The sequence below is a fragment of the Pezoporus wallicus genome, unplaced genomic scaffold (genome assembly GCF_028554395.1).
Source record: "Pezoporus wallicus isolate ANWC-B61680 ecotype Strahan unplaced genomic scaffold, APGP_CSIRO_Pwel_v1 contig_749, whole genome shotgun sequence".
Lineage (NCBI taxonomy): Eukaryota > Metazoa > Chordata > Aves > Psittaciformes > Psittacidae > Pezoporus > Pezoporus wallicus.
This window is the reverse complement of record NW_026641327.1, coordinates 6054328-6631043: the sequence shown is the minus strand read 5'-3', so window position 1 is coordinate 6631043 and position 576716 is coordinate 6054328. Positions and strand designations below refer to the sequence as shown.

The window sequence follows — 576716 nt, the reverse complement described above, 5'->3', positions numbered from 1 at the left end:
CACCCTGTCTTAATAAAAGATCTTCACATGCCAGCCCAAGTACTCCAAAGGGAGTTATTTCTGCCTGTGAAAGACAGGGCGCTCTAAACAAATTGTGCTCTGGAGTTGTATGCAGGAAATTTGAATCTAACACAGCACTGTTAAATAGCCTGACTGAACAAGAGGGCTGGGATACTGTTTCTAATACAGTAGTAGGCTTGGCATTTTTTAAATACATAATGCTATTGGTATTGGTTTTGCTTTGGTTTTATTGGCTGTCCAGATACATTTCCAATGAGGTAGAGAGCAGTGCTTAAAAAGTTAAGTTTAAATACAAGTTCAGAAAAGCACACAAGTCTTAAGACCTAGTGAGAAATTCCAAATTTAAACTTGTGTATTTCAATGTTTTCTTAAAACAGAAACAACAAGAAAATCAGGACTTACCTTCCCAGATAACATAAAAAATCAGAAGCAAAGGTACAAATAGTTAATGCCAGAAGCCCAAGTCCACATACTCACCTGGATAAAGGAAACAAGGGAAGATCTGTGGAGCCTCAGGGCTTTATGCCAAAAAAAATACTTAATTTCTAATTCTTCTGACAGTGAAATGGACTCAGCTTTCCCTGGAGCAAAATCATTTGGACTTATTGTTTAAAAAATTCAATGCACTGCACAATTATTTCTTTTAGAGTCTGTGAGTCTGCTTTTCATCTTCCTAATACTGTGAAGAAAATATTTACTTTTAACAGAACTTTGATTTAAGAATACAGAAGGACCAATTTGCATCTCGTTAATGTTTTTCTGATGTTAAAATAATCAATAGGCTTGAAGTGCTTTAAAACTCAATGTCCTTCAAATGTTAGCTTCCTAATATACCTAGTAGGATAATACTGAAAGCACAGATACGATTTAAACAAGAAATTGTATTAATTGAGAAAAATACAGTTTGCTGCAATGTTTTTATAAAAAAACAACACAAAGAACATACACTTATATTTGAATTGGAAACAGCTTTAAACCAATCTTTTAGAAGAATTTTATCAGACCCTCTATGCTTTAGTGTGGAATCGTCTAGATTCTTGCAAATTAGCACATCTCTTTAAAAATACATTTGTATATTTATTGGCTAGTGCAATCCTGAATATTCATAATACATTTTTTAAAACCTTACATTTGTTGACTCCATTTTGCATTAAAGAGCAAATATTTTAAATGTCTGTGAATGACTATTTTTCATACAGCACAGTTATTCTGATAGAGTGTAGCATATAAACTGTCGAGTGCTTAACATAAAACCAGAACAAACTCTCAAGCATGTTTTATGAATGTTTGCTTTGAAATTCTATTCACTGTTTCTAAATACAAAATGAACCTACCCTTTAGCATGTGCAAAGCCATGTACATGAGAATTCCTATTGTCTTCAGCCAGACTTAATTAAATTGTCATTTTCTTACTCAGAAATAATATACTTGCACTTAGAAGTCCCCCACTGGATAAAGCTGCCCAATAATACAGAATGTAATGGATTTAGAGGGAAATTCCTAGAGGATCTGAAAACTGGAAGTCAGGACTCCAAATGCCCAGAACAAATGACAATTATTGAAATGCATCCCTCACCTTTACATAGGGAAGCGTGCTATCCTCAAGGGAAAAGAGCACAAATCCTGTGACAGGCTAGGAACTGATTTAAAATGAAAGAATTAGGAGAGCCCCTTCAAAACAGGGCTCAAGAAAGCTCAATAAAAGAATGAGAACATCATTCTGTTATGCATTAACAGCCAGTTAACCTAGCTGACAACTGAAAATGTAGGCTTAGCCAAGCCATGCTCTTTCCCCCATATCTGTCTTCATGAATGCCCAGGACAAAATGCTCAGAATAAACAGATCAATTCTTGTCTCTGCACACAAAGGCAGTTGGATTGTTAAGAAGTGCTACAACAGGAGTTTTTATCTCGGAACATAAGAAAAACTTACCTCCTTCCAACTGTCAGATTTTTTGAGAGATTTCTGTTTTCTCATTAATACAATTATGCACACTGAATACAAATTTGCTGCAGCATAGTTTAATCTTCCATTAGTCCATGTAATAATGACACCTAAAAAACCCTCAAATTATGAAAGAACAATTGCCATTTGAAAGGAAAAAAGGTACAATAAGTACAATGAATACAATGTTCTAAGCTCCAGGAAAGAAAGCTCTAAAAACTTCAAAAGCCCCAGGGGATTAAATCCTCCCTAAAAGACAAACATTTTAAATAACAGTAGAGAAAAACTGATATGTGAAAAAATTAGTTAAATATACAGTATATTTTTCAAAGTTTTAGGTAAGTTTCCATTTTCATTATTCATAGCAATTAGTCTCGTGAATTGCACGGAACTTGTGTTTATTACTCATGATTTCCAGGGCCTCTAGGGATTTGCTTTGAAAGAGAAGCTTAGAGTCAGGTGATTTGCAAGAAATCAATAAATAGGTCTTTCTTTCCATTAAAAATGTCAGGAATAGCAGTGAGATCTTAGCTACTTAAAAATGCAGAAGAGAAGTTCTTGAATGCAGAGATAGATTCTTCAGACTAAGTGAAGCAAGAATGTCTAATCCTTTCCGAAACCGAGGAAGCCTCTGAGAAAGCACCATGCTCCAGGTTATATCACAATTGGCTCTGGCTTTGGAGTTGCATTTTAAACTTGATTTTTCTGTGGCCAGAAGGGTAGATACTTGTGTGTGCAGACAAGCATAGGTTCGAGACCACTAAATTTAGGTTTCTGGCAAAGCCAACACTCAACAGCTCTCACCAACGGTCCCTTGTCCCTGTGCTTTCTGGGCACTCCTCCAGTTGTTAAATTCTCTTTAGATGAGAAGCTCCTAGCTCCAGCTGCTTACAGGCTAAAAAGTTCATTTGAGGCTACAACCTCAGACATCCTTCTTCTTGAAGAAAGAGAAACGGGTACCTCCAAAAGACAACTGGCCCCGTTTTAAGACAGGTGTTTAAAAAGCATAGGATTAATTGCTCCATAGAGTTGCACTGCGCACTGAGTGAATCCAGACAAACCATACTAAGCTATGCATGCATCTTCTTGACAAAAAGCAGTTCGAGACTAATCCCATCCTTACTAAATTACTCGTTCCTTGCATGCTGCCTATCTACTTCATTGTTTTTCCCTTACAGCTCATTCAAAGCAGTGGTGCTAAAGGCCATCTTCCAGTCATACCATCTCCTGGTTCATTCGTGGGCTCATTGAATGGTTATTTTGAATTGCACATTACAAACTATCTACTCATCCTCTCTTTCCATATGTACACTGCTTAGTAGTTAGACATCTCTACAAACTCACTCAACCTTTATGCATCCCCTAAGCATTTCCTTTCTTTCTTCTTGATGGCGTGCCTTTCCATGACAGCCACCGAGCTATTCGGCTTTTTACATGTAAGTGGCTACCTGAATACACACCTGATAAGTAATCTAAGTATAAGCAAATCTTCAAATAAAAACTGATGGGGTGGAAGAGAAGCAGTTACTTATCTTCTAACTTTGGCTAGGGAAAAGGTATTTATACCAGAGGAACAAGAAGAATCCATGAAGAGTTAAATGTACCTTGGATATGCTTTTGGTCTACCTTTATTTCTGTTCAATTCCTGGTGTAAGTGTCAGTTTGATAGATCAAAATTCAGGTATTGCAAAGCATGTTAAAAAATCGTGAGCCTTAAATCTGAGTTATATAGCCTGCAGTTTTTTAACTAGTAGCTTCTATAGAAAGGACAACCTTTCCTCATAGCACAGTACAGCGGAGGCTCACACAACTCAATTATCATTCATGCTTTCAGAACAAAGTTGTAAGGAAAAATTAAATTAAATCCCAAATCCACCTTCAGCCCTTCTGAGCCCGGAAACATATCTAAATTATTCTGTGCACTTTTGCACAGAGGTGGTGGTGGGGATTATGGAGGATTAAAACTGAAAGCAAGAATCTCTCCTTTGGCAGTGGAAAAATTAATCTCCTCATATGCCAAAAGAATGGGCCTACTGTCTTATCAAACGTAGCTCTATAGAGGAAACTTGGATTTACAGGCAATGAAAGATTTCATTTTACATATATATAAAGAAAGTGGGGATGCTAGAGGGGAGTAGTTCTTCTGGCCAACTTCAAAGCTGTACTGGAAAATATGGATTTTATACTAGCTTGAAATGGAAATATTCTTCTTCTGCCCTCTTCTTTACCACTTTTCTTCTTTGCGTTATCTTTCTCTTTTTAACTTAAATTTATCTTTTTTTTTTTATATCAAAACCATGCATGAATTAAATGGTGATGAAACACTGAAGAAAGCACCTCAGGAGGGAGAAATAACACGCTAGTAATAACATTTTATTTTAAAAAGAAAATAAAATATTAGCTAATAAAACACTCAAAAACTCTCCAGCAAACCAGACAATTCATGTAAGTCACCTTTCTTTTTTGTAATCTGCATTACTGAGCCCTCTGTTCATTCCTTCCTTCCATGGTTTTGAGAGATTTCTGCAGAATTCCATTATTATGGGGTTATGGAAAGAAAGGTCCCTTACATATCAGAAATATGTCACTTTAGATATGCCATCTGATAATCCACTTTGAACTGGGTTTTTTTTTAGTTTGGGTTTGTTTTGGGCTTGGGGTTTGTTGAGGGTTTTTTTTCAATTAAGTACCTGCATAATGCAAAAACGAAAACAGCAAAAGAACACACTGAGCATGTGGTGAATCTAATACCAACATTAGGGTTGTTTGTGGTTTTTTTTTAAAGTATAGGAAACAGACGTTCTAGTTTAATACAATGTGAATAAAACTCAAAAAAGAATATTGTTTACTTGTGTTTATACAAGGAAAAATCATTAGGCAGTAACCATTAACGTAGGGATGGAGCCTGCGCTTATCCCTTATATCCCACAAAGATATTTAGGAAACGCAAGAGTTATATTCATTGATTTGCCACCCATTTCAGAACTGAAGATGATAGAAAATACTACTAGTGTGATAAAAAAATTTCATTAAAGTTTCATTAAGCTCTATAGAGTTTTAACTTACTGAAATTCTGAAAGAACATAACTTTATACATTATGTGAAAAGAAAGTATTGAAAGACCTGAAATTAATTATGGAGTAGATTATTTTAATGTTGCACTGAATTGAAAAGACAGTAGAAAAAAAAAAACAAACCTTGAATTATAATAATAGAAAACACAGAAACAAAAACTAAGCCAAGAATAAGATGCATTTAGAAAAATAAAAGAATAGAACAAAGAAGCCTAAAAAGTGACATCAAAATCAGGACAGATTTGAAATTGTTGTAGGCAGCCTAACTCACATCTGCAGTGAACTGCAGAGTATTATTCAGATAAGGGATGATTTAAATAAACTATGCGCTATATTAACTGGGGGGGTTGAGGGGAGCATTGGGGGGGTTGTTTGCTTAGAACCAAGCTGTGTAATTTTGAAGATTGCATGAACTAGTCTCACTGAGAGTTACTCTGGACTTCCCCTACTACAAGAATATATATTTTAATCATGAAGCTCAAGAGAGCTTACATGACCTAGCCTCAAAGTGAATGGTTTATGTAGTGATCACTGCTGTTCATTTTCCATTGAAGTCTTATCATCTGTCTCATTGTACTAAGTCACTTTTTGAATGTGTGGGAATTACCAAGTATTTTGTGGCTGCTCAAAATACAAAGAGCTAGAGAAATGCACCACACTTCTAAAATGATGCATCAGACCATGGCTAAGCATGGCACTAGCTTATTATGAAGTGAATATCATTACTGCATTTTTCCTACTGGATATGAAATGTATGGCTTATGCAACTTTTCTTTATACTTGTCACACATATTTTTCACTATGCCTTTAAGATTACAGAAAGAAAATAACCAATTGCAGATAATGTGTTTGACAACTAAATAACCTTGGGAATTTCAAATTACAACAAGCAGATTTCAGGATCTACCGTGAATATTCTATGTTACAGAAAGACATGACTGGGTGGCAGTAAACTTTGATCATTTCTTTCTATGTTAAAGACAGTAAGTCTGTGCAATGTTTGATTTATCTAACTCCCAGCTCCTTTCATTCATTATTGCTAGCAAATATATACTAAGGATTACTACAGAAAATTCAAATATTTGTCAAAATCCAAACAATTATCTTTAGTCTGACAGAAGATTAATGCAAACCTGCATGTATGAAAAGTCAGTTTGCTGTATGGCAGATTTTACCTTAGTTGTCATCTGTTTACATTCTTTTACTAATTAAAAAAAACAATTTTGTTCAATTTCAGAGATCAGCTGCTGCTGTTCCTTCTGAATTTTGCTTTTGGTGCCTGCAGATGCACTTTTGTGAGCCTATCATGCCCATGCAGAATGTGACACCAAAGACCTTGTGCCACACTTTTAGCTTACAAGAGCATGCTTCATGATGATGCTCATATAAAGCTTTGTCAGATGTTCTCTCACTCAGATTGACCTTATGGTGAGGCATTGCACTCCCCTCTAACTTCTGAATATATTAGGCACATTCAATTGAGTTTGATAGAAGGGAGCTGCATTAAATGTACTAATAAAATTCTTACAAGTTTCATTAAAAAAATAGGTAGCTGAGTAGATCATTAAATAATAATTTATAACTTAGGTCCTTAGGTAATCAAGCAGCAGCACCCAGCCCACAGGTGTGCACATTGTGGTTAGTCTGTATGTAACTACGCATATGTGCTGCTGCTTCTTCTCAGCCAAGTATATTAAGGGAGTACAGTAGAGGCAAGGAATTAAAACTAGGGGAGGGTTGACATATCCATGGGACATTTACGTAAGGGTGTTTATTCTGCTACTCATGAAACAGTTTTGTTGGACTTTTACCAGCCAGCTCTAAAAAAACAAACAAACAAACTAAACAAACAAAACAAACAAAAACCCCACACCCAAAACACCAAAATCTATCTTTTAGAGTCAAGATAAGATTTGGGTTGAATTGTCTCCTTACCGTCTGTGTCCAATGTATCTGCTCTGCTGCACGAGTCCTTAGATACTCACTGAAAACCACACTGGTTGCTGGAATCAGTTTCAGGGTTTGTGTCTGTCTGCATGTTTGTAACTCTGATGCTTCCTTGCTCTGTAGTGTATTGTTACAACAGTTAATGCAACAAGGCCTTGTCTACAACTAGGTCTTCGGAACGTAAAAATAAATCCTCTTTATGTTATTTATAGCAGTGAGACAAATGGGTTTATGATGACTGAATGCATCTGGCTCTTTTTGCTACCAGTTTTGAACCCAAATTTTTGAGTTTTAATTCCTGCTCTCTGCCTTAGCTGTGCTGATGTTTGTTGGTTTGTTTTCAGTAGAAGGAATGCTTAGCCTCTCCTGTTTCTGTGAGATACAAAAGTCAGATATGGTACCGGATTCCTGCACCTTTGTTTCATTTGAACAAGATACACTTCTGCTTTTTTTCTCCAGAGATGTTAACAACAGGATTTTCCAGAGCCCACTGGGTGACTATGGAATCACAAGTTTACTGAGGCAGACGCTGATGAACTCATTGAAGTACAAACCCACAAGGACGATTACACTGTTTGAAGAACAATTGACTGGGCAGCACTGATAAAAGCAAGCAGAAGGATTATAATAAGCAACCTCCTAACTGCAAACAAAGCTGCATGTTAAAAAAAGGAAAGCCATTATGCATGTAGTGATAGGACAAGCAGTAACTGTTTTAAACTGAAAGAGGGGAGATTTAGATTAGACATTAGGAAGAAACTCTTCACTATGAGACTGGTGAAACACTGGAATAGGTTGCAGAGAGAAGCCGTGACTGCTGGAAGTGTTCAAGGCCAGGATGGATGGGGCTTTGAGCAACCTGGTCTGGTGGAAGGTGTCCCTGACTATGGCAGGGAGGTTGGAACTAGATGATCTCTTAGGTCCCTTCCAACGCAAGCCATTCTATGATTATATGTCCTAAAACCAAGGGAAATGAAACGCTGTTTAGTTTGTTCCTTCCAGGAAAATGCTTGTGAACCAAAGCTGTGCTGTGCCATTGCAAAGATGACAATTGTTATCACCAGTGACTGTAGCAGCAATAAAACTCATATTTAGTATTTAAGTCCTACTACTAAGAGTGATTTTTTTAGTCTGCTACTTCCTTCAGCAATATATGTACACATACTTGGGTCTACCACACAGGCTGGTGAATCCCTACCCTTAGAGCTTTTCAAGACTTGGCTGTGGCTAAATAAAGTCACAGCTGACCTGATCTAACTAGAAATAATCACACATCACACATCAAAGAACATGTATGTAATCAACCTTGATAATTTCTGGGTTAGCAGCATTGAGAAAAGAAAAACTAGGAAAAAAAAAAAAGATGAAGGCAAACTTACTGCTAGTACTCTGGGAGACGGGCTCCTGGTCCACTGCAGAGGCAGGAAAGAAGTTTCATGTAGTAAAGAGCTGTATGGCACTCGAGATGTCAAAGTGCCTCACTCCAGTTCTGAAGTTAAAGGCTCCAGAAACCAGCTGTGACAAGAAAAAGCCTTTAAGAGGAACACAAGCCCTTAGTGAAAGAAAGATGGAGTCAGCTGGAGGACAAAAGTCCCCTTCAACCAGTTAATAGGCCAAACTAAAAAGATCCTAATGAAACAAGAGAGTTCCCTTTTTAACTGTAAGTGCTACATTTTCATCAAGGGCATGAGGAATATGCGAATAACAGCAGTGAGCTATGCAAAGGGACAACAGGAGAGAAAAGGTCTGTATGCAGTGGTAGACAGAGTGAAATGCAGACTTTAGAAATGCACATTCCAAGGTAAATATATATATTTTCAAAACCAAATGAATTATTGTCACACTTACGCATACACTGTGCATGGTTAAAATGCACAGGCTCTGTCTCTTGATTTTTGTAATACTAAGAATGTCAAGATGGGGAAGTATGGAATTCTTTAATAACAAAACTTTATCCTTAGCAGACTAATAAAAAAGTTTTAAAAATCATTACTGTGTCCTAGATGAAGGGGGAAAGGACTCAAGAGAGATGCTCTAGCTTTTGGTTGGGTGTTTCAAGCATGTGGATTATGAAGCTGATTATAAACAAGCACTGCATATACTAAAACTTTGTTCAATTCAGACCTTAAAAAAAAATACAACAACTAAAACACCAAAATGCTGGTGAATGAGTGTCTAATATTTCACACTTGTTAAAACTATCTGTTTAATACAAGAGATTTCATTTATTTAAAATTTTAATTCCATGGAATCCAGAGAAGCTTTAGAGAAAAAGCCAAGCCAGGTGCAGCAAGCTAAACACAGCACTTAATGCCAAAAAAGAAGATCTATTTCCACCCCTCAAATATGTCATGCTCATTTGTGTGGAAAGATAAGCACCATGGCAAACACTAGCAAAGCAGCCCAGGCCTGGACCTCAGGACATTTGAGAATAGCTTCACCCTTGTAAGATCTCTCTCTCAGACAAGATTAGGGACACCATGAGAGAAAATAAAAAAATAGATATTATTTCAGTCACCCACAGCTCTTGAGATTTGGACTCCACTGTTTTAGCATACAAGTGGGCACTCACACAGACTTTCTCAAGTATGTGGCCCTGGTTCTTTCAAGCATGACTTTGCAGCACTAGTTTCAGCATAATAAGTTTTGTGGATTTCCCTTCATCTCATCCTCCATCTCCAGAGGGATCTATTTTGTGCATTCACAAAACACAATAACAAAGTATATATGCCACTTCTTGAATATTTTATTGAACTATGCCCTTTATTCTTTATGCAGACAGCAGAAACTTTTTCAGCAGCCTATAGGTTTTTTCCATTACAGCTATTGTCTTAAGCATTGCCTAAATGTTTCAGTACTAAAACAGAGCTACCCTATATGAAAATCACTTCCAACATCCAGAATAAATGAGAAAGGACTCTCTTGAGCAGTTCACTGATTACTGTTTTTGTTATTTACTGATATTTCTCTGGTGCTTAGTCTGTACTGTCTGTGAACATAAACACTGTCTAGTATAATATACAGCAGACTTGTAAGGGTGGAGGGAAAGATCTTCTCTTCTGGTCTTCCTTGACAAGAAATTTATTTATTTTTAGGTTTATGTGCAAATTCATCCTTATTTCATAAAGAACATATTGAAAAATTAAGATAAAACACTCTCATGATGTGCTTTTGATATCAATTCCCTGTTCCTGGTTATTTGCCAGCCCCCATGCTTCTATAATAGGCAACGGAGAATGAATCCTACTACAAGAGAGACATCCCCATTTCCTACACACACCACAAGTCTACTGAAGCTAGCTGGAAATCTTGTCTATTTTCGTTTGAACGTCTTTAGTAAGAATTGTCTTAGTAGCACAGATCCTCACAAGCCTTCAGTTATCCCTCGACAATCAGGCTAGGTGCCACTGAAATGATATATTTGGAGAACAGATGTGTTTTCTACACACACACATCCCCCAACACTGCCTCCCCTACATTTCACCACCCAGCGGTAAGATAAGAGTCCCTTTCATGTCTGACACCAGTCTGGATAGTGAGGACTGGAGTTCAGACTATTCAGACAGAAAAATGTGAAGCAGTATCACCAGACAGAGCAGCATCCAGAGCATTTAATGTCAACAAAGAAAAGTTTTCCAAGGAGTGACAGCAAACACAATAATCATCAAGCAAAGTAACAAGCTTCCCAGCAGTTTTTTTTCCCATGTGCTCAGAAATAGCTTGCCAGGCACTCTCTGCACAGGTCTACCTCCAAGACTGCCAGCTTTATTCAGGCTACTGGACAAAGCCCTAGAAACAAATCTGCAGGTTCAGATAAACCTCTAGATGTCTCTCAGCATTTTAGTACCTTTTCTAGCTACAAAACACATCACAAAGAAGTTCCTATTAAGCCTGCATGTCTAGAAACTGTCTTTAATTAATCTTTTGCTTGTCTGATTGAAAACAGAAGCAAACACTCCACTCATCAAACGCCATGCTGTTTCAGCAGTCTCCTATTTTGCCTACCAGACCTTCTACTCTTCCTTAACTATAGCTGCTGTTAGTACAGATTTAATACAAAACTAAAGCGATCTCCAGCACTAAAATAATGTTGACATTGGTGAGAAAATTGACAATAAAAACCTGTTTGCTCATCAAATTTAGTTTAGAATAATTTGTCTTTGTTCTGATCCAGCTTCGACTTAGACATGCCAGATGAAGACATCAAGAAACACAGCTGATACTGCCTAAGGGGGATGTCAGAGAAAACCAGCTTCTAAACCAGACCTTTCATAATAGTAGAATTTCCCACTGGAATATTCATTTTTGTTTTTCCTTACACACAGCTATTTAAAGCACAGAATATATTAAAAAGTACTCAGCATAAATAACTCCCCACCACAAGAAACATGTATTTCTTGGAAATCTTTCAGCATTCAGAAAACAGAAGTAAACCAATTTATATAATGCACCCATTACCAAAGTAATACCTTGGTTCTCCAGGTTGTACTGTGTAAACAAACACACAAGCTTCTCTTGGTTTTCTACTGTGAATTGTAAATAAAATTTTCAATACTTACCTAGACTAGTGTAAAATTAACACAGGTGAAAACCCCACCATCCTATCATCATTAGAGACTACTCTTCTCAAACTGTTGTTAGCTTGGTGGAGGAGCCTATTTATGTTCTTCAAGCTGCATTTGGAGAAGACTAGCTTCATTGACCATAATGGGCCCAGACACTGTGCCTCACACAGCAGCCTGTGGTAGGAGTTTAAAATCAAGGCACTATGACTATTCCATCTTTATGCACATAATAAAAAACAATGCTACTCCACAGCACAGTTCATTTTCATTAACCATGGTAAAGTCCCAGAGTAAGTTTCAAAGAAGCTGAGAAAAAAAGTATGGGCATCTAACACCAAACAAAATTCACTACAGTAAAAGACTAGAAACAAAATTAATTTCTGTAAGTCACTGCCTCAACAGTTTGCTCAGATTCCCCACTTTTAATTGTTCCCTTTCAGCCTGAAATAGTCTTCTAAAAATCTCCTTTTCCCAAGCATGTTCCAGCAGCTTTTTGTTTCTCCAGCCCTGCATCTCCTGAAACTTTACCTCTACATTTACAAAATAAGGCAGCTGTTCAAGTAAATCTACAGTGTGTTTTACCATGACAACAGTATCACACCACAATACCAAAGACTGATAAAATCAGTGTGAGCACTGAGTATCTCTGAAGAGTAACAAGGCCTACCAGTTTGGCTGCAATGATTTCTTGTGCTGGATTAAATTTCAGTGTCCAGAGAGATGTGGAAATGGTGAAGGACCAGTAGTCCCAGACTCTAAACCACTCAATTTAGCTGGCTGATGCTTTGGCATACTCAGTAATTATTACTTATATTAAATAAACAAAACATTTTTTGTTTCTGTACCAAATTCTTGTTTCCCAAAAAATTTCTCAATTTTTTTTTTTTTTAATTTCACCAGTCACTAGATTTTCTAGCAACATATCTCTTTTGGCAATGATAACTTGATAAGAAAATGGCTTTAACAAAAATATCACCTTTACCATTAAATCATCTTGAAATTTCACTTTCTCATTGACAGTTTTATGACTTGAGAAATACATTGCAATATGCTGTTATCATACACCTTCACACAGCATTTCTCCTGTTGCTGGTTCAAATATGAGACATCTTGGTTTGCAGATTTCTGAAAGAGGGAAGGAGAGGACTAAAATTCATTTCATTATCAAAACCAAATACAAACCAAACAACTGCACTCCCATCTCACCCAAAATTTCTTTGAAGTTTTCACTTGGGTGATTATTTCTAATAAAGTATCATTTCCATTTAACAAAGGACATGATAAAATAGACATCAGAACAAAGCAATAAAGAGTAGCCAAAGTATCCAATCAGTTGATTTTTCCCTTTTTTTTTTCTTGGGTTTTTGTTTGTTTGTTCGTTTGTTTTAATAGATAAATGTCGGAAACTTTCCCATTTCCACACCAAAACATTAGCAACTTTCTGAAGAAATTCTGTACTTGAAACCCAACAAAGATGTTTTTACTTGAACATCTTGCCATTGGGACTCAGGGGAATGATGACCAAGGCTTTATTTAGTGCCATATTCCTAACTGGACTTTGTTGCCCAAGATACAACTCGGATCTCAGATGCTCAAGCTTTTCTGAAACCAATGGAAGAGGAGAGTAAGTTGCAGTGTAACTAAGATCTGAGAACAAAAAAAGAAAGTGTAAAGAGCTTGAAACTTTAATGTCACTCAACAAATCCAAGATACAACACTTCAAAGCAGGTATGTATGGTATTCATATAATCTGACCCTTTTCTGTTTTTCCTGATGTTTGTTTTTTTTAGTTTGACTAGACTAAGACTATTTTTAAGCTTTATACCAGATAGTTCTCCTGCTCTTTTATTGTCCTTGTTATCTGTGGATTGAAGATGTGAGAGAAATGGCCTGTAAAGGCATATGTCAAAAATATGAATGTAAGTACATACATAAAGGCATTACCTGGCAGAGTAAGGAAATAATGTGCAAGGAATATGCCCTCTTGTGCCTAGATTGTCAGAGTCTTTAAAACACATAGTTTCAGAAAATGGCTGCAAAGGCTTTGGCTTGATGCTATAAAAAGCTTAGAAACAAAGCATTAAATAAAGCTGTAGTGGGAAAAACTGCATGCAAGAAACCTCATAACTGCCAATCATGTATACAGATTTACCCATCACTGCAATACCACTCTAATTCCACCTTTCTCACTCTGCTGTAGAGATGAAAGAACACCGCAAATCTGTCCAGCTTTTGTTTCTGACAAACAAATAGAAGCTTACACTTAATCAGCAGTCCTCCAGCATCTGGGATGGAAACTTTGGTGTAACATTGCCAAAATAGGTTTAAATTAAGATTTGATTATCATTTTCAAGCCCAAAGTTTGTAGAAGAGAAAAAAAAAAAAACAACAAAAATCCAAAACATTGGAGAAAGAAATAGCTCACATCCCTGTATTGCATATATCTCATTTCATGAAACTACACACAATTTTGGTGTTTTCTTTTTTCATTGCTGACTGAAGCATTCCAAAATCTTCAACCATGTCACAACAAAGCCATTTGTTTCAGCCAGCTCCAATGTCCAACTTCACCAAGCTCTACTATGGCTGGTTGACATTGACATTCCTGTTGTTTCTGCTGATATCTCTGCGACAGAGTATATCTGTAAACACAGAAATGAAATAATTTCCTATAATGAAAGGAACTTGTTAAAACCAACCAAAATCAGTGTGAATATTTTGATATTTGTGATCTGTACATTTCCATAGACACTGAATTTCCCAATACATTTAATGATGAGCGCTAGAAAACTTGAAATCACTAATAATAAAAATGTTTATGAAGAAACAAACATTATGGAAAACATTCTGTATTGAATTTCCTTTGCACAAAATTTACATAACATTTAATATCATAGCTACATAAAAAACAGTGAGATCAGGTATATCCAGCTTCAACTACCATGCAATATTCAAAATTCAGACTTCTGTGCACATTGGCAAACAAGTAAAAAGATATACCAACAAAGAACATGTACAAAAAGCTCGTCAATTTTTGTCTTTAAACATAATCGTGTTAAATCAAAATTTAAAGTACAGCAAAATATTTTCTCTCACATATTTTGTTATGAGAAAGCAGAAAAGCTCAAAGGCTATGTTCAATTATTCATGATCATTAAAAACAGAATTAACTAGCAAGTTCACAACACGAACGCAATTGTGTCGTGGTTTAAAGCCTAGCCAGACAGCTTTTTCACTCACTCCCAGTGAGTGGTGCCGGGCTGGAAGCAATCGAGCCCCCCCCCGCCAGGGCTCTCCCCTTCCCCGCTCCCAGAGGGATGGGGAGGAGGATCGAAAGAGTGCAACTCCCATGGGTTGAGACAAGAGCAGTCCAGCAACCAATGTACAACACAAATCACCACCACTACCACCAAAGACAGCAATGATAAGAGAAAATAACAAGGGAAGAGAATACAATACCACCCGCCGAGAAACGAGTCTGACCCAGAAGCCCGTCTCCTTCCGGGTAACTCCCAGTTAACCCCCCCGGGCATGACGTGCTGTGGTATGGAATACCTCTTTGGCTAGCTTGGGTCAGCTGTCCTGTCTCCACTTTCTCCCAGCCTCCCCTCCTCCCTGGCAGAGCACGAGCCTCACAAAGTCCTTGGTCAGGGTAAACATCACTTAGCAACAACTGAAAACATCGGTATTATCAGCACCGTTCCCAGGCTGAAAGTCAAAACACAGCACTGCACCAGCTACCAAGAAGGAGAAAAATTGACTGCTACTGCTAAACCCAGGACAAATTGTCAAAGCAAAACAGGAAATAAAGCACAAATTGGTGAAGTCCAACCCTAACTGTTCTATGATTCTATGATTCTAAGTGCAAGTAAGGCACACATACTTGTTAGAAAGAAGGCACACATACTTGTCATAACTATAAACAGAAGGAAAAAAGACTAAGCCAAATGGGAATAAACTGCTAAGTCAGGCAAACCTTGTGGGTTTAATAACCTTAATGAAGTAAAAACCATCAAAAGTATCCTTGAAAGAATATCAAGCAAGGTTTCATGAAAACAAGGGAGTGGAAGCAAGAAATAATAGCATGATACTTCTTAAATAAAGTTCATTGTGACAGCACAACCTTATTTGAAGTACACTAGTATTTCAAAATGCATACATACATGAGATCTTAACAGCATCTTGTTTCGAGCATTTTGAAGATCAGGAGTATGCACCACACAGTACAGAGCTAACATATTAAGTATGTAAACACTAAATTTTCACACTTGCACTTCCTGACAGTTACAGAGATGCTAAGAACTGATAAAACTGCTTTGAACAGTGAACATACATATACTTCCTTTACTAAGATGCTTTTCAACTACCTCCCATTTTTCAACCCCCAAAACTGAATTAAGGTTTTAGTGAAGCTTCAAACTATGCTCCTATGAATTTCTCAGCCAAATTTCCTTCACACGATTCTAAAGCTTTCATGGAATTATATAATACATGTTCAACAAAACAGATTATACAGGTACACTAAATAATCTCATTTTAGTGAAGAAGATATATGTTAACGATCTTCTGTCACTGCGTTACCACCAGAGAAAATGCCCTATTCCAGAGGGATAAAAAGAATAAGGGTTCAACACAATATTCAGAATATCATGTTACTATTGAGCATAGCTGTGGTAAGGCTATACATATAAGAAGTACAAAATTGAGAACAGTCATGAAGCAGGAGTATTTAATGAGTAGTAAAACCAAATAGGGATTACCATGCAAAACCTCACTTTTGGGAGGAATTAACTGTATCCCAGACTCTAAAGACTACATAAAAAAATCATGAAAAGGAGATCAAGAAAGAGTTTTATATATATATAGTATAAATATAATGTATATAATATATCATAGAACTGATAATATCTATAATATATATATTATATAATATATATAGTATATATTGTGATAGAACATATATATATTTTATATATATTATCATAGAACTGTATGGACATACTACACTTGACACAACTGCATAATACTATACAGTACTACATAACTATCCCACCCGTACAAAGATACAGCACAGCACTGAAGTTTGAAAACTGCTGAGTAACTGTCATGGAAGAGTGTTTATGTTTGTGCAACACAATGGTTAACAGTGAAGGAATATAACACCACTGCTGAAAGTGAGCACAGAATTGTCATTAATTCCAAATGCTGGGTGTTATCACAGACTGAAATTGGCTTGGAAGAATGAAGGATTTGGCTGAAGGTAAAATTCATAGAATAGCACACCATTTGATTGTAAAAGGCTAACATAAGCGGTCAAGAAGCACTTGTATGATAAAAGTGACTCCTAAAACTTTCCCACTGAATACCAGGAAAAAAGGTGTTCTTTTCATGCATGCTGCAACAGCTGCATAATTGTATCATGGCTTACGGTGCTTTTAAATATCAGGTAACAAAACCAAAGGAAAAAGCAAGTTCTCTTAACCAATGGAAGCACCACAGATAATCAACAGTAAGCAGTTTTATACAGAGCAGTTTATAAATATTGACAAACAAAATCAAATTTTAAGCTGTTTTGGAGGAAGGATGGTACACTGCTAAAGCCATTTTACATAAATGACACCAAACCACAGGAACACAGGAAAATTGTGATTTTCAGACACTGCTTTTTCTTCTTACACAAGATGCATATAGGATTGGTAATGGAAGTAAGGAAGTTAGTAGTGGGTCCTATTCTGATGGATGGTTTTGCTGGGCTCAAAACAGACAGAGCTGAAGTTTAACAACCTGTGATCTACAAGAGATTAAACAAAATTATCCTTCTGCCCCCAAAGCATATTGAACTGGATTATTGTCTATGTTATTGAATTTCCCCTCTGTACAGGTGCAGAATTCTGTGGGGTTTGGATTACAGATCACACTCTCTTTCTAAAGAAGACAAGTGAGTAATAAAGTCTACAGGACCTCCTATACAATCTCTTGTAAGTGTAGAAAAGTTTCCTGCAAGTGCAAAATAAGCTAATTTTACAAATTCTTAGGAACATTTAAATATGATGTCAACAGCAAAAGTCATGCAACAAATTATTTTGCTATTTCAAAATCAGCATGAGTAAATTAAATTGATTCTATCATCACAGAAAATAAACTTGGGAACAGAGAGCTACATCTCTTACTCATAATGTTTGCAGTTATCTGATCAAAGAATAATCCCTGAACTGTTTCATTTGAGATTTATTTTTTTTGCAAGTCATCAAGATTCACTGCAGTAGACATGGCAAAATACATCACTATGGTTTTTCAAGTTCACAAGGGACTACTCATGAAGAATGCAGGAAAAATGCAATATCCTCCTTTTCTCTAGGATTCCAACATCTCCTCGCCATGTAACTTCAACATAGCCCTAGTTAAAAACATCCTTTTGAAAAATAGTAGTTAACATCTACTAAAGGATTGTAATGACAACCTTGCAGACGACTTTGATGTCTTCAGTAGACCATAAGTGCTCTATTCATGCTTACAATTTGGGAGAAACCTGTACATTAGCCTGCATAGCTTGAGAAACCTGTATGTTAGCATGAGTAGCTGCTGTAAGGGAATCTGTCAGAGTGCCCCGTGCCAGCCTGTGCCGCACACTGACAGATGTTACGAAGAGGTAACATCCAGCCTCTCAGAAGCAACATGATTCTGGTAGCTGTAACAAAATAAAAGGCACAAGGGTATGTGAGGGAGGAAGAACCTCTTCATTACCACGATCTGTGCAGAATGCTGTGGGAAAGTCCATACATGATCCGCCTGATGCTACATGAAACCGCAGTTCCCAGCATCTGAATGGACATAAGATTTACTTGCTATTGTGCTCCATTTTTTACTCTATCTTATTAAAACAACTGATTACTCCATTTATTGTCAGCTCTTCTTTACAGAGTTACAGAAAAATCCTGCACCACTTCTCTCTTCCTTGCATTTTCTACCTCCTCCTGGTGTAGAATAAGAACATAAACATTATCCACATAGAGAAGTTCTAAACTAAAACATTTTTAAATTTGTTTGTTCTAAAAAACAAACATCCTATGACTACTCAGGCCTCAGTAAAACAGAATACAATAGCAACAAACCTTTTGCTTATCCATACAAACCTGGTTAAACTGAACTCTGCACAGACCCTGGTGCATATATGTATCTAATAGCAGTTTAAGAATATACCCCTTCTGACTGTCCATTATATTCCTCTGCCAGAGGTCATTGCTTCCTAAAAAGATTGATGGAAGTGCTGATTACCCTGGGGAACATAACTTCTAAGAGAAGACTAGGGTAGCATGCACAGTTGTAGAAGCATCCCAAACTACTGTAATATTTTTACTTTAGGGTACATAAATCACAGCCCCAAGAGATGCAGCTACTATAATATCTTTTATTTATTTTAAACAATATTGTAAAATAAATGGGGATATGCTTCCCACAGCTGAGTTTGTCAAATTGCTCATAAAGCTAAGTAATGCTATTGCTTTAACTCTCCAGGAACAGGGAAAACACAAACTGGCAGAAGTAATTGTAGCAGAGAGAAACATGATCATATTTTTTTAAACAGCCTGAGGGCTTTATCAATCACTCAACTTCCTCTAAATTTTAAAACTACAAGAAACCAGTAAAAGCAATGATACGTTGTTTGTTCTAAGTCCTATATTTGTACATAACTTTAGCACTGACTATACTGAAGTTGATTTTTTCCTATTGTTATTTGTAAAAAGCCACTAACAACATAATTAGAGCCCATTAAATATATAAATAGCCACCAATTCCTGTAACCCATAAGTCCACTTTTTGATTTCTAGACAAAGGTTTCCCCAAAACTTCTAAATTTGTGACTGTCCATGTAATTTCAGTGAGAATGCTGCTTCATTTGAAGAAACTTGAGTAGAAATATGTGTTGCTTTGGTTAGTTTGTACGCATTCACCACACACTAAAAATAATAGCAATTAAAAAAGGCAAAATAGAAACCAGGTACAATATACAGCAAAGGTTTTCCAAAATGTCAAAGTTCACCTCCAACACCTTTCTCTTTTCATAACTGCTGCAGGGTTGTGTCACCCAAGAACCAAAGACTTTTTGTCAAAACCACCTTTTTCCTCACATTACAGAGCCACTTGGTAAATACAAAACTAAGGCAGGAAAAGGTGGGCCTTCGAAACAGAAACTGCAAACCTGACTAAATACAAATAATGAGTATGAATACACAAACATCAGCATCTTAGAAGAGGAAACAGAGCCTAAACTTTCCCTTACTATTTAGTGAGAAGCCAGGAAGTGGGTTGGGGATGGAAGGATCTCTCAGTTCATTTCAACTGTATGAGGGCAAGTAACAGCTACTTGTTTCAGTATGGCTAGCAAAATGCTACCTGGCTCTCTTCATACAGAAGGTGCTCCTGAGCTGCTCATGTGTTAGCATAATTTCCAGTGCTGTGTTATAAGACTGTGAAACTTCAGGTCAGGAGTGAAGGATAAGCACCTCAGACATCTGTGCAGTGGAGGCAGGGCAATAAGCTGGGGCTAGACGCCCTACCCACTATCCCCATCTAAGTTTTTCCCATGCCTTAGCCAGAGCCACTACTATGTCAGTGATTTTTCACCTTTTTTTCTCTTTTTTTTTTTTCCAATTAATAATCTGAAGTTTGGTTGAAAAGCAGGCTTTCAGCAAGAAAAACATAGGTGTAGATTTCTAAAAAAAAATTCTTTTTACAGAATTCAATTGAGTGCTTTTATGGGACTGTTCAGAAAACTGTCAGTTTCCTATTTCCCCATTGACACACTGGCTTGTGTGATTTGTCAGAAGGGTTATCTCTGTCACATTATCTGACACAATACAAAGCAACTCAGAAAATGTGATGTGACAAGCCAACTAATGCACTGTGCCAACAGGGAAATTTAAAAGCAGTACATATCTTAAAACTGAGTTGACTTTTTTCTGGCCTCCTCCATGCTTCTTATCCCTTAAGCCCAAATGGTTTCCCCTGTAAAATGGTGAGGGTCAGCTTTTCATTAGCTACATTTAAGCAGCAAATTCTCCTTTTAGCATTATCTGTGACAAATAAGTATTTTCTTATGAACCAGAGTACAAGCAAGTGATTTGTATTTAGTGCACAGCCCAGTGTCTGAAATCACATGTGCATGTGGACTCCTCCTGAAGTGGGTAAGGCTACCAAGAAAAAGCAATGTTCAGAGAAGATTTATGAATGAAATTGCAGCGTGCAAGCAGTCATCAAACAACAAAGTGACATAGAGAAACCTGCAGCACCCATGGGCATTTAATACCATTAAACCAAAGATGCATCCAAACAAGAAGCTTTTTCTTCTTGAAAAAGCTTTCAATAAATTGAAAAGAGTTTCATGCAGACACATGCACTGTTCCACACATCCATGGAGCTAGTTTAAAATGGGCCAGTCACCGGAAATTTAAGTGCATACTTGAAAGTGAGGGTGCCACTTGAAGGCTTCCAAAACAATACAGAAGTATCTCAATGCTACAATGTACTGTTGTATTACTATTAAGCTTTTTGATGTCCACTCTGTTTTGATGTCCACTCTGCTTGGGCAGTGTTTTTCAATAGTAGCAAATAATTTTTCAGGTTTATGTAGAATTACAGTACTACTGTGATGTCTTTGTGTCCCTCCTTCTTCACACCATTCTCTTGGCTCTGGCATGTAAAGAGAAAAAAAAATAAATTAAACATTCCCTGTCAGTATCTGGGAACATTTCTGGAACATTTCTGGAGTCAGAGGTGAACCTACACAGTTCTCCAAATCTGGAAGACTGTTACAAGAGGTGGAGTTTATAGGACCAGAGAACCTATTTTCCCAAAATCTAAACTCGGAGGTTAGTTTATAGTAACAGTATGTTTGGAGACTATGTTCTGTTTTCATATGACTTCTTTTATACTGTTATGACATTAGGTAATAAGAATAAACCTAGGATAGATACTAGATTTAAATATAAAAGTAAAAACATCCTTAGAGCAACTTCAATTAAATTTAAGGATTACACGTAAGTATTGACAAAACTTGAATTTTAGGCAAGCATTTAATAAAGCTTAAAGAAGAAATTCTTAAAACATTTGGATGATCAGCTGGAAATTTTAGAGTTATTGTACCTTAATAAGCACAATATGGGTAATAGTCTATTCATAATGGAAACTATGGATTTTTAAGAAATCCAAAAAATATCCAAAATACAGGAATCCATGTGCTGTCTGACTTTTAAATTCAATTTGCTCAGTATCACTTTATATTAAGTAGGTTACATGCAGGCTACCTCATAATAGTGCCCTCACTTTCCTCTTTGAACAAGCAGTAAAAACTCTGTATACTTAGGGGGCATATGCAGAACATAACTTTCTAATCACTTTTACTCTGCAGATTTAATGGGTATAATCAAAAGATCATAGTTAAAAAAAAACTCAAATCCCAAAGCAATGTCTTGATTGAAGCAATTTTAACCTATAATGCAATAAAATCAGCTTTAATAGTTTATGTGAAAAGAATTAAGCAACGCAGAATATCAATGTACAGTATATTTTAGGACTTTCCACTTAGAAACATATTATGCTTTTTTTTTCTTTCTTACTGCAGCCCTCATAATGCTCCTTTAAAATAGAACTCATTAATATTTATATAAAGATTTCCAGATTTTCATATGGAAACTTCTGCAGAGGTGGAAAATATTATCATTGTTTTGCTTATTTTAGAGATGGCAGATTTTAATAACGTGGTAGAAATCATAGTGGAAACTCAGTAACAGCAGCCTTGTTACCACAAGGCTGTTCAACACCATAGGGCTGGATTCCACCTATACATGCTATGCTCACAAACAGAGCACAGGTAGCCAAGCTGGATATACATGCAGAGCTCAGGGAGTAAAAAAAAAAACAACAAACCACTGAGACTCCTAAGTCTGGATAGGAGAAGCCTGAGGGAGGGTAGGATCACAGTTTACAAAGCCACAAAAGTGATACATAGATGAACTGCCATTCATCATATCTTGCAATACAAATATGAAGTGGCCACTTGATGAAACTAGTGAGAGTTCATGCAAAACAGATAAAGTGCTTCTTCAGACCGCAACCAGAGAACTTGTAGACTTTCCTGTCACAGGGGGCTGTGGAGGCAGATAATATTCCCAGACTTAAAGACAGGCTAGATAAATTCAGGCTGCATGAATGGTGGGTACTAAAAGTACTGGGAAAGGATTCACCCTCTAACAAGTCCAGAATAGCTGTAGGTCCTGGAAAAGTATAAGGACAAAGGACCAGAGGACACAAATAAGAGCACAAGCCCTCCCTAACCCCCATCTCTCACTGTCACCCCATTGGAGATGGAGTATGAGGACTGACATCTGCCACTCTGAGCTGGGAGGGTATTTCTTACACTTTCCTGTCATCAACTGAGACATTTGTCAAAGAGCAAATAATTCTCCTTTTCAACAGCATGCCTTTCTGACCACTATGGCATCTGATATAGGAATATCATTGACCTTCTTTTCACAAAGAAAAAGAACAAAATATGGCAGCATGCATGATGATTTCATATAAACGCTCTAATATACACTAGATGTGTTTGTTTTGCTTGCCTTACCTTAGAGGTCTGAGCTGGTTTCACTGGAAAAGATATTTACATCGGCAGCAATGTTTGTGGTTAGAAATAAGAAGTGCTACCATAAAAAAAAATGAGGAAGAATCTTAAATCATCCTGTAAAAGAAACAAATCTTTCCTCACAAAGAAGGTGGCCTTCATGATGATGGTCTCTGACCTTGTAGCAATTCATTTTGCACACACTGACCTTTGCAGAACTGCACAAGCAATGTGAAAACATCTTGTTTTCTGCCCTAGCCAAGTTAGTGTTCTGAAAACACAATTCAAGGTTACTGTAATTCAAATCTCTTCCACTGGCTTTGTATTAGGTCGATAATTCTGCAGTCAGTTATATCATGAACCTTGTTAAACTGCACTAAAAGTGTGACTGAGGTTACACCCTACATGAAGAACAACCACAAAAATGATACTTAAAAGACACACTGAGACTTTATTTAGAAGTGAAATTACTTATTCCATAGAACAATAACAATCTTTCTTTCAGAGTAATCAGTGAAAGATGCATGTCATGTCAAATCCCTTTCTTTTTTATAGACTTATTTCCCTCAAAGGCAAATGTTTGGCATGAAAGGACAAGCATGACTTCAGTAATTATAAAAAAAACTTGACTAGCAATTACTTTGAGTTTATACCATAAATAAAATATAAATATAGGAGATCTGAGACAAGCTTACCAAATGCTTAGAATCTGTTGCATTTACAAGTAGGATTAGGGTGGGTTTTTTTGCTTCAAGTAAAGTACATAGAGCATGTATTCTAGCACTGCATCATTTGCAGTAACCACCACATACACCACACAGTGTTTGCACACAGGTTTTGCCGTTCCAGTTCCGACAACCAATCTTTTGTATTGCCATGTACAGTATGGTGAAAAGGATTAACAACTCAATTCAGAAGTGGGTTTTTTTCTGTAATAAGGGGACTACAGTGTTTCATACTCTTACAATTAAAGCAAGCAGTACTAAATGGCAAATTTTAAAACTAAAATAAGAAATATTGAATGGTAAACTTCACAAATTATCAATTTTAAGGTGAAGGAAAAAAAAGGATAACCAAAATTTATCACACTTTTCTAATAAAATGCTTTTGAAGTTGTTCATCTGCTTATTCACACATGTATAGAACTTACTAGGGAAGCTAAAGCAGCCAGACATGTTGTTTTGCAAGTTATCAGATTGTATCGAAGTTTCTAAGATTTGGCAAAATGAACTGATTCTGCTGTACCATACAGCTCAGCAGAGATAAATATCATTAATGACCCATTAATCTCTCTTCTTTCGTATAGGTGAAGTTTTCAGTAGACATTATTTACGTCACAGGACAATAAGACTTCTCTGAGAAGTAGTTAGCAAGGAAGCAGGTAGATGCATATCTAATGCTAACAGTGGCTGTGTCTGTAGCATAGCACTGATTCACTTACCATCCTCATTCCCAGAAGCACCATCAATACTCTGAGTGACTACTTCAGAAGCTTCCTCAAAATAGCTTCATTGAAAAATGCTGTCTGACATAAACTCCCATTTATTTTTTACATCAAAGTGGCAGCTTAATTAACAATTGCTTCTGGTAGAAGTTTGATCTTAAAACCAGCTGTAATTGGTTTGTGTGAAAACCTTTAGGTAGTGGAGGGGCTACAGGAGTTGCTTCTGTGAGAAGATTCCAGAAGCTTCCCCTGTGTCTGATAGAGCCAATGCCAGCAAGGTCCAAGATGGACCTGCCACTGTCCAAGGCCGAGCCCATCAGCACTGATGGAAGCACTGTTGGAATAACATTGTAAAGAAGGGTGGAAAGCCCACGCTGGAGCAGGCTTCTGGCAGGACCTGTGGCCCATGGAGAGAGGAGCTCACTCTGGAGCAGGTTTGCTCCAAGAGTTAGAAAGCCTGGCCTTCTAGGGATGCCTACCCTGATAATTTTAAGCATTATTTGTTAATGTTTTTATTTAATTTCTGTCATAATACGATTAGTAAAAAGTAAAATTATATATGCAGAAATAATGGTCATAATTGCTAATATTCCTTAATACTGAAAGTAAGGGAGACCAAATGGAATGATGAATGCTATACAATTGAAAAAAAAGTAGAAAAATCTGACAGACTTTGTCTTTAAAGCTCAAAGAACACATCAGGGAATAGTATATTAATCAGATGCTCTCTCTTGAATTAAAAACAGTCACATATGCAAGTCAAATTTGGCAAAGCAGCTTACACTTAATGAAAGAGAGAGTTTGACAATACTGACACATTTTAAGACAACATTTTCAAAATAAGGCATTTCACTCTGAAAAGTCCAAATGTTTCCTTTTTGACACTTTCTTTGTAAAACATTTCAACTTTTCAATAGATATGTCAGCAGGTTGAATTCCTCCCACAATGTTTTTAGAAGTCAGAGTCATAGAGAAAGGAAAATATATTATCCAATCCCTCATCCTATACTCAAGTCAAACGCAATAAACACTTAGAGAGAGAATTGAACATGAGGAAAATATAACCCTCAGGTCATAAGTCTTACATTATTACCAAAAATATCAAATCAGAGCCCTGTGGCCTTTTTGTGGAAGTCAATTCTCACTTTTAGAATGTACCTCCTTCACAAGTTACCACTTCTGCGATTAAAATCTTCTTGTCTTAGTAAACAAGTATAGAAATCTCAAATTATAGGTTGCAGAGAAGAAAGGAAGAAAGTATATTTTTCTTACTATCTTGACAACATATATTGAGGAAAAAAAATTAATAATTAGATTTTGGTTCACCTCCTAAACCAACATACATATCTTAAAAATTGTTTCCCTTTGTTTCTCAAAATAGCTTACACCCATTTTGATTCACACAAAACTGTGCCCCAAACACACTATACATTTTGGGAAATAAAAAAAATTAAAAAAAAATCCAGAATGCTGTAATAAAGCTGAAAACTCATTTTCAGGCACTTGTAGTAAAAGTCAAAGGAACCCAGAGCTTGGATTAACAAAACTGCCAGAGGCAGCAACAGCAGTGGTAATAGCTCTTTTTACCCTGTCAAGCCTGCTGTTTCACTCTGCAGGGACAGGCTAAACACCACCAACAGTAAAACACTGCCAACCGATACTGACAGCAACATATCCTACGACACCTGGGTTGATCATACCCAAAAAACCCCATACAGCATCTACCACACGATTAAAGTTATACAGTGTCACTCTGAAGGCATAGAACATCTGCTCAAAATTAAGCTTTATCAAGGAAAGGAAATATAGGACAAAACTACCCATGCATCAGATTCCTTACCAACAGGAATAAAATTATTTTCAGCTACCAAGACTCCCGTAGTGGAAATACATACACAAAATGCAAGTTACTGCTCATCACTTCCTAAGCTGATGCTATAACTGTGGTATGAGAATATGGATGAGGAGATGCGTGCAAGTCTCATGGAAAACACAGCTTGCAATATTTTCTTCGAATGTGTTCTGTTTGGAGCCAGACTATGTTATTAAAATCTCACTAAAGACATGTCACTTTTGATTTAAGTGACCGGATGTAATCTGATGGAAATGAAATAGAGATCTCACATAAAAGCAAAACACTCCTTAGGAGAATAAATTAACGCAAAAGAGATCATGTTTAGGATTATCCATTCACATCATGGCCCAATGAAGGGCAAAGTGTACGAAATGCAGTACAAGTGGATGAAGTGTTCCAGTACATCACCTATTAAGCATTCCTACTGATCTTCAGAAGAGCAGAGAAGTTCCAACAAAACATGGACATACGAATGTTTATATATATTCCAGTTAAACACTGACTCCTCTAATTTACAAATAGATATTGAGATAGAACACAAACGTCACACCTAGGATTTAGAAAGCCTGAAAGAATTTTCTCCTTAAAACCACAGAACTCCTATTATATTCCTGTTAAAAAAAGCATTCAAGTCAAAGCCTCCTTAAGTTAAGGGACCACTACTTGGGTGACATGCTCTAATCAGCATGCTCCAGTTTGCACATTCATGTAATATTGTCTTTCTGATGGGCAGAGATTTCTTAAGACAGATGGCACACTTACTGTTACTCCCGAGAACACATGCTAAAACTACTTTATTTTGCATATGCACAGATGATGGGCCAAGACAGACATTAACAGTTCTCACAAACCTTTGCACAAGAGGAGAAACAAAACACTGAAAGAAAGAGTCCAAGAGGATGTCCACTGAAGGACTATTTCTTCATCTACCACTCAGGTCCAAAATCCCACCAATCCTCACTCAAAACATCACTGACAACCAAAAAAATAATAAATAAATAGGGAGAGCAAAATACTCACCTCAGATGTTAAACTGACTATAGGCGATGTGTGGAACAAAGGACAGAGTTATTTGAAGACTGAAGACTGACTTGCTTATGAGAGGATCATTGGTATGGTAGAAGTTGTGTTGATGACATGGAAAAAAAGTCACCTTTACAAGCCCAATGTCAAAAAATCTCAAGGGATACTGACACATTAAAAAAAATAGAAGTCAAATCATCACTTCAGCCTGCACAAAAAAAAAATTAATAACAAAGGCCCCAGAATTATTATTAGCCTGATTAAGACCCAGATATTCCAGAAAGTAGATGGAAAGATGGCTGCTCCTGTAAATAAGCACCAGCTGCGAAAACCCTAGACTAAACCCAAAAAAAATGCAGCTCTGAAGTTGAATGACTCCATATGTTCTGGCATTGGTGGAAGAGTGCAGCAGGTGGCAATAATACAGGTGTTTCATTGTACAGCTTTGAGGGGTTTCTTTGGCAGCTTCAATCAAAGAAGCAACCAGTTGCTTACACTTACTGATGCCTAAAAAATACAAAGCAGTGATACATGACTAGCCAAGGAAGTCAGAAGGAGCTGACAGTTTAATAAACTGTTCTAATTCACGACAGCGCTACAAACGAATTTTGCATGGCCACCTTTATTAAGAACACTAAAGAACATGTTATTGCCAGGCAACAACCAGCATGGAAAATAATGTGATCATAGCAATACAGGAAAACTGAATACTTCAGTCTTCAGTTAGAAAAATTAATAACTACTATTTGTGGAAACAAAACTCTTCCAATAGAAAAACATGGGTAAATAAATCATACCAGAATTAAACGCAAGTATAATAATAGGTCTTGATTGTTGCCAGAGCCTTTACTACTTTCCCATGGCTTTTTGTCTCAAGAAAACATTAGCAGCTTTTCTCAAAGTAAAAGAAAATAGGAAAATAAAGTATTAAAAACACTTTTACAAATACCAGCAGAACTCACAAAATGTCATTAAAACATGCGCCAACTCTTTAGTATATTTCATTTTCTTATAATCTTTCTTTCTTCTTTCTCTGAAAAAAATCACATTCTATGTCCATACCCGTAACATCACTACCATTAGACAGCAAGTAATGAAAAGCAGTTCAGGAAGTATTATACCCATGCATGTTTGTTCATATTATCTATCTATTTTTATACAAATATACATATTTATGCTTTATATCACTGTTGTGTAATGGGAACTATATATGTCTTTGTAATAAGAATGCATTTAAAAGTGGGTAGACACAAGGCTCTAACAGGACCCTCCCTAGGAGTATGGGTAGACACAAGGCTCTAACAGGACCCTCCCTAGGAGTATAAAACTGCACTGGCTTTGAAATAATTGGAATTAGATGGTAACAGAATGACTTAACAAAACTGCCTATAACTGATAGTATTGGTGGAGCTTCCTTTAAAAAGTATGTGAGTTCACAGCAAAAACAGCCCATTGCAGTTGCATCACCTTTTGAAATCAAGTAGCAGAATTGGTCGCTCTAATACTTTATATTGTACTGCTACATATGCGATGACTGATGTATTAAGGGAACTGCATTTCGCTATTTGTTCTAAATTTCTGCTACTGGTATTTCATTGGTCTAGTTATCTCCCCCCAGGGACTTGCTGTTTAATCTCAATGCAACAGTTTCCCCACAAAAGTCATTGTGACCAAAAAAGTCACCCCTCAGAGCAGGAGGTTGGTTTGGAGTCAGCCAAGAGTCTCTCCCAACTTCTGTGCCTCTGTGCCCATTCTGCCTTCCTCGTATTAAAGCCAAGGTAGCCTCTATTCCCTCCACCATGCAGGCCATTACTTCAGATGATCACCAGCATTCCTATTTCAGAGGAAATTTTGTGAAAAAGCAATTATAACCCATAGCTTGTACTCTCATAGCAATAGGAGAAAGCAGTTGTGTCTACTTTGAAATTCAAAAAACACCAAGTTGTTATGAATGAACACACTATTGAAGTCTTTTCCAGGACATCTGTCTCTTTCTTCTTATTACAAAAAAAAAAAAAAAAAAAAAAAGGAAAAAAAAAAGAAAACCAAACAATGCCAATGTTTTAGGCTGAGGTGCCAGCTGTTCCTTATGTTCCAAAAACAATGCCAAACCTGCCACTGTGAGATTTATTACTGAGGTTTTGTGTAAAGTGGCAATTTGTTCCAGGGGGACAATTATTCCTATTAGGTTTTCTTCATTTTTCATTAGGTTTTACTCATTTTTATATGAGGTCACTCTTCTTATCATTACCTGTAGAGACTAGATATTTGGCATAATTATTCCATATTGTTTATTTTATAAAGCACATATTTATATTTTATAAAGCAAATATTTCTGTAACTGTAGCTATGTTTTCACCTGTGTTAGTTTTTTGAAGGGAGCAGAGCAATTGGCAAAGCCACTGTTTTTAGAGAAAAGCAGTTTGGTTAGGCAAAAGTTCAAGCCGTGTACAGGAGTGCCTCCCACCACAGTAGCAAGGCAAAACGTGTGACTTTGCAAGAAAAAGATCAATTTTCTTCCCATTTCTCCATCTTTATCTTCATGAATGACCAGCTCAGGTCTTCAAACACACCTTTGACCAATCCCATATCTCACATCCAACTTTGCTTCCTTCATCTCAGTTACAACACAAACATGGTGAGTTCTATGGAGAGTTAATTATCTAAGAGCAAGATCTTGCGGCCCTTTCACTATATCTATGTATGTATGTTCCACAGCAACTGTCAAATACATGGAACTAATCCCTAACAAGTCTCAAGTATCTATTCACAAGCAATCTGGTCACTCCATGAGTACATACTCCAAGAACCAGAATCTTATTTAGAGTAATATGAAACCCTACCAAAACTAAAGTTGCTAATTCTGGCTCCTGAATATTTTCACGCGTCCTGCTTTTTTTAAGAAAGACAGCTTCTGTAGCAATTTTTGGTTCTCAAGCTTCTTTCTACTGGACAAATTCATAACATTTCAGGAGTTTCCCAAGTGACCTGTCTTTCTAATTTCCACAATAAACGGCACTGTTTTTTGTATTTGGTCTGGCTGGGTTGAAGCTAATTTCCTTCAACAGTACCCAATGTGGAGCTGTGTTTTACATTCACAGCCAAAAAAATGTTGATAACACAACAGTGTTCTAGAAGCTGTCTAAAAGCACTTGCATAGCACGAAAGCCACCTCAGTTTTCTACTCTGCCACCTCAAGGGAGTAGGCTAGGGCTAGGCAAGAGGTTGTGAGGGGGCACAGCCGGGACAGCTGACTCAAGTTGATCAAATCAATGGTCCATACCATATAATATCATGCTGAGCCATAAAACTGGCAGAGGCCAGTTGTACCAAAGTAGCCTTTGCTCAAAGACTGGCTGGGCACTGGTCTGCCAGCAGGAGGTGGTAAGTGACACCTGGGGTTTGGGGTTTTTTCCCTTCATTTATTAAATTCTCTTTATCTCAGCCTTTACCTCTTGCTTTTGCCCATCCTGCTATGGGCAAGTGACTGCATGGGATTTTAACTGCTGGCCAGGGTCAATCCACCCCTTCTCAATTTTCAAATTGAGAGAATTGTTTTTTCCAGAGATCAAACCTGCAAGACTTCATGGAAATATCAGCTTAACAGACACTAACAGCTCATAAGTCAGTATTTGTCGGTGTACATTTCTCCGTAAAACACTGGGACAAGCTTAGGGTAAAAAAGCAAACGTTTATTTCAGCAGACACCTGATCCTGATCTGCACAGCTGTCTATGGTAAAAACTCAAACTACTGCTGTGACAGTCAGTAAATAGGCATCAGACCCTGGAATAAGTGGGGATAACACCAGCTCAAATCTTTGGAGGTCCTTCTGCTTAAATCCCAGGTTGTATCTAACCAATTTCAGGAAAGGACTTCTCACCTGAACTCATGACATGCAATGCTGTCACTGAAACAACTCAAGCTAGATAAGGAAACCATTTCAAGACTACCTATGTGAGGCTCTGTGATTAATATTTTCCATATTTGCTGCAGTATATCTCCTCACTTAAAATGTGAATATCTGAGAAACATTTGCTATGTCATACTTAAAACATCAAAACCATACTTAGCATTAGGATGAGTATATCAATATCAATACTATTTTCAACTTAGCATATATTATTCATACAGACTTCAATAAAAGGGTGACTATCACATGCAGTGCTTACTTTACTTACAATGCTTCCAAGAAAAGGGATCAAAACGGGATATCAGCATGTGTTCTGGAAAAAAAATAAAAAATAAAAGACAGATCCCACAATTGTCAGGTAAGTCACCATGACTTCTTTCTGGCTTCAGCATCTTTACATTATTTGTTATTTAAAATCAGGTTTTCCATCAGAAACTGCATACCTCTGGGCAGTGAAAATTTCAGGAGCTTTTTGGATTTATAGGCATACATATACCAACAATCATTTGAACAATCTCTTGCAGCAATAGAGCTTGGGGGGGTGGGGGTTGCTTTGTTTTGTTTTGGTTTTTTTTAAAAGACACACAAAAACATATCACAGGCTGCTTTTTACTTGTATTGTTTTTATAACTCTGTTACTAATTATAAGAAAGACATTTAAGAATAAGCTCAATTTTCTTCATCAAACACTAAGCTCTTAGTCTGCTGCAAAATGAAAATGCTTGACAGAAATATATTATTTCCTGAATGAGATATCTACAGCATGAGGAAAGGAATTATTTGGCATTTATAGATATATTTACCCCGGAAAACCAAATGCATCTTCCAGACCATCTATCACTTCTGTCCCCAGTGCAGAGACCAGCCTTCCTATTGCTCCATCTCTAGGTCAATAATAACATCCCTATCTGTAAAATAACCAAAAACTCCTGAAGATTGGGAGTCATATTTTAAATGCCATAAATAACATTAGCCCCTTGTCATCTTTTGCAAAGTATGTACTCCCATGCTGTAATAAGGGTGTTAATATTATGAAGCTATATAAAAATTAATTTTGCATTTTAAAGAGTTTAGTTGAAACAAACATACATAATGAGCCATATACTAAGCCTTTATCAGCTGATATGGAACAATTTCTTGCACTGGCAATAAACAAGCCAAGCAGTACGCATTTAATTACCTGTGATCCTGTTTGTTGCACATACTTCATTCTTTATTTACAAAAAAATCTACACATCAAATTAATTCGGGTTCATGATGCACTACACAAGCTAAATATGTAGAATATATACACATATACATAGTGTGCTGGTTTGATGTTCCTCTACACATATTTTAACTACTCAGACATGAATGAAATATAAAAATGTAATATAGTTTTAAACTAGCAAATAATTCTGCTTTAATTAGCTTTTCTGGTAACTCCTAGTGGTTTAATATCACATAAATATTGTTCCACAGCATTGTTTTTGAAAACTGGCAAAGCCTGACTGATTAAATTTCCCATAAAACCCCTCAGTATCAATTAAGTACAGAAAAATATGTTCAAGTCATTTAAAGTAAGAAAGGGCTACCCTAAGTGTGCTACATTATCTGACCTGTAGTGACTTTAACACACTGGTTTCTTCTGCAACCATGACATATAGTTGCTTCTTTCATGTCAATTATTTCCAACAGCTATGCAACTTGAAATCACATAAACTTCAGACAAGAAAAATCACACATGGAGGTCAAAAAGAGTATCTGATCCATAACATCATTATGGGTTCATACGAGTTCCTGATTGGGGAATTTGTAAAGAGGCAGCCAGTCTCAAGAACGACTAATGGATTCTATGTGAATTTTCACAAAATCACAGCAGGGTTGAGGCTGGAAGGCACCTCTGGAAATCATATGCTCCAGACTCCTGCTCAAGCAGAGCCACCTAGACACGGTTGCCCAAGACTATGTCCAGGTGGCTTTGGAATACCACCAATGATGGAGACTCCACAATACCCCCAAGCAACCTGCGCCAGTGTTTGATCATCCTCACAGTCAAAAAGCATCTCTTGATGTTCAGAGTGAGTCACCTGTGTTGCAGTTTGTGCCAGTTGCCTCTGATCCTGACACTGAAAAGAGCCTGACTCCATCCTCTTTTCACCCTCCTGTCAAGTATTTATATCCATTGCTAAGATTCCCCTGAGCCTTCTCTTCTGCAGGCTGAACAGTCCCAGCTCTCTCAGCCTTTCCTGTGAAATGCTCCAGTCCCTTAATCATCTTCTTGGACCTTCTTTGGGCTCTCACTAGTATGTCCATGTCTCTCTTGTACTGGGGAGCACAGAACTGGACCAAGCACTCTAGATGTGACCACATCACTGATAAATAAATTAGAAGGACAACCTTTGTGGACTTGCTGGCAATGTTTTTCCTAAGGCAGCCCAGGATATCATTAACCTTCATGGTAAGGACACTTTGCTGACCCATGTTCCACTTGGCATCCATCAGGGCCCCCACGTCATAATATAGTTCTGAGTCTGTACCTCAAATCCATCATAGGCAACCCTTTCATTATCATTCTGAGTCTCATTTCACCTCAATCCATAACATTTGTTGTTTCCATGGAACATTAAAGCTATATGTTCTTTTGCAAGCAACTAATACCATGATGTCTAGTCACTTAGTTGGGTAAGCACAGCAACGATTTACAACTTCAGTATTACTGACTAAATTTAGATCAATTTGGCACAAAATTTGGATCAATTTGGCACTAAAATGATCAACAATCCTGAAGTAGGCTACCAAATTCTGATCCTTCTAAATCATTAAAAGTGTGACAGCCAATTCCCCTATAGGACATTTATCTTAAGTCCTTGTTTTTTCCCTAAATTCCTTTAGTTCTATTATAGGAAATCAGAGGAGGTGTCAAACCCTGAGGTATTAATTAAAGTAAGACAAATAAGGGTAGCTATGATATGATGTCAGTTATTTAAGCCTAGTACTTTTGTTGCAAAAGCTTGGCTCTCTCAAGCTACTTGTCAACAAACTAACAAAGCAAGAAGCTCAGGAAATTGCTTTGCTTCCAAGCTTCTTTTGCACCACAAGTACTTGCACCCTATTTATAACATTGAATTAGGTAAATGATGTTATACTGAGTAGAGGCAGTAATATATTAGCTGAGAAGACTGGGCACAGAGGGAAAATAATTTTAACTTGCCAATCCTTGCTTCCAAACTTACTAACAGTTTTCTCAGGCATTTACTATCGTTTCTGAATCCAGCAAAGTTATAGATTACAAATTAAAATGATGGCCCACATTTTCTTCTTGACACGAAGCAGTGGTATTTCTAATCTATACAGAAAATGTTGGTATAAATTTACAGCATTTTGCAACTCATTTGGCAAAATACAGACCACGTTCTGAATCCCTCTTCTAAAAAGCAGTTTCTCATCCTTGAGTGGGCTGAAGATTTTAATTTTCATCTCCTCTGTTAATTAAGCACTAATGAAAATAAGTAGCAAAAAGCCAGATTTTGAGAGCTCTTCAGGAGCAATCACACACAGAACAGTTGATGAATGAAGTATTAATAATCTTTTAGTATAAAGCGGTAAAGAAAAAAAAAATGTTTTCTAAAATGTCAGCAAAACCAGCAAATACAACTGTATAGTTGCTTATACATACTAAAATCAACAGTATTGAGCATTTGGAAACCAGGAAAAGGCTTGAAAAGACATCTAAAAATATTTAAATGTCAGGGTGCAAATAAAAATAAATCTCCAGTGACTCCCTACATGGTAGACTAACAAAAGTACTGAAGTGTTACATGTGGTTCAATTGTGAAACATAAATGCAACCTGGTAAACACAGAAGTTGCACACAGAGAAAGCCATCATGTAGTCTTCCCATCATGTTGTCCACCAGAGCATTTGCGGCAAGTATTTATCTGCTGATACAACAGTTTCTTTTAAAAGCAGCAGTAGATTTACATTGAAGATTACAGTAGTTCTTAAAGTGATGTACACTTCACTTGACAACATGAGAGAAAAACATCACTCTAGGAATCACAGGAGTAAGTGGTAACACTCACTTTCACGAACAAAACCAATGACAGATCACTATGGTTTTCTATAAAACTAGAGGGAAACCAGCCAAGACAGATGTTACTACCAGAAAAAAAATATGCAATAAAACCCTTCACACCTATATATGTTTCCTTTCAAACTGCTTCTACTTTTTGGTCTTGGATGCTAGGCTTTCAGGTTGGGTTTTCTTCAGAGTTTGGGGAAAATATTTAGGCAAATTGGGTGAAAGGACAGAATACTTCAGTACCTAATTCCTTACTTAAGGCAGGGAGGCTGCAGATTGACATAAAAACCCAACCCCAACCAAAAAGCCTGTTGCTTTCACCTTAAGCCACTGCTTTAGAATATTATACCTCTGATTAAATGCTCAAAAGTATAGTTATTGGACACCAGTACACATTCTTCACACTGTAATCAAAAAGGTATTTACAATGGAAACTTATGCAGTTTAAGCATCAGAAACAGAAATGATGTTATTTATAAGTAGCAAGCTGCGACTATTTCATTTAGAAAACAAATACCTACAGCTAAAGAAAAGTTATACAAATTCTGTCATGCAGCTCCAGCTTAGTAAATACCTAATCGGCGTAATACATAGGCAAGCAAAAATTCCTTCTTATTTTAGTGCTTAAATTACAACTAGAATTTGCAGGAGAATGGCCAAAAGCTGGAAGTTAAACAGGCAAAGGAGCAAAAATATATAAGGACCCTCAACCAAAAAATTTAAACAAAGAATAGCAAAACTAGTTACATGAGGATTTCCCTGGTTTGCTTCTCTCTGTCAACTACAGAATTAATAGCATACGATTTGTATGACTTACGTGTACTTTGATTTACAAGATACTGTTGCTTTCCCAGCCACAGTAGCTTCACAAAAGCATTTCTTCTCTTTAGAAGAAACATACTTATATGCATACCTATGTACTATATACATACTCACACATATATATAGTTCAAAAGGTCATATACAACATCAACTTGCTAAAAGCCACTAGCACATTGACAATGTTAATAGTTTCTCTAAATCCCTTTAAGTTCTACATCACACTCTCCATGACAACATGACAATTCTGAAAAATCACATTTTATAAAAAAAAAAAAAAAAAAAAGGTCATTCCTCTGACATTTGGAATTCACAACCAGATTAGATTTAATTCTTTCTGCTCGTCTCTAAGGCCCAGTGTCTAACAGTCTGATTCAGGCCACTGCAGAGACAAGGTGCTGACACAAAATTCAATTCAGAATACAAACACAGAATTTATTCTAGCACATTAGTCTCTATAACCCCCTAGATATTCAAGTAAACCCTCACTGATCAGTTATATAACATTTGAATTCAAAAAATTTATATACATAGAAAACTGGAACAGACGTGACTGAGAGTTTCTACTGTAAATTCATGGGAATTCAGGCCTGGCCTTTAAAGATCTGTGATGTAGCCTCACCGTCAAGTAGACACGATTGAGTTTTATGCAGTTAATGAATTTGGACAATCGGTATATCAAACCATTCCCTCCTCCCTAAATTTTCCTTCCACCAGCAGCTATTGACAAAGTTATTGCAGAGATTAGAGCCATGCATTAATGAAGACACCATTACCTGATAACATAGCCATTAACATGTCTTAGTGTTAATTATTTTTGTCATTAGAAAATAATGGTCTACAGCTAAAAGCTTTAACAGGAAGATAGCAAAAATTACTGTTGTCTTTCATTAAGCATAAAACAAATGGAAAAATTTCACAGAATTTCATAGGGTTCAGATCCTGCAAAAGGGGTCCCAGTAGTGACTATTTTGCAGACTGCAGGGATGAATGATGCATAACTTATCTCTTTGCTATCAAATTTTAAAGACTAGTTCATAAATTTACCTAAAGGACCTGCATATATTCTAGGATGTTGTTAATGATCATAACTTCATATCATAGAATAAGGGCTTCTGAAGGGAAATTATTTCAACAGGTATTTATTTTGGTGGTGCATAATGCAATGCCAGCTGTCCTAAATGGGAGCCATTTGGGTGACTTCTATAGACTTTGGAATAGATCCTTAATTGTTTTGTTGTTATCATAGTGACTTTTATTCCACATGGCATTGCTGCAGGCCAAGCACACTAAAAAAAAAAAAAAAAAGCATACAGGGAACTTACCACAATGCAAATGGACACAAAAAAACAACAACCACAGTTAAGTGCTCAATTCAAAAAACATCAAGCCAGTAACAGAATCACCATCTTCTCAAAAAGCAGTACAGACAATCTACAATACTCAATAATTACAGATCAAGATGGAAGAAAAACCATTCAATTTCTGTTTCTACATCATGATCAATACTATACAGTTGAAGTCACACACTTTAAGCTAGCACATACAGTAAATCTGTGGAATACCACCATCATGTCACGTATTTGAATTTGGTCAAAAAAGTAACTGAAAGAGACAAACTGGCTATACTGTGTAACCCTGGGGTTTATCACTTCTTTTGGGGAAAAACATTCAGAATGTAAATTCCTGTAACCACTCAGATACTCCATATCACACACTCTGAAGCTAAGGGAACATTTATTTGAGAGGGAAAAAAAGAATCTTTAATATGTTTTTAACAAATCACTTCCTCTCCTCCTCCTTCCTCTCCCCACCCCACCCCCACCCTCCCCCATCTGATTTGTAGGCTTAGCTTTCAGGATCTCCTCACTTTCTTTTTTTCTTTTTTTTTTTAACTCTTTCGATTTGATGGCAGTTCTGGAGTTTCTGCTCTTTCCCAGAAGCTACCCATATATCAATACATCCATTCCAAAAAGTGCCTCAGAAACATCTATTCTGCAGGGGAAGAGTAAAATTGACATTTTAACAGTCTAGCATCAGCCCCGTAAGACAGATTTGACATGGCTTTGCACCCAGAGCATACATTTGCTTCCAGGCATTATCAGCATGAAACACACTGGCATGATATATTTGCCTGTCCTAGCCCTTTTGAAAAGCTATAAGAGAACATGAAAAGATTAGAACAGACCTAACCAGTCTCTAGGATTTTAACACAGGTCACAAATCCCTAATATCCATACCTTTGATGTAAGTTATAGACCAAAATTAACAATTTAGTGGGGTAGACAGACTAGGTGAATCCTGTGTCTAGAGGACAGCATGGTTTTGACAGCAATCACGAGGCTCTGCAGCCTGAACTTTAGACCAGAGGAAAGTGAAGATGGAATCAGCTAACCTGTGGTACAGAGGTGGCAAAAGGGAAAATACCGGATCTTCTTCCTAGAAGTACAAGAAGCCTTGATTTTTATGTCCTACTGAAGTGAAGCATGGTACAAGAGAAGTCCTTAAAGACAAAAAACAGGATAAGAAAGAAAGAAAACAGAGTTGAGATGGCAAGATTTAACTCCTAGTCTCCATGCTAGTACTAAAACTGGTTTGGCCAAAATCTTCCCTAAAATTACAGCCTTGGGTGGACACATAGAAAGTTTTTGTCTATGTCAATTCAACGTAAAATATACATTTCTGTGCACTTTATATATACAAACTATATTAAAAAAAAGTTTAAAAAATTAAAAAAAATAGTGGCACTAGAGTGCCATTTGTTTTTTTCTTTAATGTCAAAGACATGTCAGTAACAAGTCTGCATACCTGTGAAAACAAACTTTCCATTACATTCCAGCTATGTGATCAAGCTGTCACTGATTAGTTGGGAGAAGCCATTCCCTCATACTCTTACTATCCCAAATTTTCCCTCCTGTTCTCGAAACCAGACTGGCCACTAATTTCAGAAGAAGCACTTTTTGTGTGTGTGTTCTAAGAATCTAAGTTTGTTTCACTACACTGTCAATTTATGCATATTGATATTCAGGAAATCTTAGTGCCCTTCAAAACTTTAAACAGCAAGAGCTCTGTTATCTTTCTAGCAGTGTGGTAGGCTCTATTTCTGATGTTCAAAAGACAACTACTGTAAATAAAACTAATGCCAGAGGGTAGTGGGATTTTTTTGTGTCTTCTGACAACATCCTACCCACCTTTCCTCTGCTTGAAAAGTCAAGTCCTCAATTCCCAGTCTCTTACCATTTCAAGCTCTTTACCTTCCCTCGTATTTTGTTATATGTAATCTCTGCATTATGTCCAGGCAACCTTAAGTTTCTGAAAAATCCCTGTAGTTTTTTGCTTGACTTCAGAACAGATGCAGACACTTGGGAAAGTTTGCTAAAGACCCCCTGATCCACAAGTAGGGGTTGGACCTTATCACAGAGGGTTTTGATTAAACTTTAAACCTTTAGCACATATATAGAGACAAGACACATGACAGAACGAATGTAGCTGTGACGTCGGGGTTTTTTTTTTCCAGCCATTTTACTCTTTCCTAATTGACAAAAACCATTTCACTGACTTTGAACAGTCTCATTGTCTCAATAAATATAAATGGCTCATAGGCAGCAGTTAACAGTTATCATCAGAATGCTTAGTACTTTAAATAAAGAGAAAAAAAAAAAATCTACTATCAGTACTAATGGCTCCCAGCATTCTTACTGTTTATTGTCCAAATGCCTAATGGTCACATTACATGCACATCACATAACAAAATCTATTTATTTGCTAATCTAATTTGCTGCTGCAAAATATGACAAACATTTTTCCTAGATCTAATGGATTTTTAAGTCTTTTTCCACTTCTCCCTTCATTTGCAACTATTCAGGCCTTTATTCTACCTCTCTCAGTTACCACTTTGACTATGCTTTATTTATTTTTCTCTTATTTAAAGTTAGTCCTTCCTTACTACACAGCTAAGCCCAGTGGACAGCTTCATTTTCTTCCAGATGTTTATTCTGGACACAAAAGTGGTCCTTAAACCAGCTAAATGTAGTACCATTTAGTACAAGGACATTTCTGTAACTAATTAAACAAACCAGACCCTGAAAAGAATGCACTTTTTTTGACAGCATAATTCAGTCAGTGGGCAATATCAACATTAAAGGCACTGCAAAATGAAACGTGATTGATTCAAAATGCATGCTCTGTCTGTTCTTAAAAATCCACTTGTCCCAGAAGAAATTGTTTTGGTTTATAGTATAACACATAAATAGACTGAAAGAACATTGAAGGAGCCAATAATGCATCTTTCTGACCAGTACCTACACTGCCAAGGCTATGCATAGGGTGTTCTTCATGAATAGCAGTGATTTACTCACCTCCATTCTTCCAAGCACAACAAGAGCTGCTTTTCACCATTACTCTCCTGGAGAAGGATGGATGAAGTCAGTATAGAGAGAGGATTCCTTTCAACTGCAGTATTTGTGTCTTTATATTTGAATGGAAAAAAATCTCACTAGAAAGAAAAAAAAAACAAAAAACAAAAAACAAGGCAAAATCAAAGTTCTTCCAGCAACATCTATTAAGAACAGGTATTTCTTTTCATTTCTTCTGATTAAACAATAATAAAAAATAAAGGCAATTGGAAACATTCAGTGAACACTTGCAACAGGTGAAAACATCTGAAAACTCCCACATTATGACCCAAATTCAGCTCTCTCAGTCCTCACAGAAAGAAATAATTAAACTAATCATAAAAATTACTAACAACATCCATTCAATGGTTGCATTAGTTCTTCTCATAACAGAATTCATATCCCTCCATTAAGCCTGAGGTAGTTCACACTGCTCACTGAGACAGTGGTGATTCTGAAATTACTTCCTGCTGAATGATGGATGTATATAATGCAAAGAGGTGATCCAGGCTTTGATGTCTACTGCATCTATAATATGTCACAGCAGAAAATCAGATCAGTTTCATAGGCAAAAATGTATCTCAAGACATATCCTTTAATCAGGAAGCAAGTTACAGCTTCATGTTTAATACACTAAACATTCATAATAGAGCAGACATTAAAAAGAAGAAAAAAATATACCTTATTACCTTTTCCTGAGTAAGACTTAAAATTTTATAAGGCAAAATAAGGTACCTGAACGGGAAGAAACTGCTTCCACTGTGATGATTGATTTACCAAAGGTAGCAAAGAACATGTTTTTTTAACCATCAAACTGCTATCAGTTCTCATTATTTCGAAAACTGAAAACATTCTGTTGTAAAACTTTAAACATCTTCTTCTGTAAAATTTTACAATTTGGATATTGTATTTAGAAGTGGTCTTTTAAGGTTTTCCTTGCTCTGTAACACTAGCGCAGCTGTCTTAGTAGAAGATGAGCTTGGAGCTCCACCTTCAGGTATGAATATAAAGCTCTCACTGAGAAACGTGACAGGCCAACTAACCAAAGTTTTACCTTTAATCAAGAAAGAAAGGCGACAAGTTTATTGATTGCTGAAGGCAGAAAAAAAAAAAAAAAAAGGAGGGAAAAATCACAGTAACTCCAGACCCAGGAGCAGTATAGCTCTGCCTCTACCACACTGCACTTCAGCTAATGACACCCCCAGCATTATTGTCTTGGGTTTGGTGTTACACTACAGAGCTGTAGCTGGGATGGCATGGCTTTGTGTACTAGAACACCTGATGGGATGGACATACCTTGGGTATCTCTATGGAATCCCACTGCAGCCCAGCAAGAGCCTCAGATGTCTTCAAAAGCACAGCACAAATGACACTTAATTTTTCTTCTATACTGCAGTTGGGTTTTGAGCTTTTAGAATACAATATGTCTGAAGAGTCACAATTAAATGGTGTAGTGTTACCTGAAACATTGAGCCTAGATCTTCTCAGCAGAGAGTGGAACATGTCAATGCTTCTGCTCAGTTCACATGCTGCAAACCTTAACATTACAGTTTTGCCGTTTGATCAAATACTAGCTTTGTATTTCCTCAAATTAAATCCATTTGTATTAATTTAATTTATATTCTTATTACCCATGCAGCAAAACTGCTTGAGTCATTTTGTTAATAAAGATGATTAAACAAAGAGCTAAGAAACAGTTTGATACACAACACTAGCTCTGTTGGAAAGAAACAATAAAACCAAACTGGTGTTTTATACTATTGGACATAGTTGGTGCATGTTTCACAGTTGTGCTGCCTAAAACCAGATCTAACATCTCCCAAACCCCATTTTTTTAGCTGTCTGATGCTGTGCTCATGATGGGATAATCTTCCAGGTGCAAGACACTATTTACTTGTGCAGCTGACAACTGTATGGACTTGAGTGGTTTTGCAGCTTTAGAGTTCTGAAACTCAGTATTCATCATGAGTGATGTTAGCAAAGGTATTAACCCTGCTCATGGGTTTGGTAATGAAATGCAGTTACTGGAAAAGGACATGTGGCAGCTAGATGCTGCCTTGGTTTATGGCATTTAACAAAAATAGCATGACATTTTATGATTTTACCCTTTTATTATGCTACCAGTAGAGCAGACAAACAACTCTGGGCCTGTGGCCAAGACTGGCTAGGCCTTAGCACCATTTGTAAGGTGCTAGAATTTGTGTTCAGTACTTCTTCACCTTCCCAACATTTCTCTGCTCTCATGCACCATTTCAGAAAGGAACTCCACATCTATATGAAAAATACCCAGGTGAAAAGAAAGGCATCCTGCCTGAATACATTTTATATATAATTCACAGATGTTAAATTCAAAAGGGTCACCTAGTTATTATGCTCTTTCTTTTGTTAAGATCTTCTGCTTTAGAATAGGGAGTTTCCAAACTTACAGACTTAAAAAAGGACAGAGAAGTGAACAGATGCAGAGAATACAAAAGGAAAGATATAGTCAAACACCAAACAAGTGTAACCAATAGAAGGAACCTTTAACTAAACACAGATTGAGGCTGTACAGATGAATATTTAAAAGGTGTAATTTCAAATTGCAGTGGCAGGTGACGAGAGCATAGAAAAGACTTCTCTTGACCATGCTGAAAACAATGACACCCAGAATCAATGCTGGTTTTTTCAATTCTATACTGCTACTCAACCAGCAAAGGAAGGAGAAAAATATAGGTTCTCCTCACATTTCCCAAAGGAAATATACTTTTGAACAAAAGACATGGGACCAAAAGGGAAAATGTCTTCTCAGCTCACTCATTTCTATAGCACTTGTTTAATTTATTTAAGCCGCTTAATTAATGAGGTATCCTAGGGATACACCTGTGGAATTTCAGTGTCAAGCTATTTTAACACCTGAGCATTGTTACTGACTAAATATCACAAAAGAATAAACAGTGGAAATGGAAGACAAGAAGTATAAGACATAATGAAACCTGCAGGAATCTGTGCAGAGTGAGTAAAATTTGAGTCAAAGGAGTGCCCCAGACCTCAAGTTAGAAGAGTGACGAACATATTCAACAGAAAAATAGCCTAAACTGAGAAAAGACCCCACCAGCTTGAATGACCTAAAGCAAAAATTCAAGACTGTACATTAGGGGACCAACAAGGAACAAAAGGAAATAGGACTGAAGTGGTAAGAGAATCTGTGAAAATTCTTATACTAACACAACCCAATGACCAAAGAAAATAACACTCAGCAACTAAAAAGTCAGTAATGAGTTTATGGTATGGACAAACCAAAAGGAGGGATAGGCAATCAACAGCCAACTAGAAGCACAGTAGGCATTCAATAAGTGAGCAGGAAAAGTAGACAGCTGGGATAGGGTTGCAAAATTGCAATGGAGAACAGGCAACAGTGAAAATAAATCATATGTAAGTAGGTCTTAGAGCTGTAGTAATTTTTAATTTTTAAATTGCAGATTAAATATATTAACAATTTGAAGGCAAAACCTCTGTCAGTTACAGAATAAAACCTTCGAAGAAGCTGGTCTTGACTTTTATCAAGTGATGGATATGAGCTGTAGAACTAGAAGCAGAATGTTGCACATTAAGGTAATTTCTTCTTTCCAATCTTTCCTTCTTTTTCATATTTAGTATACAGTACAGGTCCTCCTAATTAATTGCAAATTGCTTCCTAAATTACTTTGTGCATAATTTGCTGACAGATAAAAAGAAACTATTAAGATATTTAAGTGATGCACAGAAAAAAACCACCTTGCATACCCTGGAATCACAGTCTTTTCTGTCATGTGCTAAAATACAAACTCTTTCCAATTTAGTGCAGCAACAAAGTCAGTGTTCTGAAAACAAGTTGGAAGACTTAGGCCCAGGTGAACTAGAATTGTAGATGATATACAGCCTTCAAGTCAGCAAAAGACTGAAATTATAATCAAACAGCTTTCCTACTGCAAGTATGAAAAATCATTCCAATATACTGAAGAGTCAACAAATAGACCATATAAATTCTGGATCCAAATTGGGATTTCTCTATTTTTCATTTTGTCTGAGAAGTTTCTTTAAATATTATTGTTTAGACCTTGTGGGGAATTACACATGCATTCATTCTTGCTATACATGGTCTTCTGCAAACGTACTTTTAATTAACAAATATATCTGTTCAACTTCTTTCAGAGTTGAATGACTTCCAAAATAGGCATTTAGAAGTTTTATTTATGAAAATAATCTTATTATACAATGCACCATTACTTATAAATAAGCTTTATTGTACAGATGAACATTTTCTTTTGAAATCTGTACAGAATCTTCCTACCTGCTGTGCCTTATTACAGAAACTAAGATTATCATGGAAACAAACAAAAACCAAGTTGTCTTTTCAAGTGTGTAGAACCTGTCCTCAAAAAATGCAAAGATTTTTTCTGGAATACTGTTGACTCGACTTTCCTCCACCCTTTGCAAATTTCTGATCAATTTGCATATTGATATGAAATCACCAACTTAGCACTAAAGGAGTGTGTAATGTCTGTATGGCATGAAAAGTGCAGCACACCAACCTAAGTGATGGAATTGTAGCAAACCATTACATGACATACTGAATAAACACTGAAGATCATGCCAAAATATAAACTACTCCACCTGAGTACAACATAGCAGTCCAGCTGGGTCTACCAGATGCTCTCTGGTAGATTCACTAGAAGCAGTATCACTGTTCTTCCACTGGTCAAACTGTTACAACTGCCTCCTTCTTACCTTATCCCTCTTCCTTTCTAATACAAATACTGAAATCATCCAATACCCTTTCATGCAAAGCAGCTATTCTGCATAGGTAAAACATTTTCCCAGACTAACAGGTCTGGGAAAAACAAATTTATCTGGAGTGAAGACCAGATGCATCACATTGGCAATCACCAAAGTTATTGTTTTATAGACAGAAGAACCATATAAGGAACAATGAAGAACCATAGGTATCATACAATGCCAAAACATCATCTGGGGGCCTTTGTTCATGGACTTGTCAATAATTTAAAAGATCCCTCATCCGAACAGAGCTTTCTGCCTAACTATGCTTCTGCTAATGCAGTTACTGAATGTGTTAACACTGAAACACCAGCGCAACCATTTTCCCTTAGAGAGAAAATTATTTCCCTGCAGTCATGTCTGAGAGCTGGTGGTTGGAAACTGCTTCGTCAGCCCACTACAATAAGAGAGGATTTGATTTAGATGTTAGAAGGAGCAGCAGATATGCCCTTAAAGCAACTGCCAGTGACTGACTACACGGAAAGAAAAACAATTTAGTTTTCATTCATTTGTATTTTGATACATCCATATTTGAGTGGTACACCCCAACTGCATAGCCTATTTGAATACAAAACCCCTGGTGGAAGCAGTCAGCATCAGCCATTTTCACTTTGCGTAGTCTATTTATCCATACACTTTACCAGGCAGCACAAAATCTATAGTCTTATATGGCTAAAATCAGTGAAAACTCCGATCAGAATGCTAACTCCAAAACAGAAACATTATGTAGACATGAGCAACATATTGGGAGACTTGTGAAGATGCATTTGACAAGTTAGCTACTTTGAGCTAGCTTTGCGAGCCATACTAAGCCTTGTACCTTAGCCTGAGATGCCCATCAGTTAGCCTGAGTGACTGCTGTATAAACTAGAAATATTTAAAAACATAAGAGAACATTCTGATATGTGCTGATCCTGGACACAGTTCCTAGATACATGTACCTAAGTGTGCTCTGGTGGGCATCAAGAAAGTGAGCATTCCTACCTGTCAAAACAAAATGAATAGTTCTAGTTTTTCACACAAGATATAAGGAGCCACAGCAGTGGTTTGAAAGTGAACTTTTCTCTCCACAGATGGGATCTGAGCACTGTTCCATGGGGTCAAAACCCAAAAGGAGACATTTAGAATGAATCTTCCTCTCCTTGGGACCAACTACCAAGTTCGTGACACCCTTGTACTGAATAAAGGTGAAATGACACCAACCAAACAGTTTTATGATTTATTAATACAAAATACAAGGCATGTGGTTTAGATATAATAACAATTATTCTTTTAACTGGACAAGTAAGTCCTGTGCCATGCATTTTTACTTAGATACTCAATGAAAAAGAGAGGAGAGGAGGAGAGAGAAAAATATCACCACCCATTCATCCAGCAATGTCTTGTTGGTCCTCTTCACCCAGTGCATCATTGGTGGTAGGAGCTCTCCCTCTGACCTGAACCCTGCATTTTTATGTACAAGTTCTTTTGCAGTTTTATCCATAATTTGCATATGAAGCATATGATGGGCTCATATGTTTATGAGTGTTTAGTGAACACCTGTGCAGTTCCAAAGAGGTCAAAACAATCCTATCTGCACAGTGTCAGAGCTAACGTCTTTGTTATTTGCTTTTGTTAAGCTCAAGGCCTCTCATGGTCAAATGCAAATGGTGCTGGTTCTGATACCAGGGTAGACTTCATTATATTGCATTGTTCAGAATACAGCAATTTAGCTTAAAAACTATTGACAAAAAGCTGTGCTAAATCTAAAAGTGGTCTTGAATCGTGCTTCATTGCTTTGCTTTATCTTCTGCCTTTTGATATCTAAATTCCCCTTCTTCTTCAATCTCTGCCCCCTTCCCCACCCCCCCCCCCTTTTTTTTGGCCTCCTATCTATACAAACATTTCTCAAGACCTCATTTGAATCTTGCTAACTTCTAACTCTTGGCCTTAATAACAGCCCACATCAATAAATCTGATTGTGCAAATTTACCTAAAGCATTACAGCATGAGAAGTATTTCCTTTTAACATTGTAAACATCATCTTCCTTTGATATTTCACTAAAAAAGCATCAACAAAGCATCTTTTTCTTGTTTATTATTGGAGTCAGTCTCTCACTTTCTGTTCTCAGGGAGTGCAAAGGGGCTTTCAGAGTGATTAACCTGCCTATGCACCATTCCTTTTATCTATCTCAGTTGATAGCATGGGTCCTCTTTCTACTTTGAAGGGGTAGAAATTAAACCATATTCAAATCTGCAGGTGGTTTCTTACCTGAATTCCTCTGAAAATTCTGAGACTCCCCCAGTTTCTCCACATACTGTGCTGTTTTAACTACAGCTGGACAAGTAGCTCTTCTAATCAGCAAGCCAGAACAGAATGTTATTCCAGCATGGGATTTGCCTTTTCACTGCCCTGCACAACCTTAATGTATCCCCTTTCATGAATCTCCCTTCTAAAACAGGTGAGCCTACTCTCATTCACATCATTTAACAAGGATGATTACTACTTAAATGATTTGCATCACTTCCTCCAAAACTCAATCTGTAGCATCAGGAAAGGTACCAGTACAAAGAGTATTCCCACTGCAACTGTGTTCATAATACTTCTAGAAATTGAGACTATTTTCTTTTCTGGCTTATCCACTGTGCTTATTGCTGTATTCTATCTCCTTCCTCAGACCAGTCAGGACTCCGCTTTTTTTGACAATGTGTGAGCAACTAGCAGAAATCCTTTGCAAAATGCTCACATTGATGTTCAAGTCTATCAGCTGACATTGTTCATTTACCATAGCACAGGAAGACATATGGATCGATCATTTCTACTTTTTTCTTTTTTTTTTTTTTTTCCTCCTCTTTCCACAAGATATTATTTTGCCTTAATCAGTATTTTGAGACACACTTCTGTGGCACCTCTACTTTCATAACATCATAGAATGATAGAATAGTTAGGGTTGGAAAGGAACTTCATCTATCTAGTTCCAACCCCCCTGCCATGGGCAGGGACACCTCACACTAAACCATGACACCCAAGGCTTCATCCAACCCGGCCTTGAACACGGCCAGGGATGGAGCATTCACAACCTCCCCGGGGCAACCCATTCCAGTGCCTCACCACCCTAACAGGAAAGAATTTCTTCCTTATATCCAATCTAAACTTCCTCTGTTTAAGTTTTAAACCATTACCCCTTATGCTATCATTACAGTCCCTAGTGAAGAGTCCCTCTCCAACATCCTTGTAGGCCCCCTTCAGGTACTGGAAAGCTGCTATAAGGTCTCCACACAGCCTTCTCTTCTCCAGGTTGAACAGCCCCAGCTTTCTCAGCCTATCTTCATACAGGAGGTGCTCCAGCCCCCAGTCATCCTCATGGCCCTCCCCTGGGCTTGTTCCAACAGTTCCATGTCCTTTTTATGTTGACGACACCAGAAATGCACACAGTACTCCAAGTGAGGTCTCACAAGAGGAGAGTAGAGGGACAGGATCACCTCCTTCGACCTGCTGGTCACGCTCCTTTTGATGCAGCCCAGGATATGGTTGGCTTTCTGGGCTGCGAGCACACACTGAAGCCAGCTCATGTTCATTTTCTCATCAACCAACAGCCCCAAGTCCTTCTCCACAGGGCTGCTCTGAATCTCTTCTCCGCCTAACCTGTAGCTGTGCCTGGGATTGCTCAGACCCAGGTGTAGGACCTTGCACTTGGCATGGTTAAACTTCATGAGGTTGGCATCAGCCCACCTCACAAGCGGGTCAAGGTCCCTCTGGATGGCATTCCTTCCCTCCAGCGTATCAACCGAACCACACAGCTTGGTGTCATAGGCAAACTTGCTGAGGGCGCACTCAATCCCACTGTCCATGTCAGCAACAAAGATGTTGAACAAGACCGGTCCCAACACCAATCCCTGAGGGACACCACTTGTTACTGGTCTCCAGCTGGACATTGAGCCATTGACTACAACTCTTTGCATGCAGCCATCCATCCAGTTCTTTATCCACCACGTGGTCCTAGTTTCAACACTTTCCACATAATGACACAGTAGGTAAAGTCACTACGTGTCCACAGGGCAAGGAAACGTCTTGGTAAGCACACATTTGTTTCATAATTATGAGCTAACTGTATGGAGATGCTGAAGTATTTCACATGCTAATTGTACTAAATTATCATATGATTACACAGGTAAATTGACATCTGCAAAGTTGTCTGAGTGCCAGGCAAGCCCAGCAGCAACATATTGTAAAAATTCACATTTTAACAGCATGAAGCTTACTCCCACTGGTCTGTTATTCAGTTATTTCTCCCAGTCAAGCTTTCAATATTGTTTGGTGTGATTCAGTTGCTTATATGTATAAACATTGCTACATTGTTTCATTCTGAAAGCCAAAAACATTAGTATACACCTAAACACGCAAAATAGGATTATAAATTCAAGTAATTATACTCTATTTATACATCTCCAATAAAATATTCATCTCAAATTCCCATCCTCCTATTCACCTCCTTATTCACTTTGACTTGTCCTTTCTATGCCTCATTATTTATCACTTTCTCTTTGCAAATTAAATCTATATAATTTCACACATAATGCCTCACATGTTATGAAAATTATGCATAACAGCTAAGTTATGCATTATATTTAATAACAATATTTTGTGTTTGGCATAACATCATTTGTGCACAAGTCTCAGAACTTTATAGATGTCAACAATGATTTCTAGCCTTTTCCCTCACCAAACTGGGGAAATGCAAGGAAATATATGAAGTTAAAAAATTATACTGGCAGGCATTAGTCCTGCCTGAGGTCCTGTGAAGCTGGGACTCCATACAGATGTCCACTGAATTCAAAGGGGCATTCTATGGGGACAAGGCATAATGCCAGAGGATACTAAAGAAGTAAATAAGCTTCCAAGGGGAATAAAGAAGACAGTAATATTTCTCATTCAAGCACCGTCCCAGAAGGCCTCAAATTCTTTATGCTCAGACCATAAGTAACTCCGTACACCTTTCTCTCTGTACTCAGTGAAGAGTCTCCTTGCAAACTGAAAGTCATTTGTCTCAGTTCTTCAGTTGACTGCTAAGGGGAGGCAACATACGTACAAGAGAAGAGGCCCAGTTATATGTCGAATGTCAAAATCTCAATCTAAATTAGATATAGACAAAAATGGGGATAACAAAATTAATCTACATGCTGTTTCCACAGCTTGATAAAAAGCTGCCTTGTTAGTGCTTGTTGGGCTTGAAGATTTATTTAAAATAATACTGTATCATAGAAAACACTGAAATTCAGAATCCATTTATCAGTCCCCTCATCTAATGCTATGATTTTTGCATGGTGAGTGATAACTCAAACAGTTAATTCTCTCTCTTAGCAGAATAAGCATGAAAAAAACACCAAACCCCTAATTAGTTTTATTCACAATCTGTACAAGGTGGTGCTTAGTCTTAAATAAAATAGATTTAATTAAAATTCTCTTGGGAAACAGGTATTCACACCCTTGTCCTCTGCCCTCCCAAACAGGACACCCATGCTAAGATGATTCTCCACATACAAGTTGTATCTCAGCTGCTCCCTCAAATTTCACGCTCTCTCTTGACCTTTTCTAACATAACTTTTCCCAGTGGCACCCATTCAGAGCTGATGGGCTCAGCTGTGTCCTACAGTGGGTCTGTTGCAGAGGTGGCTGGAGCCAGCTGTATCCAGCACAGAGTAGCCCTTGATATCTTCCCACAGAGGCCACCCCTGGAACCCCCACCACGAGCATTACCAAAGGTTTATCACCTTACACCCAATGCAGCAAGATACATTCCATTCTGAAACCAATAGTTTCAATTTCACTCTAATTTCTGCCCACACTTCAATTAAAACTCTTATACAAACATGCACACAAAGGAAGTACAACCTTTTCAGTGAAAACGCAATAAATTTTCCCATTTTCTCCAAAAGGAGATGCAAGCATTGAACAGCTTAAAATGGGGCCAAACATCATAGGTACCACAGATATTTTGTTTTCCAAAGCCCCATGCAGCAACTCCATTGCAGAAAGGTATCTCTCCACCTGCCCGCAAATAAGAAGTGCTGGAAAACTAAATCTCCTCCAGCCACTGAAATATGCTACCATGAAGCCAAAGCACACTTACAGGGTGGTCTCTGCTCATATTGTCAGCACAATACCCTTGGCTGCCATAGGAGAAATTCAAACTGATGCTACTCTGCTTCCAGCACAGCAATGATGTATCCTCCAGTACTTCCTAATTCACTGCAAACTCATGACTGTTCTTAACTTCGTTCATGATAGCTGAAAGTGTGCTATGACCTTGGTTTGAGATGCAAGAGTAAAGGTCTACCATATCTACAGCCAATAATCAACCAGTTGTGTGGTGTGAAACTACAAAATTAGGATACTAGAAAAGAACTTTAGTTAGCTGTGGCCTCTCTGTAACTTCCAACTGTATTGATTCAAGTAAGCTGAAGGAAATAAAAGTAATGTATTGTCAGATTCTGTGCTCATGGCTTTTGAGAACCCAGATATATACCTCAGAAGCTAACTCTTTGGAAATACGGATTATTAAGAGGAACATGTCAGGTTAGGTATCCATCACAAAGCAGCCTGCTACAGGGACATGCAGAATATCAATGGGTTTATATTCACAGTATCACAGTATGCCAGAGACTAGAAGGGACCTCAAAAGATCATCTAGTCCAATCCCCCTGCTGGAGCAGGAACACCTAGATAAGGTTACACAGGAATGTGTCCAGGTGGGTTTTGAATGTCTCCAGGGAAGGAGACTCCACAACCTCCCTGGGCAGCCTGTTCCAGTGTTCTGTCACCCTCACTGAGAAGTTTCTTCTCAAGTTTAAGTGGAACCTCTTGTGTTCCAGTTTGTACCCATTACCCCTTGTCCTATCATTGTTTGCCACTGAGTAGAGCCTGGCTCCATCCTCGTGACACTCCCCCTTTATATATTTATATACACTAATAAGGTCACCCCTCAGTCTCCTCTCCTCCAAACTATAGAGACCCAGCTCCCTCAGTCTTTCCTCATAAGGGAGATGCTCCACTCCCTTAATCATCTTTGTTGCCCTGCGCTGGACTCTCTCCAGCAGGTCCCTGTCCTTCTTGAACTGAGGGGCCCAGAACTGGACACAATATTCCAGATGCAGTCTTACCAGGGCAGACCAGTCTATAGTTACCCGGGTCCTCCTTCTTGCCCTTTTTGAAGACTGGAGTGACATTTGCTTTCCTCCAGTCCTCGGGCACCTCTCCCGTTTCCCAAGACTTGGTAAAGATGATGGAGAGTGGTCTAGCAATGACTTCCGCCAGTTCCCTCAGCACCCGCGGGTGCATCCCATCTGGACCCATGGATTTATGGATGTCCAGATTGCTCAACTGGTCTCTAACACATTCCTCATCTACTAAGGCGAACCGCTCCGTCGACCTGACTTCATCTAAGGTCTCAGGGGTACAGGGCTCTTCAGGACTGCCTGCAGCAGAGTAGACAGAGACAAAGAAGGCATTCAGTAACTCTGCTATCTCTGTATCTTCTGTCACCAGGGCACCCATCCCGTTCATCAGTGGGCCTACATTGCCTCTGATGTTAGTTTTATCTGCCATGTATTTGAAAAAGCTCTTTCTGCTGTCCTTGACCCCTCTCACCAGATTTAATTTTAAGGAGGCCTTAGTCATCCTGGCTGCCTTCCTACATTCCAACCTATGTGAGGACCAAAACCTAAAAAGCACCTGACTGGCCTAAATTACCTCAGAAGCTTTCCATTTGTAGATCCTCTTACATTAGTAAATGATTCAAATAAAGCAGTTGAGGGAGGAATAAAATGTTTTTATTTTCTGATGGTAATCTTAACAGAATCATCTATGCTCATACGTGACAAAAAAGTTTAATTTACCATGTGCTGAACAGGCATTTGTTGAGATGATTCTATAGACAGCTTAAAAGATCTCATAGATAAATGTCTTTGTGCGGTTTTCTGGATGTCTTTGATGGCCAGTATTTGCAATAAATAAAGCAATACATGCTATGGCATTCCTAGCTTGTCTTTTTGTCTCATTCTTGATATGCTGCTACATTCCTTTTCGTCCTTTACCTTCAGCAGTACTAAGACATATTAATATTCAATTACATTAATGGACATTCTGCATTTACTGGGTTTAGTACAATATATTCTTTTAACAGACCAATCTGCTACCTAATTCTAAAATATCATTCTCTTTAGTATTATACTGCTGTGAATTTATTCAACTGGAAGTTAAGTCTGAGTTTCTACATATTAGAGAAGATTATTCTGTTACTTCTTCACTTTGGTAAATGGAGCTCATTTAATGTCATCTACCTATACAAATGTGTATAGAGAATTAGATAATGTCTTACAGTTTAAACAGTACTGCTGTACTATGCTCGTAGACTTCAACTGGAGCATAGAGACTGACTATAACTTTTTATGTGCAAGCTTTAAATTAGAGGTCTTTATCTCCTTGGATGCATACATTTTACTTACGAGGCATGGCTGAAACTAAATTTCATTCATTTTAAACAAATTACACAATTACATTCCCAGGAAAGTTGCCACTCTGCTGGGCACTGTTGTGCTAATAGGAATTCTGTGACCAAAACACGGAATTCAAATTTAACTTTGGGAACAATCTGCAATTTAAAGGCTGGCAGGGAGTGAGAAGGGAGAAGGAGGAAGGAGAAGGAAGCATGGAAGAGAAGAGAGAGGGAAAAGTGAATGAACCAGTACTATACATTTCAGAGTTTGTGGGGAACCTTTCATTTTAAACATTGTTAGAGTAGCCACAGGTTCATTTAAAAAAATATGAATGAAAACTACAGAACAAGAAAACAGCTGTGAACTCAGCAGAAAAGCCATTTCCATATGCAGGGGTGAAACGATGCTTGATAGGCTCATTCATCAGTAGAATTGGTTTTAATCTGGAATTTTAATGTAGCACTTCACTTTAAGAGCAGACTATGCACTATGACACCACATGGACACAAGTATTCCACACTTTTCTGAACAGCTGTAGCTTCAATTTTGTAGAATTGTTGTTTAGAATTATTTAGAATCATAGTAAACAAGAAGGTAACCAAGTTAAAAAAGTCAAAACACATTTTCATTTGCAATTACTAAGAAGATTTCTACATCAGAACAGCATGACTTGTCATCAGTAGAAACACACATCTGTTCAGGAAAGCACCCCTTGGTGAGGATAGCACACCAGAACATTCTTAATTTTATGTTTAAACTTATAGCTAGGCATGTACATGGTACTGCCTCAATAAAAAGGCAGATATAATCCTCTATTTAAGCAATTTCATACATCAGTATCTAAAGCTACAAAAACACAGATGAGGAACAGGAAAATCTGATGTTACTGATATCACGTAAACTGGTGGAATGCATCAAAAAACATACTGGTATTAGCTTCACAGCATTATTCAATTTTCTTCCTTCTTTCAATGGCTGGCAATATGTGGGGTGTTTTATCAGGTTAAGGCCCAGGATGAAATGGTGACAGAGGGAGAAAGAAGGTAAGAAGAGATGCTATATTTCAGAAATCCATAACATTAACCATAAAAACAAACAAACAAAAAAAAAACCACACACACACACAAAAAAAAAAAAAACAAAACACAAAACCACACACACAGAAACCATGCTGGCACCCATATTTTCATTGTAGTGCTTGGATAGCCCCATGAGCAGGCTACAAGTAAGGCTCCCTCCCATCTTACCTTTGGTCTATAAACCTGGATTTCATGGCTGAAAAACAGCACAACTTTAACAAGAGAGACAGATTCTTCCCCAAACTAGTTTATAGCTATGTTTTTAAGATTTTATTCCTTCTGAAGTCAAAGGGCTGCAGATCACAGGCTGCCAATTAATTTTTTTGGACTGGTGAAGGGGAAAAAAAACACAAAACTTAGACTCCTGCACCTTGAAACAGTGCTTCACACACTAGAGAGAGGAAGGGAGCCAGGGCCATCACACCTCTGCATCTTTCAAATAGGTTTCACAAGGCAGGAATAAATTTGCTGCCTATCTCCAAAGGCATGACTGAGATACTCACAAAGCTAGCTTGGGGCTGTGAAAGCCTCAGCATAGGCAACTTCAGCGCCCACCTGCACCAAGTTTTCCTCTTGGAGAAAAACTGTAGTTCAGACATCTTTCTGCAGCATTTCCCTCTGCCTGACTTATCTCGCTGCTTGTTTCTCTCTATACTCCCTTAACTGTCTGTTATAAATCCTAAGTCTTCCCTGTTTCTTGAAAAGTGATTTAAATCCTGGACTTGGGTATATAAATGCCACTCACAGAATCATAGAATCTTTATTACTTTCAGTTTTATTTGGTTGGTTTGTTTTCATATTACAGCAAACTAAAATAAAAATATAACCCAAATAATTATTTCTCCTAATGTTAATTATATTACTCTCATGTCAGACTTTTTAATGTGTCAGCCCTACTTACACTGCTTCTCAGGGAGAGCAGTATGGAAGACAATTACATGCCTATGAAGCACTGAAATGGCTGGCTGGATTCGCTTTCATTATCTTGCTAACTCAAGGTCATGTGCCTGTTCAGACACTGCTAAAACACTCAGTGACCCCAAAATAACTGCCTTTCATTCTTGCATAACTGATGCTAACCACTGAGAGCCCTACACTCTTTAAGCATTCTACATCTTATTAGTCAGTTTAAAAAAACTACTGTTCTGTGTATACATACTTTGGTGCACTTCTACAAACCTGCATCAAACCTGAGAGAGTTTCACACCAGCTCATGATACTTCATCCTATTTCTCTTCACAGATTTTCTGAAAACAACTAGAAAAATCCCCTAGACAGTATTTCTGGATTTAACATTGAGATTTGCTCTTAGTGAGTCTTTTGAATGTTGTTTCAATTTTAAAATTTGAGATTCAGTATCTTTAGTCTAAATGCTCTCTCTCCTTATGGTTGAAGTCATGCATGTCAATTTCCCCCCATTATACACCACATCATCTGCCCTCCTGACAAATAGTCTACCCCTTTCCAAAGGAAGACATAAGAGCCTTGAAAGACACCTTGCCTTGAAAGCTATCATGTCAAATCTGACCTTCATCTGTCTTGAATACTACAATAAATTCTATACTATCAAAATGTGGTAATGAGAACTGTTTAAAACATTTATGAATGTATAGATAAGCTCCCTCTGCCTGCAATAAAATAAACCAAGAGATTTTCTACCCCTCCACCAGCTTGCAACTTAAACATTGCGCAGATTCAGGATCATCAATGAAATAGGCACGCAGCTGTTTTGTAGGAAGTACTGCTGGCTGAAATGCTTTTCAGACACTGAAATGGGAGAAGGAAGTTAGTATTGAGCATTCCAAGAAGTCAAAAAAAATGCTTTGGCAATAACAGATTTTGCCAATTCAGAGACTGAGGTCTGCAAATAGATTTATTACAGATGAGAGATTGATACTCTCTTAACCTTATCATCCGATCTCCCAGGGGCAAACAATATAACTTATTTTATATCACATGGCACAAAGAGCATTCTCCATGGCTGTTGAAATGCTTTATAATACCACTGGTGTCTCACTGTTTTACCTTGTTCCATTGCTCTCCCCTTGCAGACTACAGGACAAAGTCAAAGAAATTTGAACTCAATTAACTTAATACTTCACTACATTCTCAATGAAAAAATCATTTCAACAACTGATACTAATTTCTAAATGACTAACTTGCAAATTTCAGAATCTACTCTACACAGACATTCATAAATCCTAATTTAATAAATGAATATAACTTCCTTGGGTCCATTTGCATATTGCTGACCCCCTTGGTAGGGATTAAAGTGATTCTCCTCTATTACGGCTTAAACCAAGACACTAAACTGACTATGTGGCCCAGACAGCACATTAACCCTTATCACCACTACAAGGAGTAATAACTGCAGAGTAAATTCAGCAACATTCATTCAGTCCAAACAAACACTAGTGGAGAAACAGGGGACAAACTGAAATGCATTTCAGGCTCTACCTTGCAAGTTTTACACTGTCTTAATTTTTAACCCTGATTTTAAATTTCTAATGTCAGGACTTACTTCTTTAAAAAAAAATACCACCAAAACAACAAACCTTTGGTTTTTAAAGGACATTTTTTATTTTTACTCTTCTTTCACAATTGTATCAATTTTATCACAATCACACAGAAAGATCAAAACATGCAGTTCATTGGGTGAGGAACAACATAATCAACCTGCTTACAGTTCTTTCAATACTTCTGATTAAAAGATCCAAGTTAATATAAAACAAAAACCTCTTAGTTTCAAATACTCAGATGCACAGGCAATGCAAGTATCAGTATGATCTGAAAAATGTCTTCTCATTACTTATCTCTTCCAAGCATTACACAGAGAATGGTGAGCTTTGTATCTAATGTCTCCAAATCAAAGCCTGTGTATCAAAATTTTCTTTCTCTTCCATGTCCTCCAGAGTTGCAACATTAGAATAAAATGCAAAAACCAAGTACTAATACCACTAGCTTATTTTAGGCAGGAATAAGTTAGAGAACAGGGACTCACCTCAGCTTTTCTGATCATACACAGTTTCAACAACAGATGAGAATTTCAAAGCTAAAGGCAAATGAGGCTAAAGATTTTAAATTACAAGTGTCATCATCTATTCATAGAAATCCTATACTTTCATCATCACAAGAGTTTAAAAGGACAAGGTATAGTTTTCTTTTAAATCATAAAAAAGACATCATGTCAGAGTAGAAAACAGGAGAATTTTAGTCACTAGAGGCTGTTTTTTAGATCCTAAAGTGTTTCCTGGGAAAAGATTTTGAACTGCTTCTCTTCAAAGCAAAGGTATACCTTATCTCAAAACTGAGGATCTTTTATGAGCATGGCTTGTGCTGTTTAAATATGAAGGCCTGAAATTCTTGAGCTATAACAAAGGACGCTATGCTTACCATACAACAGGTATTTTTGTATACACACACACACGCACATATATGCAAACATCAGTAAAGCTTTTTACAACTATGCAAACACTTATTTGAAAGATTAAGCATATAGAGAATAATCATGCCAAAATAGTTTTAAGTTCATTTACTAGATAAGAACTAGTTAAGTATATATTTACCCATCAAGAGTAAGACAGGCATTATATACATCAATCAAGAAATAATGTGCTAAACTATTAATACCAATGGGTTTTAGGGCATTGTACATAGCAATACAACAATACAATAAGAAAAAAAATATTATTCTGTTAATAACCTAAATGCATTTTGCCTTAGAAACTCCTCTGAAAACTTTAGGCAGATTAACTGTTAGTGAATTATTTCCACTTCTGTTTTTTGATTGTTTTCTTTGGGTTTTATTTTATTTCTGAAAAGGCCCAAGCTCTATGCACAATTTATTTTCATCATTTTGCTGAAACCATTCAAATATCAGGAAACTTATTTCCATTTAGAGAAAACAGTCAAACACTATAGTTTAATAATTCATTTCATATAGCTGAAGAGAAGGGACTTCATGCTAAACTTGACTCAGTGGCTGTCCTGTTGATGAACTCATATAAAGGTGTCTACATTGAAGATTTCAGCTAAAAATCACTTTCATGAACTCTCCTATTCATAACTGCAAATTAAATTAGACCCTGGAATAAGTGCCACACATTTTAGTTATTAATAAGACCAATTAAAACATCAGTATTAACTGCAATACCAGTAATGAGGTATCGCATTCTTCATGTGCTTCTCACTGTGTACTTTTTTTTTTTTCATAAAAGACCCTGGCCCCACAGACATTCTCCTTCTCTCTTTAGCTACTTTGATTGCCCAGTTAATAGGTAATTGGGTCAAAGAAATGCTGTTTATTACTCCCATACTTAGAATATAGTGTTCTAATACTAAAAGACAACTATAAAAGATTTAACTGCAGCATTTCCACTTTAATTGAACTAATTATTATTATATAATTCTATGATTTTATGAAATATTAGAAAATAAGGTGAATGCTTGACCAATAGATTTTGCTTCACCAATAGATTTCTTAGGAAATATTCCAATTTATTCTGTTAAAACAACACAGTATTTCTATGATTTATGTTTCTCCTCTAAAAACCCCTGCTCTTAATTCAGCATCTGCTACTTTGCAAACTAGCACCTGGCTTTAGGAGTAATCCTCAGTGAAAGGTGCTTTCTTGCTGCCCTAGAGAACAGTCGGCTGACAGAGTTGAAAAGGGCTGATAGAAATAAGGATATGAAAAAGTACAAGACTACGTACTCAAAAAGGGAAAGTAAAATTTTTGTCTTTTATTAAGTGGCAGATCCAGTGGCTGTCAACTGCTGATGTTTCTTCTTAAAGCTTAACCTGTACATATGGTACTTCATCACCTCCTCATGTGCATACTTCAAAGAAGCTGTATCTGTCAAATTTGAATGCCACATGTAGCAGGGGACTGACACATCATAAAGAACCAAATGGGTTACTGATGACATCTTGCCTTCAAGGGCCTGATACTGGTATCTTACACTATTTCACCTCTACCATAGGGAAATCAGCACATTGCTCTAAATGATCTTTACCTGTAATGACTGAAGTTTTATTTAAGCTTTGTATTGGCTACTAAGGGGAAGAAAATTTCATCCATAATCCAAGCCCTTGATCACAAACTGTTGTTCCCATAGAAATATCACAAAGTTTTTAATAAGAGTGGTTTTTCATTCTTGGAAAAATCAAGCAGTACCTAGAAATTCATAGGAAAATATTTCACTATCTTTTATACATAATCATTATTTGAAAGTATGTCAGATTTTTCCTCATTAAATTCTACCTAAAGCCTGTATATTATTCACAGTTATTTATTTCACAAATACAGAAAGTATGGAAAGTTTACATTTTCTATTGGGCTTTTTTCCAACACTTTTACATTTATGAGAGTAAGCCAGTCCATCCTAAATCAAGAATGTGAATTAATTCATTGGTTTTGGTGTTCATCTTACCTCTCAACAAACTTATGTATTATTTAGCACCCACAAAATATGCAGAGGTGGCTAGTTATGAATGCAGAAAACCTAGTTGTGTAGGCTCCCCAGACAAAGGTTGAACTGGTTTCATTTTCTAAGGAAGACAGTACATCCAGTCACCCAAACTATGCACCATCATTCTTTCTGTAGATGCATTAACAACAGTCCTTTTCCTTTCTCTCCTTCACCCAGTCTATGTTTTGATTCTCGATATACTCATGGAAACATGGAAAGTAAGAGAGAAAAGTCTGCTGCAGCCTTCCTAGCTGCACTTATACAGTAACCTGGAATGTATCAGTGCTGTATCAAGACCAAACTCACTTTCCCTGTTTTAGAATAATTGTTAAGAAAAATATCAGGCCACAAAATAACAACACAGGAAAGGGATTACAAGTCAGACCAGTCTTTGCTAATTTGCAATATTCCAAAAACATTTAAGAGTTAGATTTACACCACTAAATATAAAAGGGCTCTGGATGTCCAGAAGAAAAGGCTAGAAGTGAAACCTAATCCACCCTCTACTCTATGATCTTCCCAAGCAACTTTGACTGTTGTTCTATACCATGCATCAAGGAAGTGTTTACATCTCAACAGTGAGCCTACCGCAAACAGCCTTTGTTCTCTTTCCCCTCTCAAAGTTTTGCTTAGCATTTCAGGAGTACAGAGTTGATATTTACTGTAGATATATTTTAAATTTTTATTGTCTTCATGATGACAAAAAAAAAAAAAAATTGGCATAAACAGTGTCAAAAACAAGAATAAGTAGAGCACTGGGGTTAACATCTTTACAGTCATAACTGAGTTGCCAGAAAGGAATCATCTCTTTGACATAAGCCTACGCAAAGAGCATGTGGGAGACTTCAGGCTCTATTGAAATCCTATCCTTTTCTCAGCCCATGAGCTTTTCATTATATTTCCTGTCCCCTGTACAGCTGAGGAGGGGAGTGATATAGTGGCTTGGTAGGCACCTGCATCCCGCCAGGGTTGACCCACCACAGCTACTTAAAAGTGCAAATGGAAATCTTGTTTATTTATTAATGCCTGTGCCTCTACAAATACATTTGTCTTGACTGTATGTCGTGGTTTAAACCCAGTCAGGTAACTTGTTCACTCACTCCCAGTGAGTGGTGCCGAGCTGACAACAATCAAGGTCCGTGTTCGTCTCCCCCCCCCTCCCTGCACCGGGGCTCTCCCCTTCCCCGCTCCCGGAGGAACGGGGAGGAGGATCGAGAGAGTGCAACTCCTACGGGTTGAGACAAGAACAGTCCAGCAACAAATCACCACCGCTACTATCAGCTAAAACAATGATAAGGGAAAATAACAAGGGAAGAGAATACGATACCACCGGCCAAGAAAGCGAGTTCCACCCGGAAGGTCCTTCCGGGTAACTCCCAGTTACCCCCACCCCGGGCATGACGTGCTGTGGTATGGAATACCTCCCCGGCTAGCCCGGGTCAGGCGCCCCGCCTCTGCTTCCTCACAGCCTCCCCTCTTCCCTGGCAGAGCATGAGCCTCACAGAGTCCTTGGTCAGGGTAAACATCACTTAGCAACAACCGACAACATCGGCTTCACCAACGCTGTTCTCAAAACTAGAAGTCAAAACACAGCACTGCACCAGTTAACACAAAGGAAAAAAAACATGATTGCTACTGCTGAACCCAGGACACTGTAGAAGTAATTTTAATCGGTTGCTCTCTCAGAAATGTATGTCCTGAAAAGACTCATCAAAAATACATCTATCTTGAACCATGCAGTGGTGTAACTAAGGCTTCATTTCATTATAATGAACATTCTTTTCCTGAATAATGAACATTGCCATGTATTATACATCCCTGAACACTAAGAAATAAAGTGCTTCCTGTGGTATGAGAAAGACTGAAATGTTCCTGCTGAATGAAATACCAGGATCAAATTGTAGTATTTCACCCATGCCCAATAGGGACCTAGTACTTTTTAGAGATCAGTTCTCATTGACTTGACAGAGAATGGAGGTTGTATATTGAATCCTTGTATCTAAACATTCTCAGAACCATTTAAATTAATTATTGTCTCTCACAGGAGAAATTCTCTCAAACCTATCAAAAGTAAGCCTTGTTCATATTATGAAAAGTGACATGTTTTTCTTAAACATATGTTCTCTTTTTCTGGATCTTCCCTAATCTCATGTAACATTAGCAAACAGAGATGGTGTCTATGAATAGAAAAATAATTTGTAGTATCAGATTGTATTTCACTGCTTAGAAGCAGAGATTCAAAGCTACATGAAATGAGTGTTGTTTTAATATTTATGTAATATTTAAAGATTTGTCATTATTACATCATGTATCCAGCATTCTCAAGATCACAAAGTGGAAGTAAAGCCTTAAAAGAACTGACATATTTGAACTGAAGTAATTACAGTGTTGAAAACTGAAGTGTGACAAACAAATTTAGCCAATGAGAAAATGGTACCTCATTAAAAGTGAAAAAAAATTGTTAATTTTCTCTAAATTAATAATTTGAAGGTAAATACCCCGAGAAGCAGCATTTTTTTGCTGGAAACTGTGTCAAATCTAGCCTAAATTCACAGGTGACAACTGCGGACTTGCTCTACTGCCAACCGCAGCCAAAGCCCACTTAAGCTAGTTAGAAACTCTGTAGTAAGAGAAACTGAGGGAAGATTTGACTCTACTCATTTTGTTGCTGCAAAGCTGGTTTTAAAGCAGTATTATTTTATTTTGTCTTTCTGGTAGTTGCAGACACTTCAATTTATGACAGTGGAGAGAGAGAGAACGAGGAAGCACCTGCTCCTGGGTAGGTACATATGGAAATGCATAGCCATACTGAAAAATTAATGTTCTTTTCAAAATCTGAGGAACCAGTGTATTCTCCATTAACTAGCATTTACGCATCATGCCTTTTTTGTGCAATCTGCATATATCCAACAGTACATCAGCAGGAATTTTCTATAGTCAAGATCCAGAATTAAAAACAAAACAAAAGAAAACAAACAAACAAGGCAAAAGTGGATGTTCAGAAACAGATTCTATCATCCGGTACATAAAGCTTACATGAAGATAAATAAGGTCATTAAAAAGATCACACGAAAATGGTAAGTTTTACAAATAAGCTACAAAGTTTCTCTAAACAAGCAAGGAAGTACAAATCTCAATTACAGGAAGATATAGAATGCCAAGCAACATCATACAATGTTATACAATTTAGATGAAGAGCATCCCTCACATCTATTGAAAGAAATATGCTTACTTACCAAATGGCATGTAGATTTTCCATATTTTTAGAATAAATACATAATTATGTACTATTTTTAAACAAAATACTGATTTTTGACTATTTACTCCAATTGTTTTCTCTCCATCCTCCCTCTTAAGCCTTCCCTTCACAAAAACAAAAAAATAAAAAGTAAATGAATTCTACGATTTGCTCTGATATTCTTTTCTTAAATTTGTTCTGCCCAGTCCAACTTCGTGATATAGGAAACAGAACAGTCTTGAGGCCTATATAGTACTTGGTTGAGAAATCACTTCAATATATTAAATAATTCCCACTCTAGAAACCGGATCCCATAAACTGAAGCCAAAATATTGATAATGGGCACCATACTAATGCAATTCAGAGACTCTGTTTCTGCTGTTGTTACAGATGCACTGACAAACAGAAAGGGAGTTGGGAATGGGAAGGGCATTAAGGCCAGCAGTTTGTCAACAAATCAGGTACTACCCCTGGTTACAACTAGGCATCCAATGGTTTGCAGTTAGTCTCCATTACCTTTGTAATTCTAACATTCTTCCACATCCAGTCACATGCTTCATTTAAGACTGACAGGCAGCACAAAACCCATAAACCTCATCTCTGAAAATTAAACAATTTAATATAACCAGAATTTGAGAGTATTGCAGGTGGGATTTACCTGATACATAGTAGTGTAGATCAGATAGCCTCACATGGGAGATATTCCTCAACAACTGCCTACAATTAAGCAAAAACTTTTGGCATCATGCTTAAAAGTGAGCACAAAACCAGAAAAAAAAAAAAAAAACAACAGTCTTTTTAAGTTTGCAGGGAGATGACTACTCCACGTCCCAAAAGTTAGTTCACTGAACAGCATGTGGGAAACTACTGGAGGTGACAAGAAATTGCCGGATATAAATGGGTACCATCAAGCAGCTAACACATGTTACTGAAAGCACCATAACGGACAGCCAGATTTGACACATGGTTAAGGGGGAGTTATCTGAGGTAGATCTCCCAAGACCAGCAGTACCTACATAATCCCATTAGTAATACCATCTTTATGAGCCAAGTGGGAATATTTGTGTATTCCATAAACACATGTTAAACCCAACTAGCTAGAAAGAAGGATCAGACCAGATCAGCATTTTTGTTCAGGTGTTATGTGGATTCTGCTTGTGTTTCAATGGGTGTCCCTAGAAGTGCTTTTCTCCTGCCTACTTTAATAACTCTACAACCAGTCGTGTCTGTATTATGTGAGCATACCAACTGGAAGTGCATCTCAGCCACGCAGGGAAACAGCTAGCAAAGACAAGAGGAATACCTCTGGATCTTGAAGCTAAGGTATTTGGCTACCCTTAACAATATATATGGACATTTGAGAATGACAGAAAAAAAAAATGGTTCTCTTTTGGAGAGAGGAAGGAGAATGTCAATAATAGACAGCTGAAGTTCTTGGTTTACCAGATCACCTTTCCAATCAGTTCTTGCCTACTCTTACGACACCACTTTTACATAAAGGTACTACTCACTGATGAGTGAATTACAGCAATATAAAACCAGAGCTACCATCTTCTATGGCACACATTATATTGGTACACATACTTGATTAAAAGTTCTGCTTTTTTATTTTAATACTTTCGTGACCAGGTTTAGCCAGATTACTTTGGAAAAACCTTATTTGCAGAAGCATCTACTATCATGTTTTGGCAAGCGCCTCCACAACACCTTCCCCTTGGATCCCTTCGAGGCTCTTGCCATTCAGAGATTCCTGGATGCTGTGTTTTCCCCACAGCTCTGGTGCTGAAAGCATCTTCTCCAGAGCTACTCACCTCAGCACACATTATTCAGTGATGAACTAGTGGGAAGATACAAAGATGTTTAAGTTGTAAGATAAAATATGCTACAACACTTCTGAACAAGCTTTCTATTACACAAAAGTGTTTGAGACTTTTGGCAGCTTTGGTACAATACAAGCAGCTGTTGCTCTAAACAGACAAAAAAATAAAGAAAAAATTGTGGATACAAAGAAATAGAGAAGCACCAGTGAACAGAAAAATCATTGCCTGGATGTACTGCAGAAATAGATGTTGGAAGTAAACAGACACTTTCCATAAGGTCATAACATAATCATAGAATGGTTTGGATTGGAAAGGACCTTAAAAGTTCATTTAGTTCCAGCCCCCCTGCCATGAGCAGGGACACCTTCCACTAGACCACTTTGCTCAAAGCCCTGTCCAACCTGGCCTTGAACACTGCCAGGGATGGGGCAGCCACAGATTCTCTGGGCAACCTGTGCCAGTGTCTCACCACCCTCATCATGGAGGATTTCTTCTAATATCTAATCTAAACCTACCCTCTGTCAGTTTAAAGTCATTACCCCTTCTGCTATAACTAGAGGCCCTTGTAAAAAGTCCTTGTATTCCTACCAGACTACCTGTCCTCTTGGCGTTTTTGCCTGACTTCCTCTTCATTTGAATGCATCACTCCTGAGCTTAGAGCACGTGGTCTTTGAATATTAATTAGTTTTCTTGGGGCCCTCTTCCTTCTGGGCCTTTACACTATGGTATCTTACCAAGCAGATCCCACAAAAGGCCAAAGTCTGCTCTCCTGAAGTCCAGGGTAGTGAGCTTGTTGTGCACCCTCCTCATTGCCTCAACAGTCTTGAACTTCATCACTTCGTGGTCCCTGCAGCTGAGGTTGCCCTTGAGCTTCACACTCCCCACCAGCCCCAACTTGGCCAGAAGAAGGCCCAGCATAGCACCTCTCCTTATTAGCTCCTCTATCACTTGGAGAAGGAAGTTATCATCAATGAATTCCTGGAAACTCCTGGATTGCTTACGCCCTGTTGTGTGTCCCTCCAGCAGATACTGCTGGTTGAAGTCCCCCTATAAGTACCAGCGCTTCTGAACATGAGGCCACACTTATCTGTCCATATAAGGCCTCAAACCTCCGAGCTGGAGCAGTCTTCTTGGTCGGATAGCCTGTAGCAGACCCCTCACTGTAATGTCCCCTTGTCCCCACTTTCTCTTTAATCCTGACTCTTAAGGTGTCAGTTGGCTCCTCATCCATCCATGGAGCAGCAGAGCTTCATGCACTCCAACTGGTCATTAACACAGACGGTGACACCTCCTCCTCATCTTCCCTGTTTTTTCTTCCTGAAGAGCCAGCATCCTTTCATTCCAACACTCCAGTCTTAGGAAGTGACCTACCATGTCTCTGATGCCAGTAAGGTCACAGCCCTGCAGCTGTGTGCATCTCTAACTCCTGTTGTTTATTCCCTGTGCTATGTGCATTTGTATAAAGGTATTTAAACTAGGCCCCTGATGAAACTGAGGGTCTTTCAATATCTTGTCCTTGCAGAAGACAGCTAAAGTATAACTGGTCAAAAGATTCAAAGTGAGCTGTCCAACAAAGCTATGGACCTTGGAACAGAGTCCCAAACCACAACATATTATCTGGCATTTTTATTGTGTGATTCACAGAACTGTTTGTTGTTACTTAGGAGTGTTGTAGTAGAAAGTTGTGTACAAATGACACTTGCAAATCCCCAAAGTCTTATGAATTTTTAGAATTAATGCTTATTTGCTCTCAGTAGTAGGATAGTATAGCATTCCTCTTTTCTGTGGGAGACAAAATGACAACAACAAAAATAGCAGAGAGAATCAGAAGAAAACACTAACCAAACTGGAGACTGACAGTGACTCACGCAGATTATGTCCGAGTTATCTAGAAATAACATCCTATACTGAAATCAAGCCTGAGTTGTTAGAAAGACTGTATGAATCATGATATACAGTTATTCACCATATGAAATGAATTCATCCCAAATTGCCTTCACAAGACACAAGAGGTAAATTCTGTAACCAGTTGTAACAGAACTGGCACTTTAAAGTGCCTTCTCAGCCAAACTATACATAAGATTTAAAAAAAAGCACACCCTAACTACAGCTTGCAAGTACACACAAAATGTAGTATTTAATTGACTTATGCAGGTACAAACTAGGCAGTAAAAGCCACACAAACAAACTCAAACCTTTAAATTCAAATGCTGCCTATTTAATGGAAAGTACAGCTCAAAGGACCACTGATTCAAGTCAATACTTCTAATTAACCCTCAAATTTTGTACAACCTTCAAGTAAATCTTCTACTGGTTAAAGTCCTAAGACACAAATTCTTCTTCCTAGTAAGAAAGAAGACAGGGTTTGTTCTTTGGGGATGGTAGAGCTGAGTATTAAGATACTGAAACTCTATTCAGCTCTTTCCATATTCAGAGGACAAGAAACATATCCAAGCTCTTCATAAAATCACCTTGCTTATATTCTGCATTTTCTTTCTAGAAATGTCAAAGAAATATTTCATGTAAAACAAAGGGATGCAGGAAAAAGAAAGGGAAGTCTTTCATTAAAATAATTTTGCCAATTGACTGAAACATCTCCAACATTTATGCTTACAGATACAACTGAGTCTGAGAAGAAGTAGAATTAGCAAATATTATCTACAAATTATTTGCATTCTCTGCCTTGTTTATCTGCAAATGCTTATTGCTAAGTCTTGATCCTTCCCAAAAGTGTAGTAAGATCACTACTAGAACAACAGGTAAACCACTATTGCTGCCTCTTAACTCAAAATTGGAACACAATTCGATTATTTTTAAGGTGACACTAACATTACGATTTTTATTTTCATGTTAATTTGCTTTATCTTAAAAACTGCTCATCCATATACGATTTTTCTAATTTCACAAGATTTTTGGCACATACTTACGGAGGACTATACACAGCAACTAAGAGCACTATGCTGATTGCTTTTACAACTCTCCATCCCCCTTAACCATTTGCCAGTTTTCAGTCATTCAGGGTGAATTTAAGGAGGAACATACACATAGGAAAAACACAGCTTTCAGACTCATCACCTTCGTGGTCCTCATTAAAAAACAACAACCAAAAAAGCACATAAGGGTCCACAAATTAACACAAGCTGAAAACTGCAGCTCCAGATATTATAAAACCTTAGTTACAGAGATGGCAGTTAAAAATAAATGCTCTTAGAATAGCTTGTAGTTTTACCTTTCCTTCCTGGAAGCTACTCTTTCAATAAAGATTTTTCTAAGTTTCATTTGTTAAGTGTTCACATATCATCTTGACATCAAATTAGCCTAAATGTAAAACAACACAAATATATTGTATCAGGAAGTGATGAATTTGAGATTAAGTTATCTTAACTCCTGAAAAGAATGTAAAGGGTTTTGGTTTTGAGGCTGTTTTTTTTTGTGTGTGTTTGGTTGTTTTATTTTCCCCAACAATTAACATTCAATATGATCGACTACAAAACAAAAAGAATAGGACACCACTGGACTTCTCATGCTTGACCATCATATGACAGACATACATTATACTTGCATCAGTAAGGAACGGTTCTGCCCAAACATCTCCTCATATTTTAATGTGATTTTTTTCTTATGAAAATCTTCCCAACCAACCAGACACATTTAACACACCAATCATCATTTCAACTTGGATTTCATATTTGAAAAATTGATCTCTCAGAAAGATGTAGGTGCACTAAGAACAGAAGAATAATGAGTTATTGATTCCATCCAACAGCACCAATTATCTGAGCAGTAACACTGAATTGAGGGAGCAAGGAGAACTTAGAAATTTGGAGTGCAGGGAGAGAAGTTGAGAAAAAAATGTAACATCCCGTTAAGTGGTATTACATTTTTATTGCCAAACATATCTGACAGAAAAAAAAACAAAAACAAACAAAAAAAAAGCTAATCAAGTACCCATTTTCTTACATTTAAACACAAAATAGAACTATGTTGTAAAAGGATTTTTGCCTTCACCTAACACAAAAGAAGTTGTGTTCATTTTAATTCTCCCATTGAAATTTTACTTTTTCTCTCAGTTGCAATTTTAAGTGTCAAACTGATTACAGGACCAGATGAGTTTCACCATTAATGCATTTCTTGTGAATCAATTTGTCTAAATCTCTTTCAAGAATACAGAAGAACAACTGCTGTTATTCGTTCCAGTTACAGGATTAAGAACTCCTGAAAAATAGTAAATGACATTGCTGTTGTAATGACATCATACCCAAAGTTTATATAAACTCTAAAGAAATGATAATGCTGCATCCAAAAAGAGTTAGAAATGGATGATAGACTAAGAGTCAAACATAGTTCATAACCTTCCCAATGCTCTCCACTCTAAGAGGCTGGCCAAGAGCACAAGCACTTTTGCCTAAGACTAATGGGTTTAATGTGTCACAGACATGTAGCAAAGATAATATAAGTAATCATGAAGCAGAAAGGAAATGAACAACAAATAACTAGTTCACTCTAAAATTCTACAAGAAGCCACCTGTTATTTTCCTCTTCCCTTTAAGAACATCCTACACAACCACATGTAATCTTTAAAAGACCATGCTTGCGTACAGATTAGTTCAATTACTCTGAAGAATCCACAATGTTCTAAATGTCTATGCAAGACATAATGCTTATAGATAGGATTTAATATTGACAAAGGCATCCATGACATTCAGTACTAATATAGAAATATTTGCAGCAATTCAGGCTGCAGGGTCAGAGATTCATTTCTTTATATCCCATCTAATTCATAAACATTCCTTACTTCATTTATTTGCAGTATTTCTTTTCTTTGCCTGGAAAAAACGCTGAATTTTTACGTAGAGGTGCTTTGCCACACCTCAGTAACTACTTCTGTCACCAAACATAAATCCTTCTTCTACACTCCAGAGCTGGATATTCCAGAAACAAGGTCTCTCAAGCAGAAAAGTGACATTTCCAGGCTAAGCTTTCAAAAGTTTTATTACATAAGTTAGAAAGTTATAGGAATAGGATTTTAGTTTTCAAAGTGCCTAGAGGAAAACTTACTGAAAGAAGACAGTCACAGAGTTGATAAGGATTAGACAAACTAGTACCCAAATAATGCGCCTGGGTTCTACCCAACTCTACAGTCAACCGGACTCCCATGATGCTGCCAAACAGCTTCAAATGGTATGGAGAACAGCAATGTCACCATCTCAGTCAGCCGTACCTACGTGTTTTGTGAGATGGAGCAGTGTTGTTTGCTCGTATTGTTCCTAACCAGACCTCAGTGCTGTCTTTTGCTCCAAAAGACATAACCACAATCTTCCTATAGATCCAAGATCCACATCAAACAAATGTCATGACCAGGTTTACAATTTTCCAAGTGGCATCAATGAACCTGAAGATGCACATGTGTATACCATATTCATACATGTTATTTGTTCATACTCACAGGGGGTGAGATGTGTCACTGTCCTTCCTTCCTTCCCCAGGTACTACCAAACACATCAAAATCTATTTCTGCACTTTGTAATGAACCTAACCAGCAGGTGTTCACACACTTATTTAAAAGTCTGATTATAAGATGGGGTTTTCTGGGGAATTTTTTCCACACACAGGTGAAATATTCTCATGCTCCTAAAGGCTGAAAGCAAGAGTTAGTACAGATGTGGACAAATGCAAGAAAACAAATGCATCAGTTGGCCTTAATACAACGTGTTGTATGCTTTTAGTGCAGCTACTCTGAAGACAAAAAAAACAGCAAACCAAAGATCAAGTAATTTTTTAATAATAAATTCTGGGCTGACTACAGACTGTGTCCCAGAACTAGAAACTGCAGTAGCTGGAACACTTCATGTTTAGCCTGCTGTTTATGACTGGCTAGTTACAAAGTCAACTAGCATTCAAGTAGAGCAGGCCAGTAACCTCTAACTGCAGTTTCACATGCCTCCTTTTCCAGATCATTAAAAATGAATCATTTTCACATAAGATCTCAAGAAATAAGGTTAGGTACTCAGTTCCTTTGGCATAAATGTGATTTAGTGTTTCAGGCTTTTTAATGTAGGCCTGAGAGGAGACCAGTCGACAAAAAGAGACCACCACTACCTTCCCTATGGCATAAACACAAGTCCCTTTTAAAACCTAAGATGATCTTTAAATCATTAGCTCTCTAGCCACTAAAGAATGTGTCCAGACTACAAAGTGAGCTACCCTGACATAAATAATAACACCACTTTTAGAAGGTAATACAATACTGTAACACAGTTCCCACAGTCATCCAACATAATTCCCCATAAAAATGTCAGGAGACAATGTGAAACTGATAGGCAGGACAGTAAAAAACAGGCACATTATTACATGTGTGCTTTAGCATAGACACTGTCCAGATCCAAAAGTCTTGCTACATTCTCATGCATTGCTTCAGTAGGGATACTGCATCCACAGTATGAAAGATTGAACTGCTGTCTTGGTTTAAGCCTGGTGGGCAGCTAAGCACCACCCAGCTGCTCTTTCACTCCCCCACTGTGGGATGGTGGCAAGAATTGGAAGGATAGAAGTGCAAGAACCCATAGTTTGAGATAAAGACAGTTTAATAGGTAAAGCAAAAGCCATGGAATTCATTCATCATTGCCATGGGCAGGTAGGTTTTCAGCCATATCCAGGAAAACAGGGCTCCATGATGTGTAACAGTTACTTGGGAAGACAAATGCCATCACTCCCAGTGTCACCCTCTCCTCCTAATGTTCCTCCCTCCTCCTACTCCCCCAGCTTTTATCACTGGGTGCAACTTCATATGGTCTAGGATATCCCTTGGGTCAGCTGCTCCAGCTGTGTTCCCTCCCAACTTTTTGTGCTTCCCCAGCCTACTCACTGGTGGAACATTCTGAGAAACAAAAGGTTCTTGACACTGTGTAAGCACTGCCCAACAATAACCAAAACATACAAAACATAGCACTATATGAGCTACTACGAAGAAAATTAACTCCATACCAACCAAAACCGGTAGAGCCACATCAATAGTCTGAGACAACTGTCAAAAAGATAGATAAGGAAAGTAAATTTTATACAGGAGTAAAAAAATCAGTCAAGCTTAGTCAAAACATAGATCTTTCTGTCAAAAGGTTCAGAGCAGCAGCAAGATACTGCTCAGTTCAGCAGAGTTCACTTGTTCTTTCAGTGGTGAAGGCAGCTGACACAGCCCACTGCTCTTGAGAAAAGAATGCCTGAAACAGAGACCTGCCCGTGAAAGCACCGCTCTAGTCATTAATTTTGGCTTGGTCTGATTTTTTACCTGGCACAACTGCACTAGATGTTCACTAGGTAAACATTTCTGTGCACACACTGAAAGGCTCCCCAAGTCTCCTTCAAAGCTAAAGAGATTTTGATAAAAAAGTAAAAGTTTTCCTGAGCTACTACAGATTTTGTCACTTCCACAGCATTCACTGAGAGATAAGCCCATTTGTGGCTACTGAAGGATCTGCTTCAGTCCTCATCTCTCTCGGTCAGCAACCCACTAAGAGTGTGCTTTTCCATTATGCATTTAACAGAAAAATGTTTTTTTCTGTGGCATTATTTACACATCCCTAGAGAGCAACTGCCAAAACAAGGAGAGCACTATAATATATGTCTGAAGATGTAGTGGAAATTTTCACTGCTTTCAAAGATTTATAATAGCTCTATGCTGAATCTCTCCATAATGCCACAAAGTCTTGAACTGTTTCATATTAAATTCCAGATTGACTTTACACTGTTGATTTTTTTTTTTTAACCTACAAAATCTTAAATTCTGTGCCCATTTGGTGAAATATTGGACAGCACAAATAGGACAGATCCTAATGCAGAACTATTAAATGGATTGCCATATCCAAATGATTATGGCTTTCCAGCCATGGCCTTGGTCCCTGTAGAATATAGGCTTGTGCTGTCGCACCAGCATCCTCACAAGGTCACCACAGTGATGATGTCAGTGATAATCCCAACATAAAAAGGATGTGGACCTACTTAAGCAAGTCCAGAGGAGGGCCCCAAAGATGAACCAACATCTGGAGCACCTCTCCTATGAAGACAAGGTGAGAGAGTTAATCTTGTTCAGCCTAGAGAAAAGAGGGCTCAAGGGGAAGCCACAGCCTTGAACTACCTGAGTATTAGTACTGCAAATAAGATGGTATTTTTCCAGATAAATATTCCCTTATACTTGGATGAACATTAGCAGTAGTTTTGCATAACTGAAAACCTTAAATACTCATTGCTTCCCACAGACATAAGAGTTACTATGGATTTGAGTTAATCACATCCTACCAAATGATGTATTAAGCAAAAATAGGGGAGCAATGGTAGAAAGAAAAAAGAAAACCAAAAAACAGCCCCCAAGTCTTATTAAAGTGTGTATTTCAAGCACAAAGCATTTCTACAATCTAAAGATAGGCATTGCCATTAAATTTGTGTTGTTTAGGCTCCAGTGACGACAATACAGTTGCATTATTTTAGTCATGTTGCATATAACCATTTGTTGTGGTTTAAACTCAACCAGCCACGCGGTCTCGCACTCTCACTCCGTCCCCTTCCTCCCCCCACCCCATCTCCCAGAGGGATGGGGAGGAGAATCAAAAGAATGTAACTCCCATGGGTTGAGATAAGAACAGTCCAGTAACTAAGGTATAACACAAACCACTGCTGCTACCAATAATAATAATAATGATAAGGGAAATAACAAGGGAAGAGAATACAACCGCTCACCACCCACCGATCAATACCCAGCCCGACCTGAGCAGTGATCTAGCCCTTCCAGGTAACTCCCCCCAGTTTATATACTGGGCATGACATGCTGCGCTATGGAATACCTCTTTGGCTAGTTTGGGTCAGCTGTCCTGTCTCCGCTTTCTCCCAGCTTCCCCTCCTCCCTGGCAGAGCATGAGACTCAGAAAGTCCTTGATCAGAGTAAACATGACTTAGCAACAACTAAAAACATCAGTGTTATCAGTGTTGCTCCCAGGCTGAAAGTCAAAACCACAGCACTGCACCAGCTACTAAGAAGGAGAAAAATGACTGCTACTGATGAACTCAGGACACCGTTATTTATTCATTATGGATCAAACATAATAAATAAAAAACACCCTCTGAAGTGTTTTGTTTGTATCTACGCCTTTCTCTAGAAAGCAGCCCAACAGAACTGTGGAAGAAGTGTTTTTTGTGCTTCTTGCAGGAAGAGAAGAAGGGAGAGGGAGGGAGAGACATCTAACATTTCATCCCAGCCACATGATTTACTAACATCCTACAGGCAGAGGTGATCACATTTAACCTAGCAATGATACCAAACATCACTGAAGAAATACAGCAATATAAAGCAGTAGCCAAAGGGTGGCTTTAGCTACCCTGAGTTACTGTCTTTCACCTGTGAGCTAAAGGTTAAAAAATAGGATCTCTGTCAACTATGACAAAGATTGACTTTGGTTTTCCTTTTCCTCACCCTCACCCTACTTTGCACATGTGAAGACTAGGAATGCAATCAGTTTTCCAAATCTCAAATACCATCACCAGGAGATATTTCCTCCTATCCAGCTAGGAAAACACACACATATCCTGCACAACTAGGTGAAAAGATTCCCCTGAAATATTTCTTTATTCTAACCAAAACCTTGCTTTTGTTTGTTTAGGAAATAATAGTAAATCAGGATGACCTGAAACTTTCATAACTTGCCCCATTTTCTCCAAGAGTTTACTCTTTTGTTGTTTATTTGCTTTTTGCCTGGTTGTTTTTTTGGTTTTTTTTTTCCACTTTTGAGACACTGTCTCTTTCTATACTTCCAAGAGCTTACTGAAATACTCTTTTGTTACTGAAGCTTTCTTCCCTGTGCAAATACTTTTAGAACAATCTTAACCTTCTCCTTTTTACAGCAACAATAGCAGATGATAGTAAAATGCTGCAGATAATATAACCTCAGGCATAGAAACACAAAACAATAAGTTTTTATGTAAACAGATAACAGGAGGTTTTAACAGTTGAAATATTAAGGTTCAAAAATATATCTTAACTTCAGTTTTGAATTAGAAGGAAAATAAAGTTTGACAGAACTAGAGAATTGAAACATACTTCTGCTGTGGGAATTTAGTTCACTTTCAAGTATTAAAGAATGCAATGTCATACAGATAGACCAATATTTCTACAAGGACTATGGAACATTTTGGTTTTTATCTGTTCTAAAGAAATCTATTTGTTGCCTCCAGGTTAGCAGGGTTATCTTCTCCTTTGTGATATTTCACATGCAGTGTTATGTAACTATAAAGTAATTCATTTTACTGTGTTTTTACCTGATCTGAATTTTTTTTTCCAGCTTAAGTATCTTTGTCTTGTTCTCCCTCACATCTCCCTTGGACATCCTACCACCTTTATTACTTTTCTGTTGACCTTCACAGACCTTCACAATCATCCTGTATTCCTCAAGTTGTAAGTCAACAAGTATTAAAAAGTGTCATACTACACACCTTCAACCTGTGTTACTACTTCAGTGTAGTTAAAATTATTGTAAGCATTCTAGTTAAGTCCCCTACATTTGATTTGGAATTAAGAAAAGTCGTTCAGTTGGAAAAGACAAATTTTAGAGATGTTCGTCGGGCAAACAGGTGCAGTGCTAGTGTACATCTTGCACTTATCCCTGTTATACTACCACATTCAAACAGATAGTCAGACATCCCAGCTTCACAGATGAAAAACATCAGGTTACATGAGTTACATCCCATTACTTTTCAGTTAATTCCCTAAGTCTCCTTTCTGGTCAAATTATGCCCTGATGTGCCAGTTTTCTCCAAGATCTAGAAAGCCCCTGAGGAAACAGATCAACCTCCTACTCCAGAGAAACCCCTGGGAATAGAGAGCTCCTGAAACTCAGCTCCGCCGCAGCACCCCCATTTATTATGTCAATAATTGCCTTTGGCCACCAGAGGAATTCTGTTGAGCAGCTGAAGTAGTTTATGTTGCTTAGAGCCCTGGTTCTCTATGTCTACTAAAGTCTGAAATATTTCCAATAGATTTCCACTGACCTTACGCAGCAAGGTCAACTACAGCATTTTGAAAGGAAGTAACTGAAAGCACAGTAATAATTTATTTTACCAGCTACTGTCCCAGAGCAAAGCAAAGAATACCTGTATGAGGATTTCAGTGCCTCCTGGTACCCTGGGTCTTGTGCTTCTGCAGTCCCATGAATTATCTTGAAAACAAAGTGAAAGGTTCTCATATGAGAAGAAGAGTAGCAACAGACTTGACAGAAAACAGCATTATTTTTCTAGGTCAACACTCATAGCACAATAATGTGTTGCACAGTTTAAGAATACAACAAACTCTGAGTGGTCACGTGAGGAGCTTCAATTGTCCAGTGTGCCCACAATAATAAGCTCTGAAATCCACATTGCAGTTTATACTTACTATCCCAACATAAAGCAATGCTGTTCACTTTTTATAACCCAGAACAATCTACCTAATCAGTTATTGGGTAGTATCAGATGATGGCGTTTTAATGCTGATATCATTTTCCATCTTAGAAATTTGGATTATGTATCTGTGATTACCAGAGCTGAAGTTAGAAGAGTTAATATTTTCCTATTCTCTGGATTTGGCACTGTGTGACTTCACTGTAATATTCCTTTTTATTTTAAGATAAAACTGTACTTTGACAGAAAAGGAACTGAAAAAGAAAGAAGAGGAATGGAAAAAGAAAGAAAAGAAAGAAAATCGACCATCTCTCCAGCATCACAACACAATGCTAGGAAGTGAAGCTCTTCAGACAACTGCAGATCAGAAGTCTATCGGTCATCTGCTCACTTGGTTCTTCACGATTCTTTACAGCAGTAAAACCAAATCTCTGGAAGTACACAGAAATCTAAAAGCCCTGTATAAGCCAATTCAAACTAAGGAAAAGCAATTTGAAGACAACACCTTGTTTCACTTTTTATTATGTTCAACATACACTGTAACTTAGTAACTCTGAGAAAACATAACTTCTTTGGCTGGGAAAAAGGTCAGACAAAAATTTCCATGAATCATTTTATAGTGTGCAGCAAACTACAAAAAATAAAGAAAAAAAAAGTCCCACAGAAAAACAACAAAACCCAACCCAAACAGGTAATCATGCAGGAAACATACAGCTGAAGCACTGTGCTCAGAAGCAGCTTCATGCCTTACATCTGAAAGACCCTCCATAAGTATACAGTTTTACTGCATATTTCTGCACGTTTTAAATTCATTTTTTGTAAAATAACGCTCTCCTGCAAGTGCTCTTGTTGAATGAAACAGGAGTGTTTAAAAAGGCTTTTTGATAACTATAGACTTAATAGTTCATCCCAATTTGAATTAACAGTCAGCTTTTGGCAAAAATAAAAGCTTCAGACACATTTACATCTTTGTGTATTTTCAGATATAATCATAACCCATTTCTCAAAAAAAGCAACCAACAAACCAAACAAACAAAAAAACCCACCAAACAACCAACCCACTATCAACAAAAAAAAAAAAAACAAACCTCAAAAAAAACCCCAAAAAAAACCCCACCACAAAAAACAAGCCTCATCCCAGGACATTTCAAGTTTAAATTCCCATTTTACAGCCACAGTAAAATACCATCTGTTTCATTAAACCAGAGAAACTACTAAAAAAATCAAGGTGAGCACTCCCACTGTAACAAGACAATAGGAAAAAGCATGCTTCCCTAATTAGCTTACATTTAGGCTCTGTCCTTTGAACATTTACTACCACCTTGCACTGGTATATACATACAAGAATAGCCTCAGCCACGATTTCAATAGTATAATATGCTGCTTTCTCTGCAGCAAGCAAGGAAATCCAAACAGAAGAAACCTCATTGTTTGCTTGACAGAAGTGAGGGTGACAAAAACCTGGAAGTTATTTGTTTTGACTTCTTCACAAATATAAAATAAGAATTCATGTTAGCCCTTCACACACCTGCTGGACTCTTACAAGAAGAAATGCAGGTTAGGTAATACCACAAGGAGTCCCATTAAGGTACCTGTTCAGACCCACCATTCATTCTCAGTAAGCAGTGCAGATCTGCCTTCAGCTGGTGACATAAATCATCTCCATTAAGGAAGATTAGTCAAAAAAGAGGGTATTCCTAAAAGCAGGGAGTAGTACCCACCCCTGAACTACCAGAAACAGCTATTCCTGATGATGAGAAACACCACATTGACTTGCACAGGCTGACATGCCCCAAATTTCAGAAGGATTGATATGCAACGTGTATTGCATTGTCTCTACTATCTTGCTTCCTCTTCCATATTAACCAAGTCAGAGCTATCAGTGAAGATGTTCAAGTATCTTAAGTGTGTTATGTGTGCAGAATACTGGACACTGGTTTGACCTAGCTCATATGTTCCTGTGGCGTAGATTTTCCAGGGTTCTTCACAAGGAAAAATCTTATTCCCTTGAAATTGGCCAGCTCAAATAACTATTATCTTTGTAATGGCTAAGAATAGGATTTCTAGACATCAGCATCAGCTCTTGGTTAGTAAAGATACAAGAAAGTAAAAATCAATATTTAAAAAAAAATAATAGCAGCACTAAAGTCCACAGTTTAAAAAGCAGTATTCTCTATTGCTTTAAGAGCACAGTTTACTTTCCCAATTAATTCAATAACTAAATGCTTGAGAAAGGTTTTTCCCAAAAATTTTCTGTCCACTTCATAACAAATTAATAAAATTAAACTGGCACATCACTTCTCCAAACACACACTTGTCAGTTGCTGGTTTTCCTTCAGCTTTAATGAGCACCAAAACTGATCAGCTCTGATTCACATCTCTGTAGCACAGTTTTGCTCATATCCGAATAAGCCCATTAGTAAGACATATCTGTAGCCTTGCTTGTAAATGACAGTCACTTTGTGCATATGACATTATGGTTCTCTCATCCCTTCTGAGAACACAGCCTTTCTTCTTTATGTCTCTGAAACACAGCACCTACAACCAATATATTCACACTGGTGTTAGAACCATGGAGACCTTTATGAACTAACCTGTAATAAATCTGTCATTCCTAGCCATCCAGTCAAGCACAGCTGCTTGCAATGCTTATGGTCTCTAGCACTCTCATGTTTCTGCTAAGCCTGAAAACGTTGCCCCATGGTTCATCATTTGTGTCATTGCAATGGGGTTCAAAACTATCCTTGGATTAGATGCTCTTGAGGCAATATATATAAAAAAAAAAAAGGAAACATTCTTCTACATAACTCATATTACAACAGTAAAGATTAAGGAAATTATGTTTTCAACATGCATCAATAGTTAAAACCTATAAGGACTACTATATTTGTATTCTACTTTTGACCTATTTAACTTCACCTCATTGTCTTCTTAAAGCAGGTTAAAAGCACTGGTTTGTTTTCATATCCATTCAAAAATAGAGACAAAGTCAATCAGTCCATTCCAAAGCACATTTCTGTGCATCTGTTCATATACCTTTAACCAGGTGCAAGTGCCCACCACAAAGAGAATTTAGCTACTTCCAAGACATCATTATCTCATTCCGTTCACTGCATAAACTTCTTTAAAACTCATTCCCACAAAGTCTACTCCAACACTCCTGTTTCATTTAGAATTCCAATAACCTGCAAGTTTCTTTACTGGTGTTCTATTTTTGTGGTCATAAAAAAAGGATAAGGAACAGAGAAGTACATGCATGCACACATGTCCAAAATATAGCTTTTAGTTGCAGAAAGTGATGCATTTGTAGTTTGACAGATGCTTTCCCCATGGAAAGGAGCAGCCCTGCAGAACAGCTGGCAATGCTCCACAGAACACTTGTCCTCAGACTGGAACACCTGAGATTGTACCATATGAAAATGTCTCACAATTAATTTCAGCCAAAACCATAAAATACTCTGTCCTGCTACATGTAATACATCTGATAAATATACAGTTTGACACTGGAAGTCTTTATCTCAAAAATCTCTTTTTAATTAGAGATTATATAGCTCTCCTGGGTGTATTGAAGACCTAGCAATTTGTGTGCAGTCAAAGCATTGCTTTATTTCCAATATAATACTGAAGTGTCAGTGTGTGAGTGTCAGCAATTATGTTACGTAATGCAACTTGTAAGGGGTTCAACTATTCTGCATATTGCAAAGATTAACTCAAGTGACATGATTTCAAAGTATAAAATTCCCAAGTTCTTCCTGCAGTTAAGAGTGACACTACTGAAAGAAGAGAATGCATTGCCATTGGCTTCCAACTCAATTTTCTCTATGATAGACCATTTACAGTAAAGAGCAGAGGTAATTGCTAGGATGTGGGGTTTAGGATTTTTGTTTGGTAGGGTGGGGAGAGGGGGCGAGGGTGTTGAACACACTCATACAGGATTCTCAAGTATTCTACAGAGCTTGTGGATTTCCAATTTCAATTTTTGTGTAAAACTATGCCTAACCAATAAGCAGCAGAAGGTCAAGGTTAAGAACTGAGCAAAGGAAGTTTACAATGACTGATTTCATGCTTAGCTTCTGCACTAGACAACAAATAGTAGGGAGGACTCCCGGTTGGACACAGAAAAGAACAAGCCTTAGCGATCAGAACAAATAGTCTTCTTTCTGGAATCCTGCCATAAATTCAGATTTTGAGTTACCCTGATTGTTTGGTGGCTCTTTCAGACTCTCTGCTTCATTCACATTTATCTTTTTTGACCTTTCAGTAAGCCTCTAGTATGACTTCTATTTTTTATATGCACAAATATTACAAAAGCACAGAGTGGTTGAGGTTGGAAGGGATCTCTGGAGATAATAGCATCCAATGCCCTGCTCAAGCAGGGCCACCTGCACCAGCTGCCCAGGACCATATCCAAATGGTTTCTGAATTATCCCCAAGGATTGACACCCTCTGGGACTGGCCATTCAGCTAGTTTTCAACCCACTTCAGTAACTCTCCTGGTATCAGAGGCAGGCCCCAAACACTCCCGCCAGTCTGTGACTTCGAAAGCTGCATCCTCCTTCTAAAGCTCAGTCTATGTCAGTGCCTCTACTGTAGCAGGGCAGAAACCACTCTGTGGTGTGTTATCACCACATCTAAGACTGTTACTGTGGCACTATTTAAACTGAGTGTCCCTTACTTTGCCCCCATCTTCATGAACTACTGCATCTGTTGGCTGTCTCATTACACTGGCATCCCCTCCTCAAATTGCAGATCTCTTGTGGATCTTGCTTTACAGGCTTTCTGGAGTTAGGTAACACCACCAAAAGTCTTGGCCTTACTGGACTGAATAGGACCCTTTTAACAGATTCCATCTGGATCAGAGTTTCTACATGCATTTAAGTGTATGATAAATGTAAGGTGAGCTGTCCAGTATTTTTTGTTAAATAAACTGGGGGGTGGGGGATGGGGAAACCAACAATAAAAAGAGGTTTTTACAGTATTTGTGGATTTGCCAATAAAAACCCCAAACTACAGTTAAATAAATAAATAGATAGATGAGGGCATTGAATTATGTGAGTTCACAGGCAATGCTGCCATAACTTTTCCTCTGCAAGTTTCCACATCTTTCCTCTGTTTTCAAAAACATGACATCTAACTGTAAGGAGGCATTTGACCATATACTCCTCCCTTCTGGCGTCATGCTAACAGTGCACCAACCACAGTGAGGCAAGGAAAGTGAGTAGATTTTATATGGAGACATAGAAAATCATATTGAAAAAGTACTTTCAGAGATGCACTTAAGATTAAATCTTATGGAGGGCTAAGTCACTGCCCTTGGCAAAAGAAAAAGCCCAGAAACTATTTCCTCATCCTCCCAAGTTTGTAAAAACATCTGAGGCTCCTGGTCTTTCGAGCACTCTACCTAGAGACTGATGTTCTGCATTTACTGAGGCTTTTATTCTCAAAGTTAATTTTATTTTTAAGAATATATGCACAGACACGATAGCTTCAATGCTTGGTGGAACAGAAAAGACTCTTTCATTTTGTTAACATTTTCAGTAGCACTCTACATTTTTTGCTTTAATGGCAGAGCACCAGTATATGCTTTTAACTGTTATTTGTTGCCTGCAGGCTTCCCTAAGGTTTCTGCAAGACAACATTTTACTTCTGCAATAACCTTTCAAGGTGTAATCACACAGAAAACACAAAACATGTCGACAAACTAATCACAAAATAAAGAGCAGACTTTGTCCACATTAAAAAAAAAAAAAAAGAAAGGCAATATGACCATCATCATTTTAGTCATAAAAAAAAAGCAAAGTTAAAGGAGTATTAGTTGTATGCCTTTTGTAATATATTAGCCTTACCTCTTTTCCATTCAAAATACAAAAAGAAGCTTCCTATATAAGCTAGTTAGGCAAGAGAAAAATGCTACACATTAAGGGAGAGGATGTAGGACAGACCCTGGGATGCAGGAAGTGCCCAGACCTTTTCTCCTGGGCAGCACAGGCAGCACACCTGCCTGCAGAAGGGGTGCCCAGGTGAAGGACCTCCTGCAGGGTGGCTGAGCTGCAGGAGGTGGTGAGGAGGATGCATAGCATCAGGGAAGTTGAGGAGACAGACACCTCATCCCAAGTGCAGTCCGGAGGACTTGGGGGTCTTGATTGATGAGAAGCTCAGCATGACCCAGCAATGTGAATTTGCAGCCCAGAAAGCCAACCATGTCCTCAGCTGCATCAAAACGAGCGTGACCAGCAGGTCAAAGGAGGTGATTCTCCCCATCTACTCTGCTCTCGTGAGACCCCACCTGCAGTACTGTGTTAAGCTCTGGAACCCCCAAGACAAGAAGGATGTGGACCTGCTGGAGTGAGTCCAGAGGGCCGCAAAGATGATTAGAGGGCTGGAGCACCTGTCCTATGAACAAAGAGTGAGAGAGTTGGGCTTGCTCAGCCTGGAGAAAAGAAGGCTCTTGGGAGACATTACAGCAGCTTTCCAGTACTTAAGGAGGCCTACAAGAAAGCTGGAGAAGGACTTCTTACAAGGGCATGTAGTGACAGAACAGAAGGGAATGGTTTTATACTGACAGAGGGTAGATTTAGATTGGATGTTAGGAAGAAATTTTTCAGTGTGAGAGTGGTGAGGCACTGGAACAGGCTACCCAGGAAAGCTGTGGATGTCCCATCCTTGAAAGTGGTCAACCTGGTGTAGAAATTGTCCCTGCCCATGGCAGTGGGGTTGGGACTAGAGGTCCTTTGCAACACAAACTATAGTATGAAACTATCATCAAAATGTACCATTCTTTTTAAGTTTGGTGACAGACTTTCATGGCCTCATGACTTCAAAATGTATGCTAAATGATAGAGAGAGGGGAGAGTAAGGAAAGAAAATGCCTGTTATTAACTACTACAGAATTCTGCCAAAAAGTTATACAAGTCTGCATATTTAGGAAGACAACATTTCTGCTCTTGTCCAAGTTCATAGTCTGTAAAAAGTCTCTATAGAATGTGCTGCCTTTATGCAAGTATTTAAGTATAGCTACTTTATGCACACATTTAGTTGTTCTGGCGTAGCTTTGGCATCTCTTCCATACGATTTTATGTAGCAGGGATGCTGGTCTCCATGTTGCTACTTCATGATGAAGATCTGGAGCCATGCATAATCTGTGTTCAATTAAACTGATTTCCATCAAGTGTCAAGCAATTTAGGAGCATAACTTTATTTTCAAAAGCATCTAAATCTCAGAGGAGGCTTATTTTTCATTAAAAAAGAAAAAGATAAGATTTTAGGAACTTTAGATAACATCCATTTCTAATGAGAAAAGCTTCTTTCATGAGTTTTTCTGAAGTGTCCCAAATTTACAGTCCTCCCCATTTCCCCGCATACTCTGGTAAAGTTCTACTTTTAATGTCTTTCAAGCTGAGTAGAAACAAAGCCGAAATTTGAAGTTTTTCAGAAGATGTAGGACTGAAAATAGTGCACTGCAAACAAGCCATTTAATAGCTTTTAGCTATTTGTAGTCACTGTTGCTTGCACTCCCTTTTCCTGGCAGAATTTTTAAATATAAACAGGTAGAGATTTCAAATTAATCTGTTGTGGTGTAGATAAGAAGAAATGTATGCAATGGTACTGGTCAGAACTGTGATGTTAATAAAAGTATAGTTTCCAATGACTTGATTTAGGATAAGATCCTTGTGAAGACATGGAGGACAAGGATACTTCCAAGTCACAGCACATAGTCTGACTTGCTATTAGAAGCTAATTTGCACTATAGGAGAGATATTTTTTATAATTACATTTATATATGAAAATCTGCCTTTCAATTTTCCCCAACTGCACTGAAAGTAAATCTTTGTTTATTTCTTTCTTTTCTCTGTGATAAACAGCATTGCTTGAATAACACAGACTCAGGGAAAAAAATCTAGGTTTGGTTTTATACAGCAGGTAGTATTTTGTTCCTTTGCCCACAAAACTCAGAAGAGCCAATAAATTATTTACCCCTCTGTACCTCAGAGTGCTCAGGAGGTTTCTTCATCCAAAGCAGGAAATATGAAGTATGAGGTGGTTATGTATTGTGGAATTCATCAGCCACAAAACATTTATGAACTGTGACAGTCCAGAAACACACTCTCGCCACTCTGTAAGATTATTTCCATAAAAGTTGGTCTAGACTATTCATGCTCTGCACTTACACATGTTGAAACATTAAAACCCTCCAAAATTCAAAAACATACAGTGATTTTTTTTTTCTTATTAAGGTGTAGATCATATGGTGCCTTTTCATACACTAAGGATAAGGTAAAGAACTATGGCAGTGTTTACAGTCACCCCATTAAAACAACACTCAAACTGTGTCAGAGCAGGAAGAAGGTGTTATAAGCAGAAATTTGGCATCTAGTTGGCAGCAGAATTTTATCTTTGCAGCTAACCATGGTCAATCAGAAAGCTTGACAGATTGCACACAGCTACCCACAAAACCCAAATTTCTTGTTCAATTCAGGTTTATTTGTATGTAATATTTAACTAGCTCTTCAGAGAAAGCTTAATCAAAAAGCTTCCTAAGCAGCAGCCTTGAATCTTGACTCCTGAAGAGAGTTTCAGGGAATGGAAATCAACACAAACTTCAGAAGATTGATCCTTGAGGCAGAACCTCCTTCCATTTGACCAGGCAAGACAGAAAGTCAATGGAAGGTGGGACTCACTAAAACCAGATCCCAAAATATCTGTGTCAAGATGGTTTCTTGCCCAATTTTTATGTTTTTTTTCTGTTATTGGGGAAGCTCCATTTGACTAAACCAAAAGCTGTAGAAAACCAGACATAATTTTCTTCACAAGGTACCACTTCTGCTGTCATTGTAATTTCTGTATTACTTCATTCCAAGAACTGCACCATCAGACTGAAGCCTAAGAAAAGAAAGATGATCTGAACTCATTCTGCTGCTTCAGCTCAAACCACTCAAAGACACACTCAATTACTATAGAACAGGAAAAGGAATGGGAGAAAGAGCAAGTGCAAGACTCAATATTATACTTCCATGGTACTTCATTCTGAATAAAAATTAGGGTTTACAAGGTTAGGATGAAATGGGCCCTAGGTTTATTTCACTTTTAAATCCAAAGTCTCCATGCTTTCAAAAACTGATTTTAAATTGAAAAGCAAAACCAGGTACTCTCCCTTAAAAGCTGACCACTACCTATTACTTAAAATAATAAACACATTTTATTCATAATTTATGTTCACGCTTCTGCACTCCCAACATAGCTGTGGGAATTCACAGAAGCAGATGGAAAAAGGAATTTAATTTCCTTCCTCAGCATTCAGTATTTTAATGTTTACCTCTAAATTAAATTCTTTTCATAACAAACACATTGTCACCAGTCATTTTATGCTAACTACTGAAAAATTACATGATCAAACAAGTATTCTAAGGGTGCAGAAATGAAATCAATCACTTTCATATTAAACATCTGACTTATTCATTGCATTACCAGGGTACCGTTTGGTAACAATAGCTGATCCCAGCTTTGTCTGTTCCTTACACTATTTCCCTTTATTAGCTATGAATATTTAACATAACAAAGCTAGGAAAGGCCTCTCTCAGAATTACAATTAAATTTTAAGTAGGTGGGTTTCAGGAACTGAAAACAGAAGAAAGCATACAAATGTAAAAAATGTTGTTGAAAGTTACCCCACAAGAGAGTAGAGCTGAACTTTCCTAATAAAACTAAGCCATTATGAGGTTAGAATGAGTCTTGAAAAAGAATGGATACAATTTCTTCCACCCAGCAACAGAAAATAAAAATTAAAATTAAACTATGCTAGAGCTTTTAAAAACACACAGCTTTTTAAAAACTGGAAAAAGTAGGCTTTGTAACAAGAAGGTAGAAAAACTTCCTAGTAGCTTGACATAATCACTGTTTGAATGGCAATAACTTTTCAGGCTTCTGTTGAACTATATCCTCTAAAACTCATTCCCCACCCTCCTTCCTCTCCCCAGCAGGTCTTTATGAAGATTGTGGCAGTGCATTTTCTAGAAAATAGAATCAGCAGTGGCAAACCAATTACTTCCACAATAGGCAAGAAAACTAGAGCAACAATTTTTTCACACACAACACCCCACCACAACACACACCTCTCATTGGAAATTCGCATTGGACACATCACCTGCATGGAAGACATGGATACAGCCTATCCTAGAAGTTCTGGGTTGTGCTCAGCACCAGCACAGAACACTTGATCAATGCAGGGGGTGGTGGATCCACAGGAGGAGAGGCTTTGTCTGTATGATCCTGACAATTGTATTGCAGAACAGTAATTGCCTAAGCACAGAAAAATGGTATGCAGGTATAGATAAAGGTAACAGAAGAAAAGGTATTCCATGTTAATAATTAACCAAGTGGATAGGATCTGCCTTTACAGTGAACCAGAAGAAAAATGCATAGGAAGACCACATAAAGATGAAACTTCAAATAAGTAAAAGTGACTCCAGAAGTTACACTGTGTCTTTTTCTCACACAGGAAAAAAGATGGAGAAATTCATGTACAGAGCAGTTTTTGTATAATGCTGTCTCAGCCTATTACCCTAATTTCAGTTCCTGCTACTTAGAGCAAGATCCTTGTGAAGTATTGGTTAACTCTGGATATAGAAGTATGAGTTCTGCCCATGTGTCCACTTCCTCTGAATAGCGCATACCAAGTATGAACAAAACTATTAGAAAAATCAGTCAAGAAAAAAAAATGGAGGGGGGGGGGGGAAATCAGTATACAGTATTTTCTACTCTGTTATTATCCACAGTAAAGGCATTTCAATGCCTAGAAATTATAATTGCATCAAGAAAATCCAGTATTTCAGGCCCTAATTTTCACACCTATAGTTCAAATTTTAGAATTAGTCTGGATGCATGCAAAGTTAATAAATGTGGTTTTAGATGTACTTCACACACACACACACACAAAGAATACTATTAAATTTTCATAAGGGAAAAAAAGACAGAAAAGTGTCTATAAAACATTAGCTGAAATGAACATAAAATGTCATTGATTGCATTTCCTTATGCAACGTTTCCAAAATATAATGTGCTCATTACCCAGTGTAATGTTTAATCTTCACATTAAATACATGATTATACATTCATTCATGTAGAATCAACATAAAAAGCACCACGATATACATTCGGAGTTGGCAAAGTTTTGAATCTCCACATGTCTTTCCTCAGGTCATTAGTCTTTTGCCAGTGGTTCAAAAATTGCTATACAATCAGAAATACATGAGCATGTCTATAGCTTTCTACAAGAAATAAATCTTCATTTATATACCTTGTATTAATAAATATCTATCTTTGGGGGAGAATGGGTGGAAACAAACTGTTAATAGAAGGACATTACAGACTAATCAAGGTGTCCTTGGCTGACTTATACAATAATATTTCACATAATGAGGACCATGATAAAGTTTGCGTTCCAAAGCATTTTATGTCATTTTAACTTTGCCACAGGCACCAAGGTTAGTGCTAATCACTGCAGTCAAAGCCATTAACTTTGAAAAGCTAAAACCTAAAAAAGGACATTAATGAACTCAAAAAAGTACCAGCAGTTAATATGTAGGCTTTTTAGCTGGACTTATTATTCAGACACTGCACAACATGTGTCTCACAGGATACTGCATTCTGTAGGTAACAGAACTCATTCAACTCTGAAACATCCCATGAGAAACAAACTGATCAACCACAGGAACATTTCAAGTCATCCACAACACGAACAGTATAGAGTGTTGTAGGATACCAAATGGATGAAGGCAAAGGATGTAACCTGTATGCTTCTGACTGTACCACAAACACCCAAAGCAGAGGCTGGGCACTGCTAAAGACACAGACCAGGCTATTTTCCACCCTTCTCACATCAAAGGTTGGGGAGAGTTAATTCTAGGAAAAGCAGCGCTTTGCAACCTGCAGAATATCTGGGCAGCTCCACAGAGCTGTTTCCTGAAGTGGTTCCAAAGTAACAAGTTGTCTTAAGAATCTCAACCTAAATTATATCAGGAGCTACTCTATCAAAGCTAGAACAACACAAAGCTAAGACATGCAGTACTCAGCAGACTTTTCTGAAGCAGTTAAGACTAATCTCATCTAATGGAAATTGCCACATTGCCACAAAGGCTGGCTACCAGCAGTCTAACCTAACTTTCTACCATAAATCTGAATTCTTATGAATCATGTGGAAGACTCTGATATAACAAAAATAAGATCAATTTTATCAAGTGTAAGCTGCAGAGTGAGGGAGAAAACAGACACTGATAATTACTGCATTGTAACGCTTGAGCTGTATCAATAAGGAAAGATGTGATTTTTCAACAAGCTAGAATAAGTGAAGGGTGATGAAGGGCCGTGGCTAGCTTTGCCACATTTTTGAAGATAGCACTTTAACAAAAACTTGATTCCACAAAGTCATCAAGGACAACAAAAGGGGTTAAAAAAATCCCCATGAACTGATACTCCAGTCATCCATCAGCTTCAGAGTGCAAAGTCAGCTGTGAAAAATGCCTTTGGCAAAACATTTTGTGGACTAACATGGTAGTATGGCAAGAGTTTCCATAATCACTCCTCAAACCTGACTGTTCCTGCTGGGAGGACTGCTCCCTGCAGGATTCCCCCAAATGGAACTGCAGTGTAGACAATTTATTGCTAGACCAATGGGCTAACCCCAGGAAAAAGCCAAGGTATGTATAACAGGGTCATCTCCAGCTCAGGGTACAGACCCTTATAATCTGTTATCTCCTTTCAGCCCCCATCCATACAGGTACAGAAGTGCCAAAATCTACAGGGAAAAAAAAAAAAAAATCTCCTGAGAAGGACTGAAAGGTTTGCAACTCCTTAGGAATACACTGGTCACTTAAAAAAAAGCAACAGTACTTAACAAAACAGAAAACAAAACCCAAGAGCTAACCACAGGCATATTGAAGTAATCTGTACTGCATTAAAAGGAGGTGTTGATATTACTCGTCTTACCCAGAATTCCCCTCAGTTTCTTAAAGCATTTGTTCCCTTTATCTAAGTTACTAAACAAACTCAAACATTTCTATAGCACTAAATATCAGTAACTGCTTTCCAGCTCATTCATTATTCCTTGTCATATTTTGCCTATTTTTGTTCCCCAGCTGAACATTCTTATTTAGAACTCAGTCCATCAGCTCCTTTTGTTCTGCAAGCTTCTGTAAATCTGGCACAGGCAACTTCATTCAAGGTGGCCTCACTCTAAAATGTCATTAAGCAGCAAGGGGAATAGCTATAATGCTGGTTACTGGCACAATTAAGTGAACACCTTTTTAAATAAAAAAGCATCTTAAGAAAGAACGTCTTATCAATCTGTGAACACTTTTATGGGATAGGAAACAAACAAAGAAAAGTCACTCCCAGAATTGTTTTGTTGCTATCATTACCTTAAACCAAACTTAAAACTTATGTCAGAAATACACACTTCTTGATTCCCCATTTTAGGAATATGTACAAATAGTAAAATTTCTCTGCCCATGCAGAGTATTGCCAAAATTAGCTATTAATAGTACATGCCAGAACAGTTTCGTAGGAATTGAACATTTACTTACAGTAAGCTTTTTACAATACTGGGGGTCTTTGACTGTCTCAAGCTCCTCGCTAAGCTTGTAACTACCGTGACCTCATTGCGGGATACACATTGTGTCCTTCCTTCAAACACCCTAGAAGGTTTCAATGTCTTATATTCTTTATATCTAATGAGTCACAGAATGATAGAATAGTCAGGATTGGAAAGGACCTTAAGATCATCTAGTTCCAGCCCTCTGTCATGGGCAGGGATGCCTCACACTACACCATGTCACCCAAGACTCCATCCAACCTAACCTTGAGCACTGCCAGGGATGGAGCAATTATCATTTCTTTGGGCAACCTGATCCAGTACCTCACCACCCTCACAGTAAAGAACGTCTTCCTTATATCTATCCTGATACTTTCCCTGTTTAAGTTTAAACCCATTACCCCTCATCCTATCACTGACATTTTATACCCACTCAGGGCTGAGCTGCAGGCTCCTAGGCAAGGCCTGTCAAGGACCCAAGAATGCCTTGGTGGCTCTTGCCACTCAGAATTGAGGCTTCTAGATGCGGTGTTTCCCCTTGCTCCAGTGCTGGAGGCATCCTTTTTGGAGATACTCACCTAGAGAAATCATAAATAAGGGAAAATTGTACATTTCTACTTTGTAAATTCCACCATATTAGACAGTTCCTTTCCAGTCTACAGTTGCAAAGTTGGTCAATGTGTCTCTCCAGGAGTATATATTAGCTCCTAACATTTAGTGGAAGCAGGGAGAGAGCCGGATGGCTTGAAGGAGATAGGAGTAAATCAAGAAAAAATCCTTCTTAAGAGGTACACGATTTTACTGACATCTCAAAATAACAGCTACTTGCTAAATTAATTAACATCTTGTCTCTGATATGTGTGACTACACTGACTATGATACATCTTGGAAGAATGTGGAATTACTTCAGTGAAAGCTTTGCAAACTGTGGACAACACAAAAACTGTAAGGCCAGAAAGACAACCTCATCTCAAACAACTGGAGAGAGTAACTAGTGGCCTAATCAAACATGTAATACTTAAACTCTGCATAACAACAAATAGCTATACAAGAAATCTTACTACATACATAGAAAAGCAATGATTAAAGAAAATAAATACTGGTCTAATTTCAGTTGGAAGAACAAAACTATACAGAATTGATAGGGCAAGGATTAGGTTTTGGGGGAATAAGTCTCAGTCCTGCTCAGGATGATGTGCTCCTCTAGTACTTCCATACAAACCATTTAAAGTTTCAATATAAACTTCAAAGGGAGGAAGTTGAGTGCATAACAGCTGCAGAGAAAGGGATTATTTAATGTCAAATGTTACATTGCTTTTATCATGACACTTTCTATATTTGGTGGTACATGTCTATTTTTTGAAAGTTCCAGATTTTGGAGAGCAACGGTTAGGTAAGCAACCCTTTTTTCAGTACAAATTTTCCAATTAGCTCACTCTCTTCCCCCCCCCCCCCCCCCAAAAAAAAAAAAATTAACCTTATTCATTTATTCCTTGACAACACTATTTGGGAAGAAGTCCAAGTTATTAAACAGCTAGGATTGTCCATCTGTTAAAATCCATGTTTAAATTGAGTCTGAGAGACAAAGCTGTAGTCCCAGTCAAATTTCATTCATTTGTAGTCTCCACAGTACTGTGTTTGCCTTCAGTACCTAAACTGCTAAACCATACAGGTCATCTGTCCCACAGCATAATATGTGTAAGGTCTCAGTATCTTCAAAACATCATCACACAAAATATATATTAACAGGATAAACATTCTTCAGTTGTTCATACAACCATCAAGTCCAAGAAGTGATAATCTTGCTCACTTACTAAATAAAATGAACGACTTGGATAGATGGGATTCAAAGTCCCCTCATTGCAGGCCACGACTTCAGAAACTTGACAATCATGCCCTTGAAAAATATTAACAGGAGAAAAAAAAAAAGTGAGAGAACAGAAGTCTCAACAGAAGCTTTTGATTGTGGAGCGTGCATGCCACTGAGGCTATGTCATCAATACCACTTTTTAACAGCCGCCGATGTGCACTATTTTGTTCATCAGTATCTCTTGAGACATTTTAGAAATTGTATTCTACATTACAGGTTTTCTATCCTTTGTACTGCTGAGTTCTTAAACTTTGTTCTATATATCTCCAAGCAAGGTGTGCTGCTTCAGTATACAAATTAGTGCTACAATTTTATTTGTTTTAAATTATCATGTGTTGACTCCCTCTCAACTGTGCATGACACTAGAATAAACTGCCAATGATTTGAGATTTATATATGTCATCACTGATAATTTTTCTTTCCTTCCAGCTTAGAAACACACAAAAAGTGTCAATTTAACAGAGATCTCCTTTAATAGAGAAGATTTGGATACATAAACTTTTCCTTTACCAGAGGACAGTTTCAGGTACAAATATGTACCAGTTAAAACACTAACAAAGCAATTATATACAGCTCTATAATTCTTGATTTCAGGAAAAAGTAAAAGTCTAATGTGTTTGGTCTCATCTACACAACTTGCATAACATCATTTGTTCAACATTAATTGATATAAGATGCTAGTTACAATATACATTTGATTGTGTCAGGTTTACTTCCCTCTATCTTTATATCCCTTGAAAAGTCACTCTGCAAAACACTCTTTGCAGCCAAACAGTGCTTTCAGAAAGGTACTTCTGCCAGGTTGCCACAGGTCCAGTGACAAAGCACTCCCTCATTTCTGCAGCCTTCTGTGCATGAGGTACTTTAAGCAGTTTGCCTTTATAATGGCCAACAGCTGTACAGTCTAACCTCAATCACACCTCTTCGCACATAAGGTCTGTTCAGTGCAGTTTTTCCGGAATGTTTCTGCTTTCTACAGATATCTAATAAATAATGACTTTCACAAAGTATCCATTAAACAAATGACCAGGAATTATTCAGGATAAAAATTAAGGATGCACTTGCAAAAAAGAGCTTCTTGCTTCAGTCTTGCTTGGTTTAAGAAGCTGCAAACAGCTAGATTATAGACATTAAGAGGTCTCCCCTCACTACATTTAGGCGGCATCTGGCATTTAGCCAGATTCTTAAATGTGCAATTTGACAAATCAGCTTAGGCATAGAGCACAGGAGCACCAATTCTATAGAGTTTCACAAGTTATCCACTATTTGCTCAAACATGCAAAGTACTTTTATAATCTCCTAGTTAAATTGTTAGCCATATGCAGACTACTTAATTTAAAGCTATCACACATGTGTGCAGTATCAGAGCTAAAAAAATAAATCAAACAAAAAACCCCAAACAAACCAAGACACTTCAGACTTAACTCAGGCCTAGTACAGCAAAATTAGAGGGATTGTAGAATGCAAGATCACCATCTAAGTTAAATATTGGCCAAGTTCTGAGGGTTCACATAAAATAACTATCACAGTTTTGCAGAATAGAAACTCACATGCTTTTTTTTTCCTTCAGTAATGCATGTACTTCTGTTTAAATTAAGCTGTAAATTCAGCATGCTTACCTTCATACATCATTCATCTACACTGAATTCACCAGTTCAGGACTATGTACATGCAGCAGGACCTCAAATTAACTAGTGTCAGGCATGTTCACTCTACAAGACAAAATGTCCATTTAACATGGAATTCCAACCTTAATTTTCAGACAATTCCTCACAACCTTTCTGGAGGCTTTGTTCTCTTTGGACAGTATCTGAAAACCTTCTTTAAACAGAATACCAAGGGTGTGTTAGGTTTCCAGGGAAGACCAAGCTCTTCCTTGATGAATCAAGAGCTGTAAACTGTACCAGTACTTTGGCAACATACTCAGTGAATTGCTCTCTGTACTTGCCTGAGCACTTCTCTGCTGTTTCAGTGCAAAAGAGAACAAGTGAGCTTTAGTACAGACTGGGAAGAGACAGCTACACACTAATTCAGTGAAAATACACAGAAATTATGAGCAACAGTCTAAAACAAACGTAACACTAGTTTACAGGCACTTGACTCAATAAAAGCAAGTCTGAATCTTAACCACAGCAAGTCTGTTTTCCTCTGCACATTCTGTAGAATTAGTAAGCAATATCTAGTCTCCTTTAATACAGGAAAGAGTATGGTTTATTATCAGAACAGAAAGGGTTAATCAGCTCTACAGACTCTGACCTATGCTGTTTAAACAAGGGGATGTCTCAAGCTCTCAAACATTAGGCGTTCATTTTTATTCTTACAAGCAAATGGCCCAGGTATTTTGTTACAAAGTCAGTCTCACCATCAGTGTCTTGAAGGGCTAAGCATCCCAAGCCAGTATGTTCCTTTTCCATTTCCAACTAGCCAGTCAGTGCAAGAGGAATGCCTTCCACTCCAAACGCACAGGGACTTTGACAGAGAAAGGCTTCACCTACCATTGCTTCTTTCATGTAGTGGGCCTAGTCACAAAGTGGCTACCATTTCTGGTAAGAGATCTACCAGGTAAGCCACATGACCCTGCACCTACACAGTTTCTCAGTCTAGGGTTCATTACTTAACTGTAATGAAAACAGGGGGAAGGGAAGAGAAAGGAATCATTATTCCACCTACAGTGTTTTCAGAGTAGCTTTGAGTCAATAGAATACATGTGAAATATCATTCTTAATGAAAGGCAAAGAACTGCCTGTGCCTAGTCTTTTTTTCCCCTCAAAACTGCACCACTCTGCTTATACTACAGAAATTACTGTTAGCAGGCCACATCATCTCATCGCTATAGCCATCAACTGTTCTCCCATCTCTAGCAGAGAGCAGTCCAGGCTTTCCTGCTTCAATGACAGCTTTCAAGAAGCAGCAATACAGAGAGCTACAGTAAAATGGATTCTCCATCAAGCCAGCTGACAAGGCTTCCGAAAAAGGTTAAAAAAAAAAAAAAAAAAGAGGCAATTTCTTGGGTGAAATTCCCTTATTAGCAAGCATAAAAAAACACCAAGTAATTAATTATTTTTCTTATGTTTTCAGATATTAAATTTTGAAGACTTTGTAATTGCAAGAGATAGTTTGCAGTAGAAAGCAAATAATCATTTTTAACTTTCATTTATTAATGTCTTCCTCATGAAAACAGAACACATCAACCTCCTACCTTCTCCAAAATAAGCTCCAAGACAATCCTTTCAGACAGGTTTCATTCTAAACTCACCTTAGATCTCCACCCAAAAGAGCCTTTAACAAATGACGCACAAACACTGGCTGCCCTTTTTGCAATCACAAGTCACACTACGTGTACTCTTGTGTTCTTAAGTAAAGCAACTCCATACATGCAAACCCCAGGACCCAGAGTGCTTAGTGCTAAATAGATGAGACCTCCCACCCTCTTGAAGCACCAGGAGGCTGCACATTCCCATACTTGCAGCTGCAAACACAAGGTAGGTACAAATGCTGAAGCAATGTGAACACTGAGCCACACCTTCGCCTTCAGCAAAGCTAACCTTGCATTCCTATGCAAAACAATTATACTGCGTAAAAATAGCATCCGCTCACTGCATACCTACTCTCCAAGAACATTCCGAGTCATCCTTGCTGATTTGACTTCTTGATGTACTTTCTACTCCTGCATGCATTGAAAAGCATAGCTACACATAAAGAAAGCATGTTTTGTTTGAACATATAAATTCTGACACATCACCACACTGCCTCAATTTCACCTGCTGAGGCAAACCATAAATCCCAGTCCCACTGAAGACAATTAAGTGCATCTGTGCAGACTCACAGTCATAGTTACAGGTGTAACAGGGCCCAATTTCAAAACAGGATATTCCACCCTGCCAGGCCCTGTCATGTATAAACAGTCAACAGCTGCTCTGCATTAGACACCTTTTACAGACAGAGACAACTTAGGTCTATTTTTCAGACCTTACCCTAAACTCTAGCTTAAAAAAAAAAATAAAATAAAATAAAATGGTCTATATAGTCTATAAAATAGTCTATGTAATAGTCTTTGGACTGCAGAGGACACAGGTCACAGGCCTTCCAGCAATACACCTTGTTGCCACACAATGAAAATCATAAGCCATTAGTACATTTTAATGACACCCCAACTGCATTCAAGTCAGCCTTTCAGCAGTAATTTAAACTTGTTAAGTACCTACAGCAGCCACTTAAGGCATCAGAAGTCACAGTTCAGGAAGAGAGTGTGCCTCCTCTTTGATCTCTGTCGTTCTTTGCCCAGGGCTATAGGCTGCTAGTTCTTCAAACCATAAAAGCATAGTACATAGAATAAATAAACATCATGGATAAAGCCACAAATAACACATAGATGAGGCTTTCATTTGCATAATCAGGGCTGTATATGTGGGAGACATGGGATAACTATGTAACCTTGCCAGTGGAAATTTCTGACGTTGGCAATGATGTGGAAATTAATGCACCAGCCTGACCTTGTCTAAAATCAAACACAATAAATATGTAATGCATAATCAATTTTACCACTTCCATTGTAAAGCTTCATTGTCAATGACTTTGCATTTCCTGAATTTCAGTCTAGTGCTCCACGTATTAGCTAATAATTGCTCTCTAAAAATACTGATACATCAGCTTGTATTTACTCAAAACCTGTTTCCTCGACACAGATGACAGATACAAAGACGCGCAAACTGTAAAGGTTGCAGTGAAGGAAGGGAAGAAATGGGAGTTGTGACAAGAAGGGTGATTTTTCACCAGCTACCTAACAAGCCCTGTTGTAACCATCATCTGTGGAATCTGAAGTAGTTAAAAACTTTATAACATTATAAAACTTAGGCTGTGGGCATGGAGAACAACCTGCTGGCCTTAAAAGAAAATCTATGTTTTCCAGGGTTTATACTAATAATATAATGAATGGAAAACTAAACATTAATTGTGTAACCCTATTGATATCTCAAATTATGCAATAATAACTAGACTCCATAATAAGGTGGTATAATAAATTGTTTTTAAAAAGAGATAAAAATAAAGAGATTACAAAAGATATGAGATATCTGAGGGGAGTGCTTCATGACAGATATACAGCTTCCATTAAGATGCAATCCATCATTAGCTTAATTATCCCTGGTAATAGTCAGGTGAAAGCATAAGCTTCCTTAGGAAAGAATGGTTTACACCTCCCCAAAATTTTTCCCAAGAGCAAAACTGAAATATCCACTAGATTATGATCCTGTCCACAAATAGCATGTTAGGATGAGCTACTTTGCTTAATTGTTTTCCAGCAGGCTGTTTCCTCACAAAGAGAAAGCTCTGAGGAATACCTAAAGCAATAAGGACATCAACCAGCTTGCTGTCATCAAGGATGGCATCACAGGATTTCTAGTCCATTTGACAGGAGATGCTAAATCCTCCTGGTAGAAGCAAATGGGTCTTAAAGCTCCACAGAATTGCTAGCCATTTTAAAGGGTTTTCCTCAGACTGAAATCTCTGGATTGTTTCAGTCACCCTACCCAAACTGCATAACCAGTAGGAAGATGACAGAAAATTGGAGAGAATAGAAACCTGAAAGAAAAAATGTCAGACATCTATATTCACAACAATGCTTCCAAAATAGAGAACATCAGCTGACATTCTGGTGTCTTCCAAAAAAATCAGAATCACATAGGACAGACTTGAAACACTGTCCAGAACCCACATCACATCCTTCCAGCTCTATGCAGCATCACACAATGAAGGTTTGTAGTGCACCAAGGCACCCTGAGCTTGTGCCAATCTGTATTGTTTTTTTCCTAGTTTCAGATGGGATAGAGTTAATAATTTTCTTCCTAGCAGCTGCTGCAGTCCTGTGTTTTGGATTTTTTTTCTGAGAGCAACACTGATAACACACCGATGTTTTCAGCTGTTGCTCAGTAGCACTTACCCCGTTTAAGGACTTTTCAGTCTCATGCTCTGCCAGTGAGGAGGAGCAAGGGAAGCCAGGAAGAAGAAGAGACAGGACACCTGACCCAAAGTAGCCAAAGGGGTATTCCATACCACAGCATGTCATGCTCAGTATATAAAATGGGGAGAGCAGTGGGTGGTGAGCAATTGTATTGTGCATCACTTGTTTTTGTGTTTTATTTCTCTCTTTATTATCTCCCTTTTAATTACAGTTATTATTATTGTTGTTCTATTTTACCTATTTCAGTTATTAAACTGTTCTTATCTCAACCCACAGGTTTTAGCTTTTTCTGATTCTCCTCCCCATCCCATAGAGCTGGGGGGTGAGAGGCTGGGAGCAAGCAAGCAAGCAAGCAGCTGTGTGGTACTTGGCTGCCAGCTGGGGTTTAAACCATGACAGTTTTCCATTATGTAATTCCTCAGGGCTCTCCTCCTTCCCAGTGCTCTCCATACCCTCTACCTTTAAGGAGATTAAAATTCAAGCATCTACATCGAAAAACAGCTAGATTGTAAAATCACGGATACACAAGCAGACTGCTCAAAGTAGGTAAGCTAAGGAGCACAACACAACAAAAACAGTAGCTCTTGAGACTGCATTAAAATCAGCAATGTCTGGGGGAAAAAATCCATAATAAACAAACTGGAGAAGGTGGACCCATTACTTGCTACAGATTATACAGTCTACAGTAAGAGGACAAGACTTTCAGGCAACCCTCACTCCAGAATCTCCACCTACTTGAAAGCTACATTTTTGGAACCTTAGCTTATATAATCGTATGCCATTAGCACATAACTTAGCTGCTTCAACTTTTCCACTACTGCACTGTTGGAAATCATCAGTTAAGTTACACTGCCATAAGACTGGAGCTGTAGTTGTGAACTTAGCCCAAAACCTGTCAGAAAATACTATTTTGCTGTGCTGTATTTAGTTTTGCCAGGAAAATTAAAAGAAAAAAGCTATCTTAAGCACAGTGCCAAGGCTCTCTTTGTCTAAACCAAAGCACTCCTCTCTGCTGCCTCAGTTCATTTCCCAGTACAAGGAAAAGGACTTCACTCGCCTGGTGTTCCAGCTGGCAAGGCTTCCTGACTGCTCCATCTCTAAGATCAAAGAGTGTGACCAGCACTGCTCAGAGAGCCCAACTAGCCATAAGTATTCACAGAAGCCTCATTTTTCATAAAATTGATCGCTTTGTACGTCTAATTTAAGAATCCCTCGAAGACACTTTTTCAAGAAGGCTAATTACTTCTGAGTCCTCTCTCCCCTCCTACAATCTGATTTTCTCCCACCATGTATCTGGGTCCAAAAACTCATGGCAATGGATCTTCCTTTAGGCTTTTTGTAATGAAGTAGTGACTTCCATTCCTTAGGGAAAAAAAAACTCTCCAAGCCACTGTAGAAGAAGAGCAAAACACACATAAATACACACATTGAAAAGGAAAGGAAGGAGGCTGCATTAAAAGATCAGAGGCCAAATGCAGCATTTATGTCAACACTTCCTTAAATAACTCTAGCAACTGATGGACTGTGTACGGTATGACTTTGAAATAGCTTTCTACTGCTTTTCCTCACACCATTTTGCCCATGTGTCTTTTTGTGAGTATCTGTGTGTGTGACAGAAAGAACTTCTATACTACACTTTCAGGTACTCACAGCAGTGAAAGGTCAAGAGCAAGCTACCATTTGACACCCCTCCCCCCAGCTACTAAAATCCTGCCTTCAGACAAATGTCTCCACATCTCCCCTGATAAAAGTTCAAAATCCTTTTTGAATTAATATTGAAGTAGGCTCACTGTGAAAGTGTCATAAGTTCCATCTGCCACTAATGAAAGTGACAGTTTCAGTATTAGCCAGACAGATTCACAGGCTGAAAATACATAATTAAGAATAAGCACAAAGGCAGTAATGACTTAAAACGGGGCAAAAGTATTACCATTATCTACTTCACTACAAACAAAGTAAGAACATCATTGGATTGTTTCCCATGTAAAATAACAGTTGTTGTTGTCCCACCTATAATGTGCTTTTCTGCACTAGGCTGACAAGAAGTCTTTTCTCAGGTTGACAGCCCCATTATTTTTCATCTTAATATCAAAACAGTTTTGCAGACAACAGTTCTTGTAATCTACTCTCTATTAGGGTCAGAAAGTCTTCTGTGTTTTTCATCTGTTGTGATATAGTAGGAAATTATTTTAAGTGGCACCACTACACTTTGCAACGGTCCACAAAAAAGCCATTCCATAACATCTGTGGTAGGACAAGTAGAAAATATTTCCGTGCCTGGACCTGGATTCTCAAGGCTAATGATACACTGTGACCTCAGAAAGGGGGAGTTTAAGATTTATTTCTAATAGGACTTAGGTAAAAGTAAGTAAAATACATTGAACAAGTAAAATATTTTGAGCTTTCGTGCTTTTCTGTTATCTTTTGAACTGATCTGCAGCATCTTCCTTATTCTTCTTTCAGAAGACCAGTGCACACCATCACCTCTCACTCCTTCATCTTCCCAGGCTAACACTTCCTCCAGCCTCTGTGCTGAATTCCCTTCTATTAGCCTGGACTCTCTTAAACCTTCTGTATAGCTACACAAGGATTTTGAAAAATTTAATTTCAATGGACAGACTTTGGCACACTTTTCAGCCATCTGAGAGTTTACAAGTTTGGGTGCCCGGAAAGAGGTGAGTATCTATTTCTTTTTCTTTCTCTCCCATTTTGGATAACCATTTCACCATTCCACCCCTGAAGATCACTTTTAAGTCGCGAAACACAGACTGGACAAACACACTCAAAATTCCCTGCATTTTAGGATTTCATGCCTCTTACAGAGTTTGAGAGCTTGCTGAGAAATGATCACTTTAGTAATCCCCAGTATTTTACTCCTCCCTTTTAGTCATCACCTCACTACTTCTTTCGTTCTGCAAAGGCAGATTCTGAGTAGTCAGAAAATCTCTTGTTTAATTTTTCTCATCAGAAGTCTCTAATAATAAAGACCCAGAAGCAAGCCTCCATGGAATCACTGCCATGGCTCAGTGGATAGCTCCAAGCAACATTTGCTATGTCAGATATCCACTTACGCAGTCAGCTGTGAAACCACGGCAGTAGCAGGTTAGTTTCTGTAATCTGCATTCCCAGTTATCCCTTCCTTTTAATTGTGTAGTTTTAATCACTTTAGCTCAGCCTCAGCAGTTAAGCAGAAAATTCCTACACCAAATTAAAACCTCCAAACTACAACTCATAAGGCAATGCCTCAGCACCATCTGTGACAGAAACCGCAGATGTCTGTGAAAGCACACCCCAGCAAAAATTATTGATGGGAGAGGTGTTCAGGTAGACATGAGAGCATGTCTAACAGCAGAAAGGACATTAGAGTGCAGATGCCGGTAAGTGCTGTTGCTATTTTTGCAGCATGTATGTGGAGCAGTATCTTCAGTACTCAAAATGACATCTGTAACATAGCTTGAAGTCTGTTTGACACACTTTACAAGCTTCAGTCTACAGCTCCCATGTATGAGAAGTTACATTATTTTCTAAAGCTGCATGCAAATCAAGCAGCCTACTGAAACTTAGAAGGGCATATTAATCCTAGTGCTGCATATAGGGGGAACCGTTCAGTTTAGACCTGATGATTTGAACTCTAAGACGCACAAGGATCAGGAGTATACAGGAATGGTTTTGAGTTACATTCACAACCCTTGCCCTCAGTCAACTGTGTGATATCTCCTCAGGTGTTTAAGGATCTAGCCCCCACTTTGGTTATTGCCTGGAGACTTCAAACAACTGAAATCCTTCTCAAAAAAAAAGATACCAGGATTAAAGAAGTAATCTATTCCAACAGTAGTGAAAACCTGCTGCATACCTAAAATTCATTCCATTTTCAACCCTTGGTGACTCCCTTTGGGACAGCATAGAGTTTTTCATTAAGCAAATCAGACTTTGACTAAGGTTCAGACAACAGCAAGTTCACTTCTACGCAACCTACGCAACTGAAAAGACGATAAAGCATGCCACTTGTATATTTACTTGAAGACTCATACATGAAAGTTAAAAACGTAGAACCATAGAATGGTTTGGGTGGGAAGGGAACTTAAAGATCATCTAGTTCCACAGATGCATCTCGTCAGGTCCCACGGAGGAACTTCAGGTTCCTTAGATCTTCTCTAACATGATCTTCTACCCCATGGCAGGTGTTTCTTAATACTCTCAGTCCCTGCCTTTGCCTTCTGCTACTTGAGCAGCGTTACTGGAGCACTTGGGGCAGGGCAAAAATGTCATTGAGTACCTCTGCCTTCCCCATGTCCTGGGTAACTGGGTCTCCCTCTTCTGGAGGGGTCCCACATTTTCCCTGGTCTTCCTTTTATCCTATAGGAGTTTTTCTTGTTGCCCTTAACGTCCCTGGTCAGATTTAATTCTGTTAGGGCTTTAGCTTTCCTAGCCTGATGTCTGGCTGCTTAGACAATTTCTCTGTATTCTTCCCAGGCTACCTGTCCTTGCTTCCATCTTCTGTAGGGTTCCTTTTTGTGCCTGAGTTTGTCCGGATGCTACTTATTCATCTGCAAAGACCTCCCAGCATTTTTGCTTGCCTTCATCTTTGTTGGAATGCAGTGCTCTTGAGCTTGGAGGACAGTATTTGATGCCTGCAAATCACTGAACTATGTCCAATTTAATAAAACTTTCTCTAAAGGAACCAAGTGAACTGTGTGGCTTGTATGCTGGCATAAATATTCATGAATTGCTAAGAAAGCTAATAGGATCAATAAGAGCGCAACCTTAAAGTTCACATCACTCTTGGTAAGTAAGGATCCCATTCTGTTTCCAGCCAAGTCGAGAAAACAGTTTGTCATTGCCTTTCCAAGAGCCAAGACAGGAGATAAAATTGCACAGAACTACCCTGCAGTCTGTGCAATTTTAGTCTGTGAAAGGAGCACTCATCTTAGGAATCACTTAAAAGCTACCAACAAGGCATAGGTTTAGTAAGGAAAATATCTTGCCATCTTAAAGCTGTAACAAAAATCATTTTACAAAACTGCGGAACACAGTATAATTGTTCCTAAATACATATTTATTTCATTTGAAAAGAAAAAGAAAAGAAAACAATTAATGTTCCCCCCTCTTTTCACTGCTGGCTAACTTTTCCCTTTTCAACTCTGAAATTAGTCACTGCATGCAGTTTCCTATCTTGTGCTATACCATTCATTTCTGTGAGGGTCTTGCTGTACCTTACCCTGCACTGCTGCTGACTGAGGGCTCCCACACTTGTCAACCCTCTCAGGTCCTCTCAGATCATGCAAACACACTTGGCTCATGGAGAAAAAGGCTCCCCAACTCCAGTGGCCAAGGACACCTGTGGTTTGGCTCACCACCCCTTCAGTAACGAGCATGCCAGCATTTCCTGCAGGCAGTGCAGTGCCCATAGCCAGAGCCCCAAGGCAAAGCACCCAGTTGTAGGGAGCACAGAGCACTCCCTGGGGACCCTCGGCACCAACGGCCGGTACACAGGGACTGAGGGAAGCCATGCGCAGCCTTGCACCCACTGCAGCCACTTGCCACTGACTCAGCTTCAGAACTTCCCCCTATCGGAATCATAGAATCAGCTAGGTTGGAAAAGACCTTTAAGATCATGAACTCCAACCATTAGCCCAGCACTGCCAAAACCACCATTAAACCATGTCACTGAGGGCCTCTTCCACATGGTTTCTGAAGAGCTGGCTGGGGTGTGTGGGGAGGCACACGCAGAGAACTGACACCCTGAGCTGGGGCCAGGGCACCCCTGAGGGGCCATGGTGCATGGAGGATCCATGCCAGGCAGCAGGAGCAGCAAAGCCCCATTAGGGGAGAGAAAAAAAAACAAGCTGAGTAAGAAGCAGGACATGGCAGGAGGAAGCTACCACCCGTCCCCTCACCAAAGGGGCTGGAGTGGGTACAGAGACAAAGGGAGAAAGGAGGGAAGGAAGGGAAAGGATAAGGAAAGGAGGGAAAGGAAAGGGAGGGAAGGAGGAAGGGAAGGATTCTAGTATGTATTATGTATTCCAGTGTGTAGAAATAAGGGGTGGAGTTTGTAACGGAAATTTACCCAAGCTGTTGCAACCTTCCAGGTACTGTTTTTTGTAAGTAAGATGCATGGAGCAGTGGAGGTGAAAAGGCTTAAGAAGCAAAAAGCAGCTGAAAGAAACCATTTTACATTGACCCCCAGCCTCCAGCACCACCTGTTGCCTCACTGGAGGAATCGAGAGGGAACTGAACATAACTCACAATGAAAAAATAAGAACGGAGATAAGAAAGGGAGGAGGACTGAAAAAGACCCTGAGGAAAGAAGAAGAAAGATATTTCTTTAATGTAAGTCTTTAACTGTTTTTTTTCAATCATTTTTTTCAATCAGTTTTTTTCAACTTGTTTCTTTTCAATCAGTAACGTAAAAATCTTTTGTTGGCATTAAGCAAAACTCCTGAAGTCAAGACTATCTTGCCCACAGCAATGGTGCTCATCCCAGATCCTGCACAATTCCCATGGTCCTGGACTACAGGAAAAAGAGTAGAGAGAGCCCTCTCCACACCCCATATTCCAAGAAGATAACTCTGATTTCCTTTTTTTCTTTCAACTCCCTGGCTTGGAATGGTACATTTCTAAACAATATGAAATTTCAGTTTTGTTTTGTAGGGTTCTGTTGTTGTGTTTGAGTTGAATGGTCAAACAGACAACCAACCACATTAGCAATTTTTCATGAAGCTCTAGTGTCAAGAGTATGTTTATGTTTCTGTAGCAGCCCAAGTATGTTTTGCAGTCTAACAATTATAACACTAATTTTTCTATTTGCACTTTAGAAAATTTAAAGTCCAGGTCACTCCTGAAGTTCATTTTAGTTTGGTTGAGGGAAGGAGGGTTGTTTCCTATGTCAGACACTCATATGGGCAAGAATAACTGGAAGAAAGATATCAGAACAGGTCTCTATTGGAGAAGTGTTAAAACTGTGGTGGGGCAAGGATGCTGGTTATATAAAGTAAATGACACCATAACATTGAGATAGCACCACACTTACAAGCACTAAAGGAATGAAAGAGCAGAATAGGGAAATCAGTTACAAAAAAATGTTTTTCCCATGGAAATTGACTGCTGTAGTTAGGAGCAGAGTATAACGAGTGATATATCGAAAAACACATGCACAAAGTAGAGGGCAAGTTGCCTTTGGCTTTAGGGAGACAAGCAAGACTTACTGTGATAGCAAATAAACTGGTTAAAGAGTAAGAGACCCTCCTGCTGAGTTGGTGCATCAAAAACAAACCAGTAAGAGAGAGTCAAACCTCCCTTGTTAGAGATTTTCTTTGTCCTTCCTTAGGCAAGCTCCCAGCAAAATCGGTGAGAATTCATCTCTTTAAAAATCTACTCTTTTCATGTCCTTTCTATGAGGCATATGAATATTAACTTGCTAATGGGTTTTAAATGCATCTCAGTAGGATATTAAATGCGGATTTGCATGGACAACTTTAGTGGTTTTGAAATCACAGTTAATCTTTAGTAACCACTCAGAATTCAGTGTTAGGGTTTGTGTGCATGTACATGGATCCCAGCAGCATCTTGGACTTCTTTCATCTAATGGAACTTTTAATTCTTTTGGGCCTTTTTCTCCCCTTTTTAATTGTCTTGTTTTGCTTATTGGAACAGATGCATATCATTTCCCTCCTAAATATTTTTGTTTGTTGTATGTGTGGTAAAAAGGTCACTTTTCCCATTTCCTCTCCCCAGGCCCAACACAAAAAAGCTTGGACAAGAGATATACGTACCTAACCTTCTACCTCTAATACCAGTGGGGCTAGTTCCCTTGTATCCTTGAAATGCAAAAGCAGCAAAAAAGTTAAGGCATGACCTGCCCATAGAGGATTTGAGAGCAAAAAAATTTGCTGCCATTGGCCTTTCACATAAGGCTGACCATGATGCTTTAATCTTTGTGCCTCACTAGCATTCTGTAGTAAGAGACTTCCTGGAATTGTCATGAAAAGTTTAGATCACTGCGTTTTGAGATTCTGAAGTGGATTATATTTGCCAAGCTCAAGTCTATCAAATGGGGGATCGTGGAGGTTTTAGCCTTTATAATTACATGAATTTATACTTTTTAACACTTGGCATACTAAGATGGGCTTCAGTTTTTCTTTTTGGACCAACACAAAGTGTAGGTAAGATGAAGTATGGATCTGTATCACAGAAACTTACCCAAAACATGAGTATAAAATTCAATATGGTAGAAACCTTGGTCCCCAAAACTCCCTAGCCAGAATTACCCAGAGAAAAATCTGTTACGGACATGCAATGAGAAGCACCAGGAAACTTGGCCTCTCATGGTAACGGGACATATGGCTTAAGAATATCGATAGCCATGTAAGAATTCTGGACAGACAATCTGCAGTCTATACTTAATCCATAGCAAAATGATAAAAGGCATAGTCACATGGGGGTTCTGGGTTGGTTTCTTAGTTTGAGAGTACTTTGCTTTTGTTTTTGTTTTTTTTTTTGTTCTGGTTTGGGTTTGGTTTTGGTTTTGATTTTTTTTCTGGCCTCTGTAAGCCTTTTAAAGCCAAGAATTAATCTAGATAATTGCTACCTAGCTAGACATTAAACTAGTCCCCAGGTGGCTAATATGGTAGCTTTGAAAGTGTGTAGCTCAGAAGTGGAAGAGATATAGAGGTACTACAGATCTCTTACAACATATGCTCCAAACAAACCTCATAATGTTTGTTGGAGAGAAGAAATGTAACTGCAAATGTAGGAATAAGCAACAAACAGAACCTGCAAAAAGGTTAAAAAAAAAAGGGGGGGGGGGGGGAGGAAGCTATGACAGAGATCCACCACAAAGAATTTCCCAGTTCTTCTCCAAAGCAAAGTAGAGGAGGACACCTCCCCCAGATTCTTACAGGAAACCACTGTAGGTCATGTGAAATACTTTATTTAATCCCATCCATAAAACATCTGAAGTCTGTCTGAAGTTTGTTGCTCTTTGTTCATACCACTCCCACTGAAAAGTGATTCCAGAATCTAATATCCTTTATAAATTATTTTCATAGCTAGCTTGAGCCAACATCACCTTTCAGACTACTTCACAGTTTACTCTTCCTGCTGCTTATTTCTTCCTGAATTTATGGACAGCACACTCACCTCTTCTTAACGTCCTTTTAGCCAGTGCTAACTTAATTTTAAATCTTGCCTGGAAGTCAGAGGCTCCACTCTTCTGACTAGCCTTCTCTCTCTTCTCTAGTTTGTTTGGAACATCTTTTCCAAGTGCAGTAACAAAACCAAGGCTCACAGGTGCCCTGTATGTGACCAGTAGAAATACATGTCTGGGTACAATTTAAAATTGAATCCAAGAATCAGAATCTTTTAATGTATATGTACGTAATTTCTATTTAATAAATGTCTACCTCATGGCAGAAGCTCTTGCTCATGACCTTGTACTATACCCCATTTTTATCAATTTTTTTTTCTTCTAGGTCATCTTAGCTCTTCTCTGTTAATCTCTTCTGTATTGACCGTAACTTCCAACTTCATTTCAGTTCATTAAGTATATATATAATGCATATGCTACATCCTTTAAATGGAGATCAGTCCCAGAATTAATCCTTGAAGATCTTCTTTAGTGCCTAGGGAAGGATTATATCTTGGAAGCATGATACGATTATTCACATAATACAAAGCACTGTCAATAATACTCAGCATGTCCTCAGAGAAGAAGGGGAATGGGGAAGACTGACCCTTTTAACATTATATTTAGTAAATACCAGTTATATGAAGTTAATACACAACAGTGTCCATAAACCTACCATATCTACTCTGACTATTGTGGAGACAAGCTCTGGCATCAGAAACTGTCTAGCCCTGTTAGCCTCGTATGTCATGCTGACCAGTTAGGCTTAAGTGGAACAGTACACATAGTTATACAGCTTCCAGATGCCTTCTGCTTCCTAGGCAGGTTGGGCATGGTTTGCTTTGCATTGTAAAAGCCACATCCTTCTCTCCCACCCTACCACCTCCCCCCACACCACCACTATCTTGTTCAAACAAATAAGCTTGTAGTACAACCCCACTGAGTTTTTTCATCTATTAGGTTGCAGAATTTATGCACAAACACACAATATGCAGCACACCCGAAGCTTTACTTAGAGTTTCAACTCCCTGCATGAGATGTTGAACACTACACTTAATTTGTTTTGGTAAATTGGTGTAATCTAAATGGACTGAAAAATATATTGACTAAGGTGAAAAGGAAAAAGTAACATATGATCTTAACAGTGCCTTTATATTAGGCAAAGATTTTTACTTGGTAGTTGAGAAAATTCCCTTTTTTGTTGAGCTGCTATAGTAGGAAGCAGATGGCTATTTAAAACCCAGAATTCCCAACAGGAAATGGGAACAGATGTCTGTAAGCAAGAATAAGAAATAAAAAATCTTTCTGTAAGTCCATACACTGGGAACAGAACTATTTGAGATTTTATAAAAGTCTGTCTGCCTTCAGAAGTCAATAAAACATTTTGTTTTCCCTTATCTTTTTTCCTTCTTCCCTACACTTTAAAAATACACATCTGCAACATGGATGGCGCTTTGATAAAGCAAACCAACTTTTAGGAGTGCGAGAACAGTCCCAGTAACACACCTGGCAACATTGTGGGTCTGCCTTCCTCAAAATAGCATTTTTTTCCAGATTTGTTGATGTTACAAGCACAAAAATCTGTCTTTTACACAAGCTGTACTACAAAGTGTCCTGGGTTCAGCAGTAGCAGTCATGTTTCTCCTCCTTGGTAGCTGGTGCAGTGCAGTGTTTTGACTTTCGGCTCGAGAACAGAGCTGATAAAGATGTTTTGGTTTGGCCAAGGACTTTGTGAGCCTCATGCTCTGCCAGGGAGGAGGGGAAGCTGGGAGGAAGCAGACAGGACACCTGACCCAAACTGACCAAAGAGCTATTCCATACCACAGCACGTCATGCCCAGGATGTAACTGGGAGTTAGCCGGAAGGGCTGGGGGACTGCAGGGTTGGAGGAGGTTTCGGTCGGAGCTTGGTCGGGCTTGGGGGGCGAGTTATCGGTTGGCTGGTGCTGAGGTGTTGTATTCCCTTGTTATTTCCTTTATCATTATTATCATTGGTGGTAGCAGTAGTGATTTGTGTTATACCTTAGTTACTAAACTGTTCTTATCTCAACCCGTGGGAGTTGCATTCTTTTGATTCTCCTCTCTGTCCCTCCGAGAGCAGGGGGAGGGCAAGAAAGGGGGGGAAGTGAACGAACGAATTACCTGACTGGGTTTAACCCAGGACAGTTCTTTTTGGCGCCCAACGTGGGGCACGAGGGGTTGAGATAACGACAGATCTGACTGGATTAATAGTCACTCGTCACAATGCTGATTTATTGGCTCTCAGAGTTGTTCTTGTTGATCTCACAGCTTCAGAATGTTGTAACTTACGTAGAGCCGGTATTTGCTGTGTTGGTGTTTATCAAGTGTGGGGCTTGGGCTAAGGTTCTTGTCTCACTGTGCTTTATGGCAATGGCTGGTAACACGGGTGGGCTCCAGCAGCAGGGCGGGACGGACGTGGCCGGGGACTTGTACCTGGCCGTCCGGCTGCTCTTCACCGTCCTGGCCCTCACCCTACTCTCCATCTTCGTGAGGCTGCGGGGAGCTGAGGGGGAGCGGCCCCGGGAGCCGGCGGCAGCCGAACCGGCCCGGGAGAGCGGCCCCGGGGACCAAGCGGCGGCGGGAGCGGGGCCGGAGGCCGCGAGGGGACGGCTGCCGGTGGAGGAGGTCGGGGCGGTCGAGGAGCAGAAGGAGGCGGCTGCAGAGCAGCGGGAGAAGGCGGCGGAGGAGCCGAGTCCCGCGGCCGAGCCGAGCCCGGTGGCCGAGCCGAGCCCCGCGGAGGAGCCGAGCCCCGCGGCCGAGCCGAGCCCCGCGACGGCCGAGAGCATTCCCCGGCAGCCGCCCGCCGAGCCCCAGGAGGATGCAGGAGACCACGCAGCACTTCCCAGCAAGGCAGAGGAGGAAGAGCTGGGCTCAGGAAAAGAGAAGCCGGCGGTGGGAGGGCCGGCAAGCACAGCAGCTGCACCAGCCCCAGTGACAAGTACAGCAGCATCGTGTGAGAGTTCTGAAGGTTTTGAATGGCCTTTGGGTATCCTTGGGACCTGCCTGCTGATTGTGATGGGGATCAGCATGTTGGCACACACACAGGCTGTGTGCTACCCACAACCATTTTGTCTGATCTCAAAAGTTAAGCAGAGTCAGATTTGGGTCTTGTCTGGGGTTAGACAACAATATAGGGGGACCAAGAGATTTTCCCCAAGGCTGGAGAGTCATGAGTGGCAGGGTGTGTGGGACAGTATGGGCAAGTATCTAGTCCACTGGGCCCCTCCAGTGCTTTGGAAGCGTCGGAGATGGAAGGCAGCTGTATGGAGTCCCCAGCAACAAGCTGCAGAAACTGCTTAAGGGGACAGTGAATTATTTTGAGCCTGGTGAGCCCATGGCACTTCAGGCCATCAGAGCAGAGATGCAACACAGAGATGGACTCATGATCGAGGGGTGGACTTAACAATGGACACTATTGCCCAGGTTATTTACGAGTGTGAACACTGCACACATTCTCTCCTGCTCTGGAAGACTGTTACAAGAGATGGAGCCTGACATGGACCAGATGGACGCAGCAGCTTTATAGGGACTGGTCCATGCACTAAGATAAGAGTGCACTGAGATAAGAGTGATGGTATATTGAAAATGTGGGATCTGAGCATGACGTGAATGGTATGGAATAAGGGGTGGATAATGTCCTGGGTTCAGCAGTAGCAGTCATGTTTCTCCTCCTTGGTAGGTGGTGCAGTGCAGTGTTTTGACTTTCGGCTCGAGAACAGAGCTGATAAAGATGTTTTGGTTTGGCCAAGGACTTTGTGAGCCTCATGCTCTGCCAGGGAGGAGGGGAAGCTGGGAGGAAGCAGACAGGACACCTGACCCAAACTGACCAAAGAGCTATTCCATACCACAGCACGTCATGCCCAGGATGTAACTGGGAGTTAGCCGGAAGGGCTGGGGGACTGCAGGGTTGGAGGAGGTTTCGGTCGGAGCTTGGTCGGGCTTGGGGGCGAGTTATCGGTTGGCTGGTGCTGAGGTGTTGTATTCCCTTGTTATTTCCTTTATCATTATTATCATTGGTGGTAGCAGTAGTGATTTGTGTTATACCTTAGTTACTAAACTGTTCTTATCTCAACCCGTGGGAGTTGCATTCTTTTGATTCTCCTCTCTGTCCCTCCGAGAGCAGGGGGAGGGCAAGAAAGGGGGGGAAGTGAACGAACGAATTACCTGACTGGGTTTAACCCAGGACACAAAGCAAGGCTCAATGCTACATGGAGTTTACTGCTGAAGGTCTAGACTTTATTTAAAATAGCAGAGGTGGAGGTGGACAAAGTTGAATGCCCAACAGAGGTTTTGCTAACACAGCCTAAATCCTTTGTCTTTTTTTCAAATATTCATTTTGCTTCCTTGTTTTTCTGTGTTTTGTATCCAGTACACTATAAAGGAAGACTGCTTACTCTTAATGACACCACTTCACCTCTAACTACATAAAATTTAATGCACAAACATGCAGCAAGAGATTGACATTTACCCACAGGCACTATTTAGTGCCATGGATGCATAACAAAAAGTTCAGAGTTTTAAGAAGAGGAAAAATAAAGAAAAGAAAATAGACTTTCTACTATGACACCCTTTGGAGATTACAGAATATAAAACCAGCTTAAAGTCAGTTCTCATACCCTGAAGGATACCTCTCTGATTTTCTTCTACAGTTGACTTTCAGTCCTTAAAACAAAAACAAGCATATCTCAGTTTTCTCATGAAAATTGCTGAGAAATAAAATAGCTTTATTACAGTTAAAGCAACAGGGGGAAAGCAGTCCTATAACAATACACAGAACAACAGGTTTCCAGCCATCAGAATGTTGGGGTTACTATGAATTCAACATTCAGTAGTGGTCAGAAAAGCAAACCAAATACTAGGTATTATTAGGAAAGTATTAAATAGCAAAATGGAAGCTGTCGTTTTCAAATTGTGCATGATCATGACTGAACACTATATGCAACACTGGCCTCCCTTTTTCCTCCACAGAGGGTTCAGAGAAGGAACTTCAGTCTTTGGTAAAAGAGACAACTGTGGAAGGACATGATGGAGATCTGTAAAATCTGTGTATAGTGATAGGAATAACTAGACAAGAACCAGTTGATCCCTGCTCCTGTAGGCCTTAAATAAGGTTACCAGTTGCCTAGTTCAGAAAAAGCATAAAAGCCTGATTCTTCACACAATGTGTAGCTAAGCTATAGCATTTACCATTTCACCACCATTGTGGTGATATTTTACATCAAATAAAAAAAAAGAAAAGGTAAGTTTACAGGTAAATTCACTGAGACATTATAAAGGCACAGAACCCCTCAGCTAAACTGTTAGACTACAATAAAATAGAGAGAAAAAGAGAAGAAAAGAGACAATCAGAGCAATGGTAAATATAAAATGTGCATGTAAACCACAGCTGTTCCTAGGGAAATTCTGAAGCTTACTAGGCCCCAGATGTATCCTACTTGGACTCATATCTTTCAGATACAGACTTAGATCTTATAAGAAATTAAACACCTTCCATGTAGCATGCATAGAACTTTAAACAGCAAGTGCATACATTTAAAGATAAAAGAAGAAAGAGATGTGAGAACAGAACTACTTCCAAAAGCACAGCTAGAAATAGCCATCTGACTAGATAAAGCATCTTTAAATTTTTTAATAAAATTGGGGGATATATTTTAGAAAGAACAGGGTATCAACTAAGATCGTGCTTCAAAGCAACTCATTATCTAATAAAATAACATGCAAAGAAGCATTATCCTTTTACTAAATATTAACCTAACACATCAGCATGTTTGGCAAAGCTGATAATCTGAGCAGAGGCAATTGGCAAAGACTCAAAGATTATTATTTCAAGAATTTTAGCTTTGCACTCTTGGTATAAGTCTTTTTTATGATGAGAAACTGAAGCTGTGAATCACACAGATCAAGGTTCCTTTCTGTATGATTAAATGTAGATAATGAATTCATAAATCCATGCCAGCGGTAATTAGAAATCCACGATTTGGCTTAGAGCTATGGAGTTCACTCGGGTATGATTTTTTAAACAAAGATTTTTCATATACACCTACAGATCTGGAGTGTGTTCCTGAACAAACAGGAGGACACGGTCAAACTGTCCTGTTAATTCTGATTAAGTCATAATCAATTTTCCATTAAACTTAGGTAGTCCACTAGATTTTTTCAACTATAGGTACTTCCTAGGTTTTGATTCTGATTAAGCAGCACCCGATTCTGCAGAAACTGTGTTATTTAGTTCTTGCTAGGGAAGGAAAATACTGGAGTCATCCATAAAATGGAGTTTTCTTCACCTTTCCATCTCGCTTTCCCCATCATTTTTTTCAGTATTTCTAGATAGTTAGTAGCAGCAGTTAATTTGATATAGACCCATCACACTTATTTTGCTTCACAATGAAGAGGTGCCAGAATAACATTTAACAGAATATACTAATTTAAGGTGGACTTCACCTTTACTGCTTCTTCAAGCAGTTTCTTTGCAGAGTAAATTAACCACATGGAAAAGTAGGAGACGGATATGGGTGTGGGAGGGAAATACCCAGGCTTCCCAATAATAAAACCATTTCAATAACCAACAGCATTATTTAATAGACTGATGCTACTCTAAAGGAGTTTGACAGCTATCATAAGTCTTTCAAAAACAGCTTAAGTGACTATCACAGGAATAAATAGTTCTTTATCACTAATTAGCCATGCTGTTGGCTTGTGAGATATTACAGTTAGAGCTATTGTTTTTGGAATGTGAGTTCATATACAGAACCCAAATCTTCAGGGATCATTGCAAGCCAGACATTCATACAATGAAGAGGTGTCACAGTAGGAATATATATCAGGTTATGAAACTCATTAAATGAAAAAGAAATGGGCAGTAATTTCAGCAAATCTATCACTCTTGTCAAGTAGATGATCTAAGGATCCATGGCAAAGCATTTAATTTTAATGTTTCTGTAAAAATGAGATCAATAAAATCACAGCTCTGCTGGTTTGTACTCTGTTCCCTGCTTCCAGGCTGTGGGCAGATGAACTCTTTAGAACCTTGGAAGTACAATGTTTGTATTTTCCAGAAATGATGAAATGTTTTTTCTGGTGGCCTTCCGGTGTAATAGGGAGAAAAAAAAGGAAAAGCTCTTAACATTTATGAAATTAAATTCTAAAAAAAAGTTAAAAAAAATGACACCATCACACTTGCAGGAACTATCCTGTTTGTACAACAATGCACCATTGCTCAACTTTATGAAAAGTGCACGATGTCTGGGAATTTGCCTCCACCTGAACCCAAAATAAATGTTTCAATTAGTTTCAGCCAGATTTTCATAGGATTAGCATAATGCAGAGAATTTCCATCAGATCAGTGGTCTGACTGACACTAGAGAAAGCATCCACGACAGTTGAAGGCTGCTACTGGTTCCAGAAGCTACTGCATCACAAGCAGATACTGCACATCAACAGGTGCCAAATACTACTTGCCCTACATGGAAAAAGTACAGGTAAACCATGTGCACTTGCAGGAATCGAGACAGTACTGGGACCTTCTTTCTGATGATGCAGGAATGAAACAAAGAATATGTTTTTAAGACAGAGAAAAATAACGAAAGATGGCCAGGACTGGGGGTCTGACTATTTAAAGCAGGAGCATAAAGGAATTTCCTTACCTTCAAAGTGATGTTCTCTCCCCTTCCTGAAAATAGCTCCACAGAAAGTAAAACAATAGAATCACAGAATCATAGAATAGTTAGGGTTGGAAAGGACCTTAAGATCATCTATATAGTTCCCACCCGCCTGCCGCGGGTAGGGACACCTCACACTAAACCATGTCACCCATGGCTCCGTCCAACCTGGCCTTGAACACTGAGAGGGATGGAGCATTCACAACTTCCCGGGGCAACCCAGTCCAGTGCCTCAGCACCCTCACAGTAAAGAACTTCCTCGTATCCAATCTAAGCTTCCTCTGTTTACGTTTTAAGCCATTACCCCTTGTTCTATCACTACAGTCCCTAATGAAGAGTCCCTCTCCAGGATCCCTATAGGCCCCCCTTCAGATACTGGAAGGCTGCTATGAGGTCTCCACGCAGCCTTCTCTTCTCCAGGCTGAACAGCCCCAGCTTTCTCAGCCTATCTTCATACAGGAGGTGCTCCAGTCCCCTCATCATCCTCGTGGCCCTCCTCTGGGCTTGTTCCAACAGTTCCATGTCCTTTTTATGTTGACGACACCAGAACTCTACACAATACTCCAAGTGAGGCTTCACGAGAGCAATAAGGGCAATTTCTTCCTTTAGGATCTGCCTGTCACTTTCAGAATGAAATGCTTGCTCCAACACAAGTTTTATTTAAGATTTACTATTAGGTGAGATGGAAAACCTGTATGAAGCACCTCTTTATTCTTATCTCCCGCCTGCATTCATCTCCAGGCTACTTTATACTGGTAGGACAATAATTTCTTTCTCCATCGAACTGCTTCTCTAACACACCCTGCAGACTTCCTCATTGTAATTTCTGCCTCCCAGGCAGCCCCTCTGGGTCTCACATTCAGTGCTTTCCACAGTTGCAAAGTGGCTAGACACATTTATAAAACAGTTAAAGAACATGGAAGGGCACAAATTTCCAAAGAAAATAATTCCAAACTCTATATTTGGGTAGGATTTTTGTTGGTTTGGGGTTTTTTGTTGTTGTTTTTTTGTTGTTGTTGTTTTTTGTTTGTTTGTTTGTTTTGTATGTTTTAACCATTCAGAGAGATCTTGTAGGATATTTAGAGCATACTGACCCAGTTATTGTATAAGCACATCTGTAACAGTATTTAGTCGTTTTCCTCCTTTTTATCATAATACAGTGACCATCACATACAAGAAATTTGCTTCACTTAAGAAATTGGGCCACTGGCACCAAGTGCTTAGTTTCTGACATTGCTGTAATTTCCTGGCGCCTGTCTCCCCGAATTCTAGCTGGTTTCCCATCTGCTTCTGTGTGTGAAAATCTGCACCCTGTTGATGATCTTATAGAGGTTTTTCAAATTGCCTGAAGTTCTGTGGGTATCATAAGAACACAATATTAAAGAGGCTGTTGATACACAAGGTAGTGTTTAGGTTGGAGATTGGGGTGCCTGTTGCATACACTACGACAGACTTCAATCATAATTCAAGACTTGGTTTTTGTATCTGAGACTGGAGTGATCAAGCAATAATATAAAAAAAAAAAACAAACAAAAACACCCAACAACAACAAAAACCACACAAAAAATCAACCACACAAAACAACAACACCAAGAAAAAAACAAACCCACATTTCATTTTCTTTAAATGAAACTACAGGCAGGCTCCAAGCCTCCAGAAGTGTACAGAAGTCTGTATAGAGAAAGAACTGTTTCATAAGAAGCAAATGAAGACTTTTTTCTGACGATATAATACAAGAGTGTGCTTAGAACACAGCTCCGAAGATCTGTACAAAACATAACTGAAACATAAAGCTGCCTCAAAACTGATTAGCAGAGGAGTTCTATGGATCTGTTCTATACGGCTTTAGAGCAGCCATTTAGGTGCTTTAGATTTTGCTCACACTCATTTTGATTTGCATCTGGATTCAAAATCAGAGATAACAGTTTGACATAAGAGTAGCTTTCTGCACCTTTTACAAACAGAAGTCAGTCACACTCACATCTCTGGGCCAAAGCTGGAGATAGTAATGACAGGTCACCTGCATTGGAACTAACAGTCTGCCCAGCATTGGAATATAGTTGTACATTCTCACTTCTCACAGTGTCTCATTTAAAATACTTCTTGGGCACAGTGAAATTCAGGAAGTAATGAAAAGTGCACCTACAGCTGCAGCAAGCATTAAAACAAGGTGAATCGGAGCTGTCTTTACTGGCAGCATTGCATTTGGTAGTGGTTTTCTCACTACTTCAGATCTATATATCTGTCAGTCAGATTAAGTGCTCTACTTATTCTCTTAGATTATGGTCATCCAGGTATTTGCCACTTGCAACATATTTGCTGCTTCAAAAGTAATTTCCATTTATGCAGAGTTTTGCATATTGGATGAAATGCATGAATGACAGGAAAGAAAATAAGGGGTACTAAAAAGCTTGTGACAGGTTTAGCTCAAGATGAAATAAAATGCAAAATTAAAGAAGGTAAGGCAAAGAAGTGGAAAGAGAATAAGGAGTTATCTGCCCATATATTCTAGCTCATGTATTACTTTTACTTTTTTTTTAACTTTGAAATCAATCCAGTCACCACAACTACATAGGCATTAGATACACAATGAATATTACATGTGATTCTTCTTCAGCTTTACCCAGCTTTTTAGCCCAACTGCATAGCACTATAGCACATACATCACCCCAAACTCCTGTGCCTGAAAGCAAAGTATAAGATGGCTATACTTGGTTGCTGTAGTATGCTAATATTCTGGTTGCTAAGGTGATGCGTTTACCAAGTTAACTCTCAAAGAGTACTTTGCTTAAATAGCAGAGCAATATTAGTCAGTGCAGAATACTGTACAGTGACAGCTATATAACTCTTCATTTTTCAAGTAGAGTCCTTTAAATTAGTAGAGACATCGTCAAGCTATGCTGCATTTTGCAGCACATCTTATAGATATGCTTAATTTTCTGTAGTGCCAGCCAGAATATAACTAAAAAACTCCTCTGTACACACCAGAAAAGAGAAACTGCAGGTTTTGTGTGCCCTATAATGATAGCAAAATTATAGCATTCTGATCACTCCTTTAAAAGGAGAAAGAGAGAAACAAACATGGATACTTGTCTCTATGTTGACTTGGTATTTATTCATAGCTAAGTGATGTTAAATCCTCAGTAGAAAGCCCACAGATTTTGGATGCTGGAGTTAGAATAAACATTAAGGGACTGATGGGAAAACAGCCTTCTTGCCTCCTCCTGTCCCCATCTATCTGCACTTGTATCTCTACTCAGCCAGAAAATATTTCAGTGAACACCCATGCTTGCAATTTACAAAAAGCTTTTAGTGACACTATCATCTTCCTTCTTTGTTCTTGCAGCCACCTACAAGTGACATTGTGTTTCTCTAATAGGCTATTATGCTGTCTGCTTGAAAGCGTTTGTTTGATATAATTCCTTGCAATTGTACTAGAAAAGTCACACTTGTTTCTAGCTTTCTAAAACTGTGTTTCAAATATTTAATTTTTTCTTCTTTTTTTTAATGACGCTACTTTCAAATGAAAGCAGCTCCCTACCTGTAACTTCAATTCTGTTCTGTATTGTGGTTGATCCTTCTTAATAGTCAGGAAGGCTGCAGATAAGTCATTTGGTTTTATCACTCTCCCTGCATTGCTACACAAGCAGTCCAGATTTATGAAGAAAATCTGTCTAGCTCTCGTTATCCCTACAGACGTGATTAATTCCCACTGATTGAATGGAATCAAGTGCTAGGGGTCTGCCTGAGAACTGACAGCCTTTCAAGAACAGCTGTTAATGAGAACCAAATAAGGAGTAAGGGTGTTCAGAGACAAGATGGAAGAGAACAATCCGGATCTTCCCTTAAATTGCAAGCAATTACAGTATTTTTTTTATTATTTTTCCTATGCAATTATTAGTTGCCATTAAAAGCCAAAAACAAAATTAAAACTCATCTGTGTTTTTTGCTTAAAGGTTGCACATCAATGTTAAAAGCAGAGGGACCTTTCATTCTATAACCTTATTTCATAGGCATTCTGCTCAGAAATAGCCCTGAAAATCAACCAGAGGAGCCAGATTATGCAGACTGGGAACTAGAGACCACTCCAAGCATGTGACAGAGAGCAATCATCAGGGTGAACATTTAGAGATGCAGATGAGCTCTAATACTTAAAGATGTGAACAGCTCAAGTTCTGCTCTATCTGCATACATGAAGGTCACTCTGTGCCAGCACTAGGTGACATTGATTGTAGATCAGTGTATATCAGTGAGTTGAGGGGAAGATGGAATTGCTTATGCTTCTCCCCCTCCATTTAACATTCAACTTAAAAGTGATTTCTGAAGGCAGAGACATCCATATCCTTATTATGTGTGCAATAAGGAGTCTGTTGAACAAGAAACTACTATCTATTCTTCCCTACTGGTCCAAGATCCTCTCAAATAGTACACAGGCAACATTCATATGCATGACTTATTTGCCATACCCTTGTAACTTATGTACCTAAATCAAGCAACTATAGTAAAGGCAGAATATCTCTTCCCCCCAGTGAGCACACTCTCCTGGCCTGACGAAGGAAAAAGATGGAAGCAGAAACGGCAAGCAGAAGATCCTGTCCCATAGAGGACCCCCATGCTACGCAAACAGCTGAGAAGTAGAATACATTTGTTCCCTCATAAGACCAAGCTGTTCTTGATAGATTTTGACTGGAGGATCAAGTCAGCACCTTCTTGCCCAAAAGAGGAAAAGAATGCAGGCATAAGGGGTAATATCACTGTTTCTGAAGAGCACTCTGCACATAGGAAACTTCCTCACTTCTAACATATTTCACAGGGGCAACTAAGCCTTATTTCCCATAACATGTTCTTGGCTGCAGCTTGAAATTATCCTTCTAGTCTTAGACTTTTTACTTGGTGACAGTTCATACTAATGCTAAATAAGCACACCAAGACAGTCAAATTAACATATATGATTTGGGTTGCAAGGCTTTTTCCCTCCAGTGCAGGAAGAGACTCCAAATCCAGGTTCTCAAGCTGTTTGTTCTCTGAAACAGGCTTCTCTCCCTGAACAAACCCTTGTGTTTCCAGTGGAGTCTGCCTAGCAACAGGCACTGAGCCAGAAAGTTACATTTGCCAGAGGGATAATGTCCTGTGCATTTTCAGATAAGGCTATTCCAGCCAGTCCTCCATTTTCCTTTTGATAAAAATTACAATAGGGTTAATGTTTTGCAGGATGAATGTAAACCTGTTTGTGAAGAAGAAAAATCCATGAACCTATGGTTGGCTCAACTCTGCTCAGAGACAGAGGATAGTTGTTGCTCTGTATCTTCACCATCTCAGTCTTCCCCTAAGACTGAGGATCTGCAGAGTGGCAAGCAGCCAGGAGCAGGCACTAAACAGGCACAACAAGGCCAGAGGAACAGCGAACTCCAGTACTACTGAAGGCCTGAGGAGTAAGATGGCAACCACTGCTTCCAAAGGTGAGCCAGCTCCATAACAACATCTTTCTGTGGCAGTCACCTCACCCAGCCCCCTAGAGCTCAGGCACAGACCAACTATGGAGCAGGCCTGTAGGTCTCTTGCTACTGCTGACAGTCTCCTACCTCAGTCAGACTTACTTTGCCAATGCTAATCCCTGTCCTTTAAATGTATTTTATGTTTTTTTTTTTTTCCTCCTCTTTTGAATACTGCACCCCTTGAAAGTTTCCCAGGATGGGATTCAAGAGCTTAAAGGCCCCTTGAAAGAAAAGGAAGAAATCCAGGGTCACTTTCATAGACTACAATGGTGGATTTCTGTCTCTGCCCAGCACTGCATAGTATTTATTTCATCTTCTGGCTTTTTTGATCTTCGCTCTAAAATAACAAGTTTCTCGATTGGCAAGAGCACTGATCACCCAGTAATAATCTGCTTACACGCTCCACTGATGAAACAGAGCTAGGCTATAGAGGGCTTGTGCTGTGCATCGTTACCATACCCTTTGGGGTTTAGGATGATTATAGCAGTGATCAAGGCCATGGAAAGGATTTTGTCCTGACTATGTTTTTCCAGCTGACACACTATCTGTGGCAGCCATTTCCCTTAGTCAGGTTAATGAAACCCCCTTTCATTTTTGTTTTCTCCTTTAAGATGAAAAGTGCAAAAAAAAAGAAAAAGATAACCTCTCTGACCTCGGCCATCATCTCTTACCGAGTTTTTTTTCATCCCCGAATCTGTTAATTGAAACTACAGAGTCACAAGAGCAGCACTCTACATAGTTTAGCTCTTAATCATGTGAAGCCAGCATCCCAGTGAGGAATTTATGTATAACACTAATTATGACTGACATTGCCTGTTAGGCTGGGAGATAAAAATCACATTACAGAGTAGCTGGAATGGTCTTGCAACCTCTCTACAGCTGGCTTAATGTTTCTACACAAATAGCTTGACCTTTAGAAAAGACAGAGGGGAGGAAAAGCAGGAGACGTTTTGAGCTTTAAACGATTCCCATTTGTAACTCTGTGAATGGCACATTTGGTCCAATTTTCAGTCTCTGGCATTTCCAAACTGTCATGTTACAAACAAGCAGCAGGCTATAAACTTTCCCCCCAGAGGGAAAGAAGGCAATCATCAAGTAGGTACCCCCAGCCAGCAAGTCTGCAATGCTGCTGCGTCAGAAACCTTGTGCAGCAGTTCCAGGAGGTTACAGCACAGGCCCATTAGCAGCATTGTAAACACATTGCACTGGTTGCTAGATGCTCTGTCTAGACTGACGATAACTCTGCAAAGAGATCTAGAGAGGGTATAATAGTCAGAGAACTGGGACTCAAGTTCCTTTTACCCACTCTGCACTGCTCTTGACTTGCACAGGTTTTGGAGAAGGCAGCTTTGAGACTGGAAGAGACACAAGACTGTTGTGACACCCAGCATCCGGGAAGATGCATGCTGTGTGAAGATAAACATTTATGTGGGAAAAAAGTAATCTTTTGGAGGATGCAAAAGAATAAGATTTTTGATGGGCAGCTCTGTTGAAGATTATTTTAGTGATACTAGGTAAGTATACACTATATAAAACAAGTATTGACAAAGTGGTTTGCTTTTTGAATGTCCACATTAGTCACTGCTCCTAGCAGCATCCACCATTCTCAACGCATCTGTGGGATCACCTCTTTTTGGCCCTGTCTTTACACCAGGCATAAGCAGGATCTGAACTCAGCCTCACCTTTACAAAAAAAAAAATACTTACTTTTGCACAGTCAGAGTGAAAAATGGAAATAGAGAGCTACAAGAACATTTTCAGATACTTAACATTTACAGGAGTGGGTGGGACAGTGAATTAAAACATTGGTTTCTCTACCTGTGGACATGGTTTGTAATCTGGAAATTTCAAGCTGCATGAATATATGTTTTAACTGGATTGCTAAACATTAAATCCGAGGAACTGGCCAGATTAAACCTGAGGACAGCAGCTGGAGTTTACATTCCTACATATAACCTAGCTATAGTATGTTCCATGCATCACATGTGTCTGTAACCAGTGCTGATTTCATGGCAAAGCAAATGAGTTCGGTCCAACACATTTGGAAACAGAACTACAGAGAATGGGGGTGATTCTGCCTCAAAAGCCATTGTGAGCACAGGGGTTCCAGCAGTAGGAAATATACTTAAGTTTTGACAGTTCAACTAACCTATTTTCCCACCACTCAGCTGGGAACTGCTGTGAAGAGGGAATACTTCTGGCAGCAGCTTGAATTTTTATCTCTAGTTCCATAAGGCAAAACCAATTTCTCTGCTGTCTTGTTTGCAAAACAAGTGGCAAACAGTCACCTCCAAGGGAGCAGTATGAAATTTGTATCCATAGATGCTACTCTGAGGGGAAAAGAGTTACTAAATCAATGCTCAGAGATATAAGAACTTCAATTTATGGTCTCAGATTAGTGACCTTCCTGGAAAACAGGACGCTCATTTACACCCCTAAGCGTAATTAGGAACTTTCTGGAGAAGTTCTTACAATAGCTTGTACTATCTTAAGGAGAGGCCACAGCAACAATCTGTCAGGTGGCAGCTAGTGAGAAGTCATTATTCTCATAGGAGCTGAAGACTAATAACTACAGATGGTACATTGTGGCTGCAGACACCCAACTCCCATCTGCATGACCAGCCAGCCCATGCAGTGTCTGGGTTGTAGGAGGAGCTTTAGTCACTTGCTCGTATCCTTTGCCAGATGCAGGTAAAATGCCTGCAACATACTCACTATGCAAACAGGCACCTCCAACATGCTTCCCGGGCAGACAGCAGCTGCTGGGTACAAATCTGACTGTCATCCTCAAGTGCAACACCCCAGCTGCCATGTGCAAGAGCAATTCATGTGTTTCTCTATTGTGCTGGGAAAAATAGCTCAGTTTCTGTATTCATAGAATCATAGAATAGTTAGGGTTGGAAAGCACCTTAAGATCATCTAATTCCAACTCCCCTGCCATGGGCAGGGACACCTCACCTCACACTAGCCCATGTCATCTAAGACTCCATCCAACTTGACCTTGAACACTGAGAGAGATGAAACATTTATTCCACTGGTCTGAGAACTAGAGACAGAAACTATGAGCTGACAAGCAGCTGCAAGATGCCCTTCCCATAAGTATCCTACCTTTTCTTCAACACAGGTCAGCAGCAATCAGAGACTAAAATCTTCTTTCCTTTAGGCTTCTTTCCTTCCTTACCTTGCTTTCCTGACCTTAGACCTTCAGAATCTGCTCCCTATTTCTTTAAGGGTGCTCAAAACTTCCAGAAACCAGCAATTCCTCTGGTACAGATCTTTCTAGAAAGTGTCCTGGACTTATCTAGAGACTGGCAAACTACTTGCAATAAAATATCAAGTGGAAACACTAATATGTTAGAATGAATGTTTCAGAGGCTGCGAGGAGAAAACCTTTTCACACAAAACCTGTCATTAAACAGCTTCGCAGCTGAAATACTACAAATGTGCTTTTTTAAAACATATATTAAAATGCATGAGAAAGTAGCATTAAGAAAGTAGTTATCAAGAACTGTTGAAGCATTTTCCAACTACAGAAAAGGCATGAAAAAGATGGCTGAAGTCAGTTAGAAAGCAAAAATCCAGCAAAACCCGTATGAAACTGCATCCACCTTTTTATAGTTCCCATCAGCATAGGGCATATAGTTCTTTAAGACGAAGGGTCATCTTTCTTTGATTGCTTTACCTCCAAAGTACTCTTTGGCTGCTCAAGTCTAGCTAAGGCAATTAGACTTTCTGAATTCATTCTTCTTTCCCCACTGTAGGGGAAGTTTAAACCCCTTAAAATCTTTCTAAAGCCTTTTATATGAGAAAGGCAGTCACATAAGCCTGCTTGAACTTAGGCCCAGCTGAGAGTTTAAATTCAATAAAGAATTATTTAGAATTTGTACTAAAGAGAAAAGGAAACAATGCTTTCAGAGAATGTTCAGAAGGTCACACTTAAAGAAAACCACAAGTTGTACATCTGTGCATGGGTAAAACTACCATCTAGGTGACCGATCTAAAAACACTTCATCCCAAAACAAAAAGGGAAACATACAGATATGTAGGAAAATTGCTGGGGGTGAGGAGGGTGGGGTATGGAGAGGGGAGGTTCAGAGTGAAGGGTTCCTGGCACCTCTATCAAGAAGCAAATATAAAAAGTCAGGGAGCAATTAGTCATTCAAATGAGGAAGGAAGAAGTGGAGGGAACAGAGGGAGTGCTCACTAAACAAGAGACAATCAGCACATATCCATCTATTTGGTTAAAGCTCCACAGTGTGCCAGAAGCACAGCTAGTACACTTTGCATTGCAGTGTCTCTTTTTGCCTATTAATTCAGATGATTTTTCTCAAAACTGGTATGGAAGTGAGGGTTTTTTTTCCGCTCTAGGGTTTCCAGCAGCTTGAAGCCCTCTGACTGGTATCGGCTGTCTCCACAAAAAAGAAGCTACACACCAAAGACTCCAAAAATGCTCTCCTAAATATTCCCTGCTCAGCACATTGTTAGTCTCATCCAAACTCTATTCTGTAGGAAAAATCACACATACTAGAATTTAGGCCTTCAGGGACCACACTCAGACCAAAGGGTTTTGTTAGCATGAAGTGTTGTGTGTACTTGGGATGCGTTGGGAACAATATCCACAGCAGGTGGTATTATAATACCTCCTTGGAAATGACAGAAGACACTAATTACTTTCAGTTTAAAGCTGAAAATACACACATTTGCATTGTGTTACACATCACTAGTCAACTCCATGTCATTAGCCCTTCTACAGACTTCAAAGCAGAACAAATTTCTTCAATGGAGAAGCATACTTTCATTAGTGCCATAGAGAAAAGGACTCCCTCCCATCCTGCTATTCCCATTCCCCACTGAACAGAAACTAAATCTCAAATCAGTTTTCCGTTTTTCTCGCACAGGTGCTCAAGAAAGACCTCGAAGAATAGTTGTTTAGGAAACAGCAGGAGAGAGCAGCCTTTGAAAGCATGGAAGAACCCTACTGCAAGCATCTTTCGTGATGGAGCAAGAGCTGCATTTACAATAAGGAAATTAAAATAATCCTGCAAAATAAAATGCTCATTATCAGTACCTCACCTCTTTGTCACACATGGAACTTTTATGTGTGCTACAGTATAATTAAGAAGCCCATTTCACTTCTTATACAAGTTCTGCATGTAACTTAGAGACTCATTTCAAGGATAAAGAATACACCATTCAAAACCTCGTAGCCCAAAACCCAAGTTTTCAACAAAATAGTAATTTTGTACCTGCATGCATTCATCTACAAGGCCATTTAAAATGATTTTACTAAGCTTGACAGACAGCAAGATTGTTTCCTGAATCAGATTTCCCTCTTCTCACTTTAGTCCATTAGGAAATCCATTTTTTTTTCTCCACTGATGAGGGGGGATGGAGGGGAAAAGAAACATAAAAGCAACATTCTCCTATGTCTTCAAAAGCATTCAGAAGGGGGCTGGGGTGAAGGAAAACAGTGAGGTGGTTAAAGCTGTCCAAAGAAACAAACAAAAAAAAATATCCCCATCCATACATATAAATACTGCATTTAATGAAACAACTTCTTGGTAGTGTTGGCCTGAGCTGGCAATTACGAGAAGCCAGTATTTCTCTTTTATTTAAATTTTATCTTTTAGAGGCAGGGTAGTTCAGCTCCAGTGTCATCACCTGTTTCTACAAAATGCTGAACACTATTTTATAGGAAAAGCTTACTAGATTGAAATTACACTTTGCATCATTTCATAAGCAAACAAGAGAAACAGGGACTGAAAACAGCATGGAAATGAAGAAGTCTGTATTTGCAAGAGACAGGCAACATAACCTGACTTGTACGTGCAATTCAGGTTTGATAGCAGTTTCTCCTGGAACTGTATTTGGTGGCATTTCAGGCTTGAAATTACAGGTTTAGCTATTTACTTCATACAGCTATAACATACTCTCAGAAGGTAATGAAATATTAATGAGTAGAAATGGCTATTCCAGCACTCAGGCTCCTGCTCTTAATTCTTACAGCAGGGCCTTTTAGACAGATTTCTATAGAATTTAGCGAATCAATACTTCAGATTGACAAATAAATCTGGTACAGTAATAAGCATTGCTAAGCAAGTGCAAAGTAGAAAGTAGTTTGACAGGAAAACTGCAGTTTGTAGATCAGAAACAAGGGGACATGTAGATTTCTGAAAGAATCAGTGTTTGGGCTCAAAACAGGCTAGCTTGGACCATATAATTAATTACGCTTTTGCTCAAACACAACATAAAATATTACATGTCAAGTCTAGAAAAATTCATTTAGCTTTTAATGATACTTCTTTGTCCATTAATTTCTTGAAATACAGGCACCCACACATGAATTTTACAAAATCTGCCACATAGGTTTTACACATAGATCACTTAAAGGTTTACCATCTATTTTTTTCCTGATTGCATTAATAGAGTAACTGCACATAGACAGAAGTATACTGGCCTTATTTATTTCACTTTCCAAACACAATGAGTTATTATGGTATAACTGTCGCCATAGAAAGGAATAAATAAGGGAAGATTACAGTTAAAGGCTCACTGCTTAAAGTACAATAATACTTCTCTTGAAAGTAGCTAAAGATGTAGGAGATTTCCAAGTTTTACCAGCTAGCACTATGAACTACATGAGGGAACATTTCTATCATTTACCAACATTTCTAAGAATTAGTCCAAGAAAGTATTATGAATACCTTTATTTAGCTCTTGAAAGATGTGTTTTTAGTAATAGAACAGGTAGTAAAGCATGAATTATATTGCTTTAATACACATTGCAATGTAACCTGCTATTAAGAGTTTGGTTCTCCTCTCTCCCTCCCCTGTCCCCCCACTCCCCAGCTTAATAAGAAAAGGGAGAGAAAACCTGAAATGGCATTTGCCTCAGTGAGGAAAGTGTAATAAAGTTACATTCCCTTTTTATAAAGATTTTAAATAGGGATAGAAGTGCTCCAGGCCAACTCTGACAGGTATGGTAAACAATTTTCACAAAAAAAAAAAAAAGTAGAAAAGTATGTTCTTAAAAAATAATGCAAAAGAATAGGCCAGAAAGGACTGAACTGAACACTGAAGGGATAATTCATTTGCCTAGTGCCAGACCATCATTTTAATTACTTGTAGTGCTATTTTTAAAGGTATGAGGTGGGTTTGGTTTTCATTAGCAATTCACCCTTGTGCTGTCTTACCCCCTTTCTTCTAGTCCAATAAAACCCACAGAATTGTTCAGAAGTGCTATGCAGCAGGAATATGTCATAGACAAACAAGCTGCTGCAGCCAGCTTGAGCATCTAACTCCTCTCAATAGCTGACAGCATTTATGTAGACAGAGCCGTGTGGGAGAGCCTTCCCCATCTGCACTTCCTTCAGGTAGTGCTCTACAAGAACACAGTTCAGGAAAATAGCTCATCCTCTGCAAGCAGCAACTCCACAGTGGAAAACATAATGGCACAAACTGAACAGCAGCAGATGAGGAAATGTGACCCAGAGAATACGCCTTTTCACAGTTTATCTTCTGCTACCATTTTTCTGCTTAGAATAGGGCAAATACATCTCTTCTATAGCTACCGACTTAGTGGAGCTTGGTGCAGATTTAGCTGTAGATTTCATATTCATTCATACCACAGTCAGTCATATGTAATTATAATGAAGACATTAATATATTAGTATGTATTTATAACTATATATCACATAATCCATAGCTTAATCCATATCAAACATAGATTTCATATTAATTCCATATTAATTCTAATCTGAAGATTTATACCTGTGATTTTTAACAAAAAAAAATACTCTTCTGAGAACCTAGGTATCCAGCATATGTTTAGGTACTTAATTCCTATTAAATTCAGTGGCTTGGATTTAGGCATTTCCATATTTCAGGGACTCTTGACAATGGTCATCACCCAATGAATCTCTGCAGACTTCAGGGAAGGCAGATAAAAAAGAAGCAAATACTCCAGAGGCCTGTCTATAGGAGCTAGTTTCCATAAGCATCAGGCATAGAGAAATATTTGTTTAGTCTGGATGATGATCATACTATATCTAAAATAGTATATAACTAGCTGTCCAAAATTCATAAGCTAAGAAGTGATTCTTTTCTTCTAACAGCAGCCCACATTTCACTGCTGTTTGTAGTAGCTATGTAACTCTGTTCTTCATGTTTGTTATGGGTTTGTTGTCCTAGGTTGTGTGCCAGGTTTCTGGCAGACAGGAATTCTCTCCCTTGCATGCCTCAGTGAACTACCAATGAGCTACTTCTGCAACAACTATAAAGGCTTTTACAAATTACAAAGGCATTTACATTTGTACACTTGTACTTCTCCTACATTTGTACTCCTTTCCTGCAGAGAAGAGCACACTGATGATGCATGATCCAGAGAGTGGAACCTGAGGGTGACACAGGAGTGTCAGCTTGCTCCGCCAAGGTATGCTAATTCCCCACACAAGCATTTCCCAGATCAGTTGTAAGAACACAAAAGTAACAAATGTGCACACTTGCAGACAGAAAACCTCAATTATTGCCCAGAGTTTATCTAATCACATAGCAAATGAGTTTCCGCAGGGTGATATTTCAAAACAAACATGTCAGCAGTGAGATTTAATTCCCATTGCACACTGAGCAGCTTCAGGACCCTGTGGGGGAACATAAAAGAAGCCTCCATGCAGATCAATAGTTCTTCACAGCAGGAGCAGGATGGCATTTTACAGCTTCCAGGTCAGCCAGTGAAGCAAGACCCCCCTCAGATTCAGAATCCAAACACCTTCGGTGTTTGCTAGTGGCCAAGCACCATCATAGCAGCATCAGTACGTGGGCTTTCTATACCATCTGTGGGTCCAGTGCCAAGAGTGCAGTACAGAAGAGGTAGCAAGCAGAGGCTCTTGTATACCTGAGAGGCAATGCTGGAGACTGCACCTTAACCGTTGCCCCAACCCAGTAGGTACCTAGAAAAAACATACAGCTTGTTCCAATGGTAATATTGAGCAAAAATGATTAACATATATATATGCACAGAATTTAGTGCTCCAATTCTTCGGGGACAAAAAAAAAAGGCAGGGGGGAACTTACCCAGTGTAGCCTTGTGTAGTGAACTGTCAGGGGAAGGCAACCAAGGCAGAGTTCTTTGCCTCATAAGAGATGACAAAGGGGATTTTCAACCCCATGTACCCTGGCCATGAGCAGCTCTCCTTAACGTTAGCCTGAGCAGGTAAGACCTGTGCTGCAATTCTTATTACTCATTTGTGCACCCTGAGCATGGAAATAAATATTTCACTGTCTTGTGCACAAAATGAGTATTAGCAGATTACAAGTCCTGTTTTCCCATAATCATCCCATTTCCTGGAAATGAATGCCCTTTCCTGTTAGTTGGAGACTTCAAATGCTGTCTGGCAGGAGAGAAAATTCAATATAGATCATGCCATATTCTAGGTCAGTGCTCTAACTGCTGGTTTTCAGTGCAGGAGCAGGTCATCCTGGTCCTGCTCCACTTCACCCATGTGCTACTTGTACTCTGCTTCTGTTGCTCCCCTTAAACCTGGAAACTCTTAAGCAAATACGGCTAATTTTATTTGTATTACACAACTATCAAGTCTGATTCAACACCAGAACTCCTGCAGAGGACAGCAGAGCGAGACACAAACTTTACCCTCAAGACTGGCAAATTAAGCTGCTACCTGCATTGTACAGACTAAGCAGCAGAGGGGGGAATTAGGCAAGTTGCCAGAGGTCACACAAGAAAACATCTGCAATACCATAAGGAGCTGAGACACCCCAAGCCCCATTCAGAACTGCAGACCATCACTTTGCTATATCCTTGTAACTAGAATGCCAGGGAAAGCTTTACCTCTGTAAGCCTGGAAGGGGGGTTCTCAGGTTTTATCAACTTTGTAAGCAGTTTTGTTCAGCTGCCTAGCAATGTTTGCCACTTCTGCTGCTTGAGAGGGTCTCGCACTCCAGCAAGGGAGAAAAGGTTGCTGTTTGAAAAGCCAGGAAATATAAAACCATAAGGAATCACCGGAATAGCTGACAAGCAGGCAGAGCATCCTAAACCACTTCAAACCCATCCCTTAATCAATTGAATTGCTTTCTAGATGATTAGACCCCTTAGGCTTTCAAGTCCCAGCATACAGACCAAGTATTAAAAAGGTATCTTTTGGTCTGCATTTGTATTTGTAGGATTCAAGGTCAAGTCCAAGTAGGAAATCTTCAAACAAATCCTCAAGATGATGGCAGAAAAAGAAGCTGAGAAGAAAATTAACCTCAGATGAAAGCTAGTAATAGTCTTGACTTTTGACTCCTGATGCTCTCCACAGTGAGAGGGTTATTATTCCTTCCCATCCCCTTAAAAAAGGAAATCCTAGGCAAAAGCACAAAAATAAGAAATGGATTTTTCTAAGGCAGCACTGCCACCTATTGTCACTGCTATGGTATGCTCACTTTCTAATTGAGCATCATTTTACAGCCCATCAAACATCTGTTAAAACTAAAACCTTCCTTTCTCCCTCAATCCCAAACTGTTTGAATTAACTACAACTCTCACCTTTCGCTGAAGATAAATCTGCCAAATACAACTCAGAATTTTATTACTGGACTCTAAAGCTGCAATGGAGAAAACCGATTTACCTCAGTGCAAGCTCGTGTTAGCTCATGTTCTGCAATTTACTCTTGTCCTTTCCAATTTCTAGCTTGTATTGGTGAACAAATAACTGTTTCCTCTTACAATCAAACTCAAATGTTTTTACTAATTTCTCTATTCTCTATGCTCAGACCATAAATACTAGGAAAGGCCTAGAAAAATACCTAGTAACACCACATGGGTCCATGTATAATCCCCTTAAGTAAAACTATGCATCATTGCTACTCAGAGAGTGATTTCATTAGCAAAGTTGACAAGGTGGCTCACATAGCCAGCACCTAAGTCCTAAGGCAGACCTTTAGGTCTGCACCTACTGAGGCATCCTTCTGCAAAAGCCCAAGTAAGAACCCTCCATAATCATCTAGCAGGTAGGTGATATGAAAGCAGGAATAAAGATCTCTGAAGGCACAGACTCGGGGTTGTCTGATGACCCTCATGGCTGTTTCCTTGTCAGTGCTGGGCTACTGCGAGGGAGCCTGCCATCACCACCTGCCACTATGCTTCCAAGCAGATCACACTGATTATATGAATGCCTTTGCACTTTGGTGACTCTATCTTTTACCACCCTGGAAAAAAGATTCAGTGGTGGAGACTAGTCATGGTGTGACATTAAATACATGTGTATGTGTTCATATATCTGTATTATGATGAAAACAAAAGGTAGGACCTTTGAGCATCTTAGATATAATAGGAAATAACATGTATGTCACTGAAGGCTACTAGTATAGTAACAAGTGAATGACTGATGTAATTGCCAAAGGCTTATTTCTGCTGTGTGCCTTAACTAAAATTTATATATGAGTAGTTCCAAGTTACAGTCAATGTATTGTTCCTGCTATGTGTAAGCATAGCGTATTTCTGCTGTGTGCCTTAACTAAAATTTATATATGAGTAGTTCCAAGTTACAGTCAGTGTATTGTTCCTGCTATGTGTAAGCACTGAATAGAAGAAAACCAGTGAAGGATCAGGTGCTTAAGGTAACTTCTGGAACCACTTCTTGCTTTCTTCAGTTACTTTCAGTGCCCAGGTTACTGCACAAACAGTGGTGCTTAGAGATGGTCAGAAAAGGCACAGAATAAGTTTACATACAAATGTGAGAACTCCCACAAAGGCCAGTTTGGCATGATTGCTGCCACAGTTAAGATGTTTCTTGCTCTGACATTAGAAACCTTACAAAATTATTGTTACCTTTGCAACATTTTATGTGTAGAAAAATATTTAATACAAGAATGAATAATTTCAGCACTTGATATCAAAGACTGAATGGAAAGTCCATATTCGGAAAGGAAAAATAGGAAGCCTTACTTGTTTCTTTTCAGAAATTGTGTAGAAAATGTAGATGTTCTCTGGAGAACAAGGCACTAACTACAGCTGACACCAAAAATTGTGCAAGACCAGCAAAAGAAGGCAGAATACATTTACTTTCTAAGCAGTCCTAGAGTTGATTACAACTTCCAAGTACCCCTCGGGAGGAGAGCAGCAAGAGCAAGGCCATAATCCCTTCTTTGGGACAGCCCAATGGGTTCCTGGTGTCCTTCTCCAACCTGCTGTGGTGAGAGCTCATCTACATGAGGAAACTTTTGCCTTCTATTACACTTTAAGAATAAATGTTATTTTAAAAATGATTTTTTTTTTGCCTGACTGCTTAAAACCAAGGGGGTGGTTTCTCCTCTGGATGGATCTGAAGGTATATCTCCCCTCCAAGCCCTGTTTGTCCATTCACTCCTCTCTGTAACAATCAGAACATGAGCTGTGGCTACAGAATGCACACCCTAGAGATCATTAGGCAAACACAAGGGTCTTTAGTGTTATCCTTTCCCTTCCATTAAAGAGAACGCCTGCTTGGTTTGGACACTTAATTTTTTCAGAAGTATACAAACAATTTCACTCCATAGCAAGATTTTTAGAAGTATTATTACAACAGCAGATTTGAAAGGTGCAATCATTTCTTGAAAGATTTTTCCAATGTGTTTGTCGTGGTTTAAAACCAGTCAGGCAGCTCATTCACTCACTCCCCCCTTTCTTTCCCTCCCCTTACTCCTGGAGGGACGGAGAGGAGAATCAGAAGAATGCAAGTCCCATGGGTTGAGATATGAACAGTTTAGTAACTAAGGTATAACACAAATCACTGCTGCTATCACCAGTAATAATAATGATAAAGGAAATAACAAGGAAGAGAATATAACACCTCACCACCACCCGACTGATAACACCCCCCCCCCCCAGCCCAACCAAGCACTGACCGATACCTCCTCCAACCCTGCAATCCCAGCCCTTCTGGGTGACTCTCAGTTACATCCTGGGCATGACATGCTGTGGTATAGAATACTTCTTTGGCTATCTTGGGTCAAGTGTCCTGTCTCTGCTTCCTCCCGGCTTCCCCTCCTCCCTGGCAGAGCATGAGGCTCACAAAGTCCTTGGCCAAACCAAAACATCGTTATCAGCTCTGTTCCCAGGGCGAAAGTCAAAACACTGTACTGCACCAGCTACCAAGAAGGAGAAACATGACTGCTACTGCTGAACCCAGGACAGTCATTCACGCTCAGATCCCACATTTTCAACATACTACCATCACTCTTGTCTAAGTGCATGGACCAGTCCCTATAAAGCTGCTGCGTCCATCCGGTCCATAATGTCAGGCTCCATCTCTTGTAACAGTCTTCCAGAGCAGGAGAGAATGTGTGCAGTGTTCACACTCGTGAATAATCTGGGCAATAGCGTCCATTGCTAAGTCCACCCCTCGATCATGAGTCCATCTCTATGTTGCATCTCTGCTCTGATGGCCTGAATGTCATGGGCCCACCAGGCTCAAAATAATTCACCTTCCCCTTCAGCAGTTTCTGCAGCTTGTTGCTGGGGACTCCACACAGCTGCCTTCCATCTCCGACGCTTCCAAAGCACTGGAGGGGCCCAGTGGACTAGGTACTTGCCCATACTGTCCCACACACCCTGCCACTCTCCAGCCTTGGGGAAAATCTCCTGGTCCTCCTATATCCTTGTCTAACCAGAGACAAGACCCAAACCTGACTTTGCTTAACTTTTGAGATCAGACAAAATGATCGTGGGTAAAATACAGTCTGTGTGTGTGCCAGCATGCTGATCCCCATCACAATCAGCAGGCAGGTCCCAAGGATACCCAAAGGCCATTCAAAACCTTCAGAACTCTCAAACGATGCTGCTGTACTTGTCACTGGGGCTGGTGTAGCTGCTGTGCTTGCCGGCTCTCCCACCGCCAGCTTCTCTTTTCCTGAGTCCAGCTCTTCCTCCTCTGCCTTGCTGGGAAATGCTGCGTGGTCTCCTGCATCCTCCTGGGGGCTCGGCGGGCGGCTGCCGGGGAATGCTCTCGGCCGTCGCGGGGCTCGGCTCTTCCGCCGCCTTTTCCCGCTGCTCGACAGCCGCTTCCTTCTGCTCCTCGACCGCCCCGGCCTCCTCCACCGGCAGCCGTCCCCTCGCGGCCTCCGGCCCCGCTCCCGCCGCCGTTCGGGCCCCGGGGCCGCTCTCCCTGGCCCTTTCAGCAGCCGCCGGCTCCCGGGGCCGCTCCCCCTCGGCTCCCCGCGGCCTCACAAAGATGGAGGCGAAGGCGAGGGCCAGGACGGTGAAGAGCAGCCGGACGGCCAGGTACAAGTCCACGGCCACGTCCGTCCCGCCCTGCTGCTGGAGCCCGCCCGTATTACAAGCCATTGCCATAAAGCACAGTGAGACAAGAACCTTAGCCCAGGCCCCACACTTGATAAACACTAACACAGCAAATACCGGCTCTACGTAAGTTACAACATTCTGAAACTGTGAGATCAACAAGAACAACTCTGAGAGCCAATAAATCAGCATTGTGACAAGTGACTATTAATCCGGTCAGATCTGCTGTTATCTCAAACCCCCGTGCCCCAAACTGGGCGCCAAAAAGATCTGTTGTGGTTTAAACCCAGCCAGCCAGCTTGTTCACTCACTCCCCCTCTTCTGTCCCTCCCCCTACTCCCAAAAAGAATGCAAATCCCACGGGTTAAGATAAGAACAGTTTAGTTACTAAGGTATAACACAAATCACTACTGCTACCACCAATAATAATAATGATAAAGGAAATAACAAGGGAACAGAATACAACACCTCACCACCAGCCCAACCAAGCACCGACCGATACCTCCTCCAATCCTGCAGTCCCAGCCCTTCCGGCTAACTCCCAGTTACCTCCTGGGCATGACGTGCTGTGGTATGGAATAGCTCTTTGGTCAGTTTGGGTCAGGTGTCCTGTCTCTGCTTCCTCCCGGCTTCCCCTCCTCCCTGGCAGAGCATGAGGCTCACAAAGTCCTTGGCCAAACCAAAACATCATTGTTATCAGCTCTGTTCCCAGGCCAAAAGTCAAAATACTGCACTGCGCCAGCTACCAAGAAGGGGAAAAATGACTGCTACTGCTGAACCCAGGACAGTGTTTTAAGTAACAAAAAGTTAAGCAGCAAAGGAAGCTCTTGGTGAGTAGGGATCATTCAAGCATGAAAACTCATTTGAAAAATAATTACTGCAAGTCAAGTCAGTCCTATGTACTCACCATAAGCTGTTAAATCCTACAAGTTAACAGAATAAATGAACAAACAAATCAGGTGGGAAAGGGAGCAATAAAAATAATATGAAAAAGGAAGTATTTTAACAAAGACTCAATAGCAAAGTCAGGTAGGCAGCTGTTGCCACACAACAGGATGTAATATTGTGACACGGGATCTGGGGATTATTTTCTTCAGGTTCTGAGAGCCTATTAGTGGCTTTAACTGTACTCCAAATAAGAAATCACCAGATCAACAAGCTGCATGCAGAGAGCAGCCCTGTGTTGTATATGTTTATTTTTAGGGGAAAGTCATTTGGCTCCACATCTTTGCTCTTTCAGCATAACATCAGTACGAAAAGATATTGCATTTAGAAAACTTTGTGACAGATCTCAGGCTGAAGTTTTGTGATTTTAAGTAACCTTTATCACATGGAAAAAACATCTGATGCCAGTAGAAGTCACCATATGGTTGACTTGTAAAGGGTCTATAAACATGAGCCCCTCAGGGAGAGTTTTTTCTTTATTATAATCATTTCCATTAGTTTCTTCTCCCTTAATTCCCATATTCTTGCCCTTTGACATGGCTGAGCTACCAGGAGTAACAATCAAATGCACAGCCCTAGCAAATAAACAGGAGCCTGTGGGATGGAAGGGCACAGGGCTGTGAAATGTCAGGAAGCTGACAAGACCCATGATGACATTGTTCCCTGTGCCAGGGCCCATGCCCATCACTGAACACCGCTTGGTGCAAGCACAGCACAAGCCAGGTCACTGCCCTGTATGCGGCGATAACTAGAATAAGAAGGATACCTATTCTTACTGTACTTCTCTCTTAACTGCTTTTCAGTGATTTTATTGTCCCCTATTACTTTGGTTGCTCAGGATTTCCTACAATCCCCTCCAACCCCTCACAATCTATTTCTCCTAATTATTATTTCCATTTACCTTTGTTTTTCTGGCTTTTCCTGCCACATGAGATCAAACTCCCCTGCTGCTCTCCTACTGAGTGCAAGTCCAATGAGCCATACAAGTATATACTTCTATACCCATGTAAATCATTAAATTCTAGCAGGCTAACTAATATTAAGCAGAGTCTCACGTTGTTTACTGGGCAGGAGTTAATTTTTGTGGTGCACTGCCCTGCAGGATCTCATTTCATAATCTTTTTTTCATCCCACCAGGATGATAGGGGTCTGGCAATAGCACATGTGCATATCCTGTTCTACAGATAACAGCGGGTTGATATTTGCTGCCTGTCATTGCCTTTGTCTCACACTAAGGAGTTTTCACCTCAGAACTCAGGTAGCCCTATGAAAAACTGAATAAAAATACATTGACTCAGATGAATCATATTGTCACCAGCCCCAGAAGTCCCTGGAAAATAATGATATTTTAATATTTTTATATGCCCTCTTGTGGAGATTCTGATATTGTTTTTTCTTACTTTAAGGCTTAACCCAAAATCTTCCGAGGGATGCTTCTTTTACCCTGGAAACCCAGACAAGAAACTTCCTTGCAGCAGCAATTCATTCCTCCTGGCTCCATCTCACACACATTTGCAAACACCTTCTGCTTCAGGTAATGCAAAAGAGAAGAGACGGGGCCACCACTGCTGACTGGTTGTGGGTTTGGAAAGGCCAAGTGGCACAAAGGCCAATTATTCCTCATTTGAAGTGCAGGGACTCAAGCAGCTTAAGCTACCGAAGCCTGCCTGGACAGTCCTTAAACTGTGCATCTTCTGAAAGAGAAACAGGAGAGCCTGCTGTGTTGCTAGCCCTCAGAGTCACTGCCTTTCCGCAGAGAAAACTGGAATTGAAGTCAAGAGGTCAAATCATACCATAGTCAGATATGACTGAAATATCCTTATGACAAGTTCAGGTTTTTCTCTGTAAGGCCCCATGGAGTTAAAAAGGGATTTCTGGTGTTTCAGGGCACATTAAGTCATAAAATCCCCTTCATAACTATCCCTCAGGAGCTTAAGGATGCATTTCACAAGTCCCACTTCAGACAGAACACCTGAGAGTCCACGAGCTGTATCCAGTTGCTACTGACTTCACAGTGCAGGCTCACCTGCATTGGTACCAGCACCCCAGCACAGGGGCCAAGACCACAGCAAGGACACACAGAGATGGCAGTTCCTTCCAGCTTGCCTGTCACTTGCCCTGGATGAGGCGAGACCCAGCAACCAGACCCAGGGCTGGGTTTCTGCTACCAGAGGTAGCAGCAGCAGCTGCTCAGAATCCATCTTCAAAAAGGTGCTTCCTTCCAGTCTCTTCAAGTATTTTTCTGTTGATATTTCCAATCACAGACTGCCAACTTGCGTTTGTTGTCCTCTTCCCACCCCTTTCTACCACCGGTGTAAGACATTGAGCTATAACACTACTATGAGCTATTTAGAGTTGAATATTTCATCTTAGACCTTAAACACTGCAGTTTTGGGTTCCTTGAATATTACCCAACATAATGCAAGAATATATATATACATATATATATATATATATATAAGCATTACACTAATACTGAAAGCACAGGAAGGGGAAAAAGAAAAACCAGTAAGTGCTAACAACTTTCCACTGCAAATATCTACCTTTACTGCACACCAGGAATTTTTACAATTGAAAACCATTGTTAAGGGGTCAGAAATGCAAGTTACTACACTGCTTTGTATTAGCTGGAAATCCACTCCTATTTCAAAGCTTTTTTTTTCTTTTCAGAACAAATGAACCAGAGAAAGTTCTTTTCCCACTTTTCTTTCCTTTGACCAATATGACATCACACCTCTGTAATACTAGTCTTCATTCTGTCCTTTCACTAACTGGACTTAGCATTTCTATTCTTGATAACCATGTTAACTGTGACTGGCTTATTTTGAGTAAATTGGCTGCACCTAATAAAGTTAATAAAGAGGACACTTTTTAGGAACAATCCATATCAGACATTAATTATACTTCCATTTTAATTTTCCATTAGTTTTCCATTTGTTTTGCTCAATATGAAAAAAAAAAAATCTTAAAAAAAAAGAATACCCAAGTCCCAGTGTCCAAGTTATTCACAACACCTAGCTCTGAAAGTGACCTTGGTGACTGTTTTCCTCAACTTAGATATTTTTTATTAGCCCAGAATCTAGCAGGAATATTGTCTTTTTAAGCTTTATTGTCTTTAAAAAAACCTGAAAAAGGTACTTCAGAAAAATTAGAAACTTTTGTGAAGTATTAGTCAAGCTAGTAGATTACAATAAATATTTCTACAAACATCTTTGAACCTCAAAGCTGCAACTTGCCTCTGAAATTGAGTACTTCCGAGTGCTTTTTTAGCATATCCTGCTTTCAGATATTGTTTTATTTTAGTACAGCAGATGTTTTGCTTTAAATGTTGATTCCAGTCAGTCCTAAAATACACTCAATTTTGTCCTTGAATCTGGGTAATAAAACAACCTCTAGCCTTTAGACATTATCCCCCACTCAGGTTGGTAGTAAGTAAAACAAAATCGCTTAGAGCAATTCCCAAGCCACCAGGGTTTTGCTACGTTAGCATGCTAGTTTCCTTGTATCCTCTTATGCAGATCCTTAGCAATACCCTGTCAACATCTGGGAGCCACAGCTGCAGCCCAGTGTGCATAGAGTACATTAGTGCTATTCCTTGCTTTTCTAAGGCACATCCCAGCTTTGCATCCAAAGCCAGAGATACGGTGGTTGCAAGGCGCTACTTTAAAGGTGCCAGAGCTGCTACCGCCATCTGCCTTTTCCTTTTCAGTTACAGATTAATTGTTCTCTGAGTTCTTGAAAGATCAGCTTCCATCTGCAGATGATTTTAATTGACTCTGTTAAAGTGTAAAATCTGTTTGTGATAATTCCAAAGTTAATTTTAAATTATTCTAAAGTTTCTGTGTCTGTAATAGGCTGCAGTTTCCTCAGATTGGAATATGTAATGGCAGTTTGTCCACATAAAGAGACAAGCAACTATGAAAACTATTGAAAAGTTCAGATGCCATCCAACTACCTAGGAATTAAGGCACTTCCATCCATTTCAGTGATGAATACTGATGATATATTTGCAAATACACTTTTTAAATTAATAATAATCAAAGTTTCAAAGTCTTAAGAATTCTTAAAGGACTCTTAAAGACTTCTTAAAATGTATTGCAATTAAGTTTATATTTGATATTCATGATGCCTTTCCACGTGTTTCTGGATATAATCCACCTGAAAATTCACAAAATATTTTCTTACTAAACAATGCACTGGCTTTATCATTTACTCATTCTAATCATCCATTAACTTCTCAGTGACATTTCAAAAGCAAATAAGAGACACCTCGATGTTTTAAAATGTTCTCCAATTTCAGTTCTGTACATGTGTCTGTTATGCTATTAAAATAGTAAAATTACATTCAGTTACTGCTCTGGTTTTATTGTCCCTCATTCTCAGCTGCACACTTGATACTGCAGGTGGCACCCTACACCTAGTAAAGAAATCCATCACCTTCTGTACAGTCAGGCCTCACCGGTTTCGTTCCCAGCATAGTAGCTGCATAAAGCCTGCATTTAATTCATTAAATAGCAAATAAGGATGCTTAGCTAAGAAAGAAGAATTTATTACAGACTTCTCACGTCCAGTGCTACTATATAAGCTTCATTCATTTGAAGTAACATGCATTGAAATACTACCCTCGGTATTACTCACTAGGTTATACTAGCTGTACTCATTAGGTTAAGAAAGCTGTAGCCTCTGAAATTGGAGTTGAGGATTTGGGAGCACCTAAACCTTCACATAAACATCCATGTTTTAAAAATATTGCTCCATATGGTTAGAGGGCAGAGCACCTGCAGTTTAAATAAGGAAACTACTTGGCAGGTCTCATGGGTAGGCAGAGTACTGCAGCATACAGTACTTACCTGGGCATATAACAGCTCCCCAGAACCCACTTTGTATGCCAACTTCCTATGTCTGCTGAGTCCAGAAAGAGCATCTGCCTCCTTATATTTTATTTTTCTATTTTGTGCCTACTTCAGCTGTTATATTGTCATCACTTCAGTGGAAATACCCTCATAAGTATTTGGAAAAAGCTTTACACCAGTGGGACCCTGTTCACTATCTATTCTAGGCATTATTGTGAAGCTAATCATGACAAGTTTATAAATAACAACATCATTGGGAAAATAAGATGTTTCCATAACTTTTCTTTTTTTGCCATTCCCCCCCCAAAATAACATTCATAATGAGTCCATCTGAAAACCATTCTATACATAAAAGAAAATCTGAGGAAATAAAAATCCACATAAAAGTGTGAGAATACACTCTGGTAACATGTTATTCAGGGTCTTAAAAAAAAAAAATTCACAAAGAAAATAAGCAGAAAGCATATGTATATGGCTACAACACCTCCAGGAATCACAGCTATCAGATGAGAAACTCAGCCACTGAATAAGAACCTTGGGTGGGAACGAAGTTTATAAGCTACACACAAAGGTATGAAGTCCTTTTTGTTTTTCTGAAAAGGACACATTCCAATGAAAAGTAGCTATACCATTAACACACAGCAGCAAATGTGTTTAAGGGAAGAGATGTGAAGGCTGCTGCAGCTATTAACTTGACAAGATGAAAAGGTTATCAACAGGTAACCTGTGGACACATGACAAACTCACCCTCCCTATTTTAAATGAAGCATTTGGCGTTTTTGCAGACCAACCTTAAGTTCTAAGAAGAAAGCAGCAATTTAACCTATATAATATTATAGCTGTCAAAGCTTATCCATGTTTGTGGACCTTGTGAGTAAATTTTTGAGAACGCCCCCTTTATTCCAGCCTTATAATATGTACAAAATGGAAAGCATAATATTAAGACAAAGCGGCTAACATGCTTAAATTTCACATTTGAATGAGAAACTAGTACTAAGAAAATACAAGGGAGATCATCTCCCTGAAGTTACAGAAACATAGCTCTAAGGTAGAAGCAGGTGAAGGATCACCCAGATTACAAATACAGTTTAAACATGACAGCTCTAAATAGCATCAGGTGAGAGTTTTCAATTGACTTTCAGGAAAAAAAAGAAGAGCCAGCAGCACATTTATCTTTCCTCCATAACCATCAGTTTACTCTGGGGAAATCCAGAACCTTGCCAGGTCCCTGGATGCTCTAATAAGCACCAGATGCTGAAGAGACTAAAGCCAGGGTTTTTGAAAGAATTTATAGGTCGCCTAGAAGTGTAAACCCAGTTGTCCTCATTGCACCAACCCCAAACTATGTTCCTTGGAAATACTAAAAAGCCATCTGGACATAAGCCTAGGCAACTAGGTCTAGGGGGACTGGCTTAAGCAAAGGGGCTTGTCAAGATGACCCCCAAAAGTCCTTTGCAACCTCAACCACTCTATGAAACCAACTGGCAGAGAGACTGCTTTCTACTTTATTTCTGTTTCATTCACAGAATGAGCGAATGAAATCCTGTAACAAGACCTCTAGCATCACACCAATTTTCTCTGGGATGGCTGAGTTTACCTCCCCCAACAGGCAGAATTTTGGATGCAGCAAAAACATCCAGGCACCCATACCACAAACTCCATCCTTTACCAATTTCACTTCCCACCACTAAAGTAACTCAGCTCTTTCCCACATTTCTATAGCCTCCTTACCCAATTACACGAGGCTTATGCTCTCTTCATAAATAAAGACAGAAGTATTTGTGACAGACAGGCAGGCACATACTCCCAGCCAGTTGCTACCAAAGGCAGACAGGTTTAGCTTTCTAAAAAATAAAACACATCCTTGAATATTCAACCAGCCAATATCACTTGGAGTCCTTTCCACCATTTACCATATCAAGCCAGAAACCAACTGCTTCAAACACGAACAGTCTCTGCAAACTCACTTAAGTCTTCTATACTTCCACCCTGAAATCTTATCACTCAGACCTTGTCTATCATTAATCTGGCTCACACACAACCCCAAAACCTTAGACAGAAACAAGAAAATTATCAACAACATATTTTTCTGCTCTAAATTACTTCAACAGAAACTCTGCTATCTCAGCAGCTAGTAAGGTTACAAAATCAACCAGTATCCTTAAAGCCCACACTTTTATAAGGAGGGACCTACCCCCACATGGGAAGGGAGCCTGTAGTTAGGGCCCAGAGGGCACTAAATGGCTTTGATGGCCCTAACCATGCTCACCTGCCCCCAGTCCCTGGGGGTGTCTATTTAAGTTCAGGGGCTGCTTGACTTCTTTTGAGCTGGCTTACTTGTTCTTAGTGTTGCTTTGTGGCTTTCTAAATTGGTGCTGATTTTCTTGAATTGGTCTTGGATGTGATCTTTAATTTCACTTCCTACTGCTCATTAAGATGTAGGAGAAGCCTGTGGCTATCCTATCCTCTGCTTCTTCCCTGTTTAAGAGTTATTCCCTATTGGTAAGACTTGTATCTGTTTTATTCTCATCCTCAGTTCCTAGCTTGCTCTTACCAGTGGCTGATGAATTCTGTTGTCTTTGTATATGCTGTCATTCATATCTTACACACATCTGACTTAAGTGTTTGTCCTATGTATAGGCCAGAGACTGAAACAAGCTTTAGAAACTGCTACTAGAGGTGGTATCTTTATGCGTGAGTTAATATATTGTAGGTCACTATGGATGCAAGGCATGTTCTCTGGTAGCTTCCCCCTCCCAAACCCATAGGTTCATGTACTGTGTATGTGTGGCTTACATGATTGGCTCCCACCCCACAAGTACTGTGTGGGGTGGTAGAAGGGTAGTACTGCACCCCTGTGCTGCGCCTGCTGTTGGGATTCTTCATGCCCTGTACTCCAAGGGGACTCTCTGAAAGGCCCGTTCCCCAGAGAGCAGCATTATGCCAGTTCTTCCTCCTTCTTTTCCTGCATGTGACTTCCATGTTTTACATGTCTGTGGTAGAGCCAAAGGCCAAACATCTGCTTACTGCTTTTTCACTTAACACAAGGAAGCTGAGAAATTTGCCGGTGGAAAGGCAGGGCATAAAATTTTAGGTACAAACTGCAAATACCATAAGATATCCCACTTGGCTGGCAGTGTTGCTGTGGGAGGCTGCAACTAAGAACATAAATGTGCTGTGCATGGGGCAGGAACGGGCTTATCATTTGATTATAACACTTATTTCTGGAAGATGTCAGTCAAAGAAAATATTACAATGTTGATTTTTGTATTACTTTAATTGGAACAGGTTGAGATGTGGAGCTGCTTGTTCCCACCCATGAAGAACAAAGATTTAAGAAGACAAAGGGGGGTGATTTAAGAGATGGGGGAAAGCATAAGAATGTAAAAACTGAGCTTACATCAATATTTTAAAGTATGGAAAAAGGTAGTAAAGCAAATACTAGTTTTCTTCGTTACATTCCTGGTGGTTTATGACTGTTAAGCTTCAGTTAATTAACATACCTAAGCAAAGATGTAATGTAAATACATTGTTAGTATTTTAAGTAGAAATTGCAAACAAGAAAATTGCTGCTATTTGTGTAGCTAAGTTTATTTTACCCAAAACATTTACGTATTTATTATAGCCTTACATTCTGAGACCAGTGAATTCTCACATATCAACTCCAAGTGACATGAAAGAATTAATTTCTGCCAGTGGCAATCTGGAACACCAAATTCATTAAGTAGTGTCAGTGCCAGCATTTTTAGTACCCTTAACTCCATGGTAATTAATTGCAACGCTAACTTGACCTAATAGCACAATTGCAAATGTGCTGGATATTCCACACTTTTTTTTCTTCCAGCACTCAAATACTTGTGGTTTTTCTTCAGAATGTCCTGGAACAAACATCTGTGGCATGTCTAGACCAGCACTTAGTATTGAATTCAGTTAACTCAAGTTAATTGGTAATCAATTAACTGGAGGTAAAATAGGACCAAACCCTTCACTCCAGGCATAATGCAATCCATTAGTCAACAGAAAAAGTCCTGCAGCCTGACTTGACATGACCCTCATCTTTTCTATTTAAAGCATAAGGTTCACTGAAAAACATTAGCATTTGTAAGTCAGTAGCAGAGAAGTTATTTTATAACAGTCCAGCATCTGTCTGTGAGCACAGACTGCCTTGAGGAGTAACTTTCTCCAGCTATAATGATCTCCAGGGTGTAAAACCAACGTTATTGTATGCAACTGGTCTGAAGAAATAACATGGTGGATGCATGTGGGGCTCATAGCTGTTTGTGAATGCACTGTATGGGAGCTAGCGGTTGATGCTGATGGTGGTGTTTGGCATCCTGGCTGGAGGTTCTGCTTCCCCAGCTGAGAGGTATGAAGGGCTGAAGGGCTCAGCAGTAGCTGGGGGGTATCACCAATTGTCAGGTGGTTGCTGTTGGGGGCCAGCTAGCCGTAAATAAGGTTCAAAGATCTCCCTGGAAATAGCTCTCGGTACTTGGGCTGTCAGTGTTTGTTTAATCAAGACCAGTGAAAGCGATCTCCAGAACTCATGGTCTCTGACCAGTTCCCTCCAGCAGAGAGGCACATCAATTACTGCAACTGCGCTGGCTTTTCCTTCTGTAATACCACATTGTTTCCTGGCATTCATTCTGTCGTGTGCTCTTCAGTGGGTCCTCTGGTGTTCAGAAAACCTTTTCAATTGAGAAGGGATTGTACTTCAGCAGTATTTTTGTTTATGCCTACCAAGCGTGCTGAGAACCCAGATCTTTGCTTTCGCTCTTATACTCTGAGGTGAGCTAATCCCAGTGACAAGATGCTGCCTGATCATCTTGTGGGAATCACTAATCCAAGGGCTGTGTTCACAGAAATGGTAACAGTGCTGTTTACGTACTATACACAGAAATATACACGAATGTAAGGTCTCTGCAGCTCTAACAATGTGAAAGACTGAAGATTGAAGCAGTCATTTCAGCAGAAATGGAATAACTACACTGGTGTGAGTCTCCTCAGTAATACTACAGCTGCATACGCAGACCTATCTACTTATGCTGCTGCAATGATCTTGTTTGAAAAGCAAAAGTTTGCACGCAAGTATCCCTGTGCACAATAACTACATCTTTTGAGTTTAGAGACTACCTGATTTATTTTTAGGACTAAAATCTGTTCTCCAATCACTTTGACAAAAACAAATCAATGTTTACAAGGAGAGGTAAAGTTATGCATCTAGTATTGGAAAACCTATGCAAGTTTCCACGTTCAAGCTACGTATCGCAGTTAGTTTTTTTATCCTTTGGTAGCCTGAACTTGATACAGCCACTAGAAGAAATATGTACAGCTCAGTTTTCATTAGCTCTTCAGCAGCAAGCTTCAGCTAGGCACCAGCTGTAGTGCTAAGCGATAATGTGGTGGTTCCTTATGCTTCAGTTATTTGCCAGATCTCATTGCATTGTTTTGCTAATGCATTCAGCTTTGACTTTCTCTCTGCACAGGGAGTGCTGGGGTTGTCTTTCTAATTTCATGACCCACAGGATCCTCAAGCTGTTTTCTGAATAACTGCTGGAGGTGCAACAGCAGTTGGTAGTGGCTGAGGTTGTCAAGCCTGAGGTTAAGCTCCGGGAAACTATATTTAGATACTTCAACAGGTGGCCTGATGTACGAAAGTGCTGAGCCTGCAAGCTCCTGCTCAGCTACTTAGATACTGAAATCCACAGACCAGCTGAGAGGGGTCAGGACCCCTCAATGTCCAGACTTGCACTAAGTGCCTGAGTCTGATTACAGGAACATAGTACAGAGTCTTTTCTTCATATTCTGCCTACTGTGTATTTAGGCTTAGAAGTAGTTTTATCTACATGGTCGTTATTTTCTTTATTGTTGCAGAAAAGCTGATGCATGATATCCTCCATCAGTTCTATGTTCCTCATGAAAGCACAGACTCATGAGTCAGTTTGGTGGCCAGTTCCCACTGTTAACACTCTGGGGGGACCAGCTGTTTTCACCTCTCCTTTAGAAAATAATCAAATAATAAAATCCAGAGTTGATTTCTACTCAGTCTGTGTTTCCTGGTCAAAAGATAAGATACCTTAGTTTTACTTTGTGCAAAATAATTTCTGGATGGCTGATGGGTTACTGCTCACCCCCCTACAAGTTTTGAAGTCTGGGCATCTATTTCTGCTCACAGTGGGCTGAACACAACTCTTTGGAAGAATGTCATGGAATGAGAGTCTGTCCAGCCACACAAATTCTGATGATCAAAGTATTCTTTATCTTTACATAATTTTCATATGAAATGTGACAAACTACTCCATTTAAACTGCTGTTAGCACTGACACATCTGCACGAGATATTTCCATGTAGCTGAAATGGCATATTTTAATGACATCAACATTCTTCAAAAAAACAACAATCAAGCTTCTTGCTGAATTCCTGAGTGTTTGAATGAATCTGATTTTAGTCTGTTATTGTTTTCCTCATGAATGTTACACATAAAAATGCTTTTTGATACATAATACAGCTGTTGAAAGCTTAGTGATTTTTTGGCATGTGTCAGTTTAGGCCATTATACCTTGCAGACTGTTCATAACTCCTAGACAAAAGCTAAATACTACTTTATCCAAATTTCTTAGATGTGGCCATTGCTTGGATCAGAAACTCCCTTGTTTGGTCTAGAGGCAGATCTGAATGGGGACCAATCCAGTGCAAATCAGTGCTGCCCAGATTCTGAAATCAAATGAACAACAGACTTTGGCTGTAGTGAATAATTAAATAAATGAGCCTAATGTTCCCCGCCAGTGTTGGTTTTGGCTTATTAATTGTGTGTGTGTGTGTGATCCCACGACCCACATTTCACTGCAAGGAGCAACCCCCTTGCTGGCAGTGTGTAGGGCTGCCTCCCTGGGAATGGGCTGCCTCCTGCTTTGTTCTCCACTGAACAAACACCCCATTCCTACTGTATTTAGTTTAACACCCCTATATAAGCAAGCTCTGGATTAGACCTTCTGTTTGCAAGGCTAGCTTTAAACCAAGTTTGTTTTCTCTGATTAATCCAGATTAATAAGAGATTTGCATTTTGTGTCATTCCTCATTAGCTACAAAGCCCATTAGGATGTATTGCTTGCTATGTGATTGCAAAGATCCCACAACGATACTTGCTGATCATGGGCTCAGATATAAGGATATTCTTTATGATTAAGCGCCATGGATTTTCTAATTGTTTTAATACAATGCCTCTGCTTTCTCATACTTTTACATTCAGTTGACAGATTGGCTCTTTAGCTTCATGGTTATTAGCTGCCTTTAACCTTGCTTTACTTTCAGAGACAGCAGGTAGAGCAAGCATAAGAATTTATCCGTCCTAGAACAATCGTATCCATACTCTGTTATTACTCTTGATTTGCATCACTTTTACACGAAAATTCAGGCTTTTTTTTCTTTTCTTTGCTTCAGCTTTGTAACAAGGTAATTCTCAGCAGGTTTGCACAAGCTCGTATTTTTTCCTTTTGGGGCTGAACTCTGCGGTCATGGAATCTGCATGGAATCATGACTGCAGATATCCTTCCAACATGGAGCTGAGATTCTGCCCTAAGAAAGGAACGCAAAATTATCACCTATCGAATGCTAAAAAAACTTTTTTTTTTTTTTGGGGGGGGGGTGGGTCAGGGGTGTGCGTGGAAGAAATATGGCCATGTCAATGTGGGTATTCCAGTATTCCAAACTGGTTTTGACTAATAAAATCCGAATGATGGACTGTCTATTGACTTGAATGCCACAGAACAAAACACTGGTTCATTGTTGCAGGTATCAGTCACCAACCCAATACTTTCCCCTTGTGTAGCATTCTGTCATATAAAATCTGTATACTGTGCAAGTATCATACTTCATCTGGGAATATCCAGAGATGGCCTGACTGCAGCAGCATACGGCACTGAGGGTGCAGATGTTGGGGCAGTATTTACGGCTATTGCAGTGCTGAAAATGAGCAGTTTCATGCTGACCGATATACTGAGTTCATCAGCCTAAGTCATGTATCCTGCTGGGAATCAGGACTATCCCTGTCTTTATCTATGTCTTAGCTGAACTTCATTGCTGGCTTTTCCTTTAACAGGAAAGCTGTCTGTGATCCTCCTCAGCCATATGTGCTTCATCCGTGATCTCACAGACTTACTCTGGCTGCAGCCTCATTAACTTCCAATGCTCACAGCCTCACATGCGTTTACTTGGGGGGCTCAAAAGGAGAGGTAGGGCAAGGTCATTTTCTCAATCTTGATTACATGGTTTAGCAGGAGCTGCACAAGTCTATTTGAACACAGTGGCCTTGAGGAAAAACTCCCTTATCTCAGCAGAGATCCACAGGTTATTTGCACTGTTCAGCAGCCAAGGGAGGGAAAATCAAAAGTTAAGAAATTAAACCTAAAAGCTTTTCGTAGAGATAAGATTGAGAAATACCTTTCTACAGTGAAGGATTAACAAGCAGAGGGCAGTATGCTGATGCAAATGCGTTTCCAACCAGAGGACATTTTCAATATTAATAATAAAATATTATTTAAAAATAATGTTTCATGAAAATAAAATGTCCTTCTAAATTAGGTGTGTCCATTTGTACCCCTTGCCTCAAATGCCAGCAGATTGCACTTACTGGCTGAGGACCAGCCAAGCAGCATTACACATTGCAGGTTTGTTTTGGGGTGCTTTCAGAAGGGTAAAAAGGGGGAAGCAGTGTCACATTAAACCATAGGTTTTAATGCCTTCTGGCTGAACAGTTCAAGTGGTAAGCTGGATTTGCTAGTACCCAGGGGAGTTTTAGGAATAGCATGAACTAAACAACCAGCTCCTTTAGGGGCTACCTTTCTCTTGATTAGAAGTGCTGTGACTATTTGATAAAAGCAGACACTAATTTCAAAGTGAGATGATCTGTTTGTGAAGTGCTCAGATGAGTTAGATTTTGCTATCACTCTTCCTTGTTAGGAGTTAAATTTTAGCATTGCTGATCCTACAAACATTGCCCCCACCTTCAGCTCAAAGCCTGTGTAGTCCACCAGGATAAAAGACTTGTCGCATGAATAGAGTATTCCCAAGTTTTGGGCCCAGAGCATACCAGAAGCTTTCTAATACTGAGTTCCGGCTCATGTCAAGAAGGCAGATGTGCCACCTTCTGCCCTAGGCAAGGGCAGCAGCGAAGAGCCTGTTGGCGAAGAAACTGTTGCTTGTGACCATCTGGCACTGCCAATGCCTCTAAGTGAACTGTTGGAGAAGAGCGTTTTCCTTCTTAACACAATTCAAGGAGACACACAGGCAGCCTCTATGCTGGCTTGCTGGTTTGTTTTCTTTGCCACTTAGAAGAAGTCCAAAGGTCTGAGTTGAAAAGTAAAATCCAAAGGCAAACTCCATAGCTGACTGGTCTCAAGTGGCACAGGTCTGAGTATCAGGCCTGCAAGCTTTAACCAGTAGAACAGGTTTCTATCCATCCGAAGTATACAGGGATGCCTTCCTGTTTCTTCAAGGAAAGAGAAACGGACATTTTCTGAGTTGCAAGCCACAGCCTCGGGCTAAAACCTAGGTAGAAGACATTTTAAATTCACAAAACAGAAAACAGCTGGCTGGCCTGAAGGCAACAGCATTCTTGTCCCATTCATCCCTCAAGCAGGAAATTTTAACTAAGAATCCTAGTGAGAAATTATTTTACAGGTCTCCAAAAAGCCAATGTTCAAAATGGCCACCTGCAGCCCGAGCAACACATTAAATTGCTCCCGTAAGCATGGGATATGCACGAGTTCTCTGTTTGTCTATGCATACAAATATTTATGATCACATTTATGTGCACATTGGTGTACACAAGAGAGATGAGGTAAGACCAGTCTTTCAAACAAATTATCCAGAAAACCTAAAATATGCAATGTGTATCTGCTATACATTGGAAGAGGTTCTATTATGTTCTATAGTAACTGTGCCCATTCCAGGAACATATCGTGATTTGACCCTGAAGAGTTAGATGAAACTCCTGCTCTGTGTAAACCAGGGGCTGAAAAAGCAAAAAATTAATAAATAAAAACATTTGTATGCATAAACAATGGGATGGAAAGTAATGCAGAAAATATTACAATGGCTTTATGGAGACGGTTTCTTTTTACTCTTACAGTTCTGTGTCCAATTTTCATTTTCCACTCCCCAAAATATAAGCCAAACCTACAGCATGTTCAGAGATAGACTAAAATAATAGCATAAGAATGTAAAGCTTCTACCTGAAGAGAGAAATAAAATATTAGTTTTGTTTATTTTACAAAGGAAGTGAATAAACATGAAGAGGATAAAACTATTAAAAACAATGAATGCTGTAAAAAAAAAGAAGGAAAAATATTACTGTATATGTAGTTGTCTTATAATGCAAGATTTAAAAAAAAAATAAAATAGGTGAGTCCCAAAATTATATTTATCTTGTGGTATTCATTGCTGTAAGACCACAGGGAGGTCACATATATCCCGGTATTCAAGAAAGGAAGGAGTGATTACACTCATATAAGAACATATGGACTTAGAAAACTGTATTGAAGAAGAGCATTTAAAACTAAAGCTGTTGTGGAAAACACAAAATCATTTGCTAAATTGTTTGTATCATTAAAATAATATGTACAAATTATCTTGCCTTTTCTTATGGTGAATTCTCTTGCTCTTCACCCTGGAGTAAGGTGATATTGGTAATTAGGCCTAATATTCTTCTGATTTAATTGTCCACAGAAAGCTGTTTATTACCTTGTGTTTACAAAATTAGTAACATGTAATTTTGCACTGAATATGTTTATATCTGCATAGGACCCCTTATGTCAACATAAATGATGCTGCATTATTTACAGTCACTTCACATGTTTATAGAAGTTGATAGGAATTTTTTTTTCAAGGAGTTTTTTTCAAACCACAAATATATTTATTCTTGGTCCAAGCTTGGAATACACTTGTTGGATGTGTACACACTGAGTGGGGGAAGCAAATTTTAATTAGCATTTTACTTAGCAGCTAATTAATCTAAGGTGTAAAAACTGAACTGAAAAGATGAGTTTTAAATGAGATGAGTTTTAAATGCCATAGAAGCTCACTTTGTTGATAAACTGTCAAGCACACCTTGAAGCATTTGTGGTCTTCTCCCATAAACACTTTACCCTTGAAACACGTTTATTTTAACCTTCCAAATTTCTAGATCTACTTGCATCAAATGAGCATCTCCAATACAAAGTGGATACCCAAAATGCAAAATGGCAAACTGGCTTTTCTCCTTCAAAATTTATTTTATACAAACCAAAAAAGGCAAAATTCAGTACTGCCTTAGGAGATATAAAGTGAGGTGATAAGAATTAGTTAATTAGTGGGTTAATGTTGATGGTAAGATACAAATTAAAGCAAATTTCAGGTCCTCAGATTTCAAACTAAAGTGTGCTGCTTCCCTCAAGGAAAGGATGTTCTTACTTACATTAGAAAATACTTTAGAAAATGAACTGTGCCTTGATAGTTTTTCAGAACTCCTCAGTTATGGTCACGTGCCAACAAATGGCTACCACATTCTTCTATTCAACTGTAAAAGCAATAAAGGTCATCACAGCTACAGCATGTCTGTGAGCAGGTTGCATTATCACCATTTCCTTCTTCTTGTTAGTCTTTTTAACAGTTTAACAATAGAAGCTTTCTGTACAAATGGGTGTGAAACAGGAGCTTTTTTGGCTGAGAAGAAAATTAATGAAACAGCAGTGACATAAAATTCTATCTGAAAATAGAATTTGCTTGCTAAATAATATAGGCCTTGTTAGTCCTTAGATCACTGCATACACTGCTGGATGTAATCCATGGCAGTGTCTTTGCATTTCCCAAGAAAGGCTGATTAGCTGAATTTTATGGTGAGATATCAAACTAACAAGATATCATTATCTTTGATAAAATCAGTGTCAATTTATATCAAAATTCAGATGTCAAATTATAAGCAGAAATTTCTGCTTATCTGCTGTTTGTGGGGGTTTGATTTTTTTTTTTTTCAGTTCATGCTCTCTTTTATAATGGTGAAGAAGGATTGTGCTTTGTTCTTTATCCGTCTGAAATGAATTTATCAACTTCCATTGCCAAGTCAAAAACCCAACCAGTTTGAACAATGCTTGGGCAGCGAATGACTTAAATTATAGAGGGGTCTTTACAGAATTTGCCATACCAGGACAGACAACTGGTCCATCGTAGTCTCATCTTGCTTCTGGAACTAGTCTTTGCCTCATATCCTCTCTGAAGACAAAGTTCAGGAACCCCAGTAACCGCTGTGCTGTTATGCATTAGTATGCAGCATGCACCACAGAATGAGAAGGAAAATGAAGAGAGGTGAGCTCTGTCTACACTCTTCCCTAAAATGATCTTGTCAAAATGGATCAAATGTCTTTTCAACTCCAAAGTCAGACTGTGTTAGAATATAGCCTAGTATATTTTCAGTAAACTCAAAATGAGGAATCCAGAACAGAAACAAAAAAAACTTGTAGCCAACTCCTTCTGCCATGTTCCTGCAGTGTGGAGTCAGACCTTGCTTCCAGTATTATTTGCAGTCCGTTCAGTAACTTTCTGAGTTGCAGAAAACTCTGCAGCCGGCCCTCTGTTCCTTAGCAGGTTTTCTTTCTAGGCTTCTGTGGCCTAATGCAGAACCCACTCCCTCCGAGTGTGATCTGCAGGATCTGAGGTCTCTCCTGTGCACCTCACTCTCTGCCTTGCCATACTTTTCAAGCTGTGCAAACTACTCCCTCTCATCCTAAGCAGCCACTTCCAGGAAAGGAACAGCATTCACGTCCCCTGCAGGAATCCACCCAGCTTTTTGCTTTTTAAAAGGAGAATAATGAAAAATGGACAGAAAATCTATAAAAGACACATCACAGTAATGAAAGGAGGACTTTGATTTGAAGCTCAGTTTTCTGTCTGATTTTAATGGCCAGCTCTGGAGAATCAGTCATGGTTTCAAAAATCACGTATGGTTACAGTCCGATAACATTACAAATGGTAAAAGATCCTGCAAGCAGAAATAGCTATTCTGTGATGCCTTGTGTCCTCAGCAAACCCAAGGACACCTATGTCCTCAGACACCTTAGGCATGTTTGTGACCCTACTGACACCATAGGCTAGAGAGCTTGAGCACTTACAGTTAGCTGGAATTTGATAAAGCACGGGTGGTCCTTGGTTGGAAGTTTGATGTTTAGGGTTATTAAGAGTAAACAGCAGGAAGCATTCCCTTTAGAATGAGAGAAGACTGGTTTATACAGGCTCACCTCTTACTCGCTGAGGCACTTAAAAGTGAATGAATCCAGTGGCTTAAGGGCTTGCGCGAGAGATCTCATGATTTAGCCCTGTAAAGGCTGCCTCAGTAAAATTCCATTGCAACGTTAAAGTCACCCCCTGCAGAGTCTCACTGTGCATTTTTCCTCCTCCTCTGCACAGCCTGGTGTTAGCTACAGAGCATCCATCCAAGCTAAGCTGAGGTGACTGTCAGCTGTGCTCTTAACACTTAGTGTTCTTAGAGGTTTCAATATCTGGCTGTAGGAAGCTTGGACTTGCACAGCCAACAGCGGTGGTTAGTTTTGACTTCATCTCATGTCTGGTAACACTACATCCATAAAACAGGGGTAAAATGACTTCCTCCCTGCAGAGGAGCATTGTGACAATAAATTAATAAATTGTTGTGAAGCATTCATCTGTTACAGTACTGAGCACTGGTGGAAATCTCCTGAGGAAATTAGTTCTGTCATCAGGACAGGGTTTAAGTAGCATGCAATGGATATGGCAGGAGGCCTTGAGCATTAAACGGTGAAGGTGAAATAAAATAACTGTGTGCATGAATTAAGTCCCCTTGCCTTTGTGCTGAAGGAGGCAGGAGTTCTCTAAGAGACTGCAAGTGTGCTTGTGAAACCGAAGACTGTTTAAATGGCACTGTGCTGGGTGCACCTCATAGAAACCTCACTTTTCCACCGTTTCACCAGTGGTTACATCTTTGAGACCTGGCTGCCTCAGGGGAAGACATCGCACAGAAGAAGGTAAACTCTGTAGGACAACTGTCAGAGTATCTAACGTTCCTGCGGTGGTATGACTATAGATCCAAGGCTTGATTTTCACAGATCTGTGCAGGATCTTTGCACATTGACTGATCTGGGTATTGTGCCCCTCAAACTCACCTTCACTACCAAACTACAGTATTAGCCAGTGTCAGCAGCATACTACATTACTTCATATACAGTATTTACCAGCCACCAAAGAGAACAATTTTCAATAAGAAACAAAATGAATGTGTGATCACCCAATTAAGTTTTGATTCAGACCACTGACAATCTTGGGGGCCATCACGAGTCCTTAGCTCCCAAAGTAAAAGTTTCCTGTTAAGTTAGGCTCTTCTGTGGACATTTTCTGCGATCCAGTCGTATGATATACAGTTCAGTTCCTACTGCATACAGTAGAAAACCATTTTTATAAACAAAAGTATCATATTAGAGTTGTATTCTTGATCTGCCAGTTCCTCAGTTTCCCCATCTGTGGGGCAGGAATAAGCAGGCAATATTTAATGTCAGCAAAGAGCTTTGAGATCCTTGGATGAAAGAGGCTGAAATCCACATTGTTATTCTTGGTCTCATGACAGACTGGATTTCACTTGCACACCATTATTTTGAGAAGTGTGTTAGGTTATTTGCCTGTCCACGCTAACAATGAAGATAAATCACGCTCCACACTTCACTATGAGAATGAAGCGTTATTTACAGGTTATAGTGTGGATAAGGCAGAAATACTGTTCCCATCACTACAGTAAAGGATCTGTCAGCACTTTCCTTACCATGCTTTAATTCCAGTGGTTTGCAAGCCCATTTTGATTACTGTTACCAACAGACTGCTACTTTCCAGCTTTATTAATGTTAAATAAATAAATCATGGAAGGTAAAATTGCTTTTGTTCTCCCATAACTAAAATTGGCTTGAAGTTGAAAGAATGAAATTTGGAAAGCACTTCAAGTTGTCTGACAGAGAGGGATAAAGAAGATAAAGGATGGGCCACTTCACATGCTTACACTGTAATCTTATGATCATGCATCTAGATTTGTATTGACATGATGTTATACAGGAAAAAACTAATAATCCTGTGGAGCTATTCCAATTGCTCCAGTACATAGTATCATTTTTTAAAACTGCTTAAATACATATTTACATTGTGTCTGGGTGGTCCTTGGGTTAGAGAATATGCTTTCAATAACTTTCCATCAAAAATAAATTTTTATTTTTAATAAAAAAGGGGAAATTAAAGACAAAAAACTATGTTATTTCAACATTCAGGTTTCAACAATAATGAAATTCAAATTTAAGCTTGACACAGCATCTGAACTCCTTCAACAATGTATTTTTAAGTAATGCCAATATTGGGATGAGTTAAGAAGAATAAATCAACCCTAATTGAAAACTCCTAAGTTATGTTTCATTCCTGAAAAATGTGTGCATGTGAAGGATTTCCCCCCCCCCTTTTTTTTTTTTTTTGTAGAATGAACTTAGGAGCTTAAAACTGTGAACTTTACTTGATCATGTACAGGCTTTGAATTTTGGAAAGCGCCTGTGGGATGGACTTAAGGATCCCAAGGTCAGTAAGTAACACAGCCCATCTCAGTTGCCTACTCCAGGAGGGGGACTCACTACTCCATGATACAACTGAAGGCAGAAGGACAACAGCCTGGATTCCCAGAGCTCCTGAATGCTGATTTTGTTCTGTGTGACTGAGGAAAATGCTCTCTCTCACTCGGAGAAGGCCTCACCACCTGTGAGGAGGAATGGGGTAGGACAACCACACATACTGTTCTTGTCATGTATCTGATTGTCTTTCCAGATGCAATGCCCATAGTGCCTCATGCCACGTACCTCTGACAGGCAGTATCTTGCTGTTTGCTTGAATTTTACTGTGCGTTAAGGTCTTTAGAAAGCCATCAATGTTCACTTAAAAGGCTGCAGGGGGACAGCAAGGAGGCAAGTTGCCCGATTGCCTTGTTTTAGCTGCTGCACTGAATAAATGAAACTTTGTAAGAGAAAGGTGAGAAGAGGGAAATGGAGAGGGAGAAGGAGAGCGGAGAAAGAAAAGAAAAATAAGTGGGAAAGGGAAAGGAGAGGAGAAGGAAAGGGAGAGGGAGTGCTGCTGAGAAATGGGGTGACACAACCCATAGGCCCTTTTTTTTTTTGTCGGAGCTGAGGTAAAAGAAGAAAGAAGTGGATAATACATTGGCAGTGAAATGTCTGAAATGGCAAGACTGCTAAAGTCAAGATGGATTTTGAAACTCTGAAGCTGTCTTTATGATAGATGCTCTTTTCTGAAAATATGCCTAACTGCTGGCCAAACTGAATAATGACAAATTAGTCCCCAGAATAACAGAAACAGAAGGACAGATCACGTGTGGACAGAAATCCCCTTTTTCTCCCAGCGCTGACCAATACTCCCAAACCAGTAATCATTTTGGGAGGAAACAGTTGCTTCATGCCAACACTATGATCTAGAGGTCATGCTTTCTTGCTTAAGACACATATCTGTGATAAATCCCCTGTTTCTCACAGTGCTCCTGTCCCACAGCCCTCTCTGTGAAGGATCAAAGGATAGGCAATCATAAACCCTGTAAAGTATGGCACATGCTCCTAGGTAGGTAGATGCTCAGCGTGTGGAAATGCAGCCATTCCCCCAGAACAGTGAGACCCTTCATTCTCTGTATTTCACCTGTAACTTATTTCATGGTCCCTCTTCTACACCCCACTCCTCTAAGGGTGCCCTAGGGCACGTGCACCCCTGATTCCCATGGGTGGGGTTGCAGACCTGGCAGCACAGTGCATATTCAACTCGGACAGTGCAATGCTGAGGTCTGTGCCTGCCCTGTGCCTTCATCCACATCTTCCCCTGTGAGGAGAGAGCAGGCCTAAGGCAAAAGGACAGCAGAGCGTGAGACCTGGCAGCTTCTGTTGTGTCCTGCCCAGCGCAGAGATTCCATCTAGGCCCAAAGTGCTGGGAAGCCAAAAGGACTCTGGGTTCATACAACCATAATGGCAAAGAGAGTTTTGTACAAATACAGAGCAACCCACCTAATAATCCTGATGGAATGCCCAGGTTTCACGTCAGCTTCTCAACATTTTTTTTTTTAAGCTGCTTTTTGAAACTGTGTAAATATTACACTAAAGATTTAGGACACTTGAGGTGTCTGTGACAGCAAGGTACAAGCATACTTCTAAAGGAGGGGCGTGACCCTGCGCATCCCCTCTGTGCGCTGATCCCCGCAGCCCCTCTCCCCCCAGCAGCCGTTATTCAGCCCTAAAGCGAACATCTCAGCCCTCCGAGGGAAAGGGAGAGGCGCTGCGCGGGGACGCTCCTTCCCTCCCACTCCCCTGCCGCTGCAGGAGAGGTTAACGGTCCGGCCTGCTGAGCATTCCGGGAGGATCATCCTTCCTGTCCGGTGATGGGAGGTCTCCTCAGGCCGGGAGAAGACGGGAGCCGCCTGGGCGCCCCTGGGGGCGGCGCCGCCGCCTGTGGCCGGGAGGGGGCACTGGCGGCCTCCGCCCGGTGCTGCCGGTGTGCGTGTGCCTGCCGCGGCAGTCCCGCTGCCCGCTCGGCGCGCAGCGGCTGGGCATGGAGGAGTTGCTGCTGCTGCTGCTGCTGTCGCCGCTGTTCTGCCCGCGCCCAGCGGCTCCGGCACCGCCTGCTCCTTCTTCGGCCTGAAGCGTGCCCGCACTCTTGGATCCCAGCGGGGAAGGGGGCTATGGGCCGCCTCCCCGAGGTTCGGCGGCTGTGAGGCGGCTGGCGCTCGCTCGGGAGCCGATAGGCTGCCGGCCGGCGGGCCAGCCAGGCTGCTGCTGCTGCTGCGGCTGGAAGGGAACGAGTGCCGCTTGCAGCCGGCGGTGGGCAGCACCTCGGTGTCGGTGACTTGGGGGTGCCGGTCCCGCCGTCCGCGCCGCCGCCGCGGCGGTGGATGGATGCGCCATGGCCACGCTGGTGTGCCGGGTGCAGCTGCTGGATGACACAGACCCCTTCAATAGCACCAACTTCCCCGAGCCCACCCGGCCTCCGCTGTACACGTTCCGGGAGGACATCCCGCTCGCCACACAGCTGGCCGGGGTGCACCGCCTCCTCCGCGCCCCGCAGAAGGTACCGCGGGAGGGGAGAGAAGGGGGTGTGTGTGGGGGGCATCGAGCGAAGGGCAGCGGCTTAGTCGCCGGAGCCCGGTGGCGGTGAGAACGGCCTCGGACCTTGCGCGGAGGCAGCCGGGGCTCGCAGCCCGATGGGGCTGCGCGGGAAGGGCTCCCGGCAGAGGGGCTGCCCTGCCGGTCCCCGTGTCCCACTGGCCTCTGCCCCACCGGCGCTATCGCGCGGTCCGGCAGTATAAGTATTCTCCTAAGTCCCGGGGGGTCGCCGGGCGGGCTCCCACCGCTGCGCTCCTGCGTTCCCAAACTCCTTCAGGGGCAGCTACCACCTCTGGTTAGCTGTAGCTGCTGTACGGTTTTCCTCAGGAGAAAAGAAGGCTCACCAAACCAAAGCCCTCCTTGGGTATTGAATGCTACATGAGTGTCCCTCGGTAGCGATGTCTGAATATCTGGGGATACTCAGGAATAACGTGTTGTTTGAGGACAGCCGAGATGTGAGGAGCACGGGTGCGCAGGCAGGATCCGATCTCTGCTGTGGTGAGGTTTAATGAGCTCCGCAGCTACAGCTAGGGCTTTGGTAAAAACAGCAGCGTGTCTGCTGCCCTTGAAACAATTGGTGCTACTAGTGCCTCCTGCCAAGAACTGCAGCATGTTACTGCCATGGCCTTTGACGAATCTTGACTATCTCTTCTTGCATACTTCTTCTAATACATGTGCTGGCATCTGCAGTTCTGCCCTTGAAGTCAGGCACCCGGGCATGATCCTTGAATTTTCAGTTTTGAAAGCAGTGCCATTGATTGACATAATAATAGTGTCCTTTCATTATTATCTTGCATCTGCACATTAGTTCTGCAGAGTGCACCAAAGAAAAAAGGGAAAATGTCCACTTATTTTTTCTTCCCAGAAGAAAACAAAGTTAAAGTTGTAAAACTTTTATTTGCTGTCTGATGAAGTGGGAAGAAAATACTCTCTTGACATCATTTGTTGTATTCTATCTTGCTCTTGGGAGCTTGCGGGAAGATGACAAAGAGCTGTGTGTGCCCTTAGATTTAAGGATATCCAAACCCCCATAAAAGTATTTCAGAGAAAAGCTCTTGGAGCAGACAGAAGTTTTGCATTTGTAGAAGGGTTTCTTGCATAATAGTTGCCAAGGATACAGCATCCAGCGAACAGAGCTCTGCCTGGCGCGCAAAACCTTTGGAAGCTCTTGGTGTGCTGGGTCAATTCTGTTTTCATGTGCTCAGTTGTCCCCAATTCAGAGACTGGTCCCATTGTTTTCAAGGGAGGCTATTTTTTTTTGGAGTCAGAGCTAATTAAAAGAAGGGCAGGAAGGATTCCGACACCTAATGATGTAAATAAAGAGATAGTTTAAAATCTGGATTTACAGTTAATTCAGCCTGATTTTCAAGGGTATTACACTGTGCTTTGTGTTTAATTTGCTTTTAATACCGAACCACCCCCTACTACCCTTATCCCCTTCCTTTCCCCCTTTAGTGTCTTAGGAACCACCTACAATCCATGGCCACTTCTATGTGTTTAACTCCTGCCCTGTGTTTCAGTGTGCAGTGTGTTTATCAAGTTTGATTGTTTGGAAACTGGGCTTGCAGACTTTGGTTGAAAGATGGCCTGATTATCTAGAGGTGCTGTAAACCTGGCTCTTGAAAGATAGCTACTCTGCTAAAGGCAAGAGTCCTGGCCCAGTGACTTAATCTGAGGTTCTGATTCCTGCAAGCGTTTTGTTTCTGCAGTTGTAATGATGTGGACAGGCTCATTGGAATCTGCTTATATGGTTACAGTTACCTTTGTGTTTGCAGAACCAGGGCCTCTTCCAGGGTGCCTTGGTTGGCCTCTTGGCCTTCTAAAAAGGAGAGGAAAAAAAAAAAAAGAAAACCTTGATTAGACTTGTTTACCTTTACTAGTTACATTGAAAGCTTAGTTCTTTGTGTGCACTTGCAGTTGCTTTCTGTGTTTGGCATTACATCTTTGTGTATGTGATTTTGTAGAGCTAATTAATTGTGTTGCTTTTTAAGCACAGGCTTTTTCCATTTTCTTTTTTGGAGGTGGGGATATTCTTTCTGTAGCTTTTCCTCAAGACTGTATTCACCTGGTCTATAGAAGATTTTGCTCCATTTCTCCCAGAGATCAGGACAAACTTTGTGATCTCAGAGGAATGCGGCCGTCAAAGCAGAGCATAGGTTGAAATTCAGGTGTCAGTTCATGTTGACACATTTGGGTCTTCATTGTTTAATTACTTTGAAAATTAGTGAGCTAATGGATTGATGTTTCATTTAGTATCTTGATGGTGTCTAAAGCAAAATATCTTGGAGTAGGTTTAAGAGTTTATAGCTCAAATACATAGTAATGCTGATGTCTGAATCATTCCTGAAATCTTGTGGCCTTTCTGCCAGTGAGTTCAAATGATCAGTGCTAGTTTTCTTTCATCAGTTTTTAAGTTATCATCTTTTGACTGGGATGAACACTCACTTATTCTCTGAACAGTGCTGCCAACTTGCTGCTTTCAAATCACTGGTTTGTACATCTCATAGACAATGTACTGCTGTGGGATGTACTTGAGAGAGTGAAGTTAGTACCAGCTCACTTCAGTGGGTGTCAGATTTCACCATTACCCAGTTGAAATTTGTAGTGATAATGGTATTTTTGTAGTTAAAATAACTTGTGCATTGCAAGTCATTGTAAGTTAAATATTATAAACAATTATTAAGGAAAACATTTAAAACTCAAAAGAAAAATGCTTTGACATCCTGACCTGTTGCTGTATGTTGTTGATAGTTTATTTTGTAACCAACAAATGTTATAGCTTGACTGCAAAGGGCACCATTCATTTAGCCCAGTTCTCTTGAAGTACAACTGTTGATTTCATATGTTGGGTTTGTTAGGTGATCAAGTTCCATGAACACTGGCCAGGATGGGCTTGGCTTTACTGCCCTGAGTGCAGCAAGCATTTGGATGAGGTGGAGCACCTAAACCAGTTGACAGAGAAAACTGACAAGAAAGGTGTCTTCAATCCTCTTTTCATTTGGAATTAGTTGACTAATTGCAACTTCCTCCTCCTCATCTTGCCCCCCCCCCCCCCCCCCCCCGACTTCTCTCTGTGCACACATCTTTTGTTACCTCTGTATCTGGATGGAGCAGCTTGCTGTATCCTGGGTTGCACTCACTTCTGTTTTGTGTGTGTGGCATGCCCGCAGGCTGAACTGAGCCCCATTTCCCCGTGGCACTGCTGTGGGAAATGTTTACCTTGGATATCCCCCATGGGTTCAGGTTCCTCGGTGCTAGATGGTGCAATGCCATCTTAGTTGTTGATGCAATGAAGTACCATAAATTCTGTTATGAGATTTTTAGCCACATCTACAAATTCTTGCTGAGTAACTCATCCACATTGTAGAACTTCTGCTAGTTGCTTTTATTGATCTGACTGCCCAATGTACCATTTTGGATTTAGTCTTTACTGCTTTGTTTCTGAGGATTTTAGGGCTCTCTTACTGTTTGTTGTATGAACAAAAACTGGATCTAGTCTGGACTCTGAATTCAGATGTCCCTTTTGCCTATTTCTGTGAACCTTGGGAAAATTCAGAACTGGATCTAAATTTGTGGCTCAGGCCCAGTGCCAATAATGTGATTTGAATCTAATTTGGTACATTGGGTTTGTTGGTTTTGAATTGCTTTGAGTTACTTGATACTTATGACTTGCTGACACAGGGTCATTCAGGAGAGTGGAGATATATATATATATATATATGGTCAATGTCAAGTGGTATGCTTTTTTTAGAGATCATCTTCATTGTAACTTATTCATCTAATTACAGCATGCTGAGTATGTTGTCATACTATGTTTTCACATCCTACAGTACTGTTCAGTGTTGGGGCAGTTCTGTAAGACATACACATTTGCAATAATATGGGAAATCACACTGTCTAATTTATTGAGAAAATGTAATTGAAATACTTTGTGTAATAATGGAAAACAACAAAAAAATCTCACAGTGTATACGGTATACTGGTGGTCATGATGGAAAGGGAAGATACAGTGCGATAAGAATAGTTGTTTTGACCTCCTGTTCCCTCTGAAAAAACTGAAGACAACTTCCGTGCTTAAATCTCTTCCAAGAATTTGTAATTAGGAAAAGTGTCATTCAAGAAACAGTGATACAAGCAAATAAATGCAATGAGAACTAGAGGGATCTGGGAGTTTCATTCATAGAGAAACCATACAGATTTCCATGTTCAGCTGCTGTGATTTAGCCCTAGATTAAAGCCAGGGCTGACTCTGGGCATGGTGTGATGAAAACTGGTACCAGAGGCTGTGCCATGGGGTCATGTCCTCGCATGGAGCTCAGTTCTGGCATTGAACTCAGTGCCAGGCTATATACTGGCATCAACCTCAGGTTTTCTGAGAACAGCAAATGTACCAACTGGCTCCTTTTCCCTGAGTTTCCTTGAAGCACAGTGGCATTACTAAATGCCTTGGTGCACAGAAGCTACGCAGAAGAGAGGATGGTTTATTTCCTGATCCTTCTGGAGGTAGTGGTAAATAGAGCAGCTGTTTTCTGAAGAGAGCATCTTTTAGTCATTATGCTCTTCATGGGAGCTGAAGAACAGAAAATGGAAACTGGAATACCTTCACTGTCCCAGGGAAAATGAAGCCACAGATAGGGGAAATTGGCTTATGTCTTCTGAAAGTGTTGTTGCTGAGGACTGGGGAATATTTCAGTTGAAGGCTATTAAGATGCCTAGGGCTTTCAAATTCTCCCTGAGGCAGGTGGACATTGGCCATTTTTTATCCTTCAAGAGAAGAGGAGATTTAACACAATGGTTATTTCCAGCAGGTTTCTGAAGTGTTCTGGATCTTGTATTTCTGCGGCCGACAAAAGCCCAGGCTTCAAGAGATTTGTGCTGTAGTGGCCTTGTGTGCTTGAACTTTCTAGGGAAGGGCAGGGGAGTAGGACCCAGCTCTGTCTTCTGACTGGAAAGCACAAACTACATAGGAGTCTTGTGTGAAACACACTCTCCTGGGGGAGTATAAACACCTGCCCAAAAGCACAGCTGTGAAAAGTGTTCCAATCTCCAGCAGCTTATTGTCTTCTGTGGTGTGGGCCATCAAAGGAGCAGAGATACCTGTACACCAGATACAAAGTAACTGTCAAATGCTGGGCTTTATCTCTGGCAGTTTAATGTCAGAGGTCTTTGAAGTTCTCACAAGGCTCTTCTGACAAGCTGTAGTTTGGGCAAGTTATAGTTTGGACAGGTTATAGTTCAGTTCGGTTGCTTGATGCAGGCTTAAAAGCTGTACTGTAAAAGCAGGGGGGCAGACCTATCCCGGAGAACTAATTCCTGAATTTGACACTTGTCACTCACAGGTCTCTCAATTTGGCTGCTCATAGCTCAAGAGTCTTCATGGAGCTCTGTGTAAAGAACTGTGGGAGTGAGTGTGCTGGTAATTCTCTAGGTGCTGCTGAATTGAAATCACAGATTGGTCAGATGGAGCCTCTGAAAACTTGCATCGCCATGTGTTTACTGGAGGTTTTGTATCAAACAAAGGAGATGAACAGGAAGAAGTTAGACCTTCCTGTTATTGTACCCCAGGTCTTGTGCTTACAGTTAAAAATTTGGATGTTTTCTTTCAAAACCAGTTGTAGATACCTCCTTTCTTTCAATCCTTTCAAAATTGTTGTATGAAGGTTGCTAATGGTTTCAGTTAGCAAGAGATGAAAACTGTTTCATTCTGTACGTTGGTGGAGGAATCGTCAGAAAAAGACGGGGAAACTGGCATGTTGCAATTTCCTTTTGTTCGTGTGTTGTCCAAAATGAGAACAGAAGTTCTAAAAACTTTCAAGAAGAGTTTTCTGTTTCCAGTGCTTGCCCAGCCATCTTATCTTACCAGTCATTAGGGTTTAAGTAAGAGTTCCTTTTCTTTCTGTTTGATCTCACTCAGTGGGTTTTGAGGAAGAATACTACATCCTTTGTGCAACTGTATGCAAGGCAGTAGGGCTGTAAGTCACTCATCCATCATAGCACCTGTGGTGCTACTTTGCTTTTCAGTCCTCTTTGTAGGCCATAATTCTGCCAGGACAGGTTGGTACCTCTAGTCTGAAAGTATCATGTATTTTTCAGTGACCCTGAGTGGTCTGGGCTGGGGCTATACACGTTCTTTGGTAAGCGGTGTTTCAGTAGGCTGTGCCCCTGTGCTAAGATACTACTTTATTACTGGCTCACAGGAAAGAGTGCCAGCTACTATACCTCTGTCATCACTTTCCACACCACCTGGATTGCATTACATTAATATTAACTTTATATTGTATTACAGTTATTAATAAGACAGCAAGGAATGTTGTTACATATTTTTAGCAGAGGAACAAGTTGGGACAAAAGTAGCAGTGAGCTTTCTAGTAGGCCCAGCTACCTAGAAACACCTGCAAACATCTGGCATATGAAACTATTGAAGTAAAGGTGAGTGAGGCTTGAAAGTTCACTTTCCACACGTCAGCAGCTTAACACATATACATTAAAAAAAAAAAAAAAAAGTCATTCTGTTATTCCCAGCATTTTAAGAATGCTTAAAGAAAAAGGTAGACCTTTTACTTTCACTATGACTCCTTGACTCCTGTAGTCATACTTCTAAGTTGATCCTCTATCCATTTTGTGAGTAGGATATTTATTTGAATTACAGAGGTCTGGAAAATTGCTGATTTTGATCCTGGATGCCAAGTGACTATTTGCTAAAGAAGGGCAACATGATATTATTAATTTTTTGGTCATATTGGTCATCATTTTATGTGGTAGTGCTCAAGAGGCTGAACAGGAAAGAGTGGGGTGACAGGAAAATCAGCTTCATCTCCTTATAGTCATAGTTCTAAAGCAGTTGGTTGTTTTTTTCTAGAAAAGCAGCTTCATTTTGTATTAGTCATAGTTCTAGAGCAGTTTTTAAGGCAAAGTGTGTATACTTGCCTTAAACAGGAACAGGAGACTTGGACAGTTTTGCCTTGTGTTTACTGACAGTTAAACTCTTGATATTAGGAAGATGAGAAAAAGCTCCATAAATAAACAAGTTGTACAAAGTCAAGTCAGGTGTGTGATTATATGCAGTAGTGTGGGCGTGTGTGTAGTTTGAAACGTTATGGCCATCAGTCACAAAAATACTAAGCTGCATCTTGTGTGCTTTGTGTAGGCAAACCAGTTGTATTGCTTGTTTGTATTTATTGATACAGATAAAGCAACACAGTTTTCCTCTTGTACATAGCATGGATGATTATATTGGCATAAAATGTGCTTGCAGATAGCTTGTATTTCCCTATTTAGCAAAGAAAGTCATGCCCTCATCTTTCTTCTGCTTTTAGAAACTACAGACTATGCCAGTTAAAAAGGTAGGTAACATTGATAATAGTTAAAAAATAAAAATGCGAGACATCGCAGTGCTGTTATTTGAAGCAATATGCCTACATCTAATAATGCACCCATCAACCTTTGTTAAATTGAGAAAATAAGTATTTTGTTTATAATTTTAAATACACCATTGCAGCCACATGTAACGGTTTCAGTGGTAAAGTGATTGCCTGAGCTGCTGGTGAGCTGCCTGGGGGGATTGTGTCCAGCTGTTTCTGATGGCTGTGTTACCCACAAGGAGAAGCAATACTGCAATGTATTAGGTCAAGTTAATGGTGCTTTTTAATTTTTCTAGTTTAAGTATACGTCGGTGTTCTAACACGGGTTTTTAATGGTGACAGGTCATAAGTACTCAATACTTTCTTGATGTGCCGGTGTTTTGTATTAAGTTATGTATCGACTAGCAAGGAGAAGCTTAAGTTCCTGGCCCCACTTTGGTGGGGCTGCTCAGCGTGTTTGTTGTGACCCGCCTGGCTTGATTTGGGGTTGGGAAAGGGAGTACCTGTGGTAGCTAGGCTGTTCATCCAAGCCTCATACGCAAGGTAAGGCTAGCTGAAAAAACACATCCTGTTTCCTTACTTCATTATTACAAGGACAATTCACAGCAAGGTTTGCAAGGAAAGAGTGTAATCACAGGGCATGCGATCAGCAGTTCAACAGTAATATCATCTGTGCTAGTGAAATGCCAAATGGGGACTTGCGCCTGTTTCTTGTCAGAGTGGAACAGAACAGAAGTTCTGAATTTTGTCCAAAGCACCAGTGACGACCCGATTCTAGCTGTGGGGTAGACATAAATAGACTCCTAGTACTCGGAAACACTTGGCATTTTTGGGGAAGTGGAGAAATTGAAAGAACCGCATATCTATTCTCTGTTTATTACCATACTGCAGCAGCTGTTCCTGGAGCGTGACCTTTGGCTCCATGAAGGAGGGATTTTTTTTTTTTTTTCCTCTTCATCTTTAGCATTGTGAGGGAGTTGGCTTGTAGAAATCTGGAGTCCTCTTTGTGGGAGGTCTTCCTGTCTCTGGTGGGGGAGACCCACCCAGGTTTGCCAGGCAGGGAATTAAGGATACCTGTTTGCACCTGATAGGTGCAGCAGTCTGCAGAGCCTGACAATTAAAGGTGATGAGCACCTGGAGACCAATAAGGAGGAGAAAGAAAATGGTGTTATTTCTTGTGGCCTTTGGAAAGGAAGTTTCCTGAAATTTGTGCTGCCCTGTCTTACAGTTAGTGAGGATCTCTGTGGCTGATGCCTATCAAATGTATGTTAATTTGTGGGATTTTCTGTATGTTTTGGTGTTTGTTTTTTTTTTTTTTTTCTGGTCACTTTCGAAAGGGTGCCAGGGCTGAGAAGTCTGATAGTGGTGAGTGGCAGGTGCCAAGGAAGGGAGGTAAGCTGGTGACTTATGTGTCTGGTTATGGAAGTGTGTGGGTCCTAAGATTAGCGCCTTTTATATTTCAGATATTTTCCCTCATGAGGGACACTTCATTGAAATTCTTCCTTTAGGTATCATTACAAGAAACTAATGTGATTTGAAAAACTATGTGCCTGACAAAGAAAAGCTACTGCTAGGGCAATTTACACTGTTTGTGCGTTTCAATCTGTAGATGTGATTCTTGCTTGTTTTCATCTTTCTTGCAAGTGCTCTGTATTGTACTACTAGTTGATTCAAGCTTCAATTACAATTGCAGGAGGCCTGTAACTCTCCAGTGGTCACAAGTAAGGTTGGCAGGCTTTATTCACAAGTGGAAAAGCTGGGTATAAGTTGAACATGGCATTTTATTTCAGACAGACATGACTGGTTTAGCCTGTGTTAATATTCTAAATGATTAATGCATTGCAATGATCATTGCAGTCACAGCTGAAGGACTCTGATTTTACTGTGAATTTTTTTGTTCTGGTTGGATTATAATAGATGGGATGTTTTTGTCTTGTGGCTGTACAAGGCAGAAAGAAATGCAGCTCTTCTGAATTTAGTATCCATTTTTTTGTTTGCCAGCGACTCAAGCATTCCCTACCTGTCTTATGCAGTCTTCGTTTTATATTGCAGTACTTGTTATGTTTGCTTGTTTATGTCCCCTTTGCATATTTTTGGGAAGTGAGCTTGAATTATTGAAAGTAGTGTGTTTAGAGTTATCCTACTTCCTTGTAGATGGTAACATGGCCTTGTTTAGATGCTGAGTTCAGCTGTTGTTTTTTTTGGTTTTTTTTTTGTTTTTTTTTTAAGCCTAATTACAGTGTTAACTTGTCTGCAGTTTTGTTTCAGCTGCTGTATGTTTGGGTTTACTGGGCTTCTGCCTTATGTGGAAGTTACTGTAGTTAAGAAACTTTCTAGACTGAATCCTGGCTTAGGAAGGAAAAAGAGCCCTTTTACTGATGAAGCTGAATGCTGTGGGAGAAGTTGTAGAAAAAATCCTGATCTTTTAGAAGATAAAGGAGTATAGTTTCTGAGACTTAGGCTTCTTCTGTCAGTTCAGATGTCACTGAATTATGCTTTTAGGCTTTTTGTCTTTCTGATGGACTCTTTTTGCTTGGTTTTGAAATGTGGATAAAAAAAGCCACCAGTTATGAATGTGAATTTATGTTAAGCCTAGGGTATGTACATATCTTTGAGTTTCTGAACTTACTATTCAGGTTTTCAGAGTTCAGTTTTTCTTGTGCTTTTATTTCACTTGCTGAAGAGAAGTGATCAGCACTCAAGAAAGTCTCTTCGGAGAAATGACCACCAGCTTGAAATCTGGAAGCTTGTGATGATGGAGGGAATTATCTCAAGATGCAGATATTCTTTCCTTGCTCATTAGATGTGCCTTAATTGATACATGTGTTGACCATGAAAGTCTTCAGAACATGTACATGCTCCTTGTAGTCTTTATCTCTTGTCAAGGGATCACTGAAGGAGGCGTTGCCTAATGTTTGCATGTACAAAGATGAAGAGGAAGAGAATACTGTTTAGGCTAGATTTCAGAAGCTGTATATAAAAATATTAATGGTGCTGGGAACCTGGTAATGAAGCACAGCATTACTCTTCCTCACATCATTGATTAGGATTCAGCTTCAGTTTTAATTTATGAAAGTCATTGCTGTTTGATATCTCATTCAGATATATCCTAGAGGATGAGCCATCCCATTGTGATGCCACTTTCTTTTGTTTAGATGGTATTAAAACATTAGGCCCTATAGGTCCTTGGTTGCAGGGGAAAGTATGACTCCTGAAGATTAAGAAGATAGCTAGAGCTTACATTTGTAAGTAAAGTGTTTACCCTTGAATGTATAGAAACTTCATGGCTTGAAGAAATTTTATTTATCTGTTTATTTATTTTGTGTGTTATGAAGTACAGGTATTTAAAAACATCCTTGCAAGTGCTGTTTCAAAACAGGTCTTGTAACTTACCTCAGGACAGAAGTTCAGGAGCACATAGAGTAAGGACTAAGTTGTCTCCTCACAGGCAGCATTTTCAAGGCAGGATTGAAGTGGGCTGCTTTAGTGTTGAAAAAGCTAAGTCATCTAGACAGCTGCCCATGAACGTAAAAGGATATTGATTTTCAAGGTTGCGGAAACGTTGTCTGTCTTTCATAAGCACTAAATCATATCGGTAGGAATTGGAATAAAACTTTATTTTATTTGGTTTTTAATGTTTTCCTTTGTGGACAGTCAAGACAGGTGAGATATGAGTGTACATTCTGCCTGTAAAGACGTCATGTAGCACAGAACAACTGTCCAGTGCTGCTCCTCCCAGTGTTGACCCAAGTTTACCGTCATGTTCTCTCAGCATGTTTCAACATGTAATTGCATTGGCCTATATACAGCAATGTGGCTGTCTTGGGCTTTAATCCTAGCCATTGTAAGAGTGCTGATTGAGTTGCAGGCTAAAAATAGGGTTTATTCAGACATACTGTATGCTATCAGTTGTGCTCTGCTTTGGCAGTTTGTCGGTAATATGTCTTAATTAATATTTGACAAAGGCAATATGCAGAATGCTGGCCAGTGATTTCTAGGATTTTATGCTTGTATAAGGTATTTTCTGAACTTGATGAAGTTGGCTAGTATATATACCTCAAATAAGTGGCTCACTATATTGTTCTTCGATAGTTCTGGTAGGCTGCTGAAAGAACGCCCTTGCCTTAAACCCATTCTTTAGATTGATGTTGCTTCTGTGGGAAAGCCATTGGTAATAGACCGCAGCATTTGGAAATCATTACGGCTAGGTGTGATTTGAGTGACAAAAAGCAGATTAGAGGTATTTTTCAGTGAAGTGCAAGTTCAGCTATATTTACTTCCTTCATGTTGTTACGGTTTGTCACTGATATTCCAGCAAATATTTCAGAAAGATATATGCAGCTGACAAGGGGAGAATAGCTTGTTATCTTGCTAGTAGTCATCAGCTAGTGTTATTTTAAGAAGTCTCAAGGAGATTGATTAAAATTATGCGCTCATGTTCTTCATCCACCAAATTAGATTTCCTGGAATAAAAACAGTAATCTAAATGTCTGACATAATTAAGCACCAACTCATAAAATATGGTTTGAAGAAATATTAAAATGAAAAAACCCAACTTCTTCCTTAGTGAATTCTTCTGAAGGAATCAGCGTGTGATGCAGGCTGCCAGGTGCTCTGTCTCTGTTAAAACGTTAACATCTCTTAGATGTCAAAATCAGGGAAGGGGAAAATAAACTACAAACAATTGCTTGGACCAATGTGTGTATATGTAGATGCAATCAAAATAGTGTTTTCAAAACAAGTTGTTTGTTTGTTTGTTTTTTTTTTTTTTATACCTACCTTTTGTTTTCTCATGTTGGGTACTTGCCCAAGTAAGGCTTGGACAAGAAGGCTTCTAAATAAGCCTTCAGTTGTAAGACTGAATTGTGCTCTGTGAGTGAGTCACAGGAGGTCAATATTGGAGTCATGCCTGCATGTTACTTTTTAACAATTGGCAGTTTGACTGATCTCATGCTGCGTTTCCGTGTGGCTACTAAAAATTCCTATGGTTTGAGTTATTCCCAAAGGCAGATTTCTGAGAGAACCAAAGGCTTATGGAGTTGGGGTGGTTGTATGTGAGGAGAAAAAAAGAGGGAAGGTCTGTAAAGTTTTCCTGGACCACAGACAAGGACACAATCATGAGCAGGTTGTTAGCCAAATTTGGTATCTCCTGTAGACTGCATTTTGTCAGTTGTAACTCTGTGAACAGATATTTTGCATGGGGATCTGTTCCAGCAAACTGAAACCCTTGTTTATTTTTGGGTATCTCTGTTAAATACTGATAGGATTCATTGTTAGAAATTGTAATTAGCTGCTTGGAGAAGTATATGAGTGATTTGGCATGACTTGTTCTTACCATCGCCTGTAATAGCATAGTTGTTACAATCTTGTGACTGTCCTACCAGGGAATTTGACTCTCATATTTGCTGTTATGTTGGAACCTGTTCTGGCTTGACTGTAAAGCTGTCACCACCGAGCAATGACCTGAATGGTGCTCATATTAGTGCCAGCCTTTATGAGCTGCCTTAATGGAAAGGGAAAAAACCTGTTTACTTAATCAGATATTATTGAAGCTAACTACAGTGTTTAGTTTGCTTTTGTTGTGGAGAAAGGAGAGAGGAGTGCAAATCCCTGGCCACAGAATGTTTATACAATCATGTCGAGGTGTTTAGGCAACTACAAAGGCCTGTGTAGCAAAGAATGTTTGTTGCATCTCTCCTTCCTACCCTTTCTCTTGCTCTTTTTCAGCGTTGAAGACTGCACTGTAGCAGGAGGTATAAGATCAGTTTACAGTGATGGTGGTTTGCAGGTTGCTGTGAGCCTCCTCAAGGAGGCAGATTTTGGCCATTGATGATAATCACTTTGTTACTCTTGATGGATGAAACCATGGTGATGGATGTATTTTATGCATGGGGCAACTGTCTCATGTAACCGGGGCCTACTCATTTCTTCCACTGCAGGTAACAGTGTAAGAAAAATAGTCTAGAGGAAGGCCACATTTTTCCAAGAAAAGCATTTATTTAAAACTTGGAAATAGTAATATTGTGATTTTGTGATTCTCAGAAGCAATTTCTGGAGGGCCATCTACAAAAAGGGTGTAGCTGTAACCTGCAGTGCTAACAAAAAGATAAGCTACTAATGAAATTACATTTAAGCTGTATATTACAATCCAATATTGAAAGCCTTGTGTGCTTCTGCCCATATCCATTAGTTACAATTGGGAAATATGTACTGTTAGTTGCAGAGATGCTTGCACTGGGTAAGACAAAGCTGACCTGTAATTTTTTGAGGTCATTGAGTGAAGAGCCTTTGTTTGGGTGAAGACTCTGAAGTCCCTCTATATGCAGAAGGATAAGGCTACCGCAGTAGTGCGAAAGGAAAAGCCAAACCAATCCCTTGTAATGCAAACAAAGCTTACCTTGCCCTTGGACGCTCATGTACATTTGTGGCAGGATGGGAAATGTGCAGTAAATATTGTCTTTCTCATCTTAGCTCTTGGACAATAGCCATTCCTTTTTCCCAGAAACACGAGAGGTTTTGGAGCATGGACCCTTAGCTCTCTGGGAGCAGGAGCAGGTGGGTGGGCAGAGAGCGGTGCCTGGGATTCCAGGGGAAGCTCTTCATCTGAATGTATCCTTGTGGCAAAACTGGCATGAAGTTTAAAAGCTGGTATTGCTGCTGGCAGACCTTGGAGTTAACATTCTGTTTATGCAGCTTTCCTTTGAGTGTTGTATTGTGCCCTTAGCGTGGTCTCCTAAAGCCATACAAAACAAAGTGCTAAGCTGATGAGCAAGTTTTTATTGGCACCTTGTTTTGTTCTTGTCCAGGAGAAGAAAGGTCTGTACTTACTCTCTTATTTTATCATTTGGGGGCAGGAGAATTATTTTGCTGCCTTAAGATTCTTCAAGCTTCTGTAAGGGAAAATAAGGTTAAAGAATTATGTCTGTTGCTTGCAATAAGATATATGAAGGCTTTCCAGCTTCCCTGAAGTAAGTGTTATCCTTTGAACCAGCCTCTGAGAAACTTTCAGCAAAAAGTTTAACTACAGACAGTAATGAATATAGTAACAACAGTAATGAATTCCAATCTCTTAGCATCCTGACACTTTTCCTGACCGCTTCTCTTAGCATCATGACACTGTTGTTTAGCAATCAGGGCTGACCCTTCAGGAATAGAAATTATTGAATTACTTAATTCTGCTTGTTGGAAGATGATCTTAGTACACCAAAAAGCTATATGACTGGGGAAAAGAATCTCTTGAATGTTTTGTGCTAAATGTGCCACTGTTCTCAAGTGTGACTTGTGTCACCTGATGCTGAATTCCAACCAAGGCTGTAGCAGGAGGAAAGCAGGGATGCCCTTGATGTCTATGTTTTTATTTATATGCTGAGGTTCTCTTATATGCCTTTCTGCAATGTGATCCTCTGTGTCCTAAAGCTATGCCAGCTTTCTTCTGGTTTAGTATCTTATCGAACTGAGTGACCAAGAGCTCTTTCTGTCATGCTTGCTTGTATAGCTGTCTTTGCTTAGCAGGGAGCCCTGCTCCCCGCCACAGCTCCCAGGGCCGTTAAGGTGCACAAGTGTCTTTAAAATGGAGACCATCTCAATACTTTCGGGATGAAAAAGCATTACTACATATGCTCAAAGGTTGAAATTTTGAATCCACTGATGCTGTAGGAGCCAGAGGTTTTGCTGGTTGTGGCACAGCCTGGCCTTTCTCTTCTGCGAGAACTGACAGGAGGTCACTGGAGACCACATCAGATGCTTAAACAAAATCTCAAGGCAATGGAGAAAGTTTGCTGAAATGAAAAAAAACCACCCAAACAGGTCAGTGTTATTTAGCTTGATGCAGCCTTACACCCTGCTCTTGTGGGCTGTCTCCTTCACTTTGCTGTCAGGTCTCTTTATAGATTGAGTATAGCAGGGTTAGGAGGAGGGAGTCAGGCAGGCAGAGACCAAGCAAGATCCTGAAACTTAGAGCCCAGTGCCTGCAGTGGCCAGGATTGCAGACACGCTGTAGGAGGGTTTTTGCTCCCCTGGTCTACTACAGACAGGAAGGCCAGCATTGTCAAAGCTAATGGGGGGAGGCTAATGCTGAGCTGGAGAGATCCTACATAAGCTTAAATAGGAATGCTTCACTCTCAGGGTTTCTGTTTGTCATGTACTCACAGCATTGCTGGTTTTAATGTGCAGTGCTCAACTTTGTGTTAGGCACTCCCTCCAGTGTAAGGACAAAGTTGCCACATATATAACAATTGCAAAGTATAGTAGAAATTGACTGCAGATCTATACTATAGGCTGTTCGTTACCCCCACCCTCATTATTTAATAAATTGCTTCTAAAGAAGGACTGTGTTTATTCACTAGTCGTCAATATTTTCCTACGGTTCTGGAAGGGCAGTCAGGACAACCAAATTGAATGTATTAACTATTCCGTTGGTGCATAGGGTTTGCAGTTACTTGTCACTGCAATTTCTTTCTATAAACATAGTGCAGTTTCATATCATAAACATTATGTCTAACTGGAAAAGAAGAGAACAAAAGAAAAATAGATTTTATTCTTGTACTAAGTGTTTTGTGGCCCAGTAAACATAAAATCAAGGGGGTTTGAAATATTTTTTTTTTTTTTTGCTAATGTAGCCAAAGATATGACTTCTTACAATTAGTCAAGTTTTGTTTTGTTGGCTTTTTTTTCTTTTTTTTTTTTTTGAAGATGTAGTTCTGTTAAAGATTATCGTCTCTGAATTTGTTCAGGGAAAATGGCTGATTGAGAGTAAACTGCCTTCAGAGCTAAGCAGAATTATGTGCTTTAAGTAAATCCTTGTAAGCCAAGATGCCAGTTTCCTACTTCTCTCTGAGACACAGGAGGTATTGAAGGTGACTGTGCCTGCAGAATTGTGGAAGAGCTGGGCTCATGGTGAGCATGAGAAGTCAGTGTATAACCATGATTATGATGAGATCTGACTCTCATACCAGTGAGGGAGTACACTTAACTATTTTGTTTGCTCCCTACAAATCAGGACCTTCATCTTTTCCTGCTTGTTATTTCATGATGTATTTTTTTGGCAGTCTGAGAAATCTGTGTGCACAGAATCTGTGTCCCTACAGATGGCCATGTGGAATCCCGGGATCTTCTTTGAGAATTATGCCTGTCTGTCTATGAGGAGAGGAGGTATTGCTGCCAGAATAATCAGGCAAGATTATGTTAAATAATCCCAGGTGCAAACTCAGTCTTGTACAGTGATGCCCAAGATGGCAACTGACATTTTACGTAAGAAAAATCATGGGATATTAATTTTTCTTTCCAGCATTGCTTGTTTAGAATTCTTGTGCCTCTCTCTGAGGAAACAAAGACAAAGCTGCAAAGAGAGGTAATGTTCTTTTCTTAGATGGGTATGTGAGCCTATCCTCTCATCTGAAATAGAAGTAGGAGCTCTAAGGCCTGAATGTCAGGAACACTTGCTGATATCTTACTTGGATCGTGTTAACATAGTACACAGTTTAAAAGGGAAGATGGCTGATAATCGTGGTACAGAGACAATGCTAGCAAAGGTAGTTAGTCCTTGTGCTGCTGGGAGAGAGAGGAAGCAGTTATTGCCTACAAGACATTGGAAAGTTACCTATTGATTAAGGAAAGCAAGGAGAGATGTGACACGCTGGATGCTGAAAAATCCTAACTATCAAAGGTTCTGCATCTTACTAGGTAAAAGATATTTTATAGGTCTTCACATCATTAAAGCTGCAGCAAGACTGTGCACTCAAAATAGTAATTTACAAGGCTCATAGAAATGGAAACCTACTTCATGTAATTACAAATACAGATTGCTCATTTTCTTAAATTATATTCATTCTTTCAAATTTGCTGTAGTGTGCCAAGCAAGGATAGAGGATCTGTAAAATACTTCAAAGGTGCAAGAACTAGGAAGACTTAATTGCTGCTAGATTTTAAATTATCCTAAATCCACCTGGTGCAGCGTGCGCCTACATTTTATGGATGCATTTATAATAATCCCGTAAGCAACTTGTTGGAAAGAAAATATTCATAGCTGTCATGTATAAAAAGTAAGTTTGGACTATTAGATATGAGACATCTGGAAGGGCCCTGAATTTCCTGGTGGAAAACCTCAGTGAAACATCTGGGGCTTATTTCTGTGTCTCAAACCAAATAACCTGAAAAATGCTTGAAGCATGTATCGAAACATAAAAGCTAGCAGGATGATTGCTCAACCACCAAAGAGCAATGAAATGCCTTGGGGAAAAAAAAGACACCAAAACCTCAACCTGAAATATCACTGCTGTAGAAATTAAAGTATCATTTTCAAAAAAGGAAGAAAGAATAAGAATGTCTTCTTGAATGTGTAGTTGCTCTTTACAGAGAAAATGCTTTCTGGTATCTGTTTTAGCAGAAAAGTGTATTTTTAGTTTCTTACTTTGAACCTTCTTCATGCATGACAAAGAGGTACATTCCTCTCCTGTTTTAGGATGATTGAGTCAGCTATTCCTTGCCTGGCCGAACAATCATAGCTGCTGTTTTCAATTGGGCTTCACAATGGCTTTTGGATCATCAGAAACTTCCTACTACTTAGGTTGTCAGCAATTTTCCAATCTGTGGGTCTTTGTTGTTGGCTTGTGTTTTGTTTGTGTTTTTTTTTTTTTTTTTTGCTTTGGACTACTGCCAAGATGGGCTTGAATGTTGCCTCTTGCCTTTTTCTGAAGTTTATTTTTTGCTCTGGGAAGTGAAAGGTCGTCTGGGGAGACTAGAGACAGGAGAAGTGTGGGTCTTCACAGACACAGGGATGGCCCTGCGTGCCCAGGGTTGCCATGGCCATGCACTAACCAACTACAACAGCTAAGTGCCTGTGGAGCATTTCAAAACTCCTTTCATGGACTGCCTTTTGAATGCATCCCCAGTACTTAATCCTTCCTCCTCTGCCTTTTTAAATAGAGCAGGACTAGTTTATCAACAGGGGATGGTTTGAGCACTGAAAAAAAAACAACTGTGAAAAGACTGGCTGATGGCTGAGCTGAAAGAGTGATGGTGAGTGGAGTTAAATTCAATTGGTAGCTGATTATGAGCGGTGTTCCTCAGGGCTCAGTGTTGGGGCCAGTTCTGTTTAATAACTTTAAGAAGGATCTGGATGAGGGTATCTGTAAGTTTGCAGACAACACCAAGTTAGACAATAGGAGAGCTCTACAGAGGGATCTGGGCAGGCTGGATTGATGGGCTGAAGCCAGTGTATGAGATTCAACAAGGGGAAGTGCTGGATCTTGCACTTGGGCCACAACAACCCCATGCAATGATACAGGTTTGGGGAAGAGTGGCTGTAAAGCTGCCTGGGGGTAAAGGGACCTGGAGGTGCTGGTTGACAGAGCTGAACATGATCCAGCTTGTGCCCAGTCAGCCAAGAAGGCCAACAGCATCCTGGCCTGTATGAGAAGTAGCATAGCCAGCAGGATCAGAGCAGTGATCATCCCCCTGTACTCGGCAGTGATGAGGCTGCACCTCGAATCCTGTGTTCAGTTCTGGGCTCTTCACTACAAGAGAGGCACTGAGGTGCTGGAACAGGTCCAAAGAAGGGCAACAAGGCTGGCGAAGGGTCTGGAGAACAAGCCTTGTGAGGAAAGGCTGAGGGAACTGGGATTGTTTTAGTCTGGAGGAAAGGAGGCTGAGTGGAGACCTATTGCCCTCTATAGCTATGTGGGCACCAATCTCTTCTCCCACGTAACAACCAATAGGATGAGTTGTGCCAGGGGAGCTTTAGGCTGGCTATTAGGAACAATTTCTCTGCCAAAAAGCTTGTGAGGCATTGGAACAAGCCACCCAGGGCAGTGATTAAGTCCCTATCCCTGGAGGTATTTAAAAGTTATGGCACTTTTGAGACATGGTTCAGTGCTAGACTTGGCAGTGCTAGGTTAATGGTCGCACTCTATTAAAGGTCTTTTCCAACCTTAACAATTCTATGGCTCTGTAAAAAAGAAAGAAGAAGTTTGGGTCTTCTTGCACATTGAAAGGACCTGTTTCTTATTTCACTGAAATGCTGTTGGAGAAGATGACACCATCCCTATGGAGCTGATAAAGTTATACTGGTGTATACATGTGAGGTTAGAATGGCACTGAAGACCTTGATGCTTTGCAAACTGCAATTGGCTTTGTGCCCGTTTTTTTTCTTGTTATAATATGTATTGCCTCTACCTTTTTACTACGTAGTATAAGATCGCAGCTTAACCAAGCCAGGCTACTCATCCTACTGTCAGAATTGCTTTCAAATTAATTAGCAAACAAAAGTATCATGAATAAAACAAAGCTTTGTGCTTCGTATTTCAGTTTTTAATTGTAGCTAGCTCTCGCTGCAGTCTGTGAGCTATGTGAGATGTTTGCCTGTAATGAACGAAACTGGAAGGATGAACAGCTACAGTTCTGAGGTAAAGCTCAATTATATTATTGTGGTATAAAAGTGGTTGAGCTCATACTGAAAATAAATTTGTTCTTGCTGTAATTCATAGTCAAGTTGATACTAGAAAGATTATTGGCTATTCTTTTTCTTGAATGTGTTGTTACTTGCTTCTGTGTTTTAGGGCTGTGCTACAGTTTTGTTTAAGTCAGTGAAGAGAAAGTATCATGATGATAGAGGAAATGAAGAAAATGAGAATCATACCTGTCTCTCCCCTTCCTAACAGTTGCTCAAAATACATGTTGTTTTTATCAGACAGGAGAGTTTTACATTTTACTTGAACTAGATGCTTTTTAATGAGATTAAAGGGACTTGGTGGAAGGGAAACCTTTTTTATTAATTGTTATTGGTTAACACGTTTTTTTCTAGCATAAGGTGGTCTACAGTTAATTCTTGTGTCAAAAGAAAGCATATACTTTTGTTTCTAGATTTTTGAGAATGCAGCAAGTACCAAAAGGCTATGTTTGGAGAGGAGGGATGAGCTTGTGACAAATGCTGATCTGAGGCTTTGGCAAACATTCACTGTTTCTGAATGTGCCAAAAGCTTGCTGTGTGTCTGCGGGTTAACCACCTTAAGGTTGATTCTGCTGTGGGAAGTGTGATTCTTCCCACTGTTTTAAATTTACTCCTAGCTTTGTTCCAAAATGCAAGTATTGGGCATGTTTCTCCATGTGAAAACCTTCAAACTCTTTCAACTTTTAGTAATAAAAGTGTCTCCTTACATGCAGTTGCGTTCCCTTAATAAACCACATCCACCTTCTCATTCAACTCAAAACCATAAATCAATGTGTTTATTGCAGCTTTTTTGTTTGTTTTCCCAAAGAAGTCTTCCATCACAGTGTCAGCAAGTCCCTACTTTTGTGAGGTGAAAGTATGGTGTTCCTGCATCTTCTGGAAAATACCTGACCAGCTAGACCATACAGCTTCAGGGCATATGTGTGTGTGACGGGGTATTCCAAATTACACTGCTACAGACGGTTGTGAGGAGCACTTGTGCTTAGCCAAATGGTTATCAAGGCTTATCGATGGTACAAAATGTTACACCAATTAATTTGGGAATAGGCCAGCTCCTAAGAGCCATAACCAATAACCATAACGATTTCTAAAATGATTTTATCGGCTTAGTCTTCAAAAGATGTCCACAAAGTCTTTTCCTTCCTCACTATTCTTCAAATATCTAAAGGTTAGTTCTTCCATAATGCTTTGGCTTTGGTGACAAGTCTGCATCAGACACTTCTGACCACCTCCTCCTTTTTTGACATCTCAGTGCCCAGTTGCATTGCAAGGAAACACAACCATTTGTTGTAAGGTGGATTGTCAAAGTGATCTATAACCACAAGGAAGTTGTTGCAACTGCTGGACAGGGGACTAGAATATGTACACAAAGCTATTTGCTTAAAGTTGGCATAACATTTAGGTACATAAAGGTGCCATGTATGTTTGGTCTTGCAGGTGTCTGTGAATGCTCTTGTCATCTTTTCTGCAGGCAAATCCATTTGGAATTGACAAGCTAGACACCTGTAAGTTGAATTATTCAAGTACTGCAGAAAACATGTTCAGTCTCAGTGAGTTTGACCCATGTTGCCTATCAAAACTGCTATTTGTGTTTTATTGTAGCCATTCAAATGTTTTTAAAAAATGTTGGGAGCAAGCACTGAAAACAAGGGCCCCAAGTGGATTGGTTTGCATAAGCTGTAATGCTTATAGCAATGTATAGGTACATTGTGGTCCTTTTGTGCATAGAAGGAACTGATAACTACAGCAGCGATCTACGGTAGCTAATACCAGGTGGTTTAGAGTGATTGCTGAGGCAATCAGCTAGGGTGCAGGCCCTTTCCACAGTGGAACATGGGATAATGGTATACCAGGAAGGGGGGCACTTCCTGAGATGGGGGACACCCCAGGGAAGCACCAAGACCTGCCAGGAGCTGGCAGCTGCATGAGAGTGGCTGACAAGGCATGTAAGGGGCCAGGAGCAACAACACCAAGCTGTATGGTGCTGTTGAAACACTGGAGGGAAGGCATGACCTTTAAAGTCCCTTCCAACCCAAAACATTGTATGATACCTGAGTAGCACCCTAATGGACCAATATAAATAATAGATATTGGATGACTGATGCTTGACACATACATGGTTTATTTAGAACCTAATTTACAAGAAATTAGGTTTCTTATTCCTAGAAGTATTTAATTGCATTTGATCTCTATGCTTTGAACTCGTAATTAAGGTGCTTTGTTGGCCCATTATGTACTGTATTTAAGGCTCACTTTTAACCAGTTTTGTATTCCTTTCATTTACTTATTTCTTTGTTCTGAAAATGGTTAAGAGCATTTTTTTTTGCTTTTGCTTTTGAGTGACACAATCCTCTCTTGCTCTTTCCCAAACTGTCTCATTTTTTTTTTCCTCTCATGGCATCACCTGGTCCTTGCTGTTACCATTTAGAGCCTATCTGCTGCCAAGGAAAATAGACCAGAAATTTATTACTAAAGTCATTTGTTTCTAGTTATTTTCTCTCTATGCCCTTTGAAACAGGGCGATCGGAGTGTAAGCAAGTAATGAACATTGTGGTGATGTGGCTGGTAATGCTGCATTGTTTCTTTCCTTACAAACTGGTATTTTATTTGTAACTGAGTTGGAGAGTGTGGTTTTCTTTTTCAGTATTATTCAGGAGTGATCTTAATGAATGCAGAGGTTCTCTTTTGTTTGTCTATTCTCATCCAGGCAACTATTTTAAATCTGGGGGTTGAAACCGCTTGGCAGCTAATCAGAGGAAGAAATGAATGAGATATTAAGAAAAGAAAAAAAAAGAAGCATAAGTGCCAAATAAATGCTGCTCAAGGGTAGAAAATTCCTTGTGCTTTCATAAAAAAATCTAGTAGTAGTTAAGAAGAGAGTCTTCAGGGTTCCATATATTTTTCACCAGTTTTTCAGTGTTCTTGTATTGAGTTTCATTCACTTAAAATTTTAAATCATGCTCTTTTAATGACTTCCCAATTGATGTTTGGTTTTGAAACCACAAAACCTTTAAGAAGCAGTCTAAGTATTAGGAAGAGTTGATGAGTGTAGTCATTAGAATAATGTTAGTAGGTGAAATCTTTCATTTATACCTACAAGATTCAGGCTGTGTCTGAAAAATGATTTTGTTGACAAGTGTATGATGTACTCTTTGGTAATCCTGCTGTGCTTTATTTTCTTTTGTATTTCACATAAACCCTTGGTGTGAATGTGTATTTTCCTGTATCTTAAGACATGTGTTTATGCTAGTGTTTTGGTTTATTATTTTTTAGTTTTAACTAAGCAGGAGCCTCTGAGTCCAGTTTTGATTATAAGACAATTTACCCTGGGCTTAGTGGGTTTTTTTTTTTAGTGACTATATCTTTGACTCTTATCAATTCTAAATCTCCCCTTTATAAACAGTGTGGGTGGTTCTGCACTAGTCCGGTATTCTACTTCTGCGATAGGGTAATGAGCAACCTGCAGTGTCCCAAATGCAGTTAGAGTAGTGGTGATGCAATCCTTAGAACATGCCACGTGTCTTAACTGCTCCAGCAAGGTGGAGGATACTAATAGAAAGCTTGTTCTCAGGGACATGATTTAAGAATAATAGGCTTCAGGTCATTGGTTCATTCTGCTACATCACTTCAAAAAAAACTTTTCTCAAATATGAAGTACTTCTCAGTTTTCAGTTTAACAGCAGAAGTACAAATGAAACCAGAGAATATTGTCGCAAAGTTTTTAATTTTTGCTTTCCTGGACTACTGCTTACCTTTAAAAGAATGATTTCGGAGGTTTTAACTCTGGGTTTTTTTTTGTACACACAAATACGCACACTCTGAACAGAAGCTTTCTTAGAGGATAAACTCCATCAATGCTAACTCCTTCCTCTCCTCTTCTCACTTTTCTTGTTGTATCTCCTTCTTAAAGATTATTTTTATTTCCTTGGGTACCTTCACAGTAATGCCAGCCAAATGATGATGAGAGTGTGTCATCTGAGGCATCCTCTGTGTATCAGGCAAAAAGCTGTGTATACTTCCAAATAAAGGATTTTGTTCCTACGGTCACTCTCTTTTCAACTGAAGATGTATTTTAACCACAAAAGTCAGAAGAGCTAGCTCTTCTTCATCTTAGTTAGGAAGAGCTGAACACGAATGGGGAAAAGGAATAGAAGAATCTAGGTGCCAGAAAGTTAATGAGGGAATACAGAGGTTAGGTTATTCTCGTCCTGCAGGTTCATTATATTTACTATGAGAAAACTAGGAAATACAAGTTCATTATGTTTACTATAAGAAAACTAGAAAATACAGTAGGTTTCTTGAATTAAAGAGCTGGATTCTTTTTTGTCTAAATTTGACTTCACTAAGTTCTGTTGGTTGTTTGCATGTCATCTCAAATTTAACTAATTTAACTTGAGATGATTTGATTAGATGGGAGGAGGGGAGAGAGCATGTGTGCTAGCTCCCTGTGCAGCCTGCTATTCTGCACAGTTTTTTTTGCAGAAATTCAATTACTTTAATGATTTCAGGTAGCTTTTTTTAGTTCTAAGTTCTTTTAGTAACCCCCATCTCTAGATGAATTTATTTGGCTTCTTGTTCCACGGTTGTCAACATTTTGAGCACTCATGCTTTCTAACAATGCCTGTGTGGCTGCTGTTGGAAGACATGGTGTCATATTTGGACACAGATACGCTAGTAAACTCTGAATTGCTCCCTGCGGAACACTCTGTTAAAGAGAATTGCCAAGCAAAAGGTCTGAAGGTTGGTGACATAATTGGCCAAGAATAGCAACAGGTAGGCATCTACACGTTATGTTTTCACAATGGTGTGTTGCCTAGATTTCAGAGACCCCTGAAATAGCAGTTTCAGAATTTTGAACTCTGTACTTCCTTCTGTTATTCTTAAGTCAAACCCATAATATTAATACAACAGACTTCTGTGTTTGTTCTCAGTGTCTTTGTTATTTCAGCAGAATATTTTTATTGGCAGTGTATTTTTGCAGTGGCTCCTGAGGAGCTAATGTGGCATTTATGTTTCACTTCATGCACTGCATTACCTGACCCCAGGAGTATTTTGTGGTGTCTACCAGGCCAGAGATAAAAGCTGCTGTTGCAGCCTAGGAGTGCAGGCTACATTCAAAATACCAGCATTTTCCTATCAGAGTAGCAGTTCCTTTTAAAGTAATTGTGTTCCAACAGCCTCTATGCCCAATTGTGCAGGCTGTACGTGTGCGTAGGCACGGCTCCATCAATGCAACTGAATATAAGCTCTGCAAATTGTGAAAAGCTTGTGAAGTAGTTTGTCAATAGCAATCACTGAGTTAAAAATAAAGCAGAGGTGCATTAGCATTAATAACTACTCCTACAGGCTGTGCTCATCACTCCTGAAGTGCCTCAAAATTTGGGGTATACTGTAGTACATGCAGAATTAGTACTTCTAATATAAAGTTACAGATCCAGAAATTTTTTTCCTCCAGCCTCTAAATTAGTATGTAAGAGTGAGTATGCTAGAGTTTAGAAAACTGCTGACTTCTGTGAGTGTAACAATAAGTTGCCTTCTATATAGAGCCTGTGCCTGACTTTACTTTTAAAATTCTGACCTTACTTTTAAAACTCTGACCTCATAAATGTATTTGATTTATTGTAGTTTTAAAATAATTTTTCAAGAAAATACTTTGAATTATGAAACTATATTTAAAAGAAGAAAGGTGTGTGGGGGGAGGAGTACAAGCAGTTGCAGTGGAGCTTCTTGGAGCATAGGACTTTTAGGTCAAGACAGAGTGACTATATGTCATGTTGGGTTGCTGTCATAGTTGAAAATGAGAACAGCTTTTAGTGTACACTGTTAACTTTGTGCACTAATACATACAGATTACTTAGTTTCCTTTTATCTTGTTAATGTCAAGCTTTTACCTGAGATGGGTCATGTGGCATAACTCCTGGGCTACATGCTTTGGTCTTTCTTTGTGATGTTGCTCAAAATAATGATGACTGGAACATACATAACCATGTCACAGACTGGTTAGTACCTACTCACATGAAAACGGAGAGACTGAGGCTGTTTTCAAGAGGGCAGTTGGTGGTGGCTCTGAAGCCAGATAGTTATTCTGGTGGGTAGGCTGTGATCCATGGGGTGCAATTAGACCATCGCCGTTTTCCATTACTCAGAGAACTAAGAGTGACAGCAATCCTGTTATATTTTAGAGGGCCAGCCATGTGCTAGTGCAGAAAACCTGCATCTGCTGATCTGTAATAAAACTTCAAAAGCATTAAAATATGATGCATTCTGAAAATAGCGTAGTCATTCTCAGTATGAAGCTTGCCCTTAGATGTAACAGTGTTAAATATTCATTTGCACTAATCAGTTTGTGCAGTTTGTTTAGAAATATGAAATATATTTAGGCTGGTGAGCAGGCAGAGCTGTTTTTATTCCTTTTTCCTGAGGAGAAATCTGTTTTGGTAAGGAAGGGAGAAGAGGGCAATGCAGAAAATAAACTGGTATTTGTTGGATTTGATACCAGGATGGGATATAGTGCTCAAAACAGCTAAACTAGAGGGGAGCATGTTTAAGAACTGTGTAGTTGGAGTGAGCAAATGTGTCAGACTTGTGATGCATAAAGCAAAGCAAGGCTTAGTATTTAGAAAGGAAAAAATGAGTATAAAGGAACTTTACTCCTTATCAACCCTCCTGTGCAAAGCATGCTGTAGGTGAATAAGGAGTATGCCACCACTAATGAGAAAAACTGCTACCCAACAATGTTAAAATGAAAGATGAGCTAAGACACTTGAGTAAGATAAGGATTTTCCAAGTCTGTGCCAGAAGCTAGAATTGAAGAGGGATTTTTATGTCTGCATCTCGATACTGGATTACTTTCATCTTTCCCTCTCATTCTGTTTCCCTGTACCTGTAGAAACAACAGGTGAGCAAAATAATCTTTAGTAGCAATAGCTTAATTTACTGGAAATCTGGTGAGAGCTGGTTGTGCTTCCAGCTAGTGGCTGCAAAGTTGAGTGGTTCTGGTGGTTTATACCAGTAAACAAGTGTATCCTCCTATCTTGTAATGTAGGGCCCTGCATCCTATGGATGTGATCCTTGATCTCTAACCGAACTGAGTATTTTGAATGGTGTTAATGTAGTTAAATAGAAGAGAATATTATGAGTATAGCAGGCTTTATCTTTGTACACACTTGCTGCTGACTTGATAGCACCTTCTGGACATTTACGAGAGAGTTGTCTGTTCTAGTTTAAACCCTAGCCAGACAGCTTGTGCACTCACTCCCAGTGAGTGGTGCCGGGCTGAGAGCAATTGAGGCCAACCCCCCCCGCCCCGGGGCTCTCCCCTTCCCCTCTCCCGGAGGAACAGGGAGGAGGATCGAAAAAGTGCAACTCCTACGGGTTGAGACAAGAACAGTCCAGCAACCAATGTACAACACAAATCACCACCGCTACCACCAACTACAACAATGATAAGAGAAAATAACAGGGGAAGAGAATACAATACCACCGGCCAAGAAATTAGTCCCATCCGGAAGCCTGTGTCCTTCCGGGTAACTCCCAGTTACCCCCCACCCCGGGCATGATGTGCTGTGGTATGGAATACCTCCTTGGCTAGCCTGGGTCAGGTACCCCATCTCTGCTTCCTCCTGGCTTCCCCTCCTCCCTGGCAGAGCATGAGCCTCACAAAGTCCTTGGTCAGGGTAAACATCACTTAGCAACAACCGAAAACATCGGCTTCACCAGCACTGTTCCCAGGCTGGAAGTTAAAACGCAGCACTGCACCAGCTACCACAAAGGAGAAACGTGCCTGCTACTGCTGAACCCAGGACATTATCCAAAATTGGTTCTTCTGGGTGGTCTCTCAGGGCTGGGGGTTGGGAGTGAGGAAGGAGCGTTTTTCCGTGATTGTTGAAAAATACAACTATGTGGTCTTTGAGCAAATAGGGAAGAGGATGACGTTTCCTAATGGCTTGTGGTTCTGCTGTGCTTTTTGAAAAGGAAGGAGGGTGCCTCTGCCATTTTTCTCCCTTAACTTCGGCCAGCTTACTGCTGCCTTGGGTTAGAGAAGTTAAACCAAGCCAAAGTAAAGTTTGCTCTGGATGCATGTTAATCTAGCAAAGCCTTTTAAAGGAAGAGAAGACAGACTTTCAGTAGTTTGTGTAGGCATGGTAAGGTGTATGTTGCCTCCGTATTGAATTGCTACCCACTGGGCTGCTGAAGTGAGAAGGCTAGTGTTTATGTGAGGTGCTCACAAGTATGTGCAAGGAGGAGCAGGTGGTTGTACTCAGTCTGTAGGTGGACGTGTGGGTTTCATGTGTTTGGAATCATGTTTTGTACTTTTCTCCTCACACCTGCCGCCCTCTGGTTTTAGGCATTTCTTGTGTATTACAGGATGCTAAATGCAGTAGATTAAAACAGTAACTGAATTCAGGTTTTTTTTTTTTCCTTTTTCTTTCTATTCATTTATCTAGTTTCTGAAAGTGGCAGTGGTCATTTATTGGCATTGGATAACTGGCTGATAGTCACCTTTTCCCGCTTCTGTTCTTCTTCTCCCCTGCTGTTCCTTGCTCCTTTTGGTGATATGGTTTAACTCTGAAACTGAGAAATGATGAGCTTTCCTGTTGCACAGCAACAAGGGCTTCTTTATGAAGAGAAATGTGTGTGACCCCTTTCTGTGGGTCAGTGCTTGCAATGAGAAAAAAGTCATCACTGGTATACTGTTATCGAACTATTTGAGTCCTCTTAAGCTTGATGGCCTTGTAGTACAAATTATTTTGACCCTAAAGGTTCAGGGACTAGCCACTACTGGCTGGATTTGGTTACATGCAAAAGAAGATGACAAGCCAAGCTCCTGCCCTATGTTCTTGAGTACCTGGCAGCCTGTAAGGAAAACTTGCATGAATTGGTTGCTTAACTTTTCCCAGCCTGTGTGTTCATGTGACAGACAGCCGTGTTGACGCTGAGGGCTCTGCGGGTGCTAGTGAGGTGGGGATGACCCCTGAGGTGGGGCAAAGATCGAGCTCTGCACCTCTGACCTTGCTCTGCCCGTTTCTGGTTATAATTGAAACCAGGACACCCTTCTCCTCTTGTGTGGTATGATTTCACTCTGTAACAGGTTAAATAGCAAAGGATGAGGCAGTAGGAAGCTCTGCTTTTAAATGTTCTGATATTTTAACTGTGCTCAACAGTTAAGTTTAATTGTGCTCAACTTCTCAGTGAAATTTATAACAGTGTAAGTATAAATTTACAAGAGTATAAATATCACTTGGCCTTTTTTGTACTTCCTGTTAATTTTTCTTACGTTTCCCCTATGTTTCCTTACATTTCCATTTTTCTGTGGGAAAACTTGATTTCATGGTTATTTAAAGAGTTTTTGTGATGATGACGCACAAGGACATTAATAAAATTTCTTCTGTTGAAATTATCATTGTTTCACTTTAAAAAATCCCTTTTCTTAAGTATTTACATAGAGATGAATGCAACACCTAAGATGAGTGTTTATTGTACACAAAATAAAAATTGTGAATGTAACCTTGAATCAGGGGAGATTCAGATTGGTACAAGAAAATTTTTCATAATGAGAACAATTAGCTATTGGAATAATCTCCCCAGGGAAATGGTGGGTTCCCCAGAGCTGGGCACTTAAGATCTGCCTGGGCAGGGTGTTGTGCCATCTAGTTTAGGTCCTGCTAGGTGCCTTCCAATCTGGTATTCTGTGATTCTATGACACCCCCTTTCCCTGATGTGGACATATACAGCATGATTTAGTCAGTAGTGATATGATCACATACCTTGAAAGCATAGGGTGGTTCTACTCTGAACACCTCCTGCACGATGTTGTGGGACTTGTCTTGCTTCCTGAAGATGTTCGGGAAGTGAATGAAGCAGGAATCTGCAGGAGAGAAGTACATGTGATTACAGACAGTAGATAATGCTGTCCTGAAGTTCTGCCGTATAGCTACACTTGTTTGGCTCTGACTTCTTAGGCAAAGCTGTTCCTCCTCTTCTGAGGGCCTGCCTCAACAACTGGAATACTGAAGAGTTAAACAGAATTGTGAAGAGCAAAGTGAAATAAATAGAATTAATTTATAAAAAATTGAATAGCAGTCTTCTTTGTGACTATGGGAAACAACTTGGTTGACTCTTCTTTGAAAGGCTGTCTTTATGGATTCTGCCTTTCAATTGTCCTAAAAGAAGATGGTGTTAGTGAGGATTTTAACATGAATTCTGATCACCGGGAAAAGTGTCATGAATGAACTACATGAGGCCATTTTTGAGGGTCTCCAGAGATGGGAGAAGTGATTCATAGTAGATATACAAGGCATTAATGTTTCTCAGAGGGGAGAGACCAGCATCTTGAATTGTTACTAATAAGCTCTAATGAGTGAACATCAGCCATCCTTTGTGTTGAAAAAGGCCGGCAATTTACTAATTAAAAATAATTCATAGGATGGCTTCTCATGTTGTATTCTGCCTGTAAAACGTGTGCAAATGAAGCTTAGAGGCAAAGTAGCAAAGTGATCCTATATGAGGAGGATTTGAGTTCTGTTGCCTTAAAACCTCTGCTCCTTTAAAAAGTGTTGTTTTGATCCCTTCCATCTCTGTGTGTACACATACATGAGAATCAGAATAATTCTGGCAAGACACAGTGTTAAGTAATGGAAATAAAAGATACTGTGTTTCTCCCATTACCCTAAACTCCTATTAATGGATACAGCGTAAAATGTGCAGCGCTTTGAAACCTGAATGAATACTATGCGCAGCTGAAACTATGGAGATGAGATGAACATAGGTAGAATGTGCTAGTCTTTATTTTGTACATGAAGTTCTTCCTGTTCTTGTGCTTTTTATATACTAAAGTCATAAGATATTAGTAAAGCACAGTGCCTTTTCCCTAATTATTCAGTATAATTGGAAATTGTGGGCAAATTTCCTAATCTCCATAGTGACAGCAGAACATTTATCTAATTGGAGTTTGCCTTTTGGCATTACTTTGAATAAATTAGCATTTATTAGATACCCTGGGCTACTGGGAAAAAAGTTTCCCAGAGTAGTATTTAGTCTTTCTTGTCTAAAGAATGTATTTTGAATTAGCATAGGTTAATAATATCCTTTGTAACTAGAAAGATAGAGTAGTAATACTGTTGTTATTCTTAGTGACAGAGGCCTGTACTTGGGGGCTCTTTGCTTTAATTCCCAGGAGTCAGAGTAAAAACTTATGTCGCCTTATTTGATGACTTACTCTTTCCCCATGGGGGGAAGAAAGAATAGAACACAATTGAAATACAGCTTTACTTTCACCCTCTACCCTTTCTCCAGAGGATAAACTTAGAATCATAGAATAATTAGAGTTGGAAAGGACCTTAAGATCATCTAGTTCCAACCCCCCTACCGTGGGCAGGGACACCTTACACTAAATCATATCACCCAAGGCCTCGTCCAGCCTGGTCTTGAACACTGCCAGGGATGGAGCATTCACAACCTCCCTGAGCAACCTATTCCAGTGCCTCACCACCCTAACAGGAAAGAATTTCTTCCTTATATCCAATCCAAACTTCCCCTGTTTAAGTTTTAACCCATTACCTCTTGTCCTATCACTACAGTCTCTAATGAAGAGTCCCTCCCCAGCATCCCTATAGGGCCCCTTCAGATACTGGAAGGCTGCTATGAGGTCTCCACGCAGCCTTCTCTTCTCCAGGCTGAACAGCCCCAACTTCCTCAGCCTGTCTTCATACGGGAGGTGCTCCAGTCCCCTGATCATCCTCGTGGCCCTCCTGTGGACTTGTTCCAACAGTTCCATGTCCTTTTTATGTTGAGGACACCAGAACTGCACACAATACTCCAGGTGAGGTCTCCCAAGAGCAGAGTAGAGGGGCAGGATCACCTCCTTCCACCTGCTGGTCACGCTCCTTTTGATGCAGCCCAGGATACGGTTGGCTTTTTGGGCTGCATGCACACACTGAAGCCGGCTCATGTTCATTTTCTCATCAACCAACAGCCCCAAGTCCTTTTCCGGAGGGCTGCTCTGAATCTCTTCTCTGCCCAACCTGTAGCTGTGCCTGGGATTGCTCCGATCCAGGTGTAGGACCTTGCACTTGGCATGGTTAAACTTCATGAGGTTGGCATCAGCCCACCTCACAAGTGTGTCAAGGTCTTTCAGATTGCAAGCAATGCAAAACAAAGTGGTGTGGACCAATCCAAAAATCACCCTCTATCACTTGCTAATTACAAATGGGCTCTACTGTAGTAATTCCAGTGTACCTAATCCAGAATAATCAAAGGCTATTTGTGTTCTTTTCTTGCATATATAAATCAGTGACAGGAAACTGGGTGACTAAGTTTTTGGTATTGACTGCCAGATAACAAGTGTGGCTGCTTTCCTGAACAGGTACTGGAAACCATAAATTTGAGGTGAAGTTAAAAGAGGTAATTCATCAAAGATGGATTCTCAATTGATTTTCTTTCCTAGTGTTAAAAAGAGCAGAAAGAAAAATCCATGGATATGATGAAAGGTTCGTCATTTCCTTTCCTTGAGTCACTGGCTGTTCCAGGCCCTTACTTCAGAGAGTTGCTGACTACCAGCTGTGGCAGAAGATCGGTATGAAGTATACTGTTAAACGCCCTATTCTCAAAGTGGTCTTTGCAGCAGGAATGTGCCATTTATACCGCAGTGGCCTTCTGGTAGATGGAGGCATGCAAAGGACCTGTCAGTTTGTTTTGCCAAATCCAGAAGAATGAAACATCTTCTGTTTGGCAAGTCAGTCTGAGAACTGCTTAGCTACAGTACTGGATTTTGAATGTAGTAGCACAACACATCTGGGGCTTACAATATTTGTGAACATGGAACCAGTTACAAAAGGGTGCCTAATGCTGTGTTGATACACAAAGGTTGAGAGCAGCCTGTTCAGTGGGCTCAGTGATGGCAGTTTCTTTGCTTCCAAGGTGGTTTCAATAAGCAGATGGTCACTTACCTCAGTAGTGGCGAGGTAGGACTTTCACCTGCCCTTTGGTGAATGTATTCTTGTTTCCCTGCCCTGGGAAGGCTTTTCTTCCTCATACCTTGAGATTTGACACAGGGTTATCTGATGGCGAGAGAGGAGCTCATGTTACTTTTTAGCTCTTCCCTCAGGCTTCTTCAGTTACCCCTCTTGATCCAGTAATTATTCTGGATTCCTGTGCAATGAGTTTTAGAGTGGATCTTCCTAGGCCTTCTCCTGTCACTAGCTGCCCATTAAAAATTTCTATCTTTGATTGTACCTGGCTTTTTTTTAAGAACAGCTGGAACAATTAATGGAGCACTCAAAGATAAGGGAGGACAGGATGGAAATAAAGAGGGCTTATTAATTGCTCTCCCCCGCTTCAGTGTCACTGCAGGCAGGTTCCTGCTTTCAGGTCTGGTCTCTGGTTACTCAGTACCTTTGTAGGAAGTTGGTAGGGGTCTCCAGTCCTTCCCCTAGTGCTCAGAAGGTATTCCCTGCAACCTCTGAGGCTGGTAGTGCATTGCTTGAAAATAAGAAAATCTGGGTTTTGCTTGACTGCATTCCTCATCACTGCAGCGCCCTATCTCTTGGCTGGCACACCTTGTACTATCCCTTGGCTGTATCCTTCCTTGTTAAGGACGTTTAGTAACACATGAAACAGCAGCTTCTTCCTTCCACCTCCATCCAGAGGTCCAGAAACTCTACCTAAATATACTGTAAGAACAGAGAACAGTAATTCATATCCTAAATACCATGTTTAAGTGAACTTAACTTTGCTCGCAGGATTCTAAAGGCGCTGTGATGAGCCCCTCCAATCTTCTCCTATATGTTGAAATAAATAAATTTCCCTGTGTCTGTTGTTTGTGTTGATATTGTCGTGACCAAACAAGGTCTAGTGAATAGGGACTCCCAATGTATAGTTTGGTTTTGCAACATCTTGTCTGGGGACCTGGAAAATGGGAAGGCTATGTTAGAGGTGTAATAGAGAGAAGGACTGCTGTAATCTAACGATCTGAATCTTGTTCTACAGCTTGATGACTGTACCCTGCAGTTGTCCCACAATGGTACCTATCTGGATCTAGAATCCACCCTAGCAGAACAAAGAGATGAATTGGAAGGCTTCCAGGAGGATGCTGGGTAAGTAAATGTTTACTAAATTTAAATAAATAAGGGTTGAGGTTTCAGTGCGTGGTTAACCTGGTATGTTCAAGTCATCACAGAAAAAGAAAAGATAAAGTTCTTTCCTCTGTGCGCACATACATCTCCTCCTTTTTGTGATTAAAAGTTTTATGACTTCTATCTACATTCACTCTTATGGTTTTTCTAAAAGAAGACAGCATACTTTAAGAAGTCTGTCCAGATGACTGTCTTGACTAGTCTAACAGTTCTATAGTTCTTTGGAACTTGATAAATGAAGGTGGTTGGTTCTGAGAACTCTGAGATCTTTCTGATGTAATTGTTGATGTAGAAGATGATATTGGAGTATTGCTCCTGAAGTTATAAGTTCAGTTTCTTTGTGCCTCGGGATTTAAGTCTTCCTCTTACATTCTTGAAGAAAAGACCTGTATCAATTTCTTTTGTACTCCTGGAATTGATTTAGCCAGCCAGAGTGTACCTCTGAGAAGTGAAAGTGAAAACAACAGTTAGCATCAATGTGTATCTGTGTGAATGCATGCGTAAAATTTGTTTTTTAGAATAGGTTTTGTTTTGTTGTTGTGTTTTTGTGTTTTTTTTTTTTTTTTTTAAATTTTTTTGTGTTGGGCCTTTTTGGTGATTGTCTTGTTTGAGAAATAAAATGAACAGTCTAAAACAACTTTTCCTTCCTGGTTGCTATATTGGACTGGATAGCTATAGTTAATTTTATGGGTGCGTTTTGGCATGGACTTCATGCACGTGAGTAATGCAGCTGTGCCAGAAGGAAATTAACTGTATTGTGAATTGGTCAGGGTTTGTTAACCCTAAGTGATGCAGCCCTTTTGCTTATACTGATTTCTTTGCTTTTTGTGATAGCTGTCTTGCTTTTGTTTGATGAATACTTTTTACAAATTTAAACTGTGCCTCTGAAGATTATTTTCTGTAGAGGAGAATTTTAAATAAAACGCTAGAGATACCTATGTGTGCATTTGTGTACGTCCTCATACATACCAGTTTTGAGCATGTTTTGTAAGTATTGGCAGATAAAGAAACAGTTCTGTTAGAAATAAAATTATTTAGAAGAGAGTTCTTGAATAGACATAGTAGCCAATACAACTGAACTGATCCTTCCTGTACCATAGAAGCATTGAATAAAGAAGTTGATCTAGTCTTCAGTTTTATGTAGAGGTGATAAAAATTGTTGCAAAGAACAGCAGGTTCTTATTTCCAGCTTTTATAACCAGTTGAAAGCAGTAGCATGGAGGAAAGACTTTCTTTTGATTTTCTTTTTTTTTTTTTTTTTTTTTTTTTTTTTTTGGTAGTAGTAGCATGTGCCAATATCTCCTTGCTAATTCTAGTAGTTTTAACTTCATTGCTTCTGATCCCCCACACCAGCATCGCTAAGCAATTTAGCAAGAGAGAGATCAGTTGTTGCTTTTCCTGACAACCTCTGCACTTGAAAATAAGCAAGCTACCTTCTACCTTGTTTTATTTTCTGCCTCCTTTGGGCACATCAAATCAATTACATGAATTGTTCCTGAAATGTTATTCTAGTTTTCTCTGTGGTGGCTATCCTAGGTGAAAAAAAATAAACAAACAAAGCATGTAGAACTAACCTTACTGCTTGGAGTTGTCTCTCTCCTGTGTTATTTTGAGCTGAAAAATCAGGTTATGTTTCTCTGTACTTTGCGTGTGTGTGCAGACATCCTCTTAACTGTGAAATTTGTTGCAAGAGAACAGTAAGATGATAGAGAGTAATCAGAACTTTAAAAATCTGTGTGGTAGCTTTCCCATATGACTCGGTAACGTCACTTTGGGGTAAATACAACTCGTGATGTTATTCAGAAAAACAGAATATTCTTAGACGTAGGATAGCAAATGCAGCCAGTAATGTCTCCATCCCAGGTTTCTAGCATACTCCATTTTTGGGCCCTGCAGCTCTGATTCTTTCCCTGGGAGAGACCAAGGTGCTGAGCTGGAGTACTCCTGTGCTCCTAAGATGGAGTTGCTGGCTGCAAACACTGGGGCTTAGCAGCAGCCCGCTATCTGGGAGAGACTGGCCACAGAAACCACTTAGTCTTTTGCTTTTTTTCTCTCTGGGTCATTTCAAGGTCCTGCTCTTAATCTTCAAAGCTTTTAATTTTCTAAGATTAGGCTACCTCAAGACCTGCCTTTTTGCTATGCTGAGGCTGCTGTGCTCATCGGGGTCACTGAAGTTTGCTGAACTCTGAATGAAGGATTTAGTGGCTGGATATTCGTGAAACTTCTGATCCTGAGTTTTGGAAACTCCTATTAAGAGTGACCAGAATGTCCTGCAGTCTGGCTGCTTTCAGCATCTTTTTGCCAAATGTTCCTGTTTGCCCAGACAAAATGATGGGTGAAGTTTGGTTGGTTGTTTTTTAATCACATTGCTGAAAGGAGACTTATAAATAAATCATGCATGAAACACAATTTTATGTGAGAGGCTGCAGGTATCTGTTTTCTCTTGGAAGGTTTGGATGAGCATAGTGAAAAATTAGAAGGATTTTTCTTGAAGAGGAAAGAGGAGGATGATGGCTGGAGGTTTATGATGTTTATCTGTAAATAACAGGTGTAAGAAACACATGCAGTCATATGTAATTTACATGAATCCTCTTCTGTTACTGAATATAGTGAAAAGAGGCTTTTGGTAGTTTCTATCTACTACAGCAGTATCTAAACTTCCATTTAGGGAAGGGGAAAACCCAACATACATGCCAGCTCAACCTCTAGGGCTAGCTGAGCAAAACATGGACATGGATGGGAGTGTTCTCCTGTGTCTACAAGTCTTGCTGCTGCTGCTTGCACCTTTGGGAATAGCTGTGGGATTCAGGAGAATAGGATCATCTTTATATGGTTTTTTTTTTTGGGGGGGGGGTTGCTGACAGTCAGGAGGGACAGCTGGCCAAGCAATGAGGCTGGAAATGGGTCATAAGAGCATGTAGGAAAACTGCCATTCTTTTCAAATCTAGCATGTATTCATTGCTCTTTTCCTTGTTTTTTTTGTTTGTTTATTATTATTTTTTTTCCTTGCTCCCAACACAAGTTACTCTGATGCTTAATTGTGTAAGGAGGTAAAGTGGAGGTAGTTTAGGTGGCCTGGCTGTTTTGTTAAGGTGCCTGTGACAGTTAATGCTCTTTTCCTTTTTTTTTACTTGTCATTTAATGGAGCAGCAAGAATTATCAAGAGGTTTATGTATTTAAGTTACCATAGAATTGCCCAAATTGTATTTATAGGCATGTCTTAAAAAGGCCCACAAGGTAATGCAGTCCTAAACCTCAGAACACAAAAGTTTCCTCAGATGGCATGTTGCCAGCAATGGAGATTTCTTTGGGAAATACGTTCTCAAGGCTTCTGTTCAGCAGAAAGGTTGTTTTAAAGTACTTCTGACAAATCACTTCATCTCTGATGTCTTTGCATTCCTTCTAGACACCCTGTCCCAAGCCATTTTGACTGTGTGAGTCCAGCTTAAGTTGGATGCCAGACCTTTTCCCTCTTGGTGCTGCTGTTTGTTCTGAGCTCAGACAGAATAGACATCAATGGAGTCTGACGGGGATCTTTAATATTCTTCTTTGTTTGAGAGCTTGAGTCATGATTTTATAGCTTGTGGTTGTCAATACCAAAACAGCTGAGTCTCTCCCCCACTTTGCCCCAGAATTTACTCACAGCTAGCTGTTGTCAAGGGAAAAATCTACATCTGTACCAGCATATCTGTGGAAACATTTGAAGATTTGCTATTTTTGCATTATAGTGATTACTGCAGGCAAATGAATGCAGTAAGAGTGCTTTTCCCATCCCCTCTCCGTAAACAGATCATCTGTAGGGCTTCAGATAGGGTGGCCAGAAAGCACTGGAGGACTGCTCTGAACTCAATTCTTGTTGTGAGTAAACCCATTGATTTGAGAATCCAAACCTTGAACAACAGCAGCACTGCATGCACCCACCATCTGTCAGTGCAGTTTGAAAACCAGTGTAGTATTGCAGAGTAATTGCCTGGAGCATGTGGGCAGGCAAGGGAGTTTGTGCTGTGTAATTAGTAAAAGCTGTGAACTTGCTACACTTCCTATTCCACAGCAACTAGTCACGGTTGTGCTCCTTCCCCATGGTTAATGCAAGGGAGTTTTGTATAATCAAGCTCATACTCTGTTTATCCCATGGCAGTTCATCTGTCTGTGTGTGGGGTGTGTGTGTTTGTATTACTACTGACTAAACTAATAATCTGCTTCTGATAAAAATAAGTGTCTCTAATTTAACCTTCAGTTGTGAACTAACAGCTTAAACCACTGCAAATCTCTGACTAGCTTGGCATCTCTGGTACTGAAGCAGTGGAAACTAGCGACTTTGCCAGGGTTAAGACCATGACAGTACAGCAAAACAGTGATTTATTTCATATTTACTGCTCAGTAACTGTGCTTGGTAGCAAAAGCATTGATGGCCCAGCACTAAATACAAAGCCCACTTCCTAAATGGAATTAATATGGGGAAATAACTGGCCTGAGGACAGTTAAGAGTTTGATATAGAAGTTATGAAGGAAGGACCCCTTGCGAAATATGCTAATGGAAAACTTCCAGAAAGCAGAAAGAGACCCAAAGAAGTATGTTGATCAGTACAAAGCAGAATTTGTTTTTATGTACTTATGTATGTGCATGCATGTTCTACTGCAAAGTAGGGCAGTTTTAAAATAGTGCTTTCTGAATCTGGCTAAACTGATCACACCATGAGAAAGAGCATAATTGGCCAGTTAAGCTTTGAAATGTGTTCCATGTCGCTTTGGGTAATCTCTTCTTCAGGTTACCTTTTTTTTTTTTTTTTTCCGTATCATCAATGAAAATCATAAACCCATTTTTTTCATAGTTTTTTTTTTTTTTTTTTCTTCAGTTATGAAAAAAATTAGAGCTCTCTTTTGGTACTATAAGTCACAGGTTAGTTATCAGGGGCCTTTGTGAGAATGAAAATGATTATGCAGGTGCAGTTTCCTTCTGCTCTGCAACTATGGAACTTCTAACAAAGTTGGTCTGGTACTTTGTTTTCCTGGAGCTGAAACTGTGGGTCCCATGATGTTGTTGAGAGCACCAGAGAGACACTTTTCCTGAAGAGGAAGAAGCATCAAGTGATCCATCTGAAATCCTGGTATTTCAAGGCATCTGTTTTTCCAAGTGCAAAGAGGGTTTTCAGTGTGCAGGTGATAGCAAAACCACATGACCAGAAATTACCCACTGTAAAGGTTCCTGGAAGGAATGTACAGCCCAAGTCTGAGAGCTACTAACAGCAGTGGGAAATATATAACCTAAGAACTGGAAAGCATTGGTCGACTGATGTGTCATCTCTGAAGTATGTGATGTGAGGTTCACAAGAAGCGAGGAAATGATTCTTCTGGTTTTGTGTTTTACCCAGAAGCAGTATTATTGTTAATAGAGCACTTCTAATGCAAATATCTTCACCCTTTGCCAGCTCATACAGTCTTATTTTTTTTAATGCAAAAATGTAAGATGGAGACTTAACTGATCATGCTATTGGTGCTTCACAAAACAACAACATGAACTTACTGCTGAAAACAATTTTATGTGGGTTGAGCTTTTGGGGTGGAAAGGGACACAGCTCTGCTAATGAACCATAGAATGGTTTTGGTTGGAAAGGACCTTAAGATGATCCAGTTCCACCCCCCTGCCATGGGCAGGGATGCCTCATGCTAGGCCAGGTTGCTCAAGGCCCCATCCAGCTGGGGCTTGAACACTGCCTGCTGTTAAAAAATGGTCACTTGCTGACTGTGAAGGCTGAAGTCAGCTCAAATATTTTAGGAGCTGTTAGAAGGTTATTGTTTTAATGTGTAGAAATTGAACAATTAACAACAGAGAAATAACCAGCATGATGGTTTAGTGTGAGGTGTCCCTGCTCATGGCAGGGGGTTGGAACTAGATGATCCTAAGGTCCTTTCCAGCCCTGACTCTTCTATGATTCTATGTTTCTGTGAGTCAGAAAATAGGGGAGAGAGTGGGGAAAAGGGATGCTCATTTTCCAGCGTCTGAGGTTTGCTTGCATACAAACTACTAAAAAGGACAAATGGACCAAATGTTCCACCATTTAACGTGCTGCATTTCACAGTGTGTGAAAGTGATTCATTGTCTTTTGGCAAAAGTTATTGCCTTGTGGTGAGGTGCACAGAAGACTCCACCCAGACCTTTACCAACATGTACCCAGAATACATTAGCAATAAGTAATTGGGCATTACTACTGTGGTTTATAATGCGTACTTGCTGAATCCCTTGAATGTTTCACTTAACCCCTTTGAGTTTCTCATTTTTCTTCCTTCTTCTTCCATCCTATTTTTTTTTTTTCTAATTTAAAAAAGGAAGAGAGGATGAAAACCTTGCCTAGTAAATGTTGTGTTTGCGTAAAGCAAGTGGATGTAAAAACCCAGCACCTCAGTGCCAGTCTGTATATAGTCCTTATTTGCACAGTTACATGGGCCAGGGTGCTTTTCCTCTTGTTGGCATTCACATGTGACATATAGGTAGCTGGCAGGGAATTTTTTTGTGTGGCATATAGGTAGCTGGTAGGGCATCATAGAATGGTTTGGGTTGGAAGGGACCTTAAAGATCATCTTGTTCCAACCACCTGCCATGGACAGAGATACCTCTCACTGGACCAGGTTGCTCAAAGCCCCATCAACCTGTTAGTTGTTAAATTCATGCTGATAAACACAAAGCATAATATAGAAATAATCCACAGGGGAAAAAACACATACAAGTCTCAGCGTGCTCTTGCTTATACCAATAACCTGCAATATTTTGCCTGCCCAGTTTTTGGTTAGGGAATATGCTATTAGGATTATTGCTACCTGGATTAGTCAAGCTTTAATTATTTTTATTTTTTAATGAAGAGTGAACAGGCATCTGAATAGTGTCTGTTTATTTATTTTTAACCGCTACTGTCAAGTGATTGTTATTTTAGTAAATGTGTTACTGTCCAGGAATGCTCAGAGTAAAATCACTGTGTTAAATAATTAGGTGAATTGCAGATGTGTTGCAAGAACAGAATGCAGACACATTCTGACTTCACACACAAGTTTTTAGATGGAAAAACTGAGGTAAGAAAGGGTATTTCACTGACTTCATTTAAAGATGAGTGCATGTGTTTGCCTCCAACTGCCTGTCATGTACCAGAATAGGTTACTGAGTGCTGTCATCCGTTGAAGTGTACTGGAGATGAATCTTAGCATTTAAAACACTTTTAAAATATTTATTTTATTTCCTGAGCTCTTTTGTTTCCATTCTTCAATGAGGATAACATGAGCTTGAACATGACAGTTGGATTGTTGGATGATGGTCTGTGAAGAGCTTCAAAAAGGTTATTTGTTCGGGTAAGATTTTCAGAGGACTTTCAGAGTGATTTTTAATGTCTCTCTCCATGCACATGTGTGCTCTCTCTCTCTTTCAAGACTTGGCTTTCATACAACATATTTTAAGTGTCAGATTTTTTTTTTTTTTTTTTGCATCTCCTGAATCTGTAGTTGAATAGAGAAACATATCATATTGAAACTGCAGTCAAACTGTATCTTAACAGGTTTGAAATCAAAGCCTTGGATTTTTGCTGTCTGATTAAGAGCAGGTTAAGAAACACTTTCCTTATTGTGTGTATGCTGGCTTGCAGATCTCTTTCAGGGAAAACCTGATAGACTCAAGTGCTTGAACTCTGGCAAAAATTCCATCTCTGTGCATTCAACAAGGAATAGTTTGTTTTTCGCTGCTGATGTGGAGCACCTTAAACTATGAAGCAACTGACTGTGAGGCAATATGCCATTGTAGCAGCATTTTCCATGAAGGGTGCGTGCAAGTGAAGATGGAAATGCATGGGTGCTGAAATGAGAATGTGAGAGCCAGTTGCAAAAATAATGCTCTACAGAGTGTGTCTGTTGCCACACGCTTGCTTCTGGTGGCATCCGATGTCCGGGCTTCTCTTGTGGGAGTCAGTGACTCCTTGCACTTAGGGATTGCTGTTGGATGCTCATTGAGCTACTCCTTTTGGAAAAAAACACGTGATTATTGGAGAAGTTTGACAGTCCACCAAGAAATCTGAGTGCTGTGAGAGGCTGTAACAAAATGTGCAGCATGTGTTAAATGTGTGCTTTGAAAGCTTTCCATGAAGAACAGCATCTGTGTTAAGTTTTCATAATGGTTAGGCTGTTACATCAGGCAGACATAGATGCAGAATTGTTATAGGGTAAGTTGTCAAGAGCTTATTATTAACTGGAAGTATCTATCAAAATGTTGTCAATACTGTTCTTAGTTTCCAGTCATTGCAATAATGGAATACCCTATGTGATTCTGACTATAGATATTTTCAAACTGAAATTAAACCAGAAGTGATAAACTACTGTGTGTGTGTGTATATATAGAATTATTATTTTTTTAAGTTTGAAGTACCTATTGATAACTCTGGAATTTAAGTCATTGACAAATTAAAGCTGAGTATTGAATTTGGAGATAAGATGGGTTTGTGATAGATTACAGATAAGAATTATGGGTAGTCAGGGGCAAGGATGGCCAGTGGTTCATAGAGTTGAGTTTCAGCATAATGGCCACATCTCAGGGAGGCTTTAAAGCATACCTTTGTGTGTGCTAAAGGTTTGGAATAAGGTTCTCTTCTATATATCTCACACCAGTACCTTGAAAGTCAAGTATTGGATATAATATCTGGCTTTTGGGGATCCATCTATGGATTTACAGGTTGCAGAACACTGGGCTTTTTCCTTCCCCATCACTCTACAGGGACATCAGCTTTTTACTTATTCCATCTGTTTTTCTGCTTTCCTGAATACATGCCAGGGCTAACTCTATCCTTAATGCTTGCTCTGTGGTACTAGGAATTGGAAATTAGTCTGCCTGCTCCTAATCAATAATCTGTGAAACTGGAAGAGATGAGCTTTATGTTACTGGCTTAACTGGTTTTCTAAGCTAAATCTTGGGAGAGGAAAACCAGAAACATCAGCCACTCTTTCTTCATACTTCTTACCTAGGCAAGGGTGGGGGAAAGGGAACACAAACAGTTTTACTTCTGACTGGAAGATCCAAAACTCTTATCCTTTATGCTTGCTCAGTGTAAGTATTACTACTGTTATTAAATGAAAAAAAGCATGTCAAGAACATCTCTGTATGAAAATTGTTTTCAATTGGAAATGGCAGATACTAGGAAGTGCAGCTTTGCACTGAGGGAATTCAGTGGTCGCTGTTCCAAAGTAGCAGGCTACTATGCCAGTGTCCTGTTTTAGATAAATCTTCCATGTGAAGGGGTAGGAGAAACTAAGCTCACACCCTCAGAGTAGCTGAGTCCTGGCTTTTGATGTGGCAGATTGACACCTTGGTGGCTTGGCTTTACTTGATCACAGCTGGGCAGGGGAGCTGTGGCAAGAAGGAAATTGAAAATGGTTCCTTTTTTGTTCCAGATGGAGACCCTAAACCCTGAGTTCTTCCTCTTTTGTTTCCATAAAAGAGATTTCTTCCTTTTGTCTCAGCTACTAATAGAGGAGGAGAGGTTTAGAGATCTTTTATTGTCTTTCAAAAAATTACAGTGTACCATAGTAAGACGGTAATGACTCTTGTGTGAGGCTATATATCAGTAAGCAAAGCTACAATTGGTATTTTCAATTTGGTACCCTGTGCAACAATTGCAAATTAAATATTCCAGAGGAGTCCTTGTGCTCCAGTGGGAAGGGGCAGCTGTTAAAAATCTGCAGGAGCGAGCACAGGAAAAGACTGTGTCCAACCAGAGTGGCAGGAGGAGTTTAGGTGGGCAGGGAGTCAGTCCTAAACCTAGAACTGCTCCAGGAATCTTTAAAATCTAGGCTGCAGGCAGCTCTTGTTGGTCAGAATAGTATGTTGCTGCTCTGCACTTCAGACAGAAGTGAGAAGGTTTGCCCTTTCCCTCCTTTGCACTACTGATGTTCAAGCAGACCCATTAAAGAGCAATTTGATTTAAAACTGGAGTTTTATAGTTTTTTGTTTGTTGTTTTTTTTTTTAATTATTTAATCTCTAGAGAAAGGTTGCCATCCTGAAATTGGAACTGGGGCCTCTACAAGCAGGTACATAGTTCCATGTTAACTACTTTTTTTCAGTTTCTTAATGTGCTTTTCCTGTGTTTTTTTTAAGAACAATATTTTTGTGAAAGTATCTGTCACTACTTCACTGACCTGCCTTCCCCTGCAAATTTTTCAGGGAGATGATATAAAACATGTTCTTTTGTAGTAAATAATGAGAAATGTTTGTGTTCCTCTAAACAACTGTGGGCAGGAAAACAATCAGGTGGAGAGGAACTTTTGTTGTTATCTGGAATTTAGTGGGTTTGGTCTAGTCAAATTACAGCCAGTGGAAAATTCTTCTGAGTGTCTTTGTGAAGGGTTTTGCCCTGAAATCTCTTAGCAGAGCTGTAAAGTGTATAACTGAGAGGTTGTGCTGGTATTAAATTTGCCTGTAAGTTGTATATACAAGTGGATCTAGGGTTTGCCTGGTACATGCTAAGCTGCACCTGTGTTCTGAAACCACTTTTGCTTCTTGTATGTTTTCCCACAATAAATTCACAGTCACAGAACGGCTGAGGTTGGAAGGGACCACAGGAGGTTATCGGGTCCACACTCCCTTCTCAAGCATGCCCCCCTGGAGCTGCTTGCCCAGCAATTGCATATTTAGTTTCAGGGAAAAGAGGAAGAATATGCTTCTCTATAAATAGAAAATACATGAGGGCTTTTCTTACCCTCCTACTTTCCACCAGATGAGCAGGCTTGGATGCAGGGGCAAGTCACTAGCCATGTCCTAATGTCAGTTTGCAGGTATAGCACAATAGAAATCAAGAATAGTGCTCTTGTCCAGATAAGTATTAACTGCATTTCTTCAATTTGAAAAACAAATAAGAAATGTAGCAGCTAACTAAGATGGAGTCATTCCATTTAAGACTGTGATGGAACTGAGAGCCAGAATGAAGGACGACGACTCTTTTTTTTTTTCCTCTTTACATGAAAAATGTTTACATGAAAAAGTTTTGCCTCTTTACATGAAAAATACATCTGTCTTTGTGAGTTAAAGACTGATCAAGGTAAATGAGCAAATGTATGAAAGAGTAAGCAATGTCTTGCTTAATCTTGCATTGTCTTTTATGCTTAACTTATACCTACATTTAAAATATTTCTGTGAAAATTTAAATGTGCAGTCATCATTTGGTACTTCTCTAACATGGATTTCTAGAGTGAGTCATTGTGGTGGGTTGACCTTGGCCAACTGCCCATCCAAACTGCTCTTGCTTCCTCTCCTCAACAAAAAGGAGGGAAAATATGATGAAAAAAGTCATTGGCTGAGATAAAGATGGGGAGCTCACTCATCAGTTACTGTCAAAGGCAACACAGGCTTTAACTGCAGAAAATTAATGTATTGCCAATTAAAATAGAGTTGGATGATGAGAAGCAAGTACAACTCGTAATACCTTCTCTCAGTCCCTAACCTTTTTTCTTAGGTTCAAATTCATTCCTTCTGTCCCAAGTCTTCTACCTCCTCCCTACATCTTTATGTATTTTTTTTTTCCCCTCTTCTCTTTTTAGGAGAGGCAAGAAGCACAGTATAATTCTGAGGACCCAGCTGTCGGTGAGAGTTCATGCCTGCATTGGTAAGTGAAGTTCCACATGCCTGAAAGAGAGCAAATAAACAGAATCAATCTCTGGGAAGTAAATCTGAGGAGTATGAATCAGACTTGCTGTGTTCCAAGTTGAGGATAACGGCCAATAAATTGATTTATTTGTTCTGTTTGTTGCGTGTTAAAATTAGGTGGTATTAGTTACATTACCCTTCATAAAGTATGTTAAACAGCCGAGGGAAGCATAGCATTTGACAGTGGGGTGAGATGGCTGGATGTGCTTTGGAGAATCTTGGATTATCTGTCTTGTCAGAGCCTTTGTGTGTGCCTAAAGACTGTTCTGAATTGGGAAGCGGTTCTGAAAAATTGTTGGCTGACAGCTAACTTGTGCATGTAATGTTCATTGCTTCACATCTTGCAGATCTTGGCCACATATTTGTCATTATCACAGTGTCAGTGTCTTAAAACCTCTGCTTAAAACAATGCTGTCACGAGGAGAAGTCTAATGAAAGTCATAATGTGCGTGTCACAAGAGCTTTAAGGTTGCGTAAACGGAGGCTGATGTGCTGTGATGATGTTAATATGTTTTCCAGCATTCTGCAGACTAGAACGTTTCGCTGACTGTTAGTGGCAAAGGTAATGCTCAAGTTCTGGTAATATTGTGATAGATGTTATGAGTGGCTGGTTTAAAAAAATTAGAAGAAAATCCTATATGTATGTGCCACACTTGCCGGTTTTGTTTTCAACTTCTCCGTAATAGATTTCACACCCTAATATGTTTAGCTTGTTGCTGCTTCAAGAGTTCGTAGCTGAAGCATTGAAATATAGATATTTTCCTTAAAAGGAGGGGGAGAAAGTCAGAGTTTTGTATTATTTCTACAGTGCTACTGCTGTTGGAAGATTCAGGCTTTAAATACAACTAAACTTCTATCCTCTGCCCCCAGGACATGTTATGAAATGGCCTTTCTTGGGAATCTGAACTGAGCATAAGCAACCTACAGAATTCCTCAAATACCTCCCATTGAGAGCGATCTCTAGGCTGCCTCGTGCAGGAATAGATTCTCCTCTACTACCATTAACTTGAGGAAGAACAGTAGAACAACCCTTTGTGTTAAGTATTAGAGTAGAAACACTTCGAAGTCTAATGAAATTGACAGCACTTTGAAGAAGCTTGTTCTTGTTCGGTCTGGGAATATACTTGGCAAAATAGGCCAGTGGAGCGAGGCAAGTTTTCACATTTCCTGGACTGAGGTTTTATAAAAACAATTCTCATGTAAATATTTTTTTCCAGAGTGCAGCCATCGAGGAATTGGAACACACCAGGTTCTGAGCTTTCATGTGTGCTTGCTTTGTTGTTACCTGTTTGCATTCAAGCTCACTGTGGGCAATTAGGCGTATTGCTGTGCATGTATTTTAATTGTTCCTGTTTGGAAGTGTCATCCTTTGTCAGGTGCTGTTATACTCTGGCAGCAGTGATGCATTCAGCAGTGAGTATAGAGGAAGCGAGGCTGCAAGTCCAGATTTCAGACTCCTCAAGCTGAGGTGTGTTTGGATATGGGCTTTTGGCTTTGTTCGTTGTAGGCAGAAAAGCCAAATGCAAAATCTGGTTCTGATTTCCAACCCCCCTGCTGACATTTAGTTTTTTAGGGTAAGCTTTTGTTTCAGCCCATAGCTTGATATAATGTGGTTTCTTCTCTCTTCTTTTTCATTTTTACATATCAAATACACATTTGGTATGGGGTAGTTTGAAAGGGTCAGGAACACTCTGTGGCTGTCAATACTGGCCTTGCTTGATGACCTGTGCCTGACAGTTTGACTTGTCATGGGGTAAGAGGGCTGTTACCCACTGGCACAGTGGGTACTTTTCTTCCTTTTGTGTGTACTTTCACATCGGCTGCCTGTTAACGTCTTTTTGGCAATAAAAACATTAGGTTTAGAGGTTAAAATATGTGCTGCACATTTGGAATAGAAGTCAGGAGTTAGAGCAATCTTGAGAGCGTGTCACATCGAATGAAACCATGTTGCTTTGACTGTTTTTTCTCAGTCTCCACAATATCCATGGAGAGCACTGTGATTAGCAATATTACTGAGTTTGCAAAGTCTCCAGTAGGTAGCTTAGGACTGCTTTCTGAGAAGATGTGGTTTGTTCTGAAGTACCCTTGCCACAGAGCTTTCTGTCATCCTTTCATTCAAGGTTCTACTTTGCTCTGAACAGCTGAAAGGCGTCAAGAAATAGCTTTCCTGTCATAAAATAGACTCTCCCGTTTGGAAGGTGGACCAATTTATTTATATATTTTTATTTCTTCCTCACGTTGTACTTTTAAATTGTGGAAAATACACAAGTGTTTATGTTCAGATGTCCAGATAAAGTTTTCCATCTTTACTGACTTCAGATCTCTGGGGAACCCATTGGGCTTTAGTGTCAGAGAATGACTACAGGCCAATATTTTGAGACTTGGGAAGCTCTAACAAGTCCCATGCCAAGTGGGATGGTGTGGGTTTTTTTGTGTTTTGTTTTAAGCAAGGCAAGGAAGGAATACAGCTTAATAACTTGAGTGTGGAAGTTAGAGCATTGTTTTCTGCCCTATTGATGCTAGTCACTCTTAAGCATCTCAATTTAATGCATTACTACTTTCTTTTTTTCCCCCTCTGTCTGAGTTCTTGTCTTATGTTCACATTAAGGATTTTCAGCACGGATGAACAAATTTTCTCCTAAATATATGTATATATGTCTATTTATATATATATAAATATCTCCTAAATACTTTCCCCATTTTGGCTTGATCCTGATTAAATTGTCAGGATTAATTAAGAGGTAATTTAAAAAAATAAAATGTGTTTTGACTGCAGACTGCAATATCTGCAGTTTTTTAATAGCAAAAGACTATTGCTGATACCAGTTTCGTTCAGAGACATAACTAATTGTAAATTACTGATGTACTTTTGAACTTATTGATGTTAAAAGGCCTTAGTGGGGCAAGATCAATCCTTAAATCACATACATTGACACTAAATTGTTGTGTTGGTTTTTTTTATAATCTCAGGCTGTGAAATTTGACCTTTTATTCAAATTAGATTTATTGTGAGTTGACACCTTGTGGGAAAAGTCTGGTATTTTTGGCAACCTTATGACTTTCCTTGTTTGTATTTAGTTAGGTCTTAACATAATTTTAATTTGAATGCATTGAACAATTACGGGGCATAGCTAAAGCCTTGATAAGGGCCTGTGCAAATGAGCATGTAGCTTTACAGGGTGAACACTAACAGTGCCAGAAACTTTAGCCCTGAAACTAAATGGAAGGTTTCAGAGCAACTTGGTTATAGTGAAGTTTTAAAGCTTTTTAAAAGCTCCACTCTTCCCGAACAGTGACTTGGTTTATTCATGATGCCCTTGCTTGGACAGCTGTGTCTGTGGCTGCTCCCTCATTTGTCCATTTGTTGCTTCTTGGTAGTTTTCCCTCCAAATCTGATGTGGTCTCAGAGAGAAATGGCACCATTTACTCTTATGGATCTGGATGCACTACCTAGCCCAACAGAGTTCCATGTTCTCCTTTAAACCACATGTCCTGCGTGATGGGGAATTGGGAGTGTTGCTTTCAATAGTGAGGATGAGTTTTGGACAGGGACCCATGACAGTGACTTAAAATGAATCTGCCAAAATAAGTTCAACATTAACTTCATGTGTTAATACAATGTAATACAAGAAGAATGCAAATAACAAAGGTTGATGTAATTCTGAATGCATGTATTGGCCTGGGATTGCTCAGAGTACTGTAGCTTGGAAGGTCAGCAAATGTTGCAAGGTGTATTTTAAATGTTACTTCTCCATTGTGCCAGTTTATTATTCAAAAATCAAACAAACCCAAAACAAACCCCTCAATTGATTATTTAAAATGTTTTCCATTAGAAAATTACATTGTTGTATGGTTATAGCTCCCTCCTGTATTTATGCAATATCTTTCTTTTATCTGTCTATATATTAAAAATAATTTGCATAGATATTTGTGTGTATTACATTTCATAGCTTGATCCAGTGAGAACCCTAAAGAGTGTGCAAGTATATTATTCCACGTGTTGCTGAACATAGAACATAGCTTCATTATTAGTCTTTATAACTACTTTACAATCTTGTTCCACTGGCATTTTCACATGGGCAGTTGTAGATCTACCAGAGCACTGTGCTTAAGTGATCGACAGTGTGCCCACCCTTTCCCATCCTTCTGTGGGTGATCTGCAGTGGATTATTCCCAAGTATGTGACACAATAGCTGCCATGCTGCATGGTGGCTTTTTCTAGCCCCTGTTGTTAAGGCATCTGCTTTAACCCACAGTGTTAGTAGCAATAGCCCAGCCTTTCCACATAGCATTTTGGATTGTCTTTTTTGACATCCTCTCATTCTTAAGATATCTTCTGTGAAATGTAGCCATAAATACTTTTCTGAGCCCCTTTTGTTGTGGGGTACCTGAGTGAAGCTGTAAGCTAGTTGTAACTAGGAGCTAGTTAGAAGCCAGCTGTTTTGATTTGTTCTGTAATGTAGGAAGTATGCAGCTAGTTCTCTTTTCCATCTAGTTTTCCCTTCTGTTATCCATTATGGAGACTTGTTGCATGTATTACAGCAGATATGATTAAGTTCTCCAAATATTTATGCATCTATTGAACATGCTGGAAGGACCTGTCCTTCCAGGTGCTTGAGATGCAAGATCCTTCCCACATTGCTTTCACGAAGACAAAGTTGTGTCTTGAGTCTGTAACTGTATCTGGCATTTTGTTGCGGAGAAGTTAAGACTCATGGACTGAACTGGGGAAAAAATGTGGTTTGTCCTCTTACGAGAATAGTATTAAGTGTAGAAAAGCCAGTGCAATTCTTGTTAAGGAAATGTGAGTGTCGTGTTGCATTCTCTGAGGTCAGAGTGAAGCTTGTGCCTACAATCCGTGTTATTGCATCACTTGAGATGCTTCTCCCTGCAAATATCATTATTGTATTGCATCTGTCTGGCATATATATGTGTTTGCAGTGTGTTGAGTGCTGGAGTAGAGTTCTCATAGCCATGGAGAGAAAGCACTGTGAAGCTCCTGTAGTTCATACTTTAAAACTTTCTGATTTAAGTAAATACCTTGTTGAATTTAATATAAATAGCTTTCTTTTGGTAAGGGAGTTGCTGAATGCACTAAGAGAAAACATCTAATTGGAAGACTTTCCTAAAGGAAGATTAATAGTGGCACTATGGGCACTTTTGGGCAAGTAGTGACTGATATGTTCAAATTAAAGTATCAAGGAAGAGAAGTACTTTGGGTTGTTTTAAGGGCATTTTACAATTTTCTGTTCAGTGTTAGACATTGCTAATAAAAAACATTTTCAGTTTGAGAGAGAGAACATGTGGAGAGCATTAGCAGTTCAGCAAAACGTGCAACCAATTCGGATTTAATTTAAAGGGAACAAAAGAGGTGCCTTGAGAATTTGTCGGAAGCGCTGTGGTTTTGCCTTCTTTGCGCTGATGGTAACAGGAGAGAGAGGTGAGTTGAAATTGCTTTATCGAATACCTTCTTAGCATAACTGGGACAGAAAAGACAGTGATTAATGGATTTAATAGTGCTGCACAGAGACCCTGCATGCATTATGGATTTGTAATCACGATACGCTTCCTATGACTCTTGCTGTAACTTGGTTAAAATTCTGGCTTAAATGAAGATAATAAACAACATGTTTATTAGATGTAAACTGACATCACGCAAACTGAAAAAGTGTGAAAAGGAATGACAGAGCTGGGGGGGGGGGGGGGGGGGGGGGGGGTTAAGGGTTAGCCTTTTTCTAACAGAATAATTCGAGTTCTCGCTAGGGAGGTACACACAGTACTGAGGCCTGCTTCCAGATGTGATTGGCAGTACCTGGTTCAGCTCTCTTTCAATTTGAGTGAAACATGAAATAGCTGTGAGGGCCATGGTAAAAATACCTTTTTCAGGTTTTTAAGATTATTTAAATGTTCTTTCCTGAGAATGGGGAACACAGATGCTCTAAGTAAAAAATTCCCTGGTTCCCAGATCAGATTGATTACTTTGTGAAAAATCTATCTGTATAAATAGCTTGTGGGTTTGCTTTAAAAATGTACACCTCCTTAAACTGAAATGTTAGACTTTTTGTTGTACTCCTCCTGCATACTTTTAGTCAGCCTCCTTTGTGGTATGTCCTCATAACCCGCAATTTGCCTTCTGTGATCTCATCATGTAACTTCTGGTCCCATCCTGTAGAGAAATTTCCAAGATTTGTCTCTGCATATTTCATTTAAATTATAATCCTTAAAATAGGCTTTGTAGCAAGAAGGACCAAGAAGCTGTAGAGCAGATAAAGGCTCCATTAGCAGTGGGTTGTTGCTTTAAAGTGGTGGATTGTTGCCTTAAAGGGGCTTGTTCCAGATTTGAAAGGACTGCTAATGAAAGGAGTGTGCTAGTGGGATGCTTTTTGTCTGTGGGAAGCTTTGTGTTAAAATGTGAAATCTTATCTGACTGCACTTGCACCAAGAAGTTCTGCAGAAATTCTGACAACTTAGATTTCCATAATTCCCTTTTCTTGCAGATTGTAAAAATTTGCAAGGGAGAAGGAATCTGTTTTTGACTCTTAAAACATAGTGAGATTTGAAACAAATCTTGTTTCTAAAAAAGCAAACAAAAATCCTGAATCATCTTCAGTGGTACCTTAAAGAAAACAATCTCCTTGTAAAAGCCAGAAGTAAAAATAGGGAGTATGACACTTTGCTTCCCAGATCCCAACACAAGGCTGTTTATATTTGTTTTAGGTTAAACACATGTCTTTTTGAATACTAAAAAATTCTAATAAAAGGAAATATAAAAGGTAACATGCTTGCATTCTTTGCATCTACCAGTGCTTTGAAAGTACTGTATGTCTGCTGATGGCTAAAATATCATAAAAAAGGAAGTCCTAAGTAAATTAGCAAATTAACTTGAAATTACCGCAGTATTCTGCAGTTGCAGTTTCTAAAAGCTTCTTTGTCAAAAAGGGTCATGTTCCTGTTGTTAGGACTATATTTGCAACCTCTTTTGTAATCTAAACAGAAAGAAAAGTTATTAATTTAACATCTGAGATGAATGAGAAAAAATATTTTTAAATAACTGCTCTTAATGGATCCCTAAAATGGACTCCTCTGGAAGTAACTGATAACAACAGTAGTATGTACTATGAGAAGGTCTCTGTGGATTTGATTGAGGGATTTTGATGTGTGGTGTTCTTTTGTTCTGAAGAAAAGTAAGCAAATAACGGATCATGCCTCATCCCTGGCAGTGTTCAAAGCCAGGTTGGACAGGGCTCTGAGCAGCCTAGTCTAGTGGAAGGAGTCCCTGCCCACAGCATGGGAGTTGGAGCTAAATGATCTTTAAGATCCCTTCCAACGCAAACCTTTCTGTGATTTAGGCATTTTTGAACAACTTCCATGTTCTTCAGTTAGATTTTGACAAGTACTTGCTCAATAAATGAGTGCAGCCTAGCAATTGTCTCTAGTTGTAATTTTAGAGATGTTGCCAAGGTTGGTCCTCTGTCACCTGTTGGAGCTCTTTGTGGTTGAATGCTTAAAGAACTCTGTGTGTATGCAGCAGGTAGAGAGAACTTGGAGAAGAATCACATCCATTTCAGAGCTGCTAATCTTCATTATTGTTCTGTTTTCACCTAATGATCAAGGCAGCATCGTCAGTTTGTTTTGCTGTTGATGGTGCTGTGCAACTTGGGATTTTGCAGGTATATGTTGAGGTGCAGATCTCCCCTTCAGCATCACTTGTACTTAATGCAGCCATTCTTTCACTTTGGGAGTTGTCTGGGCATTAGTCTCTCCTAAATCACAGCTCATGACCCTTGGCTGGGGCTTGTGTGGCTTGCTGAGGGGTGGCTGTAGCCATCTTGGGAAGGTAGAAATCTATAGAAACTGTTATTACTGCTCTATACCTAGGTATGAATGTGATAAACTTGCTTGACTGTTTTTTTTTTTTTTAAACAGTCCACAGGTTTTCAAAGGGATATCCTAAATTTCATGAAGTGTAGGGGTTTGTATATTTTTCATAAAAGGAAAATAAAATAAATTTCATGCAAGCTCTCACATCAGTAGCTGTTGTTAGTTTCCATGTAGTTCCCCTTTTTAGCTATTTGCACTTCCCGCTTATTTTATAGATATTTGTATTGACAGACAAAGCAGTTCTTACTTTTAACGTCAGTGTTCAGACTGTTGAACTCATTTTGCTGTAGGCTGAAACACAGCATGTTCAAGCCCATAACTAGGGGGGAAAAGTTAACTTCATGTATATAAATATATAAAGGGGGAGTGTCACGAGGATGGAGCCAGGCTCTACTCAGTAGCAAAAAATGATAGGACAAGGGGTAATGGGTACAAACTGGAACACAAGAGGTTCCACTTAAACTTGAGAAGAAACTTCTTCTCAGTGAGGGTGACAGAACACTGGAACAGGCTGCCCAGGGAGGTTGTGGAGTCTCCTTCCCTGGAGACATTCAAAACCCGCCTGGACGCATTCCTGTGTAACCTTATCTAGGTGTTCCTGCTCCGGCAGGGGGATTGGACTAGATGATCTTTTGAGGTCCCTTCCAATCTCTGGCATACTGTGATACTGTAATATCAAATATCTTCAAATAAATTAACTTTACACTTGGAAGAGAACAGAATGATTGGTTTCCTGCTTCCATCTAAACCTCTTCTGTCCAGAAGATACAAACCAAACAAATAATTCTGTTCAGATTAGTTCTGTTGAAACCCATGCAGTACTCAGACCTGTTTTAAACTTTATTCTGCAAAGTCTTTTAGAACAAAACAATATTTAGCAACTAAATTATGGAAGAGAAATTAGGAGCTGCTACTTAAAAGCTGTGGGTTTGGAATAGGAAATGTTGCAATTTCTCTGAGGTGTCGTTCTCAGCCCTGCCACTGATCTGTAAGGAAGGCAGAGGGATGCCGATTTTGCTCAAGTGAAGTTAGGGTAAGTATGGTTCCTACCTCCCTGAGATGTTGTAAGATTTGTGGACAGAATTTGCATTGATTTACTGGCAGTCACTAAGTGCGTATACTATAGACTGCGTTAAAATGAGATATATAATTTTTATCTTCTAGCTTTTATGTTTAATAATGGATTGCTGAAATTTAAGGAGCTACATAATGATCCTGGAAGCAGCTGCAATGCAAGCTGTGGCTCTCACTTTCCAGAATTTTTGGGTAAAGAAAGTACTGGATTAGTGCTGTTTATTTTTCTATAATTTACTTCTACTGTAATAAAAGAGCAGAAATGATGTTGGTTCATAAAGGAAGGACTTACGCTACTATGGAAAGGAGGTTTCTCTTCAAAATGAATCCATTACGTGTAATGCTTTTGAGTGGAAGCCTGGAAGATGTTTTGGCATAAGGCAAAATTTGCATACCCTGTTTAGGGCTAACAAAATATTTAACAAAACCTCTACATGTCTAGAGAGTGTCTGGGCTGATTCTCCTCCCTCTTCTCCTCCCACTCCTCCCCCCCCCACCTTCCCTTGTCCATTACTGTGGGCACTGCTGTGGAACAAATAGGGAAACATTTCCTCACTGTATTCTCTGCGGTATGGTAGGTTGTTCTCATTCATTTAATGTCTGATTTCTGCTCTTTAATGGGCAGTTTTGATCTGTTACTTGACTACCATGTGCCACAGATGGATGCATAGTCCCATATGCCTTATGATATGAGCTTAAAAAAAGGAGAATGCCATAGGAACACAAGGTCGGAAAGTGCATGTTTGAACATTAGCAGTCTGCTTCAGTCTCCTTATCTTCAAAAATTGTAAGCAAAATGAGCAAACTTACGGTCAGTCACGCTTCAAACGGATGCCACTTGCTAACTTTTTGTGAGCTCACTATGAAGCCAAGTATGCAGGTATCATCTTTTCAGACCAGGGCTATGGTTTCAGTACTTATACCTACCAAATGGAGGGTTGAGTTTTGTTACCATCTCAAGACCATAGTGAAAGGTGATATAAAATACATGTGGTTTTGTAACACTGTTGGACTGATATTTTTTTTAATCTGGTTTATTAACTTTTTTCACTATATGTAATGTGAAATGCACTATCTCGTAATTCAACAGCCAAGAAATAGTTGCTCTGTATCACGTTTTCATTGTGGCATTCAAGTAATGTGTACTGTTCTTGCCTTGCCTTCAGCTATCCTATTCCTCTCTCATTTATATCCTTTTAATCTTTTTCATGTGCAGCTCCTTTTATTTCTGTAGAAATTAGGATGATTTAATTTGCAAATTGGGCACCTCTCAATTTATCTCTTTCTCAAAAGAAATACTCCAAAGACTTAGGAGCCCTATTTAAATAGGTAGCATAGTTCCCTCATGTAATTTCCTGGAAGACTTTTAAGGGAGGTATCCACGAAATCTGCTGAGTGCCGAGAAGAAAATGTGAGCTGTAATACAAAATACTGTGATGGTGCCTTAAGAATTTAAATAAAATGCTCAGCTTGGGCTCAGATCGTGCCATGGTCAGATGTGGTCATCAGTGGTGGAGGAATCCCACCACTCCTTGTCATTACAGCATTACAGTTTTGTACTTGTATGAGCTTGATGAAATTAAGGAGATCATGGTATCTCTGTCTGGAAAAAGGAAAGACAGATGGGATTTTTTTTTTAGTATTTAATTTTCAGTATCAGAAATGTTATTAAACATCATGTAATGCAGCAGACTTCCTTTATTTCACAGTTCTTCATGTCTTCAAGTGTTACTTTTAATCAAAAGCTGCCGTTTTATGAGTTTTTCCTGGGTTTGGGGGCTGGTTTTTTTTTTTTTTTTATGTGGAGCATCTATATTTTAATAGCGATAACAGCTCCTTTAAGTCTCTCTCTTGCTGCTTAAGACTCAACAAGTCACCTAAAAAGTTAGGCTCCAAAGAGATAAAATTACAACCTTTTAATTTAAAATGCCAGCAGAAGCTACTGTGGCTGCGCTACGTGCTATTGTAAGTGGTAGGATGTCATAAGCTCTTGTCAATTCATATTTAGCAGTTTGAGAAGAGTCTGGTATGCATGAAGTTATGTATCAGGTTTCTTTTAACCTTTCAGACATTAAATATTTAGCTCTGGTCTTACTATTAGAACATGAAGAGGAGTGTGTTAGTAAACTGTGTGCTTTAAAATAAAACAACTATTAATACCTGTTTCTGCAGGTTTATTTCTCCCTGTGGCTTTTGACAAGGATTACGCTTCAGCTTTAAAGGCCAGTTATAACTTCAGAATGCCTAAAACTGGTGTATTCAGTTAACTTGTTGCTGTGCTGTGGGGGAAAATACAAATGTTGGATGTGTTCCTTACTACTTCCATAACCCTAAATTTAGGTTTGCCATCCATTTAAGAGCCTGTTCAGCATCAAATGCCACTGGAGAGATTTGCTTATCGCTTGACTTTGTGTGAAACAGGGACAGCTTGAGAGTGTGGAAAGTTTCTCAGCAGGTTGGGCACAGGAGGAGGCCTGGGATTGATCTCACCCATGCATGAGGGATGGGGTTTTCCTCAGCCCTATAAGCATCAGAGCTTATTCTGCAGGGTGTGGGGGCTGGATGAGCTTTTCCGAGCACGGGGGAGAGGATGATGCCGGCAATATGACAGCCAGCTGTCATTGCTTTTCTGCTTCTTGCTGCTTAGAGGCACATGCATGAGTAGTTCCCTATAACTGCCTCAGAAACACATCAGGAGGCTTCCCTACTTGCTTTTTTTTAATTCTGTCTGGCATGCTGAAATGCTTAGTGTTGCACGGGGAAAAAAAAGAACTTGCTGTAGAAAACGTGGGTATGTTTGCATGAAAGGTACAGAATCACATACTGTGTTAAAGCCCGTAAAAGCCTCATGAAGGAGTTCTGCCTTCAGAACTGTTGTTCATTTCAGCAACAGTAAATTAATAATTTTTAATTAATCCTAATATAGTATATTTCCCAGTATATGAAAAATATCGAGATCCAAAAAAAAGTGGTTGAGCAAATAAAATCCTCCCTATATATTTCCTGGAATAGCCGGGTACCTTTATATTCTCAGGGGTGGTGTACCCTGGGAAAGGGGAGCCACAGGGGTGCTCTGAACAGCTCCGTGGGTGTGAGCATACACTCTGCTTTTGTCCAGAGGTTAGTACAAGTGGTGAGTACCCAAGCATCCATGGCTACCCTAAATGACACTGTGGGGCACTCAAATGTGAGTGCCCCCACTCTCCTGGATTTTCAGTCTGAGGTTAGTGGTCCTCACATTGTCACCATGGTCTTGCTGTTTTGTGTTGTGTATCTGTACTTCAGGTGGTGTTGTGTGGTATTTTGTTTTGTATGCTGCATATTTCAGGCTCCTTAGTCAACATTCAGTCGTTTAAATATCTACTAGGACTTTAGGAGTTTTCCTAGCCCAACAGCTATGAGATTGAATCTTGTATTCACACCAGTAAAATACATGTAAAGTTGGTGGCAGCTGACAGGACCTAGAGGACCGTTTGTGAGCTGGCAGTGCCTGTTTGACTAAGGGCCTGTTATCTTGAGGTGCCAGCTGCACTTTTCAGCTGGCACCTACGGATGCTTGCTGTGGAGGAAAGGAAGTGTGAGCAATCCAAATATGCCCAAACAATTCCTCAATTTCTCTATAGGAAAAAAAAAATCAGAAAAGCACATTCTACACAGGAGTTTTGTAATTGCATCTCTTTTATGAAGTCTGAGAACCTGTATTCTTTCTCTTTCTTTTTTCTGCTTTCGTCTTTGTTGCAGAAAAGAAGTAGGGGCATTACAAGGCTAATTTAACTAGCAGATTTTGCTTCAAGGCGCTAGCTGTAGTTGTTGATCTTCATATTTCTCAAGCTGCTCTTAATGGTGGGACATGGAGGAAAATAACTTTGTCTCTAGATGAAGCTTTACCACTGTATCACTGCCTCTCGTCAGCCTCCCAGTCACGCCAGGCATGCTGCTTGGCTGTGTTAGCTGCTAGGCTCCTTCTGTCATCGGTGAGCAGGGTCTGTCTGGAGAGCACTTGAGAGCATCTCAGTATGTTCCTGCCCTGAATTGCTCTTGTTTCGTTGACCATAAAAGAAACGGATTAGGGAGAGGGGCTGCCTGCCTGAGAGGTACATGTACTTTCCATTGTCCCTTTCTGTTTTCTATCTTCAGAGTCCTGATAGACATACTTGTTTGATGGCAGCTTTTAGTGAAATTTGGTTCTTTGCCAAGCTCTGAAAATAGTTGCACTGATTTCTTTTTTCCTAGTTCCTATCAGGATCTATTATGTGGTTTGTATATGTAAATTTACTTACCGGAATAACTCCTGTGAAGTTATTCATAGTGCTTCCATCCTATAAACTTCATATAACATCCTGAAGGATTATTTGTTGCCAGTAATTTTCATCTCTGTTGAATTAAATTAATGGATTCATCCTTGTTCTAGATGGCATTCTCCCATTGGTGAGCAACCTGGTCTAGTGGAAGGTGTCCCTGCCCATGGCAGGGGATTTGGAACTAGGTGATCTTTAAGGTCTCTTCCAACCTCAACCATTCTATGATTCTGTGCTGGAATGAATTTTGGTAAGATCAAGTAAGAGTCAGGGATTCAGGCTATGAGCTACTTCCATTGGCTCTAAGGCTCTGTGGTTTTGGCCAAGATCTTTGCTAGGATGAGGCAGAAATTCCAGATGTTAGAGCACAAGAATCTTTCTGGGCAAATCCTCATGTCCTATAAGATGGTTGGTGTGAGAATTAGTTCATTCTACCCTGATGGAGCACCCGTCTTAACACTTGAACGAGATGGTGCTTTTTGATGTATTGTACCAGTCTGTTTCCTGGAGTTCTGATGTGCAGGCACAGCCCTTTTCAGGAGAAAGGAAAGTTACAGTTTTACTCTAGTTCCCAGCATGGTGTTTTTGACAAGACCTCCCTCAGAGCAAGGGAGCTGCTTCCTGTATTGCAGAGCCTGCCGTATTACATTGCCAAGCTGTGAACACTGAGGAGGAGGATTTGTTTTCTCTTTTTGTGTCTCCTGTTGCTGCTATACTTTTTCATATTGCCTGATCTGAGCCTGAGGCCATGCAGCCAGCAGTTTACAGAGGCAGCTGCTGCCTGTTGATGGATGGGCCAGTGGGCAGCCCACCATGCACACAGGCTCTTGCCCATCCCTCCCTTTGAGGGTCAGCTCAGCTGTATTTTGGCATTAAACTCCCAGCTGGAAAGATCTTTTCTGTGTTTCCTATGAATAGCAAGGAAAAGGAGGAGAGAGTCACTTTGTGGGTTGTCACCGTACCTGCCTTCTCCCTTTGCCAAGAAAGTAAGGGATCTGTTTTCAGGGCAGCTGCACAGCTTGGGTATTTAAATGCAATACCTTACTAGAGGTGGCTGTGGCACATGTCTGAATGAACCCCTTTCATGCTGGATGCTTGGTAGATAGTGAAATTGTGACTTTCACCTATCAGTTCTGCCTTGATTGTGTGATACTACAGGGATTTTACCATTGTTCTTTGAGTGCTTGCACGTGAGCAACGACACTGTTTTTAATTTTCCCTTTTTCTTGCCTCTTTGATAGTATTGAAGTGTATTACAGTCTTATCGCTTCCTATCAGGCATAGCTTGTTTTCTCTAGGAAGAAAAACAGTAGCGCAGTTAGGATGAAGAGCTTGAAATCCTGGCTTCCCACCCTTTATGTTAGCGTTTCTTGCCTGGTGACTAGCATGCAGGTAGAAAGCAGGGAGTCTATGGGCAGGATGTGTGGGAGCATTCCTTGATAGCGAGATAAAAACATACAAACTTACTCTGTTTTCTAAAAGGAAAGTAAATGAAACTACATCCTAATCCCTAGCAACTAGGTAGGAACAGTAATATTCTATCCAACCCCTGCATCATGGGTTTGCAGATTTGGAAAAAAATAAAGAGGTAATAATTCAGTGGGAAATAATTGAGCATCCTCAGGAAGCGTCTATTTGTAGGGAAGGTATGTACACATTGTCTTGCTATGGTGCTTTAATGAAATACAAAGTTGTAAGCACATACAGTGAACAGGTAGAGTGCAAGTTAAGTGCAGTGCTATTTTATGTTACCTTGAATGGTCAAAATAAACTGTGAAGGTGATTGCTTTAATTTGTAGAGGATTAGTTCACAGAAGTTTAGGTTATTCCCAATTGATAGCTTCTGAAAGATTTTCATCTTCCCCCTTAAAAAACATAGACAAGCATGAAGTGAATCACAAATGGGCCGTATAATGAAATAGCCTTACTGGATCAGATCAAAGGTCCATCTAGGACAGCTCCCCGATCCTTCCTGCTTCTTTCTTCAACAGCTGATAACAGCTGCTGAAGTGAAGATATAAAGAAGAGTGCAAGTATTTGGCCAGAGTGTTTTCTAGCCTCTGGCAGTTTTGTGCCTCAGGGACTGTGAGGTTATGCCCTCACAGATGGTCACCCTCTGGATTCTCCTTCCAGGAACCTGCCCAGTTGCTTTTCTGACACTCTTCAAACTTCCAATGTATAGGAAATGTCATAGGTGTGATTTCCAACAGTTCAACTGCATCTGGGTGAGGGAGTGGCTGTTTTTGGTTGCTTTGGACTTGAAACTTCAATTTTATTCCCTGTAGCTGTATTGGACAAGGAATTCCTGGTTCACCTTATGCTAAAAGCTCAATCCTTTCTGTCTCAGTTCCTTCCTCACCTTCTCTCCAGGTCATCTTTCTACATGATAGAAATCCCTGTAAAGAGCTTAGGAATGACCTAGGTGGCCATTCCTCCAATGGAAGGTGGACTGTCTTCACTCTGTGAAGCTTACTTAAAACATTGCAGCAGTTATTTGCTGTTTATCAGCCTTGTTCTCTCTATCTTTTCCAGTTCTGCTATGTATTGTGTTTGAGACTGGGATTCTCAGATGTACCCACTACTGAAAACGCAGATACATAATTCTTTTAAACATTATTGTAATGATGCTTTCTGCTTTGTTTTGTATTCCTTTTACGATAATTACCAGGATCCTTTTGCTCTGAAGCAGTTAAAAAGCAGAGTTGCTACAGAACTGTTATTACCTGAGCACCTTCTGAGTGGTAAAATTCAATTCAAGGCTATAATTTTGTGGAAGAAACTAAGCCAAACATGGAATGCTTCTCTGCACTGAACTCTATCTGTCATTTTTATCATTCAGTCAGTACTGGATGCTTCTTTAGCATTTCTTTGGTGTTGGAACTCCTCTTAACTGCTTTGAACGAACTTTGCTCTCTTTCTGTATACTGTTTTTGTTCACATTCTTTATGATTGTCATGATTAGCACCAGTTCAGTTAGCTAGACTCTGAATTGAATTTTTCTAAATATAAATTAGATATTATTTTATCTCTGGACTTTATGAGGGGTTAATGAAGCACAGAGTTTGCTCTAATATATCTATTCTGGTGTGAAAACAAAGGTGTAACCTGACACATATTCAGGTGTATTGAAGGAGCAGATCTAACCCTTATGTTCATTGTACCAGGGAGGGCTTGTCTTAACTTGAATGTGATTAATAGCCACACATCTGTTTTTCATTCTAATCAAAATGTAACTAATACCTCTTTCTGCTTGTTTCATAGTCACGGGTTTTTCAAGGATCTATAACAGACTAAAGAAAAAAGTTTGGTATATTTAGCTGAAATTTGAGATAATTTTTCTCCCTCTCAGTAAAATTATTTGAACATGACCAGTAAGTTTTAATTTATATTACCTAGTAAGAATAATGACTATAATTTGACATAAAGCGGGTCTTTGCTGTATGAGCTTATTACCTTATCAGAAATAACACCACTCCTCTGTTACACTCTTCCCTTTCTTTTCTTGAACTGCTGCAGACACAGGCCTTGCAGGAGTGATTTCTTCTTTTTCACATGGTGGTAAATTTGTACGGCCTGAATGCAACAATTTTCTGTAGGCATTTGCTCAGGAGTTTATGTGTGTGGAAAGGGCCAGCAATTCTGTGTGCTTGTTTGGTGACGTTTAATAGTGAGGATTTTAAGAAGGGTCAGGGTGGTGTCTTAACCACCAGTGTCATGCAGAATGAATAAGCTGTTCATAAGGAGTCCTGAAATGAACAGTAGAAAACCACAGAAAATCTCCTTTCCTTTTCTAAGCCGCAGAACTATTTTTATAGTGAAGTTCTGATAGTGCTAAAAGACATTTTATACACTCCTCAATTTCAGCTACAAAAGATGAGCTTCCTGTTTTAGAAGAGGATAGTGTTTTTCAAGTAGATGCTGAAATTACGAAGATTAAGAAAAAGCAGTCTGCATCACCTGTACAAACTGAGTGTGTAATTCAAACCAGTAAAAATGTTCTGTTGATTTTTTTTTTTTTTTTTTTTTTCCTGTCCTGCTTTATCCAACACATTTAAAATCTCCTGGTCTCTCTGTTCTCCTGTTACTTGAACGCTTTGAACAATTTTTTCCCAAGTTTCCAGCCAGAAACAGTTGCATTAATTTCTGTTGAAGCTCCTTGTGTTTAGCCTGTCTGAAAATCAGTCTCTTGATTTGCCAAATATTCATGGTTTTGGGGATTAGCTGCTTTTGCCTTTCTACTTTGCAGTTTTCTAGAGCTACACTTCAGTCACTGGTGCTTGTTCACCAGCAAGCAATGTGCTGATAACTTTAGTTTTATTACTTAGTTGTTCAGTAATTGTGAATTTCCATTTGAAGTTGGTTGAAAACCCTAAAGCTGCACAGTCTGTTTTCATATGTAAATCTGTCCCACAGTGCCACAGGAATGTATGAGGGTGTTGAGGGCAATTACTGGTAAGTGGGGAGGGAGGGAAGCTGATACACCCTGTATGCAGAGATCAGTTTACCATGGAAACCCACAAAAAGCCTCTGCAAATCTGCTACATATATCAGAAATATAAAGCTACTCAAGAGGTATAAGCTTTGCTATCCACAAGAAAAAAATCCTCTGCAGCTTTAGTTTTTATGCATGAGGGTGTTTATGGATGTTAATTTGAAAACTTGTGCACGTTTTCAAAACTGTGTGCTATAAAGAATGTGCTCTGGGAAATCAGGGATATTTTGCACTGTTCTGTATTAAAGTTAGTTTACTACATCACATCTAGTAAAATTATTTTAGGCAAGTATTTATTTTCTGATATGCTATTCAGGGATTTGAGACTGGAAAGGACATCCACCGAAAGCAGTCTTTTGCCAGCCCTCATTACATAATCTTCTCTGTAAAGCTGCTACCTAATACATGTGAACATAGCAATAGCCACTTTTTTTTTTGCCTTCAGTCACGTTTATGAATTGCTAATTTCGATCTGTAGGTCATGGATAAAATTGGATTTTTGCTGGTCATGCAGCCTGGGATTTAACTACTGCTGACCTCACTTGGCATCCAAGTTTGGGAACAGCTGTGTGTGCTGAATCAGACCTTCAGTCCATGCAAACTAATTCTCCTGTAAGTCAGCTGAGAAGCTGGTACAGGCTGTATGTCACTTCAGTCACGTATAGATGTACAACACTTACGCTGAGCTTTGCTCTTCCTCTATAGATTCTTGGTTCAAAGCAGCAAGGAGCTTCCAAGGTGGAATCTCAGGGTGGAATAAAATCAATATAAACATGCTTAGATTATATATCAACAGTTGAAGAGTCATGCTCAAATTTCAGATTGGACATTTTTGTTCAGCAGCAGTTCTCCTTAAGGGATTCAGCAGATCTTGTTTTATGCTGAATACATTATCATTGCATTGATTTTAAACAACAGAGCACTGTATGTGCCATTTGTTCATTGAATATTGACAGCTTAGAAATGTGTAGACAAACTTCTAAAGTGGTGGGAAGGGAGAGACTCTAACTTGGTAGCTGAGCCTTGAATTTTTGCATCTGTGCAATTTATCTTGAGCAAATTGTGTCAGGGATTGCTGCTGCATGCTGCTGGGTGGCATACTATGCAGGTTTCCAAAGGAGCAGCTGTGAAGGCGGTTAAATTTGGTGAAGACCTTCACTGGTATTACAGTAGGATATTTGGCACCGACAATGAAATATGAGGATCCAGAAGTACTCTCAAGATTACTAAGCTAACTCAAGGCAAAAGAAAAGCCCCAACAAGCTAACAGCCAACCCTTCACTTCCCCCTATCCTAATCCCTAAGGGAGTGCCTGCTTCTGAAGAGGGATGTGTAAGTGGATGTATGTATACATTACAGTTGTCTTGGTCCCCATCATACCCAGAATGGACACTTGGATTTCCTCACTTGTTAAGAAAAAATGATGGTGTCACTGGGGGAAGATGTAACAGGGCTCGTTGAGAAGCCCTAGGTGCTGTTGTAAACAGATACCTGTGCTCAAATGAAGCTGAGTTAATACAGGCTCACTCCTAGAAGACAGGTCAGTTGAGCAGAAGTAAAATACTGCTGTAGCAGACAAAGAGTTGCCTGGGAAAGAGACTGAAATAGAGTAAGGTAATTAGGGCAGGAGACAAACGCATTGCATGACATTACATACATGACTAGGGCTAGAATCAAGTTACCTTCCTGGAGGTCTTTGGCTGTAACACCAAAAGGAAGGAGTATAAAAGTGGAAACAAAGCACTATTTCTGTTATGATTTCTTTTATACATTTACATGTAAGGTACTTTCCAGATACTTGAAAAGGATAATCCCTTCTTCAAAGCATTTGGGTTTTGACTACAGAAATGTAGACAAAGGTTAGTGGAAGGGGAACAAGGGAAACTAAATAAGGAAAGTATATGTAATTTAAATGCCTAATTACACATCCAGGAAATATCTGAAACAGTCAAGGTTAAGAGTTAAACCCTCAAAAGTTAGCCAACAGTGGAATTATGGTAGACTTCAAAGCTTTTATTCTGGTATATTTCAAGACTTTTATTTGCATTTCTCTTCTCTTGGTTGTGCATAGTGTAGAAGAAGAAAAGGCTGACTGGGGGGATACCTGCTTATGGAGTTTAGCTTCTCCTACTTCAGGCCCCCATGTGCATTAGATGCTGGGTGAGAAGGACCTGTAAAGTGCATGCTGTGTGGGTCATGGCACAGTTATCACCATCCTGCAGGCAATTGAAGGGTGGCAATGAAGTATTGAAAGATGTAATCACAGCCTGTAGAGTGATAGTGGACAGTGCAATTCCCAGATGTGGCATTATATGTTCCTTAATTAAATATGACATGGAAGCATTAGGGAAGTTTGTCTTCAGCTTGCAAAGCTTGGTGAAAAGGACTCTGATGAATTCTGCAGTGTGGCATCCAAGGCAGGGTAAAGTGCTTCTGGGGAGTTTTAGAGGAGTGTCTGTTGTGGGCTTCTTGGCACTGCTGGGCCTGCCCTAACAGATGGTAGGGGAAGGTTGAGATCCTCTGCAGGAGCTCATGTTTTGCTAGTGGTTTTCCCCATTATTTGCTAACATCAAAAGTATGTTGACATTGATAAGCCTGGATTTAACTTCAGGTGCAGAAGGGAATTTGTTTTAGAAACTAGTTTTTCTGTATCAGTAGCTAGATTTTCTAGCTACTGGTGTGGGGGGGGAAAGGACAAAGCAATGTTTCTCTGTTCCATGAATGAACCATTTTTTCTCTTCTTATCTTTTCTCTACTCCCTTTTTACCTCCCAGGAGGGAGAGAAGAGGAGAGAGGCAACAGACCAGATGGCTAAAGTTTGGCTAAAGAAAATAAACGGGAAAGAGTAGGGTCTTACAATAACAAGTGTTAGATGACATTAGCAAGGGGCAAAGCTATCAGACTGACTTGTAGTTTTTCTGGGCCAGAAATGTCACTCAGAGGTTGCTAAGGATGCCTGATAAAACAGCTGCTTCTTAAATCAGTGTGTATATCTAGGGAGAAGGTTCTCGTTAACTAACAATTAAGCAGATGCAATTTTAACTTTCTTACATTTCTGTTACTGAAATAAAGTTTGTTGGTGCAGTGTACTGTTGTATCACCACCCCCCTTTTAACTTTTAGGAAAGTAGTTACTCAGTGGGATAATTTACATCTTTGGGTAGAAAGGCTGCACAAGAAAAGCTTTAGCAATAGCATAAGCATTTGAACTATTTTTCTAAGTCTACTTTCAAGACCCCATTCAGCTGTTTGAATATGTTGCCACGGACTTCTTGTGGAGATACACCACATGTGACTGCCAGTACCTCCAGCAGGGAGTTTATTGCAGGAAAAGTGCCATGTTAAAACAATGGTCTCTCAGTTGCCAAACACTGGATTGTGGACTATGGTGTTCCCAATTGCTACTCTACATGGCTATTGTATATGTCGCATGCTATCTCAGAGGTCCATTCAGGTTAATCTTGTTTAATTCTTTTCTTCTTCCATTTCCCTGCCCTTCCCCACTGATAAAACCACAGTCTAAAGAGGTATACAAGTCTATTTCTTCTTATTATTGATACACAAAAAAGGCAGTCAAAATATTCTACAGTTTAATTAAAAAAAATAAAAAAATAATTAATATTATTTTCCATATAGCAAATAAGCCAGGACTAGAGATCTGGTATATTTAAAATATCATATGTTTGTTTCTTCGTGCCCTTTTCTAGAGATGGCTAAAACATTTGGAAGGTGAGAGTCTTTATTGTTACTTGCAATGAATTGAGTGAAATTGTGTATGTGATCCTAAAGTTAAATGTTAATACATGATATTGCTACAGATTTTGCAACCTAAATTTGACCTAGTTTTATTACTTTGGTTTCCTTTTTCTTCTCCCCCTTTTCCCCCTGAATGATGACATTATGTATTTGTAGCTCAGTAAATGTTTAGGTATCTGATTCTTCAGAAAAAAGTATCTCTTTAGCATTTCCGCCCTTTTTTTTCAGGAGATGAACACAGTAGTGTGTTCATCCATTCCCTTTTTACTTCTACTTTGATTTACTTATGGAGCCTTCAAAGAGCTGGTTTAAGTAGAAGTCTTAAAAAGAGGCTGGGAGAAGTGCAAAACCAGGCATTGCAATACAATGGTTACAGGCATTATGAGGCCTATTTACTTCTCCAAAGCACGATTTTCACTGTTAAGACCAATTTGTTATGGCTGTCCTGCCATTCCTGCATTCTGCAACCCCCTTTGGGCTGGTTCCTTGCTTCTGCCATAGGCTGCTCTTCTATTGAAAGTGATTTGAAAGAGCAAATGTCCTCCAGGAGCTTGGGTAAGTAAAGATTTTAGAACTGGACTGAAGCTTTGAAGCATTACTGTGACCAGACTGGCAACCTGTTGAAGGTTGCTGAATGGTATTTCTAAGTGTGTGGCATGTAGTGCGTTAGCTGCTGTGTGCTGAGCTACCGCTTACTCTTTAGATGAGTACATACCTCAGCGGCAGACTGTTGCATCATGTTATTGTCATCTTGGACCACCTTGACAGCACAGGGACATGTACAGTCAGTCTGGCTGGCACACAAGCTTCTGTAGTTGCCTCGAAGTAGTGTTCTTTCTTGCCCGTGTTGTTTCTGTCTTAACAACTTAAAGAAAAACAAATAAAAGACTCCACAAGAAAGGGGATCCCCAAGCTCTATTTATAAAGGCTGCTTGCACAACTTCACATTACACTGAGACAACTATAGTGAAACTGTTATGCTATGCACTCTTTAATTACGGTATTATAATTTCAGTTCCTTTGGCTGTAGGATGTAGTGGAGTTGTGGATCCTGTTATGGGAAACATATAGGAAATACAAAGTCATTGAAGAAGCATTTTCCTTTATCCACCTAAAGGAAGAGTTGTGACATTTGAAAAAGGATCACCTGTTCACATGGGTCTGTGTATGCACATAGCATACATAGTTGTCTGTACAGCCATGCTCATCAGCACTGGGAGGTGGTTGAGCCTTTCGGGAAGTATTATACTCCTGTTTCCAGAAGAGGGCAGTCATGAAAGAAATCAACAAGGCAGGATGTCAATTAAATCTTAGTATTTGAAGATGGAATGGTCATTGGGGGCCCCTAAGCTGATTCTCTTTTGCTAAGCAAGCAAAGGTTGCTTGGGAGATTCCTCTAGAAAAAATAGTGAAGAAGTGGCATCGCTGGTTTGTTTTCGGGGTGGTTTTTTTACAGCTCTGTAAAAATTCAACAGGTAGAGTTTCTAAAGCATTGTGGAATTATTTTTTGTCACTGCCACATATCAGGCATCCTAATTACTATATCGCTGAAGTTCAAGAGAGTCCTGTTACAGCTAAATTGCTTCCTCCCTTACTAGTTTTTCAGCAAGACTAGTGAAATACATCCTGGATTAGAGTAAGCGGAAAGAGGCAGCCAAATTAATACAACATTTTCTCCTTTGAACCCTTTTTTCTTTTCTAGGATTTGGATAGCGAATGTAGGTAAGCAGATTTGGTTCCTTGCTGAAGCATTTAGCTGGGTCCTAATGGCCTGATCTGTCTGTAAAAGGAAATCAAATCTCCCCTCTTGTATAAGTAGAAGCAGTTTAAGATGGAAGAAAGTGTAATTATAGTTAAAATAGGATGCTGCCCTGATGTTGTCCTGTGTCTGTCGTTTATAATAGGTTTGTTCTTTGTGACCATTCACAAGCTTGTATGTTGAAGAACTTCTTTAAGGGTTAACAGGTTGTGCAGGTGGTCTGCATACAAAAGGGAGTTGTTTTCTTCCTTGGTATTAACAGTCACTGAAACCTGACAGGTACAACTGCTCTCAAAGCTCAAAAGGAGACAGAAGTGATAAGAGAGCTTGTACTCAGCAATCATATCTGAAGAACCAAGGTAAAGGGTAGAACAAGGTTTTAAAAATCAATAACAACACCCGAGCTGAAGTCAGGACAGCCCTGTGTTGTCCCAGTGCTACAAATCCCCACCCAAACTTCAGTTTTGAAGGGGTTTTAGATGCTTTGAGTACCTTTTTTAAATAAATAAAATTAAATCTGTATCTCCTCTGGAAAATAGATGGTAGGTTGCATAAAAAAAACAACAACTGTGGTGGTAGTATCTAGGCTTTTCCCAAAAAAACTTAGCCGGAAGCTATCCTTAGTTTACAAAATTTTCACATTTAACATTTTCACTTTTAAATGTGAATGTTTTCTGCTCTGAAAGACCTACCGATGGGGAGGAATGAGGGGACAGTTGCAGTCTGTCATGGCGCATGTTTCGGCATAGTTACAGTCCTCACATACTGCTATGAGGGTTCCAAAGGACTTTGTGGTAGCGTGAGTCCAGCTATAGAGTTGTGAACAGGAGACTTGGCCAAGAGTTTATAGTGTTTCCTACACAGTTTTTCTCAGGAAACAGGTTCAGGGCTTGCTTCTTTTCTTCTTTAGGTTTAAGAAATTGGGGGTATCTGGGCATACCTTTTTACACTTGGGATACACAGTTATGATTTTTCCCCAAGCAGTTCCAAAAATAGGACATGGAAAGCGCAGCAACTGTAGAATTTGCTGTAAATGTACAGGGGTTGATTGGACAAATTCCATGAAAGCTGCCACTTCTATGAAATTAAAACAGATGCATGTTTTCCTGCGCAATAACGTGGGAAGAGGGAATACTCTGAGCGTGACCCTCATTCCTTGTTCCTGTGGTCAGTACTGCAAGATCATTAGTACTGACCTGAGTAAGCAGGAATTTAGGATTTAAGTTACAAGTTTCTTGTACAGTCTACAAGACTGTAGAGTCTTGTCAGAGAGGTGATACTGGCTTTACTGCTCTCAGTAGTACGTAGGACAGATGTGTCCTCTGTGTTACAGAAACTTTGACCTCGGTTGGCTTGGTTGCACTGCTGAAAATGAGAATTGGTGTAGTGTTCTGAAGCATGGGGAAATCTATAGTCCATGCCATGTTTCTTCTCAGTGCCAGCAAGATTTTAGGTGAGAAAAAAAAAAATAAAAAAAAATTGAAAGTTTTTGCAGTGCAATTTTGTGATCTTTTGTTGTTTAGATTAATGAGCTAATGTTTAAATGCAAGTGTTTCTGTAATATCAAGCACAATATATTGTCCTTGATCACTGTGCTAATGATTGTTTTATCAGTTGCTATTTTATGATACCAGAAGCTGTCATATTCATAAAGTGATAGCAAAGTTTGTACATTAGATTATTTTTTCTGCATACCACTGTAGAATTAGTTTTGACTGGTCACGTAACTAATAACAGGATAGATTCCTCGATTGATTCTGATCAGTTTATATGGTTTATTTAAAATGTAAGGTTGCGATCCTGTAAACTTTGGGGCAAACTTCAGCAGACCTTGGCCTATTGTGTTTTGAGATCTATCAATAAGTTTTGGAGAATATCCGAGCAGGAGGGTTTTCTGATCGTACATATATATGACATACCTTAAGATATTGTATTTAAAAGGCAGGAGTTATTTAGTCCTGACTTCTGCTTGAGCACATACTGGTCTTTAGAATCTAGATGCTAGTTATGTGTAAATTAATGTTGCAGTAGTCAAGTCTGGACACTGAAGTGGTTGGTGTTGACACCTCTAATTCTACACTATATGCAGCTTGGAGTCTTCAAATTGTATTTAGTCTATTCCTTGGGCTGTCTCACCCTAGCATGTGTGTCACTCTCAGATGTATAGAAGACTGGTCATTGATTTGGACTTTTATATTGTCCTTAGGAGTTGGAACATATTTGGTATGTTGCTGGAGCAAGGCTTCTAGTTTAATTTATCTCTAAAAGGAGAATATGTTAGTGTGCACCAAAACTGCTCCATAAACCAAACTAATGAATCGTTAGTGGGAATGAGTGAGGGAACCTGTTCCACCCCTCCTGCCCCCAAGGAAATAACCGCAGCTGCTGTCAGAGGTTAATTTAGCTGTCATGAAAGGTTCCAGAAATTCAGCTGGTGGAAGTGTAGTCTTCCATCTAGCCTGTTGTGTCTAGCAGCTTTGCTTATGTAGCAAATTAAAAATAAATGGAGTACAACAAAGTACTGCCATCAGTGCTTCTCCTTCTGGGGGTATGGTAATGATTTGCCATCAGCCAGAAAATTTGTAATTTCTGTCTTAAAGGTGGTGCCATAGACTGAGTGAAATAGAGAAGTGCTGCTTATTTGCATTTCTGCTACGGCTGTTGTCAGGTTCTAGGCCAAACAGATCCTGTAACTTTTAGTGACAGGCTGTTATTTCTAGGGATCTGTGGCAGTGGGTTGTGTTTGCTGGTTAGGCAACACAATGGGAAACGCAAGCGCATGAGCTGGAGTGTTACTGTAGAACTGCTGTTTCCCACATGCTTAATGTGCTATGTAAAAGCTACCTGGGTGTATATCAGCACTCATCCTCTTCTACAAACATGTTAACATCAACCAGCAGGCGCTAGGGAATTGAACAAACCTGAGATCAATTGTATTCCGCTTGGCTAGTGAGTTATGAATGGTGGTTTATGATAGCAGTAAGTGTTCTGATACTTCTAATTTCAAGTAGCAATTGAAAAGAGGATTTTAAACTAGTTTATTTTCATAATACCGTAGCAGTTTAACGTTTGTAAATGTCTTCAGTAGAAGTGATCAGTTTGTTCTCTGATTTTGGCTGTGCTAGAGCAGATGCTTGAAAGCAGTGTTAACTTCCATGTTTGTGGGTCGGGTTTTTTTTCATGTTTGTGTTGAATCTATATGTATCCAGCAGAACACATCTCTTAAATATGTATGTTTATTTTCCATATATTTTTCTGTATTAACATACGAGTTGCAACAAAAGTCTCTCAAAATAGCACACAATTTATTTTGTGGTTTGTTTGTTTTTTTTTTTTTCACCTCAACTTCATTAATCAAAGATTAAAAAATTGGAAAAAGAGGTATTTGTTTTCAGTTTTATGCCAGAAGACGGAAGTTTGTTGGTTTGGCTCTTTATAACATAAAGCCCTCCTGTAATTTCAAATGAATGTGTATAATGTGGAGTGTGAGTCTGTCCTAGGAAAAAAAAACATATATCAGATATGTTACAACTGTGTCTTTTTATTTTGAATAAAAGCACTATTGCATCTCTGTCAAGTGTCTGAATTTTTAGCCTGTGCAATTTGCATTGTGTATAAATGTCCAACTGTAAATTGTATTAAAAAGAAGCAGAAGTTGTGAATAAAAGGACTTTGCCCCTAATTTTTTATTCTTTTGGTGTGTGTGTGGTGTTTTGTTTGGTCATTTTTTGGTGACTGTAAATCTACAGTGAATTCAGACTTGCATAGATTTGTTCTCTTTCAGGGATATACACATATACAGACTGTAATGCCTAAGCAGAATGGCAAGGTCTTTGAATGTCTCATCTTTAATAACTTCTTTGTAGGTCTAAAGTGTTATTTTTATGCATTGTATTGATAGTGCTAATACGATCTCCAAGTTCAGCAACCTTGGAGCTTCTGGAAAGCCAGAGGCTGAAATACAAAATGAAATGCAAAAAAATGTTTTGCAAATGACTGGAAAAAAAGGCAAGCAGAAGACTCGTAGCCAATCTCCATTTGCTTTATCCGAGCTAAATACAGGATATAACAAGCTCCATAATGGTATTTGCAAAGTCACGGCTGAGGATACTGTGTACATAGTCCATGACCATGCCAAAATTCAGGATGAGTAAAAAATTGAGTTTGTGACTGACTTTTGAATTCAAGGCATGAATCCTTTCTGCATTCTCCTTGCATTAATGCCTTCGGTTAATCCCTGAAACTGCCAACTGCATTACCAAAATTACATTGGGAAGATACCATATAATTCACCAGCTACAGATCTTTTCTTCTTGTTGAAATAAATCTTAAGAAATGCAGACACCAAGTGTGGTTTGTAACAAGGCAAGAATAGCTGGTAAGGAGGACTCCAAGGAAGCTGCCTGTTAGCCCTTTTCATGAGAGTTGTAAAAATACCAGCTGCTTCTTTAGCTGATGTGGTTTTTTTCAAGGAGATCAGAAGCCATTGGATCAAGTCTGTGGTGAGGTTTTATACGTTACTTCATATCTGGCCCTGTATATGTGTTTAATGTGTTCATATTCTCCTTAGCCCTCAACATATCTTCATTCTTACTAGTACCACTCTGAGATGAAGGTAGCATTTTTACTTTGAAAATATAGAGGGTTCCCCTTCTTATGTGATCCTGTGTAACTATGTGTGCAGAATTAATCGGAGATAGAAAGTACTAATATAAGTTAAATATAGCATTCTCACTTGTTTCACTTTTCCTATTGGTGCCTAGTCACGCACTGTAGGCTGTCGGAAAACACTGGGAAAGAACAGACCTCTTAAATAATCTGGTCCTTTCCTCTTCCTGTGTAGGCTAGTTTTAACACTTCCCTTTTTGTTAAATTTCCAGACCTATAAATACTCAGTGGCACAGATTCTACCTCTCTTCTTGTGATAGTAATGCACTACCACATGATACACTTAGCCCTTAGTTTCTTCCTGGTGTTTTTCTATGTCTTCTCATTAATTTTCCTATATTGTTTTACTGCATTTAAATAACTTGTATTTTACTAAAACTATATTTTCATTATCTTCAGAAACATGGAAACTTTTTGTCCCTTTGATATTATTTGACAATCGATTACTTTTTCTTGGTAATTTGGTGCTATTTTACTTTAATCTTGACTATGTTAACTCATATACTGATTCCATAACTGAGCTCATTCTAAGACTGGAGATAGAAAGAAGTTTGGTACCATAGATGGAAAGAAGTGTTATTTTTTTTTTTTTTCCCTCTACACAGGATACTTGCAGTACTTCAACCACCTTTTTTATTTTTTCAAATCCTTCAGGTTTTTCAAGCAAAACCTGTTTTGTTTTGGGCTTTTTTTTTTTTTTCACTAATTAAATAAAAAGCTGGACAACCCATCTGAATACAACTTATTGTAACTCAGCTGTGGGAGTAGGGACTCTGTTAATGGCTTAATTCAATGGTTTTGTTCCACTTGTTTCAGAATTTCATGTTTGTAAATATGTTAATGCTGCTATTCTGACACATGCAAGGCCTCTCATTTTTTGTCAACGAACTAAACTGTTTTAAAATACCAGCTTTCATGTTTACCATTAATAAATAATTCATGATTAAAGAGCAGAGCTAGACAAACCAGCCATTGTAAGATGTTCACATACTATGCTGATTTGTCTCTGTTCCCCATTTGCACAGGCTGTCACAGTTAACATCAGAAAGCTTTGCATGTCTGGTGCCTGTGTTTTGGTTTTTGTTGGTTTTTTTTAATTAAAAGTATTCCCCTTTTGCTTTTTAATGTGGAAGACGCCTGTTTCAGTCTGCTGTGGGTCAGCTAACTCAAGATACGCATGTGATTCAGAAGGGCCTAGGTGCTTGTGTGCTTACTTTGTGTGTGATCTCACATAGTTATGCTTACTCTGAGTTGCAGTGCTCATGTGAGACTCCCTAAGACTGTGGATTCTCTGCTGTCTTCAAATTTTAGACAAGCAGTCCTTACTCATTAACATTCAAAATATACGACGCCAAAATTCTGTGCATAATAAAGCTATGTTTACAATTTATTTAGCATAATTAAAATGCTACTGAGTGAGCATTTGGCAATTATGAATCTCACATTTTGTAGCAAATTCTAAAAGTTGTTTATGCTATTGTATATCCATTTGCATGGTGCCGGAAAGCTGTAATTATATGTATACATGAGGAGTTACACATATCGTGATGGAACTATTTAGGAGAAACAAGAAGACTTCTGCAAATTCTTGGAATTTTTTTATTCTTTGTTTTTAACTTCTACTTACTATTTTCTTATTTCTTTTGTATTCAGAAGTGCTTTGTGGGGACATCCTACTTGTTAGGAAACCTATAATGAGCTTTTTCCATTTTTTTTAACTGTTGGGAAGACTTGGATTTTGGTTCAGTTTAGTTTAGACATGTGTCCATAGGATGTGTGTCAGCTGTCCTGCGTTTGACTCCCTCCCTTGATTAACAGAGTTTATTTTATTAGCAATTTTGTAAGTAATTTGTTCAACATCTTCGTCACTGACATGTACAGTGGGATTGAGTGCGCCCTCAGCAAGTTTGCCGATGACACCAAGCTGTGTGGTTCTGTTGGTACGCTGGATGGAAGGAATGCCATCCAGAGGGACCTTGACATGCTTGTGAGTTGGGCTGATGCCAACCTTATGAAGTTTAACCATGACAAGTGCAAGGTCCTACAGCTGGTTCAGAGCAATCCCAGGCACAGCTGCAGGTTGGGCAGAGAAGAGATTCAGAGCAGCCCTGAGGAGAAGGACTTGGGGGTGCTGGTTGATGAGAAAATGAACATGAGCCAGCTTCAGTGTGTGCTCGCAGCCCCGAAAGCCAACCGTATCCTGGGCTGCATCAAAAGGAGTGTGACCAGCAGGTCAAAGGAGGTGATCCTGCCCCTCTACTCTGCTCTTGTGAGACCTCACCTGGAGTATTGTGTGCAGTTCTGGTGTCCTCAACATAAAAAGGACATGGAACTGTTGGAACAAGTACAGAGAAGGGCCACGAGGATGATCAGGGGACTGGAGCACCTCCCGTATGAAGACAGGCTGAGAAAGTTGGGGCTGTTCAGCCTGGAGAAGAGAAGGCTGCGTGGAGACCACCTAGCAGCCTTCCAGTATATGAAGGGGGCCTACAAGGATGCTAGGGAGGGACTCTTCTTTAGGGATTGTAGTGATAGGACAAGGGGTAACGGGTTAAAACTTGAACAGGGGAAGTTTAGATTGTTAAAACTTAAACAGGAGAAGTTCTTTACTGTAATGGTGGTGAGGCACTGGAATGGGTTGCCCCGGGAAGTTGTGAATGCTCCATCCCTGGCCGTGTTCAAGGCCAGGTTGGACGAGGCCTTGGGTGTCATGGTGTGAGGTGTCCCTGCCCATGGCAGAGGGGTTGGAACTAGATGATCTTAAGGTCCTTTCCAACCTTAACTATTCTATGATTCTAAGTACTGCCTTTCAAATGCAAAAATGGGGTAGCTCGTTTACTTGCTGGAGTGGAGATGAAGAGTGTTGCCCCGGAAAGGTGACAATTTGGCCTGCATAGTGAGAGACACTTGAGAGTGCTTGCCGGTTCTTGTGAATGTGGAGTGGCTTGACGATATTGTTTTGGATGTGTACGTGCAAAACACTAATTTTTTGTGAGAAAGATGTGAAGTCTTCTGTGTGTCTTTTGAATGTGAAATTAACAGTTCTGGTAGGTTTTAGTCTTTGAACCACAGGCGTTTGCAGTCTCAGCACCATGCCTTTTGGAGGAAAGTTATGCTACAGGTGTTTGATAGATGGGATTCTATACACTCAGCAGTTCAGGAGATTCTGTAGAGTGAAATGCTTATCCCAGTCAAGTCAGTGTGAAAATTATAATCAGCTTCAGAGCTGCTATTTCTACTTGAGGGATTTTGCTTGTCTGTAGGCTAGTTGCTTGTATCAGAAGGGAAAGAGTCATTTAATATGCTAAGAACAATTTTAAAATCACTTGAAAGTAAGCAAGCATATGTTGAGCATGGAGGTGCTCGAAATTTTCATCTTTAGTTATCAGTGCTTCTCACTCTTCACAGTATCAATGCCTGCAGTAGACTACTGTGACTAGTTCACTATTGTGGTTTAAATTTAAATTTTCCCTTTTGCCATTAAATTTTAGACCTTCAAAACCATCTGCAAAACATCAAATATTCATGCTTGTGTGCATGTGAAAAATGGGCTTTGGTGTATTAATTGAGAAGTTACTGCCGCAGAAAAAATATGGACTCAGTCAGAGATCAATATGATCAGACCAAAGTCATTTATTATAGAGTATCAATCCTTTTTATACTGTTTCTCTGCCTCGGCTTACAGTAGCTTGCTGTATTATAATCAGATACATTTTCTTGTAATACACCGCAACTACAGTTACAATAGCTCGCTGTATAATATTTGGATACATCATCAATAGCTCGCTGTAGTATAATTAGATACATGTCCAATAGCTTGTTGTATGATGATTGAATACATATGCAATAGCTCAGTATACTATGCTTTGATACATATTCCTGCAGCACACAGCAACTAGTAACAATAAGCTTGAGAACTTAACTTTTAAAATTTGCTAACAGTCCACTATTTTGTATCTTAGCACAGTCCAGTTTCTTCTTATCTTGCTTGCACTGCTACTTTTGCTTCTTTATCCACGACCTTCTTCATCCTCGGTTCATGTCGAGCTCCATGTAGGCATGCTGACTTGGGAATGTGGCCATTCTTCGTTAAAAATCCATCCACAAGTTACTGTAAAGGTTTTCCTTTAAAGCTGTGCTTTTGAGGGTCTTTGGAAAAACACATTTGGTGCATCAGAATTATTATGGTTCATTTGATTTCCAGCAAAATTGCTTGACTCTTCATGCAGAGTCAGTATGAGCCCGTTTGTTACCATCTGTTTCTGTCTCCTTAATTTGCCTTCATTCCGTTGTACTTTTTATATTTTTTTCCTGTTTTCAGGCATTTGGGAAGCAGACAAAAGTGAAGCTTTCAAGATACTCAGTTATGTTTGAGAAGAATTGCTGTAGCCTGGAGTCACTTTCTCTTAATTCCCCTCAATTGCTCACTTGTTTTCTTTATGCCTTTCACATAACCTCCAGGATGATTTCTTCCTGTACAGCAGTACCACTATCCTGAAGAGTTGTAGGGATGCTGCTCTGGGAGCTGCTGCCTTTATCCCTCCTTGAGGTGGGATTGAAAGACCTTTAAGTCCATTTGCATGTCAAATGGCAGCTGGGAGTCCTGGAGCACCCCGTGAAAGGCCTTTGCCACCCCTGGCACAGAGGGTTGTGGGAAAGCAGTGAGAGCAGTTGGGGCTTTGTGTTGCTGGCTTTGTTAAAGCCTGAGCCCCGTTGGCAGCCACCTAACCGTACTAGGGAAAAAAAGGTAGCAACCTGAGAAATACTGCACTTAGATCAGCATGTGGGCTGATTTTCCCCATGCTGAAGTTATACTATCACTGAAAACAAATGAATATAAAATTCATTGAAAGTAGGTAGTTATAAATGTATCCATCAAGTTCATATGCTTTATTAATGGTGGTTTTAAAAACAAGTTCTGTTTCGAAATGGGCTATTGTTCGTTTGTAGTCCTGCTTGTAAATGTTGCAGAGCCTGGGCCACTAATATTTCAATTATTTTGAAACTGAGACAGTAACAGGCAGTTACATCATTTCATAAGACTTAAAATCAGGGAAACTTTGCTTTTCAGACTTTGAAAACATGTAAAAATCCTAGTATCATTGTAGAATGTACTGTATTACTCAAATTTCATAGCAGAACTGTGATCTAGGTAAGTTTATGTGTCTGGACAGCTGCTTAAGTCTACCAGAAAATAGTTCCAGCATCTCTCCTGTACTCATCTGCAGTTATTGGTTAGACTGAAGAAGTGTGGCTTGGCTGTAGTCTGCAGCAGGAGCTGTTCCTGTGCAAAATATAGTCCTTAAGGCAGGCATTCTGCCTTGCATAATAGAAACAATTTTTCTAAAGTTTCGATTAGCTCTCAGAAAGCTTTGGGAGATTTTTAGCTATCAAAACCTGTTCAATGAGGAGTATGTTAAGTTACCATTAAAATGTTTCTGGATTCAAGGCAAAAGTGATTCAGGTGTTTTAGGGATGTTCTTTATGAAGAATCTTCTTTCAGTAGTTTAGTTTTGCTTATGAAAGCTCGAAGAGCATTTCTTTCCACCTTTCTTACTTGAATTCTGATGTGAGATTAATGCAACGTATTCCAAGTTTTTCCATGAAGTGCCAGCCTATAAGGAGAAAAGCAAGTTGTTATTTCCTAAGACTAGTTTTAGACAGTTTATCTCACTGGATGCTCACAGTTTATAGGAGTCTAATCCTATAAACTTTGCATTTGACCATTTGACATGCTGATGCATCTCCATTGAATCTGAACAAGTAAGATGTTGGGAGATGCCTTTTTCTAAAACAGAATTGAAGAGATGCTTTCAGTTCTTGAGCTTGTGTCCTCTGAGTAACTGTAGAGTTCAAATTATTTACCTGTATTTACTGCTGCTGTGGTGTCTCGTTTTAAACTTAATTTTCTAGTCAACCATTTTAAAAGCTCATCTGTTTATGTTCATTTAGTAATACAGTATTGCCTATGTTGGGGGTCAGATGTGTATCATCTGGTGCAATTTCCTTGTTTGGTGCTTTTGGGTTAGCGCTGAGGATTAATGAGTAAAGAACAAGTACTCACAGCTCTGTCTGATGAAAGATGCACTGAGAAACTGCTTCATGGTACTACGGTTCCTGGTGGTGCTCTGTTTGGTTATTTTTGTATAAAATTTTTACATGAAGGAATGATATTCGTGGTGTCATATATACAGATCTGTGTGGTGGGATGAGATCTAAATGCTGCTTCCCTGAGTATGCTTGGATGGAGGCAAAGGCCAGTTCTCCTGTTCGTTTTTAAAGAGAGTATTTTCCTTAGTTTGCAGGTGGAAAAGCTCTGAAGAGGAGTATTTCAGTGGCTGTAGCAACTTAAATGAGTTTTTGGCACTGCTGCCAATATGTAATAATGTATTTCTGACGGATGGCTTTTGATCATTTGATACTTAAGAGCATAGCTGGTAATTCTCTGGAAAAGGTGGAAAAACTTAACTTTGTCAGTGGTTTCAAATATTACCCTCTATGTTTTAAGACTTCACACTGACTTCAATTAATTTGAATTTTGCAATGTAAAGTATGGGCTGCTTCTGCATTATTCTTAAGATCATTTTGATATTTCTATTTTTCCTTTTAACTTTTATTTTTAAGAAGCAGTGGTGAGTGGAGTTGCTTACCAAGGAATAGCAGGTAAAACAGGAAAAAAGAACATATTTTATATTTTTTGTATGCTTTAAATGTCAGGGGAAGGAGGCAACTGGTAGCAGTTTTGTCTTAATATCTTTTTAGATTGTCATTTTGATCGGTAAGTTTATACATGCTTACTTATGACATATGTTGTATTTAACATAACACCTAATGAGGAATAGCTCTTGCAACAGCAAAACCCTGTCCAAAGGCTCCTGAAGTTAGTTGGAGTCTTTCCACTTGCTTCCCTAAGCATATGATCAGGCCCTCCAAAGTCAGCTTTCAGAAAGGCTTAAGTCTGAGACAGCTTTGAGTACAAGAAGTCACATTTCTGGGTTCTCTTAAAAAACTGTCAAGGAGACCATGCTGTCAGAGGAGAAAGCCCTTTCTGAACTCTTTGTCAGCAGTGGCTCAAATTCAGCCCTGAGAATGAGACCTCTCATGGGACCAGAGTGCCCCTTGGACACACAGTTCAAGGCTTCAGAGTAAGTTGTGTATAACATGTACATAGGCCTGCTTGAGCATTTTCCACAGTGGCTGAGTGGTTGGTATTAGTTCACACCTTATAAGAAGTATATAAAACATCTTCAGTCTCAGGGTTTCAGTGACTGAGGTGTTTGGGTTTTTGCACCATTAACCTAAAATTTGGTTTGTAAAGGTGAAAGCCAAAATTATTGCAATCTCTGGGTTATAAGAGATGGATCTTCAGGAAAGAATATTCTCTCAAGAGTGCAATACTATGATTCAATGTATAGCAATATTGTGTTATCAGTTTTAGCTGCATTTTAATCTTGTCCAAGGGTACAGTTGTTTGTATGTAATTCTTGTTCATGATTCCAAGTGTGTTTGCAGTAAACCTGAGTTACCAACATACTCATTTTATGCCTATGTGGTTTTTTTTATGCTAAATTGATAGGTTTATGTTCTTTCATAATTAGTATATGTGTAAGTTAAACTTTGTAGGATCATCTGCAAAACATGTTACCTGATTGCAGGTGAGGAATAAGCTGTGCCATAACTGTGTGCAGTCTTCACAGTCTGAAGATGCTACAGAGCCCAGAGCAGTAATCTGCACAGTGAATTTTAGCTTGGCAGTAGCCTTGCTTTTCATAGCTGTTGTTTGCACATCCCTTTGAAATAGTGTGTGGACCTAAGCTTGGAGATCACCAGAATAATATAAAAATATTGGAGTCTTTACTATAGTGTTCTTGCAGTAGGATGTCAATGCAGCAGAGTGTAGCATAGCTGTGCTTGCGCTTGCAAGTGCTGGCTACAGCTGGGTGAGGTATAGCCTGTGTCGTGCAGCATAATGCAGAGACATGCTTCAGATGCTTGCTGTGACGAAGTTTGGTTTCTATTTCTGGCTAACTATTGTATAGTCTGCATTCCTGCCCAAATCCCTGCGTTTCACTGGAGTGCTGCTCTTGGGTTGAAGTCATTAGAGAACTGCTTGAAGAGCTTGCTTGTACATTCTCCATGTAATTTTAGCAGCCTGCTCACAGGCTTAGTTATGCCAGGCATGATATTGAAGAGCATTTATTATCTTTGGAAACCGTTGACATGACAAAAACATATGTGCTGGAAATTGTTCTGTAGGCTAATGTTGTAAGCAGTTGAAGGCAGCCATAGATAAAAACGTCCTATGTGTTCTCTGAGTAGTCATCTCATTGATAAGTATTGTAAAGCTGTAGTAGAGAACAAAATGAAACAAAACTAAGTCATACATTCCTTTTTACTCTATTTCTAGCATATTAATCCGTAATTTAAAAAAGTAAATAAAATTGCAAGAGCTTGCAGGTGTCTGCCCTGGAATATTATGCACTGCTTTGTATTTCTAATTCTCTGCTGAGCCTCACTTTACAAAAATCTTCCCATTTGCCCTGAATGATGAATAATTGTATTTATACTGAATGCTTTTTGAGTGCTGCCTGATAATGGTCAGTTGAGTTGACTGTGGAGCTCAAGTCATGGTGGTACAAAAGGCAGGATAGTTTTTGGGTATTTGTATTAGTCAGGAGTCAAGTGTTTTCAATTCCCAGAATCAAGAGAATCTCATTAGGTGATTTCTAACTGAATCATGACCTTTTTAGATGCCAGTGTAAAATTAGCATCAGTCAGATAAGGGTGGGGATTGAAATGTTAGGTCACGATCATTATTTGATGAAGTAACAGCAGGTTTTGTTTCACAGTTTAAAGGCTGTTTGAATTCTCAACTTATTCTGATATTTAGTTCCATTTCTTTATTTGAATAACTTAAGTAAAATCAAAAAGTAGGGGAGGGATGTTTGTATGTATGGATGTGCTTCTGTTAAATACATGTATAAATATATTAAAGACAATGAAGAAGCTAGAGTCTTGGAAAGATAATAAATGTGCTTCAGTGTAGTGTTGAAAGAAGAAGCTATTGTTAGAAATACAACACCAAGTGGGATTTGAAATTGCCTTTCTTGCCAGAAACAAGAATGAATTCCATTTTATTTTCCTGCTCTTATTTTAATAGGAAGGATTTCTTCTTGTTCCTGTGGGAATGGTCACACTTTTGATTGGATTGGCCTCTCTGTAATTAAGATTTTGGATATATCACAAACCAAAGTTTCCATGTCACAAATTCTTCTTAGAGAAATGCAGATGCTATTTATGTGATTTTATTTCAGAGTGCACTTGTGAGGGAAGGTTACAGTGAAGACACAAGGTCAGCAATGAAGTGTAAGATGTAGTTTGTTTTCATAGGGAAGGGGGAGATAATGAAGTAAGATAATTTTAGGCCTGTTGATATAATTTGGTTTGTGTTATATTCTCCCTTTCGTAAATACAGGATCAAGCCAGTGCCTTCAGAGCTTTTGGCATTGAAAGTGGTTTTATGCAAAGAGGTTCTGAAACATATGGATCATATGGATGCTTCATGGAAAAAGCATCAGTTTTCACAGATTACAGACCGCACGTTGCAGAGTCATCTCTCAAGTACCATGAGTATCACACCATCCTCTGGTCCTGTATGTGTAGCTTTCATGATATTTTCACATAGGTCTTTTTATCTTCCTCATCTCATTTTTGCCCCATATTTGCTTAAAATAATCCAAGCATAACAGGAAAAGAAAACAAACCATGGGAAGTTCCCTTGTGCTAATGAGCAGTAATCATTGGTCGTAGGTGTATCACTCATGCCCAGGTACACAAGAATGGGGTTTTGTTGTTGACTTCCTTCAGTAATGTTTGCAGTAGCGCTTGTGTTAACAGTAAAGTGGCTTTTCCATTCTTGTCTGCAGTGACAGCCATGGGGCCTGCATTTCAGGTTTGTCTGTAAGTAGCTTGTGGATGTGTCATTTCATTTAGTCCTGCTTTGCACAGATTTGAGCCTGTTATGAAGTGCAAGTTTGGCTTTTTGGTCAGCATCATGTATTCGTATTCTTGTGAAATGACAACTGAAGTGATTCCAAACAGCCTTTCTTGAAGATTAATTGTCCTCGGAGGGGTACTGCACTCATTAAGACACTGGGCGCATTCAAGGACTTTCACATTCTTGAATTGTGAGGCCCAGAACTGCACATCCAAGTTGAGGTGAGGCCACACCAGTGCTGAATATAGTGAGCTAATCACCTCTTTTGACCAGCTGGTCATGCTGCCTTTGATGCACCCCCAGATGTGGTTTCCCCTCTGGGCCGACAGGGCACACTGCCTACTCCTGTTCAGCCTACTGAGGACCAGCACCCTCAGATTCCTTTCTGCAGGGTTGTTCTTCAGCCGCTCCTCTGCAATTTATACTTGTGCCCTATGTTACTCCATCCTAGGGGCAGAATCCAGCATTTCAACTCAGCAAATTTCATCCCAGTAGTCATTGCCCAATTCTCCAGTCTATCTAGATCCCTCTGCAAGGCAGCTTTCCCCTCAAGAGAATCAGCAGCACCTTCCAGTTTGGTGTCAACAGCAAACTTGCTAATGGTGCATTCAACAAATTGGTAAATATATGGAACAGAACTGGCCCTGGAGTTGAACCCTGAGGAGCACCACTGGTGGCTGGTCACCACTCAAACATATCTGCATTCACTACAACCCTTTGAACCCTGATGTTTACTCAGCAAACTGTGACCCTGCTCATCCCACAATCGGACAACAGGTCCAGAAGGATGCTGTCAGGGACAGTATCAAAAGCCTTACTGAAGTCCAGAAAAGACACATCCACCACCTTCCCTTCCTTCACTAGCCATGTGACTTTATCACAGAAGGATATCAAATTAAACAGGACTTTCTCTTTGTGAACCCATGGTGACTGTGCTGTATGATTGCATTATTCTTTAAATGCCTCTCAAATACTTGCATGAAGAAGCAGAAATTGTGATAACTGTTTTGAATCTCCAGGAAGAGAGTGTGACAATCTGGATAAGTATTTTTGTCTCTCTCAGAGTTAGATGCCCTTCCAATTATGTTAATTGCAATTAATGCAAGGCTGCTCTTGTAACTCTTACATGTCCTGCAAGCTGGCAGGGTGTGTTTGCAAGGTGCATGTATGTAATTACACCATCTGTAGAATAAACAAAACGTTTGAGAAGTGATTGTCAGTCCTTTGAATGGGCTGTGTAACCTTTTAGAGTGCAGGTTTATTTACTAGCAAGGACAAGGAACATTTAAGTAGCCATTTCTTTTCTTAGTCTGTTTACAGACAGCAAAGGGCTGCTTAAAAGACTTCTGAAATGTGGTGCTTAGACTCACTTGTGCAAAGTATTTTGGTAGAATCTTGTTAGCTTGTTTGTTTTCAGAGTTCCTTTTTACTGTGAATACCAGGAATATTTATTTTCTTTGTGGGAAGATAATTAGGCGTTGTTGCTTCAGATGACTTTTTAGTTCATAGAATCATAGAATAATTTGCATTGGAAGGGGCCTTAAATATCATTATATTATCATTATATATCATATATATATAAATATCACTGCCACAGACAGCGACACCTTCTACTAGACCAGGTTGCTCAAATCCCCATCCAGCCTGGCCTTGAACACTGCCAGGGATGGGGCATCCACAGCTTCTCTGGGCAACCTGTGCCAGTGTCTCATCAATGAAGAATTTCTTTTTAATATTGAAATCTATACTCTTTTTATTTAAAGCCATTACCCCTTATCCTGTCACTAGGTGAACTTCTGAAAAGTCCCCCTCCAGATTTCTTGTAGGCTCCCTTTAAATACTGGAAAGCTGCTATCAGGTCTTCCCTGAGTCTTCTCCAGGCTGAAAAAGCCCAACTCTCAGCCTGTCTTCATATGTAAGGTGCTTCAGCTCTCTGATCATCTCCATGGCCTTCCTGTGGACTCTCTCCAACAGGTCCATGTCCCTCTTGTGTTGGGTGCCCTAGAGCTGCACACAGTACTCCAACTGGGGTCTCACAAGAGCAGAGTAGAGGGGCAGGATCACCTCCTTCAACCTGCTGGTCACGCTCCTTTTGATGCAGCCCAGGATACGGTTGGCTTTCTGGGCTGTGAGCAGACACTGCTGGGTCACGTTAAGTTTCTCCTCAGCCAACACCCCCATCCTTGGGGATGCTCTTAATCCATTCTCCACCAAACCTGTATGTGTGCTTGGGATTGCTCTGCTCCAGCTGCAGGACCTTGCACTTTGCCTTGTTGAACTTCTTGCAGGTTGCACTGGCCCACCTCTCAAGCCTGTCAAGATCCCTCTGAATAGCATCCCTTTGCTGCAGCATATTGACCACAAGTGTCAAGTCCATGTCTCTTTAGTAGTTCTCTTACTTTAGTTGAAGAAATAAACTTGACTAATATGTAATTTCTTTTGAAAGTGGTGTTGGCTGCTAGAAATAGTGGCAAGTACCGAAACTTCAAATTCCTGAGGGGAAAAAATTAAAATCTTCTGTTCTCAATTGTTCAGTTTTATCCTCTTTATTTGTGTTGCACCCTTTTTTTACTGACTCCCATTTATCAGGAGGTACTTTGTTAGGCTTGACCTCCTAGGTGTTTAGAAGCAAATACTAGTCACTAATGATCCTGTAGTGATTGTAGTGAACCTCGATTTGGCTGTGTTTTTTCCCGCTTGGCTTATAACATTTTGCAAATGCATTTTGAAAAGAGAAAGGGGTTATGTTTTGATAATAAAATCTCAAGTCAGTTTATTCACATGCAGTGACTTAGTTAAAAAAGCTTGAAAGTCTTTGCTCCATTTATTACTGTGGTGCCAGGAAGTGAAAATACCCACTTTGTTAGTTGATCATGGCATCTTCCTGCCTACAGTAAGTTGATGTGGGAAAGGGAACAGTGCTAAGAGTTGCTTATCCAACTGGGCTTTTTAAAACTTCAGTGTCTGCTTGTCATGCAGAAAGAAAGATGCAAATCCCAAGTAAGATAAATAATGGGAACCATAGGGGTGTTTTACAGTTTCAAGCAGTTCTTAAAAATGAATTATTATGTGCCAAGCTTTGACACATCATAACTCTCTCTATTGCTCTCCCTCCCTGGCAAGAAGGAGAGGAATAAAACTGGGCAATGTGATGAACCTGCCATGTAGCCTGCCATGTAGCTGATGAGAAATACTGTGAAGGCAGAGAGAAGAGAGGGAGTTTGGGAAAGGTATTCAGCAACATTGTGGGGATGTCCTTTCCCCTGTTCGTGGCTGCATGTCGAGCAGGCTGATGAATGCTTGCACCTCTTTTTCATTAGAAAGAAAGGTATATTGAAAAGCCCTGCTTATCTTGTTTCTGACACTGCTTATGGGGAAGTGATCAGAAAAAAACTTGTCCACTGAAAAGCTTGACACATAGTTGAGATTTACAATATATGATGTATGAAGCACTCCTGAAAGAAAATTTTCAAACTGCAGCTCTACTAAATATCAGTGCTGTAACATATTTCTAGAGAGTAGAGTTCAAAATACAAGCTGTATCTTACCCGCAGGTTTTTAGCATAGTAACTTGTGTGTATGTATGAGAGAGAAAGAACGGTCCTTTCCAACCCTAACTATTCTATGATTCTATGATTCTTGACGCTATTTAGCATCTGTTACAATATACTTATGAAATACGATAGTATTTCATACTTCTATCATTTCTCTTACTGTGTATATTTGCATAACAAGGAGAAGGAAGGAGCTTTCACCCTTCCCTTTACTCATGTGCTGATGTGGAAGTGTTTAGGTGGGTTGGCACGGCTTATGTCTGGGCTTTCTGCACAGGCTGACTTGCTGCCACAAAAAGTGTTTTGAGAGGCTGACATTAGTTCTAAACTAATTTGAGGTGAAAAGAATAATTTATTCAGCAAGTCATAATGCACTGAAGACTTTGCCTTTGGACAAGCTCACTTTTCTCAAATATATATGTATATATTTGAAGCTGCCCTGGGAAGCATGTGAATTTTGTGAGGTTCGTTCTCTACAGAATTTCTTTTCCAGGATCATTTCTGTGTTTCTTGAAAAAGGCTTTACTGTTGCATATCAGCCAACTTTGCTTCGACATTCTGTGAATTCAAGGTGCTCTCAGTATAGCTGGCTTTCCAGTGGTCTGGAGAAATGTCATTGCCATCTGCTACACATCCCTTTATTTTCCGTATGTCTTCCTTTTGGTAGGAGGGCAAATGCTGCTGCTGTTTTTCTGTGAGTCTGTGTGAAGTCAGTCAAAGAACCCTTAGCCCGGTCCTTGCACTGCTTTCTGAGTGACAAAGCAGGTCTACCGGGAGGTTTCCAGTGGTTCCAGCCCGGGATGGTGCCAGGTCTACATGGCCCAGCTGAACTGCTTCTCCATACCTTACATCCTAGGTGTTCGTGTATAGTCTTCGAGAGACATACATGCCGTACTTCATGCTCTGCTCATGTTTATGGAAAGAGGCTGGGGGCCTAACTATGTATTTCACTCTAGTTCCTTGTTATTTGAAACACATGATCATAATTCAGTTAAAGGCTTTGCAGTAGTACTCTCCATGCCTCTTACTCTAACATAAATGTGCTGTTTTGCAACATGACTTTTTGATCTGTATAAAACCAGGAAAGGGAAGGGAGGTGAGGTTGGGGTGTGATTGATAGGGAGGAAGTCTGGCATAAAGACAGCAGGTGGAATATATTTTTGCTTCCTTCTTTAGATAACCTTGAGAAATAACCAGGTTTTGGGGGAGGTTTATTGGCTGAGTGTCTGCTGTGAACAGAGCTGTAGAACCTGAAGGTGGGTTATATGCCTTGGCTCAGAACTGTTTATGTTCTTAGGATTAGACAAACATTTCTCCTAAATGTCTCCTCCCCTCCCCTGATACTTGCTTGAATGAAGGTAGTCTTACTGAGCCTGAATTTGCTTTCACAAGATGGTTTGTGGTTTACTGTTGCTATGATTTTTGTTTATCTGCTTGTTTGTTTGGTTGGTTTTGCCCCTGGAGACATGTTTTACTTCTGCCTGATTTCTCCCTCACCCAAGTGTCAGGATATTATGGGTTAAATGTGAGACAGCATTTCTGCCAAAACAAAACAATGTGTTAATGTTTTATCTAACTGTTTGTGAAATGTTTTTTTTTTATATCATAGTTTAATAGGCTTGTCCACTTCACTGGTGGATTTGATTATTTTTTAAGTGCCTTAAAATGACAAAACTAAGCTACAAAATTAGGGAAGAAAAAAAAAAACCCAAACTCACAAAACAACAAAAACCCAAACCTCTTTAATCCTGTTGATGGCACATCATGGAATATGTTCAGAGCTACTTGGCTGCAATAGCGTCTTGCCCCACAACTGGGAATGTGGTGGGACCATTTACTGAGTGACTAGCTTTCCTGGGCAGACCTTGCTTTTAACATGTCCTGTGTTAAATGCTGAATTCCTCTTTGCTCTGCCTTGATTTGATGGGTACTGAGCTATATCACCATTTGAGTTTTCTTAAATTTCTTCTTTGTCAAAACCCACCATGATTTTACCAAGGAATTTAGCTCCCTCCAAAGTAAGGATGAGACTTTGAACTAGATGATCTTAAGGTCCTTTCCAGCCCTAACTATTCTATGACCTCCAGTGCTGGTGTTTAGCTATTGCCTGCAGAATGACTGCGGAACAGAGAGGGAGAAAAAGTCGAAACCAAATCTCAAGCCACTCGTTTTGTTGTCTTGATGGTGTTAATTTAAATCAACAGTAAAAAGAAAAAGCATGTTGATCTGTAAGAGAAATTAAAAAAAAAAAAGAATTGTTTTCTTCCATTTCTCCTCCCTCCCCCTTTCCCAAATCTGTTAAAACTTTTCTTAAAGAAATAGTGCACAAATGACTTTCTCTTTGTAACTTCACTCAGCAAAACTGTAACAGTTTGTGACCCTGACTCTGACATTTTCTCCTGCAAGTGGCAGGACAGCTTTTGTAGCTAGAACTGGGCCGGGGTAAAGCATTTGGTGCAGGCTGGCAACCTAAATTGAGTGCGTGCTCTATTAACTACTGCCTTTCGGTATTGTTGCTTTTGGGTATAGACAGCAAGAGGGATTTTTATGATGGGTTAGCTTCAAACCGATGAATACTCTCAAATCATAGTTGCTGAAATTTGGCCTTTTATAAAATGTTCTTATGAAGTCTTTGAGATTTTTTTCCATTGGGAGTGTGTGCAGTATTGATGGACCATGCTGCCACTTTGAGAGAAACTGAAAAAATAAATCCTAAGCTTTTTGCCACCTTTAAGTTTTTCTAATATTTCCAGAAGGGTTTTATTTATTTATTTATTTATTTTTTTAGGAAGTTATTAAGCCATATTTCTGAAAATAGTTGCAAAATGAACATCTAAACAGCTCTGTGACTGCCGAATGCACTTATCAGTTAATTTCTTTGGCATAGAAAGAAGGAGGAGTGTATTGTGTGGCTGGATTCTGAGTTTTGCCTGAGCTCAGCCTGGAAAGCAAACAGGCAATCTGTAATAGCTCTTCATCTGCAAAAATGATTAAATAGCAAGAAATGTCAGTAGTAGCAGAGGAACAGCAGGGAACAGAATAGAGAGCGAATGTTTGTTAAATGCCTCTTGTGAAGCTATTTGTGAAAGTTGAAGGTTCAGAACATTGACATAAACTTTCTTGAATTTCAAAATGAGACACTGTTCTGCTATGTTTTTTAGGAAGCTGGTTCGGGTTGTCAACCAGTACACTGTTCAGCCCTGGCATGTGCTGCAAATGGTGTGAGCGAGTGTTAAAAGGACTTTTGTTTTACTGTTTCCTGTGTGCTATTGTATTTGTTTGCTGTTCAGTGAATAGTAGGTACGCATAGAAAAGAATAAGCTAAAATAATGAACAGTGGAGAAGTACTAAAGAAACCGGTTAACGTCTTAAGTAGCTGAATGGCTCAAAAAATGCAGGCTTGCTATTGTCAGTATTAATTTTCTTCTTGTGCATTTCACATGTTACTTGCATCAGTCATCATACAGAATAGGGCACTGGCTGTGCCTTAATTCTTTGTGACAGTGCATTTTCTACTTCTATTTATTCTTTGTACTTTCAACTTGCTCTGTCTTCTGAGATCCAGGCAACAAAGAAAGATGCACAACCTCATCACAACTGAAGAAATGTCATCATTCAGATATTTGTACTTTCTTTAAAATATCATGTATCTTTTTTTGCATTATCCAGGTGATAATACAAAACCTTTTGGTTCTTATTTGGGAAAATATGCTTTCATTAGTTTTTCATTTAGCAGCTTTTTTGAACTGGTATGTTTGTTTTAAAGAAATATAGTCTAAAACAACACAATAGCAGATGTGTCAGTGTTGAATGTGCCCTCAAAGAGCCAGCCAGGGTGTGCTTATGTGGTAGCATTTAGGAGCAGTAGAGACACTGTGAGAGTGCCCATACTTCTGCACACCTAGACAGTATCCAAATCTACTGCAGCTTTGTGCCAGCCTCTTTAGGCTGAGCTGTGGTTATGTTCATAATTAAAGATAAGCTTGTCCATATATAATCATAGAACAGAATCCCAGAATTGTTTGGTTTAGAAGGGACCTTCAAAGCTTAGCTAGTTCAACCCCACTGCAGTGAACAGGGACGTCTTCAACTAGATCGGGTTGCCCAGAACCACATACAACCCTGAATGTCTCCAGGCATTGTGCATCCATCACCTGTCTGGGAAACCTGTGCCAGCATTTTACCACCCACATTGTAAGGAAATTTTCCTCACATCCAGCCTGAATCTCTCCTCTTTTAGTTTAAAACCATTACTGCTCATCCTATTAAATAATGAAACTGTACTGTCTTCTGCCAAAGAGTCTGAGGTCTCTTTCTGGCTGAGGTTGTCAAAAAGCTGATGATTAATACCTCTCAATTGTAAGATAACTTGAGATGGTTTTAGATAGACAAAAAACTCAGGAACCAATGATATTTTGAGAAACGTAGTCCTAAGTGTAATGTTTAGTTAGTGTTGGTGCTGTCAGTGGTGCCAGAATCAATCTTGAATGGGCAAGGGACTTTCCTACATCTCCTGTAATGAGAGAATTGTCAAATTAAGTTTGAGCTGTACCACAACTGAGTTGTTTCCCTTATGATGTTTTAACTTGTTGAGGAGCTGTGCATGTGTCAAATTTTTGGCTGATTCAGGTCTGGAAGAAATACAGATTTTGGTTTTTAATTGGTGATACTTTAATGTTTAACATTATCTACAAAACTGACTTGCGATTAATGGTGTTTTGCTGTATTGAGAAAAATACGCTGTAGCACAGTGTGACTAAAAAAAGTAGGGATATAAGTATAGGAAACAAAATATGTATTTGGAGGAACTTTGAGTAGGTCTTTAAAGCACTGAGTGGTTAGGCAGCATTAATACCATTATGCTAGAGCTGAAACATAGGCTGCATGCTGCTGTAACTTAGTATGGAGAAAGGGAAGGTTGACTTTGTGAGTATGCAGCAGTGGATTTACAAGTCTCAAAAATTCCCTGTTTACAGCAAATGCAGAAAGTTTTATTAAAATATACTGGTTTTAATGCAATTTGGTATCTCCCTAAAATTATTACCACATATTCTGCTACCCACAGCTTGCTAATCACTGCTGAAGTGGTGTATTGTATCTAAGGTGGAATGTAAAGTATAGTATCAGGGGCTCTTGCCTTGTTTTTCCTTAATCATTTACAACATTAAAAAGCAGGCAGGTTTCTCATGAGAGGCTCAGATTTTCCATGTTTCCAGATATCTCCGATGCCATCAGACTCTGAGCATTATAAAGTCATTTTGTAATGCTGTTTATCAAATTAAACTTGAAGCAGTTATTCTCTAGCTGTTTATCTTGGAAGTTTGCTACTTCTATTTTAGGCCTGAAGAAGCACTTGAATTGCCTCTACATTTCCTTGCGTCTCCTAATTGAGTCCATTGCTGTGCTGTCATTCTCTACAAGCACTGTTTGGAACAGTAAACTTTATTTAAAGAAAAAAATAACAGCAAAATCACTAATAATTGTGATTTTTTTTTTTTTTTTTAAAAAGACTTGAGAAATCATAAAGTTTCATTTTCAGAAAGTTTAACCATTTTGCTTTTGAGAGCCTGATTCCAGCGAGGTATGTCCCTATAACTCAGGTTCCTAAAATCTCACTTAGTTTTCCAACTTTGTCAAGTCTAAGACAGTTGAAACAAGTTTAAAATATAAATTATACTGAAACAAATCTTTTGAGCAAAATGGCCACCAATCTAATTTCAGGCGTCTGAAGTAAAGGTCTCGACTACCTTCTGGAGGTACCAGTCTTGCCCAATATACATGTGTAGGGTACATACATAAAGACAAATAGTTGAGTCCTTCTCTAACAGCAGTCTCCTCTTTTCTGTCAGGAATTTAAAGATACCCAGTGCACAAACTGCCCAAGTGTGATAAAACCTTGTCAAATGTAGCCACAGTTTTATTGAAATACTGTCAGTCCGTAAAAGGTGTTATTCCTTACTAAGAAGGAATGAACCAGACCAATCTCAGTCTCCGTGACACTAATGTAACTGTATCTGTGGTGAGGACTGTGCCAAAAGAGCCTTTATCTGATCTTGGAAAACAGACTAAAACAAAACCACCAACCAACCAACCAAAAGACCCCAAACCAACCAAACAAGAAAAACCCAATTCAGTAATCTAGAAACACCACCCATTCAAAAATAAAATCTTAAGGGATACGCTGGACTCAAGAACTTGAATTTTGGACAAAAGGTTTCCATTCTTATTCTAATCTCTGAATAAAGGTTGAGGTTTTGTTTCCTGATTAACCAAGTTTTCCAAAGAAGTCTGAAGAATTCCCGCTTGATAAGTTATAGCTTGAATACAAATTACTGTTTTCATTGTCATCTAGCAGTTCACTTTTCTGTGTGCTAATGAGTCCTCAAATAATTTTTGAGTTTTCTCATTTTTTATATTTATTGGTGGTGGACATACTTTTCTGCTCCTGCTCTATTAGTACACTAAGAAATCTTCTGGAAAGAATTTATGCAGTAAAAAATAGTTGTCACGGCAAGCAATCTGCAATTCTCTTACTTACATTACTCTTCAGTTATTTACTGCAAGCAGGGTCTGCATAGCTTGTTCTCCAGGTTGTCTGCCATTGCAAAGAGCAGTATATCAAATCCCATGCTGTGTTGTTGACTTCTAATAAAGCCCATGGATTAGGTGGTACTCTGATCTGTTCCCCAAAGGAAAAGTCAGTGGATTAAAGTGCATTTACAGTGTAAATATTTGTATTTGCTCTCAAAATTCTCCTCTGCAGAAGTTCTCAAAATAATACTTACCATGCTGTTTTTTTTTCACAAAATAACCATCAAAATGTTCACTAGCAGACACAACTGGTATAAGGTTGGTGGTTTTGAGCCTGTTTGAATAAGCCTTCTCTCCCATAATCGGTCATGATGTTATACTACAACTAAGCATAAATGTTTTCAGTATTATTTTAAAAGCTTTTATCTTTCAAAAATTGTTGATTCTGGGTTTAGTCATGTAGACAACAGCTCATCTGAAAAACTTTTCAGGTACTTTTAATTGATGAAATAAAATTGTCAGACTTTGGAAGATGGTTGAAATGTGGCAAAGAGTTTCCAGTGCGGCATCCATGGAGCAGTTCAGCAGAAGCTGTGAAAATCATCCTTTCCATTGCCCTGTCAGTGGCATCACCACTGTTATTCTCAACTTCAGGCTCAGCAAGATTTCACCAAAGATAGCTTTGGTTACACAGGATTTCCAGGATGTCGCTAGAACAAGCAAAAGATTAATTTATTTTCCCTTAAATCATCTGCAGGTTGAAGAGCAGAAGGAAACTAGTGCTTTTGATCTGCAGTTGTTCTCCATTGTAGAGGCTGTTGGCATCTACATGCTTTCTGCTAAGAGCATCTTGAGCTGTTCCTTTTCTTCCCCAAACATGATTCCTTGCTATTGTGATAGATGAAAGCCAGGGCACCAGTGAAGCAGGTACTTAAGGACAAATAAGGAAAAACTGGGTATCTAAGGAAATGTAGGTGTTTGGCTAAGAGCAAGAGGGCTTTGCGTTTGGAGGGAGTGAAAGCGCAGAGCCCCAGCTGAAGCTCCTGCGCATAGCATCTTTGCCATCTGTGTGTTAAGCTGAAATCACGGCAGCAGAATATGCAACGAAGCAGACCCGTGACCAGAGCTTTGCAGTTTCTTTGAACATCTGTGTATGAGCACACATGTGCATGCATTCACTCATAGGAGTGTTTGAAACCAGATGGAAGGTCTGGTTAATGTTCACATCACCTCATAGTATTTCACATGCTTCTTCAAAGCAGGCAATAGTAGCAGTACAGCACAAGCGAAGATCTTAGCTCAGTCACAACCACAGCTTTGCTTATTATCTGAACTGGATGGTGCAGATGCTTTCAAACAGTAAATGCATGGCGGTGATATGTAGCATTTGCTACATTTACCACAGCAGTGGCACAACTCACTTGCATCCAACAAATTAAGAAGACAAATAGGACTAAATGTTACTACTAGAAGTAAGGCTTAATTTAGATGACTTCTGGGGAGAGAGGGCAGAGAACAGGGATAAACTAACAAGTACCCCTCATAGCATCCTGATACAGAGCCTTATATAGCTATATCTGCAATTTAAAGTCAGTCTAACTTAACTAGTTGGCATACATGGCTATACTTAAATCTGAATGAGCCTCCTTACTCCCCTGCCAGCCAGACTTAAAGAGACCAAGACTCACTGAATCTGATTCAGTTGCTGTGAGAAAACTGCTAGTGTAGACTCAGCATCAGCTGCAAGAGCCTCACAGAGTGAAATGCCTGAGACCTGATTTGTCCTACACTATGGGATGTACATTTAGTGGTGTCAAGGAATTTGTTTAAAAATGGAGATGATAGAAATCCCACCTGTTTTGAACCCACTGACTTCGTGCACATGCACGCAGACACACACGTAGCTGAAAGCCCACAACATCTGGAAAACGGCTGTGAATGCCATTGGCTTTTCCGAATGGTAAAAAGATTGGATAATGTTTTATGTGAGATTCTGATAATATCACTTCTAAAGAATATTATTCACGTCTGAATCATCCATTTGTTTTCATGCTGTTCTCTGTCACTACAGCTACTTCAAGACTTTCTCACATGAGCTGCCAAAGATTAGTCACCAGCCCTGTGACGTTGTGTACAACCTCGTCTTCTCCCAGGGGCCAAGGATTTTATTCCCGTTGTATTGTGGTGGTTGTGTGGGTCACTGCTTTTGTTGTAGCTCTCTGGAGATAGGTTCTCAGATTTTGGCCGATGTTTGCTTTAAGGAATCGAGGGTATAAAAAGATCCTGTTGTGGTAAGACAGCAGAAACATCTGCTGAAGAGTGGGAGGTGAAGGAGGTTGCTAACCAAATGCAGCAGCAGGGAGCTTGCAGTTCCTCCTCCTTCGCTCTTACTGCTAGATGTGAACCTGCTGCAATAAAAGGGCTGGCACCACAACACAAGCTCTAGAGGGAAACAGGTCTCAGGTCAGCCAGCTAGAGAAACCTCAAAAGAAAACATTAAAACCAAATAAGCATTGGAAATAGTTTTGGTGGATTATTCGCTCCTTTTTATCCCTAATGCAGTTGGGAATTTGTACATAAACTCTAGGAAAAGAAAAAGCAAGGCAAACTTGTGCAGTCTGCTACTTCTGAAAGTAGTGTCAACCGTTGCACATCAAACCTAAAAAAAAAAAAATAAACAGATGGAGATTAAAAAAAATACATAACTAGGGTAGGTTTCAAATTATACCCTGCAATAAGCACCTGAAGCGTATGAACATCTCATTTGCTACAGTCAGTCCTCTCCTTAGCTGGTTTGAGGGGTGAGAATATGTTGCAGTTCTAGGTGCAGCATGCAGAATGTTTTATCGTCCTCTCAAAGGTGAACTGTTAATTAAATTATGATTTATTAGGATCAGAAGGCAGAAAATTCTGAAAAGGGGTAAAGAAGATAGGGAGGTAGGTTTCTTATGAAAGGAGTCAGAATCCTGATCTCGGGCATTGCGGGTGCAAGTTTCCTACAGGAACAAAATATACACTAGAAATTCTGTAAGCAGATATTAGGTCATCTTACTGAGAAGATTTAAAAAATTAGGTGAAAGTTTTAAGTTCCCTTCATCTAACTTAAAGGTCAAATTGTTGGCTTTCATAGCTTTACCACATCCTTTCAACTTACTGATTTAATCAGTGTTCACGCTGTCAGGATAAGATGCTGAAAGCCAGCGCAGAAGCCAAGTAGCAGTCTGTGTTTGATCTCCACTTTGAAAACCACTTTTGCTCTTAGATCTGGAGCTCTCTGTGCTGCAAATGCTGTCCTACAGGATTGAAAGATGATGAGATAGGTGGTATTGAAGCAGAGCAGTTGTCCTAGTGTCTCACCTGGTACTGTTCTGTGTTGGGTAGCGAGAGAGTTGGGAGGAGTGGAGCAGTATTGGGGTGATGGGTGTCGTGTGCCTTGGCTGGCAGCAGCCCCAGCTCTGTGAAACGTCTGGCTGAGAGGTGGCAGAAGCTGCCTTTGCCCACACCTCCCAGCCTAGGGAGGAAAGGGCAGGACTTTTAGATGGGTTTTAAAACCATTTTTTATCTCTGTTTGCTTTTTAACTCCTACTGTCCAGGTGTTAAGGAGGAGGGAGGACTCTGCCATGATGCTAAGCTTACTCAAGAGAGACTGCCTGCCAAGTTTGTACACCAGCAGTTACAATGAAGCATCCACTAAAAAAGTGTTTATATTCTAAATATTCATGGATGAAGCTCAAGATTGCAAATACTGGCTTTTTGTAGCGGGTTCCACAGAATAAACTTCGAAGTGAGTGCTTTCTGTGTTTCTTCAGAAAGCTTGGTCCTTGCATAGTTGTCTTCTGTAGATACTGTCAAGGAAAGATGTGGTTGTGTGTCATTGGAAAAGCTCTTGTGAGAATCAGTGTCTTTCAATCTATGATTTGTAATAATGTAAACCATTTGCAGTAATGTGTATTTACACTTTATTAATTATACTTTATTGGTTGTAGTCTTATAAGGTTTTTTTCTACAGTTGGGGGAATACACATTTTGGCTCAAAACTGGCTTATAGTCTTGCATGTTGACACATGATACAGATTTGACAAGTTTTACCTTTAAGTAGTACATACAAGATATACAGCTTACAACTGAGTGCTACTGCTGCTCTTGGTGGCACCTCAGTAAAGGAGCCATGCAGCGAAGCAGAAAGAAATGCGGTCTGAACAGCTTCAGTACCTGTTGTGCCTGGAGTTTTGGTGAACATTGCTGCACCTCAGTGTTGAAGGACAGGAAGGAGAAGGGTCATCTTTACCTGATGATTCATTTGCAGGCAAAGGCTCTCACCACACCACCCAACTCTTGGAAGGCAGATGCAGGGACTGTGAGAATGAACACCTTGGGCCCGCTGTAGGAGAGAATCTGGTTCGAGACCATCTTAAGGACCTGAACATACACAAGTCCATGGGACCTGATGAAATCCAGCCGCGGGTCCTGAAGGAGCTGGCAAATGAAGTTGCTAAGCCTCTGGCCGTCATATTTGAGAAATCATGGCAGTAAGGTGAAGTTCCCGATGACTGGAAAAAGGGAAATATAACCCCCATTTTCAAGAAGGGGAAAATGGATGACCTGGGGAATTACAGACCAGTCAGTCTCACCTCTGTGCCTGGCAAAATCTTGGAGCAGATTCTCCTGAAAGGCATGCTAAGGCACATGAAAATCAAAAAGGTGCTTGGTGACAGCCAGCACGGCTTCATTAAGGGGAAATCCTGCCTGACCAATTTGGTGGCCTTCTATGATGGAGCTACAGAACTGATGGACAGGGGTAGAGCAGTTGATGTCATCTACCTAGACTTGTGTAAAGTGTTTGACACTGTCCCACACGACATCCTTGTCTCTAAATTGGAGAGACATCAATTTGGTGGATGGACTACTCAGTGGATAAAGAACTGGCTGGATGACTGCACGCAAAGAGTTGTGGTCAATGGCTCAATGTCCAGGTGGAGACCAGTAATGAGTGGTGACCCTCAGTGTTGGGGCAGGTCTTGTTTAACATCTTTGTCGCTGACATAGACAGTGGTATTGAGTGCGCCCTCAGCAAGTTTGTCGATGACACCAAGCTGTGTTCAGTTGATACGCTGGAGGGAAGGAATGCCATCCAGAGGGACCTTGACATGCTTCTGAGGTGGGCAGATGCCAACCTTATGAAGTTTAACCATGGCAAGTGCAAGGTCCTACACTTGGGTCGGAGCAATCCCAGGCACAGCTACAGGTTGGGCAGAGAAGAGATTCAGAGCAGGCCTGCAGAGAAGGACTTGGAGGTGCAGGTCAATGAGAAAATGAACATAAGCCATCTTCTGTGTGTGCTCACAGCCCCAAAAGCCAGCCGTATCCTGGGCTGCATCCAAAGGAGTGTGACCAGCAGGTCAAAGGAGGTGATCCTGCCCTTCTACTCTGCTCTTGTGAGACCTCACCTGGAGTATTGTGTGCAGTTCTGGTGTCCTCAACATAAAAAGGACATGGAACTGTTGGAACAAATCCAGAGAAGGGCCGTGAGGATGATCAGAGGCCTGGATCACCTCCCATATGAAGACAGGCTGAGAAAGTTGGGGCTGTTCAGCCTGGAGAAGAGAAGGCTGCGTGGAGACCTCATAGCAGCCTTCCAGTATCTGAAGAGGCCTACAAGGATGCTGGAGAGGGACTCTTCTTTAGGGATTGTAGTGATAGGACAAGGGGTAACGGGTTAAAACTTAAACAGGGGAAGTTTAGATTGGATATAAGGAGGAATTTCTTTCCTGATAGGCTGGTGAGGCACTGGAATGGGTGCCCAGGGCGGTTGTGAGTGCTCCATCCCTGGTCGTGTTCAAGGCCAGGTTGGACAGAGCCTTGGGTGGCATGGTGTTGAGGTGTCCCTGCCCATGGCAGGGGGGTTGGAACTAAATAGATGATCTTAAGGTCCTTTCCAACCCTAACTATTCTATGATTCTATGTCAGAGGAGGTAGCAGACATAATGGCATCTCAGCATTGCAGCAAATTTTTTTCTTAGTGTATTAAAAATTATGGGAAAGAGGTCTTGCGTGGGGAACTTCTGTTATCCTCAGCTATCAGTATCTCTTTGTAAAAGGTCCGTGCTTCTTACAGGATAAGTGAATTGAGTCTGGATTGCAAAGGAGTGCAAAAGTTGTATATTTCTGTTGGTTTTCCTTTTCTTTGCTAAAAAAAAAAAAAAAGAAAAACCCAAACAAACCCACCACCAAAAAAAAACCCACCCAACAAGCAGAAAGGTTCATTGTGGTTTAACTTCCCTTTTAAGCCAGTTGAAATTAGTGGTCATCTTTTCTTTGTGAAGGCATTGTTTAGTTTGAAGAGGAAAGACTATTTAGGGACAGTAATTTGTGACCCAGGTCAATCAGGCACTTGCATTTTCAAAGTTAAGTTCCTCTCATTTCTTGACAATTTTGGTTGCAATTTTCCTTCAAGCTTTTTTGGTTTGATTTGATTTATTTTTTTTTCAACTTCAAAACCTCCCCTCCTTGTTTTTATGGTCATTCAGTCAGAAATGCTGAGGAACTGAAGTTCCTAAAACCTCAATTCATGGAATCACAGGTTCTTACTGGAGATCTCAGCTTTGAGTGGGAGTGTAAATTCATATTTTTTTTTTTTTTTCATATATTTGCTTTTTTTAATGATCAACTTCATGTTTTGATCTGCCTAAACTAAGCAAAAACCTCAGAAAGGAACTACAATAATCCACAGTGTGGATTGAAAAAATAGATTGAAAACAGCTAGTAATTTTTAATCATCTGTGAAATTTTAGCTTGAGTTTTAATGCAATGTTTTCTTTTAATATGCATGTTTACTGTTTTTGTTCATTTATATTTGGTTTTTATTCTTTATATGCAGGCATAGGTGCTGATGTTTGATTTTTTTCTCTATAGTTATGAAGTACTCTTTGATGCTTTCTGGAACCTAAGTCACTGCTTCTCATTTAATGTCATGAAATAAAAGACAGTTTTCTCTTTCAGACTTTTCAGGCCCAAACCATCAGTGATGAATATTCTCCTCAAAGCTTTCTAGCAACAGAAACTAAACTTCTTCAGATGACTGAGTAAAATGTCCATGTAAAGTCTGACTAGCTCAGAAAATACTGACTTGTGTGTGAGCTAATGCTCTGGCATTTTTCTGCTTGTTTTGAATCCATGTTTGGTTATGTTTTATACTGTACTGGCACTGCAGAGCGAGACTGCCCTGCACACAAGTAGTGCAACACGGGTACTTCTTGGTGGTGGCTCAGAAGGGCAATTCAGCCTGTAACTCATTCCTGGTCACTAAAACATGAGATAATGTAAAGAATGAGAGAGCACATCAGTAACACACAAAGCTTTTTATTTTCTTGTTTTCATAGTTGTTCTTTTGTGATAGCCTATAAAAGAAAAGAATAAACTCATTCTCTGGAGCTGAACAGTGCTGGGTAAACTGGTTGTATTTAATCATTGTAAATGTACCTGATGTTAAACAGTATTTTATTCTGGTGGTCTGCAAACACACAGTGCTTTCAGAGTTGCATCACCCAGCTCCCACTGCCAGGCCTGTCAGCTCTTTCATCTGAGCTGTCCTTACTCTTTCCTGCTGTGAGAAAGGATGACAGCCCATTTTATCTGCCTTGTGAACAAACACAAAAGCTGGATTTCCTGAATGGTTGTTGTTTTTTTTGTTTTTTTTTTTTCCTCCTCCATGGGGATGAAGGCTTGTATATGAAGAGACACTGATTAATTCCAGCTGTTTCATTTGCAGCTGAAGACAGGTCCCAGCTGAAGTGCTGGAGACGTTCACCACCACCAGAACCTGAGCCGAGTTCTGAGATGTGAAGCTGTTTCACTTCACTAGACTTTTCTAAACCGAGGGGTTGAGCACCTCAGACATAAGAGATGGTAAATCTAGATCTTGAGACTTGGTCTGCTGTGTGTTACCTGATCTGTGTTTTGTGTACCTAATGTGCATGTTTAAGCTATTAGGACACTCAACTGTTGGCTGCAGGTTTTGGAAAAAGGAAGTGATATGCCACTGGAGGACTGAGAATGGTGATGGGTGCAGAATAAGTGACTGTTATCACACTCTTGATGCAAGAGTTGAATGAAAAATCTGATTGGGAAGTTTTGCACCAGCACTGTTCTTCCCTTCTGCCCCTTTTAATTTTATCCTATCCCATCCTTTTCCTTCCTAGAAGAAACCATAAGCAGTTTGTGAAGAAGGAGCAAAATCTTGGCAGTAGAACAGATTTTTAAAAAAGCTCTCACGTGAAGGGCATCTTTCTAGGCAAACCTCATATATTTTACATGTCCTTACACAGAAGGGGAATGGGCTCCGAAGAGTGCTCTAAAATTGGTTTGTAAACTTGATACGATGGGAAGGTCAGGGCAGGGAAGAAGGGGACAGATTAGGGGCAGGGGAAAGAGGATTAAATGTCCAGCAAATGTTTGCATAATATAATGCGTATCAGCTCCAGCTTGAACCTGATAGGGTATATCTATTTATGTGCTTTGCTTTGTTTTGTTTGTTTTGATTTTTTTTTTCATAATTTGTATTCTAGAAACTTGTGTGGAGTATGTATGTTACTCAGAGCATGAAATTCTTTCTCTGAATTGTAATTGTTGATACTTGCATGGGTTACTACCACATGCTGTATGCCAGGAGCAGGGAACTGGCTCCTTTGCTAAGGACCAGTGATGTTTTTTGAACACTCTTCTGCAGGTCACATGCTAATGCATAGCTTTATGGTATCTGATGATAGCATATGAAAATCAGCCATTGGTCATATGAAATTAAGCTGTAGACTATATACATATCAAGAAGTGCTGGCTGCCGACTCCTGTCTAATTTACATTCTGTCTTGTTTCAAACAATTTAACTTGATGCTGTATGATTCTCATGCTACAGAGCTAAAATACACACACACTGCAGAGTTTGTCCTTTCAACCTGGTTCTGCACCATAACGTTCAGAAAGAAAGAAAACTTCATTTTTATATTTGTTTACATGATTCTGTTGTAATTTAGGATGCCTGATTGAAACTAAGAGGAGAGGAAACTTGAAGTTAGTTGGTAACATATGGGTTCAGTTCTCCCCCCCCCCCCCCCCCCCAGGTGACTGCACATGGTGCTCTCTGAAGACCTGTGTGTGCTAAAAGCACTTGGAGCATGTTCAGGTTTGAATATTGTCATTAGGTTTTGGTGTAAGCTTGAAATTTGACTGTGGGCATTTTTACATGTTTTCAGCATTGAAAAGGCCAGTACGTCCCTGTATCATTTTTTGCTGTAACATTTAGCATTGATGTGGTATATATTTTGAATTCCACAAGATAAAACAACTTTTTACAATGATACTTTTAACTTACTTTCTTGATGATCCTATTCTGCTCTTTCTGCTTTCCAATAGTTATTTGGCAAACTTCACAAAGAAGTTGAGTATTTTTGAGAAATGTATTTTGCAATGTGGCAATTACAGCTGGCATGCAAGTGGCTCAGAATTATTGGTTTTATGGATAGCCTGTTTGGTTTGAGTTTTTTTTTTTCCTTTTAGAGCAGCTCTGATTACTCTTTATTTTTACCCATGATGTTTACTGTGATCTATAATTTTCTTTCAATGGGATGCTAAGCCAGCTGGATTCATGTTTTAAAACAAATTGCCGCCTTTTCTTATTTTAAAAGTTGGTTTTTTTAATTCCCTTCTTTTTAGAAATCTTATAACTTGGTAGGTACTTCTGATTTAAAAAAAAACTCTTTGTTCTTTTTGGGGTGTTACGGTCAAAGTCTTTATTGCTTTTTCTCCATGGGAATAAAATCTCTTTTTCTTTCATTTTATTTTCCATTGTGTATTCTAGTAAACTGATGAATTTTGCAGAGTTCCAGTTTCCTGGAGAAATTTCATAAAACTATCCTGTCTTGCACGCAGCTGTGTACTTTGTCCAGCTACCTGTTTTTGTGTTGCTCTTGCCCATTGTTGACTTTCTCCTGCATCTTCCTTTGCTCTTACTTTCCACTTTCTATATAGCTCCCTGCAGCCAGTTCCATTGTGAATGAAGGTTTTGCAGCTATGTTGGCTGCTGTCTAATACAACATAGAACATTGTGGTCTGCTTCTGTTACTTATAGAGCTTTCTCATAGCAGTCTCTACAGAATTAGGATAGAGAATAGAAAAATGCAGATTTAGTTATAAAAAGCTGTGAAAGGTGCAGTGTGAATCAGTACACAGTGCTTTCAGAGTCATTCATAAAGCTTGCAAATTATAGAAGCACAGCTGAGCCTCTAAATCACTGACATGAATGGGTGCTGGTTTTAGGGACTTGAGGAAACTTTAAATCGGAGTGCAAGAGGAAAGGAGTGGTGGGAGAGCACCGAAGATAGCAAGATGATGTAGAAGAGGATGAATTGAAACGCGAAACAATTTGCCGTAAGAGTGGCCACGTGGAGATGGGGCTGCCTGTGAGTGGAAGCCGAGCTTCTGCTTGCTGGTAAGGTGCAGACCTTGTGTGTGGCCTGGCCATCTACCTGCCTCCCAGGCACTTCCTGTGCTGCCCAGGGGATGCTAACAGTAGCAGGCTGCACATCCAGGAAAGAGTGAGAAACAAAGCCCAGGGAGAGGAAATCAGTATTAGGGAAAGAAAAATCATTAAATCCTAAAGCAGTGCATTGTGTTGATGTTTCTGAGTTGCCGTGCATTTGTGCTTGTTGATGTTGGCTTTCTATTTTGCTTGTAAAGGCATTTGAAGATGAAAAATGGATTTCCTAAGATGTATTGATGTGGTTGTTCTAGGCAAAGCTTGAGGCAGGAGCAAATGAGACTTTAACCAAGTTGTTGCTTATGTTTGTATAAACCAGCATCTCTGGCCTATTTATGAGAAGAGGTTTTAATATTATTTCACTCAAAGACTGTTTTACCTGATCTTTTTTTTTTTTCAGTCATACTCCATTAAAATAATGTGCTTGTATGAGTACCCTTTCCCAATAAGAGATCAACAAGAAATATGTGATGAGTTCAAGTTCTGTATCACCTGTGGCAATTAAATTGCAAGGTTAAGACTGAAAATAAAAGGTATTTTAAAGGAGATCAAATCTAGGCTGTCACACAGTGGCAGACTTTCTGAATTGCTTATGGAATTGTAGCAATAGGATAATTTTTAAGGTGCTGTAGTATCCAGAACTACTTTTTGCGTAGTGTGTGGGGAGTCATAAACTCCTTTGAGACAAGAGAGCACCATCTGGGATTTGGTGCCAACTTGCAACGTACAGGTGGTTCAGGACTCCCCAGTCTGCTACTCAAGGAAGGATAAGGTATCCAGCGTAAGTTCTGAAAACAGAAGTAGCAAGATATCTAGACTAAGCTATCCAAATAAATGATTATGTATTATAGATTATTTGTTCCATGGAGCGGAAATAAATATTACTGTATTTGCAAGGTGAGGCCCTGAAAGAAGTTTGACTCCTCTCTCTCTCCCCAGGATTTCTGTTTGAGGGAAAGCTTTATAAAATTTCTGGTTTGAGGATCTTTTCAGTTTCCATGACTGATACCTGAGCCCTTAGAAAAGTATGTATTACGGCATAGATGCTGTGTTGAGTCCCAGTGTCTGTTCTGATCTTCGGTATCAGCTTTGGCTGTCCCTTGTGAGTGGCAGCATAGCCAGCTTCCTGGGACCCTTCCAGTTGCCTTACAGCAGATTCCTTTTGGAGAACATGTTTTAGGGTAATCGCCTCTAAAAGAAAAGAATAGTCTCTGATCATCTGTGGTAAGCATAGATGTTGGCCTGACTTAGGATCCTTGAGAAAGAAAAAATGGGAACATTACAAATGGTGCATTACAAGTGTCTTGTGTTTGGAGAAGCCTCTGCCCAGTCAGTCGAACATCGCTGCCAGCCCAAATAGCTCCAGCGAGGAGTCAATGAGAACTCTGTTGCGTTCCCTTTTCCTAGCCATGTTTTAACAACGCGCCTGTGTTAGCAGGGTGCTGGAAATGCCATTCTTTGCCCCAGTAATCTAAGGCTATATGAAAAGTTTCTATTTTTAGCTTTTCATAAAATAATGAAAGGAATTGTCTGGGGCAATGTTGATATGAAATGAAACTTTGAACTATTGAGTAAATAAAGCCACTGAGCTTATGTGCTTTGAAGCTTTAAAGAAGCCACTGTGAAATGGTTGGAGTTCTTCTTGCCTCTACCTGGAGCTAGAGATGAAGTTAGCTACAAAATCAAAATAATTTAAAGCCAGAATCTTTTTAATTCTTGTCTTTAAGATAGTCAAAGTCATGTTGCACCTGATGTTTAAGAATCAAAACTCATGTATGGGTAGATTGGGCAACTCTGTGACTTTCCAGATACACAACAGGCTCCTGGCTGCCCCATTTGTACCAAGGTAGTGCCTGTAGTCAGCCTGTCCCTGTGGCAAGTTGTCCTCATGACAGGAACTTCCCAAGGGGCGGGGAGCGATGGAGAAGAAGCTTGGCCTTCCTTTAGTTGGCCTCAATTATGCTTATTTTTTGGCAGATTTAGGCTGTTTATAGTAGCAATTTCCTAACATTACAAAATGTGGGAGGTTGGGAAACTTACAAATTGGAGAAGGCTAATAAATATTTTACTTGATATTTCCTTGCAAAAGCTTTTTCTCTGCCTGGAATGAGTCAATTATATGTGTCAGAATGCCATTTAATGAACATTCTCAGGGTTTTGGTGGGGCTTTGGTGTTGTTTATTGTTATTGTGGTGGGGTTTTGTGTGTGTGTGTGTGGTTTTGTTGGGTTTTTTTGGTTTTATTTGTATACACATATATGTGAAGCTATGAAAATGTATGAAAACTTGATTTCCAAGCAGACCTGGCTTGTCCTTTAAATCAGTATAAAACAGGCATTTCTTGACTCTTTTTTTTGGTAGAACTAAAATTGATCAAAGCTGTGTAGATCATACAGCAATAACTGCATCTGTGTCAGGTTAAGTTTTAGTGGAGTACATTGACATCTTAGCCAAAGCAGATAGATCAGTGCTCAACATTTGTGTTAGTTGCCCAGTATGGCACGTAAGTTCGTAAGACAGGATGAGAACAAAAGAGGCAAAAAGAATGCAGTATATAGAGGCCTGTCAAAAATTGCTTTTTCACTTAAGTCATGTAAATTTGGAATACCTTTTTCTTAAAAATAAAACCACTGGCATTTGTAGTGCATTGTTTTATCTTTTTGTTTTTTGATAGAGCTTACCTCTTTGTGCTTTCCTGTATATTTATTTGCAAGCAGCTCTTATGATATTTATGGGCTTATTACTTTTATAGTATTTATGAGCTCCATGTCATGTAGGTCAGTGTTAATTTCCATATTCTTCCCCATTTAATTGTAAGCATCCTCCCTGTCCTTCAACTTCCATGGCTGCTGTCTGACAGCCTCCTTGTTATACTTCTGTTTCATTTGAGCGTGGATGTTGTTTTCTTGTTGTATGAAAAGATGATTGAAGGAGAGCCGAAATACCACTTTGAGCAATAGCTGGTAGAGCCAGAAACCTGATGGCAGCTGTCAGTCAGGCTGTTAATACACTCAGGGAGGTTTTTCCTTACGTATAACAATTTTGCAGCTGCTGTGCTTCAACACATTGTGGTTTCAGTCCTGGGTTTGAGGCTTGGTTTTATGTTTTTTGTTTGTGTTCCACATGCATGTTCTTCACATACTGTTTTGTTTTGTAATGTGTGAAGCTTTTCTTTTGGCTGGGGGGTACCATGTTCTCACTTTCACTGGTCACTGTAGTGGATGGGCCTCTGCCTCTTGACCAACAGCTGAAGATGGCTATTTTGCTACTATAGTTTGACTGAGTTTTGCATTCAGAAATCTCTTGTGTGCTTGGCTAAGTGGTCAGGATGCCTAAAGCAAGATTTGCTACCATTTCTATTTGAGAAATTATTGAGAATTTGCACTGACTTTAATCACGCCAGACTTCCACGGGTGTGAGTGAAATCTGAACCTATCTCATCTTTTTCTAATTTCTGACTCTTCTGGAAATTGAAGTAAACAGAAAAAGTAACTTCAGAGTTTATTGATTTAAACTCTGCAGACTCACATCATCGATATCTGACTTGCTATTAGGGACTGTTCCTGGATTGAAGTGCTATTGATGGGAAGCGAGTCAGAGTACAGTCCTTCCCCCTGGCCCAGGGGCTTCTGTGTGTAGCTGTGATTGCTTCTGTTCAGCTGTGGCATTTCGGAGATGGGTGGTAGAAGTTTTTTGTTCTGGGGCAAAAGCTGTGATGGTACATGCACCACCTCCAAGCCAAGTAGGCATTACCATTCACTCCTTTGAATACAAGTAGATTTATAGAATTATAGACCACGTAACATGGATGGAAAGTACTTTCTGCTACAAACAATTTCTCCATAGCTTAGCAGCTCAAAAATGTGGTGAACAGTACTTAGCATAATACACAGAAAATAATATATTTTTCAGAAGAAGCCAACACATGTTTGGCACTTTTTGCTCTTCTGCTCTTTTGTATTCTTTTTCTTTTATTATTTTCTCCCCTGAGGCTGTGCTCTGTGGGAGAAGCTTGCTTCTAAGAAAGAAAAATGGCGCTACAATATTGAGATGTGGTACAAAATTCGGTGCTAAACTGCTTGATTAGTTGTAAAGTCTCGGGAAGGTTCATTCCTTCACATTATAAGTTCTTTCACAGTAGGCTATGATTTCCTATAGACTTGTTGCCCTTTCACTAGGGGAGATACTTTTAATTATCGATAAAGTTACTAAACTCTGTACTTGAGACCCTAAAGCAACCTGTTGTTCATTCAAGCTGAGAGGAAAAGGTGGTGGGATGGGACCCTGGGTGTTGCACAAGTGCCACAGATCTTGCACCTCCCCCTCCTGGAGCTGCTGCTGACCCCAGCCTATGTGTGAGGGTATGTGAGAACAGGTATGTTCTGTTTCTGCCTGTCATCCTAATTCCCTTTTTCCTAGAAGATCCACAAATAGTTGATTAATACTTATTGTTGGTGATATTAACAAGTCCTTTAATAAAGCTTGTTTCTGTTAATAAAGCTGGTCTCAGAAATGAGGGTGAAAATTTGGGGTAAAGTTTTATTCGAAGGAAATTTGTAACTGTCAGGGTCTTAGAGGCTCATGTGAAAATGTTTCCAAATGTCTCCTAAGACTTGAAAAGTAAAATAATCTCTAATCAACTAATTTAAAGTTGCTTTGATTTTTTTTTAATAGTTCACAAGATTTTTTAGCAGCTGAGTTTGACAGCACTGAGTAATGGCAAACTTCAAAGATGTTGAATGCCTTCACTGTCATGTATTTGTATCCAAAACAAGGGTGAGAGGCCACAGCCCATGGCTGATCTCAGAGTTAACATGCATTCAGAGAGAAAACGGGGGCTGTAAATGTGGGAACATTCTTCTGACAACTTGGTGTTGTGTGGCTGAGCTGCAGCAATGCCAGATTTAGCAGCAGCTTTATTAATCTATGATAAATCTTATACTCCCTTGAGTCTAGACAGGCAAAAAGCTGTAAACTATACAGTGTAGGGCTGGAGCAGCATTACTCTTCTGCTGAAGTTAATCAGTCACTGCTCCAGCTGTTGGCATTGCTCTGCATTTAATGCTTATGAAGACAATGATGGAAAAGAAGAGAGGAGTGTTCTTTGTCATGCTCAGATATATGTTATGACTTTGTCAGATGCTTTTGGACGAGCATATTTTCTGTTGCTGAAATCTAGGACCAACATAAAGTGAATCTACTCTTTTCTTATATTTCAAAGCACAAGAAGATCTGATTCAACTCCCAGGGGTTGAACCAATGCCTACTGTTTCCTTCTAACCACTTTTCAGAGTTGCCTTGTTTTTTTTTCATGACTGAAAATCAAAGACAATTTCTTCTTCATTCCTGCCATTCAGCAGGATCTTATTGAATTTTGACTGCAATGAAACTAAAATTTATCTTTGAGTTTTCCTTGAAACCTGTTTAATAGTTCAGTTTCATTTGTGTCCAGATACTGTCTTCTGAAACTAGTATACTTGAATTGCTGAAGTGGGAGAAATACAGTTCAATGATGCATATTTTTTCTTGGACTTGCTGCATATTGGGATTTAATGTGGTCTTACAAAACAACAAAGGCAACCATATCAAAGGCTCACAGTTATGCCAGAAAGTATCAAAAATCCCATAGCTGCTAGTATTGAAAATGTGTCCCCACATTGGGAGCATTTTCTGTTTATTGGTGTGGGATGCTTAATGCTTCTACCAAGTCTCCTGAGGCAAGAGCAAGTGAAGCAGCGGTGGGACTGATGTTGCCACTTGGCTTGCAAAAGCCGACTGTTTTTGCAATCCAACTGCATATAAAGGAAAATGCAGTTAAGAAATCAAACCAAACTGAACCGGGAAAGCTGTGTAAAATTACTGAATTATGAGGGTCCGATGAAGGTATGAGTAACTGCCAGTTCCCCTTAGAAATTCATGAAACTCCACTTCTGAGTCAGAGGGGTGAAAAAATCAAGTTCCTTTGAGGCACAGAGGGAGAAGTAGCTGGCTGAAAATGGAAGGAAAAAAGAGCTTTTAAATTAAAGCCCAGTCTTTGAGAAGTGCACAGGAAGACCAGGTGAGCAGTCCAGGAGGCCTGCAGAGTCTGAGGTTGTTGACCATGTGCCAAAGGCCTTCAGGCATTTTGGAAAGGGCCAGGAGAGTGACAGGAGACTGAAGGAAATACTGGAGGTCTGTGAGTCTGAGGAAACTTTAGAGGTGTCTCAGATATTTTTTAACTGTATTTTTTCCTCAAGTCAGACCAGGACTGAACCCAAGTTTCTGATTGAGTGTCACACGTGTAGATAAAGACCTGTACAGAAACGTGGCTCATAGCTGCTGTTTCCATTTATGCATATATATCTTTCAGTTATTTCATTAACCTTTTCTGGTCTAGTCTTGAAAAATTAACACTGCAAATCTCCTAAATGTTACTGTGTACCTAGAAGAGCAAAAATAAAGCCAAATACATACGTCGGGCTGGGCAGGAAGCTCTGGACCTCCAACTTGTCAGCTGCAGCCATGGGGGCTGGGGAAGATGCCCTTCATCCTGTGCATCACTATTTAGCATTTGTCTTTGTTAACCGAAGTGAAAACTTCACCAAGTCAGTCAAAACATCACCAAGTGTCAAATTGAGACCAAATTTCTGTTAGTGGTATTCCATCATCCAAAACCTTTCTTAATTCCCCATGCCTGTTGAGCTTGCAGGGTAGGAGAGTGCTATTGGGCTAGCCAGTCACCTAGGAGTCACAAATGTTGCTGAAATCCAAGAAAATCGATCTTGATCATTGATTTTTTTCAGGCCAAGGGTCTTTTACAGCTGCTGTCTCAAACACAGGAGCTGGAGGAATTTTTTCCTGATCACGTGGGGGGCTGAGGTGACAGGCATATTTGTCCAGTGGTGTTAACAAAAGTTTACTTAATGCAAAGTGGAATTCTGATCTGCAGTTGCTTTAATCCACATTCCTCAGTTTTCACCCAACTGCAACCAACCACATACCAGCATTGCAATAACACGTGCTGATTATGGCGGCACACCTGTGTTGGGTCGTTTTTCTGAGCAACTTGTGTTAATACTTTCCACTGATTTTTATCTTTAGACTATAATTATTTTATTCCTTGCAAAGATTCTCTGTCAAGTTAACAAATTTGTTTTGGACAATGACTTTATCCAGATATGTGCAAAACAAATCCCTTTTTAAAATAACTTGCTGTTAGTCTGTTTAAGCCCCTGTTAGGTAAAGTGACTAAAAGTAATAATAAATTCAGTTTTCATGGTTGTAGTATTACGGCATTAAGAAATGAAAAAGGAGACAAAATTTCCAAAGTAACAATCAAAATGTGCGCTAGTGTTCTAACCACAAACCAGCAATTCTGCTGCTTGAATGCATTTTGTGTTGTGAGGACTCTGAAACACAAGCAAAAAAAGACAGCAAATTTAATTGAAGAATATATATACGTCTACTAGAAATACAGGCAAATCCTTGCTGCTGGAATTGCAATGGAGTTGGGACATAATCTCTTGTTCCTTAATAAAGGAATGTCAGTGTTGCCAAATGATGAATGTGAAATGAATTCTTTTTGTTCCTTATGTTCACCTTTTTTGTGCTTTATATCAATGCATGTGTTTTAAATCATCAGTATGCATACAGAAAGTGGTGTAGGTTTCATTCATTTTGTTAATCATTACTGCTTTCCACTTCAGCTCCTTTTGAGAGAACTCGGCTGCCATCCCACTTGGTTCTTGAGTGAAGCCAAACTGTTCTTACTTCTCCTTGATTTTTAATGTATGCTGACATAAGTGTCCAGTAGCAGATGAATAAGCATTTTAGGAGTAGTCAGGGTGAATGACCTGATACTATATGAGAGCTTTTACTATTTTATTTGACTTTCATTTGATTAACAGATGTATTTGATTTTGCTGCTATTCTGTAAATAATTACATTACCACACAAAACCTAATTTGAGAATTGTTCAGCAATGAAAAAACAACCTATGAATTCTCATGTCCATTTGAGTCCTTCTGAAGTGCAGCATGCAACTTTTTAGGTTCCAGTAGACAATATTTGCACACGTCTGTCTGAAGTACCCATACGTGATATGTTTGCTGTATGGTTACTTTCTGACTTATAGTGCTATCTACCTCATAAAATTTCAAACAAACACCATTCTTTTTCTATATATAGTGCAGTAGTTAGATCAGAAAATTGAGTGGCTTATTACATCTGTCACGGGAAGCCTGATGGTGTTGGTTCACTTAGTTTTAGTTGTTTTCTCTTTTAATTTTTGTGTAAGGGATTTTGGACTTGCAGCTTAAGGATTCATGTAGTTTCATTTTTGTTGTTACAGAGTCTCCCCATGTTTGACCATTCTTCTCCCTTTCCCTACACGCTTAAAAATCGTGTATGTTATTTCTCTATGTAATACATTTCACTGTATAGATTAAGCCTCAAGTACCACGCAAATAGGAAATTCAGATGAAAAAAGTTGTGTCCTGTCAACTAGGAGGACCACTCATGGAAGCAATGATGATGATCAAGGAGTTAGGAGATCTGTTTAATGTTTTGATCAAGCTTTTTAGTTATGAATTCAGTCGCAAAAGCAACTCTAAGGATGATTAATTTGGAATCTGTATTTGATAGTACCTTGAGTGGTAGATGCAGCCAATTCAGCTTCTTTCCTTGACAGTGAAGGGCAGTTCCTTGACCTCTCTTTCCTTCACCTTGACTTCCCTTGACCTCCAGCTGGAGCAGTTAAATCAGAAAGGAGACTGAGAAGTGTCCTCAGTCGCCCATGCGCTATGGAATACACTCAATGCAGAGAGAAGCAAGTAAACTGAGTGCAGTGGCAGGGAAACAGAGAGAAGCATCAAGACGAGCCATGGAGAGAAGTCATATTAGGGGAGACTTCATACAGAAATGGGAATAACAGATGCAAGTTATATACTAAAAGTAAGGAGGGGGGCAAGGTTTTGTGAATAAAGGGCTAGAGAGTAAGTGCAGCTTAGACACAGGCCAGTGACTACATAACGAAGATTTCTTTTGCTGAAATATCAGAAATTGTGTGTACTGTTTTCCTTAGTAAGACACCATCAAAGTATGCTCTGAATCTATATATATGTACAGGTTGGAGTGAACAAATCAAGTAGCATCACTTGTGTCTTTGGGGCAGCAGTAGTTTTACTGAACAAAAAGAATTTCTCAGAGAGAGAGAATACTGAAAATGGTACCAAAGTGGCACATGTTACAAGACCTGCAAAATAAGGACTTCCTTAAACACTCGTGTTTGAAGTATTCTGCTATGTTTTCATCTCTCATTTCATGTTTGACATGAAATGATACAGGTGATACAGCTCCTCAAAATTTGAGATTTATTTTCTCTTTTGTTATAAAAGATGATCTTCATCCTTCCTCTTCCCAAATTTATGTAGGTGTTAATAGAACCAGAGCATTGGTATTCTGCTGCTTAAGCAATCCTAGATCTTGCTTACAATTAAGAAAAGAGAGTAGTAAATTAATGAGTAGCTGGCAAATTGCAATAGAAACAATATTCCCATTAAATTACTTCAGCTGAAAAGAAGGGAGAGTTTACATCACATTGGGGAATTTCATTTTGTGTGCGTGTTTTTGTTCAGCGTATATTATTCAGGGGTTTTGGAGACTGCTTTTTGTATTAGGAAAGCATTAACTGGAATAGTGTTTTATGTGGTTTATTCTGTATGAGGTATTTCATTCCTGGATGTTCCAGTCATGACTATGTGCAATATGCTGCCATCTCTTTTAAAAATCAGAAGCAATCAACCAACTCCCTTAAAAAACCCAAATCCCCCTCCCCCAACTTTGTTTTACTCTAAAAGGTATATGATTTATTTCTAACAAAATGTGTGCTCATGTGCATATATACATACATAAAGCACACGTGACATAATTACATATACATATGCACACGCATCAATCATGAAACGTACACTCAAGTAAAGCCTATATATAAATTATATTTCAGGAACAGCCATTCTGTTTTTGTCAGACTTCGGGAACTGCTGGTTAGGTATCACTGAAGAATGTATCACTTTTAAGTGATACCATCATTACTTACAAGTGTACACCCCTGCCTTTGTGGTCGTTTGACATAAGTTACTTGAAAGATTGAACTTGCAGAGACATGATTCCTCAGTAAAAGGTTTTCCTTAACACTGTTTAAAGTATGTCCCTCTGAACCTTAACCTTGTGGAGTTCTCCAAGCTTGGTAAAATATGTACTCTATTTACTAATGACTAGGAACATTAGTATTTGCGGATTTTAGAGCACTGTTGTTTATTTTGCAATGAAAAAATCTAATGCATCTCTGGAAAGTTGGTATTAATAAAGCTTTCCAGAGTGGAGGATCATTTTGCTGGAAGTAAAATGTGTAAATCATATGGGATGTGAGCTATACTTTATTTTTCTGTCTTCTCCCAACCAATCTCTTTCCTCTGGGCCCCCCCTATTTCTGTGTTACTAAATTCTTAACTTTTAATTTTCTGGATACAGTGCTCTCAGTGATTCTAGTGAGGATTCCATGGAAGTAACTAATGAAACTTGCGTGTCAAATATTTACTTTAATCTTACTTGTGTGCAGTGAGAGTTCATAAAGGGAGCTATACTTGAGTGCTGACCCTCTTGAGGAGGTGACAGAAGACTTCTAGCAGAGAGTAGCAAAGTGTAAATGCTATGAGCTGAAATGTTAACTCATAGCACTGCAGAATACAGATGCAGAACTGGGACCCTGGCTTAGATGGTGCTATGGTGAAGATCTTGGTATGAATGCAGCTCTCAGAACCATAAGTACTTCTGTTGCCATCTTGTGATATAAACTGCCACGAGAGGATTGATAAGGATTAAGATACACTAAATAGTCTCTAGAACCTAATGTATTCCAAATATCTAGGATGATAATCATAGAATAGTTAAGGTTGGAAAGGACCCTAAGATCATCTAGCTCCAACCCCCTGCCATGGGCAGGGACACCTTGCACTAAACCATGCCACCCAGTGTCCAGCCTGGCCTTGAACACCTCCAGGGATGGAGCATTCACAACTTCATGCTTATCAAGGGATTTATTTTTCTCTCTTTGGATTGCTTTGTGTAACTCAGAGATAGCATAGCAATTCAGAGTTGGGGAAATAATTACACAGTGCTTGTTTCCTGGAGGGCCAAATACATAAGAGACAAGTATCATGCTCTTGAGACTTGCGTTTTGTCCTTCAGCTTGATTGGTTTCTGAAGTCTGGCAACAGGGGCGGTTGTGGGCATGTTTCACTTTATTTTTGTGTTCACAATAGCTGAGGATACCTAGAAATCCTTTCAAGTAGAGAAAAAGAAAAGCTTCATTTTGCAGTAGGCTGTTTCATTGGTTTGAGTACCAGAATTCACTTGTTTTCTACAATTGTTTCCTCCATTTTTTTTATTAGCTCAAATAAAATAGTTCTGTTTGTGAAAAGGAATTTCTGATCTAGTATTTGGTCCTAGACTGGGAGAACCAGGGGGCAGGGTTTGGCTCATCCCTACCTTACAATTCCCAAAGCAAATTTGGCTGAAAAGATAAAATTCAGGCTGGCATTGCTCCTAAGTCACTGGAGAGGCAGCTTTCCCACAGACACATCATTATATCTGCTTTATTCAGATTTCTTTAGTCAATTTAGCCAAAGTCCTATTCCCTTAGCTGACCTGAGAGACATCTTAGTTACCTTTATTTGTGAGGAGGGGGTTAGCGTTAAAATTTTACTCATTTGTCTGTAAAAACCCCCAAGCCAACAGCCAATCAGAATACCCAGACCCCCAAAAAACTTGTGTGATTTAGACCTCTGTGAATTTCCTGTGACTTTGGAAGGCAGAGTTACAGCTGTCAAATCTGATTTGGTTAAACCAGATTTGACTTTGTCCCTTACGAGTTCTTAAAGTAGGTGGTAGTGAAAGATTGAATTTGCAGGAAAACAGATTTTATTGATAGCTCTAATTTAGGAATCTCAGAAGGTCAAGCTAATTGAATTGAAGAATTCAGAGGCATTCCAGTTTGCATGTCACATGAGAAATTCTTAGTTATTTCATAGTCTTATGATAAACTTTGCTAGCGTATTTGTTCATTTTGGACACTAGGAATGACTAAGGTACTTCAGTGTTTTGAAATGAATCACACAAAGTTTTGTTTGGTGAGACCATGAATGATTAGATATCTAGTTTAAAAGAGAAGCCTTGGTTTTCTTCAGGAATTTATAAGCATTGGAAAGACTTCCTCCCCCCCCTCCCCCCGCTTTGCTTTATTTTCTAAAGAATGTTTTGCTAAAAGTCCTAGAGAAAAGTCACAAATCTTAAGAGATTTACTGGTAGTTATCATTAAGAATTGTAAAGGTCTGCTTATATCATGACTGCCCTTTTATTTGATGTTGAGTGCCTGTTGGCATAGACCCCAGATACTGACTGAAATGCTACATGTGAAACCAAATAATTACTCCTGTTTGGGGTAATATATCAGCATTAGGACACTGATAGTGGTAATTCTTCATGTCATTTAGATAGTAGATAACAGAAGTACAGCAACTGATAAATGGTTAGCTTAAGTCATGAAATGAGGCACATGTATGTTTTCCTAGTGAGGTATGTGAGAATTACAGTTAATTTTTATTTATGCGGGCCTGTAATTTAGACAGTGATTTCAGATAATGGCTTTAGTGAGACAGGAAGAGAAGAATGTTGTTTTTTTTTCCAGCTCACTGCTAAAGATACTCTTCATTTTCCCCCAGTATTTCAGGTCTACAGGTCTCAGAGATGTCCTTGAGTAAGATATGAGTATATATACTCAATTTATAGTGAGTTCCCAGACATCCTCATATTTATAGAATGCTCTCCCTTATGCTTCTTCCAAACCTGAAATGGAGGGGAGAGGGGAGGAAATGCCTGTCTCCTTGCTTTTTGGACACATGGAAATACCCAAGGAACAGGATTAAAGCTCTCCCCGCTCCGTAAATCCTCCTCATTCCCCAGTAAATCTGTGTCTGGTTACTGTTCATGAAGATATAGTAAACCATTATTTGCCTTAATCCAATCTCTTATCTGTCAGAGATCAAGATGTGCCTCAGGATGCTGGCTGATTATCCCACATCTGTCTGTGATGGAGGTCTTGAAGCCCCGGCTTTTTGAGCAGCTGGGCTGTGCAGCTGTCAAGGGATAGTGCCTTCACTCTGATTTAATATGGCCATTTCAGTCTTCCTCAGTTTCAGTTTTGCCTTCCATCATGAACTGTTTTTTATTTAATTCTGAAATGATGAGCAAAGTCATGTATAAAATGCTCATTATGCTTTCTTTAGTGCAGCCAGATGTACTTCCCTAATGAAAGCAATGAGCCAGAGGTAATGAATTTATTAACAAAGATAGAAAATTGATCTTTTGCCACACAAACTACTGTCATGGTTTAAACCCAGTCAGGCAGCTCGTTCACTCACTCCCCCCCCTTCTTTCCCTCCCCCTACTCCCAGAGGGACAGAGGAGAATCGAAAAGAATGCAACTCCCACGGGTTGAGGTAAGAACAGTTTAGTAACTAAGGTATAACACAAATCACTACTGCTACCACCAATAATAACAATGATAAATGAATAACAAGGGAAGAGAATACAACATCTTGCCACCAGCCGACCGATAACGCGCCCCCCAGCCCAACCAAGCACCGACCGACACCTCCTCCAACCCCGCAGTCCCCCAGCTACATCCTGGGCATGACGTGCTGTGGTATGGAATACCTCTTTGGCTAGCTTGGGTCGGGTGTCCTGTCTCTGCTTCCTCCTGGCTTCCCCTCCTCCCTGGCAGAGCATGAGGCTCACAAAGTCCTTGTCCAAACCAAAACATCATTGTTATCAGCTCTGTTCCCAAGCCGAAAGTCAAAACACAGCACTGCACCAGCTACCAAGAACGAGAAAAATGACTGCTGCTGCTGAACCCAGGACATTATCCACCCCTTATTCCATACCATTCACTACCTACTTGCATACACTTAGAGCATGGAAGAAACCAAGTATTTTGTATGCCTTCTGCTCTGTGTTAAATGATTTGTTTTGCTTGTAGTCACTGCTATGACTTTGAATAAGTTTATATGAGGAGAGTGGTAAAAGGTGCATGATAAAAGTTGAACTTAAGCCAGGAACAGATGTTGTTAACAAGGGTATTACCTTCATACCATTTTTTAAATCTGTATTTTCTTCTTAAACATGTCTGGCTCGGGCTTTAGCAATCCAGTCTGAAAGTCTGTCTGTGTTTGATGAAAAACAGAATATCCTGTAAGAGACACAGAAAAATTGCAATGAAAGAAGCGATGTGGAAGAAAAAGCAGATTCAGACAATTCTTTCAGCCACCCACACTGTCACAGCAAAGCTTCAGGAGGGAAAGACCAAGGTTTTAGAATTAATGAGATTTTGTTTAGACCTTTGGAGAAAAAGATATTGGTCATATTATGAGGGCTGTGTAGATGGTTGTGGGCCCAACAGCAGTGCTATGCTGAGTAGCACCTCTCTTCCCCACTTGAGTTGCTTGGGCTACTGAAACAATGCAGCACTTTTCAATGCATTTATGAGTATTAAAGTCATATTTTTGGCTGCAGAGGTGGGTTTTGGCAGAAACGATGCTTTCTGAACATTTAGGGGATAGACTTGTAAAAATGGTGTACTTTAATCCAAGCCACCCAAAAGCGTAATTACGGCTGAAGCAGAGAGAAGCAGTCAGACTAGACCGTATAACAACTTTTTACACATCTTTTGGCTGCTGGAAATGTGATCAGTCACCATAAATCCCATTTTATACAAAGATAGTAAGTAGAACTCATAACAGCTTTTTGGCTGTTTATGTTTCACTGCTGGCTATCGATATGCGACAAGGCAACATTAATCTTGTCTCTCCAGCAGCCAGAAGAAGAAAAGTGCACATGGGCATCCAGAGGCTGCAGAGGAAGCACAGAAATACACACACTGGAAAAGGTGGAGAGGTCAAGTTTAGCATTCAAACCCCGCTCATGACTAAGTTAAAATATTGCCCTTCAGCTGTGAAAGGCTGGATTTCAGCAGCAAATTTGACCAGACAGACCACACAATGAAGTCCTCACTTCTGAGACCCACCAGCTTGAAAAAACAACCACCACTGGTGTTAAGACAAATGCTTTGAAGAGTGGCTGATATTAATCAGGTGGTGCTACTGGTTTGGAGTTCGTTAGTCATTCTGTATGAGTAAAAATGCTGATAAAGGACATAATAACATTACAGAGCCAAGGCAGTTTTGTAACACAAGAAGCCACAGACCTGAGTCCTACTTAGGGGGAATTGGTCAGGGTCCATTTCAAAATTCCTTAAGCCAAATTCATCTCAGGGCTAACTCCTTTGAAGTCACTGGAGTTACAGAAGGAATTAATTTGGCCCTTCGGCTCTGTAAGTTAGCAGAGATCTGACTAGCAATCCTCACCGTGTTGGAGGTTTATCATTTCAGTGTGGGTTTCTCAGAGGAACTCCCAAGACAACACATTGTGTTCCCGCTGTGGGCAGCCCTTGTCTTCTCCATCCTCTCTTCCCATCTGTTTCTTAATTGCCGTAACAGCTGAACAATATTAATTTTTTTCTTTAACTATCACTTACAATTAAAATATCTGCTTTTTTGTTTTGTGTGTTTGCCTGCAACTGTATTTGGTAACCCAAATCAGATTTCTAACATGTCGAAGCTGGGCATGGCCTTGGTTCACTGAAAGAAGTTAAAACTCTCTGTGCCTGGCTGCGCTTGGACTGCATGCACAGCTGAATCCTGGTAACACATCATTGGATCCAGAATTGCTTTAATCTGAGGGGAAACAGTGTCTGTTTCTGCCTTCCTTCTCCTCTCAGCAAGCAGTGTTTGTCCAGCCACATGGTGAGCTGCAACAGGGACCCAAATCAATTGAATACTAACCCAGAAAATCCATGTTCAGCTACATCAGTAGAAGAGGATGTGATAGCAGAGTGGGAGGGCTTGAGAGCTGGCTGGAGGTGACTGACACCACTGAGCATGGTCTCCAAGGTCCTTTGTGGCCCTTCTGACTGTTGAAAGAAAGGAAGGAATCTCCCACCTGTCTCCAGCTACCTGCATTTTTTGCATTTGGGGGCCTGCTGTGTTTTGTGTGTCGTTTATCTCTGTCAGTGGCTGTTAGGAAGGGTGACAAGATGAGGAGAAGGGCCTGGCTATGTAAATTGGAATGAGAACTGTTCTGGTGCCTATGCTTTCCATTCAAATCCTCCTGGAGATTGAAAACATGCAAAGTATGTAACAGGTGTTTTTTTTTCTTTCCCCCACTGAGTGTTGCATACGACCAGGAGACAGGAGAAAGTTTTATGTAGGTGAAATGAGGACAAACATTTACGAATACTGAGGCAAATAATTCTTTACCTTTCTCTTTCTAGCTCTTTCCCTTCTCTACCTGCTAAGGGGCTGCTTTTGTAGAACCAGACCCAAAGTCTGGTCTGTAAATTACTCCCATATTTAACATTACAGGCTGGGTGGAGTGGGTTGTTTAAGAGTAAGATAATACGATACTTTGATCGCTCAGGAGATGACAGTCCTGGTCGGATGCTTCCTAAGCACCCTTTTTTTTTCCCAACCAGATTTGAATATCTCACATGCCCTTGGTCATCACGCTTGTAGTAAGTGTAGTTAAAGCCCTTCCCAAATCTTCACTCACGAAGCCAAGCCATCAATATGATACTTTGAGGATCTGAAATACCCGTTGTGTTGCAAGGTAATAGTTGGAAAAGTTTTATTTTTCCCATGGAAGAACATTTTGAATACAACAGACTGATACCTAAATACTGTTTTTCAAAATGTATTTTTCTGTGTTACACTTGCGTCTGTCAAAGAATACTTTGGATTGCAGTCTTAGTGCTATGTGAGGCTTCCCCTGAGAAGTCCACATTTCCCCTTCAAGGAAGTCTACTCCATTTCAGACTCTTATCAGCCACAGGTCTTCTAGAATGATGAGCAGTGGAGTATTTCTCCAGGTGTTGACAGAACATTCCTGAGAATGTAACTCTTTCTTCAGCAAACAAAAGAGCACAGTGACATAGGGATGAGAAAGAAGTCTGCTCTGTATTCAAGAATTAAGAGTAAAAATCCTAAAATCTTACTTCGATTATAAATTTGATCTCAGCATGGTTTTCACCAGACTGTGGCAAGTGCATACTAGCTTGCAATTTTGTCTTATTTTGATTTTTTGTTCCAGTATTATAATGCCTCATTTAAATAAAATGAGTAAGGATATGAAAAGAATATAAGGCTGAACAAGTGAGATCCATCAGGCTTTTCTGGAACAAAACAATCTCATCTGTTCCAGTTACTGAATCAACATCCCCTTTTTCCATTTCTGTTTTCCTCCAGAAGAAATTTTTGGGGCTTGATCATGAAATTCATTGATATACATGCATTGATAGGAGTAAGTCATGCTTTCACTCGTATACTGTAATAGCATGCAAGTAAAAATGCAACTTGTTTTGCGAGTGTTGAAGGGACAAGGTGTTGTGATTAGGAGATGATTAGTTGGAGGTCGGTGCCTGGATCAGTGGGTTTCCCAGTGGCAAAGTCTGAATTTCCTCATGATGAACCTGCTCCTCAACCATTGAGGGCTCTGATGCAAGAAGCTTGCTGCTTGCTGTTTTACACACACCAGCTGGCATGCTGCAGACTGCCTTGTCTGCAGGAGAGCCCCACTCCCATGCCTAGAAATGGTGACCTTCTGGCTTAGTGTCATAAAACTGTGGGTTTGTTTATATGCTTGTGTCCTAGAGTGTCGTTGTTTAATCTTAAACTTCATAGCATATGTGGTATTCTTGATACCATGCTGAAGATAATTGTTGATCACACTGAAGGATTTTGACAAACTGAAGCCATTACTGCTCAGTCATTTCTTTCAGCATTTCTACCATGTTGCAGAGGATAGTGGATAATTGATTCTTCCAAGTCTTAGACTTCAGAAAATGTGTTCTTGAAAGTAAAGCACACTTCTAGGATGTCTAAGTAGAACAGCAGATGTTACTGGAAACAATATGAAATGGATTTTTCTATCAGTCTATGTCTAAGTGAGAAGATAGATATTATTAAAAAAAAAGCCTGTTAGTTTTTCTGTGGTGCTGTATTGTGCTTCTGCAAACTTCAGGTAATTTAAATTATTTTCTCTTTTTGTACAACAAATACTTTAGGTCTAAATCTGAAACAGATATATGCAGGTGCTTAATTTTAAACACCAAAGGGGATTGTGCATGCTCATGAAGCTCACCACGCGAGTAGATCATGGTGCTTTGTTTAGGGTTAAGGTAAGATCCTGGCATCTTCTGTGTGTGAGGGATCTCTTGTGTCCTCTGAAGGCATCTCAGCAGAGTGGTCTCATACACATGACCCAAATCCTTCACGTACCTGCCAGCCTGAAAAATCTGTCTTTATCACAGATGTGTTGAAGGGACAGTGTCAATCTGAAATGTCTGAGAGTGAGCACTGAGACAAGATTAACCTGCATTTCTAGGATCAGCTGAACTCTGAAGGTTTTTACTACCTGGAAGGTAAAGAAACATTACAATAAAAACTGCAAATATGTTTATTTTGATATAATTTTTACTCAATGACCCTGGCATACATGATGGGGAAATTCATGTGCTGAAAGAAAAGACTGTGCCCTGCCATGTCTAACATGATGAATTTGCATTGATGGTTAAAGATTTAAATGAACTTGGGTTTTCAGAAGTAAAATGTCACTGAGTAACATCTGTAGCAAAGTTGGACCCGGAGTTAGATGGGCTGTTACAGAGCTGGCAAGAAATCCTCTGGCAAGCTTTTTTGTTGTGATTTTGGGGAATCTATAGTCAATAATTGAGTATTATAGTGTTTTTATTTTTTTATTAAATGCTTTGGATAGGTATGGAGTGTATTTTGAAAATAAAGGACAACCACTAAAAGATACGATAAAATGCCTGCTGATCAGAGTTTTTCAGGATAACAGTTCAGTTGTCATGGTTGACAAGTGACTCCTTGCAGCACTGGCTCTTGGAGTTCATTCTTCCAGTACTGCTCAAAGCCTGGACTAAATGAACCCCTTCTCAAAGGAGCTAAGCTGGCTGTGTGTCAGTGGCCCATTGGTTTCTGAGCACTTGAAAACACAGCCGTCATTGACCGCGCTAGTACTTGATGAGGTTTCAGCATGTCTCAGGGTTCAACATCTTTGTTGGTGACATGGACAGTGGGATTGAGTGCGCCCTCAGCAAGTTTGCCGATGACACCAAGCTGTGTGGTTCGGTTGATACGCTGGAGGGAAGGAATGCCATCCAGAGGGACCTCGACATGCTTGTGAGGTGGGCTGATGCCAACCTCATGTGGTTTAACCATGGCAAGTGCAAGGTCCTACACCTGGGTCGGAGCAATCCCAGGCACAGCTGCAGGTTGGGCAGAGAAGAGATTCAGAGCAGCCCTGTGGAGAAGGACTTGGGGGTGTTGGTTGATGAGAAGATGAACATGAGCCAGCAGTGTGCGCCTGCAGCCCAGAAAGCCAACCGTATCCTGGGCTGCATCAAAAGGAGTGTGACCAGCAGGTCGAAGGAGGTGATCCTGCCCCTCTACTCTGCTTTCATGAGACCTCACCTGGAGTATTGTGTGCAGTTCTGGTGTCCTCAACATAAAAAGGACATGGAACTGTTGGAACAAGTCCAGAGAAGGGCCACGAGGATGATCAGGGGACTGGAGCACCTCCCATATGAAGACAGGCTGAGAAAGTTGGGGCTGTTCAGCCTGGAGAAGAGAAGGCTGTGTGGAGACCTCATAGCAGCCTTCCAGTATATGAAGGGGGCCTATAGGGATGCTGGAGAGGGACTCTTCATTAGAGACTGTAGTGACAGGACAAGGGGTAACGGGTTAAAACTTAAACAGGGGAAGTTTAGGTTGGATATAAGGAAGAAATTCTTTCCTGTCAGGGTGGTGGGGCACTGGAATAGGTTGCCCAGGGAGGTTGTGAATGCTCCAACCCTGGTAGTGTTCAAGGCCAGTTGGACGAGGCCTTGGGTGATATGATTTAGTGTAAGGTGTCCCTGCCCATGGCAGGGGGGTTGGAACTAGATGATCTTAAGGTCCTTTCCAACCCTAACAATTCTATGATTCTATGAAATGTTTATGTATATATATGCGCCAAGTGCCAAGGCATGGGCTCTGCAGTCTTTGCTTTCCAGGTAGGAGCTGCTGTCCCTCCATTCATACATAAACTATGCAGACAGCAGCATTCCTTACATTGCATGGGGCATTAGCACGCTCTCCCTTACTGCTTCGGGATAAATACATACCCCAGATTCAAGTTGCAGCAGGTATTAAAAAATAAGGTCCCTGAAATCATGTTTATTAAGCAGATTTGCGTGTTGTCTTTTGAAGAGTGTATGAAAATCGAGTTAAAGTAAATGTCCTCAGGTTTTTGTTTGTAAGAATAAAACCACTTTGGTTCACCTTTAAAGGGAATGAAAATGAAAGTCTCCTACTGCTGTCTCTGGTTTTTGTGTTCCCAGCACAGTTTGTCAAGCCTTGTGTGGAAGTTATGCTAGGTTGCTCTTGTTTTATTTTGCATGTATGTTCTACAGGGTAATTTTTATTTAAATTTTATTAGACAAATAATGGAAGGAATTTGAATACAGAATATCTCTGCATAAATTAATGTGACTTTCACCAAAGGAGTAAAATGATGAAGAGAAAATCATTGCTGTTACCTAAGATAGATGGGCACAGAAGTGTAATTTAGTGGAACTGATGTATGTATGCAAACCCATGGGTACTGGACTGGGACTCAGTGGACCTGGATTAACATTCATTAAATGTTTCCCTTGCTGGGTCTCATTTCAGATTGTACAGGGACAATGTCTTCCCCTGAGAAGTGTTTTAATATGTGCTGCTTTCCTTCCTTGGTAACAATTATTACTATTTTTAGCAAGTCAGAATTTGTACTCCTTGACAAAACAAAAGCAATTAAGGCAATAACAGCTGAATTAAGAAATAAGTACTTAATTATCTGGAGAAGAAAAAGCTGGAGAGGCCCAGGGGGATGCAGCCTGTGTGCATTCTGTGCCAGGGCACCATGTCAGTGTGTGAAACTCCATGATACGAACTAGAAGGTTAAATCTAGTTTTCAAAATCTAATCTTATCTCATTTACATGTGGCATCTTGATGTAAAAGCCTCTTGTACTGTGGAGTACTCCATTTTTCTTAAATAGCTCTTAGATCATGAAACCTTTAGAAATCTATTTAGTGGAGCATTTTGTTCATATTCTACTCTCTTGCCTTATATGGCTCTTTTGCAACTATATGCTGGATGAAAATCTTAGACTAAGCTTTGGTTGTAACCAAAAAGGAATGGCTTCTTATCTTTTCCGGAACTGACATTCTGTTCTGTAGCTTACTTTGTGTTCTGGGTTTTTTTTTGAGAAGCGATTAATCTTCTTTCTTTGCTCTTTTTATTTTTCCTCCCCACTTGCGCACAGTGGCTTTTCCTGGACGCAGTCTCATGGTTCAGCTGCTGATGCACAATCCCTGCCTGCTTCAGTGAGAGTTGTGTGAGGCTGAACAGGGTGCTGAACCTTAAACAATCTTTGATTCTTTGGGTTTTGTGGGGGTTCTGTATAGTCATTTTCTTGCTGTAGAACTAAGAACCTTTTTCTCACAAATGATTCTTATATATTTTAATAGAAGTTTTGACTCTTCTGACTTAAACCAAAACTTTGGGAAGAGATGTCTTTTAAGAGGATAGGAGTTTCAACATGATACTATATCATAGTGTACAGTTTAATATATGACACTATGCTATAGCATAGTGTAGCTCTTTCCATTGCCAGAGCCTAATACTATTGAATAGTCAATGGCACAGTCACCCTTGTAACGATTAAGATCAGGAGAAAGCAGGTTGAATTAATCAGATGATTTCACAACATCGTTCAGGTGTATGATCTTCAATGAAATTATCATTCCTAAATAATCCTAGCTGGGTTATTATGTTTTAGTTTGGTGATTTAGATGCATACTCTAACTGGAGATCACATTTAAGGTGCAACTAAAGCAACTAAATCTTGTGACATGTTTTTATGAAAGCTTTTTTTCAGGTTACTGTTATCATTAAATTTATCTATTGAAAGGTAAACTCTCAGTACGTTAATTTTCTGTCATTATGAGATAAAATCTTGTGCAACTGTGGCTTATATGAATGGGAAGGAAGAGATTTCACCCCATGTCCAAATTCATAAAAATGGGTTTTTTTGCAAATTCTAAATGCAGCTTATCCCTCCTAAAACATTTTTATTCCCATGTTACGTTGCATGAGTTTTTTTCTTTAATTTCCCTATGCTTCCCTCTAAAAATAGTAATTCCCCCTGAGGGTGGTTGTTGCTGTAATTTTGAAGTTGTTTCATTCAAGGTGGGTTTTGCTCTTGCCAAAACCTTCTGATAAAAATCAATCTCCTAAATTATATGCCTTCTGAATCACTTATACACATTGCCAATATGTATCTGTCATCTTCCAAGGCCTTTGGAAGGTAGCATGCTCCAGAGGCCAGCCAAATTGGTCAAGTCCGTCTCTTTACTGAAAAAAATTAAATAAAAAAACAAATATAATCCCCTCATTGATCTAAAACCAAAAGTTAGGAAGACAGAAATAATCCTGATGGGCTCTGGGGTGTTCCCGTCTCAGTTGCCTGCACCCCTTCCCTGTGCAGCAAGGGAAATATCTTCCTACCTGTTGCCACCTCCAACCACCGGCATGGAATACAGCCTGGGGACACCACCATGCAAGCATGGGGAAAGCTTTGTCCAAGCAGATGGTCCACTGCTGCCAACTGCACCTCAGTTTCTTTGCTGATTTTAGAAATGGGCACTAGTACTTGCTCTTACTTTGTTAGCTATCCACATTCATGTTATAAAATCATTGAGGATCCATTCTATGTTCTGTATGGTGTTCATTGCTGGGAGGGAAATAGGATAGGTTTGCATATGAAGCCAAGCTCACTGTCTCGGGTTTGTTTCCAGTCTGCCCCACAGTGAGGTGATCCATCAGACTGATGCCGGTGTGGGATCAGAAGCTGAGTCACTGGACATGCCAAGTTCCCCTGCTTCCCAATAGCACATGTTGTTGCATCCATCTGTTCTCATTTGGCTTTGTCTTAGATGGAAAGATGATGCTTACAAGAAAGGCTGTCTAGAACTAGGATGGACAAAAAACACTCAGCTCCCTTCAGATATCAGGCTGCAAAAAAGATTTTGGCTGTAGGAGTTTGAAATGTCCCTGAAAATGAATGTGTTTTATAGGCATTAGAGACCCCCTTCAACCAGCAAAAACTCATGCTGAGAGTTTGCAGACACCGACACATTGGCCCTAATTGACTGGATCCAGTCCATGGTCTTCACGTCACTTGGTCTTATTAAATGTTTATGTGCATCTGTGAAAATTCCCCATACTAATTCCTCATTCTAACCAGTGTCTAAATATTTCAGACAGAACAAGTAATAAATGAGGCTGGGGAACCAGTACTGACTAAGGAGATAAGGATTAAATTTGCCTCTCTTTGCTGATGAGTGAATTATAATTCACAGGGTGGTGGGGTTTTGCTTGCTGGTGCAAAATGAAGTTGCTGCTAAGTGAAGAAAAAAAAGTAGATTAAAAAAACCTTTTTCCAGATAATCAGTGACCAAATATCTTTCATGTGTAAAGGCTTTCTTGTATTGTCATGCTGCAGAACAAGACCTGTGTAAATATCTGTTTGGCCAGAAACAGTTAGAAAAGAGCAACTCACTCAACAGAACAGGAAATGAATGAAAAAATGATGTGGCTCACTGGAAGCAGTTGAGTAATTTGGTCTGGTAGAGCTGGTAGGCTGGTGCTGTTTTAAGAGTATTCTGGAGAAGAGAAATAATTTGTAGGTATGTTCACTTCCTGGTTTTTTTCCCCCTCTCTTGTAATAGAATAAACACTAGTTATTATAGAAACATTGCAGTGTAATGCATACCTAACCAGCACATATTTTGCTGTAGCAAATGACATGTTTCTGACTCTCTTTTATGGACATAGAAGTAAATGATAATGGTTTTCAAATTTAAATACTGTTTTCAAAGTTGAATTCAATTAAGGCACAAACTTTGTAAAGATTGAACAGAAATAATATATGCATATCTGGTACTTATTGAAAATGGCTAATTTTCAAGGGCTTCTATTCTCAAAAATGAGTCTAAGGTGAATATGAGAGGAAGATAAAAAACCCCAGCCAACCAACCAAATAAAACTATAGTAGTCCGGATGTGCTCGTTGTATTTTATATAACCTCAGCTTAGAAGGTCTTTTGTGTCTAGGTGCTTTCTTGAAAGTTTCTGTGTGTTGGGGTGGGAAAACATAAAACCATTCGATGGAGAAAGATTTGTTAAATCCTGATCAAAAATAAGTGTATAATTTTGTGGTGCCTTTGTTTGTGCCTGCATGACAGGTGTGAAAGTAGGGGCAAAATGCTCTGCACTGAAATGGTGGCTCCAGTAACGGCCTGAGTGCAAGCTTTCATAGTGCAGTCTGTGTGCAGTCGGGTCCAGAGGTTAACATCAGCCACCATGGATTTTCTCTCTCTCTGCCTTTTTTTTCATCTCTTTCTGTAGCAAGCCCTTGGAAACTTTTCACAAGATAAATGAACTGTGGTGGCAAAGGGAAGGTGAATGCTTTCCAGGATTTAAAGACAAGGTATAGTATTTCAGATTTAAGGAACACTTTCTGGGAGAGGAAAAAAGTATGTGTTGTGAAAGGCAAAATACCTCACCTATTACTGCTGTATTGCCTAAAATCAAGGTGGAAGGATTTTGTTTAATTTGTGGAAGAAACTAGCAGTGTTTTAATGTAGAGCTCAGCAGAGGCACGAAGTTTGTGGTATACAGCCTGGAGTGATAGGTCAATGGAGGTTATTTGAAGGATGGGAACAACCAAATAGATCAATTAAAAATGTTTGCTAGCTCTTTAATGTTGAGTGACAGGATGTAAAAATCCCATTGACCCTCATTTAGAAAGCTGCACTAAGCCTGCCCGCTCTGTGGTTCTGGTGATAATATCTGTGCCCTTGGAAACACAGCCCTCGCTCTCCTCCACATTTTCTGTGTGATTTGTAACTGCTGAACTCCTGACTATGGTGCATGTCCTTCTAATGCCTTGCCAACTTGCAGAATTGTTTGCTACCCGTGATTTGCAAAGGAGCCCAAGTTCTAGAATCGTGCTGACGCAGTGTTTTTTCTCAAAATTACTGCAAGAGCACAGCAGGCCAAACAGGACAGCATCCAGGTTACCTTGTGCTGCTTCCAAAAGCAATGCTGTTAGAAGAGCCGAGGGAAGCAATCTCTGTAAAATGGAAAAGGACATTGTGAATGTGCAGAACGTGATTAAACTCAAAATTAAGAGCGTATCACAAGAAGGATCACTCATTTTAATTTCAGCGCACGTGGTGGTAAAAGTGCTTGTCATTTATGCTCAAAGAAGCAGCAGGGTGAACAGTTGCCAATAGTCTGAATGACTTCTGACTTTGTCCCCTCTCCAGGTCAAAGCTTTTGGTGAGAACACAGTAACAGAATTGAGGGCAGACTCCTGTTCCACCTACATCCTCATCTCCCTTTTTCAAATCTGCTCCCTGCCCCAATCCCATCCACCGACAGCTACTTGCTCACATTTAAGTAGATGGTGCTGCATCTCATCTCTTTGGCTGAAATGTTGATGGACTCCTTAGCTGCTGTTATGGGTACTGATATAGGGCAGATAAGTATTTCTCATTGTTTTAATGGGAGCAGCTTTAATCATCTGGCTAGCTTTCAGTCAGAAATCCTTAATTCAGTTAACATGTATTTTGCTGTCAGGAAAATCAAGTCTGGGTGACCGTGGCAAAGCAGCAGTCAGATTCTGCCAGAATTCATTGTGAAAGCAGAAAAGAGGATGGAGAGAAAAGAGAACTGTTTGCATCAGTGAATTGTCAATTCATTAGAAGGATGAAAAGGGATGGACTGGAGTGATGCTTGTTTTTAACTGGTGTAGAAATAGTTCTCTCTTCTTTCCTTAATAAAAAACAAAAAAAAAAACAAAACAAAAACAAAACAACCAAACAAAAAGACCCACAAACCAAAAAGCAAGCAACTATTTACAATTATCATGTTTATGGAAAAAAAAAAAGAGAAGTGGTAGGTTATGCAGGTAGAAATGCAAAACCTGTTCTAAACTATGTTCTGGAATATCCAGGGACCTGAGAGCATTAAAGTGGGACCAGGCGTGTTAGGTGATGGTTATGTGAAATTTCACAAAGCATAGTTTTTCTTCTACATATTGAATTAATTACTTCATAACTTTGAATGTTTGAGGCTTGTTTTTGTATTTGTAAACTGTAGAAAATTGGAGCAAACAAGTTAACAAAGAGAAGACTTAAATAAATCAAAACCGCTGTTGCTAATAAGCGTTGTGTGACAGAGGTCCACTGATAATCCAGAATAAGAGACTATGAATGCAAACAGATTGTTACCACAATAATAATATGCAACATATGTCTGTGGTTAACAGCATGGCTTAGATGCCATGGGAGGTTGTGGTACATGTTTACTGTAAAGAAGGCAGTCATTGCTAGTATGAACATGAATTTTTTAACTTTCTAAATACCGAACTTCCAATCCCAAGAGTACTTGGATGATTTACTTTTAAATCAGGTCTAAAATGGATAAGGATAATTTTCCATTTTTGAAGTAGATGGAAATCTTCTAACATCATGAAATTCTTTTAATTTTTCATGATTTGACCTCCATAACGTGGCCTTCCTTTGTTAGTTTTTACTGTGTAGCATGTATTTTTCAAGGAAAAGATGAAGGTGCATTCTATAAACATGGTGAATTTTGTATGTGTGTGCCATGATAAACTGTCTGTAGCTTCATTGTTGAGAATTTCCTGCTCCTACTAGAGAAATAATGGAAGCTGAATCTGTTTATTTTAGGATATATTCTCTAGCTATTCCATGGAAATATGAAATTATTTTTATCATCAGAAGGATTTGCGACATTTTTCGTAAGCAGCTGCTGGACAGATGGTACACTATTAAACAGTATATTTCAAGATACAGATATCTTCTGTGGGGTTTGTTGTTTAACAGTTTTTAAGTACTTTTATTTGAAGGGTTTTTAGACTGACTTCCAGTCTGACAACTTTCCTCATGCTGATGTTTATTAAGAGGATTCACTAATGGGTTTCTTATAAGTCTTCTGTTGATATGACTTATGTTTTAAGATAAACCATATTGGTTTTAATGCTTTAGATGAAGTAAGCAGGAAGCCTTCAAAATTTATTACTAGCTCTGGAGTTTGGACTGTATTGTCCTAGAAAAAAAAAACAACCAAATTTGCTCTTATTATTCAATTTCTTGGAAATCCGGAAAAATGGATGCTCTCCTTCCATCCTGCTGACTTAGTGCAGGCATGCAGACTTGAAGAGGGGGTTATGGATGTTTTGTGGGCAGCTGTGTCACTGTTGCATATGACAGCATTCCTACTGTGCAGTAATTTTCTTAAGATGAGTTGGAAAACTTCAAAGCCATTGCATCTCCAGTAAAATAACATCTGTATTTAACCATGCCTCTCTGCGTAAGCCCAGTCTTGGACAATGATGTCTGTCCACGGCTCAGAAAAGCTGTGTTTCGGGATCTCCATTACTGTCTGAACTGCATCTGGTTCCAAATAATTTGATGTTTTTGCTGGAGAATGGAGAAATCGTGGTGGAAACCACAGGGCTGGTTGGGATACAAGAAGTAGGATGTGTCAAGTCTTGGAATTTAGTTTCCTCTGAGTCAGTCTTTTGAGGTTAATAAGCACTCATGCTTCTTTCTGTGGGATATAGCTTTCTAATCCTTCCTTCTGTACTCTTTGTTGACCACAGGAAAACATTGCCTGGAAATAAGGGAAAAAAGAATTTTATTACTGTCTGATTATAGAGTTAAGATACAGCTAAAGATGCAATATGTGGTCATATTGATGCTGTTTTCATAATTTATAGGCTATTTTTTCATTATTAATTTATTTCTCTAAGAATGATGCTAAGTAGTCTGGGGATTTTATTGCTAGAGTTTGGTGTTATTTTCCCAAATATTTAAAATATAGAGGGGGGTTGGAACTAGATGATCTTAAGGTCCTTTCCAAACCTAACTATTCTATGATTCTATGATTAGAACTTAAATAATGGCATTAGATGTATAAATTCATAAAGACAAATATAGAATATTGATATACTAGACAGATAATTTAATACTTTAAAAAAAAACATTACCTATATTCCTTAGGAGGGACTTTTCCAACAGTTTTCTATGGAAACTCTTCTATGAAGTGGCAGTCCAGCAGCTGGAGAGACCTATCTATTTTAGCTAAAACTGGCTTTAAAAGGCTAATACTGCTGGAAAAAAATCAAAATCAAGGAGGATTTGAACATCAAAACCAATTTTCATCTCTTGGTAATTTGATACTGGCAGAATTGAAGAGCTTTCGGAAGGGATGGAAGAGTCTTTTTGACTCTGAAATTGCTCTCACTGTGAACTTCTCTGGTTTTGGCTTTGTGATTAATTTGCTGATCATCAGAGTCACTGGAAGACAGCTGCCACACCATTCCTCTGATTTATTTTAATGTATTGCATTAGGAGAAGGAGAAAGTCAAAGTGATCGAAAGGTCTTTCAAAGACATAATTGCAGAAAAGAAAGGCTTGTTTTGCACCTCAAATACACTTGAAGAAAATCTAATATAGGCTAAGACGTTGTAGAAAAGAGGACACCTTAGAAGTTGCAGAAGGCATGGCTAAGTCTGATGTATGGGCAGTAAAATTCGATTTATAGACCGCAAGGAAACAGTAGGAGTTGTTCTTGTTGAAGTTGCAACTTGAGATTTTTCTGCTCATTTTCTTTAGGGTGCTGGCAAACTTAAGTATTTTACACAAATACTTGGCTGAAATTGTTTAACTTATTCTCCTGTGGATCTCAGAATAGATACATGAATTGAGCAAACTATTTGGCCCTTGAAGCTATTGTATGCCAGACTGCTAAAATATCTGCTAATCTGAAATACAGTAAGCATATAACTGAAGTGTTTATTGCCATTACAAATATAGTCTTGAATCTTTTTTTGGAAATAATAACCCTTGGGTGATGGCAGTCTTTGTTTCTGTGAGGGTTTTGCTTTCCTTTTTCCTTCCCTTCGCCCTCAAAATAGCCTTACAGTAAGGCTATACATGAATTCTTTCTTTGGTAGTGACTTGCCAATTGTTCGTTTTCACAGAATTGCATAGGCATGGCAAAAATCATTCCATTCCTACCAGGAGGGCTTGCAAGGAACCTTTTGGTCCTGGGTTGCTTTTGATCCCTCTCGGGTGTTAAAGGACAGGGCAGAAGGTTTCTTTCCTCCAATTTTGGTTGTGATCGGTGTCCTAGGTGGGAGCCTTGCTGCTCTGAAGCCATTGCTGCATTGCTGTATACAGCCTTTTGGAAAAGCTTACCTAATGCAGCATGTATAATAGAGTTGGTAATAGAGAGGGCATTATCCTCAAAGTGCCTAAGATAACTGCTGTCATGGCCTGTTGGGGCATTGTTTTTATGTCAGGCTTTAGCCACTTTAGGGAATGAATCTTGAAACTCTTCCTTAATGGACCATGGCTGTTTGGCTGCAGAGCCCTGCAGCACTGTGTAATTGCTTCAACAAGCTGGGCTTTGGCTAAATATTTCCTGTCCTGTATTTCTTTGACGTAGTATTGCCAACAAGCAGCTGACATTTGCAACACAAGAGGACAGTTTGTGCATAAGGTTCTTGCAGTAAATGTACGTTTATGCAAGTCTGGAGGGGTGCTTTTAGTAAGCCTTGTGCATTCAAATTTTCAGAGTTTTTCATTGTTCTGCCCGTATTTCACCCCCCACTCACTGTTTTGTCTATCAGTCTCACGTCAGCCAGTTCTTAGCTGGAGTTCTCTTAGTCTAGATCACAATGGTAATTTTTATACACTTTTAAGGCTTTTTTTCTGGTTCACAAAGTCTGCCTTATATCCTCTTTCACATGAGAACAGTGGTCTATTACATTAATTTTTACATTGAAAGGGAATTATATTAACTCTTGCTCTTTGGCCTGGGCCCTGGTCCAAGCTTGAGAAATGACGCCTCATACCCAACTATCAGTGCTTGCTTCTGGGTTTTTCCATGTATTTGCAGCCCGGGTCTTAGGTCTGATGATACTTAGTAACTGCATTTCTGGTGCTTAGTCTTCATTTACTATTCCCTTAATTTTTGCATGAACCACAATCATCCTCGCCATGTCCAGAAGAGTATACATAGAATTTACACAGGAGAATGCAAGTCACAGAATCACAGCGTGTTTGAGATTGGAATGGACCTCTAGAGGTTATCTAGTCCCACCCTGCTTAAGAGCTGGTTTTCCAGGACTACAGTTGGCGTTTGATCATCTCGGGGATAGAGACTCCACAAACTCCCTGGGTAGTCTGTGCTTGATCATTCCCAGAGGTTCCTGATGTTTAGATGGAACCTTCTGTGTTTCCATTTATGCACATCGCCTCTTATTCTGTCACTGGTACCACTGAAAAGAGCCTGGCTAATGGAGCCTATTTATTCTAAATGTATTCCATGATTCTCTTGAATTGGTTTCTACCATTGCTCCAAACACTACTGAGTTTATCAGATGCTTCCTGTTACAGCTCAAAATGTTGATTACAACCTTTACAGCTGTGGGCCATGCAAAGTTTTTTTTTTCCTTTTCCTGTGTAGTATCACCTTAAATATGGTAAGTATCCACCTGATTTTCAGGATAGACATGTATCTGAAAAAATGCTGACATCAGCAGGGCTATCCTTCATCTTAATGTGAGCAACCAAGACATGGGTATGCAATACAGAGTGTGGCATACAAAGGAGTTTCATGCCCTCTGTCTCCTTTTGGAGGCTGACATGGATTTCAGCAGATAGAGGGTACAGCAGCTTGGCCTATGCAGTTCTTAAGTGCCTGCCACATTACCATCATAAGCCTCTACTGCTGTAAGTCAGCTTACTCTTGATTAGAATTTCATGTAACTTTCATCCTAGGCATTTAAACAGCTGTTGAAACATAAAAGTAACATTATCATTATGTTTTTCTCCCACTGATGCAGTCTGTGATTTGCCTCAAAGCAAATATGGCGACACCAGCCAAAAGTGGAAAGAGATTTTTACCATGTTTTGTCTATAACTCAAGAAGTATTGTTAAATAATGCTCTTTCTGTTAACAAGAAGTATCAATGAGTAAAGAAGGAAAGGAAATAAACTCCCTGATTTTATTTTGTTAAAAGATTTTATTGGATACTGTGGGGAAAAAAAACAAACCAACCAAACAAACAAAAAAAACCCTGAAAGTTGGACAATATGTCAAAATAAGACTATCTATCTAGGCTTAACTTCCTTTGCAAGTAAGAATTTCCGCATCTGTGAAGAGCTGAGTTGTCCGAGTTGGGTTCAACAGATGTCACCCTTGCTGATCTGTTTGCAAGTCAGTGTGTCTTCTAGCAGCATGAGGGAAAATCTGATTTGTAAACTGGGCAGCATTCTCTGAATAAGTTCAGCTCTTCATGCTTTTCTATGAGCATTGTTCTTCCTCAAACATTTAAGTGCCAGAAAATTAGTTTAACAATAGCTAAAATTCAATTAGAAAATAGCCATGATCTTCACCTCCTTTCTTCCTTTTATGGTCTTTTTGCAGGATATCTGTGCTCAACTTGCTTGACATGAAAATAAAAGGATTAATTTATTATTTTATTTTTGTTTTAAATATTAGCTGCAAGTCAGTGAGCTGAGACTTTAGAAGGAGTCTTGAAAATGGGTGCTTTGCAAAACCCAGAGGCAGAAAATACAGATATGTCCCATACTCTTCGGTGGGTTGTTTTGTTATTGTTGTCATTTGTTTGGCAAAATACTGTCTGTCTTGCAGTTTATCTTCTTTTTTTATTCTCAACCTCAAAATCATCAGGTTCTTGTATTTACTTGCATTGCAGCCATTCTTGTATTTACCTGCATTGCAGCCTTGTCTGATTTTTCAAAGCAAGAGCTCTGTTTAAGTTTTTGTGGAGTTAGAAAATAATTTCCTAACAGGAATTATCTACGTGTGTAATCTACTCAAGTTGGTGTTTGTGGTGGGAACTGAGCAGCCCATTTCTCTACATGAAGCTATGGTCTGAGAAGTTCTGGCTCTTAGCTGAAGGACTGCTGCTCAGGCAACCCGAGGTGTGTTTCTGTGTGTAAGTGATGGTGGAACAGATGACTTGAAATGCAGCATCTGTCTGCATTTTTTGATCTTAGAATAACGGCTTTTCTTGAATTTTGAAGTGCAGGAGTTTCAGAAAGATTCCTTGCTTTTCTTCAATGTTTGTTTAAAAACTACCTTGACTTAATTTTCTAGAGACAAATAAATACCTGTAAATCTCATTATTCAAGAATATCTGTATTATTACTTTGCAGTCTTTGAGGCCATATGTTCACACAGTTTTAGTGAAACCGGGTCATAAATGCAAAGTATAACTGTGAAACATTTATGATAATTGTAATTATAATTACTAACAACCCACCAAATTATTGTCTGTTAGATTTTGGGAGGCTTTTCATGTGTCATTTTCACTCACTGGTAATGGTAATCTGTATTAACTGCATTTGTTTTCTGCAGGGTATCTTCTTTTCTCCCTCCTCCTCGATTGCAGTGCGACTGACTTTACCCTGAGTCTCCATGTGGACCTGTGTAGTTTCTGGGGAGGGTTGTGGGGACCATGTCCCCTTCGTTACTAATCTGAGGTGAAGAACATTGTTTACTGTTTCATCTCCACCTGTGCTGTGTAATCTTTTGTGGTATGTAGAATCACAGAATAGTTTGGTTTGGAAGGGACCGTCAAAGGTCAGTCCAAGCCCCCTGCAATGAGCATGGACATCTTCAGCTAGATCAGATTGCCAAGAACCACATCCAGCCTAGCTTTGAGTGTCCCCAGGGATGGTGCCTCTACCACCTCTCTGGGCAACCTGTGCCAGTATTTTACCACCCTCTTCATATAAAATCTCTTCCTCACGTCCAGCCTGAATCTCTCCTCTCTTTTAAACTGTCACCCCTCATCCTGTCGCAACAGGTCCTACTAAAAAGTCTGTTCTTTCTCATAGTCCCCTTGTCAATACTAAAAGGCTGGAATCTTGAAAAACTTGTTTGTTTCAACTGTCTGGTGTCACTGAAGAAGCAGTTTCTAAACTAGAAGTGAGCAAGAGCATGAGTTTGTAAAGTGTACACTTGAATGACCAGGCTTAATAAAATGTGCAGCATGACTGCACTGGAAGTCCCACATCCAGCAGAGAGTATGGAAGTTTATCACAGCGACTGGGTCCAGACCTAAAGATGTCTATTTTGAGCAAGGCAGATATTGAATGTGGGTGCCTTTCTCTCACCTTTGAATCATCAATTAAAGCATCAATGAATTTGTGATGATACTCCTGTCTGAAAGCAGCAGAGTTGCATGAATGCAGGAGTCTCCACTTCTCACTGCAGACATGCCCAAAGTTGGGATCAACAGGCTGGGCATGAGCAGAAGTATGTGGGTAGATGTTGTGTGGCTCAGCAGATCGAGTGCTGCCCCGGGAGCCAGGGAGCGTAGCACCTGGAGAAAGGTGTCAGCCCCAGGAGCTGACTCAGCTTCCACTGAGCCCCTATCAGCATGCTCTGTCACTACCTTGGAAAAGAAAAATGATGTTTTTGGTACCGCTGTTTAAGCACTAATGATCCGTATCCGTCACGTTTTCAAAATGTGACTATGGCTGTGAAGTCACTTCACTGCTTTTCAAAGTTGTCCTGAAGCCTGCAGCCAGGTTTTATTACTGGCCTTTGGTAAATCCGGGAAATTGCAGATAAACTGTCAGTTTGTCAGTTTTGCTTTTAATAGGTAATAGAAACAAGTAGGAGTTTGATAAGTACAAGGTTAAAATATTTATACCCATTTGAGCTTTTTAGATGTTTGTTGACTAAATTTGGTCAGTGGAGGCGCATAGGAAAAAGTAGTTTATAAATGAAGATCTGTTTGAATATTTGAGTAGCTTGTAATATTCCTGGACTTGTCGCCTCTGGGGAATGAAGTGCTTGTCCCTAGGATATTGAATACTGCAAAAGCACCAGGATTCTCCAGGCCAAGGCCAGGCTGGATGTGGTTCTGGGCCACCTGATCTAGTTGAAGATGTCCCTACTCATTGCAGAGGTATTGGACTTAGATGACCTGTGAATGTCACTTCCTACCCAATCTCTTCTGTGATTCTATAATCCTGGCAGTGTGATTTGGCAGCTAGCTTTCAGCTCAAGAGGTGACTCTTGGCCCTTGGTGTAGGCATCTCATGCTCCGTGGGTGGTACTTCTTCCTTGACCTATATTCTGAGAGCACTAACTAACTAGTTACTTCTTGTCAATTGTAGTGATCATTGTGGTGGTAGGTGGTTGGCCTGTGAAAAAGCCTGTTCTTCCTACCAGTCTGTACTGGAGTTGGCCCAGATAGTTCTTTACCCTATGGCCTTCTGGATAACACAACTCGTTGTTCTTTTCTAGTAAGTTTAACACAATATATCAGAGCTGGAAGAGACGTGGGAAAGTGGAGTCACAAATACTTGTGTTTTTGTAAATCCCCCCACCCACAGCCTCCCCTTTGGCTGTCTTCTTATTTCACGTTTTCGTAGTGCTGGAGAAAGCATTGCCAGTTTGAAGTGTTTTCCCAGGCTGTGCAAAATCTCTTTTCATAATTTATAGCCCTGAGGTAAAACTTTCCTCAATGTATTCTTGTATTTTACTAAATAGATGTCTGGGTTTTATTTCCATACCTGGAGAGCACAGGAATATAATCAACATCCACATCTTGGGATACTTTGCCACTTTACTGGTAGACGTCTTTCAGTGAATTTTTCAGGCTGATGGGTTTTGGCCTATTTCAGATTATATGTTTCAATGATGGCTACAAGACAGGTTTCTCTGAACAGCGAGCCAATTGTAGGAGCAGCTTTCCCCAGGCCCTCTTCTAGGAAAGGCTGCTGAACTGTGCACGGGCTTTGTTCTGCTGCGGGTGGTGGGGAAGACAAAAGGTTGAGTGTAACTGAGGCCTGAAAGAAATGGGTCAGGAATAAGGAGAAGATTGATTACTTTCCAGTAATGTTTTGTGCATGGGTAGTTTCGCAGTATTTTCCTGTCAGTCTTTTGCATCTGAGGGGGGTTTCAGGCCATATTTCAGCCCTAAGGCTGGTTACAGATACGCAGTGATTTTGGAGAAGACTGAAACTAAAAATTTGATCTGGTGATGCAAATAACTCTTGGAGCCTAAAGGGCGATGAGAACAAATGACATGCTTAGCCCTGTTGTGGGATTTGTCTAAAGAACACAGTATAAACCAAGATTAAAAAGTGACACCAAAATATCTGGTGCAATTCTGTATTGATGCTTCAGGCTCCAATTCCAGATCAAATTATGAAAACCACCAACAACAAAAAGTTGAATTATATCTGGGGTATTTGACCAGAAAGATAGCATTAAACCCATACTGTTTTGCCTGTTTAGACAGACTAGTATGTATAGAAAGCCGTGGTTTGTGATCAGAAGTAACTTTTCCTGAGACATAAAAAGCACTGCCAACTGCCAGGCTATCTGTGGTACCATGCTATGGCTAGCCGAGGAGAGCAGGGCTGGTAAGGCTCTCAACAGTACTAAAAATATGTCATTAGGGATGTATACTGACTGCGGATCAGTGTTAGCACAACTTCAGGCGTAAAAACTGCAGTGTTGTTCACATAAAACACAGTTGGGTATCAGCAGAAATGCAAGGGCTGATGCAATGTGTGTCTCACCATTGTTTTCAGGTGCCGAATCACCCGAAGTTTCTGGGTGATACTCATAGCTTGCTTAGGATGCTCAGTTCAGCTCCCCGACTGCAGGATGCCCATGCTGCTGCAGGGTCTCTTGTTTTCAAGAGAAGTGGTGTGCCAGAGAGGAAGTTTTAAACATTTATAAAAACTTCCTTTTGGTTTGGGAGAGCTTCACCTTTCAATCTGCATTATTGCTTTAAGTGCCAAGGTATTTGAAAACATTTTCCAAAATAGCTTCTGGATTCTCTGTATTAACTGTTAGTGACTCATTGCTGTAAAGTATGGAACTTACAGGATGATACTATGGGAAATTCTGTAGTTGCAGGATTAGAAAATGAAGCAGCAGCTTCAACTGGTGAGTCTATTTCAGAGTTAGGAAAGTTGTGTTGCCTTTAAGATGCCAATTATAGCTTTAAGACTTTAAGAGCTGGAATCAAATTGCCACAGTAAGCCATTGCAGGTTAATCTGGGTTATGCACTTACTGGAATATTTTTATATATATAGCCAAATAAAAGAATTGTCCTTTGAAGGATTTCAGATTCTCATGCCACATGAGAATTTCATAGATGAATTTTCATCAATGGAATTTGAAGAGAGGTTTGATCTGAGATTGGTAAGTAACAGGTATATATGAGTTTGTAAGAACTTGGTTGTGAATAAGTTCTGATGTGAGCTGTTTATTTTATGACATTAAATCTTAACTGCTTAAATTGAAAAGATGTCATAAATGTAACAGGTCATGATATTTGCAAGGTTCTAAACACAAATGTTTTACTTAAGCGTGGCTCTTTTTTTTACTGTTAACATGGATCCAGATCTGCCTACCCAGATGGTTTGTCAGGTAAACCAGAAATCTTCTTCATAGGTTACTCTGTTAAACAACATCCTTGCTTACTGAAAAGGGGAGATATCGGCTGCATGATGGGACTGATGGTTATGTATAAATAGCCAAGTGCCAATAGTCATGTGTTTCTTCTTTTGTCCATCCTAACTGCAACCTCATTGCAAGATACTCTATCTCCTTTTATCATGCCCCGAGGAGACCTTTCAAAAGTGGGTGTTTTAAATATGTGACATTTTAAACAATAGCTAAGTAGCAGCATTCTGTTTTGATGTTTTATTATGGCTGAATATACTCTTTCACCAAAGGTGTTACTGCAGCATTTCTGGTTTCACTTTGTCTGGTGGTGATCAGGATCCAGCACTGTGTGATAACATCCACTGTTTCATGCTCTGTAGGAGTGTTGATCTATTTTTGCTGCACTGGCAGCTGTTTGATGGGGCTAAATCCGAGTGCCCACAGGCTCATTTTCTGTAAGGAATTATACAATTGGAATTTTGGTTTTGTGTGTGAAATTTCCCATCCCAGTGATTGGAGACCACAAGGTCCATAAGCAGAACAACAGGTGGACATGGGCTTTTTGTTTCAGTTACAGTCTGTGTCACCACCTGCTTGGAAGCCACCCCCAAGTCCTTCATGCCAGGATATAGTCCCTGTGGCATAGCAGCTCTTGGTTGAATATCTGTTGCCCTCATTAGAATAGACACTTGAATGGTGAGAGAGGCATCAGGAAGTCTGGGCTGTGGTAGAAGGAGCCATAGAGTTACTGTAATTATATGGTTTATTTGAGGCATACCTTAGGAAAGCATCTGCAGTGGGAAACACAGTATTGGTTGGTGTAATAAGCAAGGAGTATAGATTATTTCGGTAAATCTATTTTGAGATGCAAAGAGATCTACAGTTAACAGAGCAAATGGCAATACAGTAATGAAATAACTACCAGGGTTCAGGCAGAACTCAAATATTCTGATAGGACAGAGAACAGGAAAACTTCAAAGCAATAAAGTGCTTAAAGCAAATAGGGTAGGCAGACCGGTAAAGCAGAATAGGTTCATGGCTGTTTACAACCTTTTGGAGTGAATGTGAAGCTGTCCATTGCTTTCAGAGAAAGCAGAATGCTTTCTCGTTCTTTATCTTCCACTTCTTTTCTCCCAGCTGTAATTTAACCACTTCCTACATCTATTCTCTCACTTCCAAAAATCTATTTATAATTGCTTTCTGGTCAGTTTTCATTTCCAGCTCACATGACATGATTCTTAGTGTATGTATTTTTTTTCCCCCTTCTGTGTAAATTTGATCTCCCTTTTCACTGCTGTCTGTAGTGTCTCACCCTTTGCGCCTAAGCAGCATGTTTAGTAGCCAGGCAGAGCTATTTCAGTGTAGGAGTCCAAGCAATTTTAACAGCTGCAGATTCTTCAGTGTAATGGATGTCTTTGGCTAGAAAAAAAAAGCCCTTGAATTTGTCCCTTGCATTTGAGAGCCATTCAGTGGAAGAAGAAGGATCTGATAGCTTTCTTCAGGGCAATGGGGACTTCACAATTAGATATAGCCAACTGTGGTCCCCCTAAAGGCAATGCTGGAATTGGATGTCTTGGCATTTTGTGGTTTTATTGCACACAGTGCAGCAGCTAGCTCGCATATAGTTTTTTAGAGCCCTGCTTTGAGTGGCAGCTCAGGCCAGATGTCCTTGACTTCCAATCTGAATTATTTTTGATTCTATAACTTTTTTGTTAAGTTGGGTATAGAAGCATGTTTGCACCTTGATTGCTCATAGAGGTATGACAAACTGAAACCATGGCACTTCATAATTAAAGTGATTCAAGATTTGTTCCAGGGGCAGATGACACAAAGATGATGATTAGAGGAGCTCCTGGTTGACACAGTCGATGTGTTGTTGAGACAGTCCACTTTTCTTGGCATGGCATAAACTGGTGCTTCCTTGTTTTCCTTTACCCCTCAGCAAAGATATGCTGCTATTTTATCTGCAGCAGCACAGAAGTGACCACAAGAGAGAAAACCTCTGTGAAGGACTGAGCTCTGGTTTCTTGATTCTCAGTGCAGTTAGCCAGTTTAAAATTGTCTTGTGGCTTATACAAACCCAGACTTATGGTGGAGACATTTTAATCCCATTATCTTCATGGTGCGTATTCATGGGCTAACATGAGAGTAGGTTCACCCAGCTAGGACTTGCGAGCATGCTGCACAGCAGTGTAACCAGTGTCACTCTTAATTTAGCTTGCAACAGGGTTGGATCAGGGATCAGGAATGCCCTATTGATATACTGAGAATGCTGTTTTGCACAGCAGATTTCTGCACCACTTGTTTATGCATTGTACATTTGAGGCCTGTGTGAAAACCAGTCTGTTTCAACCACTTCTAAAGAGTCGCAACTGATGTTTTTTGGGAAACCTGGTCATCTGTTTCCACAGAACTAAATAATGAAAATTAAGCTTTGAATCAGATGGGTTTTTAAACAGACATGGGGAGGCGGAGGGGGAGAGAAGAAGAGATCATGAATCCTGCCATCCACTTGCAACTTCCACTGATATTAAAAGAAATTTGTCCCACTTAGAGTGATTGAGCATGATGGCCCATCCTCCATTTAAATGCAGCAAAGAAGACAGTAGTAGCAATGATAGGCTCTGGTGCTGCTTTTTGTTTGCAGTACCTTTGTACTGAGCTACCTACCTTCTTTCGTCAGGGAAGTAGGTCCCTCAGCATTTTGAAGTTGCCTGGAGATGCTTTAAACTAATTTAGGCATCTGAACACCTTTGAAAACCTGACATCTGCTTATAAATATTTATTGAGAAAACTAGGTAAAATCAGCTTAGTTTTGTTATTGTAAGCAAACTAACCAGATTGCGTTACCAGCTCAGTGATCCCTAGACCATCTCTGTATGGCCTGGCTTTAGTCAAGTGGGGTGCAGTAGCTCAAGCATCAGTTATTGCTGTCTTGTCTTATTAACTTGACACTGAATGCAGTAATGAGTGTGGCATAAAGCTGTCTGAGCTTGACTCCCTGAGATGAAGTTCAGAAAGCAGTAACATAATCCGCATTTGTTCTTTAACAAGAAAATCAGTATCTTCCTCATTCCACACCAGGACAAATAGAGGAAAGCTGACTCCAGCAAAATATGCTACTTAACCCCCAAATCCCAACTTCTGAGGTCTAACCTCCCCCTGAAAAAAAAAACAAACCACCCTTATTACTAATAATGTTTGTATTTAGTGAATATGACTTCCATGTGGTTTGTACATATATTTATTTATTTATTTATTAATGATGTCCTAAATTTTGCAAGCTAGTTTTGAAGGGGGGGGTGGTGGATGTCTTGGGTTTAAGTTTGGGGAAAGAATCACTTCAGGGCTGTGAAAATGTCTGGTTTTGATGAGTTTGATGAAGCAGGATAGTTGATCAGTCATCAGTAATTTTTGTATGTGTTATGGGAGACATTTGTCCAAGAGTTATAAGAGACATTCCGAGGTATACGATATGCTGAAGACCAGACAAAAGACTCATGATATCCTCCTGAGCAGCACTTCCTTACTTAATGGTGTTTTGGTAGTGCCCACAAGAGAGTAGTGTTCTCTTCATTGGTATTTGTAACCAGTCCAGGCTCAGGGTGACTTAAGCTCCAAGAAGATAAATGATGGGGGAAAGCTGAAAAGATTCTTAAAAAAAAAAAACCACCTTGCTCAGTCAAAACATGTTGTTCACAATGTAACCTCCAAACCTGGACAGTATTAGCGAGCTAACTGTTTCAGGCACCATAGCACAGTAGGGTTTTGGTGAGATCGTCATTCCTTTGCTAGAAATGTAATACAAGTCTTTTAAAGAATTTCTGGTCTGAGCAACAAAATGAGATACATTTTCGTCACAGAGGGACACAAGGTGAAAAGTTCAGGTCTGGATCCACTTTGGGTTTGGTCTATTTATATGGATATATCTGATAAAATGCAGCTGCAAGCTTCAGATTCATGTTTTTCTAATGTTTAGGAGAACTCAGAGTCAGTTGGGTTTTGTACCTTCTGCAGTTTCCAAGTGTCTGCTTCCAGGGAAGGAGCAGTGTCACGAAACAACAGAACTTAACTTCTCATGCTTTCAAAAGTAGATTGAAACCCTAGCTCACAGGCTGTTGGAGCTAAAGCATCTTGACAACTCCCCCTGCACAATCCCGCTTGCTACTCTAAAATTATTTTCAAGTCTGAAATGCGCTGAGTAATAAAGCAAGATGCCATTCAGGTCTCTGATCTGTGTCTGAATAGCCAGAAAATTGCTGGCCATGCAGCTAAGTCAAGTTCCAAGTGGAACAAAATTTGTGAAGTCATTTGGCTTCACTAACCAGCTGTTTGAAAACCCAGGTGTAAGAGGTTCATAGCAGCAAATCACATACCTCTCGGGCTGGAGACTGACATTTTGCATAATCCTGTAGGATGTGTCAGATTTGTTTCTGTGCCCTTTAAATTAAAACTAATCTGTTCTGAATGTAACAAATGTTTGGTGCTGTCTCATGTCCATTAAGAAAGTCTATTTATGTTTGACTTGTGCTTATAAATCTATCATAAAAAAACAAACCTTCCAGTAGACTGTTCCAAATTTCTATTAAGTATGAAAATACTATTCTACCTATTTTGAATTATGAGAAATGAAGCAAAAAACAGCTGAGCAAAGATTCTGCTGGACTAATACTTAATCTTTGCACGCCAATGGTATTTTTGACTTGAGGGCTTTATTCGCAATTAACAAAGGCTGAGGAATTTATTAGGTCAAGGCATAGCCTCCTTCCAGGATTAGGATTGTGTTGGGGTTATCTGAGTGGAAACCTGCTCTTCAGCTCCAAGATCACTTTGTTGTTATTTTGGGTCTGGGAGAAATGATTGTGAAGATACTTATGGTATAAACAGGGAGGCAGCGGTTGATATGTATAAGAAATGTGTGCATGCAGCCAGATGTATCTCCTACCTCTCTCACATGAAAGCTTAAGCAAGTGCTTACCTTGACAGGATTAGCTTGCAGCTGGCGGAAGCTATCAGATCTGGTACTTAATGGGAAGGTCCCCATTAGACTTCACAAGCAATTCAGTGTGAAATCAGAACTTATCCAGAATGTATTGGCATACTCATGCATTGTCTCAGCTGCAGTTGCTGTCTTTTGTGCAGTGCTGTTTTGTTGTGCGAAGCACAAGTTGCCCCAGAATAGAGGAAATGTTCCTGACTGTAAATCCTCTATTCTCCCATCTTTTACTGCACAAAGAGCACTGTCTAAGAGAGTTGTGGTTAAATTTAATACCAGTAACATGAGATTTACTACTTCATATGACACAGGCAAAAAAAAAAAAGAGATTATCAGGTGAAACTCAAGATCAAGTCTGTAGTGCCAACAGTTGCTTTGCAAGAAGTTAGGAGAAAGGGATACTGGAAGAGATAAACCTTTGAGGCTGCCTATCAGTTTAAGGGCAGTCAGCAACAGTGAAGTCAGCCTACTAGAAGCTTGAGAGGACTCTTAAGACCATTCACAAATATCTTTAAGAAAAGCTAAGAAAAAGCTATCACTATACATATTTATTTACAAAGTTGGCTTTTTTTGTCTTCTTCCTCTCATCTTCTCCCCCACATTTGGGCTGGGGAGGGCAGGGAAAGAAGATTTCTAGACTGCCTTGTATGTTACCCCTGCACACAAACGGCATAGCTGCTGCTACCTTTATCAGGGAGATGGCGTTTTGGTCTCCCCAGGTCACCAGTGTGCAGCAGAGCCTCTTGGAGCCCTGCCACCATGTGGGTCCCAAAAGCCCTAAGCCATGGTGGTGCCTGAGCAGGAACTGCCCTGTTTGTCACTCACGTAAGAGGTTGGACCCAGAGGCAGATTGGAAGGAGACCTAGCAGGCTATGCATGCTGCAGTGCATCAAATGGACAAGCTGTCTTAGGGTGTCTAGTTTGTTACATAGTGTTTAATGAAAAAAAAAAAGACCCATATGCTTTTTATCTGACTTTGTATCATCTCAGTTAGTTGTAGGATTGGTTAGGGATTTTATCTGGTATTTTATCTGCTTTTATCGTTCCTACTTGAATGTATGGCAGTAGACCATGCTGAGCATGAAATCAGCCTTGTAAAGAAAACACCTTGTTCTCATTGTGACAGTAAATGAACACTAAAAATGGGTTTCACTACTTACAATAGCTGAATTTCAGCATCCCTGAATGTTATATCCATATAATAAGGAGAAATTTCACATTTCTGCCTACATAGGAAATGGGTTTGTGATTGGAGGACAGGACCCCAGAGCATGTTTGATCCCTGCTATGCCTTCTTCTGCCCTCAAGTTGCTGGCATCTGTGGTGCAATAATAGGAAATGTTTATAAAATATATTTTCTTCAAAGCTACTGCCTGAAAATTTTATTGTAACAATGCCAAATCCTAGGCAGCATACAAAGTCATCTATAAACTACTTGGCCAGGAAAGTTCTGCATGTTGTATGCATCCTCATCTGATAGTTGAAATCTGTGCTTTCATCAGCATAGGATATTCAGATTCTGCCGTGCACTGATATCTAAATCAAATTACTTGTGGATGTCTTGGTCCCAGCTGATGAGCAGCTCTGTTCCATTTAATGCACTGATGTTTGCGTGAGTTACTAATTTAAAGCTGTACTTGCAGTTCAGGGAAATGCTTAACCGTAAATTGTTCCCATAAATTTTCCAAGTGGCCCAGCAATTTTACAAGAGTTAATAGGCCTTAGTTAAAATAATGCTTATGGAGCTAATAGAAGACTGGGGTGCCCCAGCTCTGGGTTCAGCACAGATGAAAGCAAAGCTCATGGTCAGAATGGAGTGGCTTGGTGTCAGATGAAAGGCAGGTGTTGAATCAGACTAATATGCTAATCCATCCTGAACTGGAGGGAGAAAAATAAAGGTGTATGGTAGAAAGCAAGTTTGCAGATTGAGTTTCCCCAGCCGTGGCAGGATATATCAGTGCGTAATTTTGAAGAAGTTTGTTTCTTCTTCTAGGAGCCCTTTATCTGCATTTTATAAAACAGGAAACTATGTAGGTTATCAGCTGTGTTGAATGACAGAGCTGTTTGCACTGTCTCCAAAAATATACAAAAATAGAAGACAAGTTCTGCTTTCTAGACTACATCATAGAGAGTGTGAAGGTTTTATCATAGATCCTGCAATCACCTTAAGCACTAGGAAATCCTCATTTTTTTTTCTCAACAAGATATGCAACCAGCTGCAGTTTTCAGTTGAGGGAAAGAGGATCCTGAAGGAAAGCAGTGGTTTAGAGAACTGTTTTTATGATCACCATATGGGGAAGGAGTCTACGTTTTAATATTTGTGCGCATCTGATCCCACCACTGTCAATAGGATTTAAAATGCCTGCTAATCAATGTGATGCATATGGTAGATGTCACGGAGTGACTAATGTGATGTAATGCAGTAGCCACTGTATACAGAAGAGCCTCCCATGTGGCTGTAAACATCTGCTTTTGTTATCAGTGACTCTAGAATCATCACAGTTGGCAAAGGAAAAAAAACAAAACAAAGGGAGGTTTGCAAGAGAGACTTTGAGGTTCCATCTACATGGGGGCCCGTGCAGTGAAATGACGTGTTGGAAGCAAACAGAGCCATGAATGTCTTCTCTCTATAGGTATTGAGTAGTTCTACCCCCACCAAATGGTTATTCTTACTTGAGAGTTCCCAGCTTTACACACAAATCACTAATGAATTGCTGCTGAACAGCAAGTTTTTTGTGCATGCGTTAGACACAATACAGAGGTATCCTGATTTGCTTTAAAATGGTGCTCCTTTCCATGCTGATGATATTACTTGCTGCTGGCTGCATGGGTCCTCTGACCCAGAAACCACAGCTCAGCTAAGCTGTTTAGTGGTAGGTAAGTGTGGTGTGGGGCTCATCAAGCTCTCAGCTGCAAGGGACAGGTTCCTTGTATTGTCTGGCACATTGCAGCACAATCCAGAGTACCATCTTTTCCAAGTGGGAGCGTTGGGGTATTGACTGCAGTGTCACTTGGCTGTATGCCTTTATAGTCTTCTCAAATCTGCAGCGCCGGTGTCCAACAGGTGAACCAGCTCACCTCAGATGCTGATGGAACACCATTTTCAAACACAGTATGTGGACTGTGGCACCTTCACGGCCTTTCCAAAACGTGGGTGAAATTTTCATCATCTTTCATTTGCACAGTGAATCCTTCAGAGGTGAGGTGGCTCCATCCAGCTGTTTGTGTTGTCCTGTGCAATCCCAGGAGGGAGGGACAGAAATGAGCTAATTGACTTCCTGATGGTTTTTCTGCTGGGGCAGGCATAGGAAGATATTGCTGCTGTGCGTGAACATGGTTGCTGGCTGTGGCAGATAGAACAGTAAGAAGAGAGAAGCTAGGCTCTGGGAAATTACAGCTCCCACTACCAGAAAACCTGTCGTATGTCTTAAACTAATGCTGCAATCAAAATATCCACTTGTTCGTAAGCTCCGTTTGCAAGCTTAGGCACAGGCCCTGAGAATTGTGGCAATGATTTGCCCCCATGATCATCACCTGTTTTACTTCTGGTTTTAAAATTAGGCTGTTTGTTTCATTGGTAATACATGCGGTCAAGAATTGTGTGGGTGTGATTTTAGTATATTTGTTGTTTCTCATTGCCGTGCAGTAAACAGATTAAAAGCATGAGCTAAACTTTAGCCACCTCATCAGCAATTTTATTCACTAATGGTGTGGTCCTTGTTATTCTAAATCAATTTGTAGATGCATGGGATGTCTTATTTGATTACAGACATGTAACGAAAGTGACTCCCTTTTTGAGTGTTTTGCCCCATTAGTAGCTCAAGTACCTGTTCCCATTTTGTATGGTATTGTGCAGATAGCGTAATGCAGTCAGAAAGCTTGTAAAAAATACATTCCATGTAAATGGACACAGCTGAATCAGATACAACATTCTTAAATATGTTTTCGTTTTGTTTTTAACTGCATCATCACTCTTCTCACCCTGGCTCTCCCTGGACACAGCATACATGCATATCCTTTTCCTCGTCTTCATTTCTGTTGGCTGTAATTCTTTCCGGGTAAATCCTGCCTCTTGTGAATGTTTTTTGATATATAGGCTCTTTGTTTTAAGACAGCTGTAGTGTCAGGCCCACCCACACTGTGCTGTCCCCATTGCTTTGAAGCCAATATTTCAAACATAAAATAGCCATCAAGTCTGCTTTGGTTCCACTTGCTGGGGATGGTGTGAAAAAAAAAGGTTTTATGTTCTGGGCTTTCATCTAAGTGAACCAAATGAGTGGAAGATTCAAGGATTTCAGCCAAGGACTTGTCATGAAAGCTACTTTTGACTTAGAAGTTTAGATAAAGAAGGGATAGCGCAAACAGTGTGTGTGTATACCTTAGCTTTACTAAACTCACATTAGCTTTTTAGTGGGTTATGTGTTTGTTCTGTAGGTGGGGGATGGAAAAAAGTTATTTTTTTTCCCCTCACTTAATCTCTTCAGATTTGGAAAGAACTTTGTCTGTGGATTCTGCAGGGCTGGTGTATAGGAGAAGGGAGAGCAGCTTGCCTCCAGACAGCATGAACTGACAGTATTGGTTTGTACTGCTGGACCAGCGCCGTGCTACTGCATCTGAGTGGTATGGAAATGCTGCTGGGTGAAGTCATTCCCATGCCAAAGCGCTTACACAAATCTATTTGCAATCTTTTACTTTGCCCTCAGGAAAGCAGTCTGAGAGAAGACAAAAATGTGACAAAGCAGTGAACAAACATTTATCTAAGTGGCTAAAGTTTTTGGTGGGTAGGTAATGCAGTGATGCTCTGCAGGCTGTAGCCTGGGAAACAAGTTCCATCTACCTGCAAAAGGTTTCTTCTACTCTTAAGATTTTCATAGGACAGCATCTCAAAAAGGAAAGGAAATATTCCTTTCAGTGTACTGATTTAATGTAGTTTAACACCAGAGAAAATTGAAGCCAGATAAAGGCAGCTAGGATTCCTGACTGATTTAACCTGCCTCCGACAGCACATGTAGCATGGCTAGAGTGCTCCAGCTTCAGGAACGCTGATTTCTTTAGTCAAATTCTGAAGTAATGACAGAAGTGCTTCATTTTAATTGCATAATAAAGTCCCATTTGTTTCGATAGTTTGTAGAAAGAGCACGTTTACCATGTTCAGGCTCATCTATGATTCCAGGGCTCAAGGGGTAGTTGAATCTGAGGCTCATGTCCTGGGTTGCTTCTCACAGGAACTTTGATTTTATTTACTTTATTTCATTTTTTCCCATCACTGTTTTCTACCTTCAGAGAGTTTGAAGTGAGCTTACTTTCTGATTGAGTATAGCCAGCCAACTTGTTTAGCCAGAGTATTTTACTTGCAATCTGTAAACTCTAATCTCCCTGTTGTCACATCCGTTCATGCTGGGAGGAGGGCCAGCATGTCAAAGTAAAAGCAGTTGCAGTGGGTATTGCTTTACATCTTTCAGGGCATGTAATTTTTTCATTGAAATGCCTCTTGTGGTATTCAAGTCCTTGATAAATTACCAGCCCTATTACTGGGAGAAGAAAACAATGGTGTATCTTGATTGGAAGTGTGACTAAAATGAAGACACCAGAAGATGCGAATGGCACAATATACTTTGATTAGTTGCATGCATTTGTATGTGTGAGCTTGTTAAGCATTCCCCAAATATTTCTTGGAACTTCATCTTATTTAATTGTTTAGTGTTGACAGCGGACTTGACACAGAGCTCAAATCTGAGTAGCTCCTGCCTATCCATAGCATTTGATGTCCTGAGGACTTCTGTAAGGTGTGTTAAATCCTTGAAAGGGACAGTATGAATGGAAGTATTTAAAAATCTATCTCTGGCAGTGTAAGCACTGTAACTAATCCAGTCCTATAGCAGCTAAAACATCAATATAAAAACATACTGCTGGTCTATGGGAAGTGACCTTGTACAAGTGTCATCTGTAATTATGTTTCCTGTCCTTCATTAATTTCTAGGTTTGCTCTGCTCAGCTTTCACTGGAGTAAGATTTAGTTCTGTTTTTGCTGTGTTGCCTGCCTTGTCATGAGCTAGCTTTGCTGAGGGTTGAAGAAGCATCCCAGAAATTAAAGTATGAATGATTAGCAGCTAAAGAATTAGGTAGTAAATAATTTTTTAGGTAGTACCTCAGAAGCTAGTCCCTTTTCCTCTGAAAGGGTCAATAGCAAGTCAGATATGATTCTCACTGAAATTAATGTGTGTTTTGGAATTAAAATAATGCATATAAAATTCCGTGCGTCAGTAGTGTTCTGCTTTTTTTCTTGTTTTTAATATGGTTGTTGCTGCAAGCCATGCCAGCAGAAAGGGTGAAGGAATGAGTGCTGCAGGGGTTGCTTCTGCGCTTCTCCCCTGCTCCATCAGCACACGCCTGCAGGAGAAAATGTGGATCGCAGGGATCAGCAATTGGTTTTTACAACAAGCCTTGCTTTAGGTCTCCTCTCCCTCAAGGCAGGTGTTAGCACCTTGAGGCAAGGCTTGCAGAGTGGTGTTTGCAGTACCCAGGTGCAAGACCCCTGCATCCCAGCCACCAGGTCTTTTGCTCTGGATTGTTCCCAGCTGAGTGTCGCAGGGGTACCTGGTGTTGCTGGGTGGCTTGAAATAGTACCATGTGGGAAAACAAGTTAGTCTGGAAAACACAGTGTCAGCTGAGAGTGAACTGGGAATCACTAGTGAGGGCAGCACATGGAAAACCATGAGGAGAGCAGCCATTCCCAAATGGGAATGGATGTCCCTTAGGCACCAGCAGGCCTCTCTGCAGTGAGGGCAGCATGTTTACGTGGCAATGCTGTTACTTTGGGGCGGGTCCTGCCCCCTCTGGCAGTCCAGCAGAGCCATGGGGAGCCTGGAGGAGCACTGTCCTCTTCTCTGCTGTTGCGCAGCAAGGGTTAACTGAGGGCTGACATGGAAAGCGGTGTGCTCGGTAGGGGAAGAACTGTGGGCATGTAACCTTTGTTTTGACGCACCAACTTCAGTAGACTCTTGGCTGCCCCTCCTGGCTTTGGGAGCGCCAGGGAAGCAGATCCCCACAGGCAGAGGGGCTTTGCAGGCAGAGGGGTGAAGGTGGGGAGAGAGCTGGCATCTCACACAAGGTTGCACACTCTCTGAAATCTCCATTGCTGTTTGAAGGGTCTAATATGCCTAATACAGCTAATGCCCATGCTTCGTGAGCAGGGCTGAAAAAGCAAGTGACTTGTGTGGACCTCCAACTACCTGAACTGTGGGTGTTTGTTCTGACCAAAGTTAAAACTGCTTTATGCTTACTTGTAAGATGAAGAAAGACCTGGTAACTCCCCTCTTGGTGGTTATTTCTCCTATAAAAAATGTCTGGATGTTGTTATGTCACAGGAAAAGGACAGTTTTCTCTGTATTCTTTATTTAATTTGATTAGCTGTTGTCTCTGTTAATTAAACTCTGAAACACTCTTAAGAGGGAGGCTAGCTGACCTTCCAAGGCACACATGAGGAAGTGGCAGGAAACATAACTGTCTCCTACTGACTCATGGTCTCCAAAAGAACAGGAGAAGATGTAAATAATGCAGATATGCTTTATAAAGACAGCAGTCAGAGTAAGCCAAAGTTACCTCCCATATTTTTCTTTAATTGTGTTATAGGAAATGGTTTTGAATTGTTTTATTTCCTAATGGTCACATCCTTATTAGCCTTGTGTTTTTCCTTCCCATACACTCCTATGGTCTGTGTTGTACGTGGGAATTTCTAGGCTATAAAACCTAAAAACTTGTGATAGAAAAACAGTGTATAACTTAAAGAATTGTTAGTCTCTGTTCTTGCCTGCTGGTTTACGTGCAAATGCTAGAGTATCCCGTGTTTTACTGTTGACGCAGACAATGTTGGAGAGCATTATACAGACTTTTAAACTGACTATGATTTTATTGATCTTCATAAATTAAACATCATCTTTATTTTGGGAACGACATGTCAGAATGCCAGAATGAAGGGACTGAGGGGAAACCGTCATTGTTCCCTTCAGATGCAAATCCTTTTTTCCCCTCTTCTCTGCACTTTGCGGGTTGAGTGGCATAGCACAGCTTGCCTGAAGTTTGAACTCCCTGTTGCAGGGAACCCTGCGATGTTACTTTTGTAGCTAAATGTGCAAATTCCTTTTTACTTTCTGCCATTCTCAGAAACCAATTGCAGATTATTTTCACTTGAACGCTGTTTAAATTTTGGTGAAAAGACCACTGCTACCTCATTTTCAGTAAATCTGCATGCATTTAGAGAGTATTTGTATTCATTTTGTTTCCCCATTTCATTGGTTTGATTCCTAAATGTTATCAGTGAGTTTGAGCTGAGCTCTTTTAATTCGAATGGCGTAATGCCCAATCCTCTGAGATTAGCTGGCAAGCGATTCTGGGCACGGTGCCACCTGGCCTTTCTCAGAAAGGGGCTGCTAATGAAACACCGGAAAAAAATAAGATTGTTCCAGACATGCAAAGCCCTGAAGTTGCAGAGAGCAAGGAGTGACACAGCTTTCACAAACACACCCAATATTCTGTGACATGGCTTGGAAACTGCACAGGAAATACCATCCTAATACCTCTGCAGAAAAAAAATGATAATGAAATAAAGGTACTTTGAGTACAAATTAATTTTCTGTCTTTCTTTTCTTAAATCTGTGGCTGAAATGAAGGTTTCTCATTTTGGGTGCACTTGGGTTCCAGGTTAGGCTCTCTGAGATGTCTGCAGCACAGCTTGGGCTTCAAGAGCTCTCAGTCTCTTGGGACCTGCAGTTTGCTCCCAACTGATTTGCCTCACCATGGTGTTAGCCCCACAGCTTCCCACCACACCATGTTAGGGCTGAAGACCACATCCTTCCTGGGTGTTCAGCTGTAATGGATCTAGGCAAACCTCTTTGGGATTCTGTCTTGAATCTAAAGAAAACCTGTTGGCTAAAAGAGATTTTGAATGCAGCTTTTCCAACTTAGGGACTGCCACTGTCTCGTTATACCTTTTGTTGTATCAGAAAACCTCCAAAAATGTTGATTGCTGGATAAGTAGGTCCCAAGGCACTTAGGGCTTTATAGGTCTAGACTAATATCTTAAAACTAGCAGGCTGCCCAGGCAGATTATGCATCACAGATTTAATATGCTTATGAATTAAAATGTTGCTTAACAAGCAAGCTACTAAGTCCTGCACCAGCTGAAGTTTTCTGTACACACTTGAGAGGTTCTTTTATATACAGCATATGGTGGTAGGCTGTAGAGCACTGATTTGCATAAAAAGCCTAGTTAAGAATAACAGAAAAGAACCATATAGCAAGAACTAGTTCTTTAGTCAAATAAAAATGATTTTTTTTTTTCTTTATGGCATTTTGTCATTTCAGCTTCACTGTCTGCTTTCTGCATAGAGGATTAGTACTGGTTGCAGTCAAGGAGTACCGCTAAGGCAACTTGAGCAACTGGTTATTTCTTAATGTTTTTACTTCTGGAGACAGTAGTAATAATATCTCCTGTGTTTCTTCTAAGAAACCCCATTTTCCTGTTTTCTGAATATAATAGAATATAATCAGATGTATAAACCCTATTGTTTTCTTGCTGGAGCTGCCTTCTGTGTTCGTTCCCTGTCATCATCCTTATTTTCCAGTGGCTGTGTATAGACTTTAGAAATAATGACTGGGTACGGGGTGGAGGGAGGCAAAAGGGTCAGATCCATACTAGCCTTTGGATCATAAAGACTTTCAAAGGAAGTGGCAAAGATCCCATTGACTTAAGAGAAGCAGAGACTTTTCATTCTCAGTTTACTGTCTGGCTTTTCCTTGGGCCTTGCTCTCACAGGACACTTCTGTCGTTGTAAGAGTCCCTTATATCGTGTATAATTTGCTCTCTGTATTTCTCAGTCACCAGCTAAAGTCAACACAGCGTAAATTTATAATGGTACAAAACTAATTACTTGCTTTAAAAAAAAACAAAACAGAAGTAATCCAGCATTCCTTTCAGATACAGTTTGACAACAACTATGTTTGCATAGGATTCCTGAAGTGGGAAAGGATAGGGAATTATTTATTCACCCTGAGGTCTACAGTAACCCACTAACCAACCTGCACTGTCAAAGGAAAATGTGACGATGTATTTCATAATGGGGTTTTCTATACAATTCTTCAAGGGGAAAAAAAGAAGTAACCCATGAGATACTTTTTTTTAATCTGGGAAGCTTATTAGGAGCACTGAAGGGAGGAACTGGCCCTTTTAATGTTGCAGATCCTTGCTGGTTGCTTGCTTCTAGTTTCATGGTTATAGACTTGTGTCAGTATGATTAATAAGCAATGCAAAGTATGGGTGGAAAAGAAAAAAGGAATAATAAAAGATTTTTTCTTTTCCTGCAAGAGGCAAGACGTAAAAAGGCAATACAGTGCTTGTGCTCAGTAATCACAGAAAGCAGAACAGTTTTTACTCTCCAGTTGCAGGGTCTGATTCTAAACTACATTAGTAGTTTGCTAGACTTAGTAGACTTTGTACACATGATGTTTATACTAAGTCAATTTGTGAATTTATGGATTTTATGTTACATTGTTTCCCTATGGCTTGGAATTAAAAAGTTTTGCATTATGTAGCTGAATGTGTGTAGATGTGTGCTGTAGTTTGTGCATGTATCAGCTTTGTCAACCGGATGAGAAACTGCACAACTGTTTAAAGACTATTCACAAAATCCTTGATGTCAGACGGCACCACTGGAGATGGTCTTGTCCAACTCCCCTGTTCCAAGCAGGGTCAGCCAGAGCAGGTTGCTCAAGACTGTCCAGTCAGGTATTGAATACCTCTAAGGATAAAGACTCTAGAACTAGTTGATTGTTTTAATTTATATAAAGTATACATCATAGAATCATAGAATGGTTTGGGTTGGATGGGACCTTAAAGCTCATCCGCTTTCAACCCCCTGCTGTGGCAGGTACACCTTCCACTAGACCAGGTTGCTCAAAGCCCTGCCAAACATGGCCTTGGGACAACCTGTTCCAGTGTCTCACCACTCTCATAGTGAAGAGCTTCTTCCTAATATCTAATCTACCCTCTTTCAGTTTGAGGTTATTAACCCTTGTCCTATCACTGCATGCTCTTATAAAATGTCCTTATCCTGATGTTTGGTTTAGCTGAGCTGATAGGAAACAGGAAAAGAAATGATACCTTTATGCACCCCGTTGTCATAAATTTGTTTGCATGAAAGTTACATAGAATTTCTCATGGTATTTCGTTGGTGAAGTTGTGAGGGCTATGCAAATCCACGAGTGCTTGTGAAGGCTGAACCCTGAGAAGTTGTCTGGTGTTCATGGTGCCAAGTACTCCTTGTGTATTTTGCCAAGTCAGCTTTGTTATTCAGGAATGATTGCATTCATATCCAATTGTGAGGAGTTGCTAAGTTTGTGTAACGTTGCAGCTGAAATAGGACCTATAGTTTCATGGCCTTAAGATTTAGCATAGAACTATTTAGTTTCATAGCTAAGGCAGGAGTGCCTGTTCTGTAAGGTGGGACAGTATTTGGAGGGCCTGACCAGTGGGAACAGCCAGGGTAAAAACTTCCACATCTTTGTGTGCTTGAGGGATGTTGGCTGGTTGCTTAGGGTTGCAAATAAGGAAATCTGAGTATTTGTCCAGCTAACAATATGGGTAACTTTTGTGATATAACCCCTTGCAACAAGACCTGTTACAAATGGGACCTTGTAAACGATAATGCATTGATGCCCATAGCAGTAAGCTTTTAGCCAACAGCAGAAAATTGGAAGTTATTCATGTGTTAATAGAGGGACTACAAATGTTCTGCACTGCAAGACTGACTTTTGCTTCACAGTAAATTGCTGATTATATGGGGTTGCCTTGGAAGAAAAATTATTTACCAGTATTGGCAAATAGAAGAGGGATAGAGAGTACCCTAGATTAGGTTAGCAGAGCAGAAGGATCAGAGCTGTGGCTTTCAAGGTTCACTATGGTCTTCTGGTTCTCCATAAACATGAGGGAAAGGGAGGCACCAATGTAGAAGGACCATACATTTTGCACAGAGAAACACTTTGCACAGCAGCTGGCTGTATTTATGTTACAAATGACAATTTCAAATGCATGTGGCAGTTGAGCTTTTCCTATCATGTGTCCTCCTAAAAAGAAACTATTGCATTTATATGTGTAGAATATGTATAACTAATACATAGAATGCATGTATATATGAACATATGTAATATAATATGTAACTAATATGAATATATGTTATGTGTGTGTATATATAGTGTATGTGAATATAAAGTTGATATTCTTCTGATTAATTAGGTAAGTAGAGCTAGAATTTTTTACAGCTAGTGACTGAGTTACTAACAAATTGAGAAAGGTTTAGTATAGCTGAGCCCTTTTGTGTGGCTTCGGTTGAATTACTTAGAGGTGGAAATAATCAGCAGTTAAATTAAGCAAGAGGCCTGATACGTACTGGAAAACCTCCATCATCTGTCAGATGTTTTACAACTGTGATGGATGACTTGTGTTAAACAAGTTCAGGCCAAGTGCTGCGTGGTATGGTAAACAGAAATTACACTTGAGGAATGTTTGAAAATATAAATGGATGGTAGGTGGTATGTGGAGAGTGCTGTGAGGATAGTTTTTCCTGTTGGGGGGCTAGCCTTTCCTCTTAGGTGCTTCAGAAAAAACTTTTTATTGTTGTTACTGTTTTTAACAATAAGAATGTAGAGGTTTGCTGTCACTAAAAAGAATTGTTTGGGTTGTTCAGCTGTTAAGCTGCAAGCATGGTGTTTGGTACCCCCTGCAAACTTGCCTGGAAACTGCCTTGAACTTGTCCTTGAAGCACAGGACTGAACGCTATGGAAAGGAACCCAATAGCTTGAGTCACTTTTCATTTGAACTATAAGAAAAGCTGTGGATGAGGTTGGAGGGAAAGCTTAAGCAGGAAATCAGTGTAAGTGAGGCTAGGCAGGCTTCAGGGCCTGGCTGGCCACCATCACTGCAGACAGTGAGAGAGATGGAGAGCTGGTGCACCAATGGGCAGCACACCATTGCTTGAGGTGACGTCAGTCAGCTTTTGTTTCAGAAGGGTAAATCTGTTGCCAGAGCAGTGAGTGGTTTGGTGTGTAAGCTTCTCTCATGCTGCTATGCGTGGCTAATGCTCTTAAGCAAACTCACTGATTTCCAGATGCAACTGAGAGAAGCATTTAGCAAAGAGGTTTTTATTTGCTATATTTGTTAATGGGGGCAAAATGATTGCTCAGGTACTTGCTTTGTATTCTCTTTCGCTCTTACATCCAACTCTACAGCTGTGGAGCCAACCAGCATCATACGTCTGGTTCCTGGAATATCTCTGATACCTGTGATAATGGGGGAGAATTTCCAAAAACGTTCTTCCCGCTTGATGAACACAGTCTTTTATCAGTAATTTCCCGATTTAAATATGTGTGGCTTTGGGCACATCCCCTCATCCTAGTTGCGGTACCTGCTTTTACTTCATTTTCATAAGGATGTGAAGTACCTAAGTGTTAAATCTTTGCAGTCTGATGGACAGGACCTTAAAAGAGTATAAACATGTGTCTCTACTGCTGGAGAAGCCTATACATTCACACCAACCTGAGTAGCAGCAAAAAGTAGCAATTGATGGACAAATGAGCAGGAGTAAAGGATAGAAACTGCAGTGCACTCTTGCGGGGCTGTTGGGTGAGGCGTGTGAAGCTTGAGACTGTTGGTTCTTCTGTGGTGTTACCTCCCCTCCTAGTGTGTTAAGCTTATCACACTGCCTGTGCCACATTCTTGGGATGCCTGTTCATGTCCCTTTTGCTGTAAGACTGTGATGTACCAGCCACTTGTGCCCAACACATGCCAGTGTGACCCAGGAGATGGCAAGGCATATGGTGCAGCAGCTGGTAGAAATGCTGGGAGGTAAGTTGTCCAGCAGACAGTGGATCCTCCCCAGGCTACTGCATGAGCACGAGCCACATGCTTGACTTGGTACCCACATCAGATGAGATTCATGCATTGGCATGGATTTAGCTTGAGATCTTAGTAGTTCCAGTTTACTCCTTGGGTTTTTTTCTCCTTTCAGTTGCCAAAATGGTGCATTTTTGATGTGTCCCAACAATTTCAGAATGCTGAGAAACTTGCTGACCCTGAATTACTTTGACATCTGCTAAAACTATTTAGGTTGCACTCTGTCCTTCTGTACTTCTGGTATTTCTTCATTCGCTCTCTGTTGCAAATCAGCCTCTGTTAACTTAATGTGTGTTAATTTAAATATATTTTTCAAGTATCCTAAATAAGCATCCTTCAAGAGCCTTAAAACACATCAAGGCATATGGAAAAAGACAGATGAAGTTGTTTGAACAAAGCTGGTTGACTAGCCTAATGTTTCTGACTGAGATCACGTTTGCTAGGAACTATGGCACAATTACTTAAGAGATTGTTCTTTGCTGTGTGCCTCTAATACTAAAGAAAAAACAAGTCTGTCTGTTGAAGTGCTTTCTCCTCTTTACTCAAAATTAGTAATGCCTCAGTTGAATTGCAGTGTCTGGGTTTGAGCAGTTGAGTTGCTGTGGCTGGGTTTGGATATTTAGAGATGTGAATTCATTAGAGGATGCACACAAGGAGAACTGTCAGAGGATTAGGAAAGATGAACAGCAAGTGAAGTTGTTTAATATAAGGAAGAGGGTGTTATATAGCGACACTGCAAGAGTTTGCAGACTGGAAAGGTCTGAAAATTAAATTTGAAATAGAAAATAAAGTTTTAGGAATCAATATTATTGCCATTAAATGTACGAAAATATTGAAATAAATATCTCTGAGGTGCTGTGGCATTTCAATTGGAATTCTTTGCTTGTACTGTGTTTTAATTAATTTTGGTGAAAAAATCCTGTAGATGAACCTCCACTGGATTCAGGTGCCTCCTCTAGAGAAGCGTTCCAGGAGGATCTTCATGACTGTGTGACTGATGCTTCTGTGCAGTGCTCAAGTACAAATATTAATCCTTAATCTGTATTCTGTGTGTCAGTAGAGGCACATCTATTATTTTTTGTATGAGGGGATTTTGTAGTGGATGCATGGCCTTGGCTATTCCAAATGGTCAAAGAAACCCAGCATTGTGTTGGAAGCTGTTACCCCCAGCAGTGTAGCTGTGAGACTGAAAAGTCTCACATGAACATAGGCAATGCAGGTCCAGGAATTTAAAGATGCGCACACTTGTAATTGCTAGTAGCAGTCTTAGGAAAAGCAGCTTTATGAGATTTTCAGCATCAGCTATTGCTGATGACCTTTTGCCTGTTGCCTTGCTAGCAAATGAGTGATCCATACTTGCTGTCTAAATTTCTGAATGGCATCTGACGGGGTTGAATGCATGCAGTTAATTGGGAGGCTGCCTCCTCTGAAATCCAAAGGTTAGTTAAATCCTGATGTGCTTCCTGAGGATGGACTGGGATCCCTGAAACAACCTGGTCTCGTAGATAGCCTCTGATGTATTTTGTTCATTTCTTACGCAACAGAAAATCTTGGTCTGAACTTGAAGCTCAGGAGCCCATTCATGTTCTTGGCACAAACCTGTGATGCCTTTGAGCTTGGATGTTTTGCCTTTTGCCAAGCTGTCAGCACAGATAAGGCATCCATAACTCTTGGGGTAGAGGGTGTATGCCTAAATACTTTGTCCTTTCTTTTTGGTGATAGGTTCCTACAATTTGCTTATTGCTCTTTGTTTACTAATACCAATTGAGCATGCGGGGCAGCATGTTGGCATTGCATTTAAAATGGAATAAAACCAGAAAACTCAAATCAGGACTAGCATGTTGTTATTAAGTACTTGCAATCCAGGAGGCACTGATGTACTTGTTCAAGCACAAACATCCAGGTCAGCAATTTGGAAACCTAGTTGTAACCTGAAACAAACATTAAAGATTGGCCTCAACATATGCTTTTTTATGATTATTTTTTAGCCTCAGATTGCTTTCATTAATCTCTAAACAAAGCAATAAGTTCTTCTATATTATTTTCTTTCTAGCAATTTTCCCTGGCCCCATTCTGTTGAATTATGTAACCTATATTTTAGTATAACAACTACTTTCCTACTGTATTACTCTCCAAGGAACAATTTTGCATTAGTAGGAGGATGAACAAGATGACCTCTTAAGTCTTTTCCATCACCACTTGCTGTAATACAGTGCTGTAATAATGACCTTGTTTTACAGCCTTTTCCCTTCTGCAACCCTTTGACTTTTACAGAAGAACAGTCACAGCATTTTTTGGACATGAAGAAGTGCGCTCCTTTGAAGTTATCAACATGAAGTACCGTTTCCTGCACTTCAGAACTAAAGAGCATGTTACTGCCTTTTGCATTCAAGTGGAGAAGACCTTTATAAATAAATCATTGCAGGGAAGTACACTATGGTGGCTGTTACCTAGCTGGAATGAACAGGCTGAAGAGGCACAGGGTCTTTATTTTGTTAATATGTTGGCAAAGCTTTAACTTTTGATTGTGCCTTTCTAGTGTTGCATTTTATTTCAAGGAATGGAGACTGAGCTGTTTCAGCAGTTTATTCTAGAACTGTATTATGTCCACGGACCTACACAGTGTACTTGCTTCGCTGCCATTGTTTCCCATAGCAGGCTTTCCCCATGTGTCCAAAGTTATCAGTAGGTATCAGACTGCTCCTGCTTTCTGTGCAGTTAAGTGATTCCTTGTTGACTCTGGGTTTTAATGTCCCATTCTAACTTTATTTCATAATTTAAGTAAAACCTGCTGTTGTGTTCTCCTGCTGTTGGGCTTTTTTATTGCTTACATTCTTTTTTTCCACAGCAGCAGAAGACAGCTGAGACAGGTTTCTGCAGTACAGGTGGAAAAACAGGAGCGAGCACAGAAGTATAAAACTAGGGGAAAAAGTACTAGCTGTTTGTGACAGCCAGCATCATCCTTCTCTCAGCCAACATCAGCTTACGGGTCCGTTTGCTTGCCTTTGAGTAAGCAGGGACACTTAATACACTAGGTAAGTTAGAAATGGCAATAGTGAAAGGAAGTTTAGACACCATCAGTTTTTAAGATCTCAATCTTGGCATAATGCAATACAACATACAGAGTACCAGCTTCCATGGTCCAAAACCCAGTAGATGAAAGCTAATTTTCCTTTTGCACTTAACTCTCTAAACACTTGCTGCATTTTAGCATCTCCTTTTAGGGTAAATCATTGAAATTTGTTTGCCATAATTTGTACAGATAGTGTGACAAATGTCCTTCCTACTTCCACATGCAGTGGATGGCTCCACAGGAGTAAAGGGATAGTAATTTAGAGCTTTGAGAGGGGGAAACTGTGGCTAATGGTTTATCCATGACACAGGGCTTGAAGCCAAGCAGAATAAAGAGAGGTTTGGTAGAAACAGTCAATAACTGTTAGGCTCCCAGAGTGTAGTATGATGAAGGCTGTAAAGTGTCCCTTCTACCAACTATATGATTGGTAGTAAAAGGAAAAATATTTCCTTTTAAGTCTTATCTAATTACTTAGATGTTGCTGTAGGTTATCAGCAATGTTGGTAATTAATCTCAAGTGCTGACTAAAACCTGGAAGCAAGAGTGGGGGAGTCTTCAGGATGTTCAGGAATGATGTGTTCAGAAAAAAAAGAACCTGCCCTGAAAGGGTGATTTCTCTCTCTCTGTTAAACATTAATTATTCATTTTCTCACCCAGTCTTCCCATGCTTCCTTATTTTTAATTCTCTGTAGGTGATAGTAAGCATTACTGCTTTTTCTTAAAGCATTATTGTTTTCATGTTAGTGACACTCCAGACCTCCACCTCTCCTGCTGTCTGTTCTGCTTCTTATTGAATCCCCTTTTCTGTACTTCTCTTTGTGTTGTTTCTCTGTTGTTTGTGTGTCTCTGGTTTCTCATACTCAGGATCATCATTCTTCTCTGTGGTTTTCTTATTGTTACTTCTTTTCCTGCAAATGATTGAATCTCATTTCACATCTCTTGGAAATACAGGAGCAAGAATCAGGGTATGCTTCATGGGGAGGACACTTCCACCGGGAGGAGGGGGTTACATTTGTCACTGAATTTAAATGTACAGTCATTCTTGTGCTGACACTTTTATGTTCCTTCCCTTGTGATAGAAATTGGGATGTTTGGTGCTTCAGAGAAATGGTGAATAAAAGTTAGTTCCAATCTTTCTTCCCAAAGTGGGATTTCTGCAGTGTGTTCTCTCCCTGTGGACATCCAGGGGACTATTTCTGCTGTCTTGCAGCAACAGGAAAGCATATGCCTTCTCTTGATGAGGCAGAAAACTCCTTAAGCGTGAGTGTACAGAACTGCTCTGAAGTGCTTGCCGTAGCGGGTATTTTTCACTTCCAGTGGAGATTCCGACATAGATTTCTCCCTGCTTGCCTGTCTAAACCCATGAGCTTCCTGGGGTTTGCAGGTGGCTCTTTGCACCTCTGTTTCAAGCCTCTACTAGCGTGGCTTTAGGGTTTGTGATAGGAAAGGATCTCCAAGGCTGTTTTTGTGGTTTTCCCTCCTCCCACTCCCCACCTGCGAGTCCTTTACAGAGAAAGGGAATAAGGATGTGGGCTTGAAGGGCAGCTCTTCTCATATGCAGGCGTAATAGGATACTCTCCCCACAAAGGATTCCCCTCTCCCAGTGGGGGCAAAGGACCCTGCTTACTGAGGGGACCCACTGTCCCAGATAATTAGCTAAGCAGCTGCTGTGTGTCTGAATGAAAAAGGAGGGGAGGGAGGTTTTGCTCTGATGGGGAGCTGGGGCGGCATTCCTTGGAGGCAGCCTGCACATTCCTCCAAAGCAGTCAGTGCTGATGGTGACATGGGCTTGGTGTTGCCATGCCAGGCTTCCCAGAATCTCTGCCATTTCATACAGATTTCTGTTTGATTTTGTGTGGACCGCTTGCTTGGCCTCGGGCTCTTTTTTATGGGAAAACTCCTTTTTCTGTGCTAAGTGCTAATCGTTTATCCCTGGATCAGGGGGAGAATATATAGCTTGAATTCACATGTGACGTGTTGCATTAATTAATGCATCACAAACTGTTTATAAAAAGATAATAAGATCAGATTCAGTAAAAAAATGAAGGTTTGCAATATGCAAAACAAAGTAATCTCAGCAGAAGCAATTGTGTTAATGCAATAGTGGGCAATGTGCCTGTGAATGAATCCCTTCTCCGTGTATTTCCTAGGGGGTCTGGGAGGAAAAGGAGAGTGCCTTGTCTGGCCAACACATTTATGACTAGCTTTCGTGGACAAAAGCAAAATTAAAAGGAGAGCCTGTTCTTGGCACAGGACCAGGGCTTTTCTTAGAGGACTGCTTTAATTTGTTTGACATACAGTGAAAGGCTGGCACACTGCACTAATTAGTTTTATATACAGTTGTTTCATGGATCTGCAGGACTATATGTAGCCATGGGCCTGCTTAAGTAACCCAGTGAGGTCTACCACAGGCTGCTTCCGGAAGCCCATTCACAGGACTGGACCTGCATGCCTGACTTCTTGCTGTGCTGCTCGAATTTTTACCGAGTTTTACGTTTCTGTAAGTTCATTCAGATAGAATAATACCCATTTAAAATTGGAATGGTGCAGTGATAAATCTGGAAGTGTGGTACTTGGCATTTGCAGAAAGAGGGGGGTTTTATAGTTATAAACATTTTTCTTTGTTCTTTATTTTCCCCTCCCTCTCTCCTCTGTGCTGGTGGAAGCCTAGGTAGTTAATTTAAATTCTAAAAGACAATTACTATTATTTCTATCACTAATACTTCTTCCTCGAGAGCACTTAAAATAATGTTTTATTCATTGTTGCAGAGACAAGAGTTAAGTTTTTAGTTTCTAAGTACTAGCGCATTTGCAAGTGGCTAGTGGAAGCCAGAGAATATTGCTACTTCTGACCCATGCAAAGACTTCAGAAGTGAATGGCAGGAAATGTTTAAAATGTCATTTAATTAGATCTGCACGAGGTACACTGCTAATGTAATCAAATGTGGATTTAATCTCCCTTTTATGTTTTTGTAAGGAAAGGCGCTTCATCTTGAAATTACAGTTTTAAGAAAAGAGGCATGGATGGGAGACGTGGAGGTCATTCAGGCAGCAGCAAGTGAAGCAGAGCAACTCCCATTTGTGCTCAGCCAGATGTTCATGGGCCTTTGCCAATAGCTCAAAAGGCTGATGCTACATAAATTACTATATCCCAGGGACTAATTCAATGGGTGTGATGGAAGAGGAAGGGAGGAGGATGGTACCCTGTCGGTCAGAGGTCAGGTGTAACACATGGGACTGAACTAAGGAATATCCAGCCAGTTCTATTTTTCTTTTATTATTGCAGATTGAAAACTCTTATTTTGCCATAGAAAGCAAATGAAAAGATGATACTTTCAATAAGGATATAAAGACCAATAATTATTTTCTTTAAGTCCCTTTTCCCATGCAGTCAAAAGAGTTGAATACCCAATGAAATCTGAGCCTCTGACTTTGAAAATACAGGATCCTCTTTGAAAGCCACCAGTGGTCCAGCTAAATGAAGATATTTAAAGGTTTATTTTGCTTTCTGAGAAGGTGCCTATTGTACGCCCAATTGCCTTCTCTCCACTGCCATGTTTGTACCAAATTCACCTAGAGAAATCCCTTTACAGCTAGCATGAGTTGTTCTCTTTTCCTCTGTAGGAGAGCTGATTTTTTTGCAAAACTAAAAACAAAGAATAGCCTGGAGTAATAAATAAAAGCTTTCTTTTAGAGTGTGAAGCGTTCTCTCAACCAAAGTCTTGCCATTGCAAGAGAACAGGCACTTGTGGGTTGGTACCTCTCACGTGTGTCTGTATCTCAAGCCCGGTTATCTTTGATGCTCTGCCTGTAGAAGGGATTGGTGAACTAAGGGAACTTCTTTGTCTTTCAAAGATATACAGCTACCCATTATGCTGCGAAGGGTAATTTAACAAATGTGACTCTTGCTTCTTACACAAAGATACAACTCTAACCCATAGCAGTAGATACAACTCAAACCCATACCAGTAGCTGGTTTTCTGTTGGATAGTTTTGAAAGACTTGACTGATTTTGAAGGTGTGAGATTGGGAGTGCTGATGCTTTTTGATTTCTCAGGATGTCCTACAGTCTACTGATTAAAAAGCAGGGTTTCAAGGCTAGTGAATTACCCACTTGGCATCCCAAACAGTATTGCTCGATCAGTGGGAAGCCCAGGGATGCGCAGTGACTTTTCTCTCATAAAATAAAGAAATAAGCAGTGCCCTCTAGTGTTACTTAACATCAAAGGGAACCACTAGGAGATTTTTCTATCATTAGGTACCTGGAATTAAACCTATTTCACAGCCACAGATGCAGCTCTTAATTTCTTGAGGAAGCATAGTAAAAAAGAACTGAAATAGCATAGCTTACCAGGACATGACTGTGAGAAATTCAGCCATTAATAGCTAAATACAGTCAGATATCTCAAACTTCCTGAACTGTTTTATCTTCTCTAATCTCGAAGTGTGTGAGTGTAGTATGTCTCCGACCTGTACCTGACCTGGGAATGTGTTTTACCAAAGGGCCAGAGACTTGAGACTTGTGAAGTTTCAGCAAGAAGTATAACAGTGAATCTTCTTGCTTGAAGGTCATAAGTTCCGTTTCTGGCATAAGACAGTCCTGGTGTATGTATTCAAGCATATCTACAACATGTTATAACACAGCATTGAGAAGGTAGGTCTTTCGAGCTTTCCTAGGAGCACCTAGGAGATTTTTGTAGCGATGGCAGCAGGATGGACTCCTGTTTCAAAGCTATAGGCATCAGTCAAAGACAATTCTGCCAGAGATGCACCATGTGAGTTACAGTCACTTCTGTGCTTTAGCATGAAAGGCCATTTCTCAGTGTGTTTAAAAGACTTTGTTAGAAAAAATCTTGTGCATGTCTAATAGTGTGTATGTGTTTATTGTTTTCTAAAAAAAACAACACAGAAATGCAGTAAAAGTATAATCTGGCATATGGCGACCCGTGCAGTACATTGGCTTAAACTTGGGTGTGCAAATGTATATTGTTTCTGTGTAGATTGCTGCGCCCTGGTAGTAGATGTCAGAAGTGAGAAGACTTCTCTCAACACTCAAAGTCAGGTTGGACAGGGCTCTGAGCAACCTGATCTATTTGAAGATGTCTCTGTTCATTGCAGGGGGTTTGGACTAGATGACCTTTAAATGTCCCTTCTGACCCAAGCTATTCTATGATTCCATGACTATTCCTCCTCAAAAGAGGTGTGAGACCAACGTTTGCTACATGTTCTGTCTTGTTGCCACGGCTATTATCAAACTTGATGCTTCCAGTAGTTATTGATTCTTCAGCTCTAATGATAACTTGTGTCCTCTTTGCTACATGTGAGCAGGAGAGCATTGCTTGTGCTGATTGCCAAGGACGATGTTATGCTCTGTGAAATGGTCAAGAAGAAAAATGTTCAGCATTTTTCCTCTGAGACATACCAAAAATCTTCATGCACCAATGAAAGCAACCATTGTTATGGTATCATAACAATGGTTCGTTAGGAGTTTACCCAGGGCTGGGATGATGATTGTTCCTGTTTAAGACCAAAACCAACAGACGGCATTTGTTAAGACATTGATATTTATGTACAAAGTTGCCAGCACTTTAAGAAGTGGTGCCTCTCTTAATTAAGATGATAATGTACTGCCTTGTTTCGAGACATTCTGCTCATAACGATGCTGGTGAATTATGAATAGAGGAAAATCAGTAATAACAAATGCCAGATGGAGGTATCTTTCAAAGAGGAATATTCCATGTAATATGGCATGTAAAGTTGACAGACCGGGTCTTAAAAGACCTTTATTATTCTTTAAGCTTTCCTGACAAAATTACTCTTTATCCTGCCAAGAAATGTGGTTTCGCATGCCAGTGAGTTTTTAAGCAAGAGTAATTAAAGTATGCCTCTAAGTTTATGGCTTGAAGTGAAATCCATTCTTCCAATGTTTTGTCAGGAATCTATAAACAGTGCAAGGAAGGAGACAACTTATAACAGCAATAGTTTTGCCATTCCTACATGTTCTGCCTTTGAAATCAGAGGTAATTAAGGATGAACAAAACTCCTTTCAAAATTAAAAAAAAAAAAAAAAAAGTGTGAGTTTTACCTCACGTTTTTCCTTTGGTTGAAGGTGACTTTTGCGAATAAGAAATGATTTTCTAAAATTAAAATCTACTTTCTTTTATTGAAATAAAAAACTTACAAATGCATTGAATCCTGAAATGCCGGGCCTTTTTTGTTACTTTCTGAGAGAGGGAAATAAAATAAAATGAAATTTAATTTGATTTTGTAGTGTAAGGTAGCAATTAAAAGAGAAATAAACAAGGGAAAGTAAGAAATCAAACTTTGGGGCTGGTATTTCATTTTCTCATAAGAATATTCCCACTCTGTGGGCACTCCAGCTTTTATTGCATGACCTACTGGTCACTGGAGAGATAGTCCTTTCATGATGATCTGTGTGTGAGGCAAAGTATGTCATGATGACCATAAAGATTTGATTTTTCTTTGTAATTGTCCTCAGAGTACATTAGTGTAATAAAATTGAATTTAGGACTGTAGAAGTGTTGTGTATAGTCTCTCTTTATCAGATATGCAAAACATAATAGAGCAGGAGGACTTAAAGCATACCTTCTGCTCCATCCATGCATAGTTGCAAATCACTTCCAAATATAATAAACTTGAAATATACAGTCCAAGACTTCTTGCAAAGGCACAAATGTTGTGGCAGGGTTCAGAAAGCAGAGGAGATGCTTTCATCTACTTTAAATTATTTCTATGAGTATGCATTAGTAAGGGAATAAATGAAGTAATCTATATCAGTATTGGATGATGAAAAGAAGGCTTCTGCTCTACTTAGAAAAAGATCAAGATCAGTTTTCATGAGAATAAAACACTGTTTTGAATTATGCTTAGAACAGACTGTCCGACTATTTCTGGTATTAATGTTCATTGCCATTGCAGAAAGGATTTAACAATAGAAAGATGAGAGCATGAGAAAAGAATGTCTAGAGGGAAGGCAGTCAAGGATGGATTCAGTGGCTCTAGCTTTGATAACAAAAGCAAAGAGTGCTCTCAGTTGAGTCTTTTGAGACTTATCTGGTACTTTCAATAAGCCCTAAATTTATCTTAATGTAGAAAGAGTAGGCATTTACAGAAAATCCTTAGAATATTGTTTCTTACTGACCTTGTTAAAGCTATTGTGAGTTTACCTGAGAGATGCCATCTGAAGTTATGGACAACTGAACCCTGGTTTTATGTGCACTTTTTTGATGAATAAGTCCTATATATATATAATAAAATAAAGCTGCTTTCTGTAACAGCAGTCTGATGTGAAGTGGGCACTATGACTCTTCAACTCTTTGAAATCTGTCCTACTTTTTTGCCATGTTGACAGTTTTGTTTATGCTTAACTTCTTTCTGTTGTCTTTTTTTTTACCCCCAGAAAAACTTTACAATTCCAATGGACGGGAGCTGAGACGGGCACTTTTCTCCTTGAAACAAATATTTCAGGTGAGCAAGTGGTGACTGTCCATTCTCTGGTTTGAACGTGAATTGAGTTTGTTGTTTTTGTTTTTTTTTTGATGTAGGGAATAACTTATGGTTTCTTGCACAACGGAAGTTTAAGTCTTCACTTGTAATGTGCAGTTAGCCAATTGTTTCTTAGGATCTTTTCTCTGTATGGTCTGCAGGCCTTCCTTTGTCCCCTCAGAAGTCAGGACCAGATATGGAGTAATAGCAGAGTGGGTGATTGGAGCCTGCCAGGAAAGGAGAGAGGTAAATTGTGGCTCTTAGATGGAAACTTAGGCTGCTCATTAAACAGTAGCAGTGGCCTAGTTCTGTATTGAAAAGACTGGAAAAGATGTGCAAAGAGGAGTTGGAACTGGGTTGGGGTCATGACCTCACATTACCCTGATAATTGACAAATAGACTGGGTTTAAGCCACATCAGCAACTGATAAAGGATGTGAGAGACATTGGACAGATCTGATGGGAACCAAGATGTAGAGAGAGAACTGTGAAGGTCAATGGAAATGTTTTATTGATAGCTGAAAAGTTGCTTTGCAGAGCTGAGGAGGGTATGGTAGTGTCTGATCACTTTTAAGGAAAGGAATGGATTTGAATGTGACTGTTATGTAGGAGACCTGAAATCAGCAGGATTTGGGCTCCTGTGGTGAAGTAGCCAATGTGATAGACAAGTGGTGTGGATGATAATGAAGTGAATTGAATGAAAAGCTTGGATTTCAGATTGGTTTTACTGGATAAGCTGAGGACTCAGGAAAATTGGAGGAGTAGAAGGAGGCTTGTTGGAGAGAACAGGTCAGGAAAAGTAACAAGAAAATATCAGTGAGAACAGTAGTATACTGCCAGTGTGATCTTAAAAGGAAATTCAGGGTGATGCATTCCATTTCTATCAGTAAATATAAATGAAATCAATAAAAAAGCATGTCTCTCCTTTAGTAATGGATCCAAATGGAGGATGACAACCTATATTTTTCAGAAACAACAGGTAGGTGCAAGGCTTTCAAGCTGTTAGTTTAGCACTTTTTGGTTTGTTTTAAATAGACATTTATTTTAAGAAGAATACCAACATTTAACAAATCTGCAAGACTGCAGAACTGCGAATTTCCAAAACACAAAATGCTTTTTCAGGGTTTCAAAGTTAAGCATTCAGAATTTAGAAAATGCTAAAATGAAGTTTTTCTGAACAGTAGCAGGTGGTGAAGGGTGAACCATTTAATGGAACATTTTCATAGCTAAAGGTGCCTTCTGGGTAAGAGAAAAGTCCTTGAATTTTTTGGACAAAGAAGGAGTTCCAGCTGCAAAATAGTCTGGTCATCTTATGGCCACAGATTGGAAAAAACATTGTCTCTTCAAGGCATTCCCCGGGAAGGACTGTTTGAGAGTCACAGTGATGCAAGCTGGGTTTCCCTGTGAACTTGCCAAGTAGGTGGACTGTATGCTTAGAGGAAATCTGGCAGGTTTCCAAGAGTCTTCTCTGGTTTCTTCTCTTTTTGTTCATTTCAACTGTTTCTGGCAGCTATTTGTATTTCTCTGTATTTGTATTCCACAGATGTCTAGGCGCACACATGTATATTTAGCAATGAATACTAAGCCTTTCTTCCCACCCATCCTGTGCCTCCCATACCTCCCATCATGACTTCTCCCAGTTTGGGTATTCATAAATGTTTTCTTCCCTGTAGGTTATTTGAAGTTTCATCTACTTCTGAGCGCATAGTGCTCAGTGTTTTCAGTGTGCACACCAGTAAGTTCTCCATCTTCCAGATGATCAGCTGTTTTTATGGAAATGTTGTTTAAATATTTATCCTAATAAATCCAATTGGAGTTGACTCCATTGAAGAGTAATGAGCAGGAAGGAAAAAGCGATGCACACAAACCCATACCTATGTATGAATCCAGTTTTTAAGTAAAGACTGTCTGACAGTTTCAGAACGTAATTTTCCTAGAAGAATTCAACTTCCCTGTTGCCTAATGTATGTGATACTGAAAGGAATTTGGGAATTACCTGTTACCACTTTAATTAGCTACTTTCGGTAGAACTGTGGCTGTTTGTGGAACAAACGTAGTCTTCAAAAAAATATTCACATTATCCCAAAGTACATGTTATCATTACTGGAAAATTGAGGAAAAGTCTCCCTCAAGCTGGAGAGTATTCATATTATATGTTCAAGTATTTGAGGCAGTACACATCAAATTGGAAAATGAGACCTTATATGTTGTAAGCTCCTGTTCACCTGTCAACTTTGATGTCCTTAACAACATTTACTGGCATAATTTTGAGTATGGGCATCTTTTGAGCATGATTTTAATGTATTTCATAATGAGCAATGAGAGAGAGCATAAGTTGGTTCTTATATCTGTTTTAGGAAGAAAAGCTATTTATTTTTTCTTAGTAAAGAAAAATACAAGTTAATATTATAAGGTTATATTATAGACCAATCACTATTGTCCAAAAGTTCATACCTAAGGGTTGGTGTTTTTTTGTCTGTGAAATTAAAGTTTGTCAGCATTAGAAATCTATCATTATGTTAAAAGGTTTTTTATAAGTATATTTTTTAACATGAATATCTGTTGATTTTGTACCTAATTATTTTTAAATTCCTTAAGAGTGTAATATTTCAAAAATACAATGTTGACTTCAAAACGAGTCTTTATTTTTGTTTTAGCAGAAACTTCATCATGTCTTTAAGTGCCAAGACAGTTTGTAACACCCATGTTTTTATAATCATTTCATCATCTCTGAGTTAATTTGGCACAGCTCTGTGTCAGTATCATTTTTAATTTAAAAAGCTTCAAGGTAACGTGCAGTCTCTTATTTGCATGAAGTGGGAACCATCCCAAGTTTTACATCAAATATGAATTCCAAATAGTCAGAGCCCTTGTTTTTTCACGCGAGGCCTCAGCAAAGCTCAGTGATGTTTGGCAAAAGCAATGCCTTTGTTTCAAAATTTAAATGAAAGATACATTTGGCAAGTCCAACCTTGGAATTTCTGTTTGTTTTTTTCTGGTGGGCTGGTTTTGGAAAAATGATAAAGGTTATGTGGAGCATTTTTCTTTGACAGTAATGCCATTCTGAAGGCTTAGGATAGCCACATTCATTATCTTTTTCTGGCTGTACTGCAGTATTCTGATTTACCAGTATACTTTTTGACTACCAAACTTACAGAGTAAGAAAGTAATGTTCACACTAGAAATATATGAAGCACTTGACCTTAAAAAAAACTGAAAAAAGGACATACAGATATAAATGACGAGCTGTTGGAGTACAGTTTAGTTCCCTTTGACTATTTTATGATAGCCTTCTGAGTTGCCCAATTCTTGTGTTTATCAGAGATTCACGAATTTTGTGTAAAGTGCTAAAGCTCCCAAGGACATGCATGGAAGAATCCAGCTGAACATGGCACTCACCAAATCAGGGTCTCAAAACATTCTTGCATTTCCTGATTGTGATATCATAAGGGAGATAAAAAAATACAGCTTCTTAGAATAGTTAATTCAATATCAATCCTAATAGCAGAACAAATGAGCATGAGCTCTGTAATAGGTGTAAATAGTGCTGTGTAATTTACGTGATATTAAAGAATTTTATTTAACAAGACCTCTGCTATGACTAGTTGCAACATAAGGTAGGTTTTAGAACCTATAGCCAAAAGTGGGCTTTGTATTTATAAAGCATAGTTTCAAATCATGCTGACTGCATCGTTTCAAAATAAGAAATAACTTGGTGTTGTAAGAAAAATAAGAACACTATGAAGCATGTTTCAAGTCTGTTGAAATCTATAATTGTTCAAATCTGCTTTTTAAAGTTTTGGAAAATATTTTTAATCAAGCAGTCCATTAGGTTTTCTGGAAGGCAAACCTATGGTGTATATTTTAAGGTGTTGTAGAATAAAACTGGCTTTTTTTCCTTGACTGTTTTCCCCCCTAAGTATCATTTGACAAATGAGGGAAGATCTTCAACTTTTTTTTTTTTAAGAACCTTGATGCTTATATTGTGTTGTGGTTAGGATATCAAGGGGCACAGTTACAAAGTTCTGTTACAAAATTTTCTTCTATTGCTGAAAAATTCATTAATCATTGAACAATTGAGCTTTGTGTAAAACCTCACAACGAACAGCTTTGTAGGGACCCTGGAAACATTAAATAGAAGGTGTTTGGATAGACACAATCTTATCAGTGAGTGAAATCAAATGTCACACACTTCAGCTGCTGAGGAGTCATCAATCATCCTTAGGAGAGCAGAAGGAGTATTCTGTGTTTGCCTCATTGATGTCAAGGAAGGAGGCTTCTCCTTCCCCTCTTGCAAGCATGAATGATGACTCCATAGGGTTTGAAGCTGTGTGACACTTGATTTAGGGGCTGCTGTCATCACTTGTGAGACAGGGAGCCTCTCCTCTTTAAGAGGCCTCTTGGAAGGCTTCTTGATTGAGTCATGAAAAAAGAGAAACCTTTATTTCCTTCCTAAATTGAATAGACCATAGTTCCACATGGCAGTTTACATATCTTTTTAATCCCATTTTACAAAGGATATGTTTCATTACTGTTTAGAGATTTAAAAAAAAACAACATATAGAGATATGACACATTAAATATCAAAATCAGTTTCTCAGTTTCAGTGGCAAATAGTGTTGTCTTCATGCCTAGACATTGTTATGGCCTGAGATGTAAACAGTTCTTAATGAGACTATAAAATGTGAACTTCTTCCACCTTTAGGATAGCCTAAAAACTTGGGAAGCTGCCATTATTCATTCTCTAATCTGTGTGAATCTTTGAACTAAATCAGAAAACTTTGTTTTCTTTGGGGCCTACTTACTTTAACTTGCTCAGGTATGCAATAAAATGCATGAACATTGTTTGATCTGTTGCTTAGTTGCCATGAAGAATATCTTGGTAGGGTCTGGTCTAGGTGACTTCTCTAGTACTTTTCAATTCTGCTATTAACTGGGAGGAAAAAAAGCCACAGTGTATTGATGCATCTGCTGTCTACTCAAGGTGCAAAGGATGAAATTCTGTCCCCATCAAGTCAATGGCAGAGAATGTCTTTAGTTTCAATGTTAGTTTTGCCTGGTGATTGAGTGTGTACAGCTAGATGGACTGTATGTAGCAAAGAGGGACAGTCACAGCGGGACTTTTTGTGTTCATTTCCTGATAAATGCTTTGTCTTTATAGGGGGAGGCAACCAAATCTTTTCTGGTCAATAATTGTATAAATTAATCTGATACTCAAGTGTGACTTATTTTTGCTTACTTGCCTCTTGCACTGACAGGGAGAAAAAAGAAAAGAGTTCTCTGAGGAAAAAAGATCCTCTAATTATGTGCACCTTCATTAACTGAAATAATAAAACATTGAAAGCAGAAAGTTACTTTAAAATGGTTCAACTTGCAGAAATAATTTCTTTTCTGCTTTTATTCTTTCAACTAGTTTGAAGAATTGTAGTACAGTTGAGTTCCTTCTCCTGAAAGACAGAATACATCATCTTATTGCTCTGTGGAATTCTTCAGTGGTAGATTTTGATGGTAATTCTGGGATCTTTCTCAAGTGAATGTAGCGTCATGCAACTGTGAGGTTATGTGCAGTGAGAGCACTAGAAGCAGGTATTATAGTGTTACAGTAAGATGGCTTTCTACCTGCAGCCTCCTCATCTGATACAGGAATTGGGCAGGGTACATGAAAATAGTGAAGTCAGTGACTGGGTCACTGAAGAAGCAAAACACCATATTCAGAGTATAGGAAAACCAGAACTTTCTTGGACAAGATGGTGGTGAACACCAGGTAGGGTCACAATTATTTGATCTTGGGAACTGAAGAAAGCAGGCTTAAAGGAAGAACAGAAGTGTGTAATGGGAACAACTTTGCTGTACAGGCTAAGCACTGTTCCCTCTCTAAATTTTGTCTTTAATCACGTTAAGTTATGAGTGGTTCTTTGGAGATCTCAGTTACATCCACTGAAGATATCTTTGTTTTCATCTTAGCAGTGAAAGCTTCTGTTTCCTTCCCTACATGTAAGTGCCCAAATGTATGCTTTAGAGACAGATTCTCTATCAGAAAAGTTTAAACATTAAATACTGCAGGCTGTTTGTTCTCCTTGATCTTCAAAGAATTTGTTGTGTGTACCCAAAAAGGAAAAAAACTCTTTATGAAGGGAAACCCAAAATCTAAAAGATTCAGTTCTTCATTCATATACAAATGTGACACATCTCACCAAGGATGAAAAAGTAATGAATAGATCTTGATAAAATACAAATATGACCTGAAAGTTTTCAGGTTTTAAATTTATACTTTTTTTCATGGATGCCCATTAAAGAGCAAGTATTCTAACAAGTTAATTTAATCAGACAAGATTTATTATTTTTAATGAAAAAAGCCAGAGTTCCTAAGAAATTTTGAAACATTTAAATCTTTCCATAAATGTAGGCAATATTTGTTGTCTACCTGCTGCCATGCTTTTTCTTCTGTTTTGGTTGTCTGGAACTTGATGCTCCAATTATACGTTAACCGTGTCTAATAAACACTGACTTGACTCCGAGGAATCTCAGCAAATCCAGTAAAGCAGCTTTTGATTCTTATCCATTACTTCCCGCCCCCCCCCCCCCCCCCCCCCCCCCCCCCGATATTTTTTCATACGCTACAGGACAGCTACTTAGGATAACTACATGGCTTGTGCAGGATATCTGAGGTATCTGCCTGTCTGTCGTTTGAGGAATTTGAGAAAGACTTTGAGAAGTCTTTGCATTACTGGAAATTCATACCAATGTCTTGCTTCAGGTTTTGTGTATTTTTAAAAATTCATACACATCTAAAAAAAATCCAAAGATGTCTGAACCTCTTTTGAATTGGAGTTACTTCCCAGTATCCTCAAGTTTGCAGAAATTCTGTCCAGAAGAGAACTGCATTATTGTTTCAAGATATTAAGTACTGGAGGTTTTCATGAGTTTTAATTTGTAAAATAATGTTAACTATTAAAATGTTTATTTTGACCCCATGTATTCTTTTAAATATCCAAAAGAAACTGCAGAAATCCATACAGTTTACACATACACATTCCTGTGTAAAGGAGGTGTGAAATATTAAGTGTTGCAGCTTCTCTGCTTTGATAATGGGAAACACCAGCAAATGCGGTATTTGTTTTGCTGGTACTTTTAGTGGAATACAAAACATGTCCTTCAGGAACAACGGACTATTTATTTTCTAGCCTGAGGGTGTTTCAGAAGGGAGGCTACGGGAGATTAATGGCTGTAAATCAAACACTATACTTTCTGTATCTCTTTATTGGTGCCAAGGTGGAAAGCCATAATAAGCAATAATTTGGTCTGTATTTGAAATGTTTCATCTTGGAAAGAAAAAAAATCTGTTTTTTTTATAATTTAATGTTAGTGTTATAATTAGCTGGCACAGATGTGCTTAAAGGGCTGGCAAAAAGTTTATTGATGTTTGATGATTTCTACTTAGGCAACTGACTTACGGTAAAGATATGCAATGGAATTGATACTTGAGGGCAAATTTTCATTGCAATCATAACTAGAAGGCAGACTTTGCATTGCAGGTTGCTTATAATGTATTACCCCACTGAAAGTAAAAAGGTATGTTCATTTCCATGCATGCTGTTGTGAACTGTTGCTTCATGTAAATAGATGCAATAATAGGAAAAAAAAAGGGGAATAATGTCAAAATACCGATTATTATAAATGTAATGTAAAAATGTTTTATATCACATTCTGGTCATGCTTCTACGTGTTAAGAGTTGGGTAAGTGTAAAGGCTGGGGGAGAGAAGCAAAGGAGTGCAGCGTAGGTACAGAGGAGTGTAGGGAAAAACTCAGAGGGCAAAGGAGTGGAAGCCCTGGCACACCCACTGAGGACAGTGATGCAGCTGAAGTGCAGTTACAATCAACAGAGATAGCAAGGGGATGGAGCTTCCTCTGAGGGACAAACTGGCTTCTTGGTCCCCTTCAAACCCTTCACCACTAAAATGCTTCTGCCGCTGCCTCAGTTATCTCTAGCAGCTGACTGAAGTTTTGGGATATCCTGTGCCAGGGACCCCTTGTTCTCAAGGAGTTGTTCTACGTGTGCTGGTGGAAGGAATACAGCAACCAGCCTTGCCTAGCATGCTTATCTTGGGGTAGTTTCTGGGTTGCCGTCTTACAGAGGTGGACTCTTTGACAGAGAAGACTTTCCTCCTGCTACCCCTGAGAGCTGAGTTTGGTTTCTCTTCTAAAAGTAGTGTCCCAGCTCTAAGTACAGCAGAGGTTTCATAGCTTATTACAAGACTTGCCTGCTTTACTACTGGCTCATCTGGTCCATACTGGAGTTGTTTTGTATCTGCTTAAATAATTTAGGTTGAAATGGCCATACAGTCTCAAGGGACTCATAGCACTGAAGTTTATGTATGTATCTGTAAATATATATATGGGCCTGTGTATATGTTGTTGGAATAATTTCTTTCCAGATTTCATTTCAATAGATGACTAGGCTTTTAAAATGAACTGAAATAAACAGTAACATTTGAATTAGAAAGTATCAGGCACTTCTGGATTGGCAATCTAGTGTTTTAATTATATCAATAATTTTGGAGTCCAAAGAACAGAACTTTAAAGTGTGGGAAAGTAACAATAAATTATATCTTGGCAGTCCATGCTCCTTCAATCACTTCCTGACTATGTTAGTACTCAGTTTCCAAGCCAACACGAGCTTTTCTAACTGCAAACATTGCAAGCCAATCTTGATCTATAAAATGCAACCTGTTGCTTAGCCAGTAAAAAAGCTCGACTCCAGGAATGGTCTGGGATTTCTGTTGCTAATGCAGCACAGCATAACACATTACTGCATCATTGTAGTCTTGTCAGTGGGAATAATAATTTTGCTTGTAACTTAAGCAGATGCAATGCATACTGAAGGTGGGTAGCGATACTTAAAAATATCCTTGTGGAGACTTTATTGTGGTATATTTCTAATGCAGACTTTGAGGAGGAATTGGCTGTTACTTTTCAGTTGCTACTGGAGCAGAGCATTTGAAATTCTATAGGGAACCTGTGGACATGAAGTCTCTCAGGTAGTGGAAGTGCATTCTGGTTATAGCCCTGGGCAGCCACATTGCTACTGCTGCCCAGGGCAGTCTCATTAGGAACACACTATAGGGTTGTTTCAGCAGTTTTTGTATACATGAGGGTTTGTCATAGTTAAAGGAATACTTAGGAAAGAAGATCAGTAGATTTCTATTTTCCTTGCACTAGTAAGAGAAGAAAGGGTCGAATGAGGACTTACCCATCATTGATGCTATTGCTAACAGAAATCCAGATTTTATCCTTCTGCCTTTTTTGCTTAGCAACAGAGGCGGCTTTTCAAGTATATTGGGCAATAGTCCTGCATTTTACTTTCTTGTGGTGGAGCGCCAGATGCATTGTCATTTGAGATTTATGCCAGCGAAAGCCTGCAGTCGCTCATGGTTTGCTCTTTGACCTGCCTCCTCCTTCCTCCCTTTCCTCTACAGTCAGCTGCTGTCCCTCTGCTGCTAATTTACATCCCCAAATGAATGAAGCTTAATCCCTAAACCTTAATCCTCCTAAAACCAGCTGAACTTTGTGATCCTATCTTGACTTTGCAAGAGATTTAAAGAGAAAAAAAAAAAAGGGTGAAAAAATGTCTTTGCTTCTAAAGAGAGTGGCCATAATTCCATCATTTATTTTGGGGGGGAGAAGTGCTTTCTGTGAGTACACTGGCATTGAAGTGATCCATGTATTTTTCCTTCGTTTTTTTTTGGTTTGTTTGTTTTCACATTGAACATAATCATCTGGGATTTCTGTTTCAGTTCTGCCTCCTTGCTGTGTGCAGTGTATATTCCTGGCAGGGGAATCTGAGGAACAGCGTTTCTGAGGGGACCTTGCTCTGATGTATTAACGTGGAGTGGTGATGGCAGACTTTCCCAATTTCATAGATGAACATAGCAATGAGTGAAGATTCCCTAGCTCCCCCTCTTAAAAAAACAGTAATTTTTACTTTAGGAGCTGGGCAGTGTCTGAATGAGCCTTTTCTGCCCATAGGACACTGTATTGTTGTGCTGCCAGCATCTTGTCCCACAAGATTTCAGTCAGTGCACAAGGATGCTCCTTCTCTTAGAATCTGGCAGTGATTGCATTTCTCTTCTTACACTGCATTGCACAGTCAGTTGTCTGTATGCATCTTATCTTTTGCCTAGGTGAGTTATTACGATGTTAAAATGTGAATGCAGTATATCTTTGTGAAATTGCTGATTTTGGTCTACAGACAAAATCAGAGCTGGTCTGAGAGTTGGAGTTTAAATGTTTTAACAGGAATGTCATAGAGTGACAGAGCAGAGCAGGAAGTTCTTACTGAGACAGAGGATGAAGTGGGTCAACTGCTGAAGCTCAGTTTGAGTGGAGTCCCCTCCTGTAAGCTTGTCGACAAAGCTCAGAAAGAAGATTCTCGTGGCTGTGGCTGCTTCTCTCACTTCAAAGCTGGATTATAGCAACTTTTGCATTTTGGAAAGCCTAGTCGATACAGAATGTGATTGCTGGCTCACTCAGTAACATGTCATGTGGTGAGCATGGGCTGGAGAACCCCATGGTTCCTTATTTAAAGAAATGACTGTCATAAAATGTGCTGTGTTTAACTTTTGTAACAGAAACAGGAGAGAATTGTACAGCATAGGATTAAATATGGGAATGCTCAAGCAACCAGAAACAGTGGGATATCTTATGAAAGGGAAAAAAAAAATATATATAAAAATGAAGTTCTCCCTGGTGGAAATCTCCTAGACAAGCATCTTGTTATGATTCCTTGGAAAGACAGTACTCTCCACAGCTGTTAGCCACGTAAGAGAGAAATATGTATGTGCATATCCAAATGTGAATATTCAGTTGCTAACCCAGTCTCCTCAAATGGTTGGAGTAGAACTTTGAGCAATACTAGTTGGCTTAAATAAATAGCAAGAAAAATCCCCTTGAGAAGCTGTGTTTGAAAACCTTAATTTCCCATTAGGAAGCAAAGCAACTTTCTTGTGGCATGAAAATGATCATGCTTGGGTAAAAGTTTTCAAACATATGGCCCACAGAAATAACAGGTTTCAGAAAGATTTATTATCTTTAGCAGTTTGCAAACAGTTTATATTTGCACATGGAAGCTGCACATCAGATAAGATGCATTGTTGCAAGTACCGTTCATTGAAAAAAAGGCTTCAGTTTCCACCTTCAGATAAAACCTCACAAAACTACATTAGAGCATATATCAAAAGGTACAGAGACTCGAGAACAAGTAAGACGGATGGGAATCCTACCTAAACTTTCTACTCTGCTAGTGGCAAATTGGTGTACTTTATAGACTGCTTGATAATAAGGTTCGTGGGGTCTTTTTAACAGCCAGGCTGAGCTATGGAAACAAAAGTATGATTTGTGTGTTTCTTCAACCATGCATGCAAGCTTTAAACTCACCAGTTTGAATATATTTAATGTCTTTTTCATTATACATTGAACAAAAATAGAGCTCTGTTGTGACATACCTTAGCTTTTTTTTTAATTTCCTCTGAGATGCCTAAAGAAAGGAGGAGACATGATCTATCCAAGTCTGTGAATGAACGCATAAAATATAAATAGCTGAGAAGACCAACAGTAACTTTTCCTGAAGACTTTAAGTAGCCAGCCTTTGTGTCACTGCACAATTTTTATGGTTGCAGGAGCTTAGCAGGAAGCTTAGAGAGCTTTGCCTGTGTTTTGCTGCTTTTCTCATCAGTGCCTTCATGCCTGCTGATTAAGGGGTCATAAATCTTTGCAATATTAGTACAGGAGTCCATTTCCATAGCAAATGACAACCTTCCCCTGCCTCCTTTTAACTGTTATCACACACATGCGGCAGCTACTTACACGTATCATAGTCACACACACACACCGTATATTCCATACAACGAATGCTCTCTTCCTGGAAACCTGAACCTCTTACCACTGCTAGAGAGTAGCCTTTACTCTTGAGGTCACCTAACTTGGCAAGTCAGTGAGTTAATGGGTCTGAAAAGATTATCCTAGACCAAAATTGATGTAAACATTCTCCTTTCAATGTAGAATGTATGAGCTTGGATGCCTTTCATCTTTCGCTGCACATTCCAGATGTTTGCTTCTTTCCTCTCAGCATATATACATGATGGGATAGATAATGCACTGAGTTCAGATTTATGTCTAGAGCGTGGTGTGTTTGTACTCCACTTCATTACACCTTCTTTTTCCCTTTTATTTGGGAAAGGAGAAGTACCTTAAAGGCCTTTTTTTTAATTCAGATTTGATTTGTTTATTCAGTGCTTTCCAAAAGCAGTCTGGTTAGAGTCCCTCATGCCCTTCATTTCCTCTGCTGTTCTCCTGCAATATATCTCCTTTCAGTCGAGGGTGATTCTGTGCTCTAGTGGTTTACTCCTTCAGCTGCTTTGAAAGAGTTCCAGAAGGCAGGTCTCACAACTTGCTTTGGCATAGGCCTTGTTAAAAATTTAAATAAACAAATAAATAGAAATTCACCAACATAAACCAGATCTTTAGCATGAGGTATTTGGAGAATGAAATGCTAACTTTTCCCCAGGTAATACCCTAATGTGCATTCACTATTCAAGATTATGGGGAACATCCTAAAGCTACAACGGCTATTTCAGTTTTTACCTCTCTTTGAATGTCAACAGCTATCTGCTGTTGAGTTTTATTTCAGTTTTTGGTTCAATCTGAGGGTCTCTCAAACTGAGCTACTGTTAACTTCACTACCACAGGACAGGGCTTTTAGTATCATCCGGAAGTCTTTTATTTTTCCCAAACAAGCACGTTAGGTCTGTTAAAAAACATCTAAATCCACTGACCACAGTTATTCCTCCTTTTTCCTGTTTTTTTTTTCCAGTCTTGCTCATTTCACTCTGAGTCAGTCCAGGATAGATTTTTTTTTAATTTCTTTTTTTTCAACTCAAGGATGATGCAAACACACTTGATGCAAAATCAGTGTCAAATATCAATAAAAGGGTATTTAAAGACAAGCAAATGTGCTCTGAGCTAGGACGCCATTGCCATCTGAAAAAAAAAGAATTGTGGTTATTTCATTCAATAGTTTATCTTGTTGTATATCTAATTTCTCTTAAATTAGACAGCAGTCTTGTCCAATAGAAGATGTATCTATTTGTCATCAGATATGTATAAAAACTCTTTTGGAGGATGTTTTCCCCACAGCTTTCTTGATTCTACATTGTGCTACCAATTTCTATTAGGTTTTCTAAATTCTGCATGCTCCTGTCCTTTCTGTTCCATGTCCTTGCTCTCACCGCTGCCCACTCTGCATCGAGGAAATCTGTCACTTTTGTTCTCCAGTAGGAGGGAGTTTTTAACCATTTACCTTAACATGCAGAGTAACACTTTCTAGGCATACAGTGTCCTTGTGAATTGCTATGGCATGTAGTCTTAGTTTACCTGAACCCTGCATATACTTCGTTTTAGGCCTAGCTGACAAATTCCAGGGATATGTTCCTCTCTGTTGAGTTTTAGGGAAAAAAATATTCAAAATTCTTGAAGAACAAGAGGTTACTCAAGTTTCTTTGAGTTAAAAAACACCATACACAAAGGGATATGTGGGAGGGAGCAGTTGCCTGGTGCACCAGGGAGGGCTCCTGTGGGGCCCCTGGGTATGGTTCTGCCTTACTGCTCTGTTGGAAGTAGCTCTTCATCATACAAAAATGAGCTTTAATGTTGCTTGCTGTCCGGTGATTTGGATTTGTGTGTTGCATGCATACATATTTATTTATGCATGTATTTTTAGTTGCTTGATTATAAATCAAGTACCCCAAGTGTGGGGGGAATTAACCTGAAATATGGCTTTGATCGTCAGAAAGCATTTTATCTTAGGTCCTTTTCTTATTTTTCATAGACTCCACTTGCGGTAAAATATTGTTCTGGAAGTTCAGCATGCGAATTTTGTCATCACTTTCTGCACAAATTAACTTGAGATAAGTGGCTTCAGAAATAAAAGTTCACTCCTCTGACTGGTGGCATTTGGGAAGGGCTTTGCCAGAAGCCACTGCTCAGGATGGACAGGCAGAGATCCACATCCTCTGGCTGCCTCTTCCTAGGCCCCTGCCCCATGCATGAGGACATGCTATTTAGGTTGACAGCTTGGCCAAGCCTCAATGCCAGCCAAAGGTCCCCTGTTGTAAAGATGTCCTTAGCTGCTCAGTGTAAACAACCATCTTAATTCTTCAGTTCTCTTCTGGAACAGCAAAGGTAATTCCCTGGTGAGCTGCAGTGGAGAGGGTGTCTGTGCATGTACCTTTAAAACACTGTTACGTGAAACAGAGGAAATCAGGATGTTATTAGCGCCATCTGTATTAACAGGTAGAATGCCAGTGTACCGTTCCTCTGCTTTACTAACAGTCCCACTAGCTTGTGAGTATGGAAAACAGATAGAGAAAATTGGTCATCTTCATAAAATTGTGTGCTTGTATCTGGAATGCCCTAGTGTAATTCTGGAGTTTGTAAAGTTATTACCTCTTCAGAAATATTATCAAGGTTTTAATCTGTCTACAGAACAAATAACACTCTCAAAAGATAAAATATTTAGGGTAACAAGAAAGTAAAATTTTTATCTCAAGTGTGCACAGTGATGAATTTTATCTTACGCATTTATGATATACTTCTGCAAAGATGTAGTGAATAATTTTATGTCTCCTCTATGTAGTTCTTAAAGGATAATGTGATAAATTTGCATATCTATACATGACTGTATAATGTACTTGGAAATGGTTTTAATAAATTTGACCTTCTGGAACCCTAAACAGATGTTTTCCTCAAGATTTCTAAATTTCTCACAAATTGCTAGCTCATCTTGCAGTTTTAAATATCCCATTTGGTTAGCCTTTAAGAATTACATGCATTAGCTCTGGTGAAGGGAGGAAATTCATTAGAAATAAACTGTCAGGCTGAAAGCAATCTGTAGTCCGTGAACTGTCACACTGAAAGGGGCTTCATTATTTTTCTTTCCCTTGGCTGTTTTCTAAGCGTTTGCAGTGAATTCAGAAATCACTCTCAACAAAACTGTCTGTCTGGATCTTGGCTTCTCAGGGCTGCGTTATTGGAAAGCTGCTGTGTATGAAAGCATTTATTAGAAATACTTGAAGGAAGGAACTCGTCAACTGTGACTGTCCACAGATTTGTTCTTTTCCATTAATATTTTAAATCGGTTTTGTGCTAATTTACATGGCTAATTCATTAAGTGCTCTTTAATCAAGGTTGTAGTAGCCTCTTCTTTGGCTGCATGTACCTTCTGCAAGAGGAGGAGGCAAGCTTTACATATGGTGCTCTGTAGTCCCTTGTCATAGTAGTATGCATCTAATGTCCAGCAAAGCCTCCCTCTCCCTGGTATCACATATACCTGTGATATGGGGTCATTCTGCTTCACTGAGCATAGGACTGATGGTTAAAAAAACCCCCGAGTCAATTTAACCAAGATAAACTCCCATGAAATGCCAAGAAGTGTTTTCTCTTACATTTGCTGTGTCTTCCATTATAGTGTGGGAATATTATCTACTAGTGGTGTTATATTCAACACTATATTTTCCCAGTCTAAATATAATGAATTAATATCAAGATAATGAATATAATATCACATTGTGATAAACACCAGTTTTAAAGTTTTGCTTTATGCGCTGAAATTACTGAAACTGGAATAATGATGAGGCATAGAGATGGCCTTCTCTTATTGATCCCAGTACTTTAGGGATATCTATTTATACGATATGATGAGATTTATAGTATCAATGAGAATGTCTGCAAGTCTTTAATGAAAAAGTCAGAAGTCGTGTTTTACTTTTTTAATCTTCTGTAGTTGACTTAAAGGTAAAAGCTTGTTTTTTCTTGCTTTGCATTTTGTATTCTGATTTTAAAATTCAGAATTCTGCTTTTAATTTTTAATAGACCTTCATATCAACTTACTTGCATCAACTGAACCTTAAAGTCAGTTCTGCAGGCATGCATTTCATTCTACATTATGATATATCCTGTGTCTTTATCTTTCAAAATTCTAACGCGTTTTTTCCTTTCTCCTGTACAGGATGACAAGGACTTGGTTCATGAGTTTGTTGTTGCTGAAGGTCTGACTTGCTTAATCAAAGTGGGAGCAGAAGCTGACCAGAATTATCAGAACTACATCCTGAGAGGTAAAGGAAGTGCACCCAAAAGTTGTTTTATTGCTGTGAAGTTCTCAGAGGTCAGCTGCAACATCCGTGTTAAATGTCTTGGAATATCTTTCTCAGTTTGGTCCCAATTCTTGCATGTTATGTAGGAAAATCGGGGGGGGGGGGGGGGGGGGGGGGGAATATCAATACCACTGAGCAGGAAAAATTCAAGTCCATATTGAAAGACTCTGTGTTACCCAGCTTTTCTTGTGGATTATGTTGCAAATCTGTAATTCCAAGAAGGCAAAGGTGTTCTAAAACTTTCAACAGATAATTGTAAATGTTGAAGGGCACAAAGTGAAATAACTTCCCCGAGTGTGATTAGTAGCTATGGTATAAACAGTGAGACAGTCATATCTTAAGGTCAGTTGGCTGAAAACAAGTTTTGACTCCATATTTTGAAGTTAAACAGTTAGTCAGATGCTTACACTCTGTTCTCTGCATTTAAAAGATAACTTGGCAAAGGTAGGGTTTGGAGAGTGATATTGAAAAGGTGTGTCACTGGAACAGAGTGCTGATTTACTGTAATGTGGCCCAAATGAATATATATAGTTTTTATCTAACCAGGAAACCCAGGCTGCAAACTCAAGAGTTCCTACAGTATTTCAAGGGGTTATGAGCGAGGGGAGAACAGTTACACCAAGGGATCTTTGCTGCTGGATGGTCTTGTAGTAAATAGAGAGTGCTAATGGATGCATAGTTGTGTTAGACTGCTCATTTGAATATTCTTAGACTAACATATATAGCTGCCTTTAAAAATGTCACTTTGATGTATTTAGCAGCCAAAACTCAAACTGCAAATTGTGGAGTCAGACAAATACAAACATAAGGAGAAGGATCTTGTAAGAACCAGAAATGCAATTTATAGAAAGTGAGGATGCAAATAGTAAGCATGGCTTCATGCAAAGAACTTCAAGATTAGGCTGCAGAAATACCAGCTTTTGGGGGTATGAAAGAAACCAAACCAGTACCACAGAAATTATGTTCTAAGTCAGTAATTGTGAAGTGGTATGAGTGCACTTACATAGTAGCTTCTACCAAAACTAAAAGAATATTGACCACACTGAAACTAGACCACGACACAGGAACATGTGAAAGAAAAAAGACTTTCTTTACAGCTGAAAGAAAAAGTTTCGTGGAGAAAAATGGCCATGGATACTCTCAGAAAATTCTGAGCAAAGTAAAAGTGCTGTATAGGACAGTCTGGCCTTCAGTCTAGTGGCTTGTTCCTTTATCATCTTGGTATTGACCTACTGTGGCTGGATGATGTCTTTGCCCTTCAACTGGTTTTCAGGCAAAAAACAAGGAAGCCTGATAGGGGTTTATACTACTTGAGCAGTGTAAAGTCTAAGCGGCCTTATTATCTGGATAGCCCCGCAGCTCTTGTGCTCCAGTGACGGATAAGGTCCAGGGCACTAAGCCTCACCGGTGACCCAATGATCTACTGATAACCAGGGAAATCAGTCACATCTGAGTGATCTCACCACAGTGTCACATGTATCTTCTTACTGAGATCTCAGTGACATCACCCAAGTATGGATTGAGAAGAATTAAAACTCCCTTTGATTGTTTTTTTTAGTTTTTCTTTTCTTAAAAAAGCCAAACAAACAAACAAACAGGAATGAAACTTTATCTACATGACTAAGGATGCACCCTAATGCATCCAGAATTCAGGGAGATGACGGTGGTCTGTTTCTTGTTGTATTTCTTGGCTCTCAAGAATTCAGTGTCCATGGTCTGAAGTTACAGATTTTTCCACTGGATTCACAATGAGTGATAAAACAGAGCCTTAGTGACAATATCCACGGCATTATACTAAATAAACTGCAACCTCATCTTGTTGCATTGTTATTAACAAGTGATGACAGCTTGTTGAAAATAAATATAAAACAAATAAAACAACAAAAAGTAACCATGTAGAAATATGTCGTAAAGCTAAAAACCTTTTAGGTATTGGTATTTTCTCCCGTTTTGCTGGTGCATGAAGCTGAAGTTTCTCTTTGGGTAGTGTATCCTGGCATCTCTTACAATAGCATGTTTTTTCTGTGTGATGTGGGGTTTATTTCAGAAATTTTGTCTTGATTGTTGTTCAGGAAGTTCAAAGCTTGTTACAACTCCAAGATTATGTCAGCTGGTTTGCAGCTCCAGGAGCCAGTGTGTACTTTCTGAATAGGTCTGCGTGTGCAATGAGATAAAGATAGGTTTGGAAGTACAGTGTAGCCAGACAATCTTATCCAAATACATTGAGGAGGGTGCTGAAAAGAAACATTAAATACGTCATGTAAGAGTGTTTCTGGTATATTATTTTTGGAAGGCTATAGTGATTGGTTGGATTTTTTTTTTGTGAGTGTTGTGTGTATTATTGCAGCGTTGCATTTTACTAAGCTTGGAGTACTGGTGAATAGGTGAAAATCAACTTTACTCAAGATACATCATAGTTAGGACTGAGGTAGTCCCATAAGCTTTAAACTCAAAGTTACAGAGATTTAAAAAACAAACAAACAAACAAACAAAAAAATCAAACAAAAAAAACAAACATCTTTGTCTAGACTTTTTGTGCCTTGCTGCTGTTGTATCCTTGTTTGACAGATCCTTTTGGAGTGGAATATATATTCCTTGTTTTCACTGCATTTAACCTGAATCATAAAGGGATAGGATTTCTCCTTGCTTCCATGTTCTGGCTGCATTTCTCCAGCACCTTTGGTGTAATTTGCTCTTTTCCTCTTGTGATCCTAACCCGGTTTTCAGGACTTGTGACAGTAAATGGCAGCCTTAGGCACAGCATTGCCTCCTCTGGCTCCATGTCTCACCCATAATGGGGCTGCCTGTCAGCCTGAGTGATTTCTGAGTGTTTCCTGTGAACTTGTTTGCTTACACTCCTCAAGTAATAGCTTTGGACTTAGGAGGGAAAATAGGTTGGAAATATATGTATATGTGTAAGGGTTGTAGGTGGCTCAATGAGTTTCGAGCTACAAGTTGTTTCTTGAGTACAGTGCTTTGCTTTTTCCACAGGTCTGCGTTGTTTCACTGTTTCCTGGTTGTGGATTTCTGCTTAGTGGATTTAACTTGGTTCAAGGCAGACCGAGCTGCCAAAAAAAAATGACTAAATATGAGTCATGAAAATTTTAGTTACTTTAATGGGTAAGTGAAGAGAAGATAAGTGTAGCTTTTGCGTGCAATACTGAGAAATCCAGATGGTTTATTGTTGAGTGCTAAGGAGTCACTGTATATTTCTGCTGGGGTTCCCTGAACTAGGGTTGTTTGATAGTACCTTTCCCAGAACCTTCCCTTTTGTCAATGTACAGCCTATCGGTCCTAAACCAACAGTAGCCAGGGCTTCTCTTGAGAATTATGCTGTTGAAAGATTAGCTTAGAAAACAGCTTTTGTTCCTCCTTACTTATTAGTTCTTCAGCCCAAATTTATTCTTCTACACTCCTTTTAATTATTATGGATATCTAAAGAAACTGTGTTTTGAGGTTTTTGTTTTTTTTTTTTCCCGTGGAGACATGCTTGCTTTCCTTCCTCCTGTTTCCTTTTATTTTAACTTTTGGTGAGCTTTACTCATAGCACTGAAGTTAAAAGTTCCTTTCCCAGTTGTACTATTGCAGTATGGTGGATGTTGCTTAAAAATTCAAAAAGAAACGGATATGGGTGAAAGATAGATGAAAATGTCTACAATTGATGAGGATTAATATAAATCTCACTGTAATTTTGAAGATGCTTTGGATATAATTTTGAGCTCTTCTATTTCTTGCACAGAATGAGAAAGCAATACATGACATGCCATGTCTGAGCACCAACTAATTAAATAATTGGTAGAATTATGGCAGTCTTCCTGTTTTCTGTTTATTTAGCCAGTGCTGTTGGGAATTGAGAAAAAAAACCAGCTTTTTAAATTAATAATTATAATTTGGCTGGCAACAATAAAAAGTGGAAATAAATCACTGTAAAAGTTACTGGTTTTAAAGCAGAAAACAGTTTTGCCATTGGAATTAGGAGGTGCCAAGGTATTTGACAGGATGGTCAAATGTGCACAGGAGCCACCACTTGGTCAGAACCACTGATGAATGCCCAGGCAGGGGTCAGGTTTTCTAAAGTGACAGGCGAACAGCTCAATCACAGACATGTACCAAAGCCACCAGTGGTTAGGCCTATTTATAAAGCCAGAGGCATGTGCTCCCACCTGCACGCCAACTTTAGAACGAAGGGCTGTGCTGCATATTCTGGGAAATCAGATTAAATTCCTGAAGCGACCCAATGCAGGATGGTAGTAGACCATCTGGTTACTGTCTGTCACCAGGACACTGTGTGCCCGAAGATGTCAAGGAGCTAGAGGAAGTTGAAGGTGAGGGTGAGGTTTTGCAAGCAGGCAGTGGAAGCTGCTGCTGATAACCCTTTTGTTCTGAAAGCCAGACATGAAGTTATCAGCGAGCCAGTGGCATTTCTGCATTGAGCCAACTGCTACTAGGAATGCTTGGGGTTTGCAAGTGTACTGTCTTTAACAGGGGGATGATCCATTTCCAGGAATCTGCTGGCTGTTTTAATCAAAAAGAGCCCTCGTTACTACAAGGACACGAATGCTTCCAGTGCTCTTGAACTTTCCTCCCTCTCTCTGATAGATTATGTGGCTTTGGCCTTGTGCATTCAAGGTTAGGTATTACAAAGCCTTTAGCATGGGGAAGCACACTTTTCTGCAGTAAATGCTGGAGTTATGTTGTGTGTCAGGGAGTGAATTGACTGCCTTGAAATCAGTGTTGTGAGTGAGAAGGCTGAATGTTTGTGGGTGAAGATTAAGGGGAAGGCCAACCAAGCAGATACCCTGGTAGGGGTCTGTTACAGACCACCTAGCCAGGATAAAACTACAAAAGTGTTCCGCAAACAACTGGGAGAAGTTTCATGATCGCTTGCCCTTGTTCTCGTGGGGGACTTCAACCTATCAGATGTCTGCTGGAAGTACAACACAGCAGAGAAGGGACAATCCAGGAGGTTTTTGGAGGGTGTGGAAGATAACTTTCTAACCCAGCTGGTTAGTGAGCCAACTAGGGGAGGTGCCTGGCTAGATTTGCTGTTCACAAACAGAGAAGGACTGGTGGGCGATGTTATGGCTAGAAGCCATCTTGGGTAAAGTGATCACAAAATGATTGAATTTTCTATCCTTGGAGTAGTCAGGAAGAAAGTCAGCAAAACCTCCACCTTAGACTTCTGGAGGGCTGAGTTTGGCCTGTTTAGGACGCTGGTTGGCAGACTTCCTTGGGAAACCTTACTGAAGGACAAATGGGTCCAGGAAGGCTGGACACTCTTCAGGAATTAAATACTTGAAGGAGGAGCTAGTGGTCCCTATGTGCTGAAAATCAAACCTGTGGATCCTATGTGGTGAAAATCAAGACCGACCCCACCTCATTACAGCCTCCTTTCAGGTATTTGTAGAGAGTGATAAGGTCCTCCCTGACTCTTCTCCCGGCAAACACCCCCAGTTCCCTCAACCCCACCTGTCCTGTGGGGATTTGAGCATCCATATCACATATTTTATGCTGAACATCCGAGTGCAGTTCCCATGAAAGCATACCAACAGAATTCCACCTGGAAGTTGTTATACCCACATAGTATGGGGAAGCTCCACATGGGGATACAACCTAGGTCCTTCACCACCACTACCAAAAAAATCCCAACACAAACCCCACCAAACCAAACAAGCTACAGCTGTGTTTGCAGATTAGTAGCAAATTAGTGTCCCTGTGTTAATAAGACCTGTTCATGAGCAGCACTGCTCAGCATCACTGTGATGCAGCCATGCCAGGTCCCTTTGTGAAATGGGCTATGCTGCCAGCTTTTCATCAGTGAGCTTTGTAGGTGCTATTTGTTGTAGTAGGTATTAAAAATAATCAAAAGCCCCACAAAATATACCTCTGCAGAAACCTCAAGATGTGCCTCTTTTTGTGTCTTGAAAAGTGATGGAATGATAAAATACAAATGGATTTAGCATCCTGATTCATGAACTCTTTAGATTAGAAATAATGAGATTACAATGCCCTCCATTGTACCAGAAAAAGGGGCTCATTATATTATGATTAATAATATCAACACTAAACCTCCTTTGCTCAGTAGCTGAATCCTCTTTTACTTCTGCAAGTATCTCTTTAAGACTAAACACATTTATTTACTTGTACAAGGGTAGCTGGGAGAGTTTGACCTGGGAAACCATGCAGTTTAAAAAGAGAGGAAATATCCTCTCTATGCTTTTAGTGTTTCCTTTCTCCATTTTTCATCTGCATATTTAAAAAGTCATATTTATTAGACTTGATCTGTATATGAATTACACTGAGCTTCCTACCAACCGTAACCTTAAGCATTCCCTTAGTTTATGGAGCAAGCACTGCCCTCCCCTTCCTCCTCTTTTTCCTCCTCCTTCCTCCCTTTTCCCTGGTTGTGATTCTGATCCATGATCCATCTGGAAGCAGAGCCAGATGGTCCTCACACACAGCGTTCAGTGCAAGTCCTCCCAGTCTGGGATGGGAATTGGCACTGAAAGAAATTTGAGTTCAAAAGTTTAACTACCCCATAGTAATTTACACATCTACAAATAAACTGAGCTTTTCCTTGCTCTGTGCGTTATAAGAAATGGCCTTTCATGTTGGGACTGCTCATGAGGAGGATATAGGGTTCTCATGGTCTACATGGAATTCAGGAATAACACCACCATAAAATTATGGATTTCCCTTGTTTTTGAAGCTGACAGAGGCTGGGAGGCTTTGGGTTGTTTTCTGTCTTCATGAAAATGAATCTTCAGGTTTTTTTATGCTTCGTGAAATTCCCATGAAATGTGACACCTCAATCTGTGCAGACCCTGTGTAAAATGAGGACCTGAACCATGAAAAATGTACATCCTTAGCTACTAAGCAAAGAATAAGTACTTGGGAAGTAGTCCCAGGGGCCTTTAAAGCCATTGTGGATGTTATATGATTTAACTACTCAAACTTCATGAAGTAGTCTTGAAAACAATGTACCGACTCCAACTGGTAGAAACATTTTACAGAGTTTTTCTGCCTTTTTGTAGTAATCTTGTAGCCTGAAAGCATTCAAAAACTGATCCATTAGAGGGTGAAAATGTGCATAAAATAAAGATAGTCATAAGCCGGCACAGACATGAACACTTGCACAAAGTATGCGGCTGCTGCTGATTTCATTATGAATTACTTGGTTTGAATATATGCACATAAAATACTGTAAAATATGGTTGGAAAATAGCTTGATTATTCTCATTTCAAGAGTAGTTGCTTCCACAGTTATTTGTGATGGTGCTACACAGAGTGCTTTATGCTGATACAGAAGCAGGGAAAATTAAGGATTTTAAAAGAGGAGAGGGGGAGGTAGGGGCAAATGTGTAGGATAATTTGAAAGTGCTGCTGGTTACTTCATGAAGATGACTATTGTGTGGCATAAGGACATGTCAAAAATGAGATTCTTCAAATGTCCTCAGGGTTAATTTCAATACCCAGATATGTATGGATTATTTTAAGTTACATCTTAGCTCTGTCTGTATCTTTTACAAATGTGCATGCATATGCATTTCTGTCAATCATGTTCTTATAGATGCAATAGAAAATGGGAGCAGTGGACTGTAAACTCTTAAAATAGTTCCTTATCATGAGGCAGTGATTTACTTTAAGCCTCTGATTGCTACTGCAGCAGAATGTTAAAAAAACAGACAATCCACGAATTTAAAAGCTGAGCCATTAAGACTTGTACGTATTACTACAGCATCCATTATTATACCTATCATAAATGCTGTGTTCGTACATATGTGTCTAAGAACAACAATATTCGTAGGCTGATGACAGGGAGGGATAATCTTAGTGAGCATACAGGAATATTAAAGTTTCTGTTTGCTGCTGTGGAGGGTTCCTGTTTGTCTGCTCCTCTGCATAGCCCTGAGGAGCACATGCCTCTTCGGAAAGAAGTAGCTAATCGCTGCATGTGTACACAGGTTGAATGACAAAAGTTGGAACTCCTTTTTGCTGCTTTATAAAGAAGTAGAAGGACCAGTTTACTGACTGGCAGTGCAACTTACTTCCTTCCTTCTCTCTTCCTCCACCACTTCCCGTATGCAGGGCTGGTCCCACTGACGGTGGTGTTGGAGTGAAGAGAGGGAAATGTGGTCAGGCATCCTCCTACTCCTCTAGTGAACATGAAGGTTGTCAGCAGATGCGCGGACAGGGGTTGAGCAGAGGTGCCATGGAAAAGCAGACAGGTTATTTTGTCTTTCCTCTGCAAGCCGGAGGGAGAAAATATGTGTCTGGGACTCTCTGCCTGCTTAGTGGGGTTTTATCCAATTTTTCTCAAAAAGTGGGGACTAATAAACTGTGAATTTATTATCTGTAACATGATTTCTTTCTCACTATATTTCCAGGCAAGAAGGATTTTTTTCCTTTTTTCAGTGTGTGAGGCATTTCCAACTTTTTCCATTTAAATTCCTGATGCTAAAGCCTGTGCCGTGAAGCTGTGTCCAGCTGCAGATCCCTTGCAAGATGGGACTGCAGGGTTGCACTAGTTGCCAAAAATACAGTACCTCTGTTGTTTAGGGTGGGGGTTTCAGTAATCATCACTTTGTTTGAAGATTCTTACCAGAGATTTTTGTGAATAGATTTTACTGATGTAGGTACCATGCAAATGAAATCATTTTTTCCCCTTTACCTCTTTTAATTTGTTGACAGAAAGAGAGAGCAAATATTTTTCCGTCTTCTACCCTTGTAAGTACTTTGGTTCCCCCATACACTCTTCTGGAGATGATGAAAGTGATTAAAAAAAAATAGAGGGTGTGTTCAGGGTATATGGGACAGGGAAGACCACAGGCCTGTGGACTTAAGACTAAGGCTGGAACGTTTCAGTCCCTCAGGTTGGTGTTTCCAGAAAGCAATTAGTAAGCTATAGGAGTGGTGCAGTGTATTAATGCTGAACTTGCATTAATCAAAAAATCTCTGGATGAAAGACAATATAGAGAGGAGTTTAAGATTTGCAACTGAGTGACTTCACATTGTATCAGGCCTACAAGGATACATTAAGGAAGGAAAATGGTATATCAGCTACTGAGATATCACCATAAAGGTCTCCCTGCTGCTGGGAAGCCAAGGAGTGTTAACATTCCACAGGACAGATTACTGCTTAAGAGCAGATCCTAAAGGTTGCCTTTAATGAAAGTGTGGGATGGACAGACTTTCTTTTGCAGTTTAGTATTTTTTCTTTTGACATTTCACAGTTCCCTGAAATGGTGTGTCTTTAAAAATACTGCTGTTTACTGCAGGAGTGCCATCAGATGCCTTTGCTGTTACAGATGGACTTGAGTCACTTAAGTGATACTCAGGATTTAGTATATCTATAGTATGTCTTGAGTGGGTTTACTTAAATGACAGGTGAGGTCTTAAAGACTTCAGCCAATACTGGGCAATATCCTGTTTCCTCCTGCTTAATCTCCCTCCTTCTATATGTTATCACCTGCCTAGGTGAATGTTTTGGTATGAATACACATGGTCGTTTCGATCAAACAATGAATCTAGTCTCTTTCTTCTTGAAGAGGTTGAATAAGCTGTTTTATAGTTAGCTTGATTAAAATTATTTGTCCTTCAGTGGTTTTCACTGCAATTGGAAGGGTGGGGCGGGGAGAGGGATGGAATGAAATTAGGAAGAATCACAGAATCATAGAACAGTTGGGGTTGGAAAGGACCTTAAGATCATCTAGTTCCAACCCTCCTGCCATGGGCAGGGACACCTCACACTAAACCGTATCACCCAAACCCCTGTCAACCTGCTCCTGAACCCAGAGAATATAAACATCTCAGACTACCATTTTCAGTTCTTGGGAATCCTAGTGATGTGACATGCTTATTGCTGCAACTAATAAGCATAGTTAATGCTTATTATAAAAAGCCATGGCACCTTCATGTGTGTAGTGGGTGTAATGGTCCACTGAATCATGTAGTAGAAGAGCAAAACTTTCTCTTTGATTTTAGAGACATCTCAGGAAGACTAAGCTCCTGTATTTGAAGTCCATGTTATGTACTGTAAATGTCACATTTCCCTAGATCTCTATAGACAATTAGGAAATAGAATGCATGAAAGAACGTAAGATTAGGAGACAGTTTTCTAGTGATTTATAGAAACAACCATCCCTATGCACATACCTTTTAGCCATGCTGATTCTAAAAAAGCAAGCTGGGAAGGACATTTGGATCACAGAGAACTGGCATGCAACTGTCCTGATATGCTTAGGACTGTCAGGCTACTCAGGACAGGATTTTGCCTGCCACATGGGACTCAGTCAGAAAAGACTCATGCTATGTGTTTGATTCCACTGGAGCTGAATGACACCTAAGAGCCCTTTGTTTTCAAAGGCTGGCTTTAGTTGCCATTCATTACTGCCATTCATAGATAACAGAATTGTCATTTCAAGGGGTTTTAGCTTTATTGCCTTATGTTCCAGAGTTCGAGGATTCCAGGTGAGAGAAAACGAGAGACAAATAGAGAACTTTCAGCTAGTTTATTAGTATAGGAAAACATAGAGAATCTAACAGATACAGTAAAGAATATTTCTAAAGAATGTATATCTTACCAACCCCAAGAACCCTGTGAAGATGATCAGGAAACCAGCTCCGAGAATCATCACGGAGTGAGGTAACAGGCTCAGCCTTAGCGGGTGTCCCCACGGAGGCAGCATTGACCTGGGTGGTATGAGGTTCTGCCTCCACCACATCGCATGAGGCTTGGGCTTTTATACTGACAAAAATGCACACTCATTCCCACGCAGGGGGCCAGCCTACATCAGAAGAAGTGGCCAGCAATATCTAGAAAGGTCTCCAAGAGTTGGAGACTTTTCTGGAGCATTTTAAAATGGAACTTTCTTGGCAGGAACCAAAGCTGGACTTTCCGGGGAGCAGTCAAAGCAGGACTTTCCAGAGAGGAGCCAAAGCGGACAAACAGTACTTTTCTATCTTTGTGTGTTTCACCATAGACCATTATCTATTGTTGCTAACACATGCCACCCCATGGTCCATGGTTGGAGACATTTCTAGGTATTGCTGGCCACTTCTTCGGATGTAGGCTGGCCCCCTGCGTGGGAATGAGTGTGCATTTTTGTCAGTATAAAAGCCCAAGCCTCATGCAATGTGGTGGAGGCAGAATCTCATACCACCCAAGTCAGCAATGCCTCCACTGGGACGCCCACTAAGGTTGAGCCTGCCACCTCGCACTGTGATGACGATTCTTGGAGCTGGTTTTTTGATCATCATTACATGGTCCTTGGGGTTGGTAAGATAACCAAACATCAGAAGTATCCTTTACTGTATCCTTTACTATCTCTATATTTTCCTATTTTAATAAACTAGTTGTGAGTTCTCTCTCTGTCTCTCATTTTCTCTCACCTAGAATCCTCGATCTCTGGAACACCTTGGCTGAGCTAAGACCTTAGTAGGTCTTTTGGGAAAGAAAACCTGAATCCTGTTCACTAATCCATGCCAACAAAGCCAGCTTTTGGCCAACAGAACTGTAGAGCATGTCTGTCCAAATCTGACGTAACAGCTGTGCGGTCGGATTTGCCACCTAGAGCCAAAGTCATTGATGTTGTGGCCCATGGTTGGCCAAGTACCATGGACAGGGGCAGCTCTGTGACGACCTGTACAGGGCAGCATTGTTGAAGGTCTTGTAAGGCTGCCCAGTTAGTGCCAAATCAGTTATTATTAATAACATGTAAAATAGATAAACCCTCTTAAGCTTCTTCTCACAGGCATTCCATATTCAGTCATTGCATGCAATTGGTCCAGGGCTATTCAAGGCCCTTAAAATTCTGACGGATAGATAAAGAAAACTACTCCAGCCCGAAACTTTGAGAAAGTGCTTCAGGTGTTCATGGAGTCTTCTCCAAGAATGTTTCCCACTTTGTGCTGAGAAAACCCATTTGAATACCTTTCTGTGTTGAATGAGTTTCAGGAAGTCATGGTCTGCACTTCATATGATACTTCATTTGACCAGAGTGATGCTGTGATCTTAAGCAGCCTTGTCCCCAAGTGGTAATAGAACTTCATGTGAGCTGACTTGTAGCTGAAACATTGGCATGCTTCTTCCAGATGTGTAACAGAATGTATTACTTAGTTATAGCCAGAGTATGCAGGTCGCTGTTTGGCTGAGGTTACCCATAGATAAGAAAGTTCTTAGAAGCATGCACTTGCAAAGGTTGTGATTAAAAAAAAAAAAAAGATTGGGGGTTTTTGGGTTTGTTTTGCTGTTTTTTTTTTGGTTGGTTTGTTTATTTGCTTGGGGGGGGGGGGGGGGGGGGGCTATCCTAAAGTATTTCACTAACAGCAGTTGATATCATCTGCTTTCTTCAGACAAGACTAAGTACAAAAAAAAAAGAAAAATATGATGCATTTGGGTCAGGAAAATAGTATTAACTTGAGAGGCTGAAGCTTCTTATTCCTATTGCACTATAAGGATATGGAAGTGTACTGATACCAATGCTGAAGGTGCTTAAAGAACTTCAAGGTTACTCTCAAGGATATTTAATTTCTTGGTATGTGGACAGTGTGAATAAGGCAGCACATGTTCTGGCCTTGATTTATGTGTTCTTCCCCTATTCCCCACTTGTACTGTCAGGGGATAAAAGAAGTGTTACGGCTTCTCCGTTCTTTGTGCATGATGTAGTAAAGAGCCATGCACTAAGTCATGGTGGATCCAGGGGAAATGATCCATACTTGAGCACAGCTTCAGCACTGTAATCAGTGCACAGCTTCTGGTACACTGCCAGAAAAAGTTATTTCTCCCCAGGCTTATTGGATGGGCATGACAATTCTGATGTTGGCCTTTGAATTAAACATATGTATGAATTAGGGTGAAAGTAAGTTCCTGGGAAACTTATTCATAGCTAGGTTTTCCCTTTGCTCCTATGTCATGTAATTTTGCATTTACTGGAATCATTGAATTTACCATTTGAATTCTAGAAATAAAGTTATTTTTTGAACATTTTTGTCTATATATTGGTGCATTGCCCAGGTGTTCAGGAGTGCATTGATTCAGCATGTGTTCTCAGCAGCAGGTTTTCTACCTGCAAGACTGAGGGGGAGACCATGATGAACACTGATGCTCTGAAGTTGTAAAACAAGCTTGAATAACTTTGTGTTATTAGAAATAAAACATACTGCTTTATTTGCACTTGCAGACTCATTTCTGCACATCAGAGGTGTAATAGTTTTCAGTTTTACTCAGCAGTCAAAAGACCAGGAAACTTGGAGAAGATTCTCAGCTAATGACATCACTCCAGACCTGAAGTTGTAGTTAAAACAGGAACAGATTTCTGTGGAGTACAGGAACTGCTTTTTAGCAGGGGATGGTGTGAGAAGGTTCTTTCTGAATGCGAATGTCCCTTGAAACAGCTGCTGCTGTTGCTGAATAGAGCCATGATGTGTGTGCATCATGACTGAACAGGCGCAGCTCTCTCTTTAAATGTTGTAAACCAGGATGGTTCTTACCAGCAGGAATTTGTGAAATTTTATTTCAAACTAAGTTAAGACCTGATGGGCTTGGCTGCACTTTTGTTTACTGTGCTGACACAAATAGGAGTTAACTCTTGACATAGGTGTGAAACAGACAAATTGGGTCCAGAGCTCTTAAATAATAAGAAATGGAAGTCTCTTTCATGGTTATTTGCTGTCACTTGTAATGTTCAAGCAAACAAAACCACAGTAATCATGAAAATTATGCTAATATTGAAAATGTAATCTTTATTTTTTTCCTGCATGCTTGTATGGACATTTACTGGCCTTTTTTAATTCCAATGCACTATTTTCATTCTCTTGAAACATGAGAGCTTTGGAAAAGTTCATTAAAAATATTCATGGTAATGCAGTGCTGCTTTAGTTGAAGAACTCATTTTTCAACAATGTTCTTTCACGTTTATTTATAAGTTTAAAAAGTCTTAAGATTAAAACAGCTGATTGCTGGATTATCCTGTGAGAATCACAAACACATTACTGTACATCATGAAATGCCAGTAGATGTCTTGCTATATGCTTCCTATAAGATACATAGGACTATGATTTCTCTACATACAGTGATATGGGGGGACATTTCTACTTTTCCCCATACGGGTATGTTCCCAACAAAAAATACATTGTGTTTGAAGGCTTTTTTATATGCTCTAATAACTTAAAAGAATTTTAAATCTATGTTCTTGCTGCTAAAGAAGAAAATTGCATTTATTTTTGGAATTTTTTTTTCTTGTGTTCTTTTCCCAGTCGAATGAAATTCAAAATGCTCTCAGTTGGAGAAAATAAATTTTCAATTTTTAATTTCTTCTCCTTGATTCACATCATCTTTACGTCACCATTACTGCCAGCAGATAAGATCCAGCAAATCAGAATTCTAAGACAGCTTTGCTTTTACAGAGGAATATTCTGACTGTAACAGGTGTTAAGCATTCCTTTGGCATAACTTTGCCAAAGCTATTCTAAGCTATTATATATGTCTGTCAGTTAAAAGATGTTTCTGTTGCCTCTGCTCTAGCTAGAAGAAGTTAAGAAAAGCATTGCTTTCCTGTTCCAAAACAAAACCCAGAACAAAACGCCAGACCCTCTCTGCCCTTGTGCGCTATTGCTGTTTGTTCACATATCCCACAGCATTCACATCTTTGGTCTGGAACGTGGAGTTGGTCTGGGTTAAAATCTGACGGTTGCTTATTTTTGGTACGTCAGTTGGACTTTCAGTTCTTGATCCAGTTATTCATGGGCATGTATAAACAGCTGCGAGAGCACAAGGGTAAGCAGCTCACTTGAGCCAGGAGAGAGCCATTACCTTGCAGTGGTGGTGGTGTCTTTTTCAAAGTGTGAGTGAATTTTTTGCTCCAGTGACTGGACTGAAACAACTTTTGTTTTCTTCTCACTTTTACTGGCCTGTTAGTTGATCTTAACCAAGATGGTTTTGACTCCAGCTGTTTCAGTTTGACCACGGGTCAGATCTTGCATTATTATATTTAAATATGTTGGAGTCTAAGTTTGTGGTCAAAATTGTATCTTCACAATGTTTTCTCGAACATGCATGGAGAAGACTTCAGGGCTGAGTTGGAGAGAGCTGGGAAGTGACCTGGAGAGCCCTGTTTGCTGTTGCTCCAGAAGAGATGACGGAGAGCAGCCGATGGTTGCTACTGCTAATCACATCCGCCAGTAATAGCTACCACCCTTTCAGCCTTGCCTCTTCATTTTGTTGCAACAGTCCAAACCAATTGGGGTTGTTTTAGCACAGGGAAGCAACAAGCTATGGCTGTTTAACTCCTCTAAGTCAAACTCTATTGTTTTAGGAAAGTGCTTGTAGAATGGTTGTGTGCTTTCACTATGTTTCAGAAGATGCCACTGGTTTTATTAGACACTGGGTAGAAAAAGGGAAGATAGGAGAATGTCTAAGTTAATGTGTTTTTTTTTTTTTCCTTTTATTTGGAGAAAAAGGTAGAGATGAAATATTCATGCTATTCAACATTGCACACCTAGTTTAGCTAAATGAAGAAGCTAACTTCCCTAGGGGCATTGCATGACTGATAGACCGAGACTTCTCAAGAGAGCCCTGCAAAGTCCAGGTTTATATTCATCTACTTTAGGAGACTAGGTACTGTTGTGCCTAAAGCCAGCTGATACTTAAAGAGACAAGTGCTGGAAACAAAGCGTGGAATTCCTCTAGAGCATGCCAGAAAACCTGTAAATGCTTTCAAAATTATGGCACAATGCAAAATAGGCATAGTATTTGTATTAGAGTGTGTCAGAGAGAGAGGAAGAGGTGGATACCCACAGGAATTCGTTTACCTTTTCTTAAGACCTCATATATGAAGCAGGATTAAAATTTTTACGGGAATGCTTTTCTGCATCAGACTAAACTGGAATAGTTCAAAACTTATTAACGTGTGTTATGAGACACAGATTACAATGTCTCAGTCATTTGCCATTTAATTCTTCTGTGTAATTTATTCAGAATCAGTGGTATTTGAATGGAGTTTTATTGGTGAAGATAAAGGAAAGTTGACACCCTTTCTTTGAATCCAGTTTTACTCAGGTGGTTGAGATGTAAAATATAGAGAGAAGCTCTCTAATGCATTACAGATGTTGGCTGGGAAAAAAGGCAAAATTCCCTTCCCACCATCCTGATTGCCATGCTTAACCAATCCTGTCCCTTCAGAGAGGTTCCACCTGTGCTCTCTTTGCCTCCTAAGAAACAGAGGTTTTGTTATCTCCTGGGAATTCCTAATTCAGTGGAGGGTCCATTGGTTCCTGCCTTTTATTTGAAACAAAATCCTGTGGTTTTGTTTTGGAGCTTAGTGCAACTAGCCCTGTACTGTACTGGCGCAGAGTTGTGCAATATTTCTCCAAGGTTATGTGTATGACTGGTGTTCTTTGAGTTACAGTTCCTGGTTTTTAGGTCTCAAAATAAGGCTCTTACTTTAATAATCCTTTTTACCCCTTAAACAGAAAGTGAATTATAAAAATGGCAGCTGAAAAATTTCAGACTTTTCTTTCGTATTGCCCTTCAAATAAAAGAACCAGACTGAATTACCCTGAAATTAAAATTGTGTTTATTAGTGCTCTATTCTTGTTACCCTCTATCCTGCCAGGCTGCCTACTTCCAATGAGACAGGACTCCAGCTTTCCAGCACTGAGTGCTAATAAGTCATGTAGACTGCAGTGAGCAACCGTCACTTGATATCTCATGTTGCGAGATTAACAGCAGATTCATGTGGCATCTGGAGTACTTAAGTGAAAGTTGGCCTTAATTAACTGGATTGTCCCTTTCATTAGTAAAAACAACAAGTAGAAGAGGGCTGGTCTTTGCAAATTAATGTAGATTGAGATTTTTCATCATGGGCTTGGCCTCAAAACACTGGGGCACCCTTACCAGGCCTGTGAAGGTGTGACAGTGCCTCTCTTTTGTCAGCGCTGTCAGTGAGATTTATTTGCATGTACTTTGATGTGGTTTCTTATAATGTCAGCCTCTTCTGGTGTTCTAGTTGATTTGTGTCCTTAATCAATGAAGCTTCTGTCTCATGGATGGGAAGAGGTAATTTAGGACCATGGCTGTGACCTCCAATGGAAGAACCTGCTTCCTTGATATGTGCAAGGGATGGGGGGGGGGGGGGGGGGGGTGAAGTGGCCATAAGCTAATGACTGCTGGAAATTGTCCAAAGGAAAGGCCTGTCCTTCTTCAGCAGGAAATCTGTTTTCTGCTGTAGTAACAGACTGCCATAATTTAGGTAAATTGGGTTGTCTCTATAGCTCTGCTACTATAATTCTCTCTCCTGAAAACAAAACTTAATGAAAAGATACTTCAATTTATTAGGAAGCAGTAGGCTCATGCTGTTTACACTTTTGACATTGCCTTTATGTTTTTTTTATAGCTATTGTGTAAGTCATTCAGAAAAAGTCAGGAACAGAGAGATGATCTGCATTACTTCAGTTTTCTGCTCACCTTTATTTCTCTAATGATTAATCCATTAATCAGATGCTTGCTTTAGCCAGTAGAAGCAAACATGGTCCTAAATTGATATAATCCTCTATAAAGTCTCTCTGTGCCTATTACTAGCAGCAGTACTAAGATTTCCAGAATCTTTATTGTTCTTTCCTGCTCTTCAGTTATGCATAACATACCTTCTGCTTTTTAGGAGATCATTGCAAACTGTGTTCTTCCTGCTTACAGAAGACAGTTGTGTGGTAAAATTCATTATTTAGGCCTCTTTAAAGTAGGAAGCCACAGGTGTTGCTCACATGTTTTTATATTCTTTTGTTTGGCTTCAGACACTTCTTGTGGCAGTTCCTCTTATGTTTACTTTTTTAACAGTGAAACATTTGTTGTGACTTTGATTTGGTTGACTTTTTGCTCTTCAAAATTCAGGCTATAAAGATGCCTTGTACTGAATTGCTGAAAATGAAAGCATCAGAACAATTGTGCCTTCACTAAGTATTATTAGGTTGCCATAAACAGTGATATAAAATTTAACTTTGAACTTCATTGAAGTGGGAATTAAAAAAGAGGAAAATACTTCTAGATTGCTGGGGAAAGGCTAGGTTTTGAAATCAAGTTTTCTGGAGCTTTCTGGGATCTCCCTCTTTATTAGCTATTTAACTCTTCTGTGTAATTTATGAAGCCCTATTACTGAAATAATATTCTAGTAGACGTCAGTGATGGAAGTGGTATGAAACATAAACTTTTCTCTCAACACACATTGTTATCTTGGACCCTAAACAATGCAATATCATCAGTTGTTTGTAGCATGCATTTTGTCATATAGAATCCTGAAACCACTGCGAAGGTCTGGACTTTGAAAACATGATTTGAAAGGTCTTGTACAAATAAACAGGAATCCTTTATTGAGCTTATGCAAACATGAAAGCATTTATCATGAAATGGCCTTGAGTTTTTATGATACTGTGGGACTTGAATTTTGAGAGAGGACTGTGTAAATGTAGATACATATAGTTAAATATCCTTATCTGCAGATACACATCTTATACATAATGTATATTTATAATCAAAAAAATGTCCACAAACGTACCAAACCCAAATACGTGTTACTGCAAGATACACATAGGAAAAAAAAACAAACCAAAACATTGCTGGACTGTAGAAAAGACATGGAAGGAGTAATTTATACTGCAATAGTGCATCTAATCTGCAATTAGTAATTTCCTAATCTTCTAGCTCTCTGAAATTTATTTGCTTAATTATAATTGTAAGTGCTAATGTAGGTGGGTTTGGAAAATTAAGAGGAAAGTATCCTATTTAGAAAGCACAATTCTTTGCATAGGCCTCGACTGACCTTGCTAGTGTGTTTCTGACTGGTTGTGAAAGGAAACACGCAATAGAAAAGTTGCAAGAGGAAAGCACCATGACAGCCTATCAAACAGAAAATAAAGTGTAGCTGGCTTTTGAGTTCTTCATTCTGTAAACTCTATATTCTTCAAGTAAATTAGATGAGGAATGTGTAAGGTGTATGCTTTATACAGAGGCTTGTTAAAGTTGGCAGTTTAGATTAAGAAAAAAAGAATGAAAGAAGACGGAGGTAAATGCAGCAATATCTGATTTCAGCGTTATAGTTGCTGAGCCCTCTGAGGGCAGACAAGCTCAGTGTGACCTTGGAAATCCACCTGGGACTCTGGTACCTCACTATGTCTGTTTTACATATTACTCTCCAGCTTTATGAATTGTATAATTAAACACTCAAAGAAGTGAAAGGTGATTTTCTAAGCAAATGAGTTTAAACATATCTTTTTTTTCTAATTTCCTTGAATTTAATTTTTTAGCAGTCAGAAGATAGAAAGGCACGGAGGATGTGCATTTATGAAGAAGGATTTTTAAGGAGATTGTTGAACAGGTTTAACCGTTAGCTCTACAGGTGTTGTTTTCATGAAGCAGGCACTTTTCATGGAACATGTGAAGTGCATGGAGAGGTTTTGCTTGTTTTGTTAGTTGGATCATTTCCTTCAAACATGTTTCTAAAGCCCTTTCACTAATGAGAAAACTATAAAGTGCTTCCTTTGGCAACAGATTAATACAGTATCACGCTGGAAATCATCCCAAAAAACGAAGACATACTCAGTGTTCATGAAAATCCCATCTCCCAGCTCGTGAAACTTCCTGTTCAAAGAACGATTGAAAACTCTTCCTTGTGTTTCCTTCTACAAGGTGACCGAAGGAAAGGAAGAAAGTAAAGTGAAAAGGCAGAATGCATGTGATCAACCTCAAATTAATTGCTTTGCTAATGCTACCATTCCTCTGAGTGACCTTCCTAAGGTGTTACCATGTTTACATTATAAACTGGACCAGCTGCCTGAAATAGGTTGCATGGTGGTAAATGGTGTTCCCTTCCTCTGACCCTGCTCAGGAATTCAGGAAGGGAATAAGGGAATTAATTGGGTCAGTTGTCTTTCTCACAGTCGGCTGCATCAGCGGTGTGGGGCACATTGTTCCTGTAGGGTTCATTGTGGGTTTAGGGGCTGGTTTCCATTCCTGTTTCATTTAATAAACACACTGGAAGGAAGGAGATTCTATCTGCTAAGGGAAGATGTGCTCCCTACTAACCTGTCCTGCTGAAAAGCAGCAATAAGAAGAATCAGAAGGTTTTATGGGGACAGGGCTGTATAGTCTCTAGAGATTGTCTAGAGATTTATGTAGTTTGGATAAGTCTTTTGGCTCTGAGCCTTTCTACATGTTACAATTGAAATGAGACTAAGGAAGGTGGGAAAGAATAGACTATTTTTTTAATGCTTGTATGAGCAATGTTGATTCTTTCGCCACTTCATATTTTATTTTATTTTGTAAGGTCCCTTGAATTGAGATGTATTATAGGCAACGGATTTAACCAAGTTAGAAGGTCTCTTACAAAAAAAGACCTCTTGGAGGTTCACACAGAGCAGTATTTTGGAATCTGAATAATTTCTTGGGAAGATGTAAGACAGATTAACATTTAGTATGCAATGGTTGTGAAATAATTTTTTACAGGTTTAAATCAGCTATGGTGCTGCAGTGTTGATTTTGTAAAGCTCGTAGAGATTATTTTACACAGTAGCAAGCAGCTGTCCTTATTTAACTGATAACTACTGTTTATATTTTTTGTTTATATATGACCACAAAATATGAATTACTGACTTTCAAGCTATTCTGTTGCTTTCAAGCTATTCTGTTGCTTTTGCACTTTCTGCTAACAAATTTCTTTGGTTCGAGCAGTGAATCAAAATGAGTATATTTTAGTTCCACTTTATTTTCTTCATCAGTAAAGGAACTCGGGTATTTAATTTTTAACTTGTCATTATTTCTACTGCACAAAAAATGAAAAACTACCCTTCTGCCTTGAGCAATTAGAAGGGATGAGATTAGTGAAAACTAATTCGCAATTACAACTATGAAACAAAATTAACAGCCTTATATAACAGCCCACATAGTTGTGATCATTTTGGGAAGAGCAAGAACACTTTCAGCTGAAGACAGCATATAACCTTTTCACAGTTTACTTTAATGTGAACACAAATAAATAATGCCCTTTCATTTTGCAAGCAGAAGTTGTTCTAGGTGGCAGTGTTATCAATTCTGCTGCCTGCAGAGGAGGCTTTTGAAATAGTAGCCTGGAGGAACCATGGCTCGGAGCAGATCAGAGGTCTGTTGTCTCTCTGCATCTCATAATCCTCAGTTGCCAAAGTTTGGTGTGAAAAGCAGCAGAGTGCTCATCATTCTCTAAGAGTTCAGTGGGGTGATGCAAAAGTTCTGGAGTTCAGTGATGTTTTATCAGTGCTGCTATTCAGGAAACAGGGATAAAGAGAGGAGTTGTCCCAATGCCAGAATAGATTGGAGGATGACCAAGCTATGCATGATGGATGGTGGCTGTTGTTTTGTAGGAAGTAGGAAGTAGCTCAGGGATATCAAAACTCTTTGATCTGCAAAGTACCTCTAGATGTATCAACCTGAATTATTGTCCATCTAAAATACCTCTTGCTTTTTCACACTCCACCTGTTGTTTCAATGATGGCTTAAACTTTCATGTCTGGTAAGCCAGTTTCTGACAATGTGGTTTTTATTATAAACCAGAGGTGGTTTGTAGGTTTGCTTGTTTTTTTGCTTTAGGGTGTGTAAATCGTTAATAGAAGTATGTATTGAGTTAAGTTAAATGGCAAAAAAAAAAAAGAAGTGATGAATTAGTAACTTCATGCCACTTGAGAAAACCCGTTTTTACAGATACTGGAAATAAGTCTGCCAGTCCTCAAAATTAAGGGAGAGAAAAGGATGCTTGTGTTACTAAGTTTCCTGACATGGGGGAAACCCGTACTAGTATGCAAATCTACCTTCTAGGCAACTAATTTCAACTTGACTTATAAGAAAGCACCATGTTCCCCATTCACATGTGTTCATTGTTTTCTGGGGGGCTAGTTTGAGACCACACTGCACAGAGCTGAGCCTTAATTTGGTTGCCAGTCTTGTGCGGACATTTGAATTACTACTATATCAAAAGGTATTCTGAAAAATCAGGTTATCGCATCTCAGGTGTAACATCCAGAGCTGATGGAAGCTCTGACTTCTGTACAAAACAGAGTCATTTCTTTACCTCATCAGTGTGCTATGCAAAAAATGTATTCAGATCTGTGAAGCGTTCACTATATTGATGAACATCATAGAAAACCCTGCAGGAAATGAAGTATTCCGTCTTCACAGGAGGTTTGCACTAAAAACTTCCTAGTACCACACACTGAGAAAGTGCTTTTTAGGCAACATTTCTTTGAATGAGGTAGTACTCCAAAGCTCAGGAATAATGTTTCTTGAAATTAATATTCATATAGTTAAGCTTTTGCACAAAGTAGGCTGAATGAAGTTTTCTACAGGAATCTTAATTATGTTATTTCTTAAATTTCAAGAGCTTGAATTTTGTATGCTTAATGTTCTTTTAATTCTAAGTACCCAGAAACTGTTAATTACCCATGGTGGATTTGTCTTCATCATGGACTAACTATGCCATAGATGCGTAGTCTTCTACACCAGTTATGCACAGATGGTTTGGGTTCAGTCCACATCACACACCAACAGAGAGTTGCGCAGAAGTGTCTGTGATACTTACAGGACTGGTTTGGGTCTGGAAATAATTTAGCTGCTTCCATGCAGAGCCCAAGGTTACTGCTCAGAGAGCAAACCTCAGCAACCTTACTCTGAACTGCCTAACATGAGGAGCTCTTAAACTTCCCTGTCTCCAGTTTGCCTCTGCACCATCTTCTTCAATGTTAGTGTTATCCCAAGATCCCACTCCTATGTAACAGACCAATAACACAGTCAGAGAAACATGTTTGCATTCATACTGAGGATTATAAATAATTGTGTGGTCGCTGAATTGTATAAATACAAAAAAAATAGAACAAAATCACCCCCAGATGCTTTTGGAAATATAATATGATTGCTCAGCTGTGCTTTTCACTTACATAGTTACTGGAAAATAAGTAACGTAGACCATCAAACTAGAATAAGTCTACCACCTTCACCTTCATGTTCAGAGAATACATGATTGCCTTTCCCTGCTACCGCACAGGTGACAGCTACTCACCAGTGACAGATCTTACATTTTTAGGTCAAATGAAGGTTATGCCCTCAAATGTTTTTCTTCTGAAAAAAATTTGTCACTATTTCGCTGATAAGGAAATAAAGTGAAAAGCAGTGATTCTGGAAAGTGTCTTTCTGTCAATCAGAAATTAGGTTTTAATACATTTTTGTATCTTTGCCTGAGAATTTTGAGAAGGGGGGGAAATAGGATTGGTATGCATTCTGCTTAGCTATTCACCTATCTAAATTCAGTCAGAGGAGAAAAGTTTGAGCATGACACTGATGAAGATGATTTTGCAGTTTCTCTGTCAGTATTGCTATAAGGTGGGATTCAGTATTTAAAGGAGTTCTTGCTGTCACCGTGCTAAAGGAGCAACAAAAACCAAAAAGAATAAAGGGATTAGGAGAGAATTACAGTTAGTTTGGTAGGAATCTTTGCTTATTATCTGAGAAGAATGAACAGAGACACACAACAGCATTTTCAATCAATATTTTGGAAGAGTGAGCTCTGTACTTCTAGGGATTTGTAATTATTTATCTTCCCTGCACCTTTTTCTCACAGAAAGTCCACTTCAAATGGGAGATATGAACTTGTGATTTGAGCACGTTCTTTACTGTGAGATTTGAAAGCAGACTATATAACCCTAAATTTCACATAGCAGCAGACATACTTGAAACAAAAAGAATAAAAAGCACATTTAGTGAAGTGTTGTATCGGTTTGCTTTCTAGTGCTGACTTTGGCTTTGTTTAGCCAGTACTTAAAGAATGGAGTCTTTCATTAATTTGCCCTAACAAGCATAAATTCAGGAGATGAAAGTGAATTCTTTAATGGCATGCACATTACTGCAGGGTGGAGTCTATATGAAACGTTCGAGACAAGCTAGGCATGCTGAAGAGCAATAAATATCTGAAAAGTCTATCAGGAATTCAGGTTCAGCATCCATCACTGTGTAATCATGGTGAAGAAAATTAGGAGTATATACTTGCTGTTGTTTTTTAAGGTGGCTCAGTGAATAAACGTGGTAGATGCTTTTTTTTTTAATAAAATCATTTGATGTTGGGATTCAGCTCTCAATGCACAAAGACACAAAGATCTTGCTTCAGTCAACCAGCTTTTATTTTCAGGATGTGTAGTTCGAGTCTTTTGTAGCCAGCAGTCTATGGTAAGGAGGAAGGACTGGAAGCCTTACTTCCACTCTTGTCTTTGCTTTAAACAGACACACTTCCTTCTCCCTCTTCACTTACCTATTTTAATTCAGTTGCTGAACTTAAACCATAGTGAATTCTTAGTTATCCTGCTGATTTCTGCTCTTGGGTCAGTCATTCCTGAGCAGTGGTGGAAGCTTTTATTGTGCTATTCATCCACAATTTTAGATGGTTTAGAATATAGTTAGGAAAAATTTACTTTCTGTGCTCCTCTACAAAGCTCCTTAAATCGTTTGGTTTCAAGGTGACAAAAGCATTGAATAGATACTGTTTATATTGAAAAGCATAATTTTAAAAAGCCACTAACATTGCAAATACTACTAAACTGTCCCACAATTACCTTAACACTTAATAAGCACCTTAATGTGCTGTCTGTTCACTTGTTGCATTCCTGTTGAGGTGAAGAAAGTCAGTGCATCTCTTCATAGGAACTTTCAGACTTCTCTGAAATCTTGTAGCATCGTCACTTTAGCAACAAGTATTGAGAAATATTTGAAGTGATACCTACTTGAAGTGTTTTGTACTGCTTCTTAAAGTAATCAAAGAGTAGTTAGGGTTGGAAAAGACCTTAAGATTATCAAGTTCCAAACCCCCTGCCATGAGCAGGGACACTTCACACTAAACCATCTCACCCAAGGCTCTGTCCAGTCTGGCCTTAAACACTGCCACAGATGGAGCGCTCACAACTTCCCTGGGCAACCCATTCCAGTGCCTCACCACCCTAACGGTAAAGACCTTATATCCAATCTAAACTTCCCCTGTTTAAGTTTTAACCCATTACCCCTTGTCCTATCACTACAGTCCCTAATGAAGAGTCCCTCCCCAGCATCCTCATAAGCCCCCTTCAGATACTGGAAGACTGCTATAAGGTCTCCACGCAGCCTTCTCTTCTCCAGGCTGAACAGCCCCAGCTTTCTCAGCCTGTCTTCATACAGGAGGTGCTCCAGCCCCCTGATCATCCTTGTGGCATGTTTCTTCTATTGTGAAACTTCTTCACGCTTGTCCCCTTATTTTGAGAGAAGGGGGAACATCATTTGGAATACATAGCCAGGTGAAGAAAGTATGTGAGGATTAAAGACCAGCTTAATATAAAAATGATATAGCTGGAGACATTTACTTGTATTTTTTGCTCTCGGTGTAGCTCTTCCATGCTATTCCCTAAGCTCACGATATGCTAGTAGCTAGAATAAACAGCGTTTGAACTTTACTAAAAATTGGATGGCTACTTAAGTGTCACTTCTGGCAGCATACTTTGTTTCCTGAAAAAACTACCAGGGGAAGTGAACTGAAAGACTGGTTTTAATGACTGTCATTCATCTTGTTTTGCTTTCTTTTTTTGTTCTTCAGGAATATAGTGTGTATCATTTTTAGAAGTGATGCTTATTGTGCATAACACGACTTTTGGAGATTGGTATTTGGCTTTTGAGTAACAGAATTAACTTTACATGCCTACAGAAATTGTTTTGACTCTCCCTGCCAAAGTCAAGTTTGTGTTGCTACCTTACCAATTGCAATGCTGTTATTTCAGAATGGGAAACTGGACCCACGTTTACCTGCCCAGTGTAGCACCTTGGAGAATGAAGTTGAGCTTAAAAACGAGGAACTGCAATCTTGGGAAATATTTGTACTTTATGACAGCAGTAACACATTACTACATGAAAACAGAAGATCATTGATCAACGTTTATGCTTTACAAAGTGCTGTATTCTGTGGGGTAGACTAATGTTTGAGGTTTCAACTTGCACAATAATTCCCCCCCCCCCCCCTCCTCCTATTATACAATAATGCTGGGAATTCCTATGTTTCTTTTTTTTTTTTTTTTTTTGCTTCCCAAGAATCTTCCTTTTTGTTTAGGAAAAAATGTAAATATTAGGAAGTGTGGTGCTTTTTTCAAGAAAAACAGAAAAGAAAAAAAAACAGTCATTGAGAACCTGTCATTTGTTCATTTCAAAACTGACAGTTTCATCCCAAAAGATTTACTGTTGCACTAACAAGAAATACTGTTGATGACTAAAAATGCTCAGTATGTGAACATTTTTATCCTATTGTACGTTCTTTTTCTGTTCTAGTGTTAGTTTATTTGTTAAACAGCCCAAGCTGTGTTGCCCCTTGATTCTTTTCAATTTCCACATAGGGCAGGGACCCAAGACAGTGTGCTTTTATTCATAATCACCAAAAAAGGTCCTGACTGCAGTCGGTGAAGATCCTATTGGCATGTAATAGAAAAAAAAAAGTTTGTTTCATGTATTCCACCGGTTTTCTCTGCTACAGGTGCAAAGGCTTCTTGAGAAATGTGGACGTTCTTAAGAAATTCAGAAATTCTTAAGAAAATTACATAACTTCATACACATGCTGGAATAACATTATTCAGTGTTACAGCCTGCATTGATTCTGTTAAGAACCAGCTGCCTTAATTCAGCTCTACCTGCACACATTATAGTATATCATCTTAATTCGGGGCTACCACATTTTCTTTTTCCACAGGAATTTTTCTTCATGAAGCACCAAGGGTGAATGGTGATTTTTTTTAAATCGTTTAGTTTACCTTTTATTTTCTTTTTTTTCTTTTGGCTTTTTCCCTTCTCCTGTCTTGCTTTCTTCCTTAAACTGTCATTTCTTATTTTTTGTTCTTTAATGCTTCTAGTCAGCTTGCAATATAGTGGTCTAAAACTGGAGTAGACTTGCTCATTTATTAATAAGGCATTTTAATCATCTGTTTGTTTTCAATGAGGAAATGTTTTTACCTTTTCCTATATAAGCTTTTCCCAGCTTATTGTACATTGGTAAGTGTTATTAATCTTGTAAAAAGTATGCTGTAATATAGTGCATTTAAAATGTGAGGACTAAAACATAAAATAATGATTGAAACGATTATGAGTTATTGTGCAAAGCTCTTATAATGCATCTATGTAAGCCAGATTTCAGTTCATATGAAAAGGCAGTCAGCAAGTTAACTGCTGGCAGAGTCAAGTGTAAGTCTATTCTTCCTTTACACGCAAGTAAATTGTAAGAAATATCACAAAAGAAATACTGGAGGAGGAGCAATTCTGATGTGCTCTTTTGCCTCTGGGGAGCTTGTGCCATGTCAGAGGTGTTGCATGGTATATATGAGGGACCAGCTTTTGCTGGAGCTGTTGAGCTGATTAAAGCTGTCTTAGGCCCTTTGACTTTGCTGTGTGCTGTTTTTTAGAGGGAGAAACACTGGAGGGAAAGGGTAGCAGAGAAACATAAAGAAGAGAAAATTCTACTGTAAGAGTTTTCTGTGGTCATTGCTGTGCTGTGTGTTGCCCATTCCTTGAGGAAGGGCTACATTTCTTCCTGCTTGAACAATGGGCACACTAAGAACCGTTGGGAGGTAAGCTTTAGGGAGAAAAGGGGGATGCGTGTGAGAGGTTGAAATGGTAACTAGGGCCCTTCTAGTTAAGCAGCCTCAGAATAGGGAACCATGACAGCACTGACAACGGAGGTATCTTTCCCTGAAAAAGAGAACGGGAAGAGATAACTACCTTCCTTCCCCCACCCCCCAAACCACAGTGACAACCTGCTTTCAAAGTGAATAATTAGGCTTGTAAACGTTCTGCGGTCTCTACACCAGCTTTTCTGCCAAGGTGTTATTAACAATCAACTTCTGAGGACCAAAAATGTTTACCTATGTTCTTTGTGGATGACTTCTGAGTACCTGCAGCACAATGACTGTAAATGTCATCGAGGCTTCAAAACTTGTGTTTTCCCAGACTCCTGCTCGATTGAAACTCTGCTTGGGGTCCAGAGCTGGCAGCCTGTTTCCCTTCGTTTTCATGTAGTAATCAGCAATGAAAGAGCGTTTCTCTACTAGCAGCCCTTGGGGTTCACCAAAACTAAGCTTATCGTTAAAGGCAAATAATTAGGTAGTACGGAGTAATAATAATAACACAGATCTAAAGGTCTCTCCATTGTGCCAGGAATGTCAGAGTTATAAATCTCCTCCAGTATTTCCTGACTGCTTTTGTGGACAGTGGAAACTATTGCTATGCTGTGCCATTTAAGAACCCAGTGTTAAATATGGAGTTTTAATGGACTGATTAATAAGTGTCCAGATACACATGTGCTGTCTCTGTAGAATTAAAATAGCAGCAAAGGCATTTTTTAGCTGCCAAGTAAAGAAAAGATTTTTGTTCCTTGGTGAGCTTGACCTTGATTTTTAAATAAGATGTTCTTTTAAGGGCAAGTTACAGCATGCTGCTATTGCACCCACTCAGTTATAAGCACAACCAGCAATGTACATTGTAATGCTTGAGTGTGCTGCAGAAATCTGTATTGACTGCCTGGGAGAGCGGCATGTCCAGACGTCCTGGTTTGTTTGGCTTTGCCCAGGGGTGACCTCTGGATGGCAGCTTCTCTTGAGCCTGTAAACCAGGGTAAAAATCTGGTTGTCACTACTGTCACTTATTTTCAGCATTAAAAAACAGCTGAGTTTTATTGTGCCTTTGTATGTTTTGCCATTGAAGTAGGTGGGGAGAAAATCAAGATTAAGCTCAATCTAGAAACACTCTGTCTCTGCAAAAGATCTCAACCTTGAATAATACATTAGCTCTAGAAGTAGCATACAGAAGTTTCCAAGTACTTAAGAGCTATTAAAGTACTGTGTAGGATTAAAAGCTAGACTTTAAATGGTGTCAGCTAACATAAGAACTTCCGATTTACATTAGCAATGTAAGAAATGTCTTTGCAGTTTTAGTTCATAACATTAGTTCTGTGATGTGGTTTTCTGTGAGAAAGTTCAGTTCTTTGTTAATACAGTTCATAACAAGTTCAGAACGGGGTTAATATGGGAGTTCTGAAAATAAATTTCTTAGCATGTTTCAACCATGATGTGTGCGATAATGGAAAGAACAAATGGACAGAGGGCAAAAAGGCAAGATCAAGAAAAGAGCTGGGATTTAAAGAAGCTTTGTTAAGAAAATATTCATGCATTTGTCGCCAGGAATATGATTGTTTATATCTTCCTAGATGATGTTACAGATAACTTCAACAGGAGTAAAGAAATGGGAATAGGTGTATAAACAGCAATTTTTTCACTGAAGCTAAAACCAACCCTTGTGTATAGTAACAGAGGAAACAAAGAAAACCCCAAACCTAAAAATTTTAGCTGGTTCTAGCCCTGTGGAATGACTGACTCATAAGGTCTGGCACTGTGATGCTCTGCAAGATCCACTTTCAGAAGCAGTGGAGAGGCCAGGTTATCGATTTTATCTGTCACCTCTTAGAAAGAAGGAACTCTGCTGCAATTTTGTTAATTTTCAATAGCTGGATGGTACAGAAGTGGCATTTAATAATGATATCTCATCAGAGAAAACACTGTTCAATATCTTTGGACGTTACAGAGATGGTAATCTCTTCCCTGAGGGTGCACATGCAAGCACTATCTGTAGGAATGTGCTACATGCAAAAGTAGAAGCTTCCAACACTGAGTGTATAAGGGCTCAGCTGAGCTGGTGGTTTTGTGTTCTTGGCAGTCCTGCTTGGTACCTGAGCTCTTGCCTCTATCTAGTGAGGAAACACAGAGAAAGAAGTTTGAGGTAGGTTTTTCTTTTCTTCAGAAATATCACCTAGTGCTTTGTAACAGAATGCTAAACAACTGTTATGTCTCTCCTGGGATCTCTCACTAGACGGTTACTGAAATTTTATTCTTCAGCGGGACATTTACATTGATGGACTTACACCTTTTCAGTGCCCAGGATAGCATAAGTAAGTTGGTAGTCTGCTTTCAGATGGAATGAAAGCAACCACACAGACGTTTAATTTCTCCTTGATGATGATCAGATTTTAACTAGCAATGAGAAAGCTGACTTTCAGCAGTTGACTCTTCCTCATTAGTTGCATCACAGTTCTGTCTGCCATTCACATGCACCCGTTGCCCTATACCGTGTGTTATGTGCACCATGGGTGCTGGTTATGAAGTGCCTGATGAACTTGGGCGGGAAGCCTCCTCAGGAGCTGAAACCTGTGGCAACAGTCTGGTTTTGTCCTGCTTCACCCTCTACATAGGAAACTAAGAAAAGTGTTTATTCTTATTCAGTGCTGCTGTTTTCTCTAAGTTAGTCTTGTGGTAATATACAAAGTAGATAGAGCAGGTTGGGGAAGCAGGTATGTGGGCAAGGAACAGCTTTGAAACTTTTGACATTCTGAGTGGGAAAAATAGACTTTTACCTAAAGTGATATTCATTGTGATGATGTGCAAGAGTTTTTCCCCTTTGGTGCTGTTAACATTATATAGGAAAGATCCCAGGAGAGTATCAGTGCCAATGCTGGCAAGTTTGAGAGGCTTTTGTAGACCTCTTATTTCCCAGAAATCTGTGAAATTTCTGGCTGGTCCATCCCTTTGTAGCCTAAGCCTTTCCTAAGAAATCCAGCAATTTTCCACTTGAAAATAGCTATTGGTAAAATCACACACTACTTTCATATAAGATTAAGGGTTTGACAAGGGTAGTGGGAACAAAGAAATTCCAAATTTAGTCTGCTCCATATTTAACCCCCCCGTCCCAGCCCCCTGTTACACAATAGCAAGCTTTAATGCAAGTAGGTTGTTGATATACTTCCAAAAAGAATTCCAGTTAACTGAGAGATGGGATTAAGTGGATTAAATAGCCTCCTCATTTTTCAGTGAAAAGAGAAGAAAAAAAGTTTAGTTGAACGGGCACGTACAAATGCAAACTTAAATGATTTTGGACTAGATTAGCCTTCCAAACGACCTCAGATCGCCTTACAAAGTAACGTGCCCTGTCTTGGCAAGGTTCTGCCTGTTGGGCATGCATGCATGCCAACTTGCACGTGCAGGGCTGTGAGTATGTGGAATTTGCACTGTAGCCACAGCCATTTCAGCAGACTATGACCATGGTCTGGGAGGTAGGCTATCAGTTGGGTAGACCAGTTGAAAGAATATAAAGCAGTGTCCTGTGGCAAGTCTGTTTACATTTGGTGTAAAACTGATGTGTCCTACTCAGCCAGACCCGAGCCCTGGGAGAGCCTGAGAGCCTCCAGTCCACCAGCTCCTACGCAAGCATCTTTGATGGCCTTTTCCATTTTGCCGCTGTTTTCTGATTACTAGGTGTTACCTTTTCCCCGTCAGCACAGACACTTGACATGGTATGAAAACCAGCATCTTCCTGCTTTTGAGTCTTCTCTTGCATTTCTTTTACTAAGAATTTTTAAGGCATTGGCTTTTGCAAACTATATGCAAAGCCTCCCTAATTTACTCTTCCTTATAATGAAAGTTGACTTCTCAACCCTGCTCATCATGTCTTACTTTCATTTTTATGACCCCAAAGGCAGGAAATAGCGGTAAGTTCCACCTTAAGGTCTCTCAGCAGCTGATAAGTCGATGTGTGACAGATAATTACTGGAGTCATGACTGGGATCATCATCACTTGGATGTGGTCAGCATGGCTCCACAGCAAACCTATCTCCATCTGGTCATTTCATGGCATCTTTTATAATTCTTTATGTTGTAAATCTTATTGGTCAATTGTTCAAAAGGCAGCAGTAGTGGAGTTTTTTTTATGTGTTACTAATTTGTCACCTTCATCCAGAAGACCCATTCTGTGGAAAGGCAGAGATACTGCCGTATATTTTTTATCATAATAACAAGGGGAGGGGAGGGTGAAGGATGGGGCAAGATTAGTGGTAGCAAATGAAAATTGTCAGGAATCCTTAAAACTCGGGGGGATGGGGGGCACATTAAGAGGCTGAAGACTAATGCATCCCAGATCTCACTTATGCATTCAGTCTAACTGGTCTTAAGTATGAGCAATGGAGTAATTTTATATTGTGTGTATGTTTTCCCTTTAAAAGCAGACTTGTTGCTGTCTTTGATTTCTATATTAATTTGGAAAGCGTGCACAAATAGTAAAATTTGTTTCATATTTGTTTCAAATTCAAATTAAATCCCTTCACCCCCAACCAAAAATTTGCAAGAGAAAAAAAAAAAGGGGGAAGTTAGTGACCTTGTCATGACTGGATCTCGTTCTAATCAACAGCCAACTCTTTTTAGCATTGCAAGGAAGTAAAAACAAGAATTAAAACTTTCTCTGATTACCACTGGGATAGCAGTATTCTTCTCTTTTCTCTACCTGCCAGGAAATGCTTCAAAGCAGCCATTAATTCAGGTAGTGTAACTCTTATCTCTTTTTACTGGCTAGCTTGCATCTTTTAATTTACTTAAACACTTGGGCCTGTGTCCCTGCCACCTGATTTTATTCACCTGAGACACACGTCTTTGGAGGGTAGTAAATCATTGCTTCCTGTAGAGCGGCAATGAGGCCTGCCTAAGATAAGAGTTATCTCCTTGCCATAGCCCTCTTCTTACTTTTTCTCCATCTCCATTGACTATGTAGGGTGAATTTGTTTCTAGCCTGGTGTAACAGATTAGATAAGGAATATAAGTACCTAAAATTAGTACCTGTTCTTTTTTTTTTTTTAAACTGTAAGTCAACCAACTAAAGCAAAGGTAAAAGGAGAAGACAGTGAAAAAATGAGTTAGCTGCTTAGCCATAGTGAGTACTTAAGGGTTTGCCTAACAATTATGTCTTTGAAAAGTCTGCCATCAAGTAAAGTGATGCTGCACTGTGCACAACCTGTGCAAAAGTTAGCAAACATTTGGAATGTGTTTGGAAGATTAATAACATCATAATTTTCCTCACCCTGTGGACTTTTTCCTTCTCTTCCCCCCCCCCCCCCCCCAATAAAGCAGTGCACTAGGGACTCATCAGGTTGTGCATTAGATAATTGAGTTGTTATGCCAACAGGCTGTGCTGAAAGGTGTTACATCAGTGGTTTCTTTTTCATCCCACTGTGCTTTGATCTCATGCTATAAAGCAGAAGATCTAACAGTGGAAACTTTTGAAGATGACAGATGCATTTCGCTAATCCACTTTTCATAATCCGTACGAAAAATGTCTGTCCTTATCAGTCAGGAAAGATTTAATAGCTGTTGTCTCTAGAAAGTCTCATATTATCAGAATAGCAAACTGTGGAATTACTGCTAGGAAATATTTTACTAGCATGATTTGAAATGCATATGCTTTAGAATAGATGAGTAGTGGTGCTTCTTTGTTAACCAGGCTTTGTTTGTTGAATTTTCTTCCTAAAATGCAAAACTCGGAAGAAAGCACTGTGCAGTGGTGAATATTTGCTGTCCTTATTGGTGTTAATTGCCCTGCTTTCATTTCATGTTATGGGAATTCACTGAAACAGTCAATCCAAATATATTAATTCCAAATATTATATGGTCCTGAAATAAATAATTAAAAACTCTTGGCTCACAAGGTGTAGAGTATTGTAGCTGATGGAACTTCTGCAGCAATAAGCAGCGTGTAGAATACTGTTTGCAGATTTTGGGGCAATAAAATGTGGTATCTTCTAGGAAAGAACACATGCCTGTGCTTGTCCCTGGATGAAATTCACACTTATATCATCCAGATGAAGTCAGTAAAGTTACTGCAGTTGCCCAGGATTTCATCCAGCACAATCCTGCCCAATATATGTTTCTTTAGTTGAGCTCCCCACGTCTCTGGAAAACCTGGCTTACAGAAAATTGCCAGCAATGTTTAGGATTTTAAAAACTATTTGCCAGGTCTGATTTGCATTTTATCTCTTTTCTTTACAATAGCTTTGGGGCAGATCATGCTCTATGTCGATGGCATGAATGGAGTAATAAATCATAATGAAACCATCCAGTGGCTGTACACACTTATTGGGTCGAAGGTAAGACACTCTCCAAAATTCTCTTTTATATGATTTTGCTGTTTTTTAAATGCATTTTATTTGTATTACATATGCATTTAGGGTAGAAACAGACTGCCTTGAGATTCTAAATGAGTACATAACACTCTTCATAGAAACCAGAGCACACTGAGCTGTTACTTCTTTTTGACCCCTTTTATACTCTTTTGTGCTTTTGGCACATACTCTACTTTTAGAAGCAAATATACCTAACATGCCCTCATTACTGTCTGTGCTGCCATTAGAGTTGACCATGGAACAGATTTTTTTAGTCTTGCAGTTGTCATTCCCAAGACATTCTTTGGAACCATTTTTTTGGGCTGTTTTTTTTTTTCACCTTTCTATTTTATGAATGCAATTCTTTTCTACAGTTTCACCATTCTATACTGGTCAACTTTGTTGAGCACTGAGGGAGGACAATTCAGAGTGACTTCCTCTTTGGAACAGAACAGAGAAGGATAGGCTTCCTTCTTAGACCAGAACAGAATTAGATAGAAGAATTCAGTTGGAAGGGATCCACACCTATGATGTAGTCCAACTGCCTGACCAGTTCGGGGCTGACCAAAAGTCAAAGCATGTTAATCAAGAGCATTGTCCAAATGCCTTTTAAACACTGAGAGGCTTGAGGCATCGTCCACGTGTCTAGGAAGCCTGCTGCAGTGTTTGACCACCCTCTCAGTAAAGAAATGCTTCTTAATGTCTTCTAGAAGACAAAGTCTGGTACCTGTCTACAGGAGAATATTTGTTGGTCCCTGCCTACAAGGAGGCAAAAGCTGAAGATCAGAATATATGCCACTTGAGTTTGTCTTCTCTAGTGCTGCAGTGATTTATATAGTGCACAACCCACTTTGAAGGTCGTCTTTGCTCGAAGTCAAAAAGAAAGCAGAATACAAAATCTGCTGCTGCACCATCTTGGAGGGCCATAGGGCAGGTAAAACCACAAATACACCATTCTCCAGTCTGTTGGCTCTGCAGCTTTAGAAAGTTTAAGGCCTTCAGGGACTGCCGCTGCTCTTGTCACGTAGACCTGCTTGGGATAGATCTGTGGGAACCAATAGACAGAACGTGGTATGTTAGCTATTAGTAGCAGCTCAAAAATTGCTAAGAAATTTCCAGAAATGTTTCCTCAAGTGGCTGAGTAGCAGAAAGTTGCTGTTGGATAGTGTAGTGACATAGATGTGCTGCTGCTCTCCCCCTTTCCCCTGATAGTTTTTATAACACAAGGAGAAAAAAGAGCTTGGTGTCCCAGGGGCCTTTCTTAACCACTAAAGATTTTTTTCTACAATATGCAAACTTCACTGCTGCATCAGATTATCAAGTCAGAGAACAGATGCTGCGATATTGAAAGAACTGATTTATCTTGATTTATGTTCACCTATATTGGTAGAAACATAAAAGTAAGGTAATTACAGTTATGTAACAAGCAAAACAGGAAAAAAAAAAGTGTTGCCATGTCCATGATTATTTTAATTCTCTAATGCACCTAGTGGGAATGGGATGGGAGAGAACCACAACTGCTTTGCTACCTTGTAGATTAAATTCTCTCTAGATTTTCTTGACCAGAGTACTTCAGCTCTTGGGTCCTTAAGCTCCTTTCTCCCTCCCCCACCACCAGTCAGAATGATTATCTCCATGTCCTGACTCAGTGCCTGCAGCTGAGGAATGCAGGCAATGTGCTTTGAATAGTTTGGTTTCAGGTAGCATCAAAGTTGCTTTTTCGTTATTCTTCGACTGTCTTGGAAGAGATCTAAGTCCCTGTTTGTATGCCAGAAGTTAACCAAATGTATGGCAGGTTTACTGTCAGAGTGTGGTGGGACAGCTGCTTTATGCACTTAAAGGTGGTTTTGACTTTCTGTGAAAAATGAGCCCCTGGAATTTGCAATGCTTCTACAGTCTAATGTGCAGCCCTGCTATGCTGATGCTTTCTCCACAGCAAAAGTGGTGGAACATCATGTTAACACTGCTGAACAAAAAATGAATAGTGAAATTGCCAGTTAAGTTCTGGGATAAGATGCAGGAGGAATACGATAATTTTGCTGCCATGACTGTGACACATGTTTTCTCCCCTTCTCAAAAGCTCTGACAAGTCTTAATATGCTATAATTTGGTACTCAGTTCAAAGATCACTTTGCATGTGTCTGGTAAAACTTTTGTAATCTTGATCTTAAATGACTTGTTTGTTAGTGGGCAGAAGGAGCCTTCTCTGGTATCGTATAGGCACTAGATTAGAAATTTGAAAATAACGGTACTCTTCTTCTGCCATGTTATTTACAGAGAAGAGCATTATCCACACATCCCAGAATCTCTGAGCCACTGCCGGTTCCATGCAAGACACATCCAACCATGTGTGACCGCACCAGTGTTTGCCACTGACCTTACATAGTCTGTCTGTGGACTGCTTTTCAATCATCAATGGTTAATACATCCCTGGAATAAAACATTTACAGCATAATCCCAATTTAAATGTGCATCACTGCTATTTCATCAATAGTTATTTAGGCAGTAATTCATCAGTCTTTCCTTGTTTTACAAAACATTCAAGAATGTACTTAATTATGGGTGTATGGTTTCATGCTGTTGGCTTCCAGTGAACTTTAATACATAATTGAGCTCAGCAGTGTACTGCTGTAGGAGTGCAGAAGAGGGCTACAGCAGGGCCAAGACTCTGACAATCTTATATAAGCTACAAGTTACGTGAATAGGAAATATTTGCATCAACTGATTTTTCTTTTAGCATTCATTGGGAGCATGGGGCATTCATGCAAGATAGTTTGCTTTCTAAAAGATAAATCTAGGAGTCAATGAATGTTAGTTAACAGTGCTTTCAGAATTGCTCTTAATTTTTGCTTTTTTTCTATCTGAAGTGAGTAATCTAACCTGTCCAGGATGTTGCCTTAACTGACATGTTTCAACCTCACAACATCTGGGAAATGATATTTCACCACTTTCTTGGTGTTTCTGCAAGCTGTGTGTTGCTGCTGCTGAAGCTGGAATTAAGTTTTTGTGTTGTATTGCAAGTTATATTTAACCTGGTTGTAAAGGGACCTGAGGCATTTGTTTGCGCTGGCAGCTGGCACCCCATAACCCTGTGGAGGTCTATGGTGGATCACTTGCAGGTAGAGTCTTGGTTTGATAATAATGGCAAGGGCTGTTGGAAAATTTATCTTAATCAAAGCAAGGGACGGCAGGTTAAAGACATACATGCACTAAGCCATATTAAGTCCTTATAATGTATTTTTCATCTGTTAGCATCTGTGAGGTTATATATATATATACTTTCAGATGTGTTGGTATTCCCTCTGCCCTGGTAATAGAAAGCATACAGCACTGTATCAGTGCCGTATCCTCTCCAGGAATAACTACCGAGTGTTTACAAAAAGTGCATTTCTGAACCAAAGATCTTGGAAAAATCCCAGGTATTTTTATCATCTACTAGAGAAGCAAATGTTCATTTGCATCACAAACCTACAGGCTTTTGCCATTCTGCTTCAATCTTCAATGGCACATCTAAGGCATTAAGTAGTCCAAAACTTGAGTGTGGTTTCACCTTTCCCTCCATTTCTGAATGCTACTGATAATGATTATTTTTTCCCATTTGATGATCCAGGCTGTTCTAATTTCCCCCAGGGGAGCTAAAGCCCCTTTTTGGCATTGTATTCAGTGGAAAGTAATCCATTTTCAAAGTGGTGCTCGGTAACCTCAGAAGACAGGGTGGAATGCTGGGCCCAGGCTGATGCAGAGGGGTTGATTAAAGATTCCTATCTCACATATTGTTTTAATTTTTGTTTTCTCCTACTTTGCTTCTGTCTGAATCCTAGATTGCGAGGTTAAATATAAACTTTAACCAGCAAGTTGTTCCTTTAGCCTTGTGTGACTCTTTTGCTTCCTTCACTATTGAAGTAATGACTCTTTGAATGTTTTAAATTGTAATTCAATCAAAAAAAAACAACAAAACTCAACCTCAACAAAAAATATTTCAAAGCAAAAGGAAAAAGTCCTCAACATTGAAACAGAACATGGTTATAGTGGGAGAATTTGTTGGTTTCAAAAGAGAAGTCCAGGAGAGCTGCTTTTCCTACACAGTGCCAGTGACATGTTAAAACACACCTATGGCTGGTAAGTCATTTTGAGAGAATTTTGAAAGAAATAATATTCTTCATCACAAAAAGCCCTGAAGTTGTTTTTACAAGTGAATCATTTAAGGTATGCAGGGATAAATACTTAATTTAAGAACTTGATTATATCTGTCTCCATTTCACAAATCATTTATGCATGTGTTCAATTGAAGTCATAAGTGGAGCAGAGAATACCATATAACTTGAATTTGTGCTCTTCCTCAGGAAATTTCTCACCAAATCTTATGCAAGTGGATTTTAAAGTGGGTCTACAAATACATACCAAATAATGGTTTGTAGTCATGGGGAAAGTTACAAATGTAAAAGGCTCAACAGAAATGAATAGGGCTAAAATAGTAGCAGTAATAATGCTAAAGCCCAAAGCATGTTGGATTAAATCACTTCCAAAACTATACAGTGTACTCTCTTGTTGAGAATCCTGGAAATACAATGTATTTGCATCTCATTAACTTTTCTGGTATTATATTGTGTGTATGGATGACCTAGTCTGAGTTAACATTGCTCGATGATGAGAATGAATATGCAGTCCGATCTTTGTGAGCAGGTGGTTGTGTTGTAGAATTTTTCTGCACTTTATTCCTGGGAGGTTTGGAAGTGATCTAGAAAAAGTGGCCAGTTAGAAGAATTAAGCACCCAGGAAAAATTACACAACTTGGGCACCTACTGTGATTAATTCCACAGGTTGTCGCCTTCTCAATCTGCTGCCTTGATAGTTAAAACTCTTGCATCCTCTGACAAATAAGACCCTACCTACAGCTAGCATACAAGCTATTCAGATCGTATTGTCTCTCTTACCTCAAGCCACAACTCTCGTAAGCCTTTGGTTTTGCTCTGTTTTCAGGTCTTGCCAGGTAGAAATGTCAGTTAGATGTCAGTTTTACAGGCTTTCAGGCTCCTTTGCTTCCTTCAAGGGTTCTGTTTAAAGCTGAGGTCTCTCCTTGAGCCCTAAAGTCAGTGGGGTCCCACCCATGGGCTGTCCTGCGCTTGAGGCCCTGAGCTGTGGGGAAGAGGTACAATTTCTTTGAGTTCAGTGAAACTCTGAACATTCATGTCATGATTCTTAAGTTTAATCTTCTGTGCATTTGGCCACAGAACTGTTGTTATGAAAATGGTTGTGTGAGGAAGAAACAAAATCCGAGATTTACAGTAACTTTCCTACTTCCTGCCTCTCAAGGGCTTGAGCCAATGCTCACCCAGGCTGCCTGAGAGCTTCCGTCCTCTTTCACTCAGAAGCTGTAATGCCGCTGTTGCACGAAGGGAGTTTATTTTGAATTGTATTTAATTAGCACTTTGAAGATAAAGATCAGGATGTTGCAATAAACTTGGAATATGATACGCCAGCCAGTGCAGACTACGTTAAGCACTCCCTTTTGTCTGTCCAAATCAGCAGACAGACTGTTATGAGTGCTGCTGTTCTTCACCAACCTTATTTGTGGGTGAGTTTCAAAGTCAGTCCATCAAACATGAGTTTGCAGCAGTCCAGTCCTGCAGAAATAACTATTCCCATAGCTCCATCTGTTGCATTCACTTCTGAGTATTTTGAAGGGATAAATGAGCTCTCATAGATTAAGGTGATACTAGAAAACACATAGTTCCCCCATATCGTATCAGAGATCTGATTTCAACTCATTTGAAGTAGAGAATGGGAAAATGTAATGATTAACTGCCAACAGAATGGCAAATGTATAGGCCCACCTTTTCACTCAGTCTCATGTGTTCAAATTTGTATGAGTAAATGTTGTGATAGCGATGAGTGAAATATGTCCACACATTTCCAGAAAATACTGTAATCTATACAGACATACAGATTTCTTGTGAAGGAAAGGCCTGAAGAAGGAAAAAAGCAAGTGTTGTACTAGTATTGGGGAGAAGAGGGGGGAGAACATATAAACCAGCCTAAAGTCAGTACTAGCTTTTAGAATTACCTTTGTCTCTCTCATTGCAGTAGTTCAGTGTCACAGATACGTGCTTACCAATGTGAATGATAACAGTTGTGAGTAAATTACTGTGTTCTACTGGGCCCTAGCTAGTAGCTAATAGAAGATAGTATTTTGTATTAGCTACTAATGTTTTCTAACAGGCATTATGTCCAGCATTCCTGTGAGAGGGCACAGTTGGAAAGTTTGTCTCTATTGAGAGATGAGACTGAAGAAAATGAAGCCTACTTTTTCCAGTGTGCTTGAAGCCACCAGTGTGAAAACTTTTTTGACTAGAAAATCAATTGCCTGAAGAAGAAAAATACAAAATTTTCAATCTCAAGTTGTCAGATGGAAAAGAGTGAAGATATATGAAGTAGTCTCTCCAAGGCTAAAAAAGCAGCTGGTTATAATCCAAGCTTACAGTACACAACTGAGATTTTTATGCATATTCTAAACACAGAAATCAGCTTGGCCAGTGTAAAACACATTATGGTCATTTTGCCAAACCTTTTGGGATAGCTGAGTTATCATTTTGCAGAGTAGAAATACCATTAGTCCTAAGTCAGGAGTTAAGTGAGCTGCATTTTGAGAAGTGATTTAAAATTAAAATAAGCAGTTATGTCTAAATATTTTCTGGAAGCACTATTTCATAAACTCAGATGTATAATGCTTCAGTTTGCAGGGTTGCCTGTTTTCTGGGCTCTGTTTCTCTTAGGTGACACAGGGATATATCTTTTCTGGCCGTGGCCGTGGTGATTGGTGGAGGGCATGTGGGCTATTAGAAAGTTTTGATGAAGAACGGGGAAAGCTCTTGTGGTGCATAGTCAGTTGTTGAAATGCCACCAAACTCAAATTTGTTTGCTTAGTGAGGTCAAGTGATGTACTTTGTTTAATCTATTTAATAGTTAAAATAAGTGCATGTGAAAAGTCCAGGTAGTGTTGATGTCCAGTTACATGGTGATTTTAGCACTGCTGCAGAACTGCACAAGTAACTGCCTCTTCATGCAGGCAGCTCCATGTGGCCTGAAGTGGAGGCATCCTGGTGGGAAGCCAGTTGACAATCCTTTCTTGCTCCCCTAAGTCCTGTTCTCCAAGACCAGTACTGCCAAACTCAACAGCTTCTGGCATTGTAAGAAGAGTAAGGAATTCATTTTCAATCTGATGTGATAGTATGCATTATCAGGTACGGCTGTATGTTAAACTAGTGTTTGTGTCAGTCTGTTGGATGACTGACTGTGTGTTATATATTTATATTAATCAGTAAATGGGTGTCAAAGAACAAAGTCATAGGCTCATGTCAGTAACAAATATAATTTGTCCTCTGTCCTCGTATTCCCATTCCCACTGGGCAAGTCCTTCCAGGTACGATCAGCAGAGGTACTTTTGTGCAATAAGGCCTTGAATGATGGGGAGCAGGGCCCATGTATATGCCATGTGCAGTACATGAGATAGATCATTATGAAAACTAAGAAAATGCAGCATAGTGAATGGGTAAGTTTCCAGAAAGTGCCAAGTACTGGTACGTCACCTAGTTGTTATATTGTTCCTCTTCCTTCTGCGTAGTGAGACCAGTATAAGAAACAAACCTGGCATCCGGATCTCCTGAGGCTTAGTTACATGTCCTGATTTTAGACAGAGCTTTTGGTCGTTCTGCTAGCAGAAAGCAAAGGGATGTATACTTGTGTGCGCTGCAGTTCCACTTCTGTAGGAAGAGAGGTGGTGGTCAACCGTTTGCATTCTTCAGTGTATATTAATACTTTGGGGGTTATAACTGTTAAAAAGGTAATTATGGTTAATTTTTACTTACTCTGACAGATTTGAGGAATGTAGGTTTCCTTTCCTTATCTTGTAGGTAGCCTTTCCTGCATTGTTGGTGTGGATCCTTTTTACAGGATTTTGCAGAAACGCAAGTGCAGTCTATGAGGAAACAACAGAAGTTCCACACAGTCTGTTCAAACTTTTGGTTGTGCAAGGATCTCATGCTCCTCTAAAAGTATGAATTGAATCCACTGTGTACTTTGTTTCTGCTGATGTGAGGCATATAGGGTCCATCTTTTTCTGCAGAGCTGTGCTGCTTGATATCTCTCCAGTTTGGTTTTAATACCCTATCTTTTTAAGCTCCTTGAGATAGAAACTGAATTAATGAATACTGCATTGCCTTCTTAAGTTCACTTTAATTTTCTTCTTAAGTCAGTCTCTGTGCTGGTTTCCCGTGTATATAATGCAGTAGTGGAATCCTACCTACAGGAAAGAAAGTGCTATCCAACATTTTTTGCAGAGTCATGTAAACCAGATCCGAGACAGTTCAGCCAACACAGCAGTTAATATACCAGTGTTTTGCTTGTAGCTTAGCCTGGAAGAATGGCCCAGCTAGGGACGGAGTCCATACATTGGGAGATCCAGCCTGAATCCAGCTTCCAGGCACATTCTTGAACGAGTTTCCAAATCCCTTTGTGCCCTGGTCCTTCATCTGGAAAATTGGTATTTAGATTTTAGAGCCCTGAGGGAAGAACATGAGGGAGTGGAAGGACAGATTATATGTGTTGAAGACATACATAGGTGAAAGTTGAACCTAATACTAATTGTTACCATATCTGTCCCTCTGGCATCACTCAAAAATGCTTGTCATTCCTTTATTTAGACATAGTTGTTCTTTAAAGCAACAGCTACTAGCTAAAGGTACTTGGATAACAGTAAAAAATATGCTGTATCAAAAATGGAACCCACCAAAACATATATGATGGCTTCACATGCAGCAGGTAGTGGACCCCAAGAAACCTTTGAGTTTCAAAAGGGTCATGTTCCTCCCTGGCTTATTGCCCTAAGGCTTATCATGGTTACCTAACAGATTTCATGTTGTTCTCAATTACAGAACTAGTCCTTAGGAAGGAAGATGTCTGTGTGGACTTCAATTACTTTTCGTAAGATCAAGATCAATAGAAAGGTTCTTTGATATGTTTATTCTTCCCCCCTACAGTCCTCTAGTGGCTGTTTATACATATGAAGATTTCAGGATAATTTCCAGGACACCAGCAAGTTCTGTAGCTGGCTCCCAGGATTCACTGAAATGAGTCTTGTCTGGATGTGCTGTGTACTTTCTTTCCATATTCTGATCCTCTTTGATCACAGCAATTGAACAAGGAGTTCAGATGCTTCCTGGTTTTACACCCTGCTCCTCACTCCTCCCGTTTTTCTTTTTGAAGACCATATTAATGAAATAAAAAAATAAAAAATATGGTATTCAGTATAAAAAAATGCTGTTAATACCTCAGCCAGCATGAAGGATTTTTGAGTTTCTTACTAAAAAACAGAACTATAGCAAATGTATGCTTTGTCTTTTTTGATTCCAGCAGCATGTGGCTCCTTTCTTCTTTTGTTTAGTAATTAAAGCATCCTCTCAGAAGCCATTTTTTCTCCACTGCGCTTTAGATTTCACGGTGTGGTTGTCTAAGGATCTTATTGTTGTGATTTTTGGAAGGAAATGCAACGCTTTGCTAACTTGCAGTTTGAATGCTTCCCCAGTTGAGCTTTATGTATAACAGCCTTTCCTGCAGAATATAAGTTGAAACAGTGAAATGGGACAAGAAACCCCTGCAGTATTAACATATGGAATTATCTCAGAATTGTTAATTCATGTGGTTCTGTTCACCCTGTTTTACTTTAAATAGAGAGAATAGAATTCTGCTTCATATTTTTTTCTCCTCTCTGTCACCTTCACTCTCTGCGGTTTGCTGTGTTTTACGCTCGGGTCGCTCCTTTTTGTCTTTCTCATTGCAGTCTAGCTTCCCCATATACATGCTCTTCTCCTGTTTGGTGTCTGTTGGGCGGCTCTTCCATGCATAGTGGAACTGTAGAACCCCCCTGTAGTAAGGTTTCTCTGTGACTGTTGGGGAAAGATGTGATAGCCCACCTGAAGATATGTTTGCTTCTAGATCTGCACTGCCTTTTGATTTGGTCAGCTGTGGATCTGATAGTGAGATTTGTGCCAAACTTGCTTACGACCATGATATACTTCAGCTTTTGTTACTGGCCTGCACAATGTCCCTTCTCCTCCCTTCTTATCCCCTTCTATGTGGGAATGCAATGTGAATGTCCAAGTTCAGCTTCTGACAGTGGAACATCTACATTCAGAGCAGAGCATCAGACAGAAAATGTCAGTTCACTAAGTAGAATATGTCAGAGGATAACCTTGCCATTTACTAGGGCGGGTTTTATATAGGAAAGACAAATGCTCAGAGGGTGTCTCAAGGCGTTGGGCTACAGAATCTGAAAACTGAGCACAAGATTTTCCTGATGTCATCACCTGATGTAGTATTACTGCAATTACTCATCTAGGGGATTGTTTTGTTTTTCTTCCCTTTTGCTCAGAAGGGTGGGTTAGGATTAGTCGTCATTTTTGGCTAAACCAACACAGAGTTATGTGGAACAGATGGACATCACCAGACTGCCTTTACCTACAGGTCATTAGCACAGCATGTTTTGACAGGTTTGAATAGTTCAGTGTCAGTCTGAACCAGTTACAACATTATGGATGTTAAAGCACTGATAGCATCCTGCCGTTTCAGTTATTCTCTAGTTCCAGTACAAATATGAAGCCTAAAAAAGCATCCTTCCCATTACCTCCCCTTTCAGAGGGCTGCTTTCTAAAGTTTTTGCAGTAGGTTGTCCTTCCTCATGGAAGTGAGTTGTGTTTTGAAGGAATAAAGGGAGATACTTCACTCAAAGCTTCAGGAGGTTTTAGACTTACCCTTTCACTTGAAACCATGCTACTAATGTGCATGACTGATTTAATTTTAAATCTGGCTTTGTCAATAAAAAATCATTTGCTTAAATGTCCTGTATTTTTAGAACCAAAGGAAAATGAAAATTTGGAAACATTTATAGTAGATATTAATACCTCCTGCCTATATCCAAGGTTCTTGCTTTCCTGCATCGGTATGGACTCATGCCGATGAACACTGACACACATTTTCTCTGACTGCTTGGGAGAAGCAGAATCATCAGTGGTGACCACCGCATGCCTGCAGCAAGTGACAAACAAAGGAGACTAGACAGGACACATTTTGTACAACCAAGATGCAGAAAACACTGCAGCTGTTCTCATGTAGAAGGAAAAAAATATCAGTGCTGGGAACAAAAAAAGCAAGCTTTCAGCCTTAGAAAAGCCATCCCACAGCACCACCTAGCAGACACAGACGGGTTGGAATAAGCTGACTGAGGAAAAGAGTGGAACAGAGTGCTACTGGAGAATACAATGTTGAGCAGGATTGTGAGCTTTAAAACAGCTGTTCCAACTAATACGTAGTGCAGGTCATTGATTCAAGCCGAGTTGTGCTGTCCTTCCTTCATGGAGCTGTTACCCTTTACTATCTGGTATTTGTAGCCTGATGCAGCTAATTAGTCTCTCTGGATAGCTGATTAAATACATCTTCAGTATGTTTGGGGGTTTTTGACTTTGGCCCCATGTATTTTTTAACATACCTAGCTTAAGCAGAGTGATAGCATTGATTTTCTTGCCAATTATGTTCTTTGCATTAGTCCGATCACCCAGCAGCCTGTTCAGGAATACTGCCAGAGCCCAGGCGTTGAGCACTGTCCTGCTTCCATGGCTGGGGAAAACATATTAGAAAACAGTTAAGCTACAACTGCTGGCTGTCTCCATTTTTAAAATTAGTTGATTGATGTGTTTGCTTTTCTAGGGGGAACCGAATATGAACTTGCTTTTGGGCTGCAAAGTATTCATTTGTGAAACTGCAGCAGCCTCTTGCCTTTACTTTCTTACTTGATTAATCTTGTTCATCTCTGTGCCTTAAACTGCCTTTTAACCTTCACCCTGCTGTCCTAAACAGGTGGATATGAAAGGCTCTAGCAATTCCCACTTGGAAGAGGATATCTAGGAGCTCAAAGGACTGCAATTCAAGAAGTGATTTCAGAGCACATGCGGTAGTCAGTTATGCTGAACTAGAGCAGCATTGATCCTCCTATGAATTGTACCGTGGATATATGGGTTACAAAAACTTGTGGCTCAGTAGTAGGAAAGAGTAGTAGGATATTCAGCTTGCAAAGGTTTTTAATTTGGCATTATGTGTGTAGGCACATCTGCTTTACTACTCAGAGGAAGTAGAGAGATCTCTGGCAGAAAGACTGAAATCTGGTTTCTTCCAAGCTGAGAGATCTTATTTTCCTGGTCAAAGCAGGCAACTGGCTATCAAGATTCTGAATTTTCTCTGTAGCATGTAATAATAGTAATGATAATGCTACTAATCATCATAATCATAGTTATTATTCAGAGACAAGAACTATACAACTACATCTGTATGTGGACACCTAAAACATTCTTTCAGATATTGTGAGACGTTTCACTTTAATGAAAGGAAATGTGCCTATTCAGGACTTTGGAAAATTAAAAAAAAACAAACAAAAAACAAAAACAAAAAAACAAAAAAAAAAAAACCCACAAACTTTTTTTTTCTGGTATTTCCGTGATCAGTGTGATCATGACCTTCACACAGTTGCTCCATGTTACTTCTCATCTATTTATGGAATTCTGTAGATGCTTAAGTAAACGTTCTTTTTCAAGTGCAGTGAGAGCCTACAATGAAATATTTTCTAAAAGCAGGTAAAATAACACCAAAAGTAATAGTTCAGTGTGATTTTAGTGCTCTTAATAAAGTCACCTCTTCAAAAATTGTACTCTACTGAGTTGAAAGGGTCAAATCTCAGTTACATTTGCTTTTGGCTAAATCCATAGGAACTATTGCCGTCAGACATTACACAGCTACCGCAGTGCATTTCAGTTGATCTTTCTGGGATACAGAGGATCATGTTCTGCAGCAGTTTATTTTACTGCTTTTGTGGACTGCTGCCCCTCGTTAGGGCATCACTGTATTTACTGATTTTGCTTGCAGTTACTCTTGACTTCAGAAAAAAAGCAGAAGTAATCTGTTGTGGTTACTTCAGGGAAAAGAAAGGCTTGTTTTTTTTTTAATTCTTCTCTCTCTCTCTCTCTTTCCATATGTACTGCTCCCAAAGAGCTAAAACAACAGTCTAAACCTGATCTATGATGCAAGTCAAATCACTGCTGATTATGATCTCATGCTTCTGTGGGTTCAGCTCTTTGAATGACCGTAGCACTTACTTGGCTAAAAACTATACAAGTCCCAGATGCTGAATAATTCTGAAATGCTACATCTCAAATATGTTTCATTCTGACAATAATGAAACCGAACTGTGCATTAAATAGTGCCACAGTAAAGGCGTGTCTGACTCTGCAGTGGCTCGACCAAATGTGTTTGGTCCTCAGGTTCAGAGTAGGGCAGAGGAAGGTAAATGAAGAGGAATCTGGGCTCTGCTGTCTGCTCCCTTCTGGTTGCCACTTCTGCAAACCTTGATAGCTGCAGCCTTCTGGGAATATACAAACATATATTTGGTTTCAGTTATTGTTCATTGCTGTTTGATAATTTATACCTGTGGCAAGAATGGTCGTGTTTCAGCTGAGTTTGGAGGTTGCCCTGTGGTACTTCTGGGACTCTGCTATCTCACTTGGGAGATAAGGAGCCTATTTCAGGCTCATCTTTGAGCTGTACATCCAGATTTCCAGGAAAGTAGGCAGATGTGTGTGAGATCAGAAGCCCTACTGCTCCTGTCAGTTTGGGAAGTGAGTTTCCAAGTCTTGAATACTTGTCATAGCCATGTTCTGAGTCTGCTGTGTAGAAAACATGTTTCTAATCCTTTTGGTGTGCTCTTGAACTAGGCTGAAATTCAGGATTGCTATCACCGTGGTACTGCTGGAGAACTGAAGCACAAATTCTGAGAGACATAGGAGGTTCATTAGCAAGCCACACAGTATTCTCTTAAGTGCTTCTTAAGTCACTTACTCTACAATATCACAGATGTTTACTATAATCCCAGACCACACTCTGGTGTACAGACAACTCCCAAAATATCATTGCATAAAAGTCACAGGTGATTTGTGAACTGGAAAATACATTTTGGATATATGTATGGGCATCTGAATCTTAATGCAGGTGGGACTCCTCCGTTACATGGAAATTAGGTAAACGCTGTGATCTAATGAAAATAACAGATGTTATGGATCTTTCTGCACCCTCATGTCCCTTCAGTATATGTGTGTTTGTGGGGTGGTATGGGCATGTGAGACAGGAAATAAGTTACAGGTGCCAAGCTTTGAAAAATAAGGCGTGCTTTAAAACAAAAATCCTGGGCTCTCATTTTTTTTACTCATGTTCTTGTCATATCATCATCACATTTAACCATTTAAACATGGTCCTGGACAACTAGCTGTGGGTGGCTTTGCAGGCAGTTGGACAAGATAACCTCCAGAGAGGCCCCTTCCAATGTCAAGCCTTCTGAGAATTACTCAAAGTTCCTTCTCCTTTTTCTGCTGGAGTGGTACCCACATACATATGTCTTATACTTTGAAGAAAACTGTAAAAGCCAGATCTTTTTTATGCATTTTAACAACGAAATTTGCTTTTAGTCAAAACTGCAGGTGGGATCTGGACATGGTGAAGTACCTGAATATTAGGTTTAATTCATTTTCCCAAGCTATGTAGAAACACTTCAACTTTTATTATTGAAGCAGGAGTCTGAAGGGTCTCTTTGGAACCTCTTTTCTTTGATTCCAACCCAAGCATACATCTATGTTTGTTTGATTGTTGTAAAAGCGAGGGTGGATGTGATGAGTTTGGTTCATACAAGTCATAGGAAGGAGGTAGCTTGAGATAGAGGAATTACATTATCTCCTTGAATACTGAAACGTGTTTCTCTTACAAAATAGTTATTACTGTGATATGACAGTACTATTGCCTACCATAACATTATGTAACCTTCCCTTCTCCAGCTGTATGCGGAAGTTGCATACCCACTAGCATTTATGAAAACCAAAATATAAAATATCTCAATTTGTGTCCTTTTCCAGTGAAAGAGAGAGCTAGAATAATGTGAAATTGGAAGGGCTGTATAATTAAGCAGTGCCTTACCTACTACACAGTAACTTGTGCCCTCATAAATACAGCTTCTAAATGCTAGCTCTTTGGAAGATTCTGCCACTTAGCTCAGAAACCCACAACATGTGTCTGAGCTTAGTTACATTTCTGTTTTCATCATGGAGTCCTGTGAATTTGGAAAATCAGCATCTAGACTATACTGATGATGTGAATTCGATGTGGGAATAGTCACCTTTTCCAGACTTGGGAATGCTGCGATAAATAGATGGTTGCTGTAGAAATATGACTCTTTCCCTTATGTTTAGATGCTCTTCAGAAAGCAGCTTTATTCATTAATTTTATTTTGCAGATTGTCCAAAGGTACATAAATGGGTCTGGTTTTTCAGTCAGACCACTTCTTCTGAGTTCCTTTTTGTGCCTGACAATACTCAGAAGTTTGAGAACACAGTCTATACACACAGTGAACTACTAGTACTCTTACAGTAATAAGTGATATATAGACACATATATCTCCTTTCTCTAGTTTTACTTTGGTTATTTTTTCAAGAGGAGTTTGCGGTGGGTTTGTTCCATGATTTTATGTATGATATTTGCTCTTTCAACAGTTTTATTATTTCAGTAGTTGAAACCACTACTATGTTACATTTTAGAGTATCTAAAAAGGATAACCTGTTAACAACTATTTGCTTAAGAAAGATGTCGCAATAGATAATATATCATAGTTTGGACTCTTTGTTAACACATTGTCTTCAACCATTTCCACACATTTTATACAAGCTTGTCTTGATTTTGAGTTTTGCTGTTGAAATGTTGTCTATGAGATTGTACAGTGTAAGGAAAGCACTGCCAACCATATCATTAAACTTACAGGGGTTTTCAGGTGAAGTTATATAAACTCAGCCATAGTTTTGGTATTTAATATAAGTACTTTTTAATGGAACTGTTGAAAGAACAAATTTCACGTGCATAAAACCACAGAATAATAACAGAGTAGTTTTCCACTGTACTTGCAGATTCAAATAGCTTTTTCCCCTAGGGCCCTTGAACTCAACCTTGATATTATTTAAACAGGACATCGCCAAGGCTACTGACTCTAGCAAATTGTTTCATGAGCAATAAGACTAATGAAGCAATTTGTTATCTTTGTTCTTCTCCTTCCTTGCTTTTAACTTCCCATCCCACAAGCTCTCAGAACCATCAGTTCTGCCATGTGTCCCATGCCTGTCTATGGTACAGCTGACAGCCTTCAGTGTGGCTGGTGGAATGCTACATGAGGACTAATTTTCTGGCTGGCTTCCTTGAAAAATGCCTGGAAACTGTTTTTTCTTTTATGAGAATGCTGACTTAGGTTCTTTTGTAATGCAGTTTTCAATTTGGGTAGGAGCATAGCTTAATTGCGGTTAAATGTGACCAAATTCAGTGGGCAGGTGGCATAGTTACACAGAAGAGTTAGTCTACAAGAGGACAATGGGAGAGACAGCACAGCTGTCTAAGGAAAGAAGGCTGAAAATAGAGTGCTCCTCATGACTATCGTGTATTTGAATGGGTTTAATCTTATAAGGAGACTCTAAGAGAATGTCTCTGGTAATTTCCTTATTTCTCAGTTTTCCTGTCTTTGATCGTAATTCAGCCAAGCCAGACACACATTTTATTGGTGAGGACTTTCACAAGCAAGGACAGGGTCACCTAACAGCTCCACCTGGGCCATTCTGTGAATTGGCCAGGAGGAAAACTAACTTCATGAAGATGCTGAAGCTATGAGATGCTGCTCTGTATAGCATTCCTGTATCAAACGTACTGCAGATCTGTGGCTTGTGAGGCACTCTCTACCATTGTTATGAGGAAACTCTATTTTACATCACTTACAGACCAGCCAGTGCAAATCATAGGTCTAGCTATAATAGGAGGTGGGTATCAGAACAAGAACTGGTTTGGTGTGGAAATTTGATGTGGGGCAGGTAGACTTTCTTCCACATTGTTTCTAATCACTCACGAAAATGATACAGTAGTGATTTAATCTTAAATCTAAAGCCTGCATTTGCAATGTAAAATATTTCAGAAAACACATTAGTAAAATATTTACTTGGAGGCTTAAAATAATAAAATATGATGCAATGTTACATCTTCTGTTTGCCTGTCAGGTTCACAGTACTTCAACTTTTCCATATGTAAAATGTGATAAATCACAGCATGCTTCATAGAATTGTTGTATGACTTGATTATTTGTAGTTGGCTTTTGGATCCTTCATAGAATCATACAATAGAAGACTCTGGGGAGACCTTATTGCTGCCTTTCGGTACTTAAAAGGGGCCTATTAGAAAGATGGGGAGAGACTTCTTAGCAGGGCCTGCTGCAACAGGACAAGGGGTGATGGTTTTAAACTAACGGGGAGATTCAGGCTGGATGTGAAGAAAATTTCTTTACAATGAGAGTAGTAAAATCCTGGCACAGGCTGCCCAGAGAGGTGGTGGAGGCACCATCCCTGGAAACACTCAAGGCCAGGCTGGATGTGGTTCTGGGCAACCTGATCTAGTTCAAGATGTCCCTGCTCATTGCAGGGAGGTTGGAACTGCATGACCTTTGAAGGTCCCTTCCAACACCAAACTGTTCTATGATTCTATGAATACCAGGCTGGAAGGGACCTCAAGGATCATTTGGTCCAACCTTTCTAGGCGAGCAGGAGGTAGAGTACATGTCCCAGCACCTTATCCTTCCTACGCTACATGTCCCTATCCTTCCCCAGTACGTGTCCTTCCCAATTTTTAAAGTATCCAACACTGGGGAATCCATCACTTCCTTCAGGAGATTATTCCAAGGGCTTATTTTTTCTCATTGTGACAAATCTTGCTTTTGTGTCCAGTCAGGATCTCATCAGGAGTAACTTGTGCCCAGTACCCCTTATTTCCACGACTCCTTGTAAAATGCTTTGCATGAGGTAACACGTCATGTAACTCGCCTTAGTAACAGGTTATCTAATACCATGTCTTTTAAAACTGGTTTCCTTTTGTCTTCAGTACAGTGACATGAGTATACTAAGTACAGCAACAAGATTAGATGCCTTAAAAACCAAGATGTCACTTAGCAGCTACATAACAAAAGCTGAAATAGTGTGGTATGAAGGGGATTTCAGAGAGGGGAGTGAAAATAAAGTCCTGTCTGCAATTAAGTTCATAAAAACTCTTTTCGTCTTCCAGTGTTTTGGAACACAGCTAAGGAAACATCAGCTTGGCCCTGCCCAAGGAAAAGAAGCTGCTGAAACTGCCATTCCCAAACCTTTCCTGTTGCCAGAGGTTCAGCCCAATAACCATCTGTTGAGGACAGAGTAGTTCAAGGCTGATATCATACATCAATGTAGAGGGCTGGTGGGAAGGCTCGGCAGGCAGCTCTTTATCATTATAAGAAGAAAAAGGAAATGGTGCCAAAAGGCCTTAATAATTTCTCCTATGCAGGCACACACACGCCGTTCTTCTGATTGATTTTAGTCTGCAGATCCATCTATTTTCTGGAATTCTAATTCCCTGTGGTTTCATATCTTGTTGCTTATTATCTACTTATGTTCCTATTCCCAAAACATGAAAGATCACTGTTATTTCTGTTGCTGAATTGATCATCAGGGTAGTGTTCAAGAGAGACAAGGTTATTTTTCATTAATTCTGCCCATCAGGAATGCACATTTTATTTAATAGACATATGACTCAATCCTAAAAACCCCTCTTGTTTTAACAGTGGGTTGAACTCTTAAACTACTTTAAATGGGACATCTTGACTTTAGGGTCATGAATTTACAGTAACTACTGAAAAATCACCTAGTCAGACAGTATGTTTCCAGATGCTAAGTTGCATTAGAATGACATTATACACGTCACAGTGGTTTTCTTTTATTTTTGCATGAGGCTAGTTTAGTATGTACCCAGACAAGGTTACGTTGTCTAATGAAATGAACAGACTTTACTGGATAGTCTTACTCTGTGATCCATAGCATGAAAATGCTAGGGACCTTTGCTCTATATTAACAATTTCAGGTGTATGTTTCTAGAAGAAGAGAGAGAAGAAATAAGATCTGTTCCTTATCAAAAGCTGTTTGATAGCACATTACACGCTAGCATGAGTTTTAGCAGAAGTTGCTTCTCATGTTACTGTGATTTCTCTCAAGCTAAGTATTTTACATATTATCTAAGATAATATAATGACAATCTTTATCCAGACATAGAAGGCAGGTCTGCATTTCCTGGTGGCGTTCATTTGGATGGAGTCCCAGAAGATACCAGCATTTGGGAAGGGTTAATAAAAACATCAACATGTTGAATGCAATGAAACAAAACAATTTGAGGTGAGAAGCGTGAATCTTTACAATTGAAGCATAATTCCTATTGTGGACATGAGCTGGTGGCAAATTTCCAGTGAAATATTTTTGTTTTGTGTTTTGCAATGGGAAAAGCTAAAAATTTAATTGAAACCAAACCTTCTGTTTCAGCAATTTCTGAACAAGCAAAAGAGAAAGACACTTAAAACCAGGGAAATAGCTGATAAATCTGTGGTTGGGGCCTTTCACAAATGTGAGGTGACACCACCTCAAGAGTCACCTGAGACTAAAGAAGTTTGATCCTTTTATGTCCTATAAACTCCAGGCCCTCCCCTGACATCCTTTCCGGCTGAATAATTATATGTAATTTTCACACAACAAACAGTTCTCATGGGAGAAACCAAGGGGATTTGTCTGATTGCAGGGGAGGAAAACAAGATAATTCTCTCACTTTGTGTTTCATCTTCCATTGATCCTGTTGCAAAACAAAGAAAAATGCCATTTTAGGCTATTTAATGGGATAAGAAAATCACTTCCCACCTCACAGGAAGATTGTGATATTCCATTGATATTCCAAAAGAGAGAGAGGGGAATGCCCAAAATCCCCTCTAGCATCTCCTGTCTCATTCCGGGCTCTACAGCACTTGTCTGTATGACATAGTGATTTCTGTAAATCTATGTATGACGTAGTGATTTCTGCATCAGAAATGTAGCTGCATCATTAGCTGTTACAAATGGCTTAACGCAGAGCTGATTTCTACCCCCAACATATTCTTTTAAAGCTCCCATCACAATTGCATGTATCCATTTGGGAGCTACTTTGGTCTATAATATGCTTTGATTTGTTGTATGAATTGCCTGCTTCTGTGTACAGATTCTTTTCATTTTACCCCTTCTGCTTCTGGCCCATGATTGCTGATGTAAATAATCATTTCCAGGCATGAGCCTTTTCTTTTCCTGTTGACCAGTCACTAATCACTACTTGCTCATCCCTGTGTTTTGTTGGTAAGCCAGACGAATTTCTTTTTAATAGCCTTCTTTCTCTTCATGTCAGAAATCTCACCACAGATAAATGTTAGAAGCACACCACATATGTAACAGTGCTCAGACCTTATAATCTTTATGCAGTACATTTACAAAGTTCTGAGAAACTTCACGTTTAAAGCAGTAAATGCGTGCATTTCTCTGCCATGCCTAGCATTATACACTCTGCAGAAAGAAAATCTTAAAGAAACATTCAGATTAAAAGACAGTTGTTTAACTGATAATTTTTTAGCATCTTGTATCTAAGCATATAGGCTTTTAAACCTCTGTCTAACTGTCCTTTCTTCCATGTTGTGCCTTCAGTCCTGAGCCTGCAAAGCATTTAGCAGCAGTTAATTTGCCTTATTTAAACATCCCTCTTTGAAGATGTGAGTGAAAATGGCTGAATAGTAAAATGGAGTCTAGCATGATTTTAATATATGTCTTTATTGAAGCCTAGAAAACAGCCTATAAGGCCCCAGCACATATGAACTCTGTCTCCCTTCTGGAAAAGGGTGATTAAACTCATTTTAGGAGTTTTGTGGTAGGTTATTTAGACTTATGCATTTTTCATCGTTCTCCTTAAAAGAGGCTGACAAAGTTTGAATGGAAAATTAAGCTGACTAGAAGGACTTGGCTGAGGTGATGCAGAAGGATCTCATTTTTCTGATCATTCTTGCATTCAGGAGCTATGAATAGAAAGGAACTGGATTACTAAATAGAGTCATCACCCTTTTTTGGAATGAAGCAATTGACCTCAAATGTCAGTTTTGGAGAAGGTTGCGGAACAGGAAGAACTTGGTTTTCTTCTATGTTCTGTAAGGCATTTGCAAATCTAGTAGTAGAGGTTTACAAATGTTTTACCTCCTAATATCTCTCCCCTTATTTGTTTGACACCCGCATTCTGGTATATTTTTGTGCAGGTTACATAAATGCTCTGTACAACACATTTACAAAGCTCTTTGTTCTAGCTGTCGATGTTACCTTTTTATCCTATGTATATCAGAAAATACTGGGATGTTGTATGTGTCAGGTTGTTTCTAAAAGGCTGGCTACATGTATGCATTATCAGCGAAGGGCTTTTATATGTCATGCATGCACATAGCTGACACTGACTACCTGGTTGAGAGCCTCCTTTCACTTTGTACACATCCTGTCTTACGGCCTGTAAATTCCTTAATTTTTACTGAAGCTGTGCTCTGCAAGGGAATGCAAACATAAGATTATAAATTGTCCTTCCTCATCGTCATCTGGTTTCAATATTAGATTTCTGATTTCAGTCTGATTTCCAGATTAGATGTTTCTCTGAGAACAAGGGCAGACATGTTCCAGGTGCATTTTTTATCTTCCAGGAAAAGAAAGCAAACAAAGAAACAGACACGGTTCTGGGAACTGCTACAAAATACAGACTACCTTATGCTAGAGCATTAGTAAGATATGAATGTGTTGTGCGGTTGTTGGAGGCAAACCTTCTTTCATACCAAGCAGACAGCTCTTACTGTTCATATCCAGTAGTGCTGAATCTGAAGTACAACCTGTTGCTTCTAGAGCTATGTAAACCAACAGTAAAATAGTAAGCTGGTAGCAAACAAGTATATAGAGAAAACAAGGTTTTCTTGTAGTATAGTACCTATATTCTTTTAACATATGTACTAGTCTCTTTGTCTCTGTGGAAGTGTGTGTGTGCATATATTTGTAGTTTTATCAGGTGCTGAAGGACCTTTTTGAGCTATTAGCAACAACAAATATGAGAGGAAACCAAACAGCTGGATGCAAAACTGTGGTTGAATCAGAAATTATAACTTAGAAAAGTTATGGTTTTAGTTTCAATTTTAACCTTGCCCCCTCATGAGGTGAGAACACATCATATATGAGGAAGAGGGAAGTGGGTTTGTTCACCTAAGATGAAAAGTGCCGTTAAGTCCATTCCAACCTAAATTATTCGAAGATTCTTTCAAGCTCAATATTTATGTTTTCTTTTCCTTCCTTTCTGCAGAGGAAAATAATACATTATTATGTTAAAATATATCATTATACATAATAATATACTATTATTGTATATTATCTGAAATATTTCTTTTTATATTTTTATTGTAAATGTTGTGTTTAAATATATGTTGTATGGTTTATTTAAATGATTTTATATATATATATATATTAAAATATATATTAAAAAAATCTTCCATTCCAGGAAGATCTTTCCTCCTTTTGTGAACAGAAGGTGCTTTTATCTGCTTGTGAAATAGAAAACTGAGCTGCATTGCTGGTGTTAGTGGGATGCCAGCGGGCTCTTCCTGCAGCCCTAGATCTAAAGTTGGGGGCATCTTTTCATCACACAAGAAAGACAGGTTTGAGCTCTCTGTGCACCTCTCACCAGTGGGTTCTACACTGGGTAAACTACATGTTTCTTTAGCTGCAGCTCTGCCTGGCTGTGTCGTATCAACAGGATAAGTACATGGCCTACAAGGCCGTGTCTGCACTTGGATTAGACCTTGGAGGTTTTGGCCATGGTAAATCTTTAGTTGAAAATCCAGGCCATTTCTCCTTTAAATTTGAATAGCATAAATCCAAAGCAACTACATCACCCTCAGTGAAATATGAAGTTTTTACTCAATTGGGCTTTTGCATTCTTCCTTAAAAAGAAATAAAAAAAAAAATTAAAAATCCTAATTTTTTAAATCAGAACTTCTCAAATATTTCTTTGTCTCTAAATCAAGGAACTTCCTGACAATGTTCCTTGTAAAGACTAAAGCCTTTCCTGCCAAGTGATTAACTCGGGCAAGCCCTTCTATGAGAAATGGGTTTTGTAGCCAGTTGTGTGGTATCTTTAACTGGGTCTGTAACACATTTCCGATTGTCTAAATAGAAAGGGATAAAAAGGAAAGGGACTGCCAAACTCTACTGTATAACATAAAGCAAGTCAGAGGGAAAAGGTTTATAATTTTTCTTCCTCCTTTTACACTGCTGGCTGCGTCTTATCTTTAGCTAGAAGATGCTAACATAATTTCCTCTCAGTAAATTGGTTCACATGTGATACGAAAACACAATGACTTTCTTTTCTAGCTTAAGAAAAATTTTGACATTTCTTAAATGTTGTGACATTCAAGAATCCTGATTTAATCTCAGAACTATACAAACATCCCTTTACCAAGCCAGTGGGTGCATATATTCCTCACTGAGCCTTCTTTTTTTAACTAAGTGGTAATACTTAGGATAGAAATTTGGAATTAATTGCAATCACCAGTGCTTGCAAAGTGATGATACCGGGACTTTTTTTGAGCTAGCACAGTATATGTCTACCTCTTTTATTGCTCTTATGATATCTAGTCCTGTTTGAATAGTGTCATTTTGCTGTGGATTTTAAGAACTGTGATGCTGTTGAAGCTGACTCAGCAAGCAGTTGTGCACTTCTTCAATGCTAAATAAGAGCCCGATAAATCCCAGAAACAGCCATAAAAACCTTCCTGAAGTTTTTAGCAGTGATTCAAATGAATAGTAAATTCGCCTACTCATGAATGAAATATGAAACTTGTTTCTATTGCTCCCATTGCTGTGCCATCTGGGTACATCATGTGAAATGAAATGATACCAGTGACTGGTTTCTTGCTTCCCTTCAGAAAAGGAGGCAAAAAAGTTGATGAATTGCTGTTCTTTTTTCCTGTTAAGCAATCTCCCAGTTTTGAGATTTTCAACTATTTTATTTGCAATGTAGTTGTATACTATATAAATAATTGAAAAGGCATGCCCTGCAAACACATTTTATAGTTCACTCATGAAGATACAAGGATCTCCCACTTTGACAGTCATCATAGTTAATCACAAATGGAAACTTTCTAAATAGCTCTGGTGTTTTGAACATTGTGAAACAGGCTTGGTTTGGTTAAAACTCTTCCTGTTGTGATACCCAACACTTAACATTTAAGCACGTATGAGATGTTACAGGCAGCAGTCATGAAGAGATCATTTAATGGGTAGGGCATCATATTAGAGGCCACATAAAAATACAGCGTGTTTCACATAGGTCTTGCCAGCAAGTATCCCTAGAGCAGACTTTTCAGAGGCTTCTTTGTGCCATGATGGATTACTAGAGTTGATTTTAGTGAGCATGTCCGGCTCTGGACTGCCCTTCTGTTTGACTATCTGATAGGTTACCAGATGTCTTAGAGAGGCTTTGGCTGGCTGAAGACTTAGCTTCCAAGGGGCAGTGCAGCTGCTTGGTGATTGCTTCTGTGAAGCAGCACTATTAAAGCAGTATTAAAAAGCCCTATTGTAGAATGTGTGCACAAGTTGTATGGGACACAGGTAGCTAATAAGTCCCCAGTGTAAGCGTTGTGGTGCTTAGTCTAGGGCTGCAGTATTTTGGTTTTGTACTTGTGCAAGGTGTCCAAAGCACCATGCAAGATTAAAAGTGCCCGCAACAGTCTCAGATCCTATTTCTATTGAGCAGGAAACAGCATGTTTTAAATGTAGTTTGTCTCAAAGCTAGTAGCTGTGAGGACTATAAGCAGAAAGCTGTCATGGTATGTACTTTCACCTACAGATACATCCATTTTACCTACAGACACCTCCACTTCCAGTGCTGATTGACTATTTTGAGGAGTTGGAGAAGCCCTGAAAATTTACAGTTTGAGGACCTGAACCTAAAGTGTCTTCTGCTAGCTAAATGGCAAGCAAAACAGCTTTTCTAATAATTCGTTTTCTTCAGGACTGCTTCTGGGTGGTATTTATTCCTTATGCTGTCATCTGTTAGCTTGTAAGCACAGGAAGTTCACACCTGCACATGGCACCCGAACAATTCACAGTCTGGTGCGATTGCAGTGGTTTGTCCTGAGGCTTCACAGGATTTGCAGCACAGCAGATATAACATGTGTGGGGACTAGTGCCTGATTACAGCAGCTGCCATGGTCAGCAGGCAAAAGTGAGAGCAGAGGTATTGCAAAAGGTCCCTCTTTCTGGAATAAAAAGAGATTTGCATAAATAGACATAAGCCTGATGTGTCCCACACTGCTTGCTATCAAGTGGAAATGTATGGGAACTTTGCCATGGAGTACATATGTGTAAACGCATCCCGTTGTCACCATGTGATTAAGCCTTGAGGTTTTAAAAATCATCAAAAGTAATATCCAAATTTCCTTTCTAGGGTACGGATCCTGACCAGATTAGTAGGTAGTACACAAGTGGTTAGCAGGGAAGTAAGTCAATGCTAGACTTGTTTACAGCAATCTGGTAACTCCAATTTTACAAAGTTACTTTACAAAGCAAGTGGAGACTTGCTGCAAATTCTTTCAGTATGTTCTATTAAGCAGTTGAATTTGGTTGGTAAGGGAAATGTCATTGCAGAGCAGAAACTGTGGGGTATTGGCCTGACAGGCAAATACACAAATGTCCAGTGCAATCATGGAGAAGTAATTTGTAGGTGTGTTATCAGATTTCATTTTCCTTTAATTTGACTGCCTCATGTTTCTGTGAAGCACCACTGCAGCTATACAACTGCAAAGTAGTCAAATCTTGGTTAAGGGAGTTTAGCTTTAACCAAGGCTAAACAAGTGTCTTAAGGGATCTGGTCAGGTTTGTCACTGGGATTTCCTGGCCATCAGCCCTAGAAGTAGCTGATTTGATGATACATCAAGTCTGAGAGTCTGGGTTCAACCACAGAGTATTTTGCATTGCTGGTAGTATCATTGCAGTGCATCACGCTCAAATCAGCATGAGCAAGTAAACCCCAAGAAGCTAGGGAAATACCTAGGTCACTCTTCATACTAAACTCTGTGTTTATGGCTGCACATTGCATTTTAGCTCGTTACCTTGAAGTGAGCTCTAGAACATCTCTGTGAATGCAATACCTTGAGTCTATGCCTGTTACACTTGCAATCTTTCTTTAGAATACAGACACAGTCACTGTCTTTGTGTGCATCTATGAAATGATTAATAGCGATTCTTTGTCTCTTAGGAGAGTTGTGTTGAGAGGACTTGAAAAAATGAGGGCATGGGAATGAGTGAATACTGACAGAAACTATATATATCCCTGAAACAATTTATCAATATACTGTAACGATTTATTTTTTTTTCCCCTTCCCCATAGGTGGTTACATTTCAGAGTGCCTACCAGCTTAATGTAATGAGGCACAGACAGGGATTTTCAGGAGCCAGGAGCTTGGCTTATGTCTACATGACCGCATCCTAAAGTGAATTTAAAAATCTGTCAATGGCAGAGGAGCAATGACCTCATTACTGTAGCAGTAAAATCTTACACGTTGTTGGATAGATATGGTGCAGAACAAGGTAACAGAAAATACAGTAAGCTTACAAATACCTGCTTTTCTGGAGCTTGATTCAATAGCAGTAGGTTGGAATCAGTGGTGTATCACCACTGATCTGGGATCAGTGGTGTATCGCCTCTTATTTTTCTTTAAATCCATTATTTACGTTGAGGATATAGCTGATCTGACCGAGAATAAGTTCTCTCAGTAAAAGTCCTCTAAGCTGTGTATGTAGAGTGTATGCCTATTTAAAAGTCCTTCTCTTTCACATTTCCTTTTATTAAAAACTCCAAATATTCCCTTGTAAAGAGCTGGATTTTTACATACCTATGCTAAGCAATTCCCTAAAAATTCTTACTCAGCACTTGGAAAATTATCTAATAGATGGTCTTTTCTTGAAATGGGAGATGTGTGATGGGAGTAATAGGTTGGCTATTGATTTCCCGTAGGTGCATTTTACCAATGTTGAGTTTTTGCTGAACTCACACTCCTAGGGATGTACAAAAAACTGAGTTTGAAAACTTGGAGGCAGAATGCTCTTTTCCACGATATCACACATTTTGTGACAGGGTGGGATAGTCAGAGATTAAACACACTTTCTCCCAAGTTGTGTTAAATAGTAAAGATAGATCTATTTAATAATTTAAGCATTAAATAGTAATATGCAAAAAGAAGAAAGCATGAGGCAAACATAATTCCATCATACAGCAGTTTGACAGGATTAAAAGCTCACAGTGAAAGGGGGAAATATATGTGTTGAGAAATAAAAAAATACATGTGTTCTTAGCTCAATAGGCCCTGTGTACATCAAGCTTTGGACAGCAATGTTGGGGGTATGCATAGGTGGGATATTCAACCTTTTATTGTATGTGGTGGTGTTAAGCTTTCATTTGGATTCATGGGCTACTGAGACTTCCCTAGGAGAGCACTATCCCGTGAACAAAATTTTCAGCCAACTGGCTACCTTCCCTTTTTTTCGGTCCTGGCACAGTTTAATCTCTTCCTTTCACGTTATTACCAGATCTGGAGCACTGCGCTTGCATCTTGCCCGGTGTCATTTAGCACATCTGGAAATGTTGTGGCTTGCTGAATGACAAGTCTCACTTTTTTCTTCCAGTTCCGCCTGGTGGTGAAGACAGCACTGAAGCTGCTGGTGGTGTTTGTGGAGTATACCGAATCCAACGCACCACTTTTAATCCAGGCAGTATCTACTGTTGATGAAAAGAGAGGTAAGTAGCCTTACTTGAGGGGGTACAAAATCCCAGCACCACCAAGGTCAGGGTGGCATTTCATCACTGATTTCAGTGGTTCTAGACTTGCTGTCATGGTGCCTGCTTTGTGTGACATACCCTTCATTTTCTTTATTAAAAGCCTGTTTTAAGTATTCATCCAATTTAAGATTGCTTTGAGGAATGAGTTACAGTGGGAATGAGGAGCAAAAAGCTGAGAAACTTGACTGCCTTTCTGGGCACTGCATTCATTGCCCGTTCCCTGCACCTACACATGAAATAAGCCTCATTGCATCTTCCAACCTCAGAGGCTCATTCAGGCCAGGCCGCCTTTCCACGTCCTTCTGAGAAGCAGCAGTCTGATTTAGAAGAGAAAATGATATCTAATCAGTGTAATCCCTTTGAAGAGAAAGATGAGGTCAGTAATAGTACAGGCTTTATAGTAAAAGCAAAACCATCTGTTGTTACATTAAAATAAAGCCCTTGAGCAGATATTATACTATGAAATCTGTTACCCTTCAGGCTTATGAAAAATACTTGAATATGTGTACTGTATTTTTTACAAATAAATAGAACAAAAATGGTTCTTTCTTGTTCTTCCCACAAAGCCATTGCTAAGCTCCTGGGGCATTCTCTCTTGATGAGAAACATTCCTTTGCCTCAAGGAGAGTTTTTGAGGTTGGGAGAGCCATTGTTGTGGTCTCAAACACATGGAGGTTGAAAGCAAGATCCCCTCTGCGGAGCAACTGCCTCCATGCTGAACTTGTTTGAGTGACTTGATACGGTAAAAGTGAAACAAAAAATGCTGGAGAATGGGGAGAAAGGTGGTGCCAGAAATTGGAGAAAGTAGCCAGATTTTGCTTTCAGCTATCAGAATGAGTACATTGAAAAGAGAAACTCTAAATTGTCTGTTCTGGCAGGGGAGCAGGCAGGGGCAATTAAAAAACAGCATAGCACTTCAAAGAGTGAAGTCTTCATGTTGGTTTTCTGTTGTGAATTAAAACCAATAAACCTTACAATGCCATAAGTATAAATGTAATCGCAATATTAATGTAATTGTGAGCACTATGATTTATTTTTACAGTCATTCTTAGTATTTCCTCAGCTCCCTGAACTCAGTGGTATTCTCAACATATTCAGATTGCCATCTGTTCACATGCTAGTAAACCTCATTGAGAAAAAACAGAAAGAAAAGATGACCCTAAACACACTACCATGTGCTGTGTGTTCCCTTCTGTATCTGTATAATAGCCTTAGGCAAACATTTACATGCCCCAAAGAAATAAAACAACTTAAGTAGCAACTGAAAATGTGACAAAAGTGATGCATGTAGTTAAATGGATACATGTTAGGAGCATGAGGAGAGGATTTATGTGATTCTCATACCTGTGGGTTGGCACATTGTTCCATGAACTCTTGCAAATAACTTAGCCCCAAATATCCAGTTTTCCTTTGTTATTGTTATTTTTATTTTTAAAACAGTTGCACTTAGCTACGAACAAGATTATTTTTGTCTTGTTTTGTATTTAGTTCGTTTTTTAGGTCATAATGTAATGGAATCATAGAATTGTTTAGGGCTGAAAAGACCTTTAATATCATTGAGTGCAACCATTAACCTAGCACTGTCAAGGCCACCGCTAAACCACATCCCTTAAGTGCCACGTCTACACCTTTCAAATACCTCCAAGGATGATGAGTACTTCACTGGGCAGCCAGTTCCAATGCTTGAGAATGCTTTATGTGATGAAATTTTTCTTAATATCCAATCTAAGCCTCCCCTAGTGAATCTTGAGGCCATTTCTTCTTGTCCTGTTGCTTGTTGTTTGAGAGAAGAGACCAACACCCACCTCACTGCAACCTCCTGTCAGGCAGTTGTAGAGAGCGGTAAGGTCTCCCCACAGCCTCCTTTTCTTCAGGCGGAACAAACCCAGTTCCCTCAGCTGTTTCTCATCAGACTTGTGCTGGAGACCCTTCACCATCTTTGTTGCCCTTCTCTGGACCCACTCCAGCACCTCAATGTCTCTCCTGTAGTAAGGGGCCCAGAACTGAACACAGGATTCAAGGTACAGCCTCACCAGTTCTGAGTACAGGGGCATGGATGATCACTGCCCTGGCCCTGCTGGCCATACTATTGCTGATACAGGCCAGGATGCTGTTGGCCTTCTTGGCTGCCTGGGCACAAGCTGGCTTATGTTCAGCTCCATCATTAAGCACCCCCAGGTCCTTCTCCACTGATCAGCTTTCCAGCCACTCTTCCCCAAGCCTGTAGCATTGCATGGGGTTGTTGTGGCCCAAGTGCAGGACCCAGCACTTCCACTTGTTGAACCTCATACCATTGGCCTTGGCCCATCAATCCAGTGTGTCCAGGTCCCTCTACAGATCTCCCTACCTTCAATACATCAATGCTTATGGACAACTTGATGTCATCTGCAAACTTCCTAAGAGTGCACTCCATCCTCTAACGTAGATCACTGATAAAGGTACTGAACAGAACTGGCCCCAGTACTGAGCCCTGTGAAGCACCACTTAAGACAGGCCGCCAACTGGATTTAACTCCATTCACCACAGCTCTTTGGGTCTGGCCATCCAAACAGTTTTTCACCCAGTGAAGGCTACACCCATCCAAGCTATGAGCAGCCAGTTTCTGCAGGAGAATGCTCTATTGTGCTATATTTTGAAATTAGTGGCTTGTAACTGAGGAGTACCTGCCTTTAATGACTGATTTAATGGAACAGAAATACAGAGGAAGAAAAATCAATGTGCCTTTTCTTGAAATGTTCTCATAAATCTTGCAGGTATATAATTAAGTTTAGCACTGCTTTGAAAAAGGTCCAACGTTTCATGTACATACAAGGTGATGAGATATGACATAATTCTCAACATGTGTACCACACATGATTAACATAAAGAACCCAATATTAATTCAGCCTGGTTTCAAAGCAATCCCATCTGTGGTTTCTACGTGAGAATACATCCATCTGCAAAGAGAGATCCACGGATGTACCAGGTTTACTCTCAGATACAAGCAGACTGTAAATGAATAACTTCATGGCCCTCATCATACAGGAAGTAGCTGCTACTAATATTTCCATCTAGCTTCCCCTTCCCTTCACCCTTTCTTATTTCAGAGTCCCAGGAGAATTTGATCTCATTTCACTTTAAGCATACTGGGACTGTGCAGGCTCTGGAAAGTAGAGATAGCATTGCACTCTGTTCTCTGGGTCTCCTTTATCACAGGCATTTTTTAGGACAGATTAAAGCCCTGTGACAGACCTGGACACTATCTCATACTGTTAGCGAATTGAGTTTCTGCTACCTGACTTGTTATATTATTTGTAAATGGGCTGCATCATCAATTCTTCATTTTTCCTACCATTTCACACATGGTTAATATCCACTAAATGAATGCTCATGCTTGTAGCTATGATGTGTATGTTCACTCATATTTAAATGGCCTGGAGCTCAAAATGTTGAGGTCTTTCCAAAAGTATTACTGCCTCTGCATCCTATGGCTACTAGAGGCAGGCAGTCCAACATGGTGGTGGTTCTTATGTATGAGTCTGGCCTGATGCAAAGTTTTTCATGCTTTATGCATACTGTGCACATACTGAGTAGTTGTGATAGCAAGACTTTGTGTAAGACACAAATGACAGCATTAAATTAAATACATAAAAACATTTAAAGGGGAAAGTGAAAAAAGGCTGGGACTTTGAACAGTGGACAGCATTATTATTTAGAGTATATTAATTTAATATAGGATTAATTGTTGCAACCCCATAGTTCTCTTGTGTTTGTGCACCATGCATGACTACTCAGAGTGCTGCAAGTAGCATCAGGGTTGAGGTTCCTGCCTTCCTGTGGGAGTAGCCACGATAATGAGCTGTTACCAGTGAGAAGCCTGTGAAAGGCAGTCGGGCAGTTCTCATTTTACCCATTAGAAGGCAGGAGAGCACATGCAAAACTCGACCTCTGCTGGTTTACTTCAGTGAGCCTGTTTTATCACTCCCATCAATTTTGCCCAGAGTTCTGCACGGGAATCATAACTTTATGGGAACATCCCCATGTGCTCCCAGAAGAATCACTGGGATTCTACCTCACCATTCCTTTACATCGTCATTCTTCTACATCACAATGAGGTGAAGGAGACAGGCAGGAAAGTAAACCTTTTTGAGAATTAGGAAGTGTAAATGATTATACTTACTACTTTAAAATGTAATATACAAATGTTAAATGGATTTATGTTTTTAACACAGACTTTGCCAAACTTAGATTTGAGTTTAGATTACTTCAGGATTTGTAATAGTCTGACCAATACACTGAAAATGGAAGCTATAGAATTAGCTCTGCATAATAGGTTCCTCTAAGGCTCCTCCCCATTAAAAGCTGGAGAGCTTTTGGTATTTCTCCACCATACAATTAGCCTTTTAAAGGAAAAGGGAAATTGAGCATCATATTTTTCATATCTCTGTTATGACCATCATTGTTTTACTACAGCAGCCAATGTGTTTAGGAAAGTCAACAAGTTCTTTTACTGTATGGTTTTCCAATGTATCTTTCACAAAGTTTTCTATGCAGCTTGAAAGGAGAGGGAGTTTTCCACTGTTTTCCTATCATTACAAAAAATATTGCCTTGAAAAATATTTTTTTTCATGTAGACTCCAGCCTCATCACTCATCACATCAGCCTGTGGTCTCATCTTTAAATGGTGACTCTCCAGGAGCAACATATTTGTAAATCAAGGCATGAGAGTAGATGAGAGCCGACACCTGCTCTACATCTGCCCATATTCCATGCTGTCTGGATCATAGGTTGGAAACTACAGGCTCTCATTATATATTGGCAAGGAATGTTAACCCAAGTATAGTAATGCAGTAAGTTCATGGTGTGGCTTCTGCACCAGAGCTGCCTTGTCTCTACATGGGTAGATGGCCTTACGGTTATTTCTGTGTTCACTTCTTCGCTGTTCAGCCTGAGATCATAATTAGAAAAAACAGGATTTGAAAAGAAAGGTTTAATCTGGTACAAATTGGAGTAGCTCTGTCAAAGTCACTTGATAGTACTGCTTCCTCTTGATTTTGGTTAGGGATAGATGAAGAATTTAAAATTCAAGGGCAGATTTTGGAAATTGCCTCTGTTTAGCAGCAGCGCCTTAATTAAAGCCTTTGAAAGATGGATGAGCTATTACAGGGGTTTTAAAAAATGTATTCTGAAATGGAGAAGGAGCATGAATAGAATAAAATGATATGTCATCCTTACCGGAAAACTGCAAAGTGATCCTGAAAATACTCTTTTATGATAATGGAGAAGTATCGAGATATTCAGGAAAAAGAAAAATCAAACACTAAGATGCTGTCTTTTAAAAACAAAACAGAATTGATCCAATAAGCATAAAACCTGCCTGCAAAATAAAGGCACATTTGAGTAGAAGGACTTTCACTGAATAATGCAGTGGATTAAATGTTTTTTTATGTTGTTGTCAACTCATTTGTTTCCAAATGGCATCATTATAAGTCGGACTGGCACAGTTTCCCCATTTAATTTCTCTTTCTTATTTTCTTCCATTTTCATTTTTACTGGAAACCACAGGAAGACATTTTTGTAGTGAGGATATCATTCCTGCTGATCATATATCATTTGTGAGCCGAGTGAATTTGTTCCACATGTCCTTTGAACATGTACCGCACAAAATGTCTGGTAATATAAAGAATCTGGTAAAGAAGTGTCGAGTGTATATTCATTACAGCCATGTATTTGAATTAGTATTTAATTAGTAATGCATATAAATACCTCTGCAGAGCTGAGAGTGAACACCCCCTTTCTTTGATTTTGCACAAGATAAGGAAGCTCTGATTTATTATTCAGAAGTAAAGATCAGAGACTGTCTCAAAAAGAGGGGAAGAGAAAACAGAAGAAATATAGCTGTCTGTGCATTCAGTAATAGACAGGTTTTTCCACACAGTGTATTGCAGTTGCACTGGAAATGAAGATCCTTGGGCAGGCAGAGATTTGATGTCTGTGTAGCACACTTATATATGTATTAATAAAACATCAGCATGAATAAACAGTGGCCATTGCCACTGTAAGAGTAGTAGATTTCTAACCTCAGGGTCACTTATAGCCAGCAGCAGGTGGCTGTGAGGAATCATTTGCATTTTACTGCCTGATTATACTCAAACTATGGTTATCCCTGTAGTGTTTATGGGATGTGGGCTATTGTAATATTCTCCATGTTTCCCTCTGAAATTCAAGGACTCTCATAGGGATGCTTGTGTAGTTGAGCTGGGTATCTCTAAGTTAGGGTTAGCCCTCTGCTTCATTTTCCTCACATTTAGCTTTGCGCCAAAAAAAAACCCTGAATTATAGTCCATTATTTACTTCAGTTTCCTGGATAAAAGAATTTTCTGTTGGTTTTGTTTGTGTTTTTGTTTGTGTTTTTTTGTGGGTTGGTTGTTGTTTGTTTTTTTTTCTTCAGTAAATGCAGCTATCTGCCTTTTAGTCAAATAAAATAGGACAGTTTTACAAGGCACCTTCCACGCAAGAGGTTATCTTGAGTCTGGCTGGTGTTGCCTCTCTAATGTTTTCAGCACAATAACTCACTAAACCACTTGGTTTAGGCATCAGATGGCCATGCAAATGCAAATCAACATGCAGAAAGAAGCAAATACGTCATAACAAGAAGCACAAATTTTGACCTTAGTGGAGAAATTAGAGAAATGTTCTGAAAGTTCTGTGGAGGGAATATTTATTGAAACAATTTGAGTAGGAACCGCAGCAAAAATCTTTCCTCCTCATTGCTCATTTATTTTAATCAAGACACACAAGCTGTGATTTGTGAAAACTGTCATTCTCTGCTGCATTGTTTTGTTAAAAGGATGGATCCTAATGCAGTGTAACTCAGTCATAGCAGTAGGCATGTGAGCAACAAGCACACTGAAAGCATAACTTTGTTTAAGCATAGGTTTTTGTTTAAGGTTCATCTAAGCCTATGTAAACCTATGACAGGTAGGGTAAAATTGCTCCAACCTGATTTTTAGAAGTTCAGGGTTAATCTAACTGGTCTAACAAAGCTTCCTTCATCATCAAGGGAGAGAAATTGGTACATCTAAGTACCATCTGGCATATTTTAGATCCCTGCATTAGGATGTACTGTAGCTTTCACTGTCTACATTAACTTTGCTCTCTGTGAAGCCTGGGAGACTGTAGAGGAAGCTGGATCTTTCCACTTGATCTTCTGCCTGGGAACATTCCAATTTGTGCTATGTCTTGGATAAATGTTGATGCTATAGCTTTCCATTTCTATCACCAGCACCAATGGTTTCTGCTTTTCTTCTAGGTGCCAAGCCGTGGTCCAACATCATGGAGATCCTGGAGGAGAAGGACGGGGTTGATACTGAGCTACTGGTTTATGCCATGACCTTGGTTAACAAGGTTTGTTTACTTTATTAGCATAACTGGTGGAAATAATGTTAGTATTTTCCATTGTATAATGGTCTTCCCTGTTGAGAATATATGACAAAGGAGACTTGTCCCAGAGAAGCTGCAGGACAAGCAATCGGCATATTCTTGTTACTTCTGTTGCAGTCGTCCAGAGGCAGCAACTGGGAGCAGAATTGCTATTTTGCTAAATGCTGTGCAGAAATGGGTTGCGATATGGCTGCTCTCCCAACACTGACAACCCAGCACAAAACAAAACTTAACAAACTAACTCTATACTTTATCCAAGGGGAAAAAGAAGGCAAGCACTGGTGAAAAGATCACATGCTCACATAAGTTTGCATTGTGCATAATTTTCTGGTTCAGATCATTTAATTTTTTTTACTGCAAACCAAATATGATGAATTTCACAGGTCTGAGTGCTAGTACGAGTGTTTCTGCTTAAAAAAAATGAGATTACTTTTTTTTTCTTTTCTTTATATTTTCTAGTAGTAATAATTTTGCAGTAAAATCAAATGTTTTCCAAAGTGTTCTCTTGTGCTGTAGAAATTTCTTAGTATAAAATCCTTTAAAATTAATGTCTAGTCCTAAACAAATCTTAGGATGACTAAAATTTAAAGTAGCTTTTTTTTAAAGCACACAGAAGATCAATATACTACTAGCAAATCAAAATAAGCTTGTGTTTATGGTTGTACGTAATAAGCCAGAGTATTATAGAATTTATTATTATTATTATTATTATTATTCATTATATTCATTTAAAGATCCTGAGTTTGTTGGTGGAGGTTATAAATAAAGCTGCCAGCTTATTACGCTTATGGCTACATGACTGGGGCCTTGGGTTGCTTTGGGGTTGTTTTTTTTTGATGAAATGGTTTCCTTATGGTAGATATTGTCCAGGAAAGATGCCCAAGAGGGACTAACCTCTCCTGGTGCCATCACTGGTGTTACTGTACTTAAGTACAGTACCATGTTGCCCTTGCTTCTGCTTACATGATAGTAAAGATCTTCTTGACTTTAAAAATCCACCTTATCTCACTAATGTACTCTTTCTGAAAAGCACCACCAGCTTTATATGCTTCTGTCTGTAGCTGCTATTAAAGCTGAGGCGATTAGTTTTAAAGTCTCAGTTTTATACCTTGTTGTTTCACGTACTGCTTCCTCTTTGTGAGGTAATTCTCTTCATCGTTTCTGCACTTGTAATCTGCTTGGTGTTTGAATTCTTCAGAAATTTTGTTCTGTTGACTTTTTTATTATCCTATAGTTGATTCCTTTAGTCTGAGGTTTTTGATGCATTTAAAGCTATTTTTAGGAGGAGGTAGTTCTTCAAATACACGCAAAATGAAAAAGCATCTTGCAGTCAAAGGAGCAAGGCAGTTATGAAGATCAAGGAAGAGAGGAATCCCACAATGCCACACTTATAATTATGATCTGGCTTATGGACAGCTTTATGATGTTTTTAATGGGATTTTTTTCATAATTACAGAGAAAACAGCAAGCAGCATGTCACAGTTGTAACTTTTTCCCCCACAGAGAATACAAAGAAGGATCAGATGGTTTCAGCTTGTTTAGGCGAGGAAATGTCAAAGTTTTCAATGCAGGCAGAGTCCTCACGACAGATTTCTCTTAAGGAAGCATACCTCTACTTCTTTTTCTTTCTCCGTGTATACATATACAGACTGTTTTCCTTCCTGCTCAAGAGCAGAGAACACAGCTACCCAGATATAAGAATTGCTCCAATCCTTTTATCCTTTCCATGTCTTTTTTTGTTGCTTAACCAATTTACTAACATTTCATTAACCCTCTCTTAATTTCATAGGGTTTAGGCATTAATGAATGTTTTAAATGGCATTAATCCCAATGCAAATGCTTCTGGTTATGTAAAGTTCCAATATAACCTTTGTTATCTTCCTTCAGTTAGTTCCTGTGATCTGTTATTTCTTATTCTAATCTCTACTTTCTTCATTTCATTACTGAAGTCCAGACAGATTAAAGCCTTTGTGTTTCCTTTTTATAAAAAAAAACAAAACACAACCTATGTGTCAAATTCAGAACAATATTCTGTGTTGCGTTCAATTCCCTTTCTATTTAACTGCTATAAAACCTCTTCATTATTGAGATTACACTGGAACCTTTGAAGGTGTAAGATTACTGTGGATTTTCTTTTTACCTCTGTTTAATATTGCATGTTCTCTCATATCATAAATACATTAAAAAATAGATAGAAATTATTATGAATTATGTAAAAATTAATGTTTTACTATAGTTGGATTAAGAACTGAAGGGCTTTTATCAGGTCCTGCATAAGACTAGAATTCAAGCACTAGCTTCCAGGCCAGTGGTTACTAATGGGAGCTTAGAGTACCAGCCAGCAGCCGTCCATCCATCAGCTGTAGTTGGAAAAGTGCTGTTTCAGGGCACTGTGGTGTTAATGTTAAAGCTGGCACATTAGTTTTGGATGACCTGCCTTAAGAAAATCACAAATGCCACAGTGGAAAAATTATTATCTTATATCCCATGTCTGACATTGACTGCACCAGATCTTTTAGAAGTTGTGGTTCCCCATAAAACAAATACATGAGACAGGCTTCTTCCTATCCCAAAGCAATTGAAAACCTGTCCAATGCTCTTAAGCATGTTTGTTAACTGTGTAGTGTTTTTTTGCCATAGCATGTAAGATTTAGTTAATGTCTGTCTAGTGCATGGGCCCCCAGTGAAGCCCAGTCTGTTGGGTGTTTAGTAACCAAAGCAGTACAAGTCTACGATTTGCATATAAGGCATTGCACACCAGTTGGACTTTCTGTTGTCTGTATCCTCTTAGCACCACTGCTTTATACTGTGATTTTTCTGTAAATGAGACCGAACTTTTAGTTTTGCCAGCTAGTATCATCCAGGGCCATGCATTTAAAAAACTGCAGAGACTTTCAGTCTGAAGACCCACATAGCGTAGCACTAATCTATGCCAGGTTTTGTTCATAAACATAACTGAGGATATGTATTTATAAGAATATTTTGCTATTGCCAGTTGAGCATGTTGTCTGATAGGTTTTATCATCTAGGAAAGCATTTCGCTGTTACACTCTTATTAAACTCTAATTTAATTTTTATTATCCCCAGTACAACTTCATTAGTTTTCTTGCATTTCTTTCTGTTGGGTCTGTTACAGTTAGTAGTAGGTGAAACATATTGTGTAGGCTTTGGTAAAAATGTTGGTAAGCAAAGATAGGAGGCTCAAAACTCTTGGAGTGGGGTTTTGGTTTTAGTTTAGTTCACCGTTCTGAAAGAGCAGCTTGAGAGGGAAGAGCTCAGAGTTGCACAGGCTTTCCCACAAGAAAGAAATCACAAAACAAACAAATAAAAATCTTAATTCAGGGATGTTTACTCAGTCCAAAATTGGAGAGGCATATGAGTGAGTCTTAACATTCGTATTCATGCTTCCTTTGCATGCCTGAGTTCTGATGGTTTCAGATTTGAAATCCCAGTTTTGGTCTAAGCGAGTAAGACTATAAAATAGTTCAGCAAGCAAACCACACAGTATGGTTTAAACACACAATTTTAATTCTCTAGATGGGTTTTCCTTTTGTAAGGTTCAGCCTTCAGAGCAGGAGGAACTATGTGGGACTTGTATGTGTATTTTGTATTGGAGTATCGTTTGTAACTTAACCAGGTACTCAAGAAGGCGCAAGGACCTTGGAAAGACCTGCCCAATTTATGACCTCCTACTGTTTATGAGTTTTCTTTCCTTTATAAAGCCACCAAGAAAATAGGAACCCACTCTTGTTTTCTGATATCGCAAGCCAGAATTTGTTAGTCATTTATGCAAGCACTTTATGTCCCTTGTGTTTAGTTACTGCAAAAATCTTTCTTGTGTGCTAGACTGAACTGACCTTGTTGTGACACCAGTGGTGCCCTTTTACATCCAATTTTCTAGTGTTAGAAATTGAATTTGATATGCACTAGGCTCTGAAAATGGGTCTGTGAATTTAATGACAAACTATGCAAAGGAAAACTATTTGATTTCTGTACTTGGGAGTTCAGTTGCCCAGTTCTGGCCAGTAGTATGCAGTGAAAATTGGGATTTCCACTACTTCATGATTTAAAATTATATTAACCAATAAAAGGCTGCTGACAAAAAGTAGGGTTTGCCAGTAAATACTACCTTATGCCTCTGTTTTCCCTGTCTATGCCCTGGCTTAGCTCAGATTTTTAAAAAGCTGTATCTGAAAATGAGTGATCTGCATCTCAACATTAAGACCGTTTCCTGTTATTTTAAGAAGATCTGTACAGATCTGACTCTTTGTCCACCCTTTTGCATGTAAGACATCAAATCTTCCTGTGCATGAAGATACTCAGGTCAGCGTAGTTGCTGTCTACTTCTTTCTAAAGCAAGAGAAAGACAGATAGGTGAATATCATTTTGTGTTATAGTATTTCCATACCGGTGTTAAAGTTCCATTGAATTTACAGTGTGATAGCTTCATTTGCTGAACCTTCAAATGCTTATTCAGTGCTTGATGGAAGGAACAAAATATACATGGTATCTATTTTCAATACTGTTCAGGAAAATTTAGTCTCATGGTCTTCAGTAGGCTTTATACAGGGGCTTAAGTACTGTCCTGGACAAGACAAATCCTTAATTAGAGCCTGAACATATAACCCTGAACGTATAATCCTAACACTTTAGTGGTGTTTGTATTTCTGTTGTGGTGGACCTCACCAGACATCAGACACTTTAACAGGGCAGGGTATAGAATCATAGAATAGTTAGGGTTGGAAAGGACCTTAAGATCATCTAATTCCAACCCCCCTGCCATGGACAGGGACACCTCACACTAAACCATATCACCCAAGGCTCTGTCCAACCTGGCCTTGAACACTGCCAGGGATGGAGCATTCACAGCTTCCCTGAGCAACCCATTCCAGTGCCTCACCACCCTAACAGGAAAGAATTTCTTCCTTATATCTAATCTAAACTTCCCCTGTTTAAGTTTTAACCCGTATGCCAGCTGTCTGTTCCTCTCTCTTGTTGGTCACATAATTCAGACCACTTCTTCTGAATGTAAAGGTTCTTGATGTGGGAAGCATCCTAGAGTTAGTTAGCGGAGCTGCTCCCTCCTGCACTCTGCTCCTCAGAGCCTCTTTGGAAAAGCCAGGCTTCAGAAAAGCAGGAGTTTCAGAGTGCAGTTCATCTCATCCTGGACATGAGAAGATGAAACACTTTTTGAGGAGCCCTGCTTTTTTTATGTGCTGTCTCTGTCTCTTGCTCTTTCTCTCCTCTACTGGGAGCAAAGACAAGTTACTTTGCTAATTAAATAGGAGAGAGGAAGCTGCTTCAGAGTAAGCATATCTGGTGATACAATCAAGAATAATTTGCTTACAGTTTGCACTGTCGTGTATTTTGCAGAAACTGCTGTTTCTGCAAATTGAATTGGTTCTTGCAATGAGGTGTATGTCCCTCTGCAAGTAGGTTGCACAGTATGTTCAGTAGTTTCTGCTCAACATGCGCAGGATTACATTAATTTTTCTGAGTCATCCATAAGGAGCAGTAAAAAATCAGCACAAGATGAGCAGAAATCAGTGGCAAGCCAGAATAGCAGTGTTTTCTGTTGTCCTTGTGAGTGTCTGCCGGACTCTGGTGGATGAAGTTCACTTGTGCTCTGAAAAAAGTTGTGCAGTGCACACATCACCCTGCAGTAAAGCTGTGAGTGGTTTGATTTAGTCTCTTTTGCTGCATACACTGCAGTGGCATACTATGGTACGAATGGTATGCTGCAGAAGACCATCTTCCTTTTCTCAGTTTTCTCGATTCACAAAAAAAAAAGAAAAGGGAAATGACTATGGTAAGAAAAGTGCTTTCTTTTGAACATAGAGCAGTTACCATAGAAAGCTCTGAAAGTCAAACAGTTCATTTTCAGTAGCTGTTACTATTGTCATTCTTTATTTTGTAGCGTACAAAAGCTCTTCTCCCGTGTCACTGTTAACAACTTGCCCCACAACCAGGAATTAGTAACTCTCTTAACATTTTCTAGGAGTTAAGGAAGTAGTGCACCTTTAGTAAGACTTTTCAAGTTGGAGAGAGGGAGGAGGAGAGTCAGATCCCTGTAATATGCAACGATTTGTGCACCGGGGGGATGACTTCTGCTGCAGGTGTGGAGGACAGTAGGCACATGGTGCAGGATATTTCCTGCTGTCCTGAAATCACACAGCTGTGCATTTTTCTTCTTAAGGCCAAAATTTAGAGAAATCAGTAGGAAATCAGCTTAACTGGTTTTAGCTGAACCATTTTTCTCTCTCTCTCTCTTTGCTTTTATCCCTGTGTTCGATGCTTTAACATTCTCTGTTCTTTAAATATGTACTTGAATGAAGCCAGGAAGAATCCAACTGTGTATTTTAAAGACCCACATTTTCCATACTTTTTTGTATGAAATAACAACATTGATTTGTTTTGCCAATTATTCATTTTTCTGCACCATGCACAGATTTGTTTGTTAAAAGCTGTGCCACTTGTTTTTTATTTTCTAGCGGTGTCTCTAATCCTACATCATGGGTTTAACTTTATTGAAATCATACATAGCACCACTTGCCACCTGCTTTTAAAACCTTTGTTTAGTTCTTTTCAAAACAAACAGATTTAACTGGTTTTCCTTTGATTTTTAGACGCTGTCGGGGTTGCCAGATCAAGACTCTTTCTATGACGTGGTGGACTGTCTGGAGGAGCTAGGCATTGAAGCTATTTCACAGAGACACTTGAACAAGAAAGGAACAGACTTGGACTTAGTTGAGCAATTTAACATTTATGAGGTAACATAACATGCCCTGTTTTATGCATCTTACAGCCTGTGCAAACTTCAAAGCCAAGAGGCGGGGGGAGGAATGTAACCTAGGTGAAATTTTGTTATCTCTTTTATTTTAAAAGGAAAACATCTGGTTGCTAGAAGTAGTATACACATTCATGTACATGACCTGCTATGGTACATAGTTGGGTTTAATGCAAATGCATTTCGTACTAAAGCTGGGGCATACTCCAAGCCAAAGAAGCACATTTACTAGCCTCCTTAGAGGCAGTTCTGCCTGCAATTAAAACTTTCTCAGACTGCTCGTTACACATCCTGAAGTAAGTAGAAGTTCTTTCCATGTGCAGAAGTATTCAGCTCATGAAAAAGGTTCGGCTGAGCTCAGCTTCACAAATACTACTTATTCTGCAGCTGAATACCCAGCAAGTCCTTGTTTAAGAGTTTACACTGGACCAGATCTTATACAGTTTGCAGCAGTGGAGTAATGAGTGAGACTACATTCACCACCTAGGTATAAAGTAACTGCTTCTGAAGTATTTATATGTAAGGGTAGGATATCCAGTTTCTTAATAATTAGCCTCTTTTCGGACTTCAGTAAGTGTCGGAGCAGGGAGGTGTAAGCTGAAGTTAATGTAATATAAATGTGAATCCATGTTCTGATGTGATGAAATGAAATTATTGTATCTCTGTCTAAGTTCAGCAAAGGATTTGGTAGATTTGATTCTCCATTTTCTCCATCAACTCTATACCGATGTCATTTCACTAACTTTAGCAGTTAAGTTTTGTATATAGCAGTTTGCAGGAAGAGTCAGGCCAAAATTGAAACATAAGAATGAGAGAGCTCCATGTTCTTTTTTTATTGTCAGAGGCATCAGCTCATAAAATCCTTTTTAAAAGATGGTCATTAATCTTAAAGGCAGGGGGTTTTTTGCTCATGCTGTGTCTAGTGAAAGGCTTGGTTGCAAAATTAGCAGTAGGCTTAGTTGGGTACCAGCTTTTTCTTGATGACCAGACTGAATTTAGACATGCCTATTCGCGGTCTTTTTTTTTTTTTCTGCCAATGTTTTTCATCTGAAAAATGTTTCTTCCCCACCGAAATACATTTTATGCCCTAAGGAGAGATATCACACTTCCCCTGCCTTTGTTTTGTTAAAGTCATTTCTGGCAAGAATTATCCAAGTAACAAGACTAATAGAAACAAGGAGATACACATTCTTCTAATCACCCACATTGCCCTTTTCCATAACTCTGTCTATTTGGGACTTTCTCATATAAAGGTTACTTAAATGTTATGCTGCATTTAACATGAGAACCACTAGTAACTCTGTTGTGTTTGCCAGTGATATCTCTCCTCATATATCCTGAGGTAGGCACTTGCTTTGTTTCTGCTAGAGATATGTCACATTGGCATGTCAGCAGTGTGCTGTGGTTCAAGATATTGGGTGTGTCACCTGTATTTTACTCCTCTACTATTTCCAACTGATGACCCTGTGTCAGAAGTTAATGCCAAATGTCACCGTGGCCACGCTATTGTCAACATCATTCTTTTCTGATATTATACATATGTTCCTTTGTATTGACAGTACTTCTGAACTGGCAGGAAATACTGATTTTTCCACTGAAAGACATACGTGAAAGTAGTTACACTCGTCTAAAACTTGGGAGGCTTAGAGGAGACGTGTGGTCTGCATTTTTTTCTTTTAATCCATTGTGTACCAGTCCACAGAAATAGTTTTGTTTGTTAGGGTTTTTTTCCTTTGTTTTCTTTGCAGGGATTTCTGTCAGAATGAAAATTTTTAGAGGAATGTAGTTACATACACATCTGCCGATCTCTTCCTTTGCTGGGAAGAAATGATGGCACTGTTCTAAAGCACTTTCTAAAGTAGCAGACAGCAACTTCCACTCAAACATAACAAGTGTCATGTCTGAAAATGGGGTGATGTTCAATTATTTAGTGCGTGAGAGTTTTTTCTGTTGATTTCACTACAGCCAAGACTTCAGCTAAGTATTTTGGAAGGAAATAGAGCTAAGTGTCCAACACAGCTCAGCTTCCTTGAAAATTAAGTCCTGTGTTAAAAAAAAAACAATTAGGAGATATATGCATGTGTTGTTACAGGTCCTGTAGTGTTCTGTACAAGGCATCAGTATATAATTCCATTATTAGAGCTGCTACACTGTACTAATGGATAGACAGCAACTTACAGGGTTACCTGCAGAAATTATGATGCTAATAGAAGTCAGTCCTGTTGAGATCCATTAACTTTTAAAGCCTAGACTTGAAGACCTGTGGTACCTAAAGGAACTGTGTCAGAAGCCTCACCTTTCTTCCTTTCTTTCTCAGATGACACTAAGACATGAGGATGGAGATGAGAGTGCTGACCTCCCTCCCAGTGGGCGCAAGGACCGAAGAAGGGCCAGTGTTGGTACAAATGAGCGAAGGGGGCTAGAACGCAGACGTAGCCGCAGGCACTCAGTACAGAATGTCAAAAGCACTTTATCAGCCCCTGCGAGCCCATGCAGTCAGGCAAACACTAGCTTCATGCTAGGCCATGGACAGCACGTTGAAGATCTCAGTGAGAGGTAAGTGCATAAGCTGGAGAAATACTCCTTCCTTTTCCTCTATTACTTTCCATTGTGTTTGTTGTTATGTAGTTTATTAATCTGACATGCTTTTCTTTATTTCCCTCCGTTAAGGTTAAAACAAACAAACAATAAAAAAATGCTTTGTCGGTGACTTATCTATGTAGCTAAGTTCTTTGGCACCATATACCCTAAGTAAATGGATCCAAACCACATGATGTAGAGCATTTAATATGGGAGCTAACGAAGCATAATTTCATCTATTGGCAGATTTTATAATCAATATACACACATTATAAGAGATTGTAACAAGGGCATAGTCACATTCATGCAGAGCTGTTTGTTCTATATATGTTACAGTTAATTTTTTCAGGCTTTTTTTCCCTTTGCAGTCAGCATTCCAGCATATTTTCCTTTGAGGCTACACTGTATATATTTCCTATAGTGAATATATCTAATTCTTTATAACTACTGAAAGAGACTGGTAAAGCAGCAGTCTGTAACACTGGAGTCAGTCAAAGCTGGTGTCTTTGCCAGTCCCATAACAGTTGGTTTGGGCCATGCATGCTTAAGAAAAAGGCAGCTGCAGATACTCAGCAAGTCTGACTACTGCACAAGAGGGCTGGAATTAATTTTACCTAAGCTAGAAGTCTGATCAGCTCACCTCCCTTTGATGTCCATGGAGTGCAGCAAGTGCTGGTAGGCCTTCAGTTATCTAACGTATCCTACGTGCCTGAAATTTCAACCAAGATGAGTCATGCTCTGAAACTAGCTCTTTCTCTCTGTTGACTGTAAAGGGAATCTGGCTGACTAGCTCAGGTGGAGATGCACAAGCTGCAGATAACTAAATCTGGACATTTTTATCCCATGGCTGAAGGTGCATTTTGCAAAACCAAAACATGCTCCATGAAGAGCATATCTTGTGTTTATCATAACATTTTGGAAGTTCTTTGAAGGTTTGTGTTGGTTAGCACTGGATGTGAGTCTTCAGATCCTGCGTTACATGTGAAATAGCCCTTCTTGCAAAGCAAACTGAGTTGACTAAAAATTTAATGGCTTCAGGCAATATGGAAATATAAGACTCCAGATAATTTAAACAGCACTTGCGTATTGTATACTGCATAATAGCTTCTTTGTTTGGGTTTCTTTGGTTTTTTTTCTTCATGCATTTGGGCAATGCATTCATGTTTGTTTTCCATCACCACCTATTTGCCGGGTCTTTAGTGGGCTGGCGATTGAGAGCCCTGTAGTCTCACAGGATGACATGGATGACAGTGCATTTGAGGCCGAGTTTAAAGCATCTTCAGTGTGAGTACAGCTGGGGGCTTCAGCTGCTGTGCTGGGATACATTGTGCATGATCTTGGGCATTGCTTCATGACTTACTAATGTGAATGGGGATCTGTATCCATGGATGTGGAGCAGATATCACTGAAGTGAGGAAATGCTTCACCTCAACAGAAATTGTCAATTCTCTTACTGTAATTAAATAAATACAAGTCATGCAGGACAAACAGCTTATGCCAGTATGCTTTCTCACTGTTAATGCTTGCTTATTAGCTTTATTTTGCAGTCTTCAGTAACTCCTAATGAGTTTGTGTTTGAGCTGATTTTTAGTATCAGAGGGGTAGAACCACATCAGATTAGTTTTTTAAGTTCTTTTGTATTGTAAGACTTTTTTTTTTTTTTTGAGCAGCATAGTGTAATTTCAATAATTAGCCTACGTTTTTGGGGGGAAACAAAATAAAATTATCCAGTTCTGCTTCACACCCTCTTTCACAGCGACATAAGTTAAAGAATAATTTAAGTTTAAGTCCAGGAAAGAAGTCTACATTTAAGCAAATTTAATTTCATGTTGCAGTTTTCCTTGGAATCTTCTCTAGGAAAATAATTAAATTCTCTTCAACTCCATTTGAAATCTCTAACTTGCTCACCTGTGTCTGTAAGGAATGAGGCATTCAATTATTAATGTATGCAATGCTGATCTTTACTTCCCATATTAGTTAAATAAAAATCTTGTACATGTCGTACCCCCTCATTCTTCAGCAGGTAAAGACAAGGGAGTATTACTTGTATGTAACAAATCAGCTTTTTTCCTATCAGACATTACAGACCACACAATATATTTTGGTACCCAAAGATGCAAGTTCTATGCTAATTAAATGTTGGCTCTTCTATAAATCCCACTGGCTTTCTGGTAAACAAACGTTTCAGAAAAGCAGATTCCATCCTTCACATTTTTAGTCTCATCATCTGCCAAAATCTGTAGTTGTCATAGGAAGAAGAAAACCAGCATTCCTGCTTTATCATATCCCAGCGAGTCTCTCAACTTTCAGTGAAATAGTCCAGATGAATGCAACAGTATCTCTGCACCCGATAGCTAAACTGGGACAAAAAAAAATAAAGTAAAAACTTTGTGGCTTCCATTCATTAACATTTAAACAGAGAAATAGTGAAATTGAGTGATCCGCATGAGGTTTTTACATATTTATAAAGTTTCAGTTACTCTTAAGTGGAAAGATTTTTTTTTCTCTGCAGAATTCCTACTGGAATTAAATTTTCAAATCAAAGCACGTGGTCTCTGATGCAACATATTGATTGGTTTAAAGGATTTTAATAGAACATCATAAGTTTAGGAATTAGTGCAATTTCTAATGAAATTTTAAAATCAGGTGTTGAAACATGATGCAGTCATCACCTGTTTTTGTCTAAAGAAATGCATGTTTTGTCCCATCGTCTTCCATTGTTAATGTTGTAGAGAGGAATCTACAAATGGATAAAAATTACTTATTACCTCTCTGAGCTGAAAGTAATTTTTTTTTACCCAGGAAAGATTTGTCTTCTCCTAAAGACCTTCTTTTAGTTCACAATCCTAGTCCCTCTCGAGGAAGGAGAAAAGCTTGCAATAAGTTTTTGCAGTGCTGTATTTTCTAAAAAATAGTCTGTTAAATGGGTTTCAGTCTCTTTATTCCTTCACTACATTTTATTTACCAATAAGAAACATTTAACTATATTAATATGATAATCTTATTGTGCTTCTCCTCCTGGTATCTAAACTTTGTATGTGGTTGTAGATGTCTGTGTCTGGTTTTACAGTGGATCAGCACCATCAAGTTCGGTGGAATTGCTTCTGATGGACATGCTTAGAGATTAAAGTCACACTCTTATACTGTACTAAATTTTATTTAGGGCAATATTCTTGGTTATTTTTGGACTTCACTACCAAAATCAGTAGAAGGAAGGTTCGAGTTCTTCCTCAACATTCTCCTTCCCACAATGTTCATGTTTCTTTTCTTTCTAACTCTGTCAGCTGGTTTGGCAGTTACTTTGCTTTTGTTTACCACATCAAACAGGTTGTCCACAGTCATCTGCTTTGTGTCAACTGATATGTCTTCCAAAAAAGACTAAAATCCATGGTGCCGGTAAAACAAAAAAGGACAATATTGGCCAAATTCTGTTCTGTCTCACAATGCTCTATATCCAGAAAAGCTGTCTGAAGTCAGTGGAGCTGCTCTGATCTATGCCAAGCTAATTGAGAGCAGACTTTGGGTTTTGAGATGGGAAAAGTTGACCGTAAATGCTAAGGGCAACCAAAAGGAAGACTTGCAGGCCTTTTTCATCCATTTGGCAACTTCCTTTCAAACTATATGTATTGCTTTTTTGCCTGCGGTTCAAAACAAATAAGGACCCAAATCTGCTTTGTGTTAAAATAGTTTTCATGGAGATTGAAACGCAGTCTTATATGTCCATTACTAAATAAATAAGTTGATAACGACTCCTGACTAAGAAAGGCTGAAGGTTGGTTTAAGGTCATGTAGCTGCTGCAGGGTACTTTAAACTGCCAGTCCTGACCACCAACAGGTTTGCTTTGCTCAAAATGTCTTTCTTTTACCATGATGGCATAAAGCACCAAAAAGCCTGGTGGAGGTGTCAGTCCTGTTAAAATATGTTTTAAATGTTTCACTGATGGCATCTCCTAAGGTTTTCTGCCCTGGTCCAAACTGAGTGCTTTCAGTCTGTGGTCTAGCATGCTGTTTCTTAAGTGGTAGACTTTTAAACAAATTCTTCCATGTTTTTGGTTGTTTGGTGGGTTTTTTTCTTTTTAAAGTAAAGCTATTTTTTTCCAACCACGCAATGGATAGAGTCAGGGAAAAATGTAAGGAGTGGCATGGAACTTGCACTAGATCAATAGTGTTATTGTATGCAGTGATTTCTGGCTATATAAGCATTAAAAAACAAATTGGCTGTCTGTCTTTCAGTCTTGTCATGTCTGGCTTCAAGGGAGTAGAAGGCAGGTAATTCAGAAGTTCTCAGTGCTGTCTTGGCACTGAGCAGGTACTTTGCAGGAGCCCTATACTTGCAGACCAGAAGCAAGTACTCCTCTGAGTTTTTTGGATTAGCATATTTCACATTTTGCTGTGCATTTCCCTTTCTTCAGTACTGCACAGCAACCATCCCCGTCTGTGAGATTTAAACTGATGCCTCATACCAACATTTGAATGAATACCTCTGTTAAAGCTTTGTGGAATTAGTTACAATTGAAGACTGAGGTTTATAAAGTTTTGAATAGCTAGGTTTAGATATCTACCTCACTTTACTAGGCTCTATTTTCTTCTGCTTTTTCATAGCTTTGATTTGCTTTATATCATCAAAAATCACAAAAAGAATTTCTAAGATTGATCATGTAACACTATACATGTTCATTAGAGATAATAAGGCCTTGGTTACGACTTGTCAGCATTCCTGTGTCTGAAACCTAACAAGTGGAAGAACTGACTTTCTTCTTAAGAACACATCAGAGCAAGGGCATGTATTTGAATCAGTGACCAAATCTGGATTTCAAAAGCTATCTTTTTTTTTTAGGCCATGGGGCTAAAAAGGTATGAGGAAGACCAACTGTCCAGGTTCACCTGGGGCTTCCACTTTTTTCAGTGTGAAGAAACTTGACCTTCAGAACTGCGGTGATAAGGAAACCAGCAGCAGAAGAGCAAAATCACAGCAGGGATTTATGTACCTATGAACTGTGCTTTTGTTAAGAGTCCTGTCTGGAAGGCTGTTACGACTCTTCCTCTGAGCAAAGAGTAGCGCAGGGAATTCCAAAGTTTCCCACAAATTTCACAGCTGGCTGGACACAGTGCCATTGAACATTGCTGGACACTGGGCTCAGGGGCTTTCACACCCTTTACAGTGTGGATTGGAAAATTATTGTCTATATAAAGGAAAGCTGTGCTGAGAAGTCGTAAGGATCTGTTTGTTAGGAAATGCATGTTTCTGATGCTTGAGGATTGTCAAGATGCAGGAAGAGATTGTGACGTTATTTTGGTTTTACCAGAAAACAATGAACACAGCTGAGCCTCTGATGCTAAGCATTTTTTCTGTTTAACTTCAGATTCCTGACAAGTTTCTAACAACCAACAGCAGAGACCTTAGTCTGGCTATTATGCCCCATTAACTGATTATTCAAATTGCTTCATGTAGAGCCAGGCCTGCAGGGGTGGTTTGTCCAAAATACAGCTAAGACTTTTTTGTTATTGTTATGATTTTCCTTATTTTCAAGCATCCCAAACTGTAACTGATCTTTGATTTTTTTCTAGCATTTACTGTGGCCAAAATTCTGGGTTTTGTCATGCCTTTTCAAGTTCTGATGGTTTTCCACTACACTGTGTGAAATGTTTTTATTATGTAAATACTTTAGCTATAAATCAAAGTGCTGGTTACCGTGGTGGATGGAGGTTTATTTTTTTTTTTATTTTATTTTATCTCATTTTAGTACTTTCCATATTACTTGGAGTTACAAGTCCTAGTCCTGTCTCAGGTTGATATAAACACTTTTAATCTGAATTAAAATATCTCTGTAGAAATGTAAGATTTTGTAGTAGGGGTACTTTTTGCTGGCAGTGGGTCTTGCTGGAAGGAAATGTTTTACTCTTGGTATATGGGCAGAATCCAATTGACAGCACTGTATATTGGTGTAAAGCCAATGGTAGATTTTCCCAGTTTGAATTTTAAGAGGAATGAAGAAAGCACTGAAACTTAGATGAGGTTATAGCTGCATGGCAAATCAAAGCACAGCATGACTTAGCCTAATGGTTTTTTACTTTTTTTTCCCCTGTGTTTGTAGCTTTGGTGAACTACCTGAGCAAATATGATGTCAAACCAGGATGTGAGCGCATTTCTCTGGAGGTCCGTGTTAATGTCTTATGCACTGGATTATACATGCCATAGAAAATTTACCTCCACAGTATGTTCCCAGTATTTGTAAACATGACCCTCTGAGGTCAGGAAAGTGGTTTTTTTACATATCCCCTGCGATGAGAAGGAAAAAATGAGAGCAATTTGGCAGGATGCCATTTCCTGATCCTTCCCTTTGAAGTAAGGGGCAATCACAGTGACCTTCAAGTGTCAACCAATGTGCAGCTCCAAGCTCTGAAAACACTGTTTCTTCTCTCTTTCTGTATATGTTTTGGTATTTATTGCTCCTAAAGTCTCTCTACATCATGTCTCTGTTTCTTTACCTTTCTGCTCATACAAATGTAAAAACAGCGATGCTGTTCAATGATCAGAGAGTTGAGATTCTTGAGGTCTTTGCAAAGCCTTGCCAAAGCAAGACTCTGCTCTCTTACTCTGCTTTGATGTGTCCTATATAAACCAACTGCAGCAATGAAACAAGTGTGGAGGAGTTACCTAGATATTATTTAGGCATGAAATGTTGTTATGATCATATTTAAAGGATAAGAAAATAACAACAACCTCAAGAACCGCATAATAGAAAGGCATAGTCAGTACACATACTTCGCATTGTCATTTCCTCAACATATTTTCTTAACGTTTTTCTTTATTTAGGGCAGAATCACCAGGATAATTTGCTTTTTGACCTCTGTAATGACGCATATTATTTTCCCTTCGGTTCAGAAGGCCCAGTTTTGAGGCTTTGCAAGCAAGTTATTATTCATATGATTTAATGTATTTTCATCTTCACATAATTGCACCAAATACAGTGGTCTATCATATGTAGCAGTGGAATGGAAATGAGCAGGGGAGTTGGTAGGTGGTTTCTTTAGTTTTGTTTTTAATAGGGGAGGAAAGTATATTGCTCTATCTTTATACAGAATAATAAACGATAAATTTAAATTTTAACCACTTTTGGCTTTCACATAAAAGACTAGTGGAATCTGTTTTGGCAGCCAGGATAGAAGAAAAGGTGAAGCAGCAGAAGTGTACCAAAGCATTTGTTTGCTTTACAAGGACTTAGGAATTCGGCTATGAATTGTGCTGTCTAACCTGTGAAAGTAGAAATTCACTCATAAATTAAGGACAATGGCAAGCAATTAAAAAAAAAAAAAATTACACCTACTGTGACTTGTAAAGATCTCTCTTTGATGGAACATTTTTCATTTTCTGTTTGTTCACCTGTGAGGGGTTCAGGGAAGCAGCTTTCAAAGTGTTGTGCAAGAGGTAACACAGGTTTGAAGGGGGGGGGGGACACACGAAACCTTGAAAGAAAAAATTGTGAGATAAACAGTAGTATTTCATGTAGAATAATATTGTGGAACGGCTAATGGTGGTCTTACTTCACCAAATGTGGCCTGTAGGCCTCGCAGTCGGGAGCTGCTCCAGTGAAAGGCAGTGAAAGGGTGACTGAAAGTAATTTAAAGAAGCTAAACTGAAAAGCACTTGACTGAATTACAAAAGAAAGGGAGAGAGAAAATTCCTCATCAGCAATTAACAGTGCATAAGGTGATTTTCAGAGTGTGGAAATAATGGCCAATACTTTTACAGTTCCCCAGTCCTTTAGTTTTTGAGTCACTGCATAACTCCTAGGACCCTTTTTTCACTGAAGTCATGTGTTCATGTTTCTTGGCAATTTCTTTATAATTCTTTGGATGGTCACAAAAGGCTCAGAAGTACACTTAGGGCCTTGTCTAATAACCTGCAAAATTAAAAAGGAAATATTTAGTAAGACTTTAGTAATGTTTAAATGAGCCCTACACAAATTGGCATCATACCAAAAGGGAGACACTTTAATGTGCTCTTATCTCATGAATTAACTTTTATGTGCTTTGTATGTGCAGACGAAAACATTGATAGCCTAATTATGGCTTAGACCATCACTTTTTTTATTGTTCCATATTCAAACATTAGTGGTCAAATTCTTCCTGAATTAAAATGATTTAAATCATATCTTAATTTCCTTTGATACCAACCAGAGCAGAACGGGTTTCTCCGCTCAGGCTTGTTTTCTGGCTTTCGGGGGTTTCGTTGCTTCAGCACAGCCTTTGATTTTTCTATTCACTGTATCTTTGGGGATTTTTATTGTGGGTTTGTTTGGTTTGGATTTTGGGGATTTTTGGGGGATGGGGTGAGAGGAGGGGCGGAAGTGAGAAATTTGTGTTTCTGGGCTACAAAATAGAAGAAAGCAAGCCAGAGTTTTTTCAAGCTGTCTTCATCAAAACTTTGCAAAGGGTAGAGATTAGGGAGAGCCTGGAGAGGACAGAGACTGCACAACATTGTTCAACTCTAGGGACTAGTAAGATGGAGACCATTTCTTGGTGTTCTGGGTACTTGTGAGAGTGAGTCACTGTCTTCAGCGTGCTTAATGCCATCATTATATGGTTTATGGATTTTGCCCCTGCCTTCAGCTAAACCTGTGGATAAGTCCCTTGATTATCATTTCCTTTTGTCAATCTGTGGTTGTGTCTCTTCAATTTAAGAGTAGTACACTTGATTCCTGCTTGTAAGCTCCCCCCTCTCCTCTGATCTGCATCTGATCCACTTTCTGGGGAGAGGCCAGGTGTCTGAAGCTGTGAGTTTAGCTGCTGAAAGAGGACTTTCCAAGCACTGAGCATCTCTTCCAAGCACACACTTTTTTCCACTGTGGAAGTTTCCCTTGATCAAATTGGTTCCCCTATGCTGGGGAGTGTGCTGCCTCTGTGCGCAGCACCAGTCACCTCTGGAGTCAGCACATGTGGAGCCCACTCCTGCCTTTTCCAACCAATTGCCTGCTGTCCTGCTAGAATTAATATTAGCAGAGGAAGAGAGCTTTTAAAGCTTCTATTAAGTTTCTGATCTAGAATTCAAGATGATTTGAGGAAAGAGTCCTTGGCCTGACAGAAAAATAATTTTGCTGGAATCTCTGAAATTAATCCACCAGTTAAGGTAAGGCAATGGATGCACAGAGCCACTTCACTGTTCCTAAGGGTACAAAAGTACCAGTTAATTTCCAGCCTTTCAGAAGAAAAGCTATCAGGTGATTAGAGAGGTCCTTTTTTGGGGTCAGGAGTAAATAAACTAAATTTAATTATCTTTTCCGTCTCAAATCTCAGCAGCTGGCTCTTGCCAAGCAGGCACTGCTGTCTACTGTCAGCAGCCTTGGAAGTGCCAGTCCACCAAGCCAGTCACTCTAACAGCTGCGTTACTCTAATGCTTGGTGTACTCCCATGAGCTCCTAGCAGTAGAGGGTTGCGTGATTTGCATATGCTCAGTTCGTAGGGCCCACTCGGTTAATTCAGTTTTATTTGTTATTATCCACAGTTCAGATATATGTGCAAAAACCAGTAAGAGATTAACTTCCAACAAAATATTCAGCTTGGAAACAGTGCCCATTCTGGTCGTGTCAATGTCTGATTATAAACTGTTGAAACAAGTCTGCCACACAGGGTTTCTGCACATGTATAGTTCTTTTGAAATATAATATTCTCAAAAAAATATACAAATTAAGGGGCTGTTAGTCTTGATCTGCTCCTTTAGAGGCCAGCAAGTCATAACATCTGAGAAGCAGGCTCTTCACTTTTTGCTTCCTGAGATAAAATTGCAGATAAACATCACAGCAGACAAAAGTATTTCCTTCATGTGACATTATTAATAGTTCACGACCCATCATGAAGGAGGACAAGGGGTAAACATTCCGTTCAGCTCTACGTAGGTCAAATCACCTCCTGGTCCAAGTTCTGTTTCTCATAGGCAGAGAGTGTCTCTACCTATAGACTGAAACCAAAACATTACAGGTCCCAAACTGGTCTTCAGGTGATAAAGAGTTTCAGTCCAGTAACTGACTTAAAGATTAAAATATCAGCACATGAATGTACTGCACAGTTTACCAGAAAGAAATGTGTATGTAAAAAGGTAAGGTCCTTTATACATACGCTAGCGCAAGCATATGCATATGCTTTAAGGGAATGCTAGTGCTTATGGAAAATATGTCATTGATAGCTCTGGAAGTTGATATATCACAGTTACATTTCCTGGTTTGTTTTTAAACTCTTAACCTGGGCTTATATGGATGTTTTTGTTGTACTTCTAAAACCTGCTTGTTTTTCAAGACTTTTTGCAGACAACTAGCTCTTCCAGGGTAAGGTACAGTAATTTTTTTTGTGAGACACTGGTAATATTTCCCAATTTTATGAAGGCCATTTTATGTAGATTTAATTTAGAGTGTGCTCATATTGATAATTAAGGTAATTGTATGGGAATCTCTTTCCCAGTGATGGATTAGAGCAATACTTTGCACAGCAATAAGAAACCCTAGAAGGCTGTATTGTAACTGATTACTGCACACCTGTAGCATTTGATATGTAGTTCACTTGACAGCTGTACTCTTTCTACACAGAAGCTCAGCATTTTAAAAAATAGATGCCTAAAATTAGAATAGTAACTCCCCGTTTAGTTCCAAGCTTCAGCTGGCTCCAGGGAAATAGACTGTATAGAAAAAGTAGATTCAGGCCTTCAGGCTCCAATTAAAGACCCTAATCTGATAAACAGTGATTATGAAAACTCTGAAAGATGGGGAAGGGAACAGCTTTCACTGCTGGTATATGAAAGACTTGATATCAAGACTTGAGACTGTGGGTTCAGGGTTATAAACACAAGATGTAAAAATAGGATGGCAAAACCTCAAGGAAAATAGCCAGGATGGGTTGCTAACCTGGCAACTGTTAGTTCAGGGACCTGATACTGTGTTATGAAGTGGTCCTTAAATGTGAGCCTAACCCTTTTGGTTCTGGATGTTTGGTTTTTTTTCAGCTTCTCTTTCTGTTCAGCGCAGTTATAACTTGGTGGCTCCCAATTCAACCAGTATTGTGTAAACTCCTGACCTTACTACCATGCACTTGTGTGAACAAATAAAATCTCAAAGAACCCTTTCATATTTATGAGATCCACCATATCAGATGAGTATTTCACAATTTTAAGCATTTTGAGACAGTTGAGGTCAGTGAGGAATTTGACATCATCAATTTGGAAACCTGGTTGGAGCTTAAAACACAGTAATAACAGGGCCATTCTTGTTCCTGTAAGTAATAGGCGTGCTGTCAGCATTATAAGATGCATTGTGGTTTTATCAGAGAACCATGATCTCACAGGGCTTCGTGAGTTATTCACTCAGTGTAATTGCTGTAAGACTGGCAGATGCAGATGTTTGCCCTTTACATGAAAGAATAACAAAGATAGTCTTGAGCTGCTCTCTTGTAAGGAGAAGAGATGATGTGAATATTCCCTGGTCAGCTCCATTTATATATATATATATATATATATATATATATATATATATATATATGAAAAATATGTGTGGAAGTTGGGAAGTGTCTCTGTAAAGGAGGTATATATTTGTGGAGAGGACAGGAAGATGGAGAGATGCTGAGACAGATGTGTCACTGTGATGCCTTAGGAATGGTTGAAAGAATTGTGGATGAAAACCCTTGTAGATGTTCGCCAGAGTGTTGGAAAAGTTCCAGGTGCTGCCCTTTTCCTGATTAGTTCATAACTAACTCCATACAAATGCAACAAATTTTTGGTTGACCCTTTACATCATGAGTTCATGATCTCATTGATCACTATTCATTATTCTTATGACACAGAAACTAATTCTAAATGGGAAGAAAAATGCACAGAGAATACCTTCAGAATTAGGGAAAAGAAAACCAGCTTTCAGGAAAATGCAAGGAATATGGGTGTCTTACAAACTTTAATAATGTTTGTACGTAGCATTTTTTGCCTGGAGCATAACTTAGTGGTATACATTGTTGTATCAAGTGGAGAACTGGATCAACTGCAAATGCAAAATAAGTCCAAAGGAGAATATTCTCTAAATCTTCCATGAGTCTGTTTGTTTGAGGAGGAAAAAAACATAAATGAGAAGAGGCAGACAGTGTAGCCTTTTTTGTTTTAATACAGTTTTCTTTTTTACTTGTGTGGTTTGTAGGTTATGGAGGCTTTATGCATGTCTTGAAATTCCTCTCTGCCAGAATTACTGCTGAACCAAAGCCTGTTTTGACCATACTAACTATTCTTTACTGAAATAATTCATTTACTGGCATCAGTAGTTTAAATATTGCTATTTGCAAATAGTCCTGAACTGATTTTGTGTCCCTGTTGCTTCTAACTTAATGGTTCACCCTGTTTTGTTTTCCATTTGAGCTATCGGTTGCTTAACAGGAATGTTTTATTTGTGTTTATTTAGAAAGTGTGATGGTCAGTGCCAGCTCTCCCATGCCAGCGCAACATGTACTGTCCTTTAAGCCAAACAGGCATAGCTTAATGGCTAACAAAGTGGTACTGTCATGAATATTTCCATTAATGTCTCTGCAGGTGGAGCAGCAGCAATTGGAAAGTCAAGCTCAAGAAAAAAACAATAGCATCCTTGGGGTCTTAAAAACTCATAACAAAAAATGTAAATAGGGGAAAGGATAAAAATTTTGTATTGGTAGCTACCCTCGCACCAACAAATAATTAGCAGGAGGTTTTAGGTAGCTTTTTGTCTAACATAGGGCGGCCATAACTGCCCCCTCCCTGACATGCTTTCCTTCCATTTCTAACTCCATTGCATTTCCTTTTCTGGGGACTCATGTTGTTTTCTCTTCCACCTTCTCTCTTTCCATCCCACTGCATGCTTCTTTACTTGGTCTGACCTCAGAGAGGAGGAAGAGTATGAAGAGGAGGAAGAAGAACAGCCAGTCACAGAACCCAATACTGAGGATGAGGGGGAGGAAGAGGCCTCTAGGCAGGTCAAAGCCAGGTACCGGGGTTCAGCATTGTCCCTCCACCTTTCCCTTGGGCTCTGGCATGAACTCACCAGCACCGTGTGCAGCAGCATCTGCCTTTCACTCACGTTCCTATGTCACCTGTTAAGGCCCACCCCACAAGGATATATTTCTGCAATTTCAAGCTTTGTTGGTGTGTTTGTTCATGGAAAAATGTTTAATTATATAGGTTCCATGCAGTAAGAATCATCTCCAGTCACTTCCTTTGTACAAAATGAGTAATGCTTACAAATCGTAAAAGATTTAGTTGAAAGCAGGACTTCTAAGCATGAATTAAGTTTGTCTTTTCAGTTAAGGCAATGGTGAAACTGGAACCTCTTTGCTGAGGTAGTTATTTGGTTTCTTAGGTTTGTGTCCCTAGATTCTTGATACCACCTTATTAACAATAGCTGTCACTATGAAGAAAAGTGACATTTTTTTGAATGCTGCCTATGATTTTTATCAATTTTGTTCATGTTTTAATAGGAAAAAATTACTTTTAGGGAAAGCTGATAGATACATATATATCATTTTATACATACCTGCCTATTTGTGTATATAAGGATATAAACAAACCACCTCTCAAAAAAGTATTCTAATGTAAAATTTTCCACTTATTTCTGAGGTATATATGGATTTGGCATCTGGCAACTTTATCCTAATAAATTGGAAGAAAGAACATATTTTCTTTCTTCCAGACAGCCGCTTGATTTAGGTTAAATTGTTTGGCTTTGCAACTCGGCAAATGAAACTGGATTTTTTTCTTTTAAATAAACCGCATTCATGCAGACGCTGTACAGCATGGAGGGGAGAAAGGAAACTGTTTAATGTGCAAATTCCAAAGAAAATACTGTACTGTTGTTATTAGTGTCTTCCAGTCTGCAAATCTTGCCAATGGCTGCCTGAAATTTTGAAATTAAGTGATAATTTCCTCAAAACCGATTCTTAACAGTCAAAGCTAAGGCAGACCTTATTATTAGATCACATGAACATACTAAAATACTGTTTAAAAAAAAAAAACAACAAGGAAGAGTTGTATAAAGGGTGTGATGTGCTTTTAGCTTATTGATCTTTTAAAACAATAGTCACTTCGAGATAAGTGGGTGATATTCCCATCGCTTTTCTAAATACTCCTTTCATTATCACTATAGAATAACAGAAATGATCTGCACCCTGGTTGTTTGTGTTAGATGCTGTCAGGATTGGTAGGACTAACCTGGCTTCAGTGACTCCTGTACACCACAGCTGGTGCAATATAGGAAGGTTTCCAGATTGCCCATGGTGTTTCTGTTCTGAGAATGATTACCTGGTATATACCTGATGAATAAATTCATAATATCCTCATGTGTATAACATGTATTATGTTTTTGTTGCGTACGCTGTGCCAAACCCACAGTCCTCAGATAAGGGCCATGCTTTGCATGCCTGTAGATGGATTGCAGAGGTGAGAATGAAATCAGCCACCTGTGAGTGATCCAGCCCAGAGCCCATTCACAGCATTTATGCTGGAGATGCTAGTGAAAATAGATATCTCAGAGTTCAGATCCCATGGCTTTTCACGTGCCTTGCTGCTTCTGTCACTCACCAGTACCTGCCTTCACTAGAGCAAAGCAGATGTGTTTTCTGTTGCACTTGATGCTGCTCTTCAAGTCAGTAACGATGCTGACACTCAGAGAAATTAGTGTGTTCATACCTAGACAAATGATCTGGTAAGGCATTGCTTTTGAAATAATCCTAAACCTTAATTTTGCCAGAACAATGCTGATTGAGTATTTTTTTATTTTCATCTTTGGTGGATGAGCGTTTTTAGTAAAAATATCAGCTCACAGGGAGGATGATAATCAGATATCTGGCCTTCAAGAGGCAGACATGCAGATTGTATCTTGAAGCATCTATACTCTGTGGACCATGTTCTCCAGCGTGTTGAAACTGCTTTGAACTGCTCTGGCAATGCTTACAACCTAACTTGAAATACTTGAAAAGCATTCAGAAAATGGTTGTGAAAAGGTCCATGAAAATTAGTTCTGAAGCCCGTGGGTTAAATCCCTTCTTTCTCTTTAAGCTGAATTGCTTCCATTCCTCAGTATTTCCATCTCCAAGAAGAATCCCACTGGCATACAAAGATGTGAGTTTTCTTTACTTAAAAAGAGATGATTGTCTAAATTTTGGAAGCTTTTGTTTCTCTGACTCTCCTTGACTTTAGGGTTTTTCCTCCAAGTGGTACTGTCTATTGATCTCTCTTTTCCCCATTTTTGTCTCCCTCCCTTCCCTTTCTCACAATGTTTTCCTCCTGCAGTGGGGTCCCAGGTGCGTGGGAGGCTGTGAATGAAAACCTCTCACGGTGTTCTGATTCTTCAGCCATCTCCAGTGCCATTTCTCCAGCTGAGAGGCCTCCCTCCTGCTCTAGAGCAAAGAGCTCTCCTAGCAGCTCCTCTTCTGTGCCTGACTCATCTGTCTCTCATCATAATTCTGTCCTTTCATCACCACCTTCACCTGCAGCAGCATTGCTAAGTTCTTCCCAAAATTCATCAGCATCCATTACTCCAAAGGCATCTCCAACGGTGGAGAAATTACCTTATGTACCACATACTCCTTTTCACCTCTTCTCGTATGACTTTGAAGAGACTCCAGCATCTGTGAAGGAAAAGGAAGCAGAAGTGATGAGGGAAAACAGGTAGATTTTATACAGCTGACATTAATTTTTAGATAAATGAATAACACCTTTCAAGAGTTTTATAGTGGTAATAATGCACTCTGTGTTGTATTATTTCCAGAACATACTGTATTAGTTTTAGTCCTGTAAGCCTGTATTTTAACATGATCGATATTCTCCCCTTGCCTTTGTTGCCTTCATTTCATTTTACTCCTCTTAAAGGTCTACAGTTAATATGTATTCTGGCTTCCTTTATACTGCAGTAGATAAATAACCTGTGATTTGGAAGATCACAGAAACGACCGCCATTTTGCTCTCATTTACAGCAATGTAATTTGCAGGCATTATTTCATGAAAATTAATGGGGCTTTTCTGCTATAAAACCAAAAGAGATCAGATCAGCAGTTGGAATTCAGGGGTGAAATCCTGGCTTCAAAGACTGAACTGCCAGATCCCGAATTTGTTGTTAGATTAGAGTGCATATCCCTGTCATGTGCAATTTCAACTCATGCTTGTAATAAAAGAAGTAGATTAAACTCTATAAAGAGAATATAGCACTCAGAATAGACAGTTTTCACTCCACAACATATGCTCAGTTCTATGATGCTAAAGAATAACCTTAAAAAGAGGTTGATGATTTTTAGCTGTCTTTCCCAATGGTCAGAGCTTTTTGAATTACGTGCTGAAAAGGTACACGTATATTATGAGTGTATTTATTTCTTCCTCTCTCCAGCAGTCCTTCTGAATTTCTGCATGTGAACAAACATTTTTATTCCTTTGATCCTTTTAATTTTTGATCTTTCTCTTCTAATAGGTGTGTGTTTTGTGCCTTTTTTTCTTTTTGCTGGAAAGCCTGTAAATCCAAGTAGATGTTGGCAAGGAACTTAGTTCACACATCTTGCCTTACCTGCAGCTTGAATGCTGGGTTTCCTCTAAATTTACATTTTCCTACATTAGTGCAATTTTCCCTTAGGCCTCCACAGTCATTTATTGCTCTCATTGCTCTTTATATTTTTTAGAGTAGATTTCTAAATGTCTCGTGTTCCTGCAATAGCTCCTGTTCCTGCAATATTTAGTATTTCTGCAGTGATGTTTTTTCAACTCTGCCCATCCTTGTGCTTCCAGTTACCACACAGGATCGAGGGCATGGTGTGGGGGAGGATTGTGCTGGGGTTATCTGGAGAAACAGGAGAGCAAAGCTTGCACAATTTAGGCAGTAATGTGTTCATAAAAGAGGCAAATGCCTGGGGTTTCCTCAGAGTGAAGTGTCCTGGGACAAGGCCATTGCATCTGCATCGGTTTGTGAGACAAGAAGGGAAAGTGGAAGCGACAACCCTTACCAGAGGAAGGTTAGAAAGATAAACATTGTGTACAGGATACTGACTTACCTGGTGTGCTTATTTTGCCTTGCTACTCTTCCAGCATTTCTCTCCCTCTAAATTTGATATTTAGTGATGGAATGTCCAGGCTAGTCCCTCTGAGTTTGATTTTGTTAATACTTGTAGTCTGAGTCCATAGAAGTTATGTTCTCTCCATTTGAATGAAAGTTATCTTTGGACTAATTGAAATCAGTCTGAAAAAGGACTCTTTCTTCTGAAAAGGCTGTTTCAGCTTTTTCATGGGGAAGAGGAGAAGAAAGGCAAATGTAATGGTTGATAAGGTTTCCTTTCATTTGATTGAAATGGAAATCGAGGTTTCTGTTAGTGTCAGGAACATACCAAATGAACTCAGAGTTGTTGTCAGGACAGCAGAATTTTCTCATCGCTCACTCAGTACTGGCATAGCCAGAATACAGAAGACCCGTGCCAGGTCTGTGCTACTAGAGGAACCCCATGCTGTCCATCTACGCAGCCTTCCACAAGGCCACTAGACAGTGGGGCTTGGAGGGCAGGAATGCCAGGAGGGCAATTATTTCCTGCAAAATTCCTTTTGTAGCTCAGAAATGTGCATATTAGTGTTTGTTTTTTTTCCAAAATTGTTCTTCTGTTCCTGGGCAGCCAACATGGTGTCTCAAAAACAGATGGTGGTGGTAAGGTGTTTTCTAAAACCTGAACCAGGAATTGCTGCTGAAGGCAACGTGTTCTCTAAAGGCTGATTGCTTCCATTATAAAACCCCCTAACTGAAATCTGCTTTGATTTTAACACGGGCCTTGGCAGGCAGCAATGCTGTTGTACCCTAAGGAATGAAGCTTGAAACTTTGAATGAATTTTTGCATGGCTAGATGAGTGTGCTAAATGGAGCTGAAGGAAACTAACCAGCCTTTTCAAAGAAATTTGCTGGCTGAAGTTACTGAGTGCTGATGTGTATGAGAAAAGAAGCAGCTGAGAAAAGATACAGTGAAGGAAGGTATATTATGTCTTGTGAGTTATAATCAGAAAAATTATGTTGCTCCTTTTCCTGAAGTGAATTTTGATGTTTGGGTAAGTTGGCCTTGCAGAGTACTCACCTACAGAGCATCATATGCTGTCCATGTGTAAAACAGTATCATCTGAATATCGTGTGAATAGAAAAGTTAACATTTTCCCAAATCAGGAATCTCTCTTGACTTGCTATTTAAGTACGATGGTTAAAAGTCACAGCAAAGCAACATGACTGCCATTTCTATTCAGTACAGTAGCCAGGGTGAAAACACTGATACAAGGGACTCCAGAGAGGTGGTCATTCCAGGAGCTGTGGAAACAATTTCTCTTTGATAAGCAAGCTTAAAGTCAAGAAGACTAGGGTGTTTTTTTTTTAATGGAGGGAATGGCTTCCAGAAGTATGCCTTTTTAACCATGGTGGTAATTTTTTACAGATATTGTAAGAAATGGCGCATAAGATACGAAATACTGGGGGAGGGGAAAGAAAATATTGCCTGCTTTAATTGAAAAGAATGTGGATGCTTTCCCTTTATAATGCAAACATTGTCAAACAATGGGTGTCCATGTTCAGATCATGTCTAGGGAATACTGCTGTTTTCCTTAATTTCACTACCTGTGAATGCTGCTGACTTGGACTGGTTTGATCCCTTTTCTAATAGCTGGGTATTGGCTCCCAAAGCAGCTAATAATTTTGAGTAACAGAGGAGTGATTTAATTATTCCTGTTCTGAGTTGTCAATTGAGACAACCATTATAATCTCTCATTATTTTCCATACCAATAGCTCACTATGTGAATTAGGTATGTCTGTGACATAGTAGATACTAAAGTGAGATGATAGGTTGCATATTCTGAAGCTGGGATTAAAGCAATATTTTCAGAAGGTGGAGGTGTAAGAAATTCTGGGGTATGGAATCACTGCCATCCCCTAACAAGAGGATTTACTGTTGCATATCTGCTTGCTGATGGATTCTTTCTGTCTCTCCCTTTCTCCTACCTTCCTTCCCATTTTTTCAGATACAATAGCTATGGCAGCAGCTCTTACTCTTCTCCACGACCTTACTCTGGTGTGAGTGCCCCTGCAACACCCACTTCTCGTTATGGGACAACTCTTTCACCGCCTCAAGAGACCAAAACTGACAGGTTTGTAAATTAGTCAGTGTTTTCATATGTTTCTTTATATACAGGAGAGAAGTGTTCTGAATGTTTATTGGAAATATCTTCTAGCCAGATCTTTTCTAACATTGGAAAGAAAATGGACAAAAATCTAGATGTGTTCATGGTCCCACTCAAGCCTTTCTCTGACTTGATGTTAAAGGCTGGATGTTTTTCTGCCCCACTTCTGCTTCTTTCACTTCAATCAGTAAAACAGAGTTGCTTCACATGTACGCTGTTCTAAGTATTAAAAGGTGACTTAAAGCACATTTTATTTCTTTCCATTAAAAAATAAATAAATTCAGACAGATCAATTTTCACTTCTATCATCTTAAATCAGCTACAAAATCTTAGAAATGTGCTTAGCTCAGAATTTCCTAGGCCATAATTTTGTCCTTCCTTGAAAATACATGACGCATCTAATTGCATTTTGTCAAGGGCAAAACGTTTCTTGCTGTAAATAAGGCAAACTCACAGTAATCCAGCAGCTATCAGCTCAGTGATAACTGGTTTTAGGGAAAACCAAAACAAAATAAACAGCAACACACACAAAAACATACAAAAAGTGGGGGGGCAGGGGGAGGGACACACACCACATCAACAGCAAAAAAGTAGTATTTAGAAGGATCAGAATACTCTTTTGAATCATGTAAGGTGCTAGTGATAGACGATAGGAAAATGTTACGGATACATGAAAGAAATTCTTGACAAGAGATTTGGACCATCAGAAATGAACTCAGTGTTACAACTTGAAAGTAGATGATGGCTTCAAAGGATGTCATGCTGAGTTTAAGGAGGAAAGGTAAAATTTTTTAGTTAAATAATTTAATATAATAATTAAATAATTTCCAGTTAGACCAGATGGGCTTTGGATTGTTTGTTCCTGACTTGGCCTCTAATTCATAAAAATGCCATCTCCCACCCTTTTTTTTACAACTGAAGGCTTTTGCAGGATCCTTTCTCTATATTACAGTTAATTTTTATTCTTTATTATTATTATTATTTCTACATGTTTACAGAACATACGTCTATATGTGCTTGTGTGTGTATGTATATGTTTGAGCCTACCTAATGCCTCACATTCTTTCCAGTCTACTACTCATTGTAGACTATTCCAGCATGCTTGTATTTGTAGCCATGAGGTATTGATTTAATCCCTTTTTTTCAAGTGGGTAATTACATTAAGTTTATCTTTGGATAAAGGCATTGTTTTTCATTTGCTCATCTTCTTAGAATAACTTGCCTCGGTTTGTCTCTCCTTATCTGAGTTACATTATTGCATAGTGAAACCATAATAAAAAACTCATTTCAACCTCTTTTACCTCATCAAATTAGATGCAAGATAAGCAAGGCTTTAAAGTATCCTGCTGCTTTTGAAGTTTTAGGTTTCCAAGCCCCTGCTATCTTAGGCTTCTGATTGCTGCTGCAGCAAAGAAACCCCAAAGTGGTCAAACATTGATCAAATGTTTGCTAAAGATCATTGGGCCTGTCCTGCAAGAGATTGATCTTTCTAGCCCTGCTCCAGTAAAGGAAGCAAGCTTTCATTGCAGCATGTGCGTAAGTGTGTTGCTGCTTTGGAGCCAGAATGCTTGGCCTCACAGGATGAAGCTGAGCTGTAACATTCACAGGTTCGTGGAAAGTCAGGCCACAAGGGAGCTCTGTAATCAGCTGTTGTGGGTCTCACAGAAGCTAAATGAAAGACCCCGTACCTTCTTGTATTTTCAAGTGGCAGTTCATGGATTCTCCAGGAAAACATTCCTGTGTTCAACACCACTGCTAGAAAAAGATTTCGTATTTTGAGGCCAGTTTGTCTAGCAGCACCTTCAAGCCATTACACCTACTCCTGCTTTACTCTGTGAGACTGGAAAGAGCTCTACCTTTAACTATGAGACCTCTCATACGTTTCAAGTGTCTGAAAGCTGTGCTCAGAGTTGAATCTTTTTCCTTCCTTCAGGTCACGTTTGCCACTTTCCACCTCACATGATTAGAAATCTGCACTCTTGTTTAAATGTGCAGCTTGCTGTTCATGGTAGTTTAACTTACCAGGATTTCTGAATATTTGTATTTGGGGGATGTTACAGCCCAATGCTTTTTGTACATTAGTCTCTGAGATGAAATATGTGTGTATGCCACAGGCATGTTGCCTGCAGAATAGATGCAGTTCTTGAAAGTTAATCCATTTTACAGGTTCAGATGCCCTTTTGCATCAAGTCTTGGTCTTGTTCTTTCTGAGTACGCCGCCATTGCTGTTGTATAGTTCAGCAGGCTCTAATGGAGTGACTGCTTTGAAGGGCAGAAGACTGCTTTTATTTCATCATCCTGAAAGACATGCATTGCAGAAATGCTACGCATAGATCAGCAGATAGTTTTTGCTCATTGGAGTAGGCTGTGTAGTGCATGATGCAATGCTTGGCACTAATTAGTAAGTGGAAAGTATTGTGGAAGTTTTCACAGTCTTTTTTTAACGGTGTTTCCCTTAGATTATGTAAACATTATTTCCTACCTCCTCATGGTAAAAATTTACATGGATTCAAACACAAAAAATAGTTAAAAGTGGGGAGGAAGACACTTGATAAGAAGCAGATGCATATACATGGTTAGCTCCAAGGTGTGTTTTCTGGTTTCAGTAAACGATTACAGTTATCCAAGCCTCTGCAGAAAGATTCCTGTCTTTTATCATGCAGGGAACGGCTTCAGATGCAGTTCCTGGTACTGTTTATCTGACCTTCGAGAATGAAGAGGAAGGAAGAAGCATCATTTAGAGCAATGCCCAGCAAAATGATTCATGCTCCACTCAGTTACCCTGACAGGCCTTTCAAACCTCTTGGCTGCATTTTGCTTATGTAAACAAGAGGTAGAACTTAGGTGGAAAGAAGCAGCATGGTTGACATTTTGATGTTCATACTTTTAAAACCTTCTTTGGCTCAGATCAGTAGGGAATCCAAAAGCAGTATAATTGAGTGCAAAGTAACTAGACTTTATTCTTTGAAATCCACATAATGTATATATTTCTGATTGTACAGCAGAAGAAAAGGCTTACTTGACTGTTCCTTGGTTTCTAAATTCAGCTTCAGCCTTTTGCCAACTTCTTGCAATACTGTTGTGTTCTCTCATTTGTCTGGGTCCCCTGTGGAGAGGCATGTTTCTGAAGTGCATATTGCAGCCTTAGGAATCCTGCTGAAGTAGGGCAAATTGCAGGGCACTTTCTGTTCAGCTCTTCATTGGGAGAGAAAAAAAAGGGGTATTGGTTTTCTCATATGTCTCTGCTTGTGGAAGTTGTTCCTAATGCATAAGAAGGATAACCCAGTCCTCCTGTTTTCAACTGCTAAAGACTGCTTTACTGCATAAACACACTGCTCACACTCTTTATGACTTAAATCACTAATTAACTCTCTCCCAGTTCCTAAAGAAGAAATAAAAAATCTATCTCAGTTTCTTAGCCTCATAAATTTTGGCAACAAAGGGGAAGAGCAAGACATGGCTACAGCACACCAGGGAGGAAGAATTTTTCTGTACCTACAAGTTCTTTCCTTGCCTAGGGGAAGAAGGTATTTTAAGACTCTTCCATATTTCCATGGCTTGTGCTCACACATAGACTATTTCTGTTTAGCTGAAGATTGTCTTCTCAGACTCTGAATATAAGATGGTCACTCAAATTGAAAGCTGCAGCCTGGGGCTGTCTGTAGCTGGACAGCAATCTCATTACTTGCAAAGCTTCACACCCCCTCATAGTGTGTTTTTGGTGATGAAGGGTATGCATTGGTGGTCATGGCCATAGTTAGAGGAGACCCTGAAGGGGTCTAACTTCTAAGGTAAGAGCTCATGAATTCAGCACCAGCTTTAATTCATTCTGTTGACAGAAAAAAAAATCCTGCTGGTGTTTGCCAAGTTATATTTCTTCAAATGCATTTGCCAGGAGACAGTTCCCAGTGGGCATAATAGTCAAACAGTAGTGCACTTAGCCTTGGTAGAAAAGCTATCTTCTCAGGGCACTGTGTGCCAAGGAAGCAGGATTTCATGGTCACCATTCTCTTACTCTAGCCATTAAATCAAACACCAGAAAGTTCGGCCTGTAAAGATCCACTTCTGGGTCCTTATGGCCAGTCACTGTGAATTTAGTGTCCAGCACTGGCTGGTCCCTCTGGGCTCTCATACCAGAGACAGTGGCCATTTTTAGTTGTAGTGAATGCCAAGCACACCTTTTACTCTGAATGACATAATGAGGAAGAATAGCTTAGTAGTTGATAATGGTGGCCCAGGGCAAAAGCCTCAACTTTACTGCTGAGATTTTTAGAGGAGAAGCGACCTCAGGAATTGCTCGATGATTTACTTTTTGGGAAGCAGTGCTGGCTTACACTGGCTTAGCTGCTTATTGAACTACTGTGCAAACAGTATTCTTGATTGCATATATTTCAACAGAAAGCTTAACCTTATTATGGTTTCTGATTGCAACATGTTGCTGGCTGAACATGCAGTGTGCAGTGCTGATGCTCAGGGGACACCTTAGCCTTGGTTCCATGGGCAGGCTCTGCAAGCCACTTCCAGGTGAACTGTGATTCATATGAGCATGAGAAGCTGTGGGTTGGAGAAAGACAGGAACACAGCGCGAAACCTGTACACATAATGCTGTGAGAGGAGTGTGTATGTGGGAAGTCCTCAGGCATTGCCCTGGCTCTGCACAGCTCTGCCCCACTATAAGCTTTATTTTGTGTAGCCCCTCAGGCCAGTTAAAAGTCTAACATTAATCAATCTTCTCTTGGTCATTCTCAAGTTTCTTTCTCAAAGGAAGCATTAGTCAGTAGTTTTATCTCTCAGTTTTGTGTTTATTTTTGAGAGAAGTTTTGTAAAGATTCCTCAAGTAATGTTTAGTCTGTTTGCAAAATCTTATATCAACACACTTTTGAATTTGCCGTGTCACATAGGGAGACATAACACACAGAGTTTCTTTAACTGTGAAAAGCAATATGGCTCTTGGCAACTTTGCCTCCTCTTTTGTCTCTTTCTAAGTTTGAAAGTGGATTTATTTTGTTAAAGCCAAGAGGCATTTAGAGTTACTTAAGGCCTGAGTAGGAACTGCTGACTGTTGTTCCTTCTCTGTAACATTCCTATGACTGAAGGGGCAGGAGCACTTTGGAAAATGGGCAATTAAGGTTATTAATGGTTCTGACCCTTGCAATATTAAAGAAAATCCTGAATATTAACATTATGACCTAAAGGGATTTCCTCTCATAAGTCATGCTAATTTTTTTATAGCTCCTAAAAATATTCATTTGTATTTTGTATTCTTGCTATAGATATCCATTTCATAGAATCATAGAATAGTTAGGGTTGGAAGGGACCTTAAGATCATCTAGTTCCAACCCCCCTGCCATGGGCAGGGACACCTCACACTAAACCATCTCACCCAAGGCTTCGTCCAACCTGGTCTTGAACACTGCCAGGGACAGAGCATTCACAGCCTCCCTTGGCAACCTATTCCAGTGCCTCACCGCTCTAACAGGAAAGAATTTCCTCCTTCTATGCAATCTAAACTTCCCCTGTTTAAGTTTCCACGCTGCCTTCTCTTCTCCAGGCTGAACAGCCCCAACTTCCTCAGCCTGTCTTCATACAGGAGGTGCTCCAGTCCCCTGATCATCCTCGTGGCCAGCCTCTGGACTTGTTCCAACAATTCCATGTCCTTTTTATGTTGAGCACACCAGAACTGCACACAGTACTCCAGGTGAGGTCTCACAAGAGCAGAGTAGAGGGGCAGGATCACCTCTTTCGACCTGCTGGTCACGCTCCTTTTGATGCAGCCCAGGATACGGTTGGCTTTCTGAGCTGCGAGCGCACACTGCCGGCTCATGTTCATTTTCTCATCAACCAACACCCCCAAGTCCTTCTCCAGAGGGCTGCTCTGAATCTCTTCTCTGCCCAACCTGCAAACTTTAAAAATTCGAGGAAAGCACAGCAACAAAAGAAGAGTATTTCAGAGTTAACATGAATGAAGAACGTTTGAATTTGATGATTACAATTTTGCTGAACAAAGTGGCTTTGAGTAAGATGAAATATTTTCTTCAATTTCTACAAGATCAGAGTAATTCAGGTCACACATTCCCCATCACATTATATAGTCTGTGACGGGTGTATTGCCAGAAAGCTACAAACACTTGCAAAAAAAGTGCAACATATTTTGTGTCTCCCTGATCTTGTGCTTTTAATAATGATTACTAATTCACTGCTGTGTTAAATGCATTAGATGAGGCTAGCTGAATTTTGATTGAGAAATGTTTTGGCCTACAATCAATGTTTTGGCTTCCCCCCAGGTCCTAATGCCATGGTGTGGAACTATATTCACAAATCTCCAGAATTAGACATGTTCTTCTCATGTGTTTTCTTTCTGGAATGAGTGTAATAACATAGCTTGTTTGGCATTTTCTGGTTTTAACAGCAGGCAGAAGAAAGCTTTTTTTAATATTTTTATATTAGCAGTCCATTGTTAATAGCTTTATGTTCTCTGCAAGACTAAAAATAGTAGTCAGAGTAATCATCCTTCTGGATTGTATTTGTGGAATTGAACAAATGGCTGATATTACCAGCTGGTAACATATGACACCAGCATTAAAATGCTGGCATGTATTAGCTGTAATGCAGTCTTGTGAATGATAACTCTATTATGTTTTCATTGAGCATACTCTTTTCTGTTAAAATTTCTTACCAGCTTTGATTCAATGCCAGATTTTTTTTTTTAGCCTTTTCATTGCTTACCCATTGTAAAATGCAGCCTGTGGCAATAAGACTTAAATATTCCTGAGGTCTGAAGGTACTGTCACTTTTAACAGCATCAAAACACCAAAATTACCTGAAGGCTCAGGTCAGGCCTTCCCACCAGCTGATTTGGCCATTTGCAATTCAAGTATGAGTTCAGCAAAAAGGAATGTTTAAGCATTATTGCCAGGGGAATAAAAAGACAAAAAATCAGATTTTGAAGGCAAACCAAACATAGACAAATCCCTTTTCAAATTGTTTAGAGTATTGAAAGAACACCTCTTACCACTTGGCTGTTTTACAGGTTTGAAAGTGACACCGTTTCCTCCAGATTTAGTTTATACACAAGTAGAAAATTAAGGATAGAATTTGCTAGATACTGAAATCTGCTCATTTACATATGCAGTTCACATTAAAAAGAGTATTGATGCACCCAAATACCAGTTGAGTTAGAGTCTGATAGTAACAGTGAAGCTGTGAGTTTATGAGGTTTCGCAAAGCAGTCTCAGCAGTTGGTGTGAGGTGAGGTCTTCACCAAGGGTAGATGTGTCCGGTCGCATGGGCAGGGTCTAACCACTAAGCAAGCACTAACTCAGCAATAGAAGTTCTGTTTCTGTGCCTGTCCTTTTCTAAATGTGACTGAAAACCTGACTGACTATTGGTGTTCTAAGAAGTCAGTGCCACACAAGGATTCAGTTCTGTCTGTTCAATTATGACTGGTTTTAACAGAACTTTCTTGCAGCTTTGAATGTTAGTTCTGACCATTTCATGCAATAAACTGTTGTATACAATTTGGCAGTCCAGAACTGTGGGCAAAGTAGTTGGATCAGGTATGTGTGTGCCCGCTGCACTATAGCTTGTAACTCAGCTGAAATATGGTTTCATAAAGTAACCAGTGGGAAATACCAAGTTTTACCTAATTATTATTGGTTTGATTAGTTCCCAAGAGGTGGCAAACTAATACGGTGCATGGATATTTATTTCAGTTTCTTAGACATTGGCTTGTTTTCTGGCTATGTGGCTGTGGAAATTTCATTTAGATAGTGAGGCTGCTGTTCATACGTCTGCAAATTTTAGCCAAGTGAGCAATGTTAGCCAAACGGCTAGATCACACCTCCAAACAAGGTGGTTTGGCACGTGGAGACATTATACTACTGGTCAGGTTAGAATCCTGTCTGCAGGATTGACCTGCACATCTCCATGTGGTTCCCCTGTAATCCCTTGGATAAGAATGTGTATTTACTGTGGAACTCCAGAAAGCTTAGCCAGAGCTGAAGGTTTCCAAGCTGCTAGATGCTGTGCAGAATTGAAGTCACTCATTTGGTCTCTCAGCATCGCCCCATCCTTCCCCTTAATTTTCCTTCAGGTTTTATTATGTCATAACTTCCTTTGACTCCAAATGGAGCTTGCAGACTTCAGGTAAGCTGGATAGGATGGGTCAGGATGGATAGGAAGTTAAATAAACAGAACAGGTATGAGGGGCCTTCTTTCTGCCATATCTTCTAGTTTATTCTCAAGAGTCTTCATGTGAAGGCACTATCTAGTTTTCCCCTTCCAAGAGCAATTTCTGATGATATATTCAACCTTATGGATGCGGATTTTCATGCTACCACAGGGATGGAGCTCTAGCTTTTGACTCTTAAGTACAGCAGTGCTACTGTTTCTGCCAAGAGCTTTCTCTTGCAACATGCACTAAAAGGTCAAAAGTTAAAATAAATGTAAAATATGTTCAAGGGAATATTCACCACACGTACTTGACTGTCGGGGCTTCAGGATTTTTTTTTCTTGCTTTTCTTAGTGCTGAGACTTATTATGGATTTTTATGGGTTTGAGTGTGATCCAGCATTGATACTGTAGCTCTGGAGGAGTGCCAGAAGGGAGGCTTACAGAATATCAAGTTTTATACCATCTTATGTAATGTTTATGCGGGTGGGATATGACATATTGAAATTCAGTTTATTGAAATTATTGAAATTATATTCATACTGCCTTACTGCCAGTGGGGCTGAAATAGCTATGTTCTGTGGCATTCCTGCTTGCACAGACATAGACACTCGGGAAAGACAGGTTTGCATTAATGTTTTTGTCTTCTCCAGCACTTATTTTCACTGGTGAACTGGTGCCATTACACTAAGTGACTACATTGTGCAGTCATAGGCATGTAAATAAATAAGGGAAAGGGTCTGAGTTCTTAAAAATAACAAAAAATTATTCAGGTTTGTGTTGCTGGTTTGGGAACCTTCCTTTAGACTGGATTTAGTTTATTTTCAGAAAAGGCAATATTTCTCTTATTAATCCTTTCATTGCAAAACTCATGTTACAGCAATGCACAGAAACCGCTCTGCATGAGATTGATTTTATCAATCTAATTCAATCAGTGTGGATACATTTACATCTGTATAAAGCTACCCTGTACAATGCAGTTTTTTCCTGTCTAAGAGACAGAAAGAAAGACATGTTTACTCTGAGGTCACTTAGTTGCCATGTGAGAGCTTGGTGGTACAATAACACCGTGTTTGGGGAAAGAGAGAAGCCACTCTCCTAGCCAAAGAAGTGCTTGCAGTAAAAAGTCAAGACCAAACTGTAAGTGAATAAAAATGTAGCTTTTTAAAAGTGTATTTGCTACTTGAACCTATTTAATCTCAAAGAAAAAAATAATCTACATATTTGAGAAGCCTTTACTATAAAGGCTACCATTTCTGACCAAAATAAAGTTCCACTTTTTTTTGACTGGGCATTTACTCATCTTCTCTCATGCATCTTAACAGCCTCCTGAACAGCAGCTGGAAGTCTGTTATACATTGCTGATAGGAACATTGAGCCTTTTTCATTATAGTTTTCTACCAGGGAGCATCCAGTTTATAGTTATGGTCGGAGGACTGCACAGAAACTACCTTTTCAGACTAATTCTTGCTCAGCTGTAACACAGGTGGCAGTAAACTTTCTGTTCGGTGTGGACAGAATTGAGTGGGTCTAAATGGCAAAAAAAGCCCACAGAAATATAGGCTAGACAGCAGATTAGTCTTTCTTTTAGCTTTTCAGTTAATGGCATTACACTACACAGTAAGAAAAAATAATGAGACAATATTGCAGTTGAAATAGGCTGAAGAATTCTTACATGTACTTTATTTGTTTGTCAGAAATTTAGCAATTTAATAAACCTACCCTATCTGTCATTCTTAAGCTCACCACAGTATCTCAAATCAGTTCAAAAGAAGACACTTAGCCAGTGCTTTGAAGCATCCAGACATAAATATTGCTATGTCATTCTGTTGGTTGGGATTATGTTACATGCTGAATAATTGCTACTAATTTTTTGGCAGTATAATCAATAAAAGTGACACTGAGAAATCCGATCTTCCTTCTCTACAGGCCAGCTTTGGGTGGTCTTCTTACATCATCTTTTCGGCTGCACCAGGAGTCCTTGGCAGCAGAAAGAGAAAGACGACGGAAGGAGAGAGAAGAAAGGTTGCAAAGGATAGAACGTGAAGAAAGAAACAAGTTCAAGTAGGAACCAAATTTGCTGTCAGTCTGTTGCTTTAATGTGTGATGGATTTTAAATCATTGAGACATCCAATCGGAAAATTATTGAATTGATGAATAGTTTGTGTGTCTCTTTAGATACTTTTCTTGATCTAAGTATCTTAAGAACCGATACACTGAACACATTATGATAAACCAGCATTTAGTAAACCAGCAATTTCTTTGAGGACAGCTTTGTGTTTGCCAGTTATACTATGTGGGTATCTGCAGACGCCAGGTTTTATTAGCTAGGGTACTCCTCAGAGTAAATCTCAGTGAGGCACAGGGTTTGAAGACAAAAGAGTGGGAGAAAGATATTTAAAAGGGAGGAAGGGACAACACTGAGCCAACTTTTTGGGTTCTGCAAAGTAAAACTGTTTTGCTGTCTTGGGATGTATGGTAGTGCTTTTAAACTACTTTTTCTCACTTTTCTGAACATGCATCTTTTCTTCCTGGAAACAGCAACTGATGGAAGGCAGTTATCAAAATCAGTGCTCAAGTTGTGGCCAGACAAAGGCCCCAGCTGAATATAGGATTCTCCATTTTCACATCTGAGAATACGTTGTGTGCTGTGGAATCCCAGGGTATGCTGCCTGAGGATAGTAAGAGACAAGCCCGCTCCTCCTGATAAATCCGTGCCTGAAAATCCCTTCACAGCCGTTAACAAAGACTACTGTGGACTTAGGATAAATAAGGAGCCTGTACCTGAAGTAGTCTGCCTACTGCCTGAAGAGTGTACACTAAGAAAACAGTTTGTTTCCTTATAAACAGGGTGAAAAGTAAACATAGAACAGATAATGTAGTAATCTAAAGAATGGTAGGATAAATGTTTTGTAGCCTCAGAGTTGGTATTTATGGAAAACATGGCACTGGGTTTCATTTGAGCTTCCTTATTAGTATGCAGGATTATTTTCACTGTAATCATCTCTTTGGTAAGAAATGGTCTGTGTCATAGTGAATTTGGAAAAAGGAATAACTTACTAGTGGTTGGTTGGTTGGCTGCTTGAAGGAGATACTCTCCTGGCTCCAGAAGATAGCTAGTTTAGAAGAAAATGAGAGGCAGAGGGAAGGTGGGAGAGCACCATAATAGGATCTTTGGCAGCCAACAGCTGCCCATGTTCTCCTGAAACAAACAATCAGGTCTCAGTCTTAAAGGCTCTTCCAAAAAATCTCCCTCTAAGTGGTATCATCAGGCTGCAGCAGTGTGCCATGGACAGCCAAGATGATCTTTCAGAAAGGAAACTTCCAGACCAAAAAAGCCACCAGGACATTTGGCAGCTTGACCTGTTTGAATAACAGATCTGCACATTTCACTGGAGATTGGGTACAGTAGTTGTTGTGTCACTAAAAGAGATCCCTTAAAGTCAGGAAAAAAAAAATTTTAAATATACAGCTTCATACCATTACTCCCGAGTCAGAAAACGGTTAACTAAATTTCATTACTGTGTTGCATATTTAAGATGACAGTTTTTCAATGCTCAGTGTTTTCATCTTCTACATTTGAGTTCCATGGTCACCCAAACTTATAACTTGCATTTGAGTAGAAGGTCTCTAAAGTCACTAAACTTCACAGACAGACAGCATCCCACAGTTGATTAAACAGTCTGGCAGGAGGAGGAAAAGCCACAGCAGTCATGGGCAGTTTTGCAAGAGTTCTTGGGATTACAGTACTGTATCATAAGTCTGGCTAGAAACCCAGTCTCTGAAGATGTATTTTTTGATTAAAAATAGCACTTGCAATTCACAGCCTTAAAACTCGTGAGCAGTACTGGATTTACCCTCATGACTCATTTGTTATCTCATTCTTTCCAACTCTGCCTCAAGAACATTGCTCTAGTTTCTGGCACCATTATGGACAAACTGAAGATAATTTAAAGGAGAGCATCACCAGTTGTGAAAGAGCTTGGGTTCAGGAGAGGTATCAAAAAGCTTTATAAGCTATTACTAGCAAAAGGAATGCTTTACATAATGAGCATTCTTCTCAGTAAAAGGACCATTTTACCTGCTGCATGTATAGAGCAGTATGCCCTAAAATACAGGCATTCTTCTTCAGCTGTAGGGAAGGGTGAAAGCTGTCAAAGGGGAAAGAGTAATGTTAAAATATGCCTGCTGAAAAATTCCTAGATTTTTTTTTTTCCTTGGAGTTATTCCCATAGCTATTGTAATTCCAAAGAATACTCTGAAAATATGATAGAAGTATAACCAGGTCAGGGATTTAAAGAATGTGGAGGTAGCCTGAAACAGTAATATATGTTCCTTATTGTCGGACTTTTGAAGAGCGCTTGCAAGCAGATGTTTGATATCTATTGGTATGGTAGATGAAAAGTAATTCCTTTGATGACAGAATCTAAAAAGAAAAAACAGTGTTTTATTCATAAATGGAATACTTCTGAAAATCTTTCTGGTACTCTTAGGTTACAGTCTGGAAGAATCTAACAAATAAGGTGAAAATCTCATCAGTTTTGTCTATCAGATTCAACAAAATATTAAAAATACATTGTAAAGAACTATCTTGCTGTGATATTGAGGGAGGCTGAATGTTCACGGGATTCTGCTCTGCTCTGAGTTAAATTTGCATCCACATTTGTGGATTTGACAGGCCTGCCTGAGATCACAGGGCTCAGGCTTCCGAAAAGTTGACCTGGCAAAAGTCAAATATATGAATTGTTTGAGGAGCTGAGAGAAGGGCAGCTCCTCCCAGAGATGCAGGGATGCTTGTATCTGAAACTCAGGGTGAAAAATAAAGACGTGACAGGTTGTTACCTGTCCAGTGATCCTGCATACACCTTGTAAGAGCAAAGAATTGTCCTACTCTGTAATGCCAGTCCACTGTCCCATTTCCAGCTATGGCGACTAAAACACACTGAGGAAAGGTACATTAAAAAGAGGCTGATACAGTATGCTCCCTGCCTTGGTCTGGCTTGCCAAGTGCTGCGGTCACTCTTTTGGGGCATTCTAGATAGAGCAGATGAGGACTGGTTTAATAGCCACTAATGCCTGCTCATCATGTATTTAATTAATTTTATTATGGAGTAATAGTAACTGAAAGTTACTAGGGTTCAAAATGTACTTCAAGTTCTTCACTTTTGGTGTTTTGTTTTATTTATAATGATGTGTAAAGATCTTCTGAACTACATATTTGGTGTACACATACCTGTGAATTATGCATGAATAAGTATATGCACACACTTTTCAGCCTATTTTACAAAAACAAGCTAATCATTTTTATCAGCAATAGTCTTCATTGTTTCTGACCGGCTTCTTTGTATTGATCTGTTTCTCCTACTGTACTTATACTTCTGTTAGCTTATTCTGCTGGTTTCCTCTGCAATTTACTGCAATTCTATTTCTAGCCGCGATTATTTAGACAAAAGAGAAGAACTAAGACAAGCAAGAGAAGAGAGGTTTGTATATAATGCATCCATCCTTCCCTTTGATTGTTTGCACTTTCTGTATTCTTTACTGTGGAGCTATCATGTATTTACATTTTTAACTCTGCATGCACAGAATGCTTTTATTCCAAAAGACTTCTGTAAGAAAGTAGTTGTTTCATTAAAGTTCTTCATTAAAGAGAAAAATTAAGTCCAGCTGTAAGCACAGCAATAAATGAAGAGCAGTGGGACTGGAGTGCATAAGAATGATTGACGATCTATCTTTTATCTATTTGTGTGGGAAAAAAAAGCTTACTCCATTTGCCTCAGAAATTGGCCAAAATTTAGTATAGTTATAAATTGAATAAGCATGTCTTTCTCACCCAGTGGATCCCAAGCTTTCTGGAGGGTCAGAAAAGGCAGCTGAGGATAAAGGAAATTAGGGTCACAAGCATTGCAAAACTGCAGTCACAGGCTGATGGAAATGGTTTATACCCTCTCCCAGCATATTTTTATCTTTCAGGGCCAATTTTTCTTTGCCAAACTCTCTAAACATCACTGAGTCAATTGCAAAGCTTAGCAGTGTTTATCATTGGGGTATTGTTTTAGTTTTATTTAAATAGCGTATTTAAAGGGACTGAGGGTTTGGGGTATTCTTTTCATTTTATTAAATTTTATTAAATGGTTTAAAAACTCTGGACTAGACTGGAAGCTATGTGCTTATGAAAGCACATTTTTCAAGGAATACTTGACAAAAGACCTTTGCCTTTCAGTAGCTTCATCTCTACCTCCATTAATAATTGCACCCCGGAGGGAGCTCTTGTTTTTACCTGGAAAGTATGCGCGTTACTGAATAAACAGTAGATGAAAATCGTCCAGATTGCTTCAGTTCTGCTTTTATGGTTCTCTAGAGATTTTTCTCTGGAGATACTTTTGGATTACAAAGAACTGGAATTGCATTATCAAAGTATGAGAGCAGCCATCTCAGAAATCATTGTGTTGCTACGTTTTGGGTTTGGGTGATTTTTCAGTTTGTGTTTTTTGGGGAGGCTTTTTGGTTGTTGTTTTGTTGGTGGTTTATTTGTTTTGGGTTTTTTTTGTTTGGGATTTTTTTCTTCCCTTTTTTTTTTTTTCCTAAAAAATCCTCATACAGGAGGCAGTTGGTTTCTGTCCACTGAAGTCTGATATGTTGTGGCTGAAGTAGCTAATATTAGAAAATGACTTTGAAATCTCTTGACAATAAGTGGATGGGCTTTCCTTTGTCCTTCCAGCCAAAACAATTACAAACAGTTTAGAACATTTTCTGAAATGAAACGCGTCCGAGCATGTAAGCATCATACACAGATCATAGCGGAGTAAAAGCTTTTACAGCAAACATGCTTGTCAGCAAGATTTGAAACAAATGAGAAGCAAGCTCTCCAGCACTTTCCAGTTACAAGGGAACATGCCAAGTAAACTGGAGTACTTTTGAGGAAGTGTTCACCAGCAAGACATCATTGCTGTGCAATCCGAAGCAATTTCACTGGTCAGTAGGAACGTGTCTTTATCCTTAGGGTTCTTTTGAACTGAAATTATCAGTTCTTCCTCAGAAAACGGAAAGACACGTTTGCTTTGACAGCACATATATATTGGAGAAACCTTCTTCAAGTTGCAGAAGTCTTGCATGTGTCGTCCATTACATTGGCCTTCTGCAACTATCTTTTTAACACACACTTTTGCACAAGTGAAATTTCATTTCTTATAGCAAGTTGCATGTTGACTTAAGAGAATGTATGGACTATAAAAAAAACACTATAGCCAAAGTCCTAAAAACCTAGTTAAAATCTGGATTGCACATTTCCTGTGAATCAGTTTGTAAAAGTGGAAGGAGATACTATTGAGCATATAGGAGCATTCTGTGTGCTATTGCATCACTCTGGAGCTCCAGAATAGAGGAATCCACTTTCCTGGTGGCTCTGGAGTGGTCGTGATATGAGGGAGAAAGATTCTTGCAGTTTCAAAGGGTCTGAGTGTAATTCAGCAGCATTCTTTCCACATGTTCTTGACATTCAAGGATTTGAGGCCATTTTTACTTTGCTTGGTTGGGTGTTTTCCTTTGGTAATTTAAAAATAAGCTCAAGAAAGGTGAGCTCCCAAGCTCTCCATAGTGTGATTCGCAGCTCAGATGCTCTAGGCCCCGTGACTTTGTCAGTAAATCAACACTATGAATCACCTTCAGGGTATTCCTCAGAGACCTAGTGATCTCACAATGGTATCTTCTTCTACTTGAAGATGATAAGTGGAATGCTGTGTTCATGAGGTATACCAAATGGATAGCCCACAGACTTCCAGCTTTTCTAGAGAAGAATCAGCATAGCTGTGATGATGTTGACAGATTTCTAAGATTTAAAGGATCATGGCAGTATATACACAGGCAATGTGTCAATCCTGTAGTGGAGGAACTACATCCACAGTACAGCAGTGGGATGGTAGCTCATCCTTTCAACTCTTCATGAGACCTTGTGTATTTGATGCTGGCATTCATTCATTGTTAGAGAAATCAGGCAGAAACAAAAAGTAACCTAAATAAATGTCATTTATCAAGTGTGAAATGTTAATAAATGATTCTTCAATTGTTTTTATTTCTTGGCTACACTGCTATGTTTGCTTATTAGTCTGTCCATTTGATAACTAGTGTTGCTGATGTGCTGCTATGAGAGTTGCTGTTCTGGTTCCCTTTTTTCGTTCACTATAATGAACAGATATATTTTGAGAAGGCACATCTTGATGATAGACTTCTGCTTTACTGGTTGGCTGTGCAGCATACAGCTACAGAAGCTAAAATGTTACAGCAGATTAAAAAGAGCTGAGGACTATAAAACATTGTAGCTCCCCCTCTTATGGAAGGATCCGTCCAGATTTCTGTTGTACTCTGTTGGCAAACTGGAAAACCTTCCTCAGCGGCAGCCAGCTGGTCTGTACCTGTTGGAGCCAAGTGATTGATTTGAATGTCTCTTTATGAGTCTAAAGTCCCATCTGCTCTACCTGGGGCGGGGGGGAAGGCACAATACTTAAGTGACCAATGTTAAAAGAAAGACTGGCTTCATGAACTGTAACACTAAGCTGATGCCAGTGAAAGGCGTTCTCCTCTACTGAAAAGGCAAGAAATCATTCTGGAGAATTGGCTTCATGTTAGAACTGTAAACAGTTCCTATTTTATAACCATACAAGTATGTGGCTTGTTATATTTTCATCCAGAGTCTGTAGGGGTTCTTTTTCTTGCCGAATTTGTTCAAAGCCTATGCATACCTCTGGAGGAATAAAAGAAAATGAGTTTGTTCTTCATTATTGCTGTTTGCAATAAAGCAAATTGCCTCTGAAAACACAAGGAGTGCTCTTCAAAGACACGTTTCTACGCTCTATATGGATGTTTGCAAGCATGCATGTGTGTGTGGCTGCCATATGCACTAAGCATGTTTGTTACCACATGTGGCTGACTTCTCCCTGCCTGCTTTTAATGCACCCTCGTACACTAATCTGGGCTGTCAATGAGGCAGAAGGGGGGAGGAGTGGTGTTCCCTGTTACAAAGTGTTTACAATGGTGGGTTATAGGAGGATGACCACAGTGTTTTGGGGACATAAGCAGTAGCCTTGATTAACCTGTTTAACAGTTCACTTGTGGGTAACACAAACAGTCTAAAGCCCGATCCAGCTGTAGTCATGAATTTATTCTTTAGCAAATAATGGTGGATAAAATTAGCAGACATCTGGAAGAGGCACATATTTCGAAGTTATTTTGGTCGAAATGTATAAAGCACACTATGAAGAATATGATTGGTAGCTGGTCTTAATAAACAGTTAGTGAGTTCTGCCTGCCTAAAATGCAAAACAGATGTATCTTTGTTCTTTTAAAGTGACTTTGATGAATAAACTACATGTGACGTCAGGTACAAGCTATTGGATGTCTGAGTCCGGCAGAGAAATTTTTTAGAATAAAAAAAAAAAAAAAAGAAAACTTTCCATTGTAGACTCTGGAGAGAACAAAGTGAATTCCAGTGCATTGCTCTCAGAGCAAATAGAAGCAGGTTCAGAGACTTCAGATAGTCAATCCAAACATTTATTATTGGTATTATTTTCAGGGAGATCTGTTTTTGTCTGCTGCACTGAACTGTTTCCCTCTCCTTGCAGCAAGTCTCAGACTTTGTCTATTTGCATCAGTATTAAGGGGCTCTGGCTTTGGAGGATTTTTTTTTCTTTTGCCCTTTTTTGGTTTTTGGGTTTTTTTTTTTTCTTCCTTCTTTTGGATTTTATTCCCTCCCGTTTTGTTTTGGGAAAGGGAGGGCTGGGAGGAGGAGGAGGAGGAGGGTGAAGGAGGAGGGTGAAAAGGAGGACTGGCAAATGCTTCCAAAAGGAGAAGGACTGTGCAGACACAATACTATCTCTAAAGGCTCTTTAACTCTGCTGGGTTTTGCTTTTGTTTTGTCATGAGCAATTTAACATTTTTCAGGGAAATAGTCTCTGCTTTGGTGTGCATTCTTTGGCAGATAGAGCAGGCAGGCAGTTCAGTGCTGTACCCCTTGTCTCAGGAAGTCAGCTCATTCTCTGCAGGTGTTTCATCCATAAACAAGCATCAGCCACAGACTTCTTTTTCTTTACGGAAACCCTCTGGAATTTAACTTTCAGATACAAATACTTGGAGAGGTTGGCAGCAGAGGAGTATGAGAAGGAACTGAAGAGTCGGAGCATAAGCCGAGGCAGAAGTGAGCTGTCCTTGAACCTGAGATCTCCTTCAGCCCCATCCTCACCTGCCCCATCGTCACCTGTACCCAAGTGCATCAGCCCAGCATCCATAGAGTCCCAGGAAGAGCTGAAGACCCCTTCCACCCCCTGTGGGACCCCTCAGCCTTCAGAAGGTAAGTGAAAAGGAGGGCAGGGGAAAGAGCAGTGATTTTATCACAGTTTCTTTTGGGCTAGCAGTGCTTTTAGATGCATGAGTCCAATATAACCTCTGAGATGCCAAAGTAAAGGGTCATCTTGTATTGTTTCATGCTGTCTTTTTACATTTCCTCTGTTTTTTGCATAGATTTGGATATCTTCTAGTCTATTCAAGCAACGAACACACTGCTAACTGGGGCTATGATTTATATTACCATTGTCTGTTGCTATTAGAATGGAATAATTGGAAAATAGAGCATACAGAGGGTCTTAATTTTAGCATTATGTTCCTTGTATATTCGAAGTTACTGAATACTAGACCAATAATATTCCTGCCAGCAGATTTTGCTTATGTGGATTCTCTGAAAAAAATGCAACAGATGAATGCCAAGATTATAATAACCTTCCAGCAAGCAAAGGCTGAATGGGACAAACTGAAAAGGTCTTGAATTGAAGGCAGGGAGGGTGTGTTGGTTATTTTTAATACCAACAAAAACTCTTAAAATTGTAGCACAAGTAGTAAAGGACTTAAAAGAGACCACAGACAATTAGTAAAAAGGAATGTATAATTAGTGTTTGCATGGTTGGTTTGCTGTCATATAATTTATTGGTGTGCAGAGCAATACTTTTTGTGTGTGCACGTCATTCTGCTACTTGCATCATGTACCCCTCCTTCAGTCCTCAAGAAACACCCACCATACAGATTTATATTTGCGCCACATGATGTTGCATTAACATTGGGAGCTAGAATGCATGTTGAGGGTGAATTATCACCATCATTCTTTTTTATTTGATTTGATTTCCTGCTACATGCTATAGGTGATTAATGCATTTGTAACTTGCACTGCTTGGTTTTATTGAGTGTTATGGCTGGTAGCATGCTATAAAGCAAGGCAATTTAAGAAAAAAGTTACAAATACCGAATGTTGCATACATTTATCCTCACTGTACTAAGTAGGTGAAGTTTATTTAATTTAGGTTTATATATTTTCACAATTATATTCCCAGTTTTCTTGTCTGGCACCTTAAAAGTCTCAGTGGAATCATTTGAACTTAAAAACCATGGGTATTTTTCTGTAATACTGATATTAAGAAACATCCAGATGCTCTTTTTTCTTTTGTACAATATTGCTTTTAAAGCAAATAAGCTAGATTTTTCCACCATTAGGGTTTCAGAGCTGGGTAGGGAGCAAATATCTCCTTTATGATGATTATTTAAACATATTTCTCCTGGAAACATTAAAATAAAAATGCAGCATGAAATGGAGCAGCGCAATCCATTTGGAGAATGCATTTAGAGCAGGTGTACAGGGCAACTTCAGGCAGCCAGAATATGGCAAACCATTCAACACGTGGGTAGGCAGGACATCACTACTAAAACTCCTGGCAATATCAGCTGCATCAGAGGGCAGCACCTTGCAAGCTGACAGCAAAGAGAGAATGTATGGACAGGGCAGAGTAAGCCTCGAGCGAAGGGCAGCTACAGGCAGATAGCCAGGTTGGCACCAGAACAGGGTCATGAAATCTGCATACTTCAGCAGGAGCTGTGCATGAGGAAGGATGCTGTTTCAGGCCTACCAAAACCCTTGGGAATGTATGAAGTAATGAGCGTGTAGGCAGAGCAGGCTCACTCATCTGGAGGTGACCAGATTATTGATTATCAGCCAACAGCTGGCAGGCTTATTTTTAGATTTTGTGCCATAGCCTCTAGACTATTATCCAAGCTCCTTATGCTCCATAATGATTTAAAATCTCGACTTTTACTATCTTTAGGAAATGTTATGAATCCCACTTAATAGATAGAGAAACTGAGGCATTAACTTGCTTAAGGAAGTTGTAGGAAAGCTGAAATACGGCCATGGACAGAATCTAGATTACATGTACCCAAAGCAGTTGCTTTGAACAGGGGAATCACCATTTTCCCAAGCAAGGATGAAACTTCAGAAGCAAAAACCACTTCCTTGGTTCTGGGCACAGGACCCTCCAAAGACTCTGCAAGAACGGTGTTAATGGGTATGTGATATTCATCTGCAGATTTCAGAACCTGAAGTCAAACGGAAAGTGTGTTCTCTACTAGCAAAATTTCAAAGTCAAATTTATTTTATGCCATCCAGTATCTACTGGACTTAAGAAGGAAATGGATTTTGGCTGTGGAACTTTGTCCCATGCTGTGAAACGTCTCCATATCATTACCCAATATAAAAATCTGAAATTACTGAGCTGAAGTGTTTTCTTGTATAAAACAATTGGTTCCACTAAAGTTATCAAGCCTTGTAAGACTTACTCTTGTAAAACTTGGGGTATGGCATTCAGAGGAAATGAAGGCAATCCCATAACTGCAAAGTGGAACTTAACATGTTTTTTTTGAGAGATCTACTTCCTCTTTTGTAATTTCATTGGAGAATATTTTATGAAGAGCACATGTGCAAAGAAGCACAATAACCAAGACATCTCTGAAGTCAGTCAACAAAGGAATTGGAGATGAACCCTTCTCTTAGAAAAGCAGATTTTTTAGCACTTGAGGAAGTAAGCAGGCCAACCCAAGTGCACATTGTGGACAGTAGGAAGTCTTCTGAACATATTAGTTGCTGAGCAAAGCTCAAACACTGCCTACATTATGACTGGTGAAAGCATTTTGGTAAATGGAGAAGCACCAGGGTCTGAGGGTGCAGTGAGGCCATTGCAGCCCTAGTTGTAGAGCCAAAGGAACTAGAGTACAGGAAGTCAGAGAAGGAACTTGGGTGGGGGAGAAAGGAAGATAATTTCTGACTTAATGAAAAAAGAGCCAGTTTCCTACTGGTAATCACTCTGTGCTAGCTTTTGTCATCACAAGGAATGGGAAGAAAAGATAAGGATGGGGGTGGATGATAAAAGAGAGTCCATGATGAATTCATAGCAAGAGGATTCCTGTGTTGGAGGAACTGAAGGGAGATTACAATCAAGACTTTAAGCAATGCCAAAACAATTGAATCAAGGGAGCTTCAGGTAGGTATAGCCATCTTCAGACTTAGTGTATGTATCTTCAGGAGAAACTTAGCCTATGTACCTCCCAGCTCCAAGTAGACAGCTGAGAAAATAAATAAAGCAGATGGTTGCCTAATCTATTACCCTTACAGGGGATTAGATGTAGACACAGAGGAATGTTTGTTCTCTCTAAGGGGCTTTTAGGACTATGGGGTTCAGGTCTTACCTGCAGGCACTAGGGATGCAACATCTTGTGTCTGCTTCAAAGTTTATTTATAGTTGAGTATCAAAAGAAAAGTCACTACTCTCCATGTCCCTGTATAATGCTGTAAACCCATAGTCAAATTTTTCGGAAGAGAGCAGCTTGCTGCCCATTCTAACCTCTCCCTCAAAAGAGGGCTGTCACCAACATCTGTTCAGATCATAACCGATCAGGTTGCTAGAGCTTTTTTATGACCGAGTCTTGAAAATGGCCAAAGATGCAGTTTGCACCATGTCTCAAAACAACAAAGTCGTTACACATTCTCTTACACTGTCTCTTTTAGTGAGTAGGTTAGGTTCTTGAGAGATTTCAGTCTTCTGAGAAGTCTTTGCATTTTTTTTCCAATTATACATTTTTAGAGATTAAGTTCTGGCTAAAAAAGAAGAGAGCATATAACTCAAAAATTAGTCCTTAAATATACATTCAGTTTTCCTCCTCCTGATTAATCCAATTGCAAATGAAACTTCTTCTCATTTGGTTTAAGTGGGGGGGGGGAGAGAAACTAAGCCTTGAGAGAAGTGTGAAAAATGGCATTTGCAGGTAAAGAAAGATTGCCTCTACTGTTGAACTCCTTTTGTCTGGTGTGAAGATGGATCCCATAGATAAGAGACTAAAAGTCCCAGCTCATTTTCAGTAGGCCACCACCAGGCATTCACTGAGAACTGTATATTTTAACATCTTCAGAAGTCCTTATCAATAGCATCACAACGGATTACACAATGGAACTGCAAGTAATGGATACAGGTCTCGCTTGCTGGCTTGGTTCTTCTAGCTAGTGTTTGCTGACAGATTTGATTTTTCAACTGCCTTTTAAGGGAAATGCTAATGGACTCAGCTCACTATTTATAAGTCATTTGGGTTATAGGTGGATTACTTGATATTATCCCTAAAGAGAGAGAGACTGGCTAAATGGAGAGAGGAAGTAGCTGGTCTCTTTTCCCAAGTAAGAAGCGATAGGACAAGAAGTAACAGCTTCAGGCTGTGCCAGAGAAGGTTTAGATTGGATATTAGGAACAATTTCTTCACAGAGAGGGTGATCAGGCACTGGAACAGGCTGCCTAGGGAAGTGGTGGAATCACTGCCCCTGGAAGTGTTCAAAACACATGTAGATGAGGCCCTCAGTGACATGGTTGGACTCTATGATCTTGAAGTATTTTCCAACCTAGTTGATTCTATGATTTTATGAAAATTAGTGTCAACACATCCTTGTTTAGTTATAGAAGTGCTTAGATTTTGATACTCCTTGAACTCAAAAGAGCAGCCTGTGTCAGTGTATTGCTCTTTACTCTTTCTCACGTATTAGATTCTGCTAAGATACTGTATCTTTCTGGTATATGTGGAATATTCCTTGTTTGAAGAGTATCCAGAATTCTTTTGAATATTCTCTTTTTCTCAAACATTCCTTACATCTTCCCTACTTTATCCTATTGAATCTTCAGTGCAGCTTCTTGACAATAAAGGTGCCACAAACATTAACAGTCCTGACCATGTTTTAGTAAGTTTCTTTTTCCACCTGAGCTGTTACAGCTAACTTTTTTGGTTATTGCATGACACTGTTTCTAGGGAGAAACATATAAAATTCATATGAAACCATTATTATTCTAGGATGACTTGATGGCAGTTGTACATATGGACCATCACAGCATGGCAAGCTCAGCATTTCATGCTACAGTACTATGTTAATTCCATGAACTCCTGAAGGATTCCTAAGCTTCCATCTCAGTTATATTCAAATCTTGGCTTGACTTTAAACTGGTTTTGTGCTATACCTACACACTGACAGCTGTTGTCAGAAGAACACCACTGGGATTCAGTGTCTGCCAGCTTCTTGCCAGCTCTCTATAATTTTGATTTTCTCATAGGCAGTGTCCAGTGTATAGCCATAGGTAAGGTACATTTAGAGAGACAAAGCATGTGCAGAGCTGCTTGCATTTCTAAAATTAGACTTTTAGATGCTCTTTATGTATAGGAAAGGTAGGCTTCAAATTGGGAGTGTTTCAAAACATCTTAGAGGGATTTGAGTGAGAACGAACTGTATATTAAACATGTACATTTCTCATATATAAATGTATTACAGGTATGCATGTCTGGTTATTTATCTAAATATTTAAACATTAAACATTTAAAATCAATTGTGAAAGTGTAGAGGCTTAGCTCCAGTGAAACTGGTGGCAAAAAAAGCTTTTGCAATTTTGTATACTTAAATTTTATGAAATGAAGTGGAATAATAGGGTACTGAAGAGGCATTACTGAAAACTAGCTTAAAGACAGAGGTGTTATTGTAAAGATAGGCACAAACATTGCTAGAAATCATTATTTTTTGTGGGGATGTCTCAGAAAGGAGTCTAGGCACACAACATGAAACAGTTAATAGATGGAAAAAACAAGTATGACTTGGTCATTGTAGTTTAGCCACCCAACACAGAGGGAATTTGGGAGGTATGCAGAACTAACGTGCATGCCCATTTTCATCACTCTTGCATGGCCATTTCAGTTTTCAGAAAATTGTGAGCTGCTTGATGTGAATATCTGTAGATGCTTTTCAGTTTCTTTGCAGCATGCAGAGAATATTTGCATGTGGAAATCTGCTGTTAAAGCTCAAAGGCCTAAAGGTAAATGAATTTCACTGTCAGTGATAAAGCAGGGAAGAAGAAACCAAGTTTACTATCAACAGTGTTTGCTTTGTGCCAACTGATAAAAAGCTAAGTATGCCGTATGCCAACCAATTGGAAACTGAATTTCTGCTGTATGCCAAGCAGTTGGAAACTTTGTTCACTTTTGATGTGGCTATTCTGAAGTAAATGTGCATGAAAAAACATATGGGTTTTGTCAGCCAGAAGTGTGACAGTGCCATTTCCAGACTGTGCCATTCAACTGTGTTAATAAAACTAATATTTGTACTTTCTCGTTGAAGTGTTCCTCATCAGGTGAGAAAAGAATTCTTCCAGAACCCAAAGAAAATTCAACCAAAAGCCACACTCTCCCTCCTTTTTGCTTTTTAAAAGATCTCTTCCTTCCTGGCTCTGTCTAGGCACTGAGTTGTCAGTCACGCTCAAGTGGAATGCCCATTTTCTGCTGGTTGCTTCAAATCCTTATGTGTGTCCAACACTCCAGCTGTGGAAGTATGTACAGAAATAGGAGGCTGGCTCCAGACAGCAAGCAAGGGGGTTTGCCAGGCCACTCTCATGTGCAATGCTGTCGTCGCACAACATTCATCAGTCTGTTGCTCTCAGTGTTCAGCATGCCATGGACTTGCTTTTTATTTTCTTTCTGTGAAGCAGTTGTACAACTTTCACATCTCTCATTTAGAGGGGTGAGCCTGAGATAACTCCGTTAAGTGAATATCTTTCTCCCATTGTTCTCTTCACCAGTGAGTGCCAGTGAACCTGAACCAGAGACAGAGACAGAACCAGAACAGGAGGCTGAGGCCAAGCAGGGAACGGAGACACCCAAGGAAATAGAGACTACAGAGGTGGGACCAGAGAGTGAGGTGGAGCAAGGACCAGAAAGAGAGCCAGAAGAAAGTGCAATACTCAGTGAAAAAGAGAGGCAGAATGAGGAAGTGAATGAAAAAGACAACTGCTCTGCATCCAGTATATCCTCAGCAAGCAGCACTTTAGAGAGGGAAGAGAGAGAGGACAAGTTAACCAGTGACAATGAAACTGGTAAAGTGAAGTTTTTTCAATAATGAAGGGTTTCTGGTATAAAAAAAAATGTTTAATTAGCATCTCTGTTGTTGTGTAAATTGGCTAGCAAACCCTTTGCACCTATGTAAGACTTTCTTCACCCTGGCCAAGTTTGGTCTGCTCTCTCCTTGGAAATCACAGATGGAATGGGGTTTCTATGTTTGAGGGACTGTAACACCTTGATGAAATGAGGTTTCCTTTGATTTGAGACAATTTTCTTCTCATAAGGTAATATATTAAGTGTGGAATCATAATGTTGCAGCAACTTGAAACTCTGGCTCCCAGAGAATCCTCTACACATAAAACAGTAAGACAAGGGCTTGTGCTGAAATAAGTTGTCATGAGATTCCAGATATCTTTTCTCATCCTTTTAGTGGAAGAGAAAGAGCAATGAGGGCTGGAGTGTTTGTTCCTTCCCTCCAGTTCTCCCATCTTGGTTAGGTTTCAGAAAGCAGAGAGGGATACATTGGGCCACTAAGATATGTGGCCATCTTTAGCTGGTGTGGAGGAGGCACATGAAGTAGACCTCGACTGGAAAAGACCATTTCTGCAGTGAACAGTTGTTCTATTCAGGTGTGCCACCAGGCGCCTGTAAAGGCCCAGCCTAGAAGTCGCCTTAAGAGCCAGCTTTCTGCCTGGAGAGATAATGACAACTAGAGCTTGTCATCCAGCCCAGGCAGGGAGGGAATGAAAGGCAGATTTTGAACCTTTGATTATTTATTCTTTTCCCCTTTTTCTAGGGAGGTGAAGGAATCTAATATTGTTAGGGCATTTGGTTTCAAGTTTTCTTAAGGCTGAACAGTTGAGTGCATTGTTCTAAGTTTTTTAAATTCTAGATAAGAAAACAAGAATTACAAAAATTCACAGTTTGAAATAGTTTTGATCTTTCCTGAAAGAAGAGGGATAACTCTGAATCACAAGGATTACCTCACAGAGATAAACTGTCAGATTGTATTGTTTGTGTTTAAACCCCACCACTTCTTGGGGTTTTTGTTGGTGGTGATGTGGGGTTTTTTTCCTGGGAAAAATTTTATGGCACAGACAATTAATAACGTCAATTTATTCTAAATTTAAGAGCTATTTTTTTTTTCAACCAGCACTGAGATTGAGTTACCTAGAATGCTATTGTAGTCTAAAAGAATGTAGGTGGATATGTATGTAGGAAAGGGAAGGGAAGTAGGGCAGATGAAGGACGTTGTTACACTGTGAAGGATGTTGTTACACTGTGGCATGTTCCAAGATAGTCCAAGTGCAAATAAGGGAGAACAGGTTAAAGGGTTTTGCCCTCATCTTGTCAGGTACCAAGCTGTTACTACTCTTAAGTGCTTACATGCTTTTTGTTAAAAACTAAGAAATGTACACTGTTATTGAAAAATCAACATCTTAAAATTGATCTATGTTACCAGTAGACCAAAGATTTGCTAGGTTGTGCTATGTAGGAGGCCTCATGTAGTGATTTGTTTGCTGTCTAGTAACTGAGGAGATTCGGAAAGCAAACGAACACTTTCTTCAGCAGTTCTCACATTTCCAACAAGCAGTTTGCCATTTCTGAGGTGGCCCATTTGTTCTGCCCAGATGCATTAAGGACAAAGGAGTAAAGCCTTCAGTCCTGGCTGTTCCTTCATTAGCTACCCTGCTGAATTTGGCTTCCAACAAGCCATGTTTCTCCAGTGATATTTCAAAGCTTTACCTGTGGAGATGAGTGCAGAAGAGGCCACCAAGGTAGCAAGACTCTTCACTGATCTTCGATCAGCTAGGGCACGTGGAGTAGTCTTGGAGAGCCAAAGTTGGAGATTTTGTCTGGGGGAATTTTGATGAGCAGTTTTGCAAAGGGGTTAAATCATGGAAGATCCCAGCTGCTGAAACTGAGAGCGGGTAGGTCATGAGGGATTTACAGGAGGGATCCAAAGAACAAATATTTGAAGGAAAAGCTGGGAGTAGGGGGAAGTCCTTGGAGAGGCTTAGCAGGTAAAATTTGTGGTGTGGGGAAGGAGTTGTCACACATCAAAGAGAAATCTAAGAAACTACCTCAGGTGACAAGTCTTGGTGAGAAAGCGATCCCATAGGTAAGGTGTGAAGAAAAATAAGCAGGTAATGGAAGCAGTCAACCCTTCTTCAGGAAAGTTGAAAGAAACAGTTCTGGAGGTTGTATCCATTGCTGAAAAAGGACTCTTTCTTTTGTTTGGGATTAAATCTCTGGACTCATCTTAAAATGTGGTTTAGGTGAGAGTCATTGCATTCCACATACTTTGTGCTGTGAGACCCATCCTACATCTTAACGTGGTGTAAGGGGTAAGGGAGAGCTGTGGGGCCCTGGATGTGGATCTCGCCAAGGGGACACTTCTCAGAGCACAGAAATAGATAGTAAAAGAACAGCTCCATTGAAGGTAACCATAAAAGATGTTTAAAACTCTAAAGTATTAAAACAGGTGAAGAAGGGGAAAAAAGGAGAAACACAGGTAAAATGGAAGTTTAAGAGAAAGGGCAACTGATAGGTATAAAAGAAAATGTTTAACCACAAGGGGCCAAAAAGAATATAGGCTAGCAACCAAAATGAAATGTGTTTAAGAAATAGAGTTTATAAAAAAATGCATTAAAAAAATGTGCAAAGACTATGGGGAACAGAAGGAATCCCATACAGGAAATACAGTAAGTGTGAAGAATTATCTTTGTTCGTGTTTAATCATTTCGTAGGATGCCCACTGGAAAAAGAAGCACCATACTTTTTAGACACCCTATCCACATTGGTTAGCAGCATTATATTAAAGGAAATTTAGTCACAGAGACACTTACATCATTTATTTTTACAATTTGACCACTATAGTTTGTTATTTATGGTGCTGTCTCAAACATGGTATTTTGCAGATTATTGTTGAGAAAAATAGTAGTCAGAAAGATGAAGCTTCATTACAGTGATGTTAAATGATTGTGATGTGGGAAGAAGGCCATTAAGCTTTCAATGCCGTCATATATTATAGAGAGGGTAACAGTGGTTGATGATGGGCATCATTTTCAAAGCTCTTTTGTGAAGGTGCTCATGTTCCTAGAAGTAACTTTTAAAATCTTGCTTACACTTACACTTATTAAGTTGCCCTGAGAGCTATACCATGAGTATGCAGCCTGCTCTGGGGTTCAAATACCTCCCAAGCTATACTGGTTATTTTCAGCTTCTATTCCTTTGTTGAGAATTACTCCCAGCCCATCAAGATTGGGCCATGTATCAGCACTCTCATTTACTTCAAATTTTTTAAAGCTACTGCTTGCCCAGTTTCCGAATAATTGTCTATGTGTCCCCCCATTTTTTCTGGTGCGTTAAAGAGTGTTCTTGGTGCTTTGGCTCCCTCCCCTTGACTCTTTCTGTCTGTGTGTGTGTGATTGCAGGTCCATGGTCACAGACCATTCAGGATGCTGGTGTGAATGAACAGTGCAGCAACATTCTCAACAACAAGCGGTTTATGCTGGACATGTTGTATGCGCATAACAAAAAACCCAAGGATGAAGAGGAGAAGGAGCTGGAGGCGAAGGAGGAAAAGAAGGAGACGGAGGAAAGTGAGGAGTCACTCACTAGCCTAGCCAGTAGGATCTCTATCCTTCAGGCCACAAAGCAGGCCAAAGACGAAAGCGTCAAAAAGATGGAGATTGGAAATCTGGACAACCAAGGCAGCGTGAAAGCCTTTGCAGAAAAATTCAACAGTGGTGAGCTGGCCAAGGGGACAGATGTGCCTGAAGATGAAATCACTGAGCAGGTCCCTGAGAAAACTCCAGCACAGCCGAAGAAGGAATCTGACTACATCTGGGATCAGCTCATGGCTAATCCTAGAGAACTTAAAATCAAAGACATGGATTTTACAGACTTGGGGGAGGAGGATGATGTAGATGTGTTGGACATGGATATGGGTCCTGGGGACTCCCTTGTTCCCCCTCCTCCACCTCCACCTTCCTTTCTGGGTTTGCCTCCTCCACCACCTCCCCCACTGTTTGGATGTCCGCCTCCACCTCCACCCTCTGCTAATTTATTGGCTCCTCCTCCGCTGTTCAGCACTCCTCAGGGTTTAGGGTCACCCCAGGTTTCTAGGGGTCAGCCAGCATTTATAAAGAAGAAGAAAACCATTCGTCTGTTTTGGAATGAGGTACGGCCATTTGAGTGGCAGTGTAAAAACAACAAACGCTGCAGAGAATTCCTGTGGTCGAAACTGGAACCCATTAAGGTGGACACTTCCAAACTGGAGCATCTCTTTGAGTCTAAATCCAAGGAACTGCCTGTCACAAAGGTACAGCTCGTATTCAGCTTGTTATTATTTTGCTTTTGTATTGGTATTTGTTCTGAGTTAGATCTACGTGATTTATGTTGTTTGTATGAAAACGGTGGAAAATTCTGGTTCTCACTTGGCCTATGATGGGTGATATTCCATGGCCTTAAACTAGGAGATGAGTTTAGGGTGGTGTAGATGCCAAGCTGCCCTCCTGTCTCAGGTCTGTCGGTATCGGGACATTAATTCAGGTGGGGAATACCAACACATTCTACGTTAGCTTGCTTGTGGCTGAGTGCCAAACTAGGTATTGAAATCTGAAATATTTTCTGTTACAGTCAGATAAAGGTCATGGCATGATGATTCATATCTGTGAATTTGACCGTTCTTCACTTGGTAATATTTTCCTAATCATTATGTGGAAAGGTTAGAATACCAAACTGGCTCTGCTGCAAAGAGGCTACACATGTGCTTTGTTCTGAGGGATAGATTTATCAGCTGGACCAAGTTTACAGCTGAACTCTGCAGGGGTGTTGGATTTTTGTTTTATACTGGCAGACAGGCCTATTTTAGATCCTTAATTTGTACAATGTGGCTCTCCAAATTTTAGGATAGAAGCTGGCACAGGAAATACCTCTGTAGCTAGGGTTCCCTCTTCCTTAATATTGTTATAAAATAAATTCACAAAGGCTGGGTGACATGGCTGTTTAACATTAGACTCAACAACAAAAGGGAGCCTTTTATAGTTACACTTAGTAGGAATTTGAAGTGGCATTTAAAAAGTTATTAAAGTTGCTTTTCATGGCTACATAAAATTCTAAGCAGAATAATCAGTATCAAGGAAGCAATTTTTTTTTCCAATTAAAATGCTAGTAAAAGATGTCAATCTCTCTTACTTAAATAAATCACTTACATGTTTTTTCTGTATGCCTCTATGTTTTATAGTGACACAAAAACCCATCAGCACCTTGAATATTTTACTTCTCTTTGGCTGGCAAAGTTGTTATCTGTGCTATCTATCGTGCATATTATTGTTTGCTGTCATCTAGGGAGACTGGATGTCCCACAGTAAAAGTGCTCCATGTCACTTGTGTGAGTTATTAACTCAAAATTTTCTAATAGTCCTTCTTGAACTTCTTGGCCAAGTGGAAACATTACAATTTGAACAATCAAGCCCCTCATTAAGTACCTGACAAACAGCAGGTACATACATAGATGGCTTGTATAGATCCTGCCGCCGTTGTTCTTACCTGACATAGATGCATGTAGGTCTGAAACATATGGCATAGCAGCTCTAAAAATACATATAGTTCATTTGGCTGAGATTAATTTCTTTCTCTAATTCCTTTTCTGCTGAGGAAGGAATGCTGGTGACATCGTGGTGTGTTACTCCTCATCTCTCTCCCTGTAAATACAAATCTACCACAGATGGTTCATAGATGGAAGGAATGAGAGCATTTTCTTAGATCCATAAAACGTTTAATTCCTTGAATTGAATGTGGAATGATGACATATTTGCCATTTCCAAGGTTTAGCTTTGTGCTAAATGCCAGTATTGTAATGGATCTCTCTGGCTGACTCTTAATCTTTTATTCTCACCCAAGATTTTGATAAAACGTTAAATTGTTGGAATTCTGACATATTTACCTTTACAGTCATTAACTCTGCACATTCCCAAACTACTTTTGGCCATTTTCCCTCCCTCACACTTGCTTCGCAAACCTGCCTGATGCTTTGGCACAGCTTTTGGCTTCTGGCAGGAAGATGAGTGAGCAGGTTTCTTTGAAATTAGTGCAAGTCTGAGGAATGATTTAGGTGACTGCTTTTCTCTTGGAGACTAATAACTGCTCTCTGCATGAGATGTTATACTTTTGGCTCTCTTTCCACCCTGTCCCATTACACAGACATTGAAGTCTCATTGTCTCTGGAGGGAAGACAGTAGTGACCAAGGAATACCATAATGGAAGTTTACTCTGACTTCTTAGACTCCTGCCTGGTTTTGGAGAATACAAGCAAATCTTCCAGAGTAGGAGATGATCCTTAGGTCAGGTGAGAGTGGGAATAATTAAGCAGACCAGTGGATCTATAAAAGACTTGAGGTTTGGTACGAATATTGCACTCAAATTAGGGTAGCTCTCGCTTTTTCCAGACTGCTTGGTTTATTTCCAGGGAGTACATTCCCCATTGTGTCTAGTTTCTCCTGTCCAATGGCTGCAATCCAAAACAGGTTTATTCTATAATATCGTAAAGTCTGACTCACAGCTCAGTTCAGCTGAAGAAAAGAGCAGAGAGCAACAAATCAAAAGTCAAATCTCCAGTTTTCATATCAATAGATGGAACCAGGAGCACAGAAAAGTAACAGTCCAGAAGGATGAGAGGAAAAGCAAAGTCAGGGGGTATGTGTTGGCGGGGGGGTGGCTCTGTGTTACGCATATGCTCTTTCATACAGCTGTAACCAATTTTACTCCAGTTTCTAATCCTTCACTGTGATTTCCACAACACACAGCTATAAACAGCTACTTCCTGGCTCATGAGAAGTTTTTCATTAAACACAATAGACTGCACTAAAATAAAGTGTGTTTTAAGTTGTAGGATGTAATATGGGAGTTGGGGAGAAGGAGGGCTGGGAGGGGAGATTCTTGATTTTAGGAAAACTTATGCCACACTGGACAACTTGCACAATGATTATAGTTAGTGGAGCACCTTTAGTTGCAGAACACTTACTTTCTAAATACAGGACCACGACATTATGCTTGTGAATATAAAGAGTGGTCAGGTATCCCCTCCAAGCCAGTCTAGCATTTCTTTCTTTCTCACTCCACCAAACAAAGCACTTCAAAGTGTTTGTTTTTCTGTGAGGAGAAATGAAAACACACAGACACTACTGAATCAACCGTGGTTGTTCAGCCCTTGGTTGTGCATGAAAGCTTTGTTTTGCCGATTCATCTATACCCTGTGGGATATAGCGATCCATCATATGCCCACAGACATAGAAACTAGTAGAAGGAAAAAATTAAGGCACATGTTTTCTTATGCCTGTGTATATACATGCCTAGATACATATTCCTTTTGAAAACATTTGTTGTAATTCGAATAAATGCCAAGGCAAGTCATAAATGTTGATGAGAATTTCTGAAAAAGATTATATATATGTATCCTGGACAAAATCAGTGGCAGCTGAGTGAATGATTCCATTTTAAACTCATAGTGCTAAATCCTTGTTAATTGAGATAGAAATTAAGGAAAAAATGCCATCTGGCTATTAAGGGATTGCCCATTTTTTTCTGTACTACTGAGATGCAGGTTGTTCTGCAAATGGAAATGAAAGATATTTCTGACTTAATGCTTATATATAATTACTTATTTATGTGATCACTGGAAAAGCATTTTAAATTTTCCTATTTTAGTTAAAGCAAAGAGGCCTAGTTTAGACCATGTGCTCATAAGACTGCAAATCACCTTCTGTGGGATGATGGCAGTTTGTAAGTAACCTGTTTGGGCTATCCAGAAAGCAGAACAGAATCTGGCCAGTTAGGTCTTGTAAAGATTGAAATTCATTGTAATTGTTAGCGCATTGCAGGAACATTTGTTTCCCACAAATTATACCACTTGATATATTTGTAATTCATTTTACATTTACAGTTAACAATATAATATTCAGAAGTTCAGGGATTACGTTACATACTGACACAATAAAATATAAAATCAAGGGCACTAGTGCAATGTTCCCTCAAGCACTTGAAGTCATTCTCTGTTAATGAACTTATAAAGCCCGGTCTGAAGTCACCTAATATTGCAATAGAAATTAATAGGTGTAGCTTATTTTAACAGACTCTTGCATGTGTGCAATTTAATTGCAGACAAAAAGCAGTTCTTTGCCTAGTGGTGGGGTGATAAAGTTCATAGTAGTAAAATCTTTCTCGTTTCTTCTTTTTTTTTATTTATTTCAAAAGTATTTTTTTGTAACTTAGCTGTTGTCCCCAGAAGGGATGTAAAATCTCTTCTGCCCCTGTTCCTGAACAGTCACTTACCCCAAAATCTTATATTCCATATGCAGTTATAGCTCTGGAAAATACCTACATGCATACATCCCCTGTACAGCTCATCTGTCTTTCATAACTCACTGCTAAATAGCAAGTGCGCTGTTGCAATCTTAGTGATCCCAGTGGTTAGCATCATATGTCCCCCAAATGAATGTCCCTCTTGTCAGACTTGCAAACCTAAAAACAGAGCTGCAGATTTTGAGGCTTACTTACCCATACCGCATGTGGGAAGCCTAAATTTAACTCCTTTCCCCCAGCCTTTTCCCTTCTGCATAAATTCTTTGGAGCTGTGTAATTCTGTGCTGAGAAGGACAAGGTAAAAGTGGTAGTTTAAAAAAGGCTTAGCATAATACAGACTCAAGAGGAAGCAGTCTCTGGTAAACCCCACTTGTTTTTGTATGGCCTTGACCTCTAACTGTGGTCCTGAAAATGTGATTAATGGCCCTGAAAGTAGACATGACTGCTTTAAAGGAGAAGTTGCATCTCAGATCCTTCAGGTAGCTCCTGAGAAAAAGAGGGCTCTTTTACTCAAAGAAAGGAAAGTTCAAGAAGGCTTCAGGAATGCTTTTAAGGGATTAAGAGAGCAGTTCTGACAGAACAGAAATATAAAAATTAAAAACAAATTTTATCTTTGCTCTCCTAAAACTTACCCATTTTACTGCAGAAGTGTTTTATTTTAAAAAACCCAACCCTCTTATTACTTTCAGAGGTCATACCCATGTGGTAGTCCCCAGCTCCTGTGAAGTGCACTTGCTTTCAGTCTCGTCTGCACACAGAACTTGCATCGTACCACATTAATCATGTAGGTATGATAAAAGTGCTGTGGTGCCACGCACCATGCTGGGCAGGGTGCTATGACCAGTGGGCAAACCTCTTCCTGTGAAGGCAAGGAACTGAGCTATGCCAGAAAAAAGCATCTTTTTAATGAGAGAACATCATTCGCATAAAGAGCTGACCCACAGCTGGAGGTATTTTGGTTGAATCATATTTGCTACCTTGGTTCTCCCAACGCAGAAACAGCATATAGACCTGAAAGTAGGGTATGTTTTGACTTGGTGACTGTTGTGCAGACCACTAGACGTGGAGAAAAAAAGTTTTGTGGTCTAAAAGGCAATCCTTAGCACAGGTGGAGAATTTGTGCTTTCATTGTTGTTTATACTGGAGGTAAGATCCAAAGATTATGTCTAGTCTCAAATAGAACTTTGAAAAAAGCAGAAGGGTTGAACCTGTTCTGCACCTGAGAAGGTTTTGACAGACATATCGCAAGCAGTAATGTAGAATACCCTTCCTCTGGCAGCCAGAGGTCAGATAACCATGCCACTGTCTCCAGAAAGGCCTCTACAGCTCCTTTGTCAGTGCCCAAATTGGATTTATAACGCAGGAGAGGACTGGCAGGGAGGTAGAAGCCACCCTGTCTGTTTCCCATCCAGCCACACAGGCAAGAGAGGGTCAGTGGCCACTCTGGGTTGACTCATCCAAGGGGATATTGAGCCCCAGAGCCCATCAGCTGCCCAGCTGCTACTGTACTGACCCTGTGGCAGAGCTGCTGCCCATCAGAGGCAGCTTCAGGCTTTTTTCGGACAGACTCCTACCCCAAACTTCAGTGTTCCCAGCCTTTGCAGGCAATCCTGTGTCTCAGGCTAGCTCTGCTTTGCACAGCATCCAAGACTGCATTCAGCACTCTGGTTAAATACAGGCAGCTCATGCTGATAACGGTAAGGATGTGGTAGAAGAATTCAGCTTTTTGGATGGTTATAAATGAACTAGTTTTACATCCAGTATCATCACCCTTGAGTAGGGGAAGTCATTAGTGAAAGGAGTGACTTTTTCTTCATAAAATGGGCAGGAGGAATAATATTCTTGCTCTCTTCTTTACCAAGAAAACTGCTGCAGATGGGAAGCGACAGGAGATCATTGTACTGGACTCAAAACGAAGCAATGCTATTAATATTGGCTTGACTGTGTTGCCCCCTCCCCGCACTATCAAGACTGCTATATTGAACTTTGACGAATATGCCTTAAACAAGGAAGGAATAGAGGTAAGGAAGAATAGTCAATGTCTTCAAGTCTGTATTTTCAATGTTTCCTTTACTTTTTAATTTTTTCTTTTTGATGTTATACATGATGCAGGCCAGACTTTTCTTGCAAGAGGGAAAAGGGGACTGAGTGTTGAAACTGGTCAGATCAATGCAGTATGCTCAGAAGCATGTAGTATTCACCTGAGATTGGGCATGCTTAGTAAACACAGATTCTCTGCTCTGTTTGTGTCTGAGTAACAATGGTGTTAATTCCTCTCAGGATTTTCAGAGTATTATCTGTTCCTCTGAAGCTTGACTGAAATACTGTGAGCAGCAAGAATAGGCAGGGAGTTACTAGGGCTGATGCAACTGGTACAGGGTTTAATAAAGTTCATGCCCAGCTAGCTGTTGGAGTCATTCTAGATTGTATATCTAATGGAAAACAAATACAGTGAGTAGTTCTGCTCAAAATAGCATTTTTCTGTTACTGTTGTTTGAAGAAAAGCAGTTGGTATAAAGATTACAGATGATGTAATTTTTACCATTACATTTTGACTTTGCAGATATTCTTAACAAGATCCAAGATGAGCTCTGTTTATTATTTTTTAATCAAAACATTTTTCTTCTATGAAGTGTAAAAGAAGCCTGCTACTCCCCTGTTATTTTTCCATTGTAGTTGCATTCATGTCAAATCTTTTTTTTTTTAATAAGCCTATATCATCTAGTAAGAGTAATCTACACAACTACAGATCTCAGCAAGTAGCTGAGGTGCAGAGGTTGTATACTGATTCAGTCACCTTTCAGTGGTTTGGCGCTGTGCTCCATGATTTCTCTCTTTCCACCTTCACTGTGCTGACTACAGAAGAAAATGAGAAAAGCTGGCTAGAATGGAAATAGAGTTGCCAACAGTTGACATGCAAATTAAGTACTTAAAGCAAAAAGATCATTCTAGCTAGAAGGCAAGGCCTGATTTATCCCTACTAGAATGTAGTTTCTTCCCAGAGCTATATTATTTATTGGCTATATATATATACTTTACTCATATTATGAAGGTGACACATCAGGCTAAAAAAGGTTTTCATGACTCAGCCCATATGCCTACCTGTGCAGTTTGCAGTACCAAGCTCTAAAGTGTTGGAGAAAAGTACCCCTCCAGCCAAGCCCAACTCACAGACCACCAGTTAGATTTCAGTACTGCAGGTGGTGTTGCCAAACGAAGTCCAACATGAAATAGATAATACATCTTCCATGCATTATCTCTTTCGATTTGTGTCCTTCTCTCTCACGCTTAACAGAAGTTCAGCTGCTTTGCCCAGCTCACCCTTTCTAGTACCAACATCTGCAGCTGGGCTGTCCATCTGACAACCACCTGTGGTGTCCACAGTTGTGAGTGCCTTGTACCACCACACCCTGCTTTGGGTGGCCTTCCCATTAGCTGCCAGAAACCTGTAATTTCATTTAAAATAGATATGCAGGTAGCTTTCAAATGGAAGAATTCAGAAACCAGGAAATGATACGCTGTTGATATACTTGCCCAGTGCTAAAGAAAATGGGTTTCTGAGTTTTGAGTCCACAGCTTGAAGCTAGGGATGTGAGTAATCCTGATGTGATCATTCAGATATTTAAAATCTAGAGAAAGGGTAAGTGGAGCAGAACCCATGTACTCTGCATCCTGAGGGGTGAAGCTTTTTAGCAGGTCTAACATGGAGCAGGACGCTAGCAGGGTAGCAAGTTACCTGAGCCGTCCTTTGCCTCAGCTGTGAGCTCTGTGCTATGTCTCTTTCCAAGGAGCATTGCCACTGTTGTGTTAGTGTGTGCATGGCTTTAGGTCTGCACCTTGGTGGGTAAGTTCAGATTAAATGCTATCTTAAGACTGACCTTAGTGATTAGACATTTAACTCTGATGATTAATCTATACTTGCTTTCTAACTTCAAATATATAACTAGGAGGAAAAAGAAATCTCCAGGTATTTTAAAGCCCTCTATACCTAAGTATGTTGTGTAATTTTAGGCCATGTGTTTGAAGTGGTTAGGTACTCCGTAGCTTTGAAAAAGGGCAGTAAATGGGGGCATGGTGCTAGAGAGGCAGATGTAGTCCATTTAGTATGCAGAGCAGGCCTTGTTAGAAACCTATTTTCAAAGGAATACACAATGTGTGTCTGCAAGCATGCATCAACTCAACCAAAAAATTTTTGCCACCTTATGTTTGCCAAAGTGGTTGTGTTTTCCTTTCTTTGAAAGCTTGGCATTCATTGTGTTTAAACAACTTGGAGCTTGCTGCAGGAGAAAGGACTGCCTGCTTAGCATGGATGAGGGCGTTCTGTGAGCTAAGCAAAAGAGGCGAGCTTAAAATCCTGGTATCTAATTGTTGTGAAGTGTATCATGGGCAACAGCAAGAATAGGGTCTACCAAACCAGTCTTTGGCACTTGTCTTTAGTAAAGGAAATGGGAGAGTCCCTCTGTAAAGTGTTGTTTAGTAAGGGAATGTGGATCCAAATTAATTATACCAAAGGGTACTATTAATTTAGCAGAGTAAAATTGGGGTAATGCCGTGAGGAAATTAAAGTGAATTGCTTTGTTCTTAACAGCTTTGAGATCCTACACAGTATTGATGCACAGCTAGGTATAGCTTTTAGTAACACTACTTGAAATTAAAGCCTTGACAAGTATGCTAGGTCCTCCATGTTAAGTAATTTGAGGCCCAGGTGTCTGGAGTGACTAGGTAGCCCTCAGATGTAAAAAAAAGTAAGAAATGAGAGCCTGGTGGTAAAAAAGGCAGATGGTGACATGTATAAACAAAAAACAAGATTTGGTTTTTGGAAACTGTTATGCTTATTTAAGGTTTTGTTCTGATAGTCACTGTGGTATGCTGGCATCTGCAGTTTCCAGTTTGTTTAGCTGAAGCTTTATAAAGTGTGATGGGGACTCAATGGTGCCTTGCTGGCTGTACATCCATGATCAGCGTATCCCTACCCTAACGAGTTTCAGACCTTATTGAAAGAAAAAAGCTACACTTGCACTCCTTGCAGCAAACCAAAACATCTGCTACAGTTTCTGTGATCAGCAATGGTGTGTTCATGTATTTCAGTAGAGAGCTGAGGAAGTGGAATAGTTTGACCAAGGCAATGGCTGCCAGTTCCCCATTTACAGGGATGGCTAACAGGCATTTTAGATTAAATTCCTTCTGGGAATTTGTGAGAATTGAAATAAAATTAGTGCAGGTAGCCTCACTTGACATGAGTCGTGACCTTTATATACTTTTATATTTTGTTAGAGTTTCTGCAGACACTCGTCTCTCAGTAGCTGCCTGGAGAGCTGAAATGTGAGAGCCTTTTTGGAGCGAAATCATCTGCCAAAGCCTGTCAAATATCCAGAAAAATACCCACTAAGGTGTATTTATTTGGTTATGGCCCTCAAGCTGCAGAAAGCTTTGAACCCAGCAACAGTCAGATATTTAGTTTACTAATTTTTTTTCAGGCTCCTATTCACCTGGTAAGGTCAGCTGAAACCAAATATGAAAACCAAGGCACCCCTGCAGCCTCATCGTCACTGAGAAGCACCGTTGTCTTGTGAAAGAGATAACTTGAGCACGTAATTTCAGCAGAGGCTGCAGCCTATTTGCAGTCTCTGGTTAGGTGCTTCTTTGCACCCCACACTGGGGCTTGTAACCCTCAGGCATATGGGGTTTATAAATTTTGCCCGGTGACAGTTGTAAGGCTTTCCTCTTAGAAATTTTTGGAGATCATACATAAGAGTCCAGGAAATAAGCAGTTTGATCCCTTTGTTGAAATATCAAGCAAGTGGCTGGGTCCAGCGGTCCAGGAGCATTAGGATCCATTATCTCATGTAAACAGGATCTCCAAAAATTGCTTCTTTTTCTACATGAAAAGATTTATGCTTTCGTTTTCCTCAGAATATTAATCTCTGGCCCAAATGATTGTGTGAGAATGAATAGAGGTGAAATACGTATATCTGACATATTAGAGGATATGAGCATAGAGTTTGTTGATAACCAGTTCTTCCTTAATTGGCATTAAGAATGCTATACCTGGGAGAGCATTATGAACTAATGATTAGACTCAAGGCCATTTGTGATTTAATGGTCACACTGAGTGCCAGTAACCTTCTGCCCTGCTGTGTTTTTATGCTACTTTACTGTTGGTGATGTTTAAAAAACAATAAAAATAATAATAAACTGGCAGTCAGTGTACTCATCAGTTTCCAGCACTGAACAAATGGCTTAAATTAGTCACAGGTTGGAAATCAAGAATAGGAGTATTTTGCCACTTGTACACCAAAGATGATGACCAGCAGGATCAGAATTATTTGCCTGAGCCAATTAGAAATGCTGGTGAGTAGGTCATTGTAATGGGGTCAGTTTGCACCCTGGATGGTGTGAGACCTGCCAGCAGCGCTGGTCCCACTGAAGCATGGCTTTCAGCAGCAGGGGTGATCCTTGGCAGCTGGCACAAGTACAGGCTCTTTCGCTTGGCGTTTTCTGTTTCACGTACTACAGTATGCAGCACAGCAGCCTTGCAGCAATTGGACTTGAATGCGTTTTGCCATCTGGCTTATGGTGTTTACATAAAGCTCAGGGAGGAGGAGAGTCCCTTTGGAAATAAAGCTTGCTGTTTCACTGCTCTCTTTAAAATGCCCGAAAGCAGTGCAACATCTCTAGAGGGAAGGCCCTTCACCACCACAAAATACTTGTGGGATCCCTGGGTAGCTGCCAAAAGTCCTGGTTATTTGTAGGAGGCAATTGAGAATTACTGCTGAAGTGTTAGCCTTCAAAAATGCATCAGAAGCATTTTTACATTCATCACATGGTTACTGCTAAACTTCCCATGTATGGATGTTCATATGAGCCTATTTGCATAGGCTCAGCTGAAAGGGTGTTGGCTTCTTGTTGCTGAAGCTAGGAGTAGGCAGTAGGAGGCCTGACTTCTTCAAAGGACACTCTGCAAAACCACGTTTCTTATGAGTTTCAGACTCAGTCTCTCTTTTGTATAAACTTTTTAGATGAGCATTGGTCAAGCACTGAGAAATGCCCTAAAGCAGCTGCTTACAAATCTCGTTTAATGTTAGATGTCTCCTAATATATAGATATCACCACGTGTGGGTGGGTGGATGGATGGATGGATGGATGGATGGATGGATGGATGGATGGATGGATGGACGGACGGATGGATAGCACATACTAAAATCTATCAAGTACTATCAGTCATTGAGAGGGGAAGGAAAAGCACCAGAGTATATTGAAGGATTTTCTTCCTCTTCTTTTTTTTCCCTTAGAATGTTACTTGATTAAGGTAGAAGCTTGCAGTATCCAAACAAGGAGGCGCTTTTAAATTTTGTTTTTTACTGAAAGGCGGAGGCAACATTAACAGAAAGAAAGGCTTATTTATGTTATGGGAGTCAGTGTAAGAAGATGGACAGCAATACAAATGCTGTGGCTGAAATTAAATAAGTCTCAGATCAACAAATTGAATATTATTTGCTAGCTTAACTCTTTGTTCTTTGCCTGATTGATCAGGAAAAGTCCCTTGCTCTCCATGCTTAGCTGTAGCGCTGCACAAGCAGCCAGATGAATAGCAGTAGGGGAAGGGAGTAGTTGTGCTACTTTGATCAATTGACTATGTTCAGTTCTGGAACAAGGCTTCAGTTTGGACTGGCAGGTCTTTGGCTATATTTTTATTATTCTCTCCTCCCCTCCAAAACAGCTGCTATCGTTATGCAAGGCTACAGCAATAACTTCTCACTCCTCAGATGAATAAACATAAGTTGTGTTGAAAATCTACTGCTTTGTTTTCATGAAGTATTGATCAGCAGGGTAAAGACCTCAGCTTATTTGATGCCTTTATAATGCTTTGCTTTTCTTTTTGATTTTAAATGCATTTATTACGTTAAAAACTAGTTAAGAAGCAATACCTTAGAGAGCAATACTTTGAGGAGAAAAGCTGCTACATGTAAACCAGCATGCAAAATCCAAGAGTGAAAGGGAAAATTTGAACGTTTTCAGCCATACCAACAGCAGAAACTGAAAATAATGAGATCCTTTTTCATCAATATTTTAGACTTCTCAGATCAAAAGAGGCCATATGTTATGCAACGCATAACTCAACTTGAAATTCAGTGTGTGTTCTTTGGGCAGTTATCCTCAGTTCAGCTGAAATTTTTGGGAGGTACCTAATAAGCTGCAATAGTTGTCACGCTTCATAAAACCCAAAATAGATTGAACAAAAAGTAATAGATGTTGATAGCAGCAAGGGACAGGAGTCTTTATTTCTGTATACCTACAAGTGCAGTGAAAGTCATAGATATTGAGGCTAAAATGGACCTTAATGCCTAGTCTGACCTACTGTAAATCACAAGGCACAAAGTTGCACTCCTCCTACCTTCACATCCATATATACTTTGCAGAAATGTGGCCAGTTTTGACTTAAACATATGAAAGCTGAGGGGAGCAGTCCCAACCAGTCTCCCTATGTCTTCTGTGTTTTATCCCATGATTATGCTACGGAGCACAAATGTTTTTAAAAAGCTTTTTAATGCAGATGTTTTTTTCTGCAAACTGCAGGTGATTGATATATCAAGCCTTGTTCTGCTTTCTTGTGCAGTGGGTTAGTTCTTGATTACTACAGCGCTGTCCTAATTTACCAGCCAGGGACTTGAGGACTTCTAATGCTGTTGCTATGAAGTCACCCAATGTCCAGCCCTTGTGCACTTCTTGGCCCTTCCACTGACACCTGCCTTTTGTCTTCCTTCACAGAAAATCCTGACCATGATCCCAACTGAGGAGGAGAAGCAAAAGATCCAGGAGGCACAGCTGGCAAATCCCGATGTCCCCCTGGGCAGTGCCGAGCAATTCCTTCTCACCCTCTCCTCCATCAGTGAACTCTCTGCCAGGCTCCAGCTCTGGGCTTTCAAGATGGACTATGAGATAGTGGAAAAGGTGAGAAAAAAGCAGGGAGGCAGGGGTGGAGACTCTTTGGAGGCTTTGCTTTAATCTTTCCCTGACCTTGTTGTTATATGAGTGCCTATTTTGAGGAAATGGTAAATGGGTCACTTCTGTTTCAGTGGCCAGCCAGGAAACAGCTAAAATGATCCTTCATAACCTGTTCCTCTTATAAAAGAAAATTAGAGATTGTGTCTTCTTTCCTTTACTTTGTCAGCAATGACATCAAAACAAAGAAGAGGGCTAAATCCTTACCACATCTTCTCCAGATATTGTTATTCAGGAAATTCTTACTTCAGAGCAGTAAGAATTTTTCTTTGGATAAAGACTGAATGAGGACTACAGTATTCAGCCTTATATCATACAATGGGAGTATTGATCTTACATCCATTTGAACTAAGGAAAACACTATCCATTAAAGTTTCTTCTGTTTATAACCCGCATTCAAAGTTATAAACAAAAGCCAAGACAACCTTCAGGAGTCTTCTGTTAAGTCACAGACAGTTTTTGTCACCTTCTTCACAGATGGCATTTATTCAGATAACAATGTAATTGCATTGTCTGTCATGAATGATGAATCCCAGATAAACATTTCAAAATGGCAATGTATAACTTTGATGCATAGGTGAAAGAGAATGAAACTCTAGGCCATTTCAGCCGCTTGCTGACTTTCACAAGCTCTTTCAGCAGTCTAGCACAGGAACCTCATCTGGCTGCACTTCTGGTGCATAGCCCATGCATTCTCTTCAAGCAATTCCTTCCTGTATATAGTAATAATGTTTGTGTGTCTGTGCACATATGTTTATATTAAAAAATCAGTATAACTATATGTGATACGGATTCTGAGAGGTGGAACTCGCTTCTGAAAATGCCTAATGTTTACCTAGCCATGGTTATTTAATAAGGTATACAACAGTGAATTGACTCACAGACAATAGTGTCAAGATTACTCAACCTCTGCTTAATTTTCTTAGATTTTAGGAAATGCAGTCACTCAGGATTTTTCAATTGTGACATTTTCGTCTAAGACATTTATATTTCTGATTTGTAAAACTTAAAATATTTGTATCTAACCTGAATGCTTTTTTTTCTCATTAAGGTATTTTTTTGTCAGTTGGCTGGTTTAGGGGCTTGGGAGGGGATGGTTGGGTTTTTTACTCTGCTACAGCTGTTTGTTCTGCTTTGAAATTACCACAAGGCTAATGTGTTCCTTCCATATAAGCCGAGTTAGCTGTAGTTGTTAATCTGTGTATATACCTAGGATATCTATCTTCCTCCCAGTTGAAAATAACATTTGAAGCACTGCTAAAAGTTAAAGAAATTTTAAGTAAAGAAATTTTTGAGTTGCTTATCCTATAATGTTTATGCCACAGAGTTAATGAATTGCCAGTTAAAATCCATGTAGAATGAATGCTAGTATAAAATGTTTCAAATACGTAAATTACTCAGAGAAGCGATAGCTGGAGTGAAGATAAAATCATAGGATCATAGAATAGTTAGGGTTGGAAAGGACCTTAAGATCATCTAGTTCCAGCCCCCTGGCCATGGGCAGGGGCACCTCACGATAAACCATGTCACCCAAGGCTCTGTCCAACCTGGCCTTGAACACCACCAGGGATGGAGCATTCACAACCTCCTTGGCAACCCATTCCAGTGCCTCACCAATATTTTTATCCCTGTTGAAAGGTAGATAAGCTAAAGTACAGGACTTGCCATAAAATGGTGCAAGAAATAACATATGATAACTGTGATACAATAAGAGGAGCATGTGATAAGAATCCCACCAGACAAGCATAGACAGGACAGACAACTTGGGTTTTAGTTCACTGAAGAGGAAGATATGTGGCCAGACATCAGAGGTAAGAGAGAGAGTGCAGCTGGGTGTCTCCAGTAACAAAAATTTAAAGTCAGAGTTTAAATTCTGGTAACCAATAAATATAAACATTATTTAGACTGAGATAAGGTACCATGAGCATATTCAATTAAAAAATGAAGTAGTCTGCATTAGTGATTATCATAATAAAGGGGTCCCATGATCTGCTAACTTTTTCTGTTCTTGAATCTACGTTTCTGCAGAAGATCCATCTGCAAATGGGCAAACCCTTAGGTGCCAAATCACTCAGCTTCACAGTTTTTGTAATTTTTTCATCCACCATATGCTTGATTTTTTTAAATTTATTTTAAAATTAGGAAAATTCAAAACAGTTCAAATGTATCTATATTATTTATTGAGTCACACATATATTTTATGTAAGAATTTAATGAAACTTACTATTATTACTGTGAGCTGGAAATTTTAGATGGACACACCATGAAATACCTGAGTTGTTGATGTCAGGCTGGGGTTCTCATTCATGAGACTCATAGAATAGTTAGGGTTGGAAAGGACCTTAAGATCATCTAGTTCCAACCCCTCTGCCATGGGCAGGGACACCACACCCTAAACCATCTCACCCAAGGCCTCGTCCAACCTGGTCTTGAGCACTGCCAGGGATGGAGCATTCACAACCTCCCTGGGCAACCTATTCCAGTGCCTCACCACCCTAACAGGAAAGAACTTCCTCCTTATATCCAATCTAAACTTCCCCTGTTGAAGCTTTAACCCGTTACCCCTTGTCCTATCACTACAGTCCCTAATGAAGAGTCCCTCCCCAGCATCCCTATAGGCCCCCTTCAGATACTGGAAGGCTGCTATGAGGTCTCCACGCAGCCTTCTCTTCTCCAGGCTGAGCAGCCCCAACTTCCTCAGCCTGTCTTCATACGGGAGGTGCTCCAGTCCCCTGATCATCCTCGTGGCCCTCCTGTGGACTTGTTCCAGCAGTTCTATGTTCTTTTTATGTTGAGGATGTTATAAATGTGGCTCAAATAAATTGACGAGAGCCAGACCAATGATTCAAATTGGTTTATTGAGCAAGCGACAGCAAGCAAAACAGCGCTGGGCAGCCGGGGAGTCTCTGCTCCGCCAACGGCACGCACCCCACTTCCCCAAAGTCACTGATTTTATACTCTTCTTCATCTGATATACGTGTCACCTCCTGGCGTCCTCTGCGTCTGTGTGATCTGTAGATAAGGGGTCTCATTCTGTCTCCCGGTGGGTGTGGGGAGGAAGGCTCCTTATTGCCTTCCCCGTGCATCATTTACTTTAACGGATACCCGCGGTCTATATGCAACATGTCAAAGCACCATAATTTTCCAGTAACTATTAAGCAAGCAAGTAACTCTAAGCAAGTAACTCCTAAGCAAGCAAGATTTGATTAACAAACAGGAATTTACTCATTACAAGGACACCAGAACTGCACACAATACTCCAGGTGAGGTCTCACAAGAGCAGAGTAGAGGGGCAGGATCACCTCCTTCGACCTGCTGGTCACGCTCCTTTTGATGCAGCCCAGGATACGGTTGGCTTTCTGGGCTGCAGGCGCACACTGAAGCCGGCTCATGTTCATTTTCTCATCAACCAACACCCCCAAGTCCTTCTCCACAGGGCTGCTCTGAATCTCTTCTCTGCCCAACCTGTAGCTGTGCCTGGGATTGCTCTGACCCAGGTGTAGGACCTTGCACTTGGCATGGTAAACAGAGTTTTGCCTGAGCAGGTCTTAGCTCCACCTCTATCAACCTGAAAGAAAACCAGCATGAAATTGCTCAAAAGAAGGGTTAAGTGAGGTATTGTTCATGTCTGCAGAAAAACTTTCTGTGCATAATGGAGTAATCTTTCTTGGATTGAATTTAATTAACTAAAGCAAGTCAGAGTACATTTGCAGCCTCAGACTGTGAAGGGTTGAACTGAATGGATGGTCATTCTTTGGTCTTTTCAGAAAATAAAAAAGAAAGCTCTTTTCCAATCATCTGTTTTATAATGTGTATACTGTTTTAAAACTTTAATATGTACCTAAGGTGCTGTATGCCTACTGAAGGTTATCAGTGGCACAATAGTTATTCTCGCTATAGTCATAGACAAAAAAGAGCTTCAATTTTAAATCTTCATTTTCAGACTTTTGATTGCTATGAGAATTTACACTTTATTACTACCAGTTCTTTGTACTAAACTATTATGATGTGGATGACGTCAATTTTCATTATCCCAAAGGGAATTTAAGGGTCTTAGAAAAAGAAATAGAATCTTTAGTTGTCCTAAATAATATTTTTTTTTCTTAAGGTCACTGTGGGCAAATATATCCTTATTGCTGACAACTTTAAAGGATCATAAATTAATATAAGCAGGTGTAGAGCTCAGAAAGTAGAAATTGTAAAGAAAAAGACTTGTTTCAGTTTCTCTTCTGAGGAGAAAGATTATTCCTGATTTCAGTCTCCCTAGGGACAGTGTGCTGTGTGATCTTTGTGCTCTTATATATAGTAAAATAGCACTACAGTTGTTGAATGACCCACTGTATTTCTCTAAGCAAGTGAAGTTCTTGGCTATTTTGCCTCTTGGTCTGAAATAAGTGTTCAAAAAGATTGTACTTCTGGGTGATGCTTGAACTGTCTGAAAATTTGTAAACTGCATCAGAGCTTTTTAAGTTTTACAGTGTCATCCTGATACTTTCTGTTGTTTAAAAAGGGTATGATAATTTATGCAGGCCAGACTTAATTAAATGCAAGCATGGCAAGTTACATTTTGGTCATCTCAAAGTTCTCATCCCAGCCAAGATTTTACCCTTCCCAGAAAAGCATGACATGAAGTTGTAGAGGTTTAGTTAGCTGAGCTTAATGCTAGTGTAGCAGGTTGCTAACAGTGCATGTGTCAGATCAGCTGTGCAGAACATGTGTGCTACATCCTTCCTGTCCCAGGACCAGTGGATTCATTGCATGCATATGGTTGAGCTCATTTGTGCATGTGCATCAAGCATTCATCAGGTATTATCAGATATCTTGCAGCCAGAAATTCTGGACCAATCCTCAAATTTCATTCAAGTATAATTTTTAGGTGAAAAATAAATATGTGATAAATAAGGATACAAGGTATCTAAGGATATGCAGTAGCTCTGCAGTATGCATCTACTCTCTTTATATGGAAGGTGAGTTTTATAGGAAGCAAGAATAGGTATTTCATCTGATTATACACTGGTTTGTGTTGGGTTTTAGTGCTACAATAAAATAAAAAATAAAGATTATTTATAAGTGTGTACTCTATGCAACATAGTCTCAGCTTGCATAACTTACATGTAAATAGCTAAATGAAGGGCTACAGCATGGCCTGCTTTGGAAGCCTTCAATGTTATCTTTTTATTCACCTTCAGAATATTTTAACTTAACCTTTTAGGAATGATTTTTTTTAACAGGTTGCAAATTGATACAAGTAAAATAGTTCAAAAGCCTGTGTTCAAAGTACAGATGCAGAACAGTTTGATTCAGTTGAACAAAACAACTAAATCAGCCCTGACTTTAAATCAATTCAAAGAAATACGTGCAACAGTTTATCGATTTTAGTTTCAATTTAATAAAGTCTTGGATTATTTAGTACCTCTCCTCTGATATAAAAATTACGTTGCTCACTATGCCATCTCTTAATTTGTCTTGAATTTGCTATATTTCTTTCTCTTTTCAAGGGATGCATTGTTCTTTAGTGACTAGAAATGTCTGTTTCTTTTATCTTTGTGCTCTTAGTTATGGTAAAATAGCACTACAGTTGTTGAATGACCTACTGTATTTCTCTAAGAAGGTGAAGTTCTCGGCTGGTTTGCCCCTTGGTCTGAAATAACAGCTTAATTTTGGCTTCTTGGCTCGTAAAGAGTGTAGCAATTTGGGAAAAGAATGCTGCTCACAGATGCTTAGGATGGTATTTGGAGATAGAAACAATGTGAACTGTTACTGTGCATACAAAATAAATAGCCGTGGGCCTCACACAAAGACATGGAAATAAACTCTGTCAACTCAATTACCCTCATTCTCTTCCTTTGAAACTCTCCCGTGTGTAGTTCACTTCTCGAGGTAATGGAACAGAATTTATGTTTTCAAGCCTTATCAGTTTACATACCTGTACTCAGACAACATGTGTGAATGGAAGATGCATTGAGTTCAAAGATTAAAATGAGAACGCTTCTAAAGCTTGATGTTTACAGTAGCGAGTTGGGTTTTTTTTTTCAGTTTTAAAGTCACACAAGCACAAAACACATCTAAAACTCAGAGGTGGCCATCATTGGAAGAAAGTTCTAGGGTCAGGCTACAAATGCCAAGTTTAACCTTTTTTTATTAGTTTTTCAATGATTAGGAACTTTATTTATTAGAAGCTTTTTTATCATTTGGGGCAGGGGGATGTTCATGCATGAAACTCCAATGCAGCAGCCCCTTCTGATTTTCTTTCCCGTTTAGAATCAGAGAATAATCCCCAGGACAAGTGAGGCAATTGCATACATAAAAAACAACATTAGGAAACTATTTTATGTTTTGGGTTGTTTTGGTTTTTTTTCTCTCCTTGCATGTGATTTATTAGCTGAAACATGGAAGAAAGCCAGCACACATGGCCAGTTTGCACTCTGCAAGATGCCAGCTCAGAGCTTTTTTCAGTAATTAATCTAAACCATAGAATTAAAAACTTAAAGCAGCTATAGCCAACTGCAGCCATCACTTTCTTGGTTTTCTTCTCATGGCAGGAAGTTGCAGAGCCACTTCTAGACCTGAAGGAAGGAATGGACCAACTAGAGCACAATAAAACTTTGGGATTTATCCTTTCTACTCTGCTAGCCATTGGCAACTTTTTGAATGGAACCAACGTAAGTCTGATACCCCAGCATTTCACCTGCACCTTTTTCCCTCAGAAACACAGAAGTCAAAACTGTTACGACAGTTGCAACCCAGTATTTATTTTTAACCAGAAAAATAATCTGAAAAAAAGAATCTGTTTTGTCTTTTTATTGTGTGTCAGGTTGTTCTTTTCCTCTTTTAGTATAACCTGAAGGAAATGTGGCTCTAGGCACCCTTCTGGTATAACTCCCTTGAGTTCAATATTGATGCTTCCCATTCTAATTGTGAGAAGTGTGTCATGAGTCATTTCACTGCAGATGGACTGATTTTTAGGCCTATTCTTCAACAACTTAAAAATAAGTAAAAGCAGTAAATTCCTTCTCCTGTAAGACTCTTCCTCTTCTTTCTTCCCCTCTGCCCCTACTCGGTAATCATTTTTGTCTAGTAATCTGCATGGGAAGGAGTAAATATTTTTCTTTTTCACTTCTTCCTTTTTTCCCCCTTACAGGCCAAAGCTTTTGAGTTGAGCTACCTCGAGAAGGTTCCAGAAGTCAAGGACACAGTGCACAAGCAGTCCCTCCTGCACCATGTCTGCACTATGGTGGTCGAAAAGTTCCCAGACAGTACTGATCTTTATTCAGAGATCGGGGCCATTACTAGGTCAGCCAAGGTATGTCTAGTGGGTAAATATATATATATATGTGTGTGTGTGTTTTTTTTAAGAAAAACTCTTTAAAGTGAAATATTTAAGATTTTATTTGAATCTTTGCTTTTTGGTCACAGCACTTTTTATGAATGTGGATTCATTGTGTTGTTCGCACTGAATTTCAAAGATGCCAGCACTCTCTTCTGAGCTTCATCTCTGATTGTCAGGTAGTTTCCTTAACAATACACTAACAGGCAGCCTCGTTATCACAACCCTTTTAATATTATATACATTATTAATAATGTATGCAACTATTAGAACCTATTTTCAGGTTAAAACTTTATCTGTCCAATATCTTCAAATTTCTTTATTCTGTGGTTTGGGGAATCTTTTTTTTTTTTTTTAAGGCAGATACTAATTGTATTTTAAGTGGAAGGAATGGTCTTTTTTGGTAATAAAATTATTTCCAGAATTAAAGTGTCCTTGAAATATTTTTACTCATTTTCTGTCCTCCTCCGAACAATAATTTCTGTGATTAGGAGTTAGGGAAGATAACTGGAAGTAAAGGAAACTTGTAGCAGCACCTGTTTTTAAGAAGTGGCATTCCCTTGGCTAATGCATAGGTCCGGTCAATGGCTCAGCTTGGTAAGCAGATGATTTATTACTGTTGCTAGCACCTTGTTGGCTGTCGGGGGAAAAGGACAACATGATCCTGAATAATACAATTTTTTTTTAAATGCAAAACTTCAATCTTATTTTGGTTCCTTGCACAGTTCTTATGACAGTGAAGTCATAATCTAGTTTTGGCTGCTGTTGAATTTTCCAGTTCCAGGATTTACTGTGTGAATATATTGAACAGTCAAAACTTTGGTTTTTATCACTCTATTTCATAGAATAACTTAGGTTGGAAAGGACCTCTGAAAGTCATCTGTTCCATCATCCTGTTCAGTGCAAGATGAAATAAAACCAGGCGCTCAGAACTGTGTCTGAATCTCAAATAATCCATTTATTTTTTTTTCCTTTTTGAGATCATTTCCACACTTCTCCATCTTACTCTTTACAATGGGTTAAACAATAGCAAACACAGTATTCCATCCTCTTCTTACAAATGTTGTATGCTTACTATATTGTCCTGTTCTTTTTGTGCTATATTTTGTTAGCTGTCCTGAGGTTTTCTTTGTGGTTTTTGACTGTTGGTATCCTTTTGACACCAGTTGTCTTTGGGCAGTTCACAAGGACATTCAGGCAGCCTTCTGAGCTGATCAGGCAATTCAGAACTCAGCCCAGTGCGGAAAGGAGTTTGGTACTGCCTGCAGTGTGCTCTTCATTGTGATCTACGGTAATGAACATGATCTGCTGAAACAGATTTACTGCTTATCTCTCAATTCCCTAATAATCTTAAATAAGGACTAATCTACATAATTTCCTGCCATCTGTACATTTTACTCTCTCAATCTGCTTCCTTGTTTTCCAGATAATTTTGAATTATAAAGTACAAATGATGAGACACCTGCTGTTCACCCTGTCATCAGATGAGAATCAATATGTATTCCTTTTCTTTTGCTCTCTTAACCTCACACTTCATAGGTGGCCTTCCATGAGGGTCTTGTAAAATTTTAGAAGTCTGATTTTCTTTACTTGCTCTTACCTGTCCACTATTTTATAAACATACTCAGAATGTAGTGACTGATGTATTTAAATTCCTGTTATTCATCCAGGTTACCAGGTACAGTGATAAAGCTTGGAGCTCTGCAGTCTCCTGAATCAAACTTGCTGCTCTTGTAAAGATAGACGAAACTTTGCTATTCTCTGACTCTTAAAGTTACTAAGTGTAGTGAAAGCATGCCCATTCAGCCAGTGGTTCAATTTCCTTATGTTATTTGATGTCAGAATTCTTGTCTTCTGCTAGTTTAGTGCTTTGTAAGATACCCTCCTCCAACACGTTTGTTTTTATCAAGTCTTCAAACCTTGCTATTAATTCACTTTTATCAAAAAATAAAATACAGAAAAATCAGCTACCAGAATAGGTTTCTCCCCAACATCCTTCCTTGCCTGTCTTTTGTCTTCAGTTTTTTCATCCCCAGTGATGCAGCACCCCCTACATATTTTCTTTTTTTTTTTTTGGATTCCATAAAGGAATTTGTGGCTTTTGTTTTATATCCATAGATATTTGCTCTTTGGATTCCATCTCTCTTCGCCTAATTTTCCTCTTGCACAGCCTATGTTTAGGCTCTGTTTTATTGCATTCACTGTGGTTGGTTTCTCTCATGTTTGGAAGGGTTTGGTTTTGTCTTTTTTTTTTTCCCTTTGATTCTTATTCTCTTAACATTTCACTATATTGGTTTCTACTTTCCTGCTTCTTCTTTTTGTTAAGAAGTTATTTCACTTTAGTTTTAGATTGGGACCAAATTAATCACTAAAATTCAAATTACCATAAAAAAAGGAAGAACCTTTGTTTTCCAAAATCCACACCACTGTGTATGGTGTACTCTCAAGTGAATCTTGTATTTTTCACTCTTAGAAAGTGTAAGAAAGCTTAACCTAATGCTGTCACTTATAAACAATTTTTAGGTCTAAGAGCATGCAAGATTGAGCACAGTCTTTCAGTCTGTGGTTTGCTGATCTAGTGGCCCTGCCCAAAGCGGATGAAACTCTGAAAAGGCCAGACAAAATCACATTAAGAGAAATTATAGCCTTAACCTTCCCCTTGATGCCCAAGGTCTCCCTCCTTGGGATGTTCCTCCATGTGTTATACCACTGATGGATTACTGTAACAAACTCTATTCCCACTCGATCTTAACTGCCACAAATCAAAGAGTTAGGACATGGAAGCCATCCAAGCTGCCCTTCTTTAAGGGAATGTTCATAGACGAGGCGAAATCTTGGTTTAGGAAAGCTGACAGGAAAGGAGAAGTAATATTTCACTGTGGATTAGGCTGTATTTTGAGCTCCGTTTTGTCTACAAACATCTTTCAGAAACCACAAAGACTGAGCAGTTTCCATCCTGTAGATAAATAGAGATGCCCCTTCCCCTGAGATGCGCATCATATGAAAATTTCCTGAGTCTTAGGTCATGAAATGAAAAAACATAAAAAAAATAGGCTGCCTCACCAGAAAGGAGTTAGACCAGAAACAAAATGGTACAGCTATTGCAAAACTTGTGGGTTTTGTTGAAGGACTGAAGTCATAAATGGCAAAAGAGAAGCAGACACAAGTGGAAAAATTACAAAAAAAAGAATTCTAGATAAAGAAAAAGTATTCATAGTTGTATAAGAGTATATAAGATTGTGCAGGGTACTGATTGTTTAGCATGCCATGATTTAAAGTACTTCCCTTTCTTTTCTTTTCCTCTCCCTCCCTCCCCCCCAACATACTGCAAGTTGTTTATTCACTGGACCTGTACCAGGACTGATATACCTAATACTGAAGCAGACCCCCAGGTTTCTGCAGTTAAACTCAGTATTGTTCCTAGAAATTTCCTTATCAGTACGTCAAGGAGGGGTTGCATCAGCACTAGTCTCTTCCCTGTTAGTTAATAAAAATACGTTCTTATTAAAAAAGTTCATCTTCTCTCTCTACCCCAAAAGTATCTTCCCCATGCATATGAAAGCTGACCTGCTCCATAGACTAAACTAGTAATTGTCCTTTTCTTAACCTAATTTTCATTTACTTACAAGATACCAAACTTCTGGCTGTTTTTTAACCCCTGCAGCAGAACGCTTTGGTTATCGGCACATACTAGGCAGGAGAGAAGCAGGAAGCTTTTGAAAGTAAGCAGTAGGAAATGTTAACAGCACGGGGGAAGGGGCAAGGATTGTGGGTAGAAAAGAAGTCCTGACGAGACTAAGACATACACAAGGGAGAAGGAAGCCTGCAGCTGCCCTCCGAGGTGCTTGGCAAGGAGCTGGGGGTAGCAAGGAAGTGTCTGAAACAAGTATCTGGCATGCTGTAGCTTCTGCTTGCTACACTGGAAATCAGAGAAAGGAGAGAAGATCATGCTGCCTCCTGTGCTGATTCAGTAGGATTTCTCGTCTTACTTCACAGGAAGTATTTGTGTGCAATTTTCATTCAAGTATGCTTTCCCTATGTTTCCCTAATTCAAACAAATAAATGCCAAAAGTCTAATTATTTTCCACGGGGAAAAAAAAAGGGTTGGGGGATGCAAGTTTCTTACAGTTGTATCATTCTTTGTGGTGCCAGCTGCAAGGACTGCTACAGCTGTTCCAGTTCCTGGCACCAGCTAGCGGGTGCAGAGATGAAGACAGAGCAGGGTAAGGCAGATCCTGCTAGTTGCAGAGCAGACTGGGCTGAGGGGAAGGATCTTCAGTGGCAAATGGGACTTCAAGGCTTTATCTGAAAGAGGGCAAATGAAATTTAGTACGTGTGCCTGACCGCACTGTGATGTTTCAGTAATGTTCTAACTGCAAATAGTGTTGCAGGTGCTGTAACACCATCTGAAGGGACCTATATCATGACTTAACTGGTATGGTTCCTCTTCATCCCAGAGTGTGGGAGCACATACAGCATCTGCAGAAAGATCCCATATTGGTATGTTTATTGTAGATAGCTTAAGAACTGAAATGAAGTGGGAATGTAAAATACTGATTTGAGGCCTTAAACTGCATTTCCATGTTCAGAGAGAAATGCTGAGGGTAGGCTCAGCTGGTCACACCTCAGTAAGCACTTATGTCCTTTAGTTTTTAATTAGTGTATTGATGCAGGTGTTCTTATTTCCAAAATTATTTTGGCAGGATGCCACCTCTTACCCTAGGATTAGGAATGTCTGGACAGAGCCTCCTTTATATTTTGCTTGCTTTTGAGAGCTGGCATCTATTTCACTTAAACGTATGACCAACAGAGTGAAAGTAGGACTAACACTGGTCTTGGGATGCTTCACTGAGTGTCACAAGACTTAAGGCAGTGTGGAAATGCTGGAGGAGACAGCGTTTTGAACATACGCCACAGAAGGTCGCTGTACTCAGATGACAGTGTGTTTGCAAGGAGCGATTCTCAGAATTTCCTTTGGCTTTGAACCAACTCAGGAAAAGAGGAAGATTTTGTGTTCCCTGCCAGAACACATCCCTGTAATAATGTGAGAATGAATGGTCTGACCCTACATTGTAAACAGTTCAGACTCGGCTGTGGTCTGCTGCAGAAACTATCTTGAACTTTGAAGAGAGAAAGATTTTGTCTGTGATTAAGTATATCTTTCTATGATGTGTGATAAAATAGTTGTCATTTTATTGTGAAGTTAAGGCAACTTTTGCCATTATAAAAGCATCAGCCATCTGTTTAACGCACCTTGTGGGCAGGATAAAAATGCAGACATCCAGGTCTTAGAAAATATCTGGATTTGATATGTTCACCCCTAAAAGAAACAAGCTGTAGCAGTAAAAATGAATATAGTATCAGGCAATGGAAAACTCATACGGAGATACTGAGGCTGCACCTACAAGTTATTCATTTGCCTTCAGAACAAAACTTTGGATAATTTACAGTGATTTTGAAAAGAAGTGCTTTTTAAGCAGAAACCTCAGCTTCACCAGTTTCATTTATTTGGTTTGGGTTTTTTTTTTTACTTCCATCCAATTGCAACACTTTTTAAACTGTTCAAGGGCTGAATGTAAATACAGGAGGCAGGAAATGTGAGCATGATCAGGTGCAGCATCTTTGACTTTAGGACAGTTTTGTACTCTGAGTAGCAGTAGAGCTTAGCCCAGAGACTAGAGGAGATCTAATGTGTAAAGCGCATTCCAGATAAGGGCATGATGAATGACCTTAAATGACCTGTTATCTCACAGCCGCTTGTTTGTTTGATGTGTATAGCCATGCATACCTGGAACTGTACATGCCGCCCCAGGGAATTGTCCTGGGTTCAGCAGTAGCGGTCATTTTTTTCTCCTTCTAAGTAGCTGGTGCAGAGCTGTGGTTTTGACTTCCAGCCTGGGAACAGTGCTGATAACACCGTTGTTTTTAGTTACTGCTCAGATGTTTAGTCTGACCAAGGACTTTGTGAGCCTCATGCTCTGCCAGGGAGGAGGAAAAGCTGGGAGGAAGCAGAGACAGGACCCCTGACGCAAACTGACCAAAGAGGTATTCCATACCACAGCATGTCGTGCCCGTGGAGGTAACTGAGAGTTACCCAGAAGGGCACTCTCTGCTCGGTCTGGCTCATTTCGGCGGGTGGTATCATATTCTCTTCCCTTGTTATTTCCCTTATCATTATTATTATTGGTGGTAGCAATAGCGGTTTGTGTTATACCTTAGTATAACCAGAAAGGCTCTCTGATATATGTCCTGCCTGAATGACAGGGGCATGGTCTAGTATTTCATGAGTTTGAAATTTTTTAACTTGAATACCCAGCTGTGATACTGGATGTACAGCATGGAGTTGAACTTGAAACAAACAGACCTTCTAAAGGAGCAGTGTTCATGGCACCTGAATGGGCAGGGAAGAAACGTTGAGCTATTTGATGGTGGTGGTAGTTTTTGAGTCAGATGAAAACTAGCCATGCAGAATTCATTTGGGGCAGTGGGTTTATAGCGCAATATTGAATTCTCAGCCCAGTTAAGTGTTGTTGTTTATGGCAGAGTCATTTGTTACTATGGTAGCAAGCAATAAATAATGATACAAAAGGATTAAAATGAGTGCTGGCATTGCTGGCATGTGGTTGGAAGGTTTGTTCTTGGTCTGAGTGTTATTTGTGCAAAATATGTTGCTGCATTAAATTGAAAAACAGATTTTTATTTTGATTTTTAAAGCTGCCCATTAGTGACTTATGGCAGTGGTGTCCTGAATGAGGCTGACCCTGCAGGGCTTGTGTCTTGTAAACTAGACTTTAAATCCTACTTGGATAGACTGTCTTTGGCTAGTCCACTCCAATGCAACAGTGTCTACAAAGGCACCTCTCAGAAAACTGACGAGTGGGCCTAGAAAAAGATCTCACAGATAAATAACAAAGAGTTCTGAATATTTTACAGCTGGTGTGGCTGTGAATGGAGAGGAACCTGGCAGGAGAAAGGAGGAACATATCAAATATATCCCAGGAGCACTTAAAAAGTTTCTTTTTCTAAATCGGTTTACAAATGAAAATAAACATTACATAGTGTCTGAAAGAAAAGAGATTTTTATTTTGCTTACCAGTCTAAGAGTGCTTATTCTTTTGCCTGAGGAAAAAGAAGAGATTTGGTTTTAAAGTTGTAGCAGAGGGTAACGGTAAGCAGGACCAAGCAAGCTGCATGCATTTTGTACACATATGTACTGAAGAGGAAAAAGAAGAATATGTACTTCCACCTTCCTCCGAATCCTGGGAGCAGACATAATATCTGTACATTGCTATCCAGCACTTCCTTTTACTCAGTTTAGCATTGTTACAAAACAGAATAACACCACAGCAGTTCTCATCCGAGCACCTCTTATGCTGAAGTCTCCTGGAGCTGCGATTCATCTGAATTCCATGTTAGTCCCAGTGTGACCTTACAGCTGCAGGCAAGAATTGGTGCATTTTTCCTTTCAAGAAAGAATGAAAATAAAAAGGAATCATGTCTTGCTACTCTTTTGCAGCATTCTTTTAAGAAACTGTTGGAAATAAGCCCGTAAATAGAAAGGTACAATCCATGCTCCCTTGGGAATGCTCTATGGACTGGCAGGGAGTTAGTATGGTATTATGTATCTATGTTAGTATGGTATTATTTTCTTGTTCCCTCTGTATATGTTAGATATAATAATTGTCATTATTGCTTCACACAAGTTCTTCTTCTGATCATAGGAACACTTAGTTGAGGGATCATTTATCATCATTACTGTTATATTTGTATATAACACTTCAAGTGTTAGAAGACATTCTAAACAGAACAACAATAACATCAAAAATTGCTAAAAAAGAAATTAGGATATTGCAGAACAATGTGACTGCTTTTACGCCTGGATCCTGTGTACAAGTGTCTGCAATTGCAGGAGAGTGCAGTTAGATCAGTGGTCACTCAGTGGATCTTTGGCTTTAATGTGCTAAGAGCTTTATGGCTAATTTCTTATCTGAGCATCAACACTGAACTAAAAAAGGAAACATAAGGGCAAGGTATGTAAATTACAGAGAGAGGAGATACAGTGAGGGTGACTGTGCTTGTCACATAACACTGTTTCCCACTGGAGAGCATCACATTAGTGCTATTGCTGTTGTAAGAAGAAGGGGCAGAAGCTTGCTTTCTGTGGTTTGAAATGTCGTGCAGGTAGTACTCAAGCTGCAAGCTATCAAATGTTTTGAGATGTTTGCTAGGAGAGAGTCCAGATATTTTTAACTTGAGAATTTTCCTTTTGAGCTAGCCGAGCCTAAACACTGGAAAATCTCACTTCTGCACGATTTAGTAGGAAAAATCTTGTCAGCAGGCTGATAAATGCTGGTCTTTTTGTTTGGTTGCTTTGGGTTTTTTTAGAAAGATTTGAAGACTTAGCTTTGTTGTGTGGTGCTCTGTTGGGGGGGCAGTTTCTACACATTGGGTAACGGGCAGGGATGTTGTATGGTATATCCTGTGTGAAGAAGCTTCACTTAATTCCTTGCATGTAAGACCTAGAGCAGACTGAAATGCAGTAGATTCTGTGTCTACCTGCAAAATTTGCACTGATGAAATAGCATTTCATGAAATACAGGTGGGGTATCTGGTTGTCTCTGAAAAAAATTGATTTTTAATTCTTCACATGTGGGGAATGTGCAGGTACGTTATCCTGTATTGGATTTCCTACTTTAATCCTTTCAGGAGTTAACAAGCACAGCCACCTGCATTTCACAGAGGAATGCTCAGTTCCAGGGGAACTCAGTTGGCATCCTCCTTGCTACAGTCTTCTTAGGACTTCCCCAGAGATCTGAATTTCTGTGCTCAAAGCATTCCTGTGCAACCCTTAGGCCGACCTGCCATCCCCAGTCCTTGCTGGAACTGCCCATTCTTGGGAATGCTCTGGCTGCTAGAAGATTTCAAGGGGTAGGGAATTTGCCATATCTTTTACCTGCAGATACGTTGTTTTTCAGCAATATCTCTTGAACTTAACAGTTTTTTTAATAGATTAAAATCCATTTTTTTTTCAGTGAAAGCTGTCAGAAAAAATATCAGAAAATTAAATTTATCTGCTGTAGGGGCTGAGAGACTTCCCCAACTGGGTTGAATAATTCTTATTAGTTAAGACCTAGAAATACCTCCTCTTGGCTTTTTTTTCTTAATAGGAATGCTAGTATTTTTCCCCATGTGTGTTTTATATGTGTATATATACATAAGCCATCTGTAAAGCAGCAATGTGTTTATCATCAACAGTGAAAATACTGACCTGGAAAACACCATATGCATTGATATGGATGTAAGGAAAACAAAAACCCCACAGCTGCTCCGCCTGCAGGGCTCTTCTGAATAGCAGAATGGATCAAAGGATGTTTTTATTTCCTTGTGAAGAGGAAAAATTCATCACTTTATAAATCACAGCAAAAACAAATCAAATCAATACCAGGAGCTTTTTAATAATAATAATGCATTTCTTATGGCTATCCTCAGTATAGGTCTCAGCAGTGGATACTGCACACAGCTAAAAAGAGTGAAATAAAACCTGTTTCTGACACTGGTTTTCATTTAGCATTAAGGAATTAGCTGGAGTACCAGACTAACATCCCAAACACTGACGTGTTTAGAGTCTGTGAGCTAAATCTGTATTTTATAGCTTGAGTTCATCTGAACTGTGAAGTGGTATTGTAAAATAAATTTTTCCTTCCCTCAGAATTCAAGAACATGTTGAATAGTTTTACTATGTCATCTGTTGTGTGCTGTGGCTGGGTCATTAATGCACTCTGTCCAGTCGTTAGCAGCACATCCTGAATGTCTTCTGTAGACCGTTGCGACTTGAACACCTTTTTTGGTTGATGAATAAAGGAGAAGCTCTCTCTCACCTTCTGGGGAATGCATTGGCTTCTGTACTGATGAATGTTACTGTTGGATGCAGTCATTCGTTTAACTGTGTTGAGAGACTTTCAAAGGCATTATATGATCTTGCTATAAGCCAGCAAATTTGTACTGTATATCAAGGGATGAAAGTTAGTGCTGAGATCACTAAACAACACTTACTTTCAGTAGAGCTTTAAAAAATTCTGGCCTGTGAATTTTGTGATTAGAAGTAGATCATCTATTAACAAGTCAGTGCATGGCTATGGAAGAGATCCAAGTGCTTCCTAAATTGGAGAAGTGTTGGCTGGGAACAACAGTGAGCAGTAAACAGGGTATAAAAAGCTATGAGTAGTAGAGAAAAGGACTAACAAAAAAGAAAGTATTTGTATTACCTCAGAAATAACTGAGTCATGCAGTTGCTTGGTGCAGGCATGAAGTTATTAGCCAAGGAAAAAACCTATCACAATATTTTATTGTCTCTTCCTTTAGTGCTAGGCCTCCAAGACTGAAACAAAATTTAGATGTATATGGGTATTTATTTGTTTTCAGTTTTTCTTAAGTGATATTTCATGTCTAGACAAGTGCAATCAAGGGAGCTATTTCTTAATTATTTGGTAATAGTAATTAATAATGTGAATTAATGTTGTGTGCTGACACTTTCTTACACATATATTGCACTGTACAGACATCCAAGGATGCTACCACAGTGTTTTTTGCTTAAAGTGTTACATTTTCTTTCCTTTTCTTTATTTTTCAGGTTGACTTTGAACAACTCCAGGAAAACTTGTGTCAGATGGAAAGGCGGTGCAAAGCATCGTGGGATCACCTGAAGGCTATAGCAAAGCATGAAATGAAGCCAACTCTGAAGCAAAAAATGTCTGAGTTCCTTAAAGACTGTGCAGAAAGAATTATAATCCTGAAGATTGTTCATAGAAGAATAATTAACAGGTACAGAATTAGATTGGTGACAGCAATATCTTGATACTAAATGACTTGCTAAAATTATAAATTATGACAGCATAAATATGCTTTTGTATAAGTGTTTTCAGCAAGCAATGTTACCAGGTCTTTTAACTCCAAAAGCTACCAGCTTTATGATTGCTATAGTTTCTGTCTGATAAACAAAATCAGCCTGTAGCAAAAAAAAACAAAACATTAAGTTCTAATGACAAATTTGTCATATGCAGAGGTTGAAATGAGTCTTGTATAATGAATTTTTCTATATGCAGCACCACTCCTACCTATTTGTAAGATCTACAGCTATGTGTTTTACTCCTACACAGCAGAAGATTCCTCTCCTTAGAACTTGCTCTTGGGTTTAGTTTCATCCAGTGGAGTTAACAGTAATTGTAGTGCCTTTAAATGTGGATACTCATGATACTTACGCAATACACCTGAGCTTTTTATTTTCAGATTCATAAATATAGCTTAAGTCAACTGAGTAATTTATCTATGTACCTGCTTATTAGTGAAATGTTGAGAGATTGTCCAACTTCTGAATAATTTCTAAATTGCTGTGGTCAAAATTAGGATCTGGATACCAAATGATCCCAGATTTCACAGAATCGCAGAACCATTAGGCCTGGAAGGAACCTCTGGAGATCATCTAGTCCAACAGCCCTGCTAATGCAGGTTCACCGGAAGCATGTTACACAGGAATGTGTCCAGGCAGGTTTGGAATGTCTCCAGAAAGGGAGACTCCACAGACTCCTTGGGCAGCCTGTTCAGTGCTCCAACACCCTCACAGTAAAGAAATTCTTCCTCAAATTCAGATGAAACTTCTGTGTTTCAGTTTGTGTCCATTGCCTCTTATCCTGTTGCTGGGCACGACTGGAAAGAGTCTGGGCCCATCCTCCTGACACCCACCCTTAACATATCTGTGTGCATTGTTAATATCTCCTCTCAGTCATCTCTTCTCCAGGCCCAGCTCTCTCAGCTTTTCCTCATAAGAGAGATGCTTCAGTCTCCTAATCCTCCTCATAGCATTCCACTGGACCCTGTCCAGTAGTTCCTTGTCTCTTTTGAACTCAGAAGCCCAGAACTAGACACAGTTGGACGTATTTGTGGATATATGCTTGAGAAGTTCATTCAGCTCTTCCTCTTGTTTTCATGATTTAGTTTTCCTGCCATAAGTAAGCAGAAATCCTAACTGCAGTGAAAGGGAAGTGAATTCACCAGTTTTTGGTTGTGTTTACCATATGCATTGTAAAAACAAGAAAAAAATTTACTTTCCTATTATGTCCTAAAGCTACTACTATAGTTCTCAAAAAATGTGTCCATGTACTTGCATCTTTCTAGGACTGGGAAGACATATTCTTATCAGGGACACAGATGCAGTTAAAAGGAATTCCCATACATTTTTAAACATTCAGTGCACTATTGTAAATCATACAGTATAGAAGCAATAGTAAAAGTGGCAAATAGTGCAAAAGCTCTGAATTCCACAGAAGCAGTAAAACTGTGAATTGAGAGTATCCCAAACTAAAGTCCTTAATAGATAATATAATTTTATGGTCAGTTTTGTGAACCAGAAATTCTTTTCTTCTTGTGTTTGCTAGCCTGTAAATCTGCATTCTTCTTGTCTAGACTTTCCCCAACATCGTAACAGCCTCTTTGAAGTCGCTTAATACAAATAAATAGAATTGAAACTTAATAAATATTTTTTCTATAACTGACATGAAATTGGTCATTCACATGCCAAATTAGTCATGTAAAGTAGATGGAGTTCCATAAACATCTTAATCTCCTTCATCAGCCTGGGAAAGTGGACTGGGATGAAGTTATCATAGACTAGACTTTCATGGTTTTAATTATAAAACATACCAGTGTTATGCAAAGCATCCATGAAAATTCTGTAGCACAGAAGAAATGATGGGAGCTAATAAAGTAATAAATGATTCGCTAATTATTTATTTATTTTCCAGAAACCATCAATAAAGATTTTTTTCCTTTGCATTTATGAACTCACTGTTTTCCAGGTTTCACTCATTTTTGTTATTTATGGGCCATCCTCCTTATGCAATACGTGAAGTGAACATCAATAAATTCTGCAAAATCATCAGTGAATTTGCTCTGGAATACCGCACCACCAGGGAACGAGTTCTGCAGCAAAAACAGAAACGAGCAAACCACAGGGAAAGAAACAAGACCAGAGGGAAAATGATAACAGATGTAAGTGGCAAAATATGTCTCCCACAGTGCAGGGTTTTAAAGCTTTCTTTCAGTGAATGTCATATATGAAGTGCTGTTACTCTTTTATTCTTGAAAGGTTCTGCTACCGTAAATAATGAACTCTGCTCTCTTAGAAGACAAAACTTTCAGGTCCTTGACTGTATGTTTTTTGCTTCCTTATCAATTTGTAGAATGAGAGCAAACTGAAATTAAGCATGCAAAAAGTGCATCTCTGCGTGTTGCACAGACAGTGGCCAAAATATCTAAAAAACACCAGGAGCTGTATGTATACCTGATCAGCTAAGAATATGAAAAAGAAAAATAAAAAGCATTTAGATTATAGCATTGTAGCCATTTACATGGTTACAGCCGAATTTAAATGGATTTTTTCTCCATTTTTTAATATTGTAATATAATCCTTAATCTTAGTGTTTTATCTGTTTTTAGTGTGTGTGTATATATATATGTGCATGCACACACATAGCAATTTTCTTCTTAACTTTAAAGGACAGAGCAGCCAATTTTATGGGAACAGACTACTTCGGGGTTCTGAAAGAAAGGACAAATTTATGTTCACAGTAGTTGTTACCTTGCAGACTTTTTGATTGCAAGTATGATCGCATGCTGATAGAATAAATTAAACTAAGATTAGTTTTCTCCGCATAGTAAACTTTAAAATCCCCTTGATTTTTTTAATCTTTTTTTTTTTTTTAAGTTGATGTAGTTTGACTCAATCCAAATAAAGTTTTAAGAAGTGCCAGTATTTAATAAAAGTTTCCAGCTGTCTCAAAATCCAAATCTGGAGTCTCAATTAGATGTGAGTGGTTCGTTGCACATGAAGCTACCCCTGCCTTTGGCATGGAAAGCTCTACGCTGATTACAGGTTTATGGCTCAGGCTGTGTGGGTCAAAAAAATACATATGTGTTGAAACTGATATAAATTGAGATTGTATTTAAGTCATTGACTCACGATCATTTTTCCTGGCAATATCCTCTTTAAATTTGGAAATCTGCCCCATCTAGAAAAAATATTAAACCTGTATTATTATCTCCGAAGATTTTCCTTTTGGTCTAGCCTCAGGTTAAGGAAGAGGCACTTATTTTATGTGAAGCGTCTAATATAGTCATACAAGTTTTCAAAACTACCAGTGGGGAACTGAGATCACTTCAATTATTTCTTGGTTTTCCTGACATATTCTAGAGGAACTAAAAGATAGCATTAAACCAAAGAGATTGGTAAATTAAAATATTCATTTCCTCAGCTTCAGTACTTACTAGGTTAAACAATAAGTATTAGTTTAAACAATACTGAGAAGGAGTTACAGTTTTCCTACCGTATCATGTAGTGTTTCTGCATTACCCGTACAGAAGAACTGGTTATGGCAGGACAGACAGCTTCTCTATGTCCTGTTGCTGCAGGAAATGTGGAGGCAAAAGGAAATCTGATCACTGGCATTTGAGTTCAGGAAGCAGAGAGAAGGGACCCTTTCAGGCCAGAAGGCTCGGGCTTGACAGCTAGTCAGTGAGGAGCAGAGCCAGGGAAAGTGGCTGTATTCTGAAAATGTAAGGAAGGAGACAGCTAGGCCTTTCCCAGGAAAAAATAGTGTTGGAAGAAGTTGTCTTGTTCAGTCTTAAGGTAGTGTTGAGATTTGAAAATAATTAGTTGCCATCTGAAAGGTAGTGTTCCACCTAAAAATGTCTTGCAGGTCCCCAGAAAGACAGCTGCACATTTTTTGCTACACATTCTTTAAAATTCCCTTCATGGAGATGTTCTTTAAGGGAATTATTCAGGTTGCTATATGGTTATTTCAGGACTTCCTAAATCTCTTTAACTGTAGCCCAGCAATACGGTCGCATTTACAGTTCATTTGATTGCAGTGCATGGTAAAACAGGATTAAAATTGCATCAGACTATTTGTCACAGCTTCCTTTGTGAACTTCAAAGTTAGATCTACCTCAAAACAAGTTTCCAACTCAGCAGGATGGAAGATACTTATGTGTGAAGAATGATGATACAGGGGAGTTTTATTGTAGTTTTGTGTTGGCTGTGGTTTGTACCTGGTCTTGATTTTCATAGCGTTTTATATTTGAAGGCATTGGAAAGGAAAGAGATATCAGTAATGCACTGACAGTGTATTCAACTAGTTGTAGTACACTGGTAGAAGAAACTTCCGATCTTGAGATTGGAAAGAAACTTAGTAGAAAGTAGTTCTAATAAGACAAGAAGTAGTCCTGTGGAATTTTTATTTCTGCTTTTGGTAACTTAGAAGGATTGCATGGTTATTTGATATTTACCTCCCTGTCCTTTAGAAAGTTTCCTCAGGATCTCATTTTTATCACCTTATAGTACGCGGCTTTTAGGCAGAAGAAGAGGGATTTTAGCAAAAATGGGAAAGGATTAAGGCAGAACCATGCCAGTTCTTAACAAGAAGGCACGTATCTCCTAAACCATGGTCCCCCCTGCAGACTTGGATGGCAGAGGGGTGCTGGCTTTTTGTGTAGAGAGACTCTGCTGGCTCCATACGTGGAGAACTTGCATCAGCTTTAGCAACTGCTCACATGGAGTAGGGCTGAGAAAGACAATGAGAATATTTCTAGTCTTTCAGCCTTTGACGACAGAGATCTTTATGTTTGTATGTTCTTTAATAGCTGAAATGGATGGAGCACTGTCAGTTTAAATCTTGGTGAATGTTGTCTGCAAAAGAGAGAAAGATGGGGGAATTAGGGAAAAGAAAAAGAGAACAGTGAGTTGCCACAGTTTCACAGGGAAAATTGTCTGCCTCTGCAACCTCATATCTGGCTTTGGCCAATGATAGCACTCACTTCAAGCACACTAAAAATGACAAGCAAGCAAAATAAGAAAAAATGGAATTATAGATATAAGTCTGAGCTTTGTAATGAATTTTAATAATAGTGGGTAATATAAGCATCTGTATCCCAGATTTATGAAGCTCTGCTCACTTCCAAAATTGCTATGTAATATAAATAATATTTTGAAACAGCAAATCCACTGCATAGAAATGTTAGCCTAAAGGAAAAAATAAGACCAAAGGAGGGAGTTCTCAGATTGTCCTGCAATAGCCAATACTGGATGACAGAAGAATCAAGCAGTCTTTTTTTCTTAGAATTAACATCTTGTGCCTGCGAGCATTCACTATCGCAATATTCTTTCAGTAATTTTGGTAATATTACAAACAGAGAAGCACATTGCCCTAAACTTAAGTCCACAGCAAAGCACTTTTAGCTCAGTTAAATGGGCAGGAAGGCCAGCAGATAAGGACTTGCTCTGTACAAATCTAGCTTGATGTAAAGTATTAATATCATACACTTTTTTTGGAGTACAGTCTTTGTAATGTGTATACTCTGCTGTTTCACCTTTTCTTGAGTGCCTTTTGCATATTGTTTAGCATAATTTGCTCTCCTCCTTTTATTTAATATATTGATGTACACATGGATTAGAGTACAAGTATGTTCTTGCTGCCTATTATTCTCCCTTCTGTTTCTTGTTCATGCCAAAAAGCGAACAGTGGCCTTCTTCAGACAAATTTTTTTATGGTGTGACTTCCTGCCACCTGGGAAAGAAACAAATGGATCTTTTTAATGTAAAGGGAACATACCTGCCAAGGTCCCTCTGCAAAACATCTGCCCATGTTTCTGTCAGTGCCACTGTGTCCAAAGAAAAATAAGCATCTCACTCTTTGAATAAAACATACCCTTAAAAAGTAATGTTAATATACTATTCAGCACTCTCGCAGCTAATCTTCTTATGGAGATTGTGCTGAAACTAAGCTGAGGGCCAAAGTAAATCAGGCTTTCATTTTTCATGATGAATGTTTCTAGAACAGAATGTATCAAGCCCAGACAGAAATCATAGTTGAGATGGAGATAAGGTCAAAAAAATGTATTAGTAACACTGGGGAGGAGAATAGAATTGATGGAATGTTTCTTCTAAAAAAACAAACAAAAGCCACAAATATAAAATGCATCAAATTTCTGGCCTATGTTTGTACTTCACAAGCAATGAAACTGAAAATTATGGAAACAAGAAGCCCAGATACTTGGGAAACTGTTCTACTTTGGGAACCTTCCATGTGGGGCATCTTATAACCCAATGAAGAGTTCCCCAGGCATTTGGGAACAGAGTTTTAAAGGCCTTCCTAACTCCCTGTAAATCCCCAAATGTAAGAGCACTCCATATGCCACAATATTTTGATATGCCCATTGCATTATGTAGTGTAACTGTCAAGATACTTTTACATTCCTGCTGTCACAGAGGGTGAAAGCCCTCGAATGACAAATGATAACTGCACCTCTCTAATTTCCAGGATCTGATACTAAGCAGCTACTGAAGAACTGTAAGCATCTATTCAGAGACAACTCAGCATTTGATTTGAGTGCTCTGTTAAACTGGAAGTTGAAAAGCCATGTCTTAAAATGGAATTAGATGTACTTAAGTGTAGAGAAAAGGAATTGCCAAGAAGCTGACCTCTGCACTGGGAGGAAGAGCAGCCAAGACCTCCCTGTGCTGAACAGAGCTGGAAAAAGGAGACTGATTCCTTCCTAGTGCTCTCGATTCCCACAGGGCAGAAAGTGGGCAAGCAACCTCATGACTCAAGGGAAAGAAATAGGATGGGTTGGGATAGTTTCAGTTCATCATTTCTCTATAGGATGGGTTAGGGGAAATTTCAGTTCATAACTTCTCTAAGAAAAATCAGCATTTTTTATGTACACTACTGACAGTCACAGGCTGTTCTACATGCAGTTCACTAAAAAAACAAGCAAGCTGATTGAGTCAGGAATTAATTCCTTATACAATTTGTATTTTTATGTCTCTTACAATTGCATAAACAGCACCATGGTTACCTCTTACTCTGTCGTGGTTTGACCATACTGTCTTTCCTTAATCTTCCTATTTGTCCTTCTCTATCCTGTCCTTTGTTTCCAGTGGCAGACTGATGAAGAAGAGGATGCTGAGGTATGGTTCTCTGAAAGAGCATGTCATTTCCATGTCCCCCGTGTTCTGTGACACTTAATTTCTAACACAGATAATATGGACTGATCAACTCCATCTGCTCTACTGCAACTAGGAACCATGACATTTTTCTCATACCTTTTCGGCTCAATCATAAGAATGCATTTTTACAGTCACCTTTAACCATAAGCATACCTATTCTCTTGAATAAGGATATCCTGATCTGAGGCCTTAATAATTTTAAGTTTCCTCATTTCTTTTCCTTAATGTCTGTTTACAAAACTGAAAAGTATCCCTGATACCCGAAACAGTGGTCTGAATGTTATGGGGATCATTAGTTACCTCAGGCCATGGAATACCATGGTATTTTCATACTCATCATTAAGCTGTGGAAGTCAAAATTGTGTTATTTTATAAAGTTTTCCAAAGCCTCAGGATATAGGGATGCAAAGCAAACTGTAATGGTTATCCTTATTGTATGAATTGCAAATAAGATGCTTCAATCGCCATAGAGATGAGCCATGGAGTAGTTCATGTCTTTATCACTAATAGTTCCTGCAGGTGATATTGAAAATTAATAAAGGAGTGAATAAATAACTGAAGAACCATAATGCGGTAGCTGTATTCGTAATAAAACAATGTACTGGTTTGAGAAGCATCTATTGTGCAATGCATTTTTTGTTGAGCATTACAGCTTTCTCCAATTCGCCAAACGTAAACAATGTGGGTTAATGCTCACTGTGTCATAATGGCAGTCATTTGCTCAAGAGTCTGGGGTTTGGGCATTAATCTACAGCAACATCTGAAAATCAAGGAAGTGAAATAAAAGGGCTAGCTATAGAGCTTCTGCCTCAGTGATGATTTTAGCCGTACAGCTTGGGGTGCAGGAAGAAAATTACATGAATTAACCTGTTTATGCCAATATTTAACTAACCTGTGTGAATAGTACATAACAGTTACGTGAAGGCTTTATCCTTTAGGGTTTTTTTCCTGAGATGGTATTGATTAGCTTTGCAACCCATTGTGCGTAAGAGTATTCTTAATGCAAAAATGGCATGCACTCTCATAGAAATTTCTCTCTCATGTTTTTCTGTCTTTTAATTTCACATATGAAGTTCTAGCACTTGCCTGCTTTCCACATCAGAATGTTGCAAGATAATATTTTAAGAAGAAAACAAACTTCTCACTATCAACAAATAAATCTCACACTGGTATATTCATCTTAGTGCCTTGTAGGGATTATTGTTTTGCTACTCAGTTAACTTGCTATCCTACCCGGAAAAGTCATAATGTTAAAATAGAATCACCCTGTCATTGTTTTCCAGATTAAGTAGTTTTAATCTGTAGCCTTGACAGCCCCAAGTTTTTGATCAAAGCTAGGAATATAGGGCCCAGTCTTTTCTTCCACTTTACTGTTCTTAGACAGAAAGGCTCTGCAAGTTTGCATCCCGTCACCTGCCTGGCTCGGTACCATCAAGAGAATAATTAATGTTGTTTATTATGCAAAGAAAGAACAGAATGCAGCACACCTTCTTTCGTCTCTGCTGAATTGGCCAGAGTGAGAAAGATTAAAACCAAAAAGAAAACATATTTCAGTTTCTGATGCTGGACTGATTGACTGAGAATTATCATCTGTTGATGCCTGTTTCCTGTTGACAGAGATAGTATTTTCTGCAGCCAGGACTGTATTTTAAACATGCTTCAGCCTTTCTTGTAGCTAAGAGCAGTGAAGCATCTACAAACATCACATCCCTTTATAGGCTGAGGCCGGGAAGGGAGAGCAGCCCAGCAGTGCAAGCTCTTCTCCTTAGAAAGTATCTGTTTCTGCTGTTTTCATCAGTTTCTAGATGGCTGCTGTCAGTAAGCAGTGGAGCTGCTGCATCCAGGCACTATGTGTGCCCAGATAATGTAGCTGCTGTTGTTCATGTAGTCGTGGTGACAGTGAAATCACAGGGCGGCTGGGGAAGCAGAGGGCAGATTCCTAAATCTCTTGTAAGGTTTTGTTTGTTCCTCTAACTGCTGACTGCAATTTTTGTGTGTTGGCCATGAAATAATTTGGCTGGGTGATTTGCGACAGGGGATTTTTTCAGCGTTACTAGTAATGTATTTTAAGGTTACTTGTGGATATTTGTGTTTTAGACCAGTTTGGGAATTTTCTGTGCAGCAGTGCAGAGAGACAAGAGGAGAAGGTGTCTCTTCCTAGACCAGTCTCCACATTTTGCCTTGTTACTGAAAGGTGATTGAACAGAAAAAAAGTAATTCCTTATTCGTGTCAGGTCTCATGCTGTTCCCCTCAGTGTCATACCTGACCCCGGGCTGGCTCCAGCTTGGGTGAAAGGTTTCAAAGCAAGTCCTTGCTTTGTACCTTACACTGTCAGAAGGTCAAATTTCTAAAGCCTAAGCCAATACATCTGTTTTCCCTCTGATTGTATCTGCTCCCTGCTGTCGCCTTGTTTCCAGTTTATCTCTGCTCAGGGTTTGTGCCCTGGGAGAGGAGCAACTGTTTGGGGAATAGCTGCACTCCAAGCCCAGGGGGACACTTTTCTCCTTGCAATTCACGATTACATCTCTGGCCTATTCTCCATGCTGTTTTCTGTTAAAACAATAAACCTGTTTTCTCCCTCAGTCCGGCAAGTTCTCCAGCAGCTCACCCCCCTGCCAGAGCCAGCCCCAGGGCCTGCAGTATGCCGAAGATGCTGCAGAGCATGAGAACATGAAGGCTGTACTGAAGACCTCCTCCATCGGTGGGGAAAGCACCACAACACTCGGGGTCCGCACTCGAAGCCGGGCCAGCCGAGGTAAGTGCCAGGAGTTTCCTTTGGCTACATTTCTTGTGGCATGGTAGCCACACAGTGGCCCAAATGTGGGTCGTGGCTGTCTTGCATAGCACTTGCAGCAGAAAGGGTCTATGGGGAAGGAAAAACACACCAGTGGTGTTTCCATGCTGGAAGTTGTGATATGGGGCACAGAGATGTAGAAGGATTTGCCTGAAGTTTTAACATGTGTCTCACAGCCCAGGTGGTGCCTGGGGACACTGGGAGCCCAAGACTGCAGAAATTCCCACCTCTCGCCCCACTGTGAACCTGGCTTCCAGCTAACACCCCAATATTATTCCTGTTCTCATGAAGAAAGCAAAATGAGGCATCCGAGAATCTGTGATGTGGTTTTCTTTTTATTTTCAATAGAAGCAAGTAGAAAGTACCAATTTAAACTGAAGTGAAAGGGCTTTGCTGCAATTTAGGAATGAGTGGGGAGAGGAAAATGTGTAAGGAAGAGGTGATAAATCTTTTAATCACCTCCCTGCTAAACTGTAGAGATAGTGGATTAAGTGGAGACTAGGAACATAAAAAGCTGAGGTGGATAGCCCTGCATCTCCTTGCTGTCCTGGCTGATGCGTCTTTCTCTGTGGTCCACAGTGCTCTGCTGTTTCCAAGTGTCAGCATGGCACAGCATGACAGGGAAGAAATGAAAACCTGAAGCAATCCACCAGTTCCAACACCTGATGCTCTCACGTGAGCTCACTGGTACAACCATTCTTGGCAATGAGATAGACTTGGGTTTTGACCAAGACATAATTTTGCTGGTACCTCTTCATTCAAGCAGCCACTAAACCGCTTTCTTTATGCTAAATCATTTTACAGACCGTGGGTTCACCAGTTTATTTTCCTTCATTTTCCCCTCACCTCCTCCCATACATATGATACCAGAAAGATGGTTTTGAAGTAAAGGTGATGCACAAAAAACCAAGTCTTAAGTTTTCTCTTCTGATATTTCTTTTCCCTCACATTTGGAGACCTTACACTTTCTTGATTCTTTTCTGGTACCACTGATAGCACAAGCAGACTATCCACCACTGAGTCTGTGTGTGTGTAATTTATTAAGGCTCAATCCTGTCTAATTTAGAGGTTTCACAGCCTCAGTTTAAGAAGCAAGTCAACTACTTAAAGTACAAAGATGAAATAATTCAGACTGCACTGCAACATTCAGAATAGCTGAAGTAATCCACTGAATGCTAACAGGCAGTGTGTCCTGATAATAAGAGTCAGCTTGTGTTCACCTGAAGAACAGCAGAGGCAGAGGACGGGTGAGCCAGACAGAAGCTTCTCATGAGCACTGTCATAACAGAACTGCTCTTGATGAGAGTCAGGACACAAGCAGGAGAGCAGAGTGCTAATCAAGGCTGTTGTTTATTGGTATCAGGTTCCCGATGTAGACTGGCCTTGCAAATGAATTTTTAGCTGCTTGCAATTCTGCCACAGCCACTCTTTCGCAAAACTCACTGTCAGTGTTCACACTGCATACTAGCCTTCACGTTAAAAAAAAACCAAAAAGCACATGCCTGTAGTGGAGGAACCCAAAGATGTGTCTTTGGAGTGAGGAATGACAGAGCCTTCAGTTCAGAGACATGGCTCACTTGTTTGTTTGTGGTTTTAACCAAAATTGCTTATTTAGCTTTTCAGCTTGCCAACAACTCTTGCTCTTCTGTTCAGAACAGAGTACACACAGTTGTGCCAGGACACATACAGCTTTGCGATGAGAAGGTGAATTCTTCATTGTGGAAAGGACAATGAGACATGTCAAAACATGCTTTTTGCCCTTTTCATGTTGTGTTTGCCATAGGCTGCGTGATACAGATGCTCAGAAACTGATTCTTTCTCTCTTTTGGTGCATAGGACTTGTCTTGCTGATTTGCATCAATCTCTAATATGTGCCATGTGTGTTAGTGTCTCTGTAATAGGAGTGGAAGGAAACTTGGTTTATAGTCAGTCTCTAGCAGACCTTTGCCAGTCTGGTCAAGAATAAGACTCTGAGGCTGAAGGGAATAGAAAATTATAATTGCATTTGAGCTCTCTGTTCTCTGCTGATACAGCAGAGATTCTAGGGTATTATTTTGTAATGTTCTTCGTTAGGCAGAGTCTTCTCCTTTGGCAAATTTGAAGTAGTGATGACTGAGCTTCCTGCTGTAATTCCCCCAAAACCCAATTGCAAAACCAAAGTGACGCAAGAGACTGTGTCTTCTTTTCCCTCAATTAATTTGCTGGATTTTCCAGGCCGTATTGGTTCATGGAATGCTGGCAACGACGATTCACCTAATGCAACAGATGATGCAGCAGATGAGATCATGGATCGCATTGTGAAGTCTGCCACCCAAGTGCCAAGCCAGCGAGCGGTGCCTAGAGAGAGGAAGCGGTCACGAGCAAATAGGAAGTCATGTGAGTATACAGCTATTAAATTTCACAAAATAAGCAAATGTGAAAATATTTATGTGTATTCATGTAAGGACTAGGCCTTTCGTAGGCAGACATATTGGTAGTTCATAGTAGCTTGAGTGTATACTTACGATTGGTGTGTATTCCTCTTACTATTGCTTAAATTATGTTGTATGCAGTGGGTAACTCTGTCTTCTACAGAATTTGAAATGTCCATACCAGTAAAAGAAGAAGAATAGTTTATGGTGCTTTGTAGCTGATGACAGTACTTATTTGTACCTAGAGAAGTCAGATCAGGACATCAAATGGAGACTGCTTAAAATACTTTAAGGTACTGTAAACTGACATAAAGATGATTAGTTGTATCTCTAGTAGAATTTATTCATAAAGCAAAAAGTACTTTGAGATATTTCACCTTTAAAATCTTTCTCTCTCATGCTGTGTACTATCCTTCCACAGCTCTGGAAACAAAACATCCACTGCTGCTTGGATGCAAAGTAGTTATAAAGGAGGTTAACCATCACAGGGAAGAAAAGGTAGCATGTTTATAAGGTGGTCTTTCAGCAGTGTAGAGTGGCGACAGGGCTGAGCTGCGGTACACAAGTTTGAGCGATTTAATTTCACACTTTGGTAAATACAGTGTTTAAGAAGTGATGGTCTTTCTGGTTGGTTTTTGTTCCTTATGTTTAGAGACTACTGCCATTACTGTGAGAAGGATAAGCATCCAAAGAGCATAAGATTTTAATGTTTAATGTTATTCACTATATGTGGCTTTTTGACTGCCTTTCCATCCGTCTTTTTAGCATTTCTGGGAAGTTAGGACAAAGAGGAGACAACAACAGTGAGTGAAAAATCACACAGATTTTCCTTTTTTTGTGGATTTTTTCTAACATAGTGGGTGATCAAAAGCATTTGGTGTAAGAAGTGATTGCTATAAACTAGTATGTGCTGACAGCATATTTACTTTGCCCAGCATTCTAAGAAAGGAACTTGCATGTGACAAGAGCAAAAGCAAAGTGGGCACTTTGGTTAGATAAGCCAGACTCCAAGCAAGGAAAATGAGCTGACACTGGATTGTCTGTCTTTCTGTCACACACTGTTCCGTACCTCTTTGTGGCATCACCTTCTACTGCTACCCACTTCCCCAGAGAGTTCTGGCATTCTGCATGGGCTGACTACCCTAGTTGGCTTGTGCATATCAAATAAACCTCCTGTATGTTTGCCTATTATCATGGTTTATCCCATGCTAAAATATTTCCTCTGTTAGCAGCGCTACGTTCATGCATGCACACCAAAAAGTCTTATTTCTGCTTTTTACCAGGTACCTTTTTCCCAAGGAACCACTTGCTGCAGAAAAAAAAAAACCCAAACCAGAAAAAAATATTCTCAGGATACTGATAATAAAAATATTATATATTTTTCCATGAATATGATATATTTTTCCATGGAGATGGCTTTTGCATTCAGTAAAAACATTAATGGGGATTAAGCATTCAGTAAATGTTTAGGCTGGGACTGATTTCCATTGTAATTAATCATGACCTAACTATTCTATGATTCTGTGACAGAAACCAGTTCTTTTGCTTGTTTGTTCTTCAAGATCTGGATGAGACTTTCAACTGGACTAAAAGGCAGTTTCAAAACAAACATAAAGTTCAGTAGTTTAGTGTCCCTTTCAGCTGACATGTGGTGAAAGACAGTGTGAAAAGAGAGTATCTTATCTGAACTGTTTCGCTCTGGTAGTCAGTATACCTCGATAATGAATAAATTAAGTAGTTTAGCTCTAAAATACACTTAAATGGACTGATAATGTGGCATCTCCAAGAAATGAACAGAGGCTGGCCCTTGTCAATGCATGATGCAAATTAAACAAGCAGATCTTCCAGGTAAAAATATAACACAGGTCCTCCATAAACCTGTTAGAAAGTAATTTTTTAGGCATAATTCAATGATATGGGTTAGCAGTTATTTATTATCTGCAGAGCAAAGAAAGCCTATTATCTGATGGGTTTGATTCACCACCTGCAATCTTCAGGCTCCCATGCTCATCCTTTGGCTTTTGCCTTGACCTTGGTAGTCAATCTATTCAGGGACATCAAAGCACAACTCAGTTGAAAGGGGTGGTTTTCACTATGTGTTATATTGCATATGTCTCGTTGCTTTCAGTGCAGAACTGGAAATCTTGTCAGGCTTACTTAGCATTTAGCAAAGATATTAGTGAACCTGACCTGAGGTACGTGTTCAGAAACCCACAAGATTCATATGCAGTTGCACTGTAAACGTTTTCTGTGGTTCAAGTAAAAGGTTCTCATGGGCAAAGGATTTTTTTTGCCATAATAAGAAAAAGACAGAAGTGAAATAAAAAGGATGCTCGAGGCATTTATAACTAGGGGAAAAGAGAAACAGGAATATGGAAAAGGTTAAGTTCAAGAAATAGTTGAGAAAATTAGACATTTTGACATGATCATTTGAACCATTTTACCTTTTGTAACTGTTGAGCAGCATGACTGTATCCGGTATGCAGAGAGCTTAGTTACATCTTAATGACATAGAAGAGTTTAAACTCTCAGAGTAATCAGCAGAACTATAAATTGGGTAAGAGGAATAAGGCAGTGAGTCATCCAACAGAGGGCAGATGGAAACATCCGTGTCTGTTTGTTGAAGATATGAAGGGTCACAGATATATCCAGATATGACTGAAGTCAGTTGAGACCTAGTAGGGAGGAATTTGCTCAGTGGGGGCTGAAATGGACTACAGAAAACTAAGGTAGATGGTAAATCCATAGCAACTGACTTCCTGTGATGATCTGCAGGGAGAGAACTTAATTCTGTGCTAGACCTTTACACAGTGGAGGTTTTTAAGGATAAAATTTGACATTTAGAAGTACAGTAACCAACTGGAAGTCATTACCTCATGATGGGGGGTCAGTGCCCTGCCTACCAGAAATACTGGAGTGGTGTTATATAGGAGAAAACAGTCTCACAGTTGTATTCGTTCATTAGAAGCCTCATCAGAAAGACACAGGATTGAATTAGCCACAGAAACTGAAATGCTGTCACCCCTCGAGGTGGTGGTTCAAAGACAGTTTCAAGGCATGTTGCCATGGGAAGCTTCTGCTGTTTTGTTTCGCTCTAATGTCCTTATTCTGTGTGTATACAACAAACCCCAGCCTCCGGAGATGTCAGTTCAGCATATTTTAAAATCATAAAATACAAATTAGGTTGAAAATAGGCTGTTTCTGCTCTTCAAGACTAAGGGCAGCTTTCTGTGAGAAAGTTTTTTATAACAGTATTTTATAGCATCAACTTAGAAAAGAAATAAAGAATAATATAATTAGGATTGTCTGGTTCTCCCATAGGATTAGTGTGACCTTCACAAATGATGCCATAATAAACAATGAGTGCAAAGGAAAATCTGGATATGGAAGTTTTAAGAATCACTTTATTTGATAGTCCAAATTCTAATTAATAAAATTGCTGAAGTTAATTTTAGCAGTTTACAGAACAGTTTTACAGGCGTTGCCCCAGTGGGAAAATAAATATTAAACTCTCTGCATGAGATACCACTGAGATTTCAAAAAAACAGCCAAGAAAGGAGGCTATTTAATACAGAGAGCTGAATTTAAATATTTCAGATAACTGCACCAAGGAAATAGCTCTTTAAAGATGGCTTGACTATACAGCACTGTTTGCATCTGGTAGGGCCCAGGCATGACTAGTATTTGTTGGTGAGTAGCACAGTGGTGGCTGTATTGGATTTTGCTAGAGATGCTCCATGTGGATGCTTCAGAGTTAAGAGGCTTGTTTTATTTCAGAATGTTTCTCTGTGTGCACTCTTAATTTATCTTATATTTTATTAACATTGAAAATCTGCTTTAGATGTCAGTTAGAGAAGTGCGGGATGAGTCCCTGCCCATCGTAGGGGGGCTGAAACTAGATGATCTTAAGGTCCTTTCCAGTCTTAGCTATTCTGTGACTGTATGAAATGTGTTTGGAGCAGGTAATAATTGAATAAGAATTTAATCCAATATTCAAGTGAGATGACTTGATGAGAATTATTTGTGATGTTTAAAAAAGAGAGAGACATGATTATGCCTTGTTCTTCTATTAGGCTTTGGAATCACATGTAAGCTTAATAATATACCTTCTGACTGACCCTTGAGATATGGAAACATCTCATAAGGATTTATTGATGCATTTGCATGATGACTTGCAGAGATTAAAAACTTTGTATAGTCATTAAGCAGAAATGGATGGGAGGCACCACCCAAGAAGTCTGTCAGGTTCATACGAGTGCACTGTGGAGGAGATAGGAACTGAGTTCAGATTACCTGAATCCTAGACAAATACACTCAGGGCCGGTGGCTTAAACTTAACAGCAGAACATCCCAGGCTGGGTATTTCATATGAAATTGCACCTTCAGTCAAAGTGAAATAAGAGTTAGCACACTGTCATCAGGTGCCAAAACACGGGAAAGAGCTCTGCCAAAGGACCAGGAATGGAGACAAGCTTTAGACAAGTTTGGAGACAAGTTTTAGTAACGTGTGCGGTGCTGTTTTGGAATAAACACGTTTGTAAGTAAACAAAATGCGGCACGGGAGACTATTTGAATCCAAAGGTGTGTAATTTTTATTTGGCATTCATAGGGTGCTTTGGTTAACTTTTTCTTCTTCTGTCCTTTGTTTTTTTCATTCTTTTTTATTTTCATGTCTCTCCACTTACTTTTTCTGGCTATGAAAAGATGCAGAAGTGCCAAAATACCAGGAGGGAGACTGTTCCTCTGGTATTTATAGCCTGACTAGAAGCAGGAGTTAATGGAAATTATGCTTTTAAAAAAATAAAAACCTTACATACAGAAAGTCTACATAAAATGCTTTAAAGGCAAGCAACTTCACTTAGAATTTGAGTAGCTCCTATCAGAAGTTAGAGGAGGGAGCAATCTAGTTAGTGATGCACATTTAGCAACAATTCTTTTCATTTAGAAAAAGTAAATATATCACAAGTGAGATTCACTATCAAAGTCTGCTTGTCCTCACATGAAGTACTGAGCCCTCAGAAGGCTGAGTACTGAATAGTCAGTTAATAAAAATCTGATTATTGAATGAAAACAGAGTGTGAGATAAAGCACTTAAAACTCTGGCAGCTGGAAGGTTATCTCCATTAGATGCCAAGATAGCTAATGTCTTTTGGATGCCTTTCAAGTAATACATTCTTTCATCCTTAGGATGGCAAGATCTTTGCAATAAAAGGATGAAACTAAACTCCATGATCTCCACTACATAAAATAAAACCATAAATAAAAAATAATCATAATAATGAAAGAATAATACATACAGTTGATCACAGTGATCTGTAGAAATTGAGGTACCTGATCAGGGTGATGCCTGGGAAGTCCCATATCTCATCTGTGCCATATGCCAGCATCAGCAGCTGTAGAAGAATCACAGAAGAGGCGGGATAAGTTGAGTAGACTATAGGTCTCATCTTGCATTTTAATAGCTGTAATTCAGTGCATCTGTTTGAAGCAGAAGGCTAAATAGATAGTTCCATGTTTTCAGTTTTGTCAATTGTAATTGGCGACATATAGTTGTGGTTATTGATATTAATACCATTTCTAAGTAGGTATGTGTTTAAGTGTTCAGTTTCTGCTTTACAATGTTGCATTACATTGTTACATGTTGCAATGTTGTATTTTATAGCTTTCTTTTAAGGTAACTGATCTTGACAGACAGGGGCAGGCATTCTTGTTAACTGTTCAAATGTGTAGTACCTGTGTGTTTTGTTGGCAGTCTCCATGAGTTTCAAACTGTAGCTTTCATATCTCAAGTTTTGTTTCAAGAATGTTTGCCTGGTCCTAGAGCTGTGAAAGTGAAATTGCCATCATTCTGTACAGCTTTACAACATGTAGCCTTCAAAGCAAAAGATATTTTGAAAGCCTGTTTAAAAATCCAGTAAAAAAAAATGCTCATAAAAAAGGCTTAAATTCATTTTCCAGTTACTCTTTTAGAGGAATCAATGAGTCATTTCTGTAATGAGTTTTATTCTGATACAAATTATTTGTTTTGGGGCTCCTATCCTCAAACTCTCTGCTTGAAACAGCTTTATCTTTTCTATGTAAGGGAAGTCAGATATAAAATTAACCCAGTCTGCATCATTAAGTTAAGTTCCTTAACTTTGCATTGGATTCTAGTACCAGTATTTAGATATATTGTGCAATTTAGTATTTACTCAAAATTAAGTAGCATTGTTTTAATACAGCAGCTGAAAAAAGTGGGAAATCACTGCATTGGTCTGAGAAGTCAGAACTAAGTATGTGGTGCTTATAGAAAATCCATATTTTTTTTTTAATCCCTGTTTATTTCAGTTCACAGAGGGAGGACAGAGATGTTGAACACTACACAGACATTCACATGCACATGTATGTTAGAATTATCCAAGCCCAGGTGACATGGTGTAGGAACAAGGAGAAAACTGTTGCTGTAATGGCTTGTCCGTTTATAGTGGCTGTGACCTCATGGGATTAAATGCCCACCCAGATGTGCTGCTCTGTGGAGGAAGAAGTGTCCACTGCTCAGAACTGTCACTGCTCAGATGCACTCAGCAAAGACTGCATCCTTGTAGGAGGTGATTCCTTTGTCCCAGCAGGATCCTACAGACCATTGGCACGTCCTTGTGCTGTGTCTCTGGCACTGGGAGAACCAAAAAGGGAGTGCTTTGCAGTCTCCCATGGGCTCCCATTCTAGCAAGGATTTACGAGTGCTGGAATTTCTCTGGCCATCTCTTCTGGGCCAAATGGTATTTTATTGCAGGAAAGAACAAGCTGAAGGTAATGTGAGAGAAACTGGCAGGAGATGAGCAGCTGATAAAGAGCGAGTGATGTCAGTATAAGTAGGAAACAAAGCTGCTCATATTCCCAGGTCGCAGGGTGTTGGTATTGGTATTGACATTTTCTGTATAAATAATGTTAGTATGGTATATACTTGTGATACTTTTTCAACTGTAGTTCTGTAGAAAAAACTAATTTTACTTAATTTGTTTGCAGCTTACAAGAGATACAAATAGTTGTTTTTGATTTCAATTCTGCCAGTTTGTCATTCACTGTGTCAGTGAATCCATTTACACTGGCCTCTGTTTTCATTGTAGTTGCCATATTTTAAAGGTATGTTTCAAAGCTTTGAATGCGTGTCACCGGATTCATTCCAAAAAGTGGGATATGTAAGTTTTAAGAATATACATGTGGTTGAGTTATACACTGCTAGCCCTATACTGGTAAGATATGTATTTTGTTTGGTTTCTTTCTGTATTAATGTGGGTTTTTGGGCTTATCTCCTGTTAGTAATTTATTTCTTATTTACATCGTCCTTCGTTCCTGTGAAAGATGATTATATTCAGCATCTCAGTAAGAAATCAGCAGCAGTGAGTTGCTGGCTGACAACATCACAGAGCTGCGATGGAAAGCGCTTCATTTGAGAGCAAGAAAAGACAGGGAAGTTACAGGGTTGCTTTTCTAGTTGCCTTAAAAGAAGTGCAATATCAAAAGTGGTCTCTTCTGGGGCTTTCCAGAGGAGCATCTCGATGTCACAGCTGCCAAAGAGAGCCCTCTGCTGCCACGAAGGAGTTTAGCGCAAGGTTCTGTGAAAGCAGGAATTCGACTGCGCCTAGCTGCGAGTTTCAAATGTGTTTGGAGGGAAGGCTCTCTTAGAAGATGAACATAAATGTTTGACACGGAGCTGTTCTGAATTTATCTTACCCCAGCACTATGTCAAAAAAACAATATGTGTATGTATATGTATGGCTTTCTCTAGGCAGAATAGCACCACTTGATTAGCATAATTACAAGATTGGTTTGATCACAGTTATGTTTAATCCGTTGGGCTCGTAGAGTGATGCCTTTATTTTCCAGCACAGATTCCTAATGGGGAAAATTAATTTGTATTCCACAGAGCCCAGGCAGTCAAGCGTGGTCACACTCCCCTCCGAGTCACTCTCCAACAGACAGCTCTGTGTGTTCATAAGCCTGAGCTACCTCCTTAAGTGGGACATTTTAAAATTTCAGGTAGAATGTAAAGGCTGCACGTCCAAAACACTTGTGTAAGACGGCTTACTTTCATTGTTAATGTATAGTCTGGTCTTGAAAACAATGCTTACATGCAGGCTCAGTTGCTGGTCAGCTCTATGCTCTTGATGCTTTACTTATTAATAGTGGAATCACTTCTGACTAATGAAATTAAGTGTAAGAAATGATGGCAGCAGGGTTGCTTTTAGTAGTAACTTTTTACAGTGGAACTCACTGAAGTCCTGAAAATTGAAGGGTTTATGTCATAGGAGGTTTTCAAGGAAGGAGTTAAATCTACTTTTCTGCTTTATTATTGGGACTACGTAAATGATGATCTGTGGAATACATAAAATTGGAAACTTTAACAATTTCAATTGCATGTTAACTATTACTTTAAAACCCGTATGTTCTTCACTCAGCCCAGCTTCTCTGGGCTGCATGAAAGCAATGTTACTTTTATTCCCTATAACGTAAGCCATCTGGAGATGAAACACAAGATTTCCTTACAGAATGCCACTTTGTCCTTTTCCACTGCTCAATTCCTGTCTATGTCACAGCCCCGTAAGTTACACCTGGAGATGGCTGTGAGCTACAGAATTTCTTGTTAAGAGAATTTTGCCATCTATGAAGTGTTAACAGAACTCGAAGCAAATCTGCATGGCAATAATAATACGTGGAGCTTTCTGTGAGGCTGACCCAAAGACCACATATTAGTTGGCTCTGCTTCTTAAAAGAAGTGTGTGATGAAATCCAAATTTTCACCTACAAATTCCCATAAGAAAATCTCTACACATAATGGTTTAGTATTTTTATCAAGCATTTAGGCCTACTCATATTAAGCAATGATATATGTATAATTAAACATAAGTATAATGTATATAGATAGTGACATAAAAACACAAATGCAGAAAAGGATTAAAATAAGAGAATATGACCAAGACTCTCTGAATTAAACTTTTGAGTTGAAAATTGCCGTTGCTGGACTCATTGGAGTAAAGTCCAAGAAAATATGGTAAAGTAAATACATCAAAAAGAGACTGAGTGTGCAAGCTGGGTGTGGATAGGTAAAATAAAACTGAGATACATGAAAAGAAATGAGATGATGGAGCTGTCCTGCATGGCGTTTTACAATCTGCCCTTCAGCTGTCCTCACTGTGTAGTCTACAGCTACCTGGACTTCTCTTCATTCCAAATCAGCAACTAGCAGCTGCACTACCTTTGCAGCTAGAACAAAAAGTTCTGTGGGTGCCACATCTTTGTAATAGGAATGACACTAATTCTGTGACTTCTGGAGCAGGAGAATGGCCATAGCTATTCTGCATTTCAAGTGACTCATCCATGCAAGTGTAAGCACACATGCCAAAAGCCATTGCAAATGCTAAAATAAATGGTGCCAGCCAGACTGATCTTTGCTGTTTATTGAAGCCTTTCAAAACAAAAGGTGGGGTAGTAGAAATCTCTTTAAAAAACAACCCCAGGTCATTATATTCTCTGACAAAGCTACACTTAGGGAATTGCTGTCTTTAAAAACACTCCCAGTGTACTGTGAGTGCTATGTATCTGCATAGATTTTGACCCAGCAGGCAAAGTCAAATTAGTCGAGTTCATCATAAGCACACTGTATTCTAACAATATAGCAAATAAAATTCTAGATATCCCGATTAACAAAGAATATCATACCCTCTGACCGAGAAAAACAACATTTAATTTCTTGGTTATGGGATCTCAGCAGGCTTTGCTTGTGACAAGAGTAGGAGTTATTTTCTCTCTATGTTACTTTTTTTTTACCAAATGTTTTAAAAATTGCTTAAAGAACCTAAAAGGTCATTTGAAAGGCCTATTTTTACTGTCACTGCCTCCAGATTACATTCCATAACTCAGTTTAATGTGATCTGCAGAAAGCCAAGATTTTTACAAGCCAAGATATTATGTCTAGTCCAGTTAGAGACACGACAAAGTTCAGTGAGGAGGCGAGAGTGAAGATCTAGTTTAAGAAATGTAATTTTGCAATGCCTATAAAACATGGAAGGAAAATATCTCTCTGCATTCAATTTTGATGACTGAACATGTTCATGACCTTTCCTAATGTAGAGGACCCCTACCAAGCTCTTTATGAGGAAATAGACAAATGTCTGAGGACATCTGTTTAACAGCGTGCCAAGACAAGGTTCACTAGCCTCCCAGAGTAGTCCCTGCTCCTGTAAATAACTTTCTCCTGGCTTCACCACCCACAAGCCTCTGTAGTCCATAAGCCACTACAGAGAATAGTGGGGTTGGAACTTGTTCTTGTGTTACTACTGATACTGCATCCATCCACTGTATCTTCTGATGAGGAAATCTACTGTGAGTAATTCACATATATTAGATATAAATTTTATATAGAGATCATTTATCAGGCCACATTCATCTCCATAAGTACAAAATACATTGAACTAGAAGTGGATTAATCTGTGTCAGACTAGCCTGTTGCATTGTAGGGGCAAGAAGTTACTCATTTGAGTCTGGACCGTGATTCCGTCAGCTGTTACCCTTCCGGTTGCATGTTGATAGTGGACCATTTTAATCTTTCCAGTAGTCACAGTACTTTGCAGTATTTGGCCCCACATGCTTAGTTTATACAAGTCAGCTGGCATCAGTGTTTATGTGAGCCATTCCAACACTGAAAAGACTCTTTGCATCTTTGCTTTTTATTAACTATTTTCTTGACAATCTTACTATGACTACCAAAGTCCCACATTGTTTGAAGTTCTTTTCTCCTAACTGCTGGCCTTAAAAACTTGGGTGACTGGAGTATCTTAAATCCAAGTTATCTTTCTCTGTGTTATAGGAGGGCTGAGATAAGTCAGAATAATCAACAGAGGCTTGCAGAGAGGTTGTTTTGTTTCATTACAGCTGCATTTGTCTCAGCAATTCACTGAAAATTTCATTCCTACTTATTTTGCAGTGGCACAAAAAGTACAAACCCACAGCTGGCCTCTACTGCGTGAGTCAGACAGCAGACCCATAACAGTTCTTCAGTCATCCAAGGGTTAATATACAAGGTCCTCAGATTAAGACTTTAGTATGTGTGATAGGTAGGCATCTGAAGATTCAGAAAGAAATCTTGCTTATGTAAAGACTCCTTTGTTTTCCTCCTTGTTTTTCCATGACGATGGTTTCTACCGTGGTATCTTAACTGCTGATTATGACTTCTGAATATAAACTCCTGTAATTTTCTTCAAATAGACCTATATGTTATTGTAAATCCATTTGGCTTTTCCTAGTAAACTAATAATCCTGTCAGTGAGGCTGATGGAGGAATTTTAACAACTGTATTCTGCCTGGTGGAAGTGACAGAGGCACACATTTCAGTTGTTGGAGTATCAGCCCAGTTGTTTGTTCAGTAGTAATTGTACTGACCTAAAGAAAGTTATTTCAGATTTACATTGTCATATATAAGACTATAATTTTGCTTATTGCAGTACATGACCAGTGTTAGAAGAGCACCCCAGTTCCTATTAAGTGTTTACAGGCAGGAATAACAATTGCTTCTTCCCTCACTCTTCCTGACTTACTATCTAAGAAAAATAGCTTTGTTTTGCCGTGTTATTGTCCTTACTTTGTGAATGTGAGTGATTGTGGTCTGAGAGAGTTTGGGATATGTCTAAAAGTAGTCATGAATACATTTGGTTTGATAGTTCTGCAGAAGTGTCTAAAATGTAGGAATTTATCCTACATTCATTTTTCCAGTTCACTTTTTCCTTCAGTGGGAAGATGTAAGGTCATCCAGGCAGTCATCCTATGAAAATTTGGTCTCCTGTATGGGTATTTTTTTAACATGATTTTACTGTCTGGTGGCCAAACTAGCTATGTTTGGTTGCATGTGATAGAGGGTACAGAAAAAACATGTTCAGGGGAGAGGCAGTGCAGGCAGCTAAGTGTGTGCACTGCACAGGAAAGTCATTGCTGTTAGTAAGACAGAAATATTTCTATATCAACTTTCTTGGATTTGTTCTTTCATTCCTGATATAATTCATTTTGATACAGAAATAAGCAATGGGTGATTCACTGAAACCTTAAGACCCTAAGGTATTTCATAGCTTATGTCTAGAAATTAACTTTTATTACTGTGGACATTTGAATATCAAATTTGAGAAACATAAAAGGGTGTCAGCAATGAGGTCTGACTCAGAAGTACCTGTTGGGTATTCTGCACGATGGATACCAGAGCATTTTTTGAAGGGTATTGCCTTCTGGTAGTACTTTGTCAGTCTTTCTTAATCTTAGTTTATCAGTTGCATTTAACCTTGTACTGCTTTAAGCTAAGCATTGTTAAACTTGGAAGATATTGTTGATCAGTATTGTAGGAAAAAGGGATGTCATAAAAGGCTGCCATTCAGACTCCGAGTGGTGTTTAATAAGTATGCAAATACAATAGGAGGGAGGAGTGAGCCTTGAAGAAAAAGTAAGGTTTTGATAATGAACAATTATACTTGTGTCACTCCCAGCTCATTTGATTAACCTCAGTAACTGGTGAAAGTGGTTTGACTGTTGAACATAGATCACGTTTGTCCTACCTGCACGGTTTCAAATGTTCAGCTGCACCATGTTTTCCTTTTCTCTTATCCTCTTGTTTTCTAAACTGATCTATTCTCTCCTCTCCCTCCTGCTGGACCCTTGAGTGTGACCACACAGTTTCCGTTACATGCACTTGAATATCTCAATAAGTTGGAGGTCTTAATTGTGCTGCATGATAGCAGTGCAAGAACTTGTTAACCACTGTTTGCAGATGATTTCTCAAAGAGTTTCCTCTAAACTTCATTATTAGGGGGGTTGGAACTAGATGACCTTAAGGTCCTTTCCAACCCTAACTATCCTATGATTCTGTGGTGGTGAGGCACTGGAATGGGTTGCCCAAGGAAGTTGTAAATGCTCCATCCCTGGCGGTGTTCAAGGCCAGGTTGGTCAGAGCCTTGGATGACATGGTTTAGTGTGTGGTGTCCTTGCCCATGGCAGGGGGGTTGGAACTAGATGATCTTAAGGTCCTTTCCAACCCGAACTGTTCTATGATTCTGTGATTATTTGGAGGCTCCAAATATATTTTGTTCAACATAAATTTATTGTTTATGCTTTGCATGCAGCTTAAACTTCTGAATGTGCGTTTTGCACTTGAGAAACATCAGTGTGTGGAGTGAGCACCCCATTTGTGTCTTGAACTAAAGCCCATCCACCTGAAAATCATGGCACTAGTAAAATGAGGAAGACACTAATGCTTATTGTGTGCAGTCACATAGTCACTTGTTTCTGAATAAAAAGAGCAATTGCAAATTTAAAGTTTTATGTCAGGGCTGGTGTTCAGAACACTTCAGATAGAAAATTAAGAAACAAGATTATAGACTAGATCTATCATCTGAATTCAAGTAAAATGCTGCAGACTACTAATGACACAGATGAGGTACATGGGAGTAGGACAGGGCAACCTTACAGAAGAAAGGGGAGTGTGTATGAAGACAGTAGTGTTAATGATTTGAATTGACTATAAAATTGGTCACATTTTTAATCTTTTAACTTTTAGAGTTGGGTTTTTTTACACCTTTAAAGGGTCACATAGAGCTTAATAGTGATAAATTCAGTTGAGCCCTATAAAGATTCAAAAGCTCTTTAAAGATCTATACAAAACTGTAAAATAATACAGCAAATGATACCTCCTATGGACTGAAAACCAACTGATACAACTTCAGAGGAAAAAAAAAATCTTAAAATGCTGTGGTATATTTTCTTTAATGTTGTGGTTGATTAAATGTCAAATGACAAATGTCTTTTCTCCTGACTGGAGTTGCTGGGTACTTGTTGCTCCCATGGATTTGGCGTAGGGCATTACTCAGTGTTTCTGAACTCAAAGCCCTGAGTACATAGCAACTTTTGATTTGACTCAGCTTGCATGTTAACGGGGTTGTTTTTTTTTTCATCTGAAAGTCTTGCATAAAAATCATTTCTAATTGTTTGCATTTTCTGTGTTTTTTGGTTTTGTTCTTTTTGCCTGCTTTTGGAACTTATGACTATCCAGTGAGAAGGACACTAAAGAGCGGACTGACACCAGAAGAAGCCAAAGCACTGGGCCTCATCAGCACCTCTGAGATGCAGGTTTGACATCCCGGAGGTGGTGACTGGAAAAGCCGTTCATCTGAAGCACACAGGCTGACAGCTCTTCAGTGTGGCATTGACCTGCCAGCCTCCTCTGCTGCTCCCAACATCCCATCCTCTGTCTGTTTAATTTTAATAAGCAATGAGAAGTGAAACTCCACAGCTAGGGCAGAAGAAGGGTGTGCCGCAGCTCAGCACAACATCTGGACAGTAACCAAGGAAACGTTTGAGTGAAAGGTGAAAGTAGGTGAAAGTATATGGCGGCTTCTTCTCATGATGTGTTGGTGTGGGTAGGAGGGGGCTCCCTCCGAGTTATCTGTCATTGTGTGAGCTGTGTTTACGTTGGCTTACCTTGCACCGTTTTAGTCATTGTAAATGTATGGCATCTTGTCAATGCAACAAATAGTCCTTAAAGAGGCAAAATAAGTCCTGTTACAGCAACCCTGATTTTCCTAAATCAGATTCATTAAGCAAAGATGCACAGTCTGTGCAACCCTGTGGTTTGTTGGGGTTTTTATTATTTTGCCACCAAAGAATGTAAAAATGTATGTGTACCCTTGTATATGTACAAAATGAATGTGTAGACGTATATGTGCAAGTATCTATACGCATACAGTCATGGTGTGAAATCATGCTCTTGCTGAAGCTAGCTGGACTATGATTTTCACTCTGGGGCCTTACCGTTCCACTTTGACAGAAGGAAAAGAATGTCTTTACATAGGAACTCAGTGTTATTCAGTGGGATTCACCCTGTGGGGCAGGAGATGGCAAAGTTTAGGATCCTGAATTCATATGTATTACTACACACTTATACTGTACGTAGCAGCATGCACACAAAGGAGAGGACATGGTATGCCTCCCTCCTGTTGAGCTGTGGTTGTACTGTGCATTTGTGCAGTTTCAAAGAGACCTCTGCCAACAATTTTACATACTTGATAAATGCATTCAGATGCTAAGATCAAGAAGTTTTGTTCACTTGCCTGTGCCCTTCATGCTGCTTTTCTCTGCTGCAAGATAATGTGGTGGTGATTTTATTTCAAATTAATGGATCTGAATATGAAATGGCCCTGTGTTTATGCTGTTCTTTATTTCTGTGACTATTTTTGATGCAAGTGGAGAGGGTACCACAGTGAACACTCCAATATGTTTGCCCTTATCTCGCTCTTTTGTAACTGACTTTTATAACTGCCCTCAGCATGTGTGTTTGAAGAACTTTTAGTCAACTCATCTGCCTTTAAGTGAAGGGGCATATACAGCAGTGAAATTGAATTGAACGCAGTCACCCTAGCCAGTGTTGAAGCATTTTGAAGAGAACTGCAAACAACAATATAAAAGGGAACTTTTAAAGCCAAAGTCTGTATATGGCAAATTGATCCTCAAGGATTCTCTTTCCATTGCCTTAGCCTCCAAGATTAAGGGTATGTCTGCACAGCAGTAACAGCTGAGGCTTCCTCCAAGCTATTTAACTAGGGAACTGCGGCAGTTTAGTCATGGTAACAGGGTTTGATTTGGGCTGCAAAACACACTTGAAAAGTAGGGTTGTTTACTAGCCTATGCCATAGCTGTGTTACTTCTGGCACCCAAGCTAGGTCAGGTACATCAAGTTATTCAGCTCTCATTAAAGAGAGGAAAATCAGTGAAGTTTGTTCAGGGTAGTTAAACCAAACACTATAAACCTTTGAAACCTCGGTCATTCATCACATCACATTGATCATAACATCCAAGTTGTGAGAGAACCAGGTAGCTGAAAACACTGCAGTGAGATTTGTGGTTGAACATCCTATCTGTGCTGTCCATTTTTTTGATCATAACATTTCATTCTTTATCTGCTGATGCCTCGGATCTTCACATGTCAAAGTCCATGGGATAAAAAGTCACTGATGAGTAAAGATTCTTAAGGACAGCAATGAGTTTGATGTGGTTTTCCTCTCAACTTGTTAAAAATGTCGATTTTACAGGTAGGCAGAAGGCAGTAGTTATTAATAAAATGTGTATTTGAAAGCTATGGAAAGGAGGAGGCTGGTTAAGATACAGAAGAAAGTGGCATATAATAAATTTCACTGTAAAATAAACAAGACTGAAGAGCATCTGGGTTTTAAAGTGGATCTTTATGTGCTGCTCACCATTATGGACTTTTAAAATCTCTCTTAAGAGAGAGGATGCTTAGGACAAAGAAATGAAGGTTATGGGGGTTTGTGGAGGTCTTTGAAGTCTGAAATGACAGGTAGACACCCTGAATGTCATGATTATGTTAAACTGCGATACTTGCTGCATGATAAAAGAAGCAAAAAGGCAACAAAACACATCTATGCTGACAGAGGTCCTGTATTTGATTGGAGGGAGAAAATCAAACACACTTTTAAAACTGAATATTTTAAAATATGCTGAATGTGCAAAGTGGGTGGCTCTTGGTGACCACTTGCTAACAGGAAATAAATTTGTGTTTCATTAGTACAGTATCAGTGTTTGAAATATGACATATAACATAGCTGATGAATTACTAACAGTGGGCATATGTATTTTCCAAGAATTGTGCAAAAATTTTGCAGAACTTTTTATGCTCCTTATGGAGGAGAACATGCAATTTGGGGAATGGTGTTAGAATAAGTTCAGGGGAAAAAATAACAGCCAGTTTCTTTGATATTCTCTGGATGCAAGTATCTCACATCTGAAGCATATTCTCCCTTGTCAATTTTTCCATTATGTTTGGTTTTCTCTTGCTTCTCTCTATCTGTGAAATTGATACCCATTTTTCTGAAGAGTAACTTGGTCTTGTTTCTGCAGTAGTGTACAGCTCAGATTAATTCCACATCCTCAACGTTTATTGCAACCAGATCATCAAACACAGTAACTTGCAATAACTACAGAAGAGATTTCTATTTGGGTTCCTGATAAAAGTGGCCAGTGGCCTGGTACGCTAATCTGTAAGGTGGCAGGATTTCCTCCAGAGTTTGCCAGCGTGTCCTACCTGTGGGAATAATATTTGTTCCCCTTCACTTAACTAGTGGATTCCAGATGAAATGGAGGAATTGGTTACATTTGCATGACTCTGTCTAATCAGGTTGTAACCTTCAAATTTTTAGTTGCTGCCTGCCCTTCCATCATCAAAAGAGCCAACGTTCCCATTTCCCATTTATAGTTCCATGAAGGCTGTTTTTAAACACTTGTGGCCATAATAACTACCTCCCTTCTCTTTGTCATAGCACCAGTCAGTTGCAAATTTAGTGCCCGGAGTTTTGTACCTCCACCAAGCTCTCAGAGTTGCTGCTGGTGTTCATTTCAAGACCCGTCTGCTGCCAATAACTTGTCTGTCCATCTGCCACCATAACGCCTTCCTGATCGGATGCTGAGGTAAACTTTAGCATATGAAATGACTGCCAAAGGGAAGCTATCCTAATTTCTTTTCATCTCCCTTGGTTTTTAAAAGCAGACTGCATACAAATACTTTGTATTCCCTCATTCCCAGCTGAGGGATAACTTTCAGTAGCAGTTATGTGGCTGCGGTGAAGAAACACCCCCAGGGAATGCTGTGTGCCCCAATTGAGAGTGAAAGATCCCTCACGAAAGTTGCATTCATCACTCTGCACCTTTCAGTAAGTCCAGGCACCAGGCTTATGGATTCCAGATGTTTCATACCCCCTTGCTGCTACATGTGACCCTTCTGTTTGATAGTTACCTGTCCATAATCCAAAATCAACAAAAAGTGTTGTTTTAAATGAGGGTGTTTCTTGCTCCAATAAATACCGGAAACAGCGTCAAAAGCAGTTTTCAAAATACATTTCTTTTTCTCTTTTGACACCCTTTTATTGTGAATCTTTGCAGTCACTGACTGTCAGCAAAATAAGGCATCAGTTTTATAGGCAGACAAGACATTGGCTTTAGCTTAATAGAAAGTCACATGGATATCTAGATAAGAGTGCTCCATTCTCCCTCAAGGTACTAGACAGTGTGGCAGGATGACACCTTAAATCCCCAGTGTGCTATGCTCTAAGTGTACCACACAATACTGTGTAGGTATTGTTTTTACAATGCTTTGATTTCACTAAGAGGAGATGGGGACAAGGTGCTAACCTACCAGTTTCACATCCTTTATCCTCCTGTTACCTCTCATAAGTAGGCATACATGCTGCCTGCCTTTTTCTGAAGGATGTACAGGCAGATGGTGTCAGAAAGAAGCACAAGCATATTCTTCTCTCTTTTTCACTCATCTATGCTCACTACACATGTTCCACTGCTCTCATTATCTTCATGGTGGGTTGTGTGTGCATGCATAGGCAAAGCCTGACCCTCTGCTGTGTTTGGAGGATGGCTTTGTATTTCCACCATTGGGATGCAAGAAACACTTGCCTAAGCTGCAAGGACTATGACTGTTGGTGTTCCTCTGCAGGGAAAGCTGCCAGGTACTTACAGACTCTGAAAGAAAATAAACTGAAGCGTTTTTGAAAGAGAAAAATGTTTGTATAGGGAACTGTTGAAAATCATTTGCAAACATGTGACCAAGGTGTAAGGCCTACCTTTCTTCTTTTCAACTGGGGCAGCAACTGGCTCAATTGGCATTGCAGATGCAATCCCAAGCAGTTTTTGGCAAGTGGTTTGATAGTTACATAGCAAGTGCTGCGAGGAGTTTCAGAAATGTTGTGTAGTTTTATGTTTACGCAAAAAATAAACCTATTAAAATTATTTCTAATTAGTCCGTTTCACGTTGAGTGGCAGATAGAGATATATTTTGTTTAATCACTATCTAACACAGAGGCTTCTGTGAAAGAAAAGGTTTATTTGTAGCATTGGGAGCATTTCTCCTTTTTAAAGACTGTCTTTGCGCGTATAGTGTCCTTTCTCATGAGCTGGGAATTACTGTAAAAAAATGTAAAGTAGAAAAGGACGTGTTTCTTAGACGAAGGAGAAATACTGTAAAATTGTGTAAATGTCACTACTCATGGGGTTTTTTTCATGTTCTGTGTAGCATAGTGTAAAATAGGCTTTCCAGCAGTGTTATTCTGTGAATTGTAATTTAAAAAACAAGCCATGCATGGTCAGAGATATTACCTAAAGGTCCTTTTGGTTGAGCTTTTGGTTTTGTTTGTTGTTTTCTCATTTTAGGTGAATTTGTTTTATGTTAAATTTAATTGTCCATGAAACTGCATTTTTTTGTTTCTCATTTTTATTTCATAAAGAACTTGAATTACTCTTTAAGGTTTTATTACACACAGAGCTCACCTACTGTTTGTATCTGTCCTTCAGAGGCTTCGTCACACTTAGTGTAAACGGGAGGTGGTGGTGGTGTGTGTTTCTTTTTAATGCACCCCTCACCTGCCTCTTCTACCCCCACTCTCCCCACGTTACTGTCTGGAAAGATGCAATCACACTTCTTTTTTCCTTTCTTTTATTTTTTTTCCTTTTTTTTTTTTTCCTGTGCCATGCAGGGTCAATATGGAAAACTGACCACAGACCTGTGTCCAAAATTTCTTGATATAAGTAGTTAAAAAGCTCACCTCTACAGCATTATGTAAACACATCTTGCAATAAAGCTTTATAAAGCACTGACTGGGCTGATTCTGGTTTTGTTGATAAAGCCAATCATGGTGGGAAATGGGTGGGAAAAGGGGTCATGAGCTGTGCTTTTTCATATGTTCTACGTACCTGCAAAGCCACTATGTGGACAATGAAACAGCTGCCATTAAACCATCTGGGTGGTCTGATCATAAAAAACTGTTCTTTTACCCCTGGTTTCACAGTTTGAGCACAATTCCTCATCTTGAGTGAAGAAAATGAAAATGTGTCTCTGGTTCCCTAGGATTTCAGTAATCCAAGACTACAAATCCTCACTAAACATAGAGGGTTACTGCTTGCTGCCACTGGCTCGGGGTTGGTTCCTGCCTTAAAAATACTCCGTGCACAGAGCACATTGCAGAAAGGTATGAGATTTATAGAAGTAAATACAAATAAAATGAAAGGACTACCTGTGTGCAGGGGAGCGTTTTGGACTGCCTCTGCATCAAGACGTGAAACACTCGCCATGCCTGCTAGGGCTTCATAAATGTAAAGGTGACCAGTAAATGAAACATGCCTTTATCTTGGCTGAAATACATTTCTTGCATCACTGTGGTGTGTAATTTTCTGGTGGCACCTAAGAGTGCACCTGGACAGGCAGGGGTCTTCCAGTTTTCTCTATTTCCTGATGTCTGATTCTTCCTTTTCTTACCATTTCCCAGCACTTGAGGGAGGCCGAGCTGAGATACAGGACAGGCCTGGTCCTGTGGAGGGTGAGCGATAGCACAGGGACTCTTGCATCTGCTCTGCCCACAGGTTCAGTAACTACAATGAGGAGAGGTTGTCAAAGTGACATGTCAAAACTCAAAATGATCAGATTTTCAGTGCAAGTCCTGCAACAAGCTACTCGAAAAGAATTGTTCTTTAGAATTGCACATGAGGTCAAATACATTATTAGAAGACAGCTACATGTGTTTATAGCAGCATCCTGGAAGATAAAGTAGGTTGACTGAGAGTCTGAGAGAGATTTTTATCTGTGATTTATGAGATTGTGAGAGCTGATATAAAATGCTAGGTATGTAAGCCTCCAATAGGGGAAAATACCACCTTCCTTCTTTTTAATTAGCTTCTAAAGTTGTTTCAGATAAAAAAAGGTACCTTTTGCAATATGGCTGCATCCCTGAAAGAACTGCTTAGCATTCCAGATGCACGGGTGTAAAGTCTAGAGGATGAACGGCTACTAGCCAGAAATGTGGTAATGCTTTCTAAAATAAATATATAAACCAAGTTTATTGGCCAGACACTTTTCTTTTCTATCACAGCATATCCATTAGCAATTCTAAATTCCAGATGTGCAATGACAATACGTACACATATTTTTCAGAGCTGGTGCCCAGTCAGAACTCATATGTTGTCACAGAGAAGCCTCTGGCCTGTAGTCAGGGAACGAGTAAGTATGCAGATTATCCATTGCACAGCTGCATGCCCTGGTTTATAGACCCTTCAGAGCAGTTTGAGAACACACAACTGAAGAAAAAAATACTTTTTTTTTTTCCTATTATAACTTCTCCAAGTTTTCTGATGGGAACGCAGCTTGGAAAAGGGAGAGGGCTGTTCTTGAAGCTTTACCTCTTGCAAGTTTCTTCATGAGAAATGAGGAATGATGGCTGTATTCCATTAGTCCACTGTCTGATGAGATGGACCTCTGCTGGAAATCCTGACAGAACACAGTCTATGTGAGGTGTCATGCCAATGAGGGCCTCTCTTCCCAGCCCTTCCTCAGGGATTTTTTGAGCAGGAGAAGCACTTACCCATCTGCAGAGGTATTCTGGTGTATGATACTGCTTTTCAGTTCCCAGGAATCAAAGGGTGCTTTTCTTCTTCCCAGCACTCATCCCTCTTTCACTGCTCCACCAAGCTGGTCTCTCGTTTGAGCTGAGGCAAGAGCCCTCCATTTATTTTTTATTACTATTCCATCTTGAAAACACCATGGAGCAGTGTACAGAAGATGTGTACCAGCACTGGGGAGGGTGAGACCCTTTCAGTGTCCCAAGTAGGACTCACGGGATCATGGGGTACAACCTGCACTTTTATTTCTGCAATAGTGACCAGAAATGCTTTAAGCTTACATTAAAATCTTGAAAATAAGTTTATAGCCCTCTCTTGGTGAGTGTTCAGATCTCTCTGCCTAGACAGCAGACAAAGTGACTAGTCTCAACTTCTGTGTAGATTTTCCTTTGTTTGATCCATACTTAAGGTAATACAAGAAGAGAGGCATTTAACAAGTAACAAAGAAGACGAAAACATCAGTGAAATCTAACGGCACTTGAAACTGGACAAACTTGAAGGCAAAGGTGAGGTCAAAACCATGTCATAGCTTCCAGTAAATATTGTACTGGATCTTTCTCAAGGCAGCGTTAGCTAAGCTTGTCTTGGGAAGAGCCCCACATTTGCTTAACAGCGGTGGTTTAAAATCTTCTCCCTGGTGTAGGGAGCACAAAAGCCCTTCCAGAACCAGGCAGAGCTCAGCTGAAGGGCCGACAGGTGGCAAAGGCTCTGGAGCATATCCATCACCTCAAAGGCATGTGCCATGACTGGCATGAATGAATATAAATGTTTGTACTAAAAACCTTGAAACAACCTGTGAAAACACATTTGTGGGTATCCAAAAGGTATGGGAGGGTGGAAATTCTCCTTTTTAATAAAGCAATGAAATACTCAGACTCTTGAACGAGAGCTCAAAAATAAAATGAATCCTCCTTCCATCCTTGTCCAAGCTTCCTATAAATATGCATTGGGAGGCTTAAATAATCTTGGCCAGATACAGCAAAGGAAAATGATTGTTAAAAAGAGGCCCTGGATATCGTTTCAACAAACTTTTTCCCCACATAAACTTATGGAAAATTATTGACCTCATAGCAAAGTCAAGAAAGAAAGAAACTTCTTGCAAAATGCCAAGATACCTATTTGAACATGAACTAGACTGCTTTAACATAGGTTTGTCTGGAACACCTCCCAAGAATGCTGTGTTAACTATAGGGAACAATAGCTGTGGAGATTAATAAACAAAAATCTATATAATCATAGTGTCAGCAGTGATGATCTATATAAAGCTAGCTGTATATGTATATGTATAATGATAAAGAAAGTATATTGAATATCAATCAGTAGTGACTGAAGCCAAATGAAAATTTGATGCTATTGGCTCTGTGAGCAGTGGAAACAGCCTGATGGACTTCAGTGAGATTGAATCAAGCCCCCAAAGATAACTATTAGAGTGTTAAACTTGATGGAAAATTGAATTTTTTCTCTGACAAAAAGGCCCTAAATCATTTCAATCTCACCAGTTTCACTGGGGAATTCTCTTTCAAGTACAGATAGCATGCTATAGCCTTGAAAAACAAGAGTGAATCCTTGTTTCCAGAGAAATTATCTCAAATGTGTTCAGATTACAAGCATGTGGGATGAAACACAGCTATCATCCAAAATTATATAGTGTGGAAATTCTATGTCTTTTTGGAAGCCAAAGAATTGCAAAGTCTGAAAACAAAACAACCTGAAGCAGTCAATTGCAGTATTTCATTTTTTTCACTGTGAGACATGACAGCCATTAAAATTCCTCATAGGGAAATAATATTTTAGTAGAAACTCTGTCGTTGTCACAGAATTCTTTAGCATGTCTTCGGAGACAAGAACTGGTAGATAGGTTACTAGAAACTAGTGACTTCAAGGCTGGTCTTAAGAACAGCTGGTACAAGAAGTTTCTTGCCATGCAATTTTCTTTAATGCCATACTTCCTTCTCCAAACCTGCATCCTCCATACAATGTTATCTTATACCAAGGCTAACTTTTAGAGAAGTTGTGTATCAATTAAACTACATGAAAACAAGAAGGGGATAGATTATGACCTGTGTGACTCTAAGGAGGCAAGGGCACTGTGCATGAAAAGAGAGCGTAAGAAAGGGGACATCATATATTTCTTAATTTGCCTTAAGGAGGCTATCCAAAATCTGTTTTAAAAGAGTTTGATAATTTCACAGATATCTTTTTTGCAGTAAGCACCAAGAATATAAATGTGACATGAGGCAACAGTCACAGAAAGGAGCCATTCTGGACCTTTCTACCTTCAGCCAATTACAAATTACTTCAATGCTTGCCAATGAGGGTATCACCTCTTGTTGGACTATAGTAAAATCCTGACTGGGGTACATGGGGTAAGTTGTGGTTCAGCTGGTGTTGCACCTCTGTATTTGGCAAAAGAAGCTTGGATTCCTCAACCTCTGGTATCAGTGTACAGGACTCTTCCTCGGGTGATCATTGTCAGCTTTATGCCTGTGACTCTCCTACTTGCAACATCTATTATTAAGCAGCAATGGGCACAGAAATGGCCAGCTATTTTCCTTGGTAAAGGATACTCTTTCGTTTTCTTACATCAAGTAGCCTTGGGGCACCTTCAAGTACATTTTGTACCTTTAGGATGGCTAAAATATTTATAAGTGCTACCAGAACTGATGAGGTCAAGGAAGAGAACAAGCTGGAGGCTGCAGACAAAATGCCAAAGAGTCTTTTAACCTCGCCGAGAGAGCACAGAGAGGCCTTTCATTTCAAGGGAATTGAATATTGTGGAGATGGCTGAATTGCGCAAGACCTTGGTAAGAGATATTTCAGTCATCAGCTGGGAGTATTTGGCAAATGTGCAAGTGGAAATCAGAGGTGGTTCTGAATGCTCAATGAAACCGTGCAGTTGGTTGCTCCCCTTTGTAGCCAGGAACCTCACAAATACCACTTACAGAACCTTTGGTTAAACTTGGGATTTCTTTCTCCTTTATCAGTCACTCTTTGTCCCCCCTGATGAAGTTATCTCACCTAATAAACCGTTTTGGGTCAGCAGAGACCAGGCAGAGATTAGCACAATTCATCTCCAGCTGCCAAAACTGATCAGAGGAAATAGGAAGATGGGAGTCAAAGAGTTCTGTGGTCTCCCCAGTCGGACTGTTAGCAGCTTAACTTTCTCCTTGGCAGTGAAAAGGGTGTAATTGTGGAGAGAAAGCTGGCTTACTGCAATGCAGAAAATGTATATGTTTTCTGCATATATGGACCACAATTTGCAGGAAACTCTAAAAAAACTTTACAGAAGTTATATTGTTCCTGACAACATTGCCATCTTTACAGTATTCAGGGATAGTTTTCTTGCAGTCTGAGTATGAAGAGAATAAAAGAAGTCCTTGAAAAACATTTCTAACTCCAGGTAGGTAGTTGGTGGCTTTCTCTTTGATCAGTGTAAAAGTTGCAGTTATTCATTGTCTTATGTTTCTGGTTTTGGGGAGTTTTTTTGGCAATAGGTTCCAGGAATTTGTTGCACATGATCTATAAATTTCCTTGTGTGGTCTCTGATGGTAGTATGCTGACCCAGGAGTAAGAACAGACTCCTCAGAGCAGACCCCTGACAACACGCAATGTCCCAAGTAATACTGCTATAATCCCTTTTTATGCTTCCTTCCTGGGATCCAGAAATAAGTAATCACATACAGGCCCACTGGGTTGAAATGTTCATTTTCTAATGTCAGCTTAATACCCAATACAGAAACTATTGCTATCAAGTAAGAAAGATAGATAAGCTGATGTTCTTTTCTATTTCATGCAGAAAATTTTCTGGCTGGGTTCTGTGGTTACTGCCACACAGAAATGTAGAGACTTTGAAAAGGAGAACTTGAATGTAAAAGTCATCAGAAATGTTAAGGGGCAGAAGATAAAAAAGGGAAGCAACACACATTATGGAATCTTGGGGAGGGACTCTTCATTAGGGACTGCAGTGACAGGACAAGGGGTAATGGGTTCAAACTTAAACAGGGGAAGTTTAGATTGGATATAAGGAGGAAATTCTTTCCTGTTAGGGTGGTGAGGCACTGGAATAGGGGAGGTTGTGAATGCTCCATCCCTGGCAGTGTTCAAGACCAGGTTGGACGAGGCCTTGGGTGATATGATTTAGTGTAAGGTGTCCCTGCCCATGGCAGGAGGTTGGAACTAGATGATCTTGAGGTCCTTTCCAACCCTAACAATTCTATGATTCTATTCTATGATTCTATGATTAGTATTGAAATTCTGATCAATATGGAAGAAAGCGTCAAGAATCTGGAGAACAATCAAGATTTTCGTTTTCAAAAGATTGGAAGCTTTTTACTTTCTTTGTACCAATTAAGACCCTGAGACCGTCCATAATACCTCAAAAGTGTTAATGAAAATTCATTTTCTGTCAAGTTATGGAGGTGATAAATTGGAAAGCCAAGTCAATATTGATATAAGGACACAATGGAATATTAATTGCTCATGTAAATTAATAATTACTTATTATCTACATCTTATTGACATGTCACTGGGAATTTGAGACTTAGAAAAACTCAAGTTGGAAGAAAAGAAGGTCAAAATTAGAAGTCTATGTTTGTTAGACTGCAGATGTTGAAATCCAGTATCAAAATCAAGTGAGGCAAAAGCTTCATCTTAATTCAACGTAAATCATCTCTTCCATTAAACAGAGACAGTACAGAAAATTATAAGTAACACTACTGTTTCAAAGAGTATCAGATGCCAGTGCTAATACCCATACTCATCGTAAGAGTTAAGGAACTCTCTCAGAGAAAGGGAGTTTAAAACATTCTGCTCTGACACAGTGGTTTTGGACTATGTATATGGATGCATAATTTTTGAAGAGTTGATGGATTAAATTTTGTAGGATTTATATGTACTCAGCTCTGATGACTTGGCAGATAAGCAGAAAACAGAATTTGAGTTTCAATTACTGCTCATTTGTTCTGATATCAAGCAAGATTTTCTTGCACTTTTATGAGCTACAGGTTTAAGCTGATATTTGACCTCTCAGCACAAGCCAATGGAGAAGAGAATTTCTTCCTCTGAACCACATCTTTGCAATGTGGAGCCGTAAATGCAGGTCACAGTAGACTGTAGCACCATTAGATACAAAATTGTTTATACAACCCTTAGTCATGGTTACTGATAGAGAGCCCGATGTTGAATCAGTCCGGTGCTTGAGCTCAGTATAACTACAGTATAAAATGGCACTTTGATACAGCAACAAGGGGAAGAAGAAATCTTTGTTTCCATTATAAAATGTGAATGCAATCTTGAGCGCATTGATGTCAGAAAATTTCAGGCTCTCGTTAAAGCCTACATTATCCTTAAGTGGATTTTCCACCATAGATCCTTTTCTGAGATGTTTCTACTTTGTACCACATCATAGAAACTGACCTCTTAAAAAATACATGATCCTGAAGAGCAGCCCTGTCAACATTTCACATGTTGCAACCAACCAATTCAGGTCTCTTAACTGAGAGGACAGTGGTTGCAGGATAACTGCCCTGTGGCATGTGTTTTCAAAGTTTTTACTTATACTTGGCAGAAATAACGTTATCCACAGCTTTGGAAAGAACTTTTGGCTGAAGTTTCTGGCTGTGATAAACCTCATGAATATAGTTACCCAGAGGGTAACTCGAGTTGAAGTAGACCATGAGGCTTTGGAGACCTTTTTAATGTCTTAATGATTGTATTCTCCAGCTGTCCCCTCCAAAGCTTTAAAGTTTGTATATGAGGCTACAAAATATCCCTGCCATCTAAAATATGTGTCTTTTAGGTTATAATGGTCTGGTCACTGCTGACCTGTGTGCTGCATCAGTTGCAACTGCTACAGTTTCACTGTGTGTGTAAACAAGGGGTTTAGTATTTAATTGTAGGCCAGCTGCATCTCAATACAATATGCCAATGACTATTTGAGCACCTGTTTGCCCAGATGTTCATACAGTGCAGCTGAAATGAAGAAACAAACAAACCCAGCCCAACCAAACCAAATGATTCTAGAAGGTCTTGAAAGCTCTCCTAGGGACTGTGGTTGATTTCACACTGTAGTATACTGCATGTTTGATTAACTACTCATCAAGGAGGCTTCTGAAAAGCAGAGCTGATGCCGCATCTCACACTGGTGGCAGGACATCAAGTTGTCCAGACATCACTTGGAGGAGCACCTCATAGAGACAAGCTGGAGCACTTCGGCAAGGCTTTATGAAGCTGAAAGGCAGCTGGCACAAAGTGAGTGGCACTCCCTCTGTTTATGCTGCAGATCACACTTTGGCCAGGAACAAGCAGATGACCAAATTTTGCTGTAGGTCTACATGAGTAGCTCCCAAAGACCTGAGAAGAGCACAGAATGTGTGTCTGAAGGAAAGGCAAAACTAGTGCCTTTCGAAGTCCAACTCAGAACAGGTAATCATCACTTACCATAGATAAGGAAGAAGTTCTTTACTGTGAGGGTGGTGAGACACTGGAAGGGGTTGCTCAAAGAAGTGGTAACTGCTCCATCCCTGGCACTGTTAAAGGCAAGGTTGGACAGAATCTTGGGAGACATAGTTTAGTGTGAGGTGTCCCTGCCTTGGCAGGGGGTTTGGAACTAGATGATCTTAAGCTCCTCTTCAACCCAAACCATTCTATGATTCTATGATTCATATTGTCCTTTTGCACCTACTCAACCTCTAACATGTGCCAGCAGATACTAGTTATGCATAAAGCCACCTTTGTAAATAGGCATCAACAGCACTTGGGGCTTGGCACTGTATAGGTAAGTAAGGCAAAAATGGCTCTTGCGTTGATACGTTAAAAAAAAATTGATAACTCAGTTCCTTTACATAATCGACCAAAATCACAGAATCATAGAAATCATGTAACCACAGCTGCCCTCATTGTGCCAGAAAAGCCTAGGAAAACAGTTACAGGATGTGGAGCACTGAGGGGATGGTTCAATTCACTTGCATGTTGCAACAACACCTTAACCTGATGTAGTAAAGAGTATCACAGGGTCCACATTCAAAGCGGGTAGGACAGTGGCTTTAGATACCACTGTTTACAGATACAGCTGTGCTATTCTAATGCTTTGCTGTCATGTGTAGATCCATATGTTCGTTTTGTTACTAGTGTGGCAATCACTGCTGCATTGATATCCTAGTCTGTTGGAATATGGTACGTAAGAAAAACAGCTCTTGATGTGTTTCAAGTGCTATGTTGGTATTTTATAGTATCCACTGGTATTGAAATAGAATGCATTTTAAAGAGTTAAATGCCTTCCAGAATGCCTAGTATAGATTATATCTGATTCGTTACTCTTATAATCAAATCTTGGTTTTCTCATCAAGCAATGATCTGTAGTTTGTTTAAATAAACTTATTTTCCTAAGTGCACGAGGTTTACCCCTCACCACCCCTGACTCCTGCACAATGTTTGTATTCTGGAGCCCTGCTGGTATTCAAAGTATTATTAAAAGTTCATCCTCCTGAACTAAAGTTCCTCAGCAAAAACTTTCAGGACTTACATTTTTGGACCTGATTATTTCTCCTTTCTCTTACTGAATACCACTTACCAGAGTGGTTAAAAACTTACTTTTCTCTTAGAAAATGAATAGCTCATTCTCCTTCTTTACAAATGCAGAACAGAAATACTAATGGCATGCTTCTGCCTTTTCTCCATCAACATTCCTACATTAACAGCTAATAAGTTGCACTTTTGGAAGGATTAATATCTAGTCTATGCAAATTTCTTAACATTTATAGCTCTGCTAGTCATCATTTCTGTTTCTACCATCCTTTTTTTTTTATTTGACATTTATCACCTTACAGATTTCACATTACAATTAGAAAAATGATGCGCTTTTAGCCAAACTTATCTTCTTTCCTCACTGGAAAATCAGAAAACCTGATTATCTAATGAACAGCTCTCACAGAACTCAAGTTTTCATTCACAGTTTTCTCCCTAAATTTTCCATGTAATTTTTTTCCCTCTTTAAAATCTTTCAGACTTAAATACCAAAAATAATATTACACAGAGCTATTATCTCTGTATGCAGAAGCCGGTTATGATCACAGTGATTTAATATATTTTTATCTGTCATTAAAATATTCAAAAGTTAGAAAGCGTTAGAGAGTTATAGGGGCAAAGAGGAATGCAGTTACAGTGAAAATCCCCAAAAAATCATGGTCATAAATAACAGACATGGCAAGGTTCTTGAACAAATTCCCATACTTATCTACTATGAGATTTATTGGGTAAAATGTGAAATTATAAAAACATCAGTAATCACAGTGCACTTTTTCTGACTATGGCTCCACATGCATACTGTCTATCATGAGCACTGTAACTACACATTTTTTCCATCCAGTCAATTTGCAAGCCTGCCAGTTAGATCCGTGCATTCTGTGACTACTGACTTGAGGAGAAGGTAATTACAGAAGTAAAAGCTTAGCAGATTCATGGAGTACTAGTGTGCCCTCAAAGAACAGTATAATTGTTTCTAATGGTCTTTACTTGCTAATAGAAGATGGCATGGTTAAAAACATACCAAAAGCAAGTTTCTGTTTCTGTGTAGCAGTCCTGTATAAGTTAGAGCTGATGCAGCCAGTTAAAGCTTAACACTCTTGCCTTAGCTTGAAAAATGTCACTGCAGAGCTTATCACCAAGGTAAAGCTCTTGCTTCTGCCCAGTGAAGGAGAGAACACCCTTTTGGACCCGGCCTGTTGGGTATAGACTAGGTTTGCCTATGCAGAAATTCATGTGTACTAGGGAAGGCCACTCAACTCATTCCCCAGGCCAGGGAACTCCAGATAATATTATCTTCATGTTTGAGCTCTATACCTACCCAAATCAAATCCTAGAGTCTAACTTAGAATACTTCATATTTAATCCAAACTGTTTTATTTTTATCCTTTGTTCATAGCACTACTTCACTTCTCATTAGAATTCTTATTCTATTGATAATCCCTGTATTTGTAAATTACCTATAAAAGGGAAGAACCTTTAGGAAGTTTTCTTCTCATGACTTAGAGATTTAACAATTTGGGGTAGGTTAGATTAGTCTAAGACTCCTTCTCCTAGAAATTTAGAACCCTAGAACTCGTTTTCCCATTAATGTGGAAATGTCTATGTGCATCCTACTTTTCTAGCCACGCAAAGAAAACAGAAACCCTAACAAAATATAATATAACCTTAAAAGTCCATAAAATGGTGGCTGAGAATCCTGCTCCAGCCAGTGACCCACAGTTGCTGCAGGCAGCTGTGGCTGCCTCTTGTCTTATTTGGTTTTCCACTGAGGAAGACTCAGGTCAGGTGTAGACTCCTTGCTTCAGAGCCCCCAGACAGGAAATATGAATTAAACCTGCATTGCTCAGCTGAACTACAGTCAAGGAGGGCAGGGAGCTCATCTACCAGCAGTTAAGGTGCTTTCAGACCACTGCATGCTCCCAAGCCCCATCACTTGTTGTCTAAACAAACCCAGGCTCCCTGCTCCTGCTCCTGCCCCTCCTTCTGTCATACCCTGGTTTTTACTGCTTCCTTCATCTTTCCCTTCTCTTACTCTTTCCTAGCTTTTGGCTGTTGTTAGAGTTAATTGGAACATCTTGCCTTCAACTGGAAGAGAAATAGCATCTTCTTGTGGGAACATTAGCGGGAAGCACGCATGGAGTGCCAGCCAGCTCATATACACACCTCTCTGGGGAGGGATGAACATGACAAATACTCCTGCTTCTTGCCAGGCTGCAAGCCCCCTCTTGACTCTATCACTTGCTTTGAAAAGCCTTTTCTTTTCTGAATTTTTTGAGTGAACACTTCAGCAGTTTGAAACACTTGAGGGCAAGTGGATTCCTTGGCTTCTGGGCAAGCTAGGCAACTCTGCCAATTTAATAAATTGGCTCATAAGCTGATTGCTTTTGTACCTTTCATTCTGTCTGCACACTCACTCAAAGTCATCCAAACAGAAAATGAACACCTCTGACCACCAGACTGGGAATACTTACTCTGTCTCACCTACCTTCGATCACACTGACTGCCCAAAACATACTTCTTACTACCAAGTTGGTAACAACCTGCTGACTTTGGATCCATCCCATCCATAGGATTGGGCTTTTCAGCTTGTGGCTCTCAGAGGTGGTGTCCACCTCCACCATATGACCCAAAGAACATCCCTGAGGGAGGAGGGTGCTGGTTCTCACTGTGTTTCCTTGGTTGCCAGAGCAGACTGAAGGCTATCTTTTTGCCTTAATGGCAGCCTTATGCCTCTGGAGTCAGGTACTCCAGAAAGCACAAGGTTGGAGAAATACACATGCATAATAAAGGACATTTCCTATATGTGACAGCCTCTGAGATCTTCTTTGGCTCTTGGATGAATATTACCTTCATTTTACGGAAATACTAACCAGCTCTGCCACTTAGTACATTAACCTTAGCCAAGGGTGGCATCTCCCACTGTATATTCATTTACAGTGGATGAAGCTGGCAAACCAAGTAGAAGGTTGCTGTCTTTTGCCTTCCTCCCCCTCTTTTTTTTTTCTTGTTCATTATCTTGGAGGCCAGTATTGCAAGAGCAAAACACTGTGACCTGAATTGAAGATCTGTTACTGTAAGCAGCCTCATCCTGTCCCTTCTCATTTTAGCACTTCCCATTGCACTGATGATTGTATTCTGAGGGTGTGCTTGGCCAAGGATGTTCCAGGCTAACATACAGAACAAAGCTTGAACCCTGAGGGTGTGCTTGGCCAAGGATATTCCAGGCTAACATACGGAGCAAAGATTGAACCTTCTCTATCTACAAGTCTTGAGTATTTGAGCAAAAAAACTTTTCATCTTGAAAGCTAGAGAGGCTAAATACACATCTTTAAGCTATTTAATCAGCAGAGAGGGGATGTGGTGGATTACTGGGTTACACAGAACGGCATCTTATTTGGAGGGGGCATCTTTAGGACAAGAGTGAGTAGTAACAGTGCACTCATGAATTGATGCTGAAACCAGATACTACCAAAATGATCTCCAGGGTATTGCTCATGATCCTTTTTATTACTTTATTGTTGAAATTGTTTTCTAATATTATATATTGTCTCAAATCTCACGTTCCTATCTCTTGAAGAAAAAAGGCTGCCCAGTCTTTTTTCTCCTAGTTGTATTTCTTTGCCTCATTAGACATTTGTTTTCATGACGTGTTTGATCATATTTTCCAAAAAATATTTAAGCTTTGGGTATCTTTCTAAAAGATATTTTCTAGTTCAGCCAAGAAGTTATGGGCCTAAGGCCCATCTCTACAATGACAGAAATCAGACAAGTTAGTTATTGTGATGGATGTTGAGTGGGTCATAATAATGTATAAATACACTGCTGACCTTATTATAGGGTAGACACTGTATGAGTACATTGATTAAATCTAAAAAGAGGCTGTAAGGAAACAATGACTCAAGATAAGCCATTCCACAGGAATAGAATAATATGAGACCAACTGGCTCCAAGAGCACTGGCGTGATTTCCTGCTGAGACTATTGGACTGATTTTGTCTAGAAGGGCAACAGCCCAAGAGCTGACAAAAACAAAAGGAGTCCCTCTTTCCAGAGCAGAACTGGTTATTGGAGAGGGAAATCATACTGATCTCAAGACTTGCAAGGCCCCATATGTAGAAATGAGGCCTGTTACAAACAGATGGTAAGATGAGCATAAATATAGTATGAACTGTGTTTAAAATAAATGTTCATGCACTTTTTTGCTAGTTTTAAAACACTTTTTGGGGGTTGTTTTCATTATGTCATAGCTAAGGGAGCATTATACAGGTCTCTAATTTGCTGTAACCTATAAGCAGATCCTTTTGGTTTATTCTATTTTCTATCCCTTCCTGTAGTAAATCTTGTTTCTAATGAAGCCTCTGGGATTGGATTGTGTGCTGGATGGCTGCACACAAAGACTTGTGGTCAGTGGCTCAATGTCCTGCTGGAGACCAGTAACGAGTGGTGTCCCTCAGGGATCGGTGTTGGGACCGGTCTTGTTCACATGGACAGTGGGACTGAGTGCGCCCTCAGCAAGTTTGCCGATGACACCAAGCTGTGTGGTTCGGTTGATATGCTGGAAGGAAGGAATGCCATCCAGAGGGACCTTGACATGCTTGTGAGGTGGACTGATACCAACCTCATGAAGTTTAACCATGTCAAGTACAAGGCTCTACACCTGGGTCGGAGCAATCCCAGGCACAGCTACAGGCTGGGCAGAGAAGAGATTGAGAGCAGCCCTCAGGAGAAGGATGTGGGGGTGTTGATCTATGAGAAAATGAACATGAGCTGGCTTCAGTGTGCACTCGCAGCCCAGAAAGCCAACCGTATCCTGGGCTGCATCAAAAGGAGCGTGACCAGCAGGTCGAAGGAGGTGATCCTGCCCCTCTGCTCTTCTGTCATGAGACCTCAATTGGAGTATTGTGTGCAGCTCTGGTGTCCTCAACATAAAAAGGACATGGAACTGTTGGAATAAGTCCACAGGAGGGCCACGAGGATGATCAGGGGACTGGAGCACCTCCCATATGAAGATAGGCTGAGAAAGTTGGGGCTGTTCAGCCTGGAGAAGAGAAGGCTGCGTGGAGACCTCATAGCAGCCTTCCAGTATCTGAAGGGGGGCTATAGGGATGCTGGGGAGGGACTCTTCATTAGGGACTGTAGTGATAGCACAAGGGGTAACGGGTTAAAACTTAAACAGGGGAAGTTTAGATTGGATATAAGGAGCAAATTCTTTCCTGTAAGGGTGGTGAGGCACTGGAATGGGTTGACCAGGGAGGTTGTGAATGCTCCATCCCTGGCGGTGTTCAAGGCCAGGTTGGACAAGGCCTTGGGTGAGATGGTTTAGTGTGAGGTGTCCCTGCTCATGGTGGGGGAGGCTGGAACTAGATGATCTTAAGGTCCTTTCCAAGCCTAACTAATCTATGATTCTATGATTCTATTATCTGCATGACACCAGCAAATTGAAGGAGTTTGTGGAACAGCAATGCCGTGATGTGACTCCCATATGCTGATTTGCAGCACATTAGTGGCCCAATCCACTTCTCACCTGCCACAGAGGAGGTGTTTTCCCCTCTTTTATGGTTGCTTGGATGTACAAACTTAAAATGGTCTATATACACCACCTGTAGACTCATATTTCTTAAGCATTAGGGAACTTAACCCCTAAAGACCATACGTTTTTGAACTGTGGTTGTCCCTTCTGTATGTTTGCGTCAGTATTTAGTGGCATAAGAAGTCTGAGTTTTGAAAAGCTCTACTGTGTAGCCTGGAAGCTGTCATCTCAACCTCCTGCTAAACTTCACATAAAAGACAATCTATTTCTATACATAAGGTAAAAATTTGGAAGTTGAAATAATTTAAATGGTTCCTCTTTTTGTATGGTAATTCCTCTTTTCAGGTTGCTATACTGACCACCAGAAGTTATCCAGGTAACACAAGTATTTAGTTATATTTTTACTGTTAGTTATACATGGCATAATGACATTTTGATCATATGTACTCCTTGCATTAAAGCTTGACACCTGATAACCTCCCTTACTACAGATGTATGCATCTGCGTGTTGTTTACCTCGTTAGAAGCTGTGGGAAGCATTCTCATGTTTATGAGGATGTCTAAAGGGGTCCTGAAGGTAGAGCTACAGCCTGCATATTCTTCTTTGACAAGAATCAGGCTCAAAATCTGGAGTTTCTTCTTTTGCCCAATTGCTAGGAGAAAGGGCAGTGACTGGTCCCTGGTCTACACCACGAACATGTCCTTGACTCATCTCAGTTTTCACATCTGCAACCTCCCAGCACACCCATTCCTGTCATAGCAATATAGAAGACAGAAAAAACTAAGTCTGCACCTCAGAACCCAGCTGGAGAGAAAAATACCAAGCATGTCTGCAACAGCAATCACTGTGAAAGGAAGCAGGAGCTTCACAAAATGTCATTTTATTAGTTACTGTTCAGAGCAGAAAACAAGTGCAAGCCTACAACTGTCTTCTGGGTTTATGTTACGGATATAGAGAACCATGAGTGCCTGAAGTCTGGGGACTAGTAGATATCTGGGAGCTTTTCAGGAATCCTGTTTAATTACAGTTGTGTTGTGATACACTCTGACCGGAGCTCGTTAATCTTCAGCAAACTCTATTACATCCTTCTAATACTTTTATTAAAACTCTCACTCAAAGAAGGAAAAACACCAGGAAAGGAATACTGAAATTCAGAGCATGTATATAGTCTTTCAAATGTGCAGTTATATTGCAATGTTCTTTTTCTGCTATTTTGACAGTAACAGTAGATAATGAATGTAAAAGTGGATTTAGCTTTCCATTTGTTCAACTGCCTGAAAGATGCCCTTGAAATTTCCTCAGAGAACAGATGGATGATCTCAGTGCAGTCTTTTCAGCAAGTAAACATGTCCTTAGTTATTCTGCTATTCTCTGGCTTTTGTGAAACTGAATTAGTCTATACTAGACTTGCTCATTTAACTAGGGTTGTCCATAGTGCCAATGGACAGTGTTAACTTAACTCTCTGGATGGTAGACAAACATACGAACTGGTTTTTGCTGTGTTAATATATCACAAACAAATGCTTATTTCTGTTGATATTACTGAAACTGACTGCAGGCACAGGTTCTGCAAGAAAGTACACTTGGGCCAAGCCATCAAAGGAGAGGGTAGCTGGGGCTATGGTAAATGTATCCACACATCATAGGATCATTGAATGGTTTGGGTTGAAGGGACCTTAAAGACCATCTAGTTCCAACCCCCCTACTATGGGTAGAGACAGCTTCCACTATATGATCCAACTTAATGCTACCTGTGGGAGGAAATTAATGCCTCATGTAAAGTTAGTGGCTCTTTTGAGGCTGGGGCATAACTTCAGCAAAAGAAGGGCAAATCCTTACTCCATGACTACTGGCAAATCAGACCTCTGTAAAAGCTAGGATGCAAATATGGAAATACACCTGTTTTCTTGATCTTGAGGTCTACATGAATAAGGTCCACAACTTCCCCTTATATTTTATACTTCAATCACTTTAAGTTATGGTGTTTTCCTTTTTTTCGCAGTAAGTAGATGGTCACATGTTATGCCTGGGTATTGCAGACCTCTAGGAAAAATTAATATACACACACACAGTTACACAAGGATTCCCAGCTACACCTGTGCAATATAGAGAAGTAGTCCTTGTAGTCACCCTGTTCAAGCTACATAAGGTTCTGTAAGGTGGGTAGCCAAGACTTCCTTGGAGCAAAAGTTTTTTCCATTCTCAACACTTTAAAGTCCTACATAGACCAAAGATTTTCTAGTAGTTCTTTGATTTCCTATGCAATGTATATTTCCTGCTAGCTTCACCTGCAGGACTCTTGTTAACAAACATGTATTCCACCAGATATGTAGTTTTCATGGTTGCCTTGCAAATTTCTGAACAAGAAATTTCCAGCCAGCCTGATTTGCCTGCTAGTGTCAGTCCCTCTGCCCTGACTTCTAAAACACGGAGAGAAAGAGGAGACTTATATGGTAGAAACTTGTTGTAAGACTTACTAAGGAGAGCACTTTGTCATCTGTCATCCCACCATAAGGATAATATTTTTCTCTGAACAGTTTCAAGATATTCTTCCAGAAATGTCCCTAATGAGTCCATGAGCAATCTGAGTTCATCACCATCCTTTGGATCTTTCTCTTACCTGTACCTGGTTCAGCCTCCTGCCAGCTTCATTCATTGATATATCTCTGTCTGTTTGGCTTAATTATCCTTTCCACATTTCTCAGTTTCATTTTCTAGGAACTGCTCAACTTTTTATGCCTCTTTTCCTAGGCTACAGATCTTTCTTGTTGTTGGAGATGTACTTTGAAGTTTCAGACTTACAGCAGTAATCTTAAGAAAGATAAAATAAGGGGAAAAATTGAGTTGTAGCAAACAAATATGTCTTCCCTTATATATTGCACTGGGTAAAATATTCTTGGCTTGGTATGGTGTGTAGCTTCTGTTTCTAAAATATCATCTCTTCGACCACTTCTGCCAGGCTTTTGTCTTCTACAAAACCCTTCTTAATTTTATATGCCGCACCACTGCTCTAATTAGCAATCACAGTTTTTATGATTGTTTATAAATCATTAATTTACTTTAAAACAAACCCATATAAAAGTGTTCAGGTCACTTGCATGTCTTCAACATTTTTTTTTTGTTAGAATTTGGTAATAAATTATGCTGCAGTGCATAATAAAAATGTACACATCAAAGGTGAGGGTTTTTTTACAGAATTGAGAGAATGAATCCTGATGTCGTAGGCAGATATTTCTGGAATCATAAGAGAGTTTTCATAGATTAATCAGTTCCATATTCACAGTAGCTTGTACATCATGAAAGGCATCTTCATGACATATTTAAAAGTAATTAGTATACATATCATAGAGTCATAGGATAGTTAGGGTTGGAAAGGACCTTAAGATCATCTAGTTCCAACCCCACTGCCATGGGCAGGCATTACATATGTTTGTATGTGACCATTTATGAATACTATGCTGTATTTTACTATAGAAGGCAATATTAAAAGGATAGTTGAAGCCAGATTTCAAACCTGTCAGTACTCTGTCTTTCTGTCTGAAAAGAAAGGAATATAACTACCTGTAAGTTTGCTGTATGGGCTGCACAACATCTGGTGAACAGCTGCTTTCTAAAGACAAAGTTCTTCAGATAATCTCACTGAATAGCTTTAGGGTGCTGTCTAGCAACAAATGGCAGAAACAACCCTATTATGGCTCATACCTAATGATAGCCAAAATGTCTCTTTTTGTTTTGTTTTTTTTTTTTAAGTACTTAACACCCAAAAATATGTAGTGGGGCATGTTTCCTGGGTATCTTCACAGCATTAACACTTGTGATCCTGCTCCCTGTAAAAGCTGCTTTGAAGTCCATTTGCAAAATGGATTGTTTCTCATTAAGGACCTACATTCCCTTTGGTTGGTTGCCATGAAGGGAAACAGCGGGTCACAAGTTATGCGCAAAATTGGTAATAAGCCCATGCAAAGGAAATAAATGCACTGCAGCATGCTGCCAGCAGTTTCTGGAACCTTGCTTAGCACTTTCATATTGTATCTTCAAAGCTCTGAGGAAAAACATTGGGGTGGGGGATGCTCAGGCATACTTCAGCACACTTGTACTCTCTTATCATTTGCTCAATTTCTTTACAATAAATGAAAATCTGAAAAACTCTCAAAATACCTCTTTCCCATTTAAACCTCCTGTGTGCTTCCTCCTGAATTTGTAGACAGACAAGTTTTCTTTCTTAGAAAACTTTGGGATAGGAGATGCAAGCACTTGGTAAGCTCTCATCTTCTTGATACTTTCATCACAGATCTGACAGCAGCAGTAGTTGCATGGAACTTATAGTTGAACTGGGGAGAAAAGAGATGGAAGTGTAGTTTAAGGTGCACCTGAAGCACTGTTTTGTAGAAGTGAAACACCAGATGAGCAGTTGATTAGCAAAACAAGTTTATGAAGTTTCATTTCAATATTTGTGTGTACCCTGTTGTAGGCTGGTGGTATGAAGTAAATCAGGATGCAGACAAAGTATCTCAGATACCTTTATATGCCCATACAGAAAACTGATTTAGTTTCTAGAACCATGAGATGAACTCCTAGAAAACAGGAAAAAACATTCAGATCCATCCTAACTAATCCTCTGCCCCACAGAAGGACCAATCTTTCCTCAGTCATCCATGGCAGGAATGTATGTAGTCTGTTCTCATGTTTCAAGAGATGTCACAGCCTCCCACACAAGTCTTTCCAGGCTCTTATTCTCAGTTGGAGAATTATGCCAATGACTAACTTACATTATTATACCTTTATTTACTGTTGAGATGAAGATGGTGCATTCCCTTCAGTATCTAAAGACCACTCTCCTTGGACTAAGAAACACCAATTTTTTTCTTATTACCCCTGCCATCAAGGAAAAGCACTTAAGTGAAAGAGTTGGTGGAAGTTCTGGGAAGCTACACTTCAAACAATGGGACCTGTTATTTTGTGCTGTAAATCAGCCATATGCTGCACTGGACAAGGTGAAAGCTCATTTGAAGTCCGTCTCACATACAATCTGGTATGTACTCGTTTTGCATGTAAACATCTCTTTAAACAGGCTCATATTGTAGTATACAGATGGCCTGTAAGTCTACAGTAATTTTTGCTAGGATATGCTAAGAAAACAGGAAGACTTTATCTTATACAATAAAAAAAGGAAGAAGTAGTACATATGGCTCCATATATGTCTCAAATCTCCAAAGGTAGGGAAATGCTGTAAATGCTTTGTTGACTCTGCTACACATGTGAAGACTCAACACGAGAATATGGCACAATGTGTTGGTAGGTCTAAAAGAACCTCAGATTCAGTTGTTTTAAAACTTTTCTCTTACAAATGCTGTCTTGAGAAATTAAGGCAATTAGACATCAGAAGTAACAATCAAGTAATAGAAAGAGAACAAAATGCATATACAAAAATCACAGTTCAATTTGATTAACTTCTAGATAGTGCTTCAATCAGGTGGATATTGTGAGCACTTTCATCCAAATGGACAAACTGCATGTGGATGAATGAATCACTTCCACAGAAGTGACATTTCTTTTTATATACTTAGGGCTAAAGAACTGATTTAAAGTCTCACCTCCAATTTTCCTTCCTTCTGCTAGGAGTGAGACTCCATAGTTACACAGCAAATAATCTGCATTTTTTCCTTTTTACCTCTCTGGTGAGGGATTCTTGAGAATTAAGGCATGCCAGTGCTTGCGAGTGATACAGATAAGTAAGTCTTCACTTCTGTAGTACAGGCTATAGCTGAAGAGATTTGAAAATAAACAATATGAGATACTGTGCAGGAAAATTAATCTTTTCAAAATGTTAGCCCTTTACTGTAACTCAAAGTTACAGTATGCAACACATGCAACATCATAAAAATGCAGCATCAAAAAATACTCTCTGAGATGGATTACATCTTTATTTTTATTTTATAATAATTATCATACTTTTGTCTAAAGTAAACAGGATGTAGATGAGCACTGGAAACCACCTTAGTAGGCTACTTGTCTTGGTTTTGGCTGGGGCAGAGTTAATTTTCTTTCTAGTACCTGGTAGAGTGCTGTGGGTTTAAACTATGACACTACTAGACCAAAAACAATAAAGGTCTTGCTGCCTTCCAGCTTGGCCTTGGAGAATCGTATTTAGATTAGTATTAGTTAAGTTTGCCCAGCAGAGCAATATTTTCATTCTGCTGAAGGGAAATATTTTAAACACGGTAGATTGCTTCAGGGCTCAACCATTTGTATGTACATTTGTATGTACCATCTTTTCTGCTTCTCACTAACAGCAGAGATAGAATGACAGCATTTGGAGTTCACAGCCACGTATTTTTGTTGCTTTGACAAGCCCCATCTGGAAATTAAGTTGTACAGCAACATAATGAAGGAAGTATTTGCAAGAAGTGTTCATCCAGAAAACAGCTTATTTCAGAGCTGCTTTGACCAAATTTTGGGCCATAGGGCTGCTCCAGTTTGTTACATTTGGTAGGGGTCATCAAGGGTCATTCTACACTGCCAGCATGTAGGGAGTCTCATTTTTTAAGTGCTAAAAAAAAATCTATCTGAAACTCCTGATTTAAAGTGACAAGAATAACATGAGGAGAAAATGACATAAGGAGAAAAAGAGTATTGGTTGATTCTAGGAAGCAGTTAAATTAATGTCAATAAACACTCACATCCCTCAAGTGGCCTTGGACAAGTGGCTCAGATGCTCCCTGCCACTCCACTGCACACTGTTATTTTAAGACTTGCCATTATAGGAAAAATTCTACTTCTGTTTTGTTGAAACTGTTATTCTTACAAGGGTGACAGTTTTTATCAAAACAACATATTTTCTTTAAGATCATACTTGCTTTGAAAACTGTGGCTTCTTCTGTGATTATTGTATAGTGTATTGTAAGGGATTTCTATAGTCTTCTTCATCTGAAGCCATACGTGTGAAAAAGGGGTGAAAACCAGCAGCAGCCACCATCAAAACCTGCCAGATAATCCCTGTGTGCTTACATTCATTCAGGGTGTATAAGAAGCTCAAGCATGCCTTACCATTAGAGAGATCATTAATCATTAACTAAAGTCATTAATCACCATGAGTCACACCAGATGCCACTCTCTTCAACTTCTCCCTTGAGGGAGATATTTTTTTCAATGGTGATGCAAAACCCAGTATTCAGTCTTTAAAATAGCAAAATTTAAATTACACTTGTATTACCTGCTCCTTCTTTGAAATGAAACGATGAGCATGAATTAAAGAACAACGTTCCATACTTAGCTGAGTTAAGGATGCTTTAATAGTTAAAGCTTTCAAACTTTTAAAGTTCAGTGTGTAAACCCTGACTCTACTGAAGGAGAAGAAAGGCTGGCATGATGCTGATTATAGGTTTTTCATTTTCACTCACCTGTGTCACTCAGCTGGGTACATTTAGAAGAGCTTCTTTAATCTGATGCCAACAGTAGATTGCCTGTTGCAGTGGTATAGACCTTCCTTCTTCCCTAGTTTGCTGCAGTCTCCTCCTGATAGCCTTTCTGTTCATTATGTAGTTGAGGATGCACAGCTGAAAAGCAGATCAAATGCATGACATTCATTCATGATTTACACTACCAGCTTTACTGCAATAGAGATGCAGACAGATATGGGCAGCAGGAAAGTGTCTACATAGGTGCAATACAGATTTGTGTGCCAGAAAGCTTGGTGCAAGAGTAGAGATAGATAATCTTCAATTTGAAATGTGTTGAAGAGTGCATATCTCACATACTGTAAATTGCTCACCCCAAGAAGGTTGGGAGGGGTAAAATAAATTTTCAGTTTATAGTGAAATTTTCAAGAGAAAGTTGAATTAGAAAATGTTTGGCATATAAATATACTCTTACTATTCAGCTATTTTTTTTTTTTTTCTCAGCTTCACCTTACTCTAAGGTGAGAAATAAAAGAGCATTGCTCTTGTATTCCAGGAGTCTTTTTAAGGTGAAACATAAAAAAATCCTGAATACACAGTTTATAGACACCTTGACCTTGTTTCAGTGTTGGATATGTCTAGAATGAGCACAGTAAAAGGACATTTAAATTGCACATCATAGCCTCTGTACTAAACATGGCATCTGTCACGAAATGGCTATATTCCAAGGTACCTCAAATCTACTGCTTTAAATGATATGCAGCTGAATTCCTACTCTTTCTAGGAGAAGAAAATAAATGTTTCTTCAGGTCTATTTAGACCCATACCTTTTGTCCACAGCAGACTAAAATCTGGCATCTTGCTTGTGGTTAGAACATAAAACTTTTCCCATTACATTTTTGATAACATATCAAAAAAACTCTTCTTGTTATAAGAAATTCAGTTGTGACTTAGGCAAAACAAATAAGAATTACATGAAACCCCCAAAAGTACAAAACTAAAAATTATAAAACCACAAAGAAGAAAACAAAAGCTTTGAGAAACATGAATCTTTGGTAGGGACAGACACCAAGTGGGACAGGAAGTAGTGATATACTCCCTGCATATGTATATTAAAAGATGTTTTCTCATTTTCACCATAGTGAGACTATTCATCATAGAATCATATGATACAATTTTGGATAAATCATTCTTATTTTGCTCTGTTGATTTCAGAGTTGTTGAGCCCACCATATTTCTTCCCAATGTGTGGACTTCCAGGGGGAAAAAGGTGGCACTGTCAAGCTATGGTCTTTTCTTTATTTCAACCATGGTTCTGTCCCTCTCTGGAAGGAACTAATTCAAGTTGAAGGAGATGCCTGCATTTACTGAATCCAGAGTAGAAATGTCTGTAGCAATTCTTCTCCCTACTTGAAAAGGATGAGTTGGAGGGGTGATGGTAGGAGCAGGTCTAATGTGCTACTCTGACTTTCCAGTTCCTACAACTCTTGTCCTATATTGGCATAGCAGAGAACCCTCATACAGCAAAGGCAGGTGTAAGAGGCACAAGCTATTGCTGCCTGTCAGTTGCATAGCCGATAGCTCTATGGGTAAACTGTGGGGAGAGGTGAAAAAGTGTGTTTACCTCGGTAGTGATGCATGCTTCAGCAGCTGTAAGGAAGGCAGCAGGTTCTCTGTGTTTACAGCCATCTAAAGGTGAGCATAACCTTTGGATGCGCTAAAGTTCAGTTATGTTTTGTCAGTCTGTTTCTCTGCTCTTCATTTTCCCAGTGCATGATATCTTATTTCTTTTATATCTCACCACAGTGACACAGAGAAATATTTATCGTATTTTTCAACTTACGGTTAAAAAGTGTGGAATATATTGGCTCCGTGTAACACATCACATAGATGACAGAGCCAAGCATTGAATGCAGGAATCTGGAATCCCAGGGCAGCCTTTAACCCGCAAGGTCTTTGTTTCACTTGGCAGAAGAACACAGAGCCAATACTGTCTCTGCTGCAGTATCATCATTGGAAGTTATAGATAGCCATAACCTTATCATTCACTAGCATAGTTGGGTATTACTCTAAGTATATGTGAAATGTGACATAGTATAAGAAACACTATATGGAGAGTTGTTTTTCTGCCATAATTTTCATCGATGTTGCTTCACTGATGTACAAATAGCTGAAAATTCATGTTAACAATGCACTTTCATGTTTCCAGTATACACGATTATTATTGCTGTGATCATAGGATATTCCCACTTTTTTACTAGAAGGTATAATTTTAACAGCTGAAAGTCAAGAAATCCAGGAGTTTGTCCTTTAAAATCACTTTTTTTTTACTACAGTAACCCTATAAACTATTCAATATGACATCATGCTCATTTCATTCCTAAAGCTGAGAACAATCCTGCAATATGATTTTTCTATTTTTTCCCTCCCTCTTTGCAGCATTTCAGGATGATTTGAGATGTACATCTATATATTTCCCTCTCCCCGGCATTTGATGCAGCCTTTGCAATAAAAGCCGTTAAGACTTTCAAAGTATTAAACCAAAAGACATTTGGAAAAAGAAGTTGACTTATGTCCTGTATTATACATTCACAATATTCAGCAGCAAGACATGGATCTTTGATCATACTCCCAGATGAAATATTTTTGTTACTTTTTTTTTTAACCATATGAAGCATTAATTGAACAATGATGCTTTAAAAATGTGCATATGGAGATGGTTAGATCCATCCATGTTATTGTAAAGCAACTTGTTTGATGTTTCCTATTGTTCACTGCAAGAACATCATTAGAATATCCTGTCTGGCAAGAGAGGCTATCATGTTGACAATGAACCTTTGCCTCAGGTTTTTTTTATTTTCTCTTTATAGTCAGTCTAAATCTGAAGCTCTCGAATATGCTGCTGAACTGTGTGTGTCAGGCTGGATTCAGAGATCTCTGCTTCTTCACATGGACCAGAATCTGTGCCCAGAGGGCACTGCCGACCCTACTGTCTCTGTTCCCTAGGGCTACCCCATCCTGACAAGTGTCCAGGACCCTATCTCAGGTCCCAGAGCCATCAGTCCCTTCCCCAGTGATGCCACAGCAAAGCTGGTCTCCAGCTTCCCACAGCCATGCCCTGACAAGGAAACCATTATTGTATTGTGAATGTCAAAAATATGACAAATAGGGCAGGTACTGAGCTAGTATGAACAGCACAGCCTTGACGTGCACTAACTGTGGATCTGCTTGGCACTGGCTAGCAGGTACCATGCAGACATAGCTGAGATGCAGCAAGATGCCATTATACATCCAGTAGGAAACAGGCATTTCTGAAGTACCATAGTGGTTGGTATCATGCAGCACTGGCAAATGTGCCTTTCTAGGGGAAGTTGCTAAAAGTCAGAAGTGAATTCTACCAACTTCATATAGAGTAAGAGTAGGAAGCCCTTTTCTGCCTCAAAATGTTGAATCTGAATTGTAGCATTGCCTTTAAACTCTTTTAAGCTTTTCTGGAACAAAAGTATATACTAAATTTTAATAACAGAAGGCTCGAGAGATTGCTATAATACTCTGGTGCTACAGTCTGCAGATCCATTGTAACTAGTTGGACATGGAGCCATAGAGCTTAAATAAAATTGGTGAGCTGTGCCCTAACTTTGTGTATATTAAGCTTTTAACAGAGATAACGTTCAGCTGCTGATTGTCTTTTAAAGCTGTGCTCAAACCCAAAGAGGAAACCTAAAGAATAAAATAGTATTATTCTCACCCATAATTTATTACTTTATGTATTCACAGAAGCAGCTACATTTTTTCAAATTCTTAAGTTATAGTGGATGGGCCTGTTAATCTGGCAAAAGAGCAACACAGTTTTGGGATGCTGAGCAATTTTCCTATCAGCAGCAGAAGTAATGGCAATTGATGGTTAGCCACTGCTCACAGAATTTTTATAGTTGATGAGAAGTAGCAATGCTTTAATGTCACATTTATCACTGGGCTTCTGCAGCTCTGTACAAACCATCTTGATGGTAACTGTCAGGCTGTTTTTCCTCTCAGCATGAGGCAAGGGTCTGTGACAAAACCAAGAGAAATGCTTGTTTATCAAGGAAAAAGGACAGTAACTGGCACAGAACACAGAAACAGTTACCCTACTACTGGATTTGTGACAGACCTATTTCATCTTTAAATGGGGGCAGTTGACTGGGAGCTGTATTTCCTGGTTGATGGTTAGAGGGTTGGTTACAGCTTTGATTAAGCAAATGGAAAATATTTGACTAAAAATGAAATGAAGGGCAACACAAAAGGAATTCCCCCACACCTTTCAGCTGGGTATCTGATACCTGTGTATTTCTTTCACGAAAGCCCTGATCCCTAATGAGGCCTTACCCTGTCCTCCTTAGCGGAGGAACAAATAGAGGGGTATAAACTGAGGCTGAAGTAAACCTTTCCTGAGTGAAAGGAGATATATTGCCTTGAAGGGCAGCATTAGAATTTATGTCCCACACAGGCACACATGAAAGGCTGAAAGCTTTTATGTTTTTCCTAGTGATGGCCCATAGCCTACAAATATATTATTTTGCCCTGTGGATCACTTAGATTCTTCAGTCATCGTTATTACAATGGCACTACTACTACAGCAGGGAATCACACATACAGCTCCTACCGTTTTTAAACAGGAATTTGGTACCCAGCTCCTCATCCATTAGTTTAATAATTCACCATTTTTTTGTCTTAAGATTTTCAATACAATTATAGAATTAGAGATCACTTTCCAGTAAGTTGGTAAGTAGCTGCACCACTTGTCAGACATCAGTGTTAATGTGAACTATGTGGCTAAATGTTTTACCTACTATTCTGTAAACTTACCCCAGATCTTGAAATGCTTCCTCACTGCTACCTAGATAATGCAATGATGGTGGATTTTTTCTCTTGTACAGATAGATTTCTCAATAAAAATGGTGGGTTTTCATCTTTTATAGTGGTCTTCTATAAACATCCTTTGATGCAAAATACAGTAGATACAGCGAATGGTTCTTGTTCAGAGACTTCCTTCAAGACTCTCAGTGGCCTCTTCTGATATTAAAGTATGCCACTAGGAATATTAAATTACTGTCCCACCTGTTTCCTATACTGCGTTATGCATTCTTAAGGCTCTGCCAGAAACATGAAGAGTTACTGTGTTGTCAATAAAAGGCCTATAAATTACATTACACAGAAACATGCACCGGTATTGTTTTGATATGTTTATAGATGCCTTTTTCTATGCTGTTATTAGAGATTTTTTATTATTACTATTTGGTAAAATATAAGGGTGGTATTGCTGCATAAATCTGTCACAAACAGTGAAAATGTGCACAGGTAGAAGTTACAGCATTTCTGTATAACTTATTATTTGTTCTAGGTGAATGCTAAGCCTTCTCAGTATGGAAAGGCAGCTTATTATAGTCACTATAGCCAAATTGTTTTCATCAACATCATTTCGGGGCAAATAGTTATTCTCTGGGTTAATCACCAAGTGCTGCCAAGTATTACCTGGCTGTTTCCCAAACTGTTTAGTTAGATCTCTGAACATTCATAAGTTCTCATCCACAAAGTGGTGAACATGATAACATCTAATTGTGATACCAAACAGGATTTTCAATCAAGTATTCATAAACTATTTTCCATTCTGCAAAGAACAGAGTGGGGCTGAGCTTTGCTTTACTGAGAGAAATGTGTTAGCTTTGCTTTACTGAGAGAAATGTGTTTTCTGGAAAAGCTGAAGAGCTTTTTGTTTTTAGCTCTCTGGTGCTGCTCATTTAAGAAAGCTTGCAAGGTAAGGACTTGTCTTCACTGGATAATTTTGCCAACACAGTTTAGACAGGCCAAGTTTTGCTACTGATGACATTATGCAATCCTTCAGTGGAGAACAAGTTTGCACCTCTCTAAACCTGAACAGAACCGGACTCAGTTCTTAATTTTCAATGCTATCAGCAAAGCAAACTGATGTATGGAACTAAAAAACCAACTACTCACTCAATATGATTTTGGCTATCAAAGCAAGAATGTCAAAAGGAACCAGAATGAGTACTGCTGTTGCCATAGAAACACATGAATTGTAAAGAAATAACTAGTCCTCTAAAAGCTTAAATGCATCCATATGCAACAGCTTACATATATATATGTAATTTAAAGGATTCTTGGTCTTTTCCCTGATAAAATTACATGTCTCCACTTGGAGGTCTTTTAGTATCTCTTAGTTTCTTTAATGGAAACCAGGCCTTCTAGAAAATGGCACATGAATTGCCTTCACCACATTATACCACTAAGAATTATATAACTCGGTACTAATTTAGGTCATGTAAGGTAAAAGGGAGCCAGAAGTGACGTCTAGTCAGCTTTTCTGCAAATATTTTCACTAGAGCAAAGAGAGCCTGGGAAAATCTGTGTGGTGAGCAAAAAACATATTTTAGCAGGCAAAGCTTGCCAGGCATGCCAGAGCTTAGGTAATGAACAGCATCTGCAGAACAAGCAGGACAGAGGATAACACTTCACCAGAAACCAAGGATAGGACATAGAGCAATAGAAAAAAAAACCACACAATATTTTCTGATCAAACACCCTGGCTTGTCCCCCATGAGCCATTTTAGACAACCCAGCAAAGGAGCTAATATACATGAGACCTTCTTCAAAGACAGGATAGCACTGGCCCATATACAAACATGGTTACTTGTTATGAAGGTATCTAACTTTTAAATAACTAACAAGAAAGGTTACTGAGAGAATCAGACTTTTTATTTCTACAGAGCAAAACCAGGCTGTAAAGTCCTATTCCACAGGAAGCTCCACTCTTGGTCCAAACCAGCTATTTCCTCTATTTACCCTTTTCTGGGTCAGGACTAGATTCTCTGAACTTTTCCACAGTCAGATTTTAACTAGCCGAAAATAAATGGAGTAGACGCTACTTTCATTTTCTCATAACTTTTCAAAATGCCTGATGTTCTGTAGTTCTCATTACACAGCTCAAGACTTTTCCACTCAGTTCAGCACAGCCTGTTTTCAAGCCTGGATTCACTTAATGGTAATTGTACAAATAGTCAGGGGTGCTCAGTTAGGACAAATAGGCAGCAGGCTTATGGCAACCTGGAGGCATGGTGGCATGTGGAAACACAGACTTGGCACACAGTGCCACAGCGGATATTCCAAGGTTGTGGAGATAGATAAAAAGTGTGTAGGCACCCCTATTTGTGTTTCACATGAGCAAGAGGATATGATTATATGCCATCTGCCCACATTATGATCAGTAAACACCATTTGCTATGCTCTGCATCATATTAACCTTCCAGCCCTGACCAAACTGGTATTCTATACCTTACTACAAAAGCTCTGATCAGTAGGCTGTTTCCTTCTGTCACCCTGTTTCTACATATGCTGCTTCTTCCTCCACCCATCTGCTCCTTTTCATATTTTTTCCCCAATTCTCAGTCCTTCCCCTTATACACAGCCCCTATGGAGGAGATGAGCCCAAAGCAAGGTGAACACAACTCATCTGGCACCAACCCTGAGTTCAAAATTCTATAGCAGTCCCCCAGGCCCTGTGCTTCCATAAACACAACCCTTTCACCCACGTCCCTCTCACCCATCAGTTCCTAAGTCCCCCCTGCGGTCACAGGCAAGAGTCCCTGTTGGAAACCTGTGTGTGGCACATTTTCTTTGCAGTATTGCCTGAGAGAGTGGGTTATGGTGGCCACATATGATATATTTAATATGCCGACCCATAAATGTAGATTTTTAAATCTACATCCTATATAGCTATTGACTGGACGTATTGAAGTTGAAAATGAAATTTACTAACTAATTCTTCATTTGCTGGAGAGTTTTGGAAGGTACACACTGCATTGTCATGCAAAATATCATGTATACCTTCCAAAGAGTATATTGGAATCTCCTTATACTGACCACAGATTTTTATAGGTTGGGTTTTGTTTTTTCTCCCTGTTTTCCCGCTGCACTCTTTCATGAATCTACCAATGCTGTATTCCTTCCAGACCTCACTGTCCAGGCTTGATGGAGCATACTGCTCACCATTCTTCCTGTTTGTGCTTTTAATCTTGTATTTTCAGGACAGAATTTCCAGGGAAATACATATATCAGTCATGTTATAATAATGATAATCAGCTAATTCTGTAGCTATTTGCCATGCAATTGCATGGCTTGATCTGTGAAAATAACACAACTCAGACTACCCCTGCCCCATTAGTAGTATCTGAAGTCTTTCATTTGCTGGTTGTGGGAGGTTCTGTTACTACTTTTTTAATTGCATGGCTTCTGTTGTAGCTGTGTACTTTTGTTGGTGTACATGCATCAAGCTGTATGTATGTCTTCACATGATGCGCTGTATCATACTGCTGTTAATGCCTTGGGAGGGAATGTTCCTCCATGCTGGAGGTGCTGCAGCTACTTTTTTCTTCAGCACTCATTAACAGAATAGGAGCAATCATAACAGTCTGCTCACCTTGGCCTTCTGACCATCTGTGCATGTTGATGATGTGATGCAATTGATTTGCCATTCACAGGTAAGCTGTAGAAATTCACTGGAATTACATTTCTTTGGGTCCTACTTTATGGTCTATTTTAGCAGCTGAAAAGCTTTAATATTTTATTTAGTGATAGCTGCAGGAATGTCTGACAACTTGTCTGATTCCCCATAGCTTAAATATGTGCATTATAGTGAGGATTTCCCACTTTTCCTTCAAAGCCAGCTATGAATGCTGTGTATTCTGGGGAGAGGGAGGCAGGGTGCTCTGATGTGTTGGTCTGGATTTTCTCTGCTGCCTGTTGGCCTGCATTGCCCCACATAACAACCCTGATCAGCTTTGATCACATTTGGAGAGTCGGTAGTGCATCTGGCTTTGGTGAGAATCTCCTTTCCCTGAGCTGGCTTACAAGGTATTTCTGTGATTAGTTCTTCTTCCCAGTGATCTAGGTATGATTACGCAGGTGCTTGTATACATGATGCTATGTTGGACAGTCGTTTTCTCTTGAGTTCAGTATCCTTAGGCAGTCAGCAAGGCTTCTCTCCTGCTGTCTGGCTGTTATGCCAGTATGATGGACTTGAGCTTTTATAAGTCTACTTTGTGTAGTTTGCTCTAATATTCCTGACAACCACTGTGCAGAAACTTGCCTATGTTGACCTTTGCTATGAACGTTGTATTACGTATCGATTTTATCACATGAAAATCTCATTTTCCTTTCTTGTCACCATATTTTCATGCCACAAAGCTAATTGGACAAAACCTGATAGGTTTCTGATGGCTCTTTGAGATGTCACATCTTTTCTCTCTGCCTTCGTAAACTAATTCCTCTTTCAGCTCCTCACTGCTCCTAAGCTGTGGCATTACCATACCAGTAGTCTGTAGTGAAGGTGTTTTCAGCAATTAGCAGTGACTTCTGAACTTTGCTTTCTTAGCAGCTTCCTATCTTCTCTTCCTTATATCATTTCTTCTTCTTGAATGATTACAATCACATTTTTCTTTTGTAAACACTATCTTGCAAAATTGTATTTTTCTAGTCTGGACATGCCTGCTGCACTCTGGGGCAAGTTTTATACCTTAGCACTGGTTTCTGCCAGACATAGTGTTCTCATTTTTGTCTTCTCATCTTTCTTTGCCTCTGGTCCTGGTTTGTTTTAAAAACCATTTGATGTGCTACTTTGCACTTCACTCCCGTCAGTTACAAGTAAAACCCACAGCATCCTGAATTTTTCTCTTTTGGTGAGCTTTGACACAACTTCTGTTGCCATAGTTACATGACCTAAAAGCAAGACATTTATCAATACCACCTTTTCTTTAAAAAAACTTACAAGTCTCAGTTTTTCTCTTGCTCTGAATTATTGATTTTGTTTGAATGTACTGTTTTGTGTAATTTCATGCTTTTCCTGTGCTACTTGATGAATTCCAGACCCATCTTCTCCATTCATCATTAGCCTTTAGATGTGTTTTGTTCATTGACCTATCAATACACCAATGGATGCAAGTCACTGATAGGTTTCTGATGGCTCTTTGAGATGTTGCATCTTTTGTCTCTACCTTCATAAATAAATTCCTTTTTCACTATTTGTTAATTTCACAAGAGTGGCCTCAACCACTTACCTTAGGGTGGCTGTTCTCTTGGTTTTCCAGATGTTTTTGACATCTAGTGCCTAAAAACATTTTTCATTTCCTACACATGATGTTTCTTAGGAACAGGGAGCTACAAATTGTCTTTAATTATTTGCTGCTCAGTTCTCCCACCTGGAAGAATGTCCACACCTACAGGTGATAATCGCATCTTCTTTCCTCTCCCTACCACGCAGCAATTACACTGTTTGAGGGACTGCACTGAAAGAGGTTAGTCAAAAGGGAATAACAGATTTAAATACCTGAGAAACCCAGATTAGATGTTGCAATTTGTAGTGGCACAGTGCCTAGGATCCTCTGCAGAGTAAGGCTGGCTTTCCTATTTAGTATCATACTAAAGTGCCTCCTAGTCAAAGGCTGATTGATTATAACCCTCTACATAATGCCCAACAGGAATCTGAAGATAATGTTGCACCACCAAAGGCCAAGTGCCTGTTAACTGTCATATTCTACCCAAAACCCTCCTCGTTTTGCAGGACCACAAAGCATTGAGGGTTGGACAGTCACCATACCTACATAATGTGTATGCATATTTTATCCAGGCTGTTCTTGTGCAACACACTCATGCTGCATGCAGAGTGAGGATGCAACCTGGGGCACTACTCCCAGCCTTCTCCTACCAGCACTTTCAACTTGATGCCTCAGTATCTGCTGCTTGCCCAAGCAAGCACTTTTACAGCAGCTGTCTAGCTGCTCTAAACTAAATAAGCTTGAAATGACAATACCTGAGGTGAGACGAGACAGTCCAAGATGAAAACAGTTTTGCTGTCATGTAAGTTCTCACCAGGTCTTTGTTTAAAAGCAAAAGAATGGACAGCCATGAAATACCCTTGAGCATTCATTTTGGAAGCAGCCCAAAAATCATCTGCATTTGTCTGATTTGATGCTTTTCTTCAAGCTTCTTGGCCCCAAAATGAGAGAGATCATAATGGAAGACAATACTGTAGAGGGCTGGTGTGTTTAAAATAGCTGTTTTAGAGGGGAAAAAAAGAAATAATCATGATTCTTTTCCTGAAGCTGGTGTCATTTTTAGAACTATGTTTTCAGCACAGTTTTAAGATTTGGGGTTTCATTTTGGTCTAGGTTGGGTTTTTTTGTTTGTTTTTTTTTTCTCTTTTTCTTGCTACAAGTGTCTTGTGATTTTTGGCAGATGTTCTAGGCTTGTTCTTTAGCACAAACTCTGGACAATGAGCTCGTGATTGTAGAAGCATTTGCTTGTCTGAGTTGGAATCTCTGGCTTGCGCCTCATTCCAGTACTAGTTTTGGTGCCATACAGAACTTGCTGGCTGGTTTGAGATGATGACACAGACGCTATGTGCTTAGAGGAAATTTGTTCCAACTATCCAGGCAGGAAAATTAGGCTGCAAAACTGACAAAACCAAATCTAATCTGCAGCTGAATGCTTAGGACCAGATCCTCAGATAAATTAAATCATCATTAGGTAACTCATGTTAATGGAAGGATGCGCTGATTTACCTCTGCTGAAGGTTTTAGCTGGCCTGTGTATGTGCCTGTTGAAATGAAGAGGGCTTTCCAACAAGTGATGTGATTTTGAGTCATTTGTTTAGTACATTTTTTCTTTTATTCAATTTTTATTGTTTGTCCTTTGCTTCCCAGGGCACAGTCACCACCTCACTGGCCTACTCAAAGATTGTATCTTTCCCCTTTCCAGGTCTTGGATAATCAAGCATTAAACAATTGCTAGTACCAAGAGAGTATACAGATTATTTAGTATCAAAAGTGACCCTTTCTGGTGAAGCTTCTAGAGCTTTCCCGTAAACAATGTGAAGTTTAAGTCCCTTTGTCCCAGCCACTGCCTGGGCAACTTACACAGAACTTAGATTGTAACCGCACAACAAGGTTTCAGTTACAGAAGAGAACCAAACATATTATTGCTATTCAGGATATTGGTTTTGGCTTCTCTCTGCAAACAAGTATGAAGGTAAAAGAGCTCCAGTAGATAACTTTTACAGACTGTTTAGAAAATAATGAATGCTTTTTGTACACTGGATGCCTTCAGCTTCCTGCTGGAGAACATTATGAGAACATGAAGAAAGGCAATGAATGGGAAGGCAACACATTTACCCTCAACAAAACCTGTATCTTCACAATGCCTAATTAACTTTTGGAAGTCACTGTCATATTACTGACACTTCAAGAAGAACGGTTTCAGTATTATAGCCAGACATTACTGGAACAAAAATACTTGGTACTTCACAAAATGGCTGTGGAGCACTGAGCAGGCTTTTCTGCCTTCTGCATTTGAAATTTATTTCTGTCTAAAGTATTTGGTAGGGACCTTCTTAAGAAATAAGTTTTATGCTATGATTCAGCCTGCCACAGAAGTGTTATATGTCTCTATTTTGATACGCTTATAGAACATGCCTTTGCCAACTAAGTAGCAGAACAGCATTCAGTCTTCATATAAGACTTTTTATTAATATATCCAAATACTTTCCAACTGAAATTTATGGATGTAGAAAGTAAAACTTGAAGGAACAACTCAATTCTTTTGCTGTTATAGATCATAAATAAAATACAGGTTTCTTAAATTAATCTAATAACTTTCTCAATTCTTCCTGCTTGAAGATTGACTTGGAAAATTCATGTACATTCTTAATTAATTTTGCTTTGAAAAGTCACATTTTTTTTAAGAAACTCACTTTAAAATGGACTATTTTTTTAAGAATAACTTTCTTACATGATGCTAATGATAATGAAGACATTATTGCTTGACCAGAATGTCTTTTGAAAACACGAATTGTTCCAACATAAAGGTCCAGTGATGCAATGATAATAAATCTCTGAAAAAATTGTAAGGTAGATGAACAGGCTTTTTTTTTTTTTTTAAGAGAGGTCCTAGGGATGTTAGAAAGTAAAAACAGGGGTTAATAGACTTCTGAGGGTCCACAGACTACTGGTAATTAAGCCACAAGCTGTAACTAAGAACAAAAAGCCTATTATCAGTAGGATTATATTTTCTATACAGCAAAATGCAACTCCACTGGAAAATGTGTGAGGACCTGCAAATCAAATAGGACTGAAGGGTACTGCTCTAAGTAAATAGCATGTTCCTGCTCCACAACAGGCACAAAATTTGAGAGAGCCATGACTTGCTTTTTTGTTGATTTTGACTTTCAAAATCAAAATCCTGGCTGCCAAAGGCTGCATGAGTTCAAAAACATAACTGAAGAAATATGTTTAAAAGATTCACGGAAAGCTATGAAGTCCAAAGAAAGGGGCAGCCAGCTGTAAACCAGAGGAGGTGGAGAAGGTGTAGCAGGGAGTAGCACTGCGTTTGTCCTGCTCTTGTGCTTCTTTCTCTATGCATCCACTGGAGGCCACTGTTAGGGATGGGGTACTGGAAAAGACAAATTTCTGGTCTGCTGTGATAGAGATGGGCTTATGTTACCTGCCTTCACAGACAGGCAGTCTTACGGTAGACCTCTTGCACAAGCTGTACCACCAGTTGTATGCTCTGTCTTCTATGTTCATTTTGGTTTGCTTTGCTGCTTTTCATAACATCATGTCTTGCTCTATTTCTTTAATTCTTTCTTGTTGTCTGTTCGTGGATCATCTCTTTGATTCTGGCAATTTCATAGTACTAAAAGCCTAAAAAGCAGGATAAAAGCAACATTTCTGGTAAGGAGCTCTCAAATGATACTGCACATAGTGGCCACCAAATCAGGAAATCTGCCAGCAGCCCCCTCAGAGAAATTTGCTTGACATTACAGTACATGTATTTCCTCTGAGAATAGATCCCATAGAGGTGCCGGCCAACTTTCTCAGCTGAGGTAAGCCATTTTGTCACTGAAGCTGTTTCTCCACATTGGGCACTAAGTCAGAAAGTCACTGTCTCTGGACTATTTGCTGAGCTTTAGTCTAGACTTAGAATCAAAAGTCTTTAGTTTCTGTGCTGCTCTCATAAAAGTCATTTCCTAGAACAATAAATAACTAGTCCAGGGTCTCAGATACTTTAAAAGCTACACTTACAGTTACAGTTGGACAAATACTGAACATTTTTAATGTAAATAACTATATAAAGTTTTAAATGGTGCATGGGTCAAACTCACACTCCTTTTACATTCACTTCTCTGGAAACATAAAAGTGATGGAGTTTTAGCAGCACTTATGTTTGTGGGAACAAATCTTTCAGGTCATATATACTAACATATTAGTGTTCATGAAAACTAGACTGCATATGTAACTACTCAGATCAGAAGGGCCTTTGGTTCACATCCCTGCTTCAACTCAATATTTGCGCAATCTAATCATACCCAGCATTGAAAGTCTTTTGTTACCTCAAAGTATACATAAGCACTACAATGAGAACTCCAAAGCTTTAACAAAAATTTAAAAATACCACTTAGGTTTAGGCCCTGAAAGGACTGAGATATGTAAAGATTGGTTTAGGCACTCAAGTCTAAAGCATAGATTCTCAAAATCCTCAGTAGGTGTTTAGACGTTAAAAGTCTGTCAGTGTTCATGTTTCCGATAGGAAAGCTTCACAGGTACCCAGAAAGCCACCTGTGTAATTAATAACTGTTTTCTGGAAGAAAAGAGGGACTGTCCTCTGTTCTTCTGAAATATGATCCCACACACCAGTCTTAAAGAGACTGCAGTGTAATGAATCCAAAGTAGAAAAGATCAGCTCATCAAAGGAAGGACTTAAGGCTTGCTGCTGCCTGAATGCCTTGTTATTGTTAAGTTTTATTATCTTCTTGATCTTAAGCTCCCAACTCTGTGCAATGAGTGGAAAGTCCCAGCTTGAACTACAGGTTCTGCTTGAGGGTATTCTTGTAGCAGATGCTATAGCACCCATGTTCTTTTAATAGACTTGAATCTCTATACCCACCTGCATCTTGTGGAGCTAAGTGTCCATGTGCATCCAAAAATTCTGCAGTGTCTTCCTGAATCTTTAAGAACCTTGCTATCTTAGAAAATACAACTAGCAACCTTGCCTGTATTTGATAACCACAAATAGATTTATGGGATCATCTTCGTACCTCAGAGAGTTCTTTCACTTCATTATTTTTATAAAGCACTAACTACATTTCTGATGGGAAGAGGGGCTGAGCTGACAGATACTGATCTGAACAGATCACTACTCTGCTGCAGCAAAAAAAAAAAAAAAAAAAAAGATTTTTTGATCAGATACATTTGTTACAAATTATTCCCCAACTATAGCTTGTTGTATAAATATACCAGTGCTTAGTCTCTCCATAAGTCCCATCTTGCCTCTTGGATGCTTTCGCACAATAACAAAAAAAGCAAAAGCAAAAGCAAAAGCATATGTAAGCTTAGGTGCCACTGGTGAAATCATTCAAGTAAACATTTGCATTGACATTAACTGAGCCATTATTTTCCCTTCCAGACTTAAATCTTGACTTTTTGGGTCTTGACTTAAATACAGGATCCAAAAATGGCTGACCGAAAGGACATCAAAACTGTAAGATGTAATGGATGATCCTCAGGTGTTCTGTCTGCACAGTTTTCATACAGAACACAAGGGCTTTTAGCAGTTCATCACCTTGCTGGATAAATCTGAAAAATGAAGAAGGAATATAATTCTATTGAATACAGAGCCCCTGTATTTTAGTAGGCATTTTATCAAATGGTAGAGGGGAAAAATTAAGAAGGAATGACTATGAAGCCATTGAAAGAGCAAAGTGAATGGAGCATACACTTGAATAGCAATGGGAGGAAGGATCACAGTGTAGTTTTGGAAAGGTTTTCTAAATGTGCTGCAGACATTTTTGGCTGCCTGCGATCATCAGATAAAAACCTACATATGGATGGTGAAAAGAAGAATAATAGCCACATTTAAAGGATTTGCATGCCTAGATTCATAACTCAAGGCTAGAAGTTGTTGATCCGTAAGTGAGCAATATTTAGTAGGTGTGAGAAAGCAATTCCAATCATATCTTGAACTGGAACATTGTTCAAATCCATGAAAAGCAATCAATGACTCAGTACCATCAGCTTAGAAGTGAAATTTAAGAAAACATTGAAGTTCAAAGAAATCTCCCAGCCATACTTAAGAGATCAAGCAGAGCCAGAAATAGGCAATACAGCCTTGACAGAACTTCGCTGTAGACAGTTGAGCCTCAGCTATTGTCCGAGATTTTGTAGACAGGACAGCAAAATAGAAACTGTCCTCTCCAAAGTGAAAACAAATGTATGTGTTTGTTCAATTTAAAGTGACACTTGGTTCCATAATCAAACAACATGAAACTCAAAGAGATGCTAAAGGTACATATAGATGGATTTACTACATGTAACTGTTCAGAATACCTGTAGCAAAATGATTGGTTACAGGAAGAAAAGTCACCAGTAAAGCCAAGAAAACGATTAAATGTGCATCACAATAACGGAAAGATTCTACAGGTCTTGTTATTCAATCATTTAGAGATATTCACCTCTTAAACGTGCAAAAGACTTGTACAATGAATAAATGAGCATCATTTTTTCCATTCAATTGACGTATAAACTTAGGCACAGACAGGTTTACCTAGTTTCTCTCAGCAGCAATGCTGAGACACATGGCTTATCATAGGCTTGCCCCAACTGTTTTTTTTGTGGGAGCTCTGCAGTAAATTAGTAGTATCATAACACTGATTTGACCCTGGTTATTCAACGGTTATCATGAACCATGAACTGTTCTGGGATATGCAAGCTAATAATACCTTGCCTAATCTCATTTGGCCTCAGCATTAGACACCTGAGCCAACAGCTATTCTTTTCTGTCAGGAAGACACTGATCAAAATGACAAATTGCAAATAAAGTTTGCAGATTTTTCCTTTTAAATGGGACCAAACCAAGTGCTGTGGCAGATTTTTCCTTTGATCTATTGGAATAGTCATTGGAAAGAAAAAACACCCTACTCCAAACTGAGCATGTTGTTTCAAACCTCCCTAACAATGCAAGAGAGATATTGGCAGAACCCATTTTGCTCCTGAAAAATATCATCCAATGAGTGAAGTCCTGATAGATCTTGTTTACATTTTTAAGTAGAAATTTGGTTTGCCAAAAATTGCACTGCAGAAGTGGCCTCAATAAATAAAAATTTAGGCTTGCATTCATTTAATGATTTCTCCTTTCCTCCAAATGTCACTTTAAATGACCTCCATTCCTTATATTTTTAAGTCATTTCTAAGAACATTTTAAAATCTTATTCATTTAGCTGGTTAGGATATGGAAAACCAGAAAGCACACAGGGCAATGACACTAAGGGGCCATTAAGTTTGCTAAGTGATTTTCTGCAAATGCATCACTTTCTGAACTCTTTTGCCCACGCAGAGGATGGCTGACTGGCTGCAAGCCTGATTGAAACCAGGCTGGAAAATCAACAGGCAAGCAGGCAGGAGATAGGTAGGTGAGTGTTAAAAATCACAGAGGTGGGAAGGTAGATAGCTTACATTTATACATGTATTTAGCAGTCTGGCTGAAAAACAGTCTTGCTTGGAATATCCACAGAATATAGGAATTGATTTCTTTATACTCACACATACACACCCCTGTACATAAGTACAAAAGTAGTTTTTCATACTGTAGCATATTAGCATTCAGCTCTGATAGCAACTGTTTAAAGCAAACCTCTGACTTCTTCTCACAAGGCTTGCAAATCATTTGCAGGCCCTCATTAAAGAGGGCTTTGTTTAGCACAGTATGCTAAGAAAGCATTGCCACTAGATGAGAGCATGCTAAAGCTACAGCAAACCATTAGAATCAGGTATCACTTTTTCCATGTGCAATGCAAGATTTTCCAAGTCCGTGTCTGGAATTCAAACCCAAATATGTCTGAATCTCA

General features: G+C 39.5%; 1 protein-coding gene and 1 long non-coding RNA gene across 13 annotated transcripts; one reads left to right on the top strand and one right to left on the bottom strand.

The window, feature by feature from the left end:
• Positions 1-29192: 29192 nt before the first annotated feature.
• LOC130606616 (uncharacterized) lies at positions 29193-40770 on the bottom strand. The gene is made up of 4 exons (XR_008974029.1): positions 40643-40770; positions 32210-32310; positions 31675-31719; positions 29193-29328 (listed from the first exon to the last, which is right to left on the bottom strand). It is a non-coding gene; the product is annotated as an uncharacterized LOC130606616 (long non-coding RNA).
• Positions 40771-158407: 117637 nt separating this feature from the next.
• On the top strand, positions 158408-531473 carry FHOD3 (formin homology 2 domain containing 3). 12 transcript variants are annotated; one of them, XM_057423031.1, is made up of 30 exons: positions 158408-158900; positions 192728-192834; positions 204437-204501; positions 329318-329385; positions 345464-345569; positions 379530-379624; positions 407371-407482; positions 414816-414910; positions 421573-421716; positions 424051-424289; positions 425514-425597; positions 437195-437296; positions 439597-439974; positions 443330-443455; positions 453587-453721; positions 457090-457140; positions 461770-461999; positions 468619-468912; positions 472315-473204; positions 479107-479265; positions 486014-486196; positions 492790-492909; positions 493389-493550; positions 504205-504395; positions 506426-506618; positions 511570-511593; positions 514217-514388; positions 516642-516803; positions 517604-517641; positions 530904-531473. In XM_057423031.1, exons 1-29 carry the CDS (start codon positions 158736-158738, stop codon positions 517618-517620), a joined length of 4869 nt encoding a protein of 1622 aa, XP_057279014.1. In that variant the 5' UTR covers positions 158408-158735; the 3' UTR covers positions 517621-517641; positions 530904-531473. The 12 variants fall into 12 exon arrangements, with proteins under 12 accessions (XP_057279014.1, XP_057279012.1, XP_057279011.1 ...); XM_057423029.1 differs by lacking the exon at positions 517604-517641 and adding an exon at positions 517260-517336; XM_057423028.1 differs by lacking the exon at positions 517604-517641.
• Positions 531474-576716: the final 45243 nt, after the last annotated feature.

What these genes read in the sequence shown, in the direction of transcription:
- FHOD3 (XM_057423028.1), top strand. Translation starts at nt 158,736, where the DNA reads ATGGCCACGCTGGTGTGCCGGGTGCAGCTGCTGGATGACACAGACCCC. An exon ending in GTTGAAGATCTCAGTGAGAG is followed by an intron (nt 424,290 to 425,513) that starts GTAAGTGCATAA and finishes CCGGGTCTTTAG; the next exon opens with TGGGCTGGCGATTGAGAGCC. An exon ending in ACTATGAGATAGTGGAAAAG is followed by an intron (nt 486,197 to 492,789) that starts GTGAGAAAAAAG and finishes TTCTCATGGCAG; the next exon opens with GAAGTTGCAGAGCCACTTCT.